The sequence below is a fragment of the Vulpes vulpes genome, chromosome X (genome assembly GCF_048418805.1).
Source record: "Vulpes vulpes isolate BD-2025 chromosome X, VulVul3, whole genome shotgun sequence".
NCBI classification, from domain to species: domain Eukaryota; kingdom Metazoa; phylum Chordata; class Mammalia; order Carnivora; family Canidae; genus Vulpes; species Vulpes vulpes.
In genome coordinates this window covers 2,160,872-2,737,587 of record NC_132796.1, presented here as the reverse complement: position 1 = coordinate 2,737,587, position 576,716 = coordinate 2,160,872, and the positions used below count along the sequence as shown (strand labels likewise).

At 41.1% G+C, this 576,716-nt stretch overlaps 1 protein-coding gene, 1 long non-coding RNA gene and 1 other non-coding gene across 6 annotated transcripts; 2 read left to right on the top strand and 1 right to left on the bottom strand.

The window, feature by feature from the left end:
• The first annotated feature begins 144,238 nt into the window (after positions 1–144,238).
• LOC112908972 (small nucleolar RNA SNORD22) lies at positions 144,239–144,363 on the top strand. Its single transcript, XR_003233030.1, has one exon. It is a non-coding gene; the product is annotated as a small nucleolar RNA SNORD22 (small nucleolar RNA).
• A 53,659-nt stretch (positions 144,364–198,022) lies between these two features.
• Positions 198,023–468,915, top strand: LOC112908944 (uncharacterized). 4 transcript variants are annotated; one of them, XR_011998324.1, is made up of 4 exons: positions 198,023–198,346; positions 209,559–209,676; positions 446,886–447,101; positions 465,274–468,915. It is a non-coding gene; the product is annotated as an uncharacterized lncRNA (long non-coding RNA). The 4 variants fall into 4 exon arrangements; XR_003233024.2 differs by lacking the exon at positions 446,886–447,101 and having other exon boundaries at positions 198,069–198,346; positions 465,274–465,634; positions 466,325–468,915; XR_011998325.1 differs by lacking the exon at positions 446,886–447,101 and having other exon boundaries at positions 198,038–198,442.
• On the bottom strand, positions 362,467–362,876 carry LOC112908943 (fatty acid-binding protein, adipocyte-like). Its single transcript, XM_025984586.2, has one exon. The coding sequence runs from the start codon at positions 362,874–362,876 to the stop codon at positions 362,478–362,480; it is 399 nt and encodes a 132-aa protein (XP_025840371.2). The 3' UTR covers positions 362,467–362,477.
• Positions 468,916–576,716: the final 107,801 nt, after the last annotated feature.

Below are 576,716 nucleotides of genomic sequence, written 5' to 3'. Positions count from 1 at the left end.
AGTACGTCCATCATGTGTGAGTCTCCTCCTACTTAAAAGGAAAAGAGTGGCTTCTTTTCATCAGGCTCTTTCTGTATATGATCAAATCCACCCCACAACAGGGATTTTGTCTACTTGGATCCCTTCCAACAAGGAGATGCAGAATATTTACCTCTGGTGGGTCCAGGTTCTCTTCATTAGAGAACTACGATTTCATGAGATGTTAAGAAATATAGAAAATTAAATCAAGTGTTTTGTAGTGTACTTTTTTAGAACTTCATTCTTTGATCTGCTTATAGTTTCTCCTCTGCCAGTTTTCTTTAAGTTTTATCAGTGTTTATTCTGTTCTCAGACTCTCCATTTCAATGTTCCTCACCAAATTTGTTCTCTTGGTCACATGCACGTTGCTCTCAAGCACCGTTTCTCAACCTCAACCTACAACCGCGTTAGACCAGATCACTGTTTTGCAGCTGTCCTACACAATATAGTGTGTCGAACGCCATCCTTGGTTGCATTCCGGATCTGGTTGTCGTGACCTGAACTCTCACTTTCCTTTGACAAATGCCCTCTAGAGGCAAAATCACCCCCAGTTGACTTCCACTTGCCTAGACATTATCAAAGATGTGGAAGGAAGATGTATTCACTTCCTGCTGATGCTACCTCCAAATTTTTTTCTAGAATTTACTCCCTTCCCTTCAGCTCCACGACCACCACCATGACCAACATCATCTAGGTAGCGGATCAGTCAACCACAGGCTGTGAACCAAGTCCAGACAGCTGCTTTTTTTTTTTTTTTTTTTTTTTTTTTTTTTTGGTAAATTGACCTATTGGCATGCCAACCATGACCATCCATTCATGTATTATCTGTGGGCCTCTGGTTGCTGACACACTCTTGTTCCAGATTTGACCATTTTTGCTAGAGATCAGATAGCCTGCAAAACCTAAAATATTACTTTTTCTTTGGCTTTTTTTATGAAAAGAAAAAGTTGCAGACTTCTGCTCTATGTTCCCTCCAGAGGTCTCCTGCTTTCACTCTTGATATGGTCTAACTTGTGTTTTACAGAACAGTTTGAGTGACACATTCCTCTTAAAAATGTTCATATGATTACTTGAGCCTGTTATCAAGAGCCATGAATCTCTTTGCAGTGAACTCAGGACTCAGCCTCTAGCTCTCCCGTTCTGCAGCCACTGAGATCTTCTGATACATCTTCCAAGTTCTTACTACCTTGGGTCTTTCATGGTGCTACTTTCTCTGCCTCCAAAATGGCACACCAGAGTGTTTGCCTGGATCCTCTTTTTCATCCTTCCCATCTTAAACCAAACATTACCTCTTTATGTTCCTTCTTCATGGCAACCCCAGTGAAGGGTTCCCGGTGGCGGACTGTCTACCAGTATTCTCATTTGCAGGAAATGCCACCATCCAAGCCCATCGTAGCAATGACTGCTCCATCCCTAGGTTACCTGTGTCATGCCAGGGTGAGTTCAGTTCTGTCACCAGCTCAACGCCTGACAGCAGGATTCCCTAAGTCACAAGCCAGGTGACTATTCCCGGGGCTTGTCGCTCGATGGGTATAAATGTTCAGCAATAAGTTCTAGAGATACACCAATTACATGAATTCTAGAGATTGCAATACAGTGTGGTCTTTATTGTTAACACAATGCACTTAAAAGTTGGTGAAGAGGATAGATCTCACATGAAGTATTCTCACTAACCCACACAGAGACAGTAGGAAGCTTTTGGAGGTGATGGATGTGTTTACTTGGATTGTGGTGATGCTATCCTGGTGGAACCATAAGTCTGTACTCATCAAAGTAAGTATATGTACCAAACCTGTGCAGGAATGGTCATACATCGGGTAAACCTCGATAAAGCTGCTACAAGAAAAGAAGTAAATATTAAAGTTGTTTTACCGACTATAAAAAAAAAGAGAGAGAGAGAAGATTAACCAAGGTAAACAGAACCTCTTAAATTATATATCAAATGTCAGGAACACGAGAAACAGTTCAATTCTTGCCAAACCCTGCAGACTTATCTTACAATATTGAAATAGTGAAAAAGATGTTGAAAAAACGTACAGTATGCAAATCTATTACCTTGATACCTATTTAGGTTAGTTGCAGGTCTCAAAAAGTGAAAGTTCTTCACAGAACAGATTTGACCACATAGTAGCTACTTGTATTTAGGTGGAGATAAGAACATATTCTGCACAAAGGATGATGATTCATTCTTGCTTCATTGAATTTCCCTGCCAGATCTTCACTCGTCATGTTTTGGTGTCTAAATTATTCTTGAGTAAATGTTTTTCGACTATCCACTCAAAAAGTTCCTCATTCTCGTGACCAGTAAACCTTTCTTTGTCTGGATCATAGTAATTTTCTGGTTACTTGAGGTATAGTTGACACACAATGTCACATTCGTTTCAGGTCATAGTAGTTTACATGATACTTTCAAGACATTAATTGACACACACACCTTTCCTCCTAGACCCGTGTTTTGTGGGAAGGCGGGTACATCTGATTCATTTGGAACGTGCAGATTTGAATCCAGTGCCAGCCACTCACGGTGGGCCCTGCTGGTTTTTAATATGTGAATGAAAAGTGAGCCTCCAGTGATGCTCGAGGTTGCACATCCAGATGATTTCCCAGCGCCTTAGAGTCTGTAGCCATGTCGTGTGTCACCAGAAAGCGTCTTCACAGCTAATCAGCTCCATTCTAGCAAACATGCTCTGTAACTGTGTAAAAATGAGATGAGATTGCTGAGCAAAGTAAATATTTAATTAAGAAACAGCTAATCAGATTCTCCTTAGCTTTTTCCATTTATAGTTAAGCAACTCCATCTAAGAGCCTTTCCATTAATATTTTAGAATCCCTTCAGCATTTTTCATTTCAATTTTCTGCCTCATTATATTTTACTGACCATCTTCTCACAATTGATTTTGACTGTGTTCCTGATGGAGATATATATGTATATAAAACCTTTAAATTTACTTAGAATTTGAAATCATACCATCATCTGCCTAGAATTGATTATTTTATTTAATCTGTGCATCCCTCCACAGACGGCATTACACTTTAACCACTGTGAAACTATGTGTTAATTTGGTTCCTCATAAATTTTCATTAAAACTTCAAATAAACATAGTCAAACTCTCAGACACTAAATACAATGCATGGTCGCTAATTATGGAGGAGCAGATATTTCTAAGACAGAGGAAACAGTCCCAATTTCTCTATTTTTCAAAATTATAAAACCGGGCAAACTGTGTCTGAAACTTTAATTGCAAATCTAAGATTTCCAGACTTTTTTTTTCACATAGCGTGGGTTTGATTTATGAAAAATATAAGCACGCTTTACCCTTGTTACTTGCACTCTTTCAAAAGAAATTAATGAAAATCAGGCACACATTTTGGGTAGTAACCTAAAGCCAATATTCAAATGCAGTAACTACAGTGGAATTTTAAAAGGCCCCTGGATGCATACTGTAGGTAGTCTATAGTTTTCTAGAACTCTGCAGACTTCATTTTAACTTAAATAAATCCAGCTCATTTTGGATAAAATGAAGCATGCTATGTACACATAAAATTCATCATGGCGATTATTTCTAGAGAATGATAGGAAAGGAGGGGGTAGTAGCTGAGGATCCATCTCCCTCTGATCAATACATATTGATGTGATATATTTAGATAACATATATTTATATTTATGATAATATGACACCTCTATATAAAGAAAAGTGTGTAATAAATATGCACAATCTGAAGTATGGCAGCTTATTAACATGTAACAGATTTACATGGTGTCTGTGTGAATGACTCCTATGTGTTTCTCTGTCCCGTTCAGTAGAAGATTTACAGACATGTAAGGAATAAAAATTTAAAACAACAAACAAAACAAAAAAAAACAGGAAACAGTTTTCTGCTTTCTGTGTGTCTGCCTTTACGATGCGTGGAATTTACCAGTGGTGGGTTTTCCACACTAATGTTGAGGGTCAGTCATAAAGATAGGAAGAAAAATAAATTTTGAGATTTCGAGAAAAAGAGACAGAGATGATGGATGGATATAGGTGGATGGATAGATATAGGGATAGGTGGATGGATGATAGATGATAGATAGATAGATAGATAGATAGATAGATAGATAGATAGATAGATTAATAGAATGGATGGATAGATATCTGATGGATGGATAAATAGATGTAGGGATGGGTGAATGATATATAGACAGACATGGATGGATGTAGATGATGGATGGATAGATAGATATGGGGAGAGATGGATGATGGATACGATGGATGGATGGATGGATGGATAAGTAGATATAGGGATGGATGGATGATAGATAAATACATAAAATAAAACAAAGAAATAATGTGTACGTGGAAGTTAAGAGTTCCGTGATAACTGAGGTACTCATAGGATGGACATTTCTCCCAAGGAAAAAAAAAATGAAGTTACTTCAACCATCCTCCTTATGGAAATAATGTAAAAATGAAGTGAAGTATAAGTAAAAAAAAATCAAGATACTTGCTATTCAAATCAAATTGGATCAAGAAGCTTGATTATGCATCAGCACCGTAAGATGACTCAGCTGGTTGTGAAGTCAAAAGCATATTTTAAACAAATTTGGAACACAAATGGATCCAGCCAGTGATGATTATGCAGATGCTCCCAAAGTATTTTGGAAATTAAAAGAACAGACACATGCAAAACCAAGTATATGTGTTACGGAAAAAAAAAAAAATCTGAGGAACAATTTGTATCAGCCCAAAGCCCTGGTTCAATATTCTGATTGGCACAGTTCTGTCTGGTGAGTGCAGCGGAATGGCAAGCTCCTGAGCTCCGGCAGCCTCTAGCTCATTGTTGTTCGTTCTCTCTCGTCGTGGACTTAGAGTCTTGCGTGGAAGGGCTTTTAGTAATTCCTGCTCACTCCCTGGCTCTCAGACCTCAGCTCTCAGGACTTGGTTGCTGTTTGGGGCTCAGTTAAACAGCATGAGTTCCAATGACGCACCTTTGTGTTTCAGGCTGACCTCGTCAGGTTGGGGGCTGCATCCCCAGCTCCCCCCTCGGAATTGTTAATATCCTGTCTGAGGCTGTTTAGTTTTCCTGTCTTGTGATCCCAGCGTTGGGTTCTGCAGCTAGACTGGTTCATCTTGCACCTGCTGGTACTGCTGGTGACTGTGCCAGGTACTTCCAGCTACTTACGTAGGAGTCTGGACATGAGAAGGAGGGAAGGAGAGAAGGAGACGGAGAGGGGAGGGAAGGAAAACATGGAACAGAAAGGTGTAGAAAGAAGAGGAGACGAAATGAAAATGGGAAACAATCTTACAAAGACAGAGAAGGACCTCAAAAGGACCATAAATAAATAAATAAATAAATAAATAAATAAATAAACAAACCCAGCAGTGGGCTGGTTTCTATGAAAGAGCTATCCAACAGCGTTAAAAATGATGATTCTTGGCCCACGGTCCTCAACTGTCCTCAGAGTGTGGTGCCTTAGAACTACATTTTGCTGTTTCTCATGAACATGTGCGTGGGCCTGCTGGTTTCCCTCCTGGCCTCGCCTGGTCGCACCCAGGTGGCCGCATTTGGTGAGAGGTTCAGCCGGAGCCGGAGCCGGGGCTCTGCGGAGGAGCAGGGGTGGCTGACGCTGCTCCCCCGTGGGGGTGCTTCATCCCCACATCCTGCAGGGTGCGCTTCCTGCCGAGGTATTGATCCTCTGCCAAGAGGGACAAAGTGGACTTACAGCCTCAGTCCAGAGCACGCACAACACCCCAAAGCTGCAATCCAGAGATCCCAGACATCCAGAAGGGGCAGCCGTGATTCAAAGTAGGGAAACGGGGGACCTGCAAGAATCTCAAGGCCACTCATGGGATGGGAGACCTTGCCTCAGCTGTCTTTGGAACCACTACACCCCAAGATGGAGAGTTTAGGTATCTCGGGCTACCTTCCTTCCTCCCTTCCGTAGGGCTGCTCTAACGACATTTCACAACCCAAGTGGCTTTAAGGAACTCAAACCTACGGTCTGACAGTTCCAGATGCTACAGATTCAAAGTGTTTCAGGGCTGTGCTCCCTTCCCAGACTCCAGGGGGAGCGTCCTCCCTGCCACTTCCAGCGTCTGGGGCTCCAGGCGTCCCTGGGCGGGTGGCTGCGTCCCTCCTGTCTCTGCCTCCATCCTCATGGGGCCCCTCTTCTGTGTCTGCGGGTTCGCACAGCCTTCTATCTCATAAGGAAACCCGTCATGTTAGGTGGTTGGATGGTACGACCTCACCTTCACTAATAGCTTCTTCAATGACCCTATTTCCAAATGAGCTCAGATTCTGAGGAGCTGCAGGTTAGGACCTCAGCATGTCTTTCGGAACAACAGAACTCAACCCTTAACCCTGGCATCTAGAACTCAATCACTGCATCGTTTTGATTCCGGTTTCTATGTTTGACCCATCGTCTTTGAGCTTAAACTCTATTTCCTTTCTCCCTAGAGAATCTCATTCCATAAAGACAGACCTTGTCGCTGGGAATCAAGATACAAATATCGGCACATTACAGAACAGGAGACTTTCGAGATGTCCCATTTGGTGTAAGGCAGTTGACCAGGCGTCTGGGCCAGCGTGATCCTGGATGGAAATCCTAGAACAAATACGCATCAAAACCTTACATGCACCCATGCCCTGACAGGAATGTGCAGAATGATGAAGGAGCAGGAGGCAAGCTGAGGACAAAGCACAAGCTGACTCCCTGCAGGTCCCCACCCGCCTCCCAGGGGTGACAGGCTTCAGACACTCCTGGCTGCCCTAACACTAGGAAAGGAAAAAAACCCAAACGGTTGACCTGTAAACATCACAGTCCAGCAAGAACTGAGTCTCCCTCAGTTTACAAATGCCTCAGTGATTTGCAAGAAAAAAACACTCTTATCAGTAACCTAACTTCCAGAGGGAAGCTCCCAACTGTCTTAATGTAAATCCATTGCTAGAGGGAAAAACAACCTTAATTTGACAATCTGGTAGGTCCTCCTTAGCATATGAAAGTGCTTTCGAAAAATCTCCCTTTTCCTAACCTCCCCCAACTCCCAAGTGAATAATCCGCCACCCCTCACAAGCCCCGGGGGAAGCAGCTCTTTCTGCCCACAGGTCCTGTCCCTGAGCTTGGATGAAACCACCATTTTGCACCAAAGACGTCTCAAGAATTTTCTTAGCTGTTGTCTCCAGATCCCGCCCCACCAACGCCAACATTCGAAAACTATGTCAGGGAATGCTCAGAAAAAGACCAGCAGTGGCGGAAAAGGGACGCATGCTGGCTTGAGCGTTGAGGGTATTGCTGAACCGTGAACAGGAGCACGGATATTCCACTGTGTCACCACATAAATGCTGCAAAGACCAGGAGCGGGGATGGACCGAAGTGGGCATCCACGTAGACCTCTCCCAACGTTGGTGCAGCCAGTTACATCCGTTGCTTCGGCACGGAGAGGAAATTTCTCAGCAAGTGCCAAAGTGTGGATAAGAAGGGACGAGCTCCAAAAACGGTATCTGTGACAATGTGATTTATAAGACGCGTATGTTTGGTCTTTGCTCCATTTCTGGCCCGGAGCTCCTAAAACCCTTGGAATTTCCTGAGATGAGAGAAATCAAAGCATCTTTTGTTGTGGGAATGAGGTGATTTAGGAAACTGCACCTAGGGTTGGGGGCTGTTGCCAGGGAAACCAGCCTGGTGATTTGAGGTTTGGAAGGTTCCTATCCCGCTCCAGGGTCTCCAGGGGGAGAGGGGCTGGAGGTTGAATCAATTGCCAGTGGCCAATGAGTACATCAATCATACCCATTTGATGACGCCTCCATAAAATCCCCGAAAGGTCAGGATTCAGAGGCCTTTGTGGTTGGGGAACCAGAAAGCTTGTACCCACCTCTGTTTTGGACCCTAAACTTTATGGCACAAAAGTCCTCTGTTCAGGACTTTGCTCTGTGTATCTCCTTATCTGTGGCTGTTTATTTATATCCTTCATTATCTTTTGTAATAAATTGGTAATCTAGTAAAAAACAAACAAAAAAAAAAACAGTTGTCTGAACTCCGTGAGGCACTAGCAAAATAATCAAACCCAAGGCAGGGTCATGGGACTTCCAATTTATAGCCACTTGGTGAAAAGCACAGGTGACAACTCAGACTTATGATTGGCATCTGAAGGGGGTGCAGAGTAGACTCGTTGGACCCAACCCTGACCCTGTGGGATCTGATGCTTTCTCCAAATAAACGTGTCAGAATGGAGTTGAATTATGGGGACACCCCACACCCCGTCAGAGGATTGCTGGGTGATGGGAGGAAGCCTCCACACAAATACATTGGAGTTGGGTGCCAGAGCCCAAAAGAATATCTCTTTCTGAATTCATAGGTGCCCCAAGGCTCACCCCATGGATGTGCTTAAAAGTCATTGTAGGGCAGCCCGGGTGGCCCGGCAGTTTAGCACCTGCCTTCGGCCCAGGGCGTGATCCCGGGATCCAGGGTGGAGTCCCACGTCGGGGTCCCTGCATGGAGCCTGCTTCTCCCTCTGCCTGGGTCTCTGCCTCTCTCTCTTTCTCTCTCTTTCTCTCATGAATAAATAAATAAAATCTTTTTTAAAAAGTCACTGTAAATCTGTACTCATTAGGACCCCCTTGTATCGTTGCACGACTGGTCAAAGATAGCATGATATACGTGAGTGTATTGAGACTGTTAGTGTGACTGAACGGGATTGCAAGTAATTGTGAAAAGAAGGACTTTTTACTCCTTTTCATGCAGGCTATCTTTCTCAGGAAAAACCGCAAGAAAAAAAAAAATAATGGCTTTTTATGAAATAGAAGGATGCTGTGGCAAGTGGCGTCGTCAAATGGCCAGCTAGATTCCTGCCCCCTTGGGGGTATATACCCTCCATAATTTAATCCCATTGAGTCTGGGTGGGAATGTGTACATAATGGGATTTATTTCCCATGATTATGACACTAAGCAGTTGATTCTGAGCTCATCAAAAGAGGAACGGTTCCTGGTGGGCCTGAATTCCTTAATCACAGGTAGCCTTAAAAGAGACAAAAGCAGGGGCACCCCTCCAGGGCACGGGGAACAAAGCAAGTGGTCATGTTGTGAACTGAGGAGGGGTGACGTCTAGACCCTAAGTGTCCCCACCAGCAGCTGACAGAGGAACAGGACCTTCCTTCCACAACCAAAAGAAAAGAAATACCCAGAACTTCCAGATGAGCATGCAGCCCAGCCAACAGCTGGATGTAATCCATGGGAGGCCCTGAGCAGATGACCCAGTTATGCCCTGGGCTGCTGTCCCACGCAAGCCATGAGATCATGAACATCTGCTGGCTTCCGCGGCTGCGTGTTGAGTCATTTGTTATACAGCATCGGGAAACCGATGCAAACGTCCGTCACGTCATACTTTGATTGGACTCTAAAAATATTCCAGAAATGATTAAAAAACATCCTGAAACAGTGAACTGTCTCCTGAATGATTTAAAGCTCCCTGAAGGGGAACATCGGCCATCCCATTGGGGAATGGAATTAAAACTCAGAAAACCCCCCGAATTGTATAGACCACAGCTGTACGTATTTTATCCAAGGGTCTATGTTCCACACAGACACACATACAGCACAATTATACTCCCTCAGTGGGTAAAACTCAGTGGAAGACTTGATGTTTCCCCATTTGCGGCTCTGTCACCGCAATTTTCAAGACATTTTTATATTGTGCTCCCTTATAAAAGAAAACGTAAAAAGATTCACCGTGATAATGCCGCATTCAGCCATATGGCCTGACTCCAGCGTACTCATCCAATCTCCAGGTCTCAAATGGGAGCCTCAGCTCCAAAAAATTCCCTGTATCTTTTGTACATTCGCCTTTGTGTCTGAACCACATGGTATTAGTAATTGCCAGAAGCACGTTTCTGCAAAACAAAATTATTTTTAATATGTAAGGGCCCAGTCAACTAATTAGTTGGCGTTGGCTGGAAAGAACTATCTCCATTTGGAAAACAAAATGTATCCGCCACAGAGTTTTATGCAACGTGTCTTTACTGAAAAAGTCTGCACCCAGCACTGACATTAAATAAAAGATAAATGTCAAAAAAAAAAAAAAAAAGAACAGTTGATGTAATAATTTCTTTTTCTTTAGGATAATCAGGCATCATTTCACAAAGCCGTATCTGTAGTTGCTTTCGCCTGGTGTGCTCTGCTGTTACAAGCCTGTTTTCTTTCCCGCAGGGGTCTCTCCATACCGCTGACATCAGACAGATCACTGCACCATACAGGACGAGGAAAACAGGCTCACAGCCATCTGTCACCGAAGCTCTTCTCGCAGGCTGCACGGGTGAGTTTATTGCACATGAAATACACTTCAGCCATGGGGAAAAGACTCTGTGACCACATTTCTATCAAAAAGGAAATCCAGGGGCAGCCCGAGTGGCTCAGCGCTTTAGCACCGCCTTCAGCCCAGGGCGTGATCCTGGAGACCCAGGATCCAGTCCCACATTGGGTTCCCTGCAGGGATCCTGCTTCTCCCTCTGCCTGTGTCTCTGCCTCTGTCTCTCTCTCTGTGTGTCTCTCATGAACAAATAAATAAAATCTTAAAAAAAAAAAAAAAAAAAGGAAATCCAAAACACAAAGTTACCAATAAGAAAACATGAGATCTGGTGGCGTTTTCTTTCTCCATACATCTGCAGAAGAAACTTTTTGGCCGTAGAACCAATAACCAATGATGTCTGATTAATACCCAACGGGGTAGGGGGTCTTTAAGTTGGAAATGTCATCATCTGATTGTCAAAGCTGATGGAGGGCGACCTACTACGACATACAGCTTGGTCCTACTCAAGACCCATCTGTGTCACCTACACAAGAAATTATCCCAGGGTTGGTATTCAACAAAACATTGACAACGAATGGTTTGTTGGTCTCACGCCATTGGGTCCGCCATCACTCTTTCTCTCATGAGCTCTGTTACTTTGCCTCGTGTTTGCAGACAACCAAGATGTTCGTTGATTTCACACCACTGAGTCCGCCATCACTATTTTTCTCCCACTAGTTCTGTTTCTTTGCCACATATGTGTAGACAACGACTGTGTGTGCCCCATGAAACCATGTCTTTGCAATAACCCAAAAGGCAAGGAAAAGTGGAGTTCGCTTTCTAACAAAATCAGTTAGAGCAATTTTTTTTTGATTATCAGAATCCTAATGATGGTGAGGGACAATGGATGTTTACTAGGATTTTATTGTATAATCATATTTCACCATGTTCATCTTATAAGGCTTAGGGATATAAATGTTAGTGATCTACCATTTATCTGCTTTCCAAAAGTTAGCAGGTGATACTTATATACCTTTTAAGTCTATTCAAATTCAATATATCCAAGGATTCTGCTCATAATGATTTTTGCTTAAACAATGGGTAATTAGGATCCTTGGGTGGCTCAGCGGTTTAGCACCTGCCTTTGGCCCAGGTCATGATCCTGGAGTCCCGGGATTGAGTCCCACATCAGGCTCCCTGCATGGAACCTGCTTCTCCCTCTTCCCCTGTCTCTGCCTCTCTCTGTGTCTCTAATGAATAAATAAATAAAATCTTTTTTTAAAAAAAAACAAACAATGGGTTATTTATGGGACACCTGGGTGGTTCAGTGGTTGAGTGTCTGCCTTCAGCTCAGGGCGTGATCCCAGGGTCTAGGGATCAAGTCCCACATTGGTCTCCCCACACGGAGCCTGCTTCTCCCTCTTCCTGTGTCTCTGCCTCTCTCTCTCTGTCTCTCATGAACAAATAAATAAAATCTTTTTTTTAAAAAAAGGGTTATTTATAAACACATGCATTTTCTAATTGACAGTAGATGTGCATGTTTATTTTGTAATGGCATCTGTGTCTTTCTGACTTAATTGCCTTGCGCTGGAAGAATGTGGTCTATAGAATGCAGATCTGAAATGATTTCTTAAAGGAGGATTTCTAAAGTATTTCCACTTTGTGAAAAAAGAAAACGGGGGAGCATCTTTGGGCAAATGGTAGGAAGTCCACCACGAAGAGACTTGTGGTTGGGCAGGTCGGTCTAATTACTTGTTGCAGTAGATCCATCCACTATTTTCTTTCTCCACTTTCTCTCTTTGAACATGTACTTAACGTAATATCCGCTTCTTCTCTAGCCTTGTAATATTTGAACAAGGGGCGTGTTCATGAGCTTACATCAAACCCACGGAGTAGTGTACATAAATGAAGGTCCCCTGCCTGGTAAGCCATCACTCAATCATGGCACTGAAAACCCTATGATTTCTGGGTCGCTTGGGTGGCTCAGTGGTTGAGCATCTGCCTCTGGCTCAGGGTGTGGCCCCAGAGTCCTAGGATCGAGTGCTGCATCGGGCTGCCCACAGGGAGCCTGCTTCTCCCTCTGCCTCTGTCTCTGCCTCTCTCTGTCTCTTGAATAAATAAATAAAATCTTAAAAAAAAAAAAAAACAACCCTACCATTTTCATAGGTTCTCATTTGATGGCTGCGTTAGCCTTTTCTTGCTTTTGGACCTAGCCAAGATCTTGACAGGGGATGTGGAAGCTATAGACCACAAGCAGCCCATGTCATGAGTACCCTGATGAAACCACGCCCCCATGCTCTCTATCCTCCATAGGAGGCCAATAAGGAATAAGCCTTTATTGGGTTAATGCTCTGAGATCTGCAGGTCACCTGTTTTTGCACTGACCCTGCTCACGGAAAGCTACGAAAGTCTCTGTGCCGGATGTCGGTCTTCCTCATGCTTCTGAGATCGACCTGTGGGAACCAGACACAGAAAATGATCAACCGTACACCTGAAGCTAATAGAACACTGGATGTTAACTCTACTAGAATGACAGTGACAAACTTAAAAAAACAAAAACAATGACCAGGCATGGGGTGTTGCTCCATATTTGGCTCTTTGTTCTACTCTGAGATGTGAGTGGTGTAGCCTTAGTGCCCAGGTTTTGAGCAGCAGGTATCAGGGAGTGATGTCATCCTACTTTAGGTCATATGAAATACATTTTTTTTGTAGTCAGGAGATTTGACATCCTGTGTCTTCCTGTGTCCACATACCCTCCATGATACACATAGTAGACCTACAAGCATACACAAGGATGTATGCTCACGCACAGGCATGTCCCCTGTTGGGCACGCCCCCTAATTTTCCCTGCCATGTCTTTCCTTAGGTGGGATGGCTTTATTTCCATGCGTTAAATTGTATCAGTACATTAGAATCTCACCTAGAACAGACATTTATTGATTGCCCTAGAATATGCCCACTTGTTTCTAGTACATTCGGTTGGGCTTTTTCTTATGCAAGCTAAAAATCTGATTTTCCCTCTGAGTAGTTGTCAGAAAGATAACAAGAATAGTGAAAACCAAGGTGTGCCTGCCAAGGAGTTGGCAGAGTGCACGCCGGACAGTTAATCAAGCATCTTGAAAGCCGGTAGATTATGTGGCTGGATCCACATTCCTAGTGGAGAACATGCCAAGCGAAAATCAGAGAGAACAGCTCGCGGGCCCCAGAAAATCGTGCTCTCAATGCCCTGTAAATGGTTGTGATCTGTAAAAGCTTCGTATGTAAATCATCGATATGATTAACAGAGCCACAGAATGAAGAGCTCAGGGGATGGAATTTATTATAAAAGGAAGAAATTCCATCGCAACGCTGTGCTCATAAAAATCTATATAATCCAGCAAAGCACAGACCTCCATAGGCATGTCATGACAGCCAGCTCACAGTTTCGAATAACTGATAAGCTTTTGGACAGTTGAATTGCATGATAATTTTACGCTCTTTGTGTGTTAGTGTTCTGGCAATATCTTCCAAGCATCCTTTTTATTATTCTTAAGATGGCTTTTTCGTTAAAATCATAATATTATACAATGTTAGACCCGAAATGAAATCAGGGAAATGTCCTGCAAGTAAAGTGCCTATTTTGCACATGTTTTCAGGAGATGGTTCTGCTATTGAGGGTGGCAGATAGAGACAAAATGCACTAGTTTTGTTTCCAAACCTGGTATCATTTCTGGACACATTTCTGTTTACAAAACACACTTCCTTGTAAATTATTTCCACCATCCTGTATCCTAATTTACGTCACTGTGACCATATTACGATGCCATGCATTCATTTTATTTTTTATTTTTAAAGATTTTATTTGTTTATTCATGAGAGACACAGAGAGAGGGGCAGACGGAAAAGCAAGCCCGATGTGGGACTCCATCCCAGGAGCCCGGGTCATGACCTGAGCCAAAGGTGGACGCTCAACTACTGAGCTACCCGGGCGTCTCCATTCATTTTATTTTCATACGTATTTTTAAGTAGCAATACAAGATATTAGAGGGTTTTCTTTTTCAAAGACAACCAGATCCACATCACATTGTTTTTCAAACCTATTTATCAAAGATCATACGTGATATGCTTCATATAAAAGCATAATATGTAGAGTTGTGTGTTTGTGTATAAAAACACACACACACATTTGTATATCTAAGTATTTTGCTAGAGCAGATTTTTCTAAAGCTTAGCAAAATGTATCTCTTCTCCCTTGCCTAATTAATATGTTTTCCATTGGGCCCATCTCCCACCAGTGGGCAGATAACCCAACATATTTGTGATATTCAAATTGATAACTGAAGTGTCCTGGTGTCCTTCAGTCTAACCCTGCCTCTTTAGGATGTGTCTCTAAGCTTTCCTAGGTTTTGCCAAATGCCCTCTTGTGAAGTTGGATGGCGGGTAAAATAACTATGCTGTAATGTAGCAGGGTAGGGGGACACTTCAAATTATAGATGGTGGCTGGGATGCTGCATAGCCTTGCTGCTTTGTCGTAGCTGCTGCTGACACCCCTAGGCTTGCAGAATGGGCTCTGAATTCCCTCCGCTCAGAGGACTATGGACATATCCCATATCTTGACCCTCTTCCTACTTTGCTCTTCTGTCATTAAGCCGCCCGTAAAACGTATACTGTTTGTGGGAAGGTGGTTTGTCTCTGTCAGCCCTCTCCAGAGCCGTCGCTATGCAGGAGACGAAGGAAAAGAAATGAGATTATTGAAAAGGAATTGATACATTGCAGACTGTTTGTATCCCCAGATTAAGTAAACCATGTCAATTAGACTGTGTTCTTCTCCTTTAGAAGAAAATGTAATATATTTGGGAATTGGTGTTCTAAGCTTTAAAACATTTTTCAGAGAAATTCAATAGCTAATGCTGTGGTGATTTATCTTATGTAAAAGGCACAATGAAAGTCCAAAATATCAATAATTTTGTTAAGTACGAGGGAAATATGTTTGGGGAATTACTGAAACGTTAGAAGAAACAATCTCATCTTGTACTGTACATATATTTTCTCCCCACTAACCCAATGTGAAGTGAAGAATCATCAATCGTGGATAATCATTTTTAAGAACTTGTTTGATCCGTGATCATGTAATGTTGCCCAGAATTACCAGGTTATTTTAAAACTTTAGGGAGTTTAAAGCACATTAGACTGGTTTCATTTTAGCGGTTTATTGTCTCCTTTGGGTTCATTCTCCTGTGAATCACCACAACTCAGTAGCAACTGGCTTAATGCTGTCAGACAGGTGTAATCTTCATTACACTGAGAAGGATCTCTCAGGCAGCGTGTGAAGATTTAAATATTTAGTAAAACACGTACTACACACATAGCTAGCCAGGCTGCCTTGTACTTTGGCATACAATAAAATAGAGACAGATCCCCGCTAACTTCCTTTAGCGTTATGGAAACGATCACGAAAGTCAGATACAACAGAAAAGTGGATGTGCTGTAGCAACACACAACTGCATTGGTGGATCTTAACTACTTAATATCTAGCCTAAAAAAACAAAAATCTTCAGAAGTCTCTTCAACCCACGATACTATTGTTTTAAATGTTGGACACAAACAAAACCAAGTGACATCAATACAGATCCCAGGACATACAACCAACTAACACTGGACACAGGAGCCAAGAACGTGCCATGCAGAGAGGATGGTCTCTTAAACAAATGCTATTGGACAACCTGGAGAAACACACATGGAACAAGGAAATCAGACCTCTATCTCACACTATTCACAAAAAAAGTGAACTCAAAATGAACAGCCTTAAACATAGCACCGGATACCATGAAACTCCTAGAAGAAAACCTTGGGAAGCAGTTTATTGATACAAGTCTTGGCAGTGATGTTTTGAACATGACCCCAGAAGCACAAACGACAAAAGCAAAAACCAAAGTAGGGACTGTATCAAACTCAAAGGCTTCTGCACAGCAAACAAACGATTAAGAAAATGAAAAGACAGGGCATCCCAGGTGGCTCAGCGGTTTAGTGCTACCTTCAGCCCAGGGCATGATCCTGGACACCCAAGATCGAGTCCCACGTCAGGCTCCCTGCATGGAACCTGCTTCTCCTTCTGCCTGTGTCTCTGCATCTCTCTGTGTCTCTTATGGATAAATAAATAAAATCTTCAAAGGAAAAAAAAAAGAAAATGAAAAGACAATCTATATACAATGGAAGAAAAATCTGCAGGTCATATCAGGTAAGGGGTTAAAATCCAAAATATTTTTTTTTAGTATATGTGCTGCCGAAGCGAGCACTAAAATCCAAAATATGTAAAGAACTTCATGAACTCAAAACAACAAGCAATGTGATTTAAAAAATGAGCAGAAGAACCAGATAGACATTTGTCCAAGGAACAAATGGAGATGGCCAACAGACATGAAAAGATGCTCAAGATCATTCATCATCAGAGGAATGCAGATCAAATTGCCCATGGGATATCGCGTCACGTGTAGTAGAATGGCTTACCACCAATAAGACAAGAGACAACAGGTGTTGGGGACAATGTGCTGCAAAGGGAATGTAATGCTGTTGGCGGGAACGTAAGTTGGTGCGACCACTATGGAAAACATCACGCGCTATGGAGATTCCTCAAAACATTAAAAATCGATGTATCATATCATCCAGCAATTCCACTCCTGGGTATATACGTAAAGGAAAAAAAAAAAAACAGGTTTTGACAAGATATCTACAATCCCATGTTTATTGCTGCATTATTCACTATCGCCAAGGTATGGACACAACCCGAATGCCCATCAACAGATGGATGGATGAAAAAGATGTGGTACGTCTACACGATGAAATACTACTCAGCCACAAGAAAGGAGATATAATCCCCTTTATGAAGACATGCATGGGCTTTGAGCACATTATGCTATGTGAGAGAAGTCAGAGAAAGATATTTAGTGTATGATATCACTTATACATGGAATCTAAAAAAGAGAGTGGAATGAGAGTTACCAGGAGGGGGTAGGGGGTAAGAGTGATGGTGTTTCAGGGTATCCCTGGGTATAGCGAAGGGTAAATAAGCCCCAGAGATCTAATGTACAATATATTCAATATAGACAATAATATTGTAAGTATGTAGTGTAAAAAAAAAAAAATCAGTGCCTTAGCCATCATAGTACAACATAGAAGTATGTCAAAGTAACAGGCCATACATCTTAAGTTTACACAATGTTACATGTCCAATCTATTCAATAATTTAATTTTCCAATGATTTTTTTAAAAGTGAGTTATGTTGTATGATATAACTTCACAAAATTAAATTCAATAAATAAAACAAATTTTAAAAATTCAAGATATTGGTTATTTATATTGAGTTGAGTAGATGGGTAAGAGAAATAGCATGGAGACTGATCTAAGTTATGGATTATATTCTTATTGTTTTCCTGGCTTGCGAGCCCATTGGTAATCATTTTATTGTTAAAAATGGACAAATGGATGGATGGATGGATGGATGGATGGATGGATGGAGGATGGGTGCATGGATAGACAGATAATTGGATAGACCAACAGAAGGATGGATGGATGGATGGGTGGACGGGTAGATGGATAGATCGTTAGATGAATGGACAGATGGATGGATATATAAAACAAAACCATGGACCATGATGCCTGCGAACTATGATTATCTCCTATCTTTGCAGCTGAGTTACTGAAAAACAAACAAAGAAAGGAACAAGGTCCGTTTTATATGCATGAGCATGTTTCATCCTAACACATGCCAGATGCCCAAAGGGAAGTACTAGTACTAGTGAAGGCTGCAACACACATGCCCTCGGTGCAATGGCTTCTTATGCTACTACTTCATTTTGCTGAGTGTGGCTGGTTGGAGCATAATATGAAACGCAGGGACTGTCCTTTGCCCTGGCCACTCCCTGAAGCCCCGTTGAGTAAAGGATTTTTTTTTTTATAAATTAATTTTTATTGGTGTTCAATTTACCAACATACAGAAAAACACCCAGTAAAAGATTTTAAATCGCTAATTCCCACCAAAACCTTTGTTTCATTGATTTTTTTCTTTTTTGAGATAGCTGCTCAATGTGATTTTCTTAATCTGTCACACTGAGCAATCAAAGTTGAACTCTAAGTACCATGGTTTTACGAAAAGAAATGCGGTTTGTTTTCGGAAAAGAAAGAGCAAAGAAGGAAGTTGAGTAAAGCACAAGTATCAAGTTTCGGTTAATCTACTGTCCTGGCCATCGGGTGACTTTATCTTCAGAGGGTTGCTTGAAAGGAGCACTGTGATAGGGAGCCCATGCCCGGTCTCATCTCAAGAAGCCAGAATGTGCAGCTGGTGTCCTCATCTTCATATCTCTTATAACTTCCCCACCGACTCCCATTTCAGAGCATGGGCTTATTCTAACTGCTGTGTCTTCAACACGACTGCAATATTTCAACTCCTGGTTTAGAGGTCATTGGTTTTTTACTCATTTATATGATCAAGAAAATGAGAGTCCTATGATACACAGGATTGTAACCCAATCCCTTGGGACCTACGTCTTGGTAGGACCACCTCCTCTTGAGAGTGGGGATGTTCTGAGATGCTAAACTAATCACTCTCACATCAGATTATCATACGATTCATGGTTGACTTTAAGAGAGAGAGATAGAGAGAGAGAGAGAGATTATCCTCCTTGGGCCTGACCTAATCGGGATAGGACCTCAAAAAGACATCCTTCAACATTACCCACTGCTGGCTTTGAAGATGGACAGGACATGTGAAAAGCAATGCAGACGGCTGCTAGGAGCAGAGCTCAGCCCCGTCATGAAAGCCAGCAAGGAAATGGATTTGAGTCCTACAGCCACAAGGAAGTAGATCTTGCCACGGCTGCTCAAGCTTGGAGACCGACTCTGAGCACAACAAGAGCGTAGATCAACGCCTGAATTTCAGTCTTGGGAGTTCTGAGCAGAAGACACTCCTGCTGTGCCAGATTGCACGTGATGATATGTGAAGCTCAGGGTAAACCATACTGATAACGAGGAAAAATTCATCTTCCTGACAGTCTTTCTGGTCACTACAAGATCAGTTTTATTTTTTCCAGACGGCAGTTTCCACATCAAACTATGACTACTCGTTCTTTTTCTGAAACTAATCTCCCCTGCAGTCTTGTGGCATTCCTCATTCACAGGTGACACGTTTCTTTTTCAGATCCCAAATACTATATAACCACACACTGATTCTATGAAATATTTATAATGGGCTTACATTATGTTAGAAATCTGGAAACTTGATCCCTTAAAATTCAAACTGCGCCATAAATGTATAACAAACACATTGTACCATAGAGAAATGTGAAAATTTAAACTTTCTATTTCTGTAAGACTGGTTCACCTGCAACACCACAGATAATATTATATTTTAAATGTTAATGATTTATTGTTATTTTCTTTCAGACACTTAGCATATATACAGACTAGGGCATTGATATTTCTAGGATGATTCTTACAAATTTAATTATTTTGTTGTCAAATTAAATCCATCAGTGATGGAGGGTAAGGTAAAAATGACCCATTTGTGAATATTCACCACATTCCTAATAACTCATGTAAATATACATCATTAAAATTACATATGCATGCATTTCAAGGAGGGTAAGTTACAGAGGACACACGTTAGACTTTAGACAGCAATTTTGCCAATTTGAGAAAAGCCATCCCATTTCTGTCACTGATGACAGATCCATTCAGCTCACATTTATGTGCTCAAGAAATGTCCAAACCAGGTAATTATTGCAAACTGAAATTTTGAGGACTTCTAATTTTGTATTTTGGAGTTGTCAAAGACTTGTAATTAGGAGGTCAGTGCATGTTCTTTTTTAAATGCCACTAATGACTGGGTATATAGATGAATATCCATAGTTCCTATTGTTGTGATTCAAAGATTTATGAGTTTCTAAGAGAAGTTGCTTTACAAGGCTGACCAAAAGGATGTAGGGATTTGGTAGAAAATGTTGCTAATTTCTAGGCTTTCTTAGGAATATTTCTTGAATCTCCCTAGAGGAAGCATGTAAGTAAAGACATTCCATTGTTCGCTCTTACTTTGCTGACATTCCAAGAAACACAGAAGAAATGAGGGCCAGAACGGCTTCTAATTTGCAATGTAAGAGAAACAAGTTGTCCCATGGCTCAGTTAAGAAGGGCAGAATAATGCAGCTCAAATCTAGAGCCCATCCTGGGGTCAACAGACTGACCAGCAGGGCTGTGAGGTTGTAGGGGCACAGCAGCTACTGAAATAGTCACATGGGTGTGGGAAGCAGAGGTCCACACAAGGCTGGTTGGATGACACATCAGTGGATGTCCCCAAAGGTGGCATATACCAAGAGTGTAGACCATTAAACATGAAGTGTACAGAATTCTCCAGATGGACTCTTTGGAGGAGATCTGACTCGAAATGGATTCCCAAGGAGGGATGAAGAAAAAGAAGAGTTTTTTCTATTCTGGAAACAAAGGTGGGATTCACCAATGTTGCCAAGGTGACATTTAGAGAGAATGGAACAGAATTCTATTTAGGAGTGAGGACAGCAGCAATTTCTTCCTCTCCCCTTCCAGGCATGTTTCCCAGTATAAGTTCCTCTGCTCCTGTGAGTCCTACAACTCATGCATTTTCCCTGAACTTAAGAAAAGATAATTCACAGAATGGAAGATCCAATGAAGTGAGCTCGTGGCTGTGGAGCATCAGATGCCTGGCAAAGCCCAATGAGTTGGATGCCCACAGGTCAAAAATGAATGTTCTTCTGCTCCTCACTGACTACATAGACATCCCAAGTATTGCAGGAAGAGAGTTGAAGTAGAGGCTCAATCAGGAAAGCTGAGATACTGCTCTTTCTGGCCAGGAGTCTTGCACCAGGCCCTCTGAACCGGATCAGTTCTTTGTACACCTATATCCAGATACAGTTCATAGGAAATTCCAAAGTCCTAGAGTTTCAGTTGCCCTATCCGTTGGCAATAGAATAATAGCGATGACCATGTCTATGCAGAGGGACTCATGGCATCTTAGATTGAGCTGTGATCCAACATGGCACAACATGATCATAAGGGTCCCATGGAAAGGGAACATGTGGAACATCGCGGAGGATGTGTTTAACCTGATGGGGCCAAAAAGATAGACAGCATTGGCCAGGCCCAGCCCACCCCCCCACCCCGAAGACCTGATGGGAATTGGCATATCTCAAAGGGTGCCTTCTTGCTGGAAGGGGACCTCCAAAGGCCACATGTTCCTTCAGCTACTCCTCTGCACATTCCTTCCAATAAGCAGATAAAACATTAGAAAAGGTGCTTAGTGCAAGGAGCTGAATTCACAAAAACAAATTTCCAGCCCTTTGGTGAAGTGGAGGCCACAAACAGAACTTTGATTCTTATTGAACAGTAAGCATATCATTTTGCACATATGTTTAGGGCCTGCACCTTATACCCAATGATATCAGCATTCTCCTTAAATTCTTCCTTCTCTGAATTTTGCTTTGGTTATTTTATTTTATTTTATTTTTTTGTTTTCTTTTTTTTAATTAATTTTTTATTGGTGTTCAATTTACCAACATACAGAATAACACCCAGTGCTCATCCCGTCAAGTGCCCCACTCAGTGCCCATCATCCATTCATCCCCACCCCCCGCCCTCCTCCCCTTCCACCACCCCTAGTTCGTTTCCCAGAGTTAGGAGTCCTTATGTTCTGTCTCCCTTTCTGATATTTCCCACACATTTCTTCTCCTTTCCCTTATATTCCCTTTCACTATTATTTATATTCCCCAAATGAATGAGAACATACACTGTTTGTCCTTCTCCGATTGACTTACTTCACTCAGCATAATACCCTCCAGTTCCATCCACGTTGAAGCAAATGGTGGGTATTTGTCGTCTCTAATGGCTGAGTAATATTCCATTGTATACATAGACCACATCTTCTTTATCCATTCATCTTTCGATGGACACCGAGGCTCCTTCCACAGTTTGGCTATTGTGGACATTGCTGCTATAAACATCAGGGTGCAAGTGTCCTGGCGTTTCATTGCATCTTTGGTTATTTTAGAGTCAGATGTCACTAAACCCCCTCTCATTCTTTCCAGCCATTAGAATGCTCCCGGGGACTGCTGTTGGTGTTGAATTCTATTACAAAACATGTTAAATGGTCATTTTCAGATTGCTGATTTGTAGGAAAACTAATAGATCTACAGGGGAGAAATCTTTATAAATAGCAGCATGCAAATGACTGACAAAATTAATGCTCAGGATGATGTAGAGTCTACCCTTGGAATTTCCTTTGAAAGCAGTGCTCAGAGTTTCTCCTGCTGAAAGTCTCCGATACTCTGCTGGTAATTACATATCGATTCCACCTGTCAATGGCCATTCTGCCACAAGTCCTTTACCGTGAAATGACAAATGTATCCGGTCAGAATTCATCCTAAAGCCAAATCTGAAGGAAAACATTTTATTTACATAATGTCTACGGGGAAGGAAAATTAATCCAATTAGAAATTAAAAGGCGGAGATAACTTTTGAACATAAATTGCATCAGTACAAGGAACTTAATATAATTATTTCACACACTTGTGTCTCTATGAGAATTTATGTCCTCTTTCTGATGAAAAGTAAAGCCCAGCATTTCAAGGGGGAATGGGTAGCCTCACTCCTACCCTCTTTAATATGGGAAGGGGCTAATGGGCCTGCAGAACAGAGCACTCCATGTGTATTCACATGAGAAAAATACAGATAGTAGTACATGTACACTCTAGATACTGCTATTTGAATTATCCTACGGTGTCTCTTGTATTCCTTGTGCTGCCTTCTTTTTGAAAAAAACAAAAACAAAAATATTATCAACCATGACATATTTAATTATCTTCATCATTGTAAGATGACACTCTTTATTTTATTCTCATATTACATTCATTTAACAATCCATTTATCAAGCATATATTAACAGCCTATGATGGTTATGGAATAGGATGGAATATGGAGTCAGGATGGTACTAGATACTAGGAAAATACTCATTGAAACATGTGATCCCTGCCCTCAGATATTTCAAGCTCTAGTTCTTGGATAAACAGATAAGTGATGCACACCTATATTCCATATTCCATATAAGCTCCAAGAGGACTGTGTGTGTAGTGTACGATGAATATAGGATCCATGATGGCTAAGACCTTCAAGAGGAGATGGGGATGTTAAAATAGATGAGATTTGCACTGAAACTATCTTGTTTTTTGTATTATTTTCTATTTTTGTTCAAATCCAGTGAAACAATTCAAGGAATGGTCAAGCAGATATAAGTAAATGCATTGATACTGGGTAGTATATTAATTCTTCCCTTTGCATCTTCCAAATTCATGATATGTGCTTTTGAGTCTTTGCTAGCAGAACAATCTTCCCTGAAGTTATGTAGAAATCCAGGTCACAATGCTTTCCATGGCCCATCATAAGGAAAAAAGCCACAAAGCGGTTGGCTTAAAGGACAGACATTTATATTCTCACCATTCTGGAGGCTGGAAGTCTTAGATCACGGATCAAGGAAGCCAGCATGGTCTTGTGCTGGAGAAAGCTCTCATTGTAACTTGCAGATGCCCAGGCTTCTCTTTGATGTCCCTTCTTCTAAGGGCACTAATGGAGTCTCCGCCCTCATGGCATCATCTAACCCTAATGAGCTCCCAAAGGCTCTTCTCCAAATAACCATCATAGCTTCCACATACGAATTTTGCAGGGACATAGTTCAATCCATAGCGATGCTGAAGGCACTTCACCATGAATCTATGAAGCTATTCACAAACTAAAAATGAGCCAACTTTGGATCACAGTGGTGTATTTTTGGAGAAAAAGATAACTCTTAGCCAAAAAATTTTAGGTTGATAAAATGAACAGAATGATTGAAGACATGTAAAAAATACCTAGACTATGTATTACAGGCAAGGATGCATTAGATCACTCTGAAAATACATTAAAAAATTAGTTTGACCTAACAAGACATTAACAAAATTATTCACCAAGATGAAGTGAGATTTATTCCCAGGATGAAACGGTGGTTTGATATTTGCAAATCAATAAGATGATACACCACATCAATAAAAGAAAGGCTAAACACCATATGATAATTTCAGAAAAAGCATTTGACAAAGTAGACATCCATTCATAATAAAATCCCTCCACAAAGTAGGCTAAGAGGGAGCACACCTCAACATAATGAAGGCCATCTCTGAAAGCCAACAGCTAACATCATCATCAATGGTGAAAAACTGAGAGCTTTTCCTCTAAGGTCAAGGATAAGACAAGGACATCCACTCTCACCACTGTTATTCAACATAGTACTGGAAGTCCTAGCCTCAGCAATCAGACAACAAAGGAAATTAAAAGCATCCAGATTGATAAGGAAGTTGTAAAAGTTTAATTGCAGATGACATGATATTATATATATAAATAATTCTAAGGGATCCACTGAAAAACTACTAGAACTAAAAAATGAATTCAGTAAGAATTCAGGATACAAAATCAATAGAGGGTAATCCATTGCTTCTGCTACACCAATAATGAAGCAGCAGAAAGAAAAATGAAGAAGACAATCTCATTGCAATTGAACCACAAAGAATAAAATACCTAGGAATAGACTTGACCAAAGAAGTGAAAGACCTGAAAGCTATAAAACATTGATGAAAGAAATTGAAGGTGACACAAAGAAATGGAAATATATTCCATGCTCATAGATTGGAAGAACAAATATTGCTAAAATGACCATACTATCCAAAGCAATCTACAGATTTAATGCAATCCCTATCAAAATAACAATAGCATTTTTCACAGGCTCAGAACAAACAATCCTAAAATCTGTATGGAACCACAAAAGACTCCGCATAACCAAAGCGGTTCTGAAAAAGAAAAGCAAAGCTGGAGACATCACAATACCACACTTCAAGTTATATTACAAAGCTGTAGTGATCAATACAGGATGGTACAGGTGCAAAAACTGACACATAAATCAACAGAAGAGACTAGAAAACCCAGAAATAGACTCACAATTATTTGGTCAGTTAATCTTTGACAAAGCCAGGAAGCGTATGTGATGGGGAAAAATAATCTCTTCAACAAGTAGTGTTGGGAAAACTGGACAGGTACATGCAGAAGAATGAAACTGGACCACTTTCTTACACAAAAGTAAATTCAAAATTGATTAAATACCTAAATGCGGGACCTGAAACCATAAAAATCCTAGAAGAGAGCACAGGCCGTAATTTCTCTGGCATCAGCTACAACATTTTTCTAGATATGTCTCCTGAAGCAAGGAAAACAAAAGCAAACATAAACTATTTGGACTACATCAAAACAAAAAGCTTCTGCACAGTGAAGGAAACCGACCACATAACTAAAAGATAACTTATTCTGTGCAACAAGATATTTCCCAATGATAAATCTCATAAAGGATTAGTACCCAAAATATATAAAGAGCTCATACAACTCAACACACAGAGAAGATAATCCAATTTAAAAAATGAGCAAAAAAAAAAAAGAGCAAAAAAAAATAATAATAATAAAATAAAAATAAAAAATAAAAAATGAGCAGAACGGGATCCCTGGGTGGCGCAGCGATTTGGCGCCTGCCTTTGGCCCAGGGCGCGATCCTGGAGACCCGGGATCGAATCCCACATCGGGCTCCCTGCATGGAGCCTGCTTCTCCCTCTGCCTGTGTCTCTGCCTCTCTCTCTCTCTCTCTCTCTCTCTCTCTCTCTGTGACTATCATAAATAAATAAATAAATTTTTTTAAAAAAGGAGCAGAAGACATGAACAGACATTTCTCCAAAGAAGATATCCAGATGGCCAACAGACACATGAAAAGATGCTCAACATCAGGGAAATGCACATCAAAACCACACTGAGATATCACCTCACACCTGTCAGAATGGCTGAAACTGAAAACACAAAAAACAACAGGTGTCGCTGAGGATGTGGAGAAAGGGGGAGCCCTCTTACACCATTGGTGGGAATGTGAGCTGGTGCAGCCACTGTGGAAAACAGTGTGGAGGTTCCTCAAAAGGGTTACAAGTAGAGCTACCCTACAATCCAGTAATTGTGCTACTGGCAACAATTACTCAAAAAATACAAAAACATAATTCAAAGGGATACATGGACCCCTATGTTTATATCAGCGTTGTTTACAATAGCCAAATTATAGAAGCAGCCCACGTGCCCATCAATACATGAATGGATAAGGAAGATACGGTACATACGTGTATGTACACACACAACGCAATGTTATTCAACCACACACACACAAAAAAAAGAGTGTGATTCTTGCCATTTGCAATGACATGGGTGAATCTAGAGAGTATAATGCTAAGTGAGATGAGTCGGTCAGAGAAAGACAAATACCATATCATTTCACTCATGTGTGGAATCTGAAAAACAAAACAGATGAACAAAGGAAAAGAGGAGATAAACCAAAAAACAGACTCTTGGCTGTAGAGTAAAAACTGGTGGTGACCACAGGGGAAGTGAGTCTGGGACGGGTGAAACAGCTGAAGGGGATTGAGAGTATGCCTATCATGATGAGCACGGAGTGATACATGGAAGTGTTGAGTCCTTGGATTGTACACCTGAAATAAATACAACACCGTGTGGAAACGATACTGGAATCAGCATTGTTAAAAATCAGATCGAAAGAAGCAACTGTGAACTTATTTCTCAAAAAATCAGAGGGTATGTCTGCCTGAAGCAGCATCACATGGTGCTACCAAGTGGTACCATCTATAGACGGTAACAGTGCGGAGATTGAGATTTCGATGTCAAATTTCGCCGTCTCGTTAGGTGTCTTTTTTTTTTTCCTATAGATGTCAGCCAGTGACTCCAAGCAGAATCGAATTTCTGTGACTAACATACAAAAAAAAAAAAAAAAAAAAGCCAGTTGGGTCCTTCTATTCAGGGGATGGTTGCATTTCATTTTCTAGGGAGGCTTCCTATAGAAACACATCTCCATAAAGGAAGAAGAGGCAAGTGAGACTTCATGTTTCCTGTCAAGGGGAGAATCACCTATTTGGGGTGTTTGAACGATGCTCATTGCACATCTTCAAGGGAGTCTATGTTGAAACCGTGCCAACAGCCTGGCTGGATGTGACAACCCTGAGTGCTATGTACTGTGTCACAGTATTTAGACTCACTTTGGTAATTTTGAAAGATATGACCTGTCATTTTTGGCATGGCATTAGTTGGTCAGGTGCTGGGGCCACCTCACACTGGCTTAAGAGGCCTAATTATCACATTTTCAAGAATTTCGTGAGCTGCTTGATATCACTTAGGTAGTTTCAGTTGGCAACCAACAGGATATTTACATCAAATAACTTGGGAATGGCTATAACTCCAATCTCTTGGTTTCTTTTTTCTTTTTTCCCCCCCATCCTTAGAGGCAGTTGCTAAATATTTGCCAGCACACGGCTGTATATAACTCAAATATTTGATTTATTACCTAGATGTTAAAAAGCCAAGTCAATCACTTTGTAATTGTTTATACATAACCGATTTTCTCCTGTCTGCACGGATGAGAATTTCTTGCTAGCGCTGGTGCAGCAGATAGAATCAAAATGCTTAAGGTTATCCAAGTGCAATTTGGAGGAATAAAAAGAGTAGCTACTTCCTATTCAAGACAAGATGGTTTTAATTCATAGCTCCATGTTCCTCCCCAGTTAAAGCAACGACAAGCCCTAGAAATAATGCAAGGGACAACCAAAGAATCCTGAAAGGTGGAAGGCAGAAGGCAAACGGCTCTAGGGTCTCAGAACTGTTAGAGCAATGTAGCAGCAGGTGTCTAATGATGCCATACCCAGTAGAAAAAGAACAGTCAGACCTGGCATTTCCTAAAATATAAAATAAAGTAATAAAATAAAATAAAATAAATAAAATGAAATGAAATAAAATAAAATAATAAAATAAAATAATAAAATAAAATAAAATAAAATAAAATAAAATAAAATAAAATAAAATAACTAATAAATATGTAGCCTGGGTGGATGAGTCGCTTAAGCATCTGCCTTCAGCACAGGTTGTAATCAGGCTCCTGGGATGGAGCCCCACCTCTGGCTCCCTGCTCAGTGGGAACTCAGCTTCTCCCTCTCCCTCTACCCCTTCCCGTTCTTGTGCTCTCTCTCTCCCCACTGCCATGGACTTTTTGTAAAAGTTGCAAAAGTCACTTAATGGAGGAAACATAACTTTTCAACAAATAAAGCTGGAGCAATTCCGCTTCTATCTATAGGCACCCAGTGAAGCAAAGAAATAAAACTCTCAACCACAGATCTTAAATGCAAAGTTAATCATTGATCAAATGTAGACAAGTTATCTTATCTTAATGCAAAGTTGATCCTTGATCAAATGTAGACAAGTTATCTTTAAAGAAAAATACCAGAAGACCTCCTAAAAATGAAAAACTTTTGCTATTTGAAAGCCTGAGTGAAGACGTTAGAAAGACAAAGTATATACTGGGAGAAAATGTTCACAAACTCCAAATCCAATATAGGACTAGTATCTAGAATACATAAAGAACAGTCAAGACCCAACAATAAAACCAAAAGCTACCACAGACAGGTGGAGCACAGAGGATTTTTAGGCCAGTGAAACTATTCCATATGATACAGTAATGGTGGATCCATGTCATAATACGTTGTCAAAACTCACAGAATGTACACCACCAAGAGTAAACCACAGGCGTCTGTTAATAACACCATATCTGACAAACTGTGTGCAGCGTGGAGCAAAGCACGGGAGCCTCATACTTTCTGCACAGTTTATGTGTCAACCCAATGCTGCTCCAAAAAATAAACTCTATTCTTTTAAGAACCAAAACATAAATCAACTATGCCAGCTATATTTTTCTCACCTCACCACGGACTTAGGGAACGTTTCTCCATACTTGGCATGTGGAAGATGCCGTGTTTAACCAAAGACAGATCCCAGGCAGGTGGCTCTATTCTTTTGTCACTTCCAGAGAGGCCATCTGAGCAGACCACGTATGCTGCTGGTCTCTCAGTGAGCCCCGGTGAGCCTCAGGCATTGCTCTGGGTCAACACACCCGACACCTGGGCCTTCAGCTCTGCACTCATCCCTGGACATCCCCCTCCCCCCTTTTATTTCCCCCTCCACATACAACCAGGGGGCACGGAGAACAGGACAACGTTCCACAGGCTCAACTTCAGAGGGGAGACTTTTTCCTCCCATCTGCACCCAGCAAGTCATGGAACCGACATTTGCCCTGAATACATTGTCCACTTGACAAAGCGCTATTATTACCTGTGATTTTAGCTTCCCCTGGAATGCCAACACTACAGGTAAACTTTGCATTGTACTAAAGACCAATGGAAGTCCTTGATCCTGGCCAGAACCAAGCCCTTAAGAGTTTAAAGAAAAAGCAACTGGCTGGGATGCCTCACTAGGACAGTGGTTCTTGCAACTAGAATCTTGACTTACCTCCATCCTATTTCGTCAAGGAAAAGGATTGCCGCTCGCACTAAAATTACTCCAAATAAACCACTAATGGCAGGAGACACCCGGAGTCTAAAATAAGGCTTGCAATACCTAGGAATGTTTGAAATACATGAGGAGTAAGTGGTAATGTGAAAAAAAATAGAATTGGTGAAGATTCGATATGGGGCAGTTAACCCAAAAAGAGTAAGGCATTCTCATTGCTTTCCATGGCATGGAATAATCACTTTTAAAAATCATTTTGGACCTTAGGATGGACTACTCTAAATATGACTATAATATTTATTTTAATTTTGAGAGCCAGGTAAGGTACAAGTTAAAATACAATGCTCACATTCAATTTTATGATTTATCCTCATATACCAATTCAGAAATTATTATATTCTGATATTTCCAAGAATAATGACTTCATAACTCTACCTCAAACTAATGGTTGAAGCATCTTTTCCAGTGGAGTTTTTTTAACCCACATTTTTCAGATCAAACTAAATATTTTATTCTTTAAAGATGAAGCTCATTCATTAATGTTCTGTCATTAACAGGGGTTGGGGGCACTGAACCTCCATGCAGTTGAGATCTGCCTATAACTTCTGACTCCCCGAAAACCTAACTACTATCAGCCTAATGATCAATTAACACATAGTTTGTATATCACAAGCATCACGTACGGAGTTCTTACAATAAAACAAGCTTAAGACAAGAAAATGTTATTAAGAAAACCATAAAGAAGAGAAAATACATTTACCATGTTTCTTAAAGTTAATCCACGTGTACGTGGACCATCACAGTTCAAACCTGGGTTGTTTAAGGGTCAACTGTATAAGAAATGAGTTGAAATAAATGCATAGTCAGCCCCGTTACCCACATCATCATTTTTAGAATACACGCGTAGAGCAATCTGACAATAAAGAGAAGATCTGAAAAATAATCATGCACATTAATGCTGAAATATAACAGTAACCTCAGAATTTTTCTGTATTGTGCCATAAATAAAACCTTAGCTCCAAGTTTGTCTTTTTTCGGTTTCCTTTGCAGTAGAGGATGGGAATGGTTTCCTCATTCCCTAACACATCCTTTGCCTCCAACATAAATGAAATTTTATTTATTTATTTATTTTAATATTTAATTTATTTATTTATGAGAGACATGAAGATAGAGGCAGAGGCACAGACAGAGGCAGAAGCAAGCTCCTCACACGAAGTCCAATGCTGGACTCAATCCCAGGACTCCAGGGTCACACCCTGAGCCAAAGGCGGACACTCAACCCCTGGGCCACTGAGGTGTCCCTGTAAATGAAATTTCAAAAGATCATTCATGAAGAATCCTGGGGGGCTATTTTTCGTTGAATTGAGTTCCCCCCAAAATTCACATGTTGAAGCCCTAACCTAAGCCCCAGGACTTCACAATGGGGCTTTATATTTGGAAGTGAGGTCTCTAAAGAGGATTATGGTGAAATGAGGTCAGTAGGGTGGGCCCTGATCCCATAGGTTTGGGGTCCTTATTAGGAGACAACAGGAGGACACAGACATGCCCAGAAGGACGACCACATGAGGACACAGGGAGAACATGGTGTCTGCGTGCCCAGGAGGGAGGCCTCAGGAGGAACCAGTGTCACCCCCACCAGGACCTCAGACTCCCAGCCTCCAGCACTGAGATAAATACATTGTTCAGGCTGCTCAGTCTGGGCTACTTTGTTACGGCCACTGGAGCAGACCAATACAGGGGTTGTCCCCAGTCTTCAGCCCTAAATACTGCATCTACCCCTGTTCAGGACAGATATCAAGAGAAGAAGGAGCAAAATCTAGCATAGAAATCGTTCCAGAGGCACAAATGGAACCACTCGTTATTTCCACCATAGAGATGTCTCCTCTAGCAGAGAACCCAGCCCGTTTCCATGCTGAATCTCTTTCTCCGCATTGGAAGGCACTTGTGAGATCTTTTGAGGGTCTGCTTTCCCCTGTTTCTTCTTCACAGCACAGACCGTCGAGTGGAATCTGTTTGTTCCTTGATGAAACATTCCTCCATCTGCCCTGGATGTCCGCGTCTCAAACAAGATGCGTTAAACTTGCACTCCTTCCTCTGAGGGTAGCCAGTGGCTTTTTTCATGTTGGCTTTCTTTGGTTTTTGTCTGATCTTTAATTAAACTTCTTTTTTTTTTTTTTGTAAGATAATTGCAGATTCACATGCAGTCATAAGAATGAATATATAGAGATCTCATGGATGCTTTATCCTGATTCCCCCCCCCACGGTAGCGTCCTGTTAAATTACAATATGGTATCACCACGAGGATATAGATATGAATACAACCAAGATATGGATCATTTCCATCAAAGGACTTTCATGTTGCTCTTTCAGACCTGCACCTACCTTCTTCACGTTACTAATCCCTCCTAAACCTAGAAACCACTCATCTGTTCCTCTATTTCCATATTTTATTTCTTACTGAAGGAATATCATGTCATTGGAATTGGACTGTATGTAATCTTTGGGGATTGACTTTATCCAGTCAATAATCCTCTCACAATGTATCCAAATTGATGCAGGTGTCAATAATTCATTCCTTTTTATTGCTGAATATTATTACCTTATGGAAATCCCACCTTATCCATGGGGGAAGCCATGGGGGATATATTTCAGTGGATGTCTGAAATCATGGATGAGTAAGGAACCTATGGACCATGTGCTGCTTTTCCCTGCACACTCATACCTATGACAAACTTTGCTTTACAAACTAAGCACAGAGAGAGATGGACATATAACAAATAATAAAATAGAAGAGTTAAATAACAGTATGCTATAATAAAAGTTATGTGAATGGGGTTTTCCTTTCTCTCCCTCAAAATATTGCCCCATCCCTGGTCCCTCTGGTGATGATGTGAGATAATAAAATGCCTACATGATAAGATGAAGTGAGACGGGTGATGTAGGCATTATGACGTACCGTGGGGATGTCAACCTTTTGGTGATACGTCAAGAGGAGCATCAGCCTTGGAACCTGTGCATGGGGTGGACCATGCAAGTGGATGTATCCCAGTCACACACCATTGACTGACTGAAGAACATAGCGGCCGTGTCCAGTTTGGGGCCATGTGCATAACGTGGCTACGGTTATCCATGTACAAAAGTTTATGCAGGATCCCTGGGTGGCGCAGTGGTTTGGAGCCTGCCTTTGGCCCAGGGTGCGATCCTGGAGACCCGGGTTCAAATCCCACATCAGGCTCCCGGTGCATGGAGCCTGCTTCTCCCTCCGCCTGTGTCTCTGCCTCTCTCTCTCACTCTCTCTGTGACTATCATAAATAAATAAGAAATTTTAAAAAAAAATAAAAAAAAAAAGAAAAAAAAAACCTCAACTCTGTCAAATCAGCTTTAAGCGTCTTTAAAAAAAAAAAAAAGTTTATGCAGCCACAAGTTCCCATTTCTCTGCCATAAATGCCCAAAAGTTCTGGGTTGTGTAGTCGCCGTTTGTTTACTTTTCAAATTACCAAATTGTCTTGGACAATTTCTCTCTTTTTTTTTAAGATTTTATTTATTCATTTGAGAGAGACAGAACGTTGGCAGGGAGAGAAGTAGAACGAGAAGAGAGAGAATTTCAAGCAGATGCCAAGCTGACCATGGAGCCCCACGCGGGACTCAATCTCATGACCCTGAGATCGTGACCTGAGCCGAAATCAAGAGTCAGACGCTTAACTGACAGACTCACCCAGGCGCACCAACTTTGGAGAATTTCTTATATATATTCTAATTATTAGTCCTTTGCCCAATCTGTGGGTTGCAAATATTATCCTGGCCAGTGGCTTTTTAATATTATTTTTAAAATTCCTTTAATCACTTTATGAAGCTTCAAACAAGGAGTATTTTGAAATCTGACTTCTCTGCAATTTTATCTTTTGATATGCATTTTGGGAGGAGAAATATTTTATGACTTCTTGTTCTGACTGTATTTTTACTATAAAAGGAATAGCTTGACGGGCACTGAAGGGGGCACTTGACGGGATGAGCACTGGGCTTTATGCTATATGTGAGAAAATCGAACTCCAATTAAAAAATTAATTAATTAATTAATTAATTAATTTAAAAAATAGCTTTCTTTGCCATAAATTACTAATGTGGTTTTTTTTATTCAGCGGCCTAAGTGCATTACTCTTTGTTTTACATTATTTTCCTAGTTAAAGATATGCACGAACTCTGGGATGTTCTTGTGATTTTAGTTGCAACAATCATACTCTTCTTTTATAACATAATATGGATCTTAAGCAACTTAGCAAGGAAAAAGCCAAATTTATAATATTTTATTCTCATATTCATATTACAAAGCAGATATTTTGTGACAAATAAGCCTCCACTATATGTATTTGATGTTTCCTAATATTAGCACAGTAAACAAAATCAGAATGCCAGTCACAGTAGATGCATTATTGATTAAAATTTGATACTGCTCCTAAATGTAAGAAAATCAACCAAGGTATCAGGAATAGAAGGAAACAGCGTAATTCGATAAATATACCTACAAAAATCCTGCCTCACAATCATACTTGATAATGAAACATGAGGACTTCTCCCTTCAAAATTAGGAACAAAGGAAGCATATCTTGTTATCTTGATGTAAATGTTTACCATTTTGGGTAAGGTGCTCGTCCACACAGGAGAAAAAAATTATACAAATCATAAGAAAAGAAACATGTAGGTTTTCACATATAAACCTATGCATCACTCATAAAAAGAGACAGCAACAGTATTCGATCAATAACTCAGCAATTACTTGATATAAGACCAATACAATCGTAAAAAAATTATAGTCTCCTAGTAGGCAGCAGAAAGTCATACAATGCTTTTTTTACTCAATGCAAATCATTTGAATAAGGATGACATACAACATATGTGGGGGTGAATCCAGGAGAAACTTTGCGTGACTTTTTGGAACTTTTGGAGGAAATGGCATAATTGGTTTTAAAAATGCAAGTAATTCCTTGGGGATCCCTGGGTGGCTCAGCGGTTTAGTGCCTGCCTCAGCCCAGGGCGTGATCCTGGAGTCCTGGGATTGAGTCCCACGTTGGGCTCCCTGTATGGAGCCTGCTTCTCCCTCTGCCTGTGTCTCTGCCTCTCTCTCTCTCTCTCTGTATCTCTCATGAATAAATAAATAAAATCCTTTTTTAAAAAATGCGAGAAAAATTGCTTTATTCTTCATACTTTTGAATTCCTGCTTATCGTCGGTGACCTTTCTTCATGAAGTGGCTTTGTCAACAATGGCCACAAAATGATGGTCACATGTTACCGTAGCAATCAGCAAGTCTGCAGGATGGCAGGATGACAATAGACCATACAAGCTCCCATCGAAGGCGAAGGAACTTTTGAACAATGCGGAGCATCCTTCCAGGAACCTATAGGACAAAATTCCCCTTCCAGGCTTACATATTTGAACCTGCACAAAATCCAAAACCCACAATACCTTTCGTCTCTATGGACAGGTGTTCACGGAATTCCCATTCGATGAACAGTATGCACGTCCTGAGGCTCCACCATTTATGCAGACTTTTGTGGCCTCCATATGAACAAGGGGAAAAATCGAAATAAGAAGATGCTGACCTGGGACAAAAGAGGGCAAAAGGTGACAGGTGGCCTGATGGTTTGACCTTGAGATCGTCTCAGATTTCCAAGCTGAAAATGCTCTGTGGTTGACAGATCGACACGGGTGCCATGTGATGACCATCCACTGAGAAGTGTGGACTAGCATATGCCACAGAAGGAGAAAATCAAGAAAAAAACATGAATGTGCTCATCAGATTCATCCCCCCAGCCATGAAATGCATGGATTAGCATTTGGAGTATTCATACCTCACCCCGCTCGACGTTACCACTATTTGTTACTGAGCCAACCAGTTATGAGGTCCACGCTTCATTATCCTTATGGGCATACTAGGGCTGCTTCAGGGAGTTTTTAAAGTACTCAAGCAGTCTTTCGGGGTGTAATTTGTAGAAGGCTCGTTTACCTCTTTCCAGAAGATAGTGTGATGTGTGTCTAAGCATCTTACAGCATCTCGTGTCTCACAGATGGCCGATCGGCATGGGGAGACCTCCAGGTCCCAGGATATGAGGTAGGAAGAGGAGGTGAATGGTTTTGTTTAAATCAGCACAAATCAAATATCAATGCCAGAATCGAGCCCTCTGGACGACTTGTTCAAAATAATAGTCTTAAAATGAAATAAAATAAAATGCAGATTATACGGCACCTGGGTGGCTCAGTCAATGAAGCATCGGCCTTTGGTTCAGATCATGATCTTGGGGCCCTGGGACCGAGTCCCCCACATGAGACTCCCTGCTCAAGGACTCTGCTTCTCCATATCCCTGCTCTTCTGCTCTTCTCGCTCTCTCTCTCCCTCTCAAATATGTTTAAAAACTGTTTTTTTTTAAAAAAGGATTCTTTCATCAAACAAGAAAAAAAAAAAAAACACATTTTTCCCCCTAATCATCGAGTAGAGAGTTAACTCATTTCAAAGCAAATGTTGGCCGTATTAAAGCAGATGCCTTCTTTTTGTCGTGGGCGCAAATGTTCGGTTTAAGTAATATTTGCGGAATTGTGGCCACTCGGTCTTGAGCAATAATTGTACTATTGGAATGAAATTCTGCACTAAGGATACTGGCCGTCGCTGAAACAAAACACCTCGCAATTCTCCAGGGCAAAGTGAAACAAAATATTCTATTATTCTAGAATAACGTGTATTTTAGCTGTTTCGGCGAAGAATATGGCTTTGAAATAAATGGCCATGGTTTTTACACACGGTCGTCAAATAGGAATAATTTGGGGTCCGTTTTGTAGGGTTTTGCCTTTCTGTGAAATGCCAGGGAGCTCTCCTCCCGTGAAGCCATTCACAGCGTCTTTGTAGACCTCGTTTCCTAAGTGCTGAAGGAGACGTTCGCTCCATTACGTACTCACCAGCAGACTTTAAAGAACATTACCCGCGGTCGTTTCATCCACCAAAAGCCTCATAATAAGAGTGACTGCTTGGCAAACTCTTGCATGCACTGAGTAACTTTTGTAAAGATAAAGCGATTTACAAGATGGTAGTCACCTAGTGACATGAGAGTCAATCTGAGGCGTATGACCTTACACACAATCACTGATGATTTCTGACAGTCTTGTTTTTTCCAAAGTGCCAAATGCAGAAAGATCTTATGGTTCGGGCACTTACCAGAGACTAAATTCCCAACTTTGCCTTTTGGTAATTCTTCATGTTTGTTGTTTTGTTTTGTTGTGTTTTTTTTTTTTAATGTTGAGTCCCTAAATCTGACATTACAAACATCCAAAACAGTTAATAAGCTTGTGTCGCTCCTAAAATATGTCTTTAAAATTGATTTTAAAGGCAGTACTTTCATGTTGCAAAATATAAAAACAAACGTGTAAATGAATATACATTGGGAAGACTGGCCTCTGTACGTGCCCGATACAGACACTCCCGTGGACCCCATTAGATAGTTTTGTACATTTTTGTATATTGTCCCAGTATTTTTTAAATTAATTAATTTATTTATCCATGATAGACAGAGAGAGAGAGAGAGATAGGCAGAGACAGAGGGAGAGGGAGAAGCAGGCTCCATGCCGGGAGCCCTATGTGGGACTGGATCCCAGCAGTCCAGGATCGCACCCTGGGCCAAAGGCAGGCACTAAACTGCTGAGCCACCCAGGGATCCCCTGCCCCAGTATTTTTTATGTACTTATCATCAAACATGAATATGCCTGCAAATAGAATAAACATGTATATTTAAATAGGTGGAAAAGGGGCACCTGGATGGCTCAGTTGGTTAAGCATCTGCCTTCAGCTCCGGTCATGATCTGGGTCCTGGGATTTGAGCCCCACATCAGGGTCCCTGCTCAGTGGAGACTCTCCTCCTCTCCATCTGCTCCTCCCCTGTTCATGTTTGTTCTCTCAAGTAAATAAAATCTTAAAAAATAAATAAATAAGCATGCATAAGAATAAGTGTACAAATATATACATACATTTTCATTCGTCCTTTTCATTCAAAATTCAGATGTGCACTTTAACTTTAATTCCCCAAATCTCTTGAGCATCTTTTTGGATCCCTTCATAAGATGATTTCTCGTTTCCTTTTTCACACCCGCATAGTACTCCATTGCTTAGATGGATCCTCCTAGGTGTCCGGGCTCTTCTCATGGCAGAAAGTGTGCACAGTGCACACGTCACCTCCGTAAGGGAAGAAAAACGTTTTCGCTTGCTACACTTCCAGGTTTTAGGCTCTGCCTTTGTAAGAACAGAGGGATTCCTGACAGAAAAGCATACACACATGTGCAATGTGAATTTTTCATGACATGAGGGACTTCCTTAGGAAGTCAAGACCCTCGGAAACATTTTTCATTTCTTTTAAGATTTTATTTATTCACGAGAGACACAGAAAGAGGCAGAGAGACACAGGCAGAGGGAGAAGCAGGGAGCCTGATATGGGACTTAATCCCAGGACCCCAGGGTCATGCTCTGAGCCTAAGGCAGATGCTCACCACTGAGCCGCCCAGGTGTCCCAAAACACTTTTGTACTGAGCTTGATGAAGAGTGGACAGTTGTGCACGGAAGTGATAGGACAGCAGGGTATGAGCTCAGTGTGGCAAACCAGGGAACGTTAGCGAGATGGGTTCTCGGATCCCTCTTGCCATCCTCGTGTCTTGCATGTAAGGATGCTCCTTTCTTCTGGGTTTAGCGAGGGCACCTCTCACCGGGGGGTATCTCAAGCTGCTTCACGGAAACGTCAGAGAGTCCTTGCTGCTCCTGCCATGTCTCACATTCCTTCAGTTGAAAATATTGGGTGTGCCATGGGGCCGTGTGTGGGGTCGTGCTTTCTGAACCCAGTCACTTTGCACAAGTGCCGGTGTACCGACCGGGCAAGTGTTCAAAGGAAGACCGTTGATTCGGTCGCCGAGTGTCCTTCTCTTTCTGACGGATTTCCCATATGGCATCCCAGAGAGCTCACACTTCTTTGTTCCCTCTTGCCAAAAAATAGATGAGGGACTCTGCTCGTCTACCAACAGCTTTGCCAAAAACCCATGTTATTTTACATTGGATCCTGACAATCTGATCTAAAACCCTCTGCATTTGATCTTCCTCTATGTGTTCAGAGTCACGTGCTAGTACGAGCCCCCATATTTTAGATGAATACAGATGCACACATGAACACACACACTCAAACACACGCAAACACACACACACACACACACACACACATGCACGATAAGGTACACAATGCCTGGGAGCCCCCCGAGGCTGTGAAGCTGGGACTGGAAACACAGCCAAATGGTTTTCCATGCCAGGTACCATCTTGGACTCCAGGAAGAATCACAACTGGACAAACTCATCCACGCGTGGCTTCAGGACTCCATCAGCCTGACTCACACCAGAGACTCCTGTCTCCTCAGACAAGCAGATTTTCTACTGATCCTCGAATTTCTCTGCTCCTTGAAGCCTCTTGAGCAACTTTTCCCCCGCGTCCTTGACACATCCTTCAGACGTCTCAGATCAGTTCTTTGCTTCAGTCCTCACACGTCCCTCATCCTTTGCAGACACTCTGGCATCACAGCAAAGCAAACCCTTTCAGAACACATGGCTTCTTGGGATTCCTCTCTTTGTATTAGACTCTCTAAACCCATCCAGGTGGCTTTGAAAAGCATCAGTGATGAGACTTCCCTTTCATATTCAAACCTATTTTCCCCTTCCAGGAATTTCTGCATGAGTTTCCCGTAACATGAAAAATGCTTTCGTTCATTTGTATCATGGATTCGTTCCTTCGACCAACATGTCTTTTATTTATTCATTTTTTTAAAGATTTTATTTATTTACTCATGAGAGACACAGAGACAGAGGTGGAGACACATAGGCAGAGGGAGAAGCAGACTCCCTGCGAGGAGCCCCATGCGGGACTCGATCCCGGGACCCTGGGGTCATGCCCTGGGCCAGACACTCAACCACTGAGCCACCGAGCATCCCTTCCACCAACATGTCTTGAGTGCTCTGTGCATTCCAGACATTGAAGGAACCATTTCCCACATCACCTGCCCATGCTTTGGGAACCACTAACTTTGATTTCTTCGCAACCACACAATGATGGAATATCTACCCCTGCTTCATTAGTGGGTACCACGGGGGCTTTCACAATTGCCAAGGACTTTTCTTACAGTGCTCAAGAGCACTTCAATATGAAACAGATGAAAAGCCTTGAAAGCCAAACATCCTTGCATGTAAGGGAAAAGACAAATGCCTCTCGTGCTTTGGCTGCACCTGTCAGGGTACCATCAGCAAAACGATGAAGTGTACATGTTAAATAAATGAAAATCGGGGTATTTAATCACCACCTACACACTACTGACCCTCCTGCATAGTCTATACACAGGGACATGCATGTAACACATATATACGATGTATATTTTACTTTGTATGAAGTATAAAATATAAGTTACTATATTATATTAAAGCAATAAGTATCATACATTAGTATATCTTGTATATTATACATATAATGTTATGTATTAAAATTATAGTATACTATGGTTATAGTATATACACAGATTACATATATTATGCCTGTGTGTATACATATACTGTGCATGTATATATAAAAAGCAATTTTATTACTTTATCATTTGTATATAATTTTATTATTGTATATACATTGTATATTATATATTGTATAATGTTTATATTGTATATGATTGTATATAATTTATATAATTTTCTTCTTTGTATATGATTTTATTATTTATATATAATTTTCTTCTCTGTTTTTTTTCACTTCCTGTGTTTTTTTTAATTTATTTTTTATTGGTGTTCAACTTGCCAACATATAGAATAACACCCAGTGCTCATCCCATCAAGTGCCCCCCTCAGTGCCCATCACCCAGTCACCCACACCCCCGCCCACCTCCCTTTCTGATTTTCTTCTTTGTAGATAATTTTTTTCATTGTATATATATATATATATACACACACACACACATAATCACAATTGCTGCATCTTCTGCATCGTATTTAAGCCAAAGATAAACATTTTCATTACCTTTCTAAGTAGCAACATTTCCTAATAAATTTTTAAAAATCTTTTTTTCAGAATTCCTGAAGAAGCGCAGCAAACATAAATCAGACGAAAGCGATTTTACTACCAACATTTTAGAAACCGTGCAAATAACCTTTAAGATTATTAAAGATGCATTTGCATGAGCCAAGCTTCATCCCGTCCCTAATTTTTATCAGGAGTGCTGGCTTCAGAGCAGCTGAGGTGGTAGCTGATTTCCCCAGTGGCTCCTGGGACGCCGCAGGGCTTCAGATCAAGGGAGGTTTACTCCCCCAGAATGAGAATGAGGAAATTTATTTGCTGCCAAGAATTCAGGAGTGCTTGAGAGAACAGAGTGTGCTTTCTCAAGACTCTTCAGCAAAATATCTCTAACAAACATGTGGAGAGGTTAAGAGAGAATTCTTTATTCCCCAGTGTTTTAAGAAACACTTCAAGTTTTCCACTGGACCGGATCGGGGTCTATCATGGCTAAAATACCAAACTGACATTTAGAACAATGCAGATGACTTTGTATCATGTGTATCGTGTGAAGTAAATACTGTAAGTATTGTGCTGGATCATCTGGGAATAAGCATCATTCCCCACCACATGCCCTGCAGCAACAAGGCCTTTCAACAATCCAGGGCGGGGATCAGATGCATCTAAACTTTACATCCGCTAACTCCTGTGCCCAAGAAGTATTACTACCCCGTGTCACCTGACCTGACATCTCCGCTCACGCCTAATCCCCACCCAGTTGGAGCCTGGCTGCACGGTTCCTGCACCCTCTCACTTTGTGCAGCCTGGGGTCTTTGGTCTTGGTTGGTAGGTCAGGGGTCTTCTATCCATGTCTCTGATGTTCTTGATTTCTTACTCTCCCTCTACTGAAAACCTACAGGATTTCAGTATTGACTAGAGGCAGTTGTAAGTCAGTTCCCACTGGTAGAGGACATTAGTAGGGTCTGGCATTTATTTCCAAGCATTTCAGGGAGTCCAACCTTCTGGACTTTGATTCTGCAAGAGTCTTGATTTATTGACCATGGGTATGGGGTCAAGGGCCCGGGCATATACCATTTCGGGGTGGCCAAGGGCCTGGGCATATACAAGGGCATATACCATTTCGGGGTGTCAGTGACCAGACTGTAGTGAATAAGGAATAGAGCTTGAATAGGGATTCCCAGCTGGATGCATTTGTCTCTCCTTCCACCATCCAGCGGATATTTGACAATGTCAGGAGGTATTTTTGGTTGTCACAACTGGAAAGGAATGCCGGGGGCATTGAGTGGGTAGATCCCAAACATCTTGCAGTGCACAGATTTTTCAATCTCTGGCTCAGAATTTCCATAGTACTGAGGTGGAGAAACTGCAGGAGAGGTTTTGGACGTGTGGCAAGACTGGATATTTACACGGAGGAAGTGTGACTCCAGTTATGGGTAAGGGTGGAGTCTCTCTCAGGGACTGGGTCTCTGTTAGGATTCCATGGGAGCTGGGAATGTAGATAATACACAGTCTGAGTCTTGAGGTTTGTTCATGGCGTCGTGCTGTAATGATCAGGATCTGTGCTCAGACCCCTCACTGTGTGGCAGCTCTGCTAGCTGAGATGTTCCAGATCTTGGGATCTGGGTTATTTCTCCAATGCCAGAAGCCCTTGGACTGCTCTCTGCCTCATTTACTAATGCTGGCCGGGACATGCTTCCCGAGGTTTTTGGAAAGACCCTGGAGGAAAACACACCGACATTGGCAGGCGGCAGGCATGCCTGGGTCTGGCCCCTGTATGCACACATTTCTTCCTCTCTCTGGGACTAAGGCTCAGACTAAGCCCTTCAGCCAAGAGTAGGCCTTACATAGACACGAAGCAAGATGTTGATGCATGGTTTGTGCAAAAATGAGTGGCCACGCACCAAGACATCTCCATAAAAAACAAAGAAGATCCATCATTGTGCTGATGGGTTTCTCTACTGTTGTTAAACCCTGCGGCATTGCTGGGCATTGTATATTAGCTTCATTGTGTACTTGGGTCCCTGTGTAACTAGCACCCAACAAATATCCCCTTCATGTGTCCTCATTGCCTGCAGTGTAGACCAGATCTTATTTGAGAGGGATTTCCTTGGAGTCCCTTGTATGACAAGTTTGTGTTTTGTTGTGGGTTTTGCTTTGTTTTTCAGCTTTCTTTATCTTTATGGCTAAAAATACAAGTGAATGATGCTTTCCCCAAAGAGATCTAGGTGATGTGATAGTTGCATGTGAATTGGGTACCAGTGTTTGTTGGTTGTAGTAAACGACTGTGGTTAAGCAGGCACAGAGACTGTACCAGGTTCTCTGCATCCCAACAACAACCCTGTCTTAGGTTGTTCAGGAATTCCTACCCAAGGCCAAGCAAGATCTGGCAATATTCTCTTAAATCAGAAATACATGATTTAATCCAAACAGATACCATAAACAACAAAGTGTGTACTTTGATAGGCTTTCAGACACAACTTGAAACTTGACAGCCAATGCGTAGTTTAAAATTTGCCGAAATTGCTGAAATTTAAAAACGAGCATGAGAATGTAAATTTTGCAAAAAAATGTATTTGCTTTTATCACCATCATTTTGGTTCTTTCTCTGGAGAAGAATGCAAACATGCATGCATTATCCAGCGAATATATGCATCAGTGATATTAATTATAAGGTCCAACTGCATCTTTGGAACTTTGACCATAGACCCATATTTCTAAAATAATCCAAATAGTATCATTCCCATTAACCTTCATTCATTAGTGGATGAATTATTTCCCAAGATGGGAGGACACAGGTGTCACACCTCCAGAAAAATGATCTGCAGCAGGTTCCAATTCTGGTAGCTGATCCTTAATTTAGTCACATGTGCTTCAAACTTTGTGGACTTTACAGGGTTCTTAGACCTGGGGCCACATTTTTAAATCATTATATTGCAAAGAGAGGAAAAAATAAAAACCAAAATGCGTAGAAGCCAACTTTGCCACCTAACATATGTGAAAATCTCTTGACAAATTATTGTACTTCTACACAGAAACGGGCTGCAATTAATTAGGCTAGGAATGAAAAAAAATCGACTGCCATTTTGTGGGTAATTGGGAGGGCAGACCCTTCCAGGTCTCCCAGAGAAAGCAGACTTGTTTCTTTTCCTCCTTACGTAGGGCCTGAATCTTTAGAGTTCTCTTTTGAATAAATGGCATGAGTATAAAATATTCAATGACTGTTAATGTGCATTTTGGTGTACTTCTCTGGTTTCCAAATTATCCAGCATTCTCTCAATCTCTCTCTCCTCTCTCATATCCACGTGCACGTAGGCCAATGCGGCACCCACCCACCCCTGTCTTCTGTGCAGCAAAGTTTCACCTCTACAATTCTAAGCCTGGTCCACAATTCATGACCTGAAGCTAATGCTTCTATGTCAGGATACACTGACCTGATGGAGATGCTCACTACCCTCCCTTTCTCTGGCACGCCCCAATCTTTTATAATTATATGTACAGTTGACGCTTGAACAACACAGGGATTACAGATGCCAATTCCCACACAGTCGAAAATCCACATATCACTCTTGACTCCCCCCAAAACCTATCTACTAATAGCCCATTGTTGACCGGAAGCCTTTCCGATAACCTAAACAGTCGAATCACACCTATTTGTATTGGTCTAAGCTACAGAAAAGAAAATGGTACTGAGAAAGTCATAAGCAAGAGAAAATACATGTACAGTTCTGTACTGTAGATATTGAGAAAAATCTGCCTGTAGATATCGAGAAAAATCTGCCAGTTTCAACCATGAAACTCGTATTGTTCAAGGGTCAACTCTATATGTACAAATGAATATAGAGAGAGTCTGTATATTGTTAGTGCTCCACATCAGCCTTTATGATCACTGCCCCACACTCCATGCTTTCTGTGGAGGGGACCTTCCCTGTCATTTGTCACGTAAACATCCTGGGACCTCTTCATGCCTTATCTGCAAGCAATCACCACCAGCCATGGCATCATGTCCATTGGATAAACCTACAAAGTCCTCTTTGACATCTCTTTTGTTGTCTGAGTTCAAGAGCGTATTAGTTAAATGACAGTATCATAAAATATCACTGTGTAGGGTCCCTGCAAAATTATGACAAATGGAAATTTTCTGACTCCTTATAGGACCACGCATCTAGGTTTTACTGTCTGGTTGCCGTCTATATTATCTGCGTTCGTATAATGTACTTGAAATCAATCTATGGACAAGCCAGTCTATTAATCAGAAAACTTGCCAGTTTAATAGGAAGCAGATGGAAAAATAATAGCTAAATTATTTGCTTTAGGTCACAAAGACAACAATACCTAGAATCATAACATCGTTTCTCTGTGAAGCCTCCAGTAGTGTAATCTAAGGCCTCATTTTTGAAAAAAATATTTTATTATTTGTTTATTTGAGAGAGCATGAGTCAGGGGATGAAGGGGGCGAGGGGGAGGGAGCAGCAGACACCTTGCTGAGCAGAGAGCCTGATGTGGGGCTTGGTCCCAGGACCCTGAGATCAAGACTTGAGCTGAAGGCAGATGCTTAACCAACTGAGCCACCAAGGTGCCCCTCAAGTCCTCATTTTGGATATGAAAATTGGAATATAGATCTATAAAATGGGCAGCCAATGTAATGAGGATCCCAGAGTGGAAGCTAGAGGTGGCCCTTTACTCTTTATGATTGCTTTCTAAACTTCTGTATTGAATCTCCTCTGATGACAAGTGTAGATACCTTTCAGGTTGATAGTTAATTACTGGCTTAAAAGAATATTTGCCTCAAGTAAGCATGATAAAATAAAAGAACAGTAACACTAACTCAAAGAGGATATTCTGATAGGATTATCTTACGCTGCTGCATTTTAGCCATAGGGATGGTGGATTTCATCTTTTTTGTTGTTGTTGTTGTTAAACAGTAAGATTGCCTTTTTCCCTTCCTAATTTATAATGATGAGAGTTAACACTGCTTTAGCAGGAATGGTAGAGTACCACATATACAAACAGGAACAATAATGCGGGCTTCACCAAGAGGTTTCAAGAAAGGACTGGGAAGAAAGGTGGGAAACACGCTGTTGCTCTAAATGAGAAATCCAATGTATGGGAAGGTAGAAAGGTGTCAATGTTTGATAAGCCTAAATGGGAAATCCAATGTATAGGAAGGTAGAAAGCTATCAAGGGTTTAATAATCTTAAGTGGGAAATCCAATGTTTGGGAAGGTAGAAAGGTGTCAAGGTTTGATAGTCCTAAGAAAGGAAGCGAATTTAGGTGCAATTGGAAAGGTCACCCCGATTTTGTGCAAGCACAGGCTGAACAAAACCATAAACAACAGTGAAATCCTTGTCCTGTTCAGTGCCAGAGGAGTGAGGCAAACCCAGATTCCCATTGGTTCTGACCAAGTGAAGTTGAAGCTGTCATAATGCATTACATCATACTCAGTTGCCCTGGCAACAACTGGTCACCTAGGGACTCCACAACAAGCTGGCTCCCAAACCCCCTAGAAGCTCATTTGGAGGTTGGCTGCCGTCTCTGTCAATAACTAATCAGTTCTTCGTGAGTCTCATCTAATTCCTCAACCCAGCTGGTCCCGTGTACAAGGAACTGAACACCCTTGGGAAGATGGTGAGTGAAAAGGGAGCCAACCAAAAATGGTGACTTCTAAATGTGATTTGCAGTTAGAAGTGCTTAGTCTTTATAAATGAATCCATAAGTATAACTCAGCTCATAATCGATGTCTTTATGAAAGTTCTCCGTGACCCACACCAGAGTATGGTTCTCAGGCATTGATATAACTGAGGTCAGTCTATTCTTACGAGCTAATTTGAAATATTGTTGCATGGAGAGATAATCTAGTGATAATTCCCCCTTAAACAGTTACCCTCATGGCCATTGAACAGTCCCTCTGGATTAAATACTCTAGAAAAAGGTTTCCTTTGAAAGTGTGCAATTTTCTCTCTGAAATAAGATTATAATTATTTTAGCTATTTGACACCATTGTCCTTTGACTTTACAAGTATTTGTCCTTACATACACACCTTCATTGATCTTTCTGTGTTGTTTTTTTTTTTTTTTTCTGAATTTAGTTGAGCCTTCTTCTGGTTTATCAAATAGTTAATATCATCCCCTGTTACCGCCTACTATGACCCATTTACTGTATTGCTGTTATTCGTAATTCTGGCACTATCCCTTCACGAGTGGCATTTCAGTTGTTATTTTTGAGTGTCAAGAAAGAAAACTAGCAAGTGAGAAGTCATCTGAAAGAAAACTTGAGAATCATTCTGCAAAACTACTCAGCAGTGTTTCTCGTTGGGTTTTTTGTTCTAGCGTAATAACACTTTTTTATTAAATGAAGCATAATCATGTGGAAATTTAAAAACAGCTGTATTATAGAGTCCATGTTTGCATCCTGTGGAAATTCATGTATTAAAATCCTGCCGGCTCAATTGGTTTTGGGAGATGAGGCCCATAGGAGGTGATTAGGTCATGAGGATGAAGCCCTCATGAATGAAATGAGTGCCCTTGTAGAAGAGATCCCAGAGAGCTCCCTCATCCCTTCTACTGTGTGAGGACACAATGAGAAAACAGTCACATACGAACCAGGAAGCAGGGTCTCATGAGACGTCAAATCGACCAAGGACTTGATCTTGGATGTCCAGCCTCCAACACCATGATAAGTAAATGTCTGTTGTTGATAAGCAACCCAGTATGTGCTGTTCTGAGACATAGACTAAAGCTTATCAAAGCAATAACTATTTGTTAATATGGAATTATGGGAATGTAAAGCGTAGGAATGTGAGATCATATGTCTGAATTTTAGAAGAAACTTGTATAATGACAAAATGTTTAGATAGACATTTCCAAAAGTAACTTTTCTTGAAGCATCGTTGTGAATCTAGAAACAGAGGTGGTTCAGCATTAATATGAATCACAAGCAATAACACGCTCAATGTGTCGTTTTGTAGGAAAGCGTGACAGTGCTTCCATGAAATTCAGTGTCTTCATGAAATCTCAGGTAATGATTAGAAATAGTTACCATATATCATCTCACACCAGTCAGAATGACCAAACTGAACAACAATAAAGAGGAAACAATGAATGTTGGTGGGGATGTGGAGAAAAGGGAACCCTCTAGCGCTGTTGGTTGAATGCAAAGTGGCGTAGCCGCTCTGGAAAACAATATGGAGGCTCCTCAAGAGGTTAAACATAGAGCTACCCTACAAACTAGCCATTGCACTACTAGGTATTTACCCCAAAGATACAGGCATAGTGATTCAAAGGGCACCTGCACCCCAGTGTTTGTAACAGCAATCTCCACGATGGCCAAACTTTGGAAAGAGCCGAGATGTCCGTCAACAGATGGAGAAAGAGGTGATGGACACACACAATAGAATATTACTTGGCCATCAGAATATGAGATCTTGCCATTCGCAACAACACGGATAGGACTAGAGGGCATTATGCTAAGAGAAATAAGTCAGTCAGAGAAAGACAAATGCTGTATGATTTCACTCATATGTGAAACTTAAGAAACAAAACCGAGGATCATAGGGGAAGGGAAGGAAAAATAAAATGAGATCAATACAGAGAGGGAGAGGGATGCCTGGGTGGCTCAATGGTTTAGCACCTGCCTTCAGCCCAGGTCGTGATCCTGAAGTCCTGGATGGAGTCCCATGTCGGGCTTCCTGCCTGGAGCCTGCTTCTCCCTCTGCCTGTGTCTCTGCCTCTCTCTCTCTCTCTCTCTCTGTGTCTCTCAGGAATAAATAAATAAAATCTTAAAAAAAAAAAAAAGAAATTAAAAGCCCTTTAAAAAATACAGAGAGGGAGACAAACCATAAGGGACTCTTAACCATAGGAAAGAAACTGAGGGTTGTTAGAGGGGAGGTGGCTGTGGGGTAACTGGGTCATGGGCACTAAGGAGGGCACGTGATGTGATGAGCACAGGCGCTATATTCAACTGATGAATCACTGAACTCTACGTCTGAAACTAAAAATACACTACATGTTGACTAAACTGAATTTAAATAAATTTTTAAAATTTTAAGTTAACATATAGCTATTACAATATAGATGTAAGTACATATATACATGTATATGCAGTGAATATATATGATAAGTGCATAGAAATGCTATTAGAGAAATAAATTATGCAAAACTCTACCTGGGAACATAGAAGCAATTCAGAAGATTTTTTTTTTCCACTCTGATTCCCAAGGGGTTTGCCATCAAGATAACTAATGCGATTAGCTCATTATTAGCAGAACCATGATTAGGTTTCTTAAATGACTGAGCTGTTTTGAACAATACACCTGAAAGATACACTTTCAGAATTTTAGAAATGTAGACACCATTTGAGGAAACAGTCTTCCAGGAATCTGGGTCGTGGGGCGGGGGGATGTGCTTTTACTAAAATCCTCCACTGGGGTGTTATTCGGGGTCTGTGTCGGGAGAAGTAGAAAACAGCATGGCGGTCAACAGTCTGTCTTGGTCTAAACAAATATCCTGTTTATGTCATAATGTTTCATCACTAATTATTCTTCAGAGGAGTGATGAGGAATTAATATCAGCGACTTAAATGGTCACATTATTAAGAAGAGCTTTTTTAATGTCTGTCTCAGCTTCCATCAGCTTCAATTAGGCTTCCTGGAACCAACTCTAGTCTACAGCAACCTTCTCTTTGTGGCTTTTTTTTTTTTTTTTTTTTTTTGCAACGGTAGGGAATTTTAAAACACGAATAGCAAAAAGGCTACATACTACTGCTGTCTCAGAAAATTAATTGCTAGCATTCTGCTGAACTTGCAAACACCACACAGTTAATATAAAGAATCATTATTGAGGAAAAAGTGATGATTTTTGGCTTCTGTTTGGCTTTTAGATATGGATATCAGAGAGCATTTGGAGGCTTGTAAATTTTTTTAACTTTCTCAGTGTTTGATTTTTGGGGGAGGTAGAATAAATATTTCCACTGAAGGGTTTGAGTAAAAGCTGTAAATCTTTGCGTACCAAGCATTGCATCATCTCCGTGGTGGATGCAGCCAGATTTCTCTCCATGTAGCTACCGTGCTGGTCTTCCTGGGAGTCAAGGGTGGGTTGCTGTTGACTGATAAATATGAACCACATGTCCTGTGACTGAAGTTCCTCGGGAGCATGGACGCAATGTCTACAGCAGCCCAAACTCCTCAGCCAGATGGATGATGAGAACGTCCCTTCCCCTGCGGACCTCGAGGCTCAACTCAGCACATCATGCCTGCGTGTTGGTTATGAGGTCCACCTAGAGGACTGGATGCCCAGTGATCTCAGGATCAGCGCTGTCATCGCACCGTGGATGGGCCACGTGGCACTGCCATCGAATCTGACCCTTTTCGTCTATAAACAGTGCATGAAGGAGTAGATGTTCCCTCTCCTCAATTCACTAGCATTTGGCCCAAGTTGGAGGAAATGTGCAATATTGTGGAAGTAACCACTGTCACATCATTTCATTTGACGTACTCCCTGTCCTTCTAAAAGAGACCACAGACAGCATGCCATCCTAAACTTTAGTTTGGAACAATAAGGCACCAATCGGGTGCCATAGTGCCAGGGATGATGTAGATATTCAGGAATTATATTTCCACTTCCTAGGAAGCCTATCCAAGTTATTCTGTGCACATAACCCATGTGTGAGATTATGAGAATCATTTTCATCCTAAACGATGGGTACTTTCAAAGACACAAAAACTTTACTAAGAAGTGGAAGGTACCGAAAACTCTTATTTAAACTACAGTCAAGAAGAATATGAGGAAGGGAGGTGGGCAGGGGATTGGGGTGACTGGGTGACGGGCACTGAGGGGAGCACTTGATGGGATGAGCACTGGGTGTTATGCTATATGTTGGCAAATTGAACTCCAATAAAAAGAAATTTAAAAAAAAGAAGAACATGAACAATTGATAAGTTGGAGATACCTTATCTATGAAAAATGGATTCCTCCTCCTTCCCAGGGAGTGAGGCATTCATCAAGGTTATGGAATATGCTGAACTTTACAGTTGTGTTGGTCAGTGTTGGTGTTCAGAGTTACAGAGTGAGTGGAGACTGCTGGCTTTGTGTACCACCCATTCTCAGAGTGTGGTCTATTGATGACTTGCATTCACGATCGGCTGGATCGTGTTAGGGAGACTCACCCCAGAGCTTCCCCCCAGACTTATTGGACCAGAATGTCAGAGAATGATGTGCATATACATGTGCACATGTACCAAGCTCCCTGGGTGCCCTGAATACATTCCACAGTTGGGGAGATAGAAATCTTGGTGGTCATGGAGAAGGATGGAGAATGGAAACTACAGTCTCCAACTAGGGCCGTTTGTAGAAGGGAAGGTGCTGACTCTTGAGGTGCTGGTGAGGATTGGACTTTCAGGACTCCAGCCATGTAGGATAGGGATAAAGACTCTGTCCAACTTCAGCCAGGGAATGGGGTACTAAGCAAATGTACAGACTTGGAAATACGGCACATAGAAGAGTGATGTCGTTTCGAGAGTGCCTCTCATAGGGAGTTGGTATGTGCCCAGAATTTCAATTGCAGTTGTCAACATGGATTTAAACCAAGGGGCCAGGGGACTTTCCTGGAACCTGTGGAATTTGGAATAAGGAGGGGTGTCTTAAAACCATGAGGAGTTTGCAACTGAGATTTGAGCTCCTGAGACAAAACCTTTAGACCTACAGTGCAGAGTTGCTTGTAGAATCTACCAAAAACAGTGCATTGCAAAATGATCCCTCCAAAAATATGCAAGGGATTGAGTATTAGGGATGCTGCTCCCTCTCAGTATTGGGGTAATGATCAGAAGAAAAGGGTTAGCCTTCAAAGTTTCTTCTGCAGAGGACTCTGGGTAACAGCAACAGCCTCGTGATATTTATCAATCATTGACATCAAAGAGCAAAACCATCAATAATATCCTTGGATATGAGAGAGGATTATATAGAGAGGCTTTGATTTGAAAGAAATAACCTAGTACTCCGTCAAGATGAATAACCCTAAAATTTTACCATGAAACACCACCGCCAACAGAATATTCAATGCAGATGCATTGCTTTCATCTCTTCCAATTATAAAAGCATCACTATTAAAATGCTGCATCTTTATTGCATGAAGGACATTCTTTGAAGTGTTTATAGCTAGCATAGAATTCTATTGACTTGTTCTGTTGTAAATCGTGCGGCAGATAGTAGTACACTTGTAGCAATGCAACCAGATTCAATTCTATTAAAATAGATTTTTCCCTTTATAATTATTTAAAAAAAAAAGACCTGATTTCCATTTCATTTGCGGAAACATATAATTGTTACCTTCTAAGTCTTTATTCTAAAAGATACAGGGAAGTGGCACATGCATGGTAGTCAATGAGCGAATATGTTCAACTGACTAATAATCCATTTGGGAAAAAAGAAAACATATTACTAGGTCCAACTCATGTTCTGGAGTCCTGTCTGTGTGCGTTAGTGGTTAATCCCATCACATCTCAATCTTTTGCTTTCTTTGTTTCTGCCAAATTGTGCGTGCTTAGTAGTGCACCTGCTATGGAGAAGCCACATGGAGGGCAATGCTTGTAGTTATTCACGTGTTGGGGTTGTCTTCACTGTGTCCCAAGAATTTACAGTTTTTACAGGGGGTTTGGGCCGATAAGTAAGAAGGGAAAATAAGAGTGGAAAAAAAAGCACCTGGTAAATGGGTCAGTATTAGTTTTTTTTTTTTTTATGGGTCAGTATTAGTAAGATATCCAATTATTGATAAGCTACTTGAATCATCAAAAACCATTATTGAAAAAGAGGGAAATCTCTAATACTGAGTTTAACAAAAGCTCTAGCAAGACATAAATACACGTCAGTTTTTTCCTAGACGCACATATGAGCATATACACACATCTGTGTAAATTTATTTGTATACATACATTTATTTATTTACATATACATTATATATACAATAACATATATATTATATATACAGTAACATACTGTATACAATACATATATTCCTTTATATATTTATATGCATTTACATAAAAATTAAATTGTATACAATATGTACACATTATATACATATATGAATATATTACAATGTAGATATTGCATACAGTATATAAATATATGTATGTATTATATACATTAAAGGCATGTACGTTATACGCATATATATTTATGTTCACGCATGTATACCTTTATCATATTTATATTTGTAGTTGCTCTGTACTATAAATATACAGAAATCTGTCTTTATACAGAGTATATACTGTATAATACATGTCGAGTGAGAATATACATTTTCTTTTTTTTTTTTTTTTAGAATATACATTTTCTACAGAGAGATCCAGAGGGATCTGGTTTATACCATTAGCCATACTTCCAAAGAGCACAACTACAGCATCAGAATAAAACAAGTATAGAATAAAGAATATTGTTTTTGGTGCCTGGGTGGCTATTAGTTACGTCTGACTCTTGATCTCAGCTCAGGTCTTGATCTCAGGGTCATGAGTTCAAACGCTGTTTTGGGCTCCACACTGGGCATGGAGCCTCCTTTCAAAAAAATAAATAAAGATGCCTGGGTGGCTTAGTGGTTGAGCATCTGCCTTTGGCTCAGATCATGATCCCAGGTCCTGAGATTGAGTCCTGTATCAGGATCCCTCTGTGTATGTCTCTGCCTCTCTCTCTCTGTCTCTCATGAGTAGGTAAATAAAATCTTTTAAAAATACATAAAAATTTTAAAAAAAAATACTCTTTCGCTGCAATAATTTGCATTAGGAAATACCAATATTTTTATTTTTACTTTTTTAAAAGATTTTTATTTATTTCTTCATGAGAGACACAGAGAGAGGATGAGAAGCAGAGACACAGACAGAGAGAAGCAGGCTCCATGCAAGGAGTCTGATATGGGATTCGATCCCAGGGCTCCAGGATCACACCCTGGGCTGAAGGCAGGCACTAAACCACTGAGCTACCCACGGGTCCCTTTTTTTTTTTCTTACTTTTTTATGCAGCTAATGAAAAATGGGAACCATCTAGAGATATATAATGTTTAAATCTCATGAAGAAAATAGTTTTATTGAAAAAGATTAATTTTCCCTGGGACTTCATTAAATGATAAATTAATTGCATGTTCCACATTTTGGAGCACTGGTACATATAACTTGTTAAGAACACCTTTTAAAGGTGTAACTTAAATCCCAAAATAAATGTCCCATGGATCAGTTGCACAAGGATGTCTCACTTACCTGCAGCATGAAGCACTCGGGAAGGATTTTTTTTTAAGATTTTATGTATTGGGGATCCCTGAGTGGTCTCTGCCTCTCCTTCTCCCTCTATGTCTATCATGAATAAATAAATAAATAAATAAATAAATAAATAAATAAATAAATAAATCTATCTTTTAAAAAAAAAGATTTTATTTATTTATTTTAGAGAGAGAGATCAGAGGAAGGGCCAGAAGGAGAGACTCTCAAGCAGACAATGTGCTGAGCATGGAGTCCCACCTGGAGCTCGATCCCACCACCATGAGATCATGACCCAAGCCAAAACCAAGAGTCAGATGCTTAACCAACCCAGAGGTAAGCACCCCAGAGAAGCAGGAAAACACAGCTCAAACACAGCCCTTAAACATTCGCAACTAATTGCTTTTCATGGTCAAGGTCCTAGAACTGAACTGGGTTCATCTGGTAGGTGCCATGATAGGTAATAGTAATAGATTTTCCCATGTGATCTGAAGCCCCTGTGGATGTGGGCAGTGGTGAGGTGTCTGCTGTCAAAGTGGAGAGTACATCCTATGACACATGGCGACGGCTCAGACGTCTTATATTTCTTGGAAGCTGACTGGGAGGTTAATGATTTAAAAGGCTATTGAGCCATCTATTTATTACAAAGATTTTTTTTTCTCTCAAAAGTCCAAGTCTGAAAATTAGAGCAGTTGATCCATTTGGCAGCTTCCCAGTTGGTTTCTTTGAAAATGTTCTCTGAAATACTGAAATGATTCATTTTGTTGAATGTCTGGTCTGATGCTTGAGGAAGAATTGAAGACATATTAAAAATAAAACCTTCAGAATTTCCATTGCCATTGGAGAAATATTTGAGTTTTCTCTTTCTCTAGGAGTCACCTATAAAACCAGTGAAAATGTAGGGAAAAAAAATTGTAAATGTTAAGATGATAAAAACTGTGCCACTGCATGGTAATAATAGGAAAAAAATAGAGTTAATCCCTTCTTTCATTATTATAATGAGAAAAGCAAAATGAAGAAAAATGTTATAATAATACTCAGCATGTGGATGTGGGCGTTTCAGGTGGAGAGTACCGTGCGATCCATTGCCATAAAAAGGAAGTTGAATATATAACCTAAAAGAATGTAGAGACTAGTTTGATTAAATAAAACATTTGAGAGGCACCTGGGTGGCTCAGTTGTTGAGCGTCTGCCTTCGGCTCAGGGCATGATCCTGAGGTCCTGGGATCAAGTCCCTCATCGGGCTCTCTGCAGGGAGCCTGCTTCTCCCTCTGCCTGTGTTTCTGCCTCTCTCTGTATCTCTCATGAATGAATAAGTACAATATTTTTTTTTAAAAGAGAGAAACGATGTTAAGATGCAATAATACCCCCAAAATTTGAACTTGAAGAATGAAGAGATAAGAAAGCAACTCCCATGCAGAAAACAATATTTAGCGAGTTGAATAGTGTAGTGTTGCCAATAAATAAGTACACATAACAGCATGATTCTGAAAGAATGGTTGACACCATCTTCAAAAATGTGTTTTAGGGATGCCTGGATGGCTCAGTGGTTGACTGTCTGCCTTAGGCCCAGGGTGTGATCCTGGGATCCTGGGACCAAGTCCCACATCGGGGTTCCCTTGGGGAGCCTGCTTCTCCCTCTGCCTGTGTCTCTGCCCCATTCTGTGTGTCTCATGAATAAATAATGAAATCTTTAAAAATACCCAAACAAACATGTTTTAACATGTTAACTCTCTCCCACCTGAAACCAGGAAAGCAAATTAAAAACAGAATATAAAAAGAACAAATAATGTGATGGCACTAAGTTCATAAAACACAAGGTCAGTGATGTACCATGTGATTCCCTCGCAGGCCACTGGCGCCATGTGTCAGTTATCACAAGAATGCGGCGCACCAAAACTATGGGCTTTTAATTTGCATTAGAAATCATCCCACAATGAGAAGTGGGTGTTATACTATATGTTGGCAAATTGAATTTCAATTTTAAAAAAAGAAAAGAGGGCAGCCCGGGTGGCCCAGTGGTTTAGCACCACCTTTAGCCCAGACCCAGGATCAAGTCCAACGTCAGGCTCTCTGCATGGAGCCTGCTTTTCTCTCTGCCTCTCTTTCTCTCTCTCTCTCCTCTCTGTGTATTCTCATGAATAAATAAATAAATCTTAAAAAAAAAAAAAAGAAAAAGAAATCATCCCACACTGAGCAGCTCAAACAACCAACCATTTATCAGCTCGTGGCCTCTCTGGGTCAGGAGTGCAGGCCCTGAGTAGCTGAGCTCTCTGTAAGGCCACAGTCACAGTGTGAGCCAGCTGCATTCTCATGTGAAAGCTTGTGTGGGGCGGATCTAGGTGAAAGCCCACTTAAGTTATTGTCAGAATTCATTCGACTGTGGGTGTTGGAGTGAGAGCCCCAGCTCCTTGCTGACTATGGAAAGAAGGCCACTCTGAGGTCCTAGAGGTCACACACAGCATCTTCCCAGAGTCCTACTCACAATACAGGAGCTTGCCTTTCCAGACCCTGTATCAAACTGATCGCCATCCTAAATATACTCAAATCATCAGATTTAACTTTTTTTGAGTGTAGTTGACAAAATGTTGTACATTGGTTACAGGTTACAATGTAGTGACTCAAGATTTCTGTGCTGTGCCATGCTCACCACAAATGTAGCTACCCTTTGTCAACCCACATGCTTTAATGTGTATTTATTTTGAATATAAAATATGTTTCGTGGTGTTTTTTTTTTGTAGGTTGCTTTGACCTGATGGGAAAGAGTATATTGATTTTTATAAATAATTTATATAATGTGTTGTTTTTAGAAATATGAAGGCATTAAAAAACACATATTTCTTGGTCCTGTCGAAACCCTAAGCACAAATAATTAGTTATTGAATATAACCCTGTATGTCTTAACTGTGAGCAGAGCACAGATGCAGTGCTAATACATTCCTTCTCAGCAGTGCATGTAAATGTTTAGAAAAAAATAAAAATTAATAAATGCAAAATTTAAAAAAATTTTTTTAAATGTTTAGAGATATGTTGCATATACTGTAGCCAAAGAACAAGTCAGTGATCTCAAAGAATTACCAGAAAGTGTTAAAAATCATATGTGGATTGACTAGAGTTTTAGAACTCAAATAGCGTACGGCCATACTGTTTATAATGGGACGCAAATGTTCATAAATAGGGGCAAAAATCCATCATATAATTAGAAGACTGAAAAAGATTGCATAATTTTCACGAAGATAAAGCGGCTGCTCTGGAAACGTGGAATCAGACCATCCCATGAAAAAACAAATTTAAAAGAAATCCTAGTCGTCCGATCTTCTATAGGAATGGTGCCGCGTCCCCATTATGTTATCCGGCCGTTGCAATCGGCCTAAACCGTGAAGTCAGTCTGCCTACGTATCCACAGCCCTGAAAGCTATTTTCCGCATCTTCATTACTTCAACCAGCATCGAAATGCTGAACCATCATACAATCCAGTTTTAAATACACGCTCTTCCGATGCCCCGGCCTGCAGCATTTCTGTGCACGTAATAATGAAGCGTTTTTTTTTTTTTTTTTTTTTTTTTTTAATGAAGCGTTTTTAAGGGAGCAAGAAGAGGCCAACTGGGTGACAATGGCAAATGGAGGAACATGAGTGAAGCCAAAAATATATATGTATATGGTGCCGTAAGGCTGCTATAAACTTTTTATTAGCTCATGCTTGAGAAATCCTGAAAGACTCATTTGCGTCTTCCCTTCTTAATGTGTTCATAGGCACCTTTAGCTCCTAGCTGTAGAAATTAAAAGATTGCCTCACATAATCACTTTGTTTTCCGGCTTTTCTATCTCTTGTTGGGCTCCATCTAGAGACCTTTAACAAATCTCATGCTCCAACTTTACGCCCCCTCGTTGCACAGAGACTAATGAAGCATATTAGCGACTCTGAAAACAGTGAGCTCGTTGGAGACGGGACCCGTGACGTGCGCGGTCGCAGCACGGAGCTAATTTGAGTTACAGATTGAAAACCACATGGCCCTTCGAGAAGCCTAAGTGTTCGTAATGCTCATTGGAGCCATAGGTAATATATTTCAAATGGGCTTCGTTTTGCTGGCCTGCTTGTTCATTAGGAGGGCAACTAGGTAGCTCATTTAATAATGCATTATTTTTGGAATACACAACGGGTGCTCCGTAACTGGAGATTTCATCCAAAGGAGTACACACAGCCAGAATCTAGGACACTGCAAAATGCATTTACTCAGCCGCTCTATGAATATCTCAATTTGCATGATGCCACTCTACAAACCACAAAGAGGCAGGAACAATAGACCCTGAGTGTCATCATTCCCCCTAGAGAAATCATCTTTGGAGAATAGTCTTGAAAATCTACTTTATGAGCTCGTTGATCTACGGGTATTTGGATGTGTCTGCAACGGCCCTGTGATTAGCAAGTTTCTTTGGAAGAATCTTATGCTAGAAGAACGCTGTGTAGGTCCTTTGATGTTAAGTTTGTGTCGATAACTACCGGGTGGGACAGTGTCAACTGCTCATGGTAGGAGTGGACGCTTAGACCATCGTGGAATTGAAAACCAGTGGACAGTCCTGCATAAAGAGGGCAGACCTCATTATCTAAGACAGGAGGTAAGGCTGGAGGAGCTGGTGGCACTAGCAAGTGTCTTCTCCACACCAGTCGTCACACGCCTTCATGATATCTGGACCCTGAAACCTGCACAAAGGAGGCACACTGAAGATTGGGAATACGCCACCATCAACTAAAGAACTACCAGAAGCTAAGGGAGATCCTCTGCTGGAGTCCTCAGGACGAGGACACCCTCATCTCTGACATCCATCCTCCAGAACCTCGCAAAAGTAAATTGTGGTCTAAGGCGCTCTGTGTACTACGTTTTCTTACGGCAGCCCCGCAACCGGACGCTGCCCCCTTTTGCTGTGATGAGCGGAATTCAGGCCAACTGGCTTAGGCAGAGAAGGGTTTCCTTGTGAGAAAGTTCGGAGACTCTCCGTGGAGCCTGATTTTGAAGGTTCTACAGTTGGAACCGTATCCAACCAGCCAGTGGGAGCTTCTGAAGCATAAGCAATGTTCTGCACCCTTGTCATGCAGAACACCAGAAGGACACCCGGCCTCTGTGGGACAACTGAATGCCTTCCCAAGGAGAGCCAGAGCCCGATATCCCTGCCACCAAGTCTCTTACTTCTCAAACCACTGGGACGTCTACTTGTCCGCAGCTGATGTCCTAGGGAGTCTGGGATGTTGTCTGGATTCTATCTGAAATCATGCTAGACTTGAGGGAGTTCATTAATGTCGGGTGGAAGGCCTAGGTTGGGAGGCCAAAGAGGACCGAGGTCCATAGACATATCTGAACCTTCCACCATTATGGACATGATTTTGCAATGAGCGCATCGTTTTATGTTTTGAACTCAGCAAATGAAAGCCACGCCCTCTTTCACCCAGCCACTGGGGATCCAAAGTGAATAGAGCCGATGTAGTCTTCTTTCCGATGGACCTCGTTCTTCCAGTAAGAGGAATCACCGAAACGCGCAATGATGACTGGTATCTTGAAGGATCCTTGCGGGAGGATCCACAGCTAGAGTTGGGTGGGTTTTTAGCTGCTGCAGAGCACTTAGCCCAGGCGCCAAGGAAGACTGCAGTCAGGCTGTGTCCTTGGAGCCCCCAGCATTTGGCCCAGAGCAAGATAAGCTGTGGCCTGATCGCCACCGTGCTCTGTGTGGTGGCCAGTGGGGTCTCCACGGGTACCGCGTTCTGACGGTCAACAAGGGAACAAGACCTAACACGGAGAAGCAGATGCATTTCCACGAAGATCCGAAAGATGAAGATTTCCACGCTGAGGTCTTATTCCCATCGTGTAGTCCACAAAAACGTGTGTCTACATCCTCTGAGGGTCTCCACAGGGTGACCATGATGTACGCTCTCATGACTGGCACACCTTCCGTCCCACATAGCGTTGCCCATTATTCTCTTTCCACATTTTGGCTGCTTGTACGGATTTGTTGTTCTTTTTTTTTTTAATTTATTTATTATTTATGATAGTCACACAGAGATTGAGAGAGAGAGAGAGGCAGAGACATAGGCAGAGGGAGAAGCAGGCTCCATGCACCCGGAGCCCGACGTGGGATTCGATCCCGGGTCTCCAGGATCACGTCCTGGGCCAAAGGCAGGCGCCAAACCTCTGCGCCACCCAGGGATCCCCGGATTTGTTGTTCAACGCATTTTACAATTATTTAATCCCATGCAGACAAGAATGCCCATGGACTGGAATTGAATGGAGTCATTCACACGCATGTACAATTTTCAGCTTTACTTTTTCCATCCAATTCCTATCCTATTCCATATCCTATTCATAATTCTTTTTTTTTTTTCAATTTTATTTATTTATTCATGAGAGACAGAGAGAGACAGAGAGGCAGAGACACAGGCAGAGGGAGAAGCAGGCTCCATGCAGGGAGCCCAACATGGGACTCGATCCTGGGACTCCAGGATCAGGCCCTGGGCTGCAGGCGGGCGCTGAGCCCCCCGGGCTGCCCTATTCATAACTCTCAATACGGCTTATTGTTTCCTTGCAGTAAATCACTCCTATTTCTTCAATTTTGACTTTTAACTGCAGGGCTAGAAAAATACGGTTTTTAAAAGATGATTATTTGTACGCAGCTAATTTTCCTACTTCTCCTATCAATTCTAAGGTTCATTTTATTTACAGAGTTACTCAGAATTTTCCATGTAGATGCTCATGTCACCAGGAAATAAAAAAAAACCACTCGATCTCCTCCTTGACAATGTTCACACCACGGGTTTCTTCTTTGTTTTCCTCTATTTGCTACAATCTCAAAGGGCGTATCAAATGATAGTGCGGACAGTAGGCATCTTCTTCGACTGTTCTTTTCATTAAAATTAGTTTTAACGTCTCCCACTTAAGATATTTGATGTTCATGTGACTAGTAGTGGCTTCCTTATTGCTCACAGGTGTTTTATTTGTTTTCTAGCTTTCCTTCCCTCACTCATACAGACACAATAGTACAGGTCACTTAAGATCATGACATTAATTCATTTGGACACACAGTAGATTTTAGATAATTTTTAAAAATTATTTTTAGGGGGATCCCCGGGTGGCTCAGCGGTTTTGCGCCTGCCTTTGGCCCAGGGCGCGATCCTGGAGTCCCGGGCATAGAGCCTGCTTCTCCCTCTGCCTGTGTCTCTGCCTCTCTCTCTCTCTATCATTAATAAATAAAAATAAATCTTTAAAAAATTATTTTTAAAGACGTCTACCTATTGGAAAACAGTAGTTGGAGCAAAGAGTGGAGACACCGTCTTACAGGTTGATGGATCAGTCCTCATTTTGCGTGTCATGTGGACAAAATTGAGTAATGCCTACTGATGGTTTTTGTAGAGTTTTTTGGTTTTTGTTGGTTAAACAGACCGTTTCTTGGAGGGCTCCTTTCAACATGCCAATGCCTCCTGTAAACGGGGTTGGTCTGTGTCACGGAGGACAGGTGTCACTTTGCCAGGTATCAACTAAGGTTGGTCCATCAACACAATCTGCAGCCGTGATTGTTTTGTTTAATTGGCTGTTGGGAAGCAGAATGTAATCAGCTCAGGTCATTCTGTCGCTCTTCAGGACACTCTTTTTTCTCTTGATAATGTGAATAATTAATGCGGCCAAAGGGTTTTGCATTCACCTGTCCACAGACATTACCAAGCACAAACAGTTAGTGTGATCCCAGTGAATTCTTTTTTACCGATTCATGCCCTGAGTCACAGATGTCCTCGTCTCGAGTTTCAATATGAAGAAAGGAACTTCATGGTTCTAAGAGAAGAAACGTAAATTTACCCTTTTATGTTGTATCCTCTCAAAGCAAGTATAGAGAGCCCTTTATCATGATTCTTAAGGTACGTTCATGTCGCAGCTCAATGATGGTATAAAAAATAATAATAATAAAGAATATCAGGAAATGGCTGGTTTAGGAAAGCCCCAGTAAGAAATGTGCATTTTTATTAATCTCCCTGACTGGCTTTGAATAATTTCTGATAGCACCAGAAGAGACCAGCAGTGGAGTTTTGGAGTTCCTTGTCAGATCTATGATGCTCCCAATTAAATGTTCCTAAAAGCATTCGTCTGATAATCACATGACTCAAGATAAAATAAATATCCATTCATTTTATAATTTAAGTGGCAGGGTTTTCATTCATTTCTATTGGATGGAGGTACTAAGTTTCTTAAAAATGTTTTGTTTTGTTTTTTAAATTTCTATGTACAACCATTTGCAGATATTCTCTGTAGAATTATCTGAGGAATATATTTAAAAATCTTTAACTCAGACCTGCATCTTGATGAACACACCCAATTGGATGGGAAGGTGGCCACTTTATAAAGAATCTTTAGGGCAGCCCCGGTGGCTCAGCCGTTTGGTGCCGCCTACAGCCCAGGGCGTGATCCTGGAATCCCGGGATCGAGTCCCACGTCGGGCTCCCCGCATGGAGCCTGCTTCTCCCTCTGCCTGTGTCTCTGCCCCTCTCTCTCTCTCTGTGTGTCTCTCATGAATAAATAAATTTAATCTTTAAAAAATAAAAAAAAATTAAAAATTAAAAAAAAAAGAATCTTTAGCAAAGAACCATAAGCCTGTGTAGACATAGCAGGGCACGGACAGCCAGTTGGGGATTCCAAGGGTAGCACACTGTGGTAAGGGAGGTGGATGGTCCACAAGGTCTTGTTGGTGATGTTCATGTGGATTCCTCTGGTGCCATTTCTGTCCTACGGGGTCTAACGTCCTCTCTAGGGATTCACCTTTGTCCTTCTAGGTTGAGATGCAGGCGGTGAGCAACTGTGCAGCAGATTCATGTCCTAGTTTTAGGCTTTTTTTTTTTTTTTTTTTTTAGCTTTTCTCTTGAGAGCCTAGCTCCCAGTTGTCTTTTTTTTTTTTTAAGATTTTATTTATTTATTCATGACAGACACACACACAGAGGCAGAGACACAGGCAGAGGGAGAAGCAGGCTCCATGCTGGGAGCCCAACGTGGGAATCGATCCCGGGACTCCAGGATCATGCCTTGGGCCAAAGGCAGATGTTAAACCGCTGAGCCACCCAGGGATCCCCTCCCAGTCGTCTTGAGCTCAACGTAATCCTTCCATCAGAGACGTACACTCTGGAGGGGCCTATCGGTTACCCTTCTCCAATTTTCATCTCCTTTGGAAATGGATAGTCACTGTTTGAAGGATGGCCTTTCTGGTTTTGCTCACGGGGCTCCCTCATACGACATTACCTCCTTCCAATATGTTCGCTTTCCACAAAGCGACGCAAAGGCAATTGCAGGTAACAGTGCGCCCGTCCACCTGCACTCCTGTTTAGAAAGAATGAACCTGTGTGTGTAAACGTGGCACCTCTAAAAAACTAAATTTCGATTGCTAGTATATGTATCTCGTTTTAACATGTGAAGACTTCAAAATTAACGCAACAGGCCTGACTGAGGAGCGTATTTATGCGTTTTGGTTTCCTGACGTGAGGTTTTAGTTAGGTTCTCCTGCATCTGCAGAAGAGTGAAAGGTTTGTGCTAATTAGGCAAATCGAAATATCATTCAGGAACACCAGATTTTGCAACAACCACATCCTACGTTACGCAAGACTAGAGGGAACGTAGGCGGGCAGGGGAAATAAAAGTCACGGGCACCTGAGCAGATGACCTGGCCTCATCCCTAATCCCCTCAGCCCAGAACCCTACACTATAGGAGAAATGACCACAATTGCACTGGTTTCTACCGTGGTAGGTCGGGAAAGAAGCTCTCTCTTTATATTCCATCGTCCTCACTAGTCAAACTCATTGAGCTTCAGGAACTCTTCCTATTTGAACCAAGAAAGAATTTTCAAATGAACGTAGCTTCCAAAAATAAGTAGAGTGACCAGTTCATTGAACGTCCCAATATTGCAGGTAGAAATATGAATCTTTTTTTTTTGGCCTCCAATTCCATCTGCAGTTAGATCACCTCAAATAATCCATTCCAGCCCGTAAACGCTTGTCTGATCAATCCCATTGTTTCCTGGCCAATTCGATCGTCATCAACTTGAGTTTGAGCCTAATTTACTCCTCTGTTATGTTCTGTGAGCTGAACTGTTCCTTGAAAAGATGTGTTGAAGCCCCAACACCCCCCATACCTACCTTATTTTGAAATAGGGTCAGACGGATACCTTCAAGCTCACGTGAGCTCCTACTGGACTGGGTGAGCCCTAATTGAGGGCCTGGTGTCCATATAAGAAGAGAGATGGGCACAGAGACACCCACAGATGGACGACAGCCATGGAGAGCCAGGGGCAGGCATGGCAGTGACGCATCTATGGCTAAGACATGACAAAAATTGTCAGCAACCACGAGGAGCAGAGAGAGAGAGACGTGAGGCACTTTCTCCCTCAACTCCTCTTGGAGGAAGCAAGCCCACCAGGATCTCGATCGCGGACTTCTGGTCTCCTACAAGAGAAAAGACCTCGGTTCCTTTCAGCCACCCACATCCTGGTGCGTTGGAAGAGCAGCCCTACCTCCTACTGAGCATAACGTTCCTCCTCCTGCCCCAGGGACAGTGGGATTTCCCTCCGGGAGCTGCAGATGCTGTGACTCTGCCCCCCGCACCATTCCCCGACATGAAGAAGGCACAATGGGAGTTTCCCTCCGTTGCAGTGCTTTGCATGCACATTCCGGTGCCTCGGAAACCTGGTTTTCTCATGAAACATGTGCTGGGGTCCTTCCAGACATCTCTCGGTTGGGCAGCTTGACAACGGGGAGAATTTCATGAAAATTCTTTGCATCAGTTTTTGAACCACGGGGGTGGGGTGGGGGGAAAGCACTGCACGTCCTATTACCTGAGCTTTGAACTTCAATGTTTCCCCTAGAACGCTTCCTTGAACCTATTCCAGAAGAATCAAACTCAACACCTCTGCTGCTGTCTTTTTTAGAGACGAGTGAGCGTTGAAAGTGTATATGTATTTGCTTATGGAGGACGCTATCCTATAATCACAATTTCAGAAAGAAAAACAAAAAGAAAGGAAAGCACTCGGTGATTCCACGGATGGTGTCAATACATGCCATTTCGCATTCAACTTCTTGTAACTCTTGCATTTGACATATTCTCACTCCCTAATAGATTAATTTAGACACAGGCATATGTGTACCCATTTATACACACATTTGAAGTAAAAATAATGTGATCTTTTATCTTTTTTTTTTTTAGATTTATTTATTTATGAGAGACACAGGCAGAAGGAAAAGCAGGCTCCGTGCGGGAAGCCCAATGCGGGACTCGATCCCAGAACCCCAGGGTCATGCCCTGATCCCAAGACAGCCTCTCAACCATTGAGCCACCCAGGTGCCCCATCTTTCTAACATTTATGACATTTTTCCTATCTAACATTTATGACATTTTTCCTATATTAGGGAATCACACAGAACTGCTGAAACTGCACTGAACAATAATAAGGGAAATCTCTACACTATGGATGTTGCTATAGCCTTTCCCGATATATAGTTTCTCACTTTAATTGTACGGAAAGTTTTAACATTTTATCTTAATCTGATCAATTTCTTTATTAGTTTCTAATGTTATAATTGTATGCGTTCCCCCCCACCCCGCCCCAGCTCTCCGGACTTTTGTAGATATAATAGTTTATTTAAATGAACCAACATTAATTTCCAGTCATAATCTCTCCTTAGACAAGGTGTATTGTTTTGTCGGCATATTGTTGAGAGGGGGGTTCTTAAAATGTGTTCAGGCATATAGATTAATTATTGATCTGTAATTCTCGTATTTTTATTAGGTTTGGCAATAATTTAACTCAAGGAATCGGGGACTCTGTAAGGAGAATTAAAATCATCTGGTTTTGTTTGCTTATTTTTGTTTATTTAAAGGATCTTTGGAGCACCGTAGGGGGCTCAGTGGTTGAGCGTCTGCCTTCAGCTGAGGTCATGATCCCAGGGTCCTGAGATCCAGTCCCGCGTCGTCGGGTTCCCTGCTCAGCAGGGAGTCTGCTTCTCCCTCTCCCTCTGCCTCTTTCCTTGTTCATGTTGCCTCTCCAGAATAAATAAATGAAATCTTAAAAATAAAAAAGGAATTGCGTTTGATACTGTCTTATTCTAAAAGTCTTTACAAGGGAAAACTGTATAATAACATTTCAAATCTCTTTTAGGGTGTAATTGGAAGTTCTAATTCCCTGCCTGCATTTGGGTCAAAACTCTCCTTTATCTGTGCTAATCCTTTCTTCTTATTCCTAACACTTCACACCGTGCCCTCCTCTTTATCCCTAAATCACGGTTACACATATAGTTTATTTCTCTGTTCTTTTCAAAGAACTAGCTTTTTTGCACTTGTACATTATTGCTACTACTTATTATTTCCTATTTAACAATTTCCAGTTTTACTGTAAACAGTACCACTTGCCCACAATTTGCTTATTATGCGCTCCGCTGTAGTTTCTTAAGGGAATACATTGTTCCTAATGTTCAGTATTTTCCTTTAATAGAATTTACAGCTATATGATCTGTACTTAGCACATATTCGGGCACATATTTTAGCGTTTAATATGAGATACAAATCTTTTTTTTTTTTTTTTGACTTTCAGTTGAATTTAGCAGACTAAATTTGACCAAAATATTATTTAGGGAAATGTTTCTTTATTGGTAAATGATTAGTATTTTTATTTTGGCAATCCTTTATGAGTATTTTCTAATTGCATAATTAAAAATATTAAATATAAACAAATAGATCACATTTGCACTTTATGAATTTTTTTGATCACAGATTTAAACTTTTTCCATAGATATTCTAGGGATGAATTACATCCCTAGAATTACAGATTTACATAGATTTTCCTTCTTTCTTTATCTGTGTACATGCTGATGTTATTGCTCATAATGCTGTTTACCTTTTCCTTTTCCTTAGATTTGTTGAGATTAGAAATCCAAACACTAACATTTAATTCCATAAGTTTATTAAAATATTTTCTTTTGCTCAAAATATGTAACTGATGATTCTTTTCATACATATTTATCAATTCTATATTTATCATTCATACATTTTACTTCTCACCTTATCCATTTTTTAGTTTTATCACTTTGTTTTAGGTATTTTTTTTTGAAATTCTGTTTTTTGACTCATTTACATTACTAATGTTTTTTATATTTTGACGCTTTTATTTTTCTTAAGGCTTTATATTTTCTGACCTCATCTAATCCATATTTATCCATTTTTCCTTTGGATGACTTTTATTTTTTTCTTGTCTGATTGCTGTGGCTAGGACTTTCAGGAGTATGTTCAATAAAAGTGGTGAGAATAGACATCCTTGTCTTATTCCTGATCTTAGGGGGAATACTCTGCTTTTCACCATTGAGTGTGATGTTAGGTGTCAGTTTTTCATAATTGGCCTTTATTATGTTGAGATATGTTCATTCTAAACCCATTTTGTTGAGAGTTTTTATCACAAACAGCTGTTGAATTTTATCAAATACTTCTCCTGCACCTATTGAAATGATGATGTGATTTTTATCCTTTGTTTTGTTGATGTGATGTGTCCCATTGGTTAATTTGCAGATACTGAACAACCCTTGCACCCCGGGGAATAAATCTCACTTGATCGTGGTGAAATGATTTTTTTTAAATGAAGTGTTAGATTTGGTTTGCCAATTATTTTCTTGAGGATTTTTGCATCTCTGTTCATCAGAAATATTGGGTTATGGCTTTCTTTCTGTGTGGTGGCTTTATCTGGTTTTGGTGTCAGGGTATTGCTGGTCTTGTAGAATAAATTTGGAAGCTATCCTTCTATTTTTTTGTTATAGTTTGAGGAGAACAGGAATTAACTCTTCTTCACCTATGAAGCCATCTGGCCCTGAAGTTTTGTTTGTTTGGAGTTTTTTTAGACAGAGTGACAGGGGTGGGGAGTGAGGAAAGAATCTCAAGCAGACTCCCCGCTGAGCTTGGAACCTGTCATGGGGCTCATTGATCCCACAACCCTGAGGTCATGACCTGAGCCAAAACTGAGAGTCACATGCTTAAGTGATTGAGCCACCCAGTGTCCCTTTCTGGAAGTTTTTTTTTGATGACTGATTCCATTTTGTTACTAGTAATCGATCTGTTCAGATTTCCTATCTCTCCCTGATTCAGTTTTGGAAGATTCTATTTCCTCACTCATTTTTTACTAGGTTGTCCAATTTTCAGCATATAATTTCTTGTAGTATTCTTCTAAAATCCTCTGCATTTCTATGGTGTCAGTTGTTACTTCTCTTTCATTTCTGATTTTATTTCTTTTTATCTTCTCTGGGTTTTTTTCTTCATGATACTGTTTTTTTTTTTTTTTCCTGAATTGAGTGGCTTGTCATTGACATTATGTTTTTCCATGTTGTTAAATGGCACTGCCTCTTTCTTCACACTCCTAACAAAAACACAGATAACCCTCCTTGCCAATAAGACACTCACTCATTCTCAACATTTTCCCCTTTGGTCTGTAGCCTAGCTTCCTTTCTTCCCAAACTCTTCTTTGAAATGCTCGGTGTGAGACAGTCCATTCTTTTTATTGCCCACAAATTAGTTTATCTGTTTAGGATATACAGTTGTTCATATAAGTACCAAAGGGCAACCATTCATTTATTTCAAAACTGGCTTTTGTTCCAATCCAGTGAAAGAACCCCATAGAATTCTTATGCTCATGCACAAAATAAATGATTTTTCCTTCAGAAGAGATTGTGTTTGTTACAGTCACATGAATATTTTAAAAAATCACAATTCTTATACCCACACTATGAGATGTTTTATGGAAGCTATCATAAACATATTTACCAGTCTAGTATTTCCTTCTAGCATGTCAAATCTGTTTCACAAAGTGAGCACTTTGCTGATCCATATTTTTACTCTATGGATGTGTCCAAGTTTTTATAAGAAGCCCAAGCCTGTGCTTTTAAGTGAAAGCATAGTAAGTAAGGAGCGTGTTGGAGCTTCCACATGATGTTCACAGAAGATTATACCACTCACTCCTGAAGCAAAGGGTTGAAATAGCACAAACTGCGGTTCAGATATTGATGACTGTGTTTGAGGGTTTTTTAAACACAGTGTTCTATTTCTTCCTAATAGAAACTGAATAGCAGAGCCATCAGAATGAGGTAAATCACATATCACGAGATTGTTTAATGAACTGTACAGGATGTCAAAGGAACAGCTGTAAATTCCCTGAAAATTGGACACTGTCAGGAGAAATCTGGCACCTACTTCAAGATAATTGCAAAAGGAAATACCCCCTGCCATGAGTTAACAGCATTTTTTTACTAAAAGCTGAAGTGAACATAATTTGCAGCTTGTAACATGTAATCTCTCGTAAGGACCTGGTGATTTACAGATCTGCTCACCCCTCTCTAATTTACGTGTTGCATTAGCCAGGTACTCTTCACGGATTCCATACAAAGTAAGATCAACTTTCCGTCACACCCCCTAATTTGCTTCTCTGCCTGTTTTAAAGGCAACTGTCACTGAAATGATAGAAGATGTGCCCTACGTAAACCCGTTAGCATGCGTGGGGGACGGATATAACACTAGCAAACGAAGCGTTGATACCAATCGCGTTGTAAGTCTGTTCTCACCGAACACGATGGCTATTTAAATTCTAAGTTCTGCAAATCACATGAGAAAAAAAAATATCACAACAGGGAATATTTATTGTTGCTGGAAAAATTAGAAACGACAAAAAGTTTGCTCTACGTTTAACCAATATATGTACAATTTTAGGGTAACCCAGCAGGTAGAACCGTGTCGCCTCCTATTTTCAAGTATTATTTCCATTATTTTCAAAAGACAGAATTGGAGTTCGTCGTAAATTTGCTTCAAATGAAATTTCCAGAAGGCCATAAATCATTCTGGTTTTTTCCCCCATATAAATCAATAACGTCAATTGCTTCTCCTTAGTTACCAGCAAGCCTATTTTGGAATCACAAATGTAGATCATTATGTAAGCGGGATACTTTTGTACATTAACCCAATAATTTGAGTTTTGATTGATTGTATCTAGGACTGTTGATGGGAAACTGACAAACCACCTTATACATAGGATAAATTACAGTGGACTTCCCAGAATTGGTGTCCACAACTTTCGTGTTTATAATAGCTGTCTCTAAGGCAGGTATTTCACATTCATGTATGCTTTTCTCGGTCATCGATCTCATGTTATGATGGCATTTCCACCTAAAATAATTGAGAACATTCTGTGTTCTCACAGAACTTAACTCTGTTTATCTTCAGTCAAATTTGATTGTATCTAAGACTATTGATGGGAACCTGACAAACCACCTTATTCTTAGAATAAATTATAGTGAACTTCTCAGAACTGGTGTCCACAACATTTTAAATTTATATTAGCTATCACTAAGGCATGTGAGATGGAATTCACGCCTACTTTTCCTGGTCATCAACTTCATGTTATGATAGCATTTCCACCTAAAATAATTGAGAAAATTCTCTCCATTCCCACAGAACTTAGCTCTGTTTATCTTCAATCAATTTCACAAGTTGGGTGAGAATTTTATACACTGAAATATGTTTGCATAATTCATGTGACCCTATTATCATTTAAAATTCCCATGGCACTTAAACATTCTGTGTGTGTGCGTGTGTGAATGCACACGCTAGTTCTTCATTAGTGAGTGCTCTTGGCAATATGTCAACATCATTCCCTCAACTGCATTTTGAACATTTACTATGCGCTGCTCTTCTCTGTACAGTGGAAAGTGTAAAAGGGAGAATGAAAGCACACTTTCCTCCCAAACGACTTTCTCCAGTAAGAGAAATACAGTGAATAAACAAAGTAACCTGAGCCAAAGACAAAAATATTTGCCAGAATGAAATACAGATACGGATGGTAGAAATGTAGGGGCTGGTGGGAGAGTCCAAGGACACATCCCAGTGTCTGCAGGCTGAGACACTTCAGCATTCATGGACCCCTTCCTCCCTGGAAAAAAAAAAAAAAGAAAAGAAAAGTATTAAAAATTTTGTGTGATGACCACTTTCATATAAAGATAAATTGAATTCTTGATTGATTATGACTTGAGCCTAGATATTTCTTTCCTGAAATGAGATTACTCTTGGGATTTCAATAACCGGAGGGTATTTTATTATCAGAGAGAGTGTGTCCAGGGGAAGAGGAGAGCTGAAACAGTGAGTGCCCGGTGCAGACAAAGAAGAGAATTATTTTCCACCTGTCTCTTACAAACAACGCTTATGCAATACCATAGCTGCATAAGAAAACACTGGGATTCGTAAACACCCAAGCCATCTACAGAAATGACAGAAAAGGGGCACCTCGGCGGCTCAATGGTTACGTGTCCAGCTCTTGATTTCGGCTCAGGTAATGATCTCAGTGTTGTGGGTTTGAGCCCTGAGCCAGGCTCCAAGCTCATTAGGGTGTCTGCTCAAGGATTTTCTCTCCTTCTCCCTCCTCCACTTTCCTCACTTGTGCTCTCTTTCTTTAAAATAATATAAATAAATCTTTTTAAAAAAGAAAGAAAGAAAGACAGGAAAATCCAATACCCAATTGAGAGTAGAAGTTATTTTTTTAGTAGACTCCACACGCAGTATGGGTCTTGAACTCACAACCTTGACATCAGGAGTTGCATGCTCTGCGACTGAGCCACCCAGGCACCCCCAAAAGCTTTTTTTTTTAAAGATGTATTTGTTTATTTGATAGAGAGACAGAATGAGTAGAAGGCACAGGGGAAGAGAGAGAGACTCTCTCAAGCCAATTCCCTGCCCCAAGCATGGAGCCTGAAGTGGGGCTGCATCTCACCATTCTGAGATCATGACCTGAGCCAAAACCAAGAATCTAATGCTTAACTGACTGAGCCAACCAGACGCCCTCAAAACTATTTGTTTTAAATTAACTATTGCTCATACTATATTTCTTAGGTGTTTAACTGATTCAACTCCTATTGATTGATTCTCGGTATACAATGTGTCAACAAAAACTGTTTTGAAATGTAATGACTGACATAGTGATGTTAGCATTTGCCTTTAGCTACCATAATGTACCCTAGTCGTGCAGCCAAAAAAGAAACACTTTCTAATGAGAAAGATCATGGGAACAACCAGGGACAGATTTAGTTCATGGGCTCACCAAGTAGACTGTCATCACTATCCTCAGGCTTATCTCCAAACGCATTAAGATAATGCAGCAAATTCCTATACATTTTTATATGTATATAAATATGAATAATGAATAAAATTCCTATACATTTTTTACAGCAAATTTACATTTACAGCAAAATTTACATTTACAGCAAATTCCTATACATTTTTATATGTATATAAATATGAATAAAGAATAAAAAACATTCTTTGGATATTTCCTAGTGGCACTGGATCATAATTAAAAATCCCTTCCCGGGACGCCTGGGTGGCTCAGCAGTTGAGCGTCTGCCTTTGGCTCAAGGTGTGATCCCGATCCCAGGATCATGTCCCACATAGGGTTCCCTGTGGGGAGCCTGCTTCTCCCTCTGCCTGTGTCTCTGCCTCTCTCTGTGTCTCTCATGAATAAAAAATAAAATCTTTAAAAAAAAAAATCCCTTCTTGCCCCTTCATTCCTACCATACATATTTATGCTAGCCACTGTACAGGGGTAATACACAGGAGAACAAGCATCCTTTGCCTGAAATAAGTCCGTCATATATTGAGCCTGGCAGGGACTACTTAAAGAACTTGTATTTGCTCTAACAGAAACATGAACAAAATTCTAACAGCGATGGATCCTGGAAAGTTTGGGGAAGAGACACATTTGTGGTGAAGCTGAAATGTCTCACTGATGTTGAGGGCAAGATTTCTCTCTAGAAAAGGAAGAAATGTCAAGAATAAAGAATGTTTCTCATGGTCAGTTCCAAAGGATTACACTTTTCTTCATTCCTCCTAGTACCAATTTTTATTATGATAAATATCTGTAAACAATTAGCATTGCTGAAATGACAGGGGAAGGACTTCTGCTTCCAAACAAGTTGGAATGAGAGACACCAGATTTTAGTCAGAGCCAAAAGGAAAAGAGATCAGATAAGAAAAAAACATATATTATATAAAAATATATATTTGTAAAAATATATATATATGAAGATTATAATAATATATAATAGACTTTGGGATCCCTGGGTGGCGCAGCGGTTTGGCGCCTGCCTTTGGCCCAGGGCGCGATCCTGGAGACCCGGGATCGAATCCCACATCGGGCTCCCGGTGCATGGAACCTGCTTCTCCCTCTGCCTGTGTCTCTGCCTCTCACTCTTACTCTGTGACTATCATAAATAAAATTTAAAAAAATTAAAAGAAATATATATAATAGACTTTAACTGGTGCTGTAGTGCCTGGTAAATATATAAAATGATAACACAGTTGTATAAGTCAGAAACTAAATTAAGTTTGTATTGGCATAACATAAATGCATATCAGAAACATCCCAGCCTCCAAGATTCTTAGGATCAAGTCAAAGCCATCGTTAACAAGGAAAACTATAAGCCATATGACAATGACTCCAATATGCTATTTTGGATTAAAAAAATAATAATTACATTTCTGAAGAGAAAATTAGTTGTTGTAATAATTTCAAAAATAATTACAATTCCATCTGTGCTGAAATACGCAATGACCTTTCCAATTAGGAATATAAATTTGTTCTTCTGTTCTATTATTTTTTAATCAGAATATAAATTGTAAACTTATTAATATGAAGATATAACTGAATTCAGGTTGTATTACTAAAAAGTTTTGCAGTGTGGTCAAGCGTATTGTACAGAATCACGTCTGAAATTCAGAGATGGTCACTCATTAAAGTCCCGTGAGTAAATACAACTCAAACATAACTACAGTTATAAGCAAGACTCCTAATGTGATAAAATGTCCCTCCACTCCAGCGTACAGTAATTATATTACTTGAGTACCCAGGAGGAATAATGGAAACTCATCACTCCTCGCTATGCCTTTACAATTTGTCCGCTTCTTTATGCTTAAAGCCGGAAACCGAGAGATCAGACATGGAGCATGACAAATAAAAGCAAAAGAGTGTGTGCTATGGTTGCAAAGACTGTTGCTGAACTTTGGACCAATGTGTTTCTTGGAAATTGCTAGCTCTTCGGTGCAAAATCATTACTACTGTCTTATACCCGGAGGATATAATAAAGGTCATAGGCAATTTTAGGGGAATATTCCAGGAGTCTGTCAACCATGAATAAGAAAATGCAGATTTCCCAAAGAAAATGAAACCACTAATTCAAAAAGATACACACACCTCTATATTGCTTTGTTTACAATAGCCAAGATGTGGAAACAGCCCAAGTGTCCATTGATGGACGGAAGGATAAAGAATATGTGGTACATCACGATGGAATGCGGTGATGGAATGGAATGGGACATCATAAAGGAATATACTCAGCCATAGAAAAGCATGAGCTCTTGCTTTTGTGGCCACATGGATGAACCCAGAGGGTGTTATGCTAAGTGAGGTAAGTCAGACAGGCAAAGACAAATACCGTATGATTCCACTTGTATATGGAATTTAAGAAACCATACGAAAGAATAAGCAAATAGCAGAAACAGACCCATAGATACAAAGAACAAACTGATGGTTGCGAGGAGGGAGGGGGTGAGGAGGATAAGCAAAATGAGCAAAGGCCAGTGGGAGATACAGGCTTCCAGTTATGCGATGAATATTTCATGGGAAGGAAAGGCACACACAGCACAGGGAATCTAGTCAACGGTACTGTCGTCGTGTTGTGTGGTGAACACAGCATAATTTGTAGACTTACCGAATCACTATGTTGTACACCTGAAGCCAACCGAACGCTGTGTGTCCACTCTAATTCAACAGGAAAAAGAAAGAAAATTGGGTATTTCCCTGAACCAGTTTAGATCAGGGGAGAGCGATTATTTTCTGTGTAAGAGCAAAGGGTCATCCAAGGGTAGAAATAGCCTGATTCCTCGTCCTGTATGTTTTCTCCTAAAGTGTGTCTACAACAATTCATATTGTGCCTCACAGAGGTTGAATGAGTGTTATTTGGAGATCTGGTCGCCCCTCTATGTCTACACGAGACTTTCGAAAGTCACCCAGGCTGGAATCTGCAAACGGCTCTTCCCAGACCCCTTGCAAACTGTCATCCCGGTAACTTCTGTCTCGAAGGCAGAGATATTAGGAAGAAGACATTTGTCAAAGGAGGACACCGTGGTCACGATGCTGGCAGTCTCTTGTGGTAGCTAGTGTGTGAGTCTATGCTGGGAACTATAGATTCGGCAACAGCCATCGTGATATTCCTGCTGATGCTCTAGGACCTTGCTGGCAGTTTCTAAGTCATCAGATCTTCATGGAGCAAGTGTAGAGCTTGGAGCTGTCCTGGGGTTGATGGCAGCTTCCTGACATGCACACATTACACGCTTCCTGCATTTCCCCCACGCCCTTTAGTTTTCTCTGCAGTTCCTGCAGCATTCCTGATTCTATTCGTACAACCAAACCCCATTATTAAGTCCTCTATTTGAAATACCTGGCGTGTGCTGTTTTTCTAATTATGACTGGATGAAGTCAGCCCGTCTCTGGGGGGTTTCTCTTCCTAAAATGGAAATCGAGCTGGTCAGAGTTTAAAGGAGCGTCAATTCAGAAAGAAAATGAGACATACGGTGGATGTAAGTGGCTTCCCCAAACTGTTGTGTGCATTTGCATGACACTTGGAATAAAAATGCCAAGGTACACATTGGCAAGCAACATCCAAACACACACACACACACATTTTTTTTTAATTCTTACTAAAGACTTTATTTTTGTATAAATTTATTTTTTATTGGTGTTCAATTCACCAATATATAGAATAACACCCAGTGCTCATCCCGCTTACTAAAGACTTTATACAGCATTTAATAGATGCTTTTCTTTCTGATGATTTAAGGAATCTTCAAATAGCAGAAAGGGAGTTAGTATATACTTGGATCAAGAAAAACAATATTTATTGAGACATCAAAATAAAAAGAACGTTAAATGTGTAACAAGGGCTGTGTTATTGGGATAACACAGGGGGCAAAATATGATTTAAAACAAAGTTAAAAAATAAATAAATAAATAAATAAATAAATAAATAAATAAATAAATAAAAAATAAAATAAAACCAAGTTTAACAAAACAGTTTGATGGGAAGAGAGCAGTTCTGAATTTGCCCATCCTATCTTACAATGTCAAAACCCATACCGGAAATACATATATCTATATATCGAATCAGAAACTGGCAATTGAACCATTTTTGTGAGAGATTTTAACTTGCCTTTTTCAGAGACATATGTAGCTGACAAAAATCAGGAAAATCAAGAAGATATGTATTCTACCAACTGTTGTAATCTAGGAACTGCTCTGATCTTACAGGACGGCTGAAAAGCCTGAATATTAATATGAAGAAATTACTTACAACTTTTATGCACTTATAAACATTTATCAATGTGGACTCTGTGGTTTTTCCTGAACAATTTTTTCAGATAAAATTGAAATTCCACCTAAACAACAAACACATTTTTAGTGGACACATACCCTGTTACATTAGATGTACTCCTACTAAGATATTATTATGGGAAAGTTTTATTTCAATGGTGAAATAATAGGATTATTCCTTATAGACCAATAAGACAATATGCCCTTTGTGACAATTCTATTCATCAAGGAATTGGAATTCTTACCAGCACAGAAACTGCAAAGGAAGTGAGAGGAACAGCTAATATTGGCAGATGTTACCAAGTAAGTAGTTTTCTACACAGATATATTAAAAAAAATAAAACAACAGAATAATTTTAAAAGTATTCTCAGTAAAAGATCAGTGCACATATATGAATAGGACTGATTTACACCAGACACCAAATGTGACTGTCATTTGCTCAAAAATTCTAATCCCAATGGAGATAAATCTGTAAAAACACATGTAATAAAAAATAAACAAAAAAAATAAACAAAAAAATAAAATAAAAAATAAACAAGAACTCCATGTAAAACAAAGGTTAAGGAACAACATGAAACAACATCTAAATAAATTGAGATCTATCAGTTGTCATGCTTAGATACGGACCAGAATTTGTAAATCAAGAAGCCAGTAAAAAGCGTGCCACATGCAAAATAAATAATGATACTATAGCTGTTCTTGTAACCTTTACTTTCGCTTTCAGCTGTATTTGAAGGATATCTTTATCAGTGATTTAATCAGACAGCACTTTATTTTTCTGAAAAAATAGTAAGTTCATGAGTATGGAGGACACAGTGCTCAGAAAAAGTCATTCTGCACCCACGATCTTGCAGTGTTCTTCTTCATCATCCCAACAGGAGGGATGGGACTTCCGACTTAGAGTTCCAAGAACGGTGCCATGTGTAAATATGCAGTGTTGTCACTACAGGCAAGAAGAAAAAGGGTAAGACTCCTATATCTAAAGGATCCTTCTGTTAGGAGAGTGGTTTAATTCTGGAAACCCACCCAGCTGACTTGAGCCCACATAGAATTTTCTAACACTGCAAACCAGAGCTACCTCTAGCCACAAAAGCATCGGGAGAGAAAAATCTACACAGCTGTGGACATCCATCATTCTGAGCACCTCAAAGATTTGTGGGGAAGAAAAGCATGGATACAGCGATGTCATGGACACAGTGATGTCAAGTAGCAGCGCTGCCACAGCTGATGATAGGAACAAAACTATAGAAGGAAAATCTCCATATTGTGTTAATTTATCAAATTCCAATCAAAGTATAACTTCAAAGCAAAAAGCAGAGACTTCAGATTTTCAGACAAAAACATCAGAGGGCACGTGGTTGACTCACTGGGGTAAGCATCTGACTTCGGCTCAGGTCATGATCTCGGGGCCCTGGGATCAGCCGGGTTGGACGCTGCGCTCAATGGAAACTGTTTCTCTCTCATTCTCTCAAATAAGAGCTTTTTAAAAAAGATTTAATTTAGTCATGAGAGACACAGAGAGAAAGGCAGAGACACAGGCAGAAGGAGAAGCAGGCTCCCCAGCCTGATGCAGGACTCAATCCCAGGACCCCAAGATCATGACCTGAGCTGAAGGCGGACACTCAACCACTGAGCCACCCAGGTGCCCCTCAAATAAAATCTTCAAAAAGAAAATAGAGAAGGAACAAATGAATGAACTCGAAGTACACATATTCTGTAAGACAAAAAGACTATAATTACTTGGGGAGGAAAAAACCAACAACAACAACAAACTCTGGAACTAAACCACTGGGTTTTTCCTACTTTTTGGTGGTTGAACAGCTTAGAAAAGTTTTCATTCATGCTGGAAAAATAGATGAATTCATGACATGATTTATCATAAATACATTTTGCCTGTCTATAATGCATTAGCGTGTAGGCTTCTCTACTTTGTCTTTTTATAACTGTTTAAAAACCTATACCTGATTGAGTTACATTTATTTGATTTTTTAAAAATACGGCATAACTGTAGAACTCTAGCCCATTGTGTTCAAATAAATGTGTCTAAGGAAACATAGCATCATCTTTGTGAAGAATTGTTTTATTTTTCCCTTCGAACAATTCCATATAAATATCGCAGGTGAAATTCAATATTTCTAATTTTCAAGGCATGCCCATAAAAGAGGGAAAGGCAATTTTTGTAGATGCAATTGTGTATTATGTGGGAACATTTAGACCTAGCCAACTCTCAAAATTGAATAATTTGGGGGATTCTCACAAAGGGAAATAAAACACTGGGAAAAATTGATTTGGTGCTCTACATCATAAATGAGCCCATTTTGTAGAGTTATGTATTTATAGTAGCATCCACTCGAAGTGCGGAGGGAGAAAGGTATTTTTGATCAGGCTTTTGCACATTTTTGTGACTGGCGCATGCCAGTATTTGTGGCAGAGCACAGACATTTATCTTGCTCACCTTTGTTACTCATCAAGTTGCCATTCTCTGTAATATCACCCCAAATTGTGTTCTACACTGCTTTTGCCTGAATGGAGCCTAACGTCTCAATACGTATTCCAGGCTCTGAACTGGGCAGATCATCTCCTGTGGCACGGACTTAAACATGTACTGAGCAAGGATAAATGTTGGAAATTGATCATTTATTCTAAGCCCTTTTTATAAATTATTAAGTGCCTGTGTTTTAAATGCCTAATGTATGTTCATATACACATTTTAACCGTGTGAATAAGATCAAGGTGACAAAAAGTAGTATTTTTTACCTTCAAGAAAATTTTCTCTAGTATTTACTTACTAGGAAAGTTTCAGCGTTAGGTTCGATGCAGCAAAATACAGTCCTGCCCGAATCCAAGCATTCTTCAAAAGATTTATTCATGTTCAAGGGAGTCATTAATACTGGGGCCTGCCTGTTAGGAGCTTAATGGAAAAGCATGAGAGGCATAGCAGCCATGGTATTGGCTGTAAATAATCATATATAAATGTAATTTTATGAAATAACCTGAAAATTGAGAGGGAGACAAACCATAGGAGACTCTTAATCATAGGACACAAACTAAGGGTTGCTGGAGGGGAGGGGATGGAAGGATGGGATAACTGGGTGATGGGCACGTGATGGATTGAGCACTGGGTGTTATAGAAGAATGACGAATCGCTGAATCCTACCTCTGAAACTAATTTAAAAATGATTCAATTTTGTGGTTCTAGCCCTCAAGACAGTTGGGTATGTAGTAGGGGGTTAATAATTGCTCCTTGCATATCTAATCAAAATATCAAATGAAGAGTAATCTCTGAAATACATCTCTATATACACACAAATGCTACTTTTGCTGCTGGCAAACGGAATAATAGTTTTGATATTGCCTATTGGGTAAGACTCTATGGAAAAGAATACGGCAAATTGGAGAAAGCATAGGCGGTTTCCAGTGGGCTGACTCGACGGCAGCCTTCCATGTCGACAAGATCGCCCATCTGTTTGGAGGCAGCATTGGCCGCCCACCCTGTTAACATGTCAGTTTGGTTTTCAGAGGAGAATTGCTCCCACGAACGTATTGCTGGCCTTTGAGAATGCTCATTGCACACACTGGCCGGAAGAATGGTGATCGTGTAATCAGTATAACAAGAAAGCATGATTCGGGGCGTCGTGAATGATTTTTGAGTGGAGAAAACAGACATGCTTCCCTACCTGAGGACATAGTGAAGTGGCGGGTGGTGTAAACTCTGACTCTTCACCACACCGCTGCCTCCTGGCCCCCACTTGTGCTTGGCCCTTGAGTCACACACTTCGTCCTTCTGCACCCTGTGGTTTGCTGCCAGAGCCTGACCCCCTGCACCAGCCCAGAGGGCTTCCTGAGAACCCAGTCAGAATGGGGTTTGGCCAATGGATGTTGGAGGAGGATTGGGGAGCACATGGCCTTGTGTCATCTATCCCCAGAGCTCTTCTTGGGGCCCTGCACCATGCATGACTCCTCTGTGCCCCTTCTGGTTCCCACCTCTTGCGGTTACTGATCCTGCAACTTTTTACTGACTTTGTTCCCTTTACTCAGGCTCCCCTGGGACCCCCGACTCAACACACACCACGGAGCAACATTTATATTGCTGCCTTACCAACCCCCAAATTCCACTGTGCGAGCATTAGCAACTACACACACAAGTGTTCACGTTCCTCATCTCTCTGCACGAAAGATGTCTTGGCATCCTTTCCCTTCTTTGATGTATTTTTCCAGTGTTTTAAAATTTGCTGTATTTAATGTATCTTGACCATCTTGTTGTAATGGTACATAGACCAATTCATAAATATGGAGGGTGTGTGTGTGTGTGTGTGTGTGTGTGTGTGTGTGTCTGGCAGTCTAGATTTCCTCCTTACATATGAGGAATGATGTTGTAAGCATCCAATTCCACATAAAAAAACGCAACAGTAAATCACCTTATGCATATTTTTCATGGAAGTATAGATGTGTATACAGGATAAATTCCTAGCAGTGGAACTTCTTGGTCAATTGTAGATGCATTTGTAAGACTTGGAGATATTTACAAATCCCACTTTAAATACAAATTCAATGGTAGCGGGTTGAGATCCCTCTGGAAAAGGGTGAGAACATTTCAGACTTGTGAATAGAAGCATAAGTCACATTTCACAGTTCAACCGAAACTGATAGGTAAAAAAAAATGACCATAGTGTGCTTTTAATTCTCATGTCTCTTTTTTATTAATGGATGGTGCATATTTTATATGAATAATAATAATGTATGTGTCACTCCTTTATCAACTCTGGATTAATTTTCATTGTCCTTCTTTTAGATGACATCTCCAGGTTTTTATATGTACATTCATATTTTTAGCAGATTTTCGTAGATTTGGAAATTAGCCTTTTGTGATGTGCTTTACAGAAATTTCCCCAGAGTATCCCTCTCCTGCTTTATGTACCTTTTGCTATAAAGACTATGATAGGGCAGCCCAGGTAGCTCAGTGGTTTAGTGCTGCCTTCAGCCCAGAGCATGATCCTGGAGACCCAGGATCGAGTCCCATGTTGGTCTCCCTGCAGGGACCCTGCTTCTCCCTCTGCCTGTGTCTCTGCCTCTCTTTCTGTGTCTCTCATGAATAAATAAATAAAATCCTTTAAAAAAAAAAAGACTATGACAAAACACTTTTAATCAAATTTATTGAGACTTCCATGGCTATCAGAGTTTGAGTTCATCAAAGGCTTTTCGGAATGCCTGGGTGGTTCAATCACTGAAGCATGCAACTCTTGATCTTGGGGTTGTGAGTTTGAGCCCCACATTGGGTGTAGAGGTTACTTAAACAAAAAATCTTCTTTCTTGAAAAAAAATGTGCCTATTTATTTGACAGAGAGAGAGCACAAGTAGAGGGAGCAGCAATCGGAGGGAGAGGGATATGGGCCTTCATCCCAGGATCCCAAGATCATGACCTGAGCCAAAGGTAGATGCTTAACTGACTGAGCCACACAGGTGCCCCTAAAATATTTTTTAAAAAGAAAATTAGGAATACCTAAGTGGCTCAGTGGTTGAATGATCCTGGGGTCCTGAGATCGAGTCCCACATCGGGCTCGCACAAGGAGCCTGCTCCTCCCTCTGCCTGTGTCTCTGAGTCTCTGTATGTGTCTCTCATGAATAAATAAATAAAATCTTCAAAAAAAAAATTAAAGGCTTTTCCACAAAAAGATTCCATAATCATCTATATAAAATAAATACACAAACTCTATTTAGAAAGCAATGACATGGGATCCCTGGGTGGCGCAGCGGTTTAGCGCCTGCCTTTGGCCCAGGGCACAATCCTGGAGACCCGGGATCGAGTCCCGCGTCGGGCTCCCGGTGCATGGAGCCTGCTTCTCCCTCTGCCTATGTCTCTGCCTCTCTCTCTCTCTCTCTCTGTGTGTGACTATCATAAATAAATAAAAATTAAAAAAAAAGAATTTAAAGAAAGCAATGACATGACTATAGTATAAGTGATATATAAAATACAGTAAGATATATTATGTGTATAATTAGCATGTGATCAGAATCCCATAATTGCAATAAATATTCATCTTATCAGGCATCATCTGTCTACCTGTAAACCTTTTAAACTGAGCTATATTTTTGAGGTACAAACGTGCTAACTTGGGGCTGGCTGTAAAATTTAGAAAAATAGTGAACCTATCTCATTTTTAAATGCAGTGATATTTTTATGAATTCCACATTTCTTTTAATACTGGCATCGTTTCCTTCATAGACACATAATTGAACATTCCTTTCTGTTTGCCGCATTCTGTTCATAGCTTGACCCCCACTGTGTTTCTTTTGCAATTTGGATCCTTGGAGTGCCCAGAGGTCCTTTCAGTAGCACCTGAAAGGTTTGTCCCTTTTTGTGGTCATCAGATCAGAGTGGAGAGCAAAACATTTTGCAGTATCAGGCTGTTGTTGAGCACGGATGGGGGCAATTGGCTGATAACGGTTTGTGTCTACAGTGAAACCTATTGCCAATAACAGGGTTATATTTCTGGCCTCTTAATAGCTTTTAGGAATCATGGTTTATGAAGAGCTCCATATCTGTGTTTTGATGCCTCAATAGAACTTCTGATAAACCACTGATGGAAAACCGTAAACGCTGTTTTAAAACCAAAGAGGATCGTACGCACAATGCAGCCTTGCATGGAGGGACGTCTGAATAGGTGCCAAGTTCCCTATTGAATCATCCCATATTAATGATCTAACCATGTGTCACCCTGAGACATTATTACCCATAATTCTGGACACTCCCAGTGTACATCAGCTTACCCCGAGCGCTTGTGTTTGGTAGGACTGTGTTCTTCGTGGCTTTATGTATTACATCAGCAACAAAGTCATTGAGGCAAATAACTCCTGAGAATCTATTGCTTTGGAAATGAAAGTCACAAGATACAAGGCAGGGTGTGATTAGTAGGCACAACCTCACGTTTGTCAAACAGCAAAACCCCAAAATGAACATGTGTGGCCTAGTTGTGTTAGCATATCTGGGGCCTATTTAACATCAGCCTGTGTGTGGTCTAGTTACTTCACCATGCAAATCTTGCAGGGATATTTTATATTTATTTGAGGGAGAGAATGAGGGAGCAGGAGAGGGAGGAGGGCGGCAGGGAGAAGCAGACTCCCCACTGAGCAGGGAGCCCGATATGAGGCTTGATCCCAACACCCTGGGATCATGATTTGAGCCAAAGGCAGATGCTTCACTGACTGAGCCACCCAGGTGCCCCCTTGCAGGGATATTTTCAATAAGTGCATCCCGTTGCATGCGTATCCCAGTCACTTATAGAGGAACCCTCAAACTCTGGCAGTTGCAAAACACGTGAATGATGCTTGCCTTCTTTAGATCTGCTGACACAGAAACAGAGACTATGGTTCCATCTAGCAAATGAAACCAAAGCACTCAATCCTTGAACTCACGCAGGGGGAATGTGTCTGATTATAAACACAAGGGAGCCTGGTGTTAGCTGGGTGTCTATAACAGAGTTTCCCATCCTAGGTAATTGAGCCGCATAAATCCCAAAGCCCACCACACACCTAGTGAATTGGAATGTCCATCTCTCAAAAGCCTACCAGCATGTGTGATGGTCACCAAATGTCGTAAACTGGGGTGTTATATATTCAGTAACCATGTCCCTTTGAATGCAGTAACTTAGTCTCTGAAGCAGCTGATGCTCCTGGAAAACTCTCAGCTCTTTCTCTGAATGTACGTGCAGACCTCCCTCGAATATTTTTTCATCGCCTAACAATCTAGAAATAAAAGCACACGATTCTCAACTTCTCACATGACTTCATTGCCTCCCTTTGTTCGCTATGCTTCGGGCTTCATCCTGGCTTGAGTTGGTGACAATGCTCATCTATTTTTCGGGACTGTCCATGGTACCCCTCTGAGTTACATCCTGAATGACAGCTTTTTGGAACGCTAGATTCTAAAGAATGTTTCCATGGCCTTATCAAAAGGAAAGTGTATGTATTTTGACTGTGAGGAGGCTGAGATCGACCCAAGTCACATATAAAATCTAAAGGTACAGAACACACTTAAAAGGTTTGAAAGTGTTCTAAAGAGCCTAAGTGTGCAGGTGATTTGGATGATAACAATGATGAAATACAGTACTTTTAATGATATACATTATATGTAGATTTAATATATATGGAATAGATGTCGATATCATATTCATTTTTGTTGAATTTGTGGAGACAGGCGTGTTTTCTTTTTTTTTTTACTTGTTTTCTTTATTGTACTTTATTTGAAGATAATAGTCACAGGTAGACATTGTTTTCAGAAATTAAAGTCACTCAAGGAAAAAAAAAAACACTAAGGATAAGGGAAAAATTCTAACCCAGAGGTTGGCATGCTACATTGTCTTGTCGGCCAAAACCATCCTCCCAACTGTCTTTGTAAATAAAATCGCATGGCAACATGCTCATCCCCTTTCATTTATTAATGTCTATCCTTGTTTTGTGATGACGATAGTCAAATCGAGTAGTGTCATTTCAGGAGAGACCATCTATTCCCCCACACCCCGTCAAAAATTGGTATCTGATCCTTTAGAGGAAAAAAAAAAAACATTTCGATTATAAATCGCCTATTTAAAAAAAAATAATGCCTATCTGGCAGTATGTACCAGGCAGTGTGCTGGTCAAAAGGAGGAGGAGGAGGAGGAGGAGAAAGAGAAGAAGAAGGAGAAGGAGAAGACGAGAAGGAGAAGGAGAAGGAGAAGACGAGAAGGAGAAGGAGAAGAGAAGGAGAAGGAGAAGGAGAAGGAGAAGGAGAAGACAACCTTTTCAGGAGCTCAAAAATAAAAAATTCTGACCCTTGTCCTAAGTAGTGAAACTTAACAGAAACGTAGGCACCTTTTCTTTTCCCCACCCAGGCTATTATATCACATCAACAATGCAAGACGTCTTCCTGATACACGTTTTAATTAATGTAGTTTACCAAAAAAAGTGTATGATGAATTTAACAAGTTACCTATTCTACTTTATTCTTATGCATTTATCGATAAAGCTATTTTAATACTGCATCGCGTATTTGGAAGCTGCCAGGAGAGTAGATCTTAAACATCGTGTAAGAAGAACACGGCAACTCGGTTTCACGCGGTGAAAGACGTTAGCTAGACTTGGTGATCATTCTGCAACACACACAGATACCGAATCGTTGTGTTGTGTACACTTGAAACTCATAAAACTTTATAGGCTTTCGTAAGAGGGATGAAAACAGGAATTGGAAAACCAACGGGAGAGACGCAGGTCAGGATGGAGGTTGAGCAGACGCTTCAAGCAGAGAAGTGAGAAATTGTCATACATCCTAAGAGTCGTCCATCTGGCATCCATCAAAGACACTCTTACGAACACACTTGTGAATTCACCTCATATCCTGTGGACATAGTTACGTGTTTATGAGTCACGTTGATTTATATATACGACTATTCTTTTTGTCTCTGTTACTACATATCCCAATGTGAACACGACAGAATGAATGAATTGGAATTCCTTGGTTAAACAGACGAGCAAGACAACAGGTTTTTTGATACAAATTCCAACATTGCTCTTCACAGGAGTGTCTGAGAATCCCCATCTCAGCTTCCGTAAATTGGAAAACGCTACTTTATGTTCAAAGAGAAAATGCTACAGAAACCGTTAGTCGTCTCATCGACCTGGAAATAGAAATGGTTAACACGTTTAGTGGAAAGTTCTGATGATGTGTGAAATGTCTTTGCAGCCCACCGGATTTCTCTTTGTTTGCCTGGAATGGGGGTGGCAGAGACTGGGGAGAAAATATCTATTTGCCTTGAAAGAAAGTTATACCTTTCTTTAAGCAATACAAAAATCTGTGAATCAATCAGAGTCCTTTGTAGTTGTGATTCATTGCCTGTCTGCTATCGTGTATTAATATGTGATTTATATCATTCAACTTCTATACTCTAATTTAAACTTGGTTTCACACTGTTCCTTACACACTGTGTACACCTTCTGTGAACATTTAGTGATGTAAGAAAGCTCGTATTTCAAGAACACCTAGGTTGATTTTTGAGAAATTTTAAGCCCTCTTCTTACTTACAACTGTGACCACTGGCACAGTGCATTTTTTAAATTATAAAATGAACGACTTTACATTCCAAAGTGGTAGGGATAGCATACAGATAATCTAAAGTACGCTAGGGACTTTATGGTCTTTCAGGTACTTATCAGGCACCTGCCCTAGGGGTGATTCCATTCGTTTTTGAAGACACTGAACAAAATGATCTGAACAAAATGCCGGCCATCGTTGTGCCCTAGATGGGTAGAAATAAATAAATGGTGCATGAATTAGTCCAGGATTTTTAGATAAACAGAACCAGTGGATCTATCTCTATGTGTATGCACATCTGTATCTATATCTGTGTCTACAGGGTGCCCTGTAGACTTGCCCCTTCACACTATTTCAAAGATGAACAATCCAGTTGTACTGGCTTGGTTCTGTAGAGGAACAGAACCAAAAAGGATGTGTTAGATGTACACGTAATACAAATATTTAGTTATTATGAAGAATTGGTTCGTGTGGCTAGGAGGCTAACAAGCCCCAAGATCTCTAATCAGCCAGCTGGAGACCCAGGAGACCTAATAGAATAGTCCCATCCATCATCCAAAGGCTGAGAATCACGTCAGCCAATGGAAAATGAGTTCAGTATGATTCTGAGTCCAAAGGCCAGAGAACACCGATGTCCCAGCTGGAACCCAGTTAGATAGAGAAAATTGTTACCCAGTCTTGTATACTGTTGAGACCTTCAACAGATTTCATGAGGCCCACCCACAGTGGGGAGGACAATCTGCTTCTCTCGGTGTATTGATTCAGATGTTAATGTCATCCAGAAAAGCCCTTGTGGACATACATGAGACTCCTGTTTTACCAAATATCTGAGCATCTCCTATCCCAGTGAAGTTGACAGATAAAATAAATCATCTAGGTGGGTGAAGTATTGAGATGATAGATAGATGATAGATGATAGATAGAGAGATGATTGATTGATAGATAGATAGATGATAGATAGATAGATAGATAGATAGATAGATAGATAATAGATAGATGGTAGATAGATGGTAGATATGATGAATAGTGGATGATAGATATGATGGATAGATTACTGAATGGATGGATAGATAAATATAATGGATACTAGATAGATAGGATGGATGGATACACAGATACGATGGATAGATAGATAGATAGATAGATAGATAGATAGATAGATATGACAGGTGCAGGCAGCCCGTGTGGCTCAGAGGTTTAGCGCCACCTTCAGCCCAGAGCCTGATCCTGGAGACCCGGGATCGAGTCCTGCATCAAGCTCCCTGCATGGAGCCTGCTTCTCCCTCTTCCTGTGTCTCTGTCTCTCCCTCTCTCTCTGTGTCTCTCATGAATAAATAAATAAAACCTTTAAAAAAAAGATAGATATGATGGATGGATAGATGTGATAGTGGAAGGATGGATAGATAGAATGTATGGTGTATGCATGCAGAGGTAGGATGGATGGTGGATGGGTGGATGGATAGATACGATGGATGGTGGATTGATGGATAGATAGATGATAGATAGATAGATAGATAGATAGATAGATAGATAGAATGGGTGGTGGATGGATGGGTGGATAGATATGATGGATGGTGGATGGATATAAATAGATAGATAGAGGTGTTTATTAATATTTAAATAATAAAATATTAATGACTTTTTGGCCTTAAACTACAGACACAATTGACAAAAATACAAAATATACAAAAATGAGTGTAAACAAACTTATTTCATTAGTGTGCCCCCAAATCCTTATATGTTTCAGAGAGAAGTAACATATCACCAATACAATTTGTAGGACAAACACTACAAGAATCATTTAAAAATCAAGAAGGCATAACTGTCAAGTGATATCAGGGAAAAATAAGCCAGTAAATAAGTGTTAATTGTTGGGAATAGTACTGATCACTAAGTAGAAATGACCTGTCCGTCCATAAGAAAGCATGACAGAAACTCGAATGCATCTTAGTAATCAAAATGGCAGCATCCTATAGGATCCCAACTCTAGGACATTCTGGAAAGGAAAAGGCATGAAGACAGTAAAGAGATTGACAGTTGCTAGAGATTAGCTGGAGGGAGGGATGCATAGGGAGAGCACAAGGGATTTACAGGGCAGTGAAAATTCTCTGCAACATACCATAAGGATGGGGACCCCACTGTACATTTGTCCAAACCCATGGGATGCACAAAGCCGAGAGCAAACCCTACTGTAGAGGTAGATATGCGTGCATCAAACTCTGCGTGATGATGATGGCTCAGTGTGGGTTCACCAGCTGTAGCAAGTGTCCCACTCTGGTGGGGACGTTGATAATGAGAAGGCTGTGCACGTGGGGTCGGGGTGGACAGAACGTATATGGGAAATCTCTGTACCTCCCGTTCACTTTTGCTGTGAACCTAAAACCGCTCTAAAAATATTGACTCTTAAAAAAATGCAGGTGAAAATGGAAATATGCATTAGTGGACAACGACTTAATTGTCCCAAAGACGTGAAGTCACAAGGGAATGGGGCAGATTGACAAGACACAGGGAATGCCATGACAGATTTGAAATCAGTATATCGATAATTAAATAGAAAACAAATGGATTCAGTGCTTCACGTTAAAGAGGACAGACGTCAGACTCTGGAAAATTGCATTTTCCACGGATGCTCTCAACAACGTGTCACATGTCACACTGTCCTATACAATCTGGCTGTCTCACCCCTTAATCAAGAGATAGAATTGGGGGACGCCTGGATGGCTCTCTAAGTGGAGTGTGTGACTCTTGATCTTGGAGATGTGAGTTTAAGCCCCGTGTTGGGTGTAAAGATAATGCTTTTTTAAGATTTTATTTATTTATTGAGAGTTCAGGAGCAGGGTGAGGGGAAGAGGAAGAGGGAGAGAGAGAGAGAATCTCAAGCAGGCACAGAGTCCTACACGGAGCTTGATCTCATGACTCTGAGATCATGACCTGAGCCGAAATCAAGAGTTGGATGCTTAACCGACTAAGTTACCCACACGCCCCTGGATATTAATATATAAATAAGAGATCGAATCAGATTCTGCCGCTGCTTCTGCCCCCGATCTCATGACTCTGAGATCATGACCTGAGCCTGAATCAAGAGTTGGATAAAAAAAAAAAAAAAAAGAGTTGGATGCTTAACTGACTAAGTCACCCACATGCCCCTGGAAAACAATATATAAATAAGTAAGAGATCGAATCAGATTCCCCCCCCTCCGCCTTCTGCCCCCAGACAGAGTTTTCAGGGTAGAGGGGACACTACACGCCCTGTGTGGCTGAGTCCTAAAAGACCATGAAGCTCATACAAAAGCATAAACGCCCATGCTGTGGGGCAAGCATGCCACATGGAGAGGTCACATGTAGCAGCTCCCTATATGTAGGTCATCACAGCCCTGGACCCAGACATGTGAATGATTAACCCTCCCAAGTATCTGGACGCACACACACACATACCCTCATCCCATGGCTTCCCAACTGAAGTCCCAATACCCTAGCGTGCTGCACCCTATTTGAGCTCATTGCCACAGAACATCCGGGATCATTTGTTACGCAGCCATGATGTCTCCAGCATAATCTACGCCTCTTCCTAGGGGCATTCTTAAAATACAAACTGCTTAGAGCAAAAGAATAAAAAATATTGCCAACGTTGGTGCAGCCATATCAGTGTCTATCAAGCAGACTTGTTGAAAAAAAATTGCAATAAGGGGGTTTTGTAATGATAAAATATGTGAGTTAACTGAAAAAAGCGTAACTGTTCTCAAACTGTGAGCACGCGCACAGGACATAGCTACGAACGAACCACACAGAACAGGATTAGTTAGCGGCGGCGGCTGTGAACGTGCTTTCTGTTCCCCTGGGTAAGGACCTAGAAGTGGAATTGCTGGAGTAGATGGTAGCTCTACACTTGATGTTTTGAGGAACCTCCATGCTGTTTTCCCGCCGCAGCTATGTCACTTCATGGGCCCAACAACTGTGCACAACATTTCCAGGTCCTTCACATCTTCACCAACACTTTGTTATCATCTGGCTTTTCACTATATATCTTTTTCTTTTAGATAATAGCCATCCTAAGGGGTGTGAAGTGGCATCCCCGAGTGACTTGGACATGCATTTTCCTAGTGACTGGTGGTGGGGAGCATCCTTTGTGGACTACTGGTTGGCTATTCCTATCTCTTCTTTAGAGAAGTCTCTACGGAAGCAAGGCAGTGTCCATTGACAGATGTGGTGGATGCACAAAATGTGGTGGGACGCTCTTCAGCCTTCAAAAGGAAGGAAATTTTGACACGTGTTAAAACGTGGATGAGGCTCAAAAGCATTAGGCTAAGTGAAATAATCCAGTTACAAAAGAACAGATACTATACGTATGATTTCACATATATGAGTTCCTTAGAGGAATCCCAGCCATAGAGACAAGAAGTAGATGGTGGGCACCAAAGGCTGGGGATGGAGATGGTGGTTAGTGTTTGATGGAGACAGAGTTTCAGTTTGGGAAGATGACAAAGTCCTAGAGATGGATGATGGATGGGTGGGAACAACGTGAATATGCTGAGTTCCAGTGCACAGTACTCTTAAAAAATGCTTACAATGGCTAATTTTTATTTTATGCATATTTTACCACAATTAAAGAAAGATAATTTTAAAAAATTAACACACAATGGGGCACCTGGGTGGCTCAATGGGCTAAGCATCGGACTCTTGACTTTGACTGAAGTCATGATCTCAAGGTCCTGGGATCGAGCCGCATGTTGGGCTCCCCACTCAATATGGAGTCAGCTTCTCCCTCTTCCTCTGCTCCTCACCCCCATTCTCTCTCTAAAATAATTATTTTTTTAAAAATTAACAGATAAAAATAGAACATAGCTGCAACTCACATAACCCAAGACTGTCGTGCAGAAAATGTAAAGATGCAACCTGTTTTATAAACAAATATATTAACAATACAAACTAGTCACACACTATATTTTAAAGGTTTCTATGCTATACATATTTTATGACTAAATTACATGCTCATATCATATTTTATTACAGTAGATATAATTACTGTTGTTAAAGAGTTAGTGAATGAAGCGGTAAAGTGATGGATTAAAGCCATGATGGAATATCATTATACACTCAACCAAAGCACGTTGAAAGAAGACACCCAGTTCTTTTTTTTTTTTTTTTTAAATTTTTATTTATTTATGATAGTCACAGAGAGAGAGAGAGGCAGAGACACAGGCAGAGGGAGAAACAGGCTCCATGCACCGGGAGCCTGACGTGGGATTCGATCCTGGGTCTCCAGGATCGCGCCCTGGGTCAAAGGCAGGTGCCAAACCGCTGCGCCACCCAGGGATCCCGACACCCAGTTCTTAGTATGGATTTGGACATGAAATAACTGTAATTCTTACACATTTCGTGGAGAGTATAAATTTCTATGAGCAGTACCACCCAAACTAAATTTGCATAAGCCGATGGTCCATCCATTGCACTCCTGCGTCTATACCTCAGGAACCACTGGGGCCTGCGGGGTCAGCGGTGGTGTATGTGTCTTTATAGCATCACCACAATACCCAGAACACCGTACCCAGCCCACATGTCAATGAGAGTGTGAATGTGCAGATGCGTTGAATTCTCTACAGCACAGAAGTCAACGGGTCATGTGCACATGGCACAGTCGGCTTCCATCACACGAGTGTAGTAATGATGCAATAAGCCAGGCACAAAACTTCCGATTTACTTATATAAATGTCAACTGTACTAGGCCAGAGCCTTGGTGGTAGAAGTTAGACATTACGCAGAGGGAAAGGCAGTCTTTGGTGAGAATGGCCATGTCTTGAGCATGCCTAAAATGCCCCATTTCTTAACTTAATTGGTAGCACACGGGGGCGTTCACTTTGTGATCATTCCTTAAACAACACGATTTTATTTGCGTGCTTTCCTGCATAGATTTTAATTCCTATAAAAAGGTTTCAAAGAGTACGCCGATAATATTATCGCTTAATTTTATATCTCAGATATTCATAAATAGAAATGAATATATATATACACACATATGCACACACACATATATACATTCAAACATCTATAAACATATGCAAATAGAAATGCCTAGTGAACTTATAAATGATAACGGTATATTTGAAATTAGCATAAGACATAAATTTATGTATCTATGAAACATTCTAAAATGCTATTGATATTAATATATTAATATTAATTGGGATCCCTGGGTGGCTCAGCAGTTTGGCGCCTGCCTTGAGCCCAGGGTGTGATCCTAGAGTCTCAGGATCGAGTCCCACATCGGGCTCCCTGCATGGAGCCTGCTTCTCCCTCTGCGTGTGTCTCGCTTTCTATCATGAATAAATAAATAAAATATTTAAAAATATATATTAATATTAATTGATATTCATTTCCATTTAACTGCGTTGAAAATCAAATTCTCAATACCGATATGTAGCCAATTAACAACATTAGTGCCATACAACAAATGCAGACTCGTTCTCGTACTGTCCTGGAGGTCCACGTCTAAAAAATCTGGGTTTTGACAAGGTTGTGTCCCTTCTGGGGGCTTCAGAGCAGGACCTATCCCTTGCCTATTTCAGCTCCTGAGATTGCCTCCATCCCTTGGTTGACCACCTCCTCCTCCTCACCTCACTCCAGAGTCTTCTCAGATTTCCTAAGAACCCCGAATTCCCACTTTCCTTCTCTAAGCACCTCTGTGCTCCCAGATAACCCAGGATCACTGCCCCATCCCCAGATCCTTAACTCCCTCACACTTGAAAAGTTCAAAAAAAAAATTAAGAAGGTACAATAGTCACATCTTCTGGGGATGAGGTCAGAGATGTGTTTAGGGAGCTGTGCCATGGGCTCATCACTTTGGGATGACAGGGTCACGAGCGATGTCCTTTCTTCCCTAACCCCATCTTTGTGATGTGGCTTCTACCAGAACCACGAAAGCCTTCAACAACTCCTGTTCTTCTGGGAGTATGATAACGAGCCTCCAAAAAACACGTTCCTTCTGACAGTGCTTAACCATGGTGACATTCGATGTGTTCATGTTCAGAGATGTGAATGAGCTCCAGGATCATGGAATCTGTTCACTTTACAAATCATTTCCATTACAAAATCCTATATGTCCATGTCTAAAAATGTTTTTTTTTCCTATTCCTCTAACTCCTAACCATATCTCTCATGGGATTAAACATAGTTGGACTAAACCGTCTATGGCTTGTCTTAGATTACTCAATGATGAATGGATTTGGAGGGGGGGAGGCGGAAATAGAAAGCCTGTAGGTTCTTCATAATTGGGAGTTCTTTTGGGACGCATGTGGACATATGTGTAATTTGGACTAACCTTGTAATACTTAATCATTTTCTAATGTCAGTTTCTTTCCTACCACCAATCGTTACTCTCGGGCGTAGCTGGCAGATGGTGACTCCATATGCCATGTATTAAAAATATGCTCTCGGAGCCGTTGCTTTTAAATATGGGACCATTTCTGGTGCACTTTTTTAACTTTCTGAGGGGGTCATGATTAACGATTTAATGAGGCTGAGAGCATGATGTATCTTTTCCAGCCATATTGGGACCTCACCTGAAATTCTTTGGACCCACCCAAAAGTCACTCTTGTTGGGTGAGAGAGGATCGTTTCATCTCCCTCATGCATATGCCATGAGGCATGAACTTTAGGATCTGCAGGATCTGGGTAAGTTCCAGGCAGACAGACATCTCTGGCTGGCCCAGAGCACTGGAGTCCAGTGTGTGGCCAGCCTTATTCTTGCAGAGAAAGAAAGACTAGAACAGAAGAGGGGATCTGGCCAGCCAATACCTTAAGTACCAGGCGTCAAGTAAAACACAAAACAACACATCTCTCGGCTTATACGTCCAGTTAACAAATACTTCCGCACGCCCACTCTCTTCCTGGCACCGTGGAGATAAGAATATAGACCCTTCTCTTAAGGATCTCCTGTATTCATTTGCCTTATTCCATTTTTTTCTGCTACTCATGACTCCACTTGAGTAGATTTGTGCAAGGCCTCTTGAGCTGTACATTGGTAAACCCCATAGAAAATCTCTGGTCTTTTTGACTTGTTGGTCAATAATTCATGCTCCTGTCCACTCTCTGGAACTGGGAGCATCCTCCTCCCTTGTCTTCAAAGGCAAGTGTCTCCTGGTTTTCTCTGGTTTTTGGATCTCTGCATCTCCATCCGTGCTACCCGTCCACACCGGGTGTTCTCTTTCACCCATTATTCAGGCTCCCAGGGCTGCTACTTCTGTATGCCCAGTGCTTCTTGCATCTTCACTGACAAGCGCTAGTGCCTTCAGCAAGTGGTGAGAAGGCTGTTGACCTCCTACTCACGCTCCTTCTTCAGATCAGCGATGAGCAGGAAGTGCTCTCCATTCTCACTCAGCACCTCTTACCTTTCCTCATGGCCATAATTCCATGTTTCTTTGTTTACGGACCAGTGTCTTCCAGGCTACTCGACTCGGAGCTTCAGGAAGGAACAGAATGTGTTCATCATGCTTATCTCGCATCCTTTATGGCATTGCCCACCACACAGACGTTGCTTAATACGTGATTTGCTATGATGCTATATGTTAATTGAATGTGAATAAAAGTAATTTTTAAAAATTAAAAAAAATAAATGATTTGCTAGGCATGCCTAGGTGGTGAGGTTGGTTAAATGTCCATCTCTTGGCTTCAGCTCAGGTCATAATCTCAGTGTTGTAGGTTGAGCCTGCACTGGTTCTGTGCTCAGCGTGGAGTCACCTTGAGATTCCCCACGACCTCTGCCTCTCCTGCCCCTATTCTCTCTCTCTCTCTCTCTCTCTCATAAACAAATAAATAAATAAATAGATAAATAAATAAATAAATATTTAAAATAAAGATTGGCTAATATAGTTCCTATTTCATGGAGCCTCGTGTGAGAAATTAGTTGCTCGATTGGTTGCCTTTTATATTTAAAGTTAGGAATCACGGTGGAGAGGAACCTGGAAACAAAACTGGTGAAGGGGCGCCTCGGTAGTTCGGTATGTTAAGCATCTGCCTTTGGCTCAGGTCATGATCTCAGGGTCCTGGGATTGAGCCCTGCACCCGGCTTTCTTCTCAGCGGGAAGTCTACTTCTCCCTCTCCCTCTCCCTCTGCCCTCTGTGCTCCCGCTCATGCTGTCTCTCATTCTGTCTCTCTCTCTCAAATAAATAAATATTTTTTAAACAAACAAAATGAAACCAGTGAATAAAGGATCAAGGTGCTGTACCAGATGCGTGCATACTGTATAAGCAAAACTACGTGTGATGGGACAGCATGCGGGTTTTCCACACCAAGCAAGGCTGCAGTTCTCTGCAGACGCCAACCAACTGGCTGCCCTGCAATGTAACCCATTCCTGACACTATCTACCCAGAGTTTGTGCAGACCCCACACGTCAAGGGCTCAGTCCTACAAGACTGCTCCCACTTCAGATGCCAGGGTGCCCACAATTCTGTCCAACATGCTACAAATTGGGATTTCCACAACTCCCTCCTGGGATTTAATGATTCATTGCAATGACTCAGAGAACCCAGGGAAACACTTTAGTTATCACCCATTTATTAGAAAGGATATTACAAAGGGTGCAAATGAACAGATGGAAAAGTAGATAGAGTGAGTGTTGGATTTGGGGCAGACCATTGTTCCAACAGTCGGATGTGTCCACCAACCCAGAACCTCTATGAAGAATTGAGGTATATATGGAGATTCTTTTATGCATGATTGATTAAATCGTTGACCATTGGCCATTGGCATGATTGATTGAATCATTGGTCCTTGGTGATTTAGTCGGTCTCCAGCCACACTCCCTAGAGGTCACGGTCAGAGGTTCAGGCTGAAAGTTCCAACCCTCCAATCACATGGTTGGCTCCTCTGGTGACCAGCCCCCATCCAGAAGCGATCTGATGTACAGGCCCACCAAGAGTCACCTCACTGACATAAAAGTCAAGTCATAATAAATAAATAAATAAGTAAATAAATAAAAGTCATTTGAAATAGACTTGATGTGAACAACACAAGATGTTCCTCTCACCACTAACACTTGGAAAATCATGAAGGTTTTCAGAGCTCTGTCTCAGGAACCAGAGACGAAGCTAAATATACATTTCTTATTTTTTGTTAACATTTATTTTGTTGAGAGAGTAGTGTGGAGGGACAGTGGAAGAGAGTGTCAAGCAGACTTCACACTGAGCACAGAGCCCAACTCGGGGCTCAATCTATGACCTTGAGATCATGACCTGAGTTGAAACCAAGAGTCAGCTGCTTAACCAACTGAGCCACCCAGGTGCCCCTGTATTTCTTATTATATCACAGTATTATGCACAGTGGTTATGCCTGTGACAAGAAGGCTAAACTGCTGAGCCACCCGGGCTGCCCTGTGCTCTTGTTGTGTCACATATAATACATTTTTAGCTAATGGGAAAAATTAAAATTGGTAAAACTACCTATGATAGACAGATAGTAGAAACTGGTCCTAAACTACTATCTACGCAAACCTGAAAAAAATGTAATAGCCACAGAAATCTCTATTACTGTCTGAAAATAAAACACACTGGAGGGCAGCCCAGGTGGCTCAGTGGTTTAGCGCAGCCTTCACCCCAGAGTGTGATCCTGGAGACCCGGGATCGAGTCCCGAGTCGGGCTCACTGCATGGAGCCTGCTTCTCCCTCTGCCTGTGTCTCTGCCTCTCTCTATGTGTATCTCTCATGAATAAATAAATAAAATCTTAAAAAAAAAAACACTGGAAATCACTGAATCCATCACTTTTTATAATCTATTTCGAACAATACATTTACACTTTTATTAAAAATGAAAAAAACATTTAAATCAAAATATCGAGTTGTGATGACCTGTCATGTATTTAATTATTTGGGACACTACAAAAGGTACCTTTTAAAAACCCAATTGCTCAAGAAATACTTCATAGCTTTCTTCACTAGATGCCTCACGATATCTGAATGAATAGCTTGCTAAATATGAGCAATTCTTTCAATTTTATTTGCTGAGGTTGAAATAATGGGAAAATGTGAATCAATATCTTCTTTAAGTTGTGAGGTTTATGAGGTAATTGTCATTGATTGATCATTGTCTGTTTCATAATTTTATAGACATTTAGTACTTTCTCATAATTCATTTTAGCTTTGTCACTTTGGTGATGTTTTAGTTTATACCCTCCAGTGTTGAAGTGTTGTTCTAGTTCTTAGGTACACGTATTTGCACATATTTTATGAAATACAATTGGAGCATTTATTCTTTCGATTTAGGTGGACTTGTAATAACACACACAAAAAACATAATGGACAACACTTTTGTCCCGCTGCTATTTCTCAGCACAGTATAAATTATTTTTTGAGTGCAATAGAATGTTCCTCCAAATCCAGTAAGAAGTACCTTTCTCTTACAATTTCACAAGCTGGGTCTTATGACAAAATGAGTTGGTTTGATTGAAAGGAATGATGGCTTTTATTCCAAAAAGAAGCAAACTGAAAATTACTGACTATTTTCTGGAACAAATGAAAAATGCACAATATATGCTTTAATGTTGTGGAATTTGTTTACAAGAATTTTGTACAATATCATCAGTTTATTTCTCTCTAAACAATGAAAGAATTAAATAAACATATTTTCACATGTATTGTGGCTTGCATGTCAGTATGTAATATTGACTACTTGTTGGACAATCTACTAAACTTTTTTTTTGTTTGAGTGAAGCTTTTGAATTTTTAATAGTGAAAACTTGGACAAGGTAGAGGAATTTGTTAAGAAGGAATTTTCCTTTATACTGAGTGATTTTTAATAAGAACAAAGGAAATAACATGTAACCTGACCTTGTTTTAAGAAGCTAAATTCCCATTTGAAAAATGTATCTATAATTTTGATTTCATAAAGCAGAATAAAGAGAAGCATAGTTGAAAATGCAAATGAGGATGTAGAAGCAAAATTAAAATAATGGCCATTTTTTCACCATGGGCACCAGAAAGGCCATAATGAACTGGAAGTCCTGGTGATTTTAAGTTGCTTACGGCCATGTGCAAATGGAATAGAGTGGAAAGGTGGTCTCTGTATTGGGTGGTGCAAGGGTCCATCTTTAGAGTTCATGTGGTTAAGCTACACTACCCTCATCCATCAAAGACTAGTCCATGTATTAACTGTGAATGAAGGCATTTTGCCCATATTTTACATCTGCCATATGTTAACGGTAAGGCAAGCCACTTATTCTAAAGAGAGTGGGACTCATACAATCAGTTGAAAAGGTATAAAGCAAAAACTGATGTTTCTCTGAGAAAGAATAAATTCTGCCTAAAGAGTATAGTCTCAACTACTTCAGCCTACAGATCTGTCCTACAGATTTCAGGCTTGCCTGCTTCCACAAACTGCATGAGAGAGTTCCTTGGAATTCAAGAGACAGATAGCTGATATATAGATAGATAAATGATGATGATCAATAGATACATAGCTAGGCACATAGATATTATAAGTAGATGGTAGACATCTATAGATATGTAGTCATGTAGAGATAAATGACAAATAGATGATGGAGAGATAGATCTGGGGATACATAGATATGGATAGATAGAGATAGATGACAGGTGGGCTAGATATGAAGGGTATGGTGGGTGGGTCGATAGGTAGATATGATGGATGGATAGAGAAGGAGATAAAATGATAGATGATAGTTATGGATGGATGAAGAGATAAATAGATGATAGATACGATGGATGGATGAAGAGGTAAATAGACGATAGATATGATGGACGGGGATAGATAGATAGATAGATAGATAGATAGATAGATAGATAGATATAGGGATGGATGGATGGATAGAATGGATGATCAATGGATGGATAGACATAGATAGATAACATAGATAGATAAATAGATCGATAGATGATAGAGAGATAGGGCAAATACATTGATACACCCTACTGGTGGTTCTGTTTCACTGGAGAGTACCCTGACTGGTAAAAGTGGGACTAATCAATCCTGCGTATTCCAAAGGGACAAGGCTGCCGCTAGGACAGGTTGCACCATGTCTCGTGCAGTTAAGTCCTGATGTTGCCGGACCCAGTGGACAAGCAAGTGGGTGAGGAAAATTATGCAACTTAGGCAGAGCTGCCAGGGGTTCTGATCTCTCCAGATGCCACAGCAGCAGGGCACTCCCTCAGCAGGAGACCCTGAGGTCCCGCTTTGGGCATGGGGATCATGCCATGTAGGGTGGCAGGAAGCCATGGCACCTCTCAGTAGTAGAGCTGATACACATACGTGCTCTTCTCTGGGGTTTTACATGTGTGTGCACTCACGTGCCACCCTGTGTATTTTATATATAATATGCTGTCGTCAGCTGTCACCTGATGACTTATCACACATTAAAATGGGGCTAAGAAGAGAGAGGGAGCGTCCATCCTATGATGGCTGCGGAGCCTTGTGGATAAAGGGCCTTCCATTTCAGGTAAAGTGACTGTGGTCCACACTTGTGCTGCATGGACTGTGTGCCCTCCCCTCCCTCTCGGCTGTCCTTCTGTACCACAGAGGAAGCCCGGCATCCCATCTCCTTGCTTTCCTTCAAGCCAGGGTTCTGGGGGGAAACCATGTGCTCTCAGGGATTGGCTTTCCTTCAAACCCTGTAGGGAGAAGCCTGGCAAAGCCCCTCCACAAGCATCTTCCATCGGTCTGTGCTGGTGTACTAGTTCAAGGCGGTCTCTGCGCCACACTGAACATGCCAGGGCCGGTCCCTACCTCAGCAGCTGCAGACCAGGCACCTATGGTGGTCCTGTGCAGCAAACTCTGAGCCTGGAGGTTTTACCAGTGACCTCCCTCCTGCCTGCACTTCCTCCAACGGCACCAGATTATCTGCGCTGACTTTTGTGCAGGTGAGAACACCTGGTGGTGGAGGTGGTGGATTCGATCTCCTCCATTGAGCCCTGGGTTATGGGATTTATTTTGGTGATATTTCATCCTGAGTAAAAACCTGTCTTGGGGCACCTGGTGGCTCAGTGCATTGAGCGTCTGCCTTCGGCTCAGGTCATGATCTCAGGGTCCTGGGATCGAGTCCTGCATTGGGCTCCTTCCTCAGCAAGGAGTCTGCTTCTCCCTCTCCCTTTGCCTCTTCCTCAGCTCATGCTCTCATTCTGCCTCAAATAAATGAAATGTTAAAAGAAAAGAAGAAGAAGACAAGAAAAAAGCTGTCTCTTCCTCAGAAGTAGGAGATGGGCTTATTCGCACAGGACGAATGAGAGAGAGAATGAGCACATTTTTAGGAGAACAGGAGTCCCATCTGAATGCTCAAATACATGAGACCACGTTGTAGGGCAGAGATGAGCGGTGACCAGTGAAAGTGTCTGTGTGCAGGAGACAAATGACCCTTCTGTGCTTGGCTACAGAAAGCAGAGTCGGGGACAACGTTGGATTTTGCAGAGGTTGAAATTTGGTCTCTGCAAAATTAGTCAAAGAGGATGCTTCTGTGTAGGATGGATCTCTGGGTCTTCACGGGGAGCAGAGCGACATCCCAAGACTGCAATGACAACAGGAACATCAAATTGTCATATGGACCCTATCTTATGACCATAACTACTCCTTTCTGTTGGCTTTCAAAATGCTCCCTGGATCTATCTGCTATTTTGGTGGGGGAAACAAAATCTAAACGCTCCCTAAAGTGGAATCACGTTCCATAGTCTGTTTCTAGTCGAATCTACATTTTGTCCTGATGATTCCCAACAATCATTATATCCTGGAAGTTTATTAGATGTTGCTTTACTTTGAACGCAGTCGTTTTAACAGCAAACATCATTCTCCATGTTTGGGTGTTTCTGGCCATTGGGTTCCAGGGTTCTCTGATGCTCCAAGGAACGGGGTTCATTTTTCTTTTTGTTTTAAGATTTTATCTATTTGTTTGACCGAGAGAGAGAGACAGAGAGAAACAGGATTTGTTTTGATGCTTTCAATGATAGTTTGCAGGGACTGAGTGCTCAGTGTCGTGGCTGAAAAGCTCTGGCTCCTTGCCTTGGCTTAGAATATTTTGAGGTATCAACCCTCCTTCCAACCCCCTGAGGCACAGTCTACACACCCTGCTACAACATAACCACCGGTTTATTTCTCTCTTTGCCCAAACTTACCTTTTATGATTGCTTGTACGCATCCTTCTTGTAAGCCATCCGTGATGAACCCCCTGCGTGCCAACCTCCATCCCAGTGACAGAAATGGCAAGATGTTTCCTTCTGAAGTCAAATTAAAGACATAACTTGTCTGCTATGTTGAATATGTCTCTTTCCCCCAAATCTGTGTCAACAGGAAACCTCAGAATTGTAACCTTATTTGGAAACAGGGTGTTTCTAGGTGTCATCACGTTATGATGTGGGCAGGCTCCCATGCGATGATTGGGGTGTCCTCCCATGAAAAGGGACATTGGGACCCAGGGCAAAAACCATGTGAGTGAGCCACAGAGAGGATGGCCCTGCCACACTGGAGACAGAGGCCAGGCTTCGCTGCCAACCAAAAAAAGTAGGAGGGAGGCAAAGCTGGATTCTCCATCAGGGCTTCCAGAAGGAACCAACCCAGCCCACCTTGACTTGAGACTTGTGGCCTCCGGAGCTCTGACAAATAAATGTCCAAGGGTCAGCCACCATGTTTGTTGGGACTTTTCCCCCAAAGACTGTGACAATTGTAGTTTGTCAAGCACGTTCATCCCAACAGGTTGCATCCTGCCAGCATTTTCTGAGCAGCAAGACAAAACATAGGCCAGAAAGGCAAGGTCTCCTGAAGGGCAGAGCCTCACCTGGATGGACCTCCCCCTGGAGCTTCGTGTATTCTGCTCCCAAACAGTCAGGAAAAAAAAATGAAAAATCACATGGCGCTCTGATAACTGGCCTTCTGATCGAGTCTGCCAGATAGCCACAGCCTCAGTGCCATCCCCAGCAAGACTGTGAACTGCCTCTGCGTCCGTGTTGGAAGAAAAGAAAACTCAAACAAAACAAAAATAAATAGATAGATAGATGATAGATAGATAGATAGATAGATAGATAGATAGATAGATAGAAGATAGATAGAAGATAGATAGATGATAGATAGATAGATAGATAGATAGATAGATAGATAGATAGATGATAGAAACATAATGGAGATGTGCTTAAAGCAAATTAAGAATTAACTGGGATCAGAGGGCACATATTGCTGATCTTGTTCAAAGTGTATGTGTTCATTTTAGTTCCCATTACCTTTGAAAAATACTGAAATGTATACAACGTCGAAGTGTGGACAGATGGAAATATGACTTTCAGAATAGTTCCATACCGTGAAATGCTGTCGTGAGCAAGGGTGTTGAAAGGATGTCACCACCTTTCCCAAAACGTGTGCCTTGGAACTGGAATTAAGACGAGCCATATTTAAAAAGAACAACTCAGAGGAAGAGCCTTGGACACAATGGATTAATTCACATGCACACAGACACGTGCAAAGACTTGTAGATTTTCTTTGTGTGTGTAAAACTAATGGGAACATTTAATCCATAAGGAGACACAATATGTAGTGCAGCATTGTCAAGTTTCTATTGAGTTTTTTTTTTCTTCTGAGTATTCTAAGCATGTAACTCAGTGGCAACTGGTGAGATTTTTTTTTAATTTTATTTATTTATTTATTTATTTATTTATTTATTTATTTATTTGAGAGAAAGAGGAGAGGCAGAGAGAGACGGAAAAGCAGACTCCTCCATGAGCAGGGAGCCCGACGTGGCGCTCGATCCCAAGACCCTGAGATGATGACCTGAGCTGAAGGCAGACACTTAACCCACTGAGCCACCAGCCACCCCCACAGCTGGTGAATTTTAATGCATTCTCCTAGGCGTGTGTATATACCACTCTCAGAGAGTGAAGGCTTCCCTTTGTCATTACTCTTTCTTTTTCTCCTTGAAAATAACCTTCTTTACAACACCTCCTAGGACCACCATACCTAATTCATAGTCCGTGAATAATTATTTCAAGTTTTCCTTACTGAATGGAACCAAGCTCCACCTCCACTTCCATGTGATCCTGCACCGTCACCAGCCCGGCCTGCAAACACCACCTCAGCGGATTCCATGCAGCCCACACTGTCCTTTATTCCGCTCTCAAGTAGATCTTCGTGTCTTCTCCTACCCGAGAACATCCTCTTGGTCTGCAAACCAACATATGCGTTTCCACGTGCATGTGATACTAATTGCATAACGTGTTACCTTTTCTTGCAATGTGTTTTGTCACTGGGTAGAAACAACAGTCTTCAGGAGCAGAGACTGTGGTAACATTTAGACAATTTCTAATGATGAGCACATAGACGCTGTATCCGCTGGAGGGACACAGTTGGACTAGCAGTTCTTGGGCATCAGGGATGAGGTTACTAGTACCCATTAAGCATCAAAATAAACACACCTAAAAAGTAGATCCAAGCGCAGATAGCAGTCTACCGTCTTTAAAACGTATGTGATGGAAATGACCTCGACACTGTTAATATTTGAACAATTAGTGTTTTTATTATACCACGGACACCGACTGTTCTTTCGAAACAAACAAGCACAAAGTAGTAAGGACGCAGAGCGTAATTTACCGCTTCTAGGTAATTGTGTTGCGTTGAGTATCGATTTAAACAAAAGCTGGGTAGGTAAGTTAAGATTTTAATAAGCCTTTGAAAATGGCTCGACAGCAGAACGGTATGATGAGTTGAAAATTCAATATCCCATCTTCTTTCTCCCAGCTGATAGACTGGTACCGATTTCTGCAATCGGAGAGAGTACTTTGGTTGAAAAGAATTCTGAGTCAAATGGGGTATTTACTGGGCTCACGTGAACAAATGTGCCATTTAACAGAATTTCAAGTATTCTGGGCACAAAATGAACAGAGAAGCACCCTGATTTTTACCCCCACGTTTGGTCCAATGTATTGCTAATCAAGAAGCATTATTCAGCTCTCAATTTAAATGATTATCCGTACACCCTGACTGTTCCTATTTAAGAATAATCATGCCTGATTTATATGTAAGGAGAAATAGATTGTTCTACTGGAATTGTTGCTGCTCAGATCTTCACTCCAAAGAATAAAGGGTAGAATGTGAAGAACTGCCCCCAATCTCGCCACCCCCATCCTTGCATGAATCCTGGGTGTTTCCTAGCACTGTTATCGTGCCCCCATTGAAATCCCGATGCCCAGACGCACGGTGGCACCTCCCTGATATGTGAATTTGCAGGGCATGTAAGACCATTCAGTCTTACAATAACGATACCAACTGTTATGATTATGGTTACGCAGCTACTGCTTAAGGAGCGTTAATTCTGACTCGGTAGATCTGAAGAAGGACGCGATAATTTTGCATCTCTAACAAGCTCCCATATGATGCGGAGGCTGCTCGCTGGTCCGCGGACCACACTTTGAGCAGCAGGGCTGCTGCAGACACTCAGAGATGTGCAGCAGTGAAATCCAGATCTCTTGATTCTACATGAGTATATGTTATATACTAGACGACCCCGAGTGAAATCCATATGCAGGTCTCTGAGATACAGAAGAGGCTGCATAGAATCTTGCATGAATGTCATTTCACAGACCCCAAACTGTGGTTTTTCTAAGAGGGTGAGCTGCTAGTGAATTCTTACCATGCATGAGCAAAAAACATTAGCGAAATGTGGGCCCTTGGCTCAGGTGCACAGCACTACCTGACTCCTCAATTGATAAGACAAGCATACTATTAATTACGATTGTGTAATATTAATGTACACATTATATACTAAAATACAATTTACAATATATCTATAATATATAGCATATAAATCATATTGATAGTAATATCTTAACTTTAATACTATTTAAATAATATTAACACTGATTTTACTTTTTTAAAATTGATAATACTCATACTTTTTAAAAATTTAATTTAATTTAAATATAATTAGTTAAAATTGATAATACTGGGGATCTCTGGGTGGCTCAGTGATTTGGCACCTGCCTTAGGCCCAGGGCATGATCCTGGACTTCCAGGATCGAGTCCCACATCAGGCTCCCTGCATAAAGCCTGATTGTTCCTCTGCCTGTGTCTCTGCCTCTCTCTCACTCTCTCTCTGTCGCTCATGAATAAATAAATAAAAACAATAAATAAATAAATAAATAGTAAATACATAAAATAAAATTGATAATACTGACATTTTTGTCATAATATTAATATTACAGGGAAGCTATGTCAATGAGAAGTTCATTTCAACACGCACACCAATTAGAAAAATTCTTTAAAATTATTTTGAAAGGAAATCTTTAAAAAAAAAGTTTTTCATTCAAATTTCAGTTAATACAATATACAGCAACTACACTTTAGTAAAAATAAAGAGAAATAACATGTGGGAAGTATAAAAATGTTAGTGATACAACTTAATACCAAGCCAATGAATATAGGTCATAATTATTGCACTCCTGTGGCCAAGGTCAGTGTAATATCTAAAATGTGTTCCAGGGCCTGTTTTCTTTTCTTTTTTTTAATATAAGATTTTTTTTAAAGATTTTATTTATTTATTCATGAGAGACAGAGAGAGAGACAGAGAGAGGCAATGACACAGGCAGAGGGAGAAGCAGGCTCCATGCATGGAGCCTGATGTAGGACTCGATTCCGGGTCTCCAGGATCATGCAGGACCTGTTTTCATTTTAAACAAATATACTTAAAGTCGTATGCTAGAACATTCTGTGCAGTATTTAATTCTGTGACTGGCAGGGAAGCAACTATAGAACTCTACCAGGGGAAATGTGGTGGTGAGTCAGCAGGAATATTCTCTCAAGCTGTGGTAATAGAACATCCATTATCTGAATATGGCTATCTACATTTAAATATAAACTAATTTAAATTAAATTAACTGAATATTCAGTTCCTCATTTTAAAAAGCTACATGTCAAGTATTTGATAGAGTGACTGCCATATTGGTTAGAAGACATTTCTGTCATCACAGATGGTCCAAAAGGACCCATTGATCTAGATGATAGAGGTTATGCACGGTCATTATTTACTTCTCACTGCCTTTAACACTCACGCATAAGCAGAAACACACATACCCACACCCACACCCACACACCCAAATCTATTTTGGTGAATGTTGACGGGGAAACGTAGAGTACCAAGCAGGAGTAAGGATCTGTGATCACCGCGAACAATTCTACAAAGAGAATGCAAATGAGTTGTTTTCATTAGAGAAGCAAAGAGACCTTAAATCTAGTGATTTCTAGTTGTAGTTAGTCTAATGACATATTTATTCACATTTTCACTTGTGCAAAATAGTAAAATTTTTTAACGGTAAATAAGAGAAAATAAAGTAGCTGGAGTGCCCGGGTGGCTCAGTCGGTTAAACATCTGCCTTTGGCTCAGGTCGTGGCCCCAGGGTCCTGGAGTTGAGTCCCACATTAGGCTCATCTCAGAGTCTCTCGGTCTCCCTCTACCTGCCACTCCCCCTGCTTGTGTGCTCTCTTTCTGTCAAATAAATAAATAAAATCTTTAAAAATAAAAATACAGTAGCAATGGGCTTCTGTTTTTCTAACTCAATTCATCCAAAATAGTAGTATTATCTGTCTTGCTGGAATTTCATAGTTCGTTTTTTTTTTTTCCAATGCAAGGAAGTACTTTTTTTTTTTTTTTTTTGCAAGGAAGTGCTTTATATTAAAAATTTCCAAAACCTGCTCATGGATCTTTATAGCAGCTTCATTCATAATTGTCCAAACTTGGATGCAACCAAGACATCCATTAGTAGGTAAACAGATAAATCAACTGTGGTCCATCCAGAGAATAGAATATTATTCAACAATAGAAAGACATGAGCTGCCAGGCTATAAAAAGTCATGGAGAAAATTTAAATGCATATTACTAAGTGGAAAAAAGCCAATATGAAAATGTTCCATCTTGTAGGATTCCAATGCCATGACATTCTGGAAAAGGCAAGACTTTGTAGACTGGCAAAGATCAGTGGCTGCCAGGGAATGGGAGGGGAGCATGAAGAGACCCAGCTCAGAGCATTTTTAAGGCAGAGAAATGGCTCTGTGTGATCCTACAATGACACATGCTTGTCATTGTACATTTGTGCAAACTCGTAGAATGGACACCACCAACCCTGAACCCTAATATATAAACTGTGGATCTTGGGCATAATGAGGTGTCAGGGTAGGTTCACTCAGCAAATGCACCATCTGGTGGGGACGTTGGTAACAGGGGAAGCTCTGTGTATGTGGGGTCGGGAGCGTATGGGAAATCTCTGTACCTTCTGCTCAGTTTTGCTGTGAAGTGAAAACGGCTCTGAAAGATAAAGTAAATTTTTTTGAAATGTGTAGAAAATGGCATTGTGTTAACTTTTGACATTCTTCTTTACTGCTAGGATTTAAGAGAGGAAAATGATCTGTTTATATGAACCAAATATTGACTATTTCTGTTTTTCTTCATTTCTGACATTCCAGATTTTCCTCTGTTATTATGCCTCTCTCCTCTGTAGAATTTCTTTTAACATTTCTTTCAAAAAAGTAGATCTTGGAGACAACTTATCTCAGTTTTTCTTGAACCGAAATGTCTTAACTTTGGCTTCATTCCTGTAGGGCATTTTTTTTCCCCTACCTATAGACTCTACTTTGTGTGATTTTCCTTTGGAAAGTTAAAAAAAGTTCTTCCAGTGTTTTCTGGTCTTTATGATTGTTTTCTATTGTGGTAAGGACACTTCAGTTGGAGATCTATCCTCTTCGCCAAGTTTTGAGTGAAGTATGGGCACAGCGTTTCATAGCACATCTCTAGAGAGTGTTCTTCCTGCATAAGTGAAACTTTAGTCCCATAGAATATCCATTCCCCACTTGATCCTTCTCCCCATTGCAACCACCATTCTATGCTCTGCGTCTAGGAGTCTGTTTCAGTAACCTCTGAAAAGTGGAATCATGTCGTACTCTCCAAAGAACGTACACACATGGCGTACTCTCCAAAGAACGTACTCTCAGTAGCCTCTGAAAAGTGGAATCATGTCGTACTCTCCAAAGAACGTACACACAGGTGTATCGACATCACTTATCATCAGGAAAATGCAAATCAAAATCACCATTGGGAGGTCAGGAAATGACTTGGAGATGTTGCAGATGTGGGAGAGGATGTGGAGAAAAGGGGAACCCCTTCCACTGTTGGGTGGGAATGCAAGGTAGTGTAGCCACTCTGGAAAACAGCATGGAAAGTCCTCAAAAAGTTGAAAATAGAGCTAGGTAGGTGATGAACCAGCAATTGCACTACTGGGTATTTACCCCAAAGATACCAACATAGTGATCTGAAGGGACACCTGCACCCCAATGTTTATAGCAGCCATGTCCACAATCACCAAACTATGGAAAGAGCCCAGATGTCCTGACAGATGAATAGATAAAGAAGTCGCGGTGTTTATATACAACGGAATATTACTCAGCCATCAGAAAGGATGAACTCTTTCCATTTGCAATGACGTGAGTGGAACTAGAGGGTATTACGCTAAGTGAAATACATCAATCAATCAGAGAAACACAACGATCATATGATCTCACTCACATGTGGAACTTAAGAAAGAAAACAGAGGATCATAAGGGAGAGAAGGAAAAAAATATAACAAAGAGGGAGACCAACCATAAGAGACTCTTAATCATAGGAAACAAACTGAGGGTCGCTGGAGGGAAGATGAGTATAACGATGGGGAAACTGGGTGATGGGCATGAAGGAGGGCACAGGATGTGATATGCACTGGGTGTTATATAAGATGACAAATCACTGACCTCTACCTCTGAAACCAATAATACCGTATATATCCTTTACTTGAATTTAAAAAATTAAAAAATCACGATGCATATAACCTCGCTTTTTTTCAGGTGCCTACTATTTAAAAAAAAAAAAAGATAATGTGTTGGTGAGGATGTGCAGAAATTGGAGCCCTGTACACTGTAGATAGGAATGTAAATTGGTGTAGGTGCTATGAAAACCTGTATGGTGTCTCCTCAGATATTAAAAATAGGATTCTTGGAAAACACCCAGGGAGGCTCAGGTGGTTAAGCATCTGCCTTTGGCTTGGGTCATGATCCTGGGGTCCTGGGATCGAGCCCCATATTGGGCTCCCTGCTCAGCAGTGACTCTGCTTTTCCCTCTCCCCCTGCCCCTCCTCCTGCTCGTGCTCTCTCAAATAAATAAAATCCTAAAAAATAAAAATAAAAAATAAAAGCAGGACTCCTGTATAATACAGCAATGCCTCCTCTGGGTATTTACCCAAGAGAATAGAAGTCAAGACCTCAAAGGGCTGTCCGTACTTTCCAGGTTCACTGGAGAGCTATTCAGGATAGCCAAGGTGGTGGGAACAACCCAAGAGTCCATGGATAGATTTACGGATGAGGAACGTGTGGTACCGGGATCCCCGGGTGGCTCAGCGGTTTAACGCCTGTCTTCCGCCAAGGGCATGGTCCTGGAGTCCTGGGATCGAGTCCTACATTGGGATCCCTGCATGGAGCCTGCTTCTCCCTCTGCCTGTGTCTCTGCCTCTCTCTCTATCTATCTCATGAATAAATAAAATAAAATCTTAAAAAAAAAAAGAAAGTGTGGTACCTCCATCCGATGGACTAATATTATTCAACCTTAACAAAGAAGGAAATCCTAAAAAAAAAAAAATAAAAAATAAATAAATTTTAAAAAAGAAGGAAATCCTGCCACCTTTGACGTTTGTGAGAACACAAACCTTCAAGACATGATGCCACATGCAATAAGCAATCACAGATAGTCTTTACGATTTTTGACGAAAACTCTGCTTTTGTGTCAGTCATTAATCTCTGAATGTCATGTATTATTTCTCTCTCTTTTAGCAAAGTTTGTGAAACCTGTTTACCAGCTTGATGAAAATGTGTGTGCCATCTTTAAATTATTATTATTTTATCCTCTTCAGAATTTATGAAAATGTGTGTGCCATTTTTTAATTATTATTATTTTATCCTCTTTAGAGTTTACTGACTTTCTGGACATGCCTTTTGTTAAATCTGGGAAATGTACTGGTATTATTATTTTTTCTTCTTCTCCTTCTGCTTCTTCTTCCTCTTCTTCCTTTTCTTCTTCCTCTGCCTCTTCCTCTTTGTCTTCCCGTTCCTCTCCTCCTCTCCCGTCTTCTTCTTTCTGCACCAATTTCCATCTTCTCTCCTTCAAGAATTTTAAGGAAAAGAGCCATAGACCGGTTGATATGATCTTGCACATTCATTTGTTTCTGCCTCTTACATTTTCTTCTCTCTGTTGCTCAGATAAGCTGATTTGTATGGATTGATCTCTGGGTTCACGGTCTCTCCCCGCTCTTCCTTCCATCCTGCCATTGAGCTTCTCTACCTACATGACTTGAGTCCTTCCTGTATTGCTGCCTCGTGAAATGTGCTTTTGGTTCTGTTTTGTTGGTTTGACGTCTTAGCCATGACTTCCACCTTTCCTGTTATTTCCAAAATATTGACCTTTCTTTCTCGGAATGGGATTATACGAGTTGCCTTGAAGGCTTTGTCTTGTAAACTTTCCACTTCTGGGTCCTGTTGGAGTTGGCACACGATGACTGTCTCGTTGTCTGGAGAATCCTTGAGATTATCCACATCCTCTCATATGTCGAGTACTTTTGGATTTAGACCTTGCACATTTTGAATATTTCCCTGCGAAACTCGAGATCCCGTTAAATCCACCTGGAATGTTTTATTATTTATTTTTATAAAAATTTCTTTTAGCTTTGACAGGTGCTGCACGTGGTTCATTTCACAGCACAAATTCTAACCTGCCTTTCTGGGCTAGGATTCTGGTTTCAACTGGCTATTTTGCTCTGTCTCACATGGGTTCCTACCAACAGCCTGTCTGCTTTCTGGACGGTAGCTTGCACCCACTCTTTTTCATCGTCCTTTGCTATGTTAATTTTCATTTTTGCGATGTGTGCAGAGCTCGGGTCCAGTCATGGCATTATAGGGTTCCCCATTCTCTCACACCAGCTCCTTCCACTTGACTTTGCCTACAACCTGCAGCTCCTGGAGCCCCTTGTCCTGGCCCTGTGACTGGCCCTGACCTCTGTTGCATCCTTTGCATGACAAGGTAACGCATGACTGCCAAGGGGAAAGAGCTCGGAGATGTGGCTGCAAATCTAGCCCTCAGTGTGGCTGCCTAAGCTCTGTTCCTAGAGCCGCTGGAGGGAGGCTGGGAGAGAGCTGTGAGCTGTGCTCTGTGGGGGCCCCTCTTCCTGGTCCTTTGATGCGAGAGACGTTTGCTTGCTGCCCTTACTGTCCATAAATGCTGCCTTGTTACACGAGTCCAGTCGGATGCCAGCCAGGAGCAATGCTCCCAGAGCCAGCACCAGCCCACTGGCATATGGCTCCTCTTTGGCTTTCCACTTGCTTGTCCAGTCGAAACCAGATTAGGTTTTGAACCTAATCCTAAGAATTCAAAGATCTGCGTGCTACCAAACTTACACCATATTCTACTACATCATTCCTCAGTTACATGAGTCTTCATGGCTTTCCTCATATGTTCTATGCAAGATTTCCTTGTAATCAGAGCCAGTGTTTCGGGGCAGTGTGTTTAGGCCGTGTTCATCGGTCCTAATTTTCCACCTGGTGATCCTGCATTCTATTCCCTTTTTCCGTTGTGGACTCCAAGGGACTTGGAAAGGGTGCAGGCATCAAATGCTGGCGCCCTGAAATTGGAATGGATTGGAGAGCCCTTGGGTGTTCACCGCGAATTGAATCTTGCTGGGGGACCTCAGGACTGACAATGACGTAAAGCTGAACCGAACATGTAAATCCTCCAAAGCAAAGTCAGCACCATCCCATCATCTTCTTGTTCTGTACTGAGGGCTGGGAGCACCATTATCACTCACAAATAGACCCCCTCTGCCCACCACGGAAGGCCAGTTTCTCCTTTTTTCTTTTTCAAGGTGATGGAAACTCCAGTCCTGGGGTTGTGTTTTCTGCCTCCGGTCCTCCACTTTTGCCTGAAGATGCCATCACATCTGAAGTGACCTGGAGTGCGCTTCGTGACAGAGATGACATCATTCAAACCTTGCGCAAAGGCGCCTCTTGCTTTGTGATATCCTCACATCATACCAAGGAATCCTCGGAGTGAACGTGCATTATATGTTCCCATCATGGGCAGCAAGAGGGAAGCCTGGGTGTGATGATCAGATGTGCGACGGGAGAGGACCAGCTCAGCCTGTAGGGGGGTTGGGCCGTGTGCAGAGAAGCGAGGTCCCCCCAGTGGACAACAGCCCTAATGGCTTTGATGGAGGAAAGGTCAAGAAGGCTTTCCTCCAACGCATGCACACACCTTGGACATAAGAACCTGCAGCTGCAGTGTCCCACGAGTCTGCCTTTGAGCACACCCAACACCCATTTATATTTAAACAGGCCCCTGACTTTGGGGGGCAAAAAAAAGAGAGAGAAAGAAAGAATGAAATAATAAAAAAAAAGAGTTTTGCAAAGAAGTTCTTTGTAGTTCTTATTCCAAAGCCCTGAAGAAGACAAACCTTCACCTGCCACCAGGAGGGGAGACGTCTGTGCCACTCGTCCTAAAATGCTGGCTGACTTTTTCTGACAACATGTGCGAGGACAGCAGGCCTAGGAAGCCCCGCCAGGTGCACACCTGCAGACACCCACGTGTGCACGAGCCCTGCTGTGACCTCATAAGGTGGCTTCTGTGACGAAACCAGCATTCCGTTGGGCTAGCCAGGCCCTCCCCTGGGGTAGAAAATAGGTCCCACAGGTTGCTCTGCTCTTCTCTCTCACCTGGAGTTATTTTTAGGCCTTGTTAATACTTAAGAGCCTCTTAACGCATTTCAGTGTTTTCCTGCACAAACCTGCTCTGCCTGCCCTGCCAAAGGAGCCCCCGAAGCCAAATGCCTAACGGATTCCGCGGTTCTCCTCGGCCGAGTGTGCCAAGGGCCTTGTCTGCTTGCCCAGAATCTGTTCAGCCGTCTTTGGGTCGTGAGAGGTAATGAGAAACAGTGGGGAGCATCCCACCCAAGCTGTGCCCGTGGTACCCAAGGCCCCCCGATGGCCCAGGAGCTCGGCCATGACGCCAGAGGCTCAGCTGCTCCTGCTCTCTTAAAACCCCATTTATCCTTCAGTTTGGTCCTCAGAGAGCCGGGTGGTGTGAGCACACACCCTGTGCACTTGGCCACATGACCGGCGGGGACCCGGGCTCCAGGGCCAACTGGGCACCATCAACGACACAACCCAAATATTTGTCTTCGCCCAACCTCACTTTGTGGTTCCTAGAATAAGGGCATCATCTTCCACAGTCCTGCTGGCTTTTCTCAGAATCTCCAAGAACGTAAAGCGTTGCCATCGCTTGGTTGGTTAAACGTGTGGACTTCACAGCTCCTTCAATGTCGGTGAGGTTTTCAAGTGCCGTGCAACACAAGGAAGAAGTAAACTAATTAGGGCTCAACAGAACCGCCCCCAAAATTTTAGACTTTGTCCTTAAAAAAAAAAAAGTGTTTGATTTGGAATGAATTCCTGTGTTGATTAAAAACGAGCAACAAAAACTAGCAGATTCTGGACTTTCTCCCAATCAGTGGTCGTAGTCTTTTGTTTTTGTTTTTGTTTTTAAGATAGGGTGGTCTCGTTGGATGAGGTAGGATGTTGGAATAAAAATACACTAGTTCATTCTGGGCACATTGTATTGCACTAGATTCGGTGGTAATGAAATTAGACATGCTTGTTTTTTTAAGATTTTATTTATCATGTGGGACCCGATCCCAGGACCCCAGGATCACAACCTAAGCCAAACGCAGACACTCAACCACTGAGCCACCCAGGTGTCCCAGTGGACTATTTTTAATGACCAAGCATTTGTAAATACTTTTGATTGATTTTTCCCCTTTGTCTGCATGGTGGTCAAATATCTGTGTGCAGATTTCTCTGTATAGAGTCCCCAAAACATATGTCATCTACATTTCTTGGTTGATATGAAAGGATATTCAAGGGTGATTTCTACAACTTTCATTCCAACCACATGTATTCAGTTTGGATGTGACAAATGTTATAGCCTGGATCAAAAAATTAATATTTAATCCTGCATTTGCTTCATGAACTCAAGAAAATAAAACTCAGTAGGCTTTGGTCAATGTTAAATGATATGAATGTGAAGGTTTTTCACAAAAGGTGGACACTCAATACCTGCTAATTTAATGGAAATTTGATTTTTTTTAAGACTTTATTTATTCATAAGGCTCACAGAGAGGCAGGCAGAGACACCAAGGGAGAAGCAGGCTCCTTATAGGGGGCCATACGTGGGACTCGACCCAGGACCCCGGGATCACACCATGAGCCAAAGGCAGATGATCAACCACTGAGCTACCCAGACACCCCTAAATTTTATTTGTTTTATCTGCATGCTCTAAACCTCTAAATATTACATGGAAATTCACTTTCATCCTAAATTATTTCTAGTTGATTTTTTTTTTTTACCTCAAATCTTCTGTTTCTGGTTTGATTTTTGGGTTTCTTTTCTTTTTTTTTTTCCTTTTCCTTTTTTTTTTTTTTGGTGTTTTAGATTCCCAATAAGATTGATGTGGGGATTTAATTATAGCTGCTAAAAACTTAATCATTAATAGTGTTAAACGAACCTCAGGGCACTTTTTTGTCTTAATGAACATTGACAACTCTATGGAACATAACGACGTTAGAAAAATATCTCTGTCACATTAATAACTCCACCAACCACAGAGCCATCTGGACTCTACTCCAGAAACCTTCCCTCACTAAAATTTCTTTAATAGCCCCAACCTGGGAAATGTCATGAATTCTTCCCTGATAGGGCTGAACATATGTCATATTTCTTTCCTCCTGAGTCCCTTGACAGTTCCATAAATCTAAAGTCACAGAATTAACAATTACATGCAACAAATAACAAATAAATTTTCCTTTGTAGTGTTATGGATGTTTATCTTCCTTTATCATCCCTCTAGTGCTTGAGTCAGGAAATCTGATTTGTACATCCTGCTAAGGATTCAAAGACTTTTTCTATAGATGAGACTGATTTCAGAGAACTCCAGAGTTAGATGTAGGTTCTTAAAAAGTATTTGTTTATTTATTCATGAGAGACACACACAGAGAGAGGCAGAGACACAGGCAGAGGGAGAAACCTAAACATTTCAACAGGGAGTCACCCTGTTCCTTACAAAAAGCTCTCCTGTCCTGGAGAAGCATGCACTCTGGGCTCAATTCAGGGATTGGAGGACATTTCTCCTTTTCTGTCAGCTTGTGTGTCTTTTATTCCTCACCAACTCCACTTGAGACACCTTCTTTGTTCAATTTGACAGATGGACAACAGGAATCTGTTAAATAATGGGACGACCCTGTCCAGGGTCACCCAAGCAATTGTAGATATGAATCTACATGTCCCAGACCCAATCCTCTACCTTTTTCCACTGAACTTGCTCAACCTTTAAACAAAAGGAGATGCCAGTTAGGACCATTAGTAGTTGTTTGACCATCTGTATAGTCTTGGGTTTCCATCAGTGATTTGCATTCAAGTTTATTGAGCACCAAAGGTTCTTTGTATTAAGCTTCATCAAGGTCCCTTTGTTAAGACAAGTAGAGGGCCGAAGTATGGCACGCATACACATATCTATAAATACCGGTGGAAACTTTGACATAACACGGGAGACCAGGCTCGAATGGGAGAACTCACTTTTATACTTACATCTGGAAACTGGGAATGTGTGTCATCTACTAGTCTTCTCTCAAATGAGCTATGCATGCCATGACGTCATTGACCATCCATCAGGCACCATGATGCCTTCAGACTTGATACCTCCAACACATCTCTCACCTTTGCCCATGATTATAAATTCAACAACCCATCAGAACCATCAGTGAGCTACCCCACAAAAGACCCTAAGCCTTCTAGGTCACAGATTCAGTTCTCTGTCTCCATTCCATGAGCCCTTCTGTTTGCAGCCAGTGGTCCCCATTGTAACCAAACAGCAAGCTCACTAACCAACTCTCAAGCCAACAGTTACCCTTGACCACAGAATCTGTCTTCCCCCTATGCTCATGCCTTCTCAGTGATGTCTCTGTAAATCACTCTTCGGTCCACTTATGTTTCCCACACCAATGCCACAGCCTTTTTTCCTTTAGATTTTTAATTAATAGGCTCCTGACTCTGCTGCCTCTCTGCTCATCTACTTTTTCTCTCTATCCTGCAACCATCATGAAGTTTCCAAATCCAAAGTGTCTTCCTGTCACTTTCTCAGTAAAACTCATGAGTGGTATCCCATGACCCTCAGGATAAAATCCAAAATTTCTATGCTATTGTTTACTACACTTGTGAGTGTTCTGCTTTTCTCCAAATACGCAGAGACACAGATGCAGATCAATGCACAGCTAAGCATTTGGCGGACGCGGCTCAGAGATGGACACGTACAGAACTGCACGAGATGCTCTGCTGACGTAAAGTCTCCGAGGGGGACACAGAGGGGTTAACCCACCCTCAAACACTTCTGTATCAATCCTGAGTGAGGGTGGAGAAGAGCAAAAAGACGCGGAAGTGAAAACCAGGAGGAAGTGCCTGTCTGCTTCAGTTGGCAGTGCCTGCCTCAGGGCTGCTATATGTAATTTCTCAGTTAATTACCCTCCCCTGTCAAGGGAGCTTTTGAGACATGTAAAAAGTATCCTGTCTGCTTCTGAGTAATAGATATTCCCAGATGTGCGTCATGCAAAAAAAAAAAGTGAGAATCACACATTCATCCGTTAAGGGGCACGAACGATGTGTGTGTGTGTGGGGGGGGGGTGCAGGTATTCAGGCCAGAGGCTTCCTGCACACCTGCCCATGGCACGGCTCCATTCAAACACACATACCTAATTTGTGACCTCACAAACGAAGTGAAAGAATCAACCTTCTTAAATAAAAATGTTACTTTCTGAAATAAAAATCTACCTCAGTTTAACCAAAGTGTGGATGCAAGGAATTTTGTCTTTACAAATATCGTCCAGCTAATCGATGCAACAGAGTGACACAGATAGACACTCATTATTTCACAACCTTTAATTGGTGACAACCGATGACAGTATCAAAAAAGAAAGAAAAGCAAGTAATGGCAGCTCACAATGGAAATATATTCTTGCCGAAGCAATCAAACTCTAATCAAATCAAACCTCTGGACCAACTACTAATTCACAAGGAAACAGGAGACCGTGGGATATTAAAAGGGCACTTGAATATACAGTCAGATTGTGGGAAAGACCCTGTTTCTTCAACAAATAAATTGTAAGGGGGAAAAAAAAAAGACACAGTGGGAGTCTATATTTATAAGAGAAAAAGAGAAATGCCAAATGATTTCAATGCATGGAACATAGTTGGATCTTATTGGAAACCATAATTTATATTATTATTATATTAAACTGTTAGTAATAGTGATAATAATAACTTATTACACAATTTAGGAAATTAAACACTAGATATTCTGGGTCTTAAGTATGATGGGTCACATTTTAAGTCTATGAAGGAACTGCAGATTTGTTTTTAAATAAGTCCAGTGTACCAACAAAAATTGCAAATATTGGGGCAGCCTGGGTGGCTCAGCAGTTTAGTGACGCCTTCAGCCCAGGGCCTGATCCTACGGAGACCTGGGATCGAGTCCCACGTTGGGCTCCCTGCATGGAGCCTACTTCTCCCTCTGCCTGTGTCTCTGCCTGTCTCTGTCTCTCTGTCTCTCTCTCCTGAATAAATAATCTTTAAAAAAAAAAAGGAACTGCAAATAATTACAAACGAGTGATGAATGCTATTGTTTATTACACCTGGTTTTGGCTTTAAAATAATCTGGGTGAAAATAAATTAATTAATTAATCTGGATGGAGAGGGAAGAAATAGGGGGGTACAAGTGGATAATGAAGAACAAAGTTTAGCCAGGAGTTGAAAATTAATGGAGCTGGGTGATTAGTGCACTCACCCCATATAAAGCCTTTCTACTTTTCAATTATTTTCTATTAAAAAAGTAATATATATACACACCCATATATACATATGTATATGTTACATATATAATATATACATATATTATGTATGCATAATGTGTACATATATAAAGTTATACTACATATATATGTTATGTATAAATATATACATATATACATGTATAAAGTTAGGATATAATATACTGTGAAAGTTGTGATTCAAAGTCACCAATATAGGGATCCCTGGGTGGCTCAGCGGTTTAGCGCCTGCCTTCAGCCCAGTGCGGGATCCTGGAGACCCGGGATCGAATCTCACATCGGGCTCCCTGTGTGGAGCCTGCTTCTCCCTCTGCCTATGTCTCTGCCTCTCTCTCTCTCTCTGTGTGACTATCATAAATAAATAAATAAAATAAAATAAAAACAAAAAAACAAAGTCACCAATATAAAATATAATACAATTATGTAATCGTAGGTTGCAATTGTGTATTATAATTATATTTTAATATAATAATATATTATATTAAAATATAATTATGATATGTATTTATAATTTATAAATTATAAATTTATAATTACAACAATATAACTATATTATATTATGATTATGTTATATATTATAATGTAACGTACATGTTATAGGTAATATGTAACTGCACATTAGTACCATAATTCAAACACCTTATATATAAAATATATGATATTAACACACAAAACAATATAATATCTATTTTATATATATTTATTATTATTATATAACCTGAAAGATGTAACTCGGCTGCCTGCAATTTGAAACAAAATGCTTTCGTCCGCAAAGAAACATGATTTTGTAGAAACCTTGAAACCTTATGCTTCTGTGGGATAACGTTGAAACTATGTGTTCAGTCTCCTTATAGGAGGAAAAGAACAGGCAAGCGTGGCAAGGTATGAGTGAGTTAGCTTTGAAACTGCACCCTGGTACTTAGAAGTTTATTCTGGAAAAGAAAACTCTAAGAAAAAGAAGAAAAGCACGCGTTGGTCGGGTGTTTTATAATAAACCAACCAGACGATAGAAGAATTAAGTGTCAGCCTGTAAAGCAGGTTAGGACACTGGATGAGCCAAGACCCCATCCTCCACAACTGTGAGACGGTGAATTTGAGTCACCCGCTTTCTGGTACTTTGTTGTGACAGTTCTAGCAAAGAAAGACGGACTGGATTCCACGACTGGCGCGTGGGACCACTGAGGCTGGATTTAGGACATCTCTGACTTGGCTTGAACACCTATGGAGCAGAGAGGCCATATGGTTACCCCCATGAGGGGGTCCAAGAGCACGGTCACACCTCCGGAGGACCTCCTGGTTCCTCGCACATGCCCACCTCAATTCCAGTGCTCATGCATCCCTCAAGTATCAACGGACGCAGAGGCCACGGAAGCTGAGGGAGATGTGGCTACTGGCTTCCCACGGTGAGGCCGGCAATGGGAACATGGTGGCCTCCAAGGGCCCAACCCATGTCCCCATGAAGAGTCCTTGCCTACCATATCCATGTCTGTGTTGCTCCATGCCGTCACCAACCCTCAGCAAAGACCTTATTCCTAATCATGTCAGGTTCATGGCTACATGCAGGCCAGCCATGGCCAACCAAAGATTGTAGGGTTCAAGGTGAAAGCAGAACCCAAGTCTCACAGGGGATGAGTCATTGACAGAGACAGCAAGACCGAAACCCGTGGACATGAAGGAGACGCAGCATCCACGAGTGGAGAATGAGATGAAGGTAGTCTTGGGGCTCAGGCGAGGTCTACGTGAGGAGATCCCCTCTCCCTGCAAAGTGAGCACAGCAGTTGTAAATCATCACAAGGCTGCAAGAGTCCAAACCCACAGCAAAAACGACATCAGAGGGGGGATACCTGGGTGGCTCAGTGGTTTAGCGCCTGCCTTCAGCCCAGGTCGTGATCCTGGGGTCCCGGGATCGAGTCCCACATCGGGCTCCCTACACGGAGCCTACTTCTCCCTCTGCCTGTGTCTCTGCCTCTCTCTCTCTCTCCCTCTGTGTTTCTCATGAATAAATAAATTAAATTTAAAAAAAAAAACACACATTGGACAATAAAGGAGCACAGCTCAATCGTGCGTTAGGTTTGAGCGGGAGAATGATCTCTCTTGTTCCACAAAAGGGAATTTAAAACACAGTCCATACGTACACTGGTGTCACGTTACAGTTTTCTCTGACAATGAAAAATACCTTTCTGTACGCAGTTTTCCTTCATGTTCTGCTTTCTTGTAACACATTCTTTGAGGTTCCTGCTTCTTTTTTTTTCTTTTTTCTTTTTCTTTTTTCTTTTTTTTTTTTTTTGCGTGTCGGAGGCAATTAAGAATTTGGAAAGAGAAAAGACAAAACCCGTTTTGCCATAAGTCACTTGGAATTATGAAGTGTGTGTTTGATAATTTAAGTAATCTTCTGAATTTTACATTGATATATTTACAATAAAAGTTAATCCAGGTTGGGTGCCTGGGCGGCTCCGTTGGTTGAGGGTCTGCCTTCAGGTCAGGTCATGATCTCGGGGTGTCGGACTCGCTGCTCAACAGGGAGCCTGCTTTTCCCTCTGCCCCTCTCTCACTCGTGTTCTTTCTCACTCAAATAAATAATCTTAAAAAAAGTTAATCCAGGTAATTACTGTTGTACTATTCTTACTGTGAGCTACACGTTTTTCCTTTCACTCTTGATTTCAGTACTCTTGTAGATTAACCCACTAAACCTTAGAGAAATTGAAATAATCCACCAGTAATACTGTCCCGTGTTCCACTTTACCAAATAATTTGTTTTCCTTACTAATGTCACCAAATATGCCCACTGATCATTTCAAGGACTGAGTACACTTATATTCTAGATCCTGCCTATCATTTTAACCTCATCATTAGCAAAATGTTACCTGCTTATGTGTAAATATTTATGGCTATGTTGCATGCATCGTGTGAACCGTGGTCACTGTAATTACTATGTGAACACACTACATTCCTATATTGAAGTGTCCCATCTTTTTTTCTAATTTTTTTTTTTTTGAGTAACAGCGATGTGCAGTCTGACATGACTTGACAGTCTTTGTTTTAAAGTCCAGTTTCGGTTTAGCGCTGCCTTCGGTCCAGGGCGTGATCCTGGAGACCCGGGATCGAGTCCCACGTTGGTCTCCCTCTGCCTGTGTCTCTGCCTCTCTCTCTCTCTCTCTCTCTGTGTGCCTCTCTCATGAATAAATAAATAAAATCATTTAAAAAAAGGCTGAAAACCCAACTCTGGCAAATAAGGAAGGAATACATGTAAATGAGTTGATGGATTCATAATTTAATGGAAGAACATTATAAATGGTAGAGCCAGTTCCAAGAGCATTTAGGGCAGTCAGCTAATTATGGAGGCTGGAAGATGTTCATCAGGAAAAGCATTTAGAAAAACAAGAATATTGGAATAAAATGGGTAGGCTAGGTACAAAAAAAACATTAACGTTGGTGTTCACTTTCCTGTGAGACAAATGAACCTCGGACGTCACAAGATCTGTGATGTAACCAAGTGGTAAATAGCAACATGAAAACGAGGGATGTTATATTAGATGTTCCTCTGGAGCGTCTCACGAATACACCTGCGTACCCTGTTCATGCTCACTTCTCAAATCAGTGCAACAGGCGTCCCTGAAACCATGAATCCCTGGGTTGGTCCTCAGGGGCTCATACTTCCCCAATACAAATCATGCCAAAGAAGGCTGTGCTTTTTATGTGTTGCCCGTTAAGACTGTGGAATAGAGGGGCCCATGCGATATGCACTTTTTTATTTCCAGACGTACATGTCGTACAAAAGGACCCTGTGAGGGTAAGATACCTGGTGGTTGAGTTTCGGCGAGGTAGGCTTGGATTATGAGATCAACTCACACACAGAGAAGATGGGTCTCCTTATCGCATTGTGCTGCCCTCAGTGCAGAAGCCTGTCCAAGCACAGCAAACACACCCAGCTCAGAAATGTGTGTGCTGAAGGCAGCAGCAGCAGTATTAACACAAGGCCTGAATCTCTTTTTTGTTATTAGATGCACGCTCAGATACACACGTCACCTTGACAGGCTTGCAAGACCGTTTCTGTGATTTATGCATTAAAAAAATGCTATGTCTCTGTTGGGCACACAATACCTAGCAGGCATCCTGTGCACAGTGATTATTTTGCATGTGGTCTTGGTAAAACTTTTGGAGTGCCAGGAACCCAGCTGTGTGCCCATAAGAAGGTGCATCCTCAGGAGAAGGGGTGGCTGAAGGGGTTCCTTCCACAGAAGGCCCATTGTGTCCACTTTGGAAACTTTCATCAAGGGCCATATGCTTGCAAAATACAAACCCCAACCACTGTATTAAAGAGGCAAAAGGTGGGTGTTGCCTGCCTGGCTCACTCTGTAAACCATAGGACGCTTGATCTTGGGGTCGTGAGTTCAAGCCCCACGTTGGGCGTGTAGTTTACCTAAAAATCATAAAAAAATAAAAGAAGTAGAACATATCAAGAAGATATGGAAGAGAAACATCAAAATATAAGTTGTGTATATATAAAGTCATATGCATGTGCATATGCATATACTTACACATGTGCAAACATATTTATATATGTATTTAGTTTTATAGTGTGTATATATGGGCAGCCCCGGTGGCTCAGCGGTTTAGCGCCGCCTACAGCCCAGGGCGTGATCCTGGAGACCCAAGATAGAGTCCCACATCAGGCTGCCTGCGCCTGCTTCTCCCTCTGCCTTTGTCTCTGCCTCTCTCTCTCTCTCCTCTCTGTGTATTCTCATGAATGAATAAATAAAATCTTTTAAAAAAATCCCCTATAGTGTGTATATATTCATTTGTGTTTTTATATATGTATTTATGGTTTTTTTTATTTTTTATTTTTTGTATTTATGTTTTTACGTCTGTATTTATATGTGTATATGTGTTTATGTGTACATATGTTCTTATGCATATGTGTGTATGTTTATATGCACATATATGTTCATGTGTACATATTTATATGAATTTATTTATGTTTATGCATAAATTTTTATGTTATATTTTATATTTTTATATTTTATATATATTTGTATAAAAATGATGTGACATATAAATACATATGCATATGACTCAAAAAAAAAGGTCAAGTGATTGATGATCTGGAGTTGTTCCAGCCTTCAGGCGTGTCTACACTGTCCACCTAATGGGAAAACCAAAGCTCTGTCACATTTACACAAATGGGACAGAAACCCTTGATTCACCAGTGGGCTTCATGCCAAGGGATTTCAACACACTTGGGTTGGTCCTTCAGCAGACAGGCAAGCAGTGTCCACGGGATGGAAAACACTGGGCTTTTCTTTTCTCTGCTGTTTGCACCGATGTACTATTTCCAATGCTAAGAAAGTGCCCGCGGGTCACAAATGATTAGCTTCACAGAGAGAAAGGGAAGGGTGGGTGCTCTCAACACAGCATGCTGAATAATCCATACAAACATTAAAGCTAAAATAAAAATTAAAATAAAACCGATAACATAGATCATAAAAATAGAAATATATAAAATATAAATAAAAATGTAAGACCTCACCAACGGACAACTCCGGGCAGTTCTCTGCTTGGCCCGTGAGAAGCAGATCCACAAAGTGGTGTGCATTCCTCACACTTAGTAACAAGTGCACTTCAATCAATGGGGTGGACATTTTCATGGTAAAATTACGGTCTTTTTTTTTTTTTTTTAAGGCAACTCCAGATGATTGAAATGCAGGTCAACAAAACATTTGTACATAATGAGGTGGGCAGGATTATTGGGATGATAATATTTTTAAGAAAAAAACCTTTGGCCTTTGTGAACCAGGGATCTTAAAGCCATATTGTCATGATAATGACTGTTAATGGACTCTTTTATAATGATATATCAAAATTATAGAGGAAGGCGTGTCTGCAAAGATTCTCCTAGGGACAGTTAAAATAAGGGTAGACAGGAAATATTACAGCTTTCTAATCTGAGGCAAATCACTAACCCTACTTTTATTATGGAATCTATGCACATGCAAAATAATACTTAAAAGAAGAATAATAATGTGACAAAAGAACCCCAACATCATCTTGAATGAAACAAAATTTATGCAAATTTGTATACATGTGTATCTTGCTGCCTAAAGTTAAAAAAGTTAAAGTTAAAAAAAAATACACAAGTACCAATGCTTTATAAAAGCACAGAAACAAATATATCTGATTTCCTTTTTTTGTTGCTGTTTCCCCTTTTCTATGTTTGCAAATTTCATTTTTTTTTTGTTTGCAAATTTCATACTCCAGTATTTTACACTGGAAAATAACACAAAGGAAAAATGCATTTTCTCCCATAGATGTTAATCATGCCACAGTGGAACCATTTACAACTGTGATAGACCTCCAGGGAAAAAAAAAAAAAAAGATTTAAAAATCTAAAATATTTAAGAGTTTGACAGTCTGATTTTTGGAAGGAAGAAAAAGTAAATATTCCTTAAATGCTGCTGAGCATCCTTTCCTTTTGCATTTTTGAGGAAGTCTTCTAGCAAGATTCCCCAAATTTGTGGAACGGCACTCGGAGAAGACAGATTTGCTGACCTCCAAACACGTCACACAGCTGCTCAAATGAGTGAGACATAGTGTGCTCTTAACCAGAGGCAAAGTTGTTGGCTACAGATATTAACACAATTCAGAAAATTATACGATATGTGGCATTCGAGGAATAAGACTTACTGTCTTTCCTAAGCGGGGAAAAAAAATGGTTAGAAAACGGATTTGTTTTTGTGAAACTGTAACCAAAATATTCGAGCGAATGTGACAGAGCACAAATAGCATTATAATCTATTATAATACAACTCTCCTGTTGTCATCGGGAAAGGATATTTGAAATTGGGGCGATGCACAATGTCATTTTCTTTATCATGTTTTCTGAAGTATTCACACCTCACTGAACTCGACTTACATAAGCGAACTCTAATTTGAAGCAGAAGCTCTTGGAGAATGAATGATCGTTTATATCTAAATTCTACAATTATCATGAACCCAACCCATTCAAGTGCGCCTTGATCCAGTGCAACGTTTTTCTTTTGTGCAACACTTTCGAAACACGACTATACTTTTCATTGAAGCAAGAGATAATTTGTTTCGTATTTAGGTACATTTTCCAACCAATCTGCTTTAAATTTACAAATTGCATTAACAAAAAAACCCATCATCCGCAGGTCACGTCTCTTGCACTTGAATCATGTGCTCAACCCAAAATGCAAAGACTCCATCAAGTTTCCTTTGCATCCTCTTTGTTTTGATCCGTCGCTCTTGTTCCCGTTATATAAGGAGACTGAACACTGTACCCGGTTCCTTGGTTTGAGAAGCGAGTTCATGGGGCAAAAGGGTCAGATTGTTTTACAGAGAAATCCTTTAAATCATGTTAATTACAGAGAAATCACGTAAATCCACCCAAGGGGAGAACTGTGTAGACAAGGCAGTGTTTTCTTATCTGAGACTTCCGTCCTTTGGAACGAGGTCGACTGTGACCATTTATACTGGGTGTATCCCGGTCACATGTGAGCACTGATCCAAGGAGACATCCAAGACCATGGAGAGCTCCCCTGAAGATCTACCCGTCAAGCACCTACAGTGACCCGTGTTGACACCAGAAGGTACGTGTGTTCCCCATAACTACTCATACCTATGAATAGGATCTGTTGGGGACGCCTGGCTGGGTTGGTCCAAAGACCCAGAGACTCTGGATCCTGAGGTCCTGAGTTTGAGTTTCACACTGGGCATAAAGATTTTTTAAAAAGAAGAAAGAAAAGGAAAGAATTTGTCACTGTATTCAGTTGACATTTGAACCAAAGAGGCAGAAATAATCTAATAAAGCCCTTTCCACATGTCCTCATTGGTCACCAGACTTTTCTATCATCCAGGCACCAGCCATGGTATCATGGGCTCACCTGGTTCATCCTCCACGTGGTAAATCCATACCTGTCTCCAGAAGCATAGAGTTCCCTTTAATCACACCAATAATGAGACACCAAGATTTGGGTACTAATTCTTTGATTTCTGCTATCATGTCATTGCTACTAACTCTTTCCATTGTGCTGAGCTTTGATCTTGTGGGGTTTTTTTCGTTTCTTTTTTTTTTTTTTTTTTTTTTTTTTTTTTACAAATGAGGAGTCTGTATAAACATATTTTCCTTGAAATTTGGCCTGCCAGTATTTTTAATATTTTTTTATTCTGTTTTCTGTTACACGGAATGCCTTGGTTCCTGATGACATCACTATACCAGATTGGGTTGTCGCCAACATAAGCATTGTTTTCTCAATTTCACATAAGGTTAGATTCCTGGCGTTGGTGTTGGTAGTACTCACGTTTGGTTATAAAGAAAAACAGTCTTGGATTTAATTTTCAACATATAAAATAACATCTAAGCACAAAATGAACAAGAATATGAAATTTTATGTGCAAAAAAAAAAGAAATTTTATGTGGTGTGAAAGTCAAAACCTCAAACAGGTGTTTATGATCATTTTTCTTTTTTTAATTTTTTTTTAAATTTTATTTATTTTTTTTATTTGACAGACCATGTACAGGGGCTACAGAGAGAGAGGCATACCCTGGCTAAGCAGAGGGCAAGACACGGGACTCAATCCAGGGACCCCAGGATCATGACCTGAGCCAAAGGCAGATGCTTCACCGACTGAGCCACCCAGGTACCCTGATTTTTCATTTCTTTAATCCAGATTTTTTGACTAATTAATTTTTTTTCTGATGTCCATAATCTTACTCCAGATTTTTCATGACATGCCTCATTTATTTTTTTTTAATTTTTTTATTATTTATTTATGATAGGCACACAGTGAGAGAGAGAGGCAGAGACACAGGCAGAGGGAGAAGCAGGCTCCATGCACCGGGAGCCCGACGTGGGATTCGATCCCGGGTCTCCAGGATCGCGCCCTGGGCCAAAGGCAGGCGCTAAACTGCTGCACCACCCAGGGATCCCGACATGCCTCATTTATTATAAGATTTTGTGTTGCCAAAACACAATATAAACAATTATTTGGAAGATGGGAGCATCACTATTGCTTGAATAATTCTTGTTTCAGTAAAAAGGCATTTTGGGAGAAAAATAAGGATTAATTGATGAATAGAAGTCTGTATTTCCTGCTGTCCTCTGAGTATGTGTTCAGGTAGCTCTATACAGTGTGTTTTGCATGTAGACTTACATGTTTACATGTTACAGTCTCTGACTTTTAAAATATTTTATGATAATCATTACCACAATCATGATGCAGAATAGTTCTGTCATCTTGACATCTTGTTTCTGTGTTTTGTTCATACTCAAACTTTCTCCCAGGGGCACCTTGAGCATCCTTTTATTGCTTATTTGCCCCATATCTATCTTCTTTGATGATGTGTGTGCTCCAATCCCATATCCATTTATTATTATTAATTGGGTGATTTGTTGTCTTTTTATTGAATATTCAGAGTTATTATGCATTCGACATTCAAGTCCTTTATAGGATGTTGTGTTTTACAAATATGTTTTCTCAATCTGTAGCTTTTTTTTTTTTACTTTCTTTTTTTTTTTTAATTTTTTTTAATTTAATTATGATAGTCACAGAGAGAGAGAGAGAGGCAGAGACACAGGCAGAGGGAGAAGCAGGCTCCATGCACCGGGAGCCTGATGTGGGATTCGATCCCGGGTCTCCAGGATCGCACCCCAGGCCAAAGGCAGGCACCAAACCGCTGCGCCACCCAGAGTTCCCCTTTTTTTTACTTTCTTAGTGATATGTTTTTTTCCTTTGTGGATCATAGGACGTCCCATCTGGGATATATTTGTCTAGTAAATTCCTACTTTAGAGACTTTTTGGTATCAACTGGCTGGGAAGTGGACAAGATGATAAATATCCTAAAAGAGTCAGTAGGAAAGTGTTGACAGCAAACCCACAATCGACTTCCTTCCCTTTCATGCAAACATGCTACACACAGACCTCCTGGTAAATGCACTCAAGCTGTTTGTTAGTGAAATATTTCTTATCTGTAGAGGAAGGTGGGAAGGTTGTACCCGTTTGGCTAAGATTGTTTACGATAAAGAGCTAGAATCAGTGGATTTACCGGGCGGCGATTTAGGAAAAGTATCTCACGACCTGTGTAACTATCAGGGTATAGAATGATATTCAGGTGAACGAATGGCAATCTGTAACACTTGACTGTGTCAGATAGAAGAAATACTTTTTTAGGGGCACCTGGCTGGCTCAATGGACTGAACATGCAACTCTCGATCTCAGGGTTGTGAGTTCAAGCTCCATGTTGGGTTGTAGAGCTTACTTTAAAAAAAAATGCATTTAAATTCTATTTTTAAGGAGAAAATTTGGGAAGCATGATTTTGAGCTTCCAAAATCATGATAGAATCTCACACATTAGAAATATGCACATGAAGAGGGGTGCCTGGGTGGCTCAGTGGTTGAGCGGCTGCCTTAGGCTCAGGTTGTGATCCCGGGGTCCTGGGATCGAGTCCTACATCAGGCTCCCTGCAGGGAGCCTGCTTCTGCCTCTGCCTGTGTCTCTGCCTCTATCTCCATGTGTCTCATGAATAAATCCAATCTTTAACAAATAAATAAAAATTTTAAAAAATTAAAAATAAGCATTAAAAATAATAATAATGAAACAAGAACAAAGAAAGAAATATGCACATGAAGAAAAATATTTGTGAGAAAGACAACTCCCGGCAATATACAAAGTCTTCCTGGCTAGATGGCATTGCAGGTGCTCTAAAAACAAAGGCTGCTCTCCTTGTAGATATGGCAAATCCATGTGAAGAGTACGGCACCCTGTTGCCCACCTGCAAATTCTTTTCTCTTACCCATTCCCTTTACACCTGCACCTATTGATTCAGAAACTTGGGACAAATAAAGAAGTTGTGAGGTTTGCCTTTAATTGCACATTGATAGGGAGACTGCCCCCAGAGTCCATGCATTAATCCAAATTACCTGGCATCCTTGTTTCCCTGATGAGGCAATGCTTTCACATTATGGCTATCAGAGATTCTGAGAAAAAAAAAAATAAACCCACAAAAACAGACATTAGCCGCACTCATGTTAATAAATGAGCTCAGTATAAATTATGAATTTGTAATTTTTCTAAGAATTAAAAATTATCATCCATGTCCCAATGGTATCTAAAAGAATCTCACTCTCATTAGTAGACATGTTCGTATTTATTGACAGAGACATTCATGTACATATATTCTATACATATATACACAAAAGTATATTATTCACATAATATACTTTTGCTTATATATATAATTACTTTGGATTTTGTTTGTAAGACTATTTTGTATTTCGTGTATATATAACTTAAGCCTGTAATTATAATTTTGAAAACATGTGAATATATGTTCATGTATAGATAATAGATATTATATACAATAAAACACACCCATATAAATTTGCTTGCATAATTATGAATATATGTTTTTATGTTTATTATAGTTCATTTTATATATAGCATATAATTAAAATTATACAATATGTTGTATAGATTGTGTAATATATAATTCCATGATATGTCTATATAATATATAGTATATATAATATAATAAGTATAATTAAAATGTGCATTATATATATAAATAGTATTTATAGTAATATATAATATATAATAGTATGTATAGTAATAAATAAATGTATATTATACATATAATATGTATATTTTCACACACATCATATATAATATATAATAAACCTAAACATATAAATATATGTTCATATAGAATCAACAAATATTATAAGTGTATTAAAATAAATTATAAATATATATTTTAAATAAAATTACTAAATACGTATTTATTTAAATATATAATAAACCTACATAAATGTTCATAGGTGTACATATAATCACACATATTTCTGTATAATTATAGTAAGGTGCATAAATTATATATAAGCAATATAGCCTAGTGTATATATTACAGTATATATATATTCTAATATATATAATAGACACATACTATTATATTATAGTAGAGTTTATGTATTAAAGGCCCAGGATCTGAATCCAAATTAGAACATACAGTTTCTGAAAAAAAAAAAAAAAAAAAAAAGAACATACAGTTTCTGGAAATGAGTGTAACAGAGCAGTTATGTCAATTAACCTATTGTGCCACATGATTATAAATTAATTATTTGCAGATTAACGTGATCTGTAAGGATTGGGAACCATATGCATAATCCTGAAATAAGAAGCCAGCATCAGAGAAAATTTGCTAACATTTGGGAAAGTTAAAGGCCAGGAAATAAAACATACACCAACCTGACATCTAGCTTTTGTAGAAAATGTTGCAAGTACCTGATGTGAACACCCACAAACAGAAGGACGTGGTTTTCTGTTAGGAAGGTGGATTGCTCCTCAGATATAAAGAAAAGTACAGCCACACATAAGAATAAGGACCTTTAAGAAATGACCCTCTTTAAAAAAAAAAAAAAAAAGAAATGACCCTCTTCAGGGCGCCTGGGTGGCTCAGTGGTTGAGCGTCTGCCTTTGGCTCAGGTCGTGACCCCTAGGTCCTGGAATCGAGTCCCACATAGGGCTCCCCGTAGGCCTACTTCTCCCTCTGCCTGTGTCTCTGCCTCTGTCTCTGTGTCTCTCATCAAATAATAAGTAAAAATCTTAATTTAAAAAAAATGACTCCCTTTCCCTACTCTGGGGATACAAAAATCCCTAGGGCCAGTGTACCATGGTTACTGTACATGCTCAAAGCAGGGGCAGAAAACAATCACAAGCCATAAATAGATACGGACGAGCCTCTCTACCTTCAGGGACTTGATTTCATAAAACAAGAAATAACATTCTGGAGTCAACTGATGAAAACGAACAACTTGAGCATGCCCATCCGTCTCCTGTGCCCTTGCTTAATTTATAACTCTCGAAACCAAATGAGGGCAACCCCATATTTCTTCTAACTCCGTGGTCTCCTGTGATGAGAAAGCTCGCCACTCTTGTCAAGGAATCACACATTTGCCGTTGGAAAAATAAAAATAAAAAAAGAACAAAAACAACGAAGAAAGCCATAGTGAGCCACAGCTTAGCATTCTGAACGGTTGCGAGCACCATCCCCAACTTGCATTGGCAGAGGGTGTAGATCCTGTCGTGCTTGGTTTCAGCTTGGGGTTTAGATCCATGGACAAGCATGACCAGCATCCTGCGTGGCCAAGCGTGCCACCCACGAATGTCCACACCATCCCTGGTCACAGTTTCACCTAGAAAAAAAGGGCTAGTCTTTGTTTGCATCATTCCATTTAGAGTATAATTACGTGGCTTTCAGGTCCAAAACGGGTTCCATCACGCTTTCTTTGGTGAATCTCTTAGCAACTGAGTCTAATTAAGCGTCCAAGACATAAGGCATTAAAATATTTGTTATGATACCTGGTAGACATATAACCTTCTCTCCTTCCTGGCGAGACAAATGTGTCCAAATGTACTTTGCATAACAATTTGCATCCACGGGTACACTTCCACAATCAGAGAGCAGGCCGTAAATTAACACGCCACGCTTTGTCAACATAATTGGTTTGCCACTTTGCAAGGTGGCTCGGGGCTATTAGCTCACAAATAAGGAAAACATTATTTTTGTACATGATATCAGGTTACAGAACACAAATGTACCTGCGCGTCCCTATCCCTGCTCAGGGCTTAAATGTTTGACTTGCACGTTGGGAAGTGAATTTTATGTTTCTGGACGGGTTCCAATGCTTGCAAAGGTGTTTATACAAGAGTTTATAAAGGTGGTATTCAGCGCATTTCTCTCTCAGAGGCGACTGGGTGGTGCCGTCGGATGAGAGTCTGACTTCAACTCAGGTCATGATCCTGGGGTCTTGGGATGGAGCCCTATATCAGGCCCGCGGGCTTCTCACTCTGCTGCTCCTTCTACTTGTTCTTTCTCTCTGTCAAATAAATAAATTAAATATTTTTAAGAGAATTTTTAAAAATATTTTATTTATTTATTCATGAGACACAGAGAGGCAGAGACACAGGCAGAGGGAGGAGCAGTTTCCCTGCAGGGAGCCCAATGTGGGACTGGATCCCAGGTCTCCAGGATCACTCCCTGGGCTGAAGGTGGCGCTAAACCGCTGAGCCACCCGGGCTGCCCCAATAAAATCTTTAAAAGAATAAAATAAAAGCATGTCTTTCTGTGCCCCATCCTCCAAAACTTGTTGCACAAAGAAATGGATTACAGATACCCTTCATATTCATTAGCTTCTAGATCACATAAGCTAGGAGCATCTGTAAATTCCCTTCTGGAAAAAAAAAAAACTCATAAAAATGATATTTTGTTGCATTAGGAGCCATGTGTTGCATTACCTTCGGTTTAATCAAACTAACACTAGAAATACGTCATCTTTGATCTCTTGTGCTACTCACATTGATGAAGACCATATCTACAACGCTATAATAGGTTGAATCATGAAACTGCCATTTGTATAGGTCAGAAATGGCAATTTCCTTGTGGTTCAGCTGGATAATTGACACTCAAATTTATCCTCAGGTTTGTTGGTCTGGGTAAAGTGCCACTCTCGGTTGCTGAGAACTTGTGATTGGCATCATAAAATTTTAATCAGGATAATACGGCATTTTGGTTCTGTTATGCCTTTCCCCTAAAAAAGAATCAGGAAAGCCTTGGGGAAAGAGATGGTTTACTGCCTTTGGGGAAAATTAAGCCCAATTCTTAGAAACATGCATACCGCAATTTAAAAACATTTACTAGACAGAAATATCAGGGATGCTCGTGTAAACCTATAATTATATGAATTATCCAAACTATAAAATGATAAAAATATTGTCTAAAAAGCCACCCGTACCAGCTTTAAGCGACAGAAGAAGAAAGCTTATTTAAGGGAACTGGTTCTTGGTGACCTTAGAACAGTTGATCCCTCTGGTTACATTTTGAATTTTGATTATGAAGAAAGGTTATTTCAAAATCAATTGAGGGCACTTGGGTGGCTCAGTGGGTTAAGTCTCTGCCTTCAGCTCAAGTCATGATTCCAGGGTCCTGGGATGAGTCCCGCATCTGGCTCCCTGCTCAGCAAGAAGTCTGCTTCTCCCTCTCCGTCTATCCCTCATCCCTGCTTGTGTTCTCTCTCTTGCTCTGCTCTCTCTCAAGTAAATACATAAAATCTGAAAAATAAAAAAAAAAAAGAAAGAGAAAGCAAATCAATGTAGTCATGTATGGTAAAGAAGTATCTGAATCAATATTGCACGGAGAAAATAAAATCAGCCTTCTGTCTCAGAACGTCCATGCTCTTAGATGTCCACGTTGAATTTGCCAAGATGGGAAAGAATATGAATTAAGCAATCCCTGAATTTATTTTTTTAATGCCCTGAATTTAAAAGGGTTAGTGGAGTATAAACGAACAGTTGTCCTAGCAGTGCATTGTTTGGGTTGGCTTGCGTCTCGCCTATAAAATCTCTTACAGATACAGCTGTGGATGATGCGCCGTGGGCGTGTTTGATTTTATAATTACCACTGTTTACCTCGCATCATGTTTAGTTTCACATTGCCAGAGGCCAGGTTTCGGGATTGCGTGCACCAGAAGGGATGGCGGGAAGGTTTAAGAGCAGATGGGAGTCTTCAGTCCGGGCGTGATCCTTGAGTCTCAGGATTGAGTCCCACGTCAGGCTCCCTACGTGGAGCCTGCTTCCCCCTCTGCCTGTGTCTCTGACCCCCTCTCTCTCTCTGCCTCTCATGAATAAGTAAAAAAAAAAATTAAAAAAAAGAGCAGATTGGAAAGACAAAGTATCATGGCATAGAAGCTTCTCATTGAATGCTACTCTGTTTCCCCATGTGTCTGCTTCAAGAAAAGAGGTGGCCTTCCTGATGCCATTCCAAACACTGGGCTCTCAGAAAACAAGTTCACCACAGAGCTCCTTGTCAATTCTGCTGGACAGTCACTGGCCACTTCTTCTTGCTTGAGAAGCAACAGATTGTACACTTCCACAAGCATGTGTTTCCAGAATTAAAAAAAAAAAAAAAGAAATTTCATAATACGGCACATGGCATCTTCCTGAGAACTTGCTCTGGAAAATGAGACATCAAAATGCTGGACCATCATGGGGGTCACTTTTGGAACTGGCTAAATTGGCTTACATCACCTCCAATTCCTGAGAGAGGACCAAATGCCTCAAATATCCCTGCAATGCTTAAAAAAAAAAAGGCAATAATAAATGAGATGACATTAAACTAAAAAGCTTCTGGAAGTAAAGGAAATAATCCACAAAATTAAAAGGCAACCTATAGAATGGGGGGATGTAATTGCAAGACATCTATCTTGTAAGGGGGTAATAGCTAAAATATATAAATCAGGGCATCTTAGTGGCTCAGTTAAGCATCCAAATATCGAATCTCAAGATGCCTGGGTGGCTCAGCATTTGAGCATCTGCCTTCAGCTCAGAGCATGATCCCAGAATCTCAGGATCGAGTCCCACATCAGGCTCTCTGCATGGAGCCTGCTTCTCCCTCTGCCTGTGTCTCTGCCTCTCTCTCTCTCTCCATGTCTCTCATGAATAAACAAATTCTTAAAAATAAAAGTAAAAATTAAAAAAAAGAAAATAAATCTTGAATCTCGGTTTCAAATCAAGTCATGATGTCAGGGTCATGAGTTCAAGCCCCGTTTCAGGCTCTGTGCTTGAAACTCTCTCGCCCTCTCCCTCTCTGCCCCTGCCTCAGCTCATGCTCTCCCTCTCTGTCAAATAAATAAAATCTTAAAAATAAAATATATAAGGAACCAATGCAATTTAACTGCAAAAAAACAAAACAAAACAAAAACAAAAACAAAAACAAACCATGATTAAAAAGTAGGTAAAGGAAGTGGTGGCAGATGGCTTTTACCTAAACGTAATCAAGCATGTTTTATAATTAAAACCCAGAACCCCTGTGGTCTCGGGGTGCAGATATCATTTGAGATGTTTGTGTGACAAATGCTAGAGTGAAAATCTCCCTCAAACACTGATGGGCATGGTCAGGAGGGACCAGGGAGGGGGTTTTCTCATTTTCTCAGCCTGTTGAAGCACAAGGTAGTGACATTTCCCTGTAGAACTAGCAGCGTCCTGCTCCTTGTCAACTTTTATGGGGGAAAGGAGCACGTGCCTCCTTAGGCTCTCAGTCACTATCCCTGTGTTTGCGAGCTCAGCAATTGGCAAATAAAAATGGTCCTTCAGGCTGGACAAACAGCCTCTTAGGTTAGCATTTCTCATCACCTCCAAAGTTTTTTTTTTTAATTTTTTAAAAAGATCTTATTTATTTATTTATTTATTTATTTATTTATTTATTTGACAAAGAGAGAGAGAGAGCACAAGCAGGGGGAGCAAGAGAAGCAGACTCCCTACCAAGCAGAATGTAGAACTCAATCCCGGGACCCCAGGATCATGACCTGGGTCCAAAGCAGCCATGTAACCCACAGGGCCACCCAGGCATCCTGCCTCCAAAGTTTCAAAACCCACCTCTCCGGCCTTCTTAGAACCCTATGTGCACAGAACATTACGTAATTACGTCGCTTGCCAGGAGTTTTACTGAAGTTACATATTTGTGGAGTAGGATGCATGTGTTTCTAATGTTGACTTCACTAAAGTTCAAACACATTTTAAACTTGCCTAGAAGTTTCTAAATCATTGAAAGCATTCACAGAGCCCACCCCATTGTTACGAAGAATACTGCAGTTTTTACATTGTACCATCTCCGGTGCATTTACAGACCCAACATTATTTATCAAGATCTCTCATTTCCCTTGAAATGGAAGGCCCTCTTCTGCATGGCTGTAAATTCACCCAATTTCCTTGGTTGTATGTTCTTTTTTTTCTTGGATGAGTCTTTGCCTTTGTCTTCCTGATGTGTGCTGTGGTCTGATTTCAATCATCAGTCCTGAGGCAAGGAGGCCCCTATAAGGGCAGGGATGGAGGTGGAGGACATGCTGATAATCAGATTTACTTGCAAAGCCTCTGCCTCAAGTGTGGCTAAGCAGGGGCTGCATGTAAGCAGAATTAGCTCATCACATGGAAAGTGCAGGCAGTTCCGGGGGTCAGTAGCAGTTCAGCTGGGTTTGGGAGCTGAGGGAACATCGAATCACCAGAGTCCAATTAAATCCCCTAATCCAGTTCTTTGAGTCCCATGGACACTGTTGTGACTGGGCCTCTATGCCCAGGTCAATGGGAACCAACAAAAACAAATGGCTGATGCCATGCTCACGAAGTACACAGAACTCCTTGGGAATTCCCCCACAGGAAACAAACACCCTGTATTTGGGTTTTCCAGTGAGAAACAGGAGAAGTCAGACTTAGGCCTTCTGAGAAGTGCATTCAACACACAGAGCGTAAATCACGAAGAGTTCCAGAAACTCTACTCACAATTATATTCTCTAGAACCAGGTAATAGAACAAAGAAACTTTTGCAGCTGCATTGTTTCAAAGAGCTTCGAGGGGAACCAGTCACCCCATCTGCCAACCATAGCATGGATCAAAACATTGTGGTGTGTTTGTAGGATAATACACTAGACAGCAGAGAAACACAATGAAGCACAAGACACTCGCAACACCTGCATGGATCCCATGATGTGACGTCACGTGAAAGAGGCCAGAGGTGCGACCCTACTACACGTGCCACCTGCCCTTTTATATGAAATCCAAAGTTTGCACTCACAGGCATCAAGGTTCAGAAAAGAACGAGCAAGCAATTCTTACGGGATTCCAGATAGAGGTCACCTCTAGGGGAAGTGGAGCATGCTCTGGTCCCGGCAATGCTCTCTTTCTTGAAAGGGCGCTCTTTCTGGGTAAGAGAAAGCCGTTCACATACTGTTCATCCCTTTCTATGAATGCAAGTCTCGTGTCATTGCTAAAGTTTACAAAGAAAGGGAAAAAAGGTCTAAATTGTATACGTAATCTTCATCTTCAAGGAAAATGCAGACAGAACCTTTTATTTTCTGGGCTTGGCAATAGGGAAGGAAACATCCAAAAGATTAGAAGCAGGGGTTGAGGCTAAGTTCATCACCTCCACTCTCACCACCAGCACCAGGGGACCATTTTCTCCCATGTGTCACTCCCCACTTCTTGAAGATGAGAGGTTTGGGTACAGTGGACAATTTGAGCAATACCTTAGGGTTGATCGCATGGAAACTCTGCTTATCTCCTCTATTTGTGTACATAATTAATATCATATATGTGTACTTATCTCTGTGTGTGATCTACTTATCTTTCCGTCCATCCGTCCATCCATCCATCCATCCATCCATCCATCCATCCATCCATCCACTCATCCATGCATCCATTCATCCATCTATCCATCCATCCATTGATCCATCCATCCATCCATCCATCCATTCATCCATCCATCCATTCATCCATCCACTCATCCATGCATCCATTTATCCATCCATCCATCCATCCATCCATCCATCCATCCATCCATCCATCTATTGATCTGCTCTAGACAGCTAGATAAATCATAGAGAAACAGATAAGTAGAGACATTTAGACAGATGATAGACGATGGATGAACAGATACAGATAAATGGATAGGCTACAAATAAGATATTCTTTCACTTTGCAACTCTTAGCTTTCACTGGAATCAATTTTTCTTTTCAGTTCATGGCTTGATCATGACCATCCTTTTCACAGGAGGCCAGGAAGAAAAAAGAAATTGTCAGTAAGTCAATTCTCTGATTTATGTGTTTTTAAAACAAGCAAACAATTCCGTGGAATTATGTTGGGAATCTTGGAGAGAGTGATAATTCCGAGGGATGCATAAACTGGGAAGGTGGGAAGGGATTTACTAAACCTACAAGAATTTAATGCAGAGTGGAAGAGAAATCACAGGTATGGTGTGTTGGTTTTGTGAGCAAGGAGGCTACTGCACTCTCATTCCTCAGTCTGAAAGAGCTGCATGATTCTCCCTTGACAAATGTATCTGTTCGATGCGCAACATGGGAGCACATTCGTTGCTCAACACCCAAGAGACATACAAATGAGGAAATGAGCCACAAAGAAACCAACCCCAGACACGTGGCACATCCATGGCCACGTGGAGTAGAATGAGTCTAGCTCTCTCACCGGCTTGTTGAAATGTGCCCTCAGAGTCATGGTGTCAAACACAAAGAAACACAATGTGCGCTCTACAATTTTGATGGGATTAACTCAGATGAGAACACGCATCTACTGGTATTCTTCAATGTTCTCTGCTACGCTCTGAATGCTTATGGCTGCTCTTTCTCCTTCCCTTGTCGGCAGGCTTCGTGAGCACAACACACTCATCCCTGAATCGTTGTAGTATTGGCTATCACAACCTGTACCCTAAACGAGCATTTGTTGATTGCACGGTTTCTTACAAGGCGCCTGCCTTCAGAAACTAGTGTGTGCGCTAAATGAGGCAGTATGAGTAGCTTCAGTTCTAACTCAGTGAAAATATGAAGGGTCATGTAACCTTGCACTTCTTATTAAAGTTAATTGTTTAAAAAAATAGTAAATAAATAAATAAATAAATAAATAAATAAATAAATAAATATAAATAAATAAAGTTAATTGATTATGACTCTCAGGTGCCACGGGTCTCATGGTGGGCATAAACAGAGTTCTCAGTTGGTGTTTGAAAAATCCAGGGTGGTTCTTCTATATTATCTACTCTGGCTCTTTCCCAGGGAACCCATAATCATTGCCCACAGGGTATTTTCCTTGGGGACTATGGCTCTTATCCACCCAGAGTCACTAGCACTGTAACTTTGGCAAATGCCAGGATGTACTGTGCGGATATGTGGCTCTTAGAAATAACCTGGGGTTACGTCTCATAATCGAGACTCTGATAATTCATACTCCTGGATTTTGGGGGCTGTAAGTGATTGTATTCATTTGCTAGAGCTGCCATAACAAAATATCACAGACTGGGTGGCTTAGCCAAAGTACACAGACTTGTCACCTTCTATAATAATGCAGTGTTAAGAGCTACAGGCAAAAAAAAAAAAAAAAAGAGCTACAGGCAGCCTGGATATCCCATAGGATATCCCACAAAACATCATGTGGACCCGACACCCTGGTGGGCATCATACCAACAGGCAAGAGCTGGAAGTCATGGGCGAATCCATGCTCCAGGGAGTGGGGCATAAATCCTGGGAAGATTTAGACAAAGCAGGTCTTTTTTCCACTCTGGCCACATTCTGAGCTTGTATTTTTCTTGTCACTGACTATTAAACTCCAGTTAGCATCATGCGACCATAAAAATGAATTCCCTTTTAAATCATTTCCATTGTAAGACTTTCATGGATTGCAAGAACTGGAAGGGTAAGCAGATAGCATTCAGTCGCCCATGCTTCTCTATAGGTGAATTCTAAAATTAATTAGAAAAAAAAAAAGGTCATTTCAGAATCAGTTTAGGAGCAAGAGAGAGAGTGGATGATGTTAGGTCATTAAAAGGGGAGATTGAGTCTAGCCGCTCGAGGGCTCTGATTCTTTCTCCCATGCTCAATCTAGGATACTCGTCAGTGGGTTTGATTTAAAAAAAAAAAAAAGATTTTATTTATTTATTTAGATGCTTGTGGGTTTTTAAGAGCAGATCACAGTGACAGATGGGATTATTGAGAATAAAGAAACCCCTGTGGGCAAGAGCTGAGGAAAAGTCTTGCACATGCTTTTCACCAAAGATGTTCCATCAACAGGAATACTAGAAATAGTAGAGGCCTACAAGCACAAATCGTATTTAGAAATGGAAGAGCAATAGTCCAGATGGCTTGGATACTCAACACACGTCAGAGTAACATCAATCAGATGACTCAGGGCCACCTCTGTGGTGCAGACCTTATGTACCTTGCCTATGCTGCAGAGGTTCTCATACTCAGACCCTCAGTTGGTCTTGTGCTTTCTTTGAAATAAAGCTGCATGGCGATCTTTTAGGATACATGTTTACTGTGATACAGCACTGTCATTCCAAGTCATATATGGAAGTACAGCTGCCCGTAAAAACCAGCACAGCAGTGTGCCTCGCAGCGCTGTCTGTAATAGATAAAAAAGGCAAGCCGTGTAAATGCCCATCGGTAGGTGAATGGACAGGCGAAACGTGGTGTGCTGTTCAATCAGGGAGTATTATATTAAAATAAAAGTGCATGAAGTAAAAAAAAAAAAAAGTGCATGAAGTGGGGCACGTGGGTGGCTCAGTGGTTGAGTGTCTGCCTTCGGCTCAGATCATGATCCCAGAGTCCCGGGATCAAGTCCCACATCGGGCTCCTTGCATGGAGCCTGCTTCTCCCTCTTTCTGTGTCTCTGCCTCTCTCTGTGTGTCTCTCATGAATAAATAAATAAAAATCTTGAAAAAAAAAGTGCATGAAGTTTGTGAGAGGCTACACTCTGGATACATCTTGGGAACATTACGTCAAAGAAAGGCTGTTGCAAACTACATGTTGCAGGATTCCATTTACATAAAATGCACACAATAGGAAGATCTACAGACACAGAGAGTAGATGTGTGGTGTGCAGCGCTGGGAGCAGTGGGGAGAGGCAGTGACCACTGCTGGGCCCAAGATTTCTTTGTGGAATAATGAAAATATCCTAAAATTGGTTGTGCTGATGGCCACACAACTCTGTGAAGAAATGTCATACCATTGAGCTGTGTGTTTTAATTTTTTTTATTTTTAAATTTTTTTAAAGATTTTCTTTTTAAGTATTCTCTATACTCGACATGGGGCTAGAACACACAACCCTGAGATCAAGACTTTCACCTCCACTAACTTAGCTGTCCAGGAGCTCCTGAGCTGTATATTCTAAGTGGCTAAATTTTGTAATTCAGATACATGTGTTTTTTTTTAAGATTTTATTTATTTATTCATGAGAGACACACACACACAGAGAGAGAGAGAGAGGGAGAGGCAGAGACACAGGCAGAGGGAGAAGCAGGCTCCATGCAGGAAGCCCGATGTGGGACTCAATCCAGGGTCTCCAGGATCATGCCCTGGTCTGAAGGTGGCGCTAAACTGCTGAGCCACCCAGGGATCCCCAATACATGTGTTTTAAAGAAAGATTCATAAACATATTGTTTTCCCTATTTAGTCGATTTTGACCCGTGCTCCCTACATGCACAAAGTGTGAAAACCCTGGGATTTCCATACCAATAACTTTCTGAAAATGCCAAGGGTATAACAACATCATTCTGTTTTGATTTGGGAAAATCAATTCTCCATTATTTCGGCTTTAGGCCAGCATGATCCATGGAGAAGACACTCATCCCCATATGTCTGTGAACTCTATGTTTTCATCTACTGAAGACGCTTAATAGGACTTGAGCCCTTTTCTAAAAACATTATTCCAAGTTATTTATATAGATGAGTTTATTCAATATAGTATTTCCTTGAAATCTGCTGCAGAGTTTCACTGTACTTAAATTTTCCAAGAAAAGCTGTAGGGTTTTTCTGTGTTTTGTCTCTCTGCACTGCCAGTGGGACACAGATACTTGATTCTCGTGGAAAGGAGAAAAGGAAACAAGGAACAGGGGGCTTAATCCTCTATCAAAATACCCAAGCTAAATTCAGTGAGCATGTTAAGCTCCTGAGATGTAATGGACACACGGACAGTGTGGCTCCTGGAGTGCGGTTATTGACAAAACACGCCTGTGTACAGGTGGGTTCCCATGAGGTACATGATGCTCACTGACCCCCATGTGTGAAGTGACATCCACAGCCCCATGCCCATGGGACCACTTTTCCTTCATATGCACACCCAAAACCCTCCATTCCCACGCCCCCCATCCACCGTGACTCCTGCTTCTGGCCTCATCACACCGCCAGCTCCTGGGAACACAATTACCTCCCACTTGGATTGACTCATGTCCTCTGCAGCTCACATTTCATTATGGAATGTCGCCATTTTGTCTACATTCGAGACTCCTTTCATGCAACTGCTCTTCAATTTTACATTCTGGGGTGGGGGGAAATATCATAATTTCTACTCCTACTCACAGAATACACACACACACACATCCAATTCTGTTGTGAGAGCATCCTGGCATTATTGGGATGAGCCCCAATCAGGTGGAGGAAACACTGCTATTTGCATTCCTACCGAGATCTAGCTGCTATTGTTGTGGAAATCTTGCATCATTAATCGTACATGATTTTAATCTCTCGGCATTAGTTTTTCAATTATGGCAATTCTGTAAATAGAATAATGCTTTAGATGGTTTCCCCCTTTCCACACAGTCTGAAGCAGCTTATATCGCTTCGAAAAAGCGAGTTTTGCTATGTAACATTAGTAGGAGGAAACGTGCCTAGTTGTGCCTTTAAAAAAAAAAAAGTCATTGATATGGTCCTCAATAATTACACGCTCATAGTCTGTGTATGTATCTTCTGTCCTTACTTGAGTGATTTCTGTTTCCTCTGAAAATCATTTCATCTAGCTTTCATTTTCAAAATATTTTACCTATTTTAACTTTATTCAATTTTAATTTAAAAATTATTCTTTTTTTGGGATCCCTGGGTGGCGCAGCGGTTTAGCGCCTGCTTTTGGCCCAGGGCGCGATCCTGGAGATCTGGGATCGAATCCCACGTCGGGCTTCCGGTGCGTGGAGCCTGCTTCTCCCTCTGCCTGTGTCTCTGCCTCTCTCTCTCTCTCTCTCTCTGTGACTATCATAAATAAATACAAATTTAAAAAAAAATAAAGTTAGGATAGTTTAAAAAAATTACTCTTTTTTAAAAAAATTTTTTAGAGAGAGAGCTCACAGGGAAGCAGTGGGGGGGAGGGACAGAGGGAAAGAGAGAGAGAGAATATCCCGCTGAGCACGGAGCCCAATCCTGCATATTCCACATCCTAAATTCAAAGGCATCCCCTTTCATCCATATTCTATACTGTTGTTGCCGGAGAATACTCTACATACCCCTGATGTATTTCTAAAATAATTTCTTTTTACTTTTCTGATTGCCTTCTTTTCTTTCCTGTGGGGAAAATACCAGTCTTTTCTAGGGTGTACTTTGTATTTCCCAGTTGCTTACAAATCCTATTACCAGTAATAGAGGGAATTCTTCATCTTGGAATACCGACATAGTCTTCGACAGTAGGCCATTCTGCATGGAGACGGTCTCAGGCTGCTCTAATGAAATACCACAGACTTGGGGGGGCAAGGGGGATCTTTAACAGTACACATTGGTTTCTGACTGTTAGGCGGGCTGGAGAATGCAAGATGAAGGTGACCATGTGGGTGGGTTCTGGTGATGATTTTTTCTGGTAGACAGATGGCCACCTCATCAACCTGTTGCCACATGGTGGAAAGGGATAGAGGAAGCAAGCTCTGTGTTTAAAGCTCTTCTTGTGGGGGGCACTAACCCCATCGTGGGGCCTGCCCTATGGAACCTTGATCTTCTCCAAATACCCCACCCCTAACTGGGGGTTAGGGCTTCCACATAAGAATGTGGAGGACAGGGGATCCCTGGGTGGCTCAGTGGTTTAGCACCTGCCTTTGGCCCAGGGCGTGATCCTGGAGCCCCCAGGATTGAGTCCCATGTCAGGATCCCTGCGTGCAGCCTGCTTCTCCATCTGCCTGGGCCTCTGCCTCTCTCTCTCTCTCTCTCTCTCTCTTTCTCTGTCTCTCATGAATAAATAAAAAATTTTATTTAAAAAAATAATAGAATGTGGAGGACACACAGGTGTTCAATCTTGTAACCCTGATCATCTCCCAAAGTACCTTGTCCAGCACCATCCGACCAGTCTGTTACACCCACTATAAACACACAAAACCTCCATGGTGATTTGCCCTTTTAAAATTGTTACTCGGTTCCAGTGAGGAAACAGTCACATGTCTTACCTCCTGTCCTAGTCCCAGAGCCTGTAAAGGTGAACCCACTGGGGCTGGCTGGGGGGAAGGAGGAAACTTGCTCCAGAAGGAACTGTCTGAGGGATCATAAGGGATTTCTAAATATGGGAAAAGGGAATAAATCATTTGGTGAAGTCAACTGTACATACTTCTTTGTAGGTCTAAAGAAAGAACAAAGCTTTTATATAACAGAAATCCAGTTCTTCAGGGATACCAAAAGGAAATTTTTTTAAAGGTTTTTATTTATTCATGAGATACACATGGCGGGGGGGGGGCGGGGGTGGGCAGAGACCGGCAGAGAGAGAGAGAGAGGAAGAAGCAGGCTCCATGCAGGGAGCCCAATGTGGGACTCAATCCCAGAACTCCAGGATCACCCCAAAAGGAAATTTTTAAGTCATTTTTGGTGCAACCTAGCTGGAAATTAGCATGTAATTGTTTGAGCCTTGCTGAATAAAAGTTTAACCTTCAAAAAATAAAAAATAAAATAAAATAAAGTAAAATAAAATAGAATAGAATAAAATAAAATAAAATAAAATAATTAAATAAAATAAAATAAAAAATAAAATAAAATAAAATAAAATAATAAAATAAATAAAATAAAATAAAATAAAATAAAATAAAATAAAATAAAATAAAATAAAATAAAATTGTTACTCGGTGCCTTAACTGTTTTGTAGAGTGCCACTCTTGTCCTTCATGCTTGTAAAACTCAAGGAAACAAGTGGAGACTGATGTGGGAACAAAGGCAGAAGAAAGATTAATTATTAGATTTCCTTACTACCTACAGCCTCGTTGGCATGTCCTTGAAACAGGCAGAGGGACCTTCCTCTAGGGATGCAGCTGCCTCGATGTTATACTTTGCTAAGGGCAAAAGGCCATCTTAGCCTGACCCCCAGGACCCTGTGCGTCTCCTTTTAACATATTACAATTGCAAAAAAAAAATAATGACATATTACAATTGCTTTGAAAACTTCCTTTATCTCTACTCCCCGAAAATACATGCTGGTGATCATCCCCAAAGCTAATGACCCACCGATGTATATCTGAAGGGTCACAGGACCAACATTTTGTTAGACGATAATAAATGACCTATTCCCAACAATATCTAGTCCCCTCAAAGTCCTAGAAACCTTGTTTCCAAAATTCTTTCAAGACTTAGGCTCTCGCTAACGCCTCGCAAGTTGACAGTATATAACGGGCCGCTCCTCATGACCCCGTGATGGGCACCCCTTTCTGCCCACGAGTCCTGCCTCCATCCTGTAATAAAACCACATTTTTGCACCAAAGACGAGGACTCAGAATTCCTTCTTGGCCTCTCACCTTCAATCCCCAACATCTTCGCTGTGTCACAGACCAACCTTGAAAGTCCCTAGAGCTGACAAAACCAGCGTAGCCATGCAGGCAACGCTTAATTTCATCTATTTTGCAAAACTGGCTGGTCCTGGGTCGTTTCTTGTTTATGCCTCCAGAAGTAGGAAGTCGTAAGCAAACTCAACACATCTCCTTCTCTTCTCTCAACCCTGAGCACTTTCCCTACTTCCAGACAGCACCGAAATCCTTCACGCCCTGGGAAACGTTCGCCCCTACTCCCAGGCCCTGAGATCCAACTTTTAAAAACCACAGTTCATTTCAAGGCAGTCTGCAGGGGCAGGAAAGGTCATCGACCCAAAGAAAACCAGCTTTCATTGTTAATGTTTGATCTTTCAAGCCTGAATATTAAAGACGGTCTCCTCTGTCCCTCCCATGCGTGCGTGCGTTTTGTGTTCCTTCCAAAACACAGCAGTGATATCGCCTATGATTACACGTTAACGTGCACGTTACTGTATTTTATTTTATTTTTTTAATTTTTTAAAAATTTTTATTTATTTATGATAGTCACACAGAGAGAGAGAGAGAGGCAGAGACACAGGCAGAGGGAGAAGCAGGCTCCATGCACCTGGAGCCCGACGTGGGATTCGATCCCGGGTCTCCAGGATCACGCCCTGGGCCAAAGGCAGGCGCTAAACTGCTGTGCCACCCAGGGATCCCACGTTACTGTATTTTAAATCACGTCTTCAAAATAAATAAATAGATAGATAAATAAATAGATAAATTAATCAATCAATCACGTCTTCATTTATCAACATCAACCCAACGGTGATTCCTATCCACAAAGCTATGGATAAGGAAGAAAAAAAAAAGTCACTGCCATCCTCGAATTTCGAACTCTTAGTATTGTATTATTTCTAGTTTTTCAAAGGATTTCTACACAGTCTCTAATAATCTCAATAAACACCTATCACAATACGTCGTCTTTCAGATACCCACTTACGTAAAAGGACGGTGGAGATGCATTTCAAGGGCTCCCTAGCACACTCTCCCCATCCACTTCTTTCTATTAGTGGTTTTATTGCCCTGTTTTGCATTTTTATAACAAATGCCGCATGCCACCCACCTGCCTCGCACCTTTTAGCACCACTGATATGTTAAATATGGATTTGATGTGCCTTCCCTCCACTGTCTGGATTTTCATTCACGCATTATTATTATTTCCTATTGAAGAAAGGCTCCTTTATGACTCCCAAGGTCTCCTCCATTCGAAAATACGTTTCTCCTACATTAATGCGAATGATGATGTTGGTGGGTGAGAAATGTGTGAATCTCTATGACCTGCCCCAGGGGGTCTGGATCCTTTGCTACCTTTCAGGCTACCAGTTGACTAACAAAAATTGTGCATCCATAATTCTTCATCAGAGGAGTATGGATTATGCATATGTTCGCTCTGGCTCCTGTCCGGAGACACCTAGCATTTCAGCTCTGATGAATTTGAATTTTCATTCTTTATCTCATGCAGCTTAGGACTGAGAAACCTAACCTCCAGCTCTATCTACTTATACTCTTTTCAGGTCTCCCGCTCTATTGTACATTGCCCCACATATCAATTTCACTCTTCGCACAGCATTACTTTGCCATCACCTTCCGGGTGGGTGAGTGTGGCGGGTGTTGTTCATCTCTTGCAAGTTTTCAATTCCTTCTCAGATCCCAGGCATTGTGTCCATGAGACTGCATTTCAAAGACGCCGAAATACATCTCATTCATTTCAGTCGTCCAAAAGTGAGTCCTGAAATATCATTTCGCATTCCTCCAAAATTATATTTCCTGATGATTCTTTTTTTCACGCCTCCTTTTCCCTTGCTTGCTTGCTTTTCCTTCTTTCCTTTCTTCTTCCCTCCTTCCTTCTTTTCTTCCTTCCTTTCTATTCTCCTTCTTTGTTTTATTGCTTTTTTTTTTTTAAACTGGTGTGTTCCTGAGAAGATGCCATGATACCGTACTTCTCATGGTTTCCTGATTCTGAATGCAAGTCTTGGCCGCTGGCTGGCTCTTTGATACAGAGCACTGTGTCCCGGGGGGCAGAGGCATTTCTGGGCTGCACTGGCAGGTGCACCTCTGCAAGGATTTTCCCACCAACTGGCTGTGCCGTCTGAACTCAACCTGCAGTCTGCATCTCCTCTCACTGTCAGGGTGAATAGGGACCCAGGTGAAGTTCCCTATGGACTGCCCTGTGCACGCATGTGCATACATGCGTGCGTGGATGTATCTGTGTGTGTGTTAGTGTGCACCATGTTATAAGTGGCAACAAAATTAATCCCCTCGTGTCGTCAAGTCTATTCAAATACCACGAAACTCCACTCATTTCTGAGGTGGTGAATTTGTGCGTCTTATTTCACTTCTTCCTTCCCTGATGTTCTGTTACAGAGTCTTCAGCAACCCTCCTAAGCACCTCTCACTGTCTAGATCCTGCTGTTCTAGGGATGGAAGCATTGGTTGGGCACATTAGGAAGCCACCGATTTTGGACAACTCCAGGGATGGATGAATGCATTCTCCAAAACCTCCCTTAAAACCATCAAATAGTATGGGCGAGGTCAGGAGTATGACAAATTCATTCTATGAGGATGCTATCAGGGGTTGTGCCTCTGACATAAGTGGGATTGGAAAATATTTCCGGTAGCTAAGCTGAATAAGATGTTATAACACCTGACCCCAGGCTTCATTTCCATAACCAAACAACAATGATAACAAATGGCCACATGAGATTAGGATAGTGTAGAGTCTAATACAGAAAATGACAGAAAACGCAAGAAACATTGAATAGAATGCTCAACATTCCCTCTGGGAACATGACACAGAAGTTCTCCAAAGATGTGAGGAGAGAGCTCTTCCAGAGAACTTGCCTAACCCTGCAGAGGTGCCTATAGGCCTTCCTCACCATGTTTTATGCCTTTTTGACCTTTCCCACCCTTTCTCAGAGAACGGCACCTGTTGCTCATGATGCATTGATCTGGGATGTGAAATAATCCTCTAGGTCCTTCAAGAGAGCATGAGTCCATGTATGGTGTTGATAGAGCCACCCTCATCATGACACCTGTGGGCTACGGGTCAGATGCAGCAGTCTCCCCAGCCCCATTCCTGCTCCTGTTCAGGTGTTTCTGGCCAATGCAAGGACACGCTGAATCCAGGCAGATTGCAGACATGCTGGATTCGAACATGACAGCTTCCACTATAACCTGGCTTCTCCCGTGGCACACCTACTTTCAGAGAAGGAATCTTCCCTGAGGGAACATTTTGTGAGAGCAACCCATAAGGAGTATCTGTAGGAAAATATTGAGGGTGGTGGTACCTTATTTTATCCCGTGGACAGACCCCTGGCAGGGTCCTGCGCCTTGCCTATGCATCTGGTGGTGAGATTTCCAGGGCGGGGAGTAGGCATCCCAGGAAATAACATTGTGCCACAAATCATGCCCTTGCTGCCTGTTGACTATGCTCAAGAGTGGCGAAGACCTTGGAGGACTCTCTCAATCACTGTTGCTTCACACTCTGTCTCAGGGTCGTGTCTTGAATGATTTTCGGGTGGAAGAGGTGGTAAACAGTTACAAATGTATTCTTAACAAAACAATCATAAAACTTCTTTTGAAGCAGCCATTGGAAGGAAGATACCATTTTGTATTTTAATGAAATATGGTGACTCCAAAGAGGAACCATTTGTTATCACCTGCCCAGAGGTTATTGGACATGAAACACAAATCTCCTTTCTGTAATAGACGTGCTCATGTGTTTACTTGTACCATGTATTTCGTAGACTAATGGGCTGTAGATTCCAGAGCACTATGTGCAGCTGACGATAATGGTTCATAAAGCATTTGCAAACCTTGTTCCTAGGAGTCATTCGACATGGTCTCACCTCCTCGCTGCTTGTTTTCTCTGAAATCTATCTCACTCCACAAATAAGTAAAATCAATCACTGTTTACATAAAGCTGTGGGAAAATCCCCTCTCATTCTATTCAGAGGTGTAGTCCTACGAAGACTTACATTGAAATATCCAAATATCATCCTGCCCAAATTGCATCGTGTGTCTGCATGCACGTACATATACCATGATGATAGGTTGAAGACGGTTAATAATGAAAATATTCCAGACAAAAACCTAACACTTACAGATGTTGGGAGCCAAGATTCTCCTGGTGAAAGAAGAAACTCGTATGAGAGAAGATAAAAGCCCTATGGGAATGGCTTGATGTTGAAGGTATCCTTGTGAACTCATGATTCCTAGAACGGGCACATGCCAACTAGGTGTGCCCTCACATGTGTGTACATACACTTGACCTTTGAACAACATGAGCAATCAGGAACGCCAGCCTCCACAGAGTCAAAACATGCACGTAACTTTGGATTCCCTCAAATTTCACTACTGACAGCTACTGTTGACCGGAAGCCTTGCCAATAACAAAACAGTCAATGAGCACATAATCTGTATGTCGTTTGTATCACTTACTGTCTTCTTATAAATAAACTAAGATGGAGAAAATAAAATGTCATTAAGAAAATCACAACAAAGAGAAAATACATTTGTAGGACTCTACTGTATTTACAGAAAAAAAAATCCACATGTAAAAATCCAACCGTGGACCCACCCGATTCAAAGCTATGTCATTCAAAGATCAAATATCTTATAAGTGTGTGTGTGTGTGTGTGTGTGTGTGTAAGCCTGGGAAGGTGCATATCAATGCAAATACACATATATTTTGTATAAAATAGCCATAAAAAGACACCCAATAGCAGTGAGTTCACCTTGCACCCAGAAATTAGTTTCTAGTATCAATCCCCAGTAAAGGCACCAAGTTTTATTTAAAAAAAAGGCTGATTTCAGTGTTGGGCTTTGTAGATACAAGATATGCTTGGAATCTTTTCAAATACCAAGAAGGTGCTAAAGAATATTAGAAGAATTACAGGCGCCTGGGTGGCTCATACAATTAAGCATCAGACTCTTGATTTTGGCTCAGGTTATGGTCTCAGGGTTGTGAGATGTAGCCCTGCCTCCTGCTCCACACTCAGTGGGGAGTCTGCTTGGAATTCTCACTCTCCCTCTGCCTCTTCCCCGATCTCTCTCTAAAATAAAATAAATCCTTAAAATTATATATATTAGGGCAGCCCCGGTGGCGCAGTGGTTTAGCGCCGCTTGCAGCCCAGGGTGTGATCCTGGAGACCCGGGATGGTGTCCCATGTCGAGCCTTCTGCATGGAGCCTGCTTCTCCCTCTGCCTGTGTCTCTGCCTCTCTCTCTCTGTGTCTCTATGAATAAATAAATAAAATCTTTAAAAAATACATATATATATATATATATTAGAGGAATTTATCAGAAGAGCACAGGAGCTGTAATAAAGGAGCTCTCATTGTGGGAAGCTAAATAAGGTTCAGGAATAGATTATAAGCATTTGAAAGAATGACAATGCATGTGTCCATAATGAATATATATATTTTTATATATCCATATATACTATATACGCATGCATCCATATCATTAGCTCTATATCTATATGCAAAAAGGACTTTTTTTTTTTACAATAAAGGGCCTCACCCTGACTGGTAAATATGGAGCAAATTCTGTAGTTGTAAAAATCAATGTATATACTGCAGAATGATACACCCAGACAAATGCATATATGTATTTGTATGTGTGTGTGCCATTTTGCAACCATCATTGTACATATTGCACTGGGCAGGAACTATGAAATCTTGCTAAGCATAGGGACAATTTTGAGGATAAACAGCATATTTATGTGGTTGTACAGTATCTCCCTTCTGGCATCCCTGGCTGGCTCAGTCAGTAGAGCATGCAACCCTTGATCCTGGGGTCTTGAGTTCAAGCCATACATTGAAGACAGACTTTACTTTAAAAGAAAATGAAAATAGGGCAGCCCCCAGTGGCTCAGTGGTTTAGTGCCGCCTTCAGCCCAGGATGTGATTCTGGAGATTCGGGATTGAGTCCCACATCAGGCTCCCTGCATAGAGCCTGCTTCTCCCTCTGCCTCTCTCTATATATGTCTCTCATGCATAAATAAATAAAATCTTTTTTAAAAAATGAAAATAAAATATAATTAAATTAAATTAAATTAAATTAAATTAAATTAAATTAAAATTAAAATATGGATAGCCTGGGTGTCTCAGTGGTTTAGCGCTGCCTTCAGTCCAGAGCCTGATCCTGGAGACCCAGGATCGAGTCCCACGTCGGGCTCCCTGCATGGAGCCTGCTTCTCCCTCTGCCTGTGTCTCTGCCTCTCTCTCTCTTTCTCTCTCTCTCTCTATGTCTCTCATGAATAAATAAATAAAATCTTAAAATGAAATAAAAAATGAAAATTACAAAATAAAATATAGTACCCCCCTTCCAAGAGCTTGATTGAGTGAGCAAAATTCACATCCACAACGATGACTATTGTTCTCCCAGATGTGGTGCAATGGGAAGGACAGTGCATCACCTGGTGGCATCCCATGTGCAAAGACACAACCTGAGTCTACTCGAAATGAGGCCGGAAGACAAAGAATCAAACAACAAACAAACAAGGGAATAAAAAGCTCAATATCATTTCCACTTGCATCAAAAGTTAGGAACTATTTGGAGATACATTTACATGGAATCCATGCACAAACCACCCACCCATTGATGAGAGAAGTTAATATAGGTAAATAGACATTGACCTGTGCTGTGGGTATGACTCATCAAAGGAAGTAATCAGAGGTGACTTTCAGAAACAAAGTCAGATAATTGGGGTCTTCATTGTTTTTTAAACAGTCTTTTTTTTTTAATTTTATTGATTTATTCATAGAGACACAGAAAGAGAGACAGAGGCAGAGACACAGGCAGAGGGAGAAGCAGGCTCCATGCAGGGAGCTGGACGTGGGACTCGATCCTGAGTCTCCAGGATGAGGCCCTGGACTGAAGCAGTGCTAAACCGCTGCGCCACGGGGGCTGCCCTCATTGTTTTTTTAGTTTTTGTTTATTTATTCATGGAGACACAGAGAGAAAGTCCCAGGTGGACAGAGCACACCCAGAGTTCACCCTTCCTTCTTAAGGCTGCATTGCAGGTGGGGGTGTGACACGCTCATGACTTGCATTCTTGTAGGCATTCAGTGCAACATGGGCCAGAAAATGAGGAAATGCATTCCCAAGTAATTTCAGGAGGTGATCAGTGCTGCCACATAAGTACAGGGCAGGCGTGTTAGGGAGAGTGGGTGAGGTCTCACTAAGATAGTCCCTTTTGGGAAGACCGTTCCATTGAGGCCAGAGGGATGAAGAGAAGGCACCCTTTTCAAGACGGGACAAGAACTGTTTCAAGACCACAACCTCAGTACAAGGGCTCTGCAGAGCCGCCGAGCCCGCCTGCTTCCAGAAAGAGAAATACAGTGAGTGTGGCTGTTGCCACAAGATGCGGAGAGCATGGAAGGAGATGAGCTGTGGGCTAAATAGAGAACCAGCATCGTGGAGCATCATGGAGAACCAGAATCAAGGGCCATGGCTCGGTGTTTGCACTTCTTCATCACAGAAATGAGAAGACCTTGGGGTGTTGCCTGCAGAGAGACCAGTAGGCTGATTCATATTCTTACCACCTCTTCCGACTTTCAGGGGCAGTGTTTATTGTTCCTTTAAAAAAAAAAAAAGCAGAATTGCTTAGGCTAACATGCTATTGCTTCTTCATGATCGTTGTCCTGTGTTGGGTCGACCTCTCACATGGCATACGTAGGTTTGAATGTGCTCCGTGGGAGCGATAGTTGGTCATTTAAAACATATTATGACAATCACTCAGAACTATACAGTTACTTAGGGTAATAAAGTGTACGTGTGCAAAAGAGTGATACAAAAGGCATAAGTCATCAATGATTTCCTAAACAAATGATCCAAATTTGAAACATGTTGTATGGAATTTAGCTATAGAAAACCACAGCGGGGGCACCTGGGTGGCTCAGGTCATGATCTTGCAAAGGAGCCCCATGTCAGGCTCTCTGCTCAGTGGGGAGTTTGCCTCTCCCCCTCTCTCTCTGACTCCCCCTACTCATGCTCTCTCTCTCAAATAAAAAAATAAATAAAATCTTAAAAAAAAAAAAAAAGAAACGAAGAAAACCACAGCAATGATCTCTACACTAGTTGGAACCTCATGAAAAGAGAGTTTGTTTCTTGGTGCTTTTTTCAGATATTTGGATGGTTCAAACTATTTATCCATCATTTCTAACTTAAAAGCAAAAGCACGGAAGGGTTGGCTTTGTTAACAAAACAAATGTATCCCTAAAGAAGAATTTAAAACAAATGCTATATTTCATAGTAACTTGGGGAAGTGAGATGCTGCATATATGCTTATCAGCCACTCTCCTCCTGTGTTCTCCTCAGGAATCCACATTTACAATATGTTAATTCACAAGGAAATCTCCATACATCAAGCAATTACTGTCCCAGCCCCACCCCCTACCCCGATGAACAGAAAGATTTGTCAGGAGGGGAACAAAAAAGGTGTGATAATTAAAAGAACTCTGGAAAAGTTTAGAGGGAAATATTTCAGGGTAAAAGGCACTTTGTGGAGCTCGCTGGGTGTTTACATGTTTCATTAAAAAAAAAAAACTAGCATCAACTCCCATTTCTAGAACAAAGTGAGTACAATTTGGAAAATGTAAGGAAATAAAAAGTAAAAAAAATAATAATAAATAAAATAAAAAATATGTGGAAAATAAGTCTGATGAGACTCTGGGATGGTTCAGACTCGATTCAGAGACAGTAGACAGTTGTCGGAGGCTTTCATGCTTCACTTAGTCAATCACGGACATCACCACAGCGATTCCTAACACAACCCCACAGATGAGACCAAAGTCCTCCCAAAAGAAGAGTAGCCAAACTGAACCTCATAGTCTCTGATCCATTCATGTTCCTCCCAAAGTCTGCGAATCTAGGGCCCAAGATAGTCTCTCTGGGAAGGAAGAAGATAAAGCAATGGAAGGTCCCATTTGTGAAAGCTCGTTTGAAGGTTTGCATGTGGTAATGAGACAAAACCTGCTCCAATCCACGCCTCCTAACCGTGCTGTGTGGTCCCCGCCATTGTTAGCTCTGTTGGCAGGCTCCTTCCTCTGGGAATTGTACTTGCTCTTGTATGGACGGAGACCTTGGAAAACTGGATATCCCCCATATACGCACAAGACCTATTTCCATTCCTGCAGTAAATGTGAATTGCGGTCACGCTCTTTGCCAGAGAGTGCTATCTAGCTTCATTAAATAAAAATAACTTTTTTGGTGGAGGTAGGTATGCGGCTCAATGAAGACCTAGACCAGTAACAATATCAACGCTATTTAAAGCCTGACCTGGACGTCATGTCTTTTGTGCTTCACACATGTAGTAGATGAGGATTTTAATTCTTTCGCTGTCTTAGAAGAGCCTTCAGTAAGAGAGTCTGGCTTCTTGGGGAATACTGAGTGATGTGAGATTGAAATGTAGACCTGCTGCGGATCATTTATTCCGTGTTAAAAATGGTCCCACAGACACCTGCCCATGTCACTTCTTCTCTCTGGAAATGCTGATGACATTGCCTCCAAATCCTCTTGGAAACCTTCTTTGCTGATTTTGAATGTCTAGTCTTTATTCACCTGGAAATGCATCGTGATAAGTTCTTTGCAGAATTCTCTGCGAGATGCCAAGTGACCCGAACACCCTGGCATGTTGGCGTGTTCCTGCAGCGTCCCCCCAGACACGGCTCCTTTCTCCACTTGCGCTCACAGATGCGTTCTTAATCTCCCTTCACCCTTGGCTGTCACTTCTGATTATTCTCAGAGTTCAGAGTCTGATTTATTAGTAAGTAGACGCAGTATGATTCTGGAGATAGAATACCACCGTGGAAATATAGGCAGAAGGCTCCATGCATTGCTCACTCCATTTGTATAAAGTGCACCTATACATGGAATCATGCTAAAAAGATGCCGTTTACATGACTTTCAAAAACAACAGGTACGTGCAACCCCACAGTTTTCTATGTTGAGATATAAAAATGGCATGTGTTTTCAGGGTTTTGAAATATCAAAAGTGTCTCTCTTGAATCGGATGTAATTTTTTTTTTGAATCGGATGTAATTTAAAAGATTGAGTCTATTAACAAAATACGTGTTGTAGGATCAAAATAGTCATTCAGTTCGCACATTAAAACCTCATTCTTTTTACACATTAAAACTAGTAACCCTGGAGATCCCTGGGTGGCTCAGCAGTTTGGCACCTGCCTTTGGCCCAGGATGTGATCCTGGAGTCCTGGGATCGAGTCCCACGTCGGGCTCCCTGCACGGAGCCTGCTTCTCCCTCTGCCTGTGTTTCTCCTTCATTCTCTCTCTCTCTCTCTGTGTCTCTCATAAATAAATAAAAATCTTAAAAAGAAAAAAACTAGTAACCCTAGTTTAAAAGGATACAAATGCCTATTAGAGATTCAAACTTAATTGACATTTTGTTGGTAATAATAGTAAATTATGTCAGAATATTAAAACTTGTACCCAGAAATAAAACACTCACTGTACTTTTGTCTATAGAAAATGAACACAGTCTATTTAAAATAATATATTACGCTGAATTTATTTTTTTTATTTTTTATTTTTTTATGTTTTTATTTTTATTTTTTTTATATTACGCTGAATTTAGTGTTTTGTCCTATAAGAAGACATTATGTTTTGGGAGAAGCATGATCTTACAAAATAGATGATGGATGGATTGGATGGATTATTAGATGATAGGTAGATACGCTGATAGATGGGTAGATGATAGATATGTACATATATCGTTAGATGAAAGGTGGATATATGTAGACCGTAAAATGATAGATGGTAGCTAGCTATCTATCTAGATAGATATGTACATATATCGTTAGATGAAAGGTGGATATATGTAGACCGTAGAATGATAGATGGTAGATAGATTTTTATTTTTTTTATATTACGCTGAATTTAGTGTTTTGTCCTATAAGAAGACATTATGTTTTGGGAGAAGCGTGATCTTACAAAATAGATGATGGATGGATTGGATGGATTATTAGATGATAGGTAGATACGCTGATAGATGGGTAGATGATAGATATGTACATATATCGTTAGATGAAAGGTGGATATATGTAGACCGTAAAATGATAGATGGTAGCTAGCTATCTATCTAGATAGATATGTACATATATCGTTAGATGAAAGGTGGATATATGTAGACCGTAAAATGATAGATGGTAGCTATCTATCTATCTAGATAGATAGATAGATAGATAGATAGATAGATAGATAGTAGATAGAATAAATGGAGGATAGATATGGTGGATTGATTGTAGATAAATAGATAGATAGATAGATTGATAGATAGATGATAGATATGATGGATAGATGGATGACAGATGGATAGATGCATATCATGGGTGATGATGGATAGTTATGATAGATACATACATAGATTTGATGGATAGATGGATGACAGATGGAAAGATAGATATGTTGGATAGATGATGATAGAAAGATAGATAGATGATAGATAATGGATGGATAGATAGATAGACAGATGATAGATAGATTTGATGGATGGATGGATGAATAGATGATACATGTGATGGATACATGATAGATAGATAGATAGATAGATAGATAGATAGATAGATAGATTTGATGGATGGATGAATAGATGATAGATGTGATGGATAGATGGATGACAGATGGATGGATAAATAGATTTGATGGATAGATATGATGGATGGACGACCGGATAGATAGATACATATAGAAAGATACATGAATAGGTATTTTTTAAGTTAAAAATTCAAGATAAGCTGAAGTAACATACTGACACACATGTATACAAATGAGTGTGCTTTGAGTTTTTCTTGAGCTTCCTATGTTTCACACAACTGCAACCAAGAGAGGTGTGCCAACTTCCTGTACATGGTGTTCTCACCTTTGGCATTATTCATAAAAAGTCCAAAGAGTGGATATGAGCAAGTTAGGGAAATGCTCCCCAAAGGGCCAGCCCTTCATGTGATTTTGTTCTAATTAGTGTTGTTTGTCTTCAACCACCTACAGTCCCCTCATCTATGTTACCTTCTGCCTGTTGAAAATTGGCGCCACACCGCAGTAGGTTTTCCAAGACCTTTGCGACACACTGAGGCATTGCGTGCCGCTGCTGTCGCTCATCACGCTTATGCCTGGAATCAGAACTGCCCTATGTATTGAGCATACCCCTTGAGGAAATCAGAGCCTAGTTCATATTAGTGATGACATTCCTTGCTGCAGCTCAGTGAGAGCCTCGGGAGAGAATGGGAGGCCAAGGCAGGGCCCTGCAGCACACATTTGCTCCACTCCAGAATGTTTGAAAAAAGAAATAATGGTGTAACGGGCTCTGACACCTGCAGCCCAGAGCCCAGAGCCCAGCACACTCAGACCCAAAATGAACCCAATTGGTAAGCAAACGGTAAGGATATGGTGGAGCAGTCTTTCCCCTAGTCACCCACCTCACACAAACCCATCAAGCTTAGGTGCCCCGTGTCTAGGTTTGAATAAAAGTGTTGAAACGTATTCAGAGTACTCACATCTCATTAACATGTCATCCTGAATTTACTTCCACTCGTACCATCGGAAGACATCTCGTTTTTTTAACACTTACCTATTTTCAAAACCTACAGGACCACCTCGCTTGTGCATCAGTTTGCTAGCTTATGCAGCTAAAAATACATCACACCCCGTTAAACTCGAATTTCCAGTAACGCGAAGTACGTTTTCACATAAGTACGTCTTGTGCAACCATAGGAATGAAGTTACATTAATAATTAATTTGGTGTCTATTGGAAATTCAAATTTAACTGGGCCTCTTCTGTTTTGTGGAGCAACACAAATTCTGGAGGAAAAGCAGAATGGAGTCACCAGCAGCAACAGGCTCATGTACACACACACACACACACACACACACACACACACACACACTTCTCTTTTTTTTAATCTGGGAACTGGGATCCCTGGGTGGCGCAGTGGTTTGGCGCCTGCCTTTGGCCCAGGGCGCGATCCTGGAGACCCAGGATCGAATCCCATATCAGGCTCCCGGTGCATGGAGCCTGCTTCTCCCTCCGCCTGTGTCTCTGCCTCTCTCTCTCTCTCTGTGACTATCATAAATAAATAAAAAATTAAAAAAAAAATTTTAATCTGGGAACTGATCAGTACAGGACTTCATTTATCAGGCCTGCAAGGTGAGCATACTCAGGCACATGGTGAACTGGAACGATGATTCCTTAACTCCTCTGGGTTATCTAACAGGGACCTGTAGGGACCCCTGACCTCACACACATAATTTCAGATGCTGAACCGAGCACAGAAGATCCCCAGTTTCTGTGCATCGTGGTTCCAATGATGGTCTCTGCACTCCAGCCATGCTCTTCCCAGCACAGCTGAGAGGGACAGGCTGGCTACCGGCTGAAATTCACGGCCATGCATGTCAGAGAGCAACAAGAGCCTGCAACCTTTTTTTTTTTTTAAGATTTTTTATTTATTCATTTGATAGGCAGACTGAGCATGGGTCCAAGCAGACAGTAGGGTCAGAGGGAGATGGAGAAGCAGGCTCCTCACTGAGCAGGGAGCTGGATATGGGGATCCAGCCCAGGACCCCAGGATCATGACCTGAACCGAAGGCAGAGAGTTCACTGACTGAGCCACTCAAGTGCACCAACAAGAGCCTTTCATGGGGATAAATTACATCTTAGATTAGAAAAAAAAGTAACAATTTACTCTGGTACATAAAATAGTTTATAGATAGTGCTCTAGATATTTAATATATGGTTTGTATAATTACTTCTTTGCTGCTAAAATACATAATTTATGTGACTGAAGGATTTTTCCCTTCACATGGACATAATTTCTGCATCTCTCTCCATGTTAACAGAGAAAATATAAAAGCATCAACAAATATATACGCAGATATATATATGTCTTGTATTATTATGATTATGTGTATAGGTGTATATATTAGTCACATGAAATTGCCATATTTTAAACTAAAAAATGGTTAGATATTGTCAATTCCAGCAAATTTATGTTTCATGTGATACAAAGTACTCCTGTGTCTGTGAACATACTCATATGTCTATCCACCCATCCACCTACTCATTCATCATCCATCACTCCATGCAACCATCTGTCCATCCTTCTATCCATCCATCCACCTACTCATCCATCATTCATCCATCTATCCATCCATCCACCTATTCATTCATCATCCATCACTCCATGCATCCATCTGTCCATCCTTCTTTCCATCCATCCACCCATCCATCTACCTACTCATTCATCATCCATCCATCTATCCATCCATCCACCTATTCATTCATCATTCATCACTCCATGCATCCATCAGTCCATCCTTCTATCCATCCATCCACCTACTCATCCATCATCCATCCATCCATTCACCCATCCATCTACCTACTCATTTATCATCCATCCATCCATCCATCCATCCATCTACCAACTCATTACTCATCCACCCATCCATTTTATCTATGTACTTCCCTATACCCTTGTATTCTTCTTCACATGTGTTGACCCCAAAGACCATTCTTAATAAACAATGACATGTTAAATTCCATCCCAGCATCTGTATCCCAGAGAAACTAACCTGTGCACCATCTCGAAGGCAAAGGACACAACATCTTCTTTGCACTTTCTACAGCTGCTTTCAGAGTGCTCTGCTCTAAAAAAAATCATTCATTCCCTCATTCATTGTTAATATAGCAAGCCTTGCTGAGCACCTCATGTTTTTCATATCATATAGGTGGTGTTGAGGATACAGAGCCCATCATTTGCACTCAGAGACCTCACAGGCTAGAAGATACTGAGAAGAAAGTGTCAATCTGCCCATATATGGTTTAGTAGACATTTGGAATTGACATTCTAGGAGCAGCAAGAAGGATGGACTATATTGTTCTAGTCAGAATGGCAGATGGATTCTTGACTCCTGAAATTTCATGTTTGCTCAGGAGATTTGAATGGACACATTTGATTAAGGAGACCTACTTTTACTTTAAGAAAACAAGGGAATTAGAAAAGAGGAGGAGGTAACGAGGAAGACAGAAAAAGAATGGGAAGGTGGCATGAAGGGCAAACTGAGAGATTCAAACAAATATCCCGTAAAATATTAAGGTCTTGTTTTATGTTCATCAGATAGCCAGCTTCTTAACCACTTTCCATCTCTGTCCCTCTAACTCCTAGGACAGATATTTTATCCATAACTAACCTTGAGTGGATCATACACAGGACTTAAGGTAACTCAGCTTTCTGAAATGGGAGTTATTCTATAAGATTATGTAGCCTGGTTAAATTATCTGCTATTCAGAATCGGGTCCCCTGCCCTACATTCATTTTTGCATGTGTGTTCTTTCAAAATTGTTTTCATACATTGTATGTCTTAATACATAAATAAGGGACTTGGACTCTGACAAAAACATACATTTGGCACCAAAGAATGTTCTGCCCAAACTGAGTGCTACGTATTTCCACCCCCACGCCAGCAGCGCATTGAGAAGAATGTGTGGTAAACATGCATCTCTGTAACACAGCGAAGGGCCCAAGTGGTACAGAAACGTGTTTCTCTAAAGCCTCCCCTCTCTAGTATACAACTGCACAGAAAAAGGGTTTGCAGGCCAGTTCTCACACTGTTTCCTATTTGGTATTCATGGAAATGATGCTCAGAAATCTTGCACTTAAAAGACCCAGGGGTTCTCTCTTGATCCTCGGGATAATTTTTTTTCTCTTTCTCCAACTTTAAATTGCATGGAAACTCATCGAACGCATGCATAAAATCCACTCTGCTCTGAATTTAGTTCGGAAAGATAGTTCTCACATTCATGCTGTAGTTCATTTACTTGGTATGTAGCTCATGTTAATGAAAGTGTTTCTGAAAGTCTCCAAGCACTTCTCCCCTTGATGCCTAAAATTTTCAGAATTATAACATTTATTCCTTGAATATATTTTGGAGATGAATGGAGAGGAGGGAGATGTTTCCTTTAAAGCAGGGGAAAAATGTCCATGGAAAGAAAGAACTTTAAGAAAGTTCTTTTTTTTTTTAGAACTTTAAGAAAGTTCTTAAAAGAACTAACCATCTTATATGAATAAATATAGTTGATTATACATATATAGTTGAATATATATGTAATTTCCACCTAAAAATTTGCAATATTTTTTATTTTATTTTTATAAACTTGCAATATTAAAGAAAATGTATAAACTAAAAGTTAGCTAAGAAACGTCAAATGACCATGAATTATTTCACATGTACGTTCCCTCTCAGTTTGGTTCTGTCTCACCTTACCTCTCTGTCTTTGAAGTAGCTTTCTTTTTCTTTTCATTTCTCTTAAAAACGCCGTGTTCCAGCTATTTTTGGAAATGTGTTGTTTTGCCAAAACAAACCGAGAAATTTTAAGTCTCCCAACTACTAGATGAAGAAAATTTTATCTGTCCTGTTCATTCCCATCAAAAAACGACTACATGTAAGTATGTATATATATGTGTATATATGCATAAATATCTATACTATAAATACACACATAAAGGAAATTTGAAAATCATAAATATATGTACATGCAAGTTATTATAATTCTGTTTTAATTTATTTTTTTTAATTTTTATTTATTTATGATAGGAACACAGTGAGAGAGAGAGGCAGAGACACAGGCAGAGGGAGAAGCAGGCTCCATGCACCGGGAGCCTGACGTGGTATTCGATCCCGGGTCTCCAGGATCGCGCCCTGGGCCAAAGGCAGGCGCCAAACCGCTGCGCCACCCAGGGATCCCTCTGTTTTAATTTAAAATAAATCTCAATCATGGCATTTTTTATCATATGCAAATGCTCTTGTTTTGAATACTATCCCTTTCTGTGGAGAGACAGGAAGCACAAATCCTGTTTCAGTGCAAAGAGATACAGTATTCTTTCACTGAAAGTTCACATAGTTCATTTACCAGGCAGCACAAGATAAGTTTTGGAAGAAAAACTTATTTGTGTCTGTACAATATGAGGATGTTTGGTAGAGGAGAAACCACAATACCAGGTTTATAGAAACAGGTTAAGCAACTAATTAACAGGGATTTTTAAAAATAATTTATTTATTTATTCGAGAGAGAGAGGACACATGAGAAAGGGGAGGGACAGAGATAGAAGCCGGCTCCCCAGTGAGCAGAGAGCCTAATGTGGAGCTGGACCCCAGGACCCCAGGATCGTGACCTGAGCAAAAGGCAGATGCTTAACCCACTGAGCCACCCAGGTGCCCCACTAGTTAGTAGCTTAAGTTCACACCTAAGATGATAACAAATATAAGGGAAAAAAATGAAAAAATATTGTGCTTGGTCTTAAACTAATCTATGTGTTTGTGGATAATATTTGCTCATTTCAGCATTTCTGAACTTTTCTGTAATGGAGCAGAGAATAAATATTATCAACTTTGTGAGCCACATGGTCTCTGTCTCAACTACTCGACTCTGCTCCGGTAGGATGACACCAGGCACAGAAAATACATAAATTGAATGAGTGCTGCTATATCTCAATAAAACTTTACTTACAAAAACAATTGGTCAACACATGGGCCATAGTTTTGCAGTCTCTGTTCCAGATTGATATAGTCGAGGTGCTATGTCCCACACATTTTTGGTTAAGACCACATCAACCCTACTACTCTTGCTTCCAGGCAGTGATTCCACACAACTGTAAGGCTATAACCAGCAAATAATTTCATCATGAGATTCAGGACCCCTCTGGAATCATCTAGTTATTCAAAAGTGAGATGATTCTTCTGGATAAACTGACTCCCTCAGAATAACTCATCACTCGGAGGGGTAAACCCTCTTGCTTATCACATGAACCCTACGCAAGACTCAGTCCAGAGCCCTACAGGGTGCTCCAACACCAAACTGTTAGGCACAAAGTCTGCCCCAATTCAATCCAACACCCACATCACAAGGCCATCATATAGCCCTTGAAGTGAGACCTCCGAATGCTATAAACAACTTCCCTTCATCTTCTCCTTTTAAAATATTCCTAAGGCTCGAGTTGGTGCTCTGCCTCTGCTGTGCTTGATCAAGCCATTATTATATCTTTTTTGCTTTTGAGATTTTACTTTCGAGTAATCTCTACACCCAATATGAGGCTTGAAAACCCTGAGATCAAGACTCACAAAGTCTACTGAATGAACCAGCCATGTGCTCCCTGACCATCCTTTTTGAGGACTAGATGTCAACAGGGAGAAAAACACCTTAGTTCCAAAAAAGATCTCCTAGTTTTCATATTTTCCTATAGGTCCAGGGAGACAGCCAGTCTTTCCCCCTTTAGGGAAAAGAAAAATCAGAGAAGCTGGCATGTATTCAAATCCCTTCCTTTTGAAGAAACATCTGGTTTACTGGTTGTTTCAAATGAGGGTAACAGAAGGCCACTTTGGAGTTCTTCCTGCAGTCCTCAGGATCGGATTCAGTATAAATTACCCTTTCTGACTGTTTATTAAGTGAAAAATGTTCACATGTCTTCCTCACCCAGTTCCTTTAAGGAAATATTTACATGTTTGATACTGAGGCATAAAACAGCAGAGGTTGGCACCCTAGGGTATCATCCAGCCCACCATTCATGTTTGTAAATAAAGTTTTATTGGGACGCAGAGTCACCCATTTGTTGACTGTTGCTCTTTCCATGCTTCCAGTGCAGACCTGATAGTCGTTAACAGAGACGTTAATGAAATACTTTCTGTCTGGCACTTCACAGAATAAAAAGGTGGCTGACACCTGGCCTACAGAAGTTACCTTGCTTTCCCGAAACCAGAAGACACCTAAGAAGTTCCCGATCCTGATGATGTCCACCAACTGAGATGCTCTTCCCATCCCTGTGATCCTAGAAATGCCTAAGGGATGAGCTAGCTGTAGAGTATGATATTTATAGCAACCTCTTAAAATAGTCCTATTTCACCACTTCCAATGTAGGGAAGCATTTTGTTATTGAAAGTTTTAACAATGCATCTCTAAATTGTTAACTTCTGATATAAAAAGAGCTGTATTGGGCAGCCTGGGTGGCTCAGCAGTTTAGCACTGCCTTCAGCCCAGGGCGTGATCCTGGAGACCCGGGATCAGGTCCCACATCAGGCTCCCTGCATGGAGCCTGCTTCTCCCTCTGCCTGTGTCTGTGCCTCTCTCTCTGTGTGTCTCTGATGAATAAATAAATAAAAATCTTTAAAATAAAAAGAGCTGTATTGTACGGCTATATATGGGAATTGCTCTTTTTTTAAAATGTTATTTTTAAGTAATCTCTACACCCAATGTGAGGTTCAAAGTTACAACCCCAAGATTTAGAGTCACAGGCTCTACTGATTGAGCCAGCCAGGTGCACTAATACTTTTTTTTTTTTTAATGTCAACTTTTTTGTAAAGATATGTGGACATTCAGGGTGTACAGGAAATGAATGATAAGGAAACATCCATGCCAACCACTTTTGTACGTTCTTCTCTACTTTTCTGTAACCCATAAAGAAAATCCCATCTATCTTTTTAAAGATCTTTTTTAAAAGTTGCTTTCATTTTTATTTATTTTTAAATTTTATTTATTTATTCATGAGAGACAGAGAGAGGCAGAGACACAGGCAGAGGGAGAAGCAGGCTCCATGCAGGGAGCCTGATGTAGGACTCGATCCCAGGTCTCCAGGACCACACCCTGGGCTGAATGTGGTGCTAAACCGTTGAGCCACCCGGGCTGCCCTGTTTTCATTTTTATATTAAACTCTGAGCCCAACATGAGGCTCGAACTCATGACCCCAAGATCAAGACAAGCTGTAATGGCAGAGCCATCCAGGCACCCTGATTGTATTTACTTTTAAATGGAACTGAAAAGATAATCTTTCTAAAGATTTATTTATTTGAGAGAGAGAGAAAAAAAGAGTATGAGCAAAAGGGAGGGGCAGAGGGAGAGAGAGAATCTCAGGCAGACTCCTCACCAAGAAAGGAGCCCAAAGCAGGGCTAGATCTCATAACCCTGAGATCATGACCTAAGTCAAAATCGAGTCAGATCCTCAATGGACTCAACCAGTTAGGTGCCCATAAAGAACACATTAATTATCTCCATATAAAAAGCATGTTTAAAAAAAAATCCCTAATTTTTCAAGATACTACTTGTACCATGTCCTTAAATATACTGCCTATCAATGCATTACAACATTATAATAATGATTTTTTTATTATTGAACGGAGATTAAGAGAATACAACTTAAAAATACAAAGATAACTATTACCGAAGTAGGTGCTATGTTTTTCATATCACACAACACAATGTACTTAGAGATTTATTTGAAAATTAGATTTTTTTTAAGCCACAGATTATTTTGTATTAATCTAGTTCCTTTGATACTTCTGTTTGCTGGTATCCAGAAATGGTTGAATTTCTTTAGAAGCCACTGTAGTTCCTGCTGTGAAGCTAATTGCAGCTTCTACTCTAAACAAGGGTCATTAAAGACAAAGTCTTGTTGAAAATATCCTCAAAATTCCCCTTGAGAAACAGATTCCTATTTTCTGCTCAGCAGCAGATTCTGGGTGTTCAAACAGCTTTTGACATGGGCAGCAACACTCTGATTTTATCTCTTCTAAATTTATCTACTTCCCCTTTTTTAAAGTTATCCGGACTGTTTTGTGCTTCTCTTCTCCTTTTTTTTCTTTTTTTCATTATTCAACCATCAAGTCTTTGCTTGAATAGCGTATGATGTAGGGCATCAGTAATTCAGAAATAAAAACATCTGTGGATTCCCGTCCAGTACTCTCCAAATATATCCCTAACTGATAAAGAAAATGTATGTCATACGAAATTGAAGTGAGAAGGAAGACGAAAAATTCATTGCAAGCTAACTAACCACCAGCACAACTATTGCTTACATCTTGAAATATGTCATTTGGGGTTTTCGATGCACTTTGCAAAGTTGATAGGATAGAGCGATGGCATAAATAGCCATGATTTTCCACCCCTGAGAGTCGCAGATGACTTTCTGCTTCTTCCAATCTATACGTGGAGTCTGTTTCTCCCCCCTTTGAATGTGCCGTTAGATCATGCAACTCTCAATCTTGGGGTCATGAGCTTGAGCCTCAGGTTGGGCTCAGGGTTTAATTTAAAAATGGAAGCTTAAAAAAATTAAAATTAAAATTTAAAAAAATAAAAATAAAAATGGAAACTCCGACGTGGATGGAACTGGAGGGTATTATGCTGAGTGAAATAAGTCAGTCAGAGAAGGACAAACATTATATGTTCTCATTCTTTTGGGGAATATAAAAAATAGTGAAAGGGAATAAAGGGGAAAGGAGAAAAAATGAGTGGGAAATATCAGAGAGGGAGACAGAACTTGAGAGACTCCTAACTCTGGGAAAGGAACAAAGGGGTGGTGGAAGGGGAGCTGGGTGGGGTGTGGGGGTGACTGGGTGTTGGGCACTGAGCGGGGCACTTGATGGGATGAGCTCTGAGTGTTATGCTATATGCTGGCAAATTGAAGTCCAATAAAATTTTTTTTTTTAAAAAAATGGAAACAACTTTTATTTTTTTTTTTTAATTTTTATTTATTTATGATAGTCACAGAGAGAGAGAGAGAGAGAGGCAGAGACACAGGCAGAGGGAGAAGCAGGCTCCATGCACCGGGAGCCCAACGTGGGATTCGATCCCGGGTCTCCAGGATCGCGCCCCGGGCCAAAGGCAGGCGCCAAACCGCTGCGCCACCCAGGGATCCCGGAAACAACTTTTAAAAAAGGATGGAGACACATGGTGTCAGCACACATTGGGAAGGCACCATGTGCATGTGCATTTTCTCCTGGATCCCATCCTTGCTCAAGCTACCCTGTTGGACTGTGCAGTACAACATGGAGCAGAGGTGCACCGTCCCAGCGCTGGGCATCCCACATCACCCAGCCAGTGGTCAACCCACCAGCCAGCCTCAGATGCATGAAGGAGCTTGGCCAAGACCCACTCAGTGTGGCCAGAATGACCTGAGCTCTGTACCCATTCAAGATACCAAGTCACTGACTTTGGGGGCATTTCTTTTGCAGCCGTTGCCAACAGACCCACTTCCAGTCATACCCTACACTTTCCCCTAAGTGTTAGTTATATTTCCATCATGTATATAAAACATCATGATGAGGGGCTCCTGGATGGTGCAGTCGATTGAGCATCCAACTCCGTTTCTGCTCAGGTCATGGCCGCAGGATGGTGAGATGGAGCCACATGTCCAGTTCCATGCCGAGTTCAGAGTCAGCTTAAGATTCTCTCTCCCCGGGACCCCTGGGTGACTGAGTGATCAAGCATCTGCCTTTGGTTCAGGGCCTGGGATCAAATCCTGCATCAGGCTCCCCACAGGGAGTCCCACTTCGGGTTCTTGCGTGGAGCCTGCTTCTCCCTCTGCCTGTGTCTCTGCCTCTCTCTGTGTCTCTCATGAATATATAAATAAAATTAAATTTAAAAAAAGATTCTCTCTCCATCTGCCCCACCCTGTGAAATAAATAAACAAACTTAAAAAAAAAAGAAAAGCACATTATAACAATAAGGCATTTTTCTAGCGTGGAAAATGTCGGCTTCTCAGAATAATCTAACAAAGATGAAGACATTCTTCCCCCGACTACTTGGCTGTGAAGATGAGTCAGCGTGTGAATGACGATGGTGGGCAAAGCGATAAGCAAATGAGAACAAAACACTAAATCTTTAATTTTTTTTTTAAGATTTTATTTATTTATTTGAGAGACACAGAGAGAGCATGAGCAGGGTGGAGAGGCAGAGGGAGATGCAGACTCCCCACGGAGTAGGGAGCCCAATACAGGACTCAGTCCCACAAGCCCGGCATCATGACCTAGGCCAACCAACCGAGCCACCCAGGCGTCCCAAAGCACTAAATTTTTATCAGCAAAAGCACTTTCCCTTTGTTTTTGGGGGGGTTTGTTTTTGTGTTTGTGTTTGTGTTTTTGTGGCTTGTGTGCTGTCCCTCTCTGTACTTGACAAGCTGTTCCTCCGGCCGTTCGAGGCTTGCATTGTTCATGAGTAGAACACTACCATCCCTTTCATCTCTCCCTTGGACGGGACACATTTGTTTTCCATGGCTCCTATTAGCATTTTATTTTTATCGCTGGTTTTGAACAAATAGATGATGATGTTCTTGGTGTGGGATTTATGTTTCTTCTGCTTCAGAATCACTGCGATTCTCGTACCTCTGGTTTATTTATTTTTTATCAAGTTATTCAAAAATACAGTATATTTCTTCAAATATAGATTTTCTTCTCTGTTCCCTTCAGTGTCATTCTCGTGACTCCAATCATGGGCAAATTGCAATATCTGCCACGATTCCAGAACCCCCAAAGCTATTTATTTATTTTTCTTTCTTTACTTCGACATAATTTCTGTGAATGTGTGTCAGAGTTCATAAGCCTTCCCTGGTGCCGTGAATGACATCCATTTCTCACTGTTCATCTCAGATAGGACCTATTTCCTTCTTGAGTCCAATTTTTTTGCCTTTTTAAAATTGCTCACCTGTCTCCTTCCTATATTCACTTTCCTTTTTTTTTTTTTAAATAAGGCAAAAATTTTTAAAGATTTTATTTATTCATTCATGAGAGACAGAGAGAGAGAGAGAGGCAGAGGGAGAAGTAGGCACCATGCAGGGAGCCTGATGTGGGACTCGATCCTGTGACTCTCTAGGATCATGCCCAGGGCCGAAGGCAGGTGCTAAGCCACTGCGCCACCCAGGTGTCCCTATATTCACTTTCCTATATTTCCTTGAGTGTGAAGACTCCTGAAAGCCTTCTTCTCCTCGTTCCATCCTGTTTTTACACCTGTCTCCATGTGTGACAACTGCTTGGCTCCTATTCTTCCTCCTTGTTTTCATCCCCATTAAGCTTTTTTGTTGACTGCCCACCCACTGTCCTCTATATAGTGTTATTTTTTATTTTTTTATTTTTTTATTTTTTATTTACGATAGTCACAGAGAGAGAGAGAGAGAGAGAAAGGCAGAGACATAGGCAAAGGGAGAAGCAGGCTCCATGCACCGGGAGCCCAATGTGGGATTCGATCCCGGGTCTCCAGGATTGCGCCCTGGGCCAAAGGCAGGCGCCAAACCGCTGCGCCACCAGGGATCCCTATAGTGTTATTTTTTAAACATGTCTCCAGATATATCTTTTCTTCGTCCTTGGGCTACAGTTTACTTGCCGTTAGGTCCCCATTCAGGTCTTGATTTTGAGTTTTGAAGGAGCAGCACAGGGAAGTCTTCCATGTGGAGCTCATCTGGTCCCACCTTTTAGGTGACATCACCCTGAGAAGACTGTGGATGGCCCCCTGTGTTTGGTCATCCCACTCTGGCCATTGTGGACAGTCAACTATGGACAGCTCTGTATGAGCTCCAGGGATTGCTCCAGCTAATCCTTTCTGCATCCTGGGTCTTGTCTGCACCCTGGCACACGTTTGCTCACTCCCTCAATTTTCATGGGACTGTCTTGGCAGAGCTCCTACCTTATTGGTTCCTTCTCTGCATTACTTTATCGTTCAAATTCTACATGCTTTTGCTGCCTCAAACCTCTCCCTGAGCCCTGGGAACAAAAAGATAACCCTGAGCTCAGCTGCGTTTGCATGCCCTGAGCATCAGGAAGCTGAGATGCTCACAGGGCATACTGAATTTGTTTTTATTCCCCTGGTGATCACTACGTGGCGTGGCCTACCATCCACTATCTGAAAAGGAAACATGCCACATAATTTTGCCTGGCGTCCCCTTTTTGTAAAGCGGTAGAGCGTATCCAGCCTGGGTATTCCATCATGGTCAAAAGCAGACGTCTGGATATTCAAGTTAATTTGAAGTGCAATGTTGAAGTTTTATTCTGCTCTCAACTTTGGCTTTTTCTGTGTGTGGTTGGGGAGGGAATGGACAGGGTTGAGGTTTTGATTAGCTAAAATACGTATAGATGGATGCTGCTTTTGGCTAAGAATTCCTTGGATGATATTGATTGGTCGATCAGCTTCCTAGTGTAGGTGAGATCACCTCCTTCAAAGGATGTTTTTTATTTGTGAGGTGTGAGGAAGAGAACAAATAATTTGGGGTAGGATTGTGTATCCATCAGGACTTTTTTCTGACAAATTTCTATGAGTCTCTTTCTTTCCTCTACTTCCCTATACCACCCATGCTCAAAAGATGGCATTTTAGGGGGAACCTGTCTGGCTCAATTTGTAGCATATGCAAGTCTTGATCTCAGATCATGAGTGCAAACCCCACAACACCATGAGTTAGGTGTGGAGATTACTTAAAAAATAAATAACAATATGGGATCCCCAAGTGGCTCAGCAGCTTAGCGATGCCTTGGGCCTAGGGTGTGATCCTGGAATCCCGGGATTGAGTCCCACATGGGGTTCTGTGCAGGGAGCCTGCTTCTCCCTCTGCCTGTGTCTCTCACGAACAAATAAACAAAATCTTAAATAAATACATAAATAAATAACAATAAAATTTTTTAATTATTAAGATTTATATAAATTATATAAATTTATATAAATTAAAGATAGCATTTCACTTGTTTTCATGTGACTTCTCAAAAACTGAGAAGCCTACCATGAAATCTGTAAATCTTCCATGTCCATCACTCTGGTCAACAGTCTAATATTCTTGGACCCTTTCTGAATATTTTTACAATTAGTGTGGATTTCTAGTTTTTAGGAATACAGTAGGCCTGTCTTTGGCTTGTTGATTCTATTTTCTTTCTTTTTTCTTTCTCTCTCTCTCTCTCTCTCTCTCTCATTTTTTTTTTTTTTTGAATTTTGTCTAGAATCCCCTAGTTCTCTGCAAAGGATTTTTTTTTAAGGATTTTTTATTTATTTATTCATGACAGACAGAGAGAGAGAGAGAGGCAGAGACACACAGGCAGAGGGAGAAGCAGGCTCCATGCAGGGAGCCTGATGTGGGACTCCATCCCCAGTCTCTAGGATCACACCCCGGGCTGGAGGTGGCGCTAAACCACTAGGCCACCGGGGCTGCCCAACTGCAAAGGATTTTTTGTAGATGTGGGATCTAGAGAAATATCTCTTACGGAAATTGTTTCCTGGTTTTTCCATTTCTATGTTAATAGGTTATTTGGAGTCTGTGATCTTTTCTCTCACATCATTATGCAGTAGGCCTGGGTGTGCTTGGTTTTATTTGGCATCATTTTGCATTGTTGTAGTTTGGGAACTCCAAGTTTTTTTTTTAAAGACTGTTAGGAGATTTAGCTTTCCTCCTATTAACCTTTAAGACCTACTGATTTTTGGGGTTTTTTAAAGATTTTATTTATTTATTCACGTGAGATACAGAGACAGAGGCAGAAACATAGGCAGAGGGAGAAGCAGGCTCCTGTAGGGAGCCAGATGAGGGACTCAATACCGGGACCCCTTGATCACGATCTGAGTCGAAGGCAGATGCTCAACCACTGAGTCACCCAGGGGTCGGTAAGACCTACTAATTTGTAAGTTTGGTATTCTATAAGGCATCAATGTTTCAGTGTTGCTCTGAGCTTTGTAGAAATGGCTCTGTTATCTCTTCTGACATTTGTGCTCTCAGAAAGTCTTCAGTTACAGTAGAGTGATGTTTGGATGTCATTTTTTTTTCACCTTCCTCATAGCTAATGACTGATTAAAAAAGCTACCGTTGAGCTATGCTAGAGGTAATAGTTACATATAAGCAGAATAGTACCTATGTGCTTTCGTTACAACTGGATGGTGAAGAATCGTGACCTACATTGTAACCATCCTGAAAAATTGACTTACGAAGTATTAATCTTGTCATAGTTATGAGTTGCCTAAAGTTTTACTAACTTTTAACATTCTGCTATTGCAGTTTTTTCCCCTCTACCCTATTTGAATCCCCATAAACGCTGACCCATAGAGAGTTTTTCACTCAAACGTTGATCATTAACAAACGTGCAGTGATTTCTGAAGTTTTCTTAAGGCTCCACATACACGTGGCCCTTTAAATATACGTTATAAATAATACCTCCATAACTTCAGCTTCTTGCCGCTCCGTTCAGAGTGCCCTGCAAACGGTCTTTACTGTTAAAGACTTAAATGGTTACGATCACTGAACGTATTTAAGATGCAAGTCTTGCCTGTGTAATTAAAAACCCTATCCAGTTGCTTCTACTGACTTTTTTTTATTATTATTATTGGAGTTCAATTTGCCAACATTTAGTATAACCCCCAGTGCTCATCCCATCAAGTGCCCCCCTCAGTGCCCGTCACCCAGGCACCCCCACCCGCCACCCACCTCCCTTTCCACCATCCCTTGTTCATTTCCCAGAGTCAGGAGTCTCATGTTTTGTCTCCCTCTCTGATATTTTCACTCATTTCTCTCCTTTCCCCTTTATTCCCTTTCACTAATTTTTATATTCCCCAAAAGAATGAGACCACATAATGTTCGTCCTTCTCCGATTGACTCTTTTCACTCAGTAGATACCCTCCCGTTCTACTGGCTTCGGGGAGGGAGCTGCTGAAGTTCTAAAGACATTCAAATACTCCACTTCCTCAACCCAGTGCCAGCCATCTGCATGATTACATACAATGGGTTTTTGGCAACATTCCTATAAGGCGAAGAGGAATACAATTCTGGATTGCCAGCTCGGTTAATGTCTTCGGAATATCACCCGTGGAGAGCCAAAGGCAAGTGTGTCAGACGCAGCTTCTGTCTATGGAGGCCATTGAATGCCGCCTCCCCCACTGGTCTCCCAAATGAGACTCTTTTATAAACCTTCAAGGTTTTGCTTTTGTCATCTCCCCGTGTCACAGGAGCAAACGTACCAGCGATCTAAAGCAACCACAGGCTTAGGTTTCAAAATGGGGCAATGATTTAATGCTTCTTGAGAGAATTTATTTATTTTTTATTTTTTTATTTTTTAGAATTTTTTAAAATAATCTTTTGTATAGAAAATGTTCCCCGAGGGTGGCCGGGGCGAGGCGCCCACCCCCCATTCACTTTTAAATGGTAATCATTCTTATTAACCCTTCTTTCTCAAGAAAAGGCAGTTATCTCTGCTCAATTTGAGATCCAGGTCAATTTGCATAGTTACCTTTTCAAAGATTACTTCTCTGTTTGGGATTTGGGATTTGCAGTTTGTCAAAGCACCGGGTTGAGACAATTTTCCTAATTTCTCTACATAATATTGGAGAATTCATGGTGGATGCAAATCTAGGCTTTATTTTCTTCCCTATACTATGTATGGAGTACTTACGAAGAAATTTTTTTTAAAAATGCCTCCAGGGTCGCCTGGGTAGCTCAGTGGTTGGGCACCTGCCTTCGGCTCGGCCGTGATCCCGGGATCCAGGATCAAGTCCCACATTGGGCTCCCTGCAGGGAGCCTGCTTCTCCCTCTGCCTGTGTCTCTGCCTCTCTCTCAGTCTGTGTCTCTCATGAATAAATAAATAAATCTTTAAAAAAAAAATGCCTCCAAACCACGTGTGTCACAGTTAGCTGGATCGCTCAAAAAGCTGTTTTTTAATTTAATTGTGTGTTTATTTTTTTATTAACTGGAAATAGTGTTTTCGATTTTTTTAAATTATACTTATTTATCTAGAGTCGTGTTTTTGATGAAGACATGAAACATATCTTGTAACACTTTTTCTGCAACATGCAAAAATGTAAGGCTGCAGTTTCGAGGTGACTCATATTTGATACAAACCTCTTCTTTCCACCTTGGAGGCACCAGACAGATCTGAGTGAGCACAGTGTGCTACTGATAAAACCAGTGTTCCCACCATCACAAAGAATGAGAATCTAGGGGCATCCAGAGGGCTCAGTCAGTGGAGCCTGCAACTCTTGATCTTGGGGTTTTGGATTCCAGCCCCACGTTGGGTGTAAAATTACTTAATTTTTTTAAAGTAATGATCTAATTTTACGACTTAACAGTTAAAAATACATTTTGATTTAAAAGTATACCATACGGCACCTGGGTGGTTCAGTTGGTTAAGCATCTGCCTTTGGGTCAGGTCATGATCTCAGGGTCCTGGGATCGAGTCTCGCATCAGGCTCCCTACTCAGTGAAGAGTCTGCTTCTCCTCCCTCTGTTGCTCCCCCTGCTTGTGCTCTCTCTGTCAAAAAAAAATAAAGAAAGAAAGAAAATCTTAAAAGCAAAATACAAATAAAAGGCATGCCATATACAAATGATATACATCTACAATATACAATATAGTGTTTATCTACAATATACATCTAATGATGGGCTTACTGTCAGTAAGAAATATATGCAACAGTTTTAGAAGACTGTTACAAATTTTATTTGAATTTAAATTAAAATAGAAATTGAGGGCAGCCCTGGTGGCTCAGTGGTTTAGCACTGCTTTCAGCCCAGGGCCTGATCCTGGAGACCCAGGATCAAATCCCACGTCGGGTTCCCTGCATGGAGACTGCTTCTCCCTCTGCCTGTGTCTCTGCCTCTCTCTGTGTGTCTCTCATGAATAAATAAATAAAATCTTTAAAAACTAAAAAAAATAAATAAATAAAATAAAATAGAAATTGAACTTGAAGTAAAAAACAAAAAAAATTTTAATATAATAAACATAATTTTTCCTCACATATTATCAAAATTAATTTGAAATAATTTATAACTAAATGTACCTTATCTATTCTGTTTTTTATTTTTTCTCTGTTTATTTATTTATTTATTTATTTATTTATTTATTTATTTTTTACTGATCTCTGCACCCAACATGGGCCTCCAACTCACAATCCCGAGATCAAGAGTCACATGCTCATCAGACTTTGACAGCCAGGTGGTCCTACTTCCTCTATTTTATTTATTTTTTTATTTTTTTATTTTTTTATGTATGATAGTCACAGAGAGAGAGAGAGAGAGGCGGAGACACAGGCAGAGGGAGAAGCAGGCTCCATGCACCGGGAGCCCGATGTGGGATTCGATCCCGGGTCTCCAGGATCGTGCCCTGGGCCAAAGGCAGGCGCTAAACCGCTGCACCACCCAGGGATCCCCAACTTCCTCTATTTTAAAATTAAATTGAGATCAGGGGCTCTCCTGAAAAATTGACTTTGGGAAAACATGATTAAGTAAATTTAGTGTCTGCATTCTGAGTACTTTAAGTTTGTCACCATATGCAAAGTATTTAGAACCTCTCTGTCCCAAAGCAATTAACCTATATTCTTTTTTTTTTTTAATTTTTATTTATTTATGATAGTCACACACAGAGAGAGAGAGAGAGAGAGGCAGAGACATAGGCAGAGGAAGAAGCAGGCTCCATGCACCGGGAGCCTGATGTGGGATTCGATCCGGGGTCTCCAGGATTGCGCCCTGGGCCAAAGGCAGGCGCCAAACCGCTGCGCCACCCAGGGATCCCAATTAACCTATATTCTTAGTTAAAGTCTGCAAAGAAGTCTCTCACCCTGGTAATGTGAGAGTCATAAACCCGAAATTTAGTTTAGTTGAGTCTGGTAACAACATAGGTAAGAACCAGACCTCAAAAAGGGAAGGAGTGGAATAGATGAGAGTCATTGCCAGAGCTCCCGTAGCCACGTTAGAAAACACTGTCCTAGAGTCCGCAGGAGTCTTAATGCCATCCGGTTTATTCTTAAAACTATTGTCAAACCCATTCAGAGGAGCTCATCCACCTTGCATCCACTGTTTGTCCTAGGAGATCAGGAGGCAGGGAATATTGAAAACCACCAGTGAAACAGTAAGACGCGTAGGAAACAAAAGAAAAGTCAGAAAAACATGAAACACCTCGAATTGTTTCACAGGAAACGGATTGAGCACAACGTGTCATTCATTATGCGGCACAAAGGGCACAGACCCAGCCCCGGGGCAGCGGGTGCCAAGTCTTCCTTGGTGGTGTTTGCAACTGGGAATCCACCTCCCTTAGGAGGGGTGTCCATCTGATGAAGCAAAACAACACTCTCATTATGTGTGTGTGCAATCACACCCATGTGCAAATATGCGCTGTTATATGCACGTGTAATAATACGCCCGTGCAAACACGCTGTGCCTACAGCCCACAGCTCTAACGAGACCTGCAGAAATGCCCAGGCCCAAAAACGTGTAGGTAAGCCTTCCCTCCTCCAGACTCATTCAATCCATAATGAGTTACTGAACCATGACACTGTAGAGCGCTGTGCCATCCAAACATGAGGCCACACATCCCACACGCCGTCCTCCCTAGAACCCACAGGGACAGGCAGTCAACAAACAAAGCTTTGGAAATTGGTGTAGAGCTTGGGAGGGCGTGGTTGGCCTGAGAAGCCAGGGAGGGCGGATGTGGCCTTCTGGTTTGATCCTGTACCTGCTGCAAACCTGGAAAAGCTCTGCCGGAGGAAACTGAGATCTGAAAGGTGGACAGTCATTCAAAGAGCAAGAGGAAAAGGATACCGGCGGCAGGAACAGCATGTGCAAAAAAATAAAGATAAAGCGTTGCAATGGGCTGTGCCCGTTGATTAAAAGAGCAGCTGACAAATTCAGGGCAGAGTGTCTTTGAGGACAGCCAGAGCGTGAAGAGGATGCATAAATATGGACTTAAATCTATGCCATATAATTTATTACCTATTACGTGAATTAGTCATACATGGGGATTTTAATGGGAAACTATAGTGAATTGCTTTAATGCACAAAGTATTATTTTAAGATTTTATTTATTCATTTATTTGAGAGAGAGAGAGAGAGAGAGAGTAAGCAGGAGCAAGGGGAGGACTAGAGACGGAGGGAGAAGCAGATTCCGTGCTGCGCACACAGCCCCACACAGGGCTCCATCTCACGACCTTGAGATCACGACCTCAGCCAAAATCAAGAGTCAGAGGCTCAACCCACTGAGCCACCCAGGCAAACGAAGCACAGAGCATTTTTGAAAACATGCAAAGAAGCTCCATAATCCCTCCATACACCTGCGACTTGTGTCCGTGTTGGAAAATCCACAGAAGTCGCTGAAATATTAGCTGACTGTCGAGCCTGCAGCAGTGTGGTGGTTTGGTTCCATTGCCTTGACCCGTTGGTTTCTCAGATGTTCTGTAAATTTGCAAGTGAAAGGCCGGTGCTGACTGATGCCCAGCAGATGACCAGGTGACAAACACCTGCTTGGTCACAGGCATCTACCTGTCTTTTCTCTTCTCTTCCCTTCTTTTCAGGTTTTATTTATATATTTGAGAGAGAGAGAACACGAGTGGGGAGGAGAGGGAGATGCAGGACCCCGCTGGGATCATGACGCATCATGGACTGAGCCCCCTCTCCCCCTGCTGACAAACCAGGCACCCAATATTGAGCTTTTTCATAAGGCTATGGCTTCAGATTTGTTTTTTACCTCTCCTACTGGCTCTGGTGTTTAAGTCACTTATCATCTACCAGACTTAGCTAAAATATTCTCATCGACTTTCTCCACCTACCTTGGCCATCAGGTGCCACTATTTTCTGCCTTTTATAGATTGCAGATGTGTATCCCCAAAACGCTGAGTCCCTTTTCCAGGTTCAAAGGCTGGTAACAGACAGGGTGGCAATTTGAATGCAAACAGTGCAATTCTGTGACAGGTTCTGGAGTCCGACGTGCCAAACCAGAAACACAGATCTACAACATACATGGGAAAACACACCACCGGCAAGAGTCACTGCGTTCAAAGGGACGTATAAATTTTTAACCAGCATTTTGAGTTTCCCATCGAGCAAGCACTCTACACCACAGCTACTTTTCCGACATGGTTTCATATTTATTCATTTATTTTTAAAGATTTTATTTATTTATTTATTTATTTATTTATTTATTTATTTATGAGAGACACAGAGAGAGAGAGACACACACAGAGACACAGGCAGAGGGAGAAGCAGGCTCCATGCAGGGAACCTGATGTGGGACTCGATCCCGTGACTCAGGATCACGCGCTGGGCCAAAGGCAGACGCTCAACCACTGAGCCACCCGGGCGTCCCCGTTTTCATATTTAGAATAATACAATGTCGACGTATGTGTCTTAGCTACTTATTGAGAGTCGTTTCGTTTTCAAAATGGGATGATCTTCCAATAAGCTGAATGCAAATTTCAAGTAAAATTTTGTGATCCCGACTTTTGCTGTGCTTTGTAACCATTGAAGATCGTATGTTGCATAAATTCACGGGTGTTTCAATCAGTGTTGCTAAGACCGAATAGTCCACTTTCTCGTGTTTCAAAGAAAATGACCCAGCTAAAGCAACTGAGAAGACAAATGAGTATTATTTTATTTTTTCACATTCAGAATGTTTACAGCTGCATTGTCCCTCTAAATTATTTCTTTTTTTTTTAATTTTATTTTTTATTTTTTTTATTTTTTTATTTTTTCCTCTAAATTATTTCTAATTCCTTAGACCATCTTTTCTGCAAACCTGAGGAGGGGGATTTTTTAATCCCCTCTTCCGGGGTAGGTGTTTTACACCAGAGAGCAACTTCCCTTCTTATTCTTTCCTTTATTGTTTCTCCATCCTTACTCATCGACAGGACAGAGCAGGGTCCTGAGCTTTGTTGCACTGTGCTCAGATGTTTTCTTAATACTTCATTTCTCTATTTCACACACCTGCCCACCAAACTATTGGCACAAACCCATGCTACCCTGTGACCCATTGATAATTCCAGCCAGGCATCGGAAAACAAATTGTCTGCAGCTCCTTTTCAACAAGTTCTATCCTCACCCACATACAAAATGAATTTGATTCTAAAATTTATTGGGGAACTGATCTTCTGCTTTCAAAAATATTTATGCAGCCTGCCTCTCCAAGGAAATCTGTTCACTGTTGACATGTCATTTTCATTTCTGCACGTCTCCTGAGAAACCTTTCTGTCCATCGTTTTCTAAGAAAAGTCTTCATCTAAAGTTGTACTGCGGTGATATTTATTAGTCTGTGGCATATTTGATGTGAATTCACTTCTGTGGAAAATTTACCACTGAACAAATAGTTTAAGTGAATGGATAAAGCAATGCTTGCAGAAGAAAGAAAATAATCTTCATAGGGTGTTTTATCCCTTAGAAACAGGTCCGGACTTGCTCTCGGGATGTCTCTGTGTTTTTGTAGTAGAAATAACAAAACGAGTGCTCCTGCTACTTCTAAAGGGCTGGACTGAGCAGATGAATAATACAAATAACCATACCTCTGATTGATTTATATGTTTGTATGTATCTGAATACACACATATATGCTTACCTGTTCTTACATGTTGTATAAGTTGCACAATATAATCCTTTTATAATAATTCATATATACTACATAATCTTTTTTTTTTAAGATTTTATTTATTTATTCATAGACACACAGAGAGAGGGAGGCAGAGACACAGGCAGAGGGAGAAGCAGGCTCCATGCAGGGAGCCCGACGTGGGACTCGATCCTGGCTCTCCAGGATCACACCCCAGGCTGCAGGCGGCACCAAACCGCTGCACCACCGGGGCTGCCCTATACTACATAATCTTAAATTGTATGGTACATTTGTAATAATTATTACAATTAGTACAATAATATACAGTATGTAGTATAAATAATATACGTACATTTTATATATATATTATATAAAACAGATTCTATGCATTATATAAACCAAAAGAGAAGACTGGATAAAACCTATCTAGATTATTACATTATGTTATATTATATGTGTCGATATATAGATAGATCATATGCATTATGTAAACCAAAGATAAGGCTGGGTAATATATTATATTATGCGCGCAACCCCGGTGGCACAGTGATTTGGCGCTGACTGCAGCCTGGGGTGTGATCCTGGGGTCCCGGGATCGAGTCCCACGTCGGGCTCCCTGCATGGAGCCTGCTTCTCCCTCTGCTTGTGTCTCTGCCTCTTTCTGTCTATGAATAAATAAATAAAATCTTAAAAAAAATAAAAAATAAAAATATATTACATTATGCAATATATATGTTATATATAATGTGTATAGATTTGTATATTTAATATCTGGATAAAAATCTGCCTACATTATTATATGTTAAATATTGTTATACATAATATGTCATATATTAGTATACATAATATGTATCATATATTAGTATACATCATGTATATATTATTATATGTGATAACATGTTATATTATTATGTCACATACAATTATACAATGTATTTTTTTCAATTATACAATGTATAATGGCTATATACATTATATATGTCATATAATTATGTAACTTTATATATTATTATATTTTATGTATTTCAAGTACTATATATAAAAACAGATAAGCATATATATTATGCTGTGATAAAATATATATATTTATATATATAAATATACATAAATATATATATTTATAAAAATATATATATTTATCTGATAAATATATATATTTATATTATATATCCATCTATCTATATTCCTTAGATCTGGAATTTCATTCACACCATGTGAGACACTTGAAGTAAAACTCCCCTGAACACTCTCTCTTCAGACATATAATACCTTACATTTCCAACACAGACTTTGATCCAGTCCTGTCTTTGGTTTATTGCTTTGCATTCACCAAAAGACAAACACGCAAACAAGCAAAATGAACAACTCAGACAGACCCGCCCTTTAAAGTGGGGATGATAGGGGGACTCACAGTCAACCACCCCAGATTGCTAATTGGGTTGCATATGGCCAGGAATTGTCATCTCAATAGCCAGGAAGAGGCCCACAGAGGTCGCCCTGGGTTGGAAGCACATGCGGAAGGGCTGGAAGATCCTCTTTTCAAAAGTCTTGGAGGGAACTCTGTGCCACTGTCACATGTTTGTAGGTGAGAGTTGCTATGCGCCCTCTCATCCTCCAGTCATTCCCTCTCCATGAATGCTCACACTGGCTGCTTTACTTTACAGACACTGCATTTATGGTCTTTTGACCATAGTTGACTCCATAGAATGCAATAGATCCAAGTTCCATAAGTGCATGCCGTCCTTTACCCAGTCTTGGGAGAAAGTTATGTTATCTAAGTAGATTCTGAACCCATCCACTTCTTCTTCCTCTTTCTTGAATTTGGGGGCACCTTCTCTAAGTACTCTGGATCTAGTACTTTGGCAAGTTCTGGGCAGACATCAGCACTTGATTAGCTCTTCTACAAATTACTCAACAGTTAGTTTGTCAGGGAGGAATTTTGATATTCAATACACATCATGAGACACAATTCAAAAGCTAGGGTTGGTTAGCGTCAGGAGTTAGGTGTTTATCAATCCGCTGGGGAGTATTTCCATATTTTAGCAACCAGGACAACTGAGGATTCATTTTCTGGTCATGAAGCCAAAATCTACTTTCTTTTTTTTTTTTTATGATTTTATTTATTTATTTATTCATGAGAGACACACAGAGAGGAAGAGAGGCAGAGACACAGGCAGAGGGAGAAGCAGGCTCCATGCAGGGAGCCTGACGTGGGACTCGATCCCAGGTCTCCAGGATCAGGCCCTGGGCCAAAGGCGGTGCTAAACCGCTGAGCTACCCAGGCTGCCCCATGAAGCCAAAATCTAAGACAGAAAGTGGATGCAGGATATTTTCAGAGTGCTGCTTATGAATTATGTCTACGGATCCCATAGGGACATAATTAATGGTGGATTCTGACTCACTAGGTCTCTGCCTCACATGTATAACAATGTCGCTGGTCACCTACCTTGAGATAGGTAGGTGAATGTACAAGTGAATGTAGGGCATTTGTTCAAGAGAAAGATGCTATTCAAAACTAAAATTTCAGAGCTCAGTGGGCTAAGGGTCTGCCTTTGGCTCAGGTCATGATACCAGGGTCCTGGGATCGAGTCCTATGTTGGGCTCCCTGCTCAGCGGGTAGTTTGCTTCTCTCTCTGCCCCTTCCCCAGCTCATGCTCTCTCTCTCTCTCTCTCTCAAATAAAGAAATAAAACCTAAAAGTGAAAAAAACCTCAAGCTTCTTTGAGGATTATATGTCCCCAAATCTTTACCCATTATAAATAGGTTAATTTACTAATACGTGTTCCTTGAAAACAGACAATGAGAGCACATTGCTAAGTATGTGTCTGCAAATTATCTAACTGGCTGCTTTTCAAACAAAGCGTGTAAAGCAGTAGACCCTGAGAATAATGGACAGTGGGAAGGCTAAATCAAATAAAATTACACAGCTTTGCAACTTTCTTTAAAAACCTCTGGGGAGAATAGCACAAGTCTCTAGGTTTACAATTGGAAATCAGGTCACAAGGCCCCTAAAGCACATCACCAAGATGCCTTTTTAATCATTTCCAACTCCCTCTCTGACACATGATTTTTTAAAATGTACTTATTATTCGCTGTGTCAAATGAAGTGGCATTCAGAAATTACTTCTCAGACACTGGATGCACCAGAGTCCAGAATTCACTAGAGCGCATTTTAGCGAGGTTGGAAAGAGCAAAGATTGAGTTTAATTGTGGAAACTTACATGAAGCTTTCATTGACATTTTGTCAAAGTATATAAAAATGATAACCTGGAAGAATAACAAATATATTTATCTAATAATTGAACATTGATAATCGAAAGGCATTGAATAGGGCATTCTGAGGCAAATTCTTTCTTTCCTTCTCTATCCATCATCTATCAATTATATCCATCTATCATATCTATTTATTATCTGTCTATCCATCATATCTACCTATCATCTATTAATCAATCTACCCATCCATCTATCATATCTATCTACCCATAATATTTATCTTCATTTATCCTTCCATCCACATATCATATCTATCTATCCATCCATCATATGTATCTTTCTATCCATCCATCATATCTATCTATATATTCATTTATCATCCATCCACCCATCATATCTATCTATCCATCCATTCATCTATCATATCTCTCTTCTATCCGTTTATTATCTATCCATCCATTATATTTATCTTTATCTATCTCTTTTATCTCTCTATCTGCCTATCTGTCTAGCTATCTAGCAAATTATCCTTTTATCTATCTCTCTACCTCAACATTGAAACTAATTGTATGTTCTTATGTCACATGTATATATATACATGTGGGTATGCATGTGTGTATAACTTTTTAAAAATCTTGGTACACAGTAACTATATTTATAATTTTATTTTTAAGTAATCTCTATACCAATTGAGGGGCTTGAACTCACAACTCTGAGATCAAGAATTGCATGCTCTAAAAAATAAAAATTAAAATAAAAAAAAAAGAATTGCATGCTCTACCAACTGAGCCAGCCAGGCATCACTTGGCATATAATAATTTAATGTATTTTCCATGGCAGATAGTCTTCCGGAACAAATCAATGGAAAGCTCGCCTCAGTTTGTAAACTACTATTTACCATCACTTAAATCATCACTAAACTCCAGTCTATGAATAGTAATATCTTTCTAATTTTAGAGACAAATGCCCTGCAGCCCAATTTACCGAGATTCACACAAGTTTAGGAAAGAGTGGTGCCATGTTATTTGATGTCAACGTCCAAGTCCATAACCTACAACCCAACAATGTACATAATCAAGGGGACAGCAGTTGTGGGGCACCTGAACGGCTCAGTGGGTTAAGCATCTAACTCTTGGTTTTGGCTCAGGTCATGATCTTGGGATCCTGAGATCAAGCTCCACATTGGGCTTGGCACTCAGCGAGGGATCTTCTTGGGGTTCTCTCTTTCTCTGTCTCCCTCTGTCCTTCCCCACAAACATGCTCCCTCTCTGTCTCCGAAATAAATAAATAAATAAATAAATAAATAAATAAATAAATATCTTTAAAAAAGAGATGGCAGTTGTAAGTTACAATTTCACACTTCCTGTATATGGTGCCCTCCACTGATTTTCTGCTACTTGGCACTTCTACGTGATCACCTAACTGAGGACCTTGTAGACTTGGGCTGTATTGGGGCAGGATGATTCTCCATGGTAAGGGTGTTCTGTGCATTACAAGATGATAAGCCGTGTCCGTGGTCTCTACCCAGCAGATGACAGTTGAGATCAGCAAATGTCTCCAACACTGCCAGTGTCCCCTTTAGGGCAACATCACTACAGTTGGTAACTGACTTTGGGCATTCAGCTGAATTGCAAGCTCCTTATTCCTTTAGACATTTAAGTCCACACACACCCTTAACTTTTTTTTTTTTCCTTCTGGTTTCTGAACACTAATTTGCTCCCTTGCAAACTATCTGTCTCATTCATTCCATCTAAGAATCCTTAGCCTCAGAGAGGCTCAATGTATTTGATTTCTTTTTTTTTTTTTAAGATTTTATTCATTTATTCATGAGAGACACACACACACACAGAGAACGAGAGACAGGGACACAGGCAGAGGGAGAAGCAGGCTCCATGCAGGGAGCCCGATGCGGGACTCGATTCGGGGTCTCCAAGATCACGCCCTGGGCCAAAGGTAGCACTAAACCACTGAGCCACCCAGGGAGCCCCAGTGTATTTGATTTCTAAAAACTTTCTCTAGAAGCAGGAAACTCACTTTGCATCCCCAGACCCTCTTTATAGTGTGTTTAAAAAATAATTAGGAACCAAACAATGGAAAGAGCTTGGATGTCCATCAACAGATGAAGAAGAGGTGGCATATGGAATATTACCTGGCCATCAAGAAATGAAATGTTACCATTTGCAACGATATGGATGGAACTAGACTGTATTATGCTAAGTGAGATAAGTCAGTCAGAGAAAGACAATTACATGATTTCATTCATGTGGAATCTAAGAAACAACACAGAAGAGCATAGGAGAAGAGAGGAAAAAAATAAAACAATATAAAATCAGAGAGGAAGACAAACCATAAGAGACTCTGAACTCTAGGAAACAAATATGGTTGCTGGACGGGAGGTGGGGGCGATGGGGTAACTGGGTGATGGGCATTAAAGAGGGTATGTGATGTGATGAGCACAAAAGACTGATGAGTCACTGAACTCTACCTCTGAAACTAATAATACACTATATGTCAATTAATTGCGTTTAAGTAAAAAAAAAATAGGGGACGCCTGGGTGGTTCAGTGGTTTAGCACCTGCCTTCGGCCCAGGGGGTGATCCTGGAGACGTGGGATCAAGTCCTGCATCGGGTTCCCTGCATGGAGCCTGCTTCTCCCTCTGCCTGTGTTTCTGCCTCTCTCTCTCTCTCTCTCTCTGTCTCTCATGAATAAATAAATAAACTCTTTAAAAATAAATTTTAAAAAATAGGTAGGGCATTTTTCCTCTGAATATTGGTGGGGTGAGGTCTTCCTTGCTGTTTTATTCTCATGTATGTATACAAACAATATCTGTAGAAAGTCCTCCTGGCAGAGTCCAGAAACATTGACCACTCAAAACCCAAGATGCCTATGCCCTGCACAAAAGGATACACATTTGCTTGCTGCCCGAGGCCATAGTGAGTTCGTAAAACATACTAACCACTCTCTATATCCAAAGATTAATCTCAGGTACTGATTTGGAAGAGGAATTTCTCAAGCCACCATTGAAAGTAGCACCATGGAGGATAGAAGTCACTGAGATTATATAATTTCTTCTCCTTTTATGAACAATAGCTTCCTTCTCTGTGATTTCTAAATGAAATTCAGAAATTCTGACAACTCGTAACAGATATTTATTGCATAAAATAGATAATAACGAAAGCATCTGTGACCCTCTTCTCTGCTAAAACAATAAATTTGGGAGAATATGTAGTGAAGTATCTAGAGTAGGTGTTGGAACCCGAGGAACCCAGTTGGAAATGCATTTTCTGGGTTCAGCACCACAGATGTATATTCATTTATCATATAACGAGGATGTGAGAAGAAATTTAATACATGTGACCCTGGAGTGAGCACGGATTAGGGTCACTCACTCCCTGCACGATCAAAAACCCAGGTATGAATTTTGAGTCCCCAAACCCTTAACTACTGATAGCCTACTGCCGACCGGAAACCTTACTGATGACATGGCCAATTAACCTGTATTTTGTATGTCCTCTGTACTACAAACTGCATTCTTAGGATAAAGTGCACTAGAGAAGAGCAAATATTAAGAAACCTACCAAGAAAATACATTTACAGTACTGTACTGTATTTATCAGAAAAAAATCTGCATAATCAGGGTGCGACACTCTGGCACTCAGGTCAACCCCTCATCATTCAAGGGTCATCTGTAAAGATAAAGCACAATTTGGACGGGGCCAGTTTGGTTTTGATGGGGGACGTTTTATCAGTAGAGTTTCCTCGCTTGGATTTGGTTCACGACTCATTTTTCTTACTATAATCGTTAGCGCATTATATATTCCGAAGACACACATTTCAACCCTTTTTTACAAGGAGTCCTTAAGATAGCTACAAAATAGATTTAATATTGTTATTTCAAACCCTCTTTTAATTGTAACAATCGGCAACCTAATCTGGTTTTAAGTACCTGGCATGTAGGAATCCCTTTTTTTAAAAATTTTTTTTAAAAGATTTTATTTATTCATGAAAGACACAGAGAGAGAGGCAGAGACACAGACAGAGGGAGAGGCAGGCTCCATGCAGGGAGCCCGACATGGGATCCCAGGTCTCCCCAGCCAAAGGCGGCGCTAAACTGCTCAGCCACCCAGACTGCCCCTAGGAATCCCTTTAGATGGCATAATTTTATTCAGTAGATATTTATGGTAGGATGATATTTCTCACCTTCCTATGTTACACTCTTGATCCAAAATTCTGCAAACACTTTCTGTATTCCACATACAAGAGTATTGAGACAGTGCCCTGATAAAGTGCTTCTTGACTACTCTTATAGTTAAAATACAACCAAAATATGAAACTGATATTAAATAGGAAAATAATTATCAGCTATGATAATCATAAAATGAATTTTATCTATGTATTTTTAAAGATTTTATTTATTTATTTGCGGGAGACAGAGCGCACGAGCCAGGGGAAGGAACAGAAGGAAGCAGACTCCTGGTGGACTCCTGCTGGAGTCCCGGTGGAGCAGGGAGCTCGACATGGGACTTGATTCCAGGACCCCAAGATCATGACCTGAGCTGAACGCAGATGCTTCATGGGCTGAGCCACCCAGGTGCCCCCATAAAACAGATTTTAAATATGAGTCTATATTCAAAATCATTCCAAGTGTGTTGATAGCAATGCAATGTCCTGAGTACCATTGCCTACCCTTTCGTCTCAAAGGCCAACATGTTTTATAAAAAGTTAATTACTGGCTAACCTTCCTTCAGTTATGCACAAAAGAGTTTAATGAAGGGTTTGTAATGCTTATGTCTCTATAGTGTCGACTTTTTGTTTTTTATATATAATCAATAAGCCATCCGCTTTAGGCCATTTATTTCACTAGATAAAGCTGGACTTGATTAATCCATTGCCTAGAAGTGGGCATCCATGGCCCTGGGGGCTTACGTGCGATCCAAACAGAATTAACCAGTTGCCTTTCCCTGTCACAAAGTTTGGGGAGAGTCAATGTGGGATTGTATTAACTTCAACATTGTGTTTGCTTTAGCTGAGCTGCTTCTCCTTGGAATATTTATCATATACTGAAGCATTGTTTCTGTTTTTTTTTTTTTTTTTTTTAAGATTTTATTTATTTGAGAGTGAGAGAGTTAGAGAGAGTGTGAGCAGGGGTAGAGACAGAAGGAGAAGCAAACTCCCTGCTGTGGAGCCTCATGTGGGGCTCGATCCCAAGACCCCAGTATCATGACCCAAGCTGAAGGCAGACGAGCCATTTAGAAGCATTGCTTCTAATGGGGGAAATGCGCAGGGATCTGCAAAAAACGATATGGTCTAAAAAAGTTTTTGTGAGAAAAAAAAAAAGTATGTAGAAATAAAGAGTGAACTCAAAAAAAGTGAAAGGGATATTTTTTCACTTAATAAAATCCACCTACGAGGGGCAGGCTACTTGAGGGTCATGTCTTGGGTGTATGTATACTTTTTTTAAGGATTTTATTTATTTATTCATGAGAGACACAGAGAGAGGCAGAGACACAGGCAGAGGAAGAAGCAGGCTCCACGCAGGGAGCCGATGTGGGACTTGATCCCAGGATCCTGGGATCACAACCTGAGCCAAAGGCAGATGCTCAACCTCTGAGCCACTCCGGTGCCCCTTGGTGTATGTACACTTTTTTTTTTTTTAATGAAAAACTAAGTAGAGTTAAAAAGAAAAAAAACCTATCTGCAGAACATCAAACTGAGATTTCAGATTCTCTTTTAGTAAATGTATTTTTGGTGGTGACAATAGTTATATTATTTTACATGGTCACAGAGCACCTGGGGGAAAAAGTGCTGCATTCCAAACAGCTCACCATGATTTAAAACAACAGATAATTCAGCTCTATCTTATATATTCTCTACTGTTCATGCATATTCACAACTCCAAAATTCAAGACATTTAAACACTGACTGCCACTGTGATTTATTTGCCTTAAAACCTTATAAAGCATGGATGGCTGTGAGAATCTGCTTTTCTGAGAATTTTTTAATTTTTAAATTTGTACAGCCCTTACAGTTTTTCTGCAATAATTTATTCAGGAGCATCACAGAGTGGAATGAATACACATAAGTATGCATTGATCAGTCCTTAATCCTCAGAGAGAAGAAGACATGAGTAGATTATGGGAGTTTAGTACCAACATTTTTTTTTTTTTTTTTTTTTTTTTTTAGCATTTCTTGAACCAAAGCAATGAGCAGTGCTGGATGGCAGTTGGCAGGAGGCAGAGTCACCCTGAATGAATTTACGGACCATGGCAATTTTGCACCAATTTCCAGCTCTGGATTCAGCGTAAATACTCAGCCACTGCCAAGACTTAGCATTCAGGGTGTGTCTTAAGCATGATCCTGATGATGTTGGAACAAACGAGTAAGAATACGTACAAAACACATTAATTGGTAAGCATCTATTGTGCATAAAGGAAAACATGATATTGTCGACTCCAGGTGTGCTTTAAAGGAGCTCTCACAATGTCAGCTTTGACCATCTATAACCTTTTAAGACAGCTGTGAGTCAATTTACAACCTCCCACAGAACGGAAAATGGTGCAGCAGAGCTACCCAAGAGTTTAATCTGTTTTTGTGTTTTCCAATGGAATGAATAACGCCCTGATTAGTTCACTTTGGCTTTTCCATTCTTGGAAATTAATGAAAATGAGTCTTTCCAAGTGTTGGGCTGACTTCACATTTATTCATCTAAAGCCATTTATTGGGCACATATGATGAGCAAATAGGTACGGCACTATGCAGAGATGCAAATAGAAATATGATATTCAGGAATCAGCGGAATTAAGTGTCCCCGTGGAGTTTCCAAATGCGCCACATTTGGCAGTCGGGAAGAGAAAGTCTGGTTGCAGATGATAATTGTATTCATGCTGTTAGAAATCCAAGTGAATGATGGCATGGTCGGGTGACACAGATACGATAAAGGAAAATGTAAACTTTCTTGGAAAATGAAATTATTTTAAATCACAGACTTTGATGTTATTAGAAAGCAATCAAGAAGTAACTCTTGGGGCTCCTGGGTGACTCAGTTGGTTGAGCATTTGATTTCAGCTCAGGTCATGATCTCAGGGTCCTGGGGTTGGGTCCCGAGTAAGGCAGGGTGATTGTAGTTTGGATAGGCCTCTGCTATTTGAGGTAGGGTTTCTTTTTTCCATATAGCATTTACATTTTTTAAGTTATAGTAATTTCATCTTTATTTTATTTTTTATTTTTATTTATTTATTTTTTTTCATCTTTATTTTATTTTTAAAAAATTTTATTTACTTATTTGAGGGAGAGACAGGACAAGCAGGGGAAGTTGAAGGAGGAGAAACAGACTCCTCACTGACCAGGGAGCTTGATGTGGATCCCAGGACCCGAAGATCATGACCCCTGATGCTTTTTTTTTTTTTTATGATAGTCACACACACACACACACACACACAGAGAGAGAGGCAGAGACGTAGGCAGAGGGAGAAGCAGGCTCCATGCACCGGGAGCCCGATGTGGGATTTGATCCCGGGTCTCCAGGATCACACCCTGGGCCAAAGGCAGGCACCAAACCGCTGTGCCACCCAGGGATCCCATGACCCCTGATGCTTAACTGACTGAGCTACCCAAGTGCCCCAGTAATTTCATATTTAACATGCACATAAGGGTGGGAAGCCAAGGATTTCCTATCATTTAAGAGAAAGAACATAACGGAGGAGTCTGTAATGGGATGGGGGGGGGGAAGAGCTGTTTCAAAATATAACAGATATTTCTGGTAATAAATGAGAAAATTCATATTTTTGTGTTCTTAGAAAATTCCAAGCAATGAGTAAACCTTAAATCAACCACAACTTTCTCTAAAATCACAAGGATTTAAAAAAATTGTTAGAAATTTGAAAGGTGATTGGTAACTATGCCTTCCTATATATAGACGGAATGAAAAAAAAAAAGACCATAAATTGGATTTCTTTATAAAATAAAGGATATTGGGGGTTCCTGGCTGACTTAGAGAAATCAATGACTCTTGATTTTGACTCAGCGCACAATCTCAAGGTCACGGGGTAGAGCCCCACCTTGCATTCTGCTTCATGGTGTTGGTCCCCTTGATATCCTGTTTCTCCTCCCTCTGCCTCGGCCCAACCCCCTGCTTGGGTACACATGCACACTCTCTCTTTCTCTCTCAAAACAAATAAATGATTTAAGATGAAGGACATCTGCTGCAATGTATATCAAAAAGAGAAAAGTGATTTTGAAAACGTGGGGGAAGTAGGGGGCCAGAAGGCAGATGTGGGAAGTCAACAATGTTAAGGAATGATTAGGGGCAGGAAAGCCTTGCTGTGTCCTTTGGGAAATATGAAGATTTTAAGATTCACATTTTTTAAAGATTTATTTATTTATTTATTTATTTATTTATTTATTTATTTGAGAGAGAGAGCAAGCATGAGAGGGAAAGGAGATGCGGGACTTGATCCCAGGACCCTAAGATCATGATCTGAGTCAAAGGCAGATGCTCAACCAACTGAACCACCCCTAAGGTTTAATTTTTAGTGACAGAGCAGGAGGTAGGGGAGAAATAAGAAAAATACAGAGAGATAGAGATAGAATAAGCAGGGAGGGACATGGAGAGGAAGATTTTTATTAAATAGTAGTGATATTGATGGTTTCAAAAACCAAGAAACATGGAAATATCTGCAGATAAGAGTGGGATTAGCCTTTGGTATAAAGAAAACGGCCAACACAGGGAGACTCAGAAGAAGACAGAGATGGAATGCCCTTGTAAACCTCAGGAAATGTATATTTTTACTTTAGAATTTTATATACAATCGATGAAGGATAGGTCAATATTTGGATGCAAGGACTAAGATCATTTACCTCCCACATCTTGGATGATGAATTTTTATTCAAGCATAGACCTGCACTAAAATGACATTTTCAACGCAACAATTGCCCATCAACATTATAGTTTCATTTATCTAAACAGTGTGGGTGCTCTTGACTTTTATTTTTAGACTTTTATAAAATGTAAAAGAGACACATGTATCGAAAGAATACAGTGATAATGAGATAAATCTAAAAAAAAATTAAAAATTACTTATTTATCCCCACCAGAAGTGAAAAACCCTGAAGGTCTCTACTGTCTACGTTTTTTTTTTTTTTTTTTACATCTTAAAGAGCAAGTAGATGAGGTATAAACTAGCTGAATCTACTGTTAGAATTTCAGCATGCACATATTATAAAACTCAGCATTAGAAAAATTTAAAATTATCATAATCATAAGTAATAATTAACAAATAATAAATAATCATATATAAATGTTATGTTTTTCTTAACTATTTTAATTTCTTAAACATTGTACATGTTGATAACATCATTTTAAAGCTGTTTTCAAATATCTTCTCCCAGTTTATGAGTGTATTTTCCTTTCATCCATATTGTTTCTTTAAGAAATTTCTAATTTCTTTTAAGTAATCCTTACCTGCAATGTGGCACTCAGACTTCCAATCCTGAAAATCAAGAGTTGCTTCTTCTACACGCTGAGCCAGCCAGGCACCTCTGAAACTTCTTAATTTTAATGCAATTAAATGTGTCCATGTTACCTTTCATGACGTAGAGTTCAAGAGCTCTTTAAATGAAAAAAATTTGAGGGGGCGGGGTACTTGCTTCTCCCTCTGCCTGTGTCTCTGCCCCTGTCTCTATGTCTCTCATGAATAAGTAAATAAAATCTTAAAAAAAAAAAAAAGAACTATTTAAAGAAAGAACTAAGAATGTCCACCATTTTGGATAGCAAGTACTTCATTTCATTTTAATTATGATATTCAAAACTAGGAACCATGTAAGATATCTTAAAATGGAACATTGATTTTTATTCACTCATTCATTTAATTTACTTATTTTTGAAGTTTTTCTCATATAAATAATCTCTACAAATGGGGCTCAAACTGATGACTCCAAGATCAAGAGTCGCTTGCTCTTCAGACTGATCCAGCCAGGTGCCCCCAAATGGAGCATTGATTTAATGAATTGTGAAATATTCACATCAAATGATACTAATCAAGAATAGTGTTGTTGAGGTGCCTGGCTGGCTTAACTGGTAGAGCATGGGACTTGACCTCAAGGTTTTGAGTTTGAGCCCCATGTCGGGGGTAGAGATTATTTTTTTAAAGATAGTGAACATATTTCCTACAGAAATATATTATATAAAAGCAAAAGTGTATAATGGGTTGGATCACATATTTTATTATATATTAATCCACATACATTCTGCACATAAAAATATGTGAGAAAAATATTTGACTGTTTTTATTTTGTTATGTTTTTCTTTTTTTCTTTTTTTTTTTAAGATTTTATTTATTTATTTGAGATAGAAAAACCTCCAGCTGGGAGGGGCAGAGGGAGATGGAGACTCCCTGCTGAGCAGGGAGCCTGAGTCCAGCTGGATCCCAGGAACCCGGGATCAAGATCTGAACCAAATAAAGGCAGACACTTAACCTCCTGAGCCACCCAGACGCCCTTTGTTTTGTTTTTCTAATGGACGTATATAACTTTCATAATGCAAAATATGGTAAAGATTAAATTATGGAAAATAATAACGCAAGGGAAATGCAGACTATTCCCCAGCATGGGTTCTGGAAAAAACAAAAATCAACTCACTTTAATGAATCTAAACTTATTTACAACTTCTCACTTAAAACTTGCTATATGAACTTTCCTAATCAACTCTGAGATCATAAAGTTTAGAGGAGGAATAATTAAATGCCAGATTGAACCATGACTAACCTTCCCTGCCCAGGGGAATGTAGAGAGAGAAAAAGGAAAACATATAGTATAGCTGTTTTGAGAGTAAAAAGCAAATCACAGGGCACATATTTTGTTAGAAATATTACAGAAAAAAATATAAAAAGCAAGAAAGTCTTCCATTACATGGTATAAAGTGCCATATGCTATATTTTCAGAAAAATAACTATAAAAATTTAATGACAGTCAACAATTAATCCAACTTTTATAAAGTCAATAAGAAGTTTCATGCTTTAGTATTTTAAATTTAAAATGTGAATTAAGAAACCTCCCACATTTATATGAATATATGTGGATTCCAAAAAATTAGCTAAATAATTTGTAGCAATGATAAATCAGGGAAATGGTATAAAATGGTATGGTATAAAAAATGGTATAAAAAATTGAAGTGAACAATAATGATTTTTATTTGTTTACATACCAAATCTGACCATCTCCCATAAGATAGAATATTTAAATTTCATGAACATATAATGTTGATATATTGTCTCTACCTTATTTGTGATTACTTAAAATATATGAATTAAAAAAAAATAAGGGGCAGCCCAGGTGGCTCAGCGGTTTGGTGCCACCTTCAGCCCAGGGCGTGATCCTGGAGACCTGGGATCGAATCCCACGTCAGGCTCCCTGCATGGAGCCTGCTTCTCCCTCTGCCTGTGTCTCTGCCTCTCTTTTTCTATATGTCTCTCATGAATAAATAAAAATAAAAATAAAAATAAAAATAAAAATAAAAAATTAAGTAAACCCCACACCCAACATAGGGGTTGAACTCACAGCTGCAAGATCAAGAGTCATAATGCTCTACCGACTGAGCCAGCCAGGCGCCCCTGAAATATGTGGTTTATAAATCAATATGCATAAGAAAATAATGTTGGAAGTCCTTTAAAACAAAAGACAAGATCTTTTCCTCCAAAATTCTTCATAACTGTTGGGAGTCCTTGCTTTAATACCTTCAAATAGTTGAAGGAAAGGGAAAAAAAATGCATGGATTTAAAAAAAAATGCATGGATTAGTAATTTGGTTAACATGTCAATGGACGGCCCTTTGTTGGTTACAAATTCACAAAGATTAATAGGTTTCTCATTACAAATCAACCAGAGGCAAACAATGTCATAGCAAGCTTGGAGATAATAGTGAAAGAATGTCATAATTTTTAGAAAACAGTATTTTTTTTTTCCAGTGTTGAAATCCATGATCAGATCAGATTTTCTTGCCTACCTGACTTGTGGTAAACAAGATGATGAGCTTCCAGTTTTGCTCTGGGATTATCAGAACCATCACTTTTTGTCGCCAGGTAATCCCCACATCAAAAAACTACAAAATCAAATGTAATGTATCCCAGACCTATGACTTCCTTGAAAAATGGAGCACTGTCTCGTGTCTTGGATAACAAGCATGGTAATATAGTTTTCTTTAATGAGTGAGGTTCCCCAATCTGATGACTAGACTTTTTAGGTCACATGTAATGTGAAGGTCATGGGCTTCTCTTTTTTTCTGATTTTGTGAGGTCCTGTTTCTTCTTTTTCTTTTTTTCTTCTCATGATATGGATTGTGGTTCTTCTTCAGCAGCATTGGTACTCTTGTTTATATTCTTGCTCTATCAGATTCCACCAATCTCATTTTTCCCTGAAGTATTATTTATCAGTAGCTTTACTTTGAAAACTCAGTAGTTACTCAACAGGGAAAAGCTCAAATTCAGACGTAAAAGTCAATGAACTGTTTCCACCATTATTTTTTTTCAAAAGTTAATGAAACTTTGTATTTGGTATTAACACATAAAGCAGTGCAAGTTTTAACAAAGCAGACTTAAAATGAATATTTTGCTAAACTCAAGTAAGTGAAAATTATAGGTAATATACCCTGATTTGAGAATAAGACCTTTTTAAATTTTTATTTTTTAAAAGATTTTCTTATTTGTTGATGAGAGACACACACAGAGAGAGGCAGACATAGACAGAGGGAGAAGCAGGCTCCATGCAGGGAGCCCGATGCGGGACTTGATCCCAGGACATGCCCTGAGCCTAAGGCAGATGCTCAACCACTCAGCCACCCAGAGGACCCTAAAGCCTTTTTTATAATGTGCATTTATTTTATTACAGTAGGCTATATATTTAAAATCTCAGTTAATTTTTAAAACATTGATGCATTGAATGATTTGTAGTGGATTAAAGAATCTATTGCTCATTCTGAGCCTTAGTTTCTATATATTTAAACATTTATTGTAAAAAGATGTCAGATCTCTTCAAATTTATCTCTGGATTCAAAATCAAACTTAAAGCAAAGTTTCTGTAAAAAGTGATGCCAGTGATAAACTATAATGGAAATGACAAGTGCCATGAATTGGGAAGACATTTTCATAAATAAGAAATATAAAGAATTTACACCATGGGGTGATTATTACCATATTGCAGCAGTGTATTATCAATGCAAAAAAGGACACACAGATCGGTGGAAAATAATGGTGCATTGAGGACAAGAGGCAGATATATATTGTCACTCAGTGAATGACAAAGAGGCAGCATAGAGAGGACCAAAGACAGAAACTTGGGATATAGCAAAAGCGAAAAATAGAATATGGACTTGTATCTCATAATATGGGCAAAAATGAATTTTGATTATATTGCAGATCTTAGTATGAGAGGTAACAAAGCAGAAGCATGATTTTTAGCTTTGACAGTTTTCAACTAAGAATCACGAGAGGGAAACAGGCTTGTCATCTGACCCAAATCTTCCTGGAGCCTCATTCCTCTGCCCCAACCTACAGTTTTTATATGTATTTTATATGTGTTAGCATTTTTGCTTACTTTGTTAATAAACAATGAGCCTGATTGATATAAATGTATGGTATCAGCATGTTAAGTGGGGCTACAATTTGTCCTTGGTATGTTTTCAAAATTTATGTGGTAATCTTTAGGTTATCACACAAAGGAACAAGGAATTTATTAATCTAACTTGAGGTAACAAAAGAGCATTTTACGGAGAGGAATGCTATGTAAAAAGAAGCACTTTTTTTTTTTTATTTTAAAGGAAGCACTTTTCTTAACCAATTCTCCAACTGATGTTCAAATTTAATTCTTAAATGTATTATTCCTTAAAAAAAAATTCAGTCCTATTTGATGAAGTCATGAGAAAAAGGGCAGCATTTCCAGATAAACAAGTATATACACATTCAAAAAAACAAAACAAAACCCAAAAACACATCTAAAATATAAGGACCCAAAAGATTTATACAAAAGTAGTAGGGCAGCCCGGGTGGCTCAGTGGATTAGTGCTGCCTTCAGCCCAGGGTGTGATCCAAGAGACCCGGGATTGAGTCCCCCGTCGGGCTCCCTGCATGGAGCCTGCTTCTCCCTCTGCCTGTGTCTCTGCCTCTCTCTCTCTCTCTCTCTGTGTTTATCATGAATAAATAAATAAAATCTTAAATAAAATAAAAGTAGTAGAGAGGCAATGGCCAACCAAAGCAAAACTAGTAGAATTGTATTAATATCAGCTAAATAACTTCAAGAAAAAGGAGGTAGCTGTTACAGTAACATGTTTTTTTTTTTTTTTTTTTACAGTAACATGTTTTATGTGGAATCTAAACTTGGATGCAACAAATAATACGGCTATAAAATAAGAAGGCAAAAAAAATCTGTCTGGAAACATAAAGCAATCAACATAGTTGGACTCTCCTTTGATACCAGGCCAATCGGGAAAATAGAAAAAAACATACACCCAGCTAGATTAACACACTTTGTCTGAGAAGTATAAAACCACACATATAATTGGCTGGAAGCAGAAAGATAGAATTTTTAAAACGGACTATGAATTAGATCACAAAGCAAGTCTCAACGGACGCCTGTGTACAAGTATCTCCCAAACCATATTTGCTAAGAAAAAACTGCATTGATTAGAAACAATCACTACCAATAAAATGAGAAAAGATTCCTGAGCAGCCGGACATTGTTGTGCTCCTCACCTAAGGCTGAGGATTTATTTTATAGGCACCTTCAATATTTTAAACAAGCATGTTTTGCGATATTTTTTTTTTTCCTTGATACAAAAAGCATTTGCCTGAATTTGGCCTCACGGGGTTTGAAAGAGGAAGGAAGCAAGTACTTGTGATTTAGAAGAATCTGAGTTTGATCTCCACCCCTGTTTTTGGGACCGTGCTCCTAAAACCCTTGGTATTTCCTGTGGCGGGAGCAGGAAAGGTGTCTTTTGTTAAGTTAATGAGGTGACTTTAGGATGGGGGCTGGTTGCCAGGGGAACCAGCCTGTTGCTGGTTTCAACAAAAGTTGCAGCCTGTTGCAACTTTCTTTTCTTTTCTTTTTTTTTTTTTAGGTTGCAACTTTCTGCTGCACCGCTTGACCTCTGTGGAGAGGGAGGGGCTAGAAGGTGACTCAGTGGCCAATGGCCAAGGAATCAATCCTGCCTCTGTTGTGAAGCCTCCCTAGGAACCCAGGAGGAGGGGGTTCAGAGAGCTTCCGGATCAGCAGACTTGAGCAGGTTTGGGGCCCAAGGTGCACCCGGGAGGCCACGGGAGCTGTGCACCGTTTCCCCACACCTGGCCTCCTGCATCTCTTCATCTGGCTGCTCCTGAGTTACATCCTGTTATAATCAACCGGCCATGCGGTAAGGAACAGGTTTCCCTAAACTCTGGGATCTGTTCTAGGAGATTAACTCAACCGGAGGATGGGGTCGTGGGATGCTGGTGGGCCAGAAGCACAGGTGAGAACTTGGATTTGAGATTGATGTTTGAGTGGGGTAGGGCTGAGCCCCGATCTGTGGGACCAGTTGCTGTCTCTGTGTAGGTGTGTAAGAATTGAGTGGAATCCATGGTGGGGGGAAAGCCCCCTCCCCACAATGGGATTGGTGACCGGAATCTCTTACCACCTCCTTGAAGAGGCTACCTAGCTCTTTCTTTCTCTCCTTTTGTATCCTTTCCCCCTATAGCTTGCATGTTCAAATGCTGTTTTTTGTTGTTTTGTTTTTTGTTTTGTTTTACAACTTGGTTGGTTTCTTCAAAGTTTATTCCGAAGATGGTGGTGGGGAATTGGATTTTAAAATAAAATTTGTTCTTAATGATCATGAAAAGCCTGCCATCAGAATCCCATTAATAAACTGTGCGGATCGGCAGATGGTTTTCTTGGTGTTGAAAGTATCAGTTTGTTCAATCGTGACTGGTGGCAAAATTACATTTCATTCTGTGCAACGGTTTCAAAGTTAATACAGCTAAACAAGTGCCCCCAGATTGAAATGGAAAATGAATAAATGGTGATACATTAGGAGTAGCTTGGAGCCCAGATTCAATCTTGGAGCACTTAAACAATTTACTTGAGATTCAGTAACTCGTTACGGAAAAGAAAACGTTCAAACGCACTAAGATGTGGGATAAAAAAAAAAAAAAGTTAAATTCCTGTGTTTCAGTCTTCCGTAATCTCAGAAACTGCGATTGGCTTTGTATTTATATATCTCCCTCTATAAATATATATGGTTTGCATGATAACCTATTTACAATACTGCCATATTATATTGATATACATAGAATAAATATAATATATAAATATACATGGTTTGTATGATATATAAATATATATAGTTTTATGATAACCTATTTACAATATTGCTATATAATGTTGATATATATAGAATAACATGATACGTATAAACGTGCTAGTATATTCACATGTCGATATGCTGATTAAGATGTTGGTATGCATGAGGCGACGTACAATTTAGGACCTTATTCTCGGTATTGTAGAAGTGATTGCAAGTAAATTATAAGTAAATGTATCAAGGGTAATAATCTGTGCAGAGTTAGATTATTCACAGATCCAGCAGCAAGTTCAACAGAGCTTGGCCACATTACAAATTACTATTGATAAGACTCCAGCGTTAACGAAAAGCATTGAGTTGGGGTGATAGATTCTATGAACATGTAGATAATGCCCGCGTTTGATGTGAGAGGCGACCCAGCACCAGTAGTCCTTTGGAAATACTCATCATCCCACATGTCGAAGACAGGAGTTGTCTCCCATAAAGTTAAAAACTCACTTGTTTGACATTCCGGCTGTGGAGTCAACAGAAACTGAAATAAATAAGTAAATTGTAAAGTCCTTTCAAAGTATCAGAGATGCACAGGTCTCAAAACAAGCAGAAGATATGGCTAGATTGTGATTTGTGCTGGTTTCTCTCTCCATGGAGTACTTAGGAAAGAGACGTTAAAAATGAAAGAGAACCCAATTTTGGCCTTTTACCAGAAATTCATGAAAAATCTCACTTTTAAGACCACGTGAACTGACCTTTATGTTGCTTTGGTTTATTTTTTATTATGGGTAACCGTGTTCTGTACCCTCCTTAGCGACTTATTTGGTATTTATCCTGCTCTGTTTTTACACCTGCTCCACTATCTAGATGCTTATAAGGTCAGAGGGCTGTGGTGATAAAGTCACACCTTCCGGCAAATCTCTGATATTTTCATCATACTTAATTTTTCCCATGGTTGAGTTCCTTAAAAACACTTGAGAGGAGGAGTTGGCTAGGATTAGCATTTTGGAGCTGAGCCATCCCTAGGTCAAGGATCAGGTTGGGTTTTCACCTTTTATAGCTCAGGGTGCAAAAAATCCCTAAATTGATGAACTTCTGTTGGCATTTTGGGGAAATGCCCACGGTAGCAATTTTAATCCTCCCCTTATTTAAATCTCCGGGACTACAAAACTGGATTCTAGACACGAAGTAACAACTAAAAAAACCAAGCTAGACCATCAGGATGTAAATAACAGATGTTAGAAAGCATATATTACTTTTTACGTAAGAAATACTATGTAGCGGATTGACTATTGGTATAGAAACACTATATAGCTCTTAGGAAAATGTGGGAGTAGAGAGGGACCATTTCATTGTTGAGAGATTTGACCAACATGGTGGCCATGCCCCTATAAACATAAATAATGAATTTTTAAAAAAGATTTTATTTATTTATTCATGAGACACAGAGAGAGAGGCAGAGACTCAGGCAAAGGGAGAGACAAGTCCTCATGGTGATCCTGTTGTGGGACTCAATCCCAGGACCCCAGGATCACGACCTGAGCCAAAGGCAGATGCTCAACCACTGAGCCACCCAGGCACCCCCAGAAATAATGAAATTAAAGACGGTAACTAACGTGGGCAAATTTTAAGTTCTTTGAAATTGATAGCTCAACTATCCATGGAATGGAGGGTTTAGTAATGGCCTGTTTAATATGCATGACTTGCTTCACCATTTTTTGGAGGCACGTAGAGATGTTTCTTTCTCTTCTTTTCCAACGATTGCTCAGTTTCCTGATATCCATCAGCACGACGCTCTGTATTTTTCTCTTAAATTCTCTGAGAGACCCTTCATGGCTTTTATTTATTTATTTATTTAATTAATTTTTTAATTTTTAATTTTTTTTTTCCTTCATGGCTTTTAAACAAAAGGTGTGTGCGGTGCTCTGATGCTGCATGTATGCCATCATGCATTCATCAAAACTCACAAAATCCACAACGCCAGGTGTGAACCCTTATGGAAACGATAGATGCTGGGTGATGATGACGTGTTGATGCAGGTTCATCAGTTGTAGTCAATGCACCATCTGGTGGGAATGTTGATAAGGGGAGAAGCCGTGCGTAAGTTCTGTCAGAGGGTGTTTGGGAAATCCCTCTACCTTCCCCTCAATTTTGCCATGAACCTCAAACTGCTCTAAAAAACATCAAGTCTATTAAAAAAAGAAATAAAAGGGACATGAAGGTCTTGCAAAGGACAAATGATAAAGAAAGTGGATTTTGATGCATGCCCTGAAGCAACTGTCTCTGTGCTACTTGAAGTATATACTCTGCCTAGACTGATAATAATAGGTTGTGGCTTCGTTATTATTCCAAGAGGCACAGACCCGTGGTCAGCAGGCCTAGACACAAAGACCTGAATATAAATCCTTCTGTGTCTACCAAAAATTCTCCTCAAAATAGCTCTTTCCCAACCTTGAAGTCCTCATCTTGCACCTCTGTCACCTGCAGAGACTCTTCTTTCTCTCAAGGTGTACTATGTTTGCCGCGATGCCCTCTTCCCTTCCCCTAACATCAGGCCTTGATCAAAGGCAGCATCTCCCAAGTTTTTCCATTCTTGTTCTTGCAGAACGATGTAGGCTTTCTTCCAAAGCTATTTCTTGGGTCCCAGTGATCACCTCAAGGTTACAGCCACCTTGGCTGTATCCCAGAAGGCTCACCTGCCGCCTTTTGTCCCTGTCGCAGACAGGTGGGTGTTTGCCCCTCTAACGTCAGCAGAGAGCAGAACGTAAGCTTTCCCCAGCATGGACACTTCTAAACTTTGCACCCGATTAAAATATGTGTAATAGTGTAGGTGAAATGATGCCTCTCTAAGGTTTTGAATCCTGTTGATCAAGTTCAATAGCAGAGGAATTTTTCTCCTAATGGCGTGTTGACTTGGGTCCTTGGATGGGCAGTTGACTTTGTGGTTGGAGGGAAGGTTACAGGGATTGCTTAGAAATTCGGAATGCCAGGAGCCATTCCAAAGAGGGAAGATGATCCCCGCAATGATAATGACCTCCAATTTTATTGTATCTTACATCCAGAAGGGTCATAAAGCGCCTAACAACTCCTCCACTACAAATGAATATGAGGGTCGTTTCACATACGACTAAAATGTGTCAGCTGCTTAACAGAGCACAGCCAGATTAGTCAACAATTTAGGCGGGGAACTGAACAAAAACGGTTTAAACGCACAAATGGAAGGGATATGCATGAGGCCATTTTACAAGCTGGAGCTGCTCCATGGATGGAGGAGTGAGATTCCCCCCCCCCCTAAGTAATTAGAAAACTCAGATTGGCGAGAAACATGTCATCCTCCAGAAATGAGACCTGAGCATCTCGAGAGAACATGAAAATATGAAGTCCCACTAAATGCAGTGGATGATCCTATTTCAATCTACTCCGTGGATTTAATGTAGATGCAATGTATTAACCTGCTTAGGGATAGTCTGTGCCCCTCAGAAGGAAAACTTGGACGAATAGGGAAAGAACACAGAACCCGTCAGCATAACCGTGTCACACATCAGAGGCCCGTTTACCAGACCCTTTATTCTGCAGGAGACTCCATGGGATTATCAGAATCAGGCTTATTAAGAGAATTTCGATCACTAAAGCAGCTCTGTGAGTATGGGGGAAGAAAATTCAGGTGATCCTTTTGCTACCCATTGAAGTCTGCCTACTGATGGAGGGTTTTCTTTTCTTTTTTTCTTTTTTTTTTTTTTTTTTGAGAATTTTCTTTTAATATTCCACTTTTTTTTTTGAGAATTTTCTTTTAATATTCCACTTTCAGTGAGAGGCATGCATTACAAGTCAATATGTTGGCATCCTGACGTCGTGTATGTGTCATCATGATCATTGGTCATTTTGAGTTTTCTTCCTCTGTAATGATGGCTCTGCTTTGCATTTGTAAACCCGGGTTCCTGAATCTTCATGATTGAGGACCAGCTCCTGTCATAGGATGAAATCAGTTCTTAGGAAATGTCCAGCATGCACTCCCATGACCTATCACTTGTTTATGCACATATATAAATACAATATCTAGATAGATACACATAGATTTACCCTTTGTAATTTCTTTGGTTCCGTATATGGAATAAATGAGGGAAAGTGTATGGTGAAGCATTTAGGTATTTGTTCATGCAGCCGAAACTCTTATATATCGTATACCTAAGAAAAATCACTCCAATACAGCAATTAGAAATGAAGTTTTCCAAAGGAAGAAAAAAAGTTTCCCTGCCCAAACAAAAGTTACAGTTTAGCAGATTGTGTAGCTAAACTGTGTGCAGGCTACGAAATTCTCTACCCTTTTTGATAGAGGACTATTATATTCAACATTATTATTATTATTTTTTAAGATTTTATTTATTTATTCATGAAAAAGACACACACACACAGAGGCAGAGACACAGGCAGAGGGAGAAGCAGGCTCCATGCAGGGAACCCCACATGGGACTTGATCCTGGGTCTCCAGGATCACGCCCTGGACTGAAGCCCCTGGCGCTAAACCGCTGAGCCACTGGGGCTGCCCATATTCAACATTATTTAAATATCCCGACTTGGAAAGTGTGTAATTTTAAAGTGGACACAAGTAATTCGATTGAGTGGTAACAATTGAATTCATTGATTCATGTTGGTGAGTGCCTCTTGGTAAAGATCTACCTGTATATCTATCTATCTATCTATCTATCTATCTATCTATCCATCCATCCATCCATCCATCCATCTATCCATCCATCTACCTATCTATCCATCGATTCTATCATCTATCTATCTATCTATCTATCTATCTATCTATCTATCTATCCACCCAGCTGCATGCCCATTCATCCATCCATCCATCCATCCATCCATCCATCCATCCTTCCATCTCTCTCTAGCTACATGCCCATCCATCCATCCATCCGTCAATCCACCCACCATCCATCCGTCAATCCACCCAATCACCTATCATCATTTGCTGTCTATCTATCTATCTATCTATCTATCTATCTATCTATCTATCTATCATCTCTATATGTAGGTATATATGGCATGTCCAGTGATTGTAATGTGGACAATTGCTTTACATGGCATTTTTTCCTAGGAATATCAAGTTTCCCCTTTACTACTTGTTTAAAAGACTTTGTTTCTCCATCAACATGGTTTGGTTGATGGAGAATCAATTTTTATTTTATTTTATTTTATTTTATTTTATTTTATTTATTTATTTATTTAGACTCTTTTGAAATATTTTTTTATTTATTCATGAGAGACACAGAGAGAGAGGGAGGCAGAGACACAGGCAGAGGGAGAAGCAGGCTCCATGCAGGGAGCCCGACGTGGGACTCGATCCTGGGTCTCCAGGATCATGCCCTGGGCTAAAGGCGGCGCTAAACTGCTGAGCCACCCAGGCTGCCCGAGAATTAATTTTCAGTTAGTAATTAATTCCTTTGTGGAAAACAAATGCACCAGGTAAGGGTGGGTTCATATCTGAGCTGTGTGCAAACACTATACTGCATGGATTTGTCTCTCTCTTCATTTTTCTTTTAAGTAGACTTACTTAAAAATATGTAACATCATCCAAATATCTTCTTGAACTGTTTATCATCCCCCAAATGTAATAAGCATGATTAAACTTTTTCAAAAACAATAGTAGGGGCATCTGGGTGGTTCAGTCGGTTAAGCGTCTGCCTTTGACTCAGGTCAGGATCTTGAGTTACCTCTGGGATTATTTTTTACTTATTTGAGAGAAATAGTGCACAGGCAGGAGGAGCAGTAGAGGAAGAGGAAGAAGCAGGCTCCGCACTGAACAGGGAGCCCGATGTGGGACTCAGTCCCAGGACCCTGAGATCATGACCTGAGCTGAAGACAGATGATAACCAGCTGAGCCATCCAGGCACTCCGACTTCTCATAATTTTAGATACCGTAGCTGGTGGGGATCTGGGAAACCATGGCAACTTCTTTACCATGCTTTGCATTTTTCTTCCATTAATGTGTTGCTTCTCACTGCAGGGGGAAAAAGAAAGCCCGTGAATAAGGAGACTTTGGGGGGAAATGCGGTAGGGAAGCCAAATCACACACCACCATAAGGCACTTGAGCAAATCTCTAAAAGAGAACATTTCAAAGTGGTTTTATTATTTTGGAGGGATATGAACAGAAATCCTAGGGGTCCTTGGAGGAATTTCTGAAATTCTAATGTTAAAGATCGTGAAATGGTAGAAACAAACTTTGCAAAATGGGGATAAATGCCTTCCTCCCTTTTGTGGAAAAAATCCATTTTGAGGGGCACCTGGGTGGCTCAGTGGTTGAGCATCTACCTTTGGCTCAGGTCATGATCCCGGGGTCCTGGGATCGAGTTCCGCATCAGGCTCCCCGGATGGAGCCTGCTTCTCCTTCTGCCTGTGTCTCTGCCTCTCTCTGTGTGTCTCTTATGAATAAAAAAATATTTTTAAAAATAAGAAATGCACTTTGAGATGAGAACTTTGTGTTTTGATCTGGCTCTTGTGCTACAGTGTTTACTGCAGCCAATCTCTTAGTAATACTCTGGCCTCTTCTGTGACGATGGACAATTTGGAAGATGGATGTCCCCACCTACCCGTGTCCCCATCTACCGAAACCTATTTTGGGGAGATGCCTTCTAGAGTCTCATTTTGAATTCAGGGAACATTAGGTTTCCTCTCAATCTGGCTTCTGAGAAAGGTAGTAATGAAGAAATGAATTGTCAAGGCCTCTGGCTAGAAAGACAGACGTGGTTGTCATCACGACTGTCTCCCTGAACACCCAGAACCTGTCATTTATTGATTGAGGCACATGAAAGTTAGTTTGCACACAACAGATTCGTAAGAATACGAAGATTTTGAACCATCTGCAAAGTATTTTTTCATTAGCTGGTTCGGGCTTCCCATCAGTCCTTTTAAGTTTCAATATATCCCTCCTGGCCATCGAAACATAGAATGTTTTTATTCGCAATGAGGCAACCTGTCAATTCGAAAAAGTGTCAAAATTTATAACAAAGTACACATTTCTTTTTAGAAATGGGAAAAGTGAGCGTGGTCTGTCTTCATCATGTGCCCCAAGATAAAACATCTCAGACGTACCTGTTAAAATAAATTTAGCTTTATTTAGGTTCAGACTTTTCACAGATGAGGGTGAATATTTCCATAAAACGTAGGGCCATGTTTTGTGAACCTTTGCTTAAGAGGAAAAGCAAATATTTGTTTAAAGAATAAAAAAGGCTTTTGCTGAAAATATGCCCTGCATTAGCAGGAAAGCTTCGGCACCCAAATTGCACATAAACAATATTGTCCTACATGGAGATAGTGTTCACTTCTATTCCAGGGTAAATTTAAGTAGCCTAGAAATACCCAGGTAATATTGCCGTTGGCCAACCCTTATCTACAAGGACAAGAAGATAAAGAAGAGAGGAGTTGGACACATTCAGGAGGCATTGGACACGCGTCCCTCCGTCATTGATTAATGACTCACCAGATTCTCCTCACAATTAAGGAGCATCCCAAAAAGGATGTGTTGGGTGAAAATCAATGCTAAGAACACTAATCTGAGCATTTATGGAACTCATTCTCCTGAGGAGATTCCTTGAGTCGTCCTGAAATCAGAACCGTCGGTCATAAACCACCATCCCTGATGTCCAGATTGTCTGTCCACTGCTGTGTTCACACCTGGGGGGGGGGGGGGACTAAGAGGTCCTGACTCCTGCACAAGTCCTCCAATAGCCAGGAAATGCAGGAATTAAGTCTCCTTGTATGGGGGGTTGTGGTTGGGGAGAGAGAACAAAACTTAGGAAACATCGTTTCCAATTGGTTTTGGATTTTCAAGGCAGATAAGTGGTTTTAGAGACATCACACACACACACAGAGAAAAAACCGGGTTTGATGCATGGAATACTCTGAATGTCAGGTGCATCCTCGCTGGCATGTTCATCTTTGTCTCCCAATTTTTACCTCCCACCTCCAGGAGTTTCCTGGTCATACATCCGACAGTCGATGCCGCTGGTTTCATGTTATTTGGGTTCAAAATTCCAGACATCTGAGCTAGTTCCCTGGTGACCAAAGGCCCTTTAGAAGTCCTCCAGCCTCCTCTAATAAATAGGAAGAGAGAACAGGAAACTCTGGATGTAAATACATAAGCTTTTCAAGGTGTGCCCGGCCAGGAGCCCAGGGTCGGGGCACAACGGGGAAAAGCGAATTTGCAAACTTTCACCACGTTCTTGTAAACCTGTCTTCAGGTTCTACCCCACCTGTGTCCACCGCACACTGTTTCTATTCCTTTTTTTTCTTTTTAAAGATTTTATTTATTTACTCATGAGACACACAGAGAGAGAGAGGCAGAGACACAGGCAGAGGGAGAAGCAGGCTCCATGCAGGGAGCCTGACATGGGACTCGATCCCAGGTCTCCAGGATCACACCCTGGGCCCAAGGCAGCGCCAAACCGCTGAGCCACCCAGGCTGCCCTGTTTCTATTCCTTTTTGTGATGTTTGACCCGATGGCTGACCTGTTGCTGCATTATCTCAATTTCTGAGTCGATTCACTAAGTCGCACCACTTCACCCACATGATGAGGAACGCATCCCTTTGCATCGTACCTGTACAACTTTTGAGACTGAATAACTTGTACTAATGATGCTCCTCCATTTTATTAGGGCTGTTTTGATCACCTTCTCTTCAACTGTCACCTGTGTTGACCCTATAAATGTCGTCTGCATCCTGCAGAAGGTCTTCAACGCTGGACGGTTACATCCCCAGTGCTCCTCAAGCGCAGACCTTGTGGTAGATGGGTCTTCAAGCATTTCTGACGTTGAGCATATATATATTTTTAAAGATTTTATTTATTTATTATTTATTCATGGCAGAGGGAGAAGCAGGCTCCATGCAGGTAACACAACATGGGACTCCATCCCGGGTCTCCAGGATCACACTCCAGGCCGAACGTGGCGCTAAACCGCTGAGCCACAGGGGCTGCCCTGACATTGAGCATATTATCAGATAAATAGATGCTTGATCTTTAGCCAAGTCTCATGTGCAGAAACAAAGCTGCATGTGTAACCAACTATTTGATTACCTCCCATGCAACAAAAATTATAATAATGCAAAGAGGTCATACAACCAAAGGGTACGGCAAGAAACCAAGAACACAGGAAATAGAGTCAAAACGAAGGGGACGGGCTTGAATTTTCTTCGCTGTTTGAACAGCTGTGTTGGGAAGGAGACATGACAAATACAGGTGTTTGGAATAGTAGGTGAAAGCAGGAAATGAACAGGGCCCCACGTTTCCCAAGCAGGGTGTTCAGTGCAATTTCGTCAATTTTTGTTTTCCTTTTTTTACCTGGTGGCTGCTCTACTGAATTCTGAAAACATAAGACGCAAGCACTGGGCATTTCCATCTTTGAAGTATCCAGACACTGAAGGCATTCCTGTCACCTCTGCACGGATTGAGACAAATCCCAACAGTTCTCATGATGAAAAAAAATGACGGCCGCTCTAAAACAAAGGCAGAGATAACGTTTGTCACACGATACCTTCAATCTGAATTCAAAGAGCTTCATAATACTTAGTGATGACCAAGCATCCACATTGCCTGATGAAATACCCTTTGCAGAGTGTATTTGAATTAGTTGTGTTTGGGTGCATTGAGAATCCAAAGTTTCTTGATTTGTTTTCACCCCCTTCACATAAAAATATGTGCAAGTTTTTGTTTGTTTGTTGAGGCCACTTTGTTAGTAAAAGGGTCGGCTCTTTATGTAAGCTGCAAGGAGACTACGTCAGATAATGTCACAGGATTCATGTGTGGGGAAGAGACAACATTTAAGGAGATTTTTATCCCTAATACTCCCTAGTAGCGTCCATATGATTTAATTTAAAATATCATTGCAGTGTCGGTGCAAACATAGGAAACCTACGTCATCACAAAAGATAAGCAAATCTCAGGAACTGCATAGTGGATTAGGAAAAACGGAGACTGGCCATGAGACTTGGATGGGGCAATGGGGTCGTGGCGTCTTGCCCGTCCTCTGCTTCGTCCAACACTGCCTTTGTAACCATGGTACATTGAGCAGAACTCACAAATTCACTTTGGTACAGTGCTGTTAATTAGGCTACACATGTAATTCAAATGCTATATATTTTAGGTTCCACGCCCAGTGTGGAACTCCGTGCAAGGCTTGAGCTCATGACCCAGAGATCAAGACCTGAGCTGAGACCAAGAATCCGATACTCAATGGCCTGAGCCACCCAGGTGCCCCAAATGGCATTTTTTAATATGTTTTTTTTTCCTGTTCCAGGATCTCATCTGGGCTCCCACGTGGCATACTTGTCACGGCCACTTACTCTCCTCCCGTGTGGCGAAACTCCTATATCTTCCATGATCTTCCGTGACCTGAATCCTTGTGAAGAATAATGGTAAGTTGTTTTGTGGAATATCTCTCCATGTGCATCTGTCTGACGTTTGGTTGGAAGAGCACAGTCGCCAAACTGAAGGAGTTTTCAGTATCAAAAGCTGGGGAAATGGGCAAAGGAATAACAAGAGGGCTGAAGGATAACCCATTGGTGTTAACATGAAAATCAACATATTTTGTGCAGCCATTGGCTATGATTTAATGAGTAAATGGGTAACAGGACAGCTCTACCGTACAGAAGAATTTCAGTCAATTCCTCTTGAAGGGATGAGGCCAATATAAAGTCAGCTTTAGCCAAAATACCACAGAAATAATTATTGTAGCCAATGTCCCCCAGTAAATGGTGAAATTTTTGGGCACAGAGTTGAGGAGAAAGGCAGTATGTTCATGGTCTCAAAGTATCTCCTGCAGATACATGATAATTGCAAAGAGGTAAATGATAACTTCAGAGGCGAAGCCCTGTGGACCATAATTCATCAAATAGTCGGGGGTACGGACAAGAGCAGCAGTGCCTCAGCCCTACACCAATGTCCCCCATTCTTAGCATCCGTTGGAATATTTTTAACCCGCTGTGGGTGTGTAACTTCTCCACAACACATACGTATTCTCCCGTCAAAACTGGATCGCTTATACGCTGCAATTCCAGTTCTGCACATACAACCCGCACAGAGACTCACTCATGGGCACCCAGTGCAGAGAAAAGTAAAACGGCATTTCCTTCATGACGCGTGCGTCGATTTAACAAAGGGCGAAAGCAATGAGGATGCTCCAGGAGAGTAGGGTGCCGTGGAGAATATAATTAGCAATCGAGACACTGAGTTACTGTCTGTTATAGGAACCTCGGTAGATGTAAAATGTATCAAGTAAAATGTTGCCAAAGTGGTTCCGCAGTATATGGTTGAATTGTCGTGGGAGTATACAAAGTATGGATCCTGGATTGTTATACAGCTTTATAGTAGAAATCTGACATATGGGTGGGAGGAATGGTAACATGTGGATGGGATTTTTTTGACCTTTGAGCAGGGATACAATGTTGGGGATAGAGAATGGATACAGAGTCGTTTTGGAATTTACGTATCAACGGTCTGTGTGTTTTGTGGGATTAAAAAATTCTCAAGGGCCATTCTCACTGATGGTTGTCCGCATGGTTATGATGCTGCTTGGTAGTGAAGTGGCGATGTCTGTAGTGTTTCTGTATTCCTATTTGCACTCGAATTGTCCCACTGTCAAGTGCAAGGGGGAGAATGCAGGTGTTTGCACAGGTAACAGCACAAGATGTGTGTACGTAAGGGGGGAGACGGCTCTGCTCTGGTGCCATGAGATTCTTCGTTGGTCATTTTCTCCCTGTCTTGTCGCTCTCCTTGTCAGAAGCAGGGACAATCCCTCCTCCATACAGCCTGAGCCTCGCAGAGTGTACGTCAACAGGCAACAGCCATAGGAGTTTCACGGGGTAGCCTCATGATGTGGCCACAAATGCCCGTACCCTGCCCAAGGCCACAGAGCCTTGCTTTCCCAGAACCTGAAAGTCTCCCCATTTCCACAGTCTGCTGAGAGTCCCACTCTTCACCGTAGAGTCAAGGTGACGTGGATCCCTTGGCGTCCTCCAGGTTGGGTGTCTGTACATAGCAGGTGCAGAAACCTGGCCCTCAGTTCAAACCTGCACGAAGACAGCAGTGAACTGAGCAGCGATAAGGCATCGGCGAGCTCCTACACGATCCCCCGTCCACATGCTTGCCTACAGCATGTGCACCTTGGGTGCTACTTTATATTCTCCGTCTTAATTTCCCTGACGATGAACTGGGTACTCCTTTGTCCGTCCAGGACAGTCTCTGACTCCTAAAAATGCCCTGTGCTTTGAGATCTGCCTCTTTGGCCGCACACCCATGCACATGCCCCATTGTTGCTGTGGCTACTGTAGGTTGATTTTTTTTTTTAATTTTTTTTTTTAATTTTATTTATGATAGTCACAGAGAGAGAGAGAGGCAGAGACATAGGCAGAGGGAGAAGCAGGCTCCATGCACTGGGAGCCCGACGTGGGATTCGATCCTGGGTCTCCAGGATCGTGCCCTGGGCCAAAGGCAGGCGCTAAACCGCTGCGCCACCCAGGGATCCCCTGTAGGTTGATTATGGTCTTGTTTAGAGATGCTCTGTCGATGGAGGAAATACTAATCAACGTCTGCCTGTATTCCTCATTGAGCTCTTCCTCCATTCATTTCTGTTCTTGCAACCGTGTGTTGCGTTTTTCCTTGATGCATGTCGTGTGTCCGTATGTTTGAAACTTGCGTTGTGCAAAAAGAAAGAAGAAAGGAAATTCTAGGTTTCCTGCTATATTTATCTCCTAAACCACACTTGAGACAACCAGCCTTCCCCTCCCCAGCTGCAGATCCAGAAAGTGATCATTTTATGATCGTTTTCCTGTGGGCTAGACACATATGTAGGGGTCCAGAATATTTTAGAAATAATTCACGTAGTCAGTGGTCTCGGTAGCTGTTTGTTCTTTCTGCCAAGTTATAAAAGTTTCTACCTGCAGCGTCTGTACCTCAAGCCATTCCGAGCAGCTGGATAGAAAGGCGTCCCATGAGGACACAAGGCATTATCCCTGCGTGGGCTTTCATCTAAATTTGGCTTCCATTTGCAGTATCATCAAATATTTATCGAGTTTCTACTACCTTCCAGTTGTTAGGCGTACAGATATAATTGCAGCACTGTGGAGCTTTATTGGAGCGAGACCCCGCCACCAAGTGGTGTGGAAATCCTGCCATTCGCTCCTCACCCAGGACACAGCTGTGCACATACAGCATCAGGACGGTGGGGAAACCAAACCTAACAGTTGTGCGGTGTATTTGTGCAATGCCCAACACTGGTGCAATGTGCAAAGCTCACTTGAGGCGAGCGGGCTTAGATTTGAGGTCTAAGGGGGATTTTTATTCTACGTTGAATGAAGATCCGGGGGTGAGTTGGTGCTGGCACGCCTGGTCGAAAGGACGGATGGGCAGCAGGAAGAAGGTAAAACATGGCACCCTGGCTTTATTTGCCCAAAGATTCACCTGCAACAAAAGGGTCTCAGCCAGCATCTGCTGCTTACCCCTCTCCTCCATCGGCAGCCCGTCCTTAGCGGGAGGCAGGGAAGAGATGAGCAACAGCCAAATGCATTCAGTGGTGGTGATAAAATGAAATGCATACACATGCATGCCCTCAAGACCCTGGACTCCATTGGAGGTGAAACCTCACATACAGTGTTTCCTTCACACCACATCTATTGCCAGCTTTCTGGGACATTTAAAAAGATTGTACATCCAGCAAATGTTTATATTTTATGGTGCATTCGTTTTTTTAAAGATTTATTTGTTTATTTATTCATGAGAGACACACACAGAAAGAGAGAGAGGCAGACACACAAGCAGAGGGAGAAGCAGGCTCCACGTAGGGAGCCCAACTCAGGATTTGATCCTGGGTCTCCAGGACCATACCCTGGGCCAAAGGCGGCGCTAAACCGCCGAGCCACCCGGGCTGCCCTTTATGGTGCATTCAATTTACATGCTTGATGATTGATGGTTTGAAGGATCTTCTGATACCCAGATACATAGGCCTATCTCTAACCCCAAACAGTGTAAGAGGAAAGTATGGGATTCACAGATGCAAGTGATCTCTTTGCTGTGTCTTGCTTGCTTAGTTTGGTAGATTTTTAAAAACTATTTGAATCTTCCCAAGAACTCTGTCTACTCTTGTCTCACAGATTAAGTTGGAACCACTCAGCATTCTTAAAAAAAAATACTATTATTGTTTTTGGGTTTTGTCTTGTCCTGTAATTTTTAAGTAATCTCTATGGACCCGATGTGGGGATTGAACTCATGACCCTGAGATCAAGAGTCACCAGCCAGGTGCCCAAACCTGGCATTTTTTAAATAAATCTCCTAAGTGTCAATGTATCCATAATAATGCCAGTAAATTCTGTGATTTTAACATCTATAAGGGGCATCTGACTGGCTCAGTTGGTGGAGCATGCAACTCTTGATCTCAGGTGTGAGTTCAGGCCCCACAATGGATGTAGGGATTATTTGAAAATAGAATCTTGAGAAAAAACTAAAAATAAAATCAATAAATACACTAAATACTATATCCTATTATGTATACCATTCTCCAAGATACTTATTTGTTTTTGAGAAATATTCATGTGACTTCATGTAGATATAGTCTCTCTCTCTCTCTATATATATATAATCTTATATATATAAGATAAATATAAGATATATATTTATTATATTAAGATATATAATATATATAAGATAAATAAGATTCTTCTATAAATAAGATCTAAGATTTTATTTATTTATATATTCATGAGAGACACACAGAGAGGTGGAGACACAGGCAGAGGGAGAAGCAGGCTCCATGCAGGAAGCCCAATGTAGGACCCGATCCCAGGACCCCAGGGTCAAGGCCTGAGCCAAAGGCAGACTCTCAACCACTGAGCCCCCCAGGCGTCCCTAGTCTATATTTTTTAAAGATGCATTCAGGGCCGTATTATAGGAATAGATCATACAGCATAACCTTCATTTGGTCCTTTTCAGGTTTTTCTGCAAGTGTTTGTGGGTACTTTTTCATGCATTTCATGCCATGCTATAGCACATATCCTGTCTCAATTCTCCTTGAGTGCGTACAGTAGATAGTCTCAAGGAATATATGGAAAACAGCCACACAGAATTAAGGGGTTGTGCTCATTTTCAACCTTATGGATGAAGACAACTTCTCTTTTGTTTGTGAAAATGCACACTCCCATCAGAAGTGAGTGAGGATTGTCACCTCCCCACAGGGCTTGCCATTATCAAGTGTTGTGACATCTTAGCTCTCTACAAACTGACACGCAATCAAATTCACTTTTATTTTAATTTGCAATTTTCTAATTTAACAATGACTTTGAGGATCTTGTCATTTACTTATTCATAATTCTTCTCCATGGGGGTAAAAAAAAAACCAGTGTATTCATATATTTTGCCTAATTTTCTATGGAGCCACCTGTGTTTGCTGTAGAATATAATACAGACTTGTGTATGCTTATTGTGTATATCAATCTGTTGTCTTGTGTATATTAAAAATAGATTAGCAAAAGCTGGGAACACCTGGGGGGCTCAGCAGTTTAGCCCCTACCTTCGGCCCAGGGCATGATCCCGAGGTCCTGGGATCGAGTCACACATCGGGGTCCCCACAGGGAGCCTGCTTCTCCCTCTGCCTGTGTCTCTGCCTCTCTCTGCGTCTCTCATGAATGAATAAATAAAATCTTAAAAAAAAAGATTAGCAAAAGCTGAAGTTTATTGTTACATCATGTGTGAAAGTGTGAAACGATGAGGAAATGGAGATATTTTCTCCTCTGTTTATGTAGAAATGCCATGTCCACGTTAGGAACGTGTCCAGACCTCGCTCAGGAATCTGATGATATTTTCTTAGACGTTTCTTAGCCCTTCCCCGTAGAGGGCCTCGAGCATTGCACAGCAACGCTTTCTTCCGCTTGATCAGCCTCCCTTGGCTGATGGCTCTTATCACATCAAGGTGATCTATTAACAAGTAACAAATTGTGGTCACTAACCACGCACACCTTCCAAGCTCTCAGTAGCCGAGTGATCTAAAAACCCTGTGGGTTTGGACACCACCCGCATTCTGACAGCGGACGTCCTCGCTGAGAAAGATGTGCAAAATTATCGTTACTTAGAGAGTGACTAATGCTACCCTATCAAGAAAATGACTTGACACAGAATGGAAGGAAATTCAGCGTGGCCCAAGGAAGGCCCGTCAGGTTATAATTTATCAACAGTGCTATTTGTAATTTTTATATTTCTCGAACTGAAGACTTGTTTATTTATTTATTTTTAAATCGTCTATCCTTGGCTTTTCAGGAACCAATGAATCCCACTGTTTGAGAGGAACAGATGGCAGGGGGCAGATTATCTCAGTCTGAGAGAGCAACAGTTATTGTTCAGATAAAGATTGTCACAATTATTCTTCCAACGGGAGTGCTCTTCAACACTCGCTCCCTCCAAGGAAACAAATGTTTGTGGAGAGTATATTCTCTGCTTGTTATTGTGACAGACAGTATCCTTGGAATCTCTGACGATAGTACTTGTGGCATCTCTCTTACTTAGATAATATGTTTTGTGCTCCCATTAGAGGTATCTCTCATGATGTAAATAATTCAAGGACCCTTAATTGGACATCTGTCCTTCTGCAGTTGGTCTTCTTTATGTTGCTACTCAAAATTACATAATTATAGATAAGTGTCGGTATAGACATGATAAATAGCTACGGCAGATGATAGATGGATAGATAGTGATAGATTATAGATAGATTATTATATGATATGATAGCTATGGAGATGGAAGATATGATAGTAGATAGAAGAATAGATAGGACATGATCGATATAGATATGACAGATAATAGATGGATAGATAGATAAAAGATTGTAGATCAATATGACAGGTGATAGAGATAAAAAATATGATAGAAGAATATATATGACATGATCGATATAACACATACTAGATGGATAGATATAATAGATTGTAGATTGATATGACAGATGATAGAGAAAAGATATGATAGATGGTAGATAGAAGGATAAGTATGACATGATAATTATAGGTAGATATGACCGATAATAGAGGGATAGATATGATAACAGATAGATGACAGATCAGATATGACAGATGATAGATATAGAGATAGAACATAGATAGTAGATAGGATACATTTGACATGATAGACCAACTGATACATGACATAGATATGACAGATGGATAGATGGATAGATAGGTTAGATATGGATATGATAGATTATAGACAGATATGACAGATGATAGGTATATAGATAGAAGATATGATAGATGGTTGGTAGATGGATACATACGATAGATGCTGGATACGATAGATTATAGATAGATATTATAGATACATAGATAGAAGATGGTGGTAGATAGATAGATGAGTAAATCTTACCTATGATTGATATGACATGATAGATATGATAGATATGACAGATGGTAGATATGACAGGTAGCGCATGATACATATGATGCATAGGTATAATAGACGGATGATCGATGACAAATAGACGGTAGACGTAGATCAACAGGATAGATATGTGATAGATGATACAGATATATGATGTAGATTTTATAATCATTTTTAAGATATGTATATATAAAAGATGGAATTGACATATATGGATATATGACAATAATACGTGTGCATAGATAGATAACGTGCGCAGAAGTCCAAATGCACTGATTACATATTGTAACTATAGATGCATAATGACATCATTTAAATATGTGTACAGCTTTGTGCAGTGTTCACGTATATGTGGGTGCACGTACACACATTGTGGAGCCCCTCCACCCCAGTCATTCCAAATGTGTATTTCCAGCCTGCAATTCCACAGTGAGATCTGGACCCTTGTTTTTGAGTACCCGGGACACATAAACTTGGATATCACATAAGTCCCTTGAATTCATTTTGTCCAAAAGGAATCTAGTCTTAGAGGAGGAAGGATGGTGTGAATTATTCAAATTCTGCAACATCCTTCCATCTATAGTTCTCAAGGTGTGATGGCTTCCAGCAGGCACCAGCATTCCCAGACAAGGAACTAGGCAACACTTTCGATTCATTACTTACTCCCTAAATGTGGCTGTGCTTGACCTTTGCCCAACAAAGAGCCTCAAGTCACCTGAATGACACCTTATAAAGATTTGTTGAAAGAAAGGCCAGGTCTTGGGCACGTGGGTGGCTCAGTGGTTAAGTGTCTGCTTTGGCTCAGGTCGTGATATTGGGGTCCTGGGATTGAGTCCCACATCGAGCTCCCTGCAGGGAGCCTGCTTCTTCTTCTGCCTGTGTCTCTGCCTCTCTCCGTGTCTCTCATGAATAAATAAGTAAAATCTTTGCACACTCCTGGCACATAGATGATGATGGTGAATGACCTTTGTTTCTTTTTACTTATTGTTATGAACAAATTATTTCCCTGCCTCTCTGATCAGTGGGTACTCAACCCTTCAAGAGGTTTTTTTGTTTTGTTTTGTTTTGTTTTTTAGATTTCTCACCATTAAGCTGGTGGCATTATTTTATGTAATGTAAATGCAAGGTTATTTTTATATTCAGAGTTTACTAAATTGACTACAATTTACTTTTCTTTAGGAAATCCTTGGAATATGGTGCCTGTCCCCATATAATTAAAACTATTCCCTTCCACCCACAAATATGTCCCAGTATGAATGGTAATTATAGGGCCAACCTATTTATACTTCAAAAGGAAGACCTTTATTCTGAATATTGCTGTGAATTATCAGTAAATTGGCAGAGATTACAAAGTATTGGAGCGTCAGGACTGCTTACGTAGACTCTCACTTGTAACCTTGAACTTTAAAAATGCCATAGAAACAATTTGATACAGATTATAAATTACACCTCTTTACTAGGAGTTATCTACTTTGCAACATACACTTATTCCAATGTAGCCTTATTTTCCCTTCAGGGTGTAATTTTGAGATTAATTCAATTCAGTTTTATTGCATTTATTTTAGCCATGAGTCAGTCATTTTGAGGTCTGAGCTGAGTTTTCAAAAACTACTTGGAATGGCAAGAACGTTGCTGCTTTGTCACGGGTGTGTTTCTGAAAGAGAATTTCTACATCTGGTGGTTGGAATATATTCTTGAAAACTAATTTTGTCTTGGGAGTCCGTAGGAGTTTAATGCGCCTGTATTAACTGCATTAGAGAGTAGAGGAATGGTGAAAATTGTAGTTCATTCGCAAATTCATTGCCTTCAAGCATCTCCTCTAACTTCCTAGAAAATGTCACATAAACCACAGGCACTAACGTTCCCTATTCCTAGCAAAATTCAACGTCTTCTTTATTATTTTTTTCTGCAGATATCCTGAAAATATGAATGGTTTATTTTATTTTTATATTTTTATTTTTTATTTTTATTTTATTTTTTTAAAGATTTATTTATTCATGAGAGACACACACAGAGAGAGAGAGAGAGGCAGAGGCACAGGCAGACGGAGAAGCAGGCTCCATGCTGGGAGCCCGACGTGGACTCGATCCAGGGTCTCCAGGATCAGGCCCCAGGCTGAAGGCGGCGCTAAACTGCTGAGCCACCCGGGGTTGCCCATATTTTTATTTTTTATGAACAATTTGTAAATGTGCCCTAGGGGTCATTTGGATGATGCCTTTGGTTGAGCATCATCCGACTCTTGATTTTGGCTCAGGTCATGATTTCAGGATTGTGAGATCATTGAGCCCAGAAGCTCAGAGCCAGCCTGCTTAAAATTCTCTTCCTCTGCCCCTCCCTCTGTGCTCTTCTGTCTCTCAAAATCAATCAATCAATCAATCAATCAATCAATCAATCTTTAAACAAACAAAGAATGCCCTAGAGTAATTTTGGAAAATCAACAGTGTGGTCTTTACATCAGAGAAGGAAACATAATGAGCAAGTTGGATTTTATGGAAGGATTCTAAATCCTTGGGAAATTATAGCTTGAAAATAAGAATCATATTTTGTTGTTGTGGATGCCGAATCTTCAGGGTACTGGTTGGATGAATGTTGAATCGATAATCTAATAGCGTGGACCTGATTCCTGGCTACCTACTGATTTTGGATTTCATATATTCAAATAGGCAATAAACCAATAGGCATGTGGTGTGATGGTAAGTTTTCCCAGTTCTGGACATTCTAGTAAAACAAAGGACCAGGAAATTAGGGCCCCACCATTCATTTTTGTCCATGAAGCTTTACTGGAGCACATTCATGCTCATTCATTTATATATTATCCATGGATGGTTTTGCACTAACTCAGTGGAGTTATCGTTTGTGTTGTAGTTGACATGTCACATTTTGTAAGTTCAAGGGGTCCATTGTGTTGACTGGATACATTTATATGTTGCAATATAATGACCAGGGTAGGGTTAGCTGACCTGTCGATACACCACATAGTTACCATTTGTGCGTGTATGCGTGTGTGTGTGTGTGTGTGTGTGTGTGGTGAGAACATTTAATATCTACTGTCTTTGCAATGGTAAAGTATTTAATATAGTATTGTTAACAGAGCTCACCATGTAGCTCTAGATCCCCTGAACTTTATCTTGTAATATTTGTACACTTTGACCAATGTTCATAGAAGGATTAGACATAATAGCTAGAAACTGGCAGCAATCTGCATGCTCATCCCTGGGTGAATAAAGACAACGTGGCCCGTCCATATAATGGAATTGTATTCTGTGATTAAAATCTGATACAATGTTACAACTGGATGACCTTGCAAAACAAGATGCTAAATGAAAGAAGCCAGACACAAAAGGCTACATATTAATTTTTTTTAAAAAAGGATTTAGAGAGCGAGAGACTGGGGGGAGGAGCAGAGGGAAACAAAGAGGACCTCAAGCCGACTCCCTGCTGAACACAGAGCCTGATGCAGGGCTGGTTCTCACAACCCTGAGAACATGATCTGAGCCAAAACCAAGAGTCGGATGCTCAACCAACTGACCCACTGAGGTGCCCCAAAAGGCTACAAGTTGTTTGATTCCTTTATCTGAAATTTGTTAAAAAAAAAAAAAAAAGTCCTAGTTTTCTGAACTAAGTAGGTGACTACCTATGTGGGCTGGATGTGGTCTTGACTACACATTGCCACAAGGCAACTGTTGAAATGATGTGTTTTAAAATGGGTTTGTGGTGAAGATTGCACAGCTGTGTAGATTTACTAACAATTATTGAACTGTACCTCACAACAGGTGAACAATGTGCTATGTTAATTAAACAACTGTAAAGTGCTACGTATGATTTTTAAAAAGTTGGTGGCAGAGACCATCTGACCCACCATGCCTAAAATATCTACCATCTGACCATTTATAGAAATAGTTGGGATCCCTGGGTGGCTCAGCGGTTTAGCACCTGCCTTTGGCCCAAGGTGTGATCCTGGAGACCCGGGATTGAGTCCCACGTCCGGCTCCCTGCATGGAGCCTGCTTCTTCCTCTGCCTGTGTCTGTCTGTCTCTCTCTCTCTTTCATGAATAAGTAAATAAATAAAATCTTAAAAAAAAAAAAGAAAGAAAGAAATAGTTTTGCCAGTCACTGCTGTAGACATTTATGGTTGCTTAAATTTCATTGTCAGATCAACAGGGGGTCGCTATGAGGACATGAATGTTCAGCAGCAGAGTCTACAATTAAGTATGAGAGAAATCCATGGATATGTTTGGGGGAAGATGTTTTCCTGTTGAAAAACACCCCAATATGTGGTTAGTTTATGGAACAAAAAGAAAAGAAACAAGGAAGGAAACATTTGAAAACATAACGTGTCTGGGCAGGTTGTATAAATTTTATTTCTTAGATAAACTTTTTTTTTTAAATTTTGAGAAAGATTTTATTTATTCATTTATTCATGAGAGACACACAGAGAGAGAGAGAGAGAGAGAGAGAGGCAGAGACCCAGGCAGAGGGATAAGCAGGCTCCATGCACCGGGAGCCCGATGCGGGACTCAATCCTGAGTCTCCAGGATCATGCCCTGGGCCAAAGGCAGGCGCCTAACCGCTGAGCCACACAGGGATCCTCCTCAGATAAACTTTAGAGTCAGTTTATAATGTGCATAAAAGAACTTGTGGGATTTTGATTAGGAATGCGTTGAATCTCAACAGATTGAGTTAGGAAGAATGGCCATCTTGACAATTCTTGAGTCTTCCTATCCATGAACATGGAATCTCTCTCTCTCTGCGATGTATTATGTTCTCCTATTTTTTTTTTTTTTAATCTGAGTGTTCACAGTGTTCCTCATATAGATCTTTCAGTAGAAGTTTTTGTTAGGAGGATGCCAAAGTATTTATTTTGGGGTTTCTTTCTGCTGCTTCATTATTGGTGTGTAGAAATGTGACAGATTTCTGTATGTTGATTTTATACCCAGAGACTTTCCTGAATTGCTGTACCAGTTCTAGTGATTTTTATTTTGGATGGAGTTTCAGGTTTTCCACACTGAAGATCATGTCATCTGCAAATAGTGATAGTTTGACTTCTTCCTTGCTGATTTGCATGCCTTTTATTTCTTTTTATTGTCCAATTGCTGCTGGTATGACTTCTAGGACTATTTTGAACAACAGTTGTGAAAATGGACCATAGAAAAAGATTTCTGAGGTGTTCTGCATTAAGGATGATGCTGGCTGTGGGTTTTTTATAGACGGCCTTTATTATATGGAAGTAAGGTCCCTATTGTAGGTTTTTGCCATGTATGCATGTTGTACTTTGTCAAATTATTTTTCTGCCTCTATTGAAAGGATCATATGGTTCTTATCCTATCTTTTATTAATGTGGTGTATTGCGTTGATTGATTAGTGAATATTGAACCACCACTGCAGCCCAGGAATAAATCCTACTTGAGCATGGTCAATGTTTATTTTACTTTATTTTAATTTTTTTTATTGGAGTTCAATTTGCCAACATACAGCATTTAAGAAAATTTTTTTTATTCAATGTTTTTCTTAAATGAATTGTTAGATTCGATTTGCTAGCATTTCACTGAGAATTTTGTATCCATGTTCAGCAGGGATACTGGTCTGTAATTCACTTCTACTAGGGTCTTTATCTGGTTTGGTATCAGGGTGATACTGGCCTCATAGAATCAGTTTGGATGTTTTCTGTGCTGCCAATCAGTCAAGTTTTCTATTTCTTGTTTCAGTTTTGGTACTTAATATGTTTCTAGGAATTTACTCATTTCTCTCAGGTTCTCCAATTTGTTGGCATGTTATTTTTTATAAAATTTTCTTAGAATTGTTTATATTTGTGGTGTTGGTTGTCATCTCTCATTTGTGATTTTATTTGAGTTCTCTTTTCTTGATAAATTTGCTAGAGCTCTAATGCATTTAATTGATATTTCCCCCCAAAGAACCAGCTTCTGGTTTTGTTGATCTTGCTATATTGTTTTTTGTTTTGTTTTGTTTTGTTTTAGTTTCTATATCATTTATTTCTGCTGTAATCTTTATTATTTACACCCTTCTGCTGGCTTTAGGCTTTGTTAGTGTTCTTTTTTCCAGCTCCTAAATGTAGGTGTAAAGTTATGGTGGTTTATTTGAGATTTGTCTTTCTTACTTTTTTTTTTTAGACTTTATTTGAGAGAACACAAGTTGAGGGTGGGGGAGGGGAGCAGAAGGAGAGGGAGAAGTAGACTCCCCTGATGAGCAGGGAACCTGATGCAGGACTTGATCCCAGGACCCTGAGATCATGACCTGAGCTGGAGACAGATGCTTAAATGACTGAGCCAACTGGGTTTCCCAGAGATTTGTCTTGCTTCTTGAAGTAGGCCTGATAGTATATACTTCTCACCTGGGACCCCTTTGCTTCATCCCAAAGTTTTTAGACCATTGTGTTTCTTTTCTTTTCTTTTTTTTAAAATATTTTATTTATTTATTCATGAGAGAGACAGAGAGACAGAGAGAGGCAGAGACACAGGTGGAGGGAGAAGCAGACTTCATGCAGGGAGCCTGACCTGAGACTCCATCCCAGGTCTCCAGGATCAGGCCCTAGGCTGAAGGCGGCGCTAAACCGCTGAGCCACCTGGGCTGCCCGACCATTGTATTTCATTTTTATTTATTTCCATATATTTTTTAAAATTCTCTGATTTCTTGGTTGACCCATTCACCCTTTGTAGCATGTTGTTTAACCATCAAGTATTTGTGGACTTTCCAGATTTTTGTCTTGTGATCGACTTCTAGATTCATAGCACTATGGTCAGAATAGGTGCATGGTAGGACTTTGATCTTTTAGTATTTGTTGAAGCCTGTTTTGTGTTCTAATATGTAATCTATTTTGGAGAATGTTCCACGTGTATTTGAAACAAATGTGTTCTTCTGTTTTAGGATGCAATGTTCTGTATATATCTGTGAAGTCCATCTGATCCAGGGTTTCATTCAAAGCCATTATTCCCTTGTTAATTTTTGCTTAGATGATCTGTCCATTGATATAAGTGTGGTGTTAAAGTCCCCTGCTATCATTGTGTTACAATCAATGTGTTTCTTTAGATTTGTAATAGTTTTATATATTTGGGTGCTCCCATGTTGCATTTTTAAATATTTGTAATTGTTATGTCTTCTTGTTAGATTGTCCCCTTTATTTTTTTAAAAAAGATTGAATGTATTTATTCATGACAGACAGAGAGAGAGAGAGAAAGAGAGCTAGAGAGAGAGAGAGAGAGGCAGAAACCCAGGCAGAGGAAGAAGAAGGCTCCATGCAGGGAGCCTGATGTGGGACTCGATCCTGGGTCTCCAGGATCACACGCTGGACTGAAGGCGGTGCTAAACCACTGAGCCACCTGGGCTGTCCAATTAATTGTCCCCTTTATTATCATATGGTGCCCTTCTTTGTCTCTTGTTACAGTCTTTGTTTTAAAGTCTGGTTCTGGGCAACCTAGGTGGCTCAGTGGTTTAGCGCTGATTCAGCCCAGGGCCTGATCCAGGAGACCCAAGATCGAGTCCCACGTCAGGCTCCCTGCATGGAGCCTGCTTCTCCCTCTGCCTGTGTCCCTGCCTCTCTCTCTCTCTCTGTCTCTCATGAATAAATAAATCCTAAAGATAAATAAATAAATAAATAAATAAATAAATAAATAAATAAATAAATGAAAAAGTTCAGTTTTTCTGATATAAGTATGGCTACTTCAGCCGTCTTTCGACATCCATTTGCAAGATGAATGTTTTCCCATCTCCTCACTTCCAATCTGCATGTGTCTTTAGGTCTAAAATGAGTCTCAGGTAAGCGGCATTTAGATAAGTCATGTTTCTTGCATCCACTTTTGCGTCAATTGGAGCATTTAGCCCATTTACATTCAAAGTAATTATTGGTAGATATGTGTTTATTGTCATTTTATTTCTTGTTTTGTGGTAGTTTCTGGAGATTTTCTCTGATTCTTTCCTGTCTTTCTTTCATGTTTTGATGATTTCCTTTAGTGATATATTTGGAACTCTTTCTTTTTATTCTTTCTGTGTTTATTAGTGGTTTTTGATATATGGTTATAGTTAGGTTTATATAACCTCTCTGCAAAGAGCAGTCTATATTAAGTAGATGGTTGTTCAATTTTCAACCCACAATTTTCTTCTTTCCTCTCCACGTTTTAGGTATGTTATTATATTTTGCATCCTTCTTGCTTGTGAGTTCCTCGACTGACTTTTATATTGATATTAATTTTTTACTGCTCTTGTGTTTCTTACATTTTAAAAATTTGTTTATTCATTTATTTATTAATGAGAGATAGAGAGAGAGGCAGAGATTTAGGCAGAGGGAGAAACAGGCTCCCCATAGGGAGCCCAAAGTGAGACTTGATCTCAGGACCCTGGGATCATGAGCTGAGCCAAAGGCAGATGCTCAACCACTGAGCCACCCAGTGCCCCATGTTTCCTGCCTTTCTGCTGTCACTTCTGGTTTTTCTTTTCCACTCAAAGAGCCCCCTTTATTTATTTATTTTTAAAATATTTATTTGAGAGCAAGAGAGTACAAGCATGGAGAGGGGCAAAGGGTGAGGGAGAAGCTGCCTGCTTAGCAAGAACCCCAATGTGGAGCTTGATCCCTGGGATCATGACCTGAACAGAAGGTAGATGCTTACACAACTAAGCCCCCCAGGTGTCCCAGAGAGTCCCCTTTAATATTTATTGTGGGACTAGTTTATTGATCATAGACTTTTTTTAGTTTTTGTGGCCTGGGAAACTCCATATCTCTCCTTCTATGCTGAATTATAGCCTTGCTGGCTAGAGTATTTTTGGCTGCAGATTTTTACCATTCAGTACATTGAATATATCAAGCTGCTCTCCTCTGGTTTGCCAAGTTTCTTTCTTTCTTTTTTTTTTTTTTTTTTGGTTTGCCAAGTTTCTGTTGAGAAATCTCCAGCTAGCCTTATGGGTTTCCCCTTGTATGTTGATGACTTATTTTGTCTTGATGCTTTTAAGATTTTCTGCTATTTTTACTGCATTTTGCTAATTTAATTGTAGTATGTCTTAGTGTTGATTTTATTATTATTTTTTAAAGACTATTTATTTGGAAGAGAGAGAGCACTAGAGAGACAAAGCAAGTATGTGTTGGGGGCAGATGAAGAGGGAGAAGCAGGCTTTCCCCCTGAGCAGGGAGCCCAATGTGTGGCTCCATTCCAGGACCCTGAGATCCTGCCTGACCTGAGCTCAAGGCAGACGCTTAACTGTCTGAGCCACCCAGGTGCTCCTGATTTTAATTTTAATAGAAGTTCTCTGTGCTTCCTGGATCTGGATATCTGTTTCCTTTCTCAGATTAGGGATGTTTTCAGCTATTATTTTTTCAAATAAAAATTTCTGCCTCTCTTTCTCTGTCTTTTTCTGGGACTTCTATCATACAAATGTTATTATATTTGATGGAGTGTCTGAGTTCCCTAAGTCTATTCTCATTTTGCAGAATACTTTGTCTCCTATGTTGAGGTTCATTGCTTTCTATTACTTTGTCTTCCAGGTCATCAATTGTTCCTCTGCTTCTCCCAGCCTCTGCTGTTCATTGCATCAACTGTGTTTGTAATCTCATTCTGTGCACTCTTCATCTCTTGGTTGATTCTTTTTTAAGTCTTTTCTCTCTGTGGTACAAGTCTCTGTGATGTCTTCTATTCTTTTCTCAAGCCCAGTGAGTATCCTTACCACTGTTGCTTTAAATTCTCCATCAGGCATATTACTTACAACTATTTCAATTAGGTCTCTGGCTATGACCTTTCCTGATTCTTTCTTTGGGATGAATTCTTCTGTCTTGACGTTTTATCCATGTCTCTGTCTTCTGCATGTTAGAAAAGCCTTTTAGGTTTTCTGCTTCTGAGATTAATGGCTTTATGAAGAGGTCATATAGTGTCCAGGAACTGATGCTTCAGGAAGTGTCTCTGGTGTGTACTGCATGGTCTCTGATGTTGTGTTGTGGCTTCTCTGTCCTTCAAGCCAGTTCTCTACAGAGGCTCTCCTTGCTTGCTGTGGGCAGCGTTTGGTCCTTGGCCTGGACATGGGGAGTTTTAACTGAGTGTACTATGGTCTGTTTTGTGAAATGAGAACTGTCACCACCTCCACCAGAACTGAGGTGGCTCTGTGGAACTCTGGGCAGGAGATGTGACTTGGTTTGTGCTGGCCTTCAGGGGAGGGCCCTGCCATACTGGGGCTGATCCTACTGTCCTTTTTTTGTTTATATTTTATGCCATCTTTATGTGTACACTATCTTACTTGCTTACTTCCTTATTTTACTTTTAAAATCTTTAATTGGTATGTTTTTCATTGCATTTCTTTACCAAATGCCACATTTTTGTTTACTGACATATTTTGCATATATGTGTAATTTTATAATTGTTCTTTCCATCATTTATATTTATCTATATCTATATATTTATATAGATATTTCCACTATAACCTATTCTACAGATATATATCTTTCTTTAGAATGCGTTATATAGTTTTCTTTCTTGATTTTCTTAATCAACTTCATAGCTCATGTTTATCTTCATTTGACTAAACCATCAGTTTTAGTCTTATTTTTTTAAATCTTATGTTTCTCTATATTATAATATATACAATATTATATAATATATAAAATATATATGGTTTTTAAAGATTTTATTTATTCATGAGAGACACAGAGAGAGAGAGAGAGAGGCAGAGACACAGGTAGGGGAAGAAGCAGGCTCCATGAAGGGAGCCTGATGTGGGACTCCATCCTGGGACCCCAGGACCTGAGCCAAAGGGAGATGCTCAACCATTGAGACACCGTGCATCCTCCCTACACTATATTTTTATAGTATAATATTTGGTTAATGAATGTTACCTAAAAATTATACTTTACTTTTCTCTTTTTTGCCTGATGAACTGCAGTTGAACCTTCATGAATAAACCACATTTTTTAGAGTTAAGCTTTAATTTGAATGTCTCTGAATGTCCAGAAACACTTTCCATGTGAATAAATGTGACTCTTTTATTTTTTTAAAAGATTTTATTTATTTATTCATGAGAGAGAGGGAGAGACAATAAGGCAGAGACACAGGCAGAGGGAGAAGTAAGCTCCATGCAGGAAGCCCAATGTGGGACTTGATCCCAGAATCCCAGGATCCCATGATCATGCCCTGGGCCAAAGGCAAACATTCAACCACTGAGCCACGGAGATGTCCTTAGGTGACTGTTTTGTAAATAAAAATTTATGTCTGTCTCTGTCTCTTGCTCTCTGTTTCCAACACACTCACACACATTCGCATGCCTAAAGCAGAAAGGAACACCATGCATCAAAGACCTTCTTTCCTGCAGTCATGAACTCCCAGAACAATCAGTGAATTGTAGAAGACCTTCAGCAAAGTGACCTAATTCAGTTGGCTTTTTGACCCAGAGAAGTGATTCTATTCCATTCTCTAAGCTGGCATGCTTTTTGTACAAGAGGATGTTTTAAGTGATCACAACCTGCTCTATACTCTACCCCACCTAAGTGAGAGGGATATTTTCCCAAGACCAGTTTATTTTTTAGAAACAGCCAGTTAAACTTTCCATGAGTTTCAGTTCCCTCAAAATGGTGCTTTAAAGTCAATTTTTTGGGATTGGCTTAATAATGACTGTTAGGCAAAATATGTTCATTTATTTTCTTAGATCATGAAAATCCAGAAGAAATTTGAAATAATATTAGAATAAAATGTGATAGAATGCTGCTGATTTTTCAGTGTTTGGCACATTCAATGCACAAAGTAAATATTTGCTAAATCGCTTGGCATTTAGGCTAATGAGCTGTTTAACATATTATACTTGTGTTATCAATAACAGGAAAGTAAAATTTATTATAAAAATTACAGTCACTAAACTATTTCAAAAATGCCCAGCTTCAGTTATTAACATTTTTCTGGGAAACAACAATATTTTCTAGATAAAGGAGATTCCTCATTTTTGATCAGAAAAACACAATTTCCTTTTTCTGTATAACAATGTTATTAATTGGATAAAGGATAGGGATAGTGTGATTAGCTGGATACGTGTAAGATTGTCACAACTCTAGATTTACCTGATTAGTAGGATTCTTTTTGATGGTTAGTGAATAATGTTTCTGATTTCAGAGATTAGGCCTGCTTCATGTGCAATTTGAAAGTTAGAGTTTACTGTGAATTTTTCATGACCTGGCATTACTTAACATGATGCCTACAATAAATAGTAGCATTGTGAGGGTAGGGAGATAATAAAGAATTTGTTACACAGAAGACAGCTTGGGAAGGAGATGAGATCACGAGATATAATAGTTTTACTTCTCAAGCTTACTTATTATCTAAATAAATGTCATGCTTCACCTTCCAATCCACCATGGTTTCCTGATATTCAGTGTCCTTGGGGAGTCTTCTGAATTTCTGGAGTATTTTGCATGTTCTCAGTCTCTCTGGTCACTCCCTCATTGGGCAATGCTCCTTGGTCTAATGCTTCAAGTCATGTTTGGTGTCTTGTTACCATTCCTCATTCTGGTCCAGCCCTCAGAAAATTTAATTGTCACAGAATTAGACACCAGATCTTCCCTTAATTTACCAAAACACAAGAACATACAAAGTTTAAGAACAGAAAGCAAGCCCTGGGAATATAAATAGGGAAAGGCCGCCCTGAACATTGCTGGTTTCTATGTCTATCACTCAGATTTTGAGTTTGAAGTCCACCAGGGATGCATCTCCTGTGGATGCTGACCTGTTCCCGGGCTTCCTCCTCCCTACCTCTTTTCTCTTCCTTGATTACCAGAACCCACAACTTCCATCCATAGAAGGATGGCAACAATTACTTATATAGTGTATAAAAATGCCTCTCCTGAGGAGGATACCACTTCACTATAATCACTTTCCCCGTGTCTCAAACTCCTCCTTGTATCTTAGACTTGGGCTTTGAGTCTTATCCCTATTTTAATTATTTCTCCACTTAGAATAGCAGCATCCTCAAAGGTAAAGTGTGCTTCCAACACCAAAGAAGATCAATGTGGGCAGGCTCTTCACCATTTCTTTTGTTTTGCATCTTTGTTAGGGGCCATTCAGAAATCTGTGACCCTCTGTAGCCCCACCAGTGGAGTGTGGATTATAATAACTGTACATGACAGAGGACTAAATCATATATATATAAAGCTCTATGTGGAAATACTGTGACATATTTCTCTACTCACAATGGGTGGTCTACATGGATGCAGGCAATGTCATGAATATAAAAACAAGATTTAAATGATGTTAACCAAATTTTATAGCCGAATATGATTTATCTCTAAAGTCAAGTAGATCAAGCATGAAAATGGGAACTCAGGAAGTGGCAGGAAATATCACTAGCGTATTTTGTAGAATCTACAGAGACAGTCTAGCATGAAAATTCAGATCTATCTGTCGTCTATCAAAGGAATATGAACCATGTGAATAGAATCAGGCCGAAGATAGAAACACACAACTAATATTTCAGAGTTAAATAACTGAAATTGGAACTTTGATTTTAAATGTCCGATTCTCTCCGTAGAGATCAGATAGCGAATGGCATGTACTGGATAAAATACACCCGTGGGCATTTCCAAGTTTACAATGGATAACGGTGAACAAAGATAGAGAATTCCATACAGTTCATGGAGGTACTCTACCCTCAAGGAGGTGGAATTTAATTCCTCAATCCTTAGGGAGTGACTCCCTTCCAAGGAAGAGGACAAACATAACACATACCGCCTTGTCAAATCTAATTCTGGTGATTGCAAGTCTGTTTTGTAAACCTCAGAAGCCAGTACTCCCTCAACTATGTGAAGCAAAGCAGCTCTGTGGTTCATACTAGAAAGTCCAAAGAACATGGCAAAAATCCCAAAAACCAAACCCCCAGCTACACCAAAAATGTTCACAGATTTATGGCGAGTGTCACAGAGTCTGAGTGTAGAGAAAATCCATTGGATCTTCACCTTCAGGAACACAATTGCTTTCCCGCAGAGATTTGTTTCATGACAAAAATGGGATGGATTCTGGTGCTAAATGTCAACACCGGTGGTTGCTCTACTGTTTCATGGCCCAGGGTGAAGCATCATCTATTCTGGGAATTGTTTCCAACACAAAAATATGCATAGTTGCTTCACTGTTGATTTCAAAATTCAGATATTTAATCTCAGTGCTACGAAGGAAGGATGTGTTTAGATTCCACTTGCAAACATTGGTGCAGGACGCAAGATTTCTCCCTTGGAACTGATTAGAAATTTCATTTTCTCTAAGGAATATGTTAAATTTCTGTCAAATACAGTCAACCCTGACATCCATGAGCTGTGTGTATTTACTCACAGACAAGAGTGCATGATCTCCTTGGGAGAGAGGCTAAACATTTCTCTAAAGATCTGTTGGACTTCCCAGTACTGTTTTCAGTGAGAAGTGACATGTTTCATCAACAACCCCTTGGCTACTGTCACATAGGACTTATTTGCACAAAGTTCCTCTTAGGGAAGCAAAAACACGTCTTAAGATTCTGATTTGTACGTCTTTGAATAGTCTGCAATTACCATTAGCATAATCTGCTTTATTCATTTTCAATTCATCATATTCTTGATGTTATTACGTTATTCCTTTTATTTCATTTTCGTTTCCAAAATCCACTGAGGTCTTTGTATTCTCTCTCTTTTTTTAAAGGGATTCTTTTTAAAGGAACCCTAATGTTGAAGATGCCCTTTTTAAAAATCAGAACACTGAGAAGAACAAGAGTGGAGAGAATAATGTTAAGAAAATGACAATAGGAGACCATTCAGGTGATGCAGATGAAATTGAACACTTTGCCAAGAGACTGCCCATTGGTGAGCTGCAAAATGAGGTCGAAGGCAGAAAGCTTTTGTAAGATCAAGAATAAAGAACAGGAAGAGACAAATACATCTCACATTGGCTGGGGGCAGGCACATGGTCACCCTTGATACCAGGAGACTGGATGTGCAGATAGCCCATGTGTCTGGTCCCGCGGAAATGTGCACAAGGGACCCAGAAGCCAGCTCATTTCTGTTTTATGACATAGCAGCTCCCTTTGGGGCCTAGAGTAGCATTTCAACGATCAGAAGGGGATGCCATATTTCCTTTTTTTTATGCACCCCATCAACATTTTAAAATCGTTTATCTCTCATGATATTTTAAAGCTACTGGGATATCTTGATAAGAAAATTTTATTGGGTAAAATTGGAAGTTGTTTTTTTTTTTAAATATTTTATTTATTCATGAGAGACACAGAGAGAGAAGAGACAGAGGGAGAAGCAGGCTCCCTCTGAGGAGACTGATGTGGGACTTGATCCTGGGACCCTGGGATCACGACCAGAGCCGAAAGGCAGATGCTCCACCATTGAGCCACCCAGGTGCCCTGGAAGTTGTTCTTTAATGCACAGTTGGTAGCAGTTGGGAAATACTTGTGTGTTTTTAATCTGAACAGCATATGAACTCAAAACTCAAGAGCCGTTTTGAAGGAGTCGAGAAAAACAATTGCATGTGGCTTCCAGTTCCAGGTATTGCAGACCATAGGAGGGGGAAAAGGACCTGAGAAACTGGCAAAAGAAGGACAGAGTGGTCAGCTGCCTCTGTTGACACACTCTTTGGATCTCTTTAAAATATTCAGAGTTGGGGATGCCTGGGTGACTCAACTCTTGATGTCATCTCAGGTCACGATCTCAGGGTCATGGGTTCAAGCCCCATGTTGGATTCCATGAAGCCTACTTTTAAAAACTAAACTAAAATAAAGTAAAATACCTAGAAATGCAAAGCATCCACCAGGAACCACTAATTTTAAGTTTAATGCCATAGTGCCTATTTTTTTTTTTTTGCAAAGCACTTTTTTCCTATGCCTCAATTAGTATCCTCGTATGATTTATGAATGATTGTTTGACATCAGACAAAAATCTAAGATGTTTTTATTTATTTTTTTTTATTTTATTTTTTTTAAAGATTTTATTTATTTATTCACGACAGACACAGAGAGAAAGAGAGAGGCACAGGCACAGACAGAGGGAGAAGCAGGCTCCATGCAGGGAGCCCGACATGGGACTCGATCCCGGGTCTCCAGTATCACGCCTTGACCCAAAGGCAGGCGCTTAACCACTGAGCCACCCAGGTGTCCCTAAGATGTTTTTAAAGCAGTTCATCCATAATGAATGTCCTTTAAAAATATTTATGAAATAATGTGTTTTTAAACAATATGTATATATGAATAGCTGTATTTTTAAGTAAGTTTATCAGTTCAGACCTTCCCTGGTCTTTGCATGAAGCTATTTATCTGAAAGTGAACTGCTGGTGGAGACATGTTGACCCGACTCTACTCTGCTTTTCTGAGACCGGCGTGGTGCGATAGAACTTTTAGGGGTGATGGAGATATTATAACCTTGTCCTGTCCAATATTATATCTATTAGCCACATGTGGCTACTGGGTCTTAAAACATGGCAAGTGTAACTCACGCAATTCTTAATTGTTTAATTAACGGAAGTTTAATTATCCGTATGTGGTAATGGCTACCATATTGGATAGCCCAGATCTTCCCAGATGTTAACAAAACTTCCTCCATTTCTTTACGGATTTTTTTTTTTTCTCATCAAGAAAAGATTTCACTGTTTCCATCTATCTAAATAAAGCTGATCCTTGCAGACCTACCTGGAAGGTTCACCTACTCTTCATTTGCATTTTGCCCTTTATGATCCCAAACTCTGTTTTCCTCCAGCATTTGACCTCCCTGGATACTCTGTTTATAATTTCATTTCCTTTCTGTCTTTCTCACAGGTGTATTGCATCCTCCTCTACCTTGTGTAAATTGTTTTATGTTCAAATGATTATATTTGGGGAAGAAATTGGAAAAATATATAATTGCATATATAATTAAATCCAGTTGATTAAAAGCACAGGGTTCTTGGTGAGAGTTCCTGACTTGAGATACTTATTTACTGGCTAGATGAAAATGTGGCTAGTACCATAATTTACTAACCAGCTGAAAATAGGAAGTTATGAGACTCAAGTTTCCTCATCTAAAACTTGGAATAATACTAGTAGTACTACAATCAGTGGCTACTTATAAGTGAACTGGATGAGCAATTTATGAGTTGCATTTATCAGCAATATTTCCTTTATGAAAGGAAAACAATCTTTAATATGGATTTTAGTACTCATTCTGATGTACCCTAATAATTTATGCCATACCTTAGGTATGCCCCCTGTCACAAATTCCTATATTTAGGAATAAATTGTACCATAATAATTTATGCCATACCTTAGGTATGCCTCCCGTCACAAATTCCAAGTTGTTTTACCTTAGGAACAGCATCTTTGCATTTGATTATAAGGAACAAGCCCCCAGATATTTTGCATAATTGACATAAGTTCTAATATTTTGAATACCGGTATAGGTATAGTGAACCAATAAGGGGCAGTTAGTGGACGTGAAGTATTTAACCATCCAATTTCACCTTCAACTCCCAGATTTAGTAATGAACAATTGATAAATGCTATAAATTGACCCGTTCTTTGAACAGCTAATTTACTGAGGATCTGAAAGCACTCAAAGATGATCCTATAATTAAACATATTGGACCAAAAATGGGTAATATTGCCACATTTCAGAGATTGTTTTGGAACACACTGTCTCCAGTCCCTTGTTAGCCGGAACAGTGGGTTTGATTTTAACTGCCGGGATGCTGCCTGCAAAATTGAGCAATCACCATGGAAGTGTGCATAAGCATCCCCCAAACTAAAAGCATGGTGCATTGTTATTGGGTTATATTATGCTGACAAAATAGCTTTTTAGAATCATATTTGTTGGTTATAGCTTTGAGCTACTATGTCATTATGCAGCTGGATAGCTTTTCCGTGGTTATATTTCAGTTCTCTTTTGCTTTTGGAGTGAAAATATTAAGAAAATATAATAAAGAGGCAAATATTCTGTGAGAACTCCAGTGTTATATGAAAGAATGTACAATTAACAAGCAGAAATGATGCTATTCTTTTCAGGTTGTTCAAAGCCAGTGTGTTAGCTTATTGACTCGAGATGTGTGAGCCTTTATACCTTAGGACCAGCACATTTCATTTTGGTCAGCAGGGAAGACATATTACAAGCAAGCCACACATGAATTAGGGAAGGGAATTTGTGTAAGCTAAAGGCAGTTATCTGCATGTATACGCTCCCCTTCTTTGTAGAATGATGAAATGCCTCTGCAGTATTTATCAAAGACAGAAAAAAAGAAAGGAAAACTTCCCCGGGTGAAAATCATTTAATGAGTTGAATTGGCTATTTTTAAACCCAAAAACTGTCTCTAGAGAATAGTTCTCATCACAGCGTCTCAGATTCTACAAGATTCTCAGATTCTACAAGAGCCTCCGTTATTTTCTGCTGAAATCCAGTGATGTTAAGCACTGAGAGGGACTGGGCACGTCCCTGGCACAGTACTTCCTGGCTTATTCTGAGCCATACATAACGTTGAGACTTTAAAGAAAAAAATTCAGGCATGCACATATATATATATCACATGATCCCGTTGAAGACAATCCATGGAATTGCATTAAAATGGTCAAGTCGAGGGGCTCCTGGCTGCCTCAGGCACTTAAGTGTCTGACTCTTGATCTCAGCTCAGGTCATGATCTCATGGGTCTTGGCATTGAGCCGCTAGTTGAGCTCCACACTCAGCAGAGAGTCAACCTATATATTATTTTCAGAAATTAGGAGTCCAAGTGCCAGAAAGATGTGTCCAACACTCAAAGAGTTGAGTTCCATTGCTTGTACTCTACTGTCCTCTTTCTGCTTTGCTACATCATCTCTTTTTTTATTGTAGTTAGTGTTTTAAATAATGACTCCAAAAGTGTTGCCGGTGTAAAAGATGCAAGCTCTTCTCTCTGGTCCCTTCTCTCTTCCCTACAGTCCTGGTAGCCTGTGCAGCTTTCTTGTCCAGCCCTGTGAGAGTGGGGAATTGGGGGGGGATTTTTGTTTCTTCTTTTAATACGTAGTCATTAACTCGAAGAGTAGGCATGGCTTGCTGTAGAGTCATGTCGAGGCTGGTGTTGTGTGGGTGTATCTGTTCTTGTTCTGTGCTGGTTTTTGAGGAAATGTTGGGCCCTAGGCTGACAACTACCATCCTCTCAACAGATTGAGAGAACTCAGGCAGATTCAGAGTTCCCTGGTGGTTGCTTCTAGGATGGCGTTATTTGGAAGTGTGTTTTTCACTAAACTTTTTCTTAATTAAGTTGTATTTGGATGCAGTTTTACTTTTATCGACTTATGGAGACAGATTTGCCCTGCAAATTATCTAAGTATTGATTTTTGTGCAAGTTTATGACGTAAATTAAAAAAAAAGTTTATTGATATATTCAACACTGGATTCTCTTATTGAGGACTAAGACATCCTTCTGCATGGGTGTGGATATAGACTCAAAAGCAAGGGGTTCATTTTATGACTCATCTTTCCTTTATTTCTATTTTATACTGAATCTGCTCAGCCTGAATAAGGTGTATTGTGTGCTTTAGGTTTCATTTTTATCATATTCTAATTACCGTTGTGTTGCTAATATATACAGATCTATGACAGAGCATCAGAAATGCCATGTTCACTCATTAAAAGTTGTCTTCGTTCTTGTTACCATGCTCAACCAAGAACTCAGATATATGATATTCAAATGACCTCAATTGCATTTTTTTATTTGCCTTCGGCTGGTACCTCTTTGCCCATCACTTAATATTCAACCTTACTTTATATTTCTAGTATGTTTCTGCTAAAAAATCTAAAACATTTGGATTGTAAAAGTACAAAGTTGTACTTTTCCATTTTAACAGGCAATGTCATTGATTTACATTCAATGTGACGACCTTTACATTTTATTTTATTTTATTTCTTTCAACTTACTTTGTAGTTATTGATTTAGCACTTATTTCTACTTTGTTGTCATAAGAACACTTTATTTATTTATTATTTGTATATTTATTTAAAGAGGTTTTTAAAAATTCATTTATTCATGAGAGACACACACAGAGAAGCAGAGACACAGGCAGAGGGAGAAGCAGGCTCCATGCAGGGAGCCTGATGTGGGACTCGATCCTGGGACTCCAGGATCATGCCCTGGGCCAAAGGCAGGCGCTAAACCGCCGAGCCACCCGGGTTGCCCTACTTATTTTTTTAAAGATTTATTTATTTATTCATGAGCGACACAGACTGAGAGAATGAGGCAGAGACATAGGTAGAAGGAGAAGTAGGCTCCATGCAGGAGAGCCCAGTGCAAAACTGGATCCTGGATCCTGGGATCACGACCTGAGCCGAAGGTAGGCGCCCAACCGCTGAGCCACTCAGCTGTCCCAAGATCTAGTCTCTTAATGCAAGTAGTCTCTTCTTTCTGTATTTCTGATTGCCTAATTCAGATGATAGAAATTTGTTTTATCATAGTTTGTTATCTGGGATGTTCAAACAGCATGTGTTTTTCCTTTAATTCTTATTTTTTATTTATTTTATTTTTTATTTTTTTATTTTTTTCCTTTAATTCTTCTCAAATACAACATTTGACTTATTCAAATATCTAGTGTTTATGGAGTAAGTTAAAAAGCAAATATATGCATTAACTCCTGTGGTATCCATGTCAATATCTGCCTATTATCTCTTATCTATCCATATATCTCGATATCTATCTATATCTACTTCCCTATCATCCATCTGTCATCTATCTACTTGCATTTGGACTTTGAATCAGTTTCAAAGCATTCTTTATATCCAGGTTCTTTGGAAGTCTTTTCATCTCTCTTTCTAAAATTGTATATTTTCTATTTTTTTTTTCCCATTTAGAACTGCAATCCATTTGGAGTCTATTTTCTGCGTGTTGTGAAGTAGGGAATCTATCCTAGTTTCCCCAAAAGTCCCAACGGGATTGGGGTTGGTGGTATCATTATTTTATTGACCTCATTTTCCTGTGTGGCTGGGTCAACTTTTGGACTTTGTCTTCTGTGGAAACTTGTCTGTGCAACAATACGGTGCTATTTTAATGAGAGAAGATTGGTTAATATGTTTTAATGTGGTAGGACTGGTGCTCTCAGTTACCATTGCTTGCTGGTTTTTTCATGGTTCTGCTTAGAAGTTCCACAGGCTCTGGTGAACACTTTTTGTTTTGTTTTGTTTTTAAAGTTTTATTTATTTATAAGAGGCACAGAGACACAGGCAGAGGGATAAGCAGGCTCCCTATAAGGAGCCCAATGTGGAACTCGATCCCGGATCCTGGGATCACGGCCTGAGCTGAAGTCAGACGCTCAACTACTGAGCCACCCAGAGGTCCCTGATGAACACCTTCTGTCCCCTATTCCTACACACCCACAGGCTGGTTAAAACTTAACCATTTTGCTAGTGCAAATCCAGAGGGCAGACCCTTGAGTACAGTCCTCTCCACACCCTTTTAAATAGTCTTTTCATTGATCTCCCTTCTGTAAAGCTTTTCAAGAGATCTGTTTCCAGTTGCTCTACCATTTTGGGGGGGGGACTTGATCATCACCGTACCGTACTCCTCCCTATGTTGAGAAAACAGTCCTCGGGGTCCGCAAATAAGCCTAATTCCTCATTTACTACTTTGGCTTGAGCCCTCACTTAGAGCAATGCGTTTTGTCAGCATCATAGATGGAGCTATTTGCTTTTTAAATTTTCTTTCTATATTCGGTAATTAAAAAAATTTTTTTTTAAATTTATTTATGATAGTCACACAGAGAGAGAGAGAGAGGCAGAGACATAGGCAGAGGGAGAAGCAGGCTCCATGCACTGGGAGCCCGACGTGGGATTCGATCCCAGGTTTCCAAGATTGAGCCCTGGGCCAAAGGCAGGCGCCAAACCGCTGTGCCACCCAGGGATCCCTATTCAGTAATTTCTTTACAGACACCATAAAGTTGGTCACTTCAGCTAACTTTGCTTAACTTAATCCACAAAGCCCTTACCTATTGTGGAAAGCTATGTTGCTTATTTGTGTAAAGGAAGTACCTGATATGATAGCAAATTTACAGCCATCAGTGTAGCTTGGCTCTTCCTAGATTCCCCCCCCCCCCCCCTTAGTCTCAACTTTCTTTTTACCTCTTTGGCTCCATCAAAGAAAATTTAATAGCACAGTGCCAAAATTCAGGCTCCATGGAATATAGAAATTCACATCCATCCTTCTGCGTTTGTTTTCACATATCACGGCACGCCTGGTAACCGGCAAGCTTGACCTGTAGTTTAAGGAAAATGAAAACCCTACGGCAACTTCAGTGCAAAGCATTTCTTGCTTCAGTGGACAGATGGCAAAAATGTCATCTGGGTGAAGAACAACACATCAGTTATAGGCTGTGACTTAATAATAGCTTTTTAGAAAATACCATCCCTTTGTTTCGCTTTGTAGGCAGATCTTTCTAAAGTCTGTGGTCAAATCATTAGCTGTCTGCTCAGGGATGAGAGCGGACACCTGATCCTTTCTGGTACCACCCTTCTGCTGTTGACCTTTGCTGCCCGAGGGTGGCACCACCATCCCCTTACTAACTGTGTGCTGAGTCACAGCATGTGACCGACAGCCAGCTTCTGAAAAGGAGCACTATGGTCCCGTTTGTTGAGTTTTAGAAGAATGAAAGAAACCCAACCCATTTGACGGGGGAGAAAAGACTGTAATAAAATGCCTTCCTGTGGAATTTGGGAATACCCTTTTCCTGAACACCTTCTGGACCCGACAGAAATAATTGTGCCAAGTGTTACTGGTTTCCTAATTTCTCAAGATTTTGCGGTTTGGGGAAAGAAAAAGAACTATACATGAGAAAAATTAGAAGGCATTTGTTGAGCATCATGAATATTTTACTAGATGATGGATATTGATTGGATTCCCCTTTTATCCATATTGTATAAAACCATAAATCATTAAAAATAGAGTAGAACCCCGTCGAACTCATTCATGACCTGTAGAACCGAGTAATCCCATGTGATATCACATTCATGTGATGTTTTCCCCGGAAAACATTTGTTTATTTTATTTTATTTTTTATTTTATTTTATTTTATTTTATTTTATTTTATTTTATTTTATTTTACTTATTTTATTTTTTTAAACATTTGTTTAGAACAAGGATCAGCAAAACATTTGTTTATTTTATTTTATTTTTTTATTTTATTTTATTTTATTTTATTTTACTTATTTTATTTTTTTAAACATTTGTTTAGAACAAGGATCAGCAAAACATTTGTTTATTTTATTTTATTATTTTATTTTATTTTATTTTATTTTATTTTATTTTATTTTATTTTATTTTTTTAAACATTTGTTTAGAACAAGGATCAGCAAACACATTCCAAAAGTCTTTCTAGAAAGGGACGGCAGTAAATACTTCAGGCTTTGCATACCTTGTCACAATTACTCCACTGTAACTGGTAGCGGAACGGAGCCATAGAAAACAGGGCGATAAATCCGTGTGGCTTTCGGTAATTTTGCCCGGGTACTGAAATTTGAATTGCATATAATTTGTGCATGTGGCGAAATAATGTTTTTCTCTTGAGTGATTTGTTTCCAACCATTTAGAAGTGTACAAGCAGACTTAGCCTTTAACTCCTACAAAAACAAGCAGTGGGCTCCAGTTGGCTTGTTAGCAGGATAGTCTGTCAACCTCGTATTAGAATAAAAATCTGTCAGAGGTAGCATGAGAGTGGCTGTTTTCTGAGCCTGGTCATTGATCTTTTCCCTTCATTCTCTCTTGGATTCATGGCGGGAGGGCCAGGGGAGGGGGGACGGGGATGAAGGACAGAAACAAAAGCAGTAGAAGGAGCTGAGAGTGATGTGATCTGCTTTGAGTTTTTACCCCGCATGCAACCTGTCTTGGCTCATGCAGTCCCGTGAGCACACGCATCTCTGACCTGTCATTTCAAGTCACATTGCCCGGTTCTCTTTCCCGAAGACATCCTCTTCGGGATGCAACAGAGCAGGTGGTTCTACACAGTCCTCAAAGAAGTTGCTTTCTTTGATTCATACTCACTTTAAAAAAAAAACTGCATGTTTGACTATGTACCATGTGCTGGATGCCCTGCTGGGTGCTTTTGTCTATTATGTCATTAAATGCTCATACCCCTCTCTGCATTCTGGTTGACGAAATTGAAGACATGCACGTAAGGCACATCTTCTTTCTTTAAGATTTTATTTATTTATTCATGAGAGACACAGAGAGAGAGAGAGAGGCAGAGACACAGGCAGAGGGAGAAGCAGGCTCCATGCAGGGAGCCCGACGTGGGACTCGATCCCGGGTGTCCAGGATCAGGTCCTGGGCCAAAGGCAGCGCTAAACTGCTGACCCACCTGGGCTGCCCTAAGGCACATCTTCTAAAGTCACAGAGATTTAGAGAGGAGAGACCACTACTCCATGAAATGATGTCACATCCCACAAGGTAATAATTATAAGGAAATACCACCCAATGGGTTTCCTCATTTAGAATCATTGCTTTGAAGAAGAAAGGAAGGGAGGAAAGAAAGAAGACAGGGAGGAAGGAGGAACATAGGGAAGAAGGAAGGAAGGAAGGGAAGAAGGAAGGAAGGAGGGCAGGAAAGGGACTATATGGAAGGGAATGGAGGGGAGGGGAGGGGAAGGAAAGGCAAACAGAAAGATCACTTTGCATCCATTAATGAAAACACATGACAGTTTGTTGATGGTTCTTTTCCCTGGCACACACCTAATTTATTCACACCTGCATTAATAACTCGGGGTCTATCAGCATAATTTTTTTTTATTTTTTTTTTATTTTTTTTTTAAATTTATTTATGATAGTCACACACAGAGAGAGAGAGGCAGAGACACAGGCAGAGGGAGAAGCAGGCTCCATGCACCGGGAGCCCGACGTGGGATTCGATCCCGGGTCGAATCTCCAGGATCGCGCCCTGGGCCAAAGGCAGGGGCCAAACCGCTGCGCCACCCAGGGATCCCTATCAGCATAATTTTATATGAAGACCTACTTTGTTATAAAACAGCCTAGTGCGTTACAGGAAAGCAAAGTTGAAAATGCCACCTTTGTCCCCAAATCATCTGCATAGAAGAAGAGCCTCCATCACCTGTGTGCATTCTGATGTGCTCCCAGTCTTCTCTGCTCCTTGCTTCGGTGCTTCTATTTAACTCGAGAATCAACCTGACATCCCCAATGTCGCTTTCCCTTTTTAGTCAATAATATGCCTTTCAAAGAGTTTCTAGCCCTAGAGATAACATAGGTGCATTAGAACAAGCTTTCGAGAATACGCACAGTCTACACAAGCTGAAATTGCCACCTTGAGGTTTTGTTTTTAAGATTTTATTTCCTAAAAAAAAAAAAAAAAAAAAAGAGAGAGAGATTTTATTTCCTTATTTGACAGAGAGAGCACAAGCAGGGGGCCTGGAAGAGGGAGATGCAAGGAGCCCCATATGGGACTTGATCCCAGGACTGTGAGATCATGACCTGACCTTAAGATCATGACTGGAGTTGAAAGCAGAGGCTCAATCGACTGAGCCACCCAGATGCCCCAAAATAGCCATCTTTAGCATGACTGTCCAACCTCGCCTACAAATGCATTGGGGCTGAAAAACAACACCCCCTGGATATTCACCTGCTACGGAGCCGGGGTGGGCATGTTATCACGGGCACCGTCTTTGTTGGCTGCAAGGACTACGGGCGGTACAGGTCTGTTTTTCCTAATATATTGCGTGACTTGGTTATACTGAGGACTCTGGTCTCCAGGCATGTGAACAAAGTTAAAGAATAGTGAAATAAAGCACACGTGTCCCTTGCACACAGGGACAAAGAAGGAAATGTCCTGGGATATCTGAATGCCTGCATTTCCACCCCCCTGGCCTCTGGGAGTGTTGATACCTGAGGCTGAGGCCCGCGTCCTGGGGGTGTTGTCTACCTTCGCTAAGTCCTACCTGGTGGTGATTTTTGTGATACCGGTGGTGATACTCATACCAGTTCTTGACCCCGTGAGATGCTGGAGTTACGGATCCTCCAATCTGACCAAGAATGGTGGGCCAGGAACACCAGGCTCATCTCCAGCCTGGGGCGTGGGTTCCTTGGGCTCATGTGTGTTCTCCCCAATGCCCTGTCCACTTCACACAAGATGTGTCGATCCCAAAGTAGCTATAAGAACCGGCATCCTACTCACTGACATGTTTACTCATCCATCCTGACGGGCACTCAATGTTGGTGCCTTCCCTCTGTCACTGTTGGCAAATAGCCTCCGTTTGGAAATGTCTTCCCGGGAGCCGAGGGGCTCAGGAGACCGTTCTCTCTAAGCCAAGAGCAATGTTCATCACCATCCCATCTGGCCTTACGTAAAGCCTTGTCCGTCTCCTGGCAGCTTCTTCTCACTCGTGCTTGTTCTTCCCAGTGAGCGCACACACAACCCTCTTCCAGAAGCCAGTTTCTCCAGTATCCACTGCTGAAAAGCAGCTCTCATCCTGCACATGCCTTTTCTGAGACCCAGGATCTGGAATTCTTTCCAATGCGTCTCCCACTGTGACCATCAGAACGACTTGCAATGCCCAGATGTGAGCTACCCAGAATTGTGAGCTGCTGAACACCTGTCTCATGACATCATGCCTCTGCTCATTGGATTCAGAAGGAGTTGCCAATCCTGCCTTTAAAAAATGCAATGCAGGGGGGGTGATCCCCGGGTGGCTCATCGGTTTGGCACCTGCCTTAGGCCCAGGGCGTGATCCTGGAGACCCGGGATCGAGTCCCACATCAGGCTCCCTGCATGGAGCCTGCTTCTCCCTCTGCCTGTGTCTCTGCCTCTCTCTCTGTGTCTCTCATGAATAAATAAATAAAATCTTAAAAAAAAAATTCAATGCAGGATTTTACCCTTTCTTTGTTAAATTTTATCATCATCTGGCTGGTCCTTTCAGTTTTCTGTACAATGTAAAATACTGCTCCAAGCAAACTATGATGTGTGGAATCAATGGGCCTTTTATGTCTTCCTGCAAGTTCTGGAGAGTCTGTGAGATAGGAGAGACCCTGGAGGAAAGAAATGTCCCTTTTTTTTTCTGTGTGGCCCTGAGAAACTCGCAGCAGCTTGATAATAAGAAGCACTCCCTAGGCGCTTTCTGAGGATTGTCACTCAACCAACAGCAAAATAATTTGCTCATACTATGGTCAAGCCCCAAATTCTCCATATTCTGTATCAGAAAGCACCAGAAACTTAGCTGGACATTTTTCAAAAGTTGGAATATACGGTATTTTGAGCATTTTTCTTAGGATCTTTCATCAAGTTCAAATACCATTTTTTTCCTTCCACTCCTCTTTGTCTTAATCAAATATTTTCTTGTGTTCCACTTAATTACTGATCACAGTGGGATTAAATTAGAAGTTGATGAATGCCGCGCATGTAGGCAATCTACAAATATTTAGAAATTAAACAACATCCACACTTCTGAATCAACATTAGTCAAAATAAATGTCTCTCAGGAAATTTTTGAAATGTTTTGTACTGACAGACAATGAAACAAAAATGTATCAAAATCTGTGGCTTACACACAAAGCAGAGCCTGGTGGAAATTTTGTATCTATAAATACTTACACAGAAATCTAAAAATATATAAAGTCGGCTAAGTTTTCACCTAGCTAGCAAAAAAAAAAAAAAAAGAAAGAAAGAAAGAAAGAAAGAAAGAAAGAAAGAAAGAAAAAAAAGAAAAAAAATGAGTTTAATGGAAAATATGTTGAAGAATGACAAAATTAATATTATATCATTGAAGTTGGAAGCTGAATCATTAGCAAAATCCAAAGTAGATTCTTTTACACACACACACACCCAGACATGATATACACACAGTACATGTAAAATGTGATGAAACCTGAATAAAATCTGTGGTTTAGTTAAGGGAAGTGTTGTATCAATTTCAAAGTCCTGGTAATGATATGGTAAGATAGTTTATAAGAAGTTTGCATAACCAGGGTAAGATACAAGTGACTATATTTGTTACAGCTTCTCCCGAATCATATTTTTGAAACGTGACTTCTTGATAAAACCAGTTAAGCTTGGTCGGTAATGAGACAGCATAACAAAGGAAGTTTTAAAAATTACCAATATCAGTAATAAATCCAGGGACACCCTTCCAACCATACGGACACGGGAAAAATAATATTGAAACATGAATAACAACCCAAGTCAATGAAGTAGGCCACCTGCTTGAAATGGACAAATTCTTGAAATACCAACCAATTTTTTAACCTGACATAGGAGAACAAGAAACCCCCAAAGCTGTAAATACATATTAATAGTTGAATTTTAATTTTAATAAGCTTTTGGAGCACCTGGGTGGCTTCCTCCGGTGGGCGTCTGGCTTTTCATTTTGGCTCAGGTCATGATCTCAGGGTCATGAGATCGATCCCCATGGCAGGCTCAACACTCAGCACAGAGTCTGCTTGTCCCTCTCCTTCTGCCGCTCCCCCCAATCTCTAAATAAATAGATAAGATCTTTTAAAAAATTCAATAATGAAAACTCTAAGCCTTTGTAGCTTTTCTGATGCTTTCTATCAGACATTTAAGAGAAAAATTTTTTTCTTGTAATCTTATGCAAAATATTTAAAAAACTATTGGATAAGCATAATCACTGTGCTTTTGATGTGCTTTTCTTTTTTTTTTTTTTTAAAGATTTTATTTATGAAAGACAGAGACAGAGAGAGACGCAGAGACACAGGCAGAGGGAGAAGCAGGCTCCCTGCGGGGAGCCCTATCTGGGACTTGCTAAACCACTGAGCTACCCAAAGATCCCCTTGATGTGCTTTTTAAATGCTGCTATAGCAAGTGAGAACCCAAATGGGGAAAAAATGGTCAACCTCAAATTTTACTTCTAGCATGCAGAAAAATGAATTCTATCTAAATGGATCAGGAATCCAGTTATATTTAGGGTATGACATGTGGGAGCATGCAGTTCTTTATTTCAGGGTTGTAAGTTCACGCCCCACATTGGGTGTGGAGATTACTTAAAAGTAAAATCCTCAAAAAAAAAAATGTTAAAGTATAGAATGTTAAATCTAAGAGAAGGGCTTTTTTGGCACCAAAGTAGGAAAAGATCTTTTAAACTGTACACACTCAAAAAAAAAAAACAAACTGTACACACTCACAGTAAGAAAATACATAGACAGTCTTCATTAAAATTAAAGTATTTTGTTTTTTTTAAAGAATATTTCATTTATTTAATCATGAGAGACACAGAGAGAGAGGCAGAGACATAGGCAGAGGGAGAAGCAGACTCCTTGCAGGGAGCCTCATTGGGACTCGATCCCAGGATCCCGGGATCATGACCTGAGCCAAAGACAGATGCTCAACCACTGTGCCATCCAGGTGCCCTAATATTTTGATCTTTGAGGTAAAATATGACTATCAGATTGGGAGAAAATATTTGCAACATGTGTAGCCAACAAAGAGATTATATTACAGAATTGGTATTTTAAAAACTTGGTAAGAGAAATACCTTTTTTTTTTCAAAACATTTAATCGGCTCAACAGAAACACTTCAACAAAAAATTCAATTAAAAATACGTATATGGGGACACCTGGCTAGGTCAAGCAGTTGAGCGTCTGCCTTTGGCTCAGGTCGTGATCCTCGAATTCCAGAATCGAGTCCCACGTCAGGCTCCCTGCATGGAGCCTGCTTCTCCCTCTGCCTGTGTCTCTGCCTCTCTCTCTGTGTCTCTCATGAATAAATACATAAAATCTTTTAAAAAAATACATATATGATAAATTCAATTAAAAATGCAAAAATGATAAACTCAATTCAAAACATGTATAAATGTCAAGTGCATTAATTTGACATCATTTATTAGTGAAATGCAAACTAAATCCAAAGATTAGTGCATGCTGAATGAAAGGGGTGAAATTACAGTTAGAAAATCCCGTTTTGGCACAGAGCTCTCACACGTCGCTGGTGGGAATGTAAATGATTACACTGCTTCAGAAAAAGCGTTGACTTAGTCTTATAAAGGGAAATATAAACTTTATACACAACACAGACATTTTACCACTAGGTATTTACTCAGAAATCAAAGCATTTTTTCCCCCAACAACGTGTGCATGAATGTTTATGGTGCCTACAGTAATAACAGAGAGATACAGGAGCAATCTCAATCGCCACCCGCAAGGGAATGGAAAGGCAAAAATGTAGCCTATCCAGTAATGGATCCTGCAACCGCCTTTCTAGGTTTGTATCCACAGGAAATGTTCAGTCCAGCCTCACACATGGTCACTAAGGCTTGGAAACAGTCCCATGTCCGTTGATGAATGAGTCGATAAAGAACATGAGATCATCTAAGAGTACACTTAATTGCGACGTGCACTGAGTTAGGTCTACAATTGGCTGAATCATTGCATAGTACACACCTGACACTTATACAGCCCTGAATGCTAATCATACTTGATTAAAAATTTTAAAAAGAATAAAAGGGTAGCCTGGGTGGCTCAGCAGTTTAGCGCCGCCTTCAGCCCAGGGCTTGATCTTGGAGACCCGGGATCGAGTCCCACGTCGGGCTCCCTGCATGGAGCCTGCTTCTCCGTCTGCCTGGGTCCCTGCCTCTTTTTCTATGTCTCTCATGAATAAATAAATAAAATTTAAAAAAATAAAAAAATTAATAAATAAAATAAAAAATTAAATTAAATTAAATTAAAAATAAAATTAATTAAAAATTAAATTATTTAATAAATAAATAAAATTAAATAAATAAAATTAAAAAATTAAAAAATTAAAAAAAAAGAAAAAATAAGAAGAAAGAATAAAAAAACCATTTGATTATGTATACACATACAAACACCGGGGAGGGATTATTACTCAGCCACTCAAAAGAAAGACTCTGCCATTTGTGGCAACGCGGATGGCTGGCTCTGAAATACTGCATGATCTCACTGATATGTGGAATCTGAGACAGTGGAACTCATAAAAGGAGAAGGTTGATTGCCAGTTGCCGGGGGCTGAGGGGAGGCGGGTAGGAGAGACGGGGAGATATTAGGGTAGAGCTATCAGAAGGTACAAACTTCCAAGGATTGATGAGTAGTTCTGCGATCTAGTGCACAGCATGGTGACTGTATAGTTAGCAACCCTGCATTTTGTGCTTGAAAATTATCAAGATAGTAGACCTCAGGGGTTCCCATCCCACACTACAAATGTTACCCACGTGTGGTGCTGCACATGTTAATGAGCTTCGTATTATGGTAATCATTCCACAATATATATGCGTATTAAATCACGACGTACAGATGAGGTATACGCTCTTTTAATTTGTCAGGTATATATCAATAAAGCCGGGAAAAATAAAACTAATTAAAGAGAACAAGGTAAAGCCTAAGAGCCTTCTGGTGCTGACATCCCCATGGAGGAATGGGAGCAATGCAGGGTTGAGTGATAAGCCTGGCGCAAATGAGCGCATATCGTTTGCTTCTATTGTTAAGAGGTTCTAGCCAGAGCAGACTGCATAGACTAATACTGATGACTTCAGGTTAAGGATGAAGGGGAATGAACTCCCAATGCCATGAGGCAACTGTCCCGGGTAATGGAAATGTGCTTCATCCTCACTGTGGGGACCTTTGCAGGCGATAATTCACAGATGCTAACGCTCAGATCTTCTGAATCAAAAAGTTTGGGTTTTATAGAATATCTCTATTATCTTGTGTTTAGTGGACTGCCACTCTTCTATCCCCTTCTACTTATTTTGATTTAGCTTGCACTCATTTTATTACATAAGTATTTCATTTTTTTTCCTTCTCTCTTGGCTCCTCTTTTTTTTTTTTTTAAAGATTTTTAAAATTTATTTTAGACACACACACACAGAGGCAGAGACACAGGCAGAGGGAGAAGCAGGCTCCATGCCAGGAGCTGGACGTGGGACTCGATCCCGGGACTCCAGGATCACCCCCTGGGCCAAAGGCAGGCGCCAAACCGCTGAGCCACCCAGGGATCCCCCTCTTGGCTCCTCTTTATCTAGTTTTTTAGGTTGGAAAATTTGATCCTTGTATATCACGTTTCTTGTTTTCTAATATGTATACGCAATGTGATGTAATATGTCATTAGCCACATCCCACAACCTATCAGATGCTGTGTTTTATTTATCTCGTGTAGATCAGAAAAAGATATCCATAGCACATCCATCCATGAAATAAAATTTTTAAAAAATTATTTATTTATTTATTTATTTATTTATTTATTTATTTATTTATTCATGAGAGAAACAGAGAGAAAGAGGCAGAGACACAGGCAGAGGGATAAGCAGGCTCCATGCAGGGAACCCGATGCAGGACTTGATCCCGGGTATCCAGGGTCACATTTTGGGCTGAAGGTGGCGCTAAACCACAGAGCCACCCGGGCTGCCCGCATGAAATAAATTTTATCAAGTCTAATTTAGGAACAGATTGATAAGTTTTATATGGAGATACATAAATATCCATTTAAACTCATGATGTGCTTAACTAAATTATTTATCACACATACAGAGCATAAATGATTTGTACTAATATATTGGTATGAATGCATGTATGCTTATATTTATAATTTAAATATTTTAACAAATACAAATTCTTTTTCAAAGGACTTGAGCAGCTATGCCTGCCATAACAGATAAAAATGTGAAAGGAAAAAAAAAAACATTGAAGAACGGTCAAGAGGAGCAGACGGTTTTGTATTTCCTACCAAATTATCCCCACAGAACCCTGTGACCCCATCATTCTACTTCTAGACATTGACCCAAGAAAAATGGAAGCGTATACCTTCAATAGACTCATCTATTGATGTTGGTAGCATCTTTATTCTTAGTGGCACCACAGAAGAAGGAGCCAGAGGTCCTTCTGTAGGAGAATGGACAACCAAATTGTGGTATTTTTAATAGCACAATTAAAAGGAGGCCAACATGAGGTTGGCCAACCTCATGAGGTTGCCAACATGAGGAGAGGAGGCCAACATGAGGTTCAATAGCCAATATGAAAAAGAAAATGGCAGACAAACACAACAAAGTGGGTCAATTAAAAAACGTATGTGAAATCAAGGAAGGTAGACAAAAAGGAATGTGCAATGCATGATTTCATTCATCCGAGTTCCAAGATGAGGGAAAACTGCTCCAGGACATTGAATTTTAGGAGTTGACCAGAATGTGGTTTTTGTGGAGTGGTGGGAGTAAACTTCCCCTTGCTATGGAAGATATATACTTATATGGACCATGTCTGTATGATGTATTCACACATTTGATAATCCTGATTGAACGGTAGATTTAAAATCTATGACTTTCACTTCTGCATATTTATTTAAAAAAAAAAAAAGCCTCTATTTATAGCCCCCAAAGGGCATAAATCAATGAATACACACATTAGTTCACTAATAGAGGAAACATAGTCACCCAATCACAGTTTACCCCGAGGGCACTGGAGAACTCAAATACGTAGAACTTATCAAAAATTTAATCGTGTGTCAGTTAAGAGTGTCTCCAGTTTCATGCTTAGGTTTCATTTAATTTTTATAGGACACTTTTAAGTCCATCCTATTTTCTCGTGTGCAGCATAACTCACAGAACTGTTCTGATTGTAGAATCTTTTCTTCCTATAGTGGTAGAGAGTTAGGGCTCTAAATAAGTTTAGATCTATTTCCTTTTCCAAGATGAGTCTTTTCCATAAGGCTTCTACATGCTTCTGTGCCTATAGCTCTGTTAGGTTATCTTGCATTGGACCCGGGTGCTTCTCTTGACCGTTTGCTATGAAAAGAAGCCGAGATTGCTTTTATCAGGCTCAATCAATAGCCCTCATTTCTTACCCATCAAAATGCTACCAAATTTCTCTCCTAAACGAAGCGCAATTACTTTACTGTGTCCTATTTCTGGTACAATTTGATTGAAATATCTATCAAGTTCTTAGGTGACCTTCTTTCTGTTATTCTGGCTCATGAAAACAAAGATGTTGGTTATTTTTATTTCTAGTTTATTAAATGCTGGTGTTTTGCTTTTAGTTTGGACCTCCTGGAATTCTTACTGTGATCAGTAGTCAGCTACCCAAAATAATCTTTTTTTCCCTGAGATAAATAACACTTGTTTCTGCTGCAGTTTACATTTATGCTTTCTCATAATGGAATGCATTTTTAAGTAAGTGTTTCTTTTTCTGGGACCAGGTATTGCATTATTTATTTGTTGTATTAAAGTTTCATAATTAGATGAACATAGAAAAAAATCATACTTTCAATACCTATCATTTTGTTTTCGGAAAAAGTTAACATTCCACCAGAGTTGCTACAAAGGCACAGATATATATGTGTGTATGTAGCTGGGTACGCTGATTGATAGATAAATGGATAGCTAGATGGATAGATAGATATGATGGATGGATGATAGATAGATGATAGATTTGATGGATAGGTGGATAGACGGATAGGTAGATGGAGATCTGATGGATGGTTGGATGGATGGGTGGGTAGGTAAGTAGATAGATAGATAGATGATAGATAGATAGATAAGTAGATAGATGGATGATAGATAGATATAGACAGAGATAAAGAGATGATGAATGAGTGTGTGGATGGGTGGATGTATGGATGGATAGGTAGGTAAGTAGGTGGATAAGTAGATGGATAGATAGATAGATGATAGATAGATGATACATAGATAGATAAAAGAAAAAAAACTCATCATTGAGGCCCTATAAAACTCTGTTTGTGTGGGGTTATCCTGTAATTATGGAGCATTCAACCTCCTTGCTGGCCTCCACCAGCTTGTTAGAAGCTTGTAGGACCCTCTTCCACCCCCCAAAAAAATACCCCCAGTATCTTCAGACAATGGGAAATGCTTTCTGGAAGGAGTATCTCCCCTACTTTATTTTATTTAAATTTTTTAATAGATTTTATTTATTTATTCATGAGAGGTACACACAGAGAGAGGGGGGCAGAAACAGTCAGAGGGAGACACAGGCTCCATGAAGGGAGCCCAATATGGGACTCGATTCCTGGACTCCAGGATCATGCCCTGGGCCAAAGGCAGGGCACCAAATCGTTGAGCCACCCAGGGAGCCCTCTCCCCTACTTTAGAAATGGAATATTAATATATAAACATGTAGATAATGGTGTATTATCAGTATGCAATCATAGACAATTCAAATAAATACAGACATCGTAGCATTCCTTCCCAAAATAATGTACTGTGCACCTCTAAAAAAAAGAGGTGCACATTTTCCAGCAGGACAGCGATTCCATTCTCACATCTAATGAAAATAGAGCAAATCTTTCTAGTACCACAAAATCCTGTCCTCTGCATTCACATTACCTCAGTGGCATCTGAAAACACACGTTCCTTCACACAGGATAGTCATGTCTCTTGACTCTCTTTTACTCTGGCCCAGTCTCCCAATTTCTTCTACTGAGCGCTCACTGCCCATTTCCTGTACATTCCAAAATTAAAAAAAAAATTGTACGTATGCAACCTTTTACGAGCAACAAGTATGTACCATCCATAAGAATAGGTGTTCTATTTTTCCATGACTCTCCGCCAACTATGCCCTGGAATGTCGTTCTGTGCATCTGGTGGGATCATATTTCTGTGTGCAGTTACCTGGGTGGGTGAATGAAACTCCACAGAATAACACACACAACCTAAGAGCCACCTCAGGACAGGGCACCCGGTACCTGAAAAGGGTGTATTTGTTGGTTTTTCAACTACACACAATTAGCTTCAAATATCATCTCACAGTTTGTGCCAAGGTTTCTCCTTCTGTCCTTTCGAGCCACATAGTCAGAAAACACAAGAGTCAGAAATGAGTTAGAAGATGAGAGGTCTACCATCGTGAGTCGGAAATGAGAGGTCATCTCGCCTCCGCCAACATCTGACAGTTCTCTGGACGATAGCAGCTGCTCGTGAAGATCTGAAAACGGCGTTGCTTTATGCTAAAAAGTTCACCTCTTTCTGTCAAGAGGCTTCTGAGTGCTTCTCTGATCTGTAATAGACATTTTGCCATTTAGAGTCTGACACTCAGCGTTCAGAGTAGCATATTAGCTGGAAGTTCTAACCATCCTTTCGATGTCGTTATTTATTTCATTTTTTAAAAAACGAAATTTAACATTAAACCCACAAAAATTGTTAAAATGTGAATGATATGCATAGCATATTTATCTTTGAAGTTCAGAGTCAATTTCCTAAAATTGTTTAATTTGCGAATAATTAATTCGACAATTTCTGTACTTATTAACCTATGCATTGTCCAAATAGGTATTGCAGGAACATTGCATGTCAGATTTTTTTTAATGCACAAAATAACTTGGTTTCTTGGACTTAGCTTGATTTTTTTTTTTTAATAACACTGGCACAGTAAACACAGGGACAAAATAGAAACTGTATTGCCATAAATCAGGGCTAACTATAACATTCTGTCTTAAACAGCATTGCCTCTATATCATAAAATAAGCTTTTAGTTTTTGTCTCGAATATCAGCCATCCTATCAATTCAAAAAACTGTCAGTTATCAATATAATTTATTTATTCACTTGCTACAAAGTAATGAGAAAAAAAAACTTTTAGCCACTTTCAGTATAAACATTGAATAATCTGAAAATGAATAAATCTGGGTGTCCCTTTTTTTTTTTTTAAAGAAAGTACAGAAACAGAGTTAAAACACATATAAAATGTAGTAGGACACATCCCAGTCAACGTCAAAGGGAGAATTAGTCAGAGGAAGCTTTAGTGTGTATCGGTTCCCAATTGCTGCTGTAACAAATTTCCACCAAGTTATTGAGTGCCTTTAGTTTTCTTAAGATTTTATTTTATTTTTTATTTGAGAGACAGAGAGCATGAGCAGGGGGAGGGGCACAGACAGAGGAAGAAGCAGATTCCCTGTCAGGCAGGGAGCCTGGCACCAGGCTCCATCCCTCGACTCTGGGATCATGACCTGAGCTGAAGGTAGGTACTTCACCTACTGAGCCACCCAGGTGCCCCTTATCAAATGTCTTTAAAAAACACTAGAATGCAGTTCTCGAGATCAAAATTGGATGCATTTCTTATTGGGCTAAATCAATCCATCCACAAGGCTGTGTTTCTTCTCCACATTTTAGCAGAAAAAACATGTCTTGCCTTTCCAGTATCTAGAGACCTTCACATTCCTTGACACGGAGTCCATTCCTCCGTTGCCAGCAGCGGTTACTCATCAATGACTCTTACTCATCCAGATTCCTCATGAAGGCCCTTTATGGTCATCATGGACCAATTCAGATAATCAACAATGCCAAGGCCAGTTGATTAGCAATAATCAACAATGCCAAGGCCAGTTGATTAGCAACCTTAATTCCACCTGCGGCCTTAATTCTCCTTTGCTGTGTTAGCCTGGCTGACACATTTCCCATAGGTTCTGGGAAATAGGGCATGGACATTTTGGGGCAGTTGACTATTCTACATACCATGAGTCCTTGAAACACAGATTTGTTCCAGGCACTGATAGTACGTCTCAGGAGTGGAGGCAGAAAAGCAGGGAGGCATCGCGGGACTGTAGAGGTTTAAGATCGACACATTCAGGCTGTGTTAGAGATCACACCAGTGGGTTTTGGGAGAAGAAAAAAGAAATGCCTGGAGATATGTGTTGCTTGCATGATGTAGTCAGCACAAAACTGCAAGACTCTAAATATAAAAACGTTTGAACTCCATGCACCATGCAATGGGGAGATGTAGAAGATATTAGAGAAAAACAAAGGATGATAGATATTCTTTCCCCCCAACAGAGCCTTATTTTAAAAGGTTTAAATGAGTTGGTCAATCCAGTGGCACCGAGTCCTTGAGCAACCACAATGGAAGTATCTTGATAGGATGGCCCATTCAAGCCCCATGCACCTTCCCAACCCTAGACAAACTCCTCAGGACAGGTCTTCTAAAAATATGCATATTTACAGTTGGCCATTTTGGCGTCTCTTTTCCGCCTGCCATCAGCCAAGTGGCTTGGGAATCTGAAACGGTGGGGAAGTCTCCATTCTAGATGGTCATTTAAATACTCTGTTATAGGAATCCTCGTAAGTGCTAATTTATTGGTCCAAGTCTTGAGCAACAATCTACTGTCAAAACTTTGCTACCCCAATGATGACATCTACAATTAAACGTTTGTTATTCTGTTTGTGAAATTTAGTAGAGCCAAGAGCCCCAAATAAAAAATGACTCATTGAAATGGTTACATCTCTGCATCCCTCTGTGTATCGGATATGTAATTGTTGAAAGACATAATCCACCCACATCCACCACTAAATGAATTGTTGATGCCTCTGTTTAATGTTTTAAGATATTGATTCTTTTTTCTAAAGATGCACCATACAGTAGTACATACTCGTCTCTTTCCAGCCTTTAAACAATTGCTTGGATCCTGATGCTCTATTTAATGTTCTTCAAAAATGTTGCAAATAATCCTATCCTTCAGTATCTGTAATGTAAGTCTAGAAATACACAAATGACAAGGGCTGTTGTTTGAGGATGGAGCCAAAGAGCCTCTGAATTTTATTCTCTATATTGCTCTTCATGTATAAAAATCGCCACCATGAGCTTGCCTTGAATGTTCAGAGATTATCATTTTAAATAGTTGGCAAACAATATTTCTTCAAATTTATGTGTCATGAGAACACCACCGCTTCACAACATTATCATTCAGTGAAATGTATGTGTAATCTAGTTGTATTCACACATGACCCACGTTGATTTCCTAAAACTCTTCCTTCCCTCCTTCTTGATGTTTCAGCTCCCCCTGCCCTACAAATCCATTTCTGACCTTGCAAAAATCATAAGATGCTTTAGAACTAGTTTTATAACAGTAAATAAAAACATGGCAATGATAAGTAAGCATATATTTGCCAGCGGAGGAGACATATTTTTTTTTCCAATGGTTCTTTTCTGGCAGTATTATTTTTTAAGGATTTATCTATTTATTTGAGAGTGAGCGACTGAGCATGTATTACAGGAAGAAGGAGATGGAGACACAGAGAATCTCCAGCAGACTCCCTGATGAGCATAGAGCCCGATGTGAGGCTCGATCTCCAATCCTGAAATCCCAACTTGAGCCCAAATCACAAGTCGGTCACTTACCTGAATGTGCCACCCAAGTGCCCTCTTTTCTGGCATTATTTAAGACAATCCTACTCTTCAATATTTAGTATGAAAAAGAAAAAAGCAAACTGTTTCATCAGTGATTTTGTATTATTTATGTGATAAAACGGTAACATTTTTAAAACAATCTATTACTGTAGTCAGGGTATTTGAAAGTTACTCTGACTTTTATCATTTCACGTTATTGCAACGTGGCCAACATAAATGGTCTCAGATGCCCCCTGTAGTATTCAGAGTATTCAGGGGCATTGAGCCAGGAGCGTCCTCCTCACGCCATGGGCTGCTTCGTCTTCAGGAAGGAGTGATGGGCATCCCCCAGGATGAGAGCTGAGGACCCTGAGCCCCACAACTGACAGAGCTCCATGGAGTCTAAGGTGCCCTTTTGGATACTGCTTCTAAAGAACCCAATACCCTCATTTCAAAATGATTAAAATGTGCTACCCGGAAAGAAGCAGAATGTGGAGCAGTTGAGGGCTTGGATTTGGGTTGTTGGCATGGCCAACCCGAACCCTAGAGTGGGAGGATCTGGAGAAGGAAGACAGGTGCCTTCAGCCAGAGTCGTCCGGTCAGGACCAAGGCAGTGGGTGTCATGGTGACAAAGGCAGTGACATATACTCAGAAGTCCCAACACACACGGGCAAGACGTGAGGTTGGAGAGAGTAGGCGGGATGTGCATTGTCAGAATCATGGTGTGTTTCCATCACACCGCAATCCTGAAGCTCGACTGAGCACATGCGGACGTGCGAGAGACACGCATTAGTGCCAAGGTCGGGGCCAATGGCTTTGTCTGAGACCAGCTATAAATCCAAAGGGGGAGTAGCCAGGTGGGGATTGTGGGGGGAGCTGAGCTCTTTGCAATCCATCAAACGGTGGTAGAAGTTTATTGTTTTTTTCCCTCTTGACTGCATGGATTGAACCAGCAAAGCCAAGTCGTTTACAATTCGGTAACTGCTGACAGTCTCCGGTTCCAGTTAACCCGACTCTCCATAAGTCATCGGCGGAAATGTGTGCTGATGGTTGGCGTCTCTCCTCCAACGGTTAGGATTGAGTTTTGTTTTTTTTTTAAGATTCTTTATTTATTTATGAGAGATAGAGAGAGAGAGAGAGAGAGAGAGAGAGAGGCAGAGACACAGGCAGAGACAGAAGCAGGCTCCACGCAGGGAGCCCGACGTGGGACTCGATCCTGGGACCCCAGGGTCACGCCCTGGGCCCAAGGCAGGCGCGCTAAACCGCTGAGCCACCCAGGGATCCCCTAGGATTGAGTTTTTGAAAAAAAAAAAAAAAAAAACTCGGTGACGAAGAGGTGGTGAGCAGACAGGGATTTATCACTCACCACTCACCGCCCTGTTCGTGAGGAAATTTCTCTGATGAACACTTGGATCCGGGACACGAGCCATCCGATGTTATCAAGTACTAGAAGTTTAAGGAACTAAGAGAAGCGTGTAGCCCTGAACTGCATTGGCTGCATTCCCTTCGAAGCTTCTGCTTCCCGAGAAACTGGATTAGTCGCTTTTTCTCTTCATCTGGAAGACTCTTGTTTTTCTTGCGAACCTCCCACTCCATCATTGTGCACGATGAAGGACTTCAGTCCTTTCCAAAGAGAAGGAGATTTTGTTTTTCTTTCATCTCGAAAACGTTCATTTAGCCGCAAATCCCCTAGAGGAAAAGTAGTTCATTATTCCCATGTTTCCAGTAAGACGACCACGTCCATCTTTGAATCTATTTTGTTTCTTCCACGTAGTAGGCCGCTACACCTTGCTTCCAAGTCGTGTTTAAACCAAGCTCTCTGATACAACACGGGGTACCTGCGGGATCTTTCCTTAGTGACCTAATTAGGCCTTGTATTTGACTGGTCGTCATCAAACCCACCCAGGGATGATTCTTCCCATTCCGTGTACACTGCCCCATTGTTGTCCACAATGAGCCAACGTAGAGCCAACAAAGAGCCAACCATAACTCAGGTAGTATTTCTGCAGAACAAGGGAAGGCATTCATTAATCAGGACGTCGCCCAATGCATCCAAAAACATTCTTCCGTGGAGGATTTTTATCTTTGGTTTGGTTGTCTTTGACTTGGTTGGCGCTCCCCTGTCATGTCTGGCGTATTTCTTACTTTACGAGTCTCCTATAAATCCTCAAATTTCAAGTTTCCAGCTTCCCTTGCAGCTGGGACCTAAACCAGTGATGCAGGGTCCTCCAACCAGAATCATTTTTATGCGTGTGGATGGCACCAGCGTGTGTGCAGATGTTCAAGATGCCAGCTACACCAGGAGGCATTCGCAACCTTGACTTAAGGCATGGCTTCACAGACCGGGTGGCATGAGAGTTAGGAGCAACCTGCCAAGTCTCTGTGGCAATGTCTCCACCAGACCAATTCATAAGCTTATATTGGACGTCGTCCCTGGAAGATTTTCCTGTAATCTGGTCCTTGGCTCTTCCCCAAATCTTGGAGATCTGTGCAACCTCTTTCAATAAACATCTCTCTGCTTCGTCGGCCAGAATGAGCTCCTGATGGCAGCCGTTCAGAGTCCTGGCTAACTCACACATCCACGCTGGTGGCCAGAGGTTTTCTCCGCGTCGTGAAGTCACAGGCAGCATCGCCCCCCAAAACCAAAGACGGTTGGTTGATGAAAATGCCTTCCCTCTTCAGGTTTCTTCAGTGGTGATGAAAGGAACAAGCAGAAGCACAGAAGAGATTATTTTTGGCGTCAGCAGCCCCAGCATATGCACACATTACCCGCCTCTGACCTCATAATCCACAAGCATAAATGAATATTATTCTGGGTCACCTCACCATCACTTAGCCTCTGACAGGTCTGGAGACTCATCATGCCTGTGTCCTGCCTTAGATGGTAGCTGATTTCAAGGCAGGGTGCATCCATTCCTGTATTTTCAGTTTATCATTGAAGTGACCGTATCGCTTCTGCTTAGACAAACGTTCAGTGAAATTTTTTTGCAGCATGAGTCAACGTATTGGACTTTAAGTCCAGAAGAGAGAAAAAGAGGTGGTAAAAAAACACACAGCAATGAGAACAAAACGAGCATTTTGCTTTAGTCCACTGGTCCAGCCTTAGTTTGTGCACATTTAGGGAAAAGCCATTGGATAGGGCTTGTGCCTCTGCAGCTGCACTGCTTCAGCTGTGCTAACGCCAGAGCCGGGTAGGCCGGAAGCTGGGCCAGCAACCCGCACACAGATGCTGGAAGTTCTCCTATGACTTTCTCCCCAGAAAGCATGTAATGCTTTTCCCTGTAATGTACAAAGGGAACTGGTCTCTACGCCTGCATACACATGTGCAAACAAGCATGCACACATATGCCCCACACATGCACATACACGGCCCACACGTACATGGACCTGTGCACACAAACATGCACACACACCTATACCACACACATGCAACAGAGGCCACACAAGTACACATGCCTGCATATGCCATGCACATGCAAAATCATGCACACACATACATGCACACATGCCACAGGCATGCATACTCCACACATACATGCACAAACATGCATGTACTTTCATACCACACTCAAGCACACACAAACTCCACACATGCATGTACACACACAACCATGCATGCATGCATATACCATGCACATGCAAACTCTACAAGTACATGCACACACAAACACGCATGCACATGCATACCACAGACATGTACACTCCACACATACATGCACAAAGAAATGCATACACACATGTACTACACAATGCAATACATGTTCTACACGTGAGCACATGCACACACAAATATGCATGCTCACATATACCACAGAAATGCACATACACACTCCACATGCACAAACATGCATACATACATATATCACATACATTCAATCACACTCCACAGGTACATGCACATGTACACACACAGATGCATGCACACATATACCACACACACACACACATCACACTTAATGTCTGCATCCAGATACAGGGACCCAATTATACAATAGCCAAATGGAAAGCAGCCCATCCTGTTTTAGAGGCCGTATACGGGTTCCTACATAGAACTCTACCCTAGAACCTCTGTGGGCAAATAGTAAAGATTCCTTCCTGATTTTGTCCCAGCATGTGTGCCTACAAATGCTACTTATGTTGTCAAATATGGTACTTCCCCTTGCATTTTTATAAGTCTGTTCAGGACGTCGACAATCTTGCATGCTTCAGTGACATCCATGTACCTAACACTGCAATTTGCACGCCCTGGAGCACACCCAGGAATTATTTACAGATCTGTTAATGATGAAGACATGAACCCCTGGAACCATTTTTTTTTTAAAGATTTTATTTATTTATTCATGAGAGACCCAGAGAGAGAGAGGCAGAGACACAGGCAGAGGGAGAAGCAGGCTCCATGCAGGGAGCCCAATGTGGGACTCGATCCCGGGTCTCCAGGATCAGGCCTTGGGCTGAAGACGGCGCTAAACCGCAGAGCCACCTGGGCTGCCCGATTCATGTCCTTATAAAAAGAGACACCAGGAAGGTGTCTCTGTCTGTACCACATGAGGACAGTGCTAGAAGCCTCGATATACAGCAGGAGGAGAGACTTCCCTGGACACCAACTACATGAAGACCAGTGCTTTCCAGAATGGTGATAAAACACGTGCTGTGTAAACCACCCCGTCTGTGGTGTTTCTTAGGGCGGCTTGAGCCCAGTGAGCTCTCATGAAGACAGTTCTCAAAGGAGCTGAGCAACTTCTCTCAAAGGCTTTGAGGGTCCTTGGGATTTCTTGCAGTTCCTTATTCGAAGTCATTTCCAGCTGCTGTGTTCACTCAAGTCCGGAGTGTGGCCATAAACGGGCAGGTGGGCAACCCCCCGGCTATTCTCAGCAGGAGCATCTCCTTCGTTGTGTCTTGCCTCGTGGCCTTTGAATTTCCTGCAATATGCCTTCTGCTCCTCCTGTCTACTTCTAGTTCTCTGGATTTAGCGGCGAGGTTGGCTAGTTAGCTAGTTAGGAGATGGATGGTCCTGGGACCCCGTATAAGCTCCACAGAGCGTGCCCGAGCCAGAAAAGGTGATCAGTGAGCCACTAGGTGGTCGTATTACTTAGGATAGAATAGTGAGCGTGGCAAATGCTTTTGAAACAAGTGGTTCGTGTTTCCGTAGTTCAGTGGAACTTCTACTCAACGAAAACGATGATATAAAATCAACATTGCAGGTCTTTCATGAGGCAGCACCTGAGCAAGTTAAGATGGACAACACCCCCTCTGCATCCTGGTCTCCTGTGTGTACATTGAAAGGTGTAGAGGATTTTTTCTTTCTTTTTGCTTGTTTTGTTCAGTGACTTACGGGTCTCTTTCCACAATAGCTTGTTCTTATTCTTTCTACTCTCGTCTCAATGTCTCTCGATGATCTTTCTTTCTGTTGGTTTCCCTTTCCCTCTCTCTGTGCTGTACACCTAAAAGTAATACCATATCATACAGCAACTTTATTTCAATGTTGAAAAAATAAAGAAGGCTAAAAAAAAGAGTAAGAAGACGACAAGAACAAAAACGCACCAGTTATCCTAAAATATATTTTTTTCCAGTATTCTGACGTCAACCTATTTCATTTTATGCTTTCTGTTGCATAAATTGTTTAATCAGCAAACTTAGTTATTGAGGTTTTGCGTATTCTCTCTTTTGTTTTTGTTAATGTTGAGAAGGAAAGAAGAAAGGCGAGAAGACAAGATGGAGGGACATGGCAGAAAGGAAGAAAGAAGGCTTGTCCTGGTTCTGTACTGAGTTTTTGGGTGGTTTTTTTTTTAAGATTTTATTTATTTATTTGACAGAGAGAGTACAAGAAGGGGAATGGCAGGCAGAGGGAGAGGGAGAAGCGGGCTCCCCATGAGCAGGGAGCCTGATGTAGGACTGGATTCCAGGACCGTGAGATCAGGACCTGAGCCGAAGGCAGACACAACCCACTGAGCCATCCAGGGGCCCCTGTACTGATTTTCTGTTACCACCTTGCCCTCCCCCGTCAGAGCTAACCTCTGTAGCTCACCCCACAGTGAACAAGAGAGGTAAGCTTAAATTGCAGTTTTGCTCATATACCTTTTTAAAGATTGCAAAAAATATTATGAGCAACCATACATTTCTAGTTGAGTGATGCATGCAACGCAGAGCTAGGTCATACCAGCTAGCATGGACCGGGAGGCCTGACTCCCTTGGAACAGCATGCAACTTTTTATCTCAGAGTCATGAGTTGGAGCCCGACATTGGATATGGAGATTACTTTAAAAAAGAAAAAAACAGTATAGCAAGTACTTCCATTTGCTCAGATCTTGTAAGATGTGATAGGCCTCTTTTGGAATTTTCAGCCTCATTCTTGACCTCCTGGGAGGGTAGAGGAGGGTAGATGGGCTGGGCTGGAGGTTGAATTTACCAATGATTTAATTACTCATGTCTATATTATGTAACATCCATAAAAAGCCCTAAATGGGGCAGCCCTGGTCGCCCAGTGGTTTAGTTGCCTTCAGCCCAGGGTGGGATCCTGGAGACTTGGGATCAAGTCCCATGTCACGTTTCCTGCATGGAGCCTGCTTCTCCCTCTGCCTGTGTCTCTGCCTCTCTCTCTCTGTGTATGTCTTTCATTAATAAATAAATAAAATCTTTTTAATAAAAGCCCTAAATGGTGGAGTTCAGAGAGCTCCTGAGTTGGTGAACCCAGCCATGTGCCAAGAGGATGGTGTACCCCAATTCCACAAATAAGACAAGGTGCTATTTTAAGGACCCTTGGAGATCTTTTCTTATGAACCTCCTCATCTGGCTATTCATTTATATTTCATAATAAACCAGTAATTGTAAAAAAAAAAAAAAAAGTGATATGCTTCTTCTTAATCTCATTTTTTTAATTAAATGCACTTCCAGGGATCCCTGGGTGGCGCAGCGGTTTGGCGCCTGCCTTTGGCCCAGGGCGCGATCCTGGAGACCCGGGATCGAATCCCACGTCGGGCTCCCGGTGCATGGAGCCTGCTTCTCCCTCTGCCTGTGTCTCTGCCTCTCTCTCTCTCTCTCTCTCTCTGTGTGTGTGACTATCATAAATAAAAAAATAAATAAATGCACTTCCAATTTTTTTTTACAATTATTGGATTTAGAATGGAGGATATCTACATTGCTTTCTAGGTACTTACTGGCAGTAGAGGCAAAAACTAAGAATTTTTGTTTATTTACTTTGTATTCAGCAACTTTACTAAATCACTTTATACCATCTCATTGGTTTTTTTTTTTGAGATTTTATTTATTTATTCGTGAGAGACACAGAGAGAGAGGCAGAGACATAGGCAGAAGGAGAAGCAGGCTCCTTGTGGGGAGCCCGATGTAGGACTCTATCCCAGGATCACAAGCTGAGTCAAAGGCAGATGCTCAACCGCTGAGCCACCCAGGAGTCCCCTTCTCATAGGTTTTTAATTGATTTTCTCAAAATCAATACGCAGTACGCAGTCATACTATCAACTACAGAGCTCCCATTTCATCTTTCCTTGTCCAGACATTATAATGCATTTACATTTACTCCTCTCACTGCATTTTCAAGAATCTTCAAAAAATTATTGCATAATAATGCCAATGGAACGCACTCTCCTACCTGCTTTTTACTCTCATATTGGTATTGGTTTTAGAAGTGTGCTTCTGTTATTTGAGTTTTGTTTGCTTTTGCTTATTTTATGCATTGTTTTATTATTTCCTTCTTGTATTGGCTGCATAATTATTTTCAAAGACATTTTCCATGTCTTTTGGTAGAATCGTTTGGCTTTCTCTCTCCACTGGATTAATGGATTGTATTACCAGGTTTGCAAAAGTAGACCCTTCTATTCTTCATAGTAACCCCATTTAGGAAACATCATGTTTTTATGTACTAATTGAGTTGAGTGACATCTCTAGTCTCCAGGTGCACCTGGGCAACATCTCTGTGTTCCCAGGTGTCGTCACACTTTTCCAGGCTTAGCCTGGGGGTGGGGGATCAACCTGTGTCCATTTCCCTCTTGGCTTCTCAGCTATGAGGGAGCTCTCACATACTAATTCAGAGCTGAGGAGAAACTGTCTCTGAAGGTCCCCCAGTTCCCTGAATGTGCTGGATGCCGGAACATGTCGGATGCCCAAACTTTGCCTAGCACACACAAGGGAAGTGAGACTAAAGATCCATCCAAGTCCTCAATGCCCCAGCTACTCCACATTTTGTAGGCCCCAATGTTGTTTAGGGAATTCCCCCACTTTGAGAGTTTTAATAGTGCCTAATGTCCTGGCATACACAGCCCATTGAGTCTAGGTTTAAGCAGAGACCAAATTGTGACATTGTGGTATTACAGATGCAAACTACTACTAACAGATGAATGTAACAAGTATATTGTTATCTCGTGGTTCTACAAAAGTATCCTGAAAACCTTGACTAATTTGATGTAGAAACCGTGCAAAAATGCACTTACCTATAATGCCACGTGATCATTTGAAAAATGTACTTTAAAAATAAATGCTAGAAAAAAAATAAAATAAATAAATGCTAAGAAACTACAAATTTACTCTAGCAATGTAAGTTATTTTTATTATACCTGCTTCATAAAGAATTGCTTATCATAATGTATTTATTAAATACGCATTAGAATAACTTTGCTTTCGAGACGCCTGGGTGGCTCAGTAGGTCAAGGGCCTGCCCTCACCTCAGGTCATGATCTCAGGGTTCTGAAATCGAGTCCATGTTCAGCAGAGAGCCTACTTCTCCTCCCTCTTCTACACCTCCTGGTTGTACTCTGTCTCTCCCTGTCAAATGAATGAATGAAAAAAATCTTAAAAAAAAAAAGAATTGCTTTCTAGGAATATATTTTAATTTGGAGGAGAAAACTGTGCCTACTTGTGATTAACTTTTATTCTGTATACTTGAAAATCTATGCTTCTTGATTTTTATTTTTCTGCTCTTAAAACAGATAATAAAAGCCACCGTGCATTTACATTTTAACAAAACCACCGAGCTCACATGTTTTAGATGGAAACAATAATCCAGGATTTAGTTTGTCTCCCAATTAAATTCCACCCAGTGTTAATAGTGGTCCAAATTGAATTTTATTATGCTGCCTTCTTGCTTAAGATAGTTAATCAGCAGTGAAGTTGCAAGATTTTGTTTTTATTTTGAAGGTTTTTTTTTTTCACATTATCCACTAATGAAGACATTGTAGAAAGCTATGTATAGTAGTTTCTTCTACAACATTAAATACAAACTCAATCAGACATTGTTTCCCACAATGTTTATACCACTTTTAAATGTTAACAAAGAAAGCTAGATTATCAACATGTTTCTACTCTGAAGAAATGTTTTTTTCTTTGTATTCCCTGTTGCTGCCGTGAACCCTAAACGTCTGTGTCGACCGTGTTTTTAAAGTTAACCGATACTTTAATTTCCAGACTACTGAGTCCTGCTGAAATGTTAAATCTGGGGAATCATCACACACACATAAGATAGTTGGTGCAAACACAGATATATGGTCTGTGTCTATTATTTAGGAAAGAACTAAAAGAAACAGTTTGAGGAGGAAGTACAGAAAGTCCGGAGGATGGGAAACAAAAAAAGCAAATGCGAAGCGGGTTCATCTGAGAGAGGAAAAGAAAATCTGAAATCGAGATGATTTGTTATAGTAGTTGCAGGTGATGATGAACAATGCTATTTATGAGTTAGTGAGTTCTTCAGAATCTGGAATTTTATTTCCACGAGAAGCATAAACTCTAAACAAAAGTGTCCCATGTTGTAAACATTTAAAAATACCTAAACGTAAAAAGTTAAGTAGAATGTGTGTAGCACAGAGCATCAGAGTATTTATAAGACAACACAATGTGCCATTAGCTTTTATTTCTTCTTCAGTGGTATCAGAAAATGACAAGAAAACTCCATTATTTAGGACATTAAGTTTAATCTCTGACAAGATACACCAAAGGTCACATTCTTTTATTCATGTAGGTTTTTTTTTTTTTTTTTTTTTTGATTTGGGGATAAGCATAGAGTCATAGGCATTTGCAAAAACAATATGGAGAAGTCCTGTGTGCCCTTCACCTGGTTTCCACATTGGTTATGTCGGATGTAACTATAGCACGCTATCAAAACCCCGAATCTGGGATTAATACAGCAGGTGTTTCTCATTCGGTGCCATTTTGTCCACACAAGTGGATGGAGAAGCCAACACCATCAAGGTACAGAACTCTTCCACCACCATACAGCCTCCTGTTTACAGTGACACCATCCCCACCTCCTCCCTGCCATCCCTCATCCCTTCCAATCACAAATCTCTTCCCCTTCCCTCTAGTTTTGTCACTTTGAGAATATTTTGTAGGAGGAGTCATCAGCGAGATGACCTCTTGAGCTGGACTTGTTCTTAACACAATGACTTTGACATCATTCAAGTTCTTGAATATATCCATAGTTGGGTAATATCACCAGCTCTTTTTTTTTTAATGATTTTCTTTGTGGTTATCTCAGCCAGATTTGTTAAATTTTATTTATTTATTCATGAGAGACACAGAGACACAGGCAGAAGGAGAAGCATGGTCTCCTTGCAGGGAACCGATGTGGGACTCAATCCCAGAACCCCAGGATCACGACCTGAGCCAAAGGCAGACCCTCAACCACGGAGCCACCCAGGTACCCCTTTCACCAGATTTTGAAGTTATCCATTGGATATATTGTTTTGTACACACAAAAAAAGTGCTTTATATTTTTTCCCATAGACTATGGTTTGTTTTCCCCCAAAAATGAAGCAGCGGCCTAGATGCATTCACAATTAAAAATATACCCAAATAAAAGCAACTTACACAATGAGGGGTTGATGTATTTCGTGTAAGGAGGAAGAGGCAAGAAGAGTCTTCTAGGCTCTGTTAACTGAGCAGCCCGACCATCCAGGGATATTGGTCATTTACTTGCCGATGCTCTTGCCTTTCTGGTTTTCATTCTATGGTCCTCAAAGTGGCTGCGGTGGCTCTGAGCATCAGACATCCCTCTATGCCATGTTCAAAACCAGGAAACAGCAGAGGCTCTTGTAGCTCATCTCCATGCAACACTGACGTTCCTTGGACATACCCCCCAGGCCTCAATAACCACAATGACTGGGTCCTCCTTTGAAACCTCAATTCTGCTTCTTCTGCTCCTGATAGTACCACTGAACGTTTCTTTAAAGTTTGCATTGACTTTGGATCTTTCCTCATGTCTTAATTTCACTGTTTTCCCTTGCAAAAAATTTTTTTTTAGCGAGCATCATTTTAAAACCACACAGATAGATTTTTATATTTACTGTCTTACCTGTCAGTGTATCTTTGACAGGAAAATTTATCTCCTGCGTATTTATTGGGATAGCTGAGGTTGAATACTTGTTTTTTTTTTTTTTCTTTCATCTTTTACTTTATGTGACTAGTTTTTACGTTTGGCTCTTGTTACTTCTTTATTTGTATTTTTTCATATGGTCCAATTATATTCACACCTCACTCCCCACTCACCTTCCCCCTTTAATTTGGCAATTGGACTAATAATGTGTTTAAAAAAATAATTAATATATGAAGCACATTAAGGTAGAACATAACAGTGATTTCCAATTGAAAAGAAGTCCTGTTCCTGTGGTTGAGACACCAGGGCCTTTCCTAAAAATCAATCACTTGGAAAACATCCTTGACCATCTGTTCACATATTATATCACATTCTTCACAATATATTTTCATTTTGTCCTTGAGATGCCTATACGCATATTACATCTTTTTATATCAACAAACACAAATCACCCTCATTTTTCTTTAAGGTCTGCTCTATGACATTGGTATGGTATAATGTATTAAACCTAATCATGCAGAAATTAAACTTACTATATAACCTTTGGGTCCTTCAAACCATGCTGCAGTGTTTGACTTTACAATAGCATTTCGGGGCACATTTAGAGTGAATTCTGACCATTGAAGTCACAGGGAGCATCCTCTAAGGGGTTGAATCAATCAGTGCCGTCCTCTAAAAAAGGTAGGAAGAGTTTTATTTCTTTGACTTCTCCACCTTTTTGGCCAGCACATATATATATATGTGTGCCAGCACACATATATATATTTTTAAAGATTTTATTTATTTATTCATGAGAGACACAGAGAGAAGAGAAGTGGAGACACAGGCGGAGGAAGAAGCAGGCTCCATGGAGGGAGCCTGACATGGGACTCAATCCTGGGACTCCAGGATCACGCTCTGGGCCGAAGGCAGGTGCTTAACCTCTAGGCCACCCGGGCATCCCGGCCAGCACATTATAAAACTTTTCTATCTTTGTCAAACATTGAGAATCTCCCACGTGTGGTTAATATTTACACGTCTCATGTGTGGGGTGGAGTATCTTCATGATGAAAAGCCATCTTGGGGTATACTTTTAAATATAGCTAGTGCTTTACATTTCAGCTCAAGTCAGTTATCTGTAAACTCTATGGCTCTATTAGCTGATGAAAAAAAATACCTATGAACGTTTTATAAGATGTTTTGATTGGGCCAGCCATTTCACGTTGGTTTTCCTTTTTTTTTTTTTTTTAATTTAAACAATTGATTTATTTATTTGACATGGAGAGAGGGAGTGAGAGCCAGCGGAGGAGCATATGGAGAGGAACAAGCCGACTCTGTGCTTAGCACAGGGTCAAACCCAGGGCTCAATCCCAAGACCCCGAGATCCTGACCTGAGCCAAAATCAAGAGTCGGATTCTAAACGAATTGAGCGAATTGAGCCACCCAGGTGTCCCCGTTTTGCATTGCTTCTTAAATATCCATGTCCATACTCTCTTACATACCCTTAAAAGATATTCTTCTAGGGACACCTGGGTGGCTTAGTCCGTTAAGCATATGACTCTTGGTTTAGGCTCAGGTCATGATCTTCTGGTCCTGAGATGAACCCTCTTTTGAGGCTCCACGGTGGATGTGGGGTCTGCTTCACATTCTCTCTCCCTCTCTTTCTCGTCCTGCTCACACTCTCTCTCAAATAATCAAGTAAAATCTGTTTAAAAAATGATTCTCCTAAACCTCACTTTCTCTTTCTGTCGATGTGAGGGATCAAAGATTCTTTCGGAATATAGATTCCGCTCATATGACATGTGCGGTATGTGGTATCCCATCAGTCGCTTCCTTACCTCACTGTGTGTTACGATCCCAGACAGACCTTGTTGACCTCAGTACCCTCATGAGGAAAACGAATCTTGAGGAGACACTGCCTGCTGGGAATAGTGACCTGAGCTCGTGGACCTGCCGGGGGAGTGTTTCCAAGGACGGGAGGAGAAACCTTCCTGGGACCATTTGCAGACTAGACCTCATTGCCTTTAAGCTTGTGCTGACGGATATGAAAAGTCCTATCCCTAATATGAGATGACTCCCCTTCCAATCTCGCACATGCACTTCCTTTGTGGCACATGCTAAAATGTCCTGTGTGTCTCTGAAATTTGACCTTTACTACGTCTCTTATTTGGCCATGGTGCATAGAATCTATTTTATATGTTGCTGAATTGAATGTGAAAGATTTTGCTGAACATTTTTGTGCATGTGTTTTAAGGGATATTGCTTAATGTGTTCTTGCGGCGTCCTGGCCTGGTTTGTGGCAGCACCGTAGTGTCCTCATGGACTAAATTGGGAAGATTTTCCTGTTCTCGTTCTGGAAACATTCATGATGTTTTTGTATCAATTCTTCTAAAGTATTTGCTGGAACTCACAAGGGAAGCCATCAGGACTGGACTTTTCTATGTGGGAAGTTTGTGTATGTGGGTTTAATCACTAACAGAATCTTATAATTATTATTCAGTAATTTGAGTCATCTTTTTTTTTTTTTTTTTTGGTCGGCCTAACTAAAATTTGACAATTTTGCTCATCTTCACAAAGAACCCTCCTTTGATCTTCATTGACTTCTCTGTGTGGTTTTTCAGTACTGTACTTATCCATTCACACTTCAATACTTCTAATTTCCTTCTTTCCGGTTGGATTTAATTTCCTTCTCTTAATTTAGTTCTGAAGGGAGATGATGATGTTACTATTTTGAGATTGTCTTATTGTTTTGAAAGATTTAATTTATTTATTTGAGAAGGGGGAGCATGAGCTGGGAGGAAGGGCAGGAGAAGAAGCAGACTCCTTTCTGAGCAGGGGGCTCCATTGGGACTCGATTCCGGGACCCCAAGAATATGACCTGAGTTGTAGTCAGATGCTTAACCGACTAAGCCTCCCGGTACCCCAAGATTGACCTATTTTTGAGTATAGATTTTTACATTGATAAATGGCCTGTGAGGCACTGGTCTAGCCACATCCCATACAGTTTTGGAATGCGGGTTTCGTGTTCATTGACCTCAGATTCTTTTCCATTTCCCTTTTGACTTATTCTTTCATCCCTGGGTTACTTATGAGCATATGTTTGATCTCCGTCTGCCTATAAGACTCCCACACCTCAGTGCTGTGGATTTCCAGTTCGCTTCCGCTGTGGTCAGAGACACACATTTTGCCCAATTTCTATCCCTTCACATTGACTGAGACTCGTTGTATGGCTTCCTCATGTCTAACCAAGAATGTGCTCCATACGTGCTGGGGACAATGCCTCTGACAAGTAATGTGCAGAAAGATGCTTCCTCACTGAACAAGCTAATGGTCCAGTCACCCTACAAAAAAAGTGTCCTCCAAATGGAGGATTTCTGGGCAGCATGCAGGCAGGAGGTTGTGTTCACCTTTTTGACAAGCTCTGGTGCTTGCAGAGCTGCTGGGTCGCCTGGCTCTCATGCACCTGTTTGAGGGGAAGGCCATGGGTCAGCGGACGGTACCGGTCTTCCCGCTCTTCCCAGAACTCACCCCAGTTTTTCTTGAACACACCCTCCGCTGATTGCTGCTAGCATTTGGTTAATCGAATTTTGAGTTTTAATTTTGACAAGTAGGAGATCTCCGCGCTCTTCTGGATGATCAGACTTTTACTCCGTGTTTCAGTTTCATTCTTGTGTTCTTTTACTTTCTGCCCTTACCTCGGTTTACATCCATCCCTGTGTCATCTGGGACTACAGTCGGTTGTGCTTTTTTGTCTTGCTTCCTCAGACTCGTATTTGTAGTGTGAGTTTTTAGCATTAACCAAAAGGATACACGTTTCAACTTCAGGCTTATCTTTCCGTCTGCGTCTCCGTTCGGGGCCTACCACAAAGCGTTCACAAAGGCACATGTTAATTGTCACTAAATCCAAACTATTTTCTAATTGTCTGTGTTTATCTCTTTTGTCCCACGCATGTGTTAATTGTGTTTCCCTTGATTTACAGACACTTGGGACTTTTCCAGTTGTCCTTTTGCTCTGGAACTTCTGCTAATTGCACCGCGACGAACGTGCATGTCCCTGGTGTTTTCAGTGTGTGCAACGTGGTGACATCTGTTTTATGTTGCAGCATTTGGTCAATTGGTCAGCATTGTGCGCGTGAAGAGAGTGTGCAAGGTGTGGCTGCCAGTTACATCACCCCGTATATGCGAGTCATGTGTCGTGGGCTTGCATAGAATCTTTACCATTTTAAAAAAAGATTTAATGTATTTATTCATGAAAGACACACACAGAGAGGGAGAGACACAGGCAGAGGGAGAAGCGGGCTCCCTGCAGAGAGCCTGATGCGGGACTAGATTCCAGGATCCTGGATCATGCCCTGACCTGAGCCACCCAGGTGCTCCAAATCTTTACCATTTGTAATCATTTCCTTCCTGTTCTATCAGCTGCTTCAGTAGATATGTTAAAATAGAAACATAACATAACATAACATAACATAACATAACATAACATAATGATGTAGAAAATTGTCTACATCAAGAGCATGTCCGTTTGTCCTTTACAATATGTGAAATTTTGATTTAAATATTTGGAAGCTCCTCTTTTGTAATTTCTACACCCAACCTGGAGCTCGAAGCTACAACTCTGAGATGTAGAGTCACATGCTCCCCTGACCAAGCCAGGGAGGTGCCCCATCAATATTTCAAAGCTCTTTTATTAGTCACCAATGGATGTATAAATTAATGTCTTCTGGTTAAATTATGAAATACCCCCACAGTGTCCTTCATCAGGATTTCTGCCTTGTGTTTTGTTTTGTTTGAGACTAATATTCCTGCATTCGCTTTGTTTCAGTTAGTGTTCTCACCTTTTCTCATAACTGAAATTTTAACCTTTACCTATTTTTGTGTTTTTGGTTTATCTCCTGGACCTCACATGTATTTAGATTTTATTTCCACTCAATAGGAGAGTTATTTTTCATTGTACTGTTTAGAATGCTACTATTTATTATAATTAGGGTCTATTTACATTTTGTGATAGATTAAATATTTTTCAATTAAGGCATTTCTACCTTTTTTGTTGCCCTTACAATGTTTTACTTTTTAACTCTACTTTGGTATTTGCTCTCAAAGACACAAAATGAATGAATGCCTGAAGTCCTGTGAAAATGGGCATCCCAGACAATGTGATGAACCTATGAGGGCACTTTATCATCAATTAGTTTCTCTCATTTTTTTCTGCAGTGTTCATTTACTTCCTTCTAGTGTGTTTATTTATTGTGTTAACTTCCTTCTCTCATACGCACACACACACCTCCATGAAGCATTTTTACTACGATGTATGAAGCCCACAGTGCTCACGTCTTAAACTGTCACTAATGAAACTTTCAATCACCTCTGGGCTTCCATCTAGAAACGTTTACCATTTGTTTGAAAAAGCAATTTAGTATTTCCTTTCTTTCTGGTCTGCTGACTAGTTCTTAGTATTTTTTTTTTTTTAATTGTGGGCTATTTTGCTAATACTGTTGGAGAAAAAGAAGGAAGAGTGGTGGGTCTTGGGCAATTCAGTAAGAGAACAAAATGAAATGTATGAATAGATATATAGATAGGTAGATAATAGATATGATGGATAGAGAGATGATAGATAGATCGATGGATGATAGATGATGGATAGATGGGTAGATGGGTAGATAGTCGATAGATGTGATGGATCAATGGTTGGATGGATAGATGATAGGTAGGATGGATAGATAGGTGAAGTTATGATGGATAAGTAGATAGAATGATTAGATAGATAGATGAATACAAAGATAGATGTAGATAGGTGACAGATTATGATACATAGATAGGTGATAAGTAGATCAAAGATAATAGTAGATAGGTGATAGATAATAGATAGATGATAGGTTACCAGAAACAAATAACAAAATCATCCCTACAAAAGAGCAGAAATCTCGGGCTGAAAGGAATACTGGTCATTATGGATCTGAGTAAGAGATACGTCAGCAGCCCTGTGTGAAGATGTCACAGTAGTATCTGAGTCCTCTCTGCTCTAGCAGTGTTGCTCTTGCTGGGACATCTGGGCTGAGGTGGGAGTGCAGAGTGGGGAGCATCTTCCCGGCTGAAGGGTAGATTTCTCAAAGGTGGTTTCCTCTTAAGAAGCACTGACCCTTGGACGCCTGGGTGGCTCATTGGTTGAGCGTCTGCCTTCAGCCCAGGGCGTGATCCCAGGTCCAGGGATCAAGTCCCACAGTGGGCTCCCTGCGGGAACCCTGCTTCTCTTTCTGCCTATGTCTCTGCCTCTCTCTCTCTCTCTCTCTCTCTCTCTCTCTCTCTATGTCTCATGAATAAATAAATAAAATCTTAAAAAAAAAAGAAACACTGACCCCTCAGCAGCAGCCACAACACACACAGAGGATGCACCATGTTCACGTGTGGGTTCTTAGTACATGAATTTTGAGTGATTCTTTGCTAATCAGCCTGCCTTGCATGGAGGCTCTTTCCAGGAGGAAGCAGCAGAGACTGTGGACAGGGGCTTGGGCAGCGTTCTCAAGGGAGGAGAACGTTATTCATGTTCATTCATGCAACATCAGGAACATCACTGAAAGGATTGCCTTAATGTATTTGCAGGCACTTCACACACCGTAGGAAAACAAGTGTTGTATTTGCTTGCACCCAGAATGCAAAAGCTTTGCTTATTTAAAAAAAAAAAAAAAACTTTACCAGTTCTATGGCCTTTTTCAAGCTTCAAACCAAGACAGTGCACATGTTCATCCATCCATTGGGCTGTATCACTTTGTAGATCTGTACACAGCGAGTGGGTTCCCCCTGCTGCAGGCTCTGCAGGACATTCCCTGAGATCCCATCATCACAATCGCTTGGGTGAAGATCCACATTGACTGAAGAGCGTTGAACTAAGCAGGGAGAGTTACTGCAGAGACTCAGAAGCCAGAGTCTGTAGGCATGACCCGCCATGCCATTCGTTACAGCTTCCTTTTCTTGTCCACTAGGAGGATGAACCTCAAATACATTCTGGTCACTGTGGCACATTTCCCTTCAAAACCCATGCTTTCTAAAGAAAAATTAAAGACACGGGATTTGGAACTTGTATAATAAGCACAAGAGGCACATCACTTAATGTTTCTGGGAAATGAATCAAAAACACAGGGCTCTGTCCAATGAAAAGACAAAATCCTCACACCCTCTCTGCTCCTGCATGTACCTTCCATCCTGTGGAAGGACTTACCTCACCTTGGGTTCATCTCTTGATGGACTCCCTCAATGACTCTTAACCTCTGGAAAATATTACTTTTTACTCGATTTCTCACTGCTCCAGTGGGTTAAACAGCAGCCCTAAAAAGATTATGTGCGAGTCCTAAGCCCAGAACCTGTAAATGGGATCTTTGCAGATGGAGTCAAGATAAGATGAGGTCATAGTAGATTGGAACACACCCAGCATCCAATGACTGGTGTCCTTGTAAGAGACAGAAGAGGAGACACAGACACAGAGGAGAAACCATGGGATGGTGGAGGCAGAGATGGGAGGGACACAGCCACCAGCCCTGGGAGGTCTGGAGCCCCAGATGCTGGAAGAGGCAGGAAGGACTCTGGTGTACATTGCCCTCAAAGTTTGTGCTGGGTGGGAATCGTGACATCCCAACAGAACATGTAAAGTCAAACTCAATACCACTGGAAATAACTACCCTACCAACTCCCTCAGCATCCCACCTCCCCAGACAATCACTGATAACGTGTCTCCCTGTATCTCTCCTTCCCAGGTTCCATCCTTTCTCCATATCCAAACCACCTTGAATTATTGTGCGTAGCACTATGGCAGCCTTGTTCCCTCTGCGCTTTTTGCTCTGGGGTCTCGGAACACTTAAGACACTCTGTGAAACAAAACATCCTTTGAAGCTGCATCTACCATTTCTGGAAATTAAAGTAGCATCCTCCTCCTTAGAGATATTACTGGCAACACATGGCTTGGGGAAAGTCTTTCCCTAAATTCTAAATGCTCCAAAACCTATAGCACCAAGTGGTTTATGCCCTTGCCCAACTAATCCATTCAAAGTTCTGGTCAACTACCAAACTTTGGTCACATCTGTTGACTACTGATCACTTTTTCGAATACATAGAGTACTGGATTTCTTTCACAACACAGGCTCGTTGAAAAATGAGATCCCTACGTCTTCCGTTGTATGCACCTGCGCTTCCTACGTGGCTAAATCATTCCCACCTTTGTGGATTATTGGTTAATTCATTCTGTTCTGTGTGAATTATCTCTCATTTTCCTATGCTTTCCGTAAGTATCTTCAGATGCCTTCCTTTCTACGTCTGCTATGTCAACTCTTCCTGCAACGTCCAGTTCACGTACTACGTCAGGATTGGGTCTTGGTCATTTAGTCTACTGAGAAATCTGCTATCCCTAGAGTCTTCAACAGCAATTGCTCTTTGTACCACGACGTCTAGGATGCAATTAAATGTCCGTTAATCTTACGATAATAGGCCTGCAGTGGTTTCAGAAACAAATCCTCATTAGAGCCAATAAATACCCTTTCTCATAGGGGATACGAAGGCACTCTGTACAATGTGGGAAACGGTTTCTACCCGACTTCTCATGGGAAGCCACATCAGTTGAGATTAAGGAGTTTAATTTCCTGTTTCTGAGGAAAATAGGCTCACCCTTCTATGGAGACTGAGCTCCTGAGGATTAGACAGGAAGAATTGATAGAGTGAAATCAGTGCAAAGCACAAGGAGAAAAAAATCACACTCTCAATCATTGTTTAATTCTATAAAAGTATTTAGCAGCACTTAGGAGATAAAGTCTGAAACCAAATGCTAAAACCTAAAATAAATTATTAGCAAGAAAGACAATCACGTGATGACTTAATTTTGGTGGACTATGAACATCCCTCCATGGTCTGGCCCAGAATAAAACTTTTTCCAAGCTTCCATGCTAGAAGATGATCACAGTCTCCCCAAGATAGAGAGGGTCTAGTTGTCTCAAACAAACATCTCATCTTCATCAAATCCTACGTGGAATGTTTTATTTATTTATTCATTCATGAGAGACACGGAGAGAGAGGCAGAGACTTAGGCAGAGACAGAAGCAGGCTCCCTGTGGGAAGCCCAATGCGGAACTGGATCCCAGGACCCTAGGGTCATGACCTGAGCCAAAGGCAGACACTCAACCACCCAGGTGTCCCAAAATGTTTTCTTTTTCTTTCTTTCTTTCTTTCTTTCTTTCTTTCTTTCTTTCTTTCTTTCTTCTTTCTTTCTTTTCTTTTCTTTTCTTTTCTTTTCTTTTCTTTTCTTTTCTTCTTTCTTTCTTTCTTTCTCTTTCTTCTTTCTTTCTTTCTTTCTTTCTTCTTCTTCTTTCTTTCTTTTCTTTCTTCTTTCTTTCTTTCTTTCTTTCTTTCTTTCTTTCTTTCTTCTTTCAGATTTTATTTATTTATTCATGAGAGACACACAGAGAGATGCAGAGACACAGTCAGAGGGAAGCAGGCTCCATGTAAGGAGCCCAATGTGGGACTCAATCCTGGGACTCCAGGATCCCGCTCTGGGCCACCAAACTGCTGAGCCACCCAGGGATCCCCCAAAATGTTTTCAAATCATTTCTCATAAGTACCTTTTGTCCAGAAGCCATCCTCACAACCATGTTCTCCCTCAGGATTGCTTACTTCTTTGCTTCAAGGAGGGATTATTTCAAAGCATTAATGGTACCTAGTCTTGTGGGTTATTTTAAGGTCAAAGTAAGTCTGGGGAAGTTTATCATGAAACCAACAATGATAAATTAAAGGCTGTTTGTGTAGTTGAGCTATGATGTCCTTGCCCCGTGCTTAGAAGATCTGAAACATCATTTCTGTCCCTTGATGTAGTGATGGATTTGCACCAAAGGTGTCATTTTCATGGTATCCCTCCCCTGGATTGGCCTGTGCAGTAAAGGCTGTAAAATATCAATAGGCAAGTATTTCCACAATTCTCAGTTGTGAAGACACTAAAATTGAGCGCGTACCTTAATCAGTCCCCACTTGCGTAAGCGATCCTTTTGTGATCTCGGGGGTCTGCGGAGGTGCTGAGATCCCACACATTAAAACAATTTCTCGTAAATAAACAAGTACACAGTTTACATCAATTATCCCGGTTCCTGCACAAGGCAGTGAATTTGTTTATTTATGAAGTAGGAGTAGAAGTGAGTAGGAAGATTTCCTCACGTGTAATTAAGAGCAGGTCACTGTGTGGGTGAATCCTGAAAGAAGGTCGGGTTCAAGAATCTGGGACCCCTAAATGGGAGGCCACGTAACAGGCCCCAGATTAATAAGGCAAGACTTCTTCTCTGTGACCACCCTGGGGTCATACACAGTCTTAGGATTTTACCACGTACATTCAGTGACAATACCAAGTGATATCCTATGATATGATGAAAACCAAGAACTAATTTATATTCTTTTTTTGCAAGTATAGTAACATAAAGACATACTGTATTATGTTGTGTTTTATTTATTTTATTTTTTTTATGTTGTGTTTTAACACTTAGTATTAGTGATTCAGAATTACAGACAGAAAGGAGAAGCGATATTTATTTTAATTATTTGTGTAGATACTTACTTTCTTTTTTTTTTTTTTTTTTGATACTTACTTTCTCATCCAAATATTCCCATTTACACTTGTTCGAAGCTAGGGAGCAAGTCTTCATAACCAGGCATGTGTAGGAGCGACCTGTCATCTTACCATTTTATGAATCTCTTCACGCCCGTCTTTGACACATTAGGCATAGAATCACTTAAACATCTCAGCTAATTAAACAAAACCCACTCTGTGGACTATATGGAAAGCCTTATAAATACATGTACACATGAACACTAAACAGAGGATGTCTTTGCTTACATCCACTGCCTAGGATTTTTTTTTTTATTCCTGGGATTTGACACAGAGACAGAGATTAGGTTTGCTTTAACGTGCTTGGGACTTGGTCGTGAGTCTAACTGAGAATCCATTCTCTCCTGAGTGTACCCATTGGCTATGACAAAACCTTCCAGAATTTGCTGTCCCATGTAGCATGTCTCTTGCAAAGGAATGTCTTCCCTCCAACCGATTTGGAGCAGACATTCATGATTTCACAGCCAGCAAGGTGAATCCCCATGGTCTCCCCCACCCCGTCCTTTCCAGCCCTCCCAAAATAAGAGCCCAGGCTTGGGATAGGGGTATATCCCTTCTGTTTACCCTCATGTTTCGTTTTTGTGCCATCTTGGGGTACTTGATGATCTTCAAGTGTGATCACCCATTCACTTTGAAGAGCATGGGCATTTGACATAGCATTCATAATAGACTAGTAATCCTAGATTATTATGCCAGACAAGGGAAATCCACATATATTCCAACATGTTTGCTTTGCAGATATTCTATTGACCCCACACATAAATACATGGTTCCTTGTATGTGACAACGGAGGATGTAACACATAAATACATGGTTCCTTGACGTTTCAACATGTTTCAACATCTGGACTTCTCTCTAGCAGAGGCCAGGGGCAAAGTCTCAAGGATTTCATTTTCCCAGACCAGATTTAATTCTGTCTAAAACACTGTTCGATGATTCTAATATTGACAACATCCTAACTCCAAACCTGTAGTTAGAAATAAGACTTTGCATAGCAAAAAGGTGGAATATGACTCAAGCGTGTTAGATTCTAAGGTGATCATGGCACGTTTCCCATGTATTTGTATCTTCCTATTGACCCCAGCGCTCAGGCCAGGTGTCACTCATGGGAGGTGGTTGGTGTCCGTCCGTCATGTCTCAAACGTCCCAAATGGCTCCTTGTTCACAGTAAGGGATGTCTGTCCATGGACTGTGTCAGGAGTCGGACTCCACCTTCCTTTGTTTTAAATACTGGTCTTGTCATGAGATGCAGGCTACTCTTTAAAGCATAGAAGTGTAGGATACGAATACCTTTGGATTTCGTATTCATAGCTATCCTCAGTCTTCCTAAAGCTCTCAAATCCTTGTTCCTCCCTTGGGCTCATAGCCATGTGGTGTTTAATAGTCCATTTTGCTTACGTGTTTGTTTTCCTGAAACTGTAAAACAGAGTTTCTCAACTTCAACACTAATGGTGTGTCAGGCTGCATAAATCTTTGCTATGGGTGGTGGTGCTGCCCTGTGCATTGTAGGTTGTTCAGCAACATCCCCAGTCTCTACCCACTAGATAGCAGAAGCTATCTAGTTGTCACAACCAAAAATGTCTCCATAAGGGCCTAGTGCTTCCTGAGGTGGGTGAGCAAAATTATCCCCTTTTAAGCACCACCACTGTAGACAACTAATGGTTTATCCATGACCCCTCCATTAGACAGCAAGTATGATGATGCCAAAGACTATATCCTATTTATATATGAATTTACCCAGGGCTGGAGCACAGCCTGGCTATGTTAGTTCCTCAATCAATATTTATTACATTAAATTGCCTGAATCCAGTGTTTAAAAATTCCTTGAAATAGCAGAAAAGTTTTACCTATCATCATTATCTTCTTTCAAGAGATGATGGTTTCTAGAGACAAGGACATCTCGTAGATTCAACCACAGGCATGAAACGTGCAATCCACATAAATCCTAATTATCATAATATGCAAAGGGGAAAAAACGCAATCTGCAAGTTTCATAGGGAGATACGGCATTCATTTTTGTTCCATAACTCAAGGTTTAGGAGCAGAAGAGACCAATTATTATCAGAGAGATTTATTTTCACGTTGAAATTAGCACAGTTCCCTGAGTTCTCCTTGTATAAACAACCAGCAGTGCATATCTACCTGCCACAGACTCTCTGCTGTCATATTTCTGTAAAGCCAACGACCTGGTGAGGACTTCCTAGATCAAATCGGTGTCTTTGCCTGGTAATTTGTCACCTCTGAGGAAATGTTGACATTGACATGTAATTGGCACGTGTATTTAAACATTTGCATTTTCCTACGTAAATCAAGAAGATGACGGAAAAACTATCACGATGTCACATTCTTGGCTGCGAGGGAGACATCTTTGTGTCCTCTGTAAAGAGAAATTGTCTCCAGCCTCATGGGTCCAACACCCATCATTCCATGTTGGCTTCAGGCAGTACCCTCCCTCCCTCTTAATGGTGATACCAGGAGAAGAGGGATGCCAGTTTTGGGGTATGCCAAAATGGTATGCCTCATTGACACATTTTGTGATTTTTGTCTGTGGTTTTTTTGGTTTTAACCTATTTTCATTTCTCATTATTAGTGGTAATTATGTCTCAGGGGTTATGGTGAATTCTGAATTTGAGGCTATTAAACAATTACTAGGGTGTTTTTTTGTCTACATAAATTAGGAAAAAGTTAGCAGGGAATGTATCTATCAACCCCATTGATCAGTCCATATACACACACACACCTTGTGGATAAAGAATCTATGAACGTTTTTGTGAGAAACAGATAAGGCAAGCTCACTGGGGAACAGTCTTTGGGATCAGTCACATTCTCCTGAAAGCACAATATAGTTGCTATCCAAGATAAAAAAAAAAAAAAAAAAAAAAAAAAAAAGCTCCCACGTAGAAGATACAGGACTTGAGGACATCACAAATAAAATTTGTGCTGAAACTTAGGTACTAAAAAAAAAAAAAAAAGAAAACCTTATGTATTAGTGGTGGGAAACTTAAGCGTTTGCCATGTGCTTTGATGCATTCCCTCTCATCAGGTGTATACTTGTGCTGGATTGCCAAGAAATTAGAAAAAAAGATGAAGAGTAGTTAAGACTAGTAGCTTTCTTCAGGGCAATTTAATTATAAAAGTGATTATTCTTCAAAGATTGTGTCATAAAGAGCTAGCATTATGCACCAGGGGAATAAAACAGATCATATCTTTAAAGGAGATTTGAACCCTGAGTTTTGATTCAGGTGTTCAGTCTGTCTTGCATGAGAAGCAGGGTTTTGACATGAGTAGATGCAGCTTCTAAGAGCTAACTTTGTTATCAACTACAAAGAGGGGAACATAATCCCATTTAAAACAAAGAAAGCACATCCCAAGCTTGGGGAGGGGCCTTAATTTACTTTGCTCACCCATTAAAGATAATATATTGTTTTGAGAGAAGGCTTTGAAGAAACCAAAGGGGGAAAAAAAAACCAGAAATGAGCCGAATTATTCATTTTTATGAAACCTATTATAATTGGTTTACAAGACTCCATAGCACTTGGCAGGAACACATCAGAGTAATTCTATTTAAAAATATTTGGACAGAAAGAGATTGCACGATTAAGCAACTTTGATAGAGAACTTTCCACACTATTTTTGGTATGCCAGAGACTCCGCGTAATGTTTTTAAATGGGGTCTTTGCCAGAGTGAAACACATTAAGGCACGTCGGGTCAACTTGCGCTATTGGGAATTGTGTTGTGATTCATTTTGTAAACCATTTGTTTTGTAAATGACAATACCGGGTTTTCAAGTCCTCAAATCCTCCTGAACAGCTGAAAGTCCAATGTGTTCCGTTCCAAATACTGTTTCAAAGGGAAGATGTACCCCTATTGTTCCATTGTGGTCCTACGTACACGGACAAAGAACATACAAAACGGTTACTCCAAAGTTCAGGCAGTCTGACCTTGGAGATTTGCACGCCACACCAGCCACCTACTGACATATACGCTCCTTCAGGTCTTCTATAGTATGATTCTAATATTTTGAAGAAGAAATGTATATGTCCATAACCTTATTATGGAGGCTCCTGGGTGGTGGCTCCTTGGGTTAAGCATCCGACTCTTAATTTTGGCTCAGGTCATGATCTTAGAGTCATGGGACTGGGCTCCACTTCAGGCTTTATGCTCTGTGGGGAATTTTTTGGATATTCTCTCCCTCTCCATCTGCTTCTCTCCCCTGAAGTAAATAAATATCTTTAAAAAAACAAAACAGGGATCCCTGGGTGGCGCAGCGGTTTGGTGCCTGCCTTTGGCCCAGGGCGCGATCCTGGAGACCCGGGATCGAATCCCACGTCGGGCTCCCGGTGCATGGAGCCTGCTTCTCCCTCTGCCTGTGTCTCTGCCTCTCTCTCTGTGTCTCTAATGAATAAATTAATAAAATCTTTAAAAAAAAAATAAAAAAAACAAACCAAAACAACCTTAGTATGCTTGAATACCAAAAAGGAATTAAACGTACCCTCAACGTTTTCCTCATTCATATCCTACCCACAACACATTGTTCCTTCTTGTGGCATGCAAAGAGTTGCCCTTGCCATGAACAAACCATTTCTCATTCCCTAATAGGCGAAAGTGGGATGAAGCTGTTGGATCAAGCATTAACGTATTAAAAACTAGACAAGATGCTCAAAACAGGGTCACTTGTGCAAAGCCATGCCCCACATCACCAAATAGACACCTGACATCCAACCTAGGTACAGTTTCAACCTCTTCCAGGAATGGCATCTTAACCCAGGCAACCTGAAGTCACCTCATCAGCCCTAGTGAGGTGGTAGACCCTGGTAGACCCATGTTATCCCCTAATGGAAAGTGACCTTGCCATAATCAATTTGCTTTTTGCTAAGAGAACCTCCTTCTTTCCCGTCCCTTCTGCCTATTACAGTCTTCATTCTGTACACCTCCTCAGAGCTCCATTCTACATGATGCCCCATTCAGGAATCCTTGAATGAAGCAAATAAAGTATTTAGAATTTGCTCAGTTGAATTGTTCTATTTTGTTCTGCTTTGTTTTTTACCAAAACTGACCAGTCCCTCTGGCACTTCATTGTGGATGTATGACTACATTCTTCCTCACTGATGGAGAGTGAAGTCCTGTCCTTACCTTGCACACATGGGACATGAAGAGAAGTGGTGTCCCTTGAACCTGGGCCTTCCCCATCCACCATTTAAATGGAATCAACCACAAGTGGGTTGCAGTTGGAAATGCCAGTTATTAGTATCCTGGATCCCTGCATGACTGTGTGGAGCAGAGCCAGCCATCCTCCTGGAAAATGGGAGACCTCATTTTTCTGGTAGATCCTCCTATTACAGCCCTGTATTTTTGGACTGAATAACACACGCTGAGTTATGTATATGATTGTCTGTTTCTTCATGCAAAGTCTAGTCATTTCACTATGATATTAAAAAATACAATTTTGAGGGGCACCTGGCTGTCTCAGTCAGTAAATCATGCAACTCTTGATGTTGGGGTTGTGAGTTCAAACCCAACATCAAGTGTAGAAATTACTAAAAAATAAGATCTTAAAAAAACCCCACCAAAATGCAATTTTGAAGGCATTTTACCTCGTGTATTTTTGAATGGGAAAATAAAGGATTTTACTACTTTCAAGCAATTTTGTTCATGACATGATGGCTCTTCAAAGCTGAAGAAATGCTGCTTGATCTGTTTCATTATGGGGTGATGGTTTGTGTGTGGAAGATCATCAAATCAGAATCAAAGGACTCATTTGCTAGCTCTGAAGACTTTGAGCCAATTAATGATTGTCTTTAATTCTTAGTTTTTATGTTTCAGAAGGAACTGTGAACTGAAATAAAAGTGTTGTCGCAAATATAAATAAATTTGGAACAGATGCTCCATAAATACTCAATGTGCTTATCAGTCTGGCATCTGCAGGTATTTCAAGAGAAATGTGAAGAACCTTCTGTGGTTTTATCTCCAGGAAAGTAGAGGCAGCTAAATGATGTTCTATTCCTATGTCAGCAGTGAAGTAAGGAAGAAAGGAAGTTGTATAGGAAAATTACTTTAAACCAAATTATCAAGGCTCTAAGTTTTACCTGAAACTAGCCATCAATGTATTTTTCAGCATGAAAAATGTACAGATACCAGTCATCAAACTTCTCATTTTAAATTAAAAAATTTATGGATGTTTATCTACTAGTTTTTATTTTTGATTATATGACTTTTTTTTTTGAAAGAACTACTTTATTCCCAACATGAAGAGACTTGAAAATGTCTACTTTTATTGTGCATTTTGGGTCAATGTTTTGTGGGTTTTTTTGTGTTTTAAGAAATACTTTACATAAAAAATTTTATTAATTTATTTGAGAAAGCACACAAGCAGGGAGAGGGGCAGAGGAAGAAGGAAAGAGTGAATCTCAAGCAGACTCTGTTGAGTGTGGAGCCCAACGTGGGGCTCATTCTCACTTCTCTAAAATCATGATCTGAGCTGAAATCAAGAGTCAGATGCTCAACCAATGGAGCCACTCAGGCCCCCTTTCTTGCTCTTTCTATATTTCCATGGATGTATCACCATTCTTCCTTCCAAAACATAATATTGGAGCTGCCATTTGCGATCATTTTGTATTTTCTTCCATTTACTCCTTGCTTGGCTTGTAGACTTTTAGTGAGTTACGTACTGAAGCTCCTTCTCTAAAGATTTTTTTTTCTGAACATAGGCAATTGTAAACATCTCCTGTAGCTGTTTTATAGAAATATGTACCACATCAAAACATGGTATAGAATATATATATATTTTTTAATTTTTATTTATTTATTATAGTGGTATAGAATATATATATCCATTCTCCTTCAACTCCTTTTTGGCAAATGTTCTTATGGGATCCCATATCTTGCCTTTATGAAATTTATAGTTCAACATGTTGGGCAGGAAGACTTATCATGGGTGAGAAGGAGCATGTTCAATACTGCATGGACCCTCCCTCTGTGGTAATGATAAGAAGAATCTTGGAAAAGGAGGCTGGTGTGTAAATGCATGGGTATGTTTCTCATTTTTCTGTAGGTTTATAATGAACATGACTTTTATGTTGCATAAATGCACACTGTGGGGCATAATAATTTCTATTTTGTCAGTAAAAGATCGCTTCTACATCTGGCAGGGGTGATAAAAACCACCTCAAAGCTGTCCACGTATATATTCTGAGAAACCATCTACATGTTTTCTTGTCTTGTATTCAAAGCATAGCAAATATAAAAGACAGCTTCATTAACAATGAGATGGATGCCCAACTGCTTTCTGGGTGCAGAATGTTCTGGGCAAGCCTAGGCAGATGGATTAGTGCCAACCTGAAAAATTAATACAATTAGAAACAGGTGTAAACATGATCGCCAACCAACAGAGCCGTCTCCCTAAAAATAGTGAACTGTTTCAGCCTCCAACTACAAACCTTGATTTATGTATCTTTCAAGCTCGAGATAATTTCGTCCCCTCTCCCTCATACCTTCGTTCCCTAACATTCAAAATGCATCAACCGTGAAAAATACCCGGGGCTCGGAACATTAATAAGAGTTTGGAACATGTTTCTTCCTGAAGGTTTTATATCTTCAGACATCCTCCCATCTGGGGCGGCATAGGTATGTGATAAACCCAGTTCAAAAGGAATGTAACCGGCATGAATGAAAGATATTGAAAGTTTATATTTACCCTGTAAATCACACACCTGGTCTCAAATTCTCTGACCTCAGAGATGCTTGCCGTTCCACCTAGCATAAGCGGAAGTTTGCCAATTACTTACTCGAGGAGGCAAAATTATATATATATATAGTTGCATTAGGGAGATGGAAATCTGAGAATCCTTTTATAGAATTATAATCTTAAAAAAAACTTTACTAATCGAGGATATAAATTAGAAACTTAGGTGGAGGGCTATGTACAAAAGCAAAAATGCATAATTTTGCTGAAGAAAGGCTGCATAACACGTTTTTGGGGACTTGGCTGTGACATATTAGATTGGTCAATGCTCAGTTAATTCGGTACCCAGAAGGCATGCTTCTGCTCTGACACCAAGGAAGGGTGCCTCGTTCCTATATATTTGAGGGTCCCCTGCATGTCAGCTGCCTTGCAAATATACCACATTTAATTAGCTTCAGCATCGTCCACATCAGACCCACCCTGGAAAGTTTTAGAAAGTCTCTAAGTAGGTAATTGCTACATTTTAACCTCAGGGAATGACCCATTGGCCAACCATCTCCCTATCCTTTCCTTTTTTTTTTTTTTTTAAAGATTTATTTATTTATTTATTCATGATAGAGAGAGAGAGAGAGAGAGGCAGAGACACAGGAGGAGGGAGAAGCAGGCTCCATGTCGGGAGCCGGATGTGGGACTCGACCTCGGGACTCCAGGATCGTGCCCCAAGCCATAGGCAGGCGCTAAACCGCTGAGCCACCCAGGGATCCCCCTCTCCCTATCCTTTCCAAATGAGGAAGAGAGATAGTCTGAGAAATAAATTCTGGGTCTCCCTGCCGCTCCATGTCACAGGAAGAAGTGAAGGAAGAAATGCGGTAACTTTGATAAATGGGTCTCTTCTGTTTCGAGAGTTTCTCAAGGCACATGAGAAAATGAGAAAATAATAACTCAAATAAGCAGAAAAATATTCGAGGGTAATTTATGAGCTTCATTGAAAATACTCCCGTAATTATTTTCTATAAACTAAGCTGGTAGTAATTAGTGTCTAGTGGTGATAGACACTTCCAGTATAGACGCATACGGGTTGCTCGACCGGGTCACCCTCAACTTATATAAGCAGGATTATATAGAACAGGTGTTTGTACAGAAAGACCTCAGTGAAATCATCAATGATCTTATTTTCCTTTGTATTATTTCGTGTATTTTAAACCTTTGGAAAAAAAAATAAAAAATAAAATAAAACTTTGGGTTTTATCCTCAAAGCCTAATCATGTCAATCCATCATTTTTAAATAATAGATCAACCTCACAGAATTTATAAGGAAAGACATCACCTCCTGAATTATCTCTCCATAAAATAAGCTTAGTTACTAACATACAGTTTTTAATTTAAGCTTAAGGATGCTCCTTAATATTTCACTTTGAATTACTAGGTCTCCCTCCCATTAAACTGACAGATGCTTTCACTCCAGCAACAAATACGGGTTTTCTTCGCCCCAGGGGAGGATAGGCTGCAGAACAGTCTTGGCTTAACAAGACGGGTTGAGTACAGAGTCCTATTGTTGAACCCTGCTCAAAATTCTTTGCCCATAAATGTGTGCTGTGTAATTCAGTATAATGGCCGGATACTTTTCTAGGATGGAATTTGCGTTTTTGCCTTGATTTTAAGGCTCATAAATTAACGGAGGCCTCCGTAGTCCGTGGTGTCAGAGTCTGGTAGAACTTCTGCCCTGTGATCACGATCGGGGTGGGTTGGCAGACTCTGAGTGGGGAAAACACACGATCTTGTCTTCGCTGAGTTGAAGAATTTTCACTTGACCTTGGGATGAGAGGAAAGAAGAGATAAAGTCTCCTATAGGTTGTCGCAAGGAGGCCATTGGGTAAAATGAGTGTTGCTTTTGCCTTGGCTTGGTGGTGTCACCTGCATTCTTGCTCACTTGACCCTTACTGTGATTGAGCATGTCCTTCTGCTCCATTGACGAATGTTCCCATCTAGCAATATCTCCCGTTTTACTAACGAGATCAACAGTCCTGGCAATGATGCGGGATGGGACCTGCTACAAGAACCTGCCCCAACCTACCAGAACTTACTGGGCCGTCCCGCTGGGCAGGCTTCTGTGGTCTCGCTCTGCGTTCTGCACACTTTCTCCTTAGGAACAGCCTCAGGGTCTGTCCTCCTGGATGTGGCATCCTAAAAACCATCTGTGACTTAGAAGCACATCCAATAGCCCACTTTTAGTGTAGACTGACCCGATTTCATGGTTACTTGTCCCTCTTCTTTCTGTGGTTCCTTCTCAAGATGTTGGAATAGCACCAGCTCCCTTCTGACCGCACAGATAACACATTTCTCCCACCTCCTTCCCTCACCTTCTTTTCCAACACCACGCATCCAACCACCTCTTACAGTAACTCTCTCATCCTGCCGTCTTCAACCCAGGACTTCTGCAAAATCCGTGCTGGTTTTCTCAAACATTGGACATGGTCTTTTCTCCCTGGAGATCTGAGAGCATCCCAGACCTGGGGAGTCCGCTGCCCTTTTACAGGGCTTCTTGAAGGATCTGAACACATCGCTTTGTCTGCACAGTCTTTGAGACCATGTGGCCAAGGGACCTAGAGACATTGTTTCTCATAAGTTAGAATATGTACATTGGATCAAATACTGAAAGGCAAACTTGTATTTTTACCACCACATCCAGACTTTATGATCTCCGAGGGAACTGAAAAATATCACTGTGTGTGTGTGTATTTTCCCCATTTTTACATGCTGTTCAGAGTAGCCTGAAGAACCATTAACTGTGTTTTCACAGTACAAAATGCTCCTAGCCTCAATAAAATGAACACACTAAAAGTAAACTTTGAAAATCACTACAAATGTGCTCAGGATGAGACACATAGATTTAGTAGATCAGTACAAGAAAGTGTTCTAATTGGTTTAAATGAAATAAAAATTCAGTATTCTCTTTTTAATTAAAGTAGAATTTGAAAATATTTTAAAATGCAGTTTATTCTGTTTTTTTTTTTTTTAAGTTTTTAAGTGTAAGGGTTTTTTTTTTTCCTATTTATGAGAATAAGCCATGCGATAAAAGAGGAATTCTCATTAAAACCTATAACCCAAAACACTTGAGTATTTCTCTCTGATGAACTGATTCATGATTTATGCATCATTCCACTGGGTTTTATTTCACAGGGACTTTAATCTCAGTTAAGTAAACATCCTTTGTAGAAAATCGGATCCTAAAATATCTGAGAGTCTACAACATATTTTTGATAAAGTCCGATTCATGCAAGAACATCACACAATGATGTTTTATCGCAAACTCCTTTAAATTGGGTGGAATTAGTGCATGTTTACAAGTTGTAATCACGCATCCGGCGCTGAAAAAGATTCGAATTCCGTGCTGTGACGTGGAGCTGGCTATGTAAGGACAGGGTTACGGTGGAGGGGCAGCCAGACGGGACAAAGGCCTTCTGCATCTCCATTTCCACCTCTGCGGGCAGCATCATTGCACTTCATACCTTCCCGCTCCTGCTCGCTTTGCAGACATGGACACAAGCCACATGAGGTCTTCCCCATTCTGGGTTCATTTACTCAACGACCGGTGGAATGTGGACATTACTCCCTTTAACCTATCATGGCAATAGGACCATACTGAACGCAAGGAGGTTGAACCATCAACCAACCAAGGGTCCAGCAAGGATGAAGAGAAAAAAATCTGCTACCTTGTTTCAAGAAAACTCCTACTCTGGACCTTGAACATCTCAAAGTGTAGCTTGTCCCCATGGGGTGGAAATAGCCTGGCTGAGAGTCACTGTAATGCGTCAGGACATCAGTGCTCTGTGGATGGGGTGCTGGGTTGGACGACCAGTAGCGTGAGTTGCTTGTAATATGTGGTAATGCATGTCCCCCCAGAAATGAAGGCGGTGTCCATTGCTTCACTCTGGCATGAATGAAGACAATTCATACCTGCAATGGGTAGATTTCACAATATCCAGAATCTTAGTGGAGGCCATTAAGTATAATATTTCAAATTTCCCTAGGTGGGTAAATGAAAAAATAAAAGTAAACTTGAATTAAATAATTTAATGAACTGGGTCCTCTTTATTGAACTATTTTTGAAGGGCGACACTTGCATAATATTTTTATGCAGGGTTGACCTCTCCGTTCCCTAAATGATATTAAAGACTGTGGCTATTTTGGAATTTAGTAAGAGAAATACAGTTTCAAGGATCTCCTTGTACTGTTTTTCAAGAAATATATTTTCCACATCAGCTGCTCTGAGTTGAGTTGCTGGGATTTTTTTTTTCTTCTCAATCTTCCCAAGTACATATTTTTTTCTTTTTGGATGGTTTCTGAAAGATCCATCGTCCATTGTATCGATACGATTGAGATGGCACAGGCTCCAGAATGTCAGTTGGTAATGGGGAATCCTGCAAATTTAGGTTTCTGTGTGATTCCCAGGAAGCAGGTGATGGAAATCCAATCAAAACTAGGTTGCAAAGGAAAACTGATGAATTAACTACTAAGAAAATCCAGAGGTGGGGGAAAAGAGTAAATCGGTTCTTCCTAAAAACAAAATTGACTATATTCTCCTATTTTTTTCCCATTTGTAAGTAAAAGGGCTAAAATCTGTCCATTTTTCTAAGGCCGAAATCTTCCAGTTTTACTCCCACTAAATTTGTATGTCTGGGTGTGTGTCCACTAAATTTGTATGTCTGGGTGTGTGTGTATCTGTGCTGTCAACTGTCGAGAGATTTAGTCATATTTTTTTGGAAGAACCATATCCTTAAATTGTTGAACCACATTTTTCACCTATTCCACTAAGAACGTGGATACTTAGAAAACGACCATTTCTGGGATCGGAGGGGAAGTCAGTCATCCTCTAGGCTAAGTATCTTGCTAGCTCCACTTTTTTCTGCAATATTCCACCAATGTATTGTCCAATTTATTAGCCTCAGTCTATGCTTCTGTATTTTCAGGAGCAGGTGAATTTGTGCCTTGAAGGAAACAAGCCAGAGTTTGTGACCTTTCACGGAGACATTGCAGAAGGGTCAATGCAATAACAGGAGACTTACGTATCCATATTCATTCCACATTAGGGAAAAAACACTCATATGTTTCCTTCACCTGAGTTACAAGAGAGAATAATCCTTGATTCCCATTTTAAATTCTGCAGTAGTTTCCAGATATATTCAATTTAATTGTGGTTGCAAAGCTAAGGCGAGTTCCCACCCGTTTGGGGGTCTCTCTTTTGTTGTTGTTTTATTTATTTTTTCTTTTTTTTTTCAATGTTGGCACTGTATATTGTGAAAACGTCTAATACCAAGCAAAGGGGCAGTGTAGGCTGACCCGTTCATCCCAGGCATTAAATAATCCGTATTTCATAAATAAAGGTGGGGAGGACCCACGACACTAAATGAATCATCAGAGATCTCATTAGGACTTACATTTCCTTTTAAAAAATTGTGTCACCTTTCCAATCTATTATGCTAATGTCTTGGTTCTCAGAGAGGCATAAATATTTTTCAAGACACCCCTTTACCCCTAACTGGGCTTTAAAAATTTTTTTTTAAATTTTAAAAAAAATTTTTTTAACTGGGCTTTTTAAAATAAATTTGCTGGGGGAATATTTATTACCGTTTATGTCAGAATTAGTTAAAAGCAGGGATACCTGGCTGGCCCAGTAGGTAGAGCATGGGACTCTTGATCTCAGGGTTGTGAGTTCAAGCCCCACATTGGGTGTAGAGATTGCTTACAAAGATCTTTTTTTTTTTTTAAATAAAAACACATAGTTTAAGAAAAATAGATATCTTATTTTTATTTACTCTCTGCATTGTAAAATAGAACGAGGTTGGGCACCTGGGAGGAAAATGTTTAGGTTCAGCTCTACTGATCATGGATTATGTGAACTCAGATCGAATCTTTCTGTATTTTGGCTATTCTGTTCTCTACCATTTATAATTTTTTATCCTTCCAATTCTTTATAGTGGTAAAAAAAATAAACAGGTAGCACAGAGTCTAGAATTTTAACAGCATTGAAGTATACGATTGCTGACTTTTATTTTTCGAGACACAGTTGACCTGTAACATTGTGTAGATTCCAGGTGTGCAATGTGACGATCTGATACTTTGCATTGCGATTAACAGCACAGCCTGAGCTAGCACCTCCATCCCGACACAAAATTACTATTTCTCTTCTTGTGGTGAGATCATTGTAGATCTAAATTTGAAGTCGACGATACAGTATGCTTGACTGTGCCTTAGATCTGCAGAGCTTGACTCATGTGCCAGTTGCTACCCATGGCAACTGCCATTCTACCTTCTGTTTTTGTAAGTTTGACTATTTTTTTAGATTCCATGTATTTGTGAGATTACACAGTGTTTGTCCTTCTGTGTCTGGCTTATGCCACCAAGCTTAACACCCTCATGATCCAATCCTGTTGATGTAAATGGCAGGATAATATACCACGGTGTATATATATTCCTGTGTAAATACATACCAATATTATTACACACACACTGGCAGTAAGTATATTCACAAGCGTGGTACAACCATCACCACCATCCAGTTCCAGCACTTTCCAAAGCAAACCCTCCTGCCATGAAGTCGTCACTTCCTGGGGCTCTCTCCTGGTGACCCCTGGTCACCACACCTCTGCTCTGTGTCTCCATAATTCACCAATTCTGGACAGCTCACATCAGTGCAATCCTATATTCTCTGGCCTTCCATCCTGTAACCCAGTTTAAGTTTTCAGGGTACAGTGCATGAGAGCTTTGATCCTTTTTGCATTTAAACAATGTGCATGGATTGTATCCTGTTCATCCATTCATCCGAAGATGAATGTTGGGACAGCTTCCACTGTTTTTGCTATTGTCACTAATAAGTCCACAGTCATCCGTGTAGCTGTTTTGTTTTTCACTTGTTTTTATTTTTATTTTTTGTTTATTTTTTAAATGCGTTTGAATTCAGTTTGCCAACATATAGTATAACACCCAGCGCTCATCTCATCATGCGCCCTCTTTCATCCCTGTCACCCATTTACCCTTATCTGTATTTGTTTAAACACCTATTTGCAACCTTTTGACTTTCTTTTCCTTTCCATTTTTTTTAAAGATTTTATTTATTTATTCATGAGAGACAGGAGAGAGAGACAGAGACACAGGCAGAGGCACAGGCAGAGGGAGAAGCAGGCTCTCTGTGGGGAGCCCGATGTGGGACTCTGGGATCATGCCCTTTGCCAAAGGCAGGTGCTTTTGGCTTTCTAGCTAGGACAAGAATTGCTGGGTAATCCTCTACTGAGCATTGTGTGTTTTTTATTTCAACACACATAGCTGTGATTTCCACAGGTCTACGTAAACACGAAATGTTAATGACATTTTTTTGTTGTTGTTGCTATCAATTGACTGGTATCCATTAAAATAATCGTTTTATACCGTATATGGTTTATAGGGGGGGGGTGTCTGAAAATAGGAGCAATATATATTTTGATGTGCTTATTCTGTCATTACTGATCCGTTCCAATCACAAATTGCTCTCAGAGCCAAGTCTGTGACTAATTCACTTTACTATAGGATAGACTGCCCATTAAAGATGATCCAGCAATTCATAGGTGCTTTAAAACAATTTGAACACGAATCCTGTGGCACACACCAGATATTATTCATGGCCATTGCCACTTTATTATTTTTCTGGCCACTTTATTATTTTCTGGCAAGTATTACAGACGCCTTCATGCATTGCACCATTTCCGTAACAAATCTATGGCCAGATTGAATGATGTATAGGGTCATGATTTTGTCAAAATGTCTACCGGTCTTATTTAGGGGGTCTTGTTTTTTTATTGGTCTTATTAAAAAACATTAACTAGACATAACAATCTAGAAAGCTATTCATGGAAAACCAAGGTGCACTGTTCAGTGAGACTCTCTGCTTGCAATTAAGAAAAGTCCTGAGGGGTGGGTGCAGATCTGCTCATTGCATGCAGACACCGTCAGAAATGCTAGGCTCGCAGATTGGTCTTGCACACAGGACATTGCAAATTAGGGAATGGGACCTCTGAAGTCGCCCCATGCTGGTCTCCAGTCTCTGTTGCTCCAGACTTTGCATTTGTTTGCATAACTGAGTGGAGCAGCAGGACAGGGTAATTACCACCATCCTTCTAGGAGCACATTAATCTGCTCTAAACTGTGGGGAGGAAATGAAGCAGAAAGGGGCCCAGCAGGCAAATATTTCTTTTGTGTGTGGCAAACCTCAAACCCAGTTTCAATCTTCAAACGCCAACTTGTAATTTATCTTCCTGTTCCCGGACAGTCCGCAATTACAATACCAGGTAAAAGGAAGAGATTCAGGCGGGTTTTCTAAACGCTTGGTGGAGGTTGGCTAATGATCCTTCTGCTTCAATGTGACCCCTGTGCCTGTGTCCCCGTCTGCTCGTTCTGAGACCTCAGTCTTCATCAGGAACCATCTCCTTGCACAAGAACTACAGCTAAAAGTTTGCAGAAAATAACCAAGGCATCAGCATCATTTTATCCTTTATTTAATCTTTATTTATCTTTATTGTTTCATATTTATTCATCTTTCCATTCTTTATCTTTCTTGTAAAACATGGTGTGTTTGGATGGAATCGGGAATGCGCGATGTGTTTTTCAACTAAATAAAAATGGAAACAAAGCACATTACAATTTGTGGTGTGCAGGGAAAAGACAACAACAAAAAATTGCATCTTTGAGTGCGTGCATTAGAAAATCAGTCTTGGACAAATGATTTAAGCCTCTGCTTAAAAAGCCAGGAAAATAAGAGCGTATTCAATCTAAAATAAATGCAAGAAAAATAAATAGTAAACTTAGGAACGAAAATCAATGAGGGACAAAAGAGTTAAACAGATAAAACCAATTAAATCAAAATCTGGCCCTTTGGACAATTTTATTAAAAAGGTGAATTCCTAGCCATTCTTGCCAAGAAAAAGAAAAGACTAAGAAATACGATAAGGAGACATTCCTAAAGACTTTAGAAATATTAATATAATGATGACTGTTATGAACAACTTAACCTGACAACACAGATCGTGAACAAATCCTCTGAAGGACACAAATGACCAAAGCTCACACACACACAATAACCTACATAGATCTGTGGATATTTAACAGATTCATGATAAAACACATTTCCCCAAATAAAACTTGAAGAAGAGATGGTTTATCAGGTGGAACTTAAAATTGGAAAAAATACCGAATACATTTAAAATCATCTAGAAAACATAAGAGAAAGGACTTTGCAACTCCTGTAATGAAGCCAGTATTCTCACGACCCCCCCCCCCCAAAAAAAAAGACATTTCAACAAAAAGAAACTACACATGAACATCCCCAGGGAATCCAGGTTTAAAATCCTTGAAACATGTTGATAGATCAAATCCAGGTTTGTATAAAAACAGTCCTGTATGTTGGCCACCATGGGTTGAACCATAAGAATATCAAGTTATCAGGTTGGTGTAACAACTCAGTAATCCATCAGTGTAAGTCAACGTATTAACAGAATAAAAATGAAAATCTGTACAATAAGAACCATGTGCCATGAAGAAGTGAAGCAGAAGAAGCAGTTGACAAAATTCAAATATAAGCACTAAACAACACGACTTTTCTGCAGGAAACCCTTAAGACGTTGTTTGTCATGGTCCTTTAGGAAAATATGTTCTGGAGAAGAGACACACAAAAGCCAGGAAAATGATAATAATAATTATATTTCGTTAATATTTGAATTTTCTGTTTTTAAAAACACACTTAGCAATGCGATAAAATGACTCAACAAATTAGGAGGAAAGTTGTACAAAATAAGTAACGCATAAGGGTTTTTTAAATCAGAGTATTGGAAGAACTCCTACAAATGGTCTGTCTTGGTTGGGATGATCTTTACATAGTTATATGTATTTCTAAGAATCCACCAAGTTCTAGAATTTTTATTGCAAATTGTAACTGTGTGTTTTATTGTCGATAAGTTACTCATCAGTGAAGATGGTTAAAATTTTTTTTTCTGAAAAAAAAAAAAAAAACAGTGTGGATCGAGGGAGTTTATGAACTTTCCCTCTTAGAGCAACCACATTGGACACAAACTCCAATTGCCTCTGGGAAGGGAAGGTCGAAATCATGATTTCCCTGAGACCCTGGGTTCCAGATCTTCTCTGAGATGGTGAGGCTGACTTCCACACCTGATCTCAGCCAAATGGTCAAATTTATTTTATTTTATTTTATTTTATTTTATTTTATTTTATTTTATTTTATTTTATTTATTTATTTTACTATTTAAATTCAACTAGCCAACATATCATCATTAGGTTCAGATGTAGAATTATTTACCAGTTGCGTAAAGAAAAATTTATCTCCTATCTTGTATCTTTGACCCCAGGGATTTTCATTCCTCACTTTGTTTTAGCCTAAAATGAGTGTTTTTTTTTTTAAAATATATTCAGAAGTTTTGTTCTGATTATTTCTCCCCAAACTCTAAGAAATTGAAAAAGACAAGATGAGAGAAACGAGTATCTTGATGTGCCCTGTCTATAAAAGAGTTCTCTTTACATTGAACTAAATGACTTTTAAAAATGAAATGTGAAAAAAAAATTTTAATAAAAATTAAATGCGATTAGTGGGGCTCTTGGGTGACTTTGTCTGTTAAGTGTCCGACTCTTAATCTCAGCTCAGGTCTTGATCTCATGGTCATGAGTTTTACATTGGGCTGGGTGTGGAGGCTACTTGCAAAAGAAAACAAAAGCAAAAACAAAAAACCTAATCTGCTAATGATATATATATAAAAAAAAATAGGAGTCACGTTAGCAAAACAGAGTTGACAGCTCTCTTTATGTCAGTTAAAGTTCACAGTTAGAATTTGATCAGTAATGATCAATAAAGATGACGAATGGAAACATGAAATTAGTAGCAGTCCCACTGTTTGCCATACTTTCCAAACATAGACATGAAATAAAGAAATCCAATGCATTAGAAGATGGTTTTGAAACTCAGGACAAATGTCCTGCATCCAAACTCCAATTCCGGCCTCCATTTCCATTCTTGGACAACACCCAAATCAAGGTTGGAGATTCGTTCAAGAAATAAGAATAATCATAGTAATAGTAGTAAGGATACTACGTGAGGGCCATTTTGGAATTCATGATGGGATTCCTCTTCCCTAATTCCTGTGGGACTGCAAACCACACCATCGGGATTAACTGAACTCACATAATGTCACCCATTGTGATACGAAGCTAGGTTGAAAGTCGTAATCTGGGGTAATCTGACTCCACACAAACGGTCCTCTTAGATCTGACTCTTTTGTACAACACATTGTAAGCCACGCTCTCATGCCATCATTTCAAAGCCTGTAGAAATTATAAGATGTCAGTGCACCACGCTTAAACCATCGCAAAGAAATAAGACAGGCCTCAGTCTTTTTTTTCCATCCCCGCCCCCCCCCCCCGAAAACCCCAAATCCCATTGAAGGAAAGATAGCTGAAGGTAGATAGCAAGGAGCACACGGATTGCAAAAAAAGGAAATATATTGCATTTCACTTGTTAACTTTTGCAAAGAGCAGATAACAGTTTGCAAAGAAGCAGGATGAGATAATGCCAACAAAAAAGGTGGCAGGGGGAAGAAAAGTCGCTTTGATACACACTATCTGTGTGAGAGAAAAGGAAATCTGAGACCAAAATAACCCCTCCGGATCCACGAGGAATATTAAATCAGCGTCCACTCTCAAATGCCAGCTACTGAATGCTGGCGGAAGACGTGGTGAGAATGGTTTAGCCAGAGGGTCCCCCATTCGAAGGGATTCGTTACCAAACAAGCGTGCGCTTGGACAGCCAGTGCTCCCGCCTTCCTTGCTGCTCGCTGAGGTCCTGTTTTTGCAGCATTCTTGGTCCTGCATCTTGGAAGAATGAATCCATAGCCCGGACAGACAGTGGTGGCCAGCAGAGCAAAGTTCATGGAGCAAATAAAAGCATGAAGCTCCTGGAGAGGACGGGGGTCTGCGGAGCGTTGCCCTTTGAGCTTCCAAGTGTAGGGGTTTTATAGGAACTCCCTCAAGCCCCTTGACACTGCACCTGTGCTCGTGGGCCACAGGGCTTTGATCATGCACCTGTGTACCTGTCTCACTACTACTCCCGTGTTGGTGGTCTTGTGGGCTGGCATTCGGGGCCTATGTGATGGCGACCGATGTTTCATGGTTAATTATTTAGTTCCTGCAAAAAGCCTTTTCTGCAAAAGTGGGTAGACAGGAAGCCACGGTGTACCCGGTCTTCCCCTTCCACCATGTGGAGAGCACAGAGATCCCAAGGCTCTGGTTCTCAGATAGCTGCCAGAGACACAAATAAGGCTGGGTCAAGAACGGTTTGCACATTTCAAAATGTAAAGTTTAAAGCACATGCACACACTTTGCGCTTCAGAGAGAATAGTAGAGCCTTACAACGACCTACAATGTGTAAAATACCAACTCTCTGGCTCTTTACAGAAGTTTCCCAAGCCATCCCCTACTGGATAGCAAATATTTATGGAGAGTGAGTAGCTTACCTTTTCGTCTCTATGGGTTTTTTTCCCCAGCAAACCCTAAACATGTGCATAATACCCTATAGCACTCCGCACAATGAGGTGTCACCATGTCGCCACTTAGCTGAAATGCCTCCTTTGACAAGTATCCTGCTTTCAGATGCTTCCTTGAAAAGAGGCCATCGTGCACTTGTGATTCTTTACCAAAAACAGACAACCCGGGATCCCTGGGTGGCGCAGCGGTTTGGCGCCTGCCTTTGGCCCAGGGCGCGATCCTGGAGACCCAGGATCGAATCCCACGTCGGGCTCCCCGTGCATGGAGCCTGCTTCTCCCTCTGCCTGTGTCTCTGCCTCTCTCTCTATCTCTCTGTGACTATCATAAATAAATAAAAAAGAAAATTAAAAAAAAAAACAGACAACCCTCCCTAAAAATAACAAAAACAAACATAAAACCAGACAAACAACCAACACCGCCCTGTTTTGTCCTCGCGTTACATGGTTGCAATATATCTTGAAAGCGGAAGCACTGGCAGTTCTACAGAGGAGGTCAGAGATATTCTTGAAGCTTTTGTTTGTTGGGCTTCTTGGAAACAGTGTTAAAAGTAAAGGAAAGGCACAGCTCAGAGTGTTTTGTGGGACGGGAATGCAATAGTGTTGCATGGGGGCAGGTGGCGGCTACACCTGCGGGGAGCACCCCATACTGTATAGACTGTGCAGCGACTATGCTGTACACCCAACGTGCATGTAGTAGTGTGTCCAGTAGACAATTGAAAAGTAACAGGCCACCCCACTTTGCACGCAGACCTCTCACTAGGGCTCATCAGGGGCTGAGCTCTTTGGATTCAAGATTTGCATTTACCCACCGGGAAGATGACACACATTTTCACAAGAGCTGACCCATTGCACCTGGCTCCCCCCCGTAGCCGCCAACATGGGGTTGTTGCAGAGAGACTGGAGACCTCCCGAGTGGACTCCTCTTTGATGCATAAATGAGTTTGTTGTTGAATGTACACTATAAAATACCTGAGGGCAGCCTTACCATATGGGAGAAATAACTACAATAACAGGAATTTCTCGGGAGGTTCAGGCAGCATTTTTGGTTATGGAAAGAACATTATTTGCTTAGTCATATTTTATATATTTCTCTTTTTTTAAAGATTTTATTTATTCATGAAAGACACACAGAGAGAGGCAGAGACACAGGCAGAGGGAGAAGTAGGCTCCATGCAGGGGGCCCAATTCAAGACTTGATCCCGGAACCCCGGGGTCACGCCCTGAGCCAAAGGCAGACTCTCAACCATTGAGCCACCCAGGAGTCCTGAGACTACGAATTTAACTTAATCTCATCTTTAACAAATCCCTTTACAGTAGAATCTAAACTAGTGTTTGAATATCTCAGGACTGGGGGAACCCATTAACACGAGCTCTCTGGCCGTTTTATGATAAATTTGCCAAAATTAACTTATGACGAATTAAAGCTCGTTTTAAGCACATCCGTGGTTGTGTGTTTAATTTGTATCACATTTTGTAAGGTAGAGACCTTCCTTTGGTTTGAATTGGGTATATCAGTTCTTCGTCTTTTTTGTTGTTGTTGTTGTTGTTGTTGTTTTATTAATGATTTTTTAATTCATTTTTATTTATTATTTTTTTAAACTTTTATTTATTTTTTAATTTTTAATTTTTTAATTTTTTAAAAAGAGTTTATTTATTCATGAGATAGAGAGAGGCAGAGACACAGGCAGAGGGAGAAGCAGGCTCCATGCACCGGGAGCCTGATGTGGGATTCAATCCCGGGTCTCCAGGATCGCGCCCTGGGCCAAAGGCAGGCGCCAAACCGCTGCGCCACCCAGGGATCCCCATCAAATATATTTTAAAAAATACTCATTAATATGAGGTCCAACAGGGCAAAGTGTATAGAGAGCAAGCAATGTTTTTGATGCACGGTGCATCTGCCTTCAATCTTATTACTTGCTTAGAGAACTGCCAAGCAAATAGTCTTTAAAAGCTTGCAAAGTTGAGCATCCGGGTTCCCAGTTTTATTCACATGGATTTGCAGTAATTTTTTCCCCTGTACGCGTATCATCATTATAAACATAGATAAATGAATACATAAATATAAGTCAAGTAAACATTTCATGGAAGCTTCTGCTCTCAGGTAAAATATAAGATAAATATGCGGACTGAACGCACCCTGAACAGTGAATAATAGCACGAGTCTGTTCAGCGCGTGGCCTGTCGCATTCTAGCACATTCTTTTGTAAACACGCTGTTTTCTGCGTGGCTGCCACCTTTGCTTCAGTCTATCGGGCAGTGTCTTCATCCCTGGGCCTCACATCCCAAGGAGAACCCTGCGATTCAGGACGTTTCCATCATTTTCGGTCCTCAGGCTTAATTCCTCCAATCTTGTCCCAGAGAATGGAATGCAAACATTTATTGCTGGAAGACTATTCTTATTTTCACTTTCACAGAAATCTCAGATTTTTAGGAACCATCTACGTTCCTGTTTCACATTAGATTTCCTGATACTGTTTACCGTTAAGTTTGTATTTAGGGTTAGGGAATTGCTACCAACATTTTTGTAGTCCTAAATTCATTACGGAATGCTTTAGGAACAGGGCCATTCTGTCATGATTTTATTCACGTGCAAATATTTGCGAATTACATTACCAGTGTAGCTCTCTCTTCCTACTTTGAATTTATCCATTCGAAGTTACAGATTTAAACAATTATCATCTGACAATATACCCTTACATTTTTTTTTTTTTTTAGAGATATCGAACTCTGTTTTATTAGAAATTTACTATGGCTGGACATGAATCTAAACACAAGATAGAATCTAAAAACTGAGTTTTGGCCATAATGTCTGAGTAAGTTTAGCGTCTTAAGAATTCACTTGGGGATGCGTATTTGTCATGAAAATAAGATCACAAAACAGCCCTGGTTGTTTGGACCAAAAGCTTCTGTTTCTTTCAAGTGCCTTGGTTTCATAAGACCGGGGTAATGAAGTCTGACAAATTGGATTGCTTGAAACGAAAGAAACGTCTTCCTTCCCAGCTCTGGAGGCCAAGACTGCGAATCCCACGTGTGTATGTAAGATTTTTCTCACATCTTCTAGCTCCTGGTGTCTGCTGGCAATCCTTGCCATCCCCTCGCTTGCAGCCACATGACTCCAATCTTGGCTTCGCCACCATACAACAATATCCCTGAGCTCAGGTTTGTGTCCAAGCTCCCTCTTTGGATAAACAGCTTATCCATATTCCATTGAAGTCCCCCCTAATGTGACCTCCTCTTCACCTCATCACATCTGCAAAGACCCGATTTCCAAATAAGGCCACATTCTCAGCAATGGGCTGGGTGAGGATTTCAACGTATCTCTTTGGAGGACGCAGTTCAAGCCATAACACCAAGACGCTGACTTTGGTGGCCTGCGAGATTAATGATGGATCACAGAGTAACATCCTCCCACAGCCAGGTGTCGTTCACCTCCATGAGAACCTATTTCGGGAAAATACGCTGCTGCTAAATAAGTACCCCTGGTGATGGAGCCAGACTCTTACACTTAGACCCGTAAATTCAGCTACGTGCTAATGTTTTTTGAAGCACGTCAAAAAAAAAAAAAAAAAAAAAAAAAAGGACGAGGTTAGCCTGTGTGGAAATATTGGCATTCTCTGATTTTCTTTGCACATCCTTTTGCACAAACTGAAGACATTCCAAAAACATGATGACTACTCTAGATCCACTGAGTCCCAGCATTTCTTCCAAAAACATCACTTCAGGAGAAATGCCATATTGAGCTGATTCTCATAGAATGTACCAGTTTGAGGACATTTCTCAACGACCTGAAAACTTTTATCTCTTTCTCTATCTCTCTCCGCCTCCCTGTCTTCGACAACCTCCAAAATGACCAGAAATGATACTCTATGTGGGATCAGGGTTGTCAACAGTGGGTCCTCCTGATATTTTGGTTAGAAGGATTATATGTTCGAGGATGCATCCAGTTCTACTCCTTCTAGGTGAGGCAGTTGGAGGGATGCATTCACGTTTCAGGCCATTAAAGTATTTTATGAGCAATGGGTGCAACGATGGCTCCAGTGGGCTTCTGCTGGCCACAACCGGTTCATGCACATTCCAGAATTCCCTCCTCCAGGAGCACCTGAAGGTGGGGGGGGGGTGCTCCATGAAGTGAGCTGCTCCTGGGGGGCAGTGGTAGTACAGGCACATGGCATCTCCCTCTAGTTCAAGGCTGGGCCCGCCAGGGGTGTCCCACCAGGCTCTGAAGGCCGGGTGATCCAGAACACCTGAAGGATGTAGTTCAGAGGAACAAGACCTCCTGGTTGTTCATCCTTTAGAATTAGCATTGGTCTTGTTGCCTCTAACTGTGGCCTGCAGGGAGGGAGGCAGCTCTCTCGCGTGAATCCATCCTATAAATCAGCACCACGCTCTGTTCCCCATCTTCTTTACAGTGGGTGGGAGTGTTCTTGCAGAGCACTCGGCATCTGTCCAACCCCCTAGGTAGCCACTAGCCCATCAACATCAACATGTTCTTTGACTGTTTTTACATCTTATACAGTTGCAACCTCACCAAATACTTTTTTTTTTTTTTTGGTAAGTGGATTCTCTGATGCTTCTAAGATGGACCCATGTCGTTTTATGCATTTGGGTATTTATTTAACGCATTTGGATACACATTTGGAATCCCAGCATATGAATTTACCTGTGATTTTTCTATTCTAACATTGATTGGAAATACTCTTTCCAGTGTCTTGCTTCTGTCTGGTCTGTGGCTCTTTTGAACAAGTGCTGCTAAGAACATTCTCAAGGATGGTTTCTGGAAAGTGTCTCTATGTATTTCTGGAGGGTAAATGGTGTATAACCAGTGGCATTGCTACATCACACCATGTAACCAAAGATTTTATAGAGAGGCTGCCCCGTATTATATATATTCCACTGGTTGTTTAATGAAGTTCCAGTTTTATCTACAGACTCATTAATACTTGGTATATCCTGCCATTTTGTTCTTGTATTGCAGTAGGAGTGTAGTACTATCCTATTGAGGTTTTAAGACCATTACCTTGATGACAGATGATGCTGAGAGCCTGTTCATATATGTCTTGACATTTGAGTGGTACACTTATGTTTGAATGTCTGTGTTTCTATGGAGTTTTAATAGGGTATATAGATGAATGAATGTGTAGATAGATAATACAGCTAACATAGACTGATGGATAGATACCTAGATAGGTAGGTCGATAGATAGGATACATAGATGTAGGGATGGAATATAGAGATATGATGGAGGATAGATAGATGATAGATAGATGGATAGATAGATGTAGGGATGATGATAGATTGATATATATAGAGATGGATCATAGATGTAGGGGTGGGTAGCTATGATGGGTGACAGAAAAATATATAGATAGATGTAGGGATGATAGGATGGAGGATGCATAGATAGATGGTGGGTAGATGGGTAGATGTAGGGATGATGATAGATATAGGGATGGATGATAGATGTAGGGGTGGTTAGATAGATATGATGCATGATAGATATAATGGAGGATGGATAGATCATGGATAGATAGATGTAGGGATGATAGATAGATAGATAGATAGATAGATAGATAGATAGATAGATATAGGGATGGATGATAGATAAATGTAGGATTGGATGGATAGATAGATGTAGGGATGGATAGATACATGTAGGGGTGGATAGTAGATATGATGGAGGATGGATAGAAAGATGATGGATGGATAGATAGATATGGGGATGGATGGATATGATGGATGATGGATAGACATGATGGATGGATGGACAGATACGTTAGATGGATAGATATAGATGGATATGATGGGTGGATGGGTGGAAGGATAGAGATGATAGGCGATAGATATGTCTGTGTGGATGGGTGGATGGGTGGATGGGTGGGTAGATAATAGAATCTTTTGTTGGATATATCTATTAAACTTCTATATTCCTATTGAATGAGTTTTTCAATCTTGTGATGATGTCATTGATAATAATACAGCTTAATTTTACTGTGCTGCAGTCTATCAACATGTCCCTGCCTAGTTACCAGGTTTGTGTCCTACTTAAATAATTTGGCCCAATCCATGTCGTGAAGATATTTCCCGCCTTCTCCTAAAAAAAAACCCGTTCTGTATTGTGCGTTTGCATATGCCATGCATCTAGCGTGAATTTATAGAAATGATGTCAAATCATAGTGAAAGTGCAGATACCCCACCGTCGGGCGTAGAGATGACCTTCCTCTCTGCACTTGTCCTAAGGTGGTGGCGTATGTGGGATCTCTTTCAGGGCTCTCCACATCCTGTTTCACCTGTCAATGATGTCTGTTGGAAAGAAAACCCCCCGTGAGTTGTAGTGACTTAGAGACATCTGGTGACGTGTATCTTCTAGCACTTTCCTTTACTTTCAAGATACCTTAGTCATCCATTTTCCTTCATATTTACATACAGGTTTTGCAATCCGGTTGCCAATGTGTATTCAATAAACTGGTGAGATTTTTACAGCATTTGGGCTAAATCTGTCAATTAGGGGAGAGACACCATCTTGATTTGTGAATAGGCTGTTTCCCCCCGTCAAGCAAGATTTTCATTTTCTCATAATCACGTTTGGCAGTTTCTAGTATCAATAGCTAATATATCTCACCAGATTTATTTTAAAATATTTGATACTTTGGTGTTTTAACTGCTCTATTACATTTATTTTTCTTTCCTTTTCTGGCATACAGAAATAGATAGTTTCATTTGTTTTTCTTTTGATAGCTTTGTATCTGGGTGCTTTGCTAGATTAATTTACTATTTCTGATGACATATCTATAGATCCTTTATTATTTTCTATGTAGATGATCATGACTTTTATGAATAATATATCTCATTTAAAATAATATATGTGCATATATTTATTCTAAGTAATGGATATCTAGATATGTATTCAGTATTTCCTTTAGAAACATCAAATTGTAAAAATAAATCCTCAGCACAGTGATAAATAGAAATGATAAAATTATGATAATGAAAATCCTTGTGTCTTTTCAGATATTTGTGGAAAAGCTTCAATAATGAGTTATTAAGAATAATTACAGGTATATAGGTATTGGAAATAACCTTTGATGAGAAACGTTTTTCAGGACCCCTGTTAATTAAGAGTTTTATTAAAAACTAGTAATGGATATTGTCTAGTGGTTTTCAAATCTATTTTAAAAAATCACATAATCTTTATTTCTGTTTTATTGTATTGAGGATTTTAAAGTCTTAAATTAACTTGCATTCCTAGAATAAGCCCTCCTTTAAACATACCCTCCTTGCATATGGCACTGGGGTCAGTTTTTCTCATATTTGATCCATAATATTTGCCACTTTGGGCATGAGGGAAGTTTAATTTAATGCCATTTTCAAATGTGGTATTAGGATTACACGGTCCTCATAAAATAAGTGGGAATATTTTTTGGTGGGGAGCTCTTGTCTTCCGTGCCAGAGTTCATTAATGTTGAGTTCTTTGTTCCCAAAATACTTTGAAGAGGTCACCCATTATATCCCTTATGCATAGAATTTCTCTTGTGCAGGTTTTTAAATCAGTGAATCACTTAAATGTTTCGAATTAAATAAGAATAGCTTTGCACATGGTCTTCTTTTCATAGACCTTCAAAGTGTTTTTGCTCCATTTCTTTCTGATTTTAATTCCAGTGTCATAAAAAAAACAGACAGTGTTATATTAATTTCAGGGTCTTGTCATGTACCTCCCTTAACTGTTAGCAGGGAGCCCGATGCAGAACTCGATTCCATGACCCGGGTATCACTACCTGAGCCGAAGGCAGATGCTCAACCACTGGGCCACTCAGGCATCCCAATATCTTTTTTATTATAGTCACTGTTTTTTGGTTTTGCTTCCACATAAGATCACTGAAAAAATTGTTTACCGGCCTTTCTCTTTCCCTGGTCTATCTACCGGCACCTGTACATTTTTGGCGAATTCAATTTAAGCGCCATCGGACCCGCCTTCACAAACTCTATCGTCATGACTCGGCACTTCACGTTTTCCCCAAATTGACATTGTGATTTCTCCTCTGACCCATACCTTCTTAATTTCAGTCCTTTGAAAACTGTGTGGGCTTGACTTGTGCCCCGGCAGATTCATAGCATCAGGCGAGTGTTAAGGTGTATTTAAAGACAAAGCGCATTGTGTGTGCTTTATTTCCATCAGTCTGACCTGTATTAATATCTTGTTCAAATCATCCGTATCTTTCCTATTTTCTTTTTTCCTGAATCTGTATTAGTTTGTGCAATTTGTGCTGTCAAATTACGGACTCTGATTACCAACATCTTTTATGTTTTTCCTTATTTCTCTCAATTTTCGGAGCTCCATCCTTTACCTGTGTGTGAATTTGAGATGGTTACGTCTCTACTGCATGGGCCCTTCCTCTTTATAAACTCTCCTTACTTCTTCACAATTCTGGCTTCAACTCTATGTAGTCCGACTTTTTTTTTTATTTTTTTATTTTTTTTAATTTTTTTTTATATGTAGTCTGACATTAACAGTAATTATAGCAAGCTGCCTTGCTGAATTTTTGCCTTGGTTAACATTTTTTTTTTTTTTAATGTAAAGTATTTTGTTACCCTTCTACTTAGGACATTGCTACAGTAAGCAGCATATAATTGGATTTTGTTTTTTTAATGTAGTCTGAAAATAGTTTTCTTTTAATAGAAATTATAATGTTCAGACCATTAACATCTAGTGTAACTAATATATTTAGACCAAACATACTACATTGTTAACTGTTTTTTATGACTGTTCTGTGTTCTCATTTTTTCTCCTGGGTGATACCTTCCATCAGTAATTGTAATCTTTATTAGAATCAATATTCATATTTTTCCAGCCATCCATTAGCTTGTTACAGAGGATTTTACTGTTCTTTAATTAGATTTTTAAAAAAGATTTTATTTATTTATTCATGAGAGAGAGAGAGAGAGAGAGAGAGAGAGAGAGAGGCAGAAACACAGGCTAAGGGAGAAGCAGGCTCACTGCAGGGAGTCCAAAGGGGGACTCGATCCCAGGACCCTGGAATCATGCCCTGAGCCGAAGGCAGACACTCAACCACTGAGCCACCCGGATGCCCCTGATTCTGAGCTTTATAGCCTTAAAATGAGTAGCTGACAAAGCAACACTGTTGGAAATATTTTGAGAATCATAGGTGCATATTTTAAAAATTGATTATTTTATTTTATTTATTTTAGCACCTGGTTGGCTCAGTTGGCGGAGCATGTGAGTCCTGCTCTTGGGGTTCTGAGTTTACACTCCATGGTTGGTATAGAGATTACTTAAAAATAACATCCTTAAACCACAATCAAGATAAAAAGTGGATTATTTTACAGACAGTCCTTTCATATTATCTAGAAATATTTACTTTTCAAGAAATTGTCAGGCCGACATGTCTATGACATAGTTCTTCTTCTCAAACATGTAAAGTCAAATTTCTTGAATTAATGAACTAAATCATCACCAATACATAGCTAATAAGGTTGCAGACATAGAGATGCAATATTGAGAGAATCCTGTCGTCCCATGTACACCGGCTGAAGTATTACGTTACTGTGCCCCCTTTTCTCACAAAATTCTGTGAATGCCCACCAAGTGTGCACTCAACATTTTCTCTGCGTATTGACAAGTGAGCATATTCAGATGAACATCCCTTGGTATTTCTGTTTGAGTATTTTGATTTCAGTAATGCTTAATTGGTTTTATAAAACCGACATAGAGGTAACTAAACCTATACGTCTCTAGATGCGCAAGTGACCCGTCGAAACACCAACCATTATAGACATAATTCAGTGGAATCAGTCGGGCACCTGAGTTAACGACACTCATGGTGGACGCGGAGGGAAGTTGGCTTCATCTCGAGTGTATGCACATTATCTACTCATTTCCACTTGGTTCCTCAATTCCAAATATCTACACAATCCAAACAAAATAAAACACGCTTTCCCTTTATCTCTTCATTTTGGCATATACGTTTTCTCTGTGTGTCTCTGGCATCTTCTTATCCCATCACTCAGACATCAGGCTACTAATGTGCTTTAATAAATATTCTAATTTCCTTCATTAGAAATTATGTCATCTATGCCAGAATTGACCTTGGTCTTTTCACTTTGAATATATTTAATTAAAAAAATGATTATTGTGGCTAATCTATATTTGATTAACCACTCCTATTCTGTCTCTCTAATGAGGTGTGTCTTTTGGGCTGTCGACAAATGGTCTGCGCCCTCTCATTAAAAACGTACACACTGATTATCAATCGAGGCTCCCCGAATCTACTACATTAAGCTGACTCCAGGAGTACAGTGCCCGAGAGAGCCATTAAGATACAGTATGGATGACCCGGCTCAATAACCAGTCATGATTTATAGAATATCCACCAGAAATAAAAAAGTGGCATGCGTGGTGATAATTGAATCTTTGAAAGTCTTTAATAAATTCTTAATTTCCCTGTTGATGATTTTTTTTTAATTTTTATTTTATTATTTATGATAGTCACACAGAGAGAGAGAGAGAGAGGCAGAGACACAGGCAGAGGGAGAAGCAGGCTCCATGCACCGGGAGCCCGACGTGGGATTCGATCCCAGGTTTCCAGGATCGCGCCCTGGGCCAAAGGCAGGCGCCAAACCGCTGCGCCACCCAGGGATCCCTTGATGATGTTTTTAAATGCAATTGTCCAGGAGTTCATGAATGGGACTAGGAGTGAGACTAGGAATTCATGAATGGGACTAGGAAATGAACTAGGAGTTCATCCGCATGCTTGCTCTCTTAATCTTGTACCCGGAAAAGATGTCGAAAGCAGATGTCCCCCAAACAGATCCTGGAACAGAGGCCTTCTAAGAAGTAGTGCAGGTTTTAGATGAACGGTCAAGAGTAAAATCTTGTCTTTCCTTACATGGCATTCGAGAAAGGATTCAAGTATAGTTGATTTGTTTCTGGTATTCATGTTTCCCTTACTAAATCTTGGAGAGACGAGTTCAATGTCAACAGGGCATTGACCACCTGGCTTCCTTTTACTACCTTTTGGTGCGGTTGTCCATTCTCTGCCCTACATGTTTAAGATTTTTATTTTCAAGGTATCTCCACACCGAACATGAGGCTCAACTTCATGACGCCGAGATCAAGAACTACAAGCCCTACCAACTGAGCCAGCCAGGTGCCCCACACCCTATGTGTTTCAATCATGTTTTATAGGCTACTTAATAGGTATTGCCACCCAGGGCCACTAGGAAGATACACAACAGCCCCAAACAGAGAATAAAATCCTCTTCTTTTCTATTTTATTGGAGGAGTGAGTCCACATGGGCACAGGCGCCATGACTTAGAACCTTCCTGGAAGGTTGGGTGGCAAGAAGAAGACCCAGAGTCTTCTGAAATTCCATGACCTTCCTTTTTGAGGTGTTTTGGTTTTTTGTGACAAAGCACACAAAAGTTATCTTCTTAACAATTATTTATTAATTATTTATTGATGTTAATTAATTATTAATTGTTTTATTTTATTTATTGATTATTTTCTAAATAATTATTTATTAGAAGATTTTGTTTATTTATTTGAGAGAGAAGAGGAGAGATAGAAATAGGAGGGGGGGGTAATCCCTGGGTGGCACAGCGGTTTAGCGCCTGCCTTTGGCCCAGGGCACGATCCTGGAGACCCGGGATCGAATCCCACATCGGGCTCCCAGTGCATGGAGCCTGCTTCTCCCTCTGCCTATGTCTCTGCCTCTCTCTCTCTCTCTGTGTGACTATCATAAATAAATAAAAAAATAATAAAAAATAATAAAAATAGAGTCTGTTTCTCCCTCTGCCTGTGTCTCTGCCTCTCTCTGTGTGTGTGTATCTCTGATGAATAAATAAATAAAATCTTAAAAAAAAAAAAAAGAAATAGGAGGGGGGGTAGGTAGAGGGAAAGGGAGAAACAGACTCCTCGCTGAGCAGGGAGCTTGATGCAAGGCTCCATCCCAGGATCCTGAGACCCTGACCTAAGCTGAAGGCAGTTGTGTAACCAAAGGAGCCACCCCGGCACCTGCCTTCTTAACCATTTTTAAGTATACACCTCAGTGGTATTAACTACATTGGCGATGTTGTGCAATCATCCCCATCATCCATTCTACAATATCCTATCTTCCCAAACTCAAATTCTGTCCCCATTAAACATTAATTCCTCATCCCTTCCTCCTGGGACAACCTCCCCACCCCATCTATTTGAACCCATCCCCTCTCTGAGCTCTTGAAACATCTGTCCTGATTTCCCCCATCAGACAATTAAGCACGTCTGTCTGCATTGTTGAGGGTTACTTCTATTACTCCTGCATCAATCATGCGTGTTTTGCACGCATCATGTGGCTCATTTCCACAATCTCTCCACACCTATGCCTCAGGTCCGTTGGCTTCTGCTGCCCCAACATTGCTTCTTGGTAGCTTTCCTGGGTCATACAGTGTCCCCCTAAATCCACATCCACCCAGAACATCTGAATGGGACCTTATTTGGAATTAGGGGCTTTGCAGAGATAATTAAAGATCTTGAGATGCGATCATTCTGGATTTATCATGGGCCCTTGAATGCAGAGACTGGTGTTCTTATAGCAAACAGGAGACACAGAGACAAGGAGGAGAAGCCACATGAAGACAGAGGCAGAGAAGGGAGGGATGCAGCCCCGAGCCAGGGGATGTTCGGAGCCACAGAAGCTGGAAGGGACCAGGAATATTTCATCAAAAGTCAATGCAATAGAAGATCTCAAAATGAAAGTTCTTAAAGTGCTACCCTGGAAACTAACAATACAGGATATGTCATCTAAATTGAATTTTAATAATTTTTTTAAAAAAATTAAGAGGAGAGAATGATAGTTGAAAAAAAAAAGCACAGCATGACTGGGCAGTGTAGGGGACTCCTTGTGATCCCAAACCCTCCAATATTGATGGGAGATATTTCAATGTCCAGCGAAGGCTGTGTAAGGCGACACTGCAAGGCATTCGGCTCTATGTGCTGCGTAAGGCGACACTGCAAGACATTCGGCTCTATGTGCTGCAGCTTTGCCCATGCCCAGACTTTATCTTCCTTGTCCTTTGAACAACTTTGTACAGAAAGATGCCAGAAGACTAATGTGCAGAGCTCCTGGGCAATCCAGAGATTTCCTTGCAAGTTCAACTGGTCCACCATCCATCTTTGATGGAGGAAGAAGAAGTCCCCCCATGGTATGAACTATGCCAAAAGGATAACTCATGGGTCCTTTGAGTAAGGAGCGATGCTCAAAACTAAACCATTCAGAGAAAACCACGATGCTCTTTTAGGGAACTGTTCCTTATTCATTCACCTGCCACCAACCAGGACTGTCATCTGCACAATGGTCAACGCATCTCACTTAAATAAAAACAATAAGACACACATACAGGAGAGAGCCAGGTGTCTTTCTGTCCAACCACTAAACCTCATCCAGTCTGTGTTTTTAACATATTAGACCTGCACACATTACATTTAAGCCAGGAATCCACGGGACTGAATGCCGCTTCTTATTTTCATCATTTGATCCTCATTATCAACAACCCCCAAAATTACCTGCTCTTAATATGCTATTTGCAGACAGACACCCGGTGCCAGAAAAAACCTTGATGTGAAATCAGACTTCATGCCTTATTCATCGGGTCTGGTTTGTATTATTTCTGGTACTCACAGCAAAACGAGTGGCATTGCTCCTTTGGAGAATGACTCAAGACTCTTAGAATGCAAGGAATACCTGGCACGATAGAGTCTCCCAGATGTAGGCAGACAAGTTAGAGACTAGGGTGGTTGTCAACCAAGCAGATGGACTCACTCTGTGAGGTTGAGACACGAAGCACCTTCTTTGCTCTTTCTCAGCCATCTCCAATGGGAGAGCCAAGTGTCTTATGATGGTATCAAACAAAGCTGTGAAAAAAAACCCATAACAACTTCCCCTTGACCGTAATCTGGAAAAACACACAAAGGTGCCATGTGCCATCTAGAAGTGCAGCAGAAAGAAAAGTGAGGTGGGATCAGCATTTGCATTTGCAGAGTAACAAACCTGATTGATCCCAAAGACCACGTGGCACAACCACTGCCCTCAATGCCACCCAGTTTAGGATTGAGTCTGGCCGTGTTAGGACTAAGACAATTGGACATTGCTTTGTTGACTGGATCCTGCCAGAATGGAAATGTAGAATGAGATTTGCACCCTCCCTGTGCCCGACGGAGCCATGTCTCCTGACAAAGCTGCCTCATGCATTGGAACACCTGGGCCACCTTCTTCTCTTGGAAATCCCTTGCCTTTTGGCTTCTATTAGCTGCTATTCTTCTTTCTACCCTTTTGTTTCATTACAAAGTTCTTTTGTGTCTCCTTTCCATGTTCTCGATTTCCTTCCGGCGCTCTCTTCTTGATTTCCCTGCCTTGGCTCCGATGCATGATCTACAATGTACGCTCTATCTGCTCCCCACCCCATCCTCTCTGGTCTCACTATCCATTGAACGGATTCAAGCTCCCATTATCCAACCAGTCCTCTGGGAGACCCTTGATGTCCATCTTCTCCTTTTCTCTCCTCTCAGATTCAGGCTTCTGATTTTGCATTGAGTTTATCCCTTGTATTCTGTCCCCACAATGATTATGTTCATTCGAGCCTTTCCAATGGTGTAGCCTCAAGTGTTTGCAATCTGTAACCGTTTCCTAGAGCCACCATGACAAAATATCCCCAGCACTGTGGCTTACAGCAACAGAAATGTATTCTCTTTCTCCTGGGTCCAGTGGACAAAGTCCAAAATCATGGTGTTGGCCGGGATGTGATCTCTCTGAGGGCTCTCAGGGAAGATCTTCCCTTCCTCTTCCATGTTTTGGTAGCTGGTGGCAATCCTTGGCATGCACGTGCCTCTCTCCCATCTCTGCGTCTGTCTCCACATGATTTCTCCTCTGTGTCTGCGTCTTCACATGGCCTTCTCCTCTGTCTGTGCCTCTCCTCTGTTTCTCTTCTTCCCACAGGGTCACCTGTCATGTTGGATTAGGACCTACCCTCCACCTGTAAGACTTCATTTTAACTTACATTTTAATTACATGTGCAGAGACCCTATTTCCAAATACGGTCACATTTACAGATACTGGGGAGTAGGACTGCAGCCTATGTTTTAGAAGGAAACTACTCAATCGATAACATGGTTAAAATGCTAAATTAACTATGATCCCTCTGACCTCGATAGCATCACTCGATCCATCTCCAAGAATTTTCTTTCTTAAAAGACAAAAATGCTCCTGCCTTAAGTTACCTTAAACCAGCCCCCATGATATGTCACTTACTCTTGACTTGAGAGAAGTTCCTCGAAACTGAGTGACAGTGTGCATTAGGAGTCTACACCCTAAAGATTGGTCCTACCACTACATCAGCTCCTCGTGATCAGCTTTTGTTTATTCCAGTCTCCAGGGCTCAGACCATCATTTTTCTGTAATACCCTCTGTAGGGACTTCAGTAAGGCTTCTACACTGTCCTGCCTCCTGCATGGTCACTTACACCATATCTTCCTCCTGTGGAACTTTCTGCTCTTCCTATTTCAGCATCTGTGTTTTAAGGAAAAGGAAAAATTGCTTGTTGACCTCATAACAAGTGTCAGACATGAGTATAGAAGCTTCACAACCACTTCCTTGCTTAATCCTGGGAAGTACTTCTCATACCACAATCCTCCTCCCCTCAAAAACGGCGTAAGTAGGTCTCAGAGAGATGAACACTCTGAAGGTCGCATGGCTAAAAATCGCCAGAGCCAGCATTTCAGCCTAATTATTATGCTGTTACTCATTCCAGCTACTCAAGTCGCCTCTCAAATTTGTGGTTATTATGTGTTATGCTGTTGGTGCCAAAACAGCATCAAATATATCACAGGATTCGTAAAGCTTATCATTGCCCTGGACTTTCCCAGCTGGAGATGTAAAATGAGAAATATAATTTCCCTGCCTGTTGCATTCTCTGTTTTTGCAGGGCCTTATCCATGTTCAGATTTAAACAATAATGTAGACAATTCAGGAAAAGTAGAATTATTGGTTCATTAAAGATCAGTTCCCATATATAAAGTTCTGAATCACGATGTCGATGTTTGCACCCTATCTACAAGGGTAAAACCAGATTTTATTCCTGGTTTCTATGTTGCATATCCTCTTTGCTTTGAGGGCAGGGCTAGAACCCAGAAAATGTTGTGAATCTGAAGACAAAAAAAGAAGGCAAGTGTTGCACAGTCAACATTCAAAGCCAGACACTGATTAATAAGTATGCCTTGGCTTAATCAAAGCATTTCCACATGGGAGCACTTTTAATGTTTATTATACATCAATTAAAATGTTTTTTATTTCCAACAAGTTCTGAGCCATGTGCTAATCACCTTGCCTGGATAAACCTGAGAGGTGAGGAGATTTTGTTTTTAGTTTAATCTTTGGGACATATTGAGTTTACTTTCATTGGCATTTGAAGCACGTTTTGCTGCAAAACAAATAAAAGTGTTTCACTGAGTATGTTGAATGCTTAGGTTGGGATGAGATTTTTTTTTTTCCAGTTTAGCAAGTGTCTTCTCATACATTCTTTCCTTTTGTCATGCATATGTTAGTGTTATGTGTGCATACACTACGTGCACAGCGTCTATTCTCTTTGCTCTTTTCAGGGCTTTATATAAAAACCATTATGCAATACCAAATTTATTTGGAAAAGCAAGAAGTCCAGATATAAATCTTCACCTACTCAGACTCCCCCAAGGCTAGGTATGCCCATCTGAACCTCATCCCGGCCAATTGAGTGTGAATGGGAGGTGCTTGCACTGCTTCTGGAAATCATCCCAAGAGAGGCAAGACCTTGCTTGGCTCAGATGACCTGCTATACAGTTCTTTTTTTCTTTTTCCTTTTCTTCTGTTTTTGTTTTGTTTTGTTTTGTTTTGTTTTGTTTTGTTTTTGAGAGAGAGAGAGAGCATGCAAATGGGAGGAGGAAGGCCAGAGGGAGAGGGAGAGATCTTATGCTTTTTTTCTTTTCTTTTCTTTTCTTTCTTTTCTTTCTTTTCTTTTCTTTTCTTTTCTTTTCTTTTCTTTTCTTTCTTTCTTTCTTTCTTTCTTTCTTTCTTTTTTTCTTTCTTTCTTCTCCTTTCTCTTTTCTTTTCTTTTCTTTCTCTTTCTTTCTTTTCTTTTCTTTTCTTTTCTTTTCTTTTCTTTTCTTTTCTTTTCTTTTCTTTTCTTTTCTTTTCTTTCCTTTCCTTTCCTTTCTGTTTTTGTTTTGTTTTGTTTTGTTTTTGAGAGAGAGTGTGTGCAAGTGGGAGGAAGAGGGTCAGAGGGAGAGGGAGAGATCTTATGCTTTTCTCTTTTCTTTTTTTTTGTTTTGTTTTTGTGAGAGAGAGCATGCAAGTGGGAGGAGGAAGGCCAGAGGGAGAGGGAGAGATCTTATGCTTTTCTTTTATTTTCTGTTTTTTTTTTTGTTTTTTTTTGTTTTTTTTTTGTTTTGTTTTGTTTTGTTTTGTTTGTTTTTGAGAGAGAGAGAGAGAGAGAGAATGCAAGTGGGAGGAGGAGGGCCAGAGGGAGAGGGAGAGATCTTATGCTTTTCTTTTCTTTCCTTTCTTTTCTGTTTTTTGTTTTGTTTTGTTTTGTTTTTGAGAGAGAGAGCATGCAAGTGGAGGAAGAGGGTCAGAGGGAGAGGCAGAGATCTTATGCTTTTCTCTCTTTTCTTTTCTTTTCTCTTTTCTTTCTTTCTTTTCTGTTTTTTGTTTTGTTTTGTTTTTGAGGACGGCCAGAGGGAGAGGGAAAGATCTTATGCTCAGCGAGGAGCCAAATACGGGACTCAATCTAATCATAATCTGTGATTATGGCCTGAGCAAAATCAAGAGGCTGACACTTAACTGATTGGGCTTCTCAAGGCACCCCTGCACAGTTGTGATCAAAACCATTTCTAGGAGTGGAATTACTAGGTCAAAATGCATGCACATTTTTAATTGTGATGGGTGTTGCGGCATTGCTCTTGGTGAAGTCACGATGATTTAGACTGTCACCAATTATGCAGAGAGTGTTTCTCCATCTACTCATCAGTTTGGTGAGTGTTGTCAAACTTTGTCATCTTCTCCAATCTAATGAGCAAATGTTTTAATTTTAATTTACATCTCTCTTAATATAAGATTAACATATCTTCATAAATTAAATAACATTTTTTGTGAATGATCTATTTATGCTTGTCATCCATATTTTTCTGTCGGGCTTTTCTCGTAATTAAGTTACATATGTATCTTAAATGCACTTTATATGTATTTTATATACTAAAATAGTTTTTACTTGTTCTTTTATCTTTTGGTTTTATTATATTTTTCCATGCAATGCATAAAATGTCGTCTAATATATCTATCTTTTAAAAGAACTTAGTTCCATGGTTTTAAAACACTTATCACTTTGGGCGTCTGGATGGCTCACTCAGTTAACCATCTGCTTTTGGCTCAGGTCATGATCTCAGGGTGCTGGGATCAAGTTTCACGTGGGGCTCCCTGCTCAGTGAGGAGTCTACGTATGCCTCTGCCTCTGTCCTTTCCCCTCTTAGGCTCTCATTCATTCGGTCTTTCTCAAATAAAAATAAAATAATTAATTAATTAATTAATTAAATAAAATCTTTTCAAAAAGCCCACAGTCTGAGATTATTTAACCAAAAATGTATCAACCTTCTTTTAGGTACTCTATTATTTCTTTTTTACCTTGAAATATGTGGTCTATTGGATTTACCTAAAGATTAACACATTGAGAAACAGCATTGGTAGGAATCAATTTTTTTTTCCTAAGTGGTTACTCATTTGTCTTTATATCCATTGAAATATGCAGGAGTCCATCATATACTAACTTGTTTCATACTTTGAATTTCTAGATTTCTCTTTTATGTGAAATATCCACCAAACTGTGCTTGAAATAGAAACCAAATTATTAATTTCCCTTGATATCATCAAATTTTGTTTCCTTTTAAAGGATTATGGTGCACGAAGAATTGAATTTGAGAATATTTTGGAAAGACAGTGATATATAAGAATCTTAGAAAACGCAAAGCTGATAGATAATTGCCAATGCCATTTTAATTGTGTTTATTATCTGCACACATTTCAGGTGCATGAAAATGTTTACATATGTATGTAATACATTTGCATATTTTATTCCCCCACATTAGTCTAATAGTCTTGAGTTAATACCTTCTTGATCACATAGCCAATACTATTAATGTAAATTTATGTCAAATGGAGAGCCTTTCTTTGAGGCTTTTCATATCATTATTTGCAAATAATATTGTCACACAAATTTGTGTCATACATCAGTTTGCTACCAGACTATGGCTAGGTATATTATCTGAGTAACATTTTTATTTTACTTTGGTTCTGGATAAATCTTATTTCATCAGAGGGATTTCTTCATTAAGATTTTCAGAGACTTGGAATGCCAGTGTGGCTCACTTTGATTAAGGGTCTGCCTTCAGCTCATGTCATGATCCCAGGGTACTGGGATTGACCCCCACATTGGGCTCCCTGCTTGGGAGGGAGCCTGCTTCTCCCCCTGCCTCTGTGCTCACTCTGTCTTGCTCTCTCTCAAATAAATAAATAAGCAAATCTTAAAAAAAAGAGATTTTCAGAGTCTTGGTTCAGCAACATCTGGCTTGGTTCTTTTGGTGAGGGCAGTCCTTCTGTCCTAGGTTTAATATTACCAGATGTCAATGATTTATAAAAGTTCATACTTATCTTTGAATGAATTTCATGCTAATTTCTGATCATCCCGAATTCAACTGAGTATCTAAAATGGCTTTATCCATATATGTTGCTAACATTTAAATCTATAATAAATCTGGAGCCAATCTATATTTTGTACCTTATGAATATTCAGTATATTTCAGTAATCATTCAGAAATCTGTGTGTGTGTGTGTGTGTGTGTGTGTGTACAGTAGAATTCTTCTTTCCTTCTCTTCCTTTCTTTTTTCTGGAAATGCAAGAAGAAGATTGCTCTGCAATCCATGCTATCGTCCATTCATTTCCTCTGCAACGAAGTTTTGCTTTGAATTTTAATAAAGTTGTGACCAGCTGCCTGCTGAAGGCAAAATGAGGACACCTGGATCTTAATCCCCAGACTTTGTTGTTGTGAAGTTTTGTACTCTTCACCTCTGAGTGCTTGATTTCCCATCTATTAGGCACATTTAGTCATGTGAAATAATACGAATCCGTTATCATCACTCCCCTTTTGTAGTGCCCATATATACATTGTAACATGAGACTGGCAATCTTTAGTGGCTGTAGGCATGCCGCGTTTAATGGGCGTCTGGTTGGAAATTTTATCATTGATATGTTACTTCTGACTCGAAGTTCTTAAATCTGCGGACAGCGTTTCTGAAGAACGCAATTTATCCAGTGCAGAGAGCTGCAAGCTGTCCTTGGTTGCCATGGCATCTTTACTTTGGCTCAACTACAAGGCGGTTGACCTTCAGGAACTGTCCACTCCCATGAAGAATCCTAGCATGAGTGAAAGCTAAAGCGTTCCTTCCTTTAACCTACAGGATTCGTGAGCTCTTTTTTTGCATTTATTTGAAAGGAAGGAATAAAATTAAATCGGAATGCATTCAGTAGACTTGCAGATGCCTTTTGACCTTCACGCTTGCTTGCCGATCCTTATTTCACAACTACCAACATAAAGCTCAGAATGATTTCTTATGCCATGTGACTGAATCTTAAGGAGCACAACTGTCTATATCACTATGCTCTTATTAATCACCAGCCTCAAATTTGTCTTTTTCATGTTGATTCCACAAGAATTTATGGAGTACCAACCTCTGCAGCACACTCATCTAGGAGCCTAGATTTCCTGATGAACAAAACAAATATATGTAATGTCCAGGAGATTGTATTTTTCTCCTTTTCTCCTGTTGGTTTTCTTCTCCCTTCTTTCTGTTTATCTTCCCTTACCTGGCCATGTCACCAAGGAACAGGCTTTTAAGTGGCATTTGCATGCTATCTTCTCCCCCATTTACTTTTCTTGGTTAAGAAGACTCTTGTCTTTCATCAACTCCTGACTGCAAGCCCAACTCTCTCCTCCATGTCTCCATTTGTTTTCCCAACGGTCATCCTTCACTGAACTCTGTCTCACCTTCTCTCCTGCTCTGTTTCCCTGTTTCCATGCTTCCTTATTCCATCATTTTGGATGCTCAGCCAAAATCCTCAGGGTCCTTGCTCATTTCGCATTTTCTTTTGCACACTACATTCAGTTATTCACCCCTAAAGGCATATCCAGGTTGAATGCTCTCTTGCTTTTACTTTGCTAGAACCATCCATCACTTCCTACTTGTCTAATGCAAAAATGTAACTGGCCACTCCCTCTTCACTCTTATCTCCTTTTCTTCCAAGCACATTGGCCATCTTTCGTCTTGGGAAAACAAAAGCTGTCTCTGTTCCTCCTGTCAGAATACTATAGGGCTTCACTTCTCATGCAGAGTAACAACCAAAGTTCTCCAAGTGACCACAGCTCTGATGTCATTGTACTTCCAAGCACCAAGTTCTACTTGGTTGGCTGTACTAAGATCCATGCTATTGCACCAATATGCCTGGAAGATTTTCACCTGAGGGCCTTGTCTTCACTAATCCTTTTCCCTGATATATCAGCCCTTTCCAAACAGAATAATATTCAGCTTTCTCATGGCTTCCAAACCCTGCTCAAACCCCCCACCATCGAGACACCTGCTCTAATCATCCAATTTTAAAATCTGACACCTCCCCACCCCTACATTTCTGGTCACTCATAGCCTGCTCTGTCTTCTTTCTTTATCCACAGCTCTTTCCTCCTCTTAAAATACTAGGTCATGTATTCATTATGCTCTGTGGGTCTACTAACTGAAAAGTAATTTCCATAAATGCAGGGGTCTTTGTCATTTTCATCCCTAACAGCTAAACAAATGTCTGAAATCTACATGTAGTTCTTTAATGTTATTGAATTAGTGAAAGATTTAATTGAAGAGCATTTAATTGAGGCAAACTGCCAGGATAGATAATGATAAAGTCCTACCCTGCTGTGGTATTGTTTGGAGTCTGAAGACTAGCAAGTTAAAGCAGATACTATTTACTCAGGAAAAGATAATTTACCTATTCTTATGAAAATTAACTAAGAATACAGGAGATATATAGGTTAAAAAGCAAAAAGACTGGCTGTGGACTCAGTAACAGCTACATTAAATATTCTTGTAAAAATTAACTGAAAATCTTAAACAGATTTAGTACCTTTTTGTATACACAGAAAATCTAATCTGAGGTAATAATTGTGGTCTTAGAGTGGGCACCTATATTAAAAATATACTTAATGAAAATATTTTCCTTTTTTTAAAAAATTATTTATTTATTTATTTATTTATTTATTTATATATATATTTATTTATTTGAGACACACAGAGAGAGGTAGAGACACAAGCAGAGGGAGAAGCAGGCTCCCTGTGGGGAGCCCGATGTGGGACTCAATCCCAGGATCCAGGGGGGTCACACCCTGAGCCAAAGGCACATGCTCAATCAGTGAGCCACCCAGGGTGCCCCTCACTTTATACATTTTAAGGACAGTTTTTGTTAGTCATACACCCTTTTAATACCTATTCCCACTATGAAACAGCTTGCCTTTTCACTTAATAGTGTCCTTTGGTTAACAGATGTTCTTAATTTTACTGTAGTCTTCTGTAATCAGTATTTTTATTTATGTTTGCTATCTCCCCAGTTTGAATAACAAATTATATTTGCATGTGTGCCAATTGCAAATTATATGTCTTAAGCAGAATTATGCAGAACAGTTATAATATGTATATATACAAGATATATTACCTATATGCTATATATATATATCCTAGATAAATATGCCAAGAAGGAAATTGGTTTAAAAATAAAATAAGAAAAAATGGATCCAAGATAAAAAGAATTTATATACATAAAGAGGAATATTTTTGTGGTGGTTCATGGAAAATCTGGGAATAGGTGGAAGATTTATAATTTTAAAGCTCAAGTAATTACAAGAAGAAACTGAAAATTCACAATAATACTTATGCACCAGAAGGTTAAAGACTAAGGACTTAGTGAAATTAGTAAGCATAATAAATAAACATGATAATAAGAAAAAGTTTTTGTCCTAAACAAATATGTATGACATGAACAGAGCATGTTCTAGCTTATAGTGCCATTTAACATCTTCGTACCACGCATATCAGGTTTACTAAACCTGATGTAAAAAAATAGTAATTGAAAAACTCGATCTACCTGAACATTTTCTTATTTGGACTCTAAAACTACACTTTTAAACACTCAATAATTTAAGGTGAAAATTGAAAGAGAGGATATAAAAAGTACTCTAAATCAAGGGATGTTAGATATATATCAAAATGTATCTTTTAGACGCAAAAAGGATTTTCTAAATGGTCTTAGCAACAACCCGTGAAGCTAACAAAAAACAATAAAATAAATGCAATGAGTGAGAAATGATGAAGAGAATATGATGTTGTCTTAAAATTAACACAATCAGCAGATGAGTGGATAAAGAAAATGTGGATTATATGTCCAATGGAATATGATTCAACCTCAAAAAAGGAGGAAATCCTGTGAACCCATAGATATAAGTGTACTGTATCTAAAACCCTGTTCAGATGGTAGATTTCATCTCAAGTAGTCTTACCATAATAAAAAAATAATAAAAAGAAAAAGTTATTTTTATTTCACTAAGTGTCCTAAAAGAGTCGCATTTTAAAGAGTAATTATCCTATGTTTTTAAAGACTTGATAGAAAAACGTAGACTTGAAATAAAATTACATTCCCTCAGGAAAAAGGATTAAAAAATAAAACTATAAACTTTTTTAGAAAAACTATAGGAGAAAATCTTCAAGATGTGGAACAAAATTGATGCCCAAAGCACCCACAAAAGAAGCAACTCACACTTGACACTTGTCGAATATAGGATGTCAATTATACTTCAATTAAAAAAAAACAAAATAAAACAGATCATAAATTGGATTTCTTCAGCATGAAAACCTTGCTCTGCAGAAGTGATTATCCCAGCCTATCTGCATGATGACGTATCTACATGACTCTAGATGCAGACAGTGGTATTTGTTTTTTTTTTTTTAATTTTTTTTTTTTTATTTATTCATGATAGTCACAGAGAGGCAGAGAGAGGCAGAGAGAGGCAGAGAGAGAAGCAGGCTCCATGCACCGGGAGCCCGACGCGGGACTCGATCCCGGGTCTCCAGGATCGCGCCCTGGGCCAAAGGCAGGCGCTAAACCACTGCGCCACCCAGGGATCCCCCAGACAGTGGTATTTGAAGGGGAGTTATATTAGATAAAAATAGAGAATACCTTGGCTAGTAGTAAATTATAAATTTATATGCTCAGGAAACACAAATGGAATTATCTAACATCTTCATGTAAACGGGCATCTGGGTCGCTCAGTTGGTTCAGCATCTGACTCTTGATTTTGGCTTAGGTCATGATCTTAGGGTTGTGAAATCAAGCCCAGTGTCAAGCCTCTGTGCTGGGTTTGGAGCCTCTTTAAGATATCAGGAAGAGAGACAGAACATAAAGACTCCTAACTCGGGGAAATGAACTAGGCGTGGTGGAAGGGGAGGAGGGCGGGTGTTGGAGGGGAATGGGTGACGGGCACTGAGGTGGACACTTGACGGGATGAGCACTGGGTGTTTTTCTGTATGTTGGTAAATTGAACACCAATAAAAGTTAATTAAAAAAAAAAAAAGATTCTCTGTCTCTCCCTTCCCCTTTACCCCTCCAGCCCCACTATAAAAGATAAATACATAAAATAAAATCCTCATGTAAAAATAAGGGCTTGAAAAATAAGGAAAAATTATGAGAGGATAGTAAACAAGGGAAATAGAATAGAGCAAATGCAATAAATAGGATGGTTACAAATATGTTAGATATTAATCCCAATATATCAATAATTAAACACTAATGTTGAATAGAGAGATTAAAAGATTGTAACAGTGCATTTAAGGACACATGTAATGCAAACCAATTTCAAATATGAAATCATAGGTAGGCTAAAATAAAGGGATGGAGAAAGATACACCATGCAAGCAAAAGAAATCTGGACTAGTATCAGTTTCAGACAAATTAGACTTCACAACAAGGAAAATTATCAACAATAAAAATGGGCATTATATAATGTTAAAGGGGACAATTCCTAATGAATACACAACAGGCGTAGATTTTTATCTGCCAAATACCGGACTACAAAAATACATGAGGTAAAAACTTACAGAACTTATAAAATAGGAAAATCCAATCTATGGTTATAGACTCCAATTTCTCTTCATCAGTAACCTGTAAATCCAGTAGGTATCACATCCTTGAGTACATGGTTGCAGTGTCCCTGTCAGTCAACTTGATCTAATTGGCATTTACAGAATACTCTGACAACAGCAGAAAATATATTCTCAAGTTCACATGGAACAGGTGCCAAGAATCCATTTTGGATGATGAAACACAACTTAACCAAATTTGAAAGAATAGAAATCATATGAAGTATATTCTCTGCCCACAATAGAACTGGATCACAAATCAATAAGAGGTAGCTGATGAATGCACAAATAGTTGGGCATTAAACCACACACTCCTGGACAACATATGGGGGGAAAACCAGCTTACTGAAACAAGTGGAATATAGTGAAAGCCAGCACTGCTTCAGGCATTGAATGCATGATATATTGGAAAAGATGTAAAAATCTATGACCTAAAAGTTGGCCTGAGGGAAGTATAGAAAGGAGATCAATTTAAATCTAAAGCAAATCAAACAAAAATAAGAATATCAATTACAGCAGAGATCAATAGATTAAAAAAGAAAACAGGAAGCCCATGGAGAAAAATAAGCAAAACAAAAAATAAAAAATAAAATAAGACAAAACAAAAAAACCCCAAAAAAACAGTGTTTGTGAAAAAAATCAATATAACATCAATAAACCTCAAGGCAAGCAAACGGAGCAAAATAGAGAGAAGACACGATTTTGTAATACCACACACAGAAAATAGCCATCACCAATGATCCCATGGAAATGAACATATAACAGGAATATTATGAGTAATTCTCAGTAAGTTAGATGGAAAGGACCTATTCTCTGAAAGACACACAGTTCTGAAATTCCTACAAGGAGAAATTCCTATTTTGAATAGGCTTCTTTACATTAAAGACACTGAATGAATAATTAATGAGCCTCCTAAAAATGCTCGGGACCACACCATTTCATTGGAGATTTCTACCAAAACTTTAAGGGATAAACAGGTATCACTGTGCTGGTGCTGCCATGCAGGTGGACACGGACATTTACTGGTTCTCAGTCGTAGAGGCTGAGACTCTGGGATCCAGTTATGGGCAAGTGTGGGTTCTCCTGAGTCCTTTCTCCTTGGTGCCTAGTTACGAGGATACAAGACCTAAAATTTGAAGGACCACCTCAATGGCCTAATGTAAAAGACCTTATCTCCAAATATGGTTACAGATAGGTATTGGGCATTGGGGTTTACACCAGGGATGTTTGAGCGATACAATTCAGCACAGAACAAACAATGCCAATTTTCCAAATCTCTTGCACAAAAACAAAAACACTTCTTTAAAAAACTATATTTTAAAATTTTAAATTTTTTTTTTAAATTTTTTAAAGAGACAGAGAGAGAGAGAACACAAGTGGGGTGAGGGGCAGAGGGAAAGAATCTGAAGTAGACTCCCCACTGAGTCTGGACCCTAATATGGGGCTGTATCCCATGACCCCCAAAGATCATGACCTGAGCTAAAATCAAGAGTCCTAGATGCCCAACCTACTTCGCCACTCAAACGCCCCCAAAGAAAATACTTTTTGACTTATTCTGTGAGGCCAGCATCATTGTAACATAAACACCAGATACAGACATTAGAATAGCGGAACATTATAGATATTGATGCAAAAATCTTGAACATAAATATTCAGTAGATTGCGATAACATGTAAAAATAAACATGCGCAGTGGTAAAGCAAGATAGATGTATACTGTATGCAAGCCTGCCTGCACACTTGAAAATGAATTTTGTAATTGACCGTGTTGAGAAAATTCACATTATTTTATCAGTCGTCCCATAAAAAGTACTTGATAAAATCTAACTCGTAAGAACACTCATACAGAACAGCTACAAACAGCCTTCTCTATGAGAAACTGGATGCTGTCCCGTAAGATCACAAGCAAAGCAAGGATTTCCCCTCTCACCACTTCTATATAAGCCCATGCTGGAGGTCCTAGTTTATGCAATAAGACAAGAAAAGAAAAGAAAAGCTACTCAGTTTGGGAAGGAGAACTGTAACTGTCATGCTTTTCTTAAATAGATGACATGATTTTGCAGAAAATGCCAAAGAATCACTAACAATGAGAACTTCTGGGACTGATGAGGGATTGCAACAAAGTGTCATGACAAACATGATTGTACTGAGCCAGTTTTTAAAAATTATATACAAGGAATTGGAATTTGCGATTAAAAACAAAAGCTCGTTTAATGAGCGCCGTGAGAAAAGAGCCACTTGTTGCAGGTGACCAGGGAGAAACGTAACTGTTCTTTAATTGGCTGTGTGAATAGGGCTCTGCGTATGATAGCAAGATATTTTAGACGATCTCAATCTATTACTAAGGAGATCATGGCATAAACGTGATCATTTATAATATGCGGCACAGATATGCATGATATCTATTTGTATGTTCTATCTTACATCTCCACGCTATATTATTTAGTACATGTCATATTATCGGCAGAAGCACACAAGTATGTGCGTAACAATTGACCATAATCCCTATTTCTTTTTTTTTTTTAATCCTTATTTCTTAAGAGCCAGCTAGGATAAGGAAGCAACATTTGATGACTTTGAATTATTTGAATTTTAAGAACAGATAAAGCAAAGATCATTAAATAGCGTTTGCTTAATAAAGTTAAAATTACGAACTAGGAAGGATGCATTCCTAAGCGATTGAAACAATTATGGAGATCAGTGGCCTCCAGAACGAGGCATTCTGCAAGAAACGTGATTTTGGTTGTGTAGAGACATTAAAATTACCACATTATTATAAGGATATCTATAACTTAGGGAGCATGGGAAGAGAACGAAACCTTTGCAATAATCAAGATTTTGGAAATCGTATCTTATGTAAGTTGACGTGATCGCCGTGAGCTCACTAGCACTATCGCCTTTGTTACTGACGGGGTGATTGAAGCTCAGAGACATAGTCGCGAGCAGGTTTACAATCCACTGGACACAGAGTGGAGATTGAAATGGTCAGTGGGCTTTAAAAGTTCATGCTCTTTGGCACTCAGACGTCCTCATTTTATATTCATAAAGCAAGTAAAATTCATCCCAATGAGAGAGATTATATAGAAATAAAATATTAGACTCAGCATCATTTGAGGAGATATCATTATAAGATCCATTTCTGTATTATGGAGCACCCCAGTAAATGACCCATAATAACAGTGATTTGTAGATCTTGTTATAAAACCTTCTAATAAAAATTCCTATATAAGTATTCAATTCATTTCAACAGGAATTCATTAGCTTGTTTTTACCAACGTAAGCAAGTTTAGGAGTAAAGTTCTATACCAAAGGGTTTCGGAGATCGTGGGGTGCCATGTGCTGGGCTTTCATGAGAGATGCAAATCCAAAAAGGAGAAAGAGAAAGATGTTGGAAGGTGCAGACTATTTCGCAGAGGTGTGGGAAGCTGAGAAATCACACACACACACACACACACACACACACACACAAATCAAAGTGGTGCTCTTTTTACTTCGGGTCTATCCTTGGGAATCTATGGAAAAATGAGAATATATGGCAATCCCAAAGAGGGGATGGTCATGTCCACTTTCTTAAACTTTAAATCCAAGAAGTAGGGTTGAATGCCCTCATAAATCTATTAGTTTTCTTTTTTTTTTTTTTTTTAAATCTATTAGTTTTCAACCCTACCTATGTTTTAGATCATTTCTACGTACTTGGATGATAACATAACCATTTTATCTTAATTCTCCGTATAGGTCTTGTGACTTCATTCCCCTCAAATACAATTGACTCTATTTAAAGAAAATTTCCCTTTTTGTTTTTTATCCCTCTTTTTCCACTTCTTTCTTTTTCCTTCCTTCCTTCCTTCCTTCCTTCCTTCCTTCCTTCCTTCCTTCCTTCCTTCCTTCTTTCTTTCCTTCCATCCCCCTCTACTTCTCTCTAGTGGGCCAAGAGATCCCACATGTTTCAGAAACAAAATTCAGTAAGAAAACATAAAGTTTTCTTTAAAGATTTTATTTATTTATTTATGAGAGACACGCAGAAAGAGAGAGAGGCATAGGGAGAAACAGGCTCCCTGTGGGGAGCCTGATGTGGGACTCCATCCCAGGACCCCAGGATCACAACCTAAGCTTTAAGGCTCAACCACTGAGCCTCCCAGCCGTCCCAAGAAAACAACATTTACTGGAATCCAGTCCATCAGGAGAGACATGCTTGTAAAACAACGCAATCACCCTGTCTATCTGGAGGAGACTGAATTGCAGAGAAGGGATTAAGGAGAGATTATCCCAGCACCCAGGGAAGGCTTCCTGGAAGAGGGAGCATGTGAACTAGGATGCAGTGACAAATTAGCTTTCTGTCATGTTTATTTCAAACGCATATGGGACAGTCTGGCTAAGAGGATCAGGAATGGTGAAGGACAGCATGCATGTGAGGGGATCTACATGGTGGGATTATTTGGAAACTCCAGCTGAATGATCCAGGAGTAGGAAACAGCAGAAGCAGAACTTGGTTGCCAGCATGTACGGGGCCCAGGTTTGATGCTGGACATGACAGGAATCCCATGAATGACTTAGGTAGAGGGGAGATATCACTGCACTATTTTTTAAATGTTAAAAGGATCCTTTTGGGTGGGGGGACCATTGAAGAGGAGAGTGATATCACCAAGATGGCAAATCATCCAATTACCTTCGTGGGGAGCAGTTTCCCAAGAAATGGAGGTAGAGCTTTGTGAAAGATTTGGTGTCATGTAAGTCGCATCTGGGTCAGAAGTAAGACTGTATAGTTCATCCTGGGACCGGGGACCAGGCTTTCTAACTCAATTGGGATGTCAAAGTGCAGGCTTCCGTTTTGGTTGCCTTAGGTCAATCGCAGTGATCTTGGCTATAGCTTGACCCATCTTTTCCTGACTTTCTTCATCAGAAAAGCTTCTACTTGTAGAAGCTAAAATAATGCCCACTTATGTTCTTGCTATCCACATGTGTCTAACCCTCATCGCATTCAAACCCCCACCCGAAGAGCCCTTAGATCCCCCCTCTTTATCTCAGTGCCACCTTATACCAACACGGCACTACACCCTCATGACCTCATGTCCCCTGGGCTCCTCCCAAAAGCCTACATCCTACTGCCATCCCACTGGGGGGTGAGGGCTTCCATGGATCAACTTGGAAGGTCACAACCATTTCATCCAGAACATTCTGCAATGCTGCACCTCTTTCTTTGAGAAATGTCACCCTATCTACATGCATGGCTTTGAAGGTTCTATGCCTCCATGTCCCAAGTCTACTGCTTTCTGAAAGTCAGCTGCTATCCCTTCTCAACTATAAAAGGTGTTCTGATAAATCTAATAAATTGCTATATTTTGGTCAAAGATCTCAAATGCCTCCCTGTCCATCACCAATGAGTCCATACTTGATGAAATCATTGACATCAGTAGTTTCTTTACCAATCGGGCAACAATTACTGCCTTTCAAACAGTAAGTTTAAGTCAGTATATGTGAGTTAGCTCAGCCAAAATTATTAAGTATCTAGAGCAAGGTCTTAAAGTACGTTATTTTCATTGATGGGTACATTTTTTTTTAAATCATTCTTGGTCAGTTTCTAAAATTGTTCTCTCCCATTTTTGAAATAAATTCAGGAAAAAGAAACCATAGATTCACAGCAAGTGAAGGTCCTGTAGAGTTTCCCATTGGAGGTCCAGACATATCCAGAAATCCATAATGTCCATCTGCCACGAGCGCTTCAACATTCCAGTGAAATCTTTTGTCTTAGTGAAAGCGAGCACTCTAGAAAAATAAACCCTGATCATTTTATATTAATTCCCTAGGGCAACCTGAGAGTCTTTCAATTAGGAATGTTATATCCTTTCACTGTGGAGTCGACTTGTGGGATGTCTCCCAGTGAAAACACAGTCTACCCATGTCGTTCACATGTTAAAAAATAAGAATTAGCCCTTGGAGAGTCATTTTGCATACTTTATTGTATAATGCAATCATAAATTGGTAGCAAACATCTGAATATAGGAGATAAATAATGGGATCGTGGTTTAAGTCATTGCTATAGTCTCAAAATCAGTTAAGTTAGCCCCTGGCTAAAATCTGGGTGTTTGGAGACCTGGCTGTCCTATGCAAAGAATCCAACAAGCAGATGTTAAAAGACTGTCATGCTGGGTTTATACTAATGATTGTGGGGTTTCATCTCTAAACGCTTGAAAGAACCATATCATACAACCATTGTGTATGCTGGCTATGGTCCTGGGGTGGCTTGTCGTCTACTCTTGCTTGTGGGTTTTGTAATTTGCTATTGATTTGCTCTTTCTGTTCACGTGTGGGGATCCAGAAGTCACTAGAAGTTATGTAGTCACTCCTTCGACCGTCATCCCAGAAACCCATTACATTTTTAATTAAAGAATTACCTCATCTTGGTTTTAACACTCGATACGGGATATTAATTGAAAAGCTACTGTGTGACGATTACTCAGGAATGAGAGAATTTTTGTCCGCTGTGCTGAGGGAAACAATTAGTCTTATAGAGGTTATTAACCATCCAGTTCACACCTGGAAAAATAATGATCGTGAAGATTCAGGAGTATAGTTTGGTTACCCATCCATGAGAAACTACACGTTACTTTGGTGACATCTCTGGTACATGTATGTACATGTGCACACACCCATGCACTCATGTGCTTACGGGGAGAGACATTCTACTCAACAAGTCAAAAATGTGAAACTCCTGTATTAATTTTTTGGAATGGACCGTCATCCAAACTTTTCTGCTGCAAACGTCTCCCACTGGTTCCTTTGGAAAGTGGAACAGACGGCGGTAGCCCTTGAAAATTGCAAATAAATCAGAACATGATGATAGGTATTATGTAATAATATGATTTGCCGCACGAGGACCACCTTTCCACGGAGCCTAACAGTTGCTATTCTTGTCAGTCTCCTGCTTCAGGAATGTCATGGGAATGTGGAAGTAACCCAACGTTGAGCATCCTCCTTCCGCCCCTGCCTAGCATACCCACCACTGCAAGGCATTCACACATGCTTCCATCCAGACTTCTCCATCAGTCAACACACTCCTGTTTCTTTAACGTGATCTCATTGTCTCCTGCTACACCACTCAGCTCAATCACACACATCCTGAATTTAAAAAAAAAAAAAAAAGTCTAAACCATAACTGGTCTCAAATGCAAGAAAGGGAAATTCCAAATGCCATCAGAGAAGAAAACCCAACTACAACACTGTCCAGACTGTCGGGGGAGCTTAGACCTCTCTGTGCAGATTCAATCACATAGAAGGAAATCAGAGCGTACAAAAGTTCTATCAAAGCTACCTTAGAGAGCGTGGTAGGTCTCTGTCTGGAAAAATTTTCATCGAAATAAATGCCAACCTAGAATTCAACACCAAATAAAAATACTCAAGATTGGGGACCCAATGCACTGTTTGCGGATGAACCCTCGAGCTTGTGCTACTTATGGCTGCAGCAAAAAAGAATTTCCAGACGAGATATGTCAAGAATATGACAACCAGGCCTGGAAGTAAACTATGTCGTTGTGTAAGAAGCAACGTGAACCAACAACGACAGTCCTCAAAATAACTTTAATTTCTTGGAATACACAAAGCAGCTGCGTTTAACGTATCAGGAAATAATGCATGGAATGTGAGTGCTGAAATAGCACATTTCAGGACTTTTTCAGGAGGAAGCTGGAGATAGTGATTAACCATTTATGTTTTATACGCACACATTAAAATTGCAGGATTCATCAAAACTGAAGAATGCAAAATAAACGTAAAATTACAAGCTGATCGTGGGGAAAGTAATAAAAGTTTCATCAATTTGAGATGTAGCCACAAAAGGGAGAGGGGTAAAACAGAAAATTTGATAGAAAAACAAACATCATATCGTATAAAAAATGACAAAATTAATATTACTCATAAAATCAGTAAAACACAGAAGAAATAGACTAATCTCGGCAATTTAAATGAAGTAAATACACGTGAGTCGGTGTTGTGTAAATAGGATGCATGCAGAGTGACAAATTCACATTGAGTGACAATAGTACCATCCAGCAATCATGCATATGCCTATGAGCAGTGACACGGACTCACACGGGCACGAATCATACCCGACAGATTCATGAAAATGTTTGTCTCGAGACACACGGGGACAGATTTGCCATAAGGATGAGGGATCGTTCATGGAACCATTTTTAATATAAAAATATCAAGTGAAAAAAAAAATATCAAGTGAAAATTTAATGCATAAAATCTGTTCATGCTAGATGGGGTCTACTGGCATTGCATCATCCTTGTTCTATTTTCTGTAAGTCTAACCATTTTTAAACATAAAAAAAAATTATATTCCACGAGCATGCGAAACTTGCACAATGGATGATGAATGAAATCCAGAAGGATGTGATATTTTGAGACCTTAGGAATTCAATTAAGCTGCACTCACAGAAAAGACTCAAAATAGGGTCCTACTGTCCCCCAACAAAAATATTTGGAAGACCACAATTTGAGCTAAAATCTCTCTTGCGGGGATCCCTGGGTGGCGCAGCGGTTTGGCGCCTGCCTTTGGCCCAGGGCGCGATCCTGGAGACCCGGGATCGAATCCCACGTCGGGCTTCTGGTGCGTGGAGCCTGCTTCTCCCTCTGCCTGTGTCTCTGCCTCTCTCTCTCTCTGTGTAACTATCATAAATTAAAAAATAAAATAAAAATATTTAAAACAAAAACAAAAACAAAAAAAAAAAACAAAATCTCTCTTGCTTCCACGTTGACCTGTGGAAATCTGGTAAACATCCTGGGGTTGGGATAGACACAGAGATTGAAGAATAATCGTGACTTTCAATACCTCAGCTACTTCTCGGTAACGTGTGGGAGAAAGAATTCAGACTTTATTGAGTTTTTTTGGGAAAAAAATGCACAAATTATTGAAATAATGTTAAACATGGGCTTGATTCTTGATAGACGGTCTCCATCAATGTCATTTGAATCCAGCTGGAGTGTCACCCGCCATCGAACCTTCTATGGAAACCAGGAGAACTCGTTGCAATAATGAGCACACGTCAATCCAAACTGTGTAGCAAGTGTGGTGTATGTTTGAGCCCACGTCATCTACTCAGAATATCTTCTACGGACGATGGCACGTCCCTTTATCGTGTCATAACCTGTAGGGTGGCACTGCTATTCTAGTCTTATCCACGGTGACTGAAACACTCTATCTGCGAGAGGACCTGTAACACGTGATCCCATCGGGTTGACCCTGTGGACGCCCAATGAGGTTCCCCAACTGCGGTTCTGTCTGAGTCCTTCTTGGCGCTATTGTATCGAGCCTGGGTTTCCAAGGACAGTAGGTCGTCATGCAGTTGAGGACCTCACAAGCGGAAACACAAAACCACCGACTCATTCTGTGTAAAACCCTTACAACCACTGAAGAATGTGCCATCACAGAACAACGTAATTATAATTCAAAAGAACATAAACGACCAAGGTGATATCAGGTGTTGGAAATTCAGTATGATATGCTTTAAACGATAGTAAAACACCAACAAAATGCCAAATGATCTAAAAAGCAGACTTTTACTATGAAGAAATGATATATTACTGGAATCTTAGTATTTCTTTTTATTATTGAGGTATAACTAATAGCCAATACACTGCACCGATCTTAAGGGAATAGCGTGATGAATCAGATTTACTAATTGCACAGATGGACAGTTAATTTGGGGCACTATTATGAAAATTGCAGAGCCTTTCTTTTTTTCACATTTGGGTGAATCAGATTCCACAATATATGCGTATATAAAATGTGTTCCAGCTCTTTATCTTGAGTTTGAATCCTCTTGGGGCCTGAAAGGCATCTTTCAGTGATGTTTAAAAATTTTGTAATTCTTCTTAAGCCACCTTTACATAAATACTAGCTTCTTTATGGGAAGCCAAATCCCATAACGCTTATTACTGAAGAGAATTGCATTCGCTTTTGAGTCTCGTGGAGCCACAAACAGAAACGAAATTCCAAATAAGAATCGGATGGAAATGAAAAGCCTGGGGGAAAATAGCTCTGGAATGAGACTGCCCATGAAGGTTTTCCTCTTGCAACTTTCCAACAGTGAGAAAAATAATTATAAAGCGTAGTCTAAGGCTGTCTTATTGTTTTGGGAGTTGTGGTTTTGACCGGAAGATGAGCTGGGTTTTATTTTTCACTTTTTATTTTTGCATAAGCTGAAAGGCCAGGAGAGCTGATTTCCAGAGTGAGACTCGGTCTGTATAAAGGCTGGAAGTCAAATGAGTCCCTAGAGTGGAAGGTGTTGACCCATTTCAGTAATGGCAACCAACAAAATCCTCATTGTTCATCTAAATGCAGCAGCACCTGGTCACTGGGACACACAAGTGCTGCGGTGCTGGGTCTTTCATTTAAAAACAATTTCTTTTATCAACGTCACTCAGTGCCTGTCCTCTAGCTGCCCCAACAGATACGGACAACAAGTACACAAAGACTGAAGCCTTCTGGGGAAACCATCTAAAATGAACTTCCTTCTGTAGGCCTTGAACACATGGAAACAGGTGTCTAAAACCAGTATCTCTGGAGAAGTTGAGAAATAAGTGACAGTCCAACTGTCTGGAGAAGTTCCATGTTAGGATCCCGTCACGTTTTAAGATCAATGGCATCATCTCCTGTAATATGATATTTGGGGTCAATGTGCTGAGTCAACACATCAAGGACATCGATTCAAAACCATAGGCACATTATCCAATGTGCGTTCATTTTCATGAAACTTGTCACTATGTGGGTGATGATCAAGGACACCGGTAGTCTGGAAGTCCCCGTATTATACAATTAGGACTGATTAGTTATGCTTTTTGGAGTAAAAAGTGCATTACTGAGTGTATCGTTATCTGCATTGGGAGTAACTCTCAAACCTGACGCAATTTAGAAACAGAGGTATTATGTGAATGTCTTCAGGAATTTGGAAAGTTATTGCTTGCTCGATTTCCTTTCCCGTGTGAGTGAGGTTACGCACCGCATGCCACCTCTCGACCTCCCTGCCTCCTCTTTCCTTGAGGCTTTATAATTATTGGGAAAAATCAGAACTAAGAAGACATGCTCACACAGGCACGGACCTTAGAGCTTGTCTGTCCTGGGTTAGAATCAGCCCATTGTAAGCTTTAATTTTCCCTAGAAAATTATATTCTTCTTCTTCTTCTTCTTCTTCTTCTTCTTCTTCTTCTTCTTCTTCTTCTTCTTCTTCTTCTTCTTCTTCTAATTTTCCCTAGAAAATTATATTCTTCTTCTTCTTCTTCTTTTCTTCTTCTTCTTCTTCTTCTTCTTCTTCTTCTTCTTCTTCTTCTTCTTCTTCTTCTTCTTCTTCTTCGTCTTCTTCTTCGTCTTCTTCTTCTTCTTCTTCTTCTTCTTCTAATTTTCCCTAGAAAATTATATTCTTCTTCCTCTTCTTCTTCTTCTTCTTCTTCTTCTTCTTCTTCTTCTTCTTCTTCTTCTCCTCCTCCTTCTTCTTTCTTCTTTCTTCCTTCTCCTTCTCCTTCTCCTTTTTCTTCTTCTTCTTCTTCTTCTTCTTCTTCTTCTTCTTCTTCTTCTTCTTCTTCTTCTTCTCCTCCTCCTTCTTCTTTCTTCTTTCTTCTTTCTTCTTTCTCCTTCTCCTTCTCCTTTTTCTTCTTCTTCTTCTTCTTCTTCTTCTTCTTCTTCTTCTTCTTCTAATTTTCCCTAGAAAATTATATTCTTCTTCTTCTTCTTCTTCTTCTTCTTCTTCTTCTTCTTCTCCTCCTCCTTCTTCTTTCTTCTTTCTTCTTTCTTCCTTCTCCTTCTCCTTCTCCTTCTCCTTTTTCTTCTTCTTTTTCTTCTTCTTCTTCTTCTTCTTCTTCTTCTTCTTCTTCTTCTTCTTCTTCTTCTCCTCCTCCTCCTCCTCCTCCTCCTCCTGGGTTAGAAACAACCCATTGTAAGCTTTAATTTTCCCTAGAAAATTATATTCTTCTTCTTCTTCTTCTTCTTCTTCTTCTTCTTCTTATTATTATTATTAAATTATTATTATTTCCATCTGGAAATAATCACCATGTTCAACCCCCAGGAAGGAATCAGGAGGCAAGTGCTCCTGACTTGCCTTTCCTAAAGGCTGGTATGCATGTCCCATGATTATTGCATGTCCTCATCTTTTCTTGTGATGATGACTTTTTTTTATAATAATGGTCACTCTGATTACATAAAGTAAAACTTACTATTTTTGTGGTGGGGCCAAGGGACCTTTGATGAAAACACACAGTTATCAGACTGACAACATAACTAGGTTGTAATTCCTCATGCTGTAATTTTCATCCTGTTCTACTTTGTGGCCAACGCCTTGCCCCAGCTCAGCCCCAGGACCTGCTAGACTGTTTCTGCCCCATGATGTCTTTTTCCAGAATGTTCTATAAACAGATCAAATATTATGCAAGGTGTAGGGACTGGCTTCTTGCCCTAAGGGTCACATACTTGAGGTCTTTTCCAGAATGTTCTGTGAATGGATCAAATCGTATGCAGGGTATGGGGACTGGCTTCTTGCAGTTGGGGTCACACATCTGAGGTCTTTTCCAGAAGGTTCTATGAATGGATCCCACAGAACCCATGGTGTTGAGACTGGCTTCTTGCACTTAGATGAACACATGTGAGGCTTATTCAGGCTCTTCCACGTATGAGATTTAAGCCCTTTTTGATTGTTGAGCTGTGTTCCCTTTTGTACATGGGCTATAGTCTGCTTGCCCATCATCCACTGAAGGACATCTGGGTTGTTTCCATCACTTTGGTGATTACAAACTAAGCCATGATAAACACTCCTCGTAGATAGGTTTGTGAATGAACATAATTTTTGTTTTATTTCACTTAGGCAAATTCTTAGGAGGAGATTCTGGTCCATATGGAAATTGGACATTTAGTTTTATGAGAAGTCACCAAACTATTTTTCCAGAGTGACTGATTGCACCATTCTGCGTTCCCACCAGCCATGCGTAAGAGTTCCTTGTTACTCCTCATACTCCCTACCTTTACTGTTATCAGGGTTTTGGCTATTTTTATTGATTCTATTTTAGATATTCTCACCAGAAGGTAGTAGCATTTCCCTAAAGTCACGTTTCTGTCATAACTAACGAGGTGGAGTATCATTTCAAGCAGTTATTGGCTGAGTATCCTCTTTTGTGGAATATCTAAGTTTACACCCAATGTTTTAAGATTGCTTATTTGGTGTTTTGGGTTTTTTGTTTGTTTGTTTTGCTTATCACTGAGTTTTAAAAATAGACATTTTCAAAAGGGGGGGTCACCTAGGTGGCTCAATCAGTGAAGAGTCTGCCTTTGGCTCAGGGTCCTGGGGTTGAGTCCCATGTTGGGCTCCCTGCTCCATGGGGAGTCTGCTTCTTTCTCCCTCTGCCTGTCCCCCTGGCTCGTTTCACTCTCTCTCAAATAAATAAAATCTTAAAACAAAATAAAAATAGACCTTTTCACCTTAAAATAACTTAAGGTTCACACAGCATTCATCATATACCTTGTAGAGTCAACATATATCCCTCCAGTGCTCTCCATTATTATTGTTATCTGACTAATTACCTATGGTATGTTTGTCAAAATGGATGTGGGTATATCATGATTGAACTCCCGACGATTTTCAGATGCCATCAGTTTTTCTAATTACCCACCCCCCTGCCCCAGTTCCTGAATCCCTTCCAGGATATTGCATTGCATTTATTTGTCACATGTCCACATCCCCTCTCTCTCTCTGTGTGGCCATTGATCCATCTCTCCTGCTCCCTTCAAGACCTCCACAACCTTGACTAGGGGCCAGGTATCAGTAATCTGTGTCAGCAGGAGAATCAGACGTTATCTTATATGTAATTCCCCATAGAACCAGCACTGAAGGAAGAAAAACAGCTTTTAGTAGGAACTGGGAGCTATGCATGTTTGTCTCTATAGGACCTGTGCAGCATTCCATGCATACTAGCTGCTCAGGACACCTTGAATGAAGGAATGAATGAGTGAGTGAATGGATGAATCAAGCAATGAATGATTAGCGTGTTGCGTAAAATATTACAGGTGGATGAAAAGTATAGCCAGTAGGACTTACAATATTGTCTATAATCACTTCATTTAAATATTCTGTCATGTTTCTTCTTTCCTGGTTTTATTTGCAGGATGGGCTCATCTCTGGTGGGTGGAGATCTTCCATTCTCCCATCTTCTCTTGTTGACGTTCCATGTTTTGATGTACAGGAGCTAAAAACTGCATGGAACTCACTGAAGGGTCCATTAACTTAATTAGGCTAAATGCACCTCTCTCCAGCTAGATTCAACTTCTACCCGCAAGTGTTTGTGTGTGTGTGTGTGTGTGTGTGTGTGTGTTTGCCGTGTCGTCACACTTGGGGGGAACGTGTCTTCCCAAAACCTTGCCTTGCTCTCTCTCCTTTGGCGTCGTCTTCGAGCGTGAGCCCTTTCTGGAATCGACATCCATCATCAAACATCTGTCTGGAAAGAATGCCCACCTATCTTCCCCTTCCCCATTGCATTTTAAATAGAAAAGAAATACCCACAGTGCACGTATTGGTTTGGACCAGGAACAGTGAACAAAGTGTGGTTTCAGCACATCAGGTAGGAACGTTAATTATGCATAATTGACTCCCTCCAGGCATCAGCAGCTGCAGGTGTAGTTAAAACAAAGCAAAGCCCTTGAGGGGGTCGCAGGAAGATGCCAGATTTTAAGGAAGACTTGCCATGACCCTCAGAGCAACCTGAGGCCAGTGTGTCCTTAGCACTCAAATCAACATCGCCACCTGCTGGCCGCCCTGTGCAACTCCGTGCGCCCTGGAGGTGGACCTGGGGACACTTTGCACCTGTTCCTTGGTCATCAGCACACGTACATCCGTCACAGTGCTGATTAGCGTGCACGCTGTGCTTTGATGAAGTCTTCTGTACAATTCATGCATTAAAAGAGTTATGCTTTGTGAATTTATAAATACATATTTATACATCAATATAAATACAAACTATATATGTACACACATACATAAATAGTTGTGCATGCCAAAGGCATCATGCGTGACAACCCAACTGTCCTGGCCAGGATGCACAGAACGCATACCACACTGGCTCTCAGATGTTCCTGTACACTAGAATCAGCAGGAAATCTTTAAAATACCATGTGTTTATTATGGCATTTCAAAGCCATTAAATTAAAGCCTCTGGGGACAGCATGTAGGCCGCTGTATTTTTAAAAATATTTTCTTTTTTTAAGATTTTATTTGAGAGAGAGAGAGCACAAGCCAGGGGAGCAGCACAGGGAGAGGAAGACGCAGACTGAGGGAGTGTGATGTGGGGCTTGATCCCAGGACCCTCAGATCATGGCCTGAGCTGAAGGTAGCGACCCAACCGACTGAGCTACCCAGGTGTCCCAGCCTCTAGAGTTTTAAACACCCCCGATGCCAGTTAGCAGCTACATTTACAGGCCCCACACAATGTATCCCTATTGCATGGTTTCATTGAGAACATGTGGATGTTGGAACTGTGAGCTACACAGTCAGGTGTCGTGTCACAATGTTGCCATTGAAAGGAAGGGTGGATACCTCAATGAGGCAGCAGCTCCCATAAAAACACTTCTAGCACCTTCCATGAGTGACAGCTGCTTGGTTCGAGGCCAATCCAGGCTCAGGTTGGTTCCTGTTCCCCTCCTCTTAAGGGGAGGTATTGGCTGCGTGTTCTTGCAGGGATTTGACGACTCAAAGTTCTGCTAATCTCTCTTCGCTGGAAAATAATTGTGGCAAAGCAAGCCGGCAAAGATGAAAGTTAGCTTGTGTCATTGCATCTTAATAGGGACACTTCAAAGCGCCTCCTTCCTTGACAATAGCCGTACATTAAGACATGAACATCAGGCCATTAATAATTTTCTGCATTATAGCGAATTCTCTAAATAAACCATACTCAGTGAACCAACTCCACTTCATTAAAAAAAAAACACAAATTGCTCATTGAGCATCACAAGGCACCATGACTTTCTCCCTGAACACTTGCAGTAGAACAAAGTTCACAGCTAAAAATGAACATAAAATGACCTGATTTTGTTTCTGAAATGTAGAGATTAGAAAAGAAATGAAAGGGGAAAAAATTAAGCAAAGTATCCAACAGCTACTTACCAGTACAGGAATTGTTAAAAGTCGCCTCTCAGACTGCCTCATGTGGATATAAACAAAGGATGGGAAATTAGAGGCATTTTTGCCCGATTCTCCTGGGCGCTGGGGGATCATGAACAATTCTTATCCTGCTTGATGCCTAGATTTTCCAAACCAAAGCGATACCAATCCGTAGGAATCTGTGAGCAAGTTAAATGAATTAATAAATGTGCAACGTGCCTTAAAATCTGTAATGTGTTACACATCAAATGGAACAGTCAGTCGGTCCTCTGAATTATTATGTCAGGTTGACAGGAGGATGGGGTTTATTCATGCACAATCTGAAATAAGTGCTTGTCAAGGATATGATACACCCAAGAAACAAGGGTAGTAAAATATGAACAAGAAGTAGTTTCCTCCCTTAGATAATATACTATCTCTTAAATCCATACACCCATTGCAAAAAAAAAAAAAAAAGAAAAAAGAAAAAGGTGTAAATCCAAGACTGGGTCCTGGGCACAGGGTAAGATAGTGTGAGACTGACATGTTACTATAACAAGTTGCAATTCCATTTTTGCACCTCTGCAAGATTTTATAATATGTGCAATATGTTCACTGATCATTGTTTCCTATCTGACAAACACTACTCATTGCAATCCCCTGAAAGCTTCTGCAAGATTTTATAATATGTGCAAGAAGCTCATTGATACTGTTTCCTATCTGAGCACTTCTCATTGCAAACTCCTGAAAGCCTCTGCAAGATTTTATAATAGGTGCAAGAAGTTCATTGATATTATTTCCTACCTGAACACGTCTCATTGCAAACTCCTGAAATTATTTTTTAGGTCTACAAATCTGCTTTTTCTCCTGCAGATACCATAGGACTGTATCTGTCCTCTCCTGAGCTCAGACTTGCAAACTGCTCACAATCCGCTAGCAGGCTGCATGCGTGCGGTGTAAATCACAGCAAAGTAGATCTCCAAAGCGAAGAGTTTACCTCCGATTTCTGTAGTATTATATATTTCAGATGTCTCTCTTTATCACCAGACATTGGGGAAAGGGGGAATAGGAGGGGGATGAGAACATTCTCATCCTCAGGGAGCTTTGCCAGGGACAGGGATGCTCTTCGTTTCCCTCCCAGTGGGGCCCGAGTGATGCAGGTATTTCTAGCAAACACTGCACGATGGTCAGCTTTGCATTGAGGTGTCCCCAAACTCAGTGTCCTAATTTCAAATTGACTAGGGTGGGGGCATTTTTCAAAAGTGCATTTTCCCCACTATTCACAATGCTGCAAATTGACGCATCATCCGTTCATTTATTATTTGGGTCTCTCTCTCGTTCTCCTTTCAGAGGTCTGGCTCTTTGCATTGTGAGGTCTTCAAGTTGTGTCAAACATCTCGATTTCCTTTTGCTGACCAGGGGTTCAATAAATGTCTGGTAAATAAATGATAAGAGGAAGAAAGAGGGAATAAACGAATAGGAGACTATCTGAGACATTAAATGGAATGAATTTGTTGGAAGTTCCTTAGCTTTTTTTTCTCCAGATACATAACCGATTGGTGCACAATTCCTGCTTTCAGAGATATTGTTATGGATGGAAAATGAAATTTGACCAATCCTTACCAACCGATATTTAAATTTTTTTTTAAAACAACATTCTTCTTGTCCTCCTTAACCTTGGGTATAAAGATTATGCTTTTTCATAAAGGGCTTGACATACAAGTTATAGCTCGTTTCAACTGGTAGGGGGAAAAGATTTCCAACGCAGCCCCGTTGCACATGCAGAGCGATGATAAAGTATCGCTCCGAGGCATCCTTCCCTTTCCCTGAAACAACCTGAAATGCAGAACTCTCAAGTCAAAGGGACTTTCGAAAAATATAAAGCTCGGGTCTTGCATTTCCAGCGACTCACGGTTGAGTTATTAAACTCTGGGCAGTGAACTACCATGCGGTAGATTGAAATCATTTACATGAATGTTGCTCAGTCTCTGGTGGAAGGTATGGACCCTCCGTGTGCATCATTATAAAGGCAGCCAGATCCCATCTCCAGTTCACAGGAAACCCGAGGCATGGCCCGTAACCCAAATATGGGTATTGTGAGCACGCACACCAGGAATTGATCTGGAGATGCTTTAAGCTTCTTAGCTAGCCTCTTTTATCTAATGGAGGGTAGGGAGTGCTGGAAAATAAGTTTTTTTCACCGAAGAGTTGGCTTTTGAGGACTTTTACCTGGAAAGTGGTCTCTGTATTGGTTCTTTGGTTGTAATTAACTTCTAAAAATTTTTATTCAGATTTTTATTGGCTATGTGTAGCATATAACATTATGTAAGTTTAAGGAGTACAGCATGTTAATTTGGCGCAGATATATACATACATATATGGTTGCCATTGTAAGGAAAATGCCGTGCAAGTTCCTTAAAAAAGAAAAAAAATGATTAGATCTACCATATGATCCAGCAATTCCTCTTCTGAGTCTTATATGTACCCAAAGAAAATGGAAATAGGATAGCAAAGAGAGAGAACCGCTCTTGCGTTTATTGTTCTTTGGGGTTTCTCTATGCTAATATATCAATGTCCTGTATTCAAAAACCACCAAGAAGGCACATGCAGGTGAAAAAGGAGTTTGTTTGTTTAATAACGCAGCAATAATGCAAGCAACGTCAGCTTGCAAGTAGAAAGCTGAAGGCAACCTCCCAGATCCTAATGCCCAGAATCACGATAAGTTGTGGCAAAAGGGACGTTGCAGATACGATGAAATGTCTTGCAATTGGGAAACTATCCTGGATCATCTCGGTAAAAGCCCAATGTCATCTCAGGGCTCCATATTTGAGGGAGGCAAGTAGGAGTTTGCAAACACACAGAAGTGAAGGAGAAGGGACAGTGGGCAGAGGGATTGGAAGCTTGGAAGATGGAAGGGCTGCGGCCACCAGCCCGGGGACACCTGGAGCCCCACAAGCTGGAAGAGGCAGGAAAGACCCTACCCTGGAGCCTCTGGAGAAAGCTCAGCTCTGCCCCACCTGGAGCTCAGAATTGCCAGATCAATTTCTATTGTTTAATAAATGTAGCAACACAGTAATTTTTAAAAAGCAGCTGCATGAAAATTTTATATGCCGTGGAATGCTGTTGTGGTCACATCTCAGGTAGGCTGGCAAAATTTCTTGCATTTACTGGTTTTAAAATTTTTATTCATTTAAAAAATGTAAGTACAACAGACACACAGTGTGGTAGTAGTTTCAGGGGTAGGATATGAGGATTCGACAAATCCGTAACGTTACTAGATTCATTGTTTTGCTCTCTCATTTGTGATAAAATGCACACAACTTCACATTGACCATTCTAGCCATTTTTATGTATATATGTATATACACACCGTTCTACTGGGTATGGTGTTTCCAAGGTCCATCCATGCCATGTCACACCCACTAGGATGGTTCTACTCAGGAGGGAAGGAAGGAAGGAAGGAAGGAAGGAAGGAAGGAAGGAAGGGATAAAGGGGGAAACAAATGTAGGCAAGGATATGAGAGATTGGAAATTGTCTCCTTCCTGATGGGAATGTAAATGGCATAGCCATTGTGGAAAACAACCTCAGCATTCCTTATCAAAAAGATAAAAAATTACCAGTAAATTTCCCCAACCTTCCTACTAATTTCTCCTGGGGACACTTCTCAACAAATCTCGGGACCAAGAACCTTTCCTTGTAGGGAACTCAATCAGGGAGAAATGACAATGCATCCATTGAGTCCTACAGAAAAATCCCCTGGCTTGTCACCAGCAATTTCCAGTGAAATGGGTAGATACGCATTTCTAATCACATGGAGGTTTCAAAGATGAAAACAAAATAATAGGCCATTTTTGGTTCCTGTCATGTAGACTTCTCAAAAGCAGGTTACGTTAGGTCACCGTCAAGTGGGGAAATTCTCACCAGAACATCGCAATTATGAAACATGCAGTTTACCTCACTGGTGTAGCTAAGTCCGCCTTCATTTCGCAATTTTCTCTTTTTTTAAAAAAGATTTTATTTATTTATTTGAGATAGAGCGAGCGCACGAGCAGAGGGAGAGGGAGAAGCAGACTCCCCGATGAGCAGGGAACCCGATGCTGGAGTTGATCCCAGGACCCTGAGATTTTGACCTGATCCGAAGGCAGACGCGTAACCAGCTGAACCATCCCCTGCACCCCTGATTTTGCAATTTTCTTGATAAAAAATTTCTGCTGATGTGCTGCACTCTGTCTTCCTGGCATGAATGAGCATCCTTCTAAATGGGCACCTGCTTGCCACCAGTTCTTTTTAAAGCTCTTCTTACACATCTCATAATATCAAATGCTTTGGGGGGAAAAATAAGAAACAGTATTAAATGAGCAGAACACACAGTTGCAAGTCCCATATGATCCCAAATGTTTCCATGATTTCCCTCCATACATAGAAGGTGTAAAGCCTCCATCGCAACATTATTTGAGTGCGGTAGGTTCATGGGTGTTTTGTTTCTTCTTTAAAATCTGCTCCCTCCTTTAGATATCCAGATTAAGAACACCAATGGTTGGCTTTGGATCTAAGCTTTCTGTGGGTGAGGAATATTCCTGTTTCCTGGAAAAGCTAATCCAGGAAGTCTGCATTATTTGCATCTTCATTAGAGGCCCGTCTGTGTCACAAGTCTTCATAAACATACCCGGGCTTGTTCCGACGTTGGCACCGCATGGGAAAGCAGACACAGTTATTGGCAGAGAAGGATGCTGGAATTGGAAGGTACCTGGGAGTATTAACCCTGGGGAAATTTTTGGTAATAACCAGACATTCCTCCAACATGGAGCAAAGAAGAAAAATGTGAAACAAAAACTGCCCTAAATTACGTAAAGGAATGTACCATGGATGAGCCCTCAGATACCCCGAGTGATCGCTCTCGAGAAAACACACGGGTGTAACGAGAGGTTGTGGCTTTGTGTCAAGTTTGGAGGAGTCATCTGTGTGCCTGGAAATTCAGTTCAAAAATGTGGAAATGTGCACCAAGGTAGTTTTAAAAACAGACTGCCTTTAATTAATACTCTTGAGATGAATGTGCCTTTCTTTGCACTAATTCCCTCATCGTAAAATTGGACGGTAGCGACCTGTCTTTTTAGATTCAAGACGTCACTTTCTGCAACATGAGAATAAACAGGCACAAATCAAGGACAGACGAAATCCGGGACTGCAAAGGGGTAGGAGGGCTGCGAAAGATTTCCCGTGCCTTTGAGATGTTCTGGGACTCCTTGGGAATGTGCCCGTCCCAGAGCTCACTAGCAACATCATTAACCGAGCCACTAATTAAAGCTAGGAGAATCAGGCTCCTATTACGAGATCAGCATTTTTCAAAGAAGCCTTCCAGCTGGTTTAAACAGAAATGGATTCATTAATGGGAAGCCCTTAATTAATTAGAATTTGCAAGAGCTTTAGAGATTGATATGGATATTTCAGAACCAGACATGATATGGGCAAGAGAAACATCCAAGCAGACCCCAACGCTGTCCCCATGAAAACCCCATTGCAAGAGACGGAAGGCAGGACTGGAATATATATGTAGATGTACATGTATATCATACGATATTGATCTGATATATGCATATTCCGATGGATTACAAATAAGACATTTCAGCATATGGTATTCCAATCCATATGATTACATGATACCATATAATTACATCATATATGCATCATATCACATCACATATGTCATATATGTCCTATCATCACACCATATATCATATATGCCGTATCATTTACTTGTATATCATAAGTCTCATAGTATCATGTGCCACGTGATACATGGATCATATATTATCATATATATCATATGCCGTGTGTCATTCCATCGTCACATATGCCATACCCTCACATTGTATATCATACGTGTCCTATCATGTATCATACTTCATGTCATGCATCATATATTGTATCATGTATTGCACATATCACATGCCATGTGTCATATCATCACATATCATGTGTCATGTCATATCACACAGCATGTCATACCATACACCCATCATATCATCACATCATATCATGTGTCATGTGATCTATATCACACAGCATGTCATACCATACACCCATCATATCATCACATCATATCATGTCATACATCACATATCATGTCATATATGTCATATTACACCATACATCTGTCATATCATCACATCATATTTGTCATCAACACATCATATATCATATATATATATATCATCATCATCATATGGATTGGAAATTCAGTTCATGAATTATGAAAACGTGCACCAAATTAGGTTTCAAAAGCAGACTGCCTTTCATTAATCCTCTTGAAATAGATAACATCATGTGATATATATATATAATATGTCATATCATCATATCTGGTATCACCAGATATGTCCCCCTCACGTTCTAGGTAAGTACAAGTGCTGAGTTCCCTGGTCCATCCTTCATGTGTCTACCTTGTGCAGCTGTCTGGCATAAGTTATCCCCACCCAGGACCCAGACCCCAGTGAAGATTGTGCCAATCCTGGCACGCAGCCTAACTCCGAGGACCAGGGTGGTGTTGAAAGATGCAGTATTTCATAAAACAGTTGCTATAGGCAAATCCAACTATGCATCAATGAAAAAAAAAAACAGCAAAACAAAGTTAATGTCACATGAATCCTTTAAATATTAATAGTGTATATTTATTCCAACTGTTCTGTGAGGGGAATATATGGAATCCTGTTAATAAGCAGTAAATGTTCGTGGAGGTGTGTAATGATTCCTACAGGCGCATTGTGAAATAACACTGAAGATTATAGCCTTGTGTATTTTTAAAGGATGAGCGTGCTGATACGAGCCATAATATTATCAAATAGCATTTGCCCGTCAAAATTCTACTCGCACGTAATTTAAAATGGGAAGATAATTTCCACTGAGGGGGAAAAATCAATAAAGGAATCTTCAGCGATTTGAAAAGATTAAGAGTTTATCAAAAGTACAACAGTGGCTGCATTTTAAAAAATAACGGGCCTGTGAATCCCAACAAGGAGGGTTGACTGGCAAGAATGAACAATTCTGGGGAGAAACAATCTTTTGTACTGATAAAAATCAGACTCCAGAACAAGGAATGTTACAAATATATGCAATAGACTTAAAGTAATTATTACAAATCTAGACTCAGAATATTGATGAATTCTTTCAATGCAACAAATACTAACCAGATGCTCACTGCCATTGCAGTAAGAATGGGTGAGAATGGGTGTAAGAATGGGTGTATCTGTGTGAACCGCATGGGTTGTGAAGAAAATCAGGGCCGAGCGGCAAAATCTTCCACGGTGGTGGAGAATTTTAAAGATTGTTGCAGTTTACTTTGGCTTTTTTAGCGGGGTTTTTACAGAGGACTGTGAAGTTCATCAGTTAGCCGACCAAATGACATTAATTGATCTTTCATTATGCCCCATCAATCTCTGAGACCGTTGGATAAGGACTGCACTTGGTCAGCGAAGATTTCCTACAGGCGGTGAGTCAGTCCTGAAGGGATTTGTCAACCCAATGATGCAGGTTTCTCTTGGGTTCCATTACTTGATTCCTCCTCCCATTCTGTTGGTCCATGATTGCAACAAGAGTGATTGTGAGTGGCTCGGATTGTTGTCCCTGAAATCCAAGATTGGATGTTTCCATCTGGAGAGAAGATGACTAGGCAAGTTGTTCCTCCCAGGAAGTAAGAGGACACATTCCCTTCTGGTGGCTGCAGGGAGTGAGGGATGAAGACCCAAATAACACCTCTCCTGAGCTGCACCTCGTAATGTCTGGGATGTTCATCCTTCCTCCTCTGGATGGAGCCTGCGTGCAAAAAAGGGGACAGCCGTCATCGAAACAAGATGGCGCTGACGTTTATTGGCATTTGTGGTTCAAGACAGCTCACAAAAACGGGACATGTATCTACCAGGTATTGGGCATTGGTCATTCTGGAATTACCATAAAGAGGAAAAAAAAAATCGGTTTCTTCTTGACATGTTGCATCTCCCATAGAAATAAAAGCTTTCACATTAAGCACTCAACATCAGTCAATGCTTTGGGAGATACTTGGAGCTTCCACTTAATAGTTTGAATATTCTGAAAAATAAGCAAGAAGCGATCTTACTATTCAACAGAGTGATAAAGACTTCATGGCTTCTTAATATAGAGGCAGGTGACAGTAGTTAGAAATAAGTAACACACATTTACCCACACAGATGTACCCATACACATGCATGATAGATAAACATGGGTCTCAACAAGAATATACCTTGAAAACGATGTTCCGAAAAAAAAGTTACTTACATAATCCTATGTTTGGGCTGACACCTCTTGTGGAAAATCTTTAAAAATACATGGATATAAATATACATATATATGCATATTTATAAATCATAGAAAATAGTGTATAATTAGATGTGTATATAAGGTTTGAGTTTAAATATTATTGTAGAGGGCCACCTGGGTGGCTCAGTTGGTGAAGTGTCTCCCTTTGGCTCAGGTCATGATCTCAGGGTCCAGGATCGAGTCCCTGCATTGGGCTTCGCATTCAGCGGGGGTCTGCTTCTCCCTTTCCCTCCGCCTCTTCCCCCTGCTTGTGCTCGTTCTCCCTCTCTCTCGAATAAATAAAGTCTTTAAATAAAAGCATAAATATTATTGTAGAATAATTTAGAATTGGAAAAGAGTATGTTTTCCAATGCCCAGAAGATTCAGATACATGTCCCATATCTGAGAAGAAGAAACGGGACCAGATACCTGAGCTCCATCCATGTGATCAACATAACTGATAGAAAAAAATATACCAAAAATAAAAATAAAAATAAAAATAAAAATAAAAATAAAAAATAAAAAAAAATAATAAAAAAAGAAAAAAATATACCTTTTCAGGGCACCTGTGTGTCTCACTAGTTTAAGTGTCCAGCTCTTGATCTCAGCTCAGGTCTTCACCTCAGGGTTGTGGATTCGGGCCTAGGGTTAGTGTGAAGCCTGCTTAAAAAATATATACATATACACATATTTTAAAATATTATTATAAAACTATATATACACATCTTTCTTTATAAATATATATGTGTAGATACATATATATCTATACTTTTCTTGCATAAAGCCAATAAGAATTTATATACCTTTCTTGCAAAAAGCCGATGAGAATTCAGGGTTTGTTGTATAAATACAAGTTACTCTTCACTCCAGCTAATGCAGTGCTTTTTTCTGTATGTTTCAAAAATGCACTAATGTAGTAACATCTGGGTCCTTCTGTACTTATTTCATTAACATTAAGTAAATTCCCCCGAATTAAGCTACCACTAAATTCTATGTCAAAAGCGTAAATCTATTCTAAAGCAAAATATACTTTTTTTTTTCTGAATTATTTGGGTGGATAATTGTGTTTTGCTGATAACCACACGGCCTATGGGCATGCCTAAATCAGTATTAATTCTTGAGACCTCAACTCTGTTTGCAGTGTTGGGCATGCCTTTGTTGATTCACCATTGTAGACATGCTACACATCTTAATTGGGGAAAACAAGGTTCAATATATCTGGAGACTCTTTGCTAAATCTTGAAGAATGGATTTAGCAACAAAAATCATGAATTTCTGTAGGCCCAGCTTTCGGATCGCCAATACACGGGTCAATGAATTTATCCAATGAGGTTGCATTTTGTTTAGTCTCACGTAAATCTTCCGACTGTGTACCAACCGCCCTCTGAATTAGAAGCCAATTTTGGGGTGAGGAAGTAGATCAAGTTAACATTCCTACTCAACTAAACACCCATTGATAAGAGAATCAACAAACCACATTTAAAATGCAAAGGCCACATATACTCAAAAGCCCAGGTTATTTTTTTTAAGCAAAGGAACGCAGCACGTCAAGAGATTTAATGGGGCTCCTTTCTTCTAAGCCTTATTTCTCTCTTGCCTTATTTTAATGAAGAAATAAGTTCTGTCCTTGAAGCTTGAGGTTCTGATGAATATTCTTCAACAATTAACCATGAGGGATTTCATAACTTGAGAATTCTCTGAAGAGTACTTGAAATTACATATTCAACCGGTACAGCGACTAATTCTCTTAATAGTTTATATTGACCTTGCTTTTGCAGGGAAAAAGAAGCTCCTGTAGAAAGCACAAAGTAATCATTCGTGACTGAAGAAGACCCAATTAGGTTTAATTTGTTCAATCAGGAATGATAAACAGAACATAATCCGCCTTACAGAAGGGAGAGCATCACGAGGGTCACTCTTGGTAGCGTCGGGAAACGTTGCATGGAATTTCATCCGAGGGCAAAGATCGACACTCGAATACCCCTTAACTGTTGTGCGTAAACATGTAATTATTTATCTGGATATTTTTGGCCGCCTCTGAAAGCGGGTAACCACATGGGTAGTGTTCAGTAGAATCAACAAATACTTACAAAGTGTAGTAAGTTCGGACTTAACATGCCTTCCATGCGCCTCGTTAGACAATCATCTATCATCAAACACTCCCCCCGTAAATTGATACTCCATGAAGATGTCATACTACAAGGTACATAATGAGTCTCATCAATGAATCATTTTGAAGAACACTGAACTCTGCCTTCTGCAAAGGCATACATTCATAAAAAAAAAATTGTTCTTCGTTTTAAATTATCTTCCAGAGCAAACTGACACCTTTACAAAAAATTATCTTCTACACAAACTGTGTCCCTGCTCATTGGTTTACAGCCATCACTGAGAGTCTTATTCGCTATCGTGATGAATGGAAAAGAATCAGAACATTGGGGAGAAAAATTGTAGGAAAGGAAATTGATGCATGGAAAATTAGTCATCCGTTCTTCAAAATTATTTATTACGCACTCCAAGGGCATGGAATAGAGAAAGTAACTCCAGAGGTGATGATTATTGAGTTTGTGTTCTTTTGACACACATGCTGTGATCTAAAATCAAATAGGATAAATTTTAAAAGCCATCTGTCTTCAAAATGTCTGTTCAATATATGCTGCATTTTTACAGATAATAAGGTGGTAAATTAGGATGAGCCATCTATTGGAGATGTAGGTTTGCAGTAATAGTCTCTGCACCCGGAATCAAATATTCTAAGGAATTCTGTGGTCCTGGGGGAAATTAGATGTTTCTGTACAGTTATTCTTAGATTAACCATTTGACTAACCATGTGTCATGCATATAAAAAGAACATTTAAACCATCAGGTAGTAAAATTCTAACTTAAAAATAAACACATAGAATTTTTTTCCTTAGACCAGCAAAATCTTAATAGTAACACCACCATTTGCTAGCATTTGTAATTGAGTGTTAAAAATACAAATTTCTAGAAATTGACTCTTCATAATCTATTTTACCCATTTGGAAAGCAGTGAGACTGTTAATCAAATGTGAACATAAACTCATCACATAACCCTGCAAAAGCCAGTCGTAGGTATCTACCAGACAGGTGAACACATGTCTATCTGAGACGTGCACATGAATTTATAGCATTTTCATTCAAAATAGAAAGAAAAATGGAAGCAAGCCATAAGTCCATCACCTACTGAACGCACCAACAAGTATTGTTTATCCACTTATACAATAAATAGGATTCATCAATCAGAGGCAACATAGCTAATAAAATGCAACAACAGAGATGAGTTTCAGAAACGAGGCCATGTGAACAAAGTCAGGCACGAACGTCTACCTACACGCGCGGTGGCATTTACGTGAAATTGTGGAGAAGACCAACGGGAGCGCTGTACAGGGATCTGTGTTGGCTTGGGGACAGGAGTAACATGGAAGGGTTGGCTGCAAAAACACGGAGGAATTTGTGGGCATGCTTATGTCTTGACAGAGGTTACCCCGAATTACACAGTTAACAGGATGCTACGTTTTAAAAAGGGGCGGTTACTGTATGTACACAGTACTTGAACCGATATTACTTTGTACACTAAATTTTCATGTCTGACTTGATATATTCTCCTTCTCTCTCATCTATTTAACTAATCTATCATCTGTCAATCATCTATTCATAACTATCTACTACCTACCTACCACCTATAATCTATTACCTATTATCTATGTATTTATCATGTATCATCAACAAACTATATTTCTGACTGTTATCCATCCATCCAACCATCCATCCACCCACCCATCATCTATCTATCCATCTGTCTGTCCATCTATCCTGTCTATGTATGCATCCATTCATCCTATCTATCTATCTATCTATCATCTATCTATCCTTCTATTCTATCAATCTATCATTTATCAATTATCTATCATCTATCAATTATCTCTATCTATCATCTATCTATCTATCTATCTATCTATCTATCTATCTATCTATCTATCATGTATCCTCACCCACCAACTATATTTATCATCTGTCAGTCATCTTATCTACCATCTACCTGTCCTCTATTATCTACCTATCCATCCACCCATCTACCATTGATTTGTCACTGTTGAGTTAAATGTCATCCCCCAACACATTAAAGGAATCTGCTTTACTCCCCATACCAAGGAGGTTCAGGGGGTCTGCTGGCAAGAGCCTAGGAAGTCTTGACTCCTAGAAAATAGAAAAGAATATTGACTTGACTCCAACCCTTATGGACATCTCTCTAGGGAAAAAACACCAAATCACCTCCTTGGCTTGTCCAGCTTGTTGTCTGAGTGTTGTCTAGAACCACGCTACATATGACAGATTTCAAGAAAGGCCAGGGGATCCTCATGACAGGCAAGGTTGGAGTTTTAGTGGTGACCCATTTACAAGACAGGATATATCTTGTACTCCTTGTTCTTTTCCTCTTTTGACCAGATAAAAGCCTTGCACCTGAGCTCTGTGTTGCACATATTGATCAAATTTAGTTTATTTCTTTTTTTATATATGGGGAAATAGACTCCGAGAGACTGGGGAACGTGCCTAACATCACTTACTTATGGATGGTCGGGACCCAATTGAATTAAACTCCAACACCCCAATAAGGTAGGGTGTAAAATAGCATCCATTACATAAGACATAAATGCAGCAAAATGTGTTAAAAGTGTCCATTTCGTACCTGTTTCTGTATATTGCTAGCAAACGTTTTAATCTGCCAGAGAACATTACTGATATCTACTTGTAGCATCTCCTCTTGAAAAATGCATTGTGTTCATCTAGAATACAAAAAAATGCTATTAATAATTGATGCTATTTTATAGTAAAATTTTATTCCATATGCAAGCATTTTTGGCCTTACTGTAACCATGTAGGTGGGTTGTTTTTTCTCTCTTTTCTTTCTCTCTCATTCTCTCTCTTTTTTTTTTTCATAACACAGGAATTTTAGATATTGCCTCCGAAGCTTGTTGGTTCAAAACTTCATTTCGATAAGAAAACCAGGAAGTACCCCTTTTCTCTAAATTTTCATCACCATCCATATTCTGTTTAGATGTTCTGAATTAAATTGTACAAGTAACACATAAGTCTTAGATATAATTTGTATAGAGATCTATTACATATATTTAAATAAAAATAATCACTGTTAAATTATTCCACATTGATCTATTTCTTTCCACAACTAGCGTTTAAACGTGCATGCAGATTTAATCAAACATTGATTGGAACTTGAATTGATTCTCTAAAGTAACACTAAGGGTTTTTTTTTTTTTTTTAACATTTTAACATACCTCAAGATCATGCCTCAAAATCTTTCAAGCACATTTACCTGAAATTTAACTATTGGTATTTAGTCTTAAGGGATTATGCTGTGTTAATAGGCAAATAATTCTTGAATGCGCAAATCCTTAGGTTAATATACTTTATTGCAAATTACCTAATCCAGCATTCAGCTGGCAGGTTCCCAGTCAATGAATAGTGGCCCGTATTGGAAAGCGGTGAGTTCTGAGAGATTTGGGGGAACCCAAGAGAAGCACAAAGATGGTTAAAATGTAAGGCAGAGTAAAGCTCACCTAGGGCTCTCCCCATCAGTCTGTGCTTGAGGAATTTCTCGAACATGCCACGAGGTGCTACTGTGACCCAGCATCCCCCTTCTCTTTTGCTAAGTTAGCAAATGGGAACGTCTCACAGCCGCTTCCTCCACTCTGCATTGACAGCTGGCACGCCGACTTTGCTAATTGTGCTTACTTGGAATCTCAGAGGGGAAATAATCACATAGCTACAGGGTCTATAATGTAGGCGCTGTGTCTTGTCCCAAGAGTTCAGCAACAACAGGCTAATTGTTGAAAACATCAATGACATTTTTGGTAGTTGCTCAGAGAGAAGCACGGAGAAGCAAGGGATTTTGGGGAAAATGAACAGAAATTGATGATGTGTCTTTAGAGAACGTTAAGTGATGGGTATGCAGAGGTTCGATTTGAGACCGTTCTAGACCCTTGAATACATTCCCTGTTCAATGCACTCATTTAAGGGCAGAATTATGGTCTTACTTCTATTCTATAATAATACCTTCTTTCTTCACCATATTTTTGACTTAAACACAAGATTGAGGTTATTTTGCAGAGAGGCACTCATTAAGTCTCATTTGTTAGGTATTTTGGTATATTTTGGCGTATAATGGTAAAGGAAGACTGATGGGGAAATACCAGGTTTCTGGATTTTTCATTTTGCTGTTTGCTGTGTTGGCTGAATTAGGTTCATTAGTTTTGCTAGAAATTGTCAAGAGAGAAGGACAGTGATTTTTTTTTTCCTTAGTGGAAATTTCACTCATCAGATGGATGATGGTATTCAGGTAGGCGGCTATTTGTTCACTGCACGGCTGTGGTTGATCAGTTGTCCTAGGTGCACGGAATGTGTCGGATTATGACCTTTTGTGTGTGTGCGTATGCGTATCAACATACTGAACTCCCATATTGGAGCCACAATGACACTTGCAATGACTCCTCTTGCATCCTTCTAGATTACATTGTGTAACCAGACGGTCCATCCTGTATATTCTCAATGTTTCCTGAAGATTCCTCTTTGTCTCCTCTTCTAAGAAGTAAGCAGCCATGCAGATGGAACTGATTCCCAAACATGACAAGAGATGAAAATATTTTCAAGTACACGGGAACAAAACTTTTGACACGGAAGGAGACGGCACATGTGTCTAAACCCGCCATGTGGAATACAGCTTACTGAGTATGATCACGATAGTTTATATTTTCCACGATGCACTATTTCTTCCTCTTCCGGCTCAGTGTCTGGAGATGTGCAACTTAAGTTCTGATCCATTAAGTTATTTTATTTATTTATTCACGAGAGATGCACACAGAGAGCGAGAGAGAGAGACAGAGACACAGGCAGAGGGAGAAGCAGGCTCCATGCAGGGAGCCCGATGCAGGACTCGATCCCGGGTCTCCAGGATCATGCCCTGGGCTAAAGTCGGCGCTAAACTGCTGAGCCCCCTGGGCTACCCTGATCCATAAGTTCTATAAACAAGAGTCACAAAAATGTATGGTAAGAGGTGCAGTTTCCCTTTTAACCGTGAGTCTTGCAACTGGTTTCTTCTCTGGGTTATGCAGAGCAGGGAGTGTTTCAGAGCCAGCGATTAGGTGTGTTGTGGTTAATCGTGTCAGTAGAACATTCTGGTGCACCTGAAGAAGGCCAAGTGTGAAGTTGCATGAGAGTGAGTTCTTTGTAGGTAGCTCCAGTCCAAGGTAGCAGTAGAGCTACAGAGGTTGAAACAGGAGTAGCTGTAGACCCAAACGTAGAGATGTATGTGTACATCTAACATCCGTGTGCGTTGACGTGCGTCTCTACCATCTGCAGCCAAATCTACTGCACATTTAAATCTACATGTCACCTGCGTGTATAACCCTGTATCTCTACTGCTTACATCTACATTTATACATTTCTATGACCCAGGTATCTAAATCTAAGCCCTACATCTGTATCTGGGTCTGAGCCATTCACCATCCACCCACGAGCAAGGAGTGTGCTGCATTTTCCCACTAAGGCTTCATGGTTCTTTGAGGTCAGACCTGCAAGTGTGGCTTCCCCAGAATGAGTTTTCTTTGTTCATTGATCCTGCCCTTTGGGGACATTGAGTTTGGCTCTTCACCTCCTTGAGTGGCTAGGGTTCCTCCCAGATGCTCTAGGGCCGACTCCCCCAACCCCACCCCACCCTGTCCTACTTCTGGGGCTTCTTATGGATGCTTGTTGCCAATTCCTGTATGCAGCCTTCCCCTCTTTGCTTCCGATCCAAGAGCGGTGGGAGCCTGGCAGCACAAATAACCCCAGTGGTGACGTTGTCCTGACACGGAAGATGGTTCATTCATGGCAGGTCTGGAAGGACGGCCCTGGCTTTCAGTCCTCACTCGCTATAGACACACAGACTGGAGACAACAGGGGTTCTTCTTTTTTACAACCTTTTACTGTTGCTTCCTTATGGACTCCATTTGTTTTTCTCCCCTTGGGGACTTTCATAACAATTTTTCATGTCGTATCAACAATGAATATATTTCCTCTGACTAGGGAATTACGGGTATTGTTAAAAATTAATACCATTAATGACCACGTGTTGGAGCAGTGCTTTTCAAACACTGTGTGTGTGTGTGTGTACGTATATCTATGTGTGGGGGGCATGTGTCTATCGTCACTTTACTTCCCCTGAATCTTATAAGCTGCCCCAGCAAATCAGAGCAGTCTGAAATGCATTCTATAATGTTTGCTTGTCCGTCTTCTTACAAATATAGTTTCTCTTAGGGGCATCTGGGTGGCTCAGTCAATGGAGTGTCTAACTCCTCATTTCTGCTCAGGTCATGATCTCAGGGTGGTGAGGTAAAGCCTTACATTGGGCTCTATGGTGAGCATGGAGCCTGCTTAAGACTATCTCTCTCCTTTTCCCTCTGCCCCTCCCACCTACTTGTGCTCTCTCTAAAAAAAAAAAAAAAAAAAAAAAAAAAAAAAATCCAATAAAAGGCCAATCTTACAAGCCCTTAGTGGCCACCCTGTCGGGACCCCTCTCACTCCTGAGAGCTTTCTCTGTATAAACTTCTATACTTTCACTCACCAATTAATCAATCAATACAAATTTAAAAATCAAAAAAAAAAAAAAAAAACCCTAGAAAACAAAGAAATACAGATACAGCTTCCCTTTCCACAGGTCTTGGGGCTGAGTTCCTAATCTCCCAAGAGCTGCTTATGCTAGGTAGCATGGGAAACCTGTGCCAGCAAATTAAAGCCCATAGATCAATTCTGGCCCACTTGATGTCCTTGTAAATAAAGTTTTATTGGCACACAGCCATGCCCATTCTTTTACGTATTGTCTGTGGCTGCCTTCATGCAACAAAGGCAGAGTTGAGTAATTGTAACAGACACCATATGGTGGCAGAGTCATTATATTTCCTGTCTGACACTTTACAGAAAACGTTTGCCATCTCCTAGATTAGGAATTCACTTCTTTGTTAAAGTAGGGAACAAGCTTCCCTATACTAAATTTCCTAAAACTGCTTCAAGAGGCATCTTCCATACCCTTTACACTTTCTCTTTCATTTTGTTAGTTGATGGTGCAGCACACATATGTCTATTTAGCTGAGATTCTGTGACTTATCTTGTTTTCTCTACTGGGAAGGGATGTGCATTTAGCTCTTGATAGGTTTTATATGGTTTTCCCTGGCCGTGGGGATGGATGCCATCCTCCAGACTCGTTGCTTCTCTTAGCTGCTGCCAAGGTTCCAAATCAAGTTTCCATGCTCACTGATCTCGTTGGGAAGCAACCCTTTCCAGGGCTGCTGACCTAATCCAGCTCATGCAAGGGAGTGAGTTTGATTGGAGATCTCTGACCCCAGATTCTCCTCCTGGGTAATAGCTCAAGTCCCCACAGCCCACATTTTATCTTCTCTGTTATTTTATATAACTGAGTGCTGCCCTGTTCCTTTACTCTGTAGGACTTCCTGCAGCACGTTGCACTGTGGTGCCTCCTCCAATGTTTACCCTGCTTCCTGTCTTGTCTTACGGGTGACCCTTGTGTCTGGTCTTCTGAGACATCCCCATATTGACCACAAATATTGCTATGTGCAAATGCACATGCTTGCATTTATGTATTTTTCATACCTCTGGGCATGTGCATCAACCAGGTCTTCAGTTTCAGTCTTCCTCCAGAAAATGAGGACAAGTGCAGTCCTACTTGGACATCATCCAACTCCACATATTTTAATATAATCCTCACATTTGCCTCTAAAGCTGGTGGTGTCATCCAGGTGGACAGCCCTTTGGGCCAGCCAGGGTTTACTTTCTGTGGAGAGCTCATTAATGACAGGAAATTGCCACAAAGTACCTTTAAAAAATCTTTCAGTTCATGTTAACTAATATATTACCAAGTGCAAGTTCCTTTTCTTTGCCTGAAATCTTGAGGTTCCCTCCATGAAGGTTAAATCCAATGAGCAATATGCATTTCTCAGAGCGCCAAATTAGTGGGTCATTCAGAGTTTTCTGTCTGACTCATCTATGTGTGTTTCCTGGACCACAACAACCACCATTAAACTGGTTTAAAGGTGTAGGTGTTCACCCAAAAGAACAACAGGTCACCGACATGAACACAAACACAGGCAGATTTTATGAGGGGGAAAACAATCTGTTCCAGCCAGGTATGTTCACAGGCATAAACCAAGAGTTTCTGTCCATAGGGACCACGGTGCAATGTGTCCTTCCATTTATTGTCTCCTAGATTGAGGTAGAGTCTGCTTGCTGATATCATGCCTCATATGTCTCTCTTCTTTCATAAAGGATTTTGTATAAAATAGTCTCTTTCACAAATATCAACTTTAACGTTCACAATCTCTCCTCTGTAACCAAACCATTGAGGATCTCCATGGCCATACGTTGGGTGGGTGAAAACCAGAAAGTTGGTATAAATTGGTATTTGCAGAACCAGAGACCTCACTAGCTGATGTTCCCAAGTGTACCTTTCATGCCTACTTCTTGGGAACTGTAGAAAGGACATCTGAGAGGGTGAATCTCCCCAATTCTGCATAAATATAAACAGATCCTATAAAGTCAGGGGCTCTAAAAGCAGTACTTTGTGAGAGAACAGAGCTGGTCATCTCTTGGGGCTTCTCGACAGATGGCAAAATTACTCACAAAGTCCATTCTGCTAATGTTGCATCCAGCCCACAGGTTTCAATGTTATGATGAAAGCACCTCCTTGAAATCCAAAGCATATTTTTCTGAAAATACTAGTCATTGAAAATCTAACATGATAAATAAATAAATAAATAAATAAATAAATAAATAAATAAATGTTATGTGCTTTGTTCCAGCAACCTTTAGGGATATGTTTTTTCTTGTCTTCCATGAGGATTCTGAGTCCCACTTCTAAAACGGAGACTCTCAAGTTTCTGTAATGGATTTGTTCTCAAAGTAGAATTTTTTTGGTGGTGTTTTTGATTGGGGAAGAGGAAGTAGAAAAACACACGCACACACACACACACACACGGCTATGGATAAAGAGAAATTTCAAACCAAATCAAGATGTCAAGAATGCTTTACAGCAAAGAAACGAGTAGTTTCTCTTTGAGGAATATTCTTAAGTAATTTCCGGAGTATACGATGGAATTGGTTTTGTCACTAATTTCTTGAAATGAGTTCTGCTCATTTGGGGGAGCTGAAAGCATATTGGAGTAGAGACCAGTAGAAGGCAAGTCTTCTGAAGTGGCCCCCACCATGATGGTTTCCACGTGAGCACCCATCTTTCCATGTGGGACCACATAGGTTGGTTCTTTCTTCAGGACATTGAAGGACACATTGGACACAACATGGCAGGCTCCCTTTTCCAACTCAGATTAAGTTGGCAGCAGATAATGGCTGTTCCATTGAAGAGATCAACAGATTTTATTTATTTATTCATGACAGACACTCAGACAGAGGCAGAGACACAGGCAGAGGGAGAAGCAGGGTCTCCCTATAGGGAGCCCGATGTGGGACTCCTGGGCTCATGACCCAAGCCAAAGGCCGATGCTCAACCACTGAGCCACTCAGGTACCCTAAAATCAACAGGTTTTTTGAAAGTGATTAAGACAGAGGACCCAGAAATATTAATTAGTGCTTAGAAAACATAAAAAAGGAATATAAAGCAAGTCTTGTTTTTTTTTTTTTTTTGCTTCCAGTGCATTTTCAAGACAACTCCTTTGTACCTAGTCACATCTTAACTGTGTCTGTCAACATTCATCTACAATACTGTGAGCCTCATTAATAATTAAATTCAAGCAAACAAAACCAGATTGAAAGACACACTATAGCACTTGCTTTTACCCTCAATTCATTAGATTTCTGTTGAATAAATACTGGTCATTCTATAAACACCTTCAGAAATTGTTTCACTCTTCATTAGCAAATGATCCGGGTACATATTAACCAATGCACCTTGTCTTGTGTACATTTTAAATAATTTAATTTGGGAATAATTGGCTGTAAGGTGTTTCAAATTACACTCTTTGAGAAAAGAGGGTCAATTTCAATTTTAAGGAATGTTCCATGTGTGTCAGGCTATTGCTAGGTGAGATGTTCAGGTCGTAAATCAAACCTCATTTTCTGCTCAGAATTACTAATTTATGTTGCTTGGATCCTAAGGCTTATTTGATCACAAGCAGAAATGGATGTACAATAAGATATGCCTACAGACATCTGATTTGCAATTTTAGGCATTTAGCTGGCTTTTTAAATGTTACATTGCCAATCTCCCTTGTGCACTACCCACAAGCTTTGATGTGTAGCTGCACTTCAGAGGTACAAGGAACATGAGAAGTCTACATTTTTGAGGATTTCCATGTTGCTTATTTTGACCGTTGTAAACCAGAAAGTATCCAACCCCCCATTCTCACCCTCTCAACCTGTTCCAAGTTCCACCACCTCAAATAAGTTGTCTAGAACTCACTGAAGACCCTTTTTCTTTTTAAAGATCTTGTTTACTTATTCATGAGAGATGCAGAGACACAGGCAGAGAGAGAAGTCCTGAGCTGAAGGCAGACACTCAACCACTGATCCACCCAGGTGCCCCTTGAAGACCCCTTTTTGATATGAATTACATTATTTCATCCTAGATCATTACTGACTTGTGAAAACAGAGAAGGCTTCTGATAATACTGAGCATTCATTGGGACTTCTGAGGAAATAGGAAAATCTTGCTTCAAAAGCAGACATATATTTTTTTTCCGTAGCAAATTATGTTTTCATAATCCTAAGCTTTAGCATTTGGGCAATGCATACACGTAAATTACTGAATTTTATCTGATGTGTGGCAGAGCTTTCCTGGATGGATACATCCATTGTCAGATACTTCTGAACAGAGATTTGATATTTATTAGCTGTTCTTCAAGGAACGAAGAGAAAAAGCGCGGATAGAAGGCCTTACGCCCCCATAGCTCTACAGGACAGGAGCATCCTGCTCATGGAATCTAAGAAGCCTATTCTGGGAGCTGGAAGTAGTTGGGATGCTCAGAGCAAGGTGGTCCCCGTGAACAGCAGAGCTGTGAGGTTCAAGGCTTTGGTCCTCCAGCGCTGTGTGTCTCACACCTCCCCGCTGAGGACTCCTCAGGATATCGGGAGGTGGTATTTTTACCCTCTGCCCCTGTGATTCTTCCCAGCAGGTCAGTTGCAGAAACACAGGTGTCCGAGCTAGCTCATGGTTGTGGTACTTGAGATTCTAGTGTAAAATCTTCTGATTCTTCTTCCAAGCAACCTTCGATTCTCACTAGAGCCGCTTGCATCTTGCCTGGTACTGCTCAAAGTGGACACCTGACACAATGGCTTGCACGGGCACTAAAATCTCATCATTTGCAACTTTCTTTGCAATCTCCTGGAAAGAGCCACGGGTTTGGAGTTTTAAGGGCTGAATCCTGCTCCTTTCTGCTCTTTTTCTGCTAGTGGCATAGGTGTGATGGCCTAAGAGACCATTCAGACCTCCCTGTGTGACCTGGGATTTTGGATGCAAAGAGTACAAGGCCCGAGAGCTGCAACTTCCATGCCTTTAGGGTCAAGCTCCAGTTACCCCTGAGCAAGAGGGGGTTCTTCCCATTTCTTCCCAGTGGTTAATAGGTAAACTGTGCTTCAGATCCTCTCTCTGTGTTGGTGGTGCCATGTCTGTCTGAAGCTCCCCTTGTTCAATCCTGCTTCTCCTTCTACCCCTTGCCTTTTATGCGCATCTCATGTGTATCATATTCTTATCCCCAATTATCCGCTGGCACTCCTACGTTTACCCCAACCTGTGCTTCCTGGAAGATCAACCAACACCAACAGACAAGTTGACAACGTCATTGAGCTTTACTTTAGAGCTCATTTCAGATTTCAAATGCACAAAAAACAAAGCACTGTATGTCAGGTATTGTGTACTCAATAATCAAAAAAATAATAGGACGGTGATAACAACCTGAAATAGACTCACGCATTCATCCATCCAGGAATTTCGATGATACTGTGTTAGGTGCTGAAGACTCAAACCAAAAATTCAGTTGTCCGGGAGAAACGCAGTTATGGGTTATTGACTCTATCGAATCCATTATCTAAGTTGCTATCATGACTAGTTGGGGTGAGCTCAGGGGATAGCTTTACATCTTCAAATAATAATATCGCAGAATAGCTCCCAGTTGGTTGCTTGGTCTTTCATATTCTTCCCCAAATTCCCCTCAAATATGGTGGATTTCTGTGTGTGTGTTTGTGTGTGTGTGTCCTGGCAGATATCTTAGCTCATAAAGCTATAGACAGAATTACTTTCTGTACAAAATTGAATTGAAAAACAATAAAACTTGGCACCTCCAAAGCAAGGAAAGTCTATCAGATTAGTTCATCTGCTGTAAAACAGCATTCAATATTCTCTTCTCCGTGTGCCAAACAGAAGGGCACACACAAAAATGGATATTAAGATGGGCTCGTGAACAATGTCAGACATTTGCTAATGAGAAAATAAGAATCGTGGACTGAGTGGAATGTCCCCTCCTAGAGAGAATATGCATAATATGTGGCGATGACCTCTGTCCGAAGCCTCCGGACAGAAAAATGCATCTATTTGAATGCCAGTGACTCAGTGGAGGTTGATCAGGCTTGCCAGAGGCTGGCACCTCTGTGCATCCTCCTGTGCTGGGGACGTGTGTCCATGAGTGAGCACTTTCTAATTTCTTTTTTTTTTCTATATCTAAAAGGTTTTATTTAAGAAACATATCTACATTGAATAAGGTCATTTGGGGGAAATTGGTTGCTTGCTAATTAGCAGAAAATAACAATACATGTTTGGACAATATATCCAACAGAATGTTGTAGAGTTCAATGCAAACTTCCGCTCGATGTCCCTTGGATTATGCTCTCTCATAAATTCTGGTAGAAGTGACGCTTTTCGTGATACATTCCACCACCAGTTTATCATCCACTTGTTTTCTCTTTATGGTAGTTGAGTTTCCGTCCCACTTCTGCACCTGTACCAGGACACCTCCATCTAAGGTTATGATGCTCTTTACATTTCTGTCATCCGCAGTAACTTCATCAAATTCCTGGCCCAGTTTGAAGGAAATCTCGGTATTTTTAAAGGTGCTTTCCGATTTAATGGTGATCACATCCCCGTTTACACTGATGATCAAGTTGGGTTTGGCCACGCCAGCCACTTTCCTGGTGGCGAAGCCCACTCCCACTTCTTTCATATAATCCTCAACGTTTTCACTGGAGCTAAGTTTCCAGGTACCCACAAAAGCATCACACATTTTATGAGCTTTTAGGATTATCTTCAAGATGAGAAAAAAGCGGTCATTGTCTGTAAGGTGTTATGACCTTCTGGAGCCCAGATAACTTCCTTTTAAAGATGCCCAGATCATGTGATCTTAGGAATCGACCTTCTAATTTCCGGGAAGGCATCTCCATCCTGGAGAACATTCGGCATCTTTGAAATCACTGCGTGTGCTCCATGTGCCACTGCTTGCTGGAACCCAGCTCCCGGTTGCGGGGCACGGCGTTGGGTGGGGGGACGACTCATGACCTCATGAATAATGATAGAGATAGAGTTCACCGAATTTCAAAATTTGCCATGAGTATTGGGGGTGAAGAGGAATTAAGTAAACTTTGTACTGAAATCTAGAACACCCTCAATTATATCTCATGTGTTGCTACCGCTGACTCTTTCTTGCCATGGCCTCCATTCTTCACGCCCAACTCAGGTGCAGGTTGAGCCACACCCAGGGAATATTGGGAGCCAGTTGTTGAGTGTCCCAGATGTGTGAGCACTGGCCTGGGCCTGTTGCACTGGGTGTGAACTGCGTACCCTCAGCGTCCAGTTCACGTGGGGCACTTGACATTATAAATCTCCAGAGCATCCTCTTCCCGCTGCCATCACGCAGCTGCTAATTCCCTTGGAATGGAACAAAGAACCAATTTCATCGAGCTCCCCTGATGCTGTGGGGAACGCTATGTTTGGGGGAAAAAAAAAAGTCAGAACTCAAATGACAAGTCTTCCATGTTCAGCATTCAGGGGAAAAAACAGTGTTGTCACAAGTCAAATGCTACGTTTTGTACCTTCTTCAGCTCGCTGAGGGCTGGCGATACAAGTATCCCCCGTGAAGTGAGCCAGGCTGGCGTTGGCTTTGCAACCAACATCAGTACCTTTACAAATATCCAGAGGCTTTCAAGATTACTGAAAAATAAAAATAAGTAAACGTCCAGAGGCTTTCAAACTGCAGCTTTCTACTTAATTGTTTGACTTGCAATCCCTGTGAGTAGACCTTTTACTCCCAGCTGAGGCATCAAGGAAAATGTGTTTCCTAGACTTGGTACAAAGATATTTCTGTTGAATTTTTTTCACTGACGTCTATTAGCTGCTTTGATTTGACACGTACTTGATTCATCTTTTGTTTTGCTTACTACCTGCCACATTTTAAAATATCTGTGGCTCAGTGGTTGAGCATCTGCCTTTGGCTCAGGGCATGATCCCGGTCGTGGGATCAAGCCCCGCATCGAGTTCCCCGCAGGAAGCCTGCTTCTCCCTCAGCTTGTGTGTCTGCCTCTCTCTCTGTGTCTCCCATGAATTAAATAAATAAGTAAATAAATAAATAAAATCTTGAAAAACAATAAATTACAAAATCTGTGCTAAAATATGGGGAAAATAAATAATAATAATGAATAAAATATCTGTGTTAAAATATGGGAAAAAATGGTTCGTACAATGTTGGTCAAAGAGTTTTCTAATTGCCAAGTAGGCTACTAATTAAATCATCTTTGAGTTTTTAATAATCTCTTCCTGTACAAAAGTAAACCCCTGGAAACCAGGGAAATTCATATCCTGTGCTAGTTTCCGTTTTACAAGCCTGAGGTGCATATTATTTTGAAAAGACCAAATTCAGAAAATATTCACCAACACCCAAGTTTAATACATTGTCAATAAAGTGTGGGTTCAGAATGTTTTTTTCCCTAAGGCTTTTCTGGTTGATCGATCTTTATTTTATTGTATTTTATTGTATTGTATTATTGTATTGTATTTTATTGTATTTTATTTTATTTTATTTTATTTTATTTTATTTTATTTTATTTTTTCATTTCCAAGGATCTCATTTGAGCAGGCGTGTTTCGCCATGTAAATGCGTTCAGCACTGACCGGAAAACGTTTTCGGCCCCCTACGTGTTTCTGTTGTCGTGGGAAGTGTCTATTTTCCTGAAGTCCAACCATTCATCCTTTCTGCTCAACACAATAAAGAAAATGCAGCATCAAGAATCTGCAATATGGCTCCCAGAAAATAGTTTTCAGGGAAGCAACATCCTATTGTATATCCGTTACCTTCAATTTCTCTTTTTCTCCCCCAAATACACATGGACTTGAGGGTTGAGCTCTTGCGGTGTACGCATGTGTGCATACATACACACACCACTTGAAGGGTGCTTAGGGACCCCTGCGTGTATCGTGATGTGGTTACCTATACACTTCTGTGGTCTATGATATTTTTAAAAAAGATTTTATTTATTTATTAATGAGAGACACACAGAGGCAGAGACACAGGCAGAGGGAGAAGCAGGCTCCTTGCAGGGAGCCCAATGTGGGACTCGATCCGGGGTCCCCAGGATCAGGCCCTGGGCTGAAGGCGGTGCTAAACCACTGAGCCACCAGGGCTGCCCTATGGTCTATGATATTTATCCCCCCTCCACAACGTCGCCCTACAAACTGTTAAATTTTATTTGGTTTATATTGGCACCCAGGTGGGCACAAATTGTTTAATCCAAATACCCGGCTCACGCGCTACTTGCTGGCCCATTCTTTCTACTTATTTGCTTAGGTGATGTAAGCTCACAGCCCACCCCACCAAACAAAACCGAGGGTCGTGACGAAGATTAATTTCTTGAACAACCTCCTCCCGAACATGTCTCCCCATCTTGAGTTAAACTTCACATCTCCGCAAAAAATCACGCGTTTAGGGTTTTCTTCCTGCCGTTAAGTGAACTTTTGTTTCACGATGAGTGTGTGCATTTCATTTTCTTTGCCTTTTGCAAATCCGGGTAAACGGGGCCGTCTGCCATCTGGTGGAGCTCACACTTTTAGTTTAGATGTCTACCATTTGTTCACAGTCGTCTGTGTGAACAGCACACGCCTGGCTCCAGGCTCTGCCCACGTCCTGCTTTAGGTCCGGCTAACCTGTTTTTCAAAGAGTTTTCCCCAGTTTACTCTTCCCACCCACAAGGCATGAAGGATGGTTTCAGTCCACGTCCAAACCTACGTCTGGTATCAGCGGCTTCATATATACTTGTCAAGTTCTGCAGGGTTAGTAAAAATCATCTCAAGCCATGCATCTTCTTCTCCATCCCGTATAAAGACGGTGCCTTCCCATTTCAGGTGGTATGTGCTCTGCTATTTTAATAAATTCCTGCAGTCCCCCGAGTAGATTCCATTTCATTCCTAATTACAGACTTTTTTGAGATAGGACACTCAAATACCATCATTGCTTTTTCTCCTTCCATCCAGTTGATTATAGTTTTTTGTCAAAATCCAGCTCCGTGATCAACTGCATTTCCAGATTTTCTAATTATAAATCTCTGCTATGCAGGGACACCCCCAATTCGGTCCCAAGACCCTCTTTTATTTTGTACTTTTTTGGATAACGCATGTTCATAATTACGGCCCTTTGATTTTCAAAGCCAAATTTGTAAGTACGATGGATTTCTTGTTTGGTTAGTTTTTTCCCTGCACTGTCTATTTATCAGCTTCGGGGTTAAATTCACATCAGCCTTACAAGTAGCATATGGGCCATTATATTTTCACTCTTTCTTCCCTTTTTAAAATTTAAAAAAATTTTTTAATTTTAATTAATTAATTTATTTATTTTTTTTTGTATAAAACTAGAATGATCTACTTCTTGAACAGCCTATGGATATTCTCTCTGTTGGAAGCCTTTTAACCACTGCTGTAGTGCTTTCAACATATGCAGTTTTCAATCTTGTTACCTCTTGGTAAGCCAGCCCTAAAAACAATTCTTGAACTTTGCTGCCACATTCCTTCTGGACATCAAAGTCCACGAAGTTGTGAATGATCTCTGCTTTATCTGTAGCAGTGACCCCTCCTATATTTAAAGCCTGTATCCTTTGTATTGTTCTGCACCTTAATTAAGAAATAATTGACAAATATCACTACTTCTTTGTATTTTGTCTCCTAATCTCTTAGTGGTGCCAGAGGTACACATCTTTTACTCATTGTGTTTTCAAAGAACAACTCTTGGTTGTGTTGAATTTCCCAATCGTACCTTTATCATCTCTATGGTTTATTTCTTCTCTTATGTTATCTCTTTCCCTTTAGATCCTTGGGATTTATGCTACTCTACTCATTATCACCTTTACGTAGGATGTAGATCATCGCTTTGAGATAGTTTGCTTTCCAATTTAAATTTTTGAGGATGTAATTCCCTCCATTTGATATGTCAATTCCCCCAATTTATTTCAACATAGCGTCTTGATTTAGTTCTAGTTAATACTTTGGAATTTTAGTTACGATGCTTCCTGTAACCCAGCACTTAATTTATGTATGTATGTTCATATGTTTTATTAAATGTGCAGGAATGTCTTGCCTACCTTCTTAAATGTATAAATTAGCATCCACCCATGTCAATATAATACAGAGTAAGAGGTAGACAGCGTGGTTTCTAGGATACTTTATCTTTAGTATTTGTTGAGCGTTCTTAAGAGTTAATACATGGTCTATATTTGTAATGGCCTGTAAGGGCTTAGGAAAAAAACTTGTATTTTTAATGGTCTGACACCCACGTGGTCTTTCAGACATTTTTGTGCACTACTAAAAAATTGTTTTCAGAATCTCACAGTCTCCCAGAGCTGTAGGCTTCCCAATCTCTTGGGGCCGACCGTGTGTAAAGGTGTCGAGGTGTATCGGGGGCCAAGTTTAGCAAGGGCATGATTGTGGCAATATAATCCTTCCCCTTTTCATCCCCAAATGGGCAATTTGAGACACACTTCCAACTGCTGGAGGGATCCTCCCAATGCCTGTTTTTCTCAGCTTCTCACAAGTTCCAGCTTCCATGCCACATTTATTTGACTCAGAAGACAAGGCCACAGTGGGGGACATATAAAGCAGAAGTCCATCTTGCCCCTTAGTTCAATGTCACAGACCGGTGGGACTGCCCTCGGCTAAGGCAGCCACCGGCATCTGCCCACAGCTGCTGACACCTACTCAGACAGTCCCAGCTGCAGGCTGCCTGGCTTTAGCTGCTTTGTTCCTTGCTTCCCCCTGCATTCTTCAAGATCAATCCGGGCAGAGGCCACTGGCCGCTGTAGGACACTCGCATCTTGTTCAGGGTACCCACTGCTCTCTGAACGAACGATTCGCCTCCGCCCCTTTGATACTTAGACCTATGCAACTTATCTTCCTGGTGTCCCCACTGCCAAGGTCCCCCGAGCAGGTTGCCCAGATGAGTCTCCAGGGCATCATTCAGCCCCTGCTCCCCACACCCTCTGGGCTTAGAATCTCTACCTTTTCCCAGATCAGTCTTCCATTCTACAATATCAGCGCAACTAAAGCCCGACATCGGAAAATGCTTTCCATGGCTTGTGTCAAATCTCTGAGAGCTGAAAGAAAACAAACACACCAGCCACGAAAATGGGGGGATGCCTCAATGAATGCTCCCTGCTGCCTACTCCTTGGCAGCGATCTGGCGGGGGGGGGATGCCCACTCGGCACCGCAAGCACTTCATGGTCAGAATTGAGTTAGCTTGTCGTCCGTAGACCATCTGTAGCCCTGAAAACGAACGTGCTTACTTTACAGACTTGAGAAAACAAACTGTCTCCTTGATGACGTGCCCTTTTCATTTCCCAGGGACCACGTGTATAATCAGCTGGCAGCATTACGAGGAGCTCGTATTGTCTTAACCTTTTCCTTTTTACCCCTTCTCTGGCTTTTAAACATTTTTATTTTTGAATCTCAAGCCAGAAAAACCATAGCATTCTTTAGGGAAGCATCATAGAATCTGAACAGGTTAGAAGCGTGTAATGTGAAAGAAGTGGGGGAATTGTATGAGGAGAATTGTGAGTAAATTTATTTCAATATTTTTATAATTAAAAAGCCAAAGATGAGTGAGTATAAAATCAATTCCAAATAATTACTTGCAAGTATATAATATGAACACACATGTAAATTACTGCGATACTTTCAGCCAACACTAGGTCATTAGTGTTTGAATAGTAATAAAACAAGATAAAGTACAGAAATAGCTCAGATGCAAAATATTCTATAGAAATCTACTTTTTTTTTAATTCCAAATTTGTCTTGCTTCTAGTTAAATTGTATCCGATAACATTGACCTCTGAACAGGCCCTCTGATTTCAGAGTCGAAGTCTCCGGATGTGAGGTCTCTGTAGAATACGGGGTGGCCACTTCCTTTGGGGAACTAATTGATTGATTTTCAAATTTTTTGCATAAAAATGTTTTGAAAATAAAAATATGTTGCATGATTTTTTTTTTTTTTTTGCATGATTTTTTTAAAGTAGATTTAAATAGACTCAAAACATTTATGGAAATAAATGTTCTCTGCCATATTGGTTTCTCAATGGAAGTTGAAAGCTGTTTCCATTGGTCCTCTCAAGATTCCAAAAATATAAAGTTACTACAATGCATTTCCTAAACCTGTTGTTCTATCCACAGTCCTTTCATGCCACCTCATTTTGGCCACAGAGTTACATTATGGAAAGAAAAGTATTCATCCTCACTTTACTCCTTCACAACCACTCAGGCTATACCTAGAATCCACCCCAGTGTCTTCCTACTGGAAAATTGCAAAACCAACGTGGGGTCATAGGTCTTCTAATCCATGATCTTTCCCAACATAGCACCCATGGTGGCCTTGAACAGTCAGGGACAGATTCCCAGAAGAGGCACCACAGTGATGACCTACAGGCAGTTTAGCTACGTTGCTGTCATGTTTAAACTTAGAGGTATCTGCCCCTGCAGTGCTTTTGGACCAAAAGGCTCATTTCTTGTCATTTTCACATGCAAGATCTTCCGTATCTAAAATCTAGACTCTTGAGTGTCTTGCTTCCATCCATGTGCATCTACCTTCCCAAAACATCCTTCATGTAAAACAAAAACACTACATATTTACTCTGACTCTGCCAGGTGATGGGAAAACCAAGAAGACAAAAGACTAGGGTTTTTCCTTGAGCAGCTCACAGTAGCTGAGGTGTGAAGTCATGTTGCAGGGTATCGTGGCATGTACAGTCGGTCTATGGCATATGTGAGCTCAGTGGCAGTGACAATGGCTGGACCATAGAAGCAATTCAGCTGAGATGCGACCTGACATGAATACATGTCTGCTCCTCGACAAGGACTATTATGATTTTTCCAGTACGGAGCACATCTGACCCATCCCCGATTACATGTGTGGCTCTGCTGACTGCATGTACGTCCCAGATTTCCTCAAATACCCACCCACGTTAGTCTGTCCGTTGCACTCGGACAAGAGCTCGGAAGCAGGGTAGGGCTCACCGTACACACTGTGGTGCCCACCTACCGCAATAACGTTTTGTCCTGGTCCCTGTTTCCCTTCACACAACAGTTTGTGTGCCAGAAGCACAAAACATGGCAGCTGCTATTCTAAGAGTATGAATGTGAACGTGCCAGTCAGCCAACAGCCAAAGTCTAGCCATGCCTGAACCCCAATCCTTACTGCTGCTTAAAGCAAAACACAACATTTTATATGCCTGTCCGTGGAAGTGTACACCCCAAAGACAAAAGAAAAACAGACTTAAATATATGAGTTCTATTTTTTCAGCAGTGAGGTCTCCCGTTGACATTATGATAGCTAACACCCTAGAATAAAGGACAAACTGATCTCTCCGTAATCACTAAGAGGCATATTGTGTCTCATAATAAAGTCTCTTATTTATTCGAGGAAAATTCAGGTAAAAGAGGGTCATCTTTTCCACACAATTTGGGGATAATTGGAATTGTGTGTGTGTGTTTTTTTTTAATGCTTAAAAGAATTTACATTGTAGAGGGCAAATATACAAGAATCGTTACACCGATGGGTCATTCAGAACAGTAGTGTGGGGAGGGGAATGTAATTTGCATTTCTGTGATTTTTATACATGGGTTTTTCTGCTGCTAGAATTTAAGGCGTAGAACACTTCCTACTCTCCCGAAACTCCATTTTCGTGGTCCCCAGTCTTTGCTTTCCTGACCATCGTTCAACAGAGATGCACCAAGTACAAACAGCAAATAGACAGGTGTTAGTCGATCCTGTAAAATAGTCTCATGGTGTCATTGGACGCTTCTTTTTTTTTTTTTTTTAAATTTTTATTTATTTATGATAGTCACACAGAGAGAGAGAGAGAGAGACAGAGACACAGGCAGAGACACAGGCAGAGAGAGAAGCAGGCTCCATGCACCGGGAGCCCGACGTGGGATTCGATCCTGGGTCTCCAGGATCGCGCCCTGGGCCAAAGGCAGGCGCCAAACCGCCGCGCCACCCAGGGATCCCTCATTGGACGCTTCTTAAATACGGTTCATAGAGGTAACGTTTTTCATGATAGCCTGATGCTGTTGTGTTGGCTTCTGTGGCCTAAGTGCTACCATTAAATGTAGAATGTTTGCACGCTCTCTAGGACACTGCTTTTAGGAACTGTCTCATTTTATAAAAATGATGGAAAGGGATATCCCAAGAAGCACAACATAGGGGCGCTGAAGCCATCCCTGCGGTAAGTCTGTGTTTTAAGCTGGGCCAAAGGGCTTGATCACACACAGGTAAAGACCAAGCAGTCCCAGGTACCATTCAATACAGACCTGCCACTGGTGCAGAACATTCCAGAATTAAGAAGATGCCTAATCCCATCTACCTGTGGCAGCCCATCTGTCTATGATGAGACGCTCTGAAAACATTCTTGTCAGGTTTAATCCAGCTGGTAGGGAAATAAAATAGAGAGGCCAGGCCAAAGTTGGTTGAGACAAGCTTTTAATGGGATACGTTCTTGGGTGAGGTTCCCTGGCCCACAGGGGAGGGAGAGAGCGAGCAGGGAAGTCGTGGGCCAGGGAAGGCAGGTGCAGGGGAGGGCAAGGGGGCTTTTTAAGAGGGGAGGGCTAAGGAGTTGGGTGTCTGTATAGGGTGACAGGTATTAGGGCATATTACTGGTGAAGTCAGTATGGGGCGATAACTGCTTATGCCCTTATATGGGGTCAGGGTAAGGTACGGTTTAGGTTTCCTGCATAGGCCCAGGCTCCCTTGATGACATGTCTTTGGCCATCTGCTGGTGATGGGAAAGTTCTGAGGTGGGGGCCACAGGGTGGGGGGTCCACCGCCATTTTGTTGGTGCCTCCCGATCCCCCTTGATCCCACCGGCCCAACAATTCTCACTTTCCCTGTGGGGCCATCCTGCTCCCCTATGAATGCTCGGTCATATTTAAGATGTACGAAAGGCATCTGAAGTTTTAGAAAAGTCTATCTCCCATCCCACTTATTTACCCTAAGAAACCCCCAGTTGCGCTATTTCCTAATTTGAAAAAAAATCAATAAACCCATATGTGTTTAGTCTTCAGCGAGAACTCCTATATTGTTGTTTTATTTTAAATGCAAACTCAGATTTCTATCCCTCCCTCAGGAAAAATTACATTAGAAACTATGGATCTTCAATAAAAGATGCTAGGGTAATTGGTTTTAAAAAAGAAACCATGGCTTCCTGTCTTGATACTTCATTGAAATTTTCTACCTTCCTTTTCAGGAGAGGAAGGAAAGGGGTGAGGTTTTGAGGTTCTATTGAAAGGAGTATAACTCAGCACTAACATATCCCAGGGTCTTAAACTTGGGGTAAAAAATGTGACCTGCTAATGTAATATCCAGATATTTTCTCAGGAGTATGTAGATCAATTATGGCTTCTCAGGGACGTTTCAATTACTTGACTATTTTGGTAAAAACGTTTTTAGTTACCTGATTAATTGCTTGACTTCTGCAAATTGTCTAGCCACCATCATGTAAATCATCTGTAACAGAAGGCTGATGCCTTGACAGGCAGGGGGATTGGAGGTCTGCTAGAACTTAATGGGAGCCATCTCGATGTGAAATTTAAAAAAAAGAGAGATAAAAACAAAAAGGAACCGTTTAGGTGTAATCTATGGACAAAGTAAGGTTGAACTGCTGCTTGCATTATTTTGAAATCTATGATCCAAACAGTGATGCTTTTCGCCGACATGTGTAATTGTGACCTAAGGGATTCTGAGAAATGAATATATTTACAGGGAGAGGAAAAATGCCTGCAGGTCTCCTACCTCCCCAACCTCCAGGGCACATGGATCTCCTTGGAGGAGAAGGTCAGACTTTAGAAGGTCAAGACTGACAAACAGGCATGTAGGTTTTCCAAAAGCTCCTTGGATGTGTCTACAGCTCCACTGGGCTTGAGAATTCTTGTGGTCACTATTTCCAAAAATGAGACTTTCCAAGGGGGAAAGAGGGAGTAGATGGTGCTGTAGGTCTGTGAGGTCAAATACGTTTGAGACCCCTTTTTCTTTCAGCTCACCTATTTGGAGAGCTTGTCCAATGGATACACTGAAGCTTCTGGCACGAAAGAGACGGGATGAGCAAATTGAGTTGGTCTAAACCAGTATTTCTCGTGGTAAAACCATAGTCATGTCTGGAGAAAGTCTCTTCATGCAACCACTTCATCCCCTGACGTGTAGGCCCCAGTGGTTACGCATGTGTGACTTCAGGGAACACACAGAGGCCCTTCCTCAAAGACCAAAACTTTCAGTGTGGCAGGAATCTGACCTTTAACCTGGGCAAGTCTCTTTTAGGGTATAAATAAAGAGATAGTCCCAGGAGTTAAACCTCTTGTGTTTGGATTTTTTTGTTTTTAATTCACACTGATGGTATCTGTTGTTCATTTATGGTATTTCCTTAAGTCGCAGCTAATGAAGTGGTTTTAGCAAACAAAGCCACTCACTCTACTCCTTATTTGAAACAACGGTGCTTAAGCAGGGGAGTTTCAAATCTTAATGGAAATGTTTGGGGTTTTTTCGAGATTTATTGGTGTATAATTGACTCTCCAATACAAGATGACTATGTTCCGAACCTCTAATATCGAGCCTGGTGAATATAGTTAATAATAGAAATAAAAAAAAAAAGAAATATATATCAGAAGTTTGCAGTGTTTGTTTTATCGACCTAAAGTCCTTCATTCATTGCATCAAAGTGTAAAATGTGATCTATGGAGACAAGTTTTTGATGAATAAATGGATCTTCTTCCCCCAATTTGGTCCTGAATGCATTGTCCCCCAGACAGATGTAAAAGTTACAGAGGATCTACCTGACTTACAGGAGGAGTGGAAAAGCTGTTGTCTTTCTATTGGTTTTTGGACAAGATGAGGGTAGTGGGATTTGTGATGCATATTGAAGTCCACAATTCCCATGGTGATCCCCATGGTCTGTGGCTGGCCTCAACCAAGCCTGGCTTGGTTCCACAGGAGAGTCAAAGCTTCCTGGGAACTTCCCAAGAGCGTCTTGGGAAGGAGAAGTCAAGGTTCCCCTCTAGGTGTTGATCTGGTTCTGAGACAGAGCACGGTTGATATGATAGTAAAGATCGAGAGCCTGTGCCCAGGATGTCTCTTGGGGCTTGATGTTTGTCTCTCCCATTCCTGTGTCTCTGAGTGTCTGTCTCCCCTTTTATCCCTCTCTCTCTATCTCTCTCCTCTCTGATTCTCACTCTCTCTCTTTCACCTTATCTTTTTTCTTTAAATGAAGCTTCTGTGTACATAAACTCCATGGAGCCTGGTCAGTCCTTTCAAACATCCAGCCTTTGGGAAATCTTTGCAAACATATAAACACTTTCTGAAATTTGTATCATCTTGTAAAACTTGCATCCACTGCTCCTATTCCCGAAAACAAAAACAAACACAAACATTTCTAAAAGTGAATAGTTTTAGGGACCAGGCTTCTTCTCAAGGCTTGTGCTAACTTGTCTACCAGCAACCCCCAGCTACTCAGAGTAAGTCTGAGCTCACAAACGAAAGCTGGCTCCTTTGCTATTGCCTGTACCAAGGAGAAAAGAGCAATTGTGATGGGTGAAAAAACAATAGGATTGCATTTTGGATCAAATGTTAGATTGGTCTTAGGTCGAAAAGTTGTGGTTTTGCCATGTGGCACACCAGGGGAAGGATGTAGTTAATTCTGGGCATATTGACTGTCAAAAAAGTCATGTGATCTACATTGAGTTCTATTTACGTAGAGTTCTATTTACATTGTTACCCCAACCATGAGCAGCTAAGATAAATTAGCCCCACCCTTCAACGTCCAGTCTCTGCTAGGATGAATCCCTACTGATGTCATTACCTCCCACACTCCTGAGAAGGACGCGTTCCAATGTACAGATGTTCTACTGGCTACCAAAGCCCACATAATAAGAGATGATCAAAGAGCCTCCTATCAATATCCTTCTCTTTTAGAATAGTTTCTAAAGACGACAGGTTGCCTCACTAATGGCTCATTATGAAAGTCTCTAAGTGCTGGACATCTTGTGCCGCGTAGATGTGGGGCTGTGGAGTGTTACCCAGCTGCACGTACTCCTCCTTTCTCAGTAAGGATTCTGCACCCAACACCAAACAGTTCTGGAACATCGACTGATTATTCCACGATTCAAGCCAATTCTGACACCACTTACCAGGAAATTGGGTCAGATCCCACACAGTAAGGGCCCAAGTCCTACAAGACTGCTCCCCAACTTCAGATGCCAATTATAAGTCCAGGTTGTCACCTGGGCTTCTGACTGCCCAGGTGACATTTGCTATTATATTTAAGTATTATAAACGTAAGATTAAATATCAGGGTTCTAACCACCCTTCTTCTTCATGGGTTGGATTTACTCGCTGGATCACCAGTTTTTTTATAAGCAGATGTAACTCAGGAGATGCATAGGGCCAGGTGTGGGGAAAGGGTGCAGAGCTGTCATGCCCTTTTCAAAGGTGAACCTCCTTCCCCAAGCCTCCATGTGTTCAACAACCCAGAAGCTCTCTGAATCCTGTCATTTTTTTGCATTTTAAAAAAAGATTTTTATTTATTTATTCATGAGAGATACAGAGAGAGGGAGAGGGAGAAGCAGGCTCCATGCAGGGAGCCCAATGCGGGACTTGATCCCGGGTCTCCAGGATCAGGCCCTGGGCTGAAGGCGGTGCTAAACCGCTGAGCCACCAGGGCTGCCCATTTTCTTGCATTTTTATAGAGCATTCATCACTTAGGTACGATTGACTAAAATCACTGGACATTGGAGACTGATCAGCTACCAGCTCCTCTCCTCCCTGGAGGTGGGAGGCGGGGACCAAAAGTTTCAATTCTCTAATCAAGTGGTTGGTTCCCCTGGCAACTAGCCCCCATCCTTCGGAGTCACCTCATTAACATAACAAGGGCATCTTTGTATTCTCCTACCCCAGGAAATTCCAAGGATTTCTGGAGCTCTGGGGTAGGAATGAAGAGGAAGACCAAATAAGTATTTCTTAATATAAATCACAATACCATGCACAGCTCTTCCAGACTTCATCACTCCAGTTTCCTGTGTTCTTTATGTCAGAATTCATATGATATTTCTCTGTTAATATAGGATTCTTGGCACCCCAAAGTCAAAACCTGTTATTTTATTACTGGAGTAAAGCACTTATACAGGGTCCTTTGAAATCTGGTAATTGTTCAGGCCTCTGACAGCTTTTTTTGCTTTTTAAAAGAAAAATAATTAGTATTTAATTTGTCAGCTTTTATTTTGCACATTTAACGCAACTTGTTAAACTATTACTGCTTACCAGAGAATAATATTAAAAAAAAATTCTTTTCTGATAGTGTTTTGTCATGCCTGAAATTTCAAATGAAGCCTCTCAAGATGTTATACCTTAAGAACAAAAATAGTTTTTGGATTTTTTTAGGAATGGAATTCTACGGTTCTGGCTTTATGGATAGCCATGTATTTCAGTAGATTTTTATTCTACAATAATAAAAGATACTTATTACATAAAAGGCCAAAATTATAAAAACTGAGAATATTTAATACAGAACTTTGATTTTAATCTTTAAAAATTGTAAGTATTATAAATGTAAGATTAAATATAGAAAACAATGACAGATGGCCCAGAACCCTCTAAACAAATTCAAAAGATAACTTTTTTCGACATTCTGGAATCTCTCCATTATTAAAATTATCAACAAAATCATTTTAAATTTATTAAGAAAAATATTGTGGCCCATAATATGGTTTAATATGCTATATAGCTTGTGTTCTCTTGAAAGAAATGCCTATTTGGGTATTCTTGGGTGGACTGTTGTTTTATTATTATAGTTAAGAGAAGTTGGTGATAGTGTTGAACAAATCTCTGATACCCTTAACTAATTTTTCTTTCTCACTTTCCCATCAGTTGTTGAGGGAAGGATCTTTCAATCCTCACTTAAATTATTAATTTCTCTTATGGTCCTTGCATATCTCTCAGTTTGTTTTTTGCATTTTTGAGGCTCTGTTATTAGGTGCATAAGCATTTATGGTTTTATATCCTCTTAATAGATTTGCCTTTTTATTGTTAAGAAACAACCCGTATCACTGGTCATATTCTTTGCTGTGAAAAGTCCTTTATGTGATAGAAATATAGTTACACCAAATTTAACCTCCTCCTGTCTTCATATTTAATGTGTTTTACAAGAAACATAGAGTTGGAGTCCGTATATGTAGTTAGTAGCATATCATGTAGTTGGATCTTGCCTTTGTGCATCTTGATCAACCCAGCTTTTAATCAGAGTTCACAGACCACTCACATTTAAGGTTATTAACAATATGGCAAGGTCTAAACACCATCTGCAATTGGTTTCTGCTTTTTTTGTCTTATTTTGAGTTTTTTGTTTTTGCCATTGTTCTCATTTTCCTATTTTTTTGGCTTCTTCTGTATTATTTGAATATTTGTTTGTGATCCTCTATTTCTTCCTTTGTAAGCTTGTTAGCTGTACTCTTTGTTTTGTTATTTTGGTGATTGCTTTAGGGTTCATAGTATATATCATTAACTTATCATAGCAACACTCAAATGATATTACACTTGGCAGGGAGTATGAGAATATTGACAAAATTTACTTGAATTTCTTTCCTCCTCATACCAGATCATAATTGCTTAAAGAATCATTTGTGTTTTATTTTATTTTTTAATTACTATTTTTTCATTTGTGTTTTAAAGAGATGTAAGTAGGGGACACCTGAGTGACTCAGTGGGTTGAATGTCTGACTCTGATTTTGGCTCAGGTCATGCATGATCTGAAGGTTGTGAGACTGAGCCCTATGCATCACTGTTCCTACTGTACCTACGGCACCATGGAGCCTACTGAAGATTCTCTCTCTCCCTCTGCCCATCCGCCCCTGTAAGTGACATGTTCAGTCTCAAAAATAAAAATAAAAAAATAGATAATTAAAAAAAATTAAAAACAGAGATTTAAGTAGTAAAAACATTTAACAATATCGTTATAATTTTCATGTTGACATCATATTCGTTTAAACATTCAATTTTCTTGGGGTGCCTGGATAGCTCAGTCAGTTGAGTGGGCCAACTCTTGCTTACATCTGGAGTCATGGTCTCAGGGTCATGAGCCCCTGGTCAGGCACATGCCTAGCTTGGTGTCTGCTTGAAATTCTCTCTGTCCCTTTCCCTCTGCCTCTCCCCCTGCTTATGTGCTCTCTCAAAATAAATAAATATGATCTTTATAAAAAACACATTCAATTACCTTTTAAATAGATTTAAATAATCAGAAATAATTCTTACACTTTTTTAAAAGAAGATTTTATTTCTTTATTCCCGAGAGACACAGAGAGAAGGCAGAGGGAGACATAGGCAGAGGGAATGTGGGCTTGGATCCTGGAATTCTGACATCACGTCCTGAGCCCAAGGCTGATGCTCAACCACTGAGCCACCCAGGTGTCTCCAGCTCTTAACATTTAATCCATGTAGTTACGTTTTCCTGATGTGCTGCCTTCCATCGTGTAGATCCATCTTTCCATAATCACACCTGATATATTTTCTCTTTGAAGGATTCTCTTAATATTTCTTTTAGGGCTACCTATGCTAATGAATTCCTTCTGCTTTTGTATATTTGAAATGTCTACATCTTCTTTGATTTTAAAAGATATATTTGCTGGTTCTATGATTCTACATTGACTTTTTCCTCCCTTGGTACCTAATAGCTGCTATTCCACCATCTTCTTGCTTGCCTTGTTTTTCACAAGAAATCTTTTAGATCTTTTTTTTTTTTTTTTTTTGGTTTCATGATATGTAACCTGTCTCTTATGTCTGGATGTGTTAAGATCTTTCTCTTAATCACTACTTTTTAGCAACTTGATTATGGAATACTATGCATTTCTCTGAAACCCTGCATTCACATCATCTTACAACTTCAATAAATTGGAGTTTAATTCATGATGTTTGTATTTGGGGTTGACTGAATGTCTTGATGTTTGGGATTATAAATTTATATCAAAAATGGAAAACGATTGGTGATTTTTTTCTTTAAGAATTGTTCCTGTGATCCTGCATGTATATTAGGGTGTTTAATGTTTTTCCACAGCTCCCAGAAGTTGTTCATTTTTGAAAACTTTCTTTCTCTGTTTTATTTCATAGAATTTTTATTGCCCTATCTTTAAGTTCACTAACCCTTTTTCCTGCATAGTCTAATCTACTGTTAACTCCTTTTAATGAATTGGTCAACTACATACATCTCAATCTAGTTCTCACATCTGGATGTTTGGTATGGGTGTTTTACTTATCTTTCATATCATTAGCTTTGTGAGCTTCTGAAATACAGCTGTAATAACTATTTAATGCTACTGTACATATTCCACCCTCTGTGTCATTTAAGGATCCATTTTTTATAATCAATTTGTGTGTGTGTGTGTTTGTAACCTTACCCTTATCTCTTATATTTTTCCAACTGCTTCCCCTGCTTGGAAGTTTTTGTTTGGATGCCAGACATTGCCAAATGTACTTTGTTGCACATTACATACTTTTGCATCCTATAGATATTTTTCAGCTTACTTTTAAGATATTTGGTACACATGATCAAACAGTAGACCGTATTCTGGACCTATGAACAAGTGTCTGTAACCAAACAAATCAACTCATATATGTTACCTGACCCCAGTGGTATTGTTATAATAAAAATTGAAACGTTTCTAAAAAATCCACCAATATTGGAAACTAAATAACACGTTTGTAAATTACCTGTGGGTCAAAGAAGAAATGAGAAGGGAAATCACAAAGTACTTTGAACACAATGGAAGTATAATTAGTAGCTGTGTAAGATGATGCTAAAGCAGAACTTAGTACAAATGTTTAGGTTTAAATAACTATGTTAAGAAAGAATGAAGGTCTTAAATCAGTGACCCCTGCTTCCTTGTTTAGAAATTAGAATAAGAACGTGTAAAAACCCAAAGTAAGCAGAAAAAAGGAAACAGTGGAAGGGAATTAAAAGGAAATAGGGAAGCCAGAGTCATAATAGAAAAATTGGAATACAGACTCCTGGGTGGCTCGGTGATTGAGTGTCTGCTTTGGGCTCTGGTAGTGATCCTGGAGGCCCAGAGGAATCCCAGGATTGAGTCCCACATTGGGGTCCCTGCAGGGAGCCTACTTCTCCCTCTGCCTGTGTCTCTGCCACTCTCTGTGAGTCTCATGAATACATAAATAAAATCCTTAAAAAATAAAGAAAAAGAAAAATTGGAATAAAGAAAATACAGATAAAATGATTACCTGCCCTAATAACTAGATAAATACTATCCCAGATAGCAATAAAATAACATTCAAGGCTCTTGGGTTTGCAAATACAAAAGATTGGCACAGCCAGCATTTCCTCTTTCTCCCCCACTGTGACTTTTTATCATAGAATTTCACTCTGAGTTAAGAAAGTCAGGCTGTTATTGTTCTCTTTCTGACCCGTCATTTCTGATGGCTTCCTTGTTGGGTTTTCTTTAACTTTGCTTTCTTTATGCTAATGTTCAGGCAGGTACCCTTCCCATTTCGCCCTTTCTCTTCCACTGTCTCCAGGGCAACAACAGAGTTTAATGATCACCTCTTTGACAGGGTTATTCCCACACTACATCAGATTCCCATCACCTCACTGAGATTCTCATTCACCCCAGACTTCATCCAGTGTCAGATACCTGTGCCTGCATGTGACCACAACTCCACAGGTACACTGTCACATTTGTGGTTTCTTTACTGGTTAAAACCTCACCATATTTTCCTGGATTAGACACATGCGTAGTACAAGAACACAAATAATCCTTTGTTGTAGTCCATTAGTAATGAAGGCATCAGGTATTTGGGGACATGATCAAAACTTCATCTATGCATTGTTACAGTTAAGAACTATGTAGAATTGCATATTCTTCCTTGATAAGTATATATTTGAGTTTATGTGTGTAAATATGTAACACGTGAATACTTATATGCAGGTATATACTTATAATACAAATATATATTTATGTCTTTTATGTAATATATAACACTTGTAATATCTATATTTATGTCTTTTGTGTAATATAAAATATCTTCATAATTAATATCTCATATTAACATAATCACATATAATATAAATATTATATTAATCTTAATTTATACAGTAGCATAATATATAAATATTAATTTATATGTGACATATAAATATTAATTGATGGACAATTATAATACACAAACATGAATTCTCATATAATTACGCATATAAATATTAATATGCATGTGATTATAATATACTAACATTAATTTGCATACAGTGTTATAATATTAGAATATTAATTTGCATGTGATTATAATATACTAACATTAATTTGCATACAGTGATATAATATTAGAATATTAATTTACATGTAATGATATATGAATATATAATTATGCCATATATATATATATATATATATATATATATATATATATATAAAAGTTCCAGGACCGAATGGCAATAGCAGCACACCTTCATTTGTCACCTCGGCAATTAAGAAAAAACATTTTTTTAATCCCAGGAAATAAATTCTAGATCATTGAAGTAAGCATGAGATTTGAATGAACAGAAAACATGATTCCAGTGATGTAAAATAATCTCTACCAAATAAGTTTGCACACTATGTGCCCGATGAGAGAGGAGGTGGTTTTGAATTTAGAACAGCTCATGGCTCTTGTGTTCTATCTCGAGACCTAAGTGTATCCTGGACTTCAGAGTCTTTATTTTTCGCGCTTCTGTCTGTGACCTTTCATTTCCTTTTGGAAAGCGACCTCCGGCTTCTAGCTAGCTCTTTCCGGAGAGGCTCGTGCTGTCATTACGCATGCCAGAGAGCACCTGCGCGCATTTTAACAGTAGAGCAGCGTTAATAGTTAATAGTCATCAACATGATATCATTTAGCTTATGGTGCCCTGAAAATGCCTTCACGAACAAAATCAGAAAAGCCGAGGACTTCCCTTGGATGCAGGCTTCCTTTCAAAGCCTTGAATAGATTTGCGCCATAGAAACTCAGCATCGTCAATTATGCTTCTAATTGTTTTCACCTGAACCACTAAGGGCAGGAAATACAGTCTCATTCTCCCCACTTTTTTGAGTCTCTGTGGAAGCCTCCTGGATGCTCGTGGGGAGTGCAGGAGCATCCCCTACAGGAAGGCTAATTTAAGGTGCTCTCGCTATCTCTTTTATCTGCTAATTTGTATTCACTGGTCGCGTTAGCAGTAATTGTGCCCAGAGAATTGCAAGGAGGTGGCTGCTGCAGTCGTTTGTGAATACATCAGCGTTCTGAGCTCCTGAAAGGATTCTTCAATTTTGTCAAAGGATTTGGAAGCAGGAGCTGAAATGGATATGGGATTTCTTCCCATTTACCCTGTGTTACTGATACAAGGTTCTCAAAGAGTGGGTCTCTCTCTGTAGAATCGTAAAATATTTAACCCCCACCATGCAGTTAATTAGAAACAGAAAAAGAAATTCGGGGAGAAGCACACTTCTCCTTTCATTTCACTGCCGGCTTGGAATGGGGTCTTCCCACAAAGCAAGAAGAATCGGAGAGCAACGTGCTTTGTGTGTGCTGATTGTGTGTGCAGGTGCGTGTGTGTTCCTATGCGATCTTTTTACATATAATATGATGCTAAAGGACAAGTCACCAAGTGCGGTAGGTTGCTAGGGCTGCTGTGACAAAGTATCTCAGACGAGGTGCCTTAAATAACACACATTTATTCCTTCCTTGTCCTGGAGGCTGGCACTCTGATATCCAGGTGGGGTTGAGGCTGGTTCCTCCTGAGGCCTCTTCCCTTGGAGTGTAGACACCTGTGTTCCCACCCCCCCCCCCAACATGCACCGTGTTCTCACTTGGTCATCCCTCTGTGCATGTCTGTGTCCTCTTCCCCTCTTCTTATAAGGACCCCAGTCCCATAGGATTAAGGCCCACTCTAATAAGCTCATTTTACCATAATCCCCTCTTTAAAGACCGTCCTCCAAATACAGTCCCATGCCATGTTCCTGGGGCTTCAGGGCTTCAAAATACTGATTATTTTGGAGGATGACACGATTCAAAGCATCACAGCAGGATTTAAGGCAAAACTAGATTTTTCTGCCCCATAGGCTATGTTTACTTAGGTAAATCAAAGTGAACTTTAAGCAGATATTCTTTAATTACCTGTTGGGTATGCATAAAGCTCCTTAGCAATATGAGCCTCAAATACAACATAAACAACATCCTGGTCCCTTCCCTTTGATGGCATATTTGAGGACCTACATCACAGCCCCCCAGTCTCATTGGCCTGCCCCGTGAAGACATAGCACTGTGCTTAGTCCCAGAGCTGGGAATTTCTGTGCATCTTACTTACGTATGCTCCAAAACCGGTTTTACATTTTATATCTTGTTGTAAAACTCAATTCTCCACATACAAGTCTACAGGTCGAACTACTCTAAAAACTAATCTACTTTCACCACCCCGCCCCCCCCCAGCCTGAGTCCTCTTCTTCAGTGACAGAATGGAAATATTTCCCCAGGTGACTCTCCTCTGCTTGTCATTACATGTGCATCTTTGGGGAGAAATCTGTGCCACCGGAATCAGAGAGAAAACACTCGAGTCACACCTCTATGATAAATGTTTGCGCTGGCAACAGATCTATGCAGAAACGAGGATGAGGAAAAAAAAAAAAAACAAGAGGAGAAAATCGTGTCAGAAAAAGCCTCTTGTTTTGTGTATCATGTCATCGAAATAACTGTTGGTGATTCTGAGTCGGAAGGCGACGGCCCAGGGCTGGTGGGAGGTAGCATAAATGCAATGCGTTCCCTTCTTCTCAAGTTCATACATCAAAAAATACATATGTAAGCATATTGTGTAGATTTAGGGGGATAATCCGGCTGAATAACTAAAATCACAAATAAATTTTGGATTTCCATTTGGTCAAGGGCTAGAAATACTTCCTTTTAGTTTATATCCTCTGTTTCTCTCTCCTTTTTTTTTTTTTTTTTTGTTATATGATTATTTTAAGCAGGTGTGTGTGAAGTAGGAATTCTTATATTCCAGGTCACTGCTATTAGGATGTATCGAATAGGCAAAGTTACTGTAACAAAACACTCACTCATTCTTCTGGAAACGTGTCTCTCAGCTGGCACGATCCCCATCTGTTAGTCTGGACGTAAATGGTGCCCTATTTCAGAGACATGGACGAGTCAGTGTGAACTCAGTCCACATCCTTGCAGGATGAAGCTGTCCATCTGATTAAAGACGAGGCAGTTTATGAAGCCCCTCAAAGTAGAATATTCCCAACCGGAATGAGTTCCTGACCCATGAAAGCCAAACAAAGTCTTCAGAAATCTTAGCAACTCAACAAGTTTTCTGGAACAGTACTGGACAACACATGTCCCCATCTCATTGGATTATCTGGATGTCAAAATAAGAAGACGCCCTATTTCTTTCAAACTTGCTTTCCAGGTGGGTGGTGAACATCCATGGCTCCCCACAAACCCTGACCAAGAGTAAATCCTTTAAGAAAGAGTGTTATCTATCCATTCAGTCAACCCAGTAGACGTCAAATCCTGTAGGCAAAGGGCGGTAAGAGCAACAAATCCAAAGCCCATCATTCAAGCACATGCATGATGCATGATGTTGCAAATTGAACGCTTCCCAAAGATGAATGGATTTCACGCATGCCCCGTGCTTGACCTCAGTTTGCACGCATATTTCTCCACCTTACCACTATCCTCAGACTTGTGGGTTTCCTGGTGAAATCGGCATCCCAATTCCCCTCAGTCTCCATCCATAGAATGTTTTATTGGGCCATACTGTTAACCTGGATGTCCTCTTTCCTCTCTTGTCCTGCTTTCTGGATTGAGCAGTCCCAGGATCCCATTCCTAGGACAGCATGGTCTCTGCCAGTGGAGAAGCTGGAGCAGTTCCATATCATCTCTTATATTTGTCTCCGGCGTCCTCACGCCATGCAGAGTAGCCCTAAATAATGTCTTCATTTATTCCGGAGAACCTGTGGTAAGTCAATGCTAAAACTGGTCTGGGCAGATCGAGTGTGCCTTGAAGAAAATATATAAGTAGAATCCCACTGATGGATTCTCCCTACATGTTAGGGATGGGACCCGGCAGGAAGGTGATGAATGGTAATTAATCTGACTCTTCTCCAAGGGGAAAAGAAAAGTCACTGTAGGGGAGGCCTTTGACAGGGCACACTTGTAAAATTCAAAAAGATACAATTACAGGCTTATGCTTTCAGAGTAACTAACCCTTCCCAGGAAGAGGTTGATGTATACTTAGGTGTCTCCTGGGGCTGTCGGAGAATTATCTTATGGGAAAGTCGATGATTAATTATCATGGTGCTCAGCGAATCAGTGAAGCACAGCTTGTGCCCGCGTTGATTGAAAGCCCATGTCCAATGCAATTACCAGCTTGTCAATCAGATTTCTCAAAATAGAACATGGAAACTCGCATGGGGCTGGTTAAAATATTTATATGGCATTAATTGTGGTTCCTGACACCGAAAACACAACATCCAAGAGAGGAATTTCACTGTTTCCTCCAAAATTCTGTGATGGCGTTAAGATAAAAACGATTTCTAGCCTTTGGAGAATCCTAAAATACAAATCAGAAGTAAACATCCGCTCTATATTTAAATTACATATGGTTGAGGTGCCTGGCTGGCTCAGTGGGTGGAGCATGCAACTCTTGATCTCCGTGTTGTAAGATGGAGCCTCGAGTTGGGCATAGGGATTACTTAAAAATAAAATCTTTGCCAAAAAAATAATAATAATAAATTACATATGGTCAAAATGTGTAATAGCTGTGTCTGATGACAAAAGTGTAAGGACGTTCCGCATCCCCATGGAAAAGTTTCCATGCGGATGATTAAGACATAAATTAAAACATTTCTGTAAGAACAAAGCATACTCGGTGAGAGCTTACAGGTAGGAAACACATAGAAGACGCAGTTAGCTGAACTGGAAAGATCTTACACAGAATTTTGTACCAGTCAGACAAAAAAGTCTTACAAGTCAGACAAAAATAGTAGGTGTACCAACCTTTGCTTGGTGAAATGTCAACATTGTCATATGTAGGAGAAGAAAGAGAAGGGATGTGAGACGAACACTCAGACACCCACACAAAGTGGAGGTCAAAACATATTTGGTCAAAACAGCTCTTTATTTAGATGATTTTCTCCTTTTCTTTTTTTTTTCCTTAAAGATTTTGTTTATTTATCCATGAGAGACAGAAAGAGAGAGAGAGAGGCAGAGGCACAGGCAGAGGGAGAAGCAGGCTCCATGCAGGGAACCCGATGTGGGACTCAATCCTGGTTCTTCAGGATCCCGACCGGGGCCAAAGGTAGCGCTAAACTGCTGAGCCACCCAGGGATCCCCGATTTTCTCCTTTTCATGAGTATTTTGCTCATACTGTAACACCTCCCATCCATAGGCTCTGACAAATTACCGCTTCTGAAATACCCCACCCGCTAGATAACTGCATGATCTGAACGATACTTTTCTATCAGAATTGCCATCGCTTCATGCTTCCAATTGCATGACGCTCCCCCCTTCAGGATTTGAACTCACTGCAAGGAAATGAACTAATAATTCTTGATTTATGGCGCATTCTCATTACTCTCTAATTGCCTCTTTGATCCATCCCTCCCTCCCATTATGTTGCTTTTCCCCCCACCACCCAGTACATACACAAAGTCACCTTGACGACAACCCATAGGTATTAACGACTCGTTCTTCATCCCACTCTCTCTCCCTCCCTCCACTGCCTTAAATACGTTGTCACCTTAACTCTGTACGTATTATTTTATTGCCTTAACATTCAAAGGATTTCTGTATGGATTCTTCAAGAGGATATTGCAAGTTTTAAAACGAAAATGTGTTCTACAGCTCATACTCTTTTAGCACTTACTCTTTCATTAATACATTGCAAAGTTGTCAGTATGTTATTAGGCTTTGTCCGGCCTGATTACTTTTGATCGCCATATAATATTTTCTTGCATTAAAATACGACCAGCCTCCACTTATAATTTGTGCCAAGCACAACTTTATTGCTTTTGACTACCGTGTGTTTCACTGTGGTAGTAAACGAACGAATCCACACACAGGCGAACGTTAGCTGGGACGCGCTGCATCAAGAATGTTCATTTCCCACACGTTGTAAAGCCAACGAAGATGACTTTGTGCCGCTGGCGAGTCCTTGAGCTATGCATAGGGCATACGGGGTGAAGTTAAACGTTCTTTTCTAAGAACATCACATGGCATGCATTGGACACAAGTGATGCAGTGATGACCCAAGCCAACCGACAGAGAAAGAATAAAGTCAGCAGATGAAGCACAGACTTTGAAAAGAAAATGAAACTTGGTATGGAGAGAACACATGAGACCAGCTCTCCCTCCCGGAGTTGAAAGAAAAACACTAAAAATGAGAAAAGCAAGGACGAAAATAACAGAGATCTCCTCTCCAATATATTTTTGCAGTAGAAACAGTAACTTGTCTCAAAAGTTGCTTGTGTTCGAAAGGGTTACTCATTGGCATTCCCCAAAAGCTGTCCCAGGAGCCAAGAAATATACTGGATGCTTCACAATTCCAATTATCCTGTAAAACTAACCAATATGTTGATTATCTCTGCTCCTGGCACCTAGAACAATTGTAGGCACACGTGAGTGCTAAATATATATTTTTAAATATGAAGGACGCCTTACTATTTATAAGTAGAACCATAATCTTTCCATGGAAGAATGCATATTCTAATGTCCTCCATCATCGGATAAATGGAACTGGGAAGACAAATGCACCACCAGGAGATTTTACTATCATTAACTCCCACTTCATTCCTGCCTTCGTGGCTCTTTTATGCAGACTATGAGACAAACAATGTAAAATATGAATAAAATAAATGGAGTCAACAAATGCACAGGTTTCATGATAATAAGAGATTACTGAAAAATGTATTTTCTTCCTACTAATTTCCCATATGAATGCGTATTGCTTCTTTAGTGGAAAGACGTAAGCATTGTTTGAAAAAAAATAATAATTCCCCAGAAAGCCCGAGTGGCTCAGTCTGTTGAGCCTGTGACTTTTGTTCTTAGACCAGGTCTTGATCTGAGAGTCATGACTTCAGGTCCTGTGTTGGGCTCTGCACTGAATGTGGAGCCTACCTAAAAAAAATAATAATAATTCTTAAAAATTAAAAAAAAATATCAATCCCTTCACATGTAGGATGTATGAAGTGATCCTCGGCCATAGGATTAAGAGCAAGCTGGTTGTGGTTTTATACAATAGAAGCCCTAAATCTCCCTATTTGAATTGCAATTTCAAGAAGCAAGCCCTTAGAGGGCTCAGCTGTTGGGGACTTGCAACGGATGGAAAATGACAGTTGACATGTTTTCCTTTACTCTCAAGTCAATGACGAGCCCACTGGACATGACTAAGTAATGAATATTTGCTTATTAAATATACTCCGATTTGTTAGATTAGAATCTTAGCTGTTGAAGTCAGTGACCCAGACTTGCTAACATATCTGCGCCACCTAGGAATTACCTGAAAGCTGTTTACTAACAATAAATAGCAAACAGTAAAGCAGCAAAGAAACATTCAATGGCTCGAGTTGATGGCATTTAAATCCCTAAAAGAATAAGGTTCTTATCAATCGTTGAGTGCCCATAGTATTGCAGACATCACGTTAAGGATTTTTCTTTTAATAGTTTATGAAGTCATTACAATGAGATGGTTGAAGCAGCTCATGCTCGTTTTACTTATACGAGGAAGTCCACAGAGAATAAGGCACCTAGTGTCGCATAGTAAATAGTGGAGCTGTGTTCAGATGGAGGTGGAGGCTCCCATGTCTGATGAGTGCCAGTTCCTTGGGAAATATGAATAAATGCTCCTCTGCACATGCAAATGCTTCCTTTCATCTTCTTAGCCTCTGTCCCTCTTTCATTTAGGACAAAGGGGTGGCCAGAAAGAGAGCATGAGGACCTCACGATGAAATTTGCTGGGTGATGCGGTGGGATGCTGTGAAACAATACACATCACCATATACTTGGAATGAGAGCTGTCTCCAGAGGAAACTGCCAGGGTCTGGACAGTGGACTCATGGTTATATCTGAGAAAATAAAAACAAGAAGGGAACTGACCCTACATAATTATGCCCCCAAAGACATCCACAACCAGATCTCTGATACCTGGACCACAACCAGGCTCCGATAGCCTGCCTGACAAGGGGGCCTTTGGCTATGCTAAGGATCTTGAGATGATGCCATCATCCTGGATTACCCTGGTCCGGCTCATTGTTATCAAAAGTGTCCTTAGAAGAGGACTTGGAGGTCAAAGTAGAGAGAAGCAGATGTCATCATAGAGAAGCGGAAGTGCAGTGATGTCTTTTGATGATGGAGGAAGTTGCCACAAGCTTCTCAAAGCTGGAGAAAGCAAGGAATGGATTCTCTCCTTGCATCTCCAGATGCAACCAGCCCTGCTAGACACCTCGATATTTGCCCTTCAGGACTCATTTCGGAGATGCCTAGGAGGTGCCTGGTTACGTGAGCAACTCTTGGTTTTGGCTCAGGTCCTCATGGGGTCATGAAGTTGGGCCCCACATTGGGCTTCGAGTTCAGCTCAGACTCTGCGTACGTCTCTCTTATGAGCCTCTCTTATGACTTAAATAAGTCCTTAAGCAAATAAAAGACTCATTTTGGGCTTATGATCTCCAGGACTGTAGAAGAATAAATATGTGTTGTTTTAAGCCACTAAATATGTAGTCATTTGTTACAGCAACAACAGAAAAACTCATACATCCTCAGTCCATGGCCAGCCCAGCCGCCTCCTCACCGTGGAGGAATTTGCAAATTATTTCCCTTGTACATTACTCAATCAGCCAGATATTCATCTTAAGGAGACAAAGCCAGTGATGGTGGCACCTCCCTGGAAGAGCTAGAGGACAGAGAATTCATGTTTTTCATCAGTATGTCCACCAAGGACAACTAAAATGCAAGTCAGGGTTCCTAGCATCTCACAGTGGTGACTCAACACGACCCTTTATAGAAGAAGAGAACAAGACAGACTGAGTTATAGATAGGACAATTTCCTTCCGGGCACTTTTCATTGAGTACATGTGACCTAAAGGTAACCGAAACAGCCTCCGGAGTTGTATGAGGACTGACATGGTTTTCTTCCCTTTTTTTCTCTTTCTCTCCCTCCCCCTGTAACGTGTGAGTGTCGCAAAGCTAGAAAATAAATTTAAGCCAGTGGTTCTCGAACTCCAAGGAGCCTCATAACCACCTGGATGGTTGTCAAAACCCAGATTGTTGTGTCCACACCAAAGATTCTGATCCTGTAGATCTGAGGTAGGACCTGAGAATCTGATGCTGCAAGACTTCCCAGGGGAGGACGATGCTTCTGGTCTTTGGAGGACACTTTGGGAAATACTGTTTTAACCTTTAGTCCACATGAATCATCCAGGGTAGTGATTCTGAAGCTGGGATATTTTAGGCCCCAGAGGACACCTGGTAATGTCGGGAGATATCCCAGTTATCACATCTTAGGGCGGGATTCCTCTAGCACCTACCAGGTGGAGACCGGGGATGCCTACATACCGCGCACCCCTCAAAAGATGATCTGGCCCAAAAACTCAATGGCTTTGTGGTTGAGAGCCCTCATGACATAAATGGACATCCTCACATGCTATATAGCTTTGTGTCTTTGGGCAATTGACTGAGTGTCTCCAAGCTCTAATTTGTCAATATATAAAATAGAAATAAAATGTTAATAGAGTCATGAAAAAGATGAGATGGGATAATGCAACAAATTACCCAGCAGATTGTAAACTCGCCGTGAAAATGTACTGATAGAAAATGCACCTCTCCGTTTCAATAATATATAATTTCCTAGTCAAGAAAGGCAGGTATTCAGAATCACAGTGGGCTGTGAGTTCCTGTTGTGGGTAACCAATCTCCTGTAACAGCAATGCAATCGCCCGGCAAAGAACGATTATTGGCCTATCCTGGAAAGATGAATCTTGAGAGTTGAAAGAACAGTGTGTCTTTTCCCGTTTCCTCCCCCATGGAAACGTTCTTTTCTTGATACCACCCTGAGTACCCAGAATTAAGATCAGACCAACAGAAACGAGCCCCATTCCCCATGTAGCCGACCCACATCGCTATCTTATTTAAAACCCTACACTGTGCTACTTAACTTGCAAATGAACCTGCCAGGATAATGAGTTAAGATGGAGATGTCTTTTTACAAAAGTTTGTCCATGGTCTCACTAGGGAAATCTCACCTCTTGTTTAAGCATTGGGAAAACGTTATTAAAGACTTGGATACGCGTGATTTAAAAGCATTTATTTACCAAAAAAAAAAAAAAAAATCCTCTTGATGTTACAAAATTTATAGTTTCCCAAATGGTACTCTCCAAAGTCTTCATCTCCAGGGCCTGCTGTTTTGATATTTAATACATGAGATGTGTCAGAGAGAAGGTTGAAGAGGAGGAATGTCTATCAAAATTACAAATAATTTAGAGCCATTATGCAGGGGAACTTTTCAAAGAAGAAGCAGAAAGGAGGAGACGTTTCAACGTGGCTCTGACATTCCTCTCTGCTCTTCCTTCCATCCTCGGTTCTTAATTGCCAGCGGACGCTTCTCCAAAGAGCGCTCTGACAGCTCTGTCTTCTCAGAGCTCGCATTTGGGGCAGTAAACAGCCTTTTTTCGTGCATGAGAGTCTTCAAATGCAACATTTATAAATACAAGAAGCAACCTGTAGGGCAAAGAAGATGGTTCTGCATGCTAATCGGTGAAGAATATTCTAAGCACCGGTGTCTACATAGTGTTGAGGAAGAGAGATCACGCTGGGCTCCTGCAGAGACCCGCCTGGCTGGGGCTGCCTTTTTGTCGAATAAAATGGACCAGGATGATTTGATCTGAGTTAGTTTCTCTCCAAGGCAAGTGTCAGCTCTAAAAAGGCTGTTGGGGTTTCATTGCTATTATGGAATATGGCAGGGACAGGGGCCCCGGGAAGTCATTATTCTGACACTTTGGCAGTTGTTATATATATATTTTTAAATGGGCTAGGCTTTTAAGTGGATGCCACCAAGGAGGTGAATTGATTGCTCGGATTTCTGGAAAATGTACTAAACCTACACCGGGAGATTTTGTGCTTCCCCCAGTGCTGTTTACTCTCATAACTGCGAAAGCAATATTACCACAATTATGTGAAATGTCCTCTGGAACTAACTCTTTCCTGATATTTCTTTTACTTATATAACATGTCTTTTATACTTTTTTTTTAATGTGGTCGTATCCTGTGAGACACAGAAACACACCATCCATTTCATTTCTGAACTTTTAAATTAAAAACAAGAGACTTTCCCCTAATAGGAACTTTTTGTCCTGATGGCAAAAGAGTCAAAAACAAAAGTAGACTGCCCAGTGCTGATCGTGCATTTTGGTCTACCGTTCCAGACCTGTCCCACTCTTAGCTAAAACCCACAGAAAACCGTTCTGTTAAGAAAAAAAGAAAAAGAAAAGAAAAGAAAAGAAATGAAAAAAAAGAAAAGAAAACCGTTCTGTCCATGACCCTACTTTCTAACTATATGTGTTCTCCAGTCAGCTGACATTTGGCTGATAACCTCGTAAAACTACTGAAATTGTTCTAGTCATGATTTAAAAAAAAAAAATAGGTCTTGGGATGTTATCCCATCCCTTAGCTGTCATTCTCCAGTGTGTGCATCAGGAATGTCAAGTTATCGCTTTTCGATGCCCTATGTACTCTTTCGAGTTTCATAACCCTACTTTTTTGCCTACTTTGTCTATGTCCTGAACCAATTTTTCCTATGATTCAATATGAACTCTTTTTAAAAAAAATCAGGTTGTTTTTTATGAACTGTATTTTATGGACTTTTCTTGATTCTCTAGGTTAAAGGACTACATATTCTTTCTTTTTATAGACACACACATACACACAATCATCTTGCTCTCTCCCTAAAAAGTGAAAAAAATGTTAGAAATATCTTCCAGCCCTGTGTAATTGGAGGCACACTGGCTCGTGCTCAAATTGAAATTGAAATGTTTCCTACTTCTAACCCCAATCCTCCTACTCCTTCACCCATACAGGGGCCCATCCTTGACTCTCACTTAAGCCTTGTGAATTTTTTCTTTTATATTTCTCTTCCTCTCTTCCATCTTTGTCTTCCAATAATTTATCAGTTCAAGTCATGCCTTGAGCGCGGCAAATGTTCCTTACTTCCCTTTCTTGAGTTCCAGGGCAGTATTGCTAAAACACAACTCCTCCAACAGTGGACTGCCTCATTGCCCCTGTTCAGAACGTTTCATTCGCCCCATTGTTTAAGGTTGGTTACAAGCCTGCTAGTGTGACCTGAAGGACTCTCTGTGATTCCTCTCCTTGCCTATCCACCCTCCAGCTGAATTAAATCATGCTACGTACCCATTCCTTCCTTCTTCCCTTCATCAAACACTGATATTGTACCAGATACCTGTCAAGACCAGTATTAGAAGCCAGGCATAAGGTGCTGTGGCCATAATGCAGGACCTCACATTGAATGTGGGCTCCATAAAAGTTTCCTGAATGAAATGTTGGGTTTGGAAAGGTGGATTCTAAGTGAGAACACACTGGGTTCCATGACCATGGCCATCTCATACTCTTCATAGAAGTCATGAAAGATATATGGATCAGTATTAGAGACCCAGATGCAAGAACCAACCCACTCTTTGGACTTGCTATTATTGCATTCTTTTTTTTTTTTAATATTTTATTTATTCATTCATGAGAGACACAGAGGGAGAAAAAGGCAGACGCATAGGCAGAGGGAGAAGCAGGCTCCACAAGGGAGCCCAATGTGGGACTCAATCCCGGGTCTCCAGGATCAGGCCCTGGGCTGAAGGCAGCGCCAGACCACTGAGCCACCCGGGCTGTCCCTATCATTGCATTCTTGCCAAAAGTCTTGACTGTGACTTGGTCTCCAGGATGAGTGTGCTCAGTGGGGGAGCAGGCTCTGAAATGAAGCACTCATATGTGTCCTTGGTTTTAATTTTCATATGTGCACCATGCACTGGAGTTATTGTGCTAGGGTCAGAATATTTGTTTTTCCCCAAACTCTTAACTCCAAGGTAATGCTATCTGGAGGAGGAGGGGATGCTTTGGGAAGAGATTAAGTCATCAGGGTAGTATCCTCATGAATGAGATTAGGCCCTTATGAAATCTTAAAGATTTTATTTATTTATTCATGAGAGACACAGAGAGAGAGAGAGAGGCAGAGACACAGGCAGAAGGAGACGGAGGCTCCATGCAGGGAGCCTGATGAGGGATTGGATCCCAGGTCTCCAGGATCACGCCCTGAGCCAATATGAGGTGGTAAACTGCTGAGCCACCCAGGGATCCCCAAGGCAAAGCATGTTGAACGAACTGGGCCAATATCACAAATACATGCTCAGATCAATGTATACATTTTGCATGCATTTTAAAATAAAATAAGAGGATAGATCTCATGATAAAAGGGTTTTTACACTTTTAAAGAGGATAAACAATAACATTTTTGGAGGTGATAGGTAGGGATGTAGCATATCTTGATTATACATGTGGTCCCATGGTCATGGGACCACATGTATATGAAGAGGTCCAAACTTCTTCTTCATGTATATGAAGAGGTCCAAACTCCTCAAGATGGCTACATTAAATTTGTGCAATTTTCTCACATATCAATGAAGCTTAAAATTAAATGTGTGTACACACATAGATGTATAGGCAGGTAGTTAGGTTGATAGGTAGGTAGGTAAAGAAATAGATTAGGTAGAGAGATGATAAATAGGGAGGTAGGTGGTAGGTAGGTAGATAGATGATAGATACATGCACCCATATAAACATAGATATATAGATAAAGCTGGGGGATAAGACACAAATCTCACATGCAGAAGATTCTGAGCAATAAATGTAAATACTTGGTCTTGCAGGATGTTAAGTGTAACTGGCTGCTCCTTACGTGTGTACAACAACATCCTAAAGCACATCCTCAGACCTTCAGTTTTCACAGCCATGAGGCCCGTGAAGGGGACAAGACTCAATGTTGTGTGAGATCCTTATTCGAATTTTAGAACAGAAAAAGCGCATTAACTAGAAATTAAGGAGAGAGATACCTGGGTGGCCCAGCGGTGTGCCTTGGAGAGTGCGATACCTGCCTCGGCCCCAGGGTGTGATCCTGGAGACCCAGGATCAAGTCCAGCATCGGGATCCCTGCATGGAGCCTGCTTCTCCCTCTGCCTGTGTCTCTGCCTCTCTCTGTGTGTCTCTCATGAATAAATAAATAAAATCTTTTTAAAAAGCCCAAGAACTAAGGAGATCTGAAGGATCTGCGAACTTGAGTTAATAGCAGTGTGTCCACATGTGGCAAAAGCCCCATGCTACTACTGTAAGATGTTAATAGAGGTAGCTGACTGCGGGGGTTATGCAAAGCCTCCGTACTATTTTCACCGTTCATCTGTGATCTCTTAAAACGTATTTTGAAAGAAAAAGTACGTTGTCCTTCGGGGGGGTGGAAAAGATGTAATTTCCCCTCTCTTGTGTTTAGAAACGTTTCACTTCACTTTTGTAATTGTAAATCATGGGTTTACAAAGTCGGCCTCATCCCTTACACATTTCAGTCAAAAGGGATGTAGACTTAAGGAGGCCCAAGATGAAGGATAAAATTGTAATTGAAGCAGCACCCAAAGGGATTTGGGGGCAGTCATGGCTGCAAAACTGGAACATTCTAATCTAGATTCTAAAGAAAGCTCCGAGTGCCGGCCTGACTGTGTTGGTGAAGCATCTGCCTTCAGCTGAGGTCCCAGCGTCCTGGGATGGAGCCCCAAGGTGGACTCTGTACTCAGCTGGGAGTCTGCTTCACCTTCTGTCCTTTTCTCCAACTTATGATCTCTCTCTCTCTCTCTCTCAAATAAATAAATGAAATCTTATTTTTTTTAAAGAGTTAATTTATTTATGAGAGAGAGAGAGGCAGAGACACAGGCAGAGGGAGAAGCAGGCTCCATGCAGGGAGCCCGATGTGGGACTCGATCCCAGGTCCCCGGGATCACAACCTGGGCTGAAGGTGGCGCTAAACCACTGAGCCACCAGGGCTGCCCTAAATGCCCTAAATGAAAAAATAAAGCTCAGTCCTAGGCAACTTGATATCATTCACATTTCATGCATTCAGGAATAAGGAGCATGTTTACCCTGAGCCTCATCTGCTGTTCACCCCATGTGGATCAACACTGATGCTTCGGCTGTGCCGTCAAGGGATGAGGGGATTGAGAAAACCATGAGATAGAAAACCCTTGGAAGTGAGTCTTCTCAATCTGAAGCTCCATCTCACTGGCTTATATATATTAAAAAAAAAAAAAAAAAAAAAGGAGTAACCAAGTGAGGGCCATGTCTGGAAAGCAAGCAACCAGTGAGTGCTGGCACGCTTCACGGAGGTGGCATCCGCGTGCCTTTCCACTTTTATCTTTGGACGAGAGCTGGATACTCTGGGGCACTTTGCTCTAAGATGCCCAAACATGAGCCAGCAGGAAACTTATCACAAATAGACTCATTTAATCATCTCAGGCTGCCTCAGAAATATTCTGTTTCCCTCATAACATTAGATGGCCTCTCAGTTACATGCATTTATTTTACTGAAAAACATATTAGGTGAAAATAGTATCTGAATCAAATCAAGGAGTAAGAAGGAAAATGTCTCTCCCCAAATTGCAAAGGAGTTTGTTTTCCATTTTTTTTAGGAAAGATAGATGGAAATATGGCTCATGCAGTCAGTAGCAGCAACTCTCCCAATCCACATTCCAGTCCTGGGACGAGGAGGCAGGACATGGTGTTGCGCTCCCAACAAACCACTCTCTCCCTTGGTTCTCCCGTGGGGTCACGTCCCATGGCAAGCTGGGATGTGCTCTCTGCCGCATTCTCTTCTTTCCCCCCGCTCTCCCCAGTGCTTCCGAAAGCCTGTAGTATTTCTAACTGAGCCCATGTTCAGCCAATACTCACTTTTGATTGGAAAGGCTCTTGATCTTTATTCAGGAGGCTGACAACCTGGGGCGAAGGCCATCTCTTGTGCAAAAGCCAACTCCAATGTTGCTGCCCGACCCAGAGATTTTTCAAGGGGTTTAGTCAGTTAAGTGAGTGCAGTGAGTGGTCTGTGACATTCCTTCATTACATGCAGACTCTGTGATGCCATCTAGAGTTGTCTTGGTGCTTCAAGGTTGTGTCAGAAGGTCTGGCTCCTTGGTGCTCAGGCCAGAGGGGCACCAAAGTATTCTGTTCTCATTGCAAAGGAGGACAAAATCTACAAATACACAAAGGATGGCCAGTAAAGTCATTTGTGTGATCTTAGAAAAGAAAAACATTTTGCTAAAAGATTGTTAAGCTAATCAGAAAGCCGAGCGTCTCCTAGCAGACTTGCCGGGCTCTGTAGCCTGGGAACATTTCTGGTCCTTCACCTTCCCAAGGCCACCGGTCTGCAAATCTCAAAAGAAAGTAAATTCGGGAAAAAAAAAAAAAGAAGAAGAAAAAGAAAGTAAATTCGTAGGGACGCCTGGTGGCTCAGCTGTTCACACATCTGCCTTCGGCCCAGGGCGTGATCCTGGATTCTCAGGATCGTCCCACATCGGGCTGCCTGCATGGAGCCTGCTTCTCCCTCTGCCTCAGTCTCTGCCTCTTTCTCTCTGTGTCTCTCATGAATAAACAAATACAATATAAATAAATAAATAAATAAATAAATAAATAAATAAATAAATAAATAAGTTCAGTTGCAGATCAAGGGACTTAGGTCAACAAGGAAGGGTTATTATCTTCTTTGAAGCAAGTTGACCTTTAAAACCAAATGGAAGACAGATCAGTCTCTAAATTGCCAGGAGCAGAGGGACAGAGGTTGGAGAAACATTAAACAACCAAAATGTGCAGCCACATATTGATGGAGGACCCTCCCAAATCGGTGAACACGCTGTTCTCCATATGGCCTCAGACCCCATCTATACACAGCATCGAGGCAGGACATGCCTGCATTGAGGCATCAGAATCAATGACTGAGGGGCACCTGGGCGGCTCAGTGATTGAGCATCTGCCTTCGGCCCAGGGCGTGATCCCGGGGTCCCAGAATCGAGTCCCGCATCAGGCTCCCTGCATGGAGCCTGCTTCTCCCTCTGCCTGTGTCTCTGCCTTGCTCGCTCTCTCTGTCTCTCATGAATAAATAAGTAAAATCTTAAAAAAAAAAAATCAATGACCGGGTGCACACATGTCCAAACCCATATTCTGGAGTGCAGTATGGTGGCTGAGACCACCAACACTGGAAGGCTCATTCTCCTTGTTCAGAACATTTCTACCTCACCCACCTCGCCGATACATTGACAGCAGCAACCACACACCTCTACCATCCATGGAAACACATGGTGACATTTAATTTTATCACTCATCCCCCTGGCGATTGTTAATTGTCCCGTTCATAATAAATCTGCATAATGTGTCGCACAAAATACACTATTTGTACCTTCACAAATGTTATGTAATTACTAATTCCTGATAGTTTCTTTAAAATCGCAGATACACAATTCGAATATTGAAAGGAAATGTGCACACAATCATATTTTGTGATTCCTTTCTCTTTGGAATAAAAAGTAGAACTTGATTTGTTTCACTGTTACACTCCTCATGGTTTTTTAGCTGCATGCCTCCCTTGTCTCCTTCTGCTCCACATCAGGGAAAACTCATAAAAAGCCCCAGTTCTCTGTTCTCTTGTGCTAGCGGGAGGTTTACCTCAGCACCGAGCCCTGACCCAGCGGAAAACCCAAACCTGTCTTCTTTCTCTGTTCTTCCTACTCATTTTCAGGTGTCGGGGAGAAAGAATTTCCTCTGCCTTTCAAGGTCCTTCTGGCTGGGCTGATAATCAAATTGACTGGAGGCAGATTAACGTGTTCACTGAGCCAGTCAGACAACGGGACGTAGAGGAGACTTTGATGTAATAGGCTTTGTTGGGTTCCTCTGTGTCTACCAGTCCTGGTTCATAGCGTAGTGCAGTTATCCATGCTGAGAGCTCTGTACCTGGAGCAGGTCCTCCATCTGAATTCCTTTTAGACAGTCATGGAGTGCGTAAAGAACCTTTCTTGAATCTAGTGCGTTTTGATTGCTTTTTAACTCAACATGATCTTCATGGCAAAGTGGCCCCATCTTGGGGCAGCCTGCGTTCAGCCTCTGCACAGACGAGCTAAAAAGCCTCTTTAGCTCTGTGTCCCCCAGAAAGTCTCATTGTGGGAGCGATAAACTTTTCATACCCTCTTGGTGTGTGTGTGTGTCTGGAGCCATTTGTGGGGCAGATCCTTCCCAGCTCGCTCTGTGGGGGTGACCACAGAAATCGACATGGCCCTTTTCAGCTCAGAGACCCAAATTCTTTCATGACATTTGAGAGTTTCTCCTGTGTCTCTGGTCTGAAATCAGTCTCCTGGCTTTTCCTAAATTATTCACGACTCTTGCCTGGCTGATACTAATGGTCCTTATGCTGTGGGCTGGGGAGAGGCTGAGCTTTCCAGGGCATGTTGTGTAAAGAATACGAGCCTTCTAAAAGCTGAGAAGAAAGGAAAGTCTGTTTACTAGACAGCCGCCAGCATCTGCTACAAGCAGAATGCCGTAGCAGGCAGTTGAGAGAAACCCGTCCAGACATCTCTGTGTGGAGTAGCTTTCCCTTAGTCCAGTTCCAAGCCTTGGCAAGCAGGGAAACAGCCTCTTTAATTTAACATTGTGAATATAAAAATAAATAAGCTCGCAGGGCACATGCTATATGAAAATATACTGCAAGGAATCATAGTTATCTTAGACCTTTGCCTGCAACGTTCATGTATTTCAATTAACTTTTAAGACCGTCTGATAGTACAGAAATGTACAGGGGAAGACGTCCAAATAATTGTGGATAGGAAAAGCTTGAGCTATTTGTAATCATGTGGAAAATTAATTAGGATTAGATAATCACAGCTTTTTAAAACGGCGGGATATTTCATTTAAAAATTCATTAATTTATGTATAAGTAACAATCTTTAATTTAGTGACTGTATTTTAGCATCTAATTATTTGTGGGAGAGCCATAATTCTCTCATTTTTGCAAAGACCCAAACAGATTCATTTGAAATCTGAACGACCAGAGGACCAAATTGTTAAGTATGGAAAAAAAAATACTTTTAAAAATATGGTGCCGGAGGTTGTCATCAAAATCTGTCATGACATAAATATTTGAAGCCTATTAAAAGCATCCTACAGCAGCGCGTTCATCAATATTGAAAAGAAAGCCAGTGTTGGTGGCTACGAAATACATGTTAGAACATTTTCATTAATAGTTTTGAGTTTCAAACAACGCACAGTTTAAAGGAGATATTTTACTTGAGGCAAGGGTGATTCTGAGGTACGTCTGGGGCTGTGAGGGTGTCATGCGGGCACTGAAACCACTCACAGCCTTTAGCTGGTGCATCACTCATGAGCCTCGTAGGGTTCAAAGTTTATGAACGTTTATGTGCCAGTGCCTGCAAGTTTGAACTCGGAGACATTTGTCTGGAAGAAAATAAAATATTTGCTTCTGCAAAGCAACGTTATTAATAATGATAAGGTTCCCACACAACCCTCCAAAAACCTTCTCTAGGGCTGCCACCAAAAGTATAAGATACTCAACACTTCAGCGCACAACGATAGGAACGCAACATCCTGGTAGTCATAGCAAGATAAAATAGGTTAGAATACAGTTTTCTTTTTAAAATAACAGTTTTAGAATCCTCTTAAACGATTGAACACAAAATGAATGAAATTCATTTCCAGGATGATCAAGCGCCCGATGTGTCAACCTATAGAAGTTCTGCAGACTTTATTCTGGAGCCTTTGAGGAAGTTGGTGTGTTCGATTTCTTACGGTGGCTGAAAGAATTGGGACTTGACCAGAATGGGGTGTTTGGGCAAACATTCCTTGAGGCGCAGGGATTGTCAGTAGGAAAACCCAAGAAGGGATCAGAACAATGATTGAGGAATCATCCTGGTCAAATTAACGAAAATGCTGCAGGAATTACCATTGACGACAGAATTCTTTGACCAACCCTTGTGTGAGCCATTGAGAATGTAGTTTAAAAATCATAATTGAGCACCCAGTGCCAAGTTTGTGGCATTTGAGGTTCCCAGCTCAGTGTTCAAAATGCAAAGCTTAATTGTAAGGTAATTTTTGGCTGGTTGGTTCATTTGTATATCTGAGTTATGGATTTCCAGAATTTCAAAATGCAAAGCATGATTGTAGGGTCATATTTTGCTGGCTGGCTCACCTATGTATCTGAGTTAAATATTTTTTTTTAAAGCTGCTCCCTGAGGTTTCATGGTGACCAGAGTATTTCCACGGATATCCAAAGTCTTTTCCAACATGCCAAAGTAACTTTAAACTCCACGTAGTGAGTCGTCACCTCATGAAACTTAAAATGTAAAACATCGTACTTAAAAAAGAACCTGTTTGCTCCATTTCCATTTATTTCTTGCGTATTGAAAGCGTCAATTTCTGAGAGTCGAATTCTACGCTTATATTTTCTCATGTGAGCCACAAGGAGGAGATTTCATATTTTGCTTTATGAAATACTTTGCATTACCACTTGTCGTTTCCAACTCAAGATAATCTGAATAGAACTCCGTTGAAAGAATCCAGGTTTTGGTTTTATGGTATTGTCTTCAGAGGTTAATAATTGGACTGGGATTCGAAACACTCAAACATATTTTTTTTATGATTTCCTTCTTCCAGAAATTATTGAACTGACTCTCTTGAGCCATGCTTTTCCACCTTTCCATGTTCCTACCATCTCCTCCTTATTGATGCTTATGTGTCAAACTTGTGTGAGCACAGCCTAGTTTCTTTGTAGATGCTTCCGGTCCCACAGGTCCTAATACAAACTCATTAGACAAAGTAATCCTAAAATCTCAATATTTTATTTTTGTGTTTTGCTTATCCACAAAGTACATGTCCTCATTGTTTCCCATGGTTTTTTGGAGGGGCTGGGAGCAAGTGGATGCACATGATAACAGACCAAAGCGTTCCTGGTTTAAACTTAAGTGAACATAATTATATTCTGCAGGGGGATTTGCGCAACAATGAAACTGCTTTACCCAACAGCACCCCATATTGCATTTTAAAAATTATGATACGAAGTACTTGTTCAACAAATATTTGAAAACAGACTCCGTAGACATAAGAAACTGTATTCCATTCCTTTTTTAAAAAAGATTTTATTTATTTATTCATGAGAGACACAGAGAGAGGCAGAGACACAGACAGAGGGAGAAGCAGACTCCCTGCAGGGAGCCCGATTCAGGACTCGATCCCAGAACCCGGGACCTCACCCTGAGCCAAAGGCACACATGCAACTGCTGAGCCACCCTGGTGTCCCATATTCCAGCTTTTTATAGGTGAGATTCCTTGGCATTAGCATGGTGTTTAGTACTTTGGAATTTTTCACATATTATATGATATTTATTAAATCAAAGCACACACCCTACGACTATATTGGATTCTTGCCAAAATTGGGGGTAACTCATTTTGCTGATCTAGACTTAAGTTGATTTGTGAAAATGTAAACAGTAATAAAATCTAAGGACAGAACACTTAAAAATCTGTCAAGGGTATAGGCGGAAGAGATCAGAGTAGACAGTATATTTTGTCCAAAATTGGGTATTTGTTTCAAAAGAATGGAGTTTAGGATCTTGCACAGAAATGATACCAATGAAAAAATTTGACCCTGCGGATTTGACAAGGATTCTCTGGCCAACATAATTTTTGAGTTGTTATAATTATGTTTTTTTTAATTGGAAAAATGTGAAATGTATAGTTCTAAGAAAGATGTATTCATGTACCAGTATGACATAAGTGGCATCCAATAACAAAATTTTTATTTTCACTTTTTTGAAGAATGTGCAGACATCAGTAAGCATCTGAGAGGTAGAATGTAACTCAGACTCTCCTGAAATACCAAGGGTGGATATTATGTACTGCTTTCTGCAGCGATGCTCTTGTGGAGAAAATAGGGCTTATTGATGTTTCCATCCTAATGACAACTATAGCAGCAAGAAGTAACGACAGAAAAAACACCTAAGGAAAGCTGTAGGACATCCTCAGAAATCCCAAGGTGACAACAATTATAAATTTTAAATTGTCGGGACAATTTAAACTGAGCCTGAATGACTCAGCAGTTGAGCATCTGCCTTCAGCCTGGGGCATGATCCTGGGGTCCCGGGATCGAGTCCCACATCGGGCTTCCTGCATGGAACCTGCTTCTCCTTCTGCCTGTGTCTCTGACTCTCTGTGTCTCTCATGAATAAATAAAAAAAATATTAAAAAATTATTTTTTAAATTGTCATTTGAAAATGGTCATTTTCTTGAGGTGCGCATGTCAATATCTTGAGGCAGCCTTAGAAGGTTCCATTTTAAAGAGAACTTTAGTCCTGAGGGGACAAGTTGTGATTCTCTATTCTTGAAATACGTGATTTCCATTCCAGCCAAAAAATCTTTTTCAGGAATATGCCATGACACACCACCTTAGAGTCCTTAGAGCTCTCATTGAACCTCAGGGTTCTTAAATTCCAGTGATGAAAAAAACTGTGCAGCAAGACTCTGAAAACCCAATGAGAATGTGCCATATTTGAAGCACACACACACTTCTAGGCAGAGACTCATTAACTTGAATCAGATGCTCAAAGTCTCCATGGTCCCAGAAATATTAACAACCACGGACAGTTCCTTTGACTTGTGTTCTTATTTTTTAAATGTTGGAATGAGAGAACACGGACCTTCACGTCGGTTTGACCTCTAGAATTGTAGGCATCTCTGAATTATATACTCACTTTGGAGGCAAAGTCCCCTCCTCCCACCCTCAGTATCTTGTCTTAGCATGGCCTTCTAATGCCTCCACAAGGAAATAACTCCCGCTGACCCCAAGTAGATCAACACTAAGAATTGCATTCATCAGTGCCCACAGACTCAAGATTTCCTTGGAAGAATGTGGCCAATACCATGGTTTATTGCCTCACAGGGAAATACTTTCTGGAAATCATAGTAATGAATGAATGAATGAATGAATAAATAAATAAATAAATAAATAAATAAATAAAATTTTAAAAAATAGGAATCCTAATAACTGTGCCTAAACCATAGGAAAGTGTCTTTTCCATAAACAAATAAATGCTATTATTGGGCACCATGTTATTTATTTATTTGTTGCTCTAGTGCCATCTTGTTCAAAGGATTGGTCATTTGCAATGACTCCGTTAGCTTAACCGGTCTCCAAAACCAACAAGACTGCTCATTTATGGGAAACTTTTTCTTCCCCAGTGAGTGTTCACCCATTTTACAGTCATTTACCATTTATTTCTCATTTAATCTTGTTGCCTTGCAAATGCTCACAGATGGAATCCCAAAGATGTGAAAATGGGAGGCCATATTTGTCAGCATGGCAGGGAGGAAAATAACACCCAAAGCCATAAATTATTGGGAATGTCTATGCAATATGGCACAGGCAGGCATGGACGGGAGAAGTACCAGTCAGGTCATGAGTCATGACTGTAGAGGGGATAAAATAAAACACTAGCAGAAAACACATCTGCATCAAGCACACCCCCCTATGCTTGTTGTAGGAAGGCAACCATTTCTGAATGACCCTCGGTGTAATCACTTGGCATTAGGACTTTCAGAAATTTCATCAAGAGATGCTTAGGGCCACCAGCCAGAGTCATTGGCTCGAGTCTGTACCCCTTATGCATGTCTTCTCAGAAATGGCTGCATCCTCATGGCGGGCATCAACTTTTAATTGATGCTACGCGAGGTCTTTGTGCGTATCTTGTGCCATGTTGCCAAGGGGCTGGGTAGTGTTTTTCCTAAGATTGGCAAACCAAAGCCATTTCAAGAAGTGAATTTGAGATGGTGTATTTACAAGTCTTCTCTCTGAAAAAAGAAATGGAGATTTGTTGCTGTTATTGCTTTGGTTTTTTTTTTTTTGTGTGTGTGTAACGGAAATTGGGAATGTTGCCAAGGCATGATGCCGTGAGCCAGAGAACATTGCCACTGAGTGAGGAGCCAGCATAGCCATTCAACAGAGGAACTGATTGAACCCCACATACATAGGGGGTGTAATTCCCAAACCTTGGTCCAAGATATCTTCAGAGGGTAGAGGGTGGCAAGAATGGATTGCAGGCAGTGGATGAGACATGGCCCTTATGTGTCACCTCATATGCTGCTTCGCCCCTACTACCATATGACCATATGACCACCATCTTGTGCCTTTGACACAGGTCATAAAAACTAGAGGTGAGCCCTCATTCAAAGGATGCTCATGTCCCCAGGGGCCAGAGTCCCATCCTTGGGAACCTAAGAATGTGCCACTGAAACACAGGAGGAGATGATTTAGGTAGAGCTTGGTCTTGGGGCCAGACAAGGAGGAACATGGGCTGTCTGATTTCACAAGTATATTTCATCTGGTCTGCAAAATGAATTTTTAAAAGTGATTCACTTATATGTACTTTAAGCCCGAGACACGTTCGTTAGCACCCTATAGTCCCCACCATTGCACCCTACAGTCCCCACCATTTCCATTATTCTTACTCCTGGCCCTAAAGGACTTTCAATTGCCAAGCACTGCAAAGGATTGAGAGCTCTCACACTCGATAATTTTGTAAATCTGAATTTACCTAGGGGAGACAGAGTAAGACAGCAAAGAAATGTCCACTTAAATAGCATTATGATTTCCATCTTTAATAGACTGAATACATGTCTGGTCTAACTCCAACTGTAAATCATTGCCTGTTTTTTTTTTTTTTTTAATAAGACAACTGAGCGATTTAAAATCCAATTTTTCTTCTTTAGGGCTTTATCTATTAATCATTCATTTCTTAATGGAAAATAAGTTAGGCAAGCATAAACTATTGGTTATAAACTTAGCATATCAAAAAAGCTCATGTGCAGAAATCCTCAACAATATAACAAAGACCAGAATTTGTTATTAGCCTGAGATAAATTTTCATTAGGAAGGATGAGGGTATCCAGCAGTGGAATTGTGATGGGAGGTGGTTTACCTTGAATATCCTTCAAACGTGCTACTCTGAGAGCTAAAAATTTAATAAGAAGTTATTAGATTAAACTTTCTTCTTTGAAAACAGTGACAGAGTTACATGGGCTCTGATCATAATCATCCGTTAAAAAGACATGTCAAGGGAACCAACTGCTTTAAGAAAATGTAAGACTTTGAGCCAGGGAAGTTTTATGATATGGACAAGTTTGACTATGGCTGTGGCAGAGGAGTGAATAATCTTGGGTGGAAAAAGATGTCACCTTGCGCCTAGAAGAATTAGTGGCATCACTTCTAGCAACTTGACCAAAGGTGTTCTCTTCAGCTAGGAATTTGTCTTTTATGACAAAGTAAGGAGGGTTGTGGCTTTCCGATTCAGAATCTTATGGATAAGACGGAGTTGTCCTTAACAGAAGGGGTTGTCTTAATGGCCGCCATGGTTTCACACTTATCACGCCTTTAAAAACGTTACGTGCTTATCTGTTCCCTACCTACGAGGTCTTAATCGTGCCATGCTATGTATGAAGCAAACTACAGCTCAAAGGACAAAATGCCTTGACCAGGGGGTAAAATTGGTTGTGTTGGTTTTCAAGAATCCTGGTTGACTTTACCATTCACACTCTATGTTGGGATTTGTATTCAAAACAGTAGGGATGGTAAAAGGAAGCCCAAGAGAAATCTTACCCCAGTATTGGTTATAGCGTTTTAAGATTTCTACATAATCTCATGACTCACCCCTGGACACAGCTCTTCATGTACTTGAGAAATATGAGAAAAATAAGAGGGGCGCCTGGTTGATCAGCGGTTGAGCGCATCTACCTTCATCTACCTTTGGCTCAGGTCATGACTGCAGAGTCCTGGGATCGAGTCCCCCATGAGGCCCCCAGTGGGGAATCTGCTTCTCCCTCTGCTTGCGTCCCTGCCTCTCTCTCTGTGTCTTTCATGAACAAATAAATAAAATCTTAAAAAAAAAAAAACAAGTATGAGATAACAAGTCAAGCACAAAAAATGGCTAAACTTTGTTATATAAAGTTGAGAAATGGGATATTTTGGTTCCTTCATTGAAGACCAGGTTGCCAAGTACAATATGCAGAAAAGACAAGTGAACTGATCAAAGCTGGTAATTTTTGCCCAAGACACATCTTTAAGAAGTTTTCAGTGGTTTCTCCTTAATTGAAGTAAGGATATCTTAGGAGCTTAGATGTTCTTAGATGTTAGAATTTTCTCCCAAAATTCATATGTTTAAGCCGTAGCTCCCAGGACCTCAGAATGTGGTTGTATTTGGAGATGGGGGTCTCTAAAAATGTAAACAAGGTAAAATGAGGTCAGTAGGGTGGGCCCTGATCCCAGAGCACTGGGGTCCTTATAAGAAGAGGGGATGAGGATACAGACACGCCCAGAGGGACGACCAAGTGAGGACATGAGGAAAACTTGACATCTACACACCGAGAGGAGAGGCCTCCGGGGAAATCACCCTCAACGCTGCCTGGATCTCCAACTCCCAGCCTCCAGAACGAAGAGAATCAATATTTTGTTAAAGGCGCTTGGCCTGTGAAACTTTGTTATGGCAAACTTGCCAAACTGATACAGATTTAAACATATTTATATACCTAAATACTTAGACGTATGTATATGTATTTATGTCTCTATTATATACATAAATACTTATATGTACGTATACGTATTTATATCTCTATATATTTATAAAAGAATATATGTACGTATATAAAGGAATAGAGAGCGTTAGCATGTAAGGAAATGAGGAAAACCCTTGGCAACGCCACCTCAAAGGACACAAATACCATCTGGAGGAACTTCACTTCCCTCAGCACGGACGCTTGGCTCCAGGTCTGTTCGTTCCCAAAGAGCTGCCTGTTGAGAACGAGGGTGGATGGTCTTGGGCAGATCCTATAGGAGAAATGTGTTCTACGCTGAACAATACATGCATTAGGATGCTTGGGAGCAAACTGACTCTTTCCTGGGTGGAGTAGTAGTCGGAAGGATCTCCGAAAATGTCCATGCCCTGATCCTAGAAAACTGTGGATAACTTCTATCATGTGGCAAGAGAGAATTTGCCGATGGAATTAATGTTGGGGGGAATCTTACATAGGGAGAGTGTCCCGGATTATTGGAGATGGAATTTGCAGATGGAATTAATGTTGGGGGGAATCTTACATAAGGAGAGTGTCCTGGATTATTGGAGATGGAATTAAGGTTGGGGGGGGGGAATCTTACATAGGGAGAGTGTCCTGGATTATTGGAGATGGAATTTGCAGATGGAATTAATGTTGGGGGAAATCTTATATAGGGAGAGTGTCCCAGATTATTGGAGACGGAATTAATGTGGGGGTGGGGGGGGAGTCTTACATAGGGAGAGTGTCCCGGATTATTGGAGATGGAATTAAGGTTGAGGGGAATCTTACATAGGGAGAGTGTCCCGGATTATTGGAGATGGAATTTGCAGATGGAATTAATGTTGGGGAGAATCTTACATAATTAGAGTGTCCTGGATTATTGGAGATGGAATTTGCAGATGGAATTAATGTTGGGGGGAATCTTACATAAAGAGAGTGTCCTAGATTATTGGAGATGGAATTAAGGTTGAGGGGAATCTTACATAGGGAGAGTGTCCTGGATTATTGGAGATGGAATTTGCAGATGGAATTAATGTTGGGGGAAATCTTATATAGGGAGAGTGTCCCAGATTATTGGAGACGGAATTAATGTGGGGGGGGGGGGAGTCTTACATAGGGAGAGTGTCCCGGATTATTGGAGATGGAATTTGCAGATGGAATTAATGTTGGGGGGAATCTTACATAAGGAGAGTGTCCTGGATTATTGGAGATGGAATTTGCAGATGGAATTAATGTTGGGGGGAATCTTACATAAGGAGAGTGTCCTGGATTATTGGAGATGGAATTAATGTCGGGGGGGGGGGGGGGGGGGGGGGGGGGAGTCTTACATAGGGAGAGTGTCCCGGATTATTGGAGATGGAATTTGCAGACGGAATTAAGGTTGAGGGGAATCTTACATTGGGAGAGTGTCCTGGATTATTGGAGTCCCTTCTGATCCTGTGAGGTCTTCAATGCACAGAATGATTTTGGCTAGAGGGTAGAGAGATATGGCAAAAAAAATAAAAAAATAAAAAAATGGAATGTCCCAAAGCAACAGAAGGACTCAACCTGCCATTGCTGGAGCAGGCCACATGCAAAGCATGAGGAAGGAATACGGGTAGTATCTCGCAGTAGAATCGGGCCCCTCGTTGACAGCCAGCGAGGAAACACGGGGCTCGGGTGCCAATTCCGCCAATATCTTGAGTGAACTTGGAAGCCGTTACTCCCCAGAGCCTCCGTGGAGGAGCACAGCCCTGCCAATACCTTAACTGTGACCCTGGGTGGTTCTAAGCAGAAGATCCCGCTGATCCACGCTGTGTGCAGCCTTGTGACCTGTGACCACTCCGACATCATCAATGACTGGCAATGACAGCTGCTAATTTGTGCTGATTTGTGCTGATTTGATAGAAAACCGAGAGGGATGCTTGAAACTTGCCCCTTCAATTATTATTTCCCATTCATTCGTTCGTTCAACGAATATGTAAAATCTAATATGTAAAATGGGTACGTATTAAGGCCGTATGACGTGCTGGGCATATTGCAGACAACTTTAAGAAAAAGTTAAAATTAGTAACGTAAATAAATAACAAATAAATAAAATAACAAATAACAAATACAATAAATAACAAATACAAAAAAATCATCCCCCGGTTTGCCTTTCCTTTTCCAAACAGCTACCCCAACTCTCTTAACCACGTCTACGTTTCTTGACAAAGTCATCCGCTGTATGGCTTTTACAGACTCAACACGCCAATCAAGAGCCGCCCACGTCAACCTACCTCCTGCCACTAACTGAGATATTATGTTGCCTTTTGGTCTCCAAAGATAAGTGTGGACCAAAGTCACAGGACTTGTGTCTCCTTAGGAGCATCCCACCCAACTATCCAGTAGCTCCTTGAGTCTGGGCTTCCTTCCATGACCGGGAAATCATTCTCCTGTCTCATCGGTGACCCCTCTCTATGATCCCTTTCCACATTTTAACTGGGCTTGGTTGGGGACTTCCCTGTCCTTCCCGCCCTGGACTCTCTCTCTCTAGGTGACTATATCTCATGTCTTTATTGATGAACCCCTAAATCACTATACTCCCAGTCCTCTTTTCTCAACTCTTATCTTAGACAATCAGCTGAGTTCGTGGTTTCCCCCAGTTTGTGGTCCCACAAGATCTCAAGTTTATGAAGCCCAGAGACAAAGCTTCGATTTTTGTCTTCAGACTTGGAGGAGGAGGACGTGGACGAAACTGAATAAAGAAGGAAAACAGAGACGTGAGAATACAAACTACATACCATGTCCAGTCCCTGAGTCGGTGCAGCTAAGTCCCGCCTGGATCGATCTTGACCCCCTGGACTTCGGGGCTGGCTCAGGTGATCAACGGGCTCTTGTGTGGAAGCCCACCCGTGTCTGCTTCCTGCCACTAGGAGCTGATCCGTCCTCTGCAGCCCAAAGCATCACCTCTCTGCTGCTCATGCCCTCGTCGCATATTGGCAACACGGCCTCTCGTCTTTGCCCCAGATTTCCATTTCCACCGGCCCTCAGATGCGCCCTGCCGGCTGTCCTGCCAGCGCCTCCATGCCCACGAGTCTCAAGACTAATCAGTCGTCCCATCCCTGCTGCCGACCCTCCCTACCAGCTTCCTTCTTCTTTCCTTGGCTTCCTCCTTCCTACCGTCAGGCTGGAATACTTTGGGCCGACCCTGACCAAGCTGTGGTGCACACGGCCTGCGTCCCCCAACCCGGTGCATCAACCGGCGGCACTTTGCTGACAAAAGTCACGTGTCCAAGCGCTCCTCCAGACTTTAGCCCGGATTGTGTCCTCAAGAGCATCCTTGAAGGAAAAGCAAGACCCCTTCTCTCTTTCCTCACCCCATGCCTCGCATCACCACCCTGTATCCTCTGTCCTCTTCCTCATCTGCTGTTGGCTCCTCAATTCTCCATCCTTCGGGTGGTCCATCGCCTTCCACACCAGGTCTCCGTCTTCCTCCCACCCTCCTTGCTCTGACCCCCTGGAAGGCGTCCTGGCCTCCTGTGCCTTCTTCCCGCTGCCTCCTGCTGCTTCTCTTCTCCACCTCTTCCCCCTCCTGCTCCACGTGTGCTCCGTGCCTCCTTTTCCGGGGCCACCTCCTCTTGTCTCTCCTGCTGTCCTCCTTTCCCTGCCTGTGCCTTCCTCACTGCCTCCCGCTTCCACCATCCCTGAGGTCCTCCTGAAGATGTGCCTGCCTGGCTCTGCGTCCCTGCTCCCTCTGCCTTGCTCTCGTCTCCTCAAAGCCCATCCAACGTGGATGTTGTCCTTCCCACATTGGGAACCCAGCCTCTGTGAACAGGAAGGTAGGACCCCTCTCCGCGGGGGCAGAACCAGTTCTCAGGGCCACGTGGGTGCCCCAAACATGCAACTCGTGCTTCATCCTTTGCCCCAGTGATCCTACAAGCTGTACCACCTCACATTTTTTAAGGATTATTTCTTTATTTGAGAGAGACAGCACACAGGTGGAGACAGAGAAGCAGATCCTCCGCTGAGCAGGGAGCCCGATGCAGGACTCGATTTCAAGACTAATCAATCGTCCCGTCCCTGCTGCCGACCCTCCCTACCAGCTTCCTTCTTCTTTCCTTGGCTTCCTCCTTCCTACCGTCAGGCTGGAATGCTTTGGGCCGACCCTGACCTACCTGTGGTGCATCCCCCACACCCGGTGCATCAACCGGTGGCACTTCACTGACAAAAGTCACGTGTCCAAGCAGTCCTCCAGACTTTAGCCCGGATTGTGTCCTCAAGAGCATCCTTGAAGGAAAAGCAAGGAGGATCATGACCTGAGCTGAAGGCAACACACTTCACCTGAGCCACCCAGGCACCTCGCACCATCTTGCATTTCGAAGTGAGTTCTAAATGTCACGTGAAACCACTTTCCCCACCTTTCCCTGCCTGCCTTTGCAGAAAGTTTTGTCAGCCACTTGTTTAGATTTACTGACTTCATTTTTCTCCCCTTTATGCTCTCTTGAGTCCATTCCCAGCCAGCTGTTGTCCCAATGACCCCAATGAGCCGTTGCTTGCACCGTTTCGCCAATGGTCTCCTTCAGGATAAACCCATCTATCATCTCGTGATCTTCCTTATTATCCACATCAGCACCAGTTTACCCCATTTCTCCACCACTCCTGCTGGCAGCCCCTTGCTCACCTCATTTGCTTGATTTTTATGGATTTGTTTAATAAAGACAAACTTTATTAGAAAGAAAAAAATTCCCCTTTCTTTGCACCACTTCCACAAATGCCCTTTTCTTCTTCCAACGAACATATAGACGCGTGTATGAGATGGAAAGCTTGACATTTGGCTTACTTAGCCTCTTGGACGCTTTGTCTTTTCTGCTGAATTTTTATTCTCTTGGGGCCCAAAGCTGATAAATTTTGCTCTTTCTCACAGTCTGTAGCATATGGAAGACTCTTACTAAATATTTGTTAAATGGATAATAAAAGAGAGAATGAATTTTATCATTTCTTACTCTGTAAGCCCAACATCTCTACTTAGCTTCATAAAATTCACAATAGAACGGGTTGTCACTTTCACAGTTAGTTTTTATCTTCAAGATAATAACAGTAGCTACATAATTCCAATTCTGCTGAACAGCCAACATTTTTTTCCCCCTTTTTATCATTTCTTGTGTTATTTAAGTTTCTCTAATGAGTTTGAAAATTCCATTTCAGGTTGCAAATGAAATATTTAATCATTGCTTTTTGGTTTGGAGTATCTCAACAGATGTCCCTAGTTTACTTTCTATACATGCAGGGTTTTTTTTTTTAATTTTTTTAAATTCATTATTATTATTTGTTTGATATCGTGATGCACAGAGTGGGCACATTGGTTTTACTCTTCCCCCTCTCTGCATCGAGAGCTCAGCCTCCCCAAGGGAGATGTGTGGTGAAACCTTTATTTCCTGTCCAGAAACCTTTGCTCCTTGACTCAAAATATTTTAATTTGCTCCTGGAGGCCCTTAGTGTTGGGAGGATATTGAGACCATGTGTGTCTGGGGAATATCTCATTTCAGTCATTTGTCGCTGAGCCTGAACACGATTCACACTTGGACTCAAATTCTCTTTCCTGATTCTGTAATTTCCACCTGTGCATCACTGATTCAAAAACATAGTTTTGAGGAACTGTGTTTATGGCTTTTATTTATGAGGAATGGCCCCGTCATATCCATACCCTGAAATCCAACTCAATGACTCACTCTTTCTGGGAAATTATCGTTCCCACCGAAATCACTCACGTTCTCTCATTGACTGCCACTTGCTCACGTCTGAGGATACCATGCCCACGGCCTGCAAAATAGTAGCTGTTTTTGCACTATGTGCTGTTTCTGCATAAAAGGTCTGGATGATTTTGTTTCGATTTGAGCGCCTCATCTAATTATTAGTAATTTTTACACTATGCAACGTTCGTGTAGAGAGGGGCATGGGCGATTTTGTCTGGGCTTGAGTGCCTCAACAAATTATTTGTAATTTCGTTTTAATCTCATTAAGACTCAGTGCCTTTGCCTTTAAAAGTCTTCATCCTTAAAAAAAAAAAAAATTCTTCATCCTTGATCCCACTGGACAGCTGTATTTATGGTAAAAAAAGAAAAATGTGACATGCTGAGCCAGGGCTCCATCTGCCCATCATTCCTACATAATATTTTGCCGCCAACAGCTGTGAGATGTCCTCACACTGGTTTTCCGGTGGGGCTTCACAAATACAAGGATGTCGCGTTAACACTTGTCTTTTCCAGAGCCTTCAGTCTCAGGGGCATTTTTTTAGTGCATTATATTTTTAATTCCTCTAGGACTCCACGATATCTGTTTCCTTTTTTTTTTTTTTAATTTCTCAGATGAACAATTGGAAGTGAATCAGAGCACCAAGTGGCTCTCCAGACAGTTCACAGCCATTTAGGAATAAAACCAAGATTTAATACGGGTGTGCTTGCAACGAATGCACCTGACAGGAAGGGAGGGTATTATGTTATTTAAATAGTTGTGATGGCAAAATGAAAATACTACATTTACACAACAGGAGAAACCAAACATTTCTATAAAGTAGGCTTTTTTTTTCCATTTAAAAAATGTCCTTCAAAATATCCTTTATCGTAAAAACGAAACGAAGCTGCGTTACCGCCATTCAGACCAATATGAAAGAAGGAATCTGCTCGTTAAGGTTGTACTTCAGGAGCCTCATTCGGTGCCTGGGACATGAAGGAAAGGGAACAGAAATACATTTGTTACGGTTATACACACCGTTTGTTGTGTAGGTTTAGGTACACCACAGTTACACTGTGTCATAACTTAAGTCTGTTTATTTAAGTACGTTTATTGCTACATATAAGGGTACAGTTATAGTATACAATAGCCCTACACAGTTAGACCTTTGCATGTAACAGTAACAAATGTATTTCTGAATGGATGCATTGTATCTATCTGCATATATTTAAAAATAACAGTTTTGGGGCACCTGGATGGCTCCATCAGTTAAGTGTCTGACTCTGGGTTTCAGCTCAGCTCATGATTTCAGGGTCCTGAGATCAAACCCCACATCGGCCCTGCACTCAATGGGCAGTCTGAGATTTTCTTTCTCTCTCTGCTCCTCCCCCCGACTCTCTCTCTAAAATAAATAAATCTTTAAATTAAAAAAATATCATGTTTTTATAACCGTGTCACAGTCACATGTTGTAGAGACTTTGATTATATTATTCAAGATGAATTATACATATATATAAATTATAAATATATATGACCATATATAATATATACAGCTTATTTTTTAAAAAAAGATTTTATTTATTCATGACAGACACAAAGAGAGAGAGGCAGAGGCACAGGCAGAGGGAGAAGCAGGCTCCATGCAGGGACCCGATGTGGGATTTCATCTCAGGACCCCAGGATCACGCCCTGAGCCAAAGGCAGTCACTCAAGCTCTGAGCCACCCAGGTGCCCTGGCAAATTAAATAATTTAAATACAATTTTAAAATTCAAAATCCACCCCAAAACCAAAAAAAAAAAAAAAAAAAAGAATGCAATGCTCCACTGATGGAGCCAGCCAGGCGTCCACAACTCAGAACTCTTTTAGCTGTGGTTTCAACTTAGGATTTTTAGGAAAGGAAATGCAATCCATTCCACTAGCAAAGACCGATGGGCAAAGGATCATGTTGCAAATAGGCCGGGCACGTGGTCATTCATTCATTCCTGGACGTATTCATTCAACTTCATCCACAGCCAGTGCTCAGATTACCTGATATTCTCTAGAGCCTCCTTTATGAACTGATTTCTCTTTTATACAGTTTGTTTCCCCCCAGATTCCACTCTCTGGGGTCCTGCTCTTTGGGGGACTCATCTCTGAATCCCCAACCTTTCTGGACTGTAGGATATTTCCATCTCCTCCCCACCTATGAGATTATATACAAACTTGGGGTTTTTATCACCACAGTGACTCACACAGAAAACTCACCTTTCTTCCCTCAACGTCGGCCTTCTTTTCATTTCTGATCTCTGAGAAATACTCCTGCTTCCCCCGACTCTGTGGCTTATTTATTTCTTCTAAAAATGTCCCCACTGTGTGTTGACCTTGAGGGTTTGTATAAACATTCTTGGTGTCGTGTTTCAATCCCATGCACAATTGCCATTCTTCTGTGAGTTGCATGGAGCCACCCTATGCATCTTCCATTCATGAAGAAAGTATGATGGGGGGGGGGTGTTTTCTGACCTGTGGCTGCTGACATTTGCCTTGGGTCCTGCTGCTCCCTGGGGAAAGGTGCCTGAATGCTTCTTCTCCATCTCGTGGATGGACAAGACTATATATGATTAACAAATTCACGATGGGTGAGGTGGTTCCATTTGAAAGCCACCAACCTCGAAGACGGCAGGATCAGTCCCCAACACTGGGGCGTGTACGTTGCCTCCTGGGATGACAGATTCGTGGCTGGCGAAGGACTTCTGTTAAGGGCCTAGGGGCACAGCTTGTCCCTGTAGCTCACCTCTCCTCACCTCCCCGCCGCCCCCTGCCATATGCATCGACAGTGACTTGATAAATTGATGTGTTTCAAGACCTTTGTAGAGACATAACCCACATTCTGTTGAATTTATGCATTGAAAGGTGCAACCTAATGCTTTTTAGTATATTCCCCTGTGTGTGCACCTAGCACCATAATGCATTCCACAATACTTTCATTACCCCCACAAAAGAAGCCCTGGACCCCTCAACACTCCCCTCCCAGCTCTTGGCAACCACTACTCTACTTTCTCTCTGTAGGTTCTGCCCATTCCTCACACATGGAATCCCACTTTCTGGGATCTCTCGTATCTCACTTAGTTTGCTGTCCATCTGATTTTTCATGTGTTAGCATTTCTTTAAATTGTTGGATATTATTCCATTGTATGGGCAAACCACGTCTTATTTATGCATCTATCCGCCGATGGATAGTTGGGGTTGTTTCCACTTTTTCGGGATCACAAATTGACGGTTCCGTGAACAATGCTGCAAACAATGTCTGCTGTTTGCAGACAATGTTTCATGTTGGCATGTATTTTGCTGAGCGGGCTCCCAGGGGGGAAACTGTGCAACCCATGGTCAACTGTATGCTTAACTACTGGAGGAGCTGCTGTGTGGTTCAAAGGCTTTACATGACCCCCAGCCACGGGCAAGCATTCCTTTCACCCCACATCCTCCCCAAGTCTCCGTAGGATCACTCTCTCTCCTTGTAGTCACCCTAGCGTGGGAGAAACCCTATCTCGGTGTGGTTTTCACTTCTGTTTTCCCAGGTGCTCATCTGTGCCATCTGGATGGGCATATTCCACATATCGTACAACCTCTTGTTTATCAAGCTCTCTGTACTGCTTCCCTTACCTATTTAATTTTTTTTAATGGTTGTACATCTTGATAGTAGAAACTCTTGGGTGGTGAAGTCCAACTCATCACTCATTTACTTTAATTATATATGGATTATAAATAACAGTGTTGGTAATATTTCAATAAAGACAGTCCTTAAATAAAATTTATATATTTGGGACGCCTGGTGGCTCAGTCAGTTGAGCAGCCGAGTCTTGATTTTGGCTCAGGTCATGATCTTAGGGTCATGAGAAGGAACTCTGCCTGGGGCTCCATGCTCAATGGAGAGTCGGCCTGAGATTCTCTGTCCTGGTCATTCTGTCCCTTCCTCCTCTGCTTGTGCTCTCTTGTTCTCTCTCTCAAATAAATACATAGATTTAAAAAAAAATTTATATGGTAGACAAGTCCTTCCTCTGATGAGAAATAAAACTGTATATCTTGTCTCATGAGCCTAAGTTGATCATATGAAGATGATCATCATGATAAGGACTCCTGCCTCCATCCATGTCAGGTGGATCTGAATGCCCTCCTATCTTCTTTTTTTTTAAGGGATCATTTCTCAAATTTAGTTTAGGAAAGGAATAGTAGGTCAGTCTGGCTCATCTGCATATCTTGACTTTTCTGAAGGAGATCACCCTGCCTGTCTACGTGCTCATAATCCATGCATTTGAAAACACATTCCAGATTTTTTCCAGGGAAGCATTTCAAGGTCATTGATCTACAAGGATCACAATCCATTTTTTACTGATGACATCATTGGCCTGTCAGGAGACTTCTCCCACCTGAGTTCCTTCACAGTGGCTGCGAACTCTCTCCCTTCTGGCTTTCTTATTTGGAGAATGCTCTTTCATATTTTCTTTTAGGCTACTCTGGGATCATTTTTTCCCCCTTTTTTATCGAAGTCTACACTAATCATTCACAACATGGAACACTGGATTTTCCTGATTAGTGGCTGTTCTTGCGTCTCTTTTAAAACTTTCAGACTTTTGAAGGTGGGACAACACTGTTTGAGAACCCTGATCCAAGCAGAAGGAGGCGCCTGCCAATCATACTCATTTTCATTCTCAGAGAGAATTCAAAAAGAAAACTCATAGGCCAATGGCCCATTTTGTTGCAAATTATACTTTCATTCTAAAATGTAACACATTTCAATGTGGGTTCCATCTTGATTAACAGGCTCACCATGCATTCTAAAATGTATTCTAAAATAGAAAGGATAGTCATAGATGGTGCCAAAAATTGATATGCCATCAAACCCATTGGCTCCTGTGCATTAAAAAAACTAAACCATGAATATTTTTTTATTCAATTCTTCTGGGCTGAGCAACGCATAAGCAGCTTTTCTGTGGTTTAGATGAAACCATTGGATTGATTTACTGAATTCAGCTCAAACATTAGATTCTGATGCATGTGCAATTTGAGATCTATCTTATTCTTTTTATATGGACTGAAGCTCTGTCTTTTATTTTTTAATAACATCAGATTCTCTTGGCTCCAAACCAAACACGTGAAACCCGTAAGCAAATTACTGGACTATTACTATTTTTTTTTTTTTTTTTTAGTTTTATTTTGAGTGCAGAGGAGATTTAGAATATTCACAGACTGATTTGCAACTACATGCAAATAAAGGTTCGGTGTAGGGTACGCATTTAAGAAACCCTCTAAATGGACGCCTCGGTGGCTCAGTGGTTGAGCATCTTCCTTTGCTCAGGACATGATTCCGGGGTCCTGGGATTGAGTCCCACATCGGGCTCCCTGCATGGAGCCTGCTTCTCCCTCTGCCTGTGTCTCTGCCTCTCTCTGTGTCACTCATGAAGAAATAAATAAAATCTTAAAAAAAAAAAAGAAAGAAACCCTCTAAATGCTATGTCCTGAAGCCTTGGATTTGTCAGAACACCTGAGTATCCTCTCATAAAGAACTGTTCCAGAGGTCATGGAGCGGGATTAACACACAACAGGGTTTGTGGGTAACTACAGGTAACTACAGGGTTTGTTTTTGTTTGTTTGTTTTTTGCAAAGCTGAAGCTAAAGAGGCTCATCCTTTTTCCATATCTTAAACACAGTGGCTATATCTTAATGCCCATTTTCGATCGGGAGGCACTCCGACATAAGGAAATGCATTCACTGAGCTTCATGGACACTGACAAATTAAGGGATGGCATTTCAGACTGCATTTCTTCACTCTTTGTTGTTGTTGTTATTTACATTTGATGACATCAAACAAAATAGTGTGGAGAGTATTTACCTAAAAACGTTTTGTTAGCGGACGCACCCATGACGTCCACCAGGCAGATGCATCTCCCCACGCATCATGAGGGCTCTCTGAGACACGCGTCCCACGGTTCCATCAGCTTCATGGGGAATCAAGTGCTCTCAAATGGACATGCATCTTTCCCCTTAGGCATTTAGGGGGTAGGCTGGTACCTTTCTAGAAACCCCCTCACTTCTCAGAATGTGAGTCTCCTTTACACTGGGACTCTCACAGTTAACCAGCACCCTCATGTTTAGTGCAGGACAAACATTTTCACAAAGTGACCCAACCTCTTTGGAGAAACACCCCCAAGGGGTCAAACAGTGTCAGCGCGATAGTGTAATAACTAAAACAAAATGTCTCGTGCTCATGGAGTATGTCCTAATCAGTGCTACTGTGGCTTCAGACAGTGAGCCACGAAACAGCAAGTGCTGAGACAAGATGCTCTTGTTTCTGCTCTGACTTCCTTAGAAAATCCCTAAGTTAATATCCATAAGGAAAATCCTTAAATCAAAATGATCACTTCAATATATGACAGAAATCTCATGTTAGAAAAAATATATTATTCATTTTTGCTTTGCCTAAAACTTCCATAGATAAGAATGCTGTATCTCGTGCCCACATCCCTGGGCACGTGCTCCCTGGCCAGGTGGAAACTTTTCCTTGGTTGTCAGAATCACTGGGAGGGTTGTCTCAACAGGGTGGTGAAACCGATGTGTGCAGAGTCAGGGAAGCTGTATCATAAGGGTGGATCGCACACACGTAGAGCCCAGAAGTAGACAGGGCACAGTATCTTCTGGAATCAGTTCCTACTTCTGATTTCATGACATCCGTGTTGCCTTGATGAATACATACGCAGTTTGGGTTAACCGTTAGGGCTCAGCTAGTTCCCAGGTCCTCCCTGATCTTGGTTCTTGACCAAATCCACTCCAAAACCACCCTTTTGTATGTTTCTGATGCTTGAGTCCCCGTGTCCTTTCAACATGTTGTCCGACTTCTCTTTATTACTCATCACAAAATGGTAGTGGGGTTTATGTTTCTGCACAGACCAGACCACAGCGGATTGACCAAGATGAAACTTTTGTTTCTAGCTCTTCCATGTTTGAACTGCTGGGTATTTGGGGAGAATGGAAGGCCTGTCCTCTGATTCATCCAAAATTTCCCATGATAGCCTGCTTGTCTTGGTCTTTGTGACCATGAAACATGTCTTGCCCACATGTGTGGAGATGGTTTCCACCATTACATAGGCATGATAGCTCACAGGAGTGGAAAAATTAGCTGGGAAAAGTGGCCTTTTGGAAATGCAGTGACTTACAAGCTGCATCCATGATTTCCATCTGCATTGCGTAAGCTGAAACTCGTACCTATACGATGAGAAGCGTCTTCTGTGAAGTGCTCTACCACCCCGTTACGTTCTGTAGGAGATGCAACAACACTCCTGTTCCCAGCATGACGCCCTACAGAGCATCTGGATGTCCTAGAATTGTTTGAGTGTGAGCATATAGGTGAGGACACGGGATTAGACATTTTGGGGACTGGAATCAATTTTCCTTTTGTTTCATTCCCGAGTTCTTGCAGCAAAAGTAGATAGGATTATGAGGGGCAGGCATTTCAGTGTCGTTTCTTATGCTAGGAACTGGCTGAGATAAAGTCTGCCCCTCACACCATTCAAAAGAGTAAGGCAGGGAATCCCTGGATGGCCCAGCGGTTTAGTGCCTGCCTTAGGCACACGGCATGGTCCTGGAGTCCCAGGATCGAGTCCCACATCAGGCTCTCTGTGTAAAGCCTGCTGCTCCCGCTGCCTGTGTCTCTGCCTCTCTCTCTGCGTGTGTTTCTCATGAATAAATAAATAAAATATGTTTTTAAGAAAAAGAGTAAGGCAAATAAAAATGTGAGTGGAAAGTTTGCTGAATTACCTTGTAGGGAAACCTAACGATGCCTTTGGGTCACGCTCTATAAAATGTTCTCTCTTGAATACAAGCCTCAGAACAGGAAACAAGGCTCCCTAATATTTTCATTTTCTATACGCCACCATTTGACATTGTTAATATTCCCTTATAATCTCTGCAGATATGACCACAGCTCGTCTTTGGAGATAATTCTACTTTATTCCCTTGGGGTACTTTGTGAAATCAGAAACCGCATCAATATATGATCTGCAAGCACCACCTACTTCATATGCGTCTTAGTCCGTTTGGGCTGCTGTACGAGAATACTGTGAACTGGGGGGGCTTATAAATAATAGACAACTATTTCTCACACTTTGGAGACCTGGAGGTCTACCATCAAGGCACCTGGAGATCTGGTGTCTAGTGAGGACCTGCTTCCTGATTCATGGACGGCAACTTCTCACTGTGCACTCACCCAGTGGAAGAGGCCTGGGTAGTGGGGTTCTCTATAAGGACACTAACCCCACCAGATGGCCTCCACCCTACAACTCAATCCCCTCCCCAGGGCCCAACCTCCTAAAGCCATCGCCTAAGGAGTCAGGATTTCAACATAGGAATTTGGCATGGAGGGTGGGGACACAAGCATTCAAACTACAGCAATATGCATATATATTTTTTGTTTTATCCAATCTTGTACCAACCATTTCCCAGTAGTTACACAGGCAAACAGACAACCATGTATCCAATATGCATATATATACATTTTTTTCTTCTTACTCCCTGTGTATCAACTACATACCAAGGGTTACACAGATATACGGACAACCATGTATCCAGTATGTATATATATATATATTTTCTTACTTCCCTGTGTATCAACTACATACCAAGGGTTACACAGATACACAGGCAACCATGTTACCTTTTTTTTTAAAGATTTTATTTATTTATTCATGAGAGATACAGAAAGAGTCAGAGACACAGGCAGAGGGAGAAGCAGGCTCCATGCAGGGAGCCCGATGCAGGACTCGATCCCGGGTCCCCAGGATCACACCCCGGGTTGACAGCAGTGCTAAACCCCTAAGCCACCGGGGCTGCCCATGTTTCCAATATGTATACATATATGTATATTTTTTTTTCTTTTATTGCTTGCTCTCTGTACTGACTGCTTAGCAGGGTGACACAGACAAACAAGCAGACACACGGTCTCTCTGCTCATTGAGTTTATATTCAAGGCCATAGGCTGGCAGGAAACAAGAAGGAAAACACATAAGTGAGATCACCGGAGATCACCATAAACAGCATGAAGTTAATAAGCAGGATGAGTGATCAGTAACTGGGAGGAGAAGGTGTTCTGGTGATGCGAGGTGTCCAACAGGTGAACCCAGCCTCACCTCACTAGCCATAGATGCAGGTGTAGACATTAGGCAGGTTCAAAGCTAATTTGCACCTCTGCTACCAGCAGCATTTGAGCCAACTGTGCGAATCCCAGTAAGCACTGAAAAAGAAACACCATTGGGGCACCTGGATGGCTAGTGGTTGAGCATCTACCTTGAGCTCAGGTCATAATGCCAGGGTCCTGGGATCGAGTCCCACATTGTGCTTCCCACATGGAGCCTGCTTCTCCCTCTGCCTATGTCTCTGCCTCTCTCTCTGTGTGTCTCACGATTAAATAAAAAAAAAATCTTTTCAAAAATGCTACTTCTCACACACCTACGAGCTGTCCACCGTGGATTTCTGAGCAGACACTTGTTCTCATTCTAGAGTGGATGCAACATCCTCTCCACGAAAGGTGAAGAAATGATGCACACAAGAGTGATTACACAGCATGAGTTAGGTAATTTCTTGGGGGAAGATAGGAAGAAAAAGGAAGAATGATGTACACAGTCTCCCTGGATTTCTTTTCTTTTTTTTTTTTTTTTAACTTTTATGATTTTTACTTTAAAAGTCATTTCGAAGACATCCCCTTAGGTAAAATAGGATATTCTTTATTTTATTACAAGCAAAAGAACGAACTTTAATTCACTTCTCTAGAGGTTTTCCAACTTCTATAAAGATGATAATGTGCACAATAAAATTTAACTGACTTCTAGAAAATCTACTATAAGGAATTTCATTCGAAATTGTCTTGAACTTTTTAAAGCCTTTTTTTTCTTTTTGTCTTTCTTTCTTTTTTTTTTTATTTTAGTTTTAGTCAGATGTTCCTTCTTCAGAAGACTTTAATATACCCTTGGGGCTTCAGATGCTAAGACAAATATTCCGGAAAGCCATTTCATTTGGTGCCTCAGGCCTCAATCATGAGCACGAGCATGTGATGTGAAACAGAGGATTTGGTTTTGATTTTGTTGACACTGAACTACAAAATAACACGTATTCAATTGTAAAGTTTAACGCAGCCATTAACACGGTAACCATACTTACACATGTGCATCACCTCCCCCGTTGATCCATGTCCCCCACATTTATTATGACTGATGAACTCACAGGGACATGTCATCATCACGTAAACTCCATAATACACATTGGAGTTCATTCTTGGCATTGGACCGTCTGACTTTGAACATATACGCCCCAAGTCTTATTGCAGAGAATAATTTCACTGCCCTAAATCCCCCTTGTACTGTGCTTATTCACGCCTCCCCCAGCCCCAATCCCATAGTATATATAGTGCTTCTGTTTCTCTAGGGATCCCTAACACAACAGTGCATTCCTTTCTCCTAATCATGGAGACCCCACTATTAGATACATCTGCAAATTCAGTTTGACCAGAATCACAGATTTCAGGTATAAGGGTATGAGAAGAAAGGAAAATAAGGAAGAAGAAGTCTTTTGCCTGCCTGGGATCATGAAGAGGAACAATGCTGGCTAATCAGCCATGCAGAAGCAGCACCCATCACCCCATAGATAAAGGGGTCTCATTGGCATGGTGGACGCGGCAGGAGCTGACAGCTGGTGATATTCTTGCTGAGAAGTGGGGTGCATGGCACTGCATGGCATCATCTACTTCTGGGTTGACCAGTTGTATAACAGAGTTTCATGGAGTGCCTCAGTCTCCCAATGAACTGGAAGCACAAAAGGCCGAGAAGAGGCCAGCCATAGGGTGATGGGGTGGATACTCTGTGTCTCACTGGCTCAGGGCTTAGCTTGAGCTCACACCATGCATTTGGGTCACCAAGCCCATAGCCTCGAGATGCATTATGGACTCGATAGCCTGGGAAGCTAGAGCCACTGCTGATCAGAAATCCCCCTGCAGCTAGGCGAGCCAAATCCACTCTTTTGTCAAAATCAGTGACCCCTACTTGGGTAGAAGAGATCAATCAGGTGAGCTCTGGCCCCTGTTTTCAGGGGATAAACTCAGAATAAAGTCATCCTGGCTTCCACAAGCTCAATTATATGGTTCTGGATGAGTGAAAGCCTAAAATACTATTGTGCTGTAAGATGTTTGATGCTGCTGCATAAACCCCATCTGTGTCCCTCCCTCCCATCTCCCTTCTCCGTCTTCCCCTCTTCATCCCTACATATATGCAATTGCACTAGAAGCCTTCTTCGTATTCAGCTTTCTGTTGAACATGGAACTCAACAGACGGACAGTAAACGATCTCTGTCCTTGAAGACGTCACCATCTATTGCAAAACCCTGATAGGAAAAGCAGAAGCACGATGGGACTCCATGATCACTGCTCTTCGGGGCAGCAGTGGACGCAAGAAAGGAAAAAAAAATCTCTTGAACAACGTACCCATGTTCTTACGGAAAAGCTACTACCGCGGTGCAGCCGGTAACGTGTAACATGAAGCGACCCAAATCAGAGTATGAATATTAAAATACTAATTCAAAATTAGAGCTGGCAAGGAAAGATATTCCTTCCATGGCCCAGTTGGATTTGCTCAGCTCATTTGAAATGTTGGCAGCATATGGCAACCAGCGAGAGCAAGCTCTCAAATAGAATTTCTAAACGTTAGATCAAAGGAGAGTGAATTAAGAAACAAAAAAGGATCCAGCAACTTGATTTGTAAGACATCTGCTGAATGTCGGCAGGCTCAAGTCTGGCTGCATGTGGCTGTGTACCAGGAATGAGATGTGAACTCTAGGGGAGCCCACTCCCAGGAGACACTCGGCACCTCAGTCTCTCCAGAGTCCCAGGGGTGATGCACACAGAGTATCCACAGCATATCGCGGGAGGCAGCAAGCCATAGAGAGCCCATTACTCCTACTCCTTCTTCTCATCTCAATGCGCAAGACCACATAGTGCGCACGCAGTCATGGGCGCCACCCCGATGCTTTTGTAACGAAGCCCAGATAAACGCCCAATTATGACTGTCCGGGGGGTAGCCATGTGCAAAGAGCTGACGTGGGTTACGAACGCCTTTGTGGATTCCAGGGCAAAATTTAGAAAATTGGATGAAAAAGGCCAGACTTTTTTCCAGGAGTGGAATGAATATTATTTCCGTGGCCATACATCCCTAACATACAGGAGCACTCCCAATGCATGGAACAAAGTCAGGTGATGCATTCATGAGTGGTTTACATGGCAAGATACATTACTGCTGCCCTAATCTTTCTGGTTTTCCCAATCATACCATCCTTCTACCCACGTTTTGTATGGTGGTGCCTTCCAGGAACCAGACTTTGGTTGTCCTGAGGCTGATTTAGGGTATTTTTGTTGTTGTTGTTTCTGGTTTTTTTTTTTTTTTTTTTTTTTTTTTGTAGCAAAGCTCCCTCAGGGGAGGAGCAGAGGGAGAGGGAGAAAGAGAATCCACAAGGAGACTCTCCCTTGAGCATGGAGCCCCAGGCAGGGCTTGAACCCACAACCCTGACATCATGGCCTGCACCAAAACCAAGAGTCACACGCTTCACCAACTAAACCACCCAGGTGTCCCAGCTCCCTCAGACGTTTTAAGGAGAAATCTGCCTTTCTTACCCCGAAACCTTCTTAAAGCCATAGATTTCAGTTATTGCAGTTTCCCAAAAAGTTAAACATAGACTTTCCATGTGACTTAGCAGTTCCATCCCTTGATACCTACCCCAAAATATTGAATGCGAGGACTCAAGACATGTGTGTACACCAGCATTCACTGTAGCGTTATTCATAATGCCCAAAAGGTGGACACAACCCTGAAGTCCAACAGAGCAATGGATAAGCACAATGGGGTTCATCCACATAGTACAATGTGGTGCATACATACAATTCGGCCTTCAAAAGGCAAAAAGTCCTGCCATGCTATAGCACGGATGCACCTTGAGGTCCGTGGAATAGGCTCCCTACTCATGACCAAGTTCTGTATGATTCCAGTTATATGGAACCTACAAAAGTCGTAGTCACAGACACAGAAGGCAGAACGGTAGTTCTCAGGAGCTGGAGACAGGGATGGGGACTTAGCATGCCCTGGGTCAGAATTCGGTTTGGGAAGACGGAAAAGTTCAGGAGACAGGATGGGTCTGGTTGCACAACAATGGGAAAATGTACTTCACGCCAGCAAACTGTATGCTTGAAACTAGTTTAAAAAGATAAGATTTATATACATACCCCCCAAAACACCTACGCGTGTCTAGAGGCCAGGGGAGAGAGAGTACAAGGAACAGCTGGATCGAAGGGAGATGCAGGAGAAGGTGCTGTGTTCCTAGAACCCAGGGATTCCCGGTGCCAGGGTCCCTGCAGAAATAGCGAGTCCTCGGATACAGGTGGCTCAGCACCTGGCGCAAGCGTGCTGAATGCTGATGCATTTGGACCGCCGTTCCCACCTTTAGCATGAAGCATTGGTGCAGATTCGGGAAGCAGCCAGGGTTCCCGCATCAATCACAAGAAGTTTGCAAAGAGACAGGGTGATAAGAGGGGAACTCATCCGCCAGGTCAGGACCGCACGTAGCCTCCTGGCTTCTCAGACATGCCCACTCTCCCTGGTGTCTTCCTTTTCTACTCCACCACCTTCAACAACCAATGAAATGTTATGGCCTCTTTGCATGGAGGAACCCAGGATGATCCCTCCTTCATTTCCAAGAACATGAAATTGTGAATTTCCTTGGAGAGCGCGTGCAAAATTAGCCTACGGATCCAGATCCTCACTTGTATACTATGCTTTTGGGGTAAATGACAGCAAAGTCATGCCAGAAACAAAGCATTTAGCAGCACATCCCTTTGCCCCCGTCCCCAGGTCCTGAGAACCTTCTGAGCCCGTGCATCTGTCTCTCCTATCGTGAACTCATCGACCTCATTTGTACTCACTTCTCAGAAGCTACAGCAGAAATGCGTAAACGACCATGAAGCCAGGAATTGCAATAACTGCACCAAATCTTAAATAATAAGCCAAATTACCATATAAAAAAACCTGAAAGAGCCTGATCCCATGAAAGACAGGGAGGACTTTCCGTGTGTGCTGACACAGAGGGGGATGCACATTCGTTATCCATTGAAACTGAAATGGTTGTGTTGCAAATTGGGTGTGTGGACGTTCAGATTTTCCACTTTGCCTTCAGTGTATTTGGATTTTTCCACAAATGTGTTGTGCTTGGATATATTTTTCCACAAGGACCCTTGGATGTTTTGTTTTTATCTGTATTGATGTTTAAATTGGAAAAAGTCACATCGTTCCCTATTTGCCTGCTTATTCTCAGGGCAGAGACTATAGCCCACACTATGGTCTCAACCAGTATTTCTGGCTGCATAAATGAAAGAAATGTCAACATTATACCTACTGCTTCCTATTCCATAAAACCATATAGACCCCTCTGGGAATTTCTGCTCTGAATATTTGGATGCACCATGAATGTAGGCTGATTGCATTCAAAAGTAAGCAAGCCAGCATTTGCCGATACCGTTTACTGAATTTATGAAGACAATCTATGCAAGACGTCTTTAGGAAAGCCATTTGGGCAACTGGAAATCCATCATAAGAATAAAGAATAAAATGGATTAAACCCCAGCACACGAAAAGATTAGGATGAAGACTTTGATACAAGGCGGCAAAGCGAACTCAGTGGATTGTTTCAGCTTTAAGGAAAAGGAGGTTACGGGATAATGATTTCATATTCAACACAAAGATTTTTTTTTTCACTTCGCTTAAACGATTTTTTTCCCTTTTGCCAACGCCAGCCCATGGGATAGCTAAGAAAAGCTAAACGCCAAGGAGCTTGTAAACACAATGAAAAATGAGGCAATAAACCTTATAGAAAATAAACTTCAAGCCGGTAATTCATAATCCTAATTAACCAACATACGGAAACGGGACTCTGTGTCCGAGGCCAATTGGAGCAGGTGAAGAAGGAGAATTCTCAAAATTCTCCAAATGGGAACAAGATCGTTGTCCGAGGTGTTCGCAACCCAGACAAACTATAAATTCGGAACAAAGCATCTTTGTTGATAAAATTTATATAAATTTAAAAAAATTATATAAATTTGGCAATTCATATAATTTATGGGAAATTTTCATGCACCTTAGTTTCTCTGATCAAAAGTCTTTCTGAAGGAAGGAGGCCGCGCCATTATCTGTGTTCCGCAGAAGACTGATGGAGGCTTATAAATACTGAAGCTCGTCGAATTCACACATAAACAGAGATGGGAACCACAAACATGCCCTAGAATCATTTTATCCCATCTCCGTTCCCAGTTGTACTTTTGCAACCTTTCCATAGGATACTGGGTATCTTGGCATGTGTTTGAGTTCTTGGGATTGGGGGGGGGGGTAGTCTTTCTCATCATAGTTTTCCTATAATTGTGCTTTTAAAGATGCTACTTCTCTGTTTCACTGAGGTATAACCAACATGCAATTTTACGTTAGTTTAGGTGTAGAACATACTGACTGCGCGATGCTCTATGTTCTACGCCAAGCTGTGCTCTTTATCGGTCAGCAGATAATGTGTCTCAGTATTACTGTTTTTTATAATTTTGTTTTTAAGTTCAATTTAATTTAAATGTACTGTATTGGTAGTTCCAGGGGTAGAATTTAGTGATTCATCAGTTGCATAGAACACCCAGGGCTCATCGCATCATGTGCCCTCCTTCATGCTCATCATCCAATGACCCCATCCCTCAACCCCCCTCTCCTCCAGCAACCCTATTTGTTTCCTAGACTTAAGAGTCTCTTATGGTTTATCTCCTTCTCTGATTTCATTTTATTTTATTTTTCCCTTCTTTCCCCGGTGTTCATCTGTTTTGTTTCTTAAATTCCACGTATGAGTGAGATCATATGATAATGGTCTTTCTCTGATTGACTTATTTCTCTTGGCATGATAGCCTCTAGTTCCATGTACGTCATTGCAAATGGCAAGATTTCATCCTTCCTGACGGCTGAGTAATATTCCGTTGTATATATAGACGACATCTTCTTTATCTATTCATCTGTCAATGGACATCTGGGCTCTTTCCATAGTTTGGCTACTGTGGACATGGCTGCTATAAACATTGGATATTTATCCAAAGGATACAAACGTAGTGATTCGAAGGGGCACGTGCACTCTATTTCTCCCACTTTCCACAGTGGCTGCACCAATTTACACATAAAATGCATATTTCTAAGAGCAAACATACGTGGCTGTAAGGATGACATGACATTTTTATAGCAAAGTGGCAGTGACGTCATGTTAAGACTGTATTATCATCAGGGTAATTACCCACCTCCTCATCTCCAAAGTGAGTTGAGCTAAGACATATGACTCGTGCTGCGGGGTGGCCTGGGGTCTGAACCCAGCTCTGCTTCTGTAAAGGCAGGCCCTTTTGTTCAAACATTAACCCAAAACACATGGGTTCTGACTGCAAGAAAATAATTCAATAGAATGATCCCTGCATGCACAGGGTATCTCTCAGGACTTTATAAATGTAAAACTGGGTTTGCACACCATCCTCTGGGATCTGGTGTAAATGTGGGTGTGCACAACACTACCCTGGGCTCTGTGTAAATTTGGGCACCCTCCTGAGATCTTGCATAAATGTGAGCATGCACTCCACCCCCTTGGGATTTTCCTAAAATGCAGATTCTGATTCAGTCCCTGAGACTCTGCAGTGGGAATCCCCCCCCGACGTTTTAAGGTGACCGATTCAACAACCACCCCCTGAGGCACAAAATCGCAGGTTCTTGATTTTTTAAGGGTTTAAGGTCCCAGCTAGGCATGCCTGTTGGTTTCCATCTGTCGACATGGAGCCATTTGAACACATTGGCATCGTCCCTGGCGTGGGCACTCAATAGGAATCCTATTGTGTGTAGTTCAGGTACCATAGGAAACACTGTTGAAAGTGTTCAAGCCAGTGCGTGTGTATATTTAGTGTATTCAGAGTTGTTCAGCCATCACCACCGCCTATTCCAGATCATGATCATCACCCCAAAGGACACCTTTAACCACGGCTAGTCCCTGCTAATGTCCACCTCTCCAGCCCTGCAACCACTAATCTACTTTCTCTATGAGAACATCTGCATGTCCGAGGCAGTTGATATAAATGGACTCAAACACCGTGTCTTTGGTAACTGGCTTCTTTCCCTTACGTTTCCTTTACCAGATTTCAAATGTGTCCTACTATGAATAATTCCGGTTGGGATGCTATAAACATAGCCCCACTGCCGTACACTAGGTGTGTAATTTCCAGACAATGTGTGCATCATGGAAGTGGATATTCCTTATGTTGAGCTGAGATGCTAGAATCACGCTCCCTTGAACCCCAGGGTGAATACACACTCACGTACATCGTAGTAGGCTCCTGTGGTTTCAGACCCGGCTTTCAAGAATATTATGTTTTAACTTCCATGCAGCAAACGAACCTACAGAGACTGAGACCAAAGTGCATTTCAAATTTTCTAGGCAAATTCCAGACGTCTGTTTTGCTCTTTTTCTCATATTTTCTCACTTCTCTCTGTTTTTCTGTTAAGCATAAATGTTACCAGCAAGCAATTCTGTGCTTATTTTCCCCAGGATCTCTTAATAATCCAGTAACTGCTAGGAGTTTTATGAATTAGTTTGGTGTGTGCATTGCTCTGTCCTGTCCTCCCAACGGTGCTGGCAAAGAGCAAGATAATTTTAACAATTGCAACCAATCACTTTAAACAGACGTATTGACAAAATCTAGAAAAAAAAGGTATCCATTGGGTAATGGATTTTCTCAGAGTTATACTGTCTCCTTTTTTAATAACATAGAATTTTCTTTCAGCATTATACCAATCATCAAACTACAATTTCGCATAAAAAATATTTGATTAAAAAAATATTTGATTAAAAAGAAAAAAACAACCTCTTGAGTTCATTAACACTAAGTGCTGGGAATTCCGCTACATAATTCTTTCTATAACTAAGCTTGACAGCCCAGCACAAAACGCAAAACCAACAGTTTTCCTTTAAAGATCAATACCTTATCAAGGTTTATTACGGTGAGGAAATATTCCGTCTTCGATGGCTTTCCATCCTCTTTCTATCAATAACACCATTCTCCATTTCTGGTAATAGCTTGCCATGGATCATTAGATAAATGCCTTTTTAATAAAGAGAATCCAGGTGTACTGGTAAAATGCTATGATTGAGTATCTTTAATCTCTCGGCTTCATTAGGCAGGGACAGGCTATCATGCTTTTTTCCTAGTCATTCTGCTCGAGCTGCCAACCCTTCCCTGTGGCTATTAATGATGACAGCTCATTCATTACTTTATGAGAATACAGAAACATTTCCATCTCCATCCTACATGTTTCTCCATCCCCCAAGATTGGCAATTTAGAAAGCCACTTCCACACCACCGGAGCTAACTGCCTGCATTCCCTTCCCTGGCAAGCATTTCCAACATCGCCATAGAAATGCAGAATTAACAGTCATCGGTTCAATGGATGTTGATCACTTTCTCCCCTGCTCCTTACCTTTTGACATAGGTGGCGCGTGCACACACACACACACACACACACACAGAAATCCGGGCATCGATTATGATTCATAGAACATCAAATACAACAGTCCCGAACTTATTTCCTTCTTAAAAGCCACATCATGGGGATAAGTCTCGCTGTGCAAATGAGAACCCGTGACGCACAGCAGCGGCCTCTTGACACAGCCTGAGAAATCACTCAGGCCTAGAATCACAGGTGACTCACACGATACTAACCTCTCATTTTAAGGATGAGTAAAATCACCCTCTTTCTAAGCCTTTGGCCACAGTGTAAATGGAGGAAATAGTCTCCTATTTGATAAAAGGCTAGTGTCCAAGACCTATAAAGAAGTTACCAAACTTGACACCCAATAAAACAAAAAATTCAGCCAAGAAATGGGCAGAAGACATGAACAGACATTTCTCCAAAGAAGACCTGCAGATGCCCAACAGATGCATGAAAAGATGCTCAACATCACTTGCCATCAAGAAAATGCAAATCGGGGCAGCCCCGGTGGCCCAGTGCTTTAGCACTGTTTTCAGCCCGGGGTTTCCAAATTAATAATTCACAGAGAAAAATGGTGAGTATCGTCACAGGCTCTGAAAAGATATATGTGAATTTCATCATTATTTTTTAATAAAAAAAATAAAATATGAGACAGTCTCATAAAACATAACTTACTGAAAAACGTTCCCCATCACACGATGAAGATTGTTATGGATACAGTAACTAAGGCAATTTAATATAAGAAACATAAATTTTTTAAAAAGAAAAGAAACAAACTAAAGCAATGTAACATAAGAAAAATGTCTGCCACTTAGGAAAACAAATATATACTTAGGTATATATATTCATGTAGTGAAAAATTCCATAACTACCTGAAATTATCCTTTGGTGATAGCAAAGAAATTTGTAACATTTTTAACTGCGAAATTAATATATTATTCTGCATTAGTACATTCTGTCTCTGTATTTATGTAGTCTTAAACATAAATGAAGATGAGGTAAAATTTAATAATACAAGGATCTCATCATCATCCTTACAAAAAAAAATGTAAAAAAAAGACTCCTAAAAAAAAAAACACTCCTAAAAAAAAGTTATTGAACATGCTATTAGGCTATTTTCCTGCTGAATTGGAGGACCCTTCTTTATTCAAAACGTATCCTCGCTTCCTCTTTTGGCCTCTTCCTCCTCTTTCAATGATCATAAATGCAAATAGGGCTTCATTGATACCCATTTATATCTCAAAGAATTGTCAATTTTTGACGGCCACAAGGATGGGTTACATATAAGGAGAGAGAAATTCAACAGATATTTAACAGGATTGGGAGAGCGGGCGTTGGGGTGGGGTCATGGCCAATGAGCCTTGTGCCTTACGGCAAGGCTCGTGGAAGGGGATATGATAAGTCCTTCCCTCCCCATCCCACTGTGATACATGCAAAGTATGGTGACATGTTGGGTTCTATGGGGCCAATTATTAACTATAATCATGGCAGAGGTTGGCTGTTTGGCTTCATGGTGTCCCCTGTCTCCTGTTCCTCATCACCCCCTGCAATTCCCATCCTGGCTCTGCCTTTACACACAGCCGCTGGGCTAGTTCTCATCGGCGCGCTTTGGGCAAGGCCATTGGGCGCCATTGGCGTGCTCTGTGGACCAGCCCTCTCCTTCATCCTGTCCAATAGCCGAATGCCAACGCCCCGGGTGACCTCCCTCAACCTGCCTTGGGCAAGTAAAGCTCCTCTTCGTCTCTAAAGCAGCACCCAGTGTGGGGAACTACCCATGGTGTAGACCGTGGGGTGAGCAAGAAGCCACAAGGTTAGCATGAGCATGACGTCAGCAGGATTCTTGTTGGGTGAAGCCGTGGCCACTTGAGGTTGTTTCCACAGCAGACACGGCAACGGGCAGACCCACATCCATAACTCAACACTGATGCCAACCGCGTCCACATGGAAATTCAACATACCCACTGTTTGATAGACACTGGGAGACATCTAGCCTCTCCCCTGTTGTGCGAAGCAATGGAGACAATCTGTGACAAGGAGAGGAGGACCGTTATTTCAAAACCCTTCAACTTGCTAAAGAAATAATTAGTTCCGGGGTGGACAGAGTCTTCGTTTTCTCCATGACACGACCAGGCTCTCAGTCAAACACCCTCCGACAGTTGCTTCCTGTTGACGTTTAAAACTCTTTCATTTTCCTGTGCATTTGGCCTTTTTCCTTGCATGCCCAGAAGGCAAGAAAACCATAAAAAAGGTTAAACGAATATTAAGGTGACTGTTTCACAGGATAGAATAATTTCATTTAATGAAAATAAACTCCACTGAACTTGTTTCTTTGGGCCACATAGATTAGCGCTCAGGAAAAGGTCAACTTGATATTTTTTATTGTTTAGATGACTTTTTCTTTCTGTCCCTCCAAACTCCTGGCGTTTGGTTAAATGAAAACAAAAGACAGCCAGGCTCACCACTCAACATTCTTCTTCTTCCACGTTCCAGATGATTTTTTTTTCTAAAATCTAAAGTTTTTGCCACACTTGTGAAGCAATGCATCATTCCTGGGCTCGCATGGAAGAAACTTCTTAGCAATTTCTGTGTGCTCATGAAGCGAACACCACGTGTGGGTTTGCTCCCTCTTTTCAAACCTGGCAAAAAAAAAGTCTGAAGAGAACCCAAGGATACACCTGCCTTGATGGGGTCACTGAGAAATGAGATGTTCGTGGTGTGACCACTTGGTGCTATGACGTCCTTCCCAATAAAACACGTTTTTTTAGGGGATACATCTTTGTCGGGTCCTTATGATTTAAAGGAAGCAGATGTCAATCTCAAGTTAAAAAAAAAAAATGAAAAAAGATCGAAGCACCTGCCATCATGAGAATTTAAACGTGAAAAGAAGAAGAATACATTGTCGGTTTTCCATCCTCGAGGCAACAGTATGTGCTAATTTTTGAACATGGGAGGCAATGTTATTAAGCATTTCTCAGGCTGTGAGCCGAGCTGTGGCATATAGTCCATTGCTGAGCACGGATCTCAGCATGCAGACAGGTTTCCACTGACCACAGGTCATTTCTGTATTTCTATGGACACTCCTGAGAACACCATCAGGCGTCCATATACTGAGGATACAGTTGTAGGCACCCTGGCTTGATCCTCCATGGGATTATGCTAAAGTGAACACCCTATAAATTCCATTAATATGAAATGTCCAGAGTAGGCAAATCCAAAGACAGCAGCTGAGAAAGATGGGGAAGTACAGAGCGACGGGTTAATGGCTCTGGTGTTGCCTTCGGGGCCGATACAGATATTCGGGGATTACGCAGTGGTGACGCTTGCACACCAGTGTGAACATACTCAATTCCACTGAGTTGCACACTTTCGATGGTTAATTTTAAATTTTTTTTAATTTAATTTTTATTTATTTATGATAGTCACAAAGAGGGAGAGACAGAGGCAGAGACATAGGCAGAGGGAGAGGGAGAAGCAGGCTCCATGCACCGGGAGCCCGATGTGGGACTCGATCCCAGGTCTCCAGGATCGCGCCCTGGGCCAAAGGCAGGCGCCAAACCGCTGCGCCACCCAGGGACCCCCTCGATGGTTAATTTTAAGTGAATTCTGCTTCAGTTTGAAAGAAGTGCACTTGCATGTCCTAGGCTGTGAGGCAGCCAGTGTGTGCAGGGCCGACTCAAAGCTCCTGATTCTCCGTGAAGATGCTCAAGACCTGGCACCTGTGCATTTGTCACTTGAATGAGCTGGAAGGAAACGTTGCTCGGCTCCTCATTGGCTATTGTAGCTGGCGGGGAGCGGGGGATCTCCCTCCCTGCAGAGCTCAGCATCCCAGGCCCCCAAGCCCACAGGGCTCCCCATTCTTGAAGAAAAGAGCTGCACATGGCCTGCATGCCGCTCATCACTAACTGCGTGTGTGCTCTTTTGTTGCTCCCTCCCCAAAATGCAACACGAGGAGTGACTCTGATTGGCAGAGATGTTTGGTTCAAGGGCCCTGGTTTTCTGGCAACTCCTTCCTTTTGACCTGCATCGTGCTTGGCCAAGAAGCCTGTATCCTTTGCACTGACACGCTGACATTTAATTTTCCACGTGCAGCTGCAATGCACAGTAGGCTTTGCATACTTCGGTTGATTGGGGGGAAAGCCTTGCTCTAGTGGGCGTCTGCTATTTTAGAGTCTGGTGCAACGTTCCTCTGCCTCATCAGGTCTGTCTCTAGAGTCGTCACCCCCGTGGCTGGAAGCCAAGTTCCAAAGAGCGACCTTAAGGCAGCGATGGGAGACCTCCGTTGCCGGTCATTTCTGAGACAGTATCTCCCTGCTTTGGGAAATGTGCCTGGGATTATGGCAGCGAATGTATTTTTTGCATTTACATAAAGAGAAATTCTCCAAGGCCATCCACTTAAAAGGACTGATGTCAAATGATACCCTGAGTGTCTCAGCATGCCCTTTTATTAGTGTCTCGACCAAAGTATAAACCGTAAACTTGGAAGCGCATCTCACTGGTTCAATTCACAGGCTCCTAATTGATTCTCAAGATTGGATTCAATAGGAAAACGTATTTGATCATTAGAAGCCCTTGCTCCTTTTGTCATCACTTTGATTGAAGTATTGTGATTTATCTTTAGCACCAACACAACTGTTGGGGATACTGTGTGGCCTCTACGGAGACAGATGTCTGCAAACCTCATGTCCAGATGCAAATTATCTTTGCTTAAAATCCTGCAATGCGTCTTTAGCATCAACACAACAGTTGGGGGATGCGGAGATGTCTGTGAACCCCAAGGTCAAAAGCAAATCATCTTTGAAATCTTGGAATGCGTCTTTAGCATCAACACAACAGTTGGGGATACTGTGTGGTCTCTAAGGAGACACATGTCTGCGAACCCCATGTCCAAATGCAAATTATCTTTGATTAAAATCTTGTAATGCACTAACACAACAGTTGGGGGTGACAGAGATGTTTGCGAACCCCAAGATCAAATGCAAATCATCTACCCATCCTGGAGGAGAACGACCACACATTAAGTCATTCATTTTCAATTTTTCATGCACTAACTAAATTCTTTTTATTTTATTTTATTTTTTTACTAACTAAATTCTGTATTTATACATAAACCTCTGGGAAGGGGCTAATTAAAAAATTATGGGGCAGCCCTAGTGGCTCAGTGGTTTAGCGCTGCCTTTGGCCCAGGGCGTGACCCTGGAGACCCGGGATCAAGTCCCACATCAGGCTCCCTGCTTGGAGCCTGCTTCTCCCTCTGCCTGTGTCTCTGCCTCTCTTTCTCTCTGTATCTCCCATGAATAATTAAATAAAATCTTTAAAAAACGTTATGGTATCCACAATGACCAGGAGCAATGAATTGGGTGAGTCACAAAGCCAAGTTGTGCAGCCACTGGTAAAACAGGGTATGCTAACACAGGTGAGCAACCTGCTCTTGAATATTTCACGATTCACAATGGAAACAATAGCAGTGATATCTAGAGTGGAGGTGAGCTAGTTTATGATACCGCATACTTCTTTCCAAATGCGTGGAATTTTGTAAAATTTTCCAATGCACACACTGCTTCGTCATGTAATATTTTTTATCAGCTGTATATGAAATGTCTAAAATATACCATACATGTGCTAGACACTGTAGATATGAAAACATTAAAAAAAAACACCTGCCTTCAGGGCAATGACTGGTCCTATGTTTGTGTTCATTTCTCCATCTTCAAAACTAGGAATTTGATGAGATACAGTCCACGTCTGACATTTTAGGAAATGCAAAACGATGGAGATGGTTCATAGACCTGGGGTCTCTAGGGGTTGGGGGCAGCAAGGGATGAACAGGTGGAGCACGGGATTTTCAGGGCTGTGGAACTATGCTGCACCATGCTGTTGAGGCAGATTCCTGTCCTATAATTGTGTGAAGCCACACAGTGCACAGCACTGAGACCAAATCCTAAGGTAAACTGCGGACTTGGGGTAGTATCATGTGTCAATATAGGTTCATCCCTGGTTAAATAAAGAAAAGCACCATCTGGTGAGTGAAGCTGTGTGTTGGGGAGGAGGGGGCATAGGGCATAGGGGGCCTGCCTCTCAATTTTGCTGTCCATCAAATGCTTTAAAACACACAAAAAAAACTTCAGTCTTAAACACACACATATATACACAAGGGGAAGACTCATTTTAAGAAATGCAGACTCCAACTTGCACAGTAGCACAGAAAGAAGATAACCTGAGGGACGCTGGGGTGGCTCAGTGGTTGAGCATCTGCCTTTGGCCCAGGGAGTGACCCCGGGGTCCTGGGATCGAGTCCCACAGGGAGCCTGCTTCTCCCTCGGCCTGTGTCTCTGCCCTCTCTGTGAGTCTCTCATGAATAAATACATAAAATATTTTTTAAAAAAGAAAAAGGTAACCAGAAAACATAAGAGCAGGGAGCCCTGTCAGATTACTCACTGCCGCATCCCCAGGACCCAACAGAGCCGTTCCTCAATGGTATCTGCCCATTTTTATCTTCATTTGAGAGAGACAGACAGTCACTGCTTCTTTTTTAAGCCCCCCGGCATGATGATGGGGGCTGGAATCAGCTCCCGGTCAGAAAGTTCCAGATCCTCACCAGTTGTTGAACATCCACTTGAGCTTGAGCCCCGCTGGGCAGCGAGTTTACAGCCATGTCCCAGGAGGAGCCTTTCCTCATCCTGAGCCTCCAAACTCCTGCAAGCATTCAGGGCAGCAAGCCAAACAGGAACATATTATGCTAGCAACTCAACGGTCTTAAAGCACATCCCAATATTTTATCTTCTCGCTCTCTCTCTTTTTTTTTTTTTTTTTTTACAACCAACTCAGCTAAACCTTAGCGAATGTGTAACATCGTGCCCGCAGGCAAAGACTCCCGGAGATTCAGAATAATGTCCTCCTAGTTTGCTTCACAGGGATTCTGTTTGCAAACCGAGCTGCTGGCTGTTTCTCTACACGGCGATTTTCTTTTTCCCAAGGTAAATGTTTGTAGGTTCAAAGAACATCGCTGCGTAAAACTCTCCAAGCCTTGTCCTTCCGATACCAGAGGGCTCCTTTCTTCTCACTCAAAGCGTGGCTACGACATATGTTCTTGACATATTTCAAACTGTTAATTAGTAAGGAGGATGCTTTGAAGAAAAGAGAGGGACGAGGTTTCTTTAGGAAGGTGAAGAAGTCTTTCTCCCACAGCAAATTATACACACCAAAGTGGTTATTCCATTTACAGGCAACGCCAAGGGATACCTTCAAGAAAGGAACCAGTGCCTGCGGGGCTCCGTTGGTTAAGCCAATGCCTTCTGCTCAAGTCATGATCTTGAGGTCCTGGGATGGAGTCCAGTGTTGGGCTCCCAGCTCAACGGGGAGTCACCCCTTCCTCTGCTCGTGTCGTTCTCTCTCAAATAAATAAATAAAAATTTTTAAGCAAAAAAAAAGGGGGGGGGGAGAAAAGGAAATTTTATTTCACACCCCAGAGATGCACACGCAGCCCATGGTTCTGTTCCAATACCCTGCCAGTGAAGCCGGCATGCTCACAGGTGAACACGAACTCCTTTCAGATTGAAATAAACTTATTACCATTTGTATTTGAAGAGTTTGGGGTAATTTGGGAGCCATTAGGGGGAAAAATGTTTGTGCACAATCCACAAAATCAAAACTTAAATCTTTTGGAAGATGGGTCTTGATGCAGATGTGAGCCACAGAGCTTGGTGGCACAAAGCCCAAACCCATCCCATGCAAATGAGGTCCGGGTTACAAAAGCGGCTAAACTATCATCCAGTTCCCCCTGCCGTGGCCACATCCCACCTCCAGGACTCCGGAGTGAAAAACCCCCATTGACAGTTTCATTTTCCAATCCCCCGGCTGAGATGAAAATGATTTCCCACCGCAAATTGCCTGCTGGAGCAAAAACGAACGGCTTTTCAGGCGAACACGTTAACATTCCCACCTGAAGATTTGCTTCTAAAATGTTATATTTTTCCTCTTCGCTTTAAAGATTAAAATATCCAATTGAGCACAGAGTGGCTTTGAATTATGCAGCGGCGGGGAATGTGGAAATAAATTTGTTCATTGTAAACAATCTCTTAGATTTCATACGTCCTGGCACCTTTGGCGGGAGGATGACACCAACTTTCTGCTTCACATGACCAGTCAAGGAACCGTTCTTTTCTACCTTCTGATGACGGTGAGGCTGGTGCACATATTACAATTTAATCCTCATAAAAACTGGCAGAAATAGAAAACTACTTAGGAATGTGACTCCATGTCTTAATTTCTTAATGGTCGCCTCATCAGCATGTTTTCTGTTTATTGGTTTTTTTCTTTGAAGATTATACTGGATTTTGGCTCATTCCCCCAACTCTTACCACTTGAAGAATAATGCATAATATACACCAAAAATTTACCTAAGGTTAATGATATTTCTGTCTAAGATTTGTCTTTATGTTTAAAATTCCCTTTTTTATAAGTCATATTGGATTAGAGTCGACCCAAATGGAGAAGGCATTTTAGCATCATTCAGTGTGCAAAGACCCTATTTCCAAATAAAATTGTATTCACAAGGACTGAGGGTTAAGATGTCACACACCTCTTGGAGGGAGAACGTATTCCAATTGACAACACATCCCCCAAGTTAGCATCTGTTGTAATACGCCTTCCATTAATACTCCTTTCATTATATATATCTGCATGTATATATAATGAATGGATGGATCTGCATCCATCCATTTGGGACCATTATACACTTTTATTTTTATTTATATATATATATATATGGGATATATATATGTCATATATATAAATGGGATATCCATTCACTTGGGAGCAAAGTCAGATATAATATCTAATACATAAATGACCTCTGACAATATTCCTCAACATGATTAGGTGTAGAAAAAAAAAAAAACCTTTATGGAAACCGATGCTCATTAGCATACACTCAGGTGTAACATTTTAAATTTAACATGACCAAATCAAGGATGGCAACAGTGAGCACGAGCCTCAGCCCAGGGTTCGCACTTGGGTACAGAGTGGATCAGAGGGGGTGGCTGAGTACAAAGTGTCTACAAAATCTTATAAATTAACAACCTCAAAAGGTAAATCAATCAATTAATGATAGCAACAGTGAACACACACACGCAAAAATGTCAAGAGCATAAGCTTACTAATATTCATTATGGGTGGTGTTTGTCTTATGAGTTTGCATTTGGGGTCATTTTGAGATTTCACCAAAGAAAGCCACAAATAGGGTGAGCAGTGATGATTTATAAACTAGATCATAACACGATAGGCTAAGAGATTTATCTGGCAGTTTATCCAATCTGTGGTTTGGATTCCTCGCTAGAGCCAAGGAGCGCTCCCTAATACAAATTTTGATGGAACACCAGGGAGCCGCGTCACGTTAAATTCAGCGTGTGTTAGAAACTCATCCTGCATGTTTCCGCCTCTGCGATCTCCTGTCACCCCCTGCCTCTGCTTCTGGGAGTAGCCCAGGTCTTGTAGAAATCTAGTTTAGAAGCTGTACATATGCCATTCAAATTTAGGATGAAGCCATAATCCACGTGTGTAAATGAGTCCGGGATCTGCCCATGTTCTTAGTCACGTGATGTAAATCTTTAATATGCTCTTCCTTCCCTGCAATTTCAGGACTTCGTTTTTCTCAAGCGTGCATTTAAATTAAAACCACAATGAGATGTGACTTTGGGAAGGCAAAACTCTGATGGTAGAAGAACCCCGCCAAAGATAATAGCGTCCCTTTGCACTTGGGGCACTGTATGGAGTTTGATGGAGTGCCTGTTCACTAACCTCAGTCCAAATGATCTCATCTTAGGTTGTGTGCCTCACGACAGCGAAGGCATGATGTTCTTGAGCTCTTCTTTTGCAGGAGTGAGCTCCACGGTCTCAGGGAGCATGTACTTAGGAAGTTGGCAGGCATCCTCTTAAATTGCAGTTAGTCTAATATGCTTTCCAGAGGGAGTTGAGATGCCAGTGCTTTTGATGGCTCATGAGGCCACACCAACTCCATCCAGCAGCTATGGACTGGCGCCAAGAGAACCTCAGAGACAAATGACTCCCGTAAAGCCCGCTGTCACATAGGCCGTCCTGGCTGAAAACCAATGTGCTGTAAAATTGGACCGCTCGGCATCCCCACTTCCCAACAGGGTGTGCTAATCGTCTATCTCTCTTGCATGTCCAGAGCAACTTGGATCATTAAATAGGCACATCAGAAAAGACTCACAGCTCAGAAAGCTGTTACCCACACAAGCAATATTACTTCTCAGTATATTTTCTGGACCGTTCACGTTCTGCTTCTCTCTCCTGTTAAGGTTCATCCTTCACACTGCTGGGTGCAGGTTCCAAGAGCCTATCTGTCTCCTTTCCTTCCGGGAGGGACATCCTGGTGCACTGTTAAGCTCTGTGCATCACAGACCAAAGTTACACACGTCAAAGGTAGGGAAGCCATTTTCCACCTACCTCATCCCTGAATGATTCTCAGCCAACTTCTATAAAACACCATGATGTGATGTGCACAAGACTCGGAGCAAGGGTTCCATGGTGGATCAACAAAAATGCAAGGTCAATGCTCATATTCAAAGCAATGGTCCATTTTTGTTGTTAAGTTAAATGCAAGGTCAATACTCGTATGCAAAGCAATGGTCCATTTTTGCTGTTAAGTTTTTGAGATTTTATTTACTTATTTAGAAAGAGAGACTGTATGAGGCAAGTGGAGAGAGGGGTGGAGGGTGAGAGAGAATCTAAAGCAGACTCTTTGCTCAGCACATGGAGCCTGATTCAGGGCTCAATCTCAGGACCCTTAGATCATTATTTCAGCCAAGATTAAGATGGTTAGCTGACTAAGCCACCCAGGAGTCCATGTTCAGTTTTAAATAATACCATACGAGGCATCTGGATGTCTCAGTTGAGCATCAGACGCTTGGTTTCAGCTCAGGTCACATCAGGGTCATGAGATCCAGCCTCATGTCGAGCTTCATGTGCTGAGTGCACAGTCTGCTTGAGATTCTCTTTCTCTCTCTGCCCCTCTCCCCATTTGCCTCACACTCTCTTTCTACATAAATAAAATCTTATAAGGATAAATAATAAAAATATAAATAGAATGCCATAAAATAGTCCTACATTCCAGGGTTCAAAATAGTGTTCAGTCCATGTCCAAAACATGGCTTCTCACACGTTCTATTTCCATCCCAGGACATTCTGTAAATTTTCAAGCTGGTCTCCATGGTTCTATCCATACACATCTTGATTTTGCAGCTGTGTTAATAGACTCCACCGGTCCTCATGCACAATGCCTTGGTCACTCACTCATGTACCTTGGAGACGTTTCCATACATACATACCTCAGTCTCACATTCCTTTCCTACAACTGCATGGTGCAGTAAGCCCTCGATAGAAGACAAAAGTCCAGTGTGTCTTCCAGATGGCAGGGCACTCATGAGTTCTCCTATGCCCGACTTCCCTTTGCCAAATCTTTCCTAAATAGTTCCCAGGCATTATAAACCCAAAGGGTTGAACATAAAAGGTTCTGATGTTTTCCATTTCAATCAAGATCAAGACCATATCAACCCAACCTGAAGACTTTGGCACCATTTGTGACTTCCCAACTTAGGCTCAGTATTTACGTCATGTTACTTACAAGACATGTAGATGGTTACCCTCCCCCTTGCAATTCTCTGCAAAAAATATATATTGAGGTCATAACCCCCCAGTGCTTCAGAATATGACTTTATTGGGAAATAGGGCCATTGCTGATGGGATTTAAGACGAGGTCATATCACAGTAGGGTGGGCCGCTAATCCCATATGCCTGGTACCCTTCTAAGAAGAGACTAGGACACCGACCCACCGGGAAGGAGGCATTCTGATATTCTGAAGACTGACTCAGGTTGGAAAGAAGCATCCGCAAGCCACCAGCAGCTGGAAGAGTCAGGAAGGATCCTTCGCCTACAGGTTTCATAGGGAGCAAGGCCCTGCTAACATCTCGATTCCAGAGGTCTGGCCTCCAGAATTATAACACCATAAATTTCTTTGCGCAACTTCCCAGCTGCCAATCCATACTGCCAATAAACACTATGTCTTGAAATACATAGCAATGTGTGTTTCCCTACTTGAAACATTCCTGCATCTGCTCATTGGCCAGTGAGATTATATCTATCTTATCTATCCTGCATTGGGTGATCGGTGTTTGATTGATTGATTAACTGATTGAGAAAGCATCCGTTGAGTACTTATTAGGTACCAGGAATTGCATATGAAAACTTACCCCCAATCTTACTCCTTTCTCATCGCTGGGTATTTCCCTGAATCTCACTCCAGCATATAGTGTCCTACTTCTCTGACAAATCCCTTCTTTGTTCATGCTGCCTCCTGGCCCCAATCCCCCCTGACATTCTCAATCTCCAGAATTTATGTGAAGTCACATGTCCTCTTTGCTCAGGGATGGAACAAAAGGCTCTCATGCTAGATTACTTACTGATCAGAGATACCATGAGCGAGTCTTAATTGCATTTTACTTTTTTTTTTTTTTAATGAGTGAAGATGAAATTTAGACCCAATGAAGAGCCAGGGAAGAACAACAGAGGACTATTTGGAATGTGGTTTATGCTTCTAAATCTGTTTCTGGGGCACCTGGGTGGCTCAGTGGTTGAGTGTCTGTCTTTGGCTCAGGGCATGATCCCGGGGTCCTGGGATCGAGTCCCTGCATCAGACTTCCCACAGAGAGCCTGCTTCTCCCTCTGCCTGTGTCTCTGCCTCTCTCTGTGTCTCTCATGAATAAATAAATAAAATATTTTAAAAATTTTAAAAAATAAATCCATTCCTGTAGCATAGCCCATGCACCTGCACAGGAGAGGTCCCTGACCTGAGGCCCATGCCATCAAAGTGTCTCCTTCATGACGAATACAGGTCAACCAATAAACACAGAGGGTTAATAAGGGACACATGAGGCACTCTGTCACATGGGATCTAGGGCTTACCTCTTGCAGAGAGGAAATGCAGCCTGAGCTATCTGTTCCCATGACTGACACCTTTCATGTCCCAAGTACTGATTTTTCATCCTGAACTCAAAGGTGACTTGTCCCAATTCCTCAAAGGTCTGTGGGTTATACCCTTGCTCTTTATGAAGTGGGTGATGCTTTGGGGTGTGGACAAATTTGAGCCGCAGAATTGTTTAGGTGAGTGAAAAAATGCATTAATTTCTCCAACCCTACCTCACAGAGGGAATGCAGAATAAGGGTCTGCAAGCCATGGCTAGGAATGGCTTTTCCATGGGCGGGTGATTATACTGTAAACCAATGGATAAGCACCTATGTAATAACCTCAATTTTATATCCAAGATTGAAGCTGACCATATTTAATGTTGGGCTCCTTGCAGAAAAAGCTTGCCAAGCCCTGATGCAGCAGATTATTGAATAAAAAGTAGCATCTCCCAGCACTGCCAAGCTCGCACTCCTCTCTGCTGCCTATTTTATAAATTGTGGTTCCAGGTGTTCTCACTGACCACATGGTGCTCACGAAAGCTGACGTGGCCACTGAGAAAAGCGTTATAGTAAGCATTATATAATATTTTTAAAAAATCATACAGATAGTCCTATATGTATTACATATAAATACTTCTGTGGGCAGTACTATACATATAAAATCATGTTGATATTTTAAAGTAGTATCTTTCACATCTATAGTTTGATACATATATGTACTATACATAATGATACATATATGAATACGTGTATAATGCTACATATATGGACATGTGCATAAGGCTACATATATATGCATGCATAATGATACATGTATGTATCAAATATAAAATGTTTTAAAAATATTGCTTGATATATATTTAAAGCATATATTATACGTAATATATAATGTATCTCGTGTTACAATATAGATATATAATTTACATAAATATACAAAGTGCATATTTAGCATACTACTAATATGCCTATATATGTAGTTCAATGCATTACATTGGGATTTCGGTGATCATTTCTTATTTTAGCCACCAGGCCAATGCTCAACAGTGGATCACATTTCATTTTGAAAGCATAGATTGGAAGCCCTAAATGTACTTAAACAATTTAGGTAATAAGATTTGATAGGTAGGAACTAGAATTTGTGTTATATTCTTTTAGTTCTAGGAGATTGTTATATACTTTAGGAGAAAAGGAACTTTTTGGAAATATGAGACGTATCTTAATAATTTTACATTTTCTATGTATTGTATTGTATAAACTTTTCACACAATCACATTGCATTATTTAGTCTTTTAGAACAGGGTCAAATAACGGAGGTTTAATTGCTGAAAATCATTACTGAAAAGCCAAAGGTCAACAGCCACAGAATTCCAATGTCCTCGAATTCACTATTTTCTGATTTTAAACATATTCCTTACCTTACTTTTTAATGTATATTGAAGCAAGATGGGACCTGTAAATCAGTCTTCAGTATAAGAACCAGAAATAAATTTACAGATCTCTGTTTCAAGCCAACCACGGACGATGCACTTCTCCGGGAAATACGCTAGTTTTCTTAGTGAAATGTGAGTTTCAACATCAACTTTTCCATTGCCTTTTTTTCTGGATAAAACTTACCAGGCTGGTCAAGGGACACTTGGGAAGTCTCACCTACTAATAAGGTTTCTGGCCACTCACTGTGAGCCATCCTTTGTTTATCTGTGAAGGAAAGTCTTGAAATACTGTGTAGAGATTCTTACAGCATGCTCCATGTGCACCGTTTTATTCCCTACAGATAATTTTAACAAGTTACAATTTGGGAAGACAAGGCAAGGAATGTTTTCTGATCTCCTGCCATCTTTCTCTCGATACTAAGAAATTGAGCAAACCCGACCTTCCTTAATAAGGTTTCAATTGGAAGATGAATCAAACCCCACCTCCTGGTGTCCCAAAGAGGAACAGTTTGAACTGCCCTCACTGTCAATCATTTCATGCACAAGTTGGAAGTCAGGTGAGCTTACTACTAATCAGACCTTGGTCGTTGTCCTTGGTCATCGATGACACAAGAATGAGTCTTTGTCCTTATTTCCACATTAGGGGCTGAGAGAGACCAAGTTCACAACTGGCCAGCACATTCCAGATGCACAAAGCAAAAGAAATGTCACCAAATAAAAAGCTAATGAAGGCAATATCTGATTATTATTTAGTGCAATTTTGATTTTAAAAACTCCATGTCTGTTTTTTTTTTTTAGTGTTCTTTTTTTTTTTTTTTTTTTTTTTTTTTTTGAGGGTGGAGATGGAGAGAAAATCTTAAGCAGGTTCCACACCCAATACAGAGCCTGATATAGGGCTCAATCTCACGACCCTGAGCCAAAACCAAGGGTCAGATCCTTAACTGACTGAGTCACCTAGTCCTTTTAATTTTAATTTAATATTCCTTTTAATTTAAAACAATGTTTTTCCCTGGAATTAGCAGTGATGGTTGCACAGCATTGTGAGCAGACTTAATGCCACTAAATTGTACATTCTAAAGTGTCTATTTTATCATCCTAAGAAATAAACACACAAGTAAATACTTTAATCATTAAAACCACTTCAGCATTTTCATAATTACAATTCCATAATGTTATAACTTTCCATTACATAAGTATTCTCTAATATGTAGACTATTATATCAAAAAGATACTTTAATTAATATCTGTGAAGTAATAAGATTTTAATACCATCAATAATGAATGAGATATTAAAATTAATTTCAGATCAAATAATTAAAATCCTTAAGTAAGAAACAAATAACTGATATTACATTACTAAAAATTAACTATATGGATAGAAATTATTATTTAAACTTTTTAAGCTCCGTATTTCTGCCTTTTGGATTTCTGACTTAGTTACTCAGTAGCATCCAAAGAACATCAGTGAAAGTAGTCAAAGAGATCTCCAAATAACCAACTAAAATAAACATTTCTCTATTGGATAAAAAGCTCCCGCCAGGGACAGTTTTTAATGTTTTTTTTTTTTTAAGATTTTATGTATTTATTTGAGTGAACACAAGTGGGGAGTGAGAGGCAGAGAGAGAAGCAGACTCTGCTGAGCACAAAGCCTGACATGAGGCTTGATCCCAGGATCCAGAGATCATGACCTGAGCCAAAGACAGATGCTTCACCAACTGACCCATCTAGGGGCCCTAGTTCTGTATGTTTTTTATAGAAAATGAACATTACCTACCTGAGCGTCGCCAGACCTTGTTTTACTGGTGCAGTCCATACCCAGTGTGTTGAGGTGAATGTACCTGTCCAGCAGAAGAAGGATGCCCATGTCAGCTCTTCCTGTTAGGTCAATGTTAAAATAGTGCCAGGGCATCTTAAAAAGCTCCTGGATCCCCAAATAAATGAGTAAATCTTTTTTAAAAGGCTGGGGGTGGGCATCAGACTCTTGATTTTAGCTCAGGTCATGATCTCGGGGTCTTGGGATCAAGCGCCATGTTGGACTCTGCTTAGAGGAAGTCTCCTGGAGATTCTCTCTCTCCCTCTGCCTTTGCCTTTCCCATGCTTGCAAGCTCTCTTTTTCTAAAATAAGTAAATCTTAAAATAATAAATAAATAAATAAATAAATAAATAAATAAATAAATAAATATTTTTTTAAGAAAAGAAAAAAGATATTGGCCCCATGACACACAAATAGGATCTGTCGGTACACAGCTTGCCTGTTCACATTCATAAAATGTGATTTTGAAAGTGACATTTAAGAAATTTTAATGAAGCCCCCCCCCACCCGATATCATTTTTTTTCTCTCCGTTTGCATGAATCATGCATTTGCTGTGCTACCTAAAACATCTTTGCCTACATGGAGGTCACCGTTTTGCTCCTCTGTTTGCTTACAGAACGTTTGTAATTCGGTGTTTAACAAGTAGACCGGCGATCCCTTCCTAATTAGCTTTTGCACATGGTCAGAGTTCATTTTTGGTCTCTGCATATATTTGACTGTTAAAAAGACAAAGCAGCAAGAGCAGGTGGCAGCTGTCAATCAAACAGGTAAGAAAGAAGAACCCTAGGTTTGGGGGACTTAGTGACACTGGCCGCCTTTGAGAAATCAAAATGGAGACATGGCAGAGATTGTCAACCACTCGCGACCAGACCGTCAGAGGAGAAATTGCATTTATAAATATTAGAGAAAATCTGTCGGTACACAGCTTGCCTGTTCACATTCATAAAATGTGATTTTGAAATTAGAGAAAAACACATTTCTGTGAATGAAAGAAGAGTCCCTATTCCAGATGGAAGAGCCCCAAGGTCTCATGACATGATAAGGCCAGGAGAGCAAGAGAAATGCACCAAGAGCGTGGCTTGCACACCAGGAGCAAGCAAGGAGATGGACTTTGTAGGGAATCTGACAGAAATGTTCAGTCCAAGAACAGAATAGTCATCCACAGGTTTGATGCTGCAAAGCAAAACAAAACAAAACAAGATGTTTGATATGCATGCATTTTTACAATAGTTTTGATTTTATTAACAGAACGCGGTAGGTTGGGGGTATTCCAAAGCCACCTGGCTTTCAGGGAGCTTCTTAAAAATGTATAAAATAGATCATGAGAAAAAGTAAATAAAATAAATAAAATAAAATAATATAAAACAAAATAAAATAAAAATGTATCATGGCAGTGATATGTGAAGAAAAACTCCACCCCAAATTCCAAGTACAACCAGCCTGAAATGCCTCAGCTCTTTCAAAAAGATGTGTTGGTGTGCTTTTGGTTCAATTAAAATGTGTATGGTACATCTACCCATTTTTTAAAAATTTTATTTATTTATGATAGTCACACACACACACAGAGGCAGAGACACAGGCAGAGGGAGAAGCAGGCTCCATGCACCGGGAGCCCGACGTGGGATTCGATCCCAGGTCTCCAGGATCGTGCCCTGGGCCAAAGGCAGATGCCAAACCGCTGCGCCACCCAGGGATCCTCATGTCTACCCATTTCTAAAAATTTTATTTAAATTCAGTTTGCTGGCATCTTGTGTCTCCATTTTGAATGATGTCCTGTCCTTTGTCTCAAAATGACGCTCTCCATTAATGGAGTGATTCCAGAGTGTAGAACATTGCCAGGTGACCTCACCTTCCATCGCCCCAATCAACAAATGCAACATTTCCAATGGGACACGCGTCACCCAGACTTCCATTCAACCTGACAGGAAACTCGTTCTTGGATTGACCAATCTCACTTGTATGGTGACTCCGCACGCTGTCCCATCCTGACAACTGCACACATTAACCTCCTTTGGAATACCCCATCCTCTTTCCTCTTGGGTGTCCTGCAAACCCTACATCCTCCATGCTTCCCCATAATTATGGGCTTATATCATTTGCTCCCTCCCTGCGGTCTCCACGTGTTTTTGACTCCTACATGTTCCTTAACAGTTTCTATTCTCTTCATTTTTGTTCTTTCCACATCAGTTATACCATTTGATCTCCCTGAGCCAGAACCAAAGTGTTGTTTGCCCTGAAAACATGCCTCATAACTCTGCTATATCAACCATAGCATGAAGGAGAGTGTCATGCACACAGGATGTGCTCCGTAATCCATCGATTCATGCTGTTATTCATTTTATTTATTTATTTTTTTGTTAGGAAAGCACAGATTGATTCCACAAGCAACTGTAAACATTCTATGTTTCCAGCAAGAGGCTGGAAATGATCATCCCATTCTCTGCCCTTGTTATCCACTGGGACAGTTCTTGAATATCCCAATTTGCAGGATCTGCTGTGAATTCAAACCCTCTACTGCACCCCAGCTCCCAGCCCTACCCACCAGTCTGCTTCATAAACCATCCTTTCTTGGGGCAGAAAAGCCTTCTGCTTTTCTCCACTTTTATCAATTTGTCCATGTATGGGTACCATTGATCTTATTCCAGTGACTGGATAGTATATACTGATGCAAGCTAAAGAAAATCTTATCCATCTCCAATAAAAAACAGAAAAACAAGCAGGTGAATTACTGCATAGGTGAGTGGCAGTGGGCATAGAAGCTACCAATGTTCCAGAATTCCTTTGACTGGGAAACAAAGTCAGCCTCACATTTTAGGGGAACAGAGGGAATAGCCGAGAATCCATATAAAGTCACAAAACTAGACATTACACATCTACATCATGTTACATACCATTGAATGAAAAAAAAGGGTTTTTAACTGTGTCTCCTGCATGGATGTCCATCCTACGGCTCGGTGGGAAATTCCGACAATGTGAATTGAGCAGCCCATGCTCATGCTCTCTCCCTGAAATAAATACATAAAATCTTTTTAAAAATGAAAAAACAAACTACCATGTATGCAGCATACATGTAAATTTGAGGTAGAGAATTGTGCCTCATAGAGTCGAGACAAGAAAAATGATTGTGTGAGAATCTGATTGTGTGCTTTGCATTCGTAATGGCAAGAATCTATTTTACAGAGCAATTAAATTTATTAAATTTAGGACAAGTTCTCGAAAAACCTTGGGGATAGTCCCGTAGATCCGTAGATCCCACGTCTGGAGTCCAGCGATGTGTTACACCTTATGCATCCCTGCAAACATTTTGCAAATGTCTAAGCTTATATTTTCTATTCATCCACTTACTTATTTAGATCTTCATATTTGGAATATTTCGTTATGTGCAAAATAGGCTTTTTAACATGCTTTGATTCCTGAATCAAGTGGGAAGGTCATGCAAAAAAAAAAAAAAAAAAATCTGCCACCATGTGATGTGTGGGTTTTCCCGAACCCTGCTCAATTCACATTGTCGGAATTCCCCACCGAGCCTTGGGATGGATCAAAAGTTGCAACCAGAAAAGCAAACTTTGCTGTTGATAAGAATGATTTTCTCTCCTGTGTGCACGACCAGATCCGAGGCCCAGGTTACTCTCTGCTTCTTTCCTGTTTTTTTTTTTTTCCACCCAGGAGGGTGGGGGGCGAAACTTGACCTCCGGAAGGTTAATTGCAGATTGTGAAATCCCTCCCTAGACAAAGCAACAAGATAAAACAAAAACTTTGTGCATATGTTGCAGTTCTGAAAATACAACATAGTACGAGTGAGGGGTCACATAGTATCCGTTCCCGGTAGAAAAATGTAAGTGTAACAAGTTTGCAATAGCTGAACAGATACCTTACACTGTCTCCACATAATGACACTTTGAATCCTGCTTGGTCCCTCTTGTGTATACATGTGGAATTAATCTACCATTAAATTTCATCCCCTGGGGATCCCTGGGTGGCTCAGCCCTTGAGCATCTGCCTTCCGCACAGGGCCTGATCCTGAGGTCCCGGGATCGAGTCCCACATCGGGCTCCCTGCATGGAGCCTGCTTCTCCCTCTGCCTGTGTCTCTGCCTCTCTCTCTGTGTTTCTCATGAATAAATAATTAAAATCTTAAAATAAAATTTCATGCCCTGATAAGGACCATCAACATCAAAATTGCTGGAAAACATACCTAACCACTTCTGGTCCTGCTAAATGGGGTCAAATTGGAAACGGGTGCAGGCACAGAAATCGATCATTTGCACAAAGCAGATCCGTCTGTTTCTTTGAAATGGTGTTTACGCACTTTCGGGGGTTCCCGCATCTTCATTTCCTGGGACACAGCCGGGTCACCGTTCGGCAGCAACACACGCATCTCTGTAAAGGCTTCAGACCCGGCCGGCGGTAAAGGCATCGTACCTGGCCCAGGTTCACTGAGCATTTCCATCTGCTGTGGACACAAGGAGTTTGGGAGCGAACAACATCCGTCGCTGGGGAATTTGCCACTGATTCATTGCACTGACAGGCAGGGCCACGGTGTTATTGGGTTAATATCTCCAGCGGGCAAATCCCCAGCAACTTATTTGCCATCATGAGGCTCCTGTTGGAATTGCCAGCAGCGCTGAGGGGAGGGCCATCCCTAACACGCCGCGGGCCCGTCTGTGCCACTGGCGTGGCCCCATCGGCCGTGTTTTCCACGAGCCCTCCCTGCTGACTCGTCTGTCAGCAGAGGAATGGGAACTGGTGGGAATTTTAATAACCCCCAGCAGGTATGTGCGTCCAAAGGCACCAGCTTCTCGTTTATCCTCCGATCACCACCTATTCATCGACATCTCAGCTCCAAAGGGGGAATCCGGGATTCTCCTCCATCCGGCCGACAGCTGAGACCACATCCTCCTGGGACAACCACCAGCCTCTGCTTTCTGAGCTGAAAGCGAAGCGATTCCCCAAATAATATTTTTCTGACCTCTCTCCGAGGGATGGTGTTCCCTTAAAAGCAGCGGCTTTACTGGTAAGAAAGAGTTGTCCCTGCTCTTCCTATTTTTTTTTTCTGCTGCTGGAAAATATTTCATTACTTGAATTCACTCTTATATTTAAACGTATTGGGATCTGTGGGTGGATCAGTGGGTTAGCACTTGCCTTAGGGCCAGGGCGTGATCCTGGAGACCCGGGATCGAATCCCATGTCGGGCTCCCTGAATGGAGCCTGCTTCTCCCTCTGCCTGTGTCTCTGCCTCTCTCTCTGTCTCTGTCTCTCATGAATAAATAAAATAAAATCTAAAAAAAAAAAATTAAAATAAGAGGGAAAGCAGAGTAAAATCATCCAAGATCTTTTGCATGACACGTTTTTTAATTTAATTTTTTGACCCGTTTTTTAAAATGTGTTATTTTAGGGACACCTGGGTGGCTCAGTGGGATAAGCATCTGCCTTTGGCTCAGGTCAGAGTCTCGGGGTCTTGGGATGGAGCCCCTGGTCAGCATCCCTGCTAAGCGGAGAGTCTGCTTCTTTCTCTCCCTCTGCTCCTCCCCCTGCCCATGCTGTCTTGCCACCACCACCTCTATGTGGTTCCAAAATTTGTCGCCCCCCAAAAAGACCTTGTCTCCATTAGCAGCCATTCCCATCCCCTCCCCAGCCCCTGGCGATCATGAATCTGCTGTGCGTCCCTGTGGATTTTTTTACGAGTTCTGCATCTTTTATATAAATGAGGTCACACACTGGGTGTCCTCGGCTGTGTGAGTTCTCTCACTGAGCATCCCATACTCAGGGGCCTTGCATATGGTGGCAGGTGTCAGAGCTTCATTCCTTCTTCTGTGTGTACAGACCACATTTGGTGGATGCCATCCGCCAGCCACGGGCATTTGGGTGGTTTCCAGGGTTTGGAATATCATGAATGTTGCTGCTTCTGTATACGTGCTCATCCAAGTTCTGGTTGGCACCTGTTCCCAGGTCTCCCTGGGCACGAACACAGTCCTGCGGTTGCCGGGTTATCCTACCACCAGAGGTTTAACATTTCCAGGAAAGGCTAAATGGTTTTCCGCAGCAGCTGACCTACTTTACATCTCTGCCAACAGTATCCAAAAGTTACAGTTTTCCCAACCCTGGAAATACTTGTTACTTTCCATTTTACTGGTTATGGCCATCCCGGTGGGTCTGGTTACATCTTAATAGAAATACTGTTGAATTGAATGATTTACAACATACTTGTTAGAAATGTCTTTTGTGCTTTTTTTTTTTTTTGAGATTTTTATTTATTTCTTCATGAGAAAGAGAGAAGCAGAGACACAGGCAGAGGGAGAAGCAGGCTCCTTGCAGGGAGCGTGATGCGATACTCGATTCCAGGACTCTGGGCTCATGCCCTGAACCAAAGGCAGATGCTCAACCGCTGAGCCAGCCAGATGCCCCCAAATCTGTTTTATATTAATATATCTTACAATATTCTTGCTGTTCTGGGATTTTTAAATTTTTTCTTACGGTTTAGAAAGATTTTATTTTTAAGTCTTCTCTGCACCCAGGATAGGGCTCAAACTCACAACCTAGAGATCAAGCGTTGCATGCTTCACCCACTGAGCCAGTGAGGTGCCCCCGATTCTTTCTTTAATTGCAATAAATAAATAGCCTTAAATGATGTGACTCATCTACTTCTCAAAAACACGGTTCCTTTCCGAAAGAGAAAAACTAAAATCACAAACCGTGCGACACCTGCTACAGAAGAGAGAGCAGGTCAGGACAGCAAATCGGGGAGCTCCTATCACAACTGCAAACATGAGCATCACTTTTTAAAAACTATTTCACAAGAGTCACAGTTATTTTGAGGCATGCATCATGCCCACAATATGACCCCATGAAAAGCGTATTTTCCAATTGCAAGGATTCTCAACCACCCACTTTATTTTGTACCATAGTCTACTTTGTAACATTCACTTTCGAGAAAAATGCAAACTTTTGTCAAAAATGCAGTTACGTCAAAACTACTTTGGCATGCATTACTTCCCGTGATTTCACTGTTAGACATTGCTTCCTTCTTCTATGCACCTATAATATCTCAGCCCCTTCCTAATCTTTAACTTCCATCCAGTGACTTCCGATGCTTTTTTTGCCAATGTGGACAAAATGGCAAAATATTGTCTACAACGTTTTGCCAAGTAGCAAACCTTACGTGGTTTATTTTATAGAACCTATTTCCGGAGATCATACGTTCACAGGAGCACTTGGAAAAGGAAAGTCGTATAAAAAGTTTATTTCATTCAGACTTTCAAGCAGCCTGCAGGCTGGAGATGGATATTTGCAGCATCACCTGACACGATGCGGCTGAGAAAATGCGCTTCCTCCTTACCTCTGGGTTGGAAGTCACAGCCTTCCCCGGCAATCCTGTTAAGCCTGTTTCTTTCTGTTAATTCCCACAGTAAAAAGGGGGGTCAGGCTTTTATGCTTCTCCTTAAATCACGCTCAGCCCTGGTCTGCAGGCTGTATAAGTCTCATTTCTCCTCTGCACGGTATTTGACTTGTCAAACGCCATTCAGCCGGGGGATTTTCCGTTGCCTGGAAAATCCTCTTCATCTGCGCACCTGACACCCACAGGACGTCTTTGCAAAACTGTCGAAGAGGGCCGGTGTTCAGGAATAGGAGCTTTTCAAATCACGTGCTAATATTCCACCTTGACCGACCTCTCGCTGTGCTCCAGCTCTTGCTTGTCCTCCGGACGTGCTGGCACATAGGGGAGTTTGCGGGCTCGTGCTGTCAGTATTCCCAATTTTTTTTTTCTTTTTCTTTTTTTTTCTTTTCTTTTCTTTTCTTTTTTTTTTTTTTTTTGCACAAAAGTCCCATAATACCAGGAGCTGTCCACATCTAATGGTTGGTGAAGCCAGGATTTAAAGCACACGAAACCCACTCCAGATTCTACACACATGTAGGCCAGATCCACCTGCTGCTGTCGGACTCGAACCCATGCCAACCAGCCACTGGAGAATCATCCTTGTACACACAGTAATCACCACAGAATGCAAGAACAGTAGCATCAGGAGCTCACTGTCTCAGGATTTGGTCGCAGCACGCATGGAGAAACTAAATCCTCTCACCCGAGACTTAAAGCATCCTGTTCTCATTTTCTTTATTTGCGTAAATCCATCTTTGTATCTTTCTTTTGCTTGTCTTTTACTCTTCTTCAAGTGCAAGGCCTGGGGATTTCATTCTTTTTTTTTTTTTTTTTCCATTCATTTCCGATTCCTAATACATGACTCAAAGCTGCTGGTATTTCCCGGAACACTTTGACCCTCACCACAGAGCTTTCCATGAGTGATCGTCTCTATTGTTCTTTCCCTAATTGACTGAAACTAAAATCACAGTTTTAATGGTTAACCGGACAGTTATTTCAGATGGGGCTATGAGCTTCCCAAGCACAGAGGGTCTTTCAGTTTCTATTTATCTCTGATATTAAAAATGTATCACTTCATTGCATTATAGTTGGTGGCATTTACTTTTTTCTTTATTTTATTTTATTTTTATTATTATTTTTTTGAGTTGGTTAGGAAGATGCTGAGGTCCCTTTTGGTTACTGCATGGAGACAGTGCAGACAAGGAAAACTCGTGATCACTTGTCAAATGCCTACTCATACTATTTCCACAAGACTACAACTGTAAATGACAATATCCAGTATTTTCCTTTACCATCTTAATGGCCCCAACTCCCAGCTAATCAGCCTTCATTCTTTCTTAGTTTGTGGAGAACTTTTAATCTACCTATAGATCATTAAACAGGCATGGATTCTCCAATATTTCTGAAGTGTTAATTTTCTTTCTTTTTTTCTTCTTTTTTTTGCAGTGTTCATATCAATTTATTATTTTTTTTGTTCATATCAATTTATACCAGAAGTGTACCTTTGGGTCCCATTTTCCAATTAATAGATGTTTCACGAATGTTAAACTTGAAGATTTTTGATAAAGTCGCCCAGGTGTGTTGACATCTGCATTGAGGAATTTGCAACCTATGGGACACCTGGGTGGCTCAGTGGGTTAAGCATCTGCCCTCAGCTCAGGTCATGATCTCAGGGTCCTGGGATTGAGCCCCAAGTCAGGCTCCCTGCTCAGCAGAGAATCTGCCTCTATATCTCCCCCTGGCCCTTCCTCTGCTCCTGTGCTCTCTCTCACATGCTTTGTCTCTCAAATTAATAAAATCTTCAAAAAAAAAAAAAAAAGAAAAGAAAAAGAAAAAATTTGCAACCTAGCAAGAACACTGAAAATAGGTCTTCCTCTTTCTGGCTTCTGCAGACCATTTACGGTAACCATTACTTTAACCATATCTATATGGTGTATACGTGGCATAATATATATACAAATATTATACTAATACATGGCATGTTTTGTACATGTCTATTATACTAACGCAAATATCTAGACTCTTCGAAGTGACTTATAATTGAAACTAGCTCTCGCTGACCTGTCACCTCTTCCTCTTTGCTTCACTCACGAGCATTTTTCCAACAAAAGTTTTCAGATTTTTTTTTTTTTTTAAGACCACAGCATGCACTGTAAACCTGCCTATTGTGGCAAATGCATACAGACATGTACCCACCTCCAGCACCGAGATATGCAACCTTCTCACGCCCCCATATATGCATCTTCACCCTTCTAGGTTAGACCTTCCCCACACCTCTGGTCCTGACATCACTGCCTTCCCTATACTTTTGTCTTTTCCCAAATGTCCTGCTCATGGATTTATACACTTTGCAGCCTTTGGATTGTGGCTTCTCTCACTCATCTGAGACACATCCGTCTTGTTGCCTATGGCCCCAGGATTTTGTCACCCTGTCCTGTTGTGTTGTACAGATACACTGCACGGCCTTGTGTGTTCCCCAGCAGAGAGGTAGCTGATTCGGTGCCAGCTTTTGGTGATTCCGAGTAAAGCCACAGTAAACAGTGTGCAAAGATGTTAGTATCTCCTTTGCATAGAGGCTCAACGCCCGCATGACAAAATCACATTCATAGTTTTGTCATTTCTATCAACTATTCATTTGTTGCAAATTTTCCTACAGCTAGAGCAGTGTGTAGTGCAGCTCAGAATACCAAGATCTCTAAAAATGTCACCAGAACAAATTTTTTTAAATGCCTCTGGGAGGCACCTGGCTGCTTCAGTCAGAAGAGTGGGTGGTTTTTGATCTTGGGGTTGTGAATTTGAGCCCCACACTGGGTGGAGCAATCATTTACAATCTTTAAAAAATAATAAAATTAAAAATAACAAAAAAATTAAATAAATGCCTCTGGTCACAAGAGTCTTTAGTTATTACTAAGGAACAATAAAAATAGGATGGTAATTGTCCATATTTTACTCAATTATTCCTTTCAAAAATGTGTTCTGCTCTCAAAAAGTATTGGACAGAATGGGAAATAAACATATTCCCCTCCAAAAAAAAAAAAAAATACAAAAGAAAACATATTCCCAAGTTCTCAAGTAACAAAGTACATTTCTTATCGACATTCCACTCGTATCCTAAATCCTATACAACCTTTTAACTGCACAGGCAACTTTGTTTAAATATTTAATAGACTTTAGGAGCAGGAATAATGAATATACTATATATAATATAGATATTAAATATTATGTATGCATTTTATACATGTTATGTGTATTTTACATATTATATATAGTAGTACATTGGTATATATAGTGTATATAGTAGTATAATATAAAACGATTACACAGAATATATTTTATATTGTATGTATTTTACATGTTTTATATTGTAGCACATTAGTTTATACAATAGTCTAAAATAATTACATATAATACACAATGGTACATATACTATGATGTAATTGTTACATATCACACTATATATGTACTATATCAGATATACATATTTTTTAAAGATTTTTAATTTATTTTTTCGCCAGAGACACACACAGAGACAGAGAGAGGCAGAGACACAGACAGAGGGAGAAGCAGGCTCCATGCAGGGAGCCCAATGCAGGACTCGATCCCAGGACCTGGGGATCATGACCTGAACTGAAGACAGACACTCAAGCACTGAGCCACCCAGGCATCCCCAGAGATATATATACTAACAATTCTTCAAGCATTTGCTAAATGTCAAAACAGTACATATAGCGGTGCAATATACACTATATATATATCTGATACATACATATACCAACAACCCTTCAATCATTTGCTAAATCAATGTTATCCAGCCTCATTCTCTTAGATGTACCATGGCAGGGACATTTCTAAGACTAGTTTACAGAAAATATGGCATCTTTTAAAACATTTTGACAGCTATCAGAGCCTTTTAGGAGAATGTTTAAAAATCACAAAAAATATTTCGGTGGTGTTGCTTGTTCTCTGTTCTCATTTGTAACGTGGTAGGAGGAGGATCTGTATACCCAATGGCAGACGTTAACCCCAAGGTCAGTCCAAGACCTCTGCAAATCTATGGAAAATGTGGTGCTTTCAGGAGACCAATTGGGTTCAGAAAAGTTCAGCCATAGCTAAATAGAAACTATATGGCTCACTACAGTTTAAATTAGACACAGAAATAGGGCTGAAGTATTTTCTAGACTTTGGAGCTGTTTAAACCTCGCAAACTATTTGCAAATCACGGATCTGATGAGGGACTTATAGGCAGAATCTATAAAGAACTCTTACATCTCAATAATAATAATAAAAACAACCCCATTAAAAATGCAAAACAAAGCCACGCAAAAATCCTCGTTCATGCATGGTACAATCCATCCAGAACGTCTTTTATTTTTCTCTTTACATTCATTTGTATTAAATGAATCAGAATGCTAGTGGAAACATTTTTTTAATTTAATGCATAAACATATAAAACCCTTTATTAGAGATACACCTTCTCTCCGAGTCCTGGGAGAGAGGCTAAAGTCTGAGATCCAGGGTGGGGCTGAGCCTGGTTCTTCCTGGGGTGTAGACACCATGTTCTTCCTGTGTCCTCATGTGAGTGTCCCTCAATGTGTGTCTGTGTCCTCATCCCCTCTTATAAGAACCCCAATTGTGTTGGAATAGAGTCACCTTAATGACCTCATTTTACCTTAACTCCTCTTTAGAAGGCTGTTTCTCCAAATATGGCCACATTCTGAGGTCTTGGAGCTTAGGACTTTACAACATGAATCTTCAGGAAGACAATTCCAGCCATAACATTTGAGTAGTCATAGTCTACTGCTGGAGTGATTGTTGGTAGAAATTTTAAGAAATAAGACATTAAGAAACTAAATACCAACAGTGTTTCTATACAACCTCATTCACACATACACTAAATATGAGAATGAAGTCTCCCATTCAAGCACAGCACCACCTGTTTATGAGAAGAGCTTCATTTTAAATACATATCCATACCTGATGTCTTGTATCTCCGAAAATCTTTTATCTCCATAAACCTTTTTTTTAAATTTTTAAAAATTTACTTTAAATTCAATTAATTCATATATAATGTGTTATTGGTTTCAGAGGTAAAGGTCAGTGATTCATCGACATCCAGTGCTCATTCCATCACATCACGTCCTTAACGGCCATCTCCATAAGTCTTAGAAACCTCCCAGCCATCCCCAATATCCTTTTATGCCAACTGGTAGACTCCTGGTTCATCCCTAATGACTTGGCAAATGATGGGGCTGAAACTTATTTCTGAGAATTCAGGTTGAAATCAGAGTTCAGGGACCTGTGGTCACAGACACACACACACACCACTGCTCCTTACCCATGGCTTGCAAAGACCCTTCTTGCACCAGTTCCTTGTCATGAGCAAGTTAAATATCTAACAGGTGACACTAGGAGGTCACCTAGGGTCACCTAGACTCTAGGAGGTGACTCTAGGAGTCCTGTGTGTGTGTGTGGATGCATACAGGTATGCATACAGGTATGCACCCACACACACACAGGACTACTCTCTATGGAGATAATGTCCAGTTGTTGCTATTTTGTTCAGAGGCTCTTCTGCTTAAACTCACTAGCATGCCATTTCTGTGACCCAGGTCAAATAATCCCATCCTTGAGTGAATTCCCACATGCTCGTCTGCCTTCTAAGCCTTCTAAGGACCCTGTGTGTATCATCCCAGGCATCCTGTCGCAATTCCATGTTTTGTTACAGGTTTTTATCCTCCTGATTTGAGGTCATCTCCCACAGCCCCCAAACTGTGGTTCATCCCATTTGCCAGGCTTCCTACCCCAGCTGCCCCGGCTGGAATTCCAACCCTGGCACTCGGGATAGCTTCCAGGCTCTCTTGCAGATGCCTCCTCCTAGAGTCACCTGTTAGGCATTTAACTTGGTCATGACAAAGAAAACCAAACACAAGAGCAAGACGATGATAACTGGCTTTCAAAGGCATTCTGGATGGATGTTTTCCAAAAAGATCACTTGAAAGATTAAGACTATAAAAAAAATAAAAACAAAATAGCAAACTTGCAGCATTTAGGAGACAAGACTTGTCATTTTAGTGACTGCTTCATCTTGGGGAAAAAATAAACAAAACCTGGCCACAAGTTTCCAACTTGTTAAAGAAGAATGATAGTCATAGGCCTGGATAGTTCACAGGTTTCTTGTGACACTCAAATCTGGAATAGGAGAGTAGTGAGAATTTTAAAGTGTTACACAAATGTAGATTAATATTAAGAGATTTGGGCATGGAAGACAGAATCTCATAAATTCTACAATGGTGTCGAATGCTGCTGTATACTGTAATATAAAGAACTAGTGGATGCATTTTAAAATATTTTATATAGGGGATCCCTGGGTGGTGCAGCAGTTTGGCGCCTGCCTTTGGCCCAGGGCGCGATCCTGGAGACCCGGGATCGAATCCCACATCGGGCTCCCTGCATGGAGCCTGCTTCTCCCTCTGCCTGTGTCTCTGCCTCTCTCTCTCTCTCTCTCTCTCTCTCTCTCTCTCTGTGTGACTATCATAAATAAAAAAATAATAATAAATAATAATAATAAAATAAAAGATAAAATATTTTATATATTATTCAAGAGTATGTATATGTATGTATATTATATTATGTTACTACATTAGTGTAATATGAAGAACTAGTGGATGCATTTCAAAATATTTTATATATTATTCAAGAGTATATATATGTATGTATATTATAATATGTTACTACATTATGTAAAATATTATGTAACATATTATTTTAATATAAAATATAGTATATGTGTATATAAATATATAATTGTATGAAATATATACTTTTATGTATAATGTATAATTGCACTGTGTATTTATATATACATCATATATATTATATTAGAGATATATATACATATAATTCTCATTCCTTCTGAAAGGACTAATAGTCCCCTGTCTTTAGAATATATATTTTTTAAAGTTTTTTTTAAATTTATTCATGAAAGCCAGAGAGAGAGAGGCAGAAATACATGCAGAGGGAGAAGCAGGCTCCCTTGTAGGATCCCAATGTGGGACTCGATCCTGGACTCCGGGATCAGGCCCTGAGCCAAAGGCAGACGCTCAAGCCCTGAGCCACTCAGCCGTACCTGGAATATATATTTTAATCAAATGAGAACTTACGACTTTAAGGAAAAATAATACAAAATATAGCACATTAGCCAAGTATTCTGAGGTCCATATTTCCCTTTTATGAGATAATCCACTTAATGTAAAGACTACTTTTTAACTACAGCATACTAATAAAGTCAATATTAAAGAAAACCAGAATGTAGTCCCTATTTTTTGTTTGCTTTCACAAACCTATAATCTGATGCCAAAAGGCCAAAGAATCCGAACACACAAATTACTGCCTCTGGCCTAATTTTCTGTCAAGCTCTGGAATGTTCCTCTTCTGCTCTAGCAAAGGTGAAAACACAGATTTTGCAATTCTGCTGACTTTATAAAGAATGTGAAAGCCGAGATTTTGCTTCTCCTGCCATTTTGTTGGAGGTGACAATAGGGAAGAATCGATAAATTGATCAGACCGTACAATAAACGAGCCAGTCAAAATAGATGAATCCATTAGAAGAACGCCCCAGCATTTCAGAATACTGATTCTGGAAGACTCTGGGCCAAGAAAGTGACCCATCCTCAGGTGCAGTTTTGAAAGATGCCAGCTTGAGGCTGTAATTGCAGACCTTAAAAATCAGTTCAAGTATTTTTGGGGTTTTATCTTTCTTCACACAGTCTGTGGGGAGGGAGCTGGGTGGAAGTGCAATTTATCCATCACACTTTCCTTTGAGAAGAACATCTTCCATGGATGTTTTTGGACACGGGACTGTGCATGGAAAAGCGTTCTCAGCCTCCTTTGGTTCCAGACATGGCCGTGACATTCATTTCTGGCCCATTACATGTAGGAGAGATGCTGAAGGCAGATTCAGGTCATTTCCAAACCAATCTGCTTGCCCTCCATGCTTTTTCTCTGCTCAATCGGCCAAGAGGAAAACCCGCTTCCACATCTCTTCACAACAGTGTGATGGATTAGATTATGTCCCTCATGGGGAGGGGAAAAATGATATGTTGAAGTCCTAACCCCCAGTACTTCAAAATACAACTTTATTTGGAAATAGGGTCTTTGCAAATGTGATTAAGTGAAGGACCTGGAGATGAGACCATCCCAGATCAGGGTGGCCTTAAACCCAATGACAGGTGTTCTGATAAGATGCACAAGAGGAGACACATCCACGTGAGGATGGAGACAGACATGGGAGGGATGCGGCCACCAGCCCAGGGATGCCTGAGGCCCCAGACAGGAGGGCAGGAGGGACCCTCCCTGGAACCCATTGATCTCAGCGGTCCTGCCCCACGTAGACCTCAGACCTCTGGTCTCCAGAGCCAAGGGATTAGGGATTCACATTGTTTTAGGCCCACCTAGTCTGTGGTCCTTTGTTACAGCATCCAGAAGACACTCATACCTGCAGTTTAGCCTGTGTTGTTCTGGTAGAAAAATGCCGATCGTGAAAGCATGTGAGATAACACATTTATCATATTTTCCAGCTAAAACTGGCCCAATATAACAACCTCATTTTACAGGCAAAACTCAGTTCTGGTGATATGAAAAAAACTTTCCTTAGGAGTAATTGTCTATTTTTGAAAGATAGACTTTATCAGGTCAAATGGGCTCTTTAAAAAAAAGTTTGCTAAAAGTTTTTTTTTTATCATGAACTATTAAGATTTATTAAATGTTTTTTTAATACAAAAAATACCAAAAAAACACAAAAAAACAAAAACGAAAAACTTTGCCCTCTACTCTTCCACTGGATTGAGTCATGTTCATGTATTTGTGAGTCATCAACCATTCTTAAAGTCCTAGGATAACCACAATTTGGTTAAAAGGGACAATTAAGAGAATTGTTGCCTGAATCATACACTACTTCCAAATAAACACTGTGATTTTTTTATTCCCACAACAGTGCTCATGGGAATGGAGTCTAAGAAAACCACTAGATAGGATTTAGACTCCCCACATACATATATGCTTCTGTTGGCCTTGTTATTAGCATGATTTATTTTTTTAAATAATTTTTAAAAGATTTTTATTTATTTATTCATGAAAGACACACACAGAAAGAGAGGCAGAGACCCAGGCAGAGGGAGAAGCAGGCTCCATGCAGGGAGCCCGATGTGGAACTCGATCCCGGGACCCCACGATCATGCCCTGGCCAAAGGCAGGCACTAAACCACTGAGCCACCCTTAGCGTGATTTAAATAAAAGTCAAAAACAAAGAAAAATCCACCTAAATGTGCCAAAAACCGTAATAATTAACTAAATCATACAACAATCATCCAATGAAATAAATGATATGATTCCGATTTAAATGGATGCGCATGTTGCATACCTTCCCTATATGAAGGACCCCAAATAGTAATTTGTGATTTCTTTCTTTTGCATATATATATAGCCTGTACATTTCTTTTCTTTTTTTTTTAAAGATTTTATTTATTGACAGTCTGCATTACAGGATTTGACAATGACTCGGTTCGTCTGCATTTCCTCCCAGACCACCAGCTCCAGGAGGTGGGGGCAGGTTCTGCTTTGCTCCTAGAGTCCCCAGCTCCTAGCACGGCCTCCAGCTAAGGGCATGAGGTTGAAGAAATACTTGCTGAGCAAATGGATGTTTGTAGTGAGAAAATAGTGGACAGTTATTACAACGGCCAAGGTGAAAATGAAGCGCTCAGACCCACAGAGCAGACACAACAAAAGACCAGTGGAAATGGACAGCAGGCATTCGTGCTAGCACTTAAGGTGAAAGCTGCTCCGGGTTGAAACTGCTCTTCAAACACCCTGGGAAGGTGCCATGTGGGGGACCAACCTGTCCCACAGTGAGTCCAATACAACCAGTTTCCCCTCCTGTTTTAGAAAAGAAACCCACTGGGCAGTGGTGAGGGACAGGAGAAAGAGAAATCCTAAGCAGGTTCCATGCCCAGCATGGAGCCCTACAAGGGATTCGACACATGACCCCGAGATCAAAAGTCACATGCTCTACGGACTGAGCCAGCCAGGCCCCTCTGTGTTTAACTTCTCGGGGAACCACTCAACTGTCTTCCACAATACTGCACAATTTTACATTTCTACCATCAACAGGTGAAAGTTCTAATTTCTCCACATCCTACCAACACCAGTTTGATCTATAATATGATGTCTATGTTTTGTCTAGCCGTCCCAGTGGGTGTGAAGTGGTATTTCATTGTAGTTTTGATTTGCATTTCCCTAATGGCTAATGATGTTGAGAATGTTTTAAAAAAAAAAAGATTCTATTTATTTATGATAGACATAGAGAGAGAGAGAGGCAGAGACACAGGCAGAGGGGGACGCAGGCTCCAATCAGGCTCCTGGGTCTCCAGGATCGCGCCCTGGGCCAAAGGCAGGCACTGAACCACTGAGCCACCCAGGGATCCCAGCCTGTACATTTCTACATAATGCAAGTGTTATTAAAAATAGTCGATATGAAAAAAAAGAGAGTGGATATGAATTTTTAAATGTCTTTAACAACCTCTTTCTCTTCTTCCCAGATTGAAAGACAACAAATAATAAAGTGTTATTTGGCAGCATCACTCAAAACAACGCAGATATTGAAGAAAGTGTTGTTTACCTCCTGGTGAAGAAAAAGATGGATTATCTAGGAACTCTCAAAAAGATGCAGATACAAAAAAAAAAAAAAAAAAGATGCAGAGACATCCAAATGCCAATGGCAGGCAAAAAATAAAAACAAAAAAAGCAAAATCAGAAGTGGGTTCTTACTGGCTGTGGATGGTCCATTTGCGTTGTTGGGATTTTAGGTGCTGATGAGCAACTTGATGCATCCTATGAGAGACAGCCAGTGTGTGTGTGTCTGGTGTATCTGGGCAGGTGATCACCTGCACCTGTTCATTCCCTCGTGTCTTCTGATACCCTTTAAGGACGTGACAAAATGGACCAGACAGGTGTCTCGCCTCAGGGGACAGGGATCCTGGGCTGACAGGTGTCTTGCCTCAGGGGACAAGGATGCTGAACCCACAGGTGTGCCATGAGCCATCCTGAAGCTGCCTTCATCCGTCCACTTCCTATTCTTCTGCAGACACGCGTGGATAAGTGGCTCCAAACATCGGCCCTATTTGATGCCTGACCTTTATGAAACCGCAGACTCCACATATTTAAAAACGATCTGATATGTCATTAGAAGCATGCTACCCTTTTCAGCAGACATGCCGTTTCCACCTGGCCCCCAAATATTTTGCCTTCGAGTTGTTGTGCGACGTCTCTGTGCCGCCGCGTGAATGTTCTGCTCGACCAGAAAAGTCCAAAGCTGATAATTTGTTTGACCTTTGTTTAAAAATAAATTGTTTTGCCTATCAGAAGATAACAGGGACATGCGGGAAAATAATGAGCCGGACTGTCGCTCGGCCAAGGTGGAAAGAAATTGGATGAGCAACCACTGAGCCTTGAAAGATCCCAAAGCTTTCCGTGACATTCCTTTAGCTCATAATGCACAATTTAATGCTGTTTGCTCTCTGGGAAGGCAAAAAAAAAAAGAGGCTGAAGTGCTTTGAACAACTGATGTCAGTATTGCCTGAAATCTGCTTCACTCACTTTTTTACTCCCCTCATGTCCAAGACACGGAGAATCCAACAGAACCCTTGGGGTTCTTACCAAACGGAAATGTCGCAAGGGCTGGGATTTAAGCAAGTGCCGCGTCCTAAGGACAGGGCTTGATCTCTTTGTCTACTGAAATGTCAAAAATGGTACCCAAGCATATTCCTGAGCATATTTATTAATGGATTTCCACTTAGTGGTCTTGGGAAGGGTGGTTGACCTCAACACAAACCCTTTCTCGCCATACGAAGCCAGGTCGTTCATTAATGCGTCCCCACTATCCAACCAAGGGACACCATTTCTCATCCCCCCACGTGGTGCTCATGGTTTGGACATTCGACGGACCGTGAAATCCTTAATTTCCACCCCTACCCCAACCGCTCCCCTGAGTCATAGGGCGTGGGCCGCATTTTCTTTCCCCCCTAAATCGTATCGAACTCGCTTATGTTCACACGTTCATTTTCTGAGTCGTCATGCAAGCAGCCTTAAACTATGTAACTGTGATCACGCGTCCTTATTGCCTGTTGACCCCACTGTGTCTGTGTCTCACCAACCTCGGGAGATGCCCACTCTTGGTCAACATCACAGTCGCACATGGAGGCAGAACAAAAATGTGGCAAAGCTCACCCCGGACCGCCCCGGTCCAGCCTTCTCGTTCGCCTGCGCTTCACCTATGGGAAGATCATCTCTTTACCTGACCGGTGTCCCTTCATATTTTGCTTTTCTCAGCCTTCCTTCACGGTGCTCATTTTCCCTCGACCGCGAACACACGGAAGAGGAAAACTCACCCGCGATTGCTGATTTGCTCCGTTCTGTTCTGAACTGATGCGTTTCTCTTCTTCCGAGCCTCGACATCTTTCCCCGAGTCTATCTCCGGTTACGTATAAAGTTCTCTCTCCTGGGAAGCCCTGGGCTTCTTCATCCGTTGCAGGAAAACACTACCAGCGTCTCCCTATGTCATAAATGAAACGTTTTTCTATTCCCTCCGCATGATTTTCCTGCAAAAACAAAACAAAACAAAACAAAACAAAACAAAAAACAAAACAAAACAAAACAAAAAAACAAAAACAAAAAAACAAAACTCTTCTCTAGCTCTTGGCCCAGAAGCTATATGAGTCCCTGAATCTGCATTAATCATCACGTTTTTCCCTTACGTTTCCACCTCTCTTTGGATATTTGAATGCAAAGTGCATCTTCAAATAATCACATACGTACATCAGGACGTGTGTTCCAGAACATACATGACAAAACGCAGCCTCACATCATATAACATACGACGACCATATTCCCATCCCTTTATGAATCCGCTCTCTTGACCTCCCCATTATCTTTCCACTACTGTTTCTACTCTGTTCCACTAAGTTCAACGAGGCACGTACGACTGAGCAAGAACGATGGAGCAGAGATCTTGGGTCTGCACCAAGAGCAGGTCTTGGACCTAGATCCTGAGCACACCTGCCTTTTACCTTTGCAAGGAAACTGCCTAAATATTTTAGAGTGAGCTATTATAAAGTCAAATTTTTAAAAATTGGTAATGTGTATCTGTGTCTTTGCTTTTTGTATTTTAAGATGATGTAGTTTATAACAGCCTGGAGGACAGGCTCAAAATTCTCAACACGTATGGGGCAGGGGGTGCGCTAAGGGTCTTGTGCCTGAGACCGGCCTGATTTCTTTCCAGCTCTAGTCCTGGCTCTTCACTTCTTCAGCATCCCATACTCCATCCACCCCCTCACATACGCCATGTTCCAGCGCTGCCCGCCCCGGGCGTCCATCCTCCATCCACATCCCTCACATACGCCATGTCCCAGGCCTGCCCCCCATGGGCATCCATACTCCATCCACCCCCCTCACATACACCATGTTCCAGCCCTTACCCCCTGGGCGTCCATCCTCCATCCACCCCCCTCACATACGCCATGTCCCAGCCCTGCCCCCCATGGGCGTCCATCCTCCATCCACACCCCTCACATACACCATGTTCCAGCCCTGCCTACGCTGGGCATCCATACTCCATCCACCCCCTCACATACACCATGTTCCAGCCCTGCTCCTCTGGGTGTCCATACTCCATCCACCCCTTCACATACACCATGTTCTGGCCCTGCCTACCCTGGGCATCCATACTCCATCCACCCCTTCACATACACCATGTTCCAGCCCTGCCTACCCTGGGCGTCCATACTCCATCCACCCCCTCACATACACCATGTTCCAGCACTGCCCCCCATGGGCGTCCATACTCCATCCACCCCCTTTACTACGCCATATCCCAGCCCTGCCCTCCATGGGCGTGTATGCTCCATCCACCCCCCTCACATACACCATGTTCCAGCCCTGCCCCCCTTGGCATCCATACTCCATCCACCCCCCTCACATACACCATGTTCCAGCCCTGCCCTCCATGGGTGTCCATGCTCCATCCACCCTTACAACACGCTCACAATCACCTGGAAGCCCAGTAATGCTGTTGGGTGTGTGGCTCATGAAATAAGATACAAGCCCTGAATGTGGATGCAGACAGAGCCATTGCAACAGAAATTTCCAGGGTCCCAGATGCTCAGAGCGGGTTCTAAAATGGAGTGCAGGTCCTTGATCTCTTGGACTCCTTGCAGGGAGCTATGTGGATGGAGGAGAATCAGAACTGGGTGTTTGCAAGCAGAGTTGAGGACAGAAGCCTGTGTAGCCTTGATGCTCATGCTTGCGCTGCCATCAGGGGTACTTCAGAGTCATCACATAGCCCATCCAGCGCACAGCACCCATCCTGGGTTTTCCATCCCTGGCACCTTTGAGTGTCAGTCACCAGAATGAGAGTTGCCCAACGCTGGGCACCATTTGCAAATACCCAAGAAGGGAAGAGCTACTTCTCTTCGGCATGCTGCCCCATGCCTGGAAGGGGAGGACTTGTATTTGGCACCAGGTCTACATTCGTACAGATGCCCTGAGCTTTAGGTATTCTAACCAACCCTTGAGGTATTCTAACCAACCATCACCCTTCTTTCTGAGTGACAGGTGCGCCCTGGCTAACCCACCTATAACCCAGCTTCATGTGGAGCATACACTGCCCTACCTATTCCTGTAGTGGTTAGCTTGGGTTTCAGCATGAGCCACCGAGCTGGACACTTAGAACGTGTTCACGTTCCCCTACGTATGTTCTGCTCACCTGGTGGCTTTAGGAATTTTAGGTTCTTTTCTGGTTAGAGTATTTATACCTATCTTCTCTGTGAACAGCCAGGTCCATGCGGGCTGTCAGTCTGTCTTCATTCCTGCAGACCTTCCCACGTTCCTGTTTCCATCATACGCATTTCCGTAAGACAGAGTGTTTACTTGACTTCCCTCCCCGCCGCTCTTCTAAGCAAACTCCGGCATCTGCTGTCTATGGAGAAGGGACAAGCGCTTATCTCTGCTTCCTTGCAAAACCCCTCATGACGCTTTGCTTTGTGTGCAGAAGGCTGGTTTTGTTTATCGCTTCGGAGGCACAAGTCCACAAGCATTAGTGTCTGTTGCCTCTCACCCTTAACGCCTGCCCTGTCTGTGTGCGGTCGGAGCTCCTGCAGGGGGATTGTGTCGAAACTTTTCTCGTTCATCATTGCAACGGGCCCTACAGCTCTGTGTGCAATTCTCAGCTGCTTTGCCTGGTGATGCACGCTCTGTCTCCCAACCAGAGAGGCTCTCAGTGGAAGCCACTTGGACCTTCTGTACTCGCCCTTCAGAGATTCCCTCTTACTTCCCATGTACTCCTTCCCTCTTACCTTCTTTATTACTATTATCCTTTGAGACATTAAACCACCGTTCCTTCACAATAGGCCTCTAGATCTTTCTTGCATTATAGTGCCTTTCATGACATCAGTACAAACGAGTGATCGTATACCTTAGATGCTTCCTTTGGCCTACGACAGGAGGAATATCTCCGAAGCTTATTGCCACCATTTACACATCTTAATGGATTCAATAATATCAGAGTTCTACTCTAATAAGAAGTATTGGTTGGACAAACTGCTAGACATTTTCATGTCCACATTCGACTCAGTCCCAGGATTAATTTTAAAAACGGCTCTCACATGGTAGTAAGTGTCTTCCTGAATATCTGAGAAGGTAGACACAGCAGTAAGATCACGCAGAAAGGATCAGGCCAGAGGAGACTGTTAACCACTCCTAGGGCACTTGCCACCAAATTACTTTTAAACACAAAGAAAAACACCTTTCCTCGGCTTCCCAAGAAAAAACGAACACCCCAACCCAAAATTGAACAGTTCTTTATGGTTCTTCCACTCATGTTGTTTACTGCACCTTCCAGGTACCGTGTGCATCTGCTTGAGGTATGGGGCAAATGGTGGCTCCTACCCACAAGAGGAGGTGGGATCTCGAGACTTTGAAAGAGGCAGGTGATCTGGGAAAGTATTGGGCTTATGAAGGATGGGCCGGTGGGCAGCGTCTACCTGAGAACTTTCCTTGGGCTCCTCTACTTTGTTACAAACCACCTTTCGCATCGGTGAGCCCCAAACAGCAATGACCAAACCCCGACCACCTAACATAATATCTTCCCCGACTTGAGAATAATCAGAATCTCACTCATCACTGAGAACCTCTCTGGATTTTGTCTGTCCCTCTTCTACTTAAGTGGCAAGCTCACGTTCATCTCCTAGATGACCTAAATGGTGGGGTTACCCTTTCAAAGCCCCTCACAAAGTTGCAGGGGAAACAGAAACCCTACCAATACCCCATGCAAAGTCGCATGGGAAATGGAAAGAGAGGTATTAGTAAAGGTAGTTCATCCATCATTGTAGCCAACTATCTTCCTCAGCAAGTGGACCCCAATGGATACACCTCGAAAATTTTCTCACTGGTGACCTTAGTTTCCTCCTTTAGTCTCCCTCCCCATTTTAGGCACCTGAAAACCACCAATGGCTCATAAGTCTGCAGCTATTTGCTTCGACCGCTGCCAACACCTCTGGTAGAGTCATCAGTAAACCAGGCGGCCATTATGACTCCACCATCAAATGGTCATGGGAACCCCCCACCCACCCCATGACGCCACTGGGTATAACTTTCTGAAGAACAGGCAGTGCAACAGAATGGGAATCGCAGACTGTCAGACCAAGGATCCTTCATATTTAGGTCCTGCTTCCACCTTCAGGAACTGTGAAAGCTCAGTCCCAATTATGACCTAAGGCTGACGCCCACACCAACTCCATGGTGGTGGGCATGGGCAGTTCAGGATGGGGACCTTGGGTTGTGTAGTCACTAAGTTCTAACTGAGCCTCTCTTTCTATTTGCTGGGACTCAAAAAGCAGCCCTGAAGCTGTTTTTTATTGAAAGGCTGGCTCTTTGCTGAGGGAGACTTAGTTCGTAACCTTGAGAACTTGACTCTTGTCCTCGTGTAGATGCTCCCATCAGGTTCTGATTAAGCAAACTCTACAGGTGCTATTGGGTCCTCAAGGCCAAGTAGTATGGCTGCTTACACTGCTTCCCCCGAGCTGCTAAAATTCATCTCCTTAATGTGGTCTCTTTGAAAGCACTGAAGTGCTTCCAATAACTTAGAAGACACAGTATATTCGAATACCCCAAAGGAGGGCTGGAAAATACCTCTTCTTCCAATTTGGATGAAATGCTCTGACAAGTCACAGCCAGCACACCCCACAAAAATTTCATAAGAGTGGCCAATCTCTTAATTTTTGTGTGATATTCTTCTACTACCCTTGGCTAACATTTCTCCTCCAAGCCCTTCAAGGTAGTTGCTTCTTGCTTAGCAGGTGCTATCGGCACGATGTAATCAAAACTGGGTGCAAAGATGAGCCTGTCTCCTGGTGTAGCATGGGCATCACAGACTCTTCCACTGAAGATGGCTCCTTGAGGGAAGTTGGCATAATACATGGCGTCTCCTGTTACATCCCTGCTTCTTGAACTGTCTCCTTCTGACAGTTGACCTTTGATGATAAGAAAAGTGACACAAAAGCATTTTCCATATCCATGGGTGCTTCCAGGTTCCAGAGTTGATGTTAATCACGTGTGGAACAGCAAAGAAATTAGCATCACCATATGAGTACGCTCTCCATGATCCATGAAATCTCTACAACCCTCCAGCTTCCGGTCAAGCCCAAGAGGCTCCTTATATTGGCTTGATTTAGTTTGCTAGGGCTTCCATAACACAATACCACAGATAGGGGGGCTTAAACCACAGCCATTTATTTTTCACAGTATTGGAGGCTGGGAGTCTGAGATCCAGGCAGGGCTGAGGGTGGTTTCTCCTGTGGCCTCCTCTTTCCTGGGTGTGTGGACCCCATATTCTCCCATGTCCTCACGTGGCTGTCCCTCTATGTGTATCTTGTCCTCATCCCCTCTTTTTATGGGATCAGGGCCCACCCTAGTGATCTCATTTTACCTTAATCCCCTCTACAAAGACTCCACCTCCAAATTCAATCTCATGCTGAGGTCCTATGGGTGAAGGCCTCAACATTGAGTTTTGGGTGGACGCAATTCAGTTCATAACAAGCACTCAGTAAGGAATACTATCCATACATTATTGATAGACTCTAAAGACAGCACTCATCTCCAGTATGTCCCAGGAACTTACTGGGTTGTTGGGTGGGTTTACGGTTTTGGTAAAAAGAGATTACCTGACAGGTCCTGCCATTATAACCCTGACTTGAATGTAAAAAGCTAATGTTGAGGTCCCTGCTAGGTATTAAGTGTATGGACTCAAAATAAATATGTTGAGAAACAGAAGAAATAGTGACATAGTGGCTTAGACCAATGACAAGGATTTGTATCATGACTCCATTTTAATGAACCCCTTCCTTGAAAAATCCCCTTCTCAGTTTCAAGAAAAGTGTTCTGAGCCATGGAGGATGTGTGCTAACTCAGAGCCAGTAACCCCAAATCCTCAAAGGCCTGGTCATTTTCATTCTTAACATAAAGTAACTTTTGTAAATGGCATCGACTCACTTTGGGAACACGCCTTGGATGTCATAACAGGGTCCTTCCTGGATGACTCCCAGTCTGGAAATAATGAAGCCCTGGGTACAGTTGAGGCACCACATGCCACACGAGAAGTACCCGTTCATCGTAACTATATAGTTTCCCAATGTTGGAGCATAACACATGCAGCTTCTCTCCTTGGGCCCCGAAGATGTCATGATAAGTTAGCCTTCAACAGAGATCTTGGTGAGGGAAACCTGCCGGTTCCACACTGATCCTGATCTCATCCACCACGTCTAATGATGTTGAGTGCTTAAATAATCTCACGTGGACTTCACTCACTTTCTTCTTCCCCAGTGATGACATGAGCACATTTCAGATGCCACAGGATATGACTATCATCCCTTGTGTCTGAGTCCATTAAGGCTGCCATGGCCAAATCCCACAGATTCCCCCATTAAGAGAATCTTAGACAACAGACATTCCTTTCTCCCAATCCTGGAGGCTGGAAATCAGAGATCCAGGCATGGGCAAGGCTGGGTTCTGGTGAGATCTCTCTGCTTGGTGTGTAGACAGGGCCTCTCTCCTGTATTTTCTCCTGGCCTTTTCCTTGGCCACCAGACCTTTTACATCAGAACCCTACCTCTTTATGACCTCATTGAGCTTTCATTACCTCAGAAAAGCCCTATCTCCAAATCACTCTCTCCCTAAAATAAATAAGTAAATCTTAAATATGTATACTTCTTGGAGTTCTTATGAAGGGAGAGGACCTTACCATGAGTCCCCATGGACAACACAGGTGGGTACATGTGCCCAGAGTCTTCATATTCCTCCCGTCACATTCCTCTGGGGGCTGTGTGACATCTCACCTTCTTCAGTCTTCAATCAACACACCAAACGGTTAAAGGCCCTCCCAGATGCTCTTGTAGATGCAGCCATAAAAATAAATTTAAACTAATTTTTAACAATTTTCCTCCTTCCTTGACTAGCACATTCAGAATCTTTCCCCATTTCCACACATGTTCTCCTGGATTTCCTGGTTTAGAGGAAAAAAAATAAGCTTAATATTGCCCTCATATGCTTCTCTTCTTCCTGGATTCATTTAATACAAATGACCCCAAGGCCAGCTGGGATCTGAGTTTTCAGATGGTTCTGGAGGCCACCAGAAAGAAAAAGAATGGGGCCTAGAGAGAAATGACAGTCCCTTGGGAGGTAACATCTCAGGTGAGTGATATTTCAGGTGAGATGACATCTCAGGTAAGGATGTAATAGGGTGTTCCCACAAGGTGAGGACAGTCTCACTGAAATATCCTGCGTATTTATGAGTGAGGGAACATCCATGTCAGCATGCCCTCTCTCTGTCAAATAAATAAATAAAATATTTTTAAAAAGGATAACAACCGTTGGAGTGTCCCATCCTCCCCATCAACTTGACCAGAAACTAAGGAAACCTGCCCATCATAATTTGTTGAAACCAAGTAGCACATCACCAGCTAAATTTCACATATATCAAACCTGGGCCCATAAAAAAAATCGAACCTATTTTGAAGGTAAGTCGGACAAGCCCTTCTTTTCTGGTAATGCCAAGAAGTAACATTTTGAATCAGGAATTCTTTTTGTCTTTAAGAATCCATATATCAGGAGATCCCTGAGTGGCTCAGAGGTTGAGCATCTGCCTTCAGCCCAGGGCGTGATCCTGGGGTCCCGGGATTGAGTCCTGCATGGGGATTCCTGTGAGGAGCCTGCTTCTCCCTCTGCCTCTGTCTCTGTCTCTCTCTCTCTGTGTGTCTCTCATGAATAAATAAAATCTTAAAAAAGGAAAAAATCCATAGATCATGGGGCATCTGGCTGGCTCGGACAGTAGAGCACGTAGCTCTCGATCTCGGAGTTGTGAGTTCAAGTCCCACATTGGGTGAAGAGATTGCTGAAAAATAAAATCTTAAAAAAAAATTGCACAGTAAGAAATACCTACCCGACTCTATAGCTCTTACTGCCTGTGAGCCAATTAAAATGGCTTTTTGGAGTCTTCCGTATTGCCAAACCACCGCCTTCACTAAGCATTGAGATTAAAAATTTGAGTGCCTTTGATCATAGCATTCAAACATCAGTTCAGATAAAAATAATGTACTGGAAATCCCCTTACACTGATGGTCCATTATTGCAAGCATTTCACGAATGTGTTAATGAGGGCTCATCATTGACCATGGAACACATGGAATTGAACTCTAAGTAGAGATAACACGTTACAGATTATTTTGTGGTTCAAACTTTGTGTTTTTTTTTTTTCTTTTTTAGAGAGAGAGGAGTGAGTGCCATTTCAAGGCATCCCTTGAAATAAATATGGCACTTACCAGTGGGACAATCCACTTGCCAGCTTCAGAAGCCCCAGAATGACACACAGTAGGATATGTATATTGTTATTATATTATTATATTATAGGATTCTTTTCTTTAACGTGTGTATTAAAAATGAACATCACTGGGACACTTGGGTGGCTCAGCAGTTAAGTGTCTGCCTTTGGAGCCTGCTTCTCCCTCTGCCTGTGTCTCTACCTCTCTCTCTCTGTCTCTCATGAATGAATAAATAAAACCTTAAAAAAAGACAGATCGTTTTCCCATGGGTCATGTCCCCATCCTGTAATAAAAAGAAATTTTTGCACCAAAAGATAAAATAAAATCTTAAAAAAAGATAGATATATAAAGTATATATTATTGTGTATATACTATAGTGTGCATATATAGTATATAGTGTATATATATCATAGTATATGTAGTATACACTATATACGTGTAGTATTATATATCATGTATACTGTAATATTATATGTAGTATACATAGTATAGTATAATGTCTATAGTATATTATATAGTATAATATATGTAGTATGCTATACTATAATATATAGTATATTAAAGTCTATATATACACTATGTTATATATATTCATTAATTAGTCTATAGTATATATGGACTATATATATCACATATATGTGCATGAGCATAAATGTTGAATTGAATTAACATAAGACCGATGAGGTCATAGACCCCTGTATGTGCGTGTAATGTGTATGCAGGTATATACCTATACCTACGTGTCTATATATCCGTGTGTATATGCAAACAGTGTGTGCACATGGATATATACACATATGCATGTATATATGTGTGTGTGCGTGTATATATATATACACATATTTTCATGGATACACACCATATGTAATATCTATAATACACACACACACACACACATAACACAGGTGCTTTTCATATTCAAGAAGTGCCATTGGGAAGTCATCATGAAAATCAATGTTCAGAATTTATGAATAAACCTCCAGCTTAAAGATCTTTAACTCTGTGATTCTACAATGTTCCTTGGCATTATGTCAAGGGCTTGAGTTTGGAGCCATTTCACATGGCACTTATTCATGAAAATAAATTACAGCCCTAGCAGACATTCACCAACTAACTTTTAGAAGCCAACTCTACTTAATCTAGTTGCAAAAATATAGGCTAATCAATATCGTGTTGATGAAGAGTCAGGAAGTCCATGCAAGAGTAGCCTTAGGCTCTTCCTATGTGTTTCTTGGATATATTCAACTGAAGTGAAGAATCACGCTGCTGATCTATCTTGAATTTTTGTTATTTTCATTCATGGTTGTTTATGTCCCATTAATACTGTAAATCTTGGTTTGGAGGCATTTCCTAGGGCTACTTTGTGACAGGGCACATCCCGCATTACGTTTCGCCCTCTTCAACCAACGCTGTTTAAAAGCATTTTATAGCAAGACCTGTGAAATGCAAGGGGAATAATATTAGCAGTGTTTCTGATGAAATGCTTTTAGTTGAGGTTTTAAGGATTGATTAATTCACTGGAATCGCATAAAAGCCAACATGAAACGTAAGGTTCTCAGAGTGCAAACTTCAGCGCGGCTATCTTAAAACCCGATCTTTCTGACAGCGAGGCTTAGAAATCAGGAGGATTTGATGAATTCCAATCCGGTCCTTTGTTAATGGACTACATCTGATGCAGCAGGTCCCGAGAGCATGCTATCACTTTATATTCTGTTCGGCAGGAAGAAAAGAACATTCTGTATTCAGCATTACTCTTCCTGCAAATGTAATTGTGCCTCCAAAATGTAAGTGGGGTTTCGGGCTTGTAAAATGCGACACGCATTAAAACTAGCATTTAGTGGAACTGGGCATGGTGTCGTTTCAATAAAAATACATGAATTTGTCTCAATTATCCTCTCTCCCCCCCACCTTTTTTTTTTTTTTTTTTGCAGAGTATCTAGCTTTGTGTTGCTTCTTTTTCTTAAGACTTTATTTACTTGAGAGAGAGACGGAGAGACAGAGAGAACGTGAGCAGGCAGGAGGGGACAGAGGGAGAAGGAGAAGCAGACTCCCCCTGAGCAGGGAGCCGGATGCAGGGACTCGACTCCAAGACCCTGAGATCATGACCTGAACCGAAGGCAGACGCTTAACTGAGCCACCAGGTGCCCCTAGTATTGCTTTTATTTGGCTAAAGTTTAACACAATATTATGCAAAAATATAAAAATAATAAAGAATTTACTTGTATAACTTTACAATTGTATTTGATGCCTTTTTGCAGGCACTGATCCCCTTGATTATTTTTTTTTTAATTTTAACTGAGAAAAGTAGCCCAATGTTTTGGACCATTTTTACTTCCATGAAAACAATATATAATATAATTTATATAATTTTCTATTCATTCAAGTACATAACATGTGTATACACATAAATATATAAGTACATATGTTTACCAGTTATAGATGTATCGTGTCATGCATCTCTCTATATCCACACGTATAAACGGACATATCGATCGATACAAAATGTTACGTGTCATCAATAATTATACCGTTCAGAAAGATCTGATGATCATTAGCTATTGCACTTTAATTAATTTTAATACTTTATGGCCAAAAGAATAGCTCATCATCATCGGAGCTTTCTGCAAGTTATAATCACTGATGACAGAGAACACTTTATATCGACTTATATGTCCGTTTGTATGTGTACAGAGAGATACATGTGGGACACTATACACAATGAAGTAGTAACCGATACTGTAGTATTGTGTGAACATAATTCTAGATGCTTTATTGTGACATCAGATTTATTTAGGTGACCTGGAACCCAACCAGCAAGCTCTCCGAGGTACGCCTATAAAGTTAAAGGGCATAGGCCATATTGATTTATTAGAAACGTATCAATAAGTTTATGGTCTGGGATGTCTGGGTGGCTCAGCTGTTGAGCATCTGCCTTTCACTCAGGGTGTGATCCTGGGGTCCCAGGATCGAGTCCCACATCGGGCTCCCTGCATGGAGCCTGCTTCTCCCTCTGCCTGTGTCTCCGCCTCTCTCTGTGTCTTTCATGAATAAATAAATAAATAAAATCTAAAAAATAAAATAAAATAACTTTATGATCTTTGCTTTGCAATGTGTTAGCCCTTGCGGTTTACATGTCCAAACAAGGGCTGAAGGGTTGACACTAACTTTTGTTAAATAGGATGAATCATTACAGAAGTTTGTTTAAAAACGCTTTCCCACTCAAATATGGTCAAAAGAAAGAGAGATTTGAATGTTTCAGAGTCTTTATAATAAGATATTTGACATTCCTTACCAGCTGAACAGTGGATGTAAGAAACATAGTTTCAAAGTTTAGATGCATCCTCCTTTTTGTTCAGATACGTGGGGACACCTGTCATCATATCCTTGGGAAGACTTTTATTAAACATGCACCATAAATCAGACACTTTAAAAATCACGCAGTGCATTCAGGCTTTTGTTCTATGGGAGAGGACTGAAATCCTTGATATTTTCCTCAAAACTATAATAATTATAATTATAATTTTTCAACATCATGGCTTCATCTCGCTATGGCCATTCTGTCTCCACTCTACATTGCTATCTACTGACCCCAACATTATGCCTTAACCTGATTTAATCTGGATTTCACATCGTCAAGGCATCGACACCACGTTTGCTAAGCTTTCTGATTACCTAATTTTCAAACTCAATGAACAGCAAATCATTGCTAATATTGTTGCACTTCCCTGGAATATCTTTCCTACCTACAACCATCAACATTCTAGACGTTCCCACATGAAAGCTTCTCCTCTCACATCCTACTCTTGGCAAGAAGGACTCTATTAATTATACATAGAAAGGATTAGGAAGGGATCCCTGGGTGGCGCAGCGGTTTGGCGCCTGCCTTTGGCCCAGGGCGTGATCCTGGAGACCCGGGATCGAATCCCACGTCGGGCTCCCGGTGCATGGAGCCTGCTTCTCCCTCTGCCTGTGTCTCTGCCTCTCTCTCTCTCTCTGTGTGTGACTATCATAAATAAATAAAAAATTTAAAAAAAAAAAAAAAAAGAAAGGATTAGGAAATGCTCCCTTATCAACCACGTTGATGGGATTATTCACATCTCATGAAGACTATTTTGCGGTCTTTTTTTTTTTTTTTTTTTTTTTTTTTTTTTTTTTTTGGTCTTTTTTTTTTTAATTGAATGTGGAAGTTCTATAAAACACAATGTACCTGTTCTCTTTGAAGCTTGCAAAACGAGCAAAACCATTTATCTCCATATGCCTTGTGTTAGAGCTATTTATGTGCACATCATTCTTCCCCACCTGATAATGAATTCTGGGAGAACAATGACTATTTTTATTCGTCGATTTATTTCTGACAATCTCTAGCATAATTCAGTTGTCGCTACTTAATAAATGTTGCATTGAATTTCTTTCCCTTCAGATCACATGTTTTCTTATCATAGAAGGTATTTAATGCACATACAAAGTATACATTCCTGGGGGGGTCTGGGTGGCTCAGGTAAGCATCCAACTCTTGATTTCTGTTCAGATTTTGATGTCAAGGTCATGAGTTCAAGCCCCATATTGGGTTCCATAGGAGTCTGTTTAAAAATATAATAAGGGGATCCCTGGGTGGCTCAGTGCTTTGGCACCTGCCTTTGGCCCAGGGTGTGATCCTGGAGACCTGGAATCAAGTCCCACATCAAGCTCCCTGAATGGAGCCTGCTACTCCCTCTGCCTGTGTCTCTGCCTCTCTCTCTCTCTCTCTCTGTGTCTCTCATGAATAAATAAATAAAATCTTTAAACAATAATAATAATAATAAAAAAATAAAACATACATTCCTTCTTTCACATTTCCATACTTCAGGAGACCTGCATAATCTTAGAATGCATAAGAATATAATACATGTGAAGTACATTGTATTCAGTTAATTTTTCTTAATATATTTTGTATTAGCCCAAGCATCACTGATGTGCGCCATTTAAAATGGCAGTGCGTACTACCTACCACTGGACACAGAAACAAAATTCCCCATGATTGGTATGGTAGGACTCCATACTTTAGCATTTTTGGAGGAAAGAGAAGGTTTTGAAGGCAAATCCTAGGCCACTATAAATTCTCCACCTTCCAATGAGGCCAACCTGATACTTGATATTGATCTACTCACATGTTTGGGTACTTTCATATTTATTTTTGAAGACATGGTTGTATTTATGAGAATGTGCCTGCACCCACACTGGTAGGCCCCCTCATGACTGAACACAGTGATTATGGCTCATTAGTCTGTTTTGCTACATGGCATGGAGTTAGCCAGATAGAATATGAGATGACCAGTTAAATTTGAAGTGTGGATAAACAATATATGTTTTTACTGGAAAAAATACTTGCCATACACTGCATGGACACATTAACAACAAAAATATTCACTGTGTATCTGAAATTCACATTCAACTGGAAACTTTGTACTTTTATTTGCTGAAAGTGGCAAACATTTGTTGACTCATTGGACGAGTGAACAATGTAGTCAAGAGATGGGGGTGGGCGCGGTGCTGGGTGGCTCAGTAGGTTAAGCATCTTCCTTGGGCTCAAGCCATGATCTCAGGGTCCTGAGATGGAGCCCTACGTTGGACTCCCTGCTCAGCGGGGCGTCAGCTTCTCCCTGTTTTTCTGCCTCTCCCTCAGCTCATGCTTTCGCTCAAATAAATAAATAAATAAATAATTTTTTTAAAAAATGCTGAAGGCTTTGGAATCACCCTAAAGGGAAAAATACAATAACCACCATGCAATCACACCCTTTAAAACACACACATGCACACACACCATGTACTCTAATAAAATTCCTACAATGCATAACTTTTCTTCCAACTTAGCTGGCTTCCAATGCCAGTGTCTTTAAGGAATTTGGAAACAGTTGTTCTCTGCATGATGTTTTTTTTAAAGTTTAATCATTCCTCAGGTTTTATTTCTTTAGGCTAAGTTATCCAAATTCTTTGATTACTCTCCTCAGTGTCTGTTAAATATTTCAAAACAATGGTTTTCATTAATATACAAAATTGATGCTAAAGAAAAATTGGGGAAAGACCAGCTGGCTTAACAACTCTGTGGAAAATAAAGGCTCTTTCTTGCTACTTAATGATAATATTGCATGTTAATGTCTAATCAGAAGAGCTTCTATGAATAATGTGAAGAAGTTAGCATATTAATGAACCCGGCCCATATGCTTAAAAGTTATGAAAGTCACTGCTGGATTTTTATGTAAAATAATAGTCTGTGAAGATAAATATGTTTGGCAGGTTTTTGATAACACAGCCACTGGTCTTTATTAATCTTAGAACTGTGTCATTCAGATATTATCAATTTGGATAGGCTTAGACATCTCAAAGAAAATACTACTTCAGTTTCTTTATTGAAAGAAAGTGGAAGTCAGATAAAAGACATTATAGCTATAAAATCTCAGGAGTTTGGCAGAAGTACACAACAGCTTTGGAATGCTAATGCCACGCCACAAATAACACTCGAAGGTAATTCCACTCAGAGGTTTGGAAGCGTCGAGTACCGAAAAGTCTAATTAGTACAGCTAATGTGGATGATTAAACGAAGGCTTCTCTGGAGTGAATTCTAAAACTGTGAATTTTTTTTTTTCTGGCAGAATTAAAAAAAAAAGAGCTAGCAAAAGAAAACAAGTCTGAAATATCATCTTTGGTACAGCCATAAAAGAATACACTCGACGCCTCTCACATTTGTCTGAGTCGGTCAAATACAAAGCCTGTCTCAGATCCTGACATTAAAATATGCGTAAACTGGTAATTGTTTCGACAATCATGATAAATCTGTTGCTCGTATCATTGGCTACATGGAGGGATTACTCTTTCTGCAATATCCCCAGTGATTTCTAACTAGGATTAATGATGGGATACAGAAAGAAAGCAGCGCCCAACACATTCAAATAGGGCTCTTACAAAGAGCAAACAGGACGGGTCTTTAAAAATAAGATATTGGACGCAGGATGAGCAATAAACATTTCCAGATGTTGATTCTCCTGTGATAATAAATGCAATCCAGGCAACCATAAAAACATGCACATATTACATTTATGGAGCTTGGGAGGATGATATTAAATTTTCTATGGAAAAAATGTGTGAGAATAATTAGAAATACACTAAAAAGAAAAAGAAAAAAAAAACAATGTGATTGAGAAGTAGCCCTACCAGACACTTAAATAGTACAGGATCTCTATTCTTTTTTATATAATAAAAAATAAATAAATAAGTGGAGTCAAAGAGAAAGTTCATAACTAAGTTCAAATATAAATGTGAATGTGCATAAAATAGCATCTCAAGTTATTGAGCAGAGATTTACTTTTTACTACATAGTGTTGGGGCAACTTGTTAGACATTCAAGAAACAATTGGCATGAGTTATGTATTTCACACCAAAAGAAGGATGACACTCTGGATGAAGATACTAAATGTTAAAAGAAAAATACTAAAATACTAAAAAAAAAGGAAGAGAGAGAAATAAAAGTAGTAGTGCCAAAAGATAATATGAGTAAATTCCTTTTCATAACTATGACCAAATACCCAGATATGTCAGTTTTTTAAAGATCCTATGTTCCAAATGTTTTTGAATGACAAAACAGACAGACAAAAACCAAGCAGACAAACAAACAAAAAACCTAAACCCAGGTACTATTAACCGTCAAAACACAACTTGCAAAAATGAGGAAAATAGTCACAACATAGATCATAGATTAAGTGCTACATAAACCTAATATATAAAATTTTTCTGTAAATTGAAAAAACAACTAAAATCTTTTTTTAATTGGCCAAAAATCACTAATAAGAATATATTTACAATATGGCCCTTGATTAGAGGAAAAAGATGCTCAGGCCCACTAGAATTAAACATTCACCAGAAGGCCAGTTCCTTCCTAAAACTTTTCTGAATATTTGCTGTGGCTTTGAGGAAACTTCAGTCTTCACAGGTTTCCAGGGAACCCAAATTTTTGCAACCTCTTTGAAGACAAATTTGGAGATATCTAAAAAAACATTAAAGCAAAGAAAACAGCAAACAACAATGACAAAATCATTATGAATTCCTTTACTTTTAAGCCATCAAAGGCAGTCCTCAGAATTTACCCTGAAGATATGCCTCCAACAGTATGAAAACACACACCCCAAAGGAGACTCATTGTAGCACTGTTTGAAATTACAAAATATTGAGAAAAAAGCCCTCAAATGTCCATATATATGAGGGTGTTTGAATAAACTATACACACAATTAGGAGATGGAATCAAAGAGAAGTTTTAAAAGGTTCTTTTGAGATAGCATGGAAAATTATCAGATAATATTGCTAAGTTAAAAAAGCAAAGGATGGAAGAGTAACGCAGTCTCTCTCTAGTGCACACACACAAAATCGAAAACGTAAAGTGAAAAACGAGAAGGTTCATTTGTAAAGAAAGTAATACAACAAGAATAAAGCAGAGAGTACTAATATATGTCATGTTTGAAGGTGAAGCTAAACAAGATGGAAAGATCGGTGAAGTGAGGATGAGTAAAGAGGCATTGACGGCAGTAACCCTTCTCTGAGTATGCCTTTTTAAAATAATTATTACTTGTATTTTTTTATGTTTATATTTTTATTTTTTGAATAGGTTCCATGCTCAATGTGGGGCTTGAACTCTCAACCCTAAAATCAAGAGAGGGATACTCTACCTACTGAGGCAGCCAGGCACCCCAAAATTGTGACTTTTAATACTGTATTATGCATTGCATCCTCAGAAATAGACATAATCAAAAGGATGAAGAAGAGGGAAAAACATAAAAAAAAGTTAATTCAAACAAACACAAATGAACCCAACTCTATTTCTGATGAGTCACATCAGCACATTGAGAGAAGGCAGACAGAAACGTTCCTCTGCACAGAATGCCGACTGTCTCCCTGGGTGAATCTAAATGCATGTCCAACTCCCCTTGATGCCACTGGTTGTCACTGGTGTGGGTTGGCCATTCTGTAACGTCTTAATGGATATTCTTGGATAGAATAGTGGGTAAAGGGCACCTCACTGGCTCAGCCAGTTAATTGGGCAACCCTTGATTTTGACTCAGGTCATGATCTCAGGGTCCTGGGATCAAGCCCCACATCAGGCCCCCTACTCAACAGGGAGTCTTCTTTATCTTCCTCTCCTTTTGCCTCTTACCCCATTAGTGCTATATCCCTCTTTCTCTCTAAAGTAAATAAATTAATCTTAAAAAAAAAAAAAAAAAGAACAGGGCGGCCTGGGTGGCTCAGCAGTTTAGCACCACCTTCAGCCTAGGGCCTGCTCCTGAAGTCCTGGGATCAAGTCCCATGTCAGGCTCCCTGCGTGGAGTCTGCTTCTCCCTCTGCCTGTGTCTGAGGCAGACTCTCTCTCTCTCTCTCTCTCTCTCTGTGTCTCTCATTAATAAATGAATAAAATCTTTTAAAAAAATTAAAAAATTTAAAAAAGAACAAATGAGTAAATGTCTTGTGGCTAATGGAAATCACTGTGCTCACTGTTGGAGAATAGATTTTAAAAAGATAAAAAAAGAGGAAAGCTAGAAGGAACCTATTAATTAGATTTCATATATGTTGTATATATGATATAATTTATTAATATATTATAGTATATGTACATAGCACATGTAATTATAATACAACAAATGCTACATATTTTATATATAACTTCTTTAAGGTGTTTATATATTATAGTATATAGTATTACATACTATATATAATATGTTAATATGTGTTGTGTGTAATTATCTTATACTTATTATTGTGCTTATATTATATTTATATCATATTATGTGCATTAATCTATATTATGTTCCAGGAGAGGATCTACAAGAATGACATCCCCCAGACACCCCACTAGCAATGAGCACACCCATCACCGAGACCATGGTTTCTAATTACCATTCCCCACTAAAAGGAAGTGAGGCAAAAGGCTGATCCCAGTGCTGGGATTATGGAAGTAGCAGAGTACGCCCCTTCATCTTGCTGTGCCAGAAAGTAAGGAAGTGTTCAGACAATGTGTAGGACACACTTAAGGAACCTAGCAGACATCTTGCAGAGACACATACTGACCAAATCTGGGGCAGTGTAGGCATCCAAATAGGCAATAATCTACCTATTCTAAAAGGAATGAATAGGGAGAAAGGGAAAACACTTTCTTGCTAAAGAAAGTAATTGGAATAAACAGAAAAGTGATGTAGTTTGAAAATCAGGAAAATAATGTCATTTGTCAACCATCTGAAAATCAATCCCTTCAGGAAAGAACCAACTTGGTGGGTAAAAGTTGGTGCAAAGAAAGATATTTGCCTTCAGAGGATCTCCCCACAAGATATCTGTTAATTGCAAAGGGAAAGTTGGTACCATTACAGAGAGAAATCCATGAACTGAGCCATTGATGCAAATGTCACCAGAAATAGGATAAACACAGGCCAGGTGTCTGTGTCTGCTGATGTGATACACTGGAAACATCACATCTATTTTGGGGTACTATCAAAAATGCATAACTTCGCCTGATCAAGAAACATCCATCATATCCAAACCAAGGGCATCCTTAAAATAAATCATTCCATCAGCATCTCAAGAGACAAAGCTCAGCAGCCCTTCCAGATCCAAGGATATTAAAGAAACCTGAGAACAAAATAGGAACTGAATCCTGGATGAGAAAATATATAATCCTTCACTTTTATCATAGAAAAGGAAATAGTGGGACCGTTGGCAAAGGTTGAACAAGGTCTGTGGATTAGAGAATCGTCCTGCACAAGTGATAATTCCCTGCACAAGGGAATTTCTGTGCCATTAAAAAAAATGCACATTAAAGTTTTTAAGAATGAGTGAAGGTCAAGGTGCCTGGGTGGCTCAGTGGTTGAGAGTCTGCCTTTGGCTCAGGTCAGCATCCGAGGGTCCTGGGAGCCTGCTTCTCCCTCTGCCTGTGTCTCTGCCTCTCTCCCTGTCTCTCATAAGTAAATATCTATAATCTTTTTAAAAAATCAAGAATGAGAGAAGGTTATGTCTACAGCATACTATGAGTCAGTTATAAAATCACACACATAGGAAAATGCACAATACTAAGAAGAGAGATAACTCTCAAGAAAGAAAACATCTAAGAATTTATGAAGGTCAATTGAATGTCATACATCTCAAGTCAACTACTCTGGAAGCGAGAAGACAATAAATCAAAGTCTTTAATCACTCGAAGAGGGGGACAATATATTATTTTAACCCAGAAATGTTGTAAGAAGCCAAACATACAATTAGTGTTTAAAAAATATATAAGAATCCAGAATGTCTCCTTTACATCCCCCCATACACACTTTTTACATTTAAAATCTGATCATTAAGGAGACCTTTCATCTGAATGAAAAGAAATAAAAGAAATATTAAGCCAGGTCACCAGAAATTGCACCAAATCAGAAGAAGAAATGAAAGCTCAAAGAAAATTATTAGAGAATCCAGCAGACCTTGACACTTGGAAGTGTGTTTGTTTAGCAGCAAAGTTTCAGTGATGTTAAGAATACATTTTCATCTCTGTGAATCCAATTAAAATGTTTAAATGAATAATATTTACATAATATTCGAATACTTTCTTTTATTAAGTTAGAACATTTTTGGAATTCAACCAACCATGAAGCCCAAAAGACTTAATTACATTCCAAAAAAAAAAAATTGAAAATGTAAAAGTGTCTTTGTAAAAAGCACAAATTGGAAGGAAGAAAAGGTGTACTAATTTTTTCACATATTTCAGGGGGGAGAAAAATCAGAAACAGATTCCAATGCATCTTAGACTATTTAAGATCATTTGTGAGGTCTGAAATGCTAATTAGCACACACACACACACACACACACACACACACATATAACGGTTGTGTTTCCTTTTGGAGAGTGGGTTCCCTTTTAGATTTCCCTTTAATAAGAGCATTTTGATGAGTTTCCGTGAGCTTTTGAATAATACACATCTCCCAATTTGCGGTAGCGAGGGGTATGAATAAGTTATGCGTTTACATGTGTAATATTTGAAATCTCAAAACACCTGTAATTAATTGAAAAGCAGAGTGTCTCCTGCAGGGAAGGGGTGATGAGCCCCGCGATGGGGGTTGCTTACTGGGTTGCAGAAGGCTCTTCCTAGCTCCAGGGTGGGGGGTGAGGGGTAGACGGCAGCTTCCCTAACATTTCCTGGGGCTGCTCTGTAGTCTGTAAACCATGGATGCTGCTCCCCTGAGCTTCCAAAGGTGCTGTGCATAGCCGTCAGCTGAAACCCAGCATAGACTTCACGGTGCTGCCTCAGCAATTTTCTGGGGCCTTCCAACTCCAGGCCAAAGCAGATTCGTAGAGATCATGAAATATAAAGCAAGCACTAAAAGCCCTTCTAATAATAGATCAAGGATACTCAGTGGCCCCCACATGTGGCCCTTGTCTCTTGTACACTTTTAAAGCCGTTTTTGCGCACTGCAAGAGCTTCGCACGTGGATTTTCCCTGTCTACATTTCTACCATCGTAGAAATCAAACCTGAGCATTTTTAAGTGCACATGTTAATTTATTTAAAAATAACAACCATACCCGTGCACGGTACGAAGTATCAGATAACATGCATGAAGGCGGGTGGCGTATTTTCCAAGACAATGGGAATTAGTGAAAAGAATGCCATTCTTGGGACGTTGGGGTGGCTCAGCTGGTGAAGCATCTGCCTTTGGCTCAGGTCATGACTCCTGGGATGAGGTTTCCTGCTCTTTGGGGAGCCTGCTTCTTCCTCTGCCCCTCCCCTTCCTCATGCTCATTCTCTCTAATAAATTCTTTTTTTTTTTAAAGAATGCCATGCTTTCACATCTTTGCAAATGTTTTAAAGGTCTGGCTTAATGGGAGACACATGGATCCTCCAAAGCTTCTTCTGCAGCCAATCTGTTGCAACATGTTGTTGTGGTTGGCAGATGAACAAAATCTGCGCTCGCGAGGTAGGCAATTAGAAAAGAGAAGGGTACTTTAAGAGCCTTTTGCAGGTTGCTGTGATTTGAAATTACACCAGAGCCCAACAAATAAACGGTAGTTCCTTAAATGTGACGCGCCATATGGAATGTCAAGTCATCATCAAGGAAGTTTTCGTAGTCTGCCCTGCTACAGTCAGTAAGTAACGGCATCTAGTATGGCTGGCAGTTTAGGGGGCCCTATTATCCATGCACGATTTCATTAATAACATCACACACTGTTCATTTGGAAAACAGTGCTCCCGTGAGTCGTGCCAATTTTGCAGCTTTTGACAGATTTTACCACACGGTAGCCAAACCCACCTATGTTAATAATCACCCCTGATCTGGTCAGAAAGCATCCTTAAATAAGGGGAGGCTGTCCACGTTCCAGCGCTGCACACCCATTGTCCAAATTGCTTTTGTTCGCCTGCACGTCCAAAGTGATCATTGTCAACAAATGCCGTTGGTCGTTTGCCTTGAAGGGACGGACCCATTTCATTCATTTTTGAGAAAAGGCCCGCCAGACACCAAACCCCGAACAATGATGCTTTGTCACTCCTTGTGTTCATTCTGGTAAAAAACAAACAAACAACAAAAAACAATGCTGTTCCGTCTTAAAAAGTTGGGCACTCAGGGGTCGAGATGTAATCAAGGGAGTGTTTCTGCTTCTCGAAGGACATCCTCAGGTGGAGCTTTCTGGTCACTGTCAGTGCACGATGGCAAAGGATTTCATGACGACACGCATGGCTGAGGGCCACTCTTTGTTTTTCTTTTATTCTGGTAAGATCTCTTAATACGAGACCTGCCCCCTTGAATTCTCGAATACGTAAGATAACATCTTTTGGAAGAAACAATAACAGGTCTTGGCCACCATGTGGAGAAACCTCTTGCAACCTCTTGCACGGTTGGTGGGAATGCAAACTGGTGCAGCCAATCTAGAAAACACTACAGATGCTCCTCAAAAAATCAAAAATAGAGCTACCCTATGACCCAGCAATGGCACTACTAGATACAGTTGACCAATAAAACTATATATATAAAGTGTAGAACATGATAACTTGATATATTACATACACTATGAAATAATTTACGTTATCAGGTGAATTAACACACCCATCACCTCAGACCCCAGGACACTAACTTCATTTACGCTAAATCACTATCTTTTTTTTTTTTTGCTAAGTCACTATCTTTTTTGTTTTTTTGTTTTTTGTTTTTTTTTTTTTTTGCTAAATCACTATCTTTTGCAGCAATGCTGTAAATGTCAACCTGATAAAAATAAATAAATAAATAACTTCTGGGTATTGTCATGAAAATAATCCTGACCTCGCTTGTCCCCTGAATGGTTCTCAGTGACCCCAGGGCTCTACGGATGGGCCACACTTTCACAGCCGTTGTTCTTTAGGAAAGCCTAGTTAGGAAAAAACAAAAACAAACAAAAAAACAAAAACGAAAGAAACCATGCCTTAAAATCTTGCAAAAAAAAAAATGATTATAGGAAACAACAAATCTTGCTGGTGATTTAATGAAGATTTTCTTTCAATATGGAAGAGTACGTTCTATTTGCTGGACATGTTGCCTCGTAGAGAAACACATCTCACTTATCCATCAAATATCGATTCAGTGCCAACTGTCCACCACAAAGGAAAGCCCCTGAAACATGCTTTTGGGGGAAGAAAACAGCTAAATTGTAAAAACGTAGAGAGAAGTTACATTGTGCCAAGCAAATGAAATTGTTTCTGTGGACAAAGCCGTGGTCGCATGTCATCCTCAAAGCCACAGCCACGGGTCCCCTAGGGATTCCCAATCACGGCTTAGATGAGGTTGCCAAAATTCTCCTCCTTTGTCAACTTCCAAAGAAATGCGCTCTTTTTTTTCAGTTTCCTTATGGGCTGTATTTGGAGCGCTGCGCTTTCCGTCCAAGCCACATAAAAATGCGACATTCGAGGGCTCCATCTACCATTCCCGTTCAGAGAAACGCTTCACATTTGCCCCACCGAGATGTGTTTCCTGAGTTCCATCCTTTCCTTTTTCTTCCTTCTGTATTTCTTCTCTTTTTTTCTTTGCCCTTGACTTGCCCACCGTGAAGCAGGTGTCCCAATGGCGAGCTGACCTGCTGGTGCTCTTTCTGACACCGCAGTCTTCCCTTGTGACTGCTCAGAGCCCCGCCACTTCTAATTTGGATCCTGCACCACAAAACATCCCTGTGGGTGTGAGCAGACAGGTGAAGCCCTGCGAATGACTGTAGGATGGATGCCAGGAGGCAGCCAAGGGTGGGGAGCATGTACTTTGTGCAGCAAGGTGAGAATTCCTTAAAAAAAATCACACCTGTGTTTGCACTCCATTTAAAGGGGTTCAACAGCAGCCAGTTTGCACAAACAAAGCCCTTTGCTGTGGCTGAACAAGAAGTGTCTGACTTGAGATGCAGCAAGCAGCCATGGCCATCAGCAGTTTCCTAGACAAGAGGACCCGGTGGGGGGGCCAAATCCTGTGCCATGGGCCTCAATTAACCCTGGAGCCCAGATTCTGTTAAGTTGTGAGACAAATACGGACAGAGTCAGCTGCATGAAAAAACAGCCTTTGCGTGAAACCTGACTTACATTCAATCCCAGTGAATGGACGCAGAGAGTCAAAATCACAGAGACCTACTAGTAGACACATTCTCACACCACGTGTGTTCTGAAACATGGGATTTTTTTTTTTTTTGGTAGGCAATGTAACTCCATGTGTGCCTCAATAACTAAAATGATTGTGTGCACATTTGTCAGGGCCCTGGAGTCACATGGTCATGGCTCCCATCTGGGTCTTCAGCTGCCTCTATGGATGAAGGCAATCATGGCGGCCCCATCTCCGTCATCAACTGACCATTTTCTCCCAGAGCAACCCCAGGTCCTCTTCCAAAGAGCATGACCACATCTGTCCAGCCTCATGCATGTCGTGGTGCTGAATGTGTTCATTAGCAACCAGCCAGAGTAAAGCACGCTGCGTCCAAGCTGCCCTAACTCTCCCAGTGTCACACATGAATGGAGGCAAGCTTGTTGGAGGCCATGGGAAGGCTCACCACCCCTTGTCATTGGAAGGGACCACATCAGCACAAGCACTCAGGTACACACCTACATGCAAGGTAGGCTACCTGTGCAAATATCTGTAGAGTGCAGGAGTCTGTTTGCAATTTAAAGCATCTCAGATTTTGACAAGGTTTCCATAGTAGATTGTATGGTGACATAAAAACCCAGGGCTTCTGGGCAGCACGGGGGGCTCAGCATTTTAGTGCTGCCTTGGGCCCAGGGCGTGATCCTGGAGACCCGGGGTTGAGTCCCATGTCGGGCTCCCTGCATGGAGCCTGCTTCTCTCTCTGCCTGTTCTTTGCCTCTCTCTCTGTGTCTCATAAATAAATAAATAAAATCTTAAAAAAAAAAAAAAAACCCAGGGCTTCACTTTTGTTTCAGATGCTCAACCAACACTTGGTCATCACCCCACACTGTGGCGCCATCTTCCCCTTTCTTAATTAAAAAAAAAAAAAGGCATGAATTTCTAAGCAGAATGCTAAATTTGCAGGCTATAGAAGAAATAGGACACAGGTCCTGTAGGATAAAGGTGATCCCAAATATGAAGGAGACACTATTATCTTTTCTTTGTCCCCTCTTTCTGGCATTATCGCCTCTTATAGAAAAGGGAGCCCTACTAAATTTTGTCATGTCAAATGTATATTTAGTTTAAACACAGTTTTGTCAAGCACCTAACAATGGAAGCAGGTGCTTTTCGAAGTAGGACACGACCATTTCTGCGAGGAAAGAGACCAAAGCAGCCAGCCTGCGGTCCCTCATCCTTCAGAAAGCTGCAGGAGGCTTGCGTGTGCAAACACAAAAGGACAGATGAGCTCTCCTACCAGCAGATGTGAGCCAACCAACCCCTATCTCCATAACTGATGGATTATTGAAACACTATTTTAGGTTTGGATACCGAAACTGTGTTTGCAACGTGAGCATCGAAACTCTTTGCAATTTAAATACTTGAAAGTGATCTCAGAGACTTACCGGCTCAGAACAAACAATATTTCTGAAATTCCTACTTTGGGTTTTGCCAACATTCGTTTTCTGGAAGCCGGCATGACAGGAGGACAGATAAAGACCTTTTCAGGATCTTTGGGTACGGACCTGGTTTAGGGCATGGGGATCCTCCCCATGGCTCATTGCACATATTAGGTGCTCAATAAATGTTTGTTGAGTGACGAGTCTTTCAAACACAGAACAACCTTAGAGACAGAATGTTCTCCACCTTGAGCCTCATGCCCTTTACCATAATCAATATAATATGCACTCGTTACCCAGGGTCACTTCCATCCTTCCTCCACAGAAAGGATGCTTGTGAGCGTTAGAGGCTGATATGCCGATTTTTAAAAAAATATCCCAGAGTCCATGCCATTGAAGACCAAGGAAACGCATCGTGAACAATTAGTTATAATTTGCATTCTGCATGGGGATTTTTTGGTTCATCGGTCCTGTCATTTCTAATTTATATATTGTGGGGATAATGAGACCAAGTAAATTAAGAAGTCCGAAGGAGTGTGCCATTCCTAGTCTATATAAATAGACACCATTCATGGTTCGAGAGTGAACCAGAATGGATAATAGCCCGTCATTTTGCGTTAGTGGGTGCAGAGACGTGACCTCACGTAGAAAACATCGTCCCCAACTACATCCATTTTAGAAAAAGCTCAGCTTGAATTTTTATCTCTCATAGTAACCAATGTGCTCCTATTCAAGCGTGATTAATATTGCCCAATGGGACAGATTTCACATCATGGAAAGAGGCAAATACACAAACGGGGTATAAGCAGATCGTCATGGGCCACAATTTAATGACACACCTCCAAGGTGTGCGCCTTCATGACTCAGATAAAACCGGCCTCCCTTTTCTGCGTTAAAAGTGAGAGAAAGAAAAAAAAAAGTGGGGGAAAGTCTAAAGTCTATAAAAGCATGAGGTTGAAGACGTGGTTGTTATAGGAAGAAAGATCTCTGGGAAGCACACATCAGTGGCACAGATGGACATATAGGGACTGTGTGACATTTCCTTGTGGTGTGTTTGATATTTTGGCCTGTAGGGAACCCATGGCTTTCAAACGCCCCTTTTCAAAACTGATAATCATTCGTTACCGACTATCAAAACTGCATCTGCATCTTCTGCACACATAACAGGGCTGTTTTATTCACAGCTTCTCATGTGGGAAGTACCTGTACCCTATTACTGTTTTGCCGGTTTCTGTTTGGTAGTCATCCAAATGAACACAGCATGACAAATTTCATCTTGATTTCCAATTTTCTGCTAACTCGGTGCTCCGAAAACCTGAATTCATAAAAGTGTGTAATAATCCCATTGCTAACTGAACACACATCGCTTTAGAGACGTCACTGGAGCCTCACTGCATCCCAGCTGGGAGACGGCACCTCACCAGCTTCCAGAAGTGAAAATCGGAATTTGCTGGATGCATCTCTGCCAGGAAAGACACCTGAAGCTCTCTCCCTTGGGCCTGCGAATTTCCCAGGCCCTTCCTTTTCCCGACAGAATTTAATGCTCCCCTCTTAATTTTGTTTATTTCCATGAATGTACTTTGCAGCGCTGGACTCTAACCTCTTAGAGATCCACAGTGCCCTTTCTCAGCTCACCTAACAGGACATCACATAAAAACACATGTTTGGTTTTATCTTATGAGCCCAGGCAAAGATAGGGAAGAAGTAACGCCTCGCTTACTTCTTTTTAAAGCATTGCCCTAACAGGTATAGATGTATATAGGGGTTTATCGCACAGAGAGGTAACTCAACACAACACAACATATGCCACACAAGTGACAGGTATCAGGAAACACCCTATAAGCGACCCTAGCGGGAGCATTAGCCATACTCATACATCCTACCCACAAAGAGCCAAAAACAATGCATGTGAAAAAAAGGACGTTGGTCCTTCCCAAAACCTAAGCAAAGAATCTAAAAGTGTAAGAGTAATATCATGGCTCTGATGAGGAATTGAAGGTGAATCGTTGATCGCATATGTACATATATGCACAAGTGTGCATATACATATACACACCTGCACGTACACACATGCATAGTTTCCATATTACAGGCTAATTGTTGATATTATATGTCTATGTGTCTATATATGGGGCAGGTCTAAAACCAATGATTACCTACAGACGGAGGCTACAGACCTCCAGAGGTAGACAGGCTATGGGTATTGACATGGATGGAGGCGCAGATAAATGAATGTGTATGTATACGTGTAGGTAGCTATAGATAATCAATGATTAGCCTGAGATCTTGACGCAGTCATTGAAAATTTATCAAAGGCAGAACTAGGAGGTCAAAGAGAATAAAAATTTTTAAGGAACCATCTGAAAATATCACTATATGTCTAAGTTTTAAGTGTTTACACACGAAAATTGGAGATACGTGGACATTTCCGGAGATGGGGTTCTTTAAAAATTCTCATCTGTCTTTGTCTCCCCTCTGCCCCCACCACTGCGTTCCTCCCTTGCACGGGCTTTGATGCCTCAGTTTCTTTTCTGAGAGCCTTGACTTGACCAGAGAGTCAGCATCTCTGGAAGGTGCCCTTGTGTAATGCCCGCAGTCCCGGGCCGCCGGCAGTGTGATGTCTCCAGTCGAAATTCAGAGAGGTGCTAAAGGGTCAGAATGCAGTGGGTGGTGCTCGCTTGCTACTGCATGTCAAGGACATCAAGGACCAGCTGTAGCCCCAGGAAGCACAGACCTGGCATCTGCTGGGGTCAAGGGCAGAGCCCAGCCAATGGGCTGGCCCAGGGAAGCTCACGGCAACATCCAACAGTCGCTGAGCCGCTGTCCACTGCTTTCGTCACCCAACACGATCCCGAGTGCAGCCCTCTGAGGGCACGGTGGACTGAGCTTGTGCAGGGAGCAAGGGTGAAATATTGGGAGACATCAAGAGCACCTCTCTAGCTGCAGGAAAGCTCCAGGGCATGGGAGCCAGCAGATGTGAGCCAACCAACCCCTATTGCAGTTGTCAGAGAACTCAACTGCAGGTGGCCTCGTTTTGTGGGCCATGTCGGCGAGGGCAGAGGTCTGTGCGCAGTAAAACCAGGGAGCTTTCTGCAACCGACATGGCTTTGGTCATCGAATTCGACAGTACAGCAGAAATGTCACAAGAGCTGAGATTGGGAAACTGTCCGCCAATGCCCGTTCTATGGTAATGAGAACAGACCACACAGCCACTTAGCATCATCCAAGGACTTTGTGATTTGCACTCGCTGGTGTCCATGTCCGCGCGGAGAGGTGGGCAGGTGCTATCACCACCAAGCCCGTTGTAGAGTGGGAAAGCATGCTGTGGATGTAGGCAGCACGTTCAAGGGCAGCAGCGGGCCTTGGTGGGGGAAGGCGTGGAGCTCTTGCGTGATTGTGGACGTGGTGTTTGCTTTCTTAAGTCAACACGGGATGCGCATCTTCAAGTGCATCCCAGCTTGGCTGTAGTTCAAAGACTCGTCCCTTGAAGCGCTTAAGTGATGACCTCATGTCCCTGCTTGGTTCCTTCCATCTCAGTACGGCTGACTCTCTGCTCTTTACCGCTCTTTCCTCCCATCCCTTTCTTACCAAAAACACTCGCATAGGAATTCTCATTTCTCATTGAAACCTGAAGGTGTGGGTTCTGGGTGGACACAGAATGCCACACACTCCGTGCCTATTGAGATGGGATGCACTAGAAAATACGAGCCCTGGGTTTCCACTTCTGGTTTCGGATGTGGGAAGAAGTGAGAGACCCTCATTCCCATGGTAACATCAAGAGGGCCCCCAGACTGATGTGAGACTCACAGATACTTGTGGAGCTACCGAGGGCCGAGGACACAATGAAGTTTTTATAAACTGAAGTGCAGAGACAGGGGAGTCCTTCACAACTAAGGTGTGAGCCATATGAGTTTCCATGAGAAAGAAAAAGGAAAGAAGAAAGAAAGAAGAAAGAAAGAAAGAAAGAAAGAAAGAAAGAAAGAAAGAAAGAAAGAAAGAAAGAAAGAAAAAGGAAGGCAAAAAGGAAGGAAGGAAGGAAGGAAGGAAGGAAGGAAGGAAGGAAGGAAGGAAGGAAGGAAGAAGAAATAGAATTCTACATTGAAAACATAGTGAAAATAGTCCGAAAATGAAGCTGACATTTTCCCAACAGCTCAAAGTTGGGGAAACTGGGCGCCAGCAGCCACATACCTGGACCATCCCCGTCCCAGTCCCGGGGGTAGCAGCGTCCTCCAGAACGCATTGTCACGGTGACCTCCGCCGTCAGCGTCTCTGATCTGGAAACTACCTAACGATTAGTTACCCGATCTCTGTTCGAAATGAACACATGGCTGAGAGAAGTAATTAGAAATTACCCAATTAATAAAAATCACCCTCCACATGTTCGTTTGCCCATTTAATTCTCACGGCGTCTAAATTTAAAACAGGGCGAGTCAGCCATGTCTGAGCTCCATCATTACGCTTGATTTCAAGATTGAAGACCCAGCAAGGAAGGATGGCTTTGCTCTTGGGGAATCCAGGACACCGCCCGCAATGCATCACCTGAAATCTCAGGTTGGTCCATATCAATGCACCATTTAGTGAGAAAATAAACAAACAGGAAATTTCAGGCCTTTTTTTTTTTTAATGAAATAAATCACTTAAATGCATCTTGTAAACATCACATCATTCAGATTCTAGCACTTGATACAGACAGTATTCTACATACATTAACATCATGTATTTTATAGACACCGTCAATATCACTAACATTTCTAGCAACTTGTGAATCTCTCAAAATACCTAACGTCTTGGAACTATGGAGGCATTTCACACAGCGCTGCTTTATCTGATGACTATTCATGGATTTTCATAAATACGTGGTTTCTGGGAGTTGAGTATCTTTTTAAGGTGTATCTAATGTAGCAATGGCTAATTTAAAACTCTTGCCCAGTGTGATGTCACATCGCATTATTTGACTAAGTTTTTGCACGCAGAAGGAAGCTATCACATTGCCTCCTAATGGTTTCAGACTCGTGCACTGGTTTCCCCAATGATGTTAAATATGGCGGCATGGAAGGTCAAGGTCAAGTAGGACACGCTGCCCCAAGCCACATGCCCTCGTGTTCATCATGTTGGTTATACTTCTCTTTCCCTATCTCATTTCAGAGAGCACAGGTGATTACCAGCCAGGATGGAGGGTGACGCAGACGCAGGCTTTTATTTACACCTGTGAAACCAGGTGATCGTTTAAAAGTTATACACAACTGGTAAATGATTGCATATTACATGTGAAACCAAGGATGTCTTTTGTGTTGGCTAATTGCATTTAAATTAAAAAAAAAAAAAAAACCAGAAAAGTAATGAGTAACTAGAAATCTCTATTTCCATCTTCTATCCAATCTTCAATTTTCTGGAGTAGAATGTGGTCATTTTCTGCACACAAATGTGCAGTCATCAAAACTGTATTCCTGTGGCTACATTACTTTTCCCTTTCTTCCCAAAATAAGAGCTTATGATTTACATAGGAAAACCGTGTTTCGTGCGTCACAGTATATTGACTTTCTTAGCTCACCTAATATGGAAACGGCAAACCTTCCTCATTCATCAAGACACGAGAGCGTAAAAAAAAAGAAAAGAAAAGAAAAGAAAAGAAAAGAAAAAGAAATGAGAGCGTAGAGCATTCATGACTTATCCCAACACTGGACACCTTGGTGTCGACAGGTTTAATCTGGGTTCTAATTGCAGCCTCAAGGGCCACATGGTCTTTTTAGGAGGGATCTATCTCTCTTCTGCATTATTTTCTAGACTAACGTCCAAGAATTTTCTGTGGACAGTGTCTTTAAGAGGTCAGATAACACACGGTATTTCAAGCACAAATATTTCCCCAGATATTTTTCTGGGGGAAAAATGGGAGGCAGAAAAATATCGTTTAATGACACATAAGTACCGTACGATTTTTTTTTTCTTTCGAGATCCCAGAAGCAAGTTAATTTGTTTTGTAGATGGCAGGTTGGGGTAATTGCTACAGAGAAATGGATTTTCAGGTCCCCCCGGCTCTTTAAACAGCCCTATTGAATTTTTGTCATCTCTTTACACTCACATTGACTGACTTTTCACTGTGCACAAGTCCATACCCAGAGAGGGTGTTGTTCAGAGAAATGCACCCATCCATGCACAATCTCCACATGATTTGCAGCAGCACATCCTCTGAAGGAGAGATCACATTCACGTATCTCACAGAGCATAGGACTGTGTAGACGTCGTGAGGAATTTCTACAACGGTGCATCCCCATGGTTCTGGAATTCCTGTAGACGGTTTGCTCTGTAATGTGATTCCAGGGAACAATGAGACACTAGCAAAGGGAAGATGGATGGCAAGAAGATCGATTTACAGCCTTTCTGAAGGCTGAACGGTATTCCATTGTATGTGATACCCCATTTTCTTCATCCACTCACTCATCGATGCACACTTGGGTTGTCTCCATGCTTTGCTACTGTGAGCGACGATACAATGAACTGGGGGTGCAGAGATCTCTCCAACACCCTGATTTCAGGATATTAACCCAGAAGTGGAGTTGTTGGATCACATGATAGTTCTATTTCTAGCTTTTTTGAGAACTTCCATATTGTTTCCATAGTGGCTGCACCATGTACCTTCCCATCAACAGTGTAAATGGGTTCCAATTTCTGCACACCCTGGACAGCAATTCTTACCTTTAAGAAAAATAATAGCCATTCCAACTGGTATGAGTTTATATCTCACCGAGCTTTTCATTTGCATTTCCATGATGATTGGTGATTTTGAACATCTTTCCATGTACCTACTGGTCATTCTGTTGTTTTTGGAGAAATTCCTATTTAAGCTTTTGCCCATTTTTATTTTTTTTTAAGTTTTACTTATTTATTCACAAGAGACCCAGAGAGAGGCAGAGAGACACGGGCAGAGGGAGAAGCAGGCTCCCTGCAGGGAGCCCGATGTAGGACTTGATCCCAGGACCCCGGGGTCATGACCTGAGCCAAAGGCAGACACTCAACCACTGAGCCACCCAGGTGCCCCTTTTAGCCCATTTTTAAATCAAGTTATTTGTTCTTTTACAATTGAGTTGTATAATATTCTTTGGATATTAAATCCTCCGATAGACAAAGTTTCTGTTATGCAACATGAACACATTCTAGAGATTTGATATACAACACAGTGTCTGTAGTTAACAGTATGGTATTGTGCACTTTGAAATGAGTGAAGATGATAAATCTCATGTTAAATGCTCTTACCATACACACTAAAAAAATAAAAGAGAAGACCAGGAATCTTTTGGAGGTGGTGGACATTTTTAGTACCTTGATTGTGGTGATGGTATCATGGGTGTCCACCTGTGTCCAAACTCATCAAGAAACATGTGGAATTTTTGTGCATCAATTATTCCTCAGTAAAGATTTAAAAATTTAGTGCAAAAAATAAGGAAGCTGCAAGAAGTTCACCAATCAACAGGCAACTGGTGTTTTTTCCCACAAGATCGTTTGAGGGGCTTTATGAGGTATATTTCAGAGCTGCAGATGCTCATGGCAGATGGGGGAATCATGTATCCATTTATCCTTTGGGTTCTGTCTCCTGTTCATCAGGCACCTCTAGGTACGTCTCTCCCTAGATGGACAAGCCCTAGAAGGAAGTAAAATATGGAAGGTCAGGTGTTGTAGGAACATACCTGCATAAAGCTGCTAAACCCTCATGGATGGCTCAACGTCCATGTACATTTTGGAATAAGTAGGAAAAGTATATGAAGAAACCCCAAAAGGTATCTCTACACACATCTACACTTTTAGTTCCTCTTCCTCAACTAACTTATATTTAGCTGATATTTTTTTTTCATTTAGCTGATATTTATTGACCACGTACTATGTGGAAAGGTCCATCTCTTAAATTCTTTTTATCTCAAGCAACTTTATCAATCAAATAAAAACCACAGGTTCTTCCTGGACAAATATAATAAGCACACAATTATCCGTCTTCAAAAGATGGAAAGCCACATAGTTCCCAAGTAAAAACCCATCTGGATAACAGCACGTATAGTACCCAGGAGTTAAAAGGATGAACAAAACCTTAATTCTTTCATTAACAAGATCTGAATGAGTGGGATAGACAGGTAAGGTCCACTAATGTTGTAAGAGAAGTTGAAATAAGAGCCATACTAGAATTATAAATTAAACTTCCGGGAAACCCCAAGGAAAGGATACGACTATTTCTAACAGGACATGACATCTTCTTGGGTTGCCCATTTAGGGTCTTAAAGACTTCTTGGATTTGGTGAAAAATAGAGGGTTTCACCTCAAAGCCACAGGATAACTGCACAGGTACAACATGTACCTCTTGCTACTTACGAAACATTATCTATGCAATGCCAATAAGTACTTTTAGAATCTCGGTCTTGGTATATGATAAGGGAGACCAATGGCAATTTATTTGCCCAAAGAAACAAAGCGGCATTTCAAAAAGTTATTGTAAATCAATGCAGGACTAAGATAAGCTTTTAGGACAAGGCAACGGGAAGGAGTTTCAGGGAAAATGAAACTCATTAAAGGGAAACTAGTCATGAAAATGGAATTTAGGGGAACCCAGAACTCAATAAATGATCTTACTACAAAGTTCACTAAAAAAAGAAAAAATAGGTGTTGAGTGAATTAGTTAGGATCCAAGCCTGGCTCTGGGAACTGATTCAAAATAAAGCCTGTGAAAATGGAGATGTCCTGTCTTGTGCAGGTAGGTTTAACGATGACTCCACGGCGTGAAGGATTTGGGATATTTTCATCTTATGTTTCTGTTCTTAGATATTGCTTTTGTCTGCAAATCCAAGAGGGCTTACCACAATGGGCACAGTCCAGCCAGAGAGAAGAGAATTTGCCCCCTCAGGGCAAGAAAGAGGGGAGGACTGCCTTACTTCCTTGCACATCCTATGCACTGGAACTTCACAGGATCACACCCGGCTTCCACAGATACTAGGACATGGACACCATTCTGTGAACCCAAGGACCCCGTAAATAGAGAACATTTTCTTGTTATGAAAGGAGTGTGTTAATGCCAGACTCTGCCACATTGAGATAATATGAAAGGAAATCTGTAGTGTGTGTGTATATGCAAATGTGTGCGTAGTATGTGTGTAAGTTCAGGACGATGTGCATAATTTCCATGCACAATGGGAAGCTCATTAGTTCAAACACGTGCATACGTGCGCATAGTTAATAATCAAACTAGATTCAGGATGCACCCACTGGGTACTCCTGAATTTGCATATATGTATTACTTTCAAAATAATATTTGATGAGCACTGGATGTGGCACCCAACTGATGAATTATTGAAAACTGCATCTGAAACTAATGCTGTCCTGGAGGTTCACTAATTGAATTTAATTAAAAAAATCTTGTCCTACCTTAGGAAAAGGTACATGGGTGTTGTATCCAAACCTACAAATTCACTTTCCAAGCCAGTGGAGAGGCTCTAAATCATATGATCACATCCCAATCCCCACTGTGTTTAAAGATTATTGTTTCTGGACATATATATGTTACATACTTTTTATTATTTTAAATATATTTATATATTTAATACATTGTGTATTGTATGTAATATATTAAATAATGTAAATATTTATATATTATATGTTATAAATGCATATACATATATATTTATATGAAACTATACATATATATCTATATATGTATTTTTTTAAGTGAAGAAGAATTTTATTTCAACAGATCAGTGATTATGTTTCATTATTTCAAGTAAATGTCTACCTATCCCAAGATGGCCTTCTGTCTGCTGCACATAAGTGGACAGAGGGAGATACTGAAAGACACAGACAGTGAAAATGAATAGACCGGATGGTTCACACTCCTCATTCTACGTTGGTGTGATTATATGTGATTTGTGGTTTTTATAACATCCTGATTTTCTTTACAAAAGTTTCCTCAAGTGGTTGATTTCTTTTGAAATATGTAGGGTTAGTCATTAAAAAATGACAAGTACAAAAATGTGAATATTTTAGATGAGAAAACATATATATTGTTCAATAAATCTTTGTTTTGCCCTCCTTCAGTGCCCCAAAACTCTTGCCGATGAATGAGCTTGGTTCATTTTGTTTTCTTCTCACTAAAGAACTAAGAGAGAAGTTACATTTTCTGCAAGCCAGTGGGATGAAGTGAACACACTGAAATGATGTATTTGCCTCTACAACAGTCTTAGCAGGAAACATTGGCCCTCACACAGACTCTTTACAAGTTGGAGGATAGAATATTAGAAGATGAGAGTCTTTATAAATCAATATAATGTGAGACTCAAGAATAAGAAATAGCCCTGGAAGGAAAGGCTTGCTACTAGGGCATGCAGCATGTTGATTGTGGAAACTTTGTGAGAGCTCACGGAGGAGCTTTGTTACTCAGCTACTTCTCAGAAGAGAAGGGGGAGACATGGAAAAGACACAAGTGTGCCACTCCAGGGCCTCGGAAAATCTTGTTTTCCCAAGAAGGTCATTGACCCTTGTGTTCCATCCAAGGGGTGTGAGACCTTCCCCAAGGAAGTTGGCAGAGAACTTCTGAAAATACTAGTAACCTTGAATCCATTTCTGAGTTAAGAAGTTTAATGGAGCATCAAGAATTAAACCACCAGCCAGAAGTAATGAAGACTCTCCCACCCCAATGTGAGCAGACACCATGTAGGAAGCAGCAAGGATGCATTCCCAACCCTCCCACCCAGGAGGCTAATGGGTGGCAGGTGCCTCCATGTCCAAGCACCAGTGACAAGTGGCTCTTCTCCCTCACATGTCAGTGGGGGCTGAATAGGCAACCTGGACTTGTATACCCTCTGGCAGGAACTAGACGCCACCCCAACCCCCATGTCATGATATTGCTAAGACATATGGGTTAACAAAGACCCAGAGTCTCATTATCACGATGTCCACAATGCCTAGCTCACAACCAAAAATCCTAATCACATCAAGAACCAGGAAGATCTCAAGCTGAGAAGGAGCAATCAATAGATGGCAGCAAGATGTCTGAGATGTTAGACACTGGGCCAAGGGACAAGGGAATCCCTCCATATTCATTCTTATAGTTGCACATGATTTTAAAATTAAAAAGATTAATTAAAGATATGCTGTAAAAATAACTGAGCTGGCTTGGTAGGTGGAGCATGTGGCTCTTGATCTCAGAGTTTTGGGTTCCAGTCTCATCTTCAGTGTGGAGATGGTTTAAAAACAAAATCTTAAAAAACAAAACAAAACAAAACAAAAACTAGAGGATCTCTGGGCGGCTCAGTGGTTTGGTGCCTGCCTTCAGCCCAGGGCGTGATCCTGGAATCATCGGATCGAGTCCCACATCGGGCTCCCTGCATGGAACCTGCTTCTCCCTCTGCCTGTGCCTCTGCCTCTCTTTCTCTCTGTGTCTCTCATGAATAAATAAATAAAATCTTTTTAAAAAATTAAAAAATATAAATATATATATATTCCTTGCATGTTATGCTACATATAGATACACATATAAATATATATCTGTGGTGCATTATGTATGTATTTTATATATATTTCTATAAAACATATGTGTGTGGAGTGATATTTATATTAATATATATCATGTGATATATATACATATGTATATTTGCCAACTACTTTTCTATTACTTATCTAAGATTCTATCTACATAACCTATACTTCCACTGATGTACATGATAAAGAATTAACTGAATTTTATCATCATAGAGTCTTAAATTATAATATCAACATATTATAGGAAATATATATTTTTCTTCAAGGTTTGGAAGTAAAACTACAAAACCAGTTCTTCCCAGTTTCAATTACTTATTATGTATTAGGCACACAAATAATCCTAACACTTGTATTCATATATGATAAATTTTTATCTGACACACAACTCAAGATTAATTTTCCAGAAATTCAGGATGTCCATGGTGAGCTCATCTTGTATTGATTACATCTCCTAAGATTCTATTTCCAAAAATGTTTATAGCAGCAACGTCCACAATAGTAATCTATGGAAAGAGCCCAGATGTCCATCAACCGGTGAGTGGATAAAGAAGATAATGGAATATTACTCAGCCATCAAAAAGGATGAAATCTTACCAATTGAAACGACATGGATGGAACTAGAAGGTGTTATGTCAAGTGAAATAAGTCACTCAGAGAAAGACAATTACGTGATCTCACTCATATGTGGAATTTAAGAAAAAAAAAAACAGAGAAGCATAGGGGACGGGAGGGAAAAATAAAAAATATATTAAAACAGAAGGAATAAAATTATAAGAGACTCAACTCTAGGAAAAAAATAGGGTCACTGGAGGGCGGTAGGGGACAGGTTAACCGGGTGATGTGATGAGCACTGGATGTGATAATGTAATTAATGAATCACTAAACTCTACCTCTGAAACTAATATGTTAATTAATTGAATTTACATTTTTAAAAATTGAAAAAAAAGTTCACATTCACAGGTACCAGGCATTAGGGCGTCATCCTTTGGGGGACACAATTGAATCCACAATGCACACACAGAAGTTTAATAATGCAGGGTTGTGTGAAAGGGGTGTAGGGAGATGCTGTGGAGCAGTTAGGAGAATACGGAGCTGCTCAGGGCATGTAAAATAGTCATGCGATTTATTTAAATGTGGCGCCTTAACACCTGTGTCGTTCTGCAGTTAACGGTCCTCCCTCCATTAGCATCTGCTAGGAAGCTCTTGATGGAGGAAGCTGCTCATCTTTCATGCCAATACATTCTCTGTTCAGTACTCTGGGTTTGCTGAGGCCATCGTTGAAAAACCAAACCCTTCGATTAAGAGAGCAATCAGTCAAATAGGTCTGAAACACCCTATTCTTTAGCAAGAATTGTTTTGCCACGTTGACAATTTTGCTGATTATTCTCAAAATGGAGCTGTGTGAAGATGCACTGCGTGAGAACGCCCAATTCAAATAAGTATAAAATGTGAAAAAGGAGGGTCATTGTCAAACTCAGTGATGTGCATTTTCAGTAGGAAAAGCAGGGCAGACTGCCCTGAGTTCAGTGGTGATTCATGTTGCCAGGAGGCGGGAAGCTCAGGCTGCAAGTCCTGATACTAATAGAATAATGACCTGCTAACTTCTATGGAAGGTTAATAAATGCACTGGGAGAGAAAGAATTTGCTCAGTGGGACAAGGGCCCCAGGTAAACAGGGAGGAGAGAATCCAAACAGAGCAATGAGGCAAGCAGCTTACATCTGTGCCCAGCCAGTTTCTGAGCTTCAACACTTTCTGCATAAATGTGAGCAAAATGTGCTTACTGCATGGACCTCCATGTGCAGGGAACTTCCAGAAGAAGTTCACGTGCAGCCCACATCAGTGTTCACCACCACCACATTGCACAGCCACACCAGTGGGTTCAGTGCTGCATGGAGCTCTGCATTTGTAAAAATCGCATGTTTGAAGTCATGTTTATAAAGTCTGCGGAAGCTCAGATACATCCTTGGTGTGGGCTTTGTGCATTCCTCAGGATCCCAGTTGTGATTCTATTTCATGTTGGGCTGCTGACTTTACTAACTGAGCTGCTTTCAGTCTCATCTCTGTGAGCATGATGTCTCTTCTGTTTATGGATATTTTAGAGCCTGGGTGGACAGTAGGTATGTTTTTGAGGAAAGGATGATGAGAAAAGCTTCATTGTTTTTCCTTCTGTATCAACTCTGGCACCCTGGCCATACAAAGGAAGTACCAAGGGTGACTAGGTGGCTCATTTGGTTAGGCATCTGATGCTTGATTTCGGTGCAGGCCATGCTCTCAAGGTCTTGAGATTGAGCTCCATGACAGGCTTCGCATTGAGCATGGAGCCTGCTTAAACATTCTCTCTCCTTCTCCCTCTGCCCCTCTCCTTGTACTGTCTCTCTCTCTCTCTTCCCCTCCAAAACCCAAAAACAAAACAAAACACAAAAAGAAAGGAAGGACCAGTTGGTTCTCAGTCACTCACAGAGTGAGGAGATTTGAGAGGATGCTTCTAGTTTCATTAGTCCATCAGCCTGGAGCATCCTGGTTCCAAAGGATAAGCAAAGAATAACCATCAACTCATTCAAAGACCATCACAAGAGCACCATTGATTGGCCTTGACTGAGCAAATGAGAACCCTGATGCCTCCAAAAAGATATTTCAAAGTCCTGACTGAGATACCTGTGCATGTGACCTTATTTGGAAATAGAGTCTTAGATCTGAATGTGATTGGTTAGGTTAAGATGAAGTCATCCTGGAATAGAGGTGACTCCTATTCCAATATGGCCAGTGTCCTTAAGAGTCAGGAAATGTAGACATAGGCAACTACATGCACAGAATACTATATGGAGATGAGGTCAGAGATTGGGAGCGTGGTGGGGGGGTAGTTCTAGAGGCCAAGCAACACCAAAGATTGCCAGGAAGCCACCAGAAGCTGGGAAAGAGTCCTGGAATGGATAGCCCTTGAGGGCCTCCAGAAGGAGGAACCAGCCTTGCTGACACCTGGATCTCAGACTCCCAGGCTCCAGAACTGGCAGAGAATAAATCTCTGGTGTTTATGGCACCCAGTTTGTGGTACATTGTTACAGAAGCCCTAGCAAACTAACAAAGCTATACACAATCCTGTATGGCATACCTTAGGAATTAATTTGAATAGCCTCAGCTGAGGTCCCTTTATCTCCCTACATCTGCATGCACCTGAAGAGAACTCACTGGGCTACCTCTACACACCTCTGTCCACCATAGATTTAATGTTCTCTTTGTCCTGAAAGAGGTTACCATAAGAACAAGAAAACAATTGCATGACTTGAGTTGGGTGGTATTGTCAAGAGAATTCCTCAATCCACACACTAACAAAACAGAAGCAAATATGAAAGTAAGGGCTCTGGCAGGTAGTACCGTCTGGAGGAATTTGCATTCTGATTGAGGATCATCTCATTCCCGTTAATATTTGTTAGGTCATTTACGACAAGGGTCATGATTTCTGAAGCATCGCTGTGTTAGTGAAAGGCCAGCCATGTTTGTCTTTGCTCACACAAAACCAATTTGAATGCAGAGGACTCACAAAAGAGAGCTCTCCGTACGCGTTTATTTTCACAGGGGATTTTTTTCCCTCTTAAATGGGTGTTACTGCTGTTTGATCAGCTGGATGACTTCTCTTCAATATATTATTAAAATGTGGCAATGACCTTCAAGTCAATTATGCTATGTCAAATTCTCCATCATATCAGCATTGAAATAAGCACTTGAAAAATGCAGAAAGAAACCTCTTGAAACAAATTTATCAGGGTGGGAAGCATTGTCAACCTCTTTCCATGTGTGTGTGAGTAAACATACTGGAATGCATAAATGGATGGGTGAATGGATGGGTAGGTGGATGGATGGATGTGGATGGATGAGTGGATGGATTGATGGATGGATAGATGGGTGGGTGGGTGGATGGAGGTACACATGATTAATGGATGGATGGATGGGTGGGTCAGTGGATGGATGAATGGATGAATATATGGATTGATGGATGGATGGATGGATGGATGGATGTGGTTGGATGGATGGACAGGGATGGACGAATGGGTGGATGGATGAGTAGATGGATGGACAGAAGATGGATGGGTGGATGGATGTATGTGGTTGGGTGGATGGATGTGGTTGGATGGATGGATGGGTGGATGGATGGATGTGGTTGGGTGGGTGAATGCATGAACAGATGGATTCATGGGTAAATGGATAGATGGGTGAGTGGGTGGATGGATGAATGGATGAATAGATGGATTGATGGATGGATAGATGGATGGATGGATGGATGGATGGATGGACGAATGGGTGGACAGATGGGTGGATGGATGGACAGATGATGGATGGATGGATGGATGGATGGTTGGGTCGGTGGATGGATGAATGGATGAATAGATGGATTGATGGATGGATAGATGGGTGGGTAGATGGATGGATGGACAGATGGATGGACAAATGGGTGGATGGATGGGTGGATGGATGGACAGATGGATGGACAAATGGGTGGATGGATGGACAGATGATGGATAGGTGGATGGATGGGTAGATGGGTGGGTGGGTGGATGTGGTTGGATGGATGGATGCATGGATGAATGGATGTGGTTGGGTGGGCGAATGGATGAATAGATGGATTCATGGGTAAATGGATAGATGGGTGGGTGGGTGGATGGATAGACTGATGGGCAGATAGATGGATGGACAGAAATACAAATGGATGGATTGATGGAAGGATAATGTGTATATGTGCTTATATTTCACCTGTGAAGATGCTAAATCACTCACTAAGAACCAGAAATATCCATTAATAGGTAAGAACTGATCATTTCACTTCAATTAGAAAACACAGTGTGTTAGAAAATCAATAGCATATTTTTACCTCCAAGCGGAGGAGTGCCCAAAAGGAGGCAAGCCGTAGCCGTTTCTGCTCACTTCGAATGTAGTCAGAAAATGTCAACCTTAATAAAAAGCAGAGGCAGTGCCTTGCCTCCTGTTAGCAGGTCAGGCCAATGGACTTGCTTTGGACAGAGGTCAAATATTGAGATGCTCACAGGTGTGGCAGGCTGTATTTTCAAAACAGGCCACACAATTGTCTCCTGAATTAAATAATCTTCTTCTATGTGACTTTAAAACACACCATCATAACACGGAGTTCAATTCCCCACCTCTGGAGTCGACAAGTGCGTGGTGGCTGCAGTCAAGAGAAGGTTGCAGAGGGAAGTTCAGTGGGTACAGCTGTGTCTCTCAAAAGAATATGTCCATATCTTATCCCTCAGAACATGTGAATGGGATCTTCTTTAGAAAAAAGTTGTTTGCAGGCATAATTAATATAAGATCTCAGGATGAGCTTGTCCTGGGTGAGGGTGGCCCTGAATCCAGTGACAGGGGTCCCTGGAAGAGAAAGAAGAGGAGATGGACACAGAGGAGAAGTCACATGAGGATGGAGGCAGAGATGGGAGGGGTGCGATTACAAGTCCAGGGATGCCTGGAGCCCCAAGAAGCTGGACGAGGCATGAAGGACCTGCTCCCCAAAGCCTCCGGAGGGAGCATGGCCTAGTCTCACCTGAACTCACTGGATCTTCCCCATTTTGATCTCAGACTCTGGTCTCCAGAACTGAATTCTTGTTGCCAGAGCCCATAAGCATGTGGTGTTTTGTTAGCATAGTCGGTGTGGTATTTGCAGCCATAGTAACCTAGTATGGTGAGATCTTTCTGATCCTTGGGATACTTTCATCTACCATCCCGAGTCTCCCAAACTTCCCCAATTCCTGTGGAACAGTGAGTCATCAACGCACGGTGTACCCTCTGGACTTTTGCACACATTCTTGCATACGGCTTCACCTGTAGTGGTCTTGCAAACAGTAGGGCCAGGATAACCATCTCTATACTGAATTCAAGATGCTACCAGCACAAATTTTACCTTAGTGGTCAGTATTAGTTTACTCAAATCATAACATTTTTATACTCAGACTCCTAGAACTTCAAGATAGCTTTTTTAAAAGATAATTTTTAAGTGCAAAACAGAACACTGATCATTGGTCCAAATGTTTTTAAAGTAAAATATGTCATGATTATGACTGTAATCATCACAGGTCTCAATCTCTATTTTCTGTTTGTACGTAGTCAGTGAAAATAACTTTTATTTCACTCACTAAGACTATGCCGTCCAGTAGGATGGCCATCAGCTACACGTGGCTATTTACATTTAATTAGAATAAAATATTCAGATCCCCGTGGCAAAGTAAAATGGTGCAGCAGCTACGAAAACAGTTTGGTGGTGCCTCAGAAGATTAAATGTAGATTTACCATATGATCCAATAATTCTTCTTCTGTATATACTCTCAGGAACTGAGGGCAGGAACTCATAAATATAGTTGTTCGCTCGTACTCTAGAGCAGCATTAGCCACAGTGGCCAAACTTATGAGCGACCATCAGTGGATGAACAAAACGTAGTCCACCCATACAATCGAATTTGATGGAACCTTGGAAAGGAAGGATGTTCTGACACCTGCCAAGACGTCGATGAACCTTGGGGAAATGGTGCTCAGTGGCAAAAGCCAGTCACAAAAGGACAAATACTATATGATTCCACTTATATGAGGTTCCCAGAGGAGTCGCACCCACAGAGACAGAGACAGGTGCAAGCTGGGGGCTGAAGGAAGGGAATAAGAATGCATTTAATGGGTATAGAGTTGGGTTTTGCAAGATGAAAAGGTTTGGGAGTCTACTGCACAGCAGTGCAAATATACTGAAAACTGCTGACTGTGCACTTAGAGATAGTTAAGATGGTAAATTTCACGTATGGCTCTTTTTTGGCATAAAAAAATCAAATTATTTCCTCTTGTTGCCCCAGCCACATGGTAAGTGTAGAATAGCCACAGGCAGCTGGCAGCATCACAATGGGCAGCCCTGATGAAGGGCACTCCCACCATCATGGAAAGTTGGATTTCACAGTGTTGTATGCAGTCGTAGATCAAAAAGAGGGGGAAAAATCTGATTGTTGTACCATTAAGGACAGATGTACTAGTTAGATGGACACGGGCAAAACATGAGTGTCTTCGGGTTTGCCTTTGGGCCACCACCATTTGTGAGGCTACGTCTTCATAATAGGAACCACAGCCTTCCTTTTTGGGGAAGACAGCTGCATGATAATGGTCAAAGCAAGTGCGATTAGCAAGAGCTCACCTTACGATGATTAGCAATGTGAGGATATACTGCAAGATCACACATTATAGAAGAAAATGAGCATCTCTAGAGGAAATTTCATTCTAAAGCAAACAGTTTCTAGATTTCTAGCATTTACAGCTTAAAAAATAAAGATCCTTTGGACCTCTTGAAACAAGAAGGTGGGCTCCGAGAATAGCAAAGATATTAACAGGAACTGCACAGTTTCCAATGCAAAGGAGGTGAACCTAGGTTTTCTGGAGTCCAGGTGGTTGAATCGGCATCTGTGTTCAAAGTGCGTTCTGAGACACGTAAAAAAGGAATGATTCTTATTTCAGCCAAGAAGCTAGAGATGCATGTTAGAGATGGGTGAGTCTCACCAGAAAAAAATCCTCCTTCAAGAGGAGATCTTATGTATTCATATCATCGTTCCCTACTATCACCAGAAAAACAAAGTGGTTGAAAGCTGCTCATCTCTTTTGCATAGACTATGTGGAAGTTAATAGGGGGGAAAAAGGCCCAGAATATCTGTAGAGAGATAAGAGGTAGAGATAGCCATTTCAAAAAGACACTTTCCGCAGGACGTGTTGGCAGCGGCCTACGTATCTCGTCATTAGAATCACACCGAGCAGGCTTATCAATATCTGAGAGTCAGAGCCATGAGCCACATTGGGAAGGGACAGAGAGTTGGTAGAGGTGCTCTACAGTCAAGCAACGATTAAAGGTGGTTGCCTGAACACCATCTGGTCGGGCGATGAAAATCCCTAGTGTTCAGTGAGGGGCGTTTAGCAAAGAATCTCGCTCCCCCAAGCATGGTCCTTGGAAGGCAGCATCAACATCCCTAAGAGCTCGGAGAGGAAAATGCACAACGTCCTGCCCCTACCTTTGCTGACTTGGGATCTGCACTCGAGCAACATCACCATGTGATTTGCTTGCATATTAAAGTTTAAGACTCTGCGATGGGTAAAGTCTAATTTTCCTAGACTGTAAACTCATATAGTGCTCTAGCGACTCTAAAAAATTAAATGGAGGCTCACAACGTGGTGGTGACAATGAGTACACAATATTGGTTTGCGGGTCGGCACTTGGTGATAAGTGGAGGGAGCCCCAGGGATGGCCCTCCCCACAGCTGTGACGAGCTATCGGCCCTGCTAAGCGCCTTCCCAACTAACGGAAACTATTGTATTTTGATCCCACTTTATATCAGAAATCTCCTTTTGCCTAATTAATTTGCAATTGGTACACAATAGCAGAAAGAAAGTCTTTGATTAACTAAGCTCTTTTTAATTAGAGCTTTACAGATAGAGGAGGGAAAACAGAACCAACCACTATTCCGACGAGAATCATCGAGCAGGAGAAGAGAAACCACATATAATCCAAAATAAAACCCCCAACAGCAACAAAAAATCCTAAGGAATCCCTGTGCTTGAATGAGTTAATAATACCCTCTGCAGTGTGATGAAAACAACCCTGGTTACTGATGTCTGCATTGTCATTCCGTATTTCTCAAAATTTAGGTGGGTCGAATTAATTTAAAATGTGTCATTTTTCTGACCTAAAACCCAACGTTCTGCTCACTTATCTCACCAGGCTCTTATGATAAAAATAATATATATGTAGCCACTTTGTACAGTGCTTACCTAGCTAACTTATTATTTCTTAAGAGAAATGCATTTGTCAATACCTTGTGCTCTCTGCAAAGATTTTAAAATTCCATGCAGGGGCAAGAGCGAAAAAGCATTTTGGCGCTGCATTTTTCAAAGGGGCAAGATAAGCAATCCATCACGTATTAATAAACGGCGGGTGACGTGTGTGCTGATGGTCACATCTCACTCCTCTGAAGACAAACCTTGAAATAGTAATGCATCTAAATCGAATCTCCTGGGAGGCATCCAATCTGGATTTCCTTTTCTTTCACTTTGAAGTGCCTGTGTTGGTAATGGGAACCAGGCATCAAGGGACTCGCAACCTTTCAACTTTTTGCGGAACGCTTCTGAGATTTATTTGAACTCCTTTTACCCTTACTCTCTGCCCACCACCCTTCACCCTCCAAAAAAAAAAGAAAAAAGAAAAGAAAAGAAAAAGAAAAGAAAAGAAAAGAAAAGAGAAGAGAAGAAAAGAAAGGAGGCAGGAGTGGTTGGAATGAACGAACAAACAGAAGGGGAAAGAGGAAAACACCATATTTCCACATACAATTTCTTTCAATAAAATTTTATTATTTATTTGCGTTTTTCTGAATTTTTTATTTGAATATGAAGGTACTTTCCTGTGACTGCTGAGACTTCAGACTCATAACTCAAACGTCATTGTGATAATGTCATGTTTCTTCTGTGGTGAGTTTGGTCCTGGGCTTTTCTTGAGAATGGAGAAAGGAACCGACACTTTTGCCTTGTCTGATACTAAAACTCTATTTTGATTATGTCCCTCCCAGCCCCAAAGCTTTAGATGGTTCCCTCTCACCTATGTTCTCTGCCTTCCACCCTTTCATCAATCTTGGCCAAGCGTCCATGTGCCTTCACCTGGGGGCTCCAACCAGTCTCCCGACCTATGCCCCCTGGTGCCCTCGGCGATTCTGAGGTGTGTTTCCCTACTTTATCCAGAACTCTAGATGCCCCGTAACCATGAGAAAGTGAAATAAAAATAGCGCTTAAAATGGAGCGTTGACCAATTTCGGGGAGAGATTCTAAGACAGTGGCGCCTCTCATGGACAATCTGTCACACAAGAAACTTGCCAAACTGCTTAGACTCAAGTGGCTCAAGTCAAATCGTGACTTTCTCTTTGTTTATTCGTTTGCGTAGCGGCTCTGGGCAAACATCATTGGTGCACATTTGTTTCATGGCTGGTCCACACGCAAGGCGGGTCTCCACACTCAGGCAGGGGCAAGACATTCTTGAGTTTGCTCTGATCAAAGACAGTGAGTATTTTCCTTTGTCTGTACATTAGCCTACCCACGGGATAGTGAGTCTAGGGATTGAGGACTTTCTTGACTTCTAGGTCCATCCATGTCATCTCAAATGGCAGGACATCTTCCTTCCTCATGGCTGAGTAACTATTCCGATCATCCACTGAAAGGCATTTAGATTTAAACAAAAAACTCAAAGCCATAAAACTCTGAGAAAACTACACTTCATGGGAAAAAGCTCCTGCACATTGGTCTCAGCAAATTTTTTTTTTAGATGTGACACTGAAACCACAAGCAACAAAAGCCAACGTGAATAAGTATGGCTGCCTCCGCCATGAGCATTCTGAAGAAACAGACTTAGCTGCAAAGTGTGGCTTATCTTCAAACAAAGATACTGTTTTTACATCTTCTCCTCCTAATGTCATAAACTTGATCTAATCTCATTGGTAGAAAACAAAATGGTGGGCGTTCTGTTTCCATGGATTTGCCCGTTTTGCATTTTTCCTATAAACAGAGTCATACAACACATGGCTTCTGGTGTCTGGGTTCTTTTTCTGAGCATCATGGTTCTGAGGCTCATCCACGATACCTCCTGGAGGCACAAAGAATTGTAGGTGGCCCCTATTTCACATGACAGCAGCCTGCACCCTCTGCACTCCTAAATCCCCTTATTCCATTCTGCTCCTCTCTTTTCTACAGCACTGATCACCTGTTGGCATCCTATACAAGTCAATCACGTGATATATCTATTGCTTATTGGGTCTTATGTCACTAATGGTGAGTGCTGGGAATTTTGTCTATTTTATTCTTTTATTGCCTAGAAGTACACATTTAGAAATACAATAGAATATATTGTGTCATATTATATTAATATTATATTATATATAATGCTGTGCCATAATTATCATATGTTGTATATTACATATTGCATTATACTCTATCATATGGTCCTACATTATATTTTATTCCAATCTACTTGATATCACCGTTCTCGTCTTCTACACTTATGACCTCAGAAACATGTTCTTATACTATCTCACATGTTCACCCACTGTCCTACCTGTAAAGGTTTCTAGAATCTCTGTTTATAACTTGCAAATTCATTTGCAAAACCTTTATGGCTTTATGTGAGTATCATGTGTTCGGTTTAAAGACTGAGTGTATAGCTGTGCGCCAGAAAGTAAAACTCACGAGTCTCTTAACTGGTATTGGAAACCATGACGCTGATTCTTACTGAACTTCTCATTGACTTTCTGAAATGGCCCGGCCTTGCCATCAAGGTAAGATCCAAAGTTCACAGCAGAGCCATCAGCCTGACTGCTCCCAGAAACGAAACCAGAGGACACTGTGCTTGACATTTCTCTGGGTCATGGGGTTGAGTGGGTCGATGGGTTCAGATTTTACAAGCTGTAATTACTCTCCATAAAATACTCCCCTTCCACCTTCAAAGTTAACGCTCAGCTTCCACAGTGACACTTCTACGAGCTCGGAAAGGCTGGTAAGTGCCATAAATTGAATGTAATGACCTAATACTCAACTCATACTGAAATGCCTACAGTCTCCCTGCATGCATCACACGTCGTGGGGCATCTTCAATCCAGCTCAGTCTTCTTTAGAGACACCTTTGCGATCTTCCACAATCAGCAGCATGGAAAGACCTGGCTTCTGAGACTGGCGAGTGCTAATGATGCTCCTCACCATGAGCAAAAGCACAGGGATTTGGGTTGCCAAAGGCTGTAGCAATGATGGGCATGGCATTTCTGTTTGAGATATTCAGGTTCAGGACCATTCCTCCAAAACCAGACTCTTGGCCCTTGGCTATTTGCTCTTTCTCTTGCCACATTAGGGTTATTTACTCTTGTAATTAAAGCCTAATAAATGGTCTTCTGATGTGCGCCTCCCGAAGAAGAATAGGAATCAATAAATGAGCACAGGAATCATTGCCTGTTGCCTGTGTCACTCCTGGCCATTCTCATTCTCTCTGTGATCAAAAGACTCATCTCATCCATATTTGTGACATGCATTACATTCTTCACACTTCAATTACAAATTTTATTTTATTCTTGCCTTTATTTTCCATTATTTTTCTGTTTCCCTTCTTACTACCTCATCGAAACTCCCCCTGCTTTTCTACTGGTCACATACAGTGGTGCCTACTCAGAAACATGTTCTTGGAACATTCTATGTCATAAATCATGGAGACAAAATGAACCTGCAGGCATGAGGCAGAAGACATCATAGCGGAGTAAGACTTGCTGCATGGGGGTTGTAATAATCCCTCATTTGAGCATTGCTGGTGCCCCATCTCATTTAAATTTACTGGAGCCCAAGAGCTAAATAATAACCTCACGTTCCAGGAGCACAGGTTCAGCCACAGTCTATAGATTCATGCTGAAATAGAGAATGGAGGATGATGCATTCACCTGTGGGGTTTCTTTCTGATAAATGGCCCCTTTCAAAGAAAGCTCTTATCTTGATGACATAAGCCTAGACAATACCTAGAAATAAGTAGAAGGAATGGGTGGTAGTGCTCCTTGGTAAATCCATTTTCACCCTAGGCTATGCCCTATAAGCAGCAAACTCTCTCTCTCTGGAAACTAGCCTAAAAACCCCAAAATGGAAACTAGCCCTTTATCTGATATGTCATTTGCAAATATCTTCTCCCATTCTGTAGGTTGTCTTTTAGTTTTGTTGACTGTATCCTTTGCTGTGCAAAAGCTTCTTATCTTGATGAAGTCCCAATAGTTCATTTTTGCTTTTGTTTCTTTTGCCTTTGTGGATGTATCTTGCAAGAAGTTACTGTGGCCAAGTTCAAAAAGGGTGTTGCCTGTGTTCTCCTCTAGGATTTTGATGGAATCTTGTCTCACATTTAGATCTCTCATCCATTTTGAGTTTATCTTTGTGTATGGTGAAAGAGAGTGGTCCAGTTTCATTCTTCTGCATGTGGATGTCCAATTTTCCCAGCACCATTTATTGAAGAGACTGTCTTTCTTCCAATGGATAGTCTTTCCTCCTTTATCGAATATTAGATGACCGCACATTTCAGGGTCCACTTCTGGGTTCTCTATTCTGTTCCAGTACCACACTGTCTTGATGACCACAGCTATAAAGAACTTATTAAACTCAACACCAAAGAAACAAACAATCCAATCATGAAATGGGCAAAAGACATGAAGAGAAATCTCACAGAGGAAGAAATGGACATGGCCAACACGCACATGAGAAAATGCTCTGCATCACTTGCCATCAGGGAAATACAAATCAAAACCACAATGAGATACCACCTCACACCAGTGAGAATGGGGAAAATTAACAAGGCAGGAAACCACAAATGTTGGAGAGGATGGGGAGAAAAGGGAACCCTCTTACACTGTTGGTGGGAATGTGAACTGGTGCAGCCACTCTGGAAAACTGTGTGGAGGTTCCTCAAAGAGTTAAAAATAGACCTGCCCTACGACCCAGCAATTGCACTGTTGGGGATTTACCCCAAAGATTCAGATGCAATGAAACGTCGGGACACCTGCACCCCGATGTTTCTATCAGCAATGGCCACAATAGCCAAACTGTGGAAGGAGCCTCAGTGTCCATCGAAAGATGAATGGATAAAGAAGATGTGGTTTATGTATACAATGGAATATTACTCAGCAATTAGAAACGACAAATACCCACCATTTGCTTCAACGTGGATGGAACTGGAGGGTATTATGCTGAGTGAAATAAGTCAATCGGAGAAGGACAAGCAGTGTATGTTCTCATTCATTTGGGGAATATGAATAATAGTGAAAGGGAATATAAAGGAAGGGAAAAGAAATGTTGGGAAATATCAGGAAGGGAGACAGAACATAAAGACTCCTAACTCGGGGAAATGAACTAGGGGTGGTGGAAGGGGAGGAGGGCGGGTGTTGGAGGGGAATGGGTGACGGGCACTGAGGTGGACACTTGATGGGATGAGCACTGGGTGTTTTTCTGTATGTTGGTAAATTGAACACCAATAAAAATTAATTAAAAAAAAACTCCAAAATGATATACAAAACCATGGAGAGGTGCGTAGCAATGTCTTGATCAGTGGCTGACCCGCCATTTTACCAACACATCTTATGGAAGCAGATATCCATCCCTGGAGGTGTAGGTTTTGGTGCTGGCATAATGTGGCCACCCTGCAATCAGCAGGCAGGGAACCCTGGTGTCCATTGCAGGTGTGTGTACACGTGACTGTATTCAATGGAAGACTGACTGATACCTCCCGGGCTCACCATTCATGGATTCTGTTGTCAATTCATAAACATGTCACTGGCAAGACGCTCAGAACTTTGATGCACATACACGATCATGTCCATGCATGATCCCTCAGTGCTCATACCACCTTCTGGATCAGAACTCTGTCTTCCTTCCGGTGTCTCCCATCACACAATGCTACATGTGACCATCTTCCCAAGGTATCAGGTTCTTGATAACAAAACATAAATGTAGGGGTCCTTCACTGCGTTTATCCCCGAGGTAGGTATTTGTCAACAGTACAGTAAAAACCCATTTCAAACTCAAAATAAGGAAAACCATTGACTTTGGAGAGCTCAGCAGAGATGCAAAGAATCTACTTTCCCTCTGGATGCACTGAGGAGGAAGCTCTTGTCTTCCTGGGAATGATGGCCACATCTTTTGAGGAGAAACTAGGGGCAAGCAGATGTCCAGAGAACCCAGTTGGAGCACATAAGACATCAGATAGCAGAATGGCAGAAAGGAGAAGTAGGAGATCGTGCCTGTTTGAGAATTGTCCTACGGAATGCTTGCTCTGCACTTATCAAAACAATTTGCCATTTAAGAATGTGTTTCTCATGAAATACAAGAGAAAGTACCCTCCAATCTCATTAGGGGGCCGTGAATGAACAAACCGTAGGATATTGCATTGTATTTTCTGCAACATACAGCCGAGTGCTTTAAAGAAGTGGTTGCTCAGCCCACCTTTCTTTAATAACTAAGGGCTTTTAGAGTTGAGGGGAGTATAAATCTCCTTTAAGAATAGCTTTTTCCTTTTAAAAAAGTTTTCATCCTATACCAAACAATAAAACAAATAGGCAGGAAGTGATTAGTCATTAATTGGTCATTAAGTTGTATGGATATTTCTGAAAAACAGAGTCATGAATAGGGCCTGGCATGTTTGGGAGAGTGAAACTCAAAGGTTCAAAAATCAAAAATGATTTTACCAGATTATTTTATATGGAGGGTGTTACTGGTTGAACTGTGTCTTCCCCCAAACCCCGCCCCTGGCAAAAAAAAAGATATACTTGAGTTTTAGCTCTTGGTATATTAGAATGTGACTGTATTTGAAAATAGGATCTTTGCAGCTTTGATTAGTTAAGGATGAAACCATCCTGGAGGAAGATGGGTCCTTAATCCTAGATGACTGGTGTCCTTAGGAGAACAGGGCCATGTGGAGACAGAGAGAGGAAGTCCATGCAAAGCTGAGGGCAGAGATGGGAGCGATGTATCTCTCTAAGCCAAGGGATGCCAAGGATTCACAGACATTAGCAAAACCACAGAGTCAAGGATGGATTCTTCTCAAAGTTTCAGGGGGAGGGATCGTGGCTCTGCCGACACCTTGATTTCAGACTTCTCGCCTCCGGAGCAGAGAGAGACAATACATTTCTATTGTTGTCAGCCAACCAGTCTGTGGTACTTTGTTATGGCCACCCCAGAAAACTAAACCAGATGATGCGTATAAAAACAGAAATTGAGGGATCCCTGGGTGGCGCAGCGGTTTGGCGCCTGCCTTTGGCCCGGGGCGCGATCCTGGAGACCCGGGATCGAATCCCACATCGGGCTCCCGGTGCATGGAGCCTGCTTCTCCCTCCGCCTGTGTCTCTGCCTCTCTCTCTCTCTCTGTGACTATCATAAATAAATAAAAAATTAAAAAAAAAAAAAAAAAAAAAAAAAAAACAGAAATTGAATCAACAGACCCATCCAAGTGTGAATTTGAACTTAGAAGCCTCAGGTTCTGATTTTCTGAATCCTGCCTTTAGGGATCTCACTCTCTCTTACCATGGTCCTGGATTTGCTTCACGGGACCAGACTCCCCCATGTCCCCTGAGTGCTTAGCTTCTCCTTCTCCTCAAAGAAACCAGGGATTCTGTGCAACAAACCTACATTCCAGCGCATTTTGTTGAAGTCCATAAAAATAGCAGCTATCAATGGATTTGTCTTCAGCAGCTCCGTCAGACTCCTCAGCCCACGGCGAGAGCTGTAAAATTTATTCTCTGTGTCTTTCCTCTGTGTGACATCCACATAGAGGTTAGATCATGTGTTCACCATCTAAGGTTATCAAATAGTCCTTCAGGGCAGTTATTTGAATTTTATGACTGTGTAGACTGAATCCATCCTATCTCACTTGCAATTAGGCTTCAGCTGGGGAGGTCAAAAAACAAAAGACATCTAACACCCATGACCACCTTTCATAATGAGGTGGCCAATAATACATCCCCCAGAGGATGCAGCCAGATATTTCATTTAAGGTGTAGAATGTAGATGTCAAGGGTTTCTGGCCTTTCATGTCTTTCAAATGATTCTGGTTCCTTCAATTCAACGATCATTATAAACTCATACTCACTGTCTAACTGGAAAGCTGAGGAATACTTATGGCTTGGATTGTGTACCCCCCCCCCCCCAAGAAAGAGATGTTCAAGTCCCAAACCTCAATATCTCAGAAAGTGGCCTAATTTGGAAATAGGGTCTTTGCAGATAAATTCAAGTTCATGCGAGGTCATTGTGAGTCAGCATGGATCCTCATTGGCTGACTGGTGTGTCCCTATAAGGACAACGAGATTTGGATACAGACAAACACAGGGGAAAAAGGCCATGAGATCATGGAAACACGTGACGTGGAGCCATAAGCAGGGAATGCCGAGGATCACAGGCAACCCCACAAGCTGGGGAGAGCCCAGGAGCCCCCAGAAGGAATCGGCCATGCCCACACTTCGATCTCAGACTTCTGGCCCCCAGAACTGATGGAGAATCAACTTCTGATTTTCTTTAAGCCACTCAGGTTGTGATCATCTGTTACAGAAGGCTCAGAAAGCTAATACAGGTGATTAACAGGAGCCGTCAAATGGAAAACAAGTTCATTTGAAAAGATTTTGCAGTGTTAAAAGATTCATGTCATCCACCTGCTGTCTTTACAGGGAGTAGATTTCTCTTCTGGTTTCCTGCTTTGCTTTCTACCATCTTTGTTCCACAGAGGAAACCACCCGTCCACATCACGCATTCCGAAAGTCAGCACAAAGATCGGTGTCCTGTGCTACTCTGGTCTTTCATGTCTTTCAAATGATTATTCAAATCATTTGCAATCTAATCATTTGAAATACAGCATCCAAATCCTGAATCCAAAAAGAAACATAATACATATGGGTTTGCAGAATACTGGACTTTTGGGACATGCAATAGGGAATTAAAAAACCCCAAAAACTTCTAAAAAGCTCTTTGGCTACCAAATTCTGCACAAAATATCCCCTTCTCCTAACTAACACTGTCCAGCAGTTTGCAACATTGCAATGATAGAAACATTATGTCACCTGGGCTTTCCAGAAGCCAATGCCAGCTCTTGGCTTCATGTGGCTATTAAGCACTTGAAACATAGCAAATGTGGCCAAGGAACTGGGTTTTACATCTAAGTTCATTTCATTTCATTTCTTTTTATGTCACGTATCTTAACTGCATTGAAATAAATGTGTTTCAGTTGTACCTCATTGTAGTTAGAGTGTGGTCACGTGTGGTGGTTGGCTACCATATTGGATGGCACAGTGTAGACCAAGGATCCAAGTTGGACAGGAATATGTTCTTCAAAAATCAGCTAGCCTTCAAGGGCATTTCACACCCATGGACACTGAGCTAGAACGGCTGTTAACCAAAACCACCGTAGGCAAGCATTGAATAAAGTTTTGGGTGGCTGAAAATAAAATGTTCCTATTTCAAACTCATTGTTCACAGGATAAAAATAGGGCATGTGCATGTGTGGGAGTAAAACAATAAAATGGTCTAAGAAGAAAATGATGGGATCATTTTCCTGAGGTTCAATATGGTAATGAAATATTGAAATGTCTTGAAGGTAAGAAGTTATAAAAATGTACTCCACAGATACAGTAATGGAAATCCCAGGGTTTCTGTCAAATTTCACTGTTCTGACAAGTGAACAGGAAACACCAAATCCCGGTCCTCTCTTTAGCACGAGTTGATGATTCTCATAGATATGACCTTGGGCATGTCCCTCCATGGAATACCACTCCAGGCTGCTCACGTTTCCATTTCTTTCTTCTATAACTTACCCTAAAAAAGAATAAAAAATTTAAAAAAAAAATCACTGAGAGTGAACTGGCCCACCCCTGAGGAATTATGTCACTGCATTCATTGTAGAAGCAATTTATAAAGGGCCTTTCTAAGTCTTTCAAATTAACATCGGAAAGCCGATTGTTCTACGGCATAAATAAGGCGTTCTGAAAGTGCATCCGTTGTGTATCTAATAATAAATGTTCATCGAAGAGGACCTTTGGGTTTCAGATGTTGAGCTTCAGGGGGATGCAGAATTCACTTTAAAACACACCTGAAAAGGAGTCAACACAGAAAACATCGATACCATTAACTATCTAATTGAAACAAAAGAGAAGGCACCATTTTAGCGAGAAAGATTTTTTTCCTACTCTTACTCATTTTCATTGCACGTGTGAATGGTTTAATTTCGTGGTAAAATAGGTAAACTTCTCTTGGTCTAGGGATAGACCCCCTTGGGATTATATATGAAAAGGAGAAAAATGAAAAAAGAGACATAATAAGTATGGGAAGGCAGACACTATAGAGTTCTCATCGCCCTACACACACGCATATCTTAAGAGGATTACTTATTTACTTATTTATTGTGATAAATGGCTGGTTTCTTGAATAGAAGGAGATTTATAGAGGGTTTCTAGAGAGACCCCCACTGGGACTAGAGGACTTTCCTATCCAACCATTATGAATGTTCTATAAAGGGACTAGTGGGGATCCTGGTGATTCATCTCAATTGCCCTAACACGCGGGAAGAAGAGAAATCCAGGAAACTCAGAACATAGGAGCCCGTAGGCAACATCCAAAGACGTGTTTATCAGACACGCCTCTCCAAAGAAAATGTATTATCTATTTAATTTATATCTGTTTAAGACACTCTCGTTTACAATGAAAATTACTATATTATCAGTACAGTAAAAAATTACGCGCATACGCGCACATACCCATTCACACAGATACCTCAGTTTTTCACAAAAATAATGATGAAAGAATTCCTTTGCATTTTAAATAGAACTTAATAAGGAACGTTAAGAAATATTTTTCAATGATTTTCCAAATGTTTGGCACCGCGAACATCTTCTAAAGCACCCTGTGCAAAGCAGGCGAACTCAGATGAGCGCCATCACCAGCGTGACTATTGTATAAACACCGTCCCTTTCTCCTTTTCCCCCAATCCTGTAACTTTAAAATGTTTTTGCCCTCTAGGAAACGTAACATTCATATGTGGGTAGGGTGAGAATAATGAGACATGAGGTTGGACACACACCACATACATGGCATTTCCCTGCATCTACGAAGCTGTTATCTTTATCTATCAATAAAACTGAACATTTTCTTTCCAGTTGCCTGGAAGACCAACAAATCTGGCCATTTTCTATCTTTTGAGAACCCTCTGATAAGTCATTTGCATGTAATCCTAACCAACATTTACTGAAGACCCAAAATTTTCATTAGCATTATGTGAGCGGCCATGGTACGGATGTCCACTGGAACCTTTCTGAGAAACAACACTCAACATTTTTGATAAAAAACATGACATCACTGCGTAGCAGCCTAACTGTTCATCAGTGGATGAATGGGTAAAGAAAATGTGGTCTCTACATATAATGAAATATTTTCCAGCCTTCACAAGGAAGAAAATTGTGCCATTTGTGACAACACAGATGGACCTCAGAGGCGTTGTGCTAAGAAAATAAGTCACAGAAAGACAAATAGTATATCATCTCACTTATATGTGGAATCTAAAAAAAAAAAAAAAAAAAAAAGAAAGACCAATAAAACACAGACCTCAGTGAGAACATATTGGAGGTTGGGGACAAAGGATGGACAAAATGAGTGGAAGGGGTCAAAAGGAAAAAAGTTCTAGTTATAAAAATACCCAAGCCCTAGGCATGTGATGTATGTCATGGTGACTATAGTCAATAATACTAAACCATATATTTGAAAGTTGCTACGCGTGTAGATCTTAAGAATCCTCATCTCAGGAAGAAAAAAAAATGTGTAGCTATGTTTGCTGACAGATGTTAACTAGACTCCGGATGGCGATCATTTCCCAACGTATAGAGATACCGAATCATTACGCTCATATGCCTGACACTGATATAATGCAGATTGTCAGTTATGCCTCAATTCTTAGAAATGATGCCAGAGTGAGCTACATAATATAAACTCTGAATGGAGAGCAATAGAATGGTTTATGAGGAATACGGGAAGGGGCTTGGATATGTAGGTCATGCTCCAGGAGAACCGTAATTCTGTGCAATTCTGTCCAATATGGGTTTTTTTTTTTGCACCTCAAAGTTGATCCTTCTCTGCATTCCATAGTGCACTATTACGTGTGCTTTTATTTCCATTCATGTCCGTCTATACAGATGTAGGCAAAGCACAGCCTGTGGCTGACATCTAGTCCACCTCTGCCTCATTTTTTTTTTATAAATAAAGTATTATTGGAACATGCTGGTGCCCATTCGTTGACATACTATCTGTGGCCATTTTCATGCAAGAGCAAAGTTGCATATGGGGGACAGAGGCTCTATGGCCATGAGAATGTAAAATATTTATTGTCTGCCTCTTTACAGAAAAAATTTGTGGATTTCTGCATTAAATTAGCAAAAATAAATAAATAAATAAATAAATAAATAAATAAATAAATAAATTAGCAAAAGCATGGAAGCTGGAAGTCACCAATGGCTTTGTAGAGACCTCATTGTGCCTGAGGCCACAGTGGACTTCACAGAATGCAGACACATAACCTCATGCATTCCTCTCTTTGATTCCCCACGGTGCTTGGTTTGCACCTGCTTGGACCCCGCCTCCACCTATCTCCAAGCCCCAGCAAAACACGAAGACGTTACCAAGACACATTCACACGTCTCACAACACAAGAAGAATGCCAAATAAAGAATCAATCCTGTTTGAACTAGAGTCCATGGTTGGATTTGTGAAAGAAAAAAAAAAAGGTGAATCCTATTCACATCCATCATCCTCCATACCATCAGCCATATAGAATCCATCTGCGCCATATTCTTTTTTAAAAGATTTTATTTACTTATTCATAAGAGACACACAGAGAGAGGCAGAGAAATAGGAAGAGGGAGAAGCAGGCTCCCTGCAGGGACCCTGATGTGGGACTTGATCCCAGGACCCCGGGGTCACACCCTGGGCCAAAGGCAGATGGTCAACCATTGAGCCACTCGAGCATCATTTCCTCCTATTCTTAATGACCCCAAAACCAACGTTTTTTTTTTTTTTTTTTGTCTCCCTACTATTCTTCCTAGATGCAGTATCTTGAAGGACAGGTCTGGATTTGTGATTGCGTTTCCAGCCACAACCAGACGCCTGACCTTGGACAAACTGAATGACTTTGAAACAATGAAGTATGCGAGCAGTGCATGCTCTCTCGCTCTCTCTCTCTCTTCTTTTCTTTTGACTATTTGTGTTCAAGCAGCTAAAAGACCTTCCCCACTTAGGCAACCTGAGATCAGCTTAGGAAGGCCAATACTGCACAGAGCAGAGAAAATCACAAGGGAGACTCTATTTTGGTAAGAAAGGCTTGGGAATTCATCACTGGTCTGTGGAAGGTCCATGCAAGAATCATAAACGATGAAGCCACAGCACAAAAGCATGGAACCGATGAGCCCTCACGTCGCCAGCCAACCAGGGAGTCCAAGGAGGTGTTTTCTCCACAAGCATCTGCTGGCCACTGGTAGAAAACAGAAGCTGAATGGAAAGACTCAGGAGTGAAGTCCGTCAGAGATATCCCACCTCCCCGACTCATCCTTCATTCTGGTCTCCTCCTTGGATGAGGTCTACGGCCTGTGAATCTTCCCCTAATTTGATAAGCAAACTCAGAATTTCAACAAAATTCAGAGTGACAGCAACTCTTGGGTTGTTTCCTGTGATGAACAGTCTCTTATGCTTTGCCTCCCTCCCTGGTTTCATCTTATTTTGTTTTTCCTTCCTTTCCCTACGCTCCTCTGTTTTGTTCCTTAAATTCCACATATGTGTGAAATCGTATGATAATTATCTTTCTTGATTAATTTATTTCACTGAACGTAATACCCTCTAGTTCCACCCATGTCGTTGTAAAAAGTAAGATTTCATATTTTTGTTGGGGTTGGGTGATGAATCCCTGACCTCTACCTTTGAACCTAATGATATACTATATATTAATTAACTTAAATTATATTAAATTTTTAAAAAATTCAGAGCAACAGCAGTGCATGATATAGGACCCCGAAGAACCCATCATAGTGAGGATCTTTCTCTAGAAACACCTGACTAGTTCCCCTGCTGTGTTCATCACAAAATGTTGAATGCGGAGCTCCAAAACTGGAAAAGCCATTTACACTTTACAAAGCAGGTGACTTTATAAGATGAACTTGTACGTGCAGAAGTAAAATTCAAGATACAAAAATTTCTGCCATTTTCCTTAATTGCTGGAAAACATTATTTGGAAATACATCTCTCAAAGACACGTCCCTCTTAAAATACAGCACAAGTTTCATTTTATTCTTTTTAGGAAAAAAAAAAAAAAGATACATCAAGGAAATTCATGCTATTTGTCTCCTAAGAATAAACCACAAACACATATTTAATTCATAGGTTTTGCAGTTTAAACTCCTTATAACTTTTAAGACAACTATTAATAGACAATGTAGTTGCAGATTTAAAAAGAAATCTCAGGCTCTAGAATGTTTGTTTATGGAAAGCAGGGCTTTATCTTGTTTGTTTTTGTATGTTTTACAACATTCTCATTCTTTGGTAAGCATTTACCCAACTCAACAACATTAATGAGAACGAAAATAGCCAAAGCAGAGAGAAAGCTATTTTTAAAAACGCAAAGCTTGGTTTTGTTGTATTGTAAACAACGTAAACAACATTTTGATGTACATGGATGGAAAGACAGTTTTTCCATCCCTCAATCTGTTGTATATTGTTCTGGATACGGTTATATAAATACCTACATACATATTTAAATATTATATATATGTATTCATACACACCTGTGTGCTATTCTGTTGTTCCTTTGAACAAATGATGCTCAATGGAGCTTTCACCAGCAATAACCATGTTTAACCAAGAGGGGAGACATGCCCAGCCTTACAAACCACGGGGGAAAGTGAAGAGTCACACATATAAACAAGAAAAAGGCACAGTCTTTTCATTTTCTTTGTTTTTTTAAAAAAATATTTTATTAATTTATTCATGAGAGACACACAGAGAGAGAGAGGCAGAGACACATGCAGAGGGAGAAGCAGACTCCATGCAGGGAGCCCGATGTTGGGACTCGATCCCAGGACCCCAGGATCACGCCCTGGGCCAAAGGCAGATGCTCAACCACTGAGCCACCCAGGCACAGTCCTTTAATTTTTTAACCAGAAATACATTTATAAGCAGCCATAGTAAATATTATGGCACCTGCTCTGTGAGTTTTGCAGGTGCAAGCAACTCCTCCTTGATACCTGGATTGCACTTGGATATGGTGACCCCACCATGCAACGGCAGGTACAGGTGACAACGGTGAGACTCATTTACTTAGTATTTTACCACAAGGCCCTCCCTTTGCCTCCGCGTGCCCTACTTTCCCTTCCTAAACCAGTGTGGGATGCCAAAGAACTGGTTTCAAATGACAGATACTAGGTATTGGAGATAGGAGTCCAACCCAAGACTCTCAACGGAGGGACTTCACATTCCCACTGGCCTGCACTTGCAATCTTGGTACGTTTGCAAAGATAAAAATAGTGACCATCTTTTAACATCACAGAGCCTGAAAACATCTATTTTCTAAAAAAAAAAAAAAAAAAAAAAAAAAATTTGTTGCAAAGGGATTGCTTTTATCTTCCCAGTACCCCATTCCTAGGGTCAGAGATGGCTCAGCACTGCTCATCATGCCCTCTCTTGCTCACGGATGCATCCTCTGCTGCCTTCAGCTGTGGTGACACGAAGGAAACTTTGCAAGGAAACCCCAAAGAACCAGCATGGAAATCACAACCGTGCCTCACTGCACCCTGGCCCTCTCTTTCAATTTATTATGGCAAGTTGGCAGGTGGAAACCAGGCATCGTTTGTATCAGGTCTTGGGTGTCACGCACTGGACAACGTCTCCTCTTATTTCCTTCCTGCCCCCCTGATACAAGTCCCGTTTCTCTTTCTCCCACAGAAATACCCTTGGAGACAAACACTCCCTTCAAATATTATTGACTAAATTTCTCTGGTGCCTTTGGTTACTGATTTAGAACAAAATTGGATTTAGGTGCTTATTATATAGCACAGCGACGTATAAATAAGTATAATTATAAATCGATGCGTGGAAGCAACGATAAATGCACAGAAAACCAGAGTAAATTTTTACTGAATATTTGGGAGGGCAAATCTTCAACGCCAATAAGTTGTGGGAACCGCGGAAAACGAAAAGGGAGCAAACACGTTTTTGAAAACAGAAACAACGCTGAAAATCAGTAAATGTTATAAAGCAAAAACGTACGCAGAGGCAGAGTTGTGCCTATTAAACTATCAATTGTGAACAAACAGAATTTGAGGGCACCTGGATGGCTCAGTTGGTTGAGGCCTTGACCCTTGACTTCGGTTCAGGCCTTGATCAATCTCAGGATCATGAGTTCAAGCTCCACAGTGGATTCCACACTGAGCATAAAGTGTTAAAAAAAAATTGAATTTACTTAAAAAAAATTGAATTTTGTGGAAGACAACTGCAAATACAGAGTCCCATACATAGATACAAAAATTATAAGTGGATGCCCCTTTTCTGGGTGGAAACTCACACGTAGGCATCTGAAGCCTTTATATATAGTTATAGCTTTCATCTTTAACCCAAATATTTGACTGCAGAGAAGCTGTCCTATATAAACCCCTGGAAGTTTAAAGAGAGTTTCCAAATACTTATCACATTTTTTTTTCAGGTTAAAAAAAGGTCTTGGAACATTTAGATATTGGCTAACTTAAGATATAAACCCATAGAGGGGAACACTATTGAGAAGTGAAGGGTATGTATGACATGTAGTTTTCCGACTGATTTACAGGACTTTAGGTATTTCTTTCTGGGTTCAGCAATCATATGTCTTGAGTTGGTTAAGGGTGAGAACATAATGTTTCCCCCCCTGGTTTTACTGAGGTGTAGCTGACACATAACGTTGCGTTAGTTTGAGGCGTACAACGTAGGAAGTCAATACGTGTATATCGCAACGTGATCATCGCACTCAACCTAGTTAACCCCCATCACCTCCTATAGTTACAAATTTTTTTTCTTGCCGGGGGACCTTTGAAGACCAATTCTCTTTGCAGGTCTCCAGTGCACAGCAGACTATTACTAAGTATGGCCCCATGACATCCCAGGACTTCTTTTTTTTTAATTTTTATTTATTTATGATAGTCAAAGAGAGAGAGAGAGAGAGGCAGAGACACAGGCAGAGGGAGAAGCAGGCTCCATGCAGAGAGACCAACGTAGGACTCGATCCTGGGTCTCCAGGATCGTGCCATGGGCCAAAGGCAGGCGCCAAACCGCTGCGCCACCCAGGGATCCCCCCACCAGGACTTCTTTATCCTATAACTGACATTTGCACCTGTTGACCCATCCCCGCATCCCCAGCCTCTGGCAACCAACGACCTGCTGTCGGTTTCTTCAGAAACTGTTAACACCACCACGCAGGAGTCGACCACCTTCCCTACTGGGGTGCAGTCAAGAGGGCTTCGGGAAGTGAGTGGAGACGGGCATGTCCTATCACGAATCAGCTCTGGCCGTGAGATACTGAACTCACACACAAGCCAAGGCCCAGAATGATGCAAATGAGCCTCTGGGCTGCACGTATTTGTACAAAAATCAAATGAGCCTCTGGGGTGCACATATTTGTACAAAAAAACAGGGGAACTATGCTGAAATCATTTGCAGGAATTAGATCCAAGCCAGTCAAAGTCCCGGGTGATGGAATGGTCACTTACAGGGTTGCCTTTTCCTACTTACCAGGTATCCTGTGCAGCTTACCACTTGGGTAACCTCATACACACAAGCCTTAATTCATCATCTGCAAAGTCAACAAAAAGCACTTCCTTCGAGCGGAACTTTTGTTTAAAGGTTGCTGGGCCTGTTAAATCTACGTCCCAGCACATCAGCCAGAAGATACATAAGCATGCTTTTGCCATAGTTCTGCGTTTGGGATTTTTCCCCCTCTCTATACGTACCTTCTCTACGACGGTGGTCACTGTAGGATCGCGCCTGTAAAGGCAGAGCTGTGATTGGTTTCTGTCTTATTCTCTCTCACAGCACTGAGAAGATCACGGTTTGGATGTCAGCATTGGAGAGAAGCAGTTCAATCAGCCATAGGGGACAACACAGTCTGGGGCGGGGGTGGGGAACATCTGGCAAATTCTTGGCTGAGCCACTGTACTCACGCGGACTATTCGAATTTAACAAGGCAGCTGCAGCAACGAATGCAACAAGACCCGACCTGACCGTATTTTGCAGGGGGCAACCGCTCCTTTTTCAAAGGCTGCATATCCCCCATTAAAATGGAAACGCTCTGCACCCACAGTGCACTCAGCACGGGGTCAGCGCACACGTTTGCATATGTAATCATCACAGACGTCGTCCTCCGGGACTCCCAGAAGGACCTGGCAGGACACACTCAGTCTAACCAGACGGCCTGATTTCCAGTCTTGGACCATAGAGACACGGCTTTTGTTTCAAACTCCTCAAGAAGTATCGTGAAATGCATCAATCATTCGACCTTGGAGGACAGAACAATATCTCTTGGAAGGTTTCTCCTTGGAAGGGGGAGCGATAGGGTAGCTCATACAAATATTGGATCACAACACCACCGACCCAGACATTGGTTTATCATGATTCATTGAATTCTTATGCACTTTCAATAATTAGGGAGACGGGGCGCTTGGGTGGCTCAGTTGGCTGAGCATCCAAGTCTTGACTTTGGCTCAGGTCATGACCTCAGGGTCATGGGATCAAGCCCTGAGTCTGGGACTGTCTCCCTCTGCTTGAGATTCTCTCTCTCCCTCCCCCCACTGTCTTTTTCTGTCTCTAAAAGAAATAAATTTTTAAAAAGCAACACCGATTTATTGTAATCTAGAATATTATAAATGGAAATGTGTTAAGAATTTAATGTATTATGTACATAACACGATGTATAGAAAATATATGTGCTCATTATAAGGTAATGTAATGCTTATAAATATAATTATAGGGCACTGAGGTGGACACTTGACGGGATGAGCACTGGGTGTTTTTCTGTATGTTGGTAAATTGAACACCAATAAAAATTAATTAAAAAAAAAAACAGAAAGAAAAAAAAATATAATTATAGAATTTATAGTGTGATTCATTTAGCCCTTGAGCAATGTGGAGTTGAAAATCCATGTATAACTTTTGACTCTGCCAAAACTTGACTATTAGTCTACTACCAAAGAGATTTACTGATAACGTAGTCAGTGAACATGTATCTTAATGTTATACAAATTATATATTGTATTTTTACTGAAAAAAAGAAAGCGGGAATCCCTGGGTGGCTCAGCGGTTTAGCACCTGCCTTCGGCCCAGGGCGTGATCTTGGAGTCCTGGGATCGAGTCCCACGTCGGGCTCCCTGCATGGAGCCTGCTTCTCCCTCTGCCTGTGTCTCTGCCTCTCTCTCTGTGTCTTTCATGAATAAATAAATAAAATATTAAAAAAAAAGAAAGCTAAAAACAATAAACTGTGATCAAGAAAATTATAAGGTCAAGAAAGTACATTTACAGGACTGTGATATATTTCTCGAAAAAAAATCTGTGTGTAAGTGGACCCATGCGCTTCAAACCCATGCTGTTCAAGGGTCCACTGTAATACATGATAAGTAACAATATTTATTATAATGAAATAAAATGTCACAATTTCACATTATTTTGAAATTCTGAGATATTGACTAAACGCATGGCGGCGATCGGTTTGCAATATCGACTTACATCAAATTATTATGTGGTATCCCTTAAACTAATACCATAGATGTCAACTATATCTCATTAAAACTGGGGAAAAAATCTATTTTAAGTAAAAAAAAAATCTATTTTAAGTTAAAAAAAAAAACACAAAACCTTACCAAAGAATCAATGATCAATTAGCATGTAATGGGCTTATCCAACCAAGGGTGAGCACAGCAATGCAAATATTATCTCAGAGTCCGACATAGGACACCTGGGGACTGCCCCATGACGTCATCAGGATAGATCCATGGATGGGCCAACCGACATCTTTCCAAATCATTCAATCCTGCCTATTTTTAACCTCAGGCATTCAGACAGTGGCTCCTAGCACTTGACCGAAACTCTGAAAGCAGAGTGCCGTTCAATAGACGTGTTGCAAGCCATCCTAAAAATGACTGTCCTCGTAGAAAAACGCGTTTGCCAAGCTGTAGACCTGTCACGATTTGCCACGTCAAGGGGTGGCCTCTCTGTGGGAGCTTTATTGCTCATAACAATGATTGTGCCTCAAGTCTGGCCGGAGGCAAGACTCTGGTTTCTGTGGCAGGTGTCTCCACTGCCTGAACTCAGACGTGGCCAAGCTACCGTTTGGAGTCGGGATCTGTGTGTGGAAGGGATCCCACGTGTGTGCACGCGTAGATCATGGGCTGCCAGCAGGCAGAGCTGTCTCGGTGGAGAAGGGAGGGAGGGACGACGTCGTCAGATCTCAGACGTCTTCCCCGTGACACTTGAGAGAAGCAAAACAAGGGCCCCTGTCTCCAATTTTGGCACAAGTGCTGTCCCAGGTATGGGATGGAAGACAAGCTGAAAGGCGACCGATCAGAGGAACGCCATGGAAATTCTGACGTGCCCCGAGGCTCACGGCTTGGTTCCTTTTTCAGACATGCAGCATCGGTATCAACCAGTTCCTCTGGTTGTGGCTCTTGCCGTCTTTGAGCCTCTGATCCTTCCTCCGACGGGTAGCTGCTTAGGGAAGCCATCTAGAAGGTGGAATATCGTGTTTTCAGGCTTCTCCAACGGAGCAAATGAAGAATTGGCTAAATAACTATGAAAAGTGAGAAATGCCATGTTTGTCCCCCGCCCCTCAATCTCCTACAAACAAGCACACACAAAAACTCAACCAAAGCAAGACGACGTTAACACAAAAAGGGAGAAGATCGATGCGGTGGCGTTGAACTATATTTTCCATGACTCGGTGGTATCTTCAGGATAGCGAGGGCCCAAATCTCCTGAATATACAGGGATACGCGTTGAGACACCCAGACTGAGCAGGATTCGCAAAACTGGCTGATGTGAAACCTGATTCTCCTGCTTCCCAACATGTGGAAGTGCTTCCTGGAAGTCGGCGTGTTGGCTTTTCCACCTGAAATGAACCTCTTGGTGGCTCTTTGAACAGCCCTTGTCATCAGTTTGTGAATTCTTGCTGCTGATGTGTGACATGCACTCAAATATCTGTCATCTCTCACAGCCGGGGTCAAAACGAGCACCCCGGAGCAGTCCCTAAGATGACCACCTGCCAACCCTCTCCAAGCTGGAGATACTGCCTCGCCCAGTGTCCCCACTCCCTGATATAGAAGAACAAAACCATCTACAGGGACCTAGACAAATGCACCCCGGTCAAATGTGTAGAAACGATAATTATATCACACACACTGGTTTTTCAGGGTATTTCTATGCATGATCACTTCACAACTCCCTAGAGAGTGTGCTCGTTTGTCTTTGGGCATAATGACATGATCAAAACTCTTATTTTTTGTTTTACTGTCTCCAAATTCTTAAAGTCAAAGGAAAATGACTTCTAATATGGTACAAGCACCTGAAATCACGCTTGTGTCTTTTTTTCATGCTGTCATCTAGACGCCTGTTTATTCACATGTTATACCATAAGTTCAGGTGCATTTTGAGTTAGCAGTGATTTTTCTTGCGTACTACGTTTATCACACCACTCACGATGACCCATGTAGGAATTTTTTTTAAAGATTTATTTATTTATTTATTTATTTATTTATTTATTTATTTATGATAGACATAGAGAGAGAGAGAGAGGGGCAGAGACACAGGAGGAGGGAGAAGCAGGCTCCATGCTGGGAACCCAATGTGGGACACGATCCTGGGACTCCAGGATCACACCCCAGGCCAAAGGCAGGCGCTAAACCGCTGAGCCACCCGGGGATCCCTCATGCAGGGTTTTTGAGCGTTTGGATCACCCATCAGGTATCAGCGGGCCTGAGACACCGGCAAAGACATAGGGACGCTCCCGCTCAGTACATGAGCTAACCTAGCAAGAGCCACTTGCTTCAGACTATTTAGCAAACGATGTGAAGCAAATTGGTTTTCTAGTCAACGTGCAAATGGACAAGTTTTGCTCTTAAAATAATGTAAAGCCCATTATCCAAGGGAAGGAAGAAGGCAATGGTTTGTATTATAGACAATGCCATGCTTGGGTCAGCTTTTCCCAACTTGTATGGGAATAAAAAGGTCTTCGTTTCGTTTTGTTTTGGTTTGTTCCAGAACGAAGCAACTTTCACTCTCACACCACCAGTGTCCTGCGACACGTAATCAGGGTCTGTCTCCTGAAGAAAGGCAATTCTGGCAAATTAATGGAAAAATGTGAAGCCAGGCCACGCATGCTCTATTCTGCTAGTTTTCCTTTCAGGTCTCCGGGGCTGCGTTACAAAGCACTTCTTACCATATTGATATGTCAGCAGCTAAATTGGTTTTATGTCTCAACCAATCAATTCCGTCTTCGCCATAATTTCAATCATCTACGTAGACGGTGCAAAATTGCGTCAGACACGGTCATTGGTAAACATGGTGAAGTGTGATGTTGGCAGTGAGACGATGGTAAGAAGCAGACCATCAAGTGGATGGGGTGGTCGGTGGAAAGCATGAAGGGACATGATGGGACATGATGGCAGCATGGAGATGCTTTAGTGAAGATGACCAGGGTCCATCACCACGTCTGCAAAGCCCTTGGGAGCCCAGCTGCCCGACCCCGGCTCTCCATGGGGAGCTGCTCGAAATGAGTCTCCTACCTGGTGGGCGTCACAGAACACCATCCCATCCACGCTCCTCTCCCAGCTTTTAACATAAAAACTTTCTTTTGCACATCCCGCCTTAAAAAGGAGCCTCATCCACACTCATGATCTCGTTTACAGAAGTTCAGATTTAGTCACAGATGTAGTTATTCAAGCAGATTCATTTCAGGAGACAAAAACAAGGTCAAGCGCATGGGAAACGAAAGACGATATTATTTCTTGCTTATTTCTCCATTTTTTTGGTGGGGAGTGGGAGAGTGGGATATAATTATTTAGCATACACTGTATGCGATAGTGCACGTGAGCACAAGGCGATGTGACAGAGAAATAGTGGCTCAAACAACAGGATAGATAAAAAATAACAATCACCAAAATATAATTATCTACATGCAATAGGGATGTAAAGTGAGCCCGCGATTGTCAGTCAACTAGTTTGACTGTAAAAAAAAATTTTTTTTTGCATGTGTGTAGGAGGTGATAATATCTGTTCTTAGAATGTAACAAATCTTATTTTTACCATATTCTCAGGGATATGTAATATTTTTATCTTTTTATGTAACTGATCTTTTTTTTTTAAATTTGAAATTCATAATTGCATTTTTCTTCGTTTCCGATTTCCACCTTCTTTTCTGCTTGTCTCCATTTGTGTCTACAGCATATTCTAATGTATGTCATTTTGAATTTTTCCTAATCTTGCTGCTTTGCTCTTTGGATTTTGCACACGGCAAATCCAACCACCCATAGCCCAAGTAAGACCCCACTGAGCTTTTCAGAAAGCTTCATGTAGAAACAGCATAACAATTATAACCATAGGAATATTAAGAATTTTTATTAAATCCAATGGTAGGTATTTTTTTTCTTCCAACACATTAAACTTAGGGAAAATAATTTTTTTCCCATTGACATCATAAACAAAAGGTCAGCGATGAAGAGCAAAGGTGACCTAATAATCTTCAACCCCAAAGAGACAAAAATAAGATTAATTCGACTTTGGTGATTTTGACCTCCAAGACATATATTACAATAGCACAAAATCTGTATTTATTAGAAAAAAAATCCTTAAGCAAAATTGGATTTTCGAAGATGTCTATTTCAGTGTGGATGTTTGTCAGAAGTTCTGGCATCTCCAGAGGCACATAATCAACAGGAAGAAGGTTTCCACAGTTAAAGAGGACAAATGATCATTTTGCATTGGAAGAACACATTTTGAATATGCTATAAATCCTAATGCCTAGGCTTTTAAGACTTTTCTTTACGATGTGGTGGGGCTTAGCCTCCTGCATTATTAGCATTTCCTTCAGCTCCTCTCAGACCCAGGCACTTGGGGTTCTAACTCCATCAGCTCATACATTATGCTTAAATTTTAATATTAAACGCTTAGCCCTTCTATTGAAAACCTTCGATGGCCCAGAGAGGAAGAATGCCAGCTAGAATTAAGGAGTTGCTTTTAAAAAAGGATAATGACTTCAGTTAGTAGCTGTATAAAAGTCACATAAAAACATGCACGAAGATGTGCCGTACTTAAAACTCCCAAACTCACACACACACAAAAAAGAATACTTGCAAAATTGCATTTTTTCCCCTCCACACACACAGATGTCCGTCAGTAATAAACTGTGGTAGAAACTATAAACCTGGTGGTCATTTGATTGGGCCTAAAAATAATCCAATAGTATGAAAAGGGGACCCCCCATAATAAAAATAATGGATATACTACAAATGCATTTCATGTGACATGTGAATAAATGTATTATCACAAATACTGGGTACAATGTACAGTATATTCTATTTTTCTGCAGACTTTTTCATGATAAATGCCTTTCTGCTCAGCTTAGTACACAGAGGGAGGTGTCTTGCATTTGCATAAAGAAACATTCTATAAAAGTGACAACCACGGAAAAGAAAAGAGGCATGTTGTTAAGTCCTGGATCCCACCGTGCCTGAAACCGCCCTTGTTGACTTGTGCATTACAAAAGCCTATAACTCACCCGCTTCAAAATGGCTTACTATTACTGAGACTCAAATCACATCCCTCCAAATAAATAATACAGAGCTCAATGTTTGTCACCACACACTTTTCCACAGAGAACATGCTAATTAATTAAATACTTGGGGATAAGAAGAACCCATTGACCTGAAAAGACCCTACAGTGAACCCGTGACCCTTCTGCTACCAAAGCTTCCTTTGGGGAGAAAGCACAATTAGAAAGTAGGTCATCCTGGGGAACAGAGACTCATCTTCCGTCGATTTGGTTTGTTGCCTAGCGTGAGAATGGTGCACGGGCACCAAATATTGTGATAATCTTAGTAAAAATATACCATTTGCACCACCTTGGAAGAGAAACCATGTGTTCTGTACAGCGAGTCGAAAAGCTTCCCCTATTTAGCTTCTGGTAACAGCAGATTAGCAGAGGCTGATTCCTGTGCGTGTGTCACAGAAGGGATTCGACGACTTACCCTTCACATTTGTGCTTTTCCTTCCTGTGCAGAGTTAAATAAGAGCAAATTCAAAATCCTGTTGGATCCTATTCGGAGGTGTGGACTGAGCCCTGATCACATGTCCAGTGCTCTTCGAAGCATTTTGGAGAGAGCGTTGTGGAATAAAAAAGGTAGAGAGACACAACGAGAGGGAAAAATCCATCTTTTTTGGGAAGACCCTGATGCTAGAGAGAGGGAAAAAGGATAAAATTAAGTAATATGCAATATTTGTCAGCTGATGATAACAGCTAGAAAGGGAAACTGCCATGCTGGGACTGGAGCAGTAGACACAGGTTTTGCACAGAGCAGTTTCAGAGGCTCCTCTGGACATATTACATCTTGGAGGAAGTTGGGGAGTCAGCCCCAGGGCACAGCGTGGAACACAAGAGGAATAGACATGATGAGAGCATGAGTGGGGGTGATGTTCAAGGGATCGCAGAGACACAGGCAAGCGTCAGCCGGGCCACCAAGAGTGGAGATGGCAGCGAGAGATGGGAAGCAAGGAGATCCGAAGGGGAAGAAGCTCTTGTAGGGCTTCTGACACATGGACTCTACTTGGAAGGACCTGGCGATCGTCAGAGGGCTTTCGGGGAGAGACAAGTGTGCCTGGATGTGGTCTTCACATGCTCCCTCCAAACCTAGGCTAAAGAAAGAGAAGTAGGAGCACCGATGGGCGTGTGGAATAGAATGACACACATACGGTCGTAGGAAACGTCTAGATTTCCAACATATCCGGAAAGATGAGCAGAATGTGCCGATCTGTTCAATGTGACTTATACACGAGGCAGAAGGAATCCCTGAAGATTGTTGATGTGTGCACCTGCTCGGCGGGTGGCATCGTGTTTTGCATCCCTGAGAAAGACCACGGGGTGGACTAGACTGGGGGATGGAGGAGGCACTCCACAGTCCTTTTTTTTATTATTATTATTAACAGGTCTGTGATGCGTCCACAGGGGCAGGTTGGTTGTAGGATCTGCAAGTTCAGACTCGCCTACAGTCCTGGGGGAAGTGAAGAATACAGTGCTATGAATTTGGGAGCTGGGACATAAAAGATACGTCAGCAAGCCTGTAAAACATGATGAGATTGAATATGGGATGAATGTATAAAAAAGAACAATTCATTCTAAGACTTGTACCGGGAACCCTGCAAAGAACCATCCAGAATGCTGCAAAAGGACCATCAGAGGAGCTCTAAGAACATCCAGGAACAACTGCAATGAGCTGGGGGCTGTCAGGTGGGTGATCCGCTGCTTCCCGCCGAGCTCAGGAACCAAGCAGAGGACAGAAAACGGACAATGCCATTTGCCCACGGAGGGCCCTGGGTGAGAGCAGCAGGAGCTACCATCTTACTGGCCAACATTCACACAGAAATGTCAGGACACGAAGCCCATGTGGTGAGTGTGGTGGAGCCCACATCATGGGCATTTCTGAAAGAGCAGTTTTGCAGGGTCTTTATGGGGTTTCTTAGTTCCATGTGGTTATTCTGCAGCAGCGTGTTGGACGTTGATGGGATGACAGCACAGAAGGAAGACATGGTCTGTGGAGGGGATATCGGGGAGCACCCCATGGAGCATCATCCTTGCATAGGTGGGACGGCACAGAATTCGTGTCCAAGCAGAGGGAGCAGTTTGGGAAAGAACAGTAGGATCGAGATATGCACACATAGAGGCCAGCATGCTCTTCAGACCCCTTCTGCTCCTCCTCTGAGGACATACTTTTCCCTCCAGCTCTGCACTGATGCCCGAGCAACACAACTAGAGCCCAACGTGAGCCTTGGGTTCTAGAGCTTTCAAAGGGGGCTGGTCCCTTAGGTGCACACTGTCGGCCAAGCCGCCTACCTCTTCCAGCATGCCGAGCCCAGACTCAGCCCCTCCGCCCCACTGCCCCACCACCCCACCATCCCATGTGCACATCGTAAATTTTCACGTTTCCATCAAGCATTGCTGTTAGTCTGATACATCGCAACCCACAGCTGTGAGCACATACAATGACCACATCATGACTCAATGACTAGGTACAAATTCTGCAAATTTTGTTCTTCGAGTTAGATCCAAGGTCATCAAGGGGGCTACGGAGATAGGTAAGAACTAGGTAGGTCGGACAGAGGCAGCACATGAACACTTTTTCTTGAGGTGCATGTACACGCATAGGGCAAGGCAGGCTCGTTGCCTTGAATCTGCTTCTTTCTCTCAACCGAACGAAAAAATAAAAATAAGAGCAAGAACCCCTGCCCGAGTGTGCAGAGCTCACCTGTGTTGGAGGCTTGATCAGAAAGGGCAAAAGGCAAAGTAGTCTCATCAGGGGATTGCCCGAGTGAATGACCCAGCAAAACACAGCACGGCTTTGGGGGAGCGACCACATTGACCTTGAGGGTAGCCGTCATGGTTTAAAGTCAGATCACTTGCTATGGGGACTGCCTTTCTCCAGCGCCCTCAGGACCACGAGTTCAGCCAAGTCCAGGGCTTGAGAACTGTCCAACTAGAAAGTGCAGGAGCAGGGGTCGAAAAGGAGGGCTCGTGGCTCAGGAAATCTAAGCCATATCAGTAAGGAGAAGACACTTTGGAGCAAATGCAGGACCCTTGACATTTCACGCATCCAACATGCAGTTGGCCCTGGTCTATTCCCAGTAACCCAATGAAGCATCGGGGAGATGAATATTGGGATCCTTGGTCTTCGGGTGAAGAATTGTGGACAGCTGTGTCATAGCCTGTGGGCACAAACAGGGTGAGACATAGGGAATGGCACTCAGCCTTCGTTATAACCACACGGCATCGCCACATTCAGTCCTCATTCTCCCCCTGGGCGGTGAAGACAGAGATCATCCAGCACTCGTTTGCACGGCAGTTGGGCACCCCTTTGGTGTGACCTTAAAGTCTTGACCTTCCTTCCTTTTGCAGGCAGGGGACTACCTGCAGACTAAATCCCACCACTCATATTTAGGGTCCACTGAGCAACCAACATCCATCATGGTGCCTACATCCCACCTGCACTTAGTGGATGGTGGGTTCCACTCCATAGGCGTCTTAACCCTGTGCCCTTAACCTCTGCTGTTCCTCTACGGCATCCATGCAGCACCGGATGGAACGCTCTCTTTGGAGCACATTTCCCAGACTTTGGGGATGGACTTTTGCTTCTACCCTTTTGAAATGGCCAGATGTGCCCTGTCACGTTGACTTGTTTGGACGCCGGGAGAGCTCATTTCATCCCACCACTGCCCAGAAGAGTGTAGCAGGCAGGACACATGCTCCCGGCAGCCACTGTCTTTGAGGGATGCCTCTGTGTCAGCAACGCTTACGGGTTTTGCCCGTGTCACCTCATTTTAGTCTCATGGCAGATGTACTGCAACCTTATTTACACAGACAAAGGAAGTAAGGTGTAGACGTCAATAATTTGCCTGTGATCATGCGTCTTAGCGAGGATGACACACCCATTGGCAAAGAGAAGGGATTTTTTTATTCTGGCGGAAAAGGGGGTCGGAAAAATGGAAAGCATTTGCCAACTCCTGGAAACGCAAGACTTTGAATAATTGGGACCTCAGGTTTGAAATACTCGTTCTGTCCGGACCACGGTCTTAAAGGTCTGAATTTGCATTTCCAAACAACATCCTGGGACGAGACCTTCCAGGAGGAGAATCTAATCCATCGTTAGTGATCTATTTAATGCAACTGATGATGTTTTAGCTAACTGAAATTGATTTTCGGAGCACCTCGCTCTCGAATGCAATGGTAGATGAATTTTATTGTCACTGGGCTTCGTTTCTTGCCGTTAAACGCCAAACACAATTAAAGCCAAAATGCCTCAAAAGCTAGAAGCTAAATCCAGATGTCGCGAGCTTGGGCATTAAAGAGACGCTCCCCGGCACCCGCCCTGCTCCTCCAAGGGAAGAGACCATCAAAATAAAACACTCATAATCCCCGAAACATTATTTATCGGAGAGGGAAATGGCAGCTTCCTAAGATCAGGAGGCCAAACAAGGAGAACCCTGGTCATTTAAATGAAATATCTCCCCCTGGATTGATTCAAGGCCTGGGTACCATGGCGGGCTTCCTATTCCCAGGCGTAAGGTCTAAAGAAACAAAATAAGTCATCAGTTTTTATGGCCTTTCTTTCTCCCTCTCCCTTCTGCTCGGTGAGACATTAGCCGACATTAATTGTGGAGGTCTTCCTTGCAGGGCTTGCAAATGGAGCTTACAGGCCACCAACGTGGACATCCATTGGGTCCCTATAAATCACATGGTTTTAATCGTTCCTGCCCCGTTTTCCTGCAGTATCCTCAATAGGCTCCAGAAACAGCAAAGCCCATGTAACGCAAGCTGGTTCCCCTTTCTCTGTTTACAATGCTTAAGAAGAGGCTCTGGGCCACCACCGAACCCGTACGACCCACCCCGTCACCCAATGATGAAGGATAAATGTTAATTGAGAAAAATACAAGGCATCGCGGAGTTGCGGTAACGGTTAACTGTATGTGGCAACTTGGACCGGTAGGTTCTGGATGAGATCGGCATTGAAGCCAGGGAACTTTGAGGAGAGAAGAGTCGTGCTCTACAAAGTGGGGTGGGGCTCGTCTCATCAGTTGAAGGCCCCGCTAGCACCAAAAAGACTGAGCCTCCTCCTTCCAAGTAAGGGGAGATTGTGCAGCAGACTGCCTTCAGACTTCACATTGCACCATCGGGTCTCCCTGGGGTCTCCAGACTGCTGGCCCACTGTGCCATCCTCCATAATCATGTGAGCCAGCTCCTTATAATAAAACCAATTCCTCATAATAAATTTATGCACTAAATTAAATTATATATAGACACACAAATGCACATACACATTATCTATGGAAATATACATATACAGCCCATGAGTTCTTGTTTCTTTGGAGATTCCCTAAATAATCCAGTGGCAAACACACACACACACACACACACACACACACAATTTCATGTTTTATGTACTTTCACGCATCAACTTTAAGTGGATGCAGAGGTGCTAAGGTAAACACTGAGAGCAGAATCACCTTCTGCTTTTGCCTTTGAACACCTACCAATTGCAAATATCAAACAATCCATAAAACATCAAACAGCTCAGTAACGAAAGTCATGAAAGCATAGAAAACACAAATGAAGCAGCCCACCTTTCGTGACTGCTTTAAAAATAAAACAGCTTATGGCTCACTTTCATGCACTTTCATACTGTTTTCACCGACAAACCACGCATTCATTTTCATTTATAATCAATAACGGAAGCTTCCACGGGTGGTGTTTTATTATTTATTGTTTGTTAGCATGGGCTGCTAAAGCTTTCCTGAGACGAAGAAATCTATTTCCCTTCAATAATAGTTTCAGACCTTGTCTTTTAGGGGAGGATTAGCTGTTTTTTGTACAGCTTTGCATGATGAACTTTGCCCAATTATGTCCTAGGCACAAAGCATGCATATTTGGTAAGATTACAAAGGACTAAGCTTTTGTCTCTGCACTTTTATAGACATGGACATTTTATTTATTTATTTTTAAAGATTTTATTTATTTGAGAGAGAGCACTGGAGTGGGGAATAAGGGGCAGAGGGAGAAGCAGGGAGCCCAATGTGGGCTTGATTCCAGGACCCTGAGATCATGACCTGAGCTGAAGGCAGACGCATCACCGACTGAGCTGCCCAAGTGCCCCCAGACATGGAAGACTTAAAGCTGAGTGAGTTGAGAATGAGTGCATGTGCTGGGTTCATATGTATGTCTGAATATCCATGAAAGTCTTCCTTGGACATCTTACCTGGGAAGTCAGTGGTTAGAGCAGCAGGTGTCCCATCCCATGGCCACATCTGTGAAGGGGTGGGAGGTCTATAGGGAGAAGAAGAAGGCAGGAGACGACGCTCACCATACTTACTGCACCTACAGCCAGACCTCGGCAGACAAACCACCTGCCAGCAAGACCTCATCCTTCTTAGTCTGAGGACCGGTCTAGTATGATCCAGCTAGCTGTTAGGATTGCTTTGCAGTAAGGGAACCCACCATCTATGTATTTATGTTATGTAGCTCCCCAGGTAATATCACCTGTGCTATGCACTTGAGTTCAAAGAGGAGATGTGTTCATGACGCCAAAGGTTCTTTCTGTGAAGGGGAAGTACCATGCATCTATGTCAGAAACCTCATCTGTGACCCAGGCCAGAATTGGGCAGCATGAGGAGCCATCACCTGCGGAGTCCTGGGCCTCATCCTGCTCCACCTGTGTGCTCTGCTCCTCCCATCTTTGGTGTTCTCCATAAATCTCAACATCAGGTAAGATCTCTCATTCAACAATTTAATGCTTTGTGTTATCTCTTCCCTTAAACTCGTGGTATATTTAAATCACACACTGAATTTTTTTTAAAGGTGAGTTAAAGGCTGTGTGAGAGTCTGGATATTAGAAAAGGTATCTAAGAAGTGATCGAACTGCTTGTGATGCAAGCCCTACGAGGCTGACATATGGGGGGGGGGGGTAGGGTGGGGAGTCACTTGCGGAGCACAAATGACAGGTACTGGTGAGCAGATCTGAGGAACTCAGAGAGCTGAGTGGTGGGGATTCAGGCCAGAGAGAGGGGCCCAGGTACATTGCTGCCATCCTGCCCATCCCAGGCATGCCATCCACTAGAAAAATGGGTGAGAGAATGGGATGTTGCCAGAGAGTGGGTGAGGGGAAACAAGAGTTAACCACATGTGATGCTGAGCAAGATAACAGCAAGGACAGGGGCCTTACTTTTTATTGTATTTTATTTTGTTATTTTATTTATTTATTTTTTCAGGGGCCTTTCTTTAAGTCTGACTCTCTTCTTAGGAGTCAGATTTCCCATGAATACGTAGGTATGGGGATAGGTAAATAGATAGATACATATAATTTGGATAGATAATAGATACATAGATACATATATAGATATAAATAGATGATTGATAGGTGGTGGATGGATAGATTGATGGATAGATGGATAAATATGATAGATGGAAAGATGATGGATAGATATAATGGATGGATGGATAGATGAATGGATGGACGGATGGATGGATGGATGGATGGATGGATGGATGGATGAGTAGGTGGATGGATAGATGGATGGATGGATGGATGGATGGATGGATGGATGAGTAGGTGGATGGATAGATGGATGGATGGTTGGATGGATGGATGGATGAGTAGGTGGATGGATGGATGGATGGATGGATGGATGAGTAGGTGGATGGATAGATGGATGGATGGTTGGATGGATGGATGAATGGATGGATGGATCAGTAGGTGGATGGATGGATGGATGGATGGATGGATGGATGGATGGATGAGTAGGTGGATGGATGGATGGATGGATGGATGGATGGATGAGTAGGTGGATGGATGGATGGATGGATGGATGGATGGATGAGTAGGTGGATGGATGGATGGATGGATGAGTGGATGGATGGATGGATGGATGAGTAAGTGGATGGATAGATGGATGGATGGATGGATGGATGGATGGATGGATGGATAGATGGATGGATAGATAAATATGGTGGATGGATAGATAGAGTGGATGGATAGATAGATATGATGGATGGATAGATAGATGTAAATAGGTTATTAATAGGTGATACAACAAGGATGGATGGATAGTATGATGGATGAATGGATTCATGGATGGATCAATAGATAGATAAGTAGGTAGGTGGTTAGATGAGTAGGTAGGTAGGTAAGGAGACAAGTAGGTAGGTGGATGGGTATGTAGGTAGGTAGGTGATACATAGATCAGGACTACACTACATACCTATGACCTGACAAATAAGAGGTGAATGGCCTTGTGAGTAAGACAGTATGATAGATGGAGGCCAGTCATAAGATAGTGATCATGGCTCTGTTGTCCTGCCCAAGGCACAGCACAGCATTCAGACATCACTCACTGTGTGTTTAGCTCTCCAACAAGGGATAGACTATGTCATACTCTATAGGGACCAATTGTCCCCACTAACCTGGGAATGAGGCTGCTCCCCCAATGTAGGACTTCCAGAGCTAAGACCTGGGACTGAGGCTGCTCCCCTGATGTAGGACTTCTAGAGCTAAGACCTGGGACTGACGTTATTCCCCCGATGTAGGACTTCTAGAGTGAGTCCTCCAGTTGGTGACCCTAGAAATATCTCCACAAACCTAGAGCCTTGAGAAAGCCTATTCACCTGTGAACTAGTGAGCCATAAGCATTGACCCCACACTGATTATGAGGGGTCCTAGTATCCTTACCTAGAACATGAATCAAGCTTTGCAACAACTACATTGAACGTGGACTCATTTGATGGTTACAAGAACCTCTTGGAACAGGGTCTGTGGGCACCGCCCCCCTCCCCGCTCTGCTAGAGGAAGAAAATGAGGTTTGCATCAGGCACTTTTTCACAGTCAGGCAGAAAATCAAGCAGAAGTTTAAAACCTGGGCTTAGAATCCAAGTCTCCTCACCAATGGGTACATCTGTGACCCACAGGGCTTCTCCCAACAGTGTGAAAAATTAGAAAGGGTCTCTCTCAGAGCCTTATCTCTTGTAACATTTATCCTGTCTCTGACCCTCTATGAAGACCCATGAACATTGGTGTCTCATCCTAGATGTTGGGGACTTGACTGTGTCCCCTGCAAAAAAAAAAAGTTCAAAAACAACAACAACAACAACAACAAAAAGTTCAGGAGGCAGCTCAGGAATGCCAAGAATCACTGGCAACCACCAGAACATGGGGAGATAAAACGGAAAAGAAAAGAAGGCAAAAAAAAAAAAAAGCAAAAAAAAAAAAATCCAACTTGGCCCAGACAACATGTATAATCAACGACAGTCTCACACAAGATGGAAAGAATACAAATCTGTAATCCAGAGTTTACAATGTGCATATAGGGTCTAGCATGGGCTCCGTCCTTAAACTCTTCAAAAGGAAAAAAAAAATCTGTGCATTCAATCATAAAAAAAAAAAAATACAGGATATAGATGGCAGAAAATTTAAGTCAAAACCAACAACAACAACAAAAAAGTTTCTAGTCCTTGGAAGCTGAAGTGCTTTCCAACTTTGCTTAAGTCCTAACTTTTGGGTTTAGAACATCCATAAAATTGCCTCGTGAAAAGAATAAAGTCTTCAAACATTCTCTCTCTTGAGTGCCTTATCTCCTTATGGGGATTTCCTTCTACTTTTAATCTGAGTATTGTCCTATTTAATGAGTGTGTTTATTCACTTGTGACTTTGGATTACGTTGTATTCATTGCTAGTTCTCTCTCTCTCTCTCTCTCTCTCTTTTTTTTACCAATTCTGGGAGTATTAGTGCTGCCCACGTAGAGCAACACAATGAACAGAAGGGAAGAAAAGCCGTACGGGATTTGCATAATCATGAGCATACGTTTATCAATACTTAATCACACTCCTTGCCGCTCGCCTTAACTCGGGCCGGCACACTGTGCGGAAAACAGTAAAATTTTACATCCTGAAGAAATAATGGCTCACAACACAAGGGCGCTCATTCTCTGGGTCATCTATTATTCATATTAAAGTGTATTGGGTATTATTCTTAGATTATCTCATTCAGCTCATTTGCAACAAGTGTCATGATCAGTTTTCCACGAGCAGACGTTACATTATCACACACGTTGTAGCCGACTGATTTCCAGGAGAGCGTCTCTTCCTCGTGTTTACTGCGTGCACTTTGCTCTTCTGGAAAAGTTATGAAGTGAGTTATCTACAGACAACTGATTATCCAAATTAGGTTTGGAGAGGCCTAATTTAGAAATCTCAAACTTTCTGCGAGTTACTCTTCCTCAAATACGGAAAGAACACCAGCAGCCTCATATTTCGAATTTGCCATTATTTTTCTCTTCTGTTTGCGTAGCGAATGTCTGGAAAGCATCTAAAAAACTCCATTGGGATGTAAAAGCAGGAGGCTGAACTGTTACAAAGAACAAGCTATTCCGTTCAAATAACTCAAAGGCTTTGTTCCCACGCCATCTGCCCAAATTCACCAGCCATCTCTGGGACGCAGAACAAGTCATTAGTGGGATTGCAATGTGGTTTCCATGTGGTACTTGAAAGTTTTCTGGCGTCCTGGATGCAACTCGCATCAGAAGAACCCACAGGTGTTTCTTAAGAAACAAAATAAATGAACAAAATGGGGGGGGGGGCGGGTGGGGAGAGAAACAGAAACAGACTCTTCACTCTGGAGAACACAGTGGTGGTCACCAAGGGGCGTGGGGGATACAGGTGATGGGGCTGAAGGAGTGCACCTGTTGTGATGAGCACCAGGTGACGTATGGGCTGAATCCTTACATTGTACGCCTGAAGCAACTGTAACACTGTATCCTAACTCTAGTAGAATTAAAATAAAATCTTAAGAATCCAAGGGTGGAGCACCTGTCAATGTGACCTAACTCTTCGGTGGTGCGGGAAGCCATAGCTCTTGAAAGATTTGCATGCGTTTGCATTACGGAGGCACCATTCTGATTCCAGTGGTGGATCCTAAGTCCAAAATAACACAACGTAATTAAAAAATCAACTTGTTTTTGTTTTGTTTTACACATTACGCCCGATAAAGGTCTGTTTGGATCTGTTTACATAGGGGCGAGGTGATGCTTTTGGGGTCTGATTTGTTATGGTAAGCCAGCTGGGCAATGTTCGTACTCCTCCTCCTATTGACTTACCACAAAACAAGCCATTTAGGAAGGAAAATAAAACACTTTGCTTTGGAAATTCAGGCACTGTGTTTCATGATTTTGTAAGAAAAATAACCTAACACCTAAGGGGGAAAATTTGCCAAATGGATCAATGAACTATTTTGGTCAAAAGACAAGTTATCTTAGCTATTTTGGATGGTATCAGACAAGATAGGAGAGGAGATATTTTCCTAGCACAGAGGTACATTTGGTAAGTCACGGGGATGCTTTTATTCTATTAAAATGAGTGGGCATATCACAGAACTCCACGTGTAATTTTTCTAGTTGGCTAGAACCTGGATTATTAATCCTAAATAATCAGGCAGTTGATATTTCATTAATTGTAAATAATAGTGTATTTAAATTATCAATACTGTATGACCAATGTGTTGATATTTAATTTAATTAACAAGTAATAAAATATTCATTCTATTTATAAGAAATTTATTATGAATGTAAGAATTATCACCCCTTTAATATTAATAATCTATTGTTATTAATACTTAGGGTGTTCTGTTTTTGTTTTTGTGTTTTTTTTGTTTTGTTTTTTACCTATAGCTTCCCAAGAGACACACCAGGGCTTGGCCGCAAAGCCTTCATACACACTTGATAAAATGCATGCACGCTTTACAAGAGTGTGCTTCCATCAGCCACTTGTTTTTTTTTTTTGTTGTTGAAAATAGCCTCTCTTTTTCATGAATGTATTGTGGTTATAGACAGTCAGTCTACTAGGATTCTGTTCTTTCCCCCAAACGTTACTGAATGTCAGAAATCTCAATGTGGACCATGATCGTAAGCATTTATTTGGATTCAATCGGCCTCTGTATTCCACATTTCCAGTGTGGTCTCCTCAAAGGACAAATAAGGGGGTTCATGTTGCGATCGCTCCCCTTAAATATTCAAACACGCGCTTGAGGGCTTAAGGTGTAAAATGACACCACCATGATTGACGCCCGATGGCTTCACCCAACAGGATAATAAAATCTCGAGGAATTTAAAATAAATAGTAATTCTGAGCAAGTAACTTAGAGCATTCCATGGACTGAATGTTTGTGTTCCTCCAAATTTCGTATGTGGAAATCCTAACCCCCAAGGAGATGGATTTAGAGGCTGGGGCTCTCAGAGGTGATCTGGTCCTGAGGGTGGAGGCTCATGAATGGGATGAGTTCTCTAATAAAAGGGACCCCCACAGAGCATCTTCGAACTTTCCTCCATATGAGGACCCAGCTAGAAGATGGTCATCCATGAATGAAGAAAGTCTGCTAGTGCCTTGATCTTGGACGTTTGGCTTCTGAAACTGTGACAAATAAATGTGCATTGTTTGTAAGCCCCATACTGTGTACGTCTGTGGTAGTCTGTTCCAGCAGCCCAATCAGACTAAAATAGGGCACCTCGATGGTTCTATATGTATAATAGTATCTGGTCTTTTGCCACATGTCCTATTTCCAGAAAGGTATCTACATCCCAGGCCCTACATGGTTACCAGATCCCCAGACCTCTTGATTTGTAGAACAATGACATCACCATGTAGTATGACCTGCTGTAGAGATTCATACAACTGGGTAACAAAGATGGTGGGCGGTTTTGACAAAATAATGTATTTTGAGCTACTTAACTTAGTGTGATTGGGCAATTTTGCATCCATGTCAGTATCTGCTCATTTAAATATCTGGTTATATTTCTCTCTCCAGGGTGGTGTTCACAGCCCCCGTGTCACACACAGTCAGAATGCCAGGGTTCTACGGTAGACAGATGGGATGTTGGGGTAGTGAATAAAGCTCTCCAGACCACACACAGCTGACAGGTGTCCCCAGCCAAGGCTCTGCAACTCCTCAGTTTACGCAAACAGAAGAATGAGAACATCTTTGGACAAACTGGTCTAATTGCTTGGAAGCCCTCATTAGGATCAGAGAAGGGGACTCTCAAGTTGGATGAATCTTGGGATAAAGGGGGGCCTGAGCTGGTGATCACGGGGATCCACCTAGAGTAAAAACCTCTCCAAATAAGCAAGACACCACATTGAACAAACCAGTCATCTTTACATTTTCTTTGAACTCAACTGTTTTGCTCACTTATGACGCATGGTCGTCACAGCTGAGAGCTGTGGGGACGGGAAGCAGATTAGCAGACAGAATGAGGAGTACCGCTTAGCGATACACGATTCTAATGGGATGATGAAAATATGGTGATGCTTGCAGAGCTCCCTGAGGATACGAAAAGCCACTGTACTGGTTAGTTTAAAAGAAGGAATTTTAGAGTATGTGAATTATACTTTAAAAAACCCTCTAAACTTTAAACATTTAAATTGATTTTTTCCAACCCATTAAATTGCTAAACTACATGAGCCTGACAATGATTTATTAAAATACTTGAGGGCCAGGTTCTTAAATTTTTAAAATCTAAACTTGATTGGTGAACATTCTCTCTAAAAAAACTGCTAAGATCAAAGGAAGTTTTTGGGGGAGTTATCTATTAGGATAATCGCGTTTGGTAGGAGCCTGGGAAATTCTCCAAAGATCTTTATTTTGACCTTAAATCTTCCCTTAAAAAGGGAAACCAAACAGAAATTTGGGGCTGGCAGGTCTTGAGTCCATTTCTAAGAATCAGAATACACTCCTCTAATAGAACAAATCTATATATGCGTTTTGAAAAACTGCACCAAGCTGTCATTGGCCAAACGATATTTCAGAGGTAAGCATTATAAATCTCGCTGTGGGATAAACTCTGTGAGTCTGAAAGAAATAAAATCTTATGCGTTCTGTTTTTTATAACGGCTCTGTGTTGAATTATGCACACTGCTTATAAAACTTTAAATGTCACTGAAATTTATTAAGTCCTACTAATTTCAGTATAGGTTGAATGGAAATCAAGGTAGTTTGCCTATTAATCTCCCATAATATCCCAGATGGGGCTCTGTCGTTTGGAGTTTTCCCCATCTTGAAGTTTGGGACATGTTGGACTTAATTTCACATAATTCTTAATGACATCCTCTGAGCTAGGTTTTTAACATTTTGGAGAGGTTACTAGTAGCGAAATAATGGTAACTCTTTCTTCTATCTATCTATCTATCTATCTATCCATCCATCCATCATATCTATGTATCATCTATTTATCATTTATCTATTCATCTATCAATCACATCTATCATTCATCAATCTATCAATCCATCATATCTATCATCTAATTATAATATATCTATCCATCCATCCATCTTATTTATCATCTATCAGTCTATGCACCCATCATATCTATCTACCTATCTATCTGTCCACCGTCCACCATATCTATTATCTATTTATCATTATCTATCTACCCATCCATCTTATGTATCATCTATCCATCCATCCTGTGATAGATGTGATGGATCCACCCATCCATCACATTGACCAATCATATATTTATCACTTATCTGTTCATCATCATATCATCTATCAATCTATCCATCCATCATATCTATGTATCCATCCAACCATCTATCCATCCATCCATCCATCCATTATGTCTATCATCTATCTGTCCATCCATCCACCATCCATCAAACTATCCATCCATCTATCTCTCCTTATGACGTAACACTCAGCAAACAAATTTGCATTTTGTAGCCACACGATGCTTGTTCCCTACTAGGCAGTGGATAGGATGAGAAGAACTAGATAGGGCAGTCACTGCCCATTAAAATTTCATATCATTTTAAAATCACAAAGAGCTCTTTATCTACAAAACCTCATCTAATCCCCCATTTAATGGATGAGAAAATTGAGTCATTTGACTTCGGACAGTGTTTCTCAAGGCCATTTCTAAAACCTCTTCACTCGTCTGTTCCACCCACCAACTCTCTGTAATGGTAGACAGTGCACCTAATAAAATTAATTTCCTAAAGAACAGGCATCATGCTGACACCTTCCATTGGTCCTTCTCCTTCATAACCAGAAAAGTGACTTTCTTGTTCACAATGATTGATGGGCAAACTTTGACTGACATGGTGTCAGGACCTGGGGACCTTTGGTGGAGAATGATTGACCATGCCCAGACAGAAACATGGCTCCAATTCTCCGGGCTGTCCATCAGAAGGCAGGCTCTGGTGACAGGAACTCTATGAATGTAGGAGAAATAAGATGACTTGGACATATACCATATCCAATGCTGAACAGAATCCACTGGATTCTGGGAATGCTACTCTGTAGAAAGCAGCCTGGACTGTGACGATGCCCACACCAAGAGATCTTTCAGGCAACATATTGGCCCAAGAGGCTCTTGAGGAAAGGGAAATTATCATTCTGATAAGTCATTAATGAAATATACATTGATGCTTCAAGTGTACAGGAGAGCCACTCGCAGGGAGCTAAGAGGTAGCTGTGTGCAGCCTGGTCCTCAACCTGTTGAAAAAAGAACAATCCCATGACAGGGTTGACCCCAAGGACTGGAAACTGGCTATTCCTCAGTCTTAAAGTATAGAATAGAAAGAGATTTCAGCAGGGAGGAGCATGCAAGATACTCTGTCTGCTGGTCAAATACTGCGTCTGCTTGGCAGATACTGAGCTAGCAGAGGGCAGGTATACAGCGTGGGCATCCACTGGGCTCAAGCCAACTCAAGAAGTTGTCACCTGGTGAATGCTTCCTGCCCCCAAACTTTGCCCCTGCCTCTCAGACACCTGTCCTCCCACAATATTCCTCCCCGACATGATTCCTTCTAGAACTGACAGGTGCTCCCCAACCAGCCCGTCTTCTAGGAGGAGAAAGACAGAACAGACCCTGAAAGACAGAATTTCTCTCTGGGTCTGATTTCATGTGAGCTTATTGCATTGCAGGATTGTCCTGTGTCCAAAAAGCATGACGGTGCATCTCATCTTTGGTGAAACGGTCACATCATGGGTCTGCCTCTCCACAGACTGTAGCCGTTTGACCACAAAGATCGTTTTATTCCTACTCATCCCCCAGTCTGCTGTTGGACGCCTAAGAGCAGACTCCAGATAAGTCTGTGTCATGATGCTAGATGAAGAGAGAATTCCTGCACTGAGCAGAATCATTGCTGTTCGCTCCCATGGGGAAAAAAAAAAAGCTCTACTTCTCTCAGCTACTTCTCTCAGACTCACAGAGGTCTACAGGTATTAGACACCAAAGATTTAAAGGCTTCTATCATAGACTCCACCTGTATAACTGAGTGGTCTCCATTTAATCTTCTGAGTGTTACAACTCAACCCTCCTTTGATCCAACCCAGAGCTCATTTGCTCCAGATCTCTGGGGTTAAAAAAACAAAAACAAAAACAAAAAACAAATAAAACTAGTTCCTTAGAAGTCTCCTAAAATGGTGCCAAGACCAACGGACGGGAGGAGGGGAGGAAGCATGCATTTGCACATCTGAAAGGCAAAGGTAACAAAACAGCAGACATGAGATGCACAAAGGTTTTCCTTGTCTTTGGGGTGGGCTCATCTTCCTGATAGAAGATGCTGTACTCACAGCGAATCATATCATGGGCACAACGTAGGGCTGGCCATTGCGATGGGGAAACTCTAGCAAATGTTTGGGATATTAGTGAATTCCCTGCAAGCATCTTGCATGCGGGAAGGCCTCACCCATACAGGGACACCCAACATCTAGCTGGATGGATGCTCTCAGTCATAAAAAGGCAGTTATTGCTTGTGCTGATTTCATTATTGTGAATCGCTATACCCTACATATTACGAGTTACAAGTCTAGCTTAAAACCCAAGATGGTCATTTTTGAAAATACTCGTGTGTGTATAAAGTAGCCTTTTCAAATGTGCAGAAAGAAACACATTTAAGGTAAACCTCTGGTGGTGCGTCCTTCCATCCATCAAACCATTTTTATGTGGTGGGAAGTCGAGTCTCCAATTTGGTTGTTCAAATTTGAACTTCCACAGGCTGAATTTGTGCGAAGCAGCTAAAATCTAAACAACTAAGCAAGACAGTCGATAACAAGGATATTCGTGTGTCCCTTAGAAGACAGCTAATGTGTCATGGACACTATCCCATTGGCATGTCAAGGCTCCTCATAATTATGGAAGCCAACAAAAGGCAAATTGATGGATAAATAAATTTCTGTAATTAAATAAAAGGAGAAATTAAAGAAATTAAAATAGAAGGGACACATTGGTCTGCATTACATTCATAGCCAATAAATCTTCACATGATCGGAGGACAATAGGGAGACCTTGGATAGTGAGATAGTGCCACCAAGAAAAATCCTCACCTGGGTTTTCCGAAGGTGAGTGTCCTGCCTCTCCCACTTCCTCACATGCTAAAAGCACAAATGTCTGGTCTTTGAAATGAAACCCTTTAGACATTTAAGTCTTGCCATTTCAAAAGGACGGAATAGAAATTTAAACGTAAACATCCAAACCAGACAGCCGCATAAAGAAATTGCCAGATACATCTGTCATGTTCTGCAGAAAAACTGACCTTGAAGGTTCAATGGGATGATGTCAAAAAAAAAAAAAAAACAACAGAGGAGGGATGCAACATATTATACAATTTTATGCATATAATGATTGGATGTCATTTAGGGATCCCGTTTGGGATTTGGACAGAATAACTCTACACATCCTGGGGAATCACTTGGAGGAATTTGAATATGTCCCCAATAATACAAGGAGTGAGTACAATTTACTGTAAATGGAAAGGTGGATATTATTGAATGAAAAAAAAAGATATCTTAAAGTAGAATGGGTGGTATGATCCTCTTTTGGTAAAAAGACATTTATACATAATGAGACCATCTACAGGGATACTCACTACATTGCTACTTGTAGTAATCCCTGGATGGTATTAAAATGATGTTTTTGTTTCTATATTTTTACCGTACTTTTACATTTCCATAAGACATAGGCACTGATTTTATAATAAAAGGTTATTCAACTTTTTTTTTTAATGACCAGCATTAGGGACACCTGGGTGGCTCAGGGGTTGAGCATCTGCTTTTGGGTCAGGTCGTGACCCCAGGGTCCTGGGATCAAGTCCCATATCTCCCTCTGCCTGTGTCTGACTCTCTCTCTATCTGTGTCTCTCATGAATAAATAAATAAAATCTTTTTTAAAAAGTGACCAGCGTTAGATCAGAGAACCCTACACAGGCAGCAGGTGCCATGGACTACACACAGGTTAACAGCTGGGGAGCAGTAGAGGTTTCCAGATGTACTTCACATTTTCCTTTTGGCAGTTTTTAAAAATGCACTTTCCAAACAAAAAAAAATGTTCTTTCCTGCTATGACAACTCAGGCTCGATTTTTCAGTTATTCCCCCTGAATTTAATTCTATCAGCTCTTGGGATCCCTGGGTGGCGCAGTGGTTTGGCGCTTGCCTTTGGCCCAGGGCGCGATCCTGGAGACCCGGGATCGAATCCCACGTCAGGCTCCCGGTGCATGGAGCCTGCTTCTCCCTCTGCCTGTGTCTCTGCCTCTCTCTCTGTCTCTCTGTGACTATAATAAATAAATAAAATTAAAAAAATAATAATTCTATCAGCTCTTATAAAAACAGTGTATTTCCACTTGCAATACAGAGCTGTCCTTTGAACAAAATGAGCTTGAAAGGCATGGGTCCACTTATATGTGGTTTTTTTTTTCTATAAGTACAGTCCAGTCTTGTAAATGTGTTTTCTCTTCCTTATGATTTTCTTACTGATGTTTTTCTCTAGCTTACTTTAAGAATTCAGTACGTATTCCACAGAACAGAGTATCTGTGAATGAACAGTATATGCTCTCATTAAGGCTACTGGTCAACTGTAGGGGATTAGTAGTTAGGTTGTGGGGAGAGTCAAACTCATATTCATATTTTAAACTGTGTGGGTGGGTTAACACCCCGAATCCTCACATTGTTCAAGGGTCAACAGTATTACTTCTCGTGTTTAGACATTTTATTTTATTTTTTATTTTTTTTAAAAGATTTTATTTATCCATTCATGACAGACACAGAATGAGAAGCAGAGACACAGGCAGAGGGAGAAGCAGGCTCCATGCGGGAAGCCCGACATGGGACTTGATCCCAGGTGTCCAGGATCACATCCTGGGCTGAAGGCAGTGCTAAACCGCTGAGCCACCCAGGGATCCCGTGTTTAGACATTTTAGAATAGGCGAGAAGCAATTCTTCATACATCTGTGCTAAGGCACAGCTCTGAGTGAAGGTGTCATAAGAAGACTCTTCCTAAATTAAAAATGCCCTAGATATCATGCTTGGTACCTTAGTTCTACCCCTAAAAGCAGTGATGTTATAAAATTCCAGCCCCATGGGATCTGTTGTGGATCTTTATAATCTTTCTAATTATAATCATATATATTTTGTAATTTATTATTATTTTTTTTGCCAGTTATTGTAACCCCTAACAAAAAGTTTAACAGCCGGTCATTTGAGGATCACATTACATCTAATCCTAACCACCAAAGAATATTAGATATTATAATTATTTCCATTTTACAGACAAAGAAACACAGGTGCAAAGCATTTACCTAACTCACTCAGAGACTCATATCCCATAATTTATGGTCTTAGCATTTGAACCCAGGGAATCTGACCTCCATGTGTATACACGGCCTTGACTGATGCCGATAATTTTCATCCTGTGGTTTTGTTTCCGAAAATTGGGAGGCTACACTTGTCCTTCTCTTGCAACACTACCCAAACCTCATTTCTGGCGATCTTAGAAATACCCCCCACCTTGAACAGCCACCTCCATCCCATCCTGAGCAGGACCAGCAAAAGTGGGTGGACCAAGCTCCTACTTGCAAGATGTGGCACCAGAAGAAAACTAAACCCCGATCCAGGTGGGCTGCTTACCGGTGGTGTTGGCTCTGCAGAAGTTTCCCGAGAAAGGCAGGACCAGAATTGTCAGTGACAGACCGATGCCGGGGGCACCACAGCAGGGACACAGGATGCAGAGTGGCAGGTGGAGAAAGGAGAAGGATTCCTGAGATCTCCTGATATTGTGATGGGAACGCTTTATACCTTTCCAGAACCTTCACCGTGGGTCACGTAAACTCACTTGATGCGGCAACAGCAGGGCTTCAAGATACTTGACTCCAATCTTGAAACGAGTTCGACTGTGGGTAAAATGCCATCAAAGAGCATCGCCTACTACTATGGAGAAAGCTTTCATGACGGATGAGCCAAACTTCATTGCCTATTTTTCAGCCACCACCCTGATCACTCAGCAGGCACGACACCCGGGCAAGACCCTCTGCCTCCAAAAAGACTTTGCTAAAAGCTGGGATGGTAGTTAGCATTTTTTTAGCAGTGACATTTTTTAATTAAGGTGCGCACATTGTATTTTTAGACACGGTGCTATTGCACAGTTAACGGACTACAGCACAGTAGAGACATCGCTTTCATGTGCGGGGAAACCAAACGATTCATGTGTCTCCCTTTATGGCAACATTTGCATTAGTGCTTTAGTCTGGAACTGACCCCGAAATATCTACAAGCCATTGCCTGTACTTGGTCTAGGAGCGGCCCACAAACACTCACAGAGTCGTCAAACTCCAAGCATTTTGTAGGGTTTTCTTCCAAATCCGTCTCAACAACCCTCTTACCGGCAGAGCGAATTCATTATTCTCCTGTCTCTTCTTGTGCAAGACCCCAGCCCTGCATTGCCCTAGATTTGGCTTCTCTGTGCTCGTGTAATCTGTACTCTGGAGACTCCTTAAGAAAATCTGAACTTGGGGCACCTGAGTGGCACAGTCGGTTGAGCATCTGACTTGGTTTAGTTGTGATCTCAGGGTCATGAGATCAGCATGGAGTGTGCTTGAGAGTGTCTTGTCCTCTCCCTCTGTCCCTTCCACTCATGCTCTCTCTCTCTCTCTTAAATAAATAAATACATCTTTTTTTAAAAAAAAAATCGTTATCACCCAGACTGAGATATAATGGCAGAAGCACGTCCACCTACCTTAGCTGCCCTTCAGTGCGACAATGTCAGCCTCTGTTTGGACATCTTCTCTCTTGCCCCACCTCCTACACGTTCCTTCAAATCCCATGTAGTAGCCTCTCCCTAGGATGGTTCACATTCAGCGACATTCCACCCTGCCACGTGCACTTGTTAGAATTGGTTCAATGGTAGATTATGTTCCACAATCCCAGGTCGACCCGGAGATTCAGCGTTCCCAACAGATTCTTCATGATGACGTCGTCATGCCCAACTATTTTCCTCAAACTTGTCTCCTTCTTCAGGAATTTCCACATGTCTGACATGAACCCAGCATCTCTCCACCTAAACGACATGGCACCTATATGCCCCCATTGTGTCCCCCAAGCTGGAAATGCCAGCGTCATCACACGCCTCTCCCCTCACATCCATCAGCTCCCCACACTCTGCTGATTACAACTTCTAAAATTTCCCGAAAATTGTTCCTCCTCCCCACTATTGCGTCGTCCAGTCTCAGCCCCCAGCCTCCGTTAACCAGACTATTACAAAGCCATCTACAGGGGTCTCTGCCCGCAGGTTAACGTCTTCAGACCTGTGCTCCGTTCAATTGTGGATGAGCGTGATTATTTAACTCCTTTAAACACTTCACTATCCGCCCATCACCTGGAGGATACAAACAAGCTAATTAACACACTAAATGCAGCTGTGCTGCCCTCATTTCCTGGACTCGTTGCTTCTTACTTGACGCTGTGGCCCCTTTGCCCTCCAGGTGTGTTCGGGCTGGAGCAGCACCAACCGCAGCAGGGGGCTCGTTAGCAATGCACAACCAAGGATCCAGCCCCGGACCCGCAGGATCAGACTGGGCGCTGGATGGAAGCCCCAGGAGACTTGACAGCATGACCCTGTTAAGAGGCTCCACCCTGGGGGGCCCAGGTGGTTAAACATCTATCTTCAGCTCAGGTCCTGATCCCAGGGTCCTGGGATCGAGCCCCACATTGGGCTCCTCGCCTCTCCCACTTCTACCCCTCTCCTCCCTCATGTGTTTCCTCTCAAACAAATAAATAAGATCCTTAAAAAAAAAAAAAAAAAAAAAAAAAAAAAAAAGCTCCATCCTAATACTCCATTTCCAAACCTACAGAGTCTTCCAGGAGATGCTAATCAATTAATAAAGCAATCAATCCACTTCATTCATTTTTCAGGAGGGGGATAAAAAATGGTTCTGCCTTAGTCCTTAACGTTTTGAGATCAATAAAGCAATTTCTGTTTGCTTCCTTCTTGTGTTTCAGGAATTCTTATGCTGATGATTCTTTCGCTGTCTGACACTGTTTACCTCACTTTGCTTTTATTTCCTCAAAACAGCAGCCCCTTAATGGATCGGGAAGTCATTTGTTTCTGCATTATTGCATTTCTTTTTAAAATTTTTTTATTTAAATTCAACATTGCTAACATACCTTGCATTATTAGTCTCAGGGGCAGAATTGAGCGCTTCAGCTGTTGTAGATAACATTGTTTGTGAAGGTTTTCACCTCTCTGTCTCTTCAATTATATTCTGTGTCCTTTTAAACAAGTTGAGTGGAGTGCTAATCCATTTATTTTTTATTAATGTTTGTTTTTTTTTTACCAAAGATACTTAAGCTATGGATTTCCCGGTGAGTTTCCTCTTTTTAGCTGTGAACACGATCTCACAGAGAAACGCGTCCTTTCCCATCTTACGTCCCTCACCTGCGCTATCTCGCTCATCACTGCTAGTGTCGCGCCTCCTAATTTCATCCGTCACACCCTCTTGTTGGTAATTTCACCTTTTTTCTGTCCACCTGCTTGCTTTCCCCAGAGCAACAATACACATAAGTTCCTTCCATCTTGAAAAAGTTTTGCTCAGCTCATCTAATTATAATATCATCCCTTTTCCTTTTTTTTTTTAGATTATTTATTTATTTATTCATGAGAGACACAGAGAGAGAGGCAGGGACAGAAGCAGGCCCCATGCAAAGAGCGTGATGTGGGACTCGATCCCGGGTCTCCAGGATCACGCCCTGGGCTGAAGGTGACGCTAACCGCTCAGCCACCCGGGCTGCCCAATCATCCCTTTTCTTAAAAACCATACCAAATAATTTAACGCAGGGTGGTGAGACCAAACTGGAATTTTCTTTTTTTTCTAAAGATATTATTTATTTGGGCATCATATGGTTATGAATGTAATGCAGTTAGATTATATCAAAATAGATAACTGATCCCAGCTGGTCCTAGTGGTAGACCAGAACCCCCACAAGGTTCCATCATGACTGTTGTTCTAGAGCATGGACTCTCCATCCTGGCATTATGGACATTTGGGACCAGATATTTCTCCATTGTGAGGGGGCTGGGCTGTGCACTCTAGGAAGCTCAGCAGCACCCATGGTCCCCACCCAGTTATTGCCAGTCGCACCCCCACACCCATGCGATACCAAAATGTCCCCAAATATTGCCAACTACTGGCCAAAAAGCCCTCAGTTTAGAACCACTGGTCTAGATATTACAGTCACAAAATACCTCTATTTGTGCTATCGAGTCTTGGTGAAAAATGTGAATTCCACATGAGGAAATGAATCATAAACTACATTCTGGGATTATACCAGACTCTGCTGAAAGTAACCAGAAAAGGGAACTTAAAGACCCTGCCCTGCAGGAGACCTCCGGAGAGCATTGGCAGGTTCTTCCCCGAATAATATGAAGGGATACCGCATCTGCTAAAGAGCAATAAATACACAGCAGATCTCTTTCAAAGTTGCATTTTTTACTGGAGAAGTAGGAATTCATAGTATATCTTGATTTAAGAGTACATGTCAGCATTTTAGTAGGACATTAAATTCTTCAAAGGTGGTGTTTTAAAGGTTTTTCAGATCAGCTTGGATGCGGACATTGCTCCAGCACGGAGCTATTTGAATAATGCTATCCAATTAGAGCTACTTGAAATTTGTGCTTTTTCACCCACAAATAAAGTGTGTGACCAGGGACAAATTTATCACCACAGCATCCAAGACACCACTTTTTTTTTTTTTTTTTTTTTTTGCCCAAAGGGTGGGGGAAAAGCCAATGAAGTTAAAATGATAGAAACACAACAGCTTTAGGTAACTGACCAGAAACACTTTCTCGGACCTATGACTGAATGGGAGGCCGTCATCTATATAAAGAATAGCGCAATCCACTAATATGCACAAGCCATATATAATATTTAAAAATATTTTTTTACGTTTTTATTTTATATTTTATATTGTATAAAAATAAGCTGGTTTTCTCTAGTGACCATTAGAGTGTCATCAAAGAATACGATTCTTTCCAATTGGATCACGAATCTCTCCTTTTGATCCACACTTGGCCTCCTTTGGGAAAAACGTAACAGCCAAAAACGTCTTGGCGAACCGTGTACGAATGTGTGCGTGTGTCCTTGTCTTCCGATGAGCGAATAATCTGATTCTCTGGGTCTTTCCCCCCAGGTATCCTGGGTCTCTTAAGCTGTTAAATGCTTCCTGTGAACGTCACCTGGTTCCTTTTATGATGACCTTTCCTGCCATCCTAATATTACAGTGAATGCTGCATCACTTTTTCCATTGCAATTTTCGCTCTTGCGTCGTCTCCATCTTCCTGTGAAGCGTCTATGAGTCTATCACGCTGCCTTTGAAGAGGAGCCACCTGCTACCACGTGGTACACCCGCAGATGCTAACACAGTTGACCCGCCAATGGGTTCCTCCAGGAATGCACTGGTTATCTGAAATTCAAACTTAACTGGGCATCCTGTCCCATGGTGGGTGCCACTTTGTTTTTACTTTCTTTCCAAATAATAAAGTCTTTGGAACGTATCTTCTTACTTGTGAGTGACTTTGACTAACACAGGAGTCGGAGGTTTGCAGCCATTTGGAGGTTTCGCAGTGGAACAGACGGGTGAGTTGTCAGGGTCCCCATGAATGGGCGGGAGATGCAGTTATTGACCCAACTTGAAGGCAGGTGCGGGATCTGAGGACCCGCCACAAATCATCCCACTGGTAACTGCCCACATGTAGGGCTAGCTCTCCTTCTGCTCCTTTTTTTTTTTTTTCCTCCCTCTGTTCTTAAAGACAGGAGCGAATTTATGAGACCATAACTTACCTCCGTTTTAGGAATAACATCTTAGTGATCTGATTCACTGCACTGGGCTTCATAAAGTTGCAACGTATCTGTTAGAAGAATCTGTCCTATCCTGGAAAAAGCTCCAACTCAAAAGGATCAACTATGACAGCCATATGTGCTGCCCACAGGGACTTTGATTTAAGTCTTCCTGTTGAGTCAAGGTGTCCCATATCCACGGACTTAACCTGAAGCCAAAATGACAGCGTCGAAGTATTAAACACTGAATAGGATTAGAAAGCACAGTGCAGATGCCCGTGGGTGGATTTCTGCTCCACGTGCGTTTCCCTTCAACATGAACAAAAAGTACTTATGATGTAGTCACAGTGTGGTTTCACACACACACAGAGTTTTGTATTGTACGGCACTTACCCACTGGGATCTATTTTTACAATAAAGCCTCCGTTTCGGTTAGGAAAATAAGGCTTAGGTGCTCACTGTCCAATAAATCTGTCAGGTAATTTATAAAGAAAAACCAAACGTAATTACTCATTCTTACTACTTTAAGCTGTATATTGCTGGTATGAAAAATATAGACACACCAGCTTTAGGAGGAAGATACTTCTCCTTGAATATATGTTCAATTTACACTCAAGATTAATTTTAAAATATGCATCTTTACATACTCACTATGGCGTATTTTAATTCACAAGGAAAATTACCTAGGGAAAGATCTTTAGAAATAAGGTTTATTTTATGGCTTTCATCATCATTTGAACTAATAAAGGATAGAAGCTCATATTTCACTTTGCAGCCTCTAAGCATTAATGGAGCATCTTGGGAATTTCCCTGATAATAAATACTAAAAGTGTATCCTCTCCTACTTTACAAAAGCACAGCATGGCTACAACACTTGAACGACATACCTCTGGCAGATGCATTCATAGCAGGAAAAATCACCTCTTTTCAGAGTTCAGAGAACAAAAATCAGTGGTAAAGGTTATTTTTATACAGTAGCACTTTGTTTTTAGCACATTTTCATATTTTGTCCCGTGGTTCTACGCCCAGCAAGAACTGCCTGTCTCCCCTGCCTTGTTATGAAACGCCATACAACACGAGTGTCCTCCTTTTCAGAAATACCACTACTTTTGTTTCATTTGTTTAATTGCTTTAATTTCCCCCTGCCTGGTCCAATGCACGAGTATATTCTCTTGAACGTCATTACGTCATTCAAGCATTGAACAACGACAGAATTTCGAATGAAAGTAGCCGGATCAGAGAAAGGAAATGTTCCGTGCTGCAGAACACAAGCGTGGACCATCAGAAGCCACCAGAGATGCAGAGGTCATCAAGGGTGCCCCCTGACACAGCCTTTTCTGCTCATCAGCCCGGCCTTCTCGGGAAGGTGGTGAGGGATCCGACCGCTAGACCCAACTCTGGTTTGCAACCTGTTGACCTTCGCCTTCAAACAAAACCGACACACGACACCCACCAAAGCGTTCCTGAATGTTCCTTTACTGGTAAACTGTGGGCCATAGGTGTGGGGCCAGCATCAGGGCAGGACAGCCCTAACTCAAACCATATCCTCAACATGTCATCACTCAAAGAGGTGAGCTTGATGACCTGGTGCCGTTAGCTGTCCTTTTCTCCTTTTTTCACATTATTTATTTTGAACCATAGTTTCACATTTTAAAATATCAATGCATGACTATTAGAAGTGTTACTTAGATTTTTAAGTGAGATTGGTTTTTTTTTAAAGAAACTTCAAAACATCTGGTATTTTGTTTCTTTCTTTTTTTTTTTTAAGAATTTATTTATTCATTTGACAGAGAAAGAGAGAGAGAGTGCATGAGCAGGGGGAGTAGTAGAGGCAGAGGGAGAGGGAGAAGCAGGCTCTCCACTAAGCAGGGAGCCCGATGTGGCGTTGATCCCAGGACCTGAGCTGAAGACAGATGCTCAACCAAATGAGGCATCCAGGTGCCTCTGGCATTTTCAATATAATAAAAGAAAAAACAGGGAAGCGTAAATTTGCCTGAATAAGTTGCCCAAATAAATGATTGAAATGAATCAATAAGTTGTTACTCAGCAGGCACATTTTTTAGGGATATTTCTTCTATTAGAGTTTTCCATTCATTCCATTTCCACTGTATTATGCAACATTATTCTGAGGCTGAATTTCTTTATTAGTTTAGATCCACTGGTGAAATGCTACAAATAAAAATGCACAGATCTTTCCTTTCTCAGATTTTATGGCCACCCATTTGCACGAGTTCCATCAGGTAGAATAATGCACACGCTTGTGGAATTGCTGAGTAGCCATGCAAGTTAGCCACCCAATCAGACACTAGGCCCCAATTACAGAGCATCGTAGGGGAAGGGAGATGCATGTGGGTTGCAGAAATCACAGCAGGCAGATGTTGAGGGAACATGTTCAAAGATAGACAAGATTTAAATGAGGGTGAGGAAGGGGCAAAGTCATTACAGTTACAGAGAGGAGAGTGGTTTCCAATCAGGGAACAGGCCACACAAAAGAATGGTCTCCAGGGATGGAAGGTAACGGGGCAAATGCAAGTCCCACTCACAGAGCTAGACTAGAGAAAAGTCACCTGGCTTTGCCTTTTGTGGCCACAACGCTGCTTCTCAATTATTTGTAGTCATCATAATTTATATTCATAATAAAACAATATGCCATTATTAGTGATTATTATATATTATAAGATAGATACATGTTATTGTGAATGTTTATAATAATTTATTTTCAAGCCATTGCTTATCTTTTTGTGTATATAATGTCTTAATCCCTTAAGAACGTTTTAGATTTCTGTATGGGGAAGCCTTGGGTCACTCACAATTTTACAGCAGAATACTGAGAAAAAGCTTCTTAAATTTTTGAATGGATAAGTGGGAACAGAGATGAAATCATCATCATGAGCATCACCATAGCCACCATTACCATCATCGCCACCATTGCCTTCATCGCCATCATCGCCATCCCCGTCATCATCATCGTCATCATGATAATCATCATACATCACCACCACCATCGCCAACACAATCACCACCATCTCTGTTACCACCATCATCTCCATCGCTACCATCACCACTATCATCACCACGATCACCATCACCATGACCACCACCATCACCACCATCATCATCATCACAGATGAGGTGGTTCTGTTTTGTGGAAAGGAAACAAGACACAGTGTGTCGTGTGACCTGAGTCACTCGGTAGGAGGGAACAGATTCCAGTTAAAGGTAGAAGCGTTCCATTTTAACTTCCCTTTAGCAACAAGCATTGTTGAGTACTTTCCATGTGCAAAGTCCAAAGAAATAAGGGTTCTTCCAAAAAAAAAATAGTAATAAAGCAGACGCAGATCCTTAAGCTTGGGGGTTCATGTGAATCAATTGCACGTGTTTTTGTGTGTATTTTACGCATTATTCTCTGCATAGACAACACTTGAGCCTTTCATCTGCTCTAAAACTTCCAAGAGATCATCTGTGAAATGTTGCCTTTTACTTTTTTGCGAGTCTGCCGCCTGGTGTTATCAGGAGGAGCTACCCAGTGGCAGCACGGGCTTATGTCATTGCCGACAAATGACTCTTGACACTGGGTAATTAGATTAGGACCAACAGGCTGGAAGATGAAGGCCACCAGATTCCTGGGGCAGAAGAGCACACTTTATTTTATAGCAACTGAAGATTCTCCAGCAGAAATAACCCGAGGCAGGGTGTTAGAAAGTGCTGCAGAGGAGATTCATCAAACTGGTAAAGCATAATTAGACCGCTCAGTCCTTTTTCCCCCCAGCAGGGTTCTCAAGGGGATCTGAGAACTCCAAGCAGAGCAGTCTTTCCCGGTAACAGATTAGTTTAGCAAACGTCAGTATTTAACACTGTCTCCCTTTTGTGGATGAAATGAGGTGGAAAGTATGTAATTAACCATAAATGGGAACAATGTGGGCGTCTCAACCACATTGTTCTGGATCTCGCAGTGTCCCCTAAAGACACGCAGGTAAAACCACATTGAATAGTCTCAGAATGCAAAACCTCATGTCACTCTCAAGGCCACAGATCCCGGTGGAGGCATTTGTAAATTCGTGAGGAATTAAATGAGAACAGCAAGCAGTTCCTCAAGCAGGGGCAATGTGTGTTCCTCGGGTAGGGGCGCCAGGAAAAATGTTGCAAGGCCTATATTTATGCCAAATAATTATTCCGTCTTTATGTGAGATTCAGATTTAACTGGGTGTGCTAGTATTTTGATTTGCTAAACATGGCCACGTTATCTTTGTTGGGACGTTTATATTTTTAGCTGTCAAGATTCAGGGTGGCAGGTGCTACTGGCATCAAATAGGGCATTGTTAAACACCCCACAACGCACAGGACAGCTCCACCACCACACAGAATGATCCAGTCCCAAACCATCAGGAGTTCTTGCACTGCAAGAGCCTGATCTCCCGTCTTCTCTGCCCTATGTGAGATTTAGAAATGAGTATACTCCAGACTCCTTTTTTTTTTCAGTTTAGGTGTTCAGACTAACCCAGCAGGTCAATATGATTTTGTGCATTGCCCTCCACAGGCACTCAAAACACTTTTCCAAAAACAAATAGTAATAACAGATAATTTGCAGTCAAAATGCATATGGTGGGCAGCTGGATGGCTCAGTGGTTTAGTGCCGCCTTCAGCCCAGGGTCTAATCCTGGAGACCCGGGATCAAGTCCCACGTTGGGTTCCCTGCATGGAGCCTGCTTCTCCCTCTGCCCCTCTCTCTCTCTCTCTCTCTCTCTCTGTCTCTCTCTCTCATGAATAAATAAATAAAATCTTTAAAAAAATGCATATGGTGCCCACTGTTTGGGAAATAGGCCTACTCGAATACAAAGTAACACGCAAAAGCAAAGCCCGTTTGGAGGGGGTATTTGTATATCTTCCTGAGAACATACGGTGCAATCGATACAGACCAAACATAAGACACAATTGCTGAACAGTTAAGGTCAATTTAAGGACACAGATGTGCCTTCCACATAAGAAACCTAGCCCTGCTTATCAAACCCGATCACGGGGCTACCTCAGCGGATCCTAGCACCGCAAACTGGCTGCTTGAGGAGGATGAGTGAAAAATGGACGAGTTCTCTTTCTAGTCTGTTTTCACCATGAAAAATAGCACTCAATATTTTCCACTTTCCTTCCTCGAGTTCAAGTATTTTGACGCAAAATTGGAAAATCCAGATCTTTTCTCCCAAGGAGATGAGCATCCGTAGAGCAAACGTGGGACCACCTGCATGGAGAAAGGGAATGCCGATGATCCTCCCAGACCCCAAGGTACAGTTTAGGAGATCACTCTTATTTTCTACCACCCAGAGGACACCCTAATTCAAATGTCCTAAATGCATGACTTACCCCTGCTTGCCAGCTCACCAGTGGTGACATTGGCGCCAGTGTAGGTCACCACCACTCACTGTCCACACCAGAAGTATCTTGGAATCATCCCCGAATCTGCTCCTTATGCAGACATCCTATGGGCTGGCACGTCTTGTCAATGCCACTTGGTAAATTCTTCTCGACCTTGCGCATTTCCCATGACCCTGGGACCACAGCCCCCCATGCTCCATCCCCATTATGCAACCGTAATATTGCAAAGTTCAAAAGAAATGAGGTGGATACAAAGAATGCACCCCGGCTCTTCCTACCATCCTGTCTCCCTTCCAAACCAGTTAACACTGTGTATGCACACTCAGCATCCCCAAACCATAAGCAGACCACATCCCTCTCAAGTGAAACATCTCCACATCACTTTGCCTGTGAATGCTCCATGCCTTCCTTATCTGTGTCTCTGAACACCTGCCGCTGCCATGTCAGGATTCCCCACTACCTGCCTGCCATCCTTCCTCTCACATGAAGCCATAGTGGACACACCTGTGCTCTGCGAACAGATGGTGTTTTCTTTCATTACGAACGTAGCTGATAGCTTAGTGATAGCTTCATCTTGGGAATGCAAACTGGTGCAGACACTCTGAAAAACGGTATGGAGGTTCCTCAAAAATTTAATATGCAGCAACCCTACAACCCGCAAATTGCACTACTTGGTATTTATTCAAGGGATACAAACATAGTGATTCGAAGAGGCACCTGCACCGCAATGTTCATAGCAGCCATGTCCACAGTAGCCAAACTATGGAAAAAGCTCAGATGTCCATCGACAGATGAATGAATAAAGAAGATGTGGTCTATACACAATGGATTATTACTCAGCCATCAGAAAGGATGAAGTCTTTCCATTTGCAATGACATAGATGGAACTAGAGGGTATGATGCTAAGAGAAATAAGTCATTCGGGAAAAGACAATTATATGATTTCACTCATATGTGGAATTTAACACACAAATAGATGGACATCGGAGAAGGGAATAAAAAATAAAATAAGATGAAATTAGAGACGGAGATAAACCATAAGAGACTCTGAACTCCAGGAAACAAATAGGGTTGCTGGAGGGGAGGGGGGATGAGGGAACTGGGTGACGGACATGAAGGAGGGCACGTGATGTGATGAGCACTGGGTGTTATAGGCAACTGATGAGCACTAAGTGCTAATGATACACTGTACATTAGGTCCTATAGTTGGGCAAACATTCCCTGACCCACTGGACTGGATCAAGAGCCCTCTGCCATCCCCACCGAATATAGCATGAGGATGGAGTTGCTCATTGTCTCTCTAGACAGCAACGTTTCGGACAACTGGGACTGTCACTCTTAGTGACCCCTCTCACCAGCTCCCCCTCGAGTATATGAGAAACTTAGATGCAATTTCCCTCAGCAATCCGCCTGTGCCTCAAGTCTTCTGAATAATGGCAGTATACATAAAAGCAAAATGAGTTCTGCCCATATGGCCACATTGGGAACGCAGAGCTGTGGCGCCGTCAATGGCAAATGCTTCCCGTTTCAAACACAGCTCCGAAATTGTTTTGCCCGAAATACTTGACTGCTGTCACTTGGGTGTCGTGTTTCACTTGCACAAAAAAGGGTCTAGAATCAAGAAAGGTTAAAAAAAAAAATCAGTTAAAACTTTCCATACTAAGCTCCTCATTCATACTTTGAAGTGAGTAAGAGTGTGGTATATGGAGGTGATACCCTGGGATTGATTCACTTCTAATTTGATGAAGACTAAGTCCCCTATGGGATGATGAACCACATCGGACGCTTTCACCTGATTTTGCTCCGAAAATGAGAGCAGTGGAAAAGATCTTTTCTGGCCCATTGCCCACTTACGTCTTCAAAAATTCTGCATAAAATGGAAAAGGTTAATTCACTCCTTCAATTAACCGATGAATTAATCAATCAACAAGTATCAACTCCTTTAATAAGATTAAATACAGAGATTGACTTTGTCATATTGTCCCGTTAACGACTTTGGGTGTGTAATTTGTTGAGTGCATTGAGGAATATCTAATTATAGGACACAACTTGCCATTGGGGACCATACAAAATAACTAGGCTTTGTCAGCCTTGGTGCGGTGATATTTTGATTCCTGTGATGCTTTGCTGTGCGTGTGTGCTGTGTATTGTAGAATCTTTACCAGGACCCCAGACCTCTACCCACTACAGGCCAGTAGCTTCCACCCAAAATCATTCCCAGACTTTGCTAAGTGCCCCACGAGGGACAAAACCATTCCCAAGTGTTGAACCACCTCAATATAACTTAGATAAATCCGACTACATTTTTTCCCACCATATTTCAAGCCACGTGCTAAGCATTAAAAATAAGAAGAGTAACTAAATGAATGAATAAATGAGCAAACACACAAATAATCTGTACCTGCAACATATCTCACAGTGTAAGAGGGAGGTCGATGAGGTGCATATACAATGAGGGAGTGGTGTGTGCGTTTGTAGCAATCAAGTCAGAGACAGGACAAAGGCAAGAAAGATTGCACAGGAATGGATGAAGAAACATAAGAAAAAAATCTTTCCAGAGATGGTCACACATATTCAGTGTTTTGATGGATGAGTAAGAGTTCTCCTGGCACCATGGAGGAGCATAGGGATATGCTGAAGGCATGATAAGCATATTACCCATGAGCCGGCCACCAGTTAGAGAAAATACTGTGCTGAGGATAACAAGATTGAAATGTGCAAATCGTGGATACCAGTAATTTCCATAATGTTATTTGACACAAAATCGTACAAACCGCAAGGAGTCTAAGAATTCAAAGAAAGTAATAAAGCAGTAGGCGCATCCAGGCCACAGTTCCAAAGGGGCATAAGACCCTACGCCCTGATCTTTACTTTCAAATATGAAACGAAAGGCTTCAACCGGGTGTTTGTTTCGGATGGTTTCATAGGCACGTGGGCACCACTGAGCACAGGTGGTCAGTCTACAGTTAAGAATATTTCTGAGCACCCACTGGATGCAGAACGTTGGCTAACAGACCTGAGGAAATGCAGAAAAATCCAGCCTGTGTGGCATCAGGGCACCTTGAGTCGTGCTCAGGCTCCGGACCATGGCCTGTGTCCCCCCTGGGCCTGCCTGCTGGGCATGCACAACCCTGGGACCCGCCCACACTGACAGAACCGGGGCTTCTGCATGTGAGGCCGCGGACTGTGCAGGGCAAAGTCTTCGCCACGTCCATTCCTGCATTCCCCCAACGTCTGAGAACCGCTAATCGGCTCTCCTGCTCAGCGGAATCTGCCATTTAAATATTTACAGTTGTAATCGGACTAAGTTATGATATGCAGAAAATACGTACAAAACCAAGACATACGTGTCACCCTGGGGTTTCCCTAGTGGGAAGGGAAGGCGGGTTTTATACAAACAGAATGAGGACACATGACATGAATGGAGAACCACCCGCGCCCAAAGTGATGGTGAATACATTAAAATAACTCTCGAAACCCAGATTCTATCCATTGTGTGACGTTTCTTCTTACAGCTCATATATTGTTTTATTGACTAAAACAGATGAGATCTAAGTGGAGACTGGCGATCCTACAGGTGGAGTCGGCATAGCGTTTTAAAAAATGAAAGAAAACACTCGCCGATTTGTATTTCCACGATGATGTCTGAGATTGCTAAAAATACAGCAAAGGGTTGCAGGAGCTTTCCAACGTGCTTTTCCTCCTGGAGAGGAACCATATGACGAACCCATTAAATGCCTGTGCGTTGACTGGGAGGCCACCGTGCTGTGCAAAGCTTTGGCTCCTTGCTGAATGCAGCAGAGCTTTCACCGACGGACAGTAATGGCCTGTGACCAACCTAGTAGCAAGCAAAGGTGTAGCAGGAAGACAGAGCAATGGCCCGAAGGAAGAGAAACTGCAGGAAGGAAGTGGCTTTCTATTGCAGAATGAGAGGAGGGGGGCTGCACGGGTGCACAGGTTACAGATCGATTCCGTGCTCAAAGATGCCGTCGTTCCCACCCCTGTAGACTTTCAGGGCATGCTGTGAGGTTGGCTGCTATGGTTCATACCTGTGCTCCTTTGCACGTTTGCTTCCACCTGCCCTGGAGAGGCCTGGGACATGACTTCCCAACTCCAGCTGGGGACAACTGCCAGCCAATGCTTAACTGGTGTCGAGGTGGACTAGCTCACCTCCAGGTGCTCTGGGTGAGAAACACCTTTCTGGGATTTCCGAAGCCTCCCTGAGATCCCACAGGAGAGGATCCCTCGCTTCCACATCTGTCCTGTCCTATATCCTCTAGTCTCTTACGGGTTCTTCTTGAGGGACCTGATCCATTACCCAACTCACATTCTGATGCTAGAGAATACGCAACAGACAAATGCCACTTGTGAAAAAAGTATTTAGGACATGTGATGCTGTAAATTCTATGGACAAATGCTATTTGCAAAAAAAAAAATATATTTAGGGCATGCTATGCTTTAAATTCTATGGATAAGTGCTATTTGCAAAAAAAAAAAATATTTAGGACATGTGATGCTGTAAATTCTATGGACAAGTGCTATTTGCAAAAATATTTAGAGTAGGGGCACCTGTGTCGCTCAGAGGGTTAAGCATCTGCCTTCAGCTCAGGTCATGATCTCAGGGTCCGGGGATTGAGCCCCACATTAGGCTCCCTGCTCAGCAGGGAGTCTGCTTCTTCCTCTCTGCACCCCCTGCTCGTGCTCTCTCTCATAAATAAATAAATAAATAAATAAATAAATAAATAAATAAAATATTTTAAAAAATACTTAGTGTACACAATGCTTTAAGTTCTATGGACAAATGCTATTTGCAAAAAGATTTAGGGTACACCATGCTTTAAGATCTATAGATAAATGCTATTTGCAAAAATATTTAGGGTGGGGCCACCTGGGTGGTTTTATTTATTTGCAGGAGAGTTTAATGAAGACGTTGGGTGACATCTATGCAAGGAATTCCCCCTTCTTTATCGTCCCTCTTCATCTGTCTATTGGGTATTCTCTAGCATCAGAATGTGAGTTGAGTATTCTTTACGTTCTTGGAGTAAAGCCTACCCTGTCTGATGTTCATACCAGTTCTCTGCTTCCTCGAGATTAATATGAGCATCACAGATCCTTTGTATGGTTTTCTTTTAATCCCTTCTGAGATTATATTTACATTTTACTTATTGGGGGGAAAGAATGCTGTTGGTTCTTCCTGTCCTGTGTATCCCGTCTGACAACCTCTGTGTCGTAACTGGAGTACTAGATCCTCTACCGCAAAGCAAATATAAGTTTAAGTCTACCATCAGACTAAGTGTTTTCTATTCATCTTACATTTCCTACCCCACCCCATCTTTGCCTTCTCTAGCATGACTGGACTTTTTTCGTTTGTTTTATCTCCCCACTTGCATATTAGTTCTACATTTGACTTTTGAAATCATTTCTGATTTCTCTACCAACGCCGCTTTCGTGACCCAAGCTCCTCCCCAAGGCATCGTCTCTAAAAACCATCACATTAAAGGTTGGGATTTCAATATACGGATTTCGGAGGGACAGAAATACTCAGTCCAAAGCAGTTGAGGATTGGCAAACAGACTTATGGATCATCTGAACAAAACAGAGTCCAGAAGTAAATAAATCCACAGAGGTAGAGCCAATTGATTTTCAACAGGGTTACTTAAGGTTATCCAATGGGGAAAAAGAAGAGACTTTTCATTAAATCTTTCCTAGTTGTGATGAAACATCTAAATATACACATACATCTTGACCCTTAGACCACAAATCCTCAAAGTAACTCAAAACTGATCTTCTGCATAAACATAACTAAAACCACAAAACTCCCAGAAGACACCATAGGAAATCTTGTTGACCTCATGATATGCAATGATTTCTCAGGACATAAACAACACAAACCATTTTAAAAAACCTGAAATAGTGGAATTCATCAAGACTTAAGGCTTCTCATTTTCTGTAGTTACCATTAAGATAATGGAAAGGAGGACTCAGATTGCAGGGCATATTTCAGTGCATAGCTGGCATAAAGGATGTGTAGTCCGAATGTACGACCAACATACAACTCAAGAAATCCAAAATTGAATTTCTTTAAACACAGGCAAATATATTTGAAGAGCCACTTCATGAAATAGGTCATGTCGATGACCAATGAGTACATTAAATGATGGTCAACATCGGTAGATACCAGGAAAATGCAAATTAAAATGACAATTATATACCACTAGACCATTGGAAAGTCTAAAGTCAAGAAACAAATCTGAAAATATCAAGTGTTGGTGAGGATGTGGAGCAACTGAACGTCTTATAGTTTGGGAGTACAATGGGTTGGGGAAGCATTTGACAATTCCTTATGAAATTACCCATTCCTATACTGGATAACGTAGTTCGGTAACTCAGACTAAGAATTCCTAAGAGACATGAAAACGTGTGTCCACACGAAGACTTGTTCACAAGCATCTGTACCAGCTTCGTCCAGAACACCCCCAGTCTGCAGTCTGTTCCTAGATCATCTATTAATTATCGAACAATAAAAAGGAACATATGCTCACACAGACTATCTGGGACGTGTCTGGCTTCACTTCTGACATTTGACCCGTGAGAACCTTCAGACCTGACTACATCTCGCCTACTTCCACCCACGTCTAGGCAAACTCATGAGAACATCCTTCTGCACGTTCTCTGGTACCAGCAGGTAGTTTGAACCATGCAAACCCCAGCCCATGCTGGCTAACAGCAATTAAAAAAAACCCTCAAAGTCAGGGGGTACCTGGCTGGCTCAGTTGGTAGAGCATGGGAGTCTTGATACTGGGGTCATGAGTTCAAGCCCCACATTGGGTGAAGAGCTTATGGAAAAAATTAAAATAGAATAATAAACCCTTTTTAAAAATCCAAAGTCACCATCCCCTTCCATTGCTTCAACCGTTCTGCACCAGCTTGTGTGCCCTCTCCCTTCTGCTCTCCTTATAAAAGTCTCATAATGTGAATAATATATTCTTTTGTACCCTTTTGGTGCATATGGTATCATTACTTTAGATATCCTAACCAATTATTTTATTGGGGTAGGAGGTGTTGATTGTACCATCTGCATGGCACCGACAAGACGCATCTTAAAACATAACTCTAAGAAAAATAAATCCAGGGGGAGAAAAACAGAATATAAAGTACATAATCCCTGCCTATTAAAATCTAAAAAACAACTACGTGCAAAATTAGATACCAAAAAAAGCATATCCGTTGCTGCCAGGGAGCTGTAGGGAGGGTGGAAGGGAATTGATTTCAAAGAGACACAAGAGAACACTTCACAGTGATGGAAACACTATGTATTTTGGGTTGTTTAAGTGATTAAACTTGGATAAACATTTGTCAAAACACGTCAAACTGTTCACTTTAAGAGGGTGCATTTTGTTATATGTGAATTATACTTTAAAGAAGTTGAGTCTGCTTTGTTTTTAAGGAAAGTGTTAAAATAAACTTCAGAGCTTGATGCTTGTGAAGAATACTTGTAGACGCGGATGTGGAAAACGTGGTTCAACGAGAGGTGAATCAACAGGTTGCCAAATAGCACTGACGATCCAGGTGAGCTTATGGAGCAGGAGCTGATGAGCAAAAATGTTTACCCAGCACTGCCTTTTTTTTTTTTTTTTTGCATTTTCTCCAAAATGATGAATGGAAAAAGTAATGGTTTTGCTAAGATTGAG

Bases quoted from the DNA above. Each gene is read 5' to 3' on its own strand.
- LOC112908943 (XM_025984586.2), bottom strand. From the start codon at position 362,876: ATGTGTGATGCTTTTGTGGGTACCTGGAAACTTAGCTCCAGTGAAAAC.